Source organism: Capra hircus, chromosome 4, assembly GCF_001704415.2.
Source record: "Capra hircus breed San Clemente chromosome 4, ASM170441v1, whole genome shotgun sequence".
NCBI classification, from domain to species: Eukaryota; Metazoa; Chordata; class Mammalia; order Artiodactyla; family Bovidae; genus Capra; species Capra hircus.
In genome coordinates, this window is record NC_030811.1 from 70,557,211 (window position 1) to 71,082,359 (window position 525,149).

General features: G+C 40.3%; 5 protein-coding genes across 27 annotated transcripts; 3 read left to right on the top strand and 2 right to left on the bottom strand.

Annotated features, from left to right (window-relative positions):
* SFRP4 (secreted frizzled related protein 4) lies at positions 5,219-15,435 on the top strand. Its single transcript, XM_005679147.3, has 6 exons — positions 5,219-6,052; positions 7,349-7,429; positions 7,526-7,591; positions 9,602-9,800; positions 12,341-12,404; positions 14,893-15,435. The coding sequence occupies exons 1-6, from the start codon at positions 5,608-5,610 to the stop codon at positions 15,076-15,078; spliced, it is 1,041 nt and encodes a 346-aa protein (XP_005679204.2). The 5' UTR covers positions 5,219-5,607; the 3' UTR covers positions 15,079-15,435.
* On the bottom strand, positions 24,630-61,697 carry NME8 (NME/NM23 family member 8). Of its 2 annotated transcripts, XM_005679145.3 has the most exons (16): positions 60,518-60,550; positions 60,383-60,440; positions 60,076-60,182; positions 55,974-56,045; positions 52,889-53,005; positions 48,252-48,318; positions 47,187-47,260; positions 45,681-45,773; positions 44,381-44,565; positions 38,003-38,175; positions 32,180-32,324; positions 31,396-31,503; positions 27,242-27,393; positions 26,520-26,664; positions 25,539-25,777; positions 24,630-24,898 (listed from the first exon to the last, which is right to left on the bottom strand). In XM_005679145.3, the coding sequence occupies exons 1-15, from the start codon at positions 60,548-60,550 to the stop codon at positions 25,540-25,542; spliced, it is 1,767 nt and encodes a 588-aa protein (XP_005679202.1). In that variant the 3' UTR covers positions 24,630-24,898; position 25,539. The 2 variants fall into 2 exon arrangements, with proteins under 2 accessions (XP_005679202.1, XP_005679203.1); XM_005679146.1 differs by lacking the exons at positions 24,630-24,898; positions 25,539-25,777; positions 26,520-26,664; positions 27,242-27,393 and adding exons at positions 30,131-30,253; positions 61,603-61,697 and having other exon boundaries at positions 60,518-60,557.
* LOC106502023 (probable G-protein coupled receptor 141) lies at positions 73,333-76,843 on the bottom strand. Its single transcript, XM_013963227.2, has 2 exons — positions 76,666-76,843; positions 73,333-74,276 (listed from the first exon to the last, which is right to left on the bottom strand). Exon 2 carries the CDS (start codon positions 74,240-74,242, stop codon positions 73,361-73,363), a length of 882 nt encoding a protein of 293 aa, XP_013818681.1. The 5' UTR covers positions 74,243-74,276; positions 76,666-76,843; the 3' UTR covers positions 73,333-73,360.
* PNPLA8 (patatin like phospholipase domain containing 8) lies at positions 99,285-145,339 on the top strand. 3 transcript variants are annotated; one of them, XM_005679143.3, is made up of 10 exons: positions 99,285-99,438; positions 109,534-110,685; positions 110,837-110,986; positions 119,631-119,782; positions 123,374-123,468; positions 126,717-126,888; positions 130,543-130,600; positions 132,685-132,879; positions 139,657-139,852; positions 143,552-145,339. In XM_005679143.3, the coding sequence occupies exons 2-10, from the start codon at positions 109,624-109,626 to the stop codon at positions 143,824-143,826; spliced, it is 2,355 nt and encodes a 784-aa protein (XP_005679200.1). In that variant the 5' UTR covers positions 99,285-99,438; positions 109,534-109,623; the 3' UTR covers positions 143,827-145,339. The 3 variants fall into 3 exon arrangements, with proteins under 3 accessions (XP_005679200.1, XP_005679201.1, XP_013818754.1); XM_005679144.3 differs by having other exon boundaries at positions 99,287-99,438; positions 109,671-110,685; XM_013963300.2 differs by lacking the exon at positions 99,285-99,438 and adding an exon at positions 100,599-100,617 and having other exon boundaries at positions 109,671-110,685.
* NRCAM (neuronal cell adhesion molecule) lies at positions 176,039-485,808 on the top strand. Of its 20 annotated transcripts, none has more exons than XM_018047203.1 (34): positions 176,039-176,199; positions 242,137-242,274; positions 317,091-317,168; positions 393,963-394,163; positions 396,590-396,607; positions 399,469-399,574; positions 401,587-401,783; positions 403,730-403,852; positions 412,175-412,345; positions 412,925-412,981; positions 414,882-414,993; positions 417,840-418,024; positions 420,429-420,560; positions 430,291-430,434; positions 431,830-431,941; positions 434,300-434,466; positions 434,881-435,028; positions 437,655-437,779; positions 438,216-438,245; positions 439,779-439,880; positions 445,849-446,046; positions 446,148-446,218; positions 447,328-447,553; positions 447,934-448,049; positions 449,404-449,608; positions 452,835-452,957; positions 454,448-454,633; positions 455,578-455,613; positions 461,064-461,180; positions 462,236-462,388; positions 468,581-468,712; positions 469,636-469,714; positions 479,225-479,236; positions 479,784-485,808. In XM_018047203.1, the coding sequence occupies exons 4-34, from the start codon at positions 394,058-394,060 to the stop codon at positions 480,019-480,021; spliced, it is 3,927 nt and encodes a 1,308-aa protein (XP_017902692.1). In that variant the 5' UTR covers positions 176,039-176,199; positions 242,137-242,274; positions 317,091-317,168; positions 393,963-394,057; the 3' UTR covers positions 480,022-485,808. The 20 variants fall into 20 exon arrangements, with proteins under 20 accessions (XP_017902692.1, XP_017902694.1, XP_017902695.1 ...); XM_018047205.1 differs by having other exon boundaries at positions 454,448-454,624; XM_018047206.1 differs by lacking the exon at positions 479,225-479,236.

The window sequence follows — 525,149 nt, forward strand, 5'->3', positions numbered from 1 at the left end:
CTCTTTAGTTCCTCTTCACTTTCTGCCATAAGGGTGGTGTCATCTGCATATCTGAGGTGATTGATATTTCTCCCAGCAATCTTGATTCCAGCTTGTGTTTCTTCCAGCCCAGTGTTTCTCATGATGTACTCTGCATAGAAGTTAAATAAGCAGGGTGACAATATACAGCCTTGACGTACTCCTTTTCCTATTTGGAACCAGGCTGTTATTCCATGTCCAGTTCTAACTGTTGCTTCCTGACATGCATACAGATTTCTCAAGAGGCAGGTCAGGTGGTCTGGTATTCCCATCTCTCAGAATTTTCCACAGTTTATCGTGATCCACATAGTCAAAGGCTCTGGCATAGTCAATAAAGCAGAAATAGATGTTTTTCTGGAACTCTCTTGCTTTTTCGGTGATCCAGCAGATGTTGGCAATTTGATCTCTGGTTCCTCTGCCTTTTCTAAAACCAGCTTGAACATCAGGAAGTTCACGGTTCACGTATTGCTGAAGCCTGGCTTGGAGAATTTTGAGCATTACTTTACTAGTGTGTGAGATGAGTGCAACTGTACAGTAGTTTGAGCATTCTTTGGCATTGCCTTTCTTTGGGATTGATGTACTCTACATATAAGTTAAATAAGCAGGATGACAATATATAGCCTTGACATACTCCTTTCCCAATTTTGAACCAGTCCATTGTTCCATGTCCAGTTCTAACTGTTGCTTCTTGTTCTGCATACAGGCTTCTCAGGAGACAGGTACAGTGGTCTGATATTCCCATCTCTTTAAGAATTTTCCAGTTTGTTGTGATCCACACAGTCAAAGTTTTAGCATAGTCAATGAAGCAGACGGAGAAGGCAATGGCACCCCACTTCAGTACTCTTGCCTGGAAAATCCCATGGATGGAGGAGCCTGGAAGGCTGAGGGTCGGACATGACTGAGCAACTTCACTTTCACTTTTCACTTTCATGCATTGGAGAAGGCAATGGCAACCCATGCCAGTGTTCTTGCCTGGAGAATCCCAGGGACGGGGGAGCCTGGTGGGCTACCGTCTATGGGGTTGCACAGAGTTGGACACGACTGAAGCAACTTAGCAGCCTGAAGCAGATGTTTTTCTGGAGTTGTCTTGCTTTTTCTATGATGCAATTTGATCTCTGGTTCCTCTCTCTTTTCTAAATCCAGCATGTACATCTTGAAGTTCTGAGTTCACTTACTACTGAAGACTAGCTTGAAGGATTTTGAGTGTAATCTTGCTAACATGTGAAATGAGTGCAATTGTACAGTAAGTAGTTTGAACATTCTTTGACATTGCCTTTCTTTGGAACGGGAATGAAAACTGACCTTTTCCAGTCCTGTGGCCATGGCTGAGTTTATCAAAATTACCACCTACTAACTCCAAATTAAAAGTGTAAAAAGGGGTCTCTTCCTGAAGAAATTACATCAGTCATTTATGGCCATTTGGCAGCCAGTAGAGAGCCTGTGGGACTAGACACTATGGGGATTAGTCTAGACCCTAGACACTGTGGGACTAGACACTATGCCTTTGCTCTTGGGCTGAGGACTCAGGAACATGCCTGGTGGCCACATCTGCAGTGAGACCCATCACCTCACCCATCACCTGACAGTAGCACAGACCTACACGTTGGTGTCTGGAAGTTTAGGGTCGTTAAGAACAACGTTAACTGGGTTTATGTTTTATGTTTGTGTAAGGTTAGAATCTGTAGTATGGACTCAATATAAAAAGCAACTATTTAAAAAACAAAAGGTGACGGTGGGATGATTTGAGAGAATAGCACTGAAACATGTATATTATCATATGTGAAATAGATGACCAGTCCAGGTTCGATGCATGTGACAGGATACTCAGGGCTGGTGCACGAGGATGACCCTGAAGGATGGGATGGGGAAGGAGGTGGGAGGGGCGTTCAGGATGGGGAACACATGTACACCCATGGCTGATTCATGTCAATGTACGGCAAAAAACCACTACAATATTGTAAAGTAATTAGCCTCCAATTAAAATAATAAGTTAATTTAAAAAAAAAACAAAAACAAAAAAACACCTTGTTTTCAAAGTTTATATAGTCTTTTCACCTGATCTGCTTTTCAAGGATGAGGAAGAGTGAGGCAGGTGAACGTGGGAGAGAGCATTCCTGGATGAGAGACAGATGCGGGGCAAGTGGAAATGAGTATGATTTGGCGGTTCAAGTATGAGGCATCACTTGGGGCCTTGAAAATCCTTTTAAGGCTTTATTATTAATTCCAAAGTTTTGGAGCCAACCATAAATGTAAAGCTAGGGAGAGTGTCATCAGGTAGAAGTCTTAGGAAGCTCCCCCAGGTCACTGTGGAGAATGGCAGGGCAAGGCAGAGGGCAGGGGGATGAGGAAGATGCTGTCACAATCTAAACAAGAGCTACTGTCTGAGTAAACACCTTGGTAGTAGCAATGCAGAGGATGGAAGAGTTGGGAACTAGAGAAAAGGACAGACTTGGAGGAAGACCACTTCCTCTGAGTGGTTTGGATCACTGAAAGTTCAGTCCTGAGTGACAGAAGATGAATTCAGTTTAGGATTGGCTGATTTTGTGATGACTGTGGGATATACAGATAGAAATACCCAGGGGACAGTTGGATAAACATTTCCAGAGACCAGCAGACTTGCATGTGTGCCTGCTAAGTCACTTCAGGCATGTCCGACTCTATACGACCCTATGGACTATAGCCTGCCAGGCTCCTCTGTCCATGGGATTCTCCAGGCAAGAATACTGCAGTGGGTTGCGATTTCCCACTCCAGAAGATCTTCCTGATCCAGGGATCAAACCCACGTCTCTTATGTCTCCTGCAGGCAGGCAGGTTCTTTATTACTAGGGCCATCTGGGAAGCCCAGTAGGCCTAGGGGTCTGGATTTGGAAGCCATTGGCATTTAGTTGGTCACTTAACCCAGAAAGCACAGTAGAAGAGTGGTTTTCCACTCATGGTGATTTTGTCTCCCAGGGGACAGTTGGCAATATCTAGAGACATTTTTGACTATTACAATGGGATAGAGGGCAAGCCGCCCCTGGCATCTAGTGGGAGGAGACCAAAGACACTACTAAATTACCCACAATGTGCAGGACAACCCTCCCCACCCCAGCTCCCATGGCTCACTCAAAAAAGAATTATCCAGCGCTTTTGACACTAGTGCTCAGATTGAGACAACCTGGAGCAGTGGGGAGTGTAGAGAGTGAGAAGAGGGCTGAGGATGGAGCCCTAGAGAACTCCCAACATTGAAAGGATGGGCAGGGAAGCAGGCCCTGGAGGAGACTGAAGAGGAGCTACCAGAGAGAAGCCAATGACCAGGGGAACTTCCCCAGTTACTTGAGATTTTGGCAAATCAGTGTCAACTATGGGGTAACGGATTGAGTGCTAAACGCCAGGCAAGAAGAGGGAGGCTGGTTGTCACACTCTCCAGATGAATTCCTCAATGCTGCCACCCTCTCCTAGAAACACTAAAGCCAAAGTACCAACAGACCTAATCGGGTAAGCAAGGAGCTTTATGGAGAAGGGTTCTCAGCTTTTCCCCTCCCTTTCTTAAAGGACATTCCATCTGAGAACATCAAGGAAATACCTGAAGTGTCGTGACTTGGTACTTGCAGAGCTAAACTAATGCAGCAGGTCCAAACTAGCTATAGAAGTTTGAGTCCTCCCCAAGTTTGCCCTCCTCAGCTGATTCTTAGGAAAAGGGCAGGGAGCCTAGTTCATTCTCAAAACTGTATCTTCTTCCCTGGTAGGAACTTGGGCTGAAACTCATTTTCACTAAACCAGGGTTTAGACCTACTAGAATCTAATACTGAAAACAACTTGAGATCTCATCTGGGCTCTCCTGTTTGCTTGCTGTTTCACTAGCCTGCACTGGCATTTGAAGCTTGGTTTTCTACAGAAAAAAAGATACCTCTCTAGATGGGCCCTGCTGTATTTGGTTACTCTGGGCTTCCCATAAATAAAACTAGACTCCTTGAGTGAATCCTGAAATATGTTTGTCTCATTTACCTTTTCAACTAACCATGTTTGATTCATGTACCCAGAAAAAATAAATAAGGTTTATTTACACATCAAGTGCATTGTACATGCTCAGTAAACATCAGCTGTGCTTTTCCTTTATTGGGCTATTGTAATCCTCAGTCCCAATGAGAGTCAAAACTAAACTAATTCTGTTATCTAAGCTTTGGAGAGAAAATCAATGTCTGTCTTAAGTTCAGATTTCCAACTAAACACCATGAAGATTACCATTCAGATAACATGCTTTCATATTCTAATGCCCTAAGAAAATATACCAAAAATCTTACTGTTTGCAAATCAGTGTATACTTGGAACAATAAAGCCTCCCTTTTCTGGGGATAGCTGAGCCAGCAGTGGATTCTACTACCTGTTCCGAATAAAAATAAGATAAAAGAGAGAACAAAACATACATCATTGATCTCCATGGTACACAGTTTCTTCATTTAAATAACAGTTTCCAAGTAAATCAAGATGTTAGACAGCTGGATTGGAAATCACTTGGCATAAAGGAGGAAAAAATCTTTCAGATTGTGATATCAAAGTCGTCTTGGCTTTCTGCTTTTGTTCAAGTTGAAAAGGGAAACAAGGAGTAGGAGAAAAAGGGAGAAATGTTAGACGGAAGACATTTCTCAAACTGGAAGATGCTGTGACACCGTCGGTCAGTTCTTTTCCTGGAGCAAGTACAGCTCAAAGGCCATTCTGGAAAAAAAAAAAAAAAAAAAAAAACCTGAGCCCAAAGTAATGTCTACTAGCCACGACAGTAATCACAAAAACAAATTCTATACAACTCAGGGCCGGGAGGGGGCGGTTTTCTTATATAATGTGTCCAACCTGTTCCAACTGCACTCTCCGGGTCCCACACGTCTCACCGCTCGGCGCTTCTCATGCCCCCTACTGGAGAAAGCAAGTACGTTTAGGAGGTAAAGAGCAGCAGAAGTTCCCATTTCCCTCCAGCTTCACAATTGGGGAACCCAAAAGGCAGAGGGCGCAAAGTTCAGCTTTGATTCGAAAGACGGTCCTTCCCTCTCTTGAAATCGTATCTTGCACCTTCTTGGATCCGGTGTCCGAAACGACTGCCAGAGGCTCTTTTTCTTGGTTTGAAGAAAAAGGACTGGCCAGACTAAAAAGGAGGGACTTTGGGGGAATGCAGGATTCAAGCCCTGGGCTGCGACCCGGAGGAGATGATGTCACCGCTTCTGCAAGAGAGGGCTGGGGGGTGGGGCGGCCGATGGGGAGCCCGCGCCGAGCCTGCTGCTGCCAAGGGAGCGTTCCGAGCCCACGTCAGGGGAAGTGTCGGGATAAATAGGTCCGGCAATGGCCGGGGTTGGCTGCGCTCGGAGCTGCCGGGCCGGGGACTGGAATTGTCAGGGCGGGTTTGCGCCGGGGAGGCTGAGGGCTGGCGCTGCTCGTGCCGCGCGCGCCGGACTGCGGATACCCCCGGCCGGCCCCAGAGGCCGCGCACTGCTGCCCACGGGAGTTTGGGGAGAGCACATCCCCTGTGCCCTAAAGGACCTCTTCCTTCGGGAAGGGAGAGAGAAAGACTAGGGAGCGCCCATTCTGTCTACTGGGGTGGCGGCGCGGGAGGGCAGTACCATGCTCCTCTCCATCCTGACCGCGCTGTGCCTGTGGCTGCGCCTGGCGCTGGGCGTGCGCGGCGCGCCCTGCGAAGCGGTGCGCATCCCGATGTGCCGGCACATGCCCTGGAACATCACGCGGATGCCCAATCACCTGCACCACAGCACGCAGGAGAACGCCATCCTGGCCATCGAACAATACGAGGAGCTGGTGGAGGTGAACTGCAGCGCGGTGCTGCGCTTCTTCCTCTGTGCCATGTACGCGCCCATCTGCACCCTAGAGTTCCTGCACGACCCCATTAAGCCGTGCAAGTCGGTGTGCCAGCGCGCGCGTGACGACTGCGAGCCCCTCATGAAGATGTACAACCACAGCTGGCCTGAGAGTCTGGCCTGCGATGAGCTGCCTGTCTACGACCGGGGTGTGTGCATCTCGCCTGAGGCCATCGTCACTGACCTCCCTGACGGTGAGACGGGGAAGGACCGAGGTGGGGGGTGGGGTTGAAGAGGCACTCTGGACTGTCACTGCCACGTGAGAACCCGACAGACACATTGACAGCTGCCAGTGGGTGGTCAGGCAGCCCCCCATTCTTCTTAGGCGAATTGGAGGAGGTGGGAAGGGCTGGTGACTTGACTTCTGGAAAAGTCTGCCTTCTCCATAGGAATTTCAGGAGCTAAAGAACACCATGTCCCCATAAAGAGGGATGGGCGATTTTGCTTAGACAGGTGACACTAGATAAGTTTTTCTTTGTAGTAATAAAATAGTAATAGCAGTGACAGTTGGGTCTGAACCAGCTTTCAGCACTTTTTATATATCATTTAATAAATAAAACACTCCTACCAGGATTCTCCACTTAACTTTAGCTCTTGAAAGCTCTTTCTGAAAAAGCAGTACTAGTTGTCACTTCCCACCAGGAGTACAGTTTATAAATTTAGTTGCCCTGGAAAACTGTGATGTCTGTTTCATGGTCTTTGACCCAATGCCAGCGTCTGTGGCATCTTAGTTAACTTGAACTCAACCACCACTTCCTTCTTTTCTCTTTAGTCTTTTTGCTGCTTTTCTAGGAAGAAGAGGCAGGTTTAAATCCACTTCTTGAAATAAAATCTAAGAATATTTTTGCCTCCTTTTATCCCTGACTCAAGTTGCTACACATTTAAAGAAATTATGGTGTTGCTTTAGTGTAGTTTCTGAAGTTATACCTCAGAGCCTTGCCCAAAACGTGGAGGTGGAGAGGTGAAGTGAAGGGGGGAAATTTAAGCTCCTCTCTAATTCAGTTTTAGAAAAAAAAAACATTTATTGCTTTAATTATAGAAATGATACAGGGTTATGCTTCTTTGAAGGGTAGCTCTGGACTGTTTCTGCAAAATGTGAGATGGGAATTGGGGACTATTTTGGTTATTTTGATTAGTGTAAACTGTCAACTTGGAAAATTAACATTTTAAAATAGATTTAGAAGGGAATGATGTAATTTATCCAGGTTGGATAAATGTTGGATAAATCCAGGTTGGCTGTATGTATGAACCAGTTTAAATGGATGTGCCTTCACTTTAGTTTGTTCTGGATAAGCAGTCTCAACCATAAGTCGTCTTTCCTAAGCCCAAAGAGTCTATATGGAAGAAGTAGCTGACAATCACATATAATTTTTGCTGTTTAGAATTTGTGTGTGTTTGTGTGTGCTGCCATGTTAGTCAGTGTCTCCAGATGATTCCTTATTCCAGCTGGAGTCACTGACCACACCCATGTGTCCCTGTGTGTTTTTCAGACGTTAAGTGGATAGACATCACTCCAGACATGATGGTACAGGAAAGGCCTCTTGACATTGACTGTAAACGCCTAAGCCCAGGTAAGTTCGTTAGCCTCAAGGCTCCATCTCTTTCTTCTTTCCAGAGTGACTTCTGAAACTTTTTTCAACATTCTGTCTGTTTTTTGTCTTCTTTAGACCGGTGCAAGTGCAAAAAGGTGAAGCCAACCCTGGCAACGTATCTAAGCAAAAACTACAGTTACGGTAAATCATCTGCTGAATCCATTGGCTTGGGGACTTGGCACATGACACAGCCCGGTCTGCTAGTCATGAAGTGAAAAAACGGGTTGGTGATTTCTCTCAGTCATGTGGGTCCTAGATGGCACAATAACAACTGTGAATATATCTTGCTTTTCTGGGTAAATCAAGTAAAAACTAAGTAAATTACCTGGGTGAGGGCAGTGCTGTGAATCAGATTATAAGTGTGACATCCTGATCCTAATTGTCCTATTTGTCCAGAAGTTCTGTCAGCCAGGACATCACCTCACTTCTCTCATGGTTTCACCACAGGGCCTTAGGGCAGCGGTGGGAGGGGATGGAAAAAAAAGTTTCACTGCTGTGGAAAGGATGGGTAAGTGATCTGTGGATTTGACCTGAGGCCCAGAGACCAAAGAATTAAGATGTGCACACGTATCTTTTTACTTATAAAAACACTTTTTAAAAAACTGTGGGAATATGTTAATCACAAGGCCTATGGCTGGAAGTATTAGCACAGTTTAAATGCTCTCTTATTTGAAAGACCCTGTCGGCACTTTCTTCAGAGAATAAGTCAATCACGCTGTCCTGAATGTTTTCAGTGAATTTAATTCTACTATCATAATTTTAAAGTAAATTTAATTAAAAATGTGTTCCTTTAAAATATCTTTTTGGGCTATTTCATGGGTTTTTTGTGTGTTTCTTAAATTATTTCTGTTGAAATAGTGGAAACTATTTGGGTAAAAATGTTTGTTTTATTTGGTAACTTAGTTTTCCATATTTCAAACTGAAATTTTATATCATAAGAACCTTTGTATTATACAACCCACATAAAAGCAGGAAGATCATGGCACTATAAAAGTCTGAAAAAATAACCTCTTATTTAGGTTGTCATATTTGAGAACCACACATAGCCAAAATGGGTAATTCAACCAAAAAAAAAAAGCAAAACACTGTCTTTTCTAGTAGCTTCTTGTTACTGTTTTTTAAACCTGTTATATGTAGATATCATCTTAATCTGATCCACTTAGCCCCTTGTCTGGCACCGTCCAGCCTTAGTTACTTAGTTGTCCAGTCTGAGTTTCACTGTCATACTGTTCTCTGAGGCATCATTGCTTCATAACCACATTGATGATGAAACTATTTTCTGTTTAAATTATTTAACTCCTTCATAAACCAGCTTCCTAGGATGGAACCAAGACAGATCCATCCTAGGCTGATTACACCACCATGGCAGGTGGTAATAGCAAGGGACCAAAGAAGTCAGCACTGCAAGCATGATCAGACGTAGTGACATTACCAGTCATCCATAATAATAGTTCCACCTCTGCCCACCACAGACCCTGCTTTGGCAGTTTGGGAAATTAAAGAATTGAGAACAGTCATCTTCCTTCTCATGTAGACTCCTTCCTACATGAGAATGTTAGGACTGTAATAACTTTCTCTGTAACAGTTCAAGCAGCAGATGGGTGATTGAACCACACAAACTTTCAGGTGCCTTCTGAATCTGAGAATATATGATTCTCACTTCAAATCATACAAGACAGAGTAGAAAGACAAAATAGTATTATTTCTACAAAATTTAGTCAAACTTCTATGTAACTAAATTTCCTGATGTTCTCTCCTGGCCCCCACCCCCCCCAAAAAAAAAAACCCTCATCATAGAATTATAGAATTTTAGGGCTGAGAAGGATCCATGGGATTCTGTATTGAAACTCTACCTGTAGCCCCATGTGGAGCAGTCACTGATCCAAAGACAGATCCCAGAGTAAGCCTGCTTGTGAATTTCCTTTTCTATCTTGCAGCATGATTCAGAACTTTTAAGACACTGTTGACAATATGGGAGGCCTTACATTTAGCATATGATTGTGTGGGCTTTTTTGCCTGCATTCGGGCAGCTTGGACATGACCATAATTACAGGAGTGATTCTTTAAGAGAGGCTCAGAGTTGGCAGGAGTACACCATCCATATTTCTCTCCAAAGCTTCGGCAACACTTAAATCGATTTTTCAATTGCAGTCATTCATGCAAAAATAAAAGCCGTGCAGAGGAGTGGCTGTAATGAAGTAACGACAGTGGTGGATGTGAAAGAGATCTTCAAGTCCTCATCACCCATCCCTCGGACTCAAGTCCCTCTTATTACGAATTCTTCCTGCCAGTGTCCACACATCCTGCCTCATCAAGATGTTCTCATCATGTGTTACGAGTGGCGCTCACGGTAGGCACAGAGGGGCAGAAAAAAACTGCACACAGCTTAGGAAAACCATGAATCCCACTTGGAAGTCCTAGTTTGTTTGTTTGTTTGTTTAAAAAAAGCACTAGCTTTTTTTAAAAAAAATCAGTTTTAATAGATGGTTTGATTGAGATATCATATATCCTAAACATCAGTTAATTCTTCATAGAATTAAGGAAAAATGAAAATATGAGTATTTCAGTGCCTCTTTAAAAATCAATTTCATAATTTATTACCTGATTTCAGAAACTTATAAGCAAATAAACTGAGTAAAACCAGTTCTTTTCAAATCAATCTTATTGTAGCAAATATTTATTTTTAAGACCTTTTAAATAAATTATGAATCAAGAAACGATGGCCATTTGAAACCCAGTTCCACACTTAGTTTATGTTTGTTTGCTAGAGTATTATATAAACACATATACACACTCACACACATGTATTGTATGCATCTCTCCAGCTGGGAGTGTGTCTCCTCACTTATCTTTCCATAACATCTTTTTATATATATCCTTACAACATAAAAAGTCCTTAAAATATAAAAATCAAACCCTTCAGCACAGGTTCCAGAAAGAGCCCCATAACTTGCTTCACTTCGTTTCTCCAGCAAAACTACTCATTTTTATTTAAAAAGTCTTCCTTTTGATTCTCTGCCATTAATAATCTTCCTATTCCTCCTGGATATACAGCTCACGATTCTATTTCTCCAAAAAACCACTTTTTGATACTGACTTCACTTGAATACTTTCTTATTCTTCAGTCTATCAGTACTTAGTACCATCTTCACACTTCTTTGTGCTCTTGGCTTTAAAGCTGTTTTACTGCTTATATCTTGTCTTTCTAAAGACATTGAATGAATGAACTTTGAATGACTGTTTCTGGGCTCATCTCCTCTATGATGCTTATATATGCTCCAGTACTAGAAGCAGCTCTGAGGATGTGCCGGATTGCTGAACAGCTGAATAGGTAATACATGAGTTAAATAACAGCCTTTGTGTCATTTTCCCTGTTAGATTATAGATAGTGTAATTCTGATCAAAATCCTAGTAAACATCTTTTGGATGATTGAGATTTATGTCTTCACAAATAATGCCAATGATCGTTTGGAAGAATAAAGTGGTAAGGACATGTAAAGGAGATTTTGAAAATCGAAGGATGAGAGAAAATGTGCCTTATGTCATGAGCAAAGTTAGTATAAAGCTACATTTGTTCAAGTCATGTGGTGCAACAGTAGGCATGTAGGTAAATAAAGCAGAGAAGAAAATCTTGCAACAGATTATAATGCATGCAAGAACTGTTATGAAAGAGATGTGGAAAATCAATAGAAATTAAACTGTTTAGTAAATGTTGCAAATAGCTTTACTTGGGAAAATAGTATGTATTTTCACTTTGTACTCAATAAATTTCAAATGGGATAAAAAAGTAAATCTTTTAAAATCTTAATCAAAAAAGATAAAGTTCAGTAAATAAATGTGTACTACCTGAAAAATAAAGTAGTCTGTAAACATAAAAGTAATGTAAGAAATTTTGAGGAAAAATGTCAGTGCACATATCTGATGACAATATTGTGCATATTAAAATCAAAAATAAAAAGAGAAAGACATGGACTTCCCTAGAGGTCCAGTGGTTAAGACTCCAGACTTCCACTGCAGGGGCCATGGGTTCAATCCTTGGTCTGTAAATTAGGATCCTGTGTGCCAGGCAGGCAAAAACAATTTTCTTAGAAAGAGAAAGACAAAAAATAAATTACTGCAATGGGTATAACAAAAGATAGTGATGTTACTCTTTAAAAGTAAGTATAAATTTACATCTAAATAAATATTTAAAACATTGACTACAATATAGAAATGCATGTACGAAGTCTATACAAAGTTCTAAAAGAAGTACAAATAGTAAATAAACATTAAAATATTTACCTCCTTAGTTTTCCAACCCAAATAAAAGCAAGATTCCATTCTTACCTAGTCTTAATGTTGGTGAATTAAATGACAGTTCAACCATTTTGAAAATAATTTAGCACTATGCATTGAAAACCTTAAGAAAAAAATACATATTCTTCAACCCCAGATTTCCACTTTCATAAATCTATCTTAAGGAAATAATTAGCCAGTGCACACTAGTGATATTCAGTGCAATGCTGATGATAATAGCTAAGCAAAAGGGAGGTTCAACTGTACAGAAATAGTTAAATATATTATGGATATCCATAGTTATAATTTATATAGTTAGGAAAGTTATATTTTTTTAATTTTTCAGGTATATAAGAAAATGCATACAATGCTGAAAGGAAATATACAGTATGATCTAAATGTACAGTGTGATCTAATAAAATATGAAATATTAGTAAAATAAATACACTGAAAGAAAATATTAGTAAAATATAAATGGGGACTTGTGGGGCTAATGGTTACTGAAGAATTTTGGTTTTTACAATTTTTTGTATTTTATATTTTTGGACTTCTGTATTTTTGAAATTTTTACTTTCATAATTAGCATTGCTTATTAAGATAAATTACATTTTTCAGGATGATGCTTCTCGAAAATTGTTTAGTTGAAAAATGGAGAGACCAACTCAGTAAAAGATCCGTAGTAAGTATAATTAGGAACTCATAAATATGGATTTAAATGCATGTATTTGGGAATTCTTCACATTCTTTCATCTCTAGGTTATCATGTGCTGTGCTTAGTCACTCAGTCATGTCTGACTCTTCGTGACCCTGTGGACTGTAGCCCTCCAGGCTCCTCTGTTCATGGGGATTCTCCAGGCAAGAATACTGGAGTGGGTTGCCATACCTAGCTCCAGCTAGGCTATGATAGGAGCCAGCAACAGTAGCGGTATTTGTCTTTTGAATAGGTAATTAACAGAATAACTTTTCTCATGTGGAGTTTTTATCATAAATTTCTCTTCAGTCTCAAAGGTGATTTGGTTGCATTCAATACTGATCTACTGGTTTTTATCATTTCCAGATTAAATTTATTTATTGCTTTCTTTATTGTATTATATTTAATTTGTTTAGCAGACAGTCAGGTGCTTCAACAGAATTAATATCCAGTGGTATTAATACAGACATATATGGGTGTGAATATCTGCTTTTGAAATTCACACTGTCACTGTACAGAGAAGATTCTTTCCCTGTATTTAAGATAATTTCAAGACTTTTGTCAAAATAAATCATATACAAAAAGTAATACTTTTGTGGTCAAATCCATAATTTAACGGTAACATCATAGAAAAATTGGTCACTCAGTTAGAGGAGTTAGAATAATTTTCTGGCCAGAGATGTGAAATCATTCCAGAACTAAAGAAATCAGGTTATTGGTTTGGATTTTAAAAGCATCCCTTTTGCTTAAAATATGTTTAGATGTATGCAGGAGAGTTTGTGTTACCCAGTTCAGAAAAGATACTGCAACTGCCTATGTTCTCTTAGTTTGCAGGAATGAAAATTCTTGAGCAAGGGGAGAGTGTATATTAATACTGGTTTATGGAGAAGGTGGGCTTTCCAGGTAGCTCAGTGGTAGAGAATCTGCCTACCAGTGCAGGAGCCGCAGCAGACATGGGATCAATCCCTGGGTTGGGAAGATCCCCTGGAAGAGTAAATGGCAACCCACTCCAGTATTCTTGTCTGAAGAATCCCGTGGACAGAGGAACCTGGCGGGCTACAGTCCATGGGGTCACAAAAGAGTTGGACGTGACTGAGCAACTGAGCGTGTTTGCATGCATGGAGAAGGTAGTTTCAACACAACCTCTTCTACTGAGTCCTTTTCTAAATAACAGGCCCAAACACTGCTGCTGCATCTAAGCTAAACACTCATGAGCTTCTCAGGAGCACACTTTGTCTTATTGAACAGAAAATTCTAGCAGAGTTGGTTATCTGGTTTCCAAGACTGCAGTAGATTAGAAGAATCAATCTAGAAGGTAAGTCCACCTTGAAAACTGAGATTGTTGAGAGGAAAGAAAGTTTTCAAGAATCATAACTGGGTCATTCACCTTGGCAGCAAATACTCCAAAACAATATTAAGAATATGAAAATATCACCATGGTATAACAATACGCAATAATAAGTTTATTGTTTTAGGACTAGAGTTGTGCCCTAGGAGGGTGGGGACTGTGTTTTTCATTTCATTGTATTTTTACTGCCTGACCTATGGTTGTGGTCTAATTTTTATACTCTAACATAAAGTAGGGACATGTGTGTTATAATGAAAAGCAATGTCTATTCAAGTAGACTCTTTTTCATTTTTTTCTTAGACATTTTCATATTTAAAGAGTAAATTCTTTTTCTATCATGGAATCTTGACTGTCTAGAATGGCATTTCTCATCAGCTCTGGGTAGCTAACACATGAGTGGATTACTATATGTGGGTGGGGCTTCCATCTTCCTTCAGATGTAAGAGAGTTAGGTGAACCTTTAAGTGTGGTAAGAAATCCCAGCTTCCTAGTGAGGCTGGATCCACTTCTGCTTTTAGCCTTGGCAAAGCCTTTTAAGAGTGACTGACTGTATAGGAAAGTTGCATTACAGGGCCTATGGGAAAAATTGCATACATTAGGGCCTTTGCAGGAGGAGAAGGGGATGACAGAGGATGAGATGGTTGGATGGTAACACCAACTCAATGGGCATGAGTCTGAGCAAACTCCAGAAAACAGTGAAGGATAGAGAAACCTGGCATGCTGTAGTCCATGGAGTCACAGAGTTGGACATGACTGAGCAACTGAACAACAACAACAAAGGGCCTTAGGCTGTGGAGTCAGGCTGGTAAATTTCAATCCCAGCTCTGACTTTGTTGGCTCTGCAAATAACATCAGTATGCTTGTTTCCCAGTCATGACAATGGTGTCTACCTAAAAGGGCTGTTTCAATGAAATAAATGCATGTCAAGACATGACCATATATATCAAGTGCTTTCCAAAGCACCTGTTACAGGATACGTACTCAACATCACAGGGTAGAGTAGCTATGATAATCATGAATGTCATGATGAGTATACTACAGTGAAAACACATGTTATTTTGGATATTAGTTTAATAGCATGAAGAGGTGAGACATATTTGATGGTCACATGTACACATTGCCTCCCAGCAGTGGGAAGAGAGGCTGCAGGAACAGCAGAGGACAACCCAGGACAAGAAGCGAACAGCAGGGCGCACCAGTCGCAGTAACGCCCCGAAGCCCAAGGGGAAGCCACCTGCTCCCAAACCAGCCAGCCCCAAGAAGAACATCAAAGCTAGGAGTGCTCCAAAGAGCACAAACCCCAAACGAGCGTGAGCTAACTGCTTTCTGAAATGGGGACTTCCTCTCAGAGTGAGGCCAGGCATCGCCCAGACAGCCTGTAGAAGGCCACACACCCCTCGCCTTAACAACCACAGTCCTCTTCATAGACACATCTTGCAGCATTTTTCTTAATGATATGCTTCAATTTTTCTTTTTAAGTCACTACAAACCATAGTGGTAGGTATGCCCTTTGGTATGGAAGGTATAAGAAAGCTGGTCAAATAGGCTTATTGTATTGAGAGTAAACTGTGTGCAGACTCTGTGAGAGCTCCACTAGGGCAAAGATGCTTTTGTTCTTACAATTTGACCTGATATGTGCATTGAAAAATAAATGCCATATTACAAACAAAACACCCAATTTTTTTTTTTACAATATGTTTTATTTCATTTGGTGGTTAGGATGTGAGCAGTTTTTCAAAATGTGGTTGAAAATATAATGCTTCTAAAGAGGAAAGCGAGAGGAATGAATGTTTCAAAGGTCTTTACTGTTTGCAGAAGAATTTTTGTGATCAAAGGGGATTTTTGAACAATCTAGAAAAGTAGGATATGAAAATCAGAATCAGTCTGGTTTTATGGTTTTTGTTTTTACAAAGAAGACTTTCTGCTCTGTTTTCAGCTAGAAACCCTAAAAACTAAAACAATAGTATTGCTAAATGAATAAAAGGGAAAGGCAGACAGACAAAGTCTGGATCCTTGTTTTCTGGTTACCATGCCATAGTGGAGATGCTCTGGTTTCATATGCACGTTTCTTACTAGCCCCTTTAAGCAGCACTGGAAACACTTTGTTTCTTCTCTATGATTCAGGTACCAACTAGTCATCCTCAAGCATCTTATACCTGTGGGTGTGATGCTCATCTCACTTCCCAGGACATCCCAGGTATCTTGATGCCCAGCCTCTCTGCTGATTGCTGGTGCCCCCAAGGGTGCCTTGGGCCTGAGGTAGGAGGGTCGGGATCCAAAACCCCTGGTCTTCAGCCTGCTGTGGCACCCTTGCCACACACCAGCTCTGTACTTGGAAAAGACAGTTGCTGTCACTTGTCCATCCACCACTCAAGGATATAGAAGAACAAACTGCAAGCTTAAGAGTAAAATCTCCTTTAGATGTACCATTGTTGCTGCTTCTCAGAGTAGGGGTAAGTTACGTGTTGCATTCACACACGATGATTAAACAGATAATTTAATTTCATCTCTGTAGGCTTTGGGACACAGAGGTGAGGTGTGTGGGTAAGCCAGGGCAGAGTGAAGAAACAGTGTTAATGAGAGTGCTGGCACGGGCACCCATCTCCTCCTGAAAGTGTAACTTCATCTGCATCCTGTTACCCCATGGCAACAGAGCTGAAGGAATCCAATACAAACACCCACACAGAGGTATCAATAAAATACTCCATGTGTGTTTCTGTCTAAAAAACAAACCACTCTGGCCCTTAAGGAAAACCAGACAGGTATTTAGGATAGCATCTAAAGAAATCTAGGAAAGTCCATGAAAAGCCATTGATACCCTAGATTACCTCCTTAGCATAGTAGGAATTTGGAGGGTTGGGAGGGGAGTTAGAACTCTCAGTGGAAATGAAAAAAACTCCCTGCAAAACATTTTTTAAAGTGCAAAATGATGTAACAAGAGTTTGGAAATGACTTGACAATTTTAAACACAGGTTCCTTTGAAAGTTTAACTGAAATCATATACTGCATATCACAACTTAATAAGGTACATTAATTACTTTGATTAATTGATAATCACTGTTTATTTGTTATTAAAAAAAGTTGAAAATGAACATCAGCCCACACTGAGAGTAATATAACAAATGTGGAAGTGGGTTTTGTGTGAGAACCACAGATTTTTCTCCCTTAAAATATTTTTTCCACCTAAATACTTATGAGAGGCAAATCGCTCACCTGAGGGGTTGGGGTTTGATTGTATAATGGTGCACCCTTCCTGCCATCTTGTTGAGTTTTTCTCTTTGGATGTAGAATATCATTTTGGGTAGGCTCCAGTCTTTGTTATTGACGATTATCTGGTAGGTAGTTACAGTCTGGGTGTGCTTATGAGAAGAGGCAAGCCCAGGGTCCCTCGATTCCACCACCTTGTCCCCTTGATGCAGCTACTTCCTTCAGAAAACTCCCAATTCCGTCAGCATCCATCAGTTTGCTTACCAAATCCTCTTCCCTAGCTTCTGCAGGTTGCCAGCAGTGCTGAGCATTCCTTGGCTTGAGGCAGGATAACTCCTATCTGTGCCTTGGTAGTCACACAGTGTTCCTATGGGTAGGTCTGTGTCCAAATTTCCACTTCCTGACAGTCACTCCCCTTGCAGTTTGCAGTCTCCCTTTGTGCATTTATATGATAAAAATCAAAACCTATAATAGGTTTTGTTATACTGTTACACGGGTTATACTGTTTCATAATCTACCTTCTTCACTCAGCCCTTTATTTGAATTAGCTCTCACGTCACTAAAAAACCCAGGCCAGCTTATTTATAATGGCCATGGGTATTCCATGGTGAGCATCACTTAGACCTTCATGTTATTAGAGATTTAAGTTGGCTCTTAACTGTATGTACTGAATATCTCAAACAGCTTGATAGCTAATATCTGTGCTCATCCTTGCTTAGTCCTGGGGGTAAGTTCATTTAAGGGACATTGCTGGGCCGAGGAGTATGCCCAGCCAGGAAAGTTCTTGATCCTATTGTCAGTCATCCTGCAGAATGTTTGGCCCATAGGTGTATTAAAGTGATTTTCCAGCTCCTCACTAAGATTGTCTTTGCCTTCTTATAAATTTGAGCTGCGAACTCGATGTCTCTTTTCATCTATGAGCCCTCAACTGACAACATTCTCCACACTCCAGGCGTCTGGGCAATGAATGACTAGTTTATTTTGTCAATAACTTGTGAGAATGGACTTTTGAATGTGGTTCCCCAGGCATGAAGGGAGGGCAGATTTCCATGACACAAATAATTTTCTACTGCTACTGAGTTCTCAGAACCAGAAAAAAAAATGTGGCACAGAAGAGTACAAGCCATAAATGCTTCCTTGTACTCTGTCTAATGAGCATATGTTGCTTTTATAATTAGAAAATACTGTAAACATATTAGGCCTTCCCAGGTGGCACTAGTGATAAAGAACCTACCTGCCAGCGCAGGAGACATACAAGATGCAGGTTTCATCCCTGGGTTGGGAAGATCCCCTGGAGGAGAGCATAGCAACCCACTCGAGTAGTCTTGCCTGGAAAATCTCACGGACAGAGGAGACTGGCAGGCTACAGTCCATAGGGTCACACAGAGTTGGACATGACTCAAGTGACTTAGCAGGCATGCACAAACATATTACCAGAGAGAGAAAGAGAAAGAGGGTGATGAAACATAGTATGGATTTAAGCCAGGTAGCAGAGAAGGCAATGGCAACCCACTCCACTACTCTTGCCTGGAAAATCCCATGGATGGAGGAGCCTGGTAGGCTGCAGTCCATGGGATCACGAAGAGTCGGACACGACTGAGCGACTTCACTTTCACTTTTCACTTTCATGCATTGGAGAAGGAAATGGCAACCCACTCCAGCGTTCTTGCCTGGAGAATCCCAGGGACGGGGGAGCCTGGTGGGCTGCCATCTATGGAGTCGCACAGAGTCGGACACAACTGAAGCGACTTAGCAGCAGCAGCAGCAGCAAGCCAGGTAGACATGAAAACTTTTATTGATTACATGTGTGTTAGTCTGGGTACTCAGAGAAGCAGGCACCAAAATGGAATTCAGTCAAATATGGATCCTATTAGAGGAAACACCTGTGGAAAAGAGTGAGGCGGGAGTTGAATAGGGCTGGGAGAGCTGAGACAGAAGGAAGATGGACAGAAAGTGGGGGAAGAAACTCTCCAGGCTGCTTCACTGTCTAAGGAAGGCTTGTCAAGACTACTGGGAACCTTGACCCAAGCCAGCCATCAGGGACTCCCTTGTCTCCCAGGGACAGTTCTGCCTTCATATCCTACATATCTTACATTATTTACTCTTCTATCTAAGAGAGGTCTGTTTCTACTAGCACGTAAGGAAACCTTTTTTGAAAGGAAGTCAATGGCAGTAAGAATCTCTATGGTGTGTAATTTTGCCTTTACAACTTCAGGCAGTATAGGCATAAGTCTAATATATCTAGTTGCAATATTTGTATGAGAGTAGTTTCATAACTAGATAGTTCTAACATGCAGCTGTAATATCTAGATTAGAACCATTTGGTAATGGCAAATTTAAATCACATAAGTGATATATTTTAGACGAAAAAGGAGCATATTTGATCAGCAACTACATTTAGATAAGAGAGAAGACTCATAGCCAGAGGGCTGATCCCAAATCTCACAAAATTGTAATAACATGAATAACAGTATGAGGTTCAGAACACTGAGGTTAAGCAAAACATGGTATTATGAGTAAAGTTTCATAATGGTATCAAGGGATCTCTCAAATGCTGTTGTTGAATCAAACAGATGGATTTTTAAAATTCATCAACCATTTAGTCATCTAATAATTCCAAGTATTTATTCTGTCACTGAAATATTTTAGCAGCTGAAAATCACATAAACCATTGCTGAGTAAACTTTCTTCTCTCTTAAAAGCATTGAAAAAAGAACTGACTTTGGAGGTCTCCCGGCGTAACTTCCAGGGGGAGAGCAAGGCCGCACACTGTACAGGCAAGCGTCATGGCAGCAGATCAACTCCTGGGGTCTCAGAGCCGAGAGACTCCAGGGAGAGGGCCACAGAATAGAGCAGAGCACATTGGAGAGGACTGGCCCATTTTCTGCAAAGCGTCTGCTTACAAGAAACAGGGTCCAGGGAGAGGATCCTGGAAGCTATCAGCCTCTAATCAGCCATGCTTCAGGTTGGAAGTGGGCTACAAGGGCTAAGTAGGGCAATGAAGGAAACTCTGGGTTCAGGGTCAAGGTGCATGACTGATCCAGCGCCAGGCTGGAGTTTATTCGGTACTGTATAGTTCATGAAGACGAGACTCATCCCCAGCTCTGTCTGGCTGTTGGGTTAGAGGTGCTTCCTTCCCTCACAGACACACCATTGCCTGCCTTCTGAGCTAGTCCCTGTATTTGGACCCATGGCCCCACCATCATGCGCTTCTCATCTTGTTTACATATCTCAGCCAACTGCTTCAAGTTTATGCACGGATTACCTCCGCCACAATGGCCAATGACATGCATCTGCTGCCTAAAGTCCAGCTAAGATTCAAGATCCAGTGAGCTGGATCCCTGACAATTTTCTAGTCTTTTCTAACCTTTCTTTCTCTGGGGAAGAATATATTCCCAGATACCACCAACCCCAGCCCCTGGATGCCTGCCTCATGCTGCTGCATACCACTTTACTAAGTTCAAACCCCTCAAGACCAACACCAACATAAACTAAAGTTTAACTGAATATATCTCTCTGGACATTGATTATTAGACTTCTGACTACTTAATCCTAATTCTGCTGCTGCTGCTGCTGCTGCTGCTGCTGCTGCTAAGTTGCTTCAGTCGTGTCCGACTCTGTGCAACCCCGTAGACGGCAGCCCACCAGGCTCCCCCGTCCCTGAGATTCTCTAGGCAAGAACACTGCAGTGGGTTGCCATTTCCTTCTCCAATGCATGAAAGTGAAAAGTGAAAGTGAAGTCGCTCAGTCATGTCCGACTCTTAGCGACCCCATGGACTGCAGCCCACCAGGCTCCTCCTCCATGGGATTTTCCAGGCAGGAGTACTGGAGTGGGGTGCCATTACCTTCTCCTACAACCTGAAAAAAATAGCCTGTCCCTATGTCTTGCTTTTAAAATCTTTGAACAACTATGTACAACTGAGTGAAGCATGCCATCTGCTGGTTATTAAGAGTTTTGGCTTCAATGCTACTGAAGTCTTGGACCACTCCTGAGGCAATAACAGTGTGTCATTTAGGTCTAACTGGACTATAGTATTGCTGAAGTCCTCCATTTTCTTGCTGATTTTCTGTCTTGTTCTATCCATTATTATTATGAAAGCATTCCATTGAAGTCTGCAACTATTATTGTGGAACTTATTTCTCTCTTCAATTCTGTCAAAGTTTGCTTCATATATTTTGGAATTATTTTGTTATTGTGCATATGTTTATAATGGTAATTTATTGATAAATTGGATCTTTTTCAATATCTAATGTCCTTTACTGTATTCTGCATAAACTTCTTTGATGTCAAATGTAATTTTCTGATTATAATATAGGCACTGTAGCTTTATTTTAGTTACTATTAGCATGGAATACTCTATTCCATCTTTTTAATTTCAAGCTTTTTGTGTTTTTGGATTGAAAGTGAATCTCTTGAAGATAACATATTAATGGACATGCTTTAATCCATTCTGTTATGCTCCACCTTTAAATTGGAGAACTTACTCCATGTGCATTTAAATTGGGAGAACTTACTCCATGCTTCCCTAGTGGCTCAGCTGGTAAAGAATCTGCCTGCACACTGTTTATAATAGCCAGGACATGAAAACAACCTAGATGTCCATCAGCAGATGAATGGATAAGAAAGCTGTGGCACATATACACAATGGAGTATTACTCAGCCGTTAAAAAGAATACATTTGAATCAGTTCTGATGAGATGGATGAAACTGGAGCCAATTATACAGAGTGAAGTAAACCAGAAAGAAAAACACCAATACACTATACTAACACATATATATGGAATTTAGAAAGATGGTAATGATGACCCTGTATGCAAGACAGCAAAGGAGACACAGATGTGTACAGCGGACTTTTGGACTCTGAGGGAGAGGGAGAGGGTGGGATGATTTGGGAGAATGGCATTGAAACGTGTATACTATCATGCACGAAATGAATCGCCAGTCTATGTTCGATGCAGGATACAGGATGCTTGAGGCTGGTGCACGGGGATGACCCAGAGAGATGATGTGGGGTGGGAGGTGGGAGGGGGGGTTCATGTTTGGTAACTCATGTACACCCGTGGTGGATTCATGTCAATGTATAGCAAAACCAATACAGTATTGTAAAGTAAAATAAAGTAAAAATAAAAAATAATAAACAAGTTCATTAAAAAAAAAAAAATCTGCCTGCAATGCAGGAAACCTGGGTTTGATTCCTGCGTTGGGAAGATCCCCTGGAGAAGGGAAAGGCTACCCACTCCAGTATTCTGGACTGGGTAATTCCATGGACTGTATAGTCCATGGGGTCACAAAGAGTCAGACGTGACTGAGTGACTCGCTTTCATTTTACTTCCCTAGTGGCTCAAATGGTAAAGAATCTGCTTGCAGTGCAGGAGACCTATGTTCGATCCCCCTGAAGAAGGGGGATGGCAACCCAATCCAGTATGCTTACTTGGAGAATCCCATGGACAGAGGAGCCTGGCGGGCTACAGTCCATGGGGTCACAAAAAGTCGGACGTGATGAGCAAGTAATACTTTCACTTTCGCTCATGTGCATTTAAGGTAGTTAGTGATTAGGAAGGACTTATGTCTGCCATTTAATTATCTGTTTTCTATATGTCCTGTGTGCTTTTCTTCCTCAGTTCTTCCATTACTGTCTCTTTTTTAATTGGTTGACTTTTTATGTTTAGCACACCATTTTGCTTCCCTCTTTTTCCTAATAGTTTATAAAACCTCTCAGTGGTTCCTCAGAAATTACAATTAACATTCTAAGACTCATAACAAAAACAAAACAAAACAAAAAACAACTTATAACAACCTACTGTGAAGAATACCAATTTCAATAGTCTGTAATGGAATATACCACTAGTATTTATTTTAATAGTATACACTTTTCTCCTAAACTTTTCTGTCTCTTCCCTTTTATATTATTGTTGGCACATACTGCATATTTGTACACTGTGTGCCCATTAATATATATTTATAATCATTATTTTATCATCTTTTTTATATGTTGATACCATAGGGGGGCAAAAAGTGTTAGAAACCAAAAGTACAGTAATACTGGCTTTTACTTTTTATCAGTGTTCTTTATTTCTTCATGTGGCTTTGAGTTACTGTCTAGTGACCTTTCATTTCCATTTGAAGTACCCTCTCTAGCATTTCTTGTGGAGCAGATTTAGTAGTAATAAATTCCTTTAGTTTTTTTTTTTTTTTTAAACTAGGAATGCCTTAGAAGGATAGTTTTGCTAGGTATAGGCTTCTTGGTTGATTTTTTTTTCTTTCAGTACTTTAAATGTGTTATCCTATTGCCTTCTGGCCTCCATGATTTCTGATGAGAATCAGCTATTATTGTGGATTCTATGTACACAACAAGTGCTTTTCTCTTATTCCTCTTTCAGTCTTTATTTTTGGCTTTTGACAATTCAACTGTAATGTGGTAAAATTATAGCCAATTATCAAGTCTTGTGGGTGCAATGCAGCTTTCTAAAAATTCTCTGATTATTTCACTTATCACTAACTCACATTTCCACATTATTTTGTGTTGCTGTCAATTTTCACTTTGATCATTGCAGTGCCTTCTCTCTGGATAACTTCAATGTCTTTTTCCCTCTCTGTCACACATATGCATTTGCTCACTCTGTGCTTACCTCTAAGAATCCTAGAACACATATTCATTTTCTGTCTCCAGCCTTTAGAGTCTTAAGCTCCTTTAGGACAAGCACTGTGTATATACAGCCCTGCAACAGTGTCCAACAAAAGCCAAATAAATGATTCTTGAATGTCTGAAACATACCCACAATACTAGCCCCCTGAGAGTTATGATATAGTGACAGCATAAGAAAGAAACCAGCAAAATGTGAATATATGTGTGTAGTTGTGGTGGTGCTTTAGTCACTAAGCCACATCCAACTCTTGTGAGTCCATGGACTGCAGCCTACCAGGCTCCTCTGTCCATGGGATTTCCTAGGCAAGAATACCAGAGTGGGTTGCCATTTCCTTCTCCAGGGTATCTTCCCAACCCAGGGATTAAACCCAGGTCTCCTGCATTGCAGGTGGATTCTTTACCAATTGAGCCACCAAGGAAGCCCGTGTGTGTGTGTGTGTGTGTGTGTGTGTGTGTGTGTGTATAAAACACCTTTCTTGCTTCTTTACCTCTGATTTTGGAAATCCTACCCATTTTTCAAGATCTGTTTAATCCATTACCTTCTCCAGTTCCTACCCATCAAACGCACACCTATCAATTCAGCACTGAAATATACACTAATTAAAAATCCCCTATATTATTCATAATGTTTCCCTCATCACAAAAGGGGGGAAGGTATGTTGACATTAGATCTACACTATATTTCTAATAGACACTATAAACAGAATGTAATTCTACTCACCACCTGCTTCAGAGGCACTCATCACTGACATGCTTAATAATGTACAGATGGTAGTTACAATCAGACATTGTTTCTGTGATTTTGTCTCCTCATCATATTTGTATTTCCCTGAAGGTAACCTTAATTATTAGTTATTAACCAAGAACCCGTAGTTTTGTATTAACTAAGAACCCAGAGTTCAAGCAGATATACAATACATATTTTCCCAACATAAGTGGTCAAGGGTTGTACCATCATGCTTTGGTCTATAACTGAGCTGGACTAATGGAATGAGCTGCACTATGCCAGAATTTACCTTTATTTCTATGCATAATATATTAATACAGCATTCTTATATCTAGAGAAATCATAGCTTATCAATAATAGGAATCAATGTGCTTGCTCATCTCTCCCTGAGGAACCGGTCGGGTGTGAAGGGATTGCTCCATTTCACATTGCTTCTTCATTATGCTCTGGAGGCTGATTCTCAGTTTGGCTTGTCCAGGTGGGGACTGTACTCCACATTCAAGTCAGCAACCGGAGCCACATGGGTGTACATTAGTGAGCCTGCTCTTTGAAACTAAAGAAAGAAAGTAGATTTTATGGGGGGAAATTATCTGTCTTACACTCTTATCTCCCATATTGTCCAAGATGGAAAAGCTTTCAATCAACAACTAAGCAAGACTCAATTCACATACATTTTATGTGTCTTCCTCTTCCCAATAAGCACCTCTTCGCCAAAGAATAGAACTGGTTGCCTTTTATTCTATACTTTCTAACATTCTATTTTATTCCATGGTCACATAGTACCCACAGGTAGTTAATCGGCTCTAAGTTTCCAGACGCTTAAAGGATAGAGTTGAGGCTTCTGAATGAGACTTTGACCACTCAGAGTGAAGAAGTGGAGGGGAAGAAAGGAGAGAGACTGATGAGACTGAGTCATAGCAGATGGCACAGACACAGCTGGAGACCAGGGCTTGCAAACCCAGAGGTTTAAAACCAAGGCTGGCGAATCTGCAGAGGTCTCTCTTGCCCTACTGTCTCTCAGGTGCCTGGCATCTACACGGCTCCCAGGCTGCTACAGACCTGCAGAGTGTGTCTGGCAGGAAATAAAGTTGATTCAGGAATATGGGGAGAACTCTGGTCTTTATGGACCAGCCTTGTCCTAGGTCCAGCCACTGTAATAAGGAGATATAATAATAATTCAAGAGGTACTGTACTTTAGTTTTCCTCCAGGTTCTCAGGAACAAAGTCTTCAAACATGCTACTAATTGTCTCCATTGCCTCCTCCATATCAGATGGTCCATGGACAGCATTTTTCAAAATATTTTCTCCAAATTGGGCTCGAATAGAATCTGGGGACAATAGTCTTGCTTCCTCTGGGTCTGTGGGACCCATCAATCGTCTCCAGTCTGAAACAGCATTCCACTTGGTCAGAATCATGACCAGAGATGTACCCCTGCAAACAAGAATGCTTTCAGGAGACTTGGACTATTGGTAACTATAGAGGCCGAATACACAGCTAAAGACAGAATGCCACAGCTTCATCCAGAGAGCTCATCTTTATTCTTTGTCCTCATCAGTGTGATTTTTCTACTTTTTAAAAAAATTTTAATTTCTCCCGTACCCAATAGGTTTATTGGGATTTGTTTTTCTGGGTTTTTTGGCCATACTACATGGCTTGCTAGGTCTTTGTTACCTGACCAGGGATTGAACCCATGCCCTCTGCAGTGGAAGTACAGAGTCCTAATCATTGGACCACCAGGGAATTCCCTTTCAACAGGTTTTTTGTTCTAGAAGAATGTTGTTTTTTAATTCTAGGGATACATGCCAGATGCTATTCCAGTTACTTTCAATGTATCAATTATTTAGCCTTCACAACAGTACCAATGAGGTAGGTCCTATTAACATCCCCATTTTATGGATAAGTAAACTAAGGCAAAGATTAAATATGTTGGCAAAGCAGACATTTAAAAGCAGATAGCCTCTATATCTATGTGAAGACCTAAAGAAACAAAGAAAAACAGAGAAGGAAAAAAGGGAATTAGAATAAACATGAACTCCAAATATTACCAGGGTGCTTTTCTCATGAATTAGATTAGATAGAATGTTTTAATGAATTTTTCGTAGTTTTCAAAGTTTCTATAACAAACAGTTACTATGTGAAAAATGCAAAGAACTTTTTTGTATCTGAAACTTACTCAGCTAAAACACCCAAGACATCCTTATAAAACGCTTTTCTTTTTATTTTAAAATAAATTTTCTCTGCTTCCTCTTCAGTTAGGAGTATTTCTTTCATCTGTGTTATATCAAATCCAGTGTCCTTAATAACTTTCATGATATCCTCTAGGGAAAACAGATATTTGATAGTCTTGCAGATTGCCTCCATTTCTGTTCTGTTTTTAAGTAGATTGAAATAACTAAGGAAGGTCATAGTATCACTTGCATACAGTGGTTTTAAAAAACCAAAACTGTGCTAAACTAAACTGAAAAGGCACCAGAGGGACATTCAGAAGAACTTCAATATGTTAATGTAGATGTTCAGTTTCTGGGATCCATCTTTCCAGAAACAACCTGAAATGTCTAGTGGTCTATAAATGAGGAAACCTGTTTTTATGCCAAAAGTGAAGACATGTTTTCATCTCCACACTGCAAATGCCAAGGAACTTCTTGGATATAGAACTTCTAGATATAGATTGGAAGAGACAGCCAACCTGAACTCTTCTCACTAAACTAACAGGGCACCATTAAGGCGACTAAATAAAGGAAATCTGGTCAAAATCTCTCACAGCCTAAACTTGGAGCACTACCGCCTGATAATGAAGGTGCTCATTGCTTTATTCTTTCAACTTTTCTTTACTTTGCAAAATTTCACAGGACTTGAAGAAAAACATATACATTGGTTCTATATTTATATACTTACCTCTTTGTTCTTGTGTTACATGAGGTTTAATCAGTGCCACAGTGTGTTGAGGAGGAAAGAAATATTGTATTTCCCTTTCAGCAGCTTCTAGTGAATCACTTCCATACAACTGGTTGATAGGCAAACCTTCTATTGCAAATTGTGCGCATAAGCTTTGCAAAAGAAGTCCAGTCAAAAATTGATATAACGTATAAAATAACATAACACAATGTAAAACTTCATATTTGCATTCTACAAAAGGAAGTAATTTCAGAATGGCTTGGGGCATGCTATTACCTTTAAGCAGGTAGCAGTCATTAGGAAGAAAGGAGTTGAACATTTCAGTAATCATGATAATGGATACTGACAAATGTCAAAGATGCAATGAACACCCTTCAGTTCAGTTCAGTCGCTCAGTCGTGTCTGACTCTTTGCGACCCCATGAATCACAGCACGCCAGGCCTCCCTGTCCATCACCAACTCCCAGAGTTCACTCAGACTCACATCCATCGAGTCAGTGATGCCATCCGGCCATCTCATCCTCGGTCGACCCCTTCTCTTCCTGCCCCCAATCCCTCCCAGCATCAGAGTCTTTTCCAATGAGTCAACTCTTCGCATGAGGTGGCCAAAGTACTGGAGTTTCAGCTTTAGCATCATTCCTTCCAAAGAAATCCCAGGGCTGATCTCCTTCAGAATGGACTGGTTGGATCTACTAGCAGTCCAAGGGACTCTCAAGAGTCTTCTCCAACACCACAGTTCAAAAGCATCAATTCTTTGGCGCTCAGCCTTCTTCACAGTCCAACTCTCGCATCCATAGATGACCACTGGAAAAACCATAGCCTTGACTAGACGGACCTTAGTCAGCAAGGTAATGTCTCTGCTTTTGAATATGCTATCTTGGTTGGGCATAACTTTTCTTCCAAGGAGTAAGCGTCTTTTAATTTCATGGCTACAATCACCATCTGCAGTGATTTTGGAGCCCCCAAAAATAAAGTCTGACACTGTTTCCACTGTTTGTCCCTCTATTTCCCATGGAGTGATGGGACCAGATGCCATGATCTTCGTTTTCTGAATGTTGAGGTTTAAGCCAACTTTTTCGCTCTCCTTTTTTACTTTCATCAAGAGGCTTTTTATTTCCTCTTCACTTTCTGCCATAAGGGTGGTGTCATCTGCATATCTGAGGTTATTGATATTTCTGGCAATCTTGATTCCAGCTTGTGTTTCTCCCAGTCCAGCCTTTCTCATGATGTACTCTGCATAGAAGTTAAATGAACACGCTGGTGCAGTGGAAAAGAACAGAATATAGAGTTCTGGTGGTACCACTTGCTAGCCACATGATACTGATCAACTATTTTCCTTGTCTACGCTTCAGTTGTCTCAAATACGAATACGATAATAAACCCAGTTTCAGAAGGAGTCTTTGAAGATGTAATCTGATGATGTGTTTGAAATTTATGGTGCATAGTAAGCTGTCAATAAATTCCTTCTCCTTCTTTAATCACTAAATAATATCAAGCACTAGAGATGGCATTTGACCTATTCCAAAGATACCAAATTATAAACACTGAATCCAGGACACATGGCAGCGGAACCCTCCAGGTAAGGAAAGCAGCAGTAAGAGAGGAGCATACCAAATGGCTTCGTGGAACAAGGCAGGAGTGACATTGATGGTAATGGGCAAGCCCTGCTGGGGTAGTTTATTCCAGTTCTGTTTTTGTATGATAGATGAATACATATCTCCAAAGTCAACCATTATTCCTCAGTGTTTTCCAGTTGCACCTTTTTCTTTCTGTCCCTCTGCCTATCTATTTTGCCTATCTATCTATTTTGCCAATGAAGTGATATTCATTGCTCATTAATTTTCTGCCCTTTAAACATAGCCCTGAGCAAGCAACCCACAAAATCCAGCCACAGCAAATAATCTCCCTTCCTGTTAACAGACTGACATCACTGGAAACTTGGCTTTCTGTCCTAAGTTTTAAGACCCCTTTCTTTCTCCGAGTTTCCCTTGTGGCTCAGCTGGTAAAATCTCTCTAATTTTTTCAGTGACCATTTCAGATTTCCTTATCTAACATGACCTTCCCATTCAGCACTTGGCTGCTCTCACATCTCTGATTTGAAAATATTTGTAGACTAAGAGCCTGTGATTGTCAAGGAGATTTGTACAATGAATGATATATCACCACAACTGACTCCATTCAATGCAGAGAACTACAAGCAGGCCCTCTATTAGGCTGTTAGACATGGTATTTGGAAAAAGTGTCTCTGTGTGTGTGTGTGTGTGTGTGTGTGTGTGTGTGTGTGTGTGTGTGCGCATGTAAGGATAGGAGAGAAGGATTGCTGTGTTTCTCTTGTATGCAAGTGACCATATTTCAGATTAAGCAATGGAGAGTAAAGAGTCTGATGCCCAAGTGCAGGAGTTATTTCTAAGGCAACTTAAAAAAGGAGGCAATCAAAAATAATGGCTAAGAATCATTGTGAACTTGTGGCAACATTAGGGGTCATAAGGGCTTACGATTTAAATTCTCACTATAATAGTGGGGAGAAGAGGGGCAGTTACTGAGTGCCTTCACCTGGAGAAAATGTCTCTGTGCTGGTATGTAGCCTCCACACTTGGAGCCAGAATTTCTAGAAGAGTGTGCTTACATGTATAGGCCAGGTATTGATAAGGATTCTTCTCTCTGATGCCATGTATTGCATTCTCTGCTACATTTCATTAAGAGGTTCTATGGCACCCTGCTCTTACCACGTAAAGAGTGTCCAAGCCATATTATCCTTTACAGTAATTTCCTGGCACAGGAACAAAGGCATAAGAGAGGAGGGTCAAAAGAGTGCAAAATGCCTCCTTCAGGACAAGTCCAACTCAAGATTTTCTACCCCGAAGAAAACACTTCAACTTTATATACATGATGTTTCATAAGTCCTGTTATTTGTTGTGGTAGCATGGATGCAAACATTTCCTGTGTTTGATAAAGCGTCTTTATTCTCGCTCACTTGAAGGAGGGCTTTTCTTCCCCTGAATTCAATCCTGCTCTGAAATTAGCACAAAGAATTTAGGTGAATTGCAAGACAGTTTGTTTCCATCAGCTGCATGCCAAGAACAGAGATGAATGAGATGTTATCTCCTTCCCTCAGCTGAGACCAAGCCCAGCAGCTAAGATCAAAATATATTTTTTAAAGTGCCTAGGTAACAGGTATTAGATAGCATGTTAAAAAACAGAGACATTATTTTGCCAACAAAGGTCCATCTAGTCAAGGCTATGGTTTTTCCAGTAGTCATGTATGGATGTGAGAGTTGGACTATAAAGAAAGCTGAGCAAAGAAGAATGGATGCTTTTGAACTGTGGTGTTGGAGAAGACTCTTGAGAGTCCCTTGAACTGCAAGGAGATCCAACCAGTCCATCCTAAAGGAGATCAATCCTGGATGTTCATTGGAAGGACTGATGTTGAAGCTGGAACTCCAATACTTGGCCACCTGATGCGAAGAACTGACTCACTGGAAAAGACCCTGATACTGGGAAAGATTGAGGGCAGGAGTAGGGGACGACAGAGGATAAGATGGTTAGATGGCATCACCGACTCAATGGACATGAGTTTGGGTGAACTCTGGGAGTTGGTGATGGACAGGGAGGCCTGGCATGCTGCGGTTCATGGGGTCACAGAGTCAGACAAGACTGAGCGACTGAACTGAACTAGGTAACAGGTAACATGCCAGGTTTTGAGCTGATTACAAAATTCTAAGACTCATCAGTAAATTACTTTGTAAATGTTCCCACCAAATTGTAGACTACATACTAAGTTAGTCATCGTTGTCTTAAAACTCCTATATCAATTAAACAACCTACAGGACTATCATGCCCTTCTCAAAAGAATTTCTCCTAAACAGTGCATGGGGCAGGTATTTCTGCCAAGATACAGACTTCTGGCTGGGTAGCTACCACTTATTTTCAGCCCCAAACAAAGCAGCTTACAACATTCTCTTGCAAAGCCTTGGCCATATTCAGGTTGGCACTGGGCTGGGCTTTCAGTCATGAATAGCCCCCTCCTTACCCAGCAAAAGGAGCATTCCTGAGAACCTACTTTGGATGACAGCTGTAGTTCCTGTACCCTATATCCAAAAGGAAATCAAAATGGCTCCCATGAAAAAATCTGGGGACCCATGACATGAATCGTACCTCTCTGGAATATATTCTTTGGCTTCTTCAACACTGCTTGGTCCAATTAACTGTTTCCAGTATGCTAAACCATTTTCTCTTACTAAAACAAGGGCTAGAGATGGACCACTGTTAGAAAAGAAAAAGTTAATGAAACTATGGCTTGTAGCTAATTATAGATAAATAATGCAAGTGTATTTGTTAGATAAAAATAGTAAAATAGCCCTTTTTACTAAGAGTATGAAATTAATTTCTGCTGATGTACTCTCAAGAGTATATTCATCAAAGAAAGGAAGCAGAGAAAGGAAGGGAAAAGAAGGGCCTTGGTTCTGATCGAGTGGTCTAGGGACAATTACAGGTATTGTCCCCATGCCCCTGCTGATTTATATTATACACGCTTGCTGGCTTTCTGGTCTGGCTGCTGTTTCATTTATTCTGATAGAAACCTGACAGGTTTCTAGCATCCCATTCATCTCCCTGGACTAGTGATCTTCAGGGTTACCAAAACCCTTGAGAGTCAGTCATAGCTGTCTACTTGGACTTGATGATGCTGCACAAACTGGCTATGCAGTTCAACTCAGCTAGACTCCAGAGGCTTCACTGGGAACTTGCATTGCTCTAACAACATTCCAGGGGGATCACAGAAGACACGTGCTTGAGCAGGGAATCAAAATGGAAGTAACATTGGCAAAGAGCCGGCTCAGCGCCTCTTTACAGAACTGAGAGGTTTGGCAACTTGAATAGAAAGCAGGGTTAAAAGAAGGCTAAATGATTCAAACATAAATCAACCTGAATTCTATTTTACCTGGTCATGTTTTCTATAACGTTTCTAAAATAATCTTTATTTTCATATTCTTTGCACAGTGTTTTTGCTTCTTCTTCTGATAATACTATCTGTCTTTGCAGCAGTATTTTAAAGCCTTCATCTTGAATTTTATTCAAAACATCCTCTAAATAAAAAGTCACAGAAGTTTTAAAGGGCTAGGTTATTGATTATACACACAATACAGACTATATGATCATAAGGACATAGAATGTATTTCATTCTCATATGAAATTTAAGTTTACAAAAATAGATTATTCGATTTTTAATTTAAGGTGAACAGTATTCTTAACATGTCAAATTTATGATGCCATTTCCAGTTCTTCAGTGAACCAAACTCTATAGATCTGGGAATGGGGGATTTATTTTTAAAAATGTGTACGGGCAGATAAGTTTTATTTCATACATACAGGTGATACACTGACATTCTCAGATACGGTAGGGCTCTAGGGCTGGGCTTCCCTGATAGCTCAGTTGGTCAAGAATCCGCCTGCAGAGCAGGAGACCCCAGCTCGATTCCTGAGTTGGGAAGATCCGCTAGAGAAGGGATATGCTACCCACTCCAATATTCTTGGGCTTCCCTTGTGGCTCAGCTGGTAAAGAATCTGCCTGCAATGCAGGAGACCTGGGTTTGATCCCTGGGTTGGGAAGATCCCCTGGAGAAGAGAAAGGCTCCCCACTCCAGTATTCTGGCCTGGAGAATTCCAAGGACTGTAAAGTCCACGGGGTCACAGAGAGTCAGACATGACTGAGCGACTGTCACTTTCAGAAGACAAAATAACTAAGTACATATCTTTTTTTAATGTGCTTAAATATAGGCTCTAGATAACTGAAAGATGAAATATAGTTGAGTAAAAAGTGGGAAACTAATGGACCTAAGAACTGTGAAAAGCATGAAAACTGGTTTGTATAATAACAATTCTAAATACATCCACTGTACACCTGTTTATAAAAAAATTATAAATTTCAAAATATGCCATCAAAAGACATGTCATTGGATTACATTCAAAATCTTTTTGCACCATGTGGCAGATAGAAATATTTTAGAGTATAGAGATTTTTGCCTAAAATCTAAAGCAAACATCATAATTAAAATCACTGGAGGCATTAAAAGCAGTCAGGGGTAGAAGAAAGGCAAAATGTTATCATACCAGCCTTTAATTATTTAATAGTTATTCTGGAAGTACTAAGCCATACATAAAAATAACAAAATTGAACAAAATGGATAACAGTGTTTGCACATTTGCTGCTTGGAAAATTTAGGAGTATTTTTAAAAGGTTAATAGTATTAAATACATAATTCAGTAAGGGAGTCAGTAAGTAAAAAATTACAGAAGCCACTATCTTTCTTACATAGAAAATAAGTTTGGGGAGGAAGTGTCGTTCACTATGGGATTAAAAACTAGGAATAATGCTGGAAAGAAATAGCCGGCACTAAAACAACAACTGTGAACAGCTTACCTTTTGTTGAGTGAATACTTTAGAGCAAAGAACATTACATATATTCCCATATTTAGTTGAAAAATAAGGTAACAAGAACTATAATGAAGAAAACTATTATATCTGAATAAAAGATGTAATAGATGAGTTGAATAGAGGTACATTATATTTCTTGAAAATACATGAGAATATGGTGAAGATGTCTGTTTTCTTCAAGTTTAATAATCCACACAGACTTTGCTGTAGAATATCTTGGGGTGACCCAGAATAATTAAATATCAATAAAGGTCAACATTTATTTAAAGAGTGATGAATTACCATTTACTACCAAATGGCAAACATTGTAAACATGAAATAATCAAAAACTGAGGTGAGAGTTGAGCAAGAGGGAGAGGGATAGTGATGAGACTAACCAACTTCAAATTTTGTTTTTTCCCCCTTTTTAATTAATACCTTTGTGCCATCCTTAAATGTCAGTATGGTTTGCATATCACAATAGCAATATGTTATGACACTAACAGCTGTCACCAAAATTCTTTGTAGGAGAAAACTGTATTTGTTTGGGAAAAATTATTTCAACAAATTATTGAGTAGAAGGTGAGATCTTTGCAACTTGGTTGGAGGTAGATTTGCTTTGCTCAGAAAAACTGAAAAAACTGTATGTGTTTCCCAGGAACAAGAGTCAGGATTTCAGGGGCAATCCAAACCAGGTGACCAGTGTGGAAGCAGAAACTGCTAAATACTACTAAGAGCTATGAAGAGAACACAGGCCATTTGAAAATGAGAGCTGGCAATTTGGAGGTCGCTGGTGAACTTGACCAGGGTAGTTCTGACAGAAGCTCAATTGGAGGGGGTTCAGGAGTGGGTGAGGGTCAAGAAGGCGATTCACAGCACAGACAACTCCTTGAGAGTGTCCATTGCAGACAAGTAAAGAAATGGGGTGTCAGCTGAGGGGGCGGAGGATACAAGGCAGTTTTTCAGATTTTGTTTTTATTTCATTGAATTTTGTTTATTATTATGTTGGACCATGTTTTTGTGCTAACAGGGAAAACTCAGTAGCAAGAGAGAAAGTGATGTTGCCAGAAAATAAGGGACATTTTCGAGTGTGAAACACTCAAGAAAGCAGGTAGAAATGGCATACATAGACCAAGAAAAGAGCTGGCCTTTGATAGATCATGTCCACAGCAGGGTTGCCTCTTCTCCTCTCAGCCAATAACACTGCTTCTTATTTACAGAGAAACCAAGTAACAGAAGACAAACCCCTCAACTTCCTGCCACAAACCTATAAACTGGATCTGTGTCTATCCAGCCTCTTTCTCTCTTGTTACATAGAATAAAAATCTCTTCTCAGCCCAATCCTATACATCTGCTACAGAAATTATTTCCTCCTGACTCTCAGTGACCTTGCCCTGTCCTAATCTTTTCTGTCTTTCTTATAACTTCAACTGCTTGGTTCCTTCCCATGAGCATTAATCTACAGTCAGATTTTTCCAATCTCAAAATAACATTTACAAATCTGTCAAATATTACTTCTTTAATTCTGAATTGTTCTCACTTCTTTGTATATAATCTCTCACCCCAGTTTTGAGACTGACTTTGGTGGCCAGTACTACACTCAAACTATTCAAGATTCTCCTTTTCCTGGCTAATTCAAACTTGACTTTTTAGTCTCTGCATAAACAGTGCTTTTTCCATGAAGTATTATGCAACTGTCCCTGGTTAATTAAGCCATACTTATCTTTCCACTCAATAATGGGCTGAATATCCTGTTTGATATCCAGTGAGGCATCTCTTATCATAGCGCTTTCCACACTCAGCTGTTATTATTAATTAGATGTATTTTGCTTTAGCAGTACATGTACAGGCTTCAACAGTACATGAACTGTGAACTGCTAGATGTGCAAGATGGATTTAGAAAAGGCAGAGGAACCAGAGATCAAGTTGCCAACATCCGCTGGATCATAGAAAAAGCAAGAGAATTCCAGAAAAAAACTCTACTTCTGCTTTATTAATTATGCCAAAGCCTTTGACTGTGTAGATCACAGGAAACTGTGGAAAATTCTTCAACAGATGGGGATAACAGACCACCTTACCTGCCTCCTGAGAAACCTGTTTGCAGGTCAAGAAGCAACAATTAGAACCAGACATGGAACAATGGACTAGTTCCAAATTGGGAAAAGAGTGCATCAAGGCTATATATTGTCACCTCGCTTATTCAACTTATATGCAGAGTACATCATGCAAAATGCTGGGCTGGATGAAACAAAATCTGGAATCAAGATTCCCAGGAGAAACATTAATAACCTCAGATATGCAGATGATACCATGCTTATGGCAGAAAGTGAAGAGGAACTAAAGAGCCTCTTGATGAAAGTGAAAGAGGAGGGTGAAAAAGTTGGCTTAAAACTCAACATTCAGAAAACTAAGATCATGGCATCTGATCCCATCTCTTCATGGCAAATAGATGGGGACACAATGGAAACAGTGAGAGAGTTTATTTTCTTGGGCTCCAAAATCACTGCAAATGGTGACTGCAGCCATGAAATTAAAAGATGCTTGCTCCTTGGAAGAAAAGCTATGACCAACCTAGACAGCATATTAAAAAGCAGAGACATTACTTTGCCAAAAAAGTCCAAAAAAGCTATGGTTTTTCCAGTAGTCATGTATGGATGTGAGAGTTGGACTAATTTACTGGTAAATTCCAGTAAAGATTTTAAAAAGATGCAATATCAATTCTACACCATCTCTTCCAGAAAACAGTGACTGCATTTATCCATTACCCTAATACCAAAACCAGATAAAGACATTACAAGAAAGTCCCCAACAAAATATAAAAAATTCAAACCCAGCAATATGTTAAAAAGGACAGTAAAAGACAATAAACAACAACCAAGTATAGTTTATCTGGAGAATGCAAGGCTGGTTAAATATTTAAAAATCAAAATAATTGCCATATTATTAAACTCAAGGGAAAAATATCAGTAGATACAGGAAAATCTTTTTGAGAAACTATAACATCCATTCATGATTTTTTTAAAAAAATACCTCCCCAAACTAGGAGTAGGTGAGAATTTCCTTAATCTAAATAAAAGGCATATAAAGCTAACATGACACTTAATGGTAAAAGACTTAATGCTTTCACTGTAAGATCAGGAGCAAGGTAACTTGTGTACTCTCATCTCTCTTATTATTCAACATCATGCAGGAAGTTCCACCAGTACAATAAGGCAAGCAAAAGAAATAAAACGTGCACATATTAAAAAGAAAGAGGCAAAACTGTCTCAATTTTTAGATATTATTGTCTACATCAGTGGTTCTCAGTCCTTCAAAGTGCACTTAACAATGTTTGGAGATGTGTTTTGATTTTCACAACAAGGAGTTGAGGGGATGCTACTGACATGAAGTGAGGAGAGGCCAAAGATGTCGCTGAACATTTTCCAATGCTTGTGACGCAGCACCCTCAACAGCTACCTAGCCCAAAAGGTACGTAGGTCTGATGTGCAGAAATCCTGTGCTGTGCTGTGCTAAGTCACTTCAGTCATGTCCTACTCTTTGTGACCTTATGAACTGTAGCCTGCCAGGCTCCTCTGTCCATGGGATTCTGCAGGCAAAAAGACTGGAGTGGGTTGCCTTGCCCTACTCCATGGGATCTTCCCGGCCCTCCTCTCTTATGTGTCCTGCATTGGCAGGCAGGTTCCTAACCACTCATGCCACCTGAAAAGCCCTCAGAAACCCTAATAACAGAAATTCTCAAGGAAATGATGTCCTAGAACTAAGTAGTTTAGCAAGGCAGAGAATATGAGGTCAACATACAAGTATCAATTTATTTCCATACACTGGATATAAAAAAGAATTAATAGTGTTACTTTATAGTTTCTGTTCTTGCTCTGCCAATATTCACTCTATTCTGTGAGGTTCAAAATAGCCAGCACCTTTTAAGAGTTAGGTACTTTATGTTTTCTCATTTTAACCTTCTGAATTTAAACATGAAAAAAGATTTGGTAAAGTATATTTTTTTCAAATCACACTATTAATAAGAGGTTTACCTAAGTGTTGAACTTAGGCATTTCAGACATGAATACTTCTAATCTTTATTATAATAACTATAATAATAATTATATATAATAATAATTCTTGTGTGTTAAATCTACCCTAACAAATTCCTAGGTTAGAAAGCACTTTCTGAACTTTTTAACTATAAAATTGTTTTATTCTATTTATTGAGAAATTAGTAAATTAGTGTCAATTAAATTTCTTACTTCAAGTGCTTTTTCTTGAATGTTCAATTTTAAACTAATATATTTTAATATTATTATTCAAATCATGCGCACAATGTAGGTAAATAATTTATACTTTATTTCTTACCTGTTCTTTCATTAAAGAGGGCTGGTCGAAGTAATGCCAGTATCTTTTCAAATTTTATGCCTCTAATTTTTTTAAAATCAGGGATTAAGACATCGATAAACTTAGTATTAGTTATATTCTCTTCAACATCACAAAACTGAGATATTTGTTGTATTTCCAGATATTGTTGTAAACTGTTGAAATCCAAAACATAATTATAAACTGAAGCTTAATAATTATGCCAGAAAATTAAAACTGATAATATATCCTCACAAATAATTTAATTTTAATAAAACAAATGAATATTGAACTTCACATAAAGATGTTACATCTCTATTACATCAAAGAATGTATTTAATTCCATTTTTATTGAACCAACACAAAAATCAATTACATGAAATCACATATGTTTGATTTCATGAGAGGATATTAAAGGCACCAAAATAAAGTATGTTTAAAAATTTTTTTTTTCTTCTATGTAAAGCAATCCAGACAGTTTCTAATTTTCCTTATAGTCTTGTCTTTGAATCTAGGCTAATTTAGGAGCACATTTCATGTTTTCAAATAGGTAAGATGTTTTCTATTTGAAATTTATTATTTATTTATTTCCAACTTTATTGGATTATAATCAGGAAATGTATGTAGTAAGATTTTAATTTTTAAAAATTTGTTTAGGTTTTCTTTGTAAACAAAGCAAATTTACTTGTGGGATTTAAGGTTATACATATTCATATTTCATATATTTTAGATCATTTATTATACACAATTATGGAATACATATTTGCCATTCATATATATCCTTGCTTTTTTCTCTGCTTTGTATTGAGATCTATGAGCATAATGTTACTTTTACCAGTTCTCCTTATTATCTTTCTAATACTTATATTTTTATTATGTCATCTGTGTGGTTTCAGGAATAAAGTTTTTGACCACTATATCTTCTTCACAAATGTTTTCTTTTACATCATGTCCTTCTTTATCAAGTTTAGCACTTTTAATATTCAATTCTAATTCTTTATTTTTTCTGGCTATTTTGTTGCCATCTCTTAATTTTTTTATTTTATATAGATTTAGATTACTGTGATACTGAATGGTTTGCCTTGGAAATGAACAGAGATCATCCTGTCGTTTTTGAGACTGCACCCAACTACTGCATTTCAGGTTCTTTTGTTGACTATGAGGGCTACTTCATTTCTTCTAAGGGATTCTTGCCCACAGTTGTAGATATAACGGTCATCTGAATTAAATTCACCCATTCTGGTCTATTTTAGTTCACTGATCCCTAAACTGTCAATATTTACTCTTGCCATCTCCCATTTGACCACTTCCAATTTACCTTGATTCATGGAGCTAACATTTCAAGTTCCTATGCAGTATTGTTCTTTATAGCATCAGACTTTACTTTTATCACCAGACATATCCACAACTGGGTGTTGTTTCCACTTTGGCTCACCCTCTTCAGTCCTTCTGAAGCTATTTCTTCTCCCTTCTCCAGTAGAATATGGGATGCCTAACAACCTGGGGAGTTCATCTTTCAGTGTCATATCTTTCTGCCTTTTCATACTGTTCATACAGTTCTCAGGCAAGAATGCTGAAGTGGTTTGCCATTCTGTTCTCCAGTGGACCATGTTTTGTCAGAACTCTCCACCATGACCCATTGTCTTGGGTGGCTCTACACGGCATGGCTCATAGTTTCATCGAGTTAGACAAGGCTGTGACCCATGTGATCAGAAAAACCCTATACAGTCAGCAAAAACAAGACCAGGAGCTGACTGTGGCTCAGATCATGAACTCCTTATTGAAAAATTCAGACTTAAATTGAAGAAAGTAGGGAAAACCACTAGGCCATTCAAGTATGACCTAAATCAAATCCTTTATGATTATACAGTAGAAGTGACAAAGATTCAGGGGATTAGATCTGATAGACAGAGTGCCTGAGGAACTATGGGCAGAGGTTCATAACATTGTAATGAGGCAGTGATCAAAACCATCCCCAAGAACAAGAAATGTAAAAAGGCAAAATGGTTGTCTGAGGTGGCCTTACAAATAGCTGAGAAAAAGAGAAGTGAAAGGGAAAGGAGAAAAGGAAAGATATACCCATCTGACTGCAGAGTTCCAAAGAATAGCAAGGAGAGATAAGAAAGCCTTCTTCAGTGATCAATGCAAAGAAATAGAGGAAAACAATAGAATGGGAAAGACTAGAGATCTCATGAAGAAAATTAGATACCAAGGGAACATTTTCATGCAAAGATGGGCACAATAAAGGACAGAAACAGTGTGGACCTAACAGAAGCAGAAGATATTAATAAGAGATGGCAAGAATACACAGAAGAACTATAGAGAAAAGTTCTTAATGATGCGGATAACTGCAATGGTGTGATCACTCACCTAGAGCCAAACATCCTGGAGTATGAAGTCAAGTGGGCCTTTGGAAGCAACACTACAAACAAAGCTAGTGGAGGTGATAGAATTCCAGCTGAGCTATTTCAAATCCTAAAAGAGGATGCTGTGAAAGTGCTGCACTCAATATACCAGCAAATTTGGAAAACTCAGCAGTGGCCACAAGACTGGAAAAGGTGTTTTCATTTCAATCCCAAAGAAAGGCAATGCCAAAGAACGCTCAAACTACCACACAATTGCACTCATCTCACATGCCAGCAAAGCAATGCTCAAAATTCTCCAAGTCTTCAACAGTACGTGAACTGAGAACTTCCAGATGTTCAAGTGGATTTAGAAAAGGCAGAGGAACCAGAGATCAAATTCCCAGCATCTGTTGGATCATAGAAAAAGCAAGAGAATTCCAGAAGAACATCTACTTCTGCTTCATTGATTACATTAAAGCCTTTGGCTGTGTGGATACCACAAACTGGAAAATTCTTAAAGAGATGGGAATACCAGATCACTGTACCTGCCTCCCGAAAAACCTGTAGGCAGGTCAAGAAGCAACAATTAGAATTTGCTGTGGAACAACAGACTGGTTCAAAATTGGGAAAGGAGTGCATGTAGGCTATATATTGTCACCCTGCTTATTCAACTTATATACAAAGTACATCATGCATAATGCTAGGCTGGATGAAGCACAAGCTGGAATAGAGATTCCCAGGAGAAACTTCAATAACCTCAGATATGCACATACCACCACCCTTATGGCAGAAAGCGAAGAGGAACTAAAGAGCCTCTTGATGAAAGTGAAAGAGGAGAGTGAAAATGTTGGCTTAAAACTCAACATTTAAAAAACTAACATCATGACATCTGGTCCCATCACTTCATGGCAAATAGGTGGGGACACAATGGAAACAGTGAGAGAGTTTATTTTGGGCAGCTCCAAAATCACTGCAGATGGTAACTGCAGCCATGAAATTAAAAGATGCTTGCTCCTTGGAAGAAAAGCTGTGACCAAGCTAGACAGCATATTAAAAAGCAGAGACATTACTTTGCTGACAAAGGTCCACCCAGTCAAAGCTCTGGTTTTTCCAGTAGTCATATATGAATGTGAGAGTTGGACCATAAGGAAGGCTGAGTGCCAAAGATCTGATGCTTTTGAACTGTGGTGTTGGAGAAGACTCTTGAGAGTCCCTTGGACAGCAAGATCAAACCAGTCAATCCTAAGGGAAATCAATCCTGAACACATTGGAAGGACTGATGCTGAAGGTGAAGCTCCAATACTTTGGCCACCTGATGCAAAGAGCTGACTCATTAGAAAAGACCCTGATGCTGGGAAAGATTGAAGGAAGAAGGAGAAGGGAATGACATAGGACAAGATGGTTGGATGGCATCACCTACTCGATGGACATGAGTTTGAGCAAGCTCCTGGAGATGGTGAAGGACACACCCAAGTGACTGAACAACAACAAAGAAGCAGAATATAGATGAGTACCATTTTTTAAAACTTTTTATTTTGAAAAATGTAAATTGACAGATTCATCAACTGTCAGCATTTTGTCACATTTGTTCTCTCTCTCTTATCCCTACACCCCCATTCAAGAGTGGTGTGTGTGTGTGTGTGTGTGTGTGTGTGTGTATTTTGACTTAATCGTTTAAGAATTGGCTGCAGATATTTTCACCATTCACCCTCCTAAATATCCGAGGGAAGTTTACACTGTTGTAAGAGTATTATCTTATGAACAATCCATATTCAAATTTCAGCAGTTTTATTATACTGTCCTGTCTATAGTGCATACATGCATGCTAAGTTGCTTTAGTCATGTCTGACTCTTTGCAACGCCATGGACTATAGCCAGAGAGGCTCCTCTGTCCATGGCATCCTCCAAGCAAGAATGTTAGCTTGGGTTGCCTTGCCTTCCTCCAAGGGATCTTCCCAACCCAGGGATAGTACATACATCTCCTGCATTGCAGGCAGATTCTTTGAGCTCAGATTCGCTGAGCCAGTGGGGAAACCACCTATCTATAGTAATTTTTCCTAATTTTGGATCATATATTGCATGCAGTCGCCCTAAGCCCCAGTCTCCTTCAACCTCTAACAAATGCCTCAGCCCTTCTTGTCTTTCATGATACTGATATTTTGAAGACTCCAGGCCAGTCCTCATTTTGGAAGGTTTCAAACTATGGAATGGCCCCATAGTTTTCTATTACATTCTGGGTATGATACTCTATAGGAATATCACATCAGTGGTGCTGTATCCTTCTTGAAACATCACAACAGGAGGTACACAATGTCAGTTTTTCCCATAACTGGGAAATTATAATAACATAGTCAAAGTGGAACCCCCAGTTTTCACCACTGAAAAGCAACAATTTTCACTTTATAAATAATAGCCTTATTATTTATTTATCCTTATTATTTGAAAGGGCACTATTGGAAAATCTATATATTATTCATACAATGGATTTAGCACTCATTGATGATTCCTGTCTGCATTAATTATCATTAGGTAGTTTTTAATTTTTTTATCTTAATCTGGTAATCTCTGTATTTGATGGGATAGCTAATCTTTTCATATTTAGTATAGCAGTCATATATCTGGCTATAAAAATTTATATATACTTTTTATTCTACATAAGAATTTCTGTCCTTGATCCTTTAGGTTTTGAATCTATTTTAAAAATGGCAGGTGGAAGTTCACAGCACCTGTTAGGCCATGTCTGCAGAATAAGATCTGTGAAAACTGATTCCCAGGAAAATATGCTCCCTAACCCACAACTTCATGCTGCCTGTTTAGGTTGATGCTTAGTATAAACACAGGCCAATATTAAAAAGAAAATGCTGCAAACTTTGCAAAACAACATTGACACATCTCACTCCACCTCTATCATGCCAAGTGCTTAAATTATCTTATTATGTGTGTATTGAACAACTGCTTCTGAAAGCTGGATGCAATAGACCCCGACCTGTACAACAGCACCAACAAACACTGACTCCTCCTCTGCCAGCTATGTTAACAGTGTTTCACAGAACACTTTAAAAAATGGCTCAAAAATTCTGGTATGAAACCTGGTATCTTGAGCCCAACATTTCCCACCCAAGCCTGCTCCCCAACCCCTAAGTATCATTTTCTCTTAAAACTAAAACAGTAACTCCTACTGTATACAAAGTCCTTTGTCAGCTCTTGATTTATCGTACCAGCCCCTCTATCTCACTTAAAACGGGGAATTAATGGTATTAGGGTCTCCCTGCTACATAAAAATTATGATATGGCTAGGAACCGGTGGATGGACCAACTAAAAAAAAAAAACCGCTACAATTTATTAATAAGATAACAAGGAGAGTTCTGGAGATGCTCAACCAGAACACGCAGTGGAGATGGGCTGCCTGGCAGGAGAAGACACACATTAGGAAGCCTCAGGACTCAGCTACTCGGAAGCTGCTCCTGCTCACCCACCTTTCTTTCAGACATGACTCTGACAACTCATGGGCTAAATGCTGGATTTTCTGAGTCTTCAGAGGACTAAAAGGCATAGATGGCAAGTGCGTAAACCCAACGTTCTGTAAGTGACTTACGTTCACTTTTGAATATTTACAAATTGTCAACAAAAGCTGTACAACTATTTAATTCTTAGCAATTTACCACCACTAACTGCCTTGAGTAAAAGGACAGAGGACATTTGCTGTCTCTAGGACCAGAGGAGGCAGAAGTAGAATGCGGAGAGACAGGAAAGGGGTCTGGTTTGGAAGGGACCAGCCTTGGTCCCATTCTAACCCTGGAGTCCAGGGCCATGATGCTAGGTTGGTGCATCCAGTGTTAAGAGAGACAAACAGGAATTTCTTCCCTTTCAAAACTGCTTGACATAAACTTTCAGGGCAACTCCGGCTTTGTTGATCATATAAAATTTTGGACTGAAAAGAATACCTGTAGCTTCGACATAAAGATGTTTGTCTTTAGATTTGAGATATCTGTACGTTATACTCTGTTACCTGCTAAAACATTGGAAACAAGCTACCTTTTCCTTTCCTTCATCCTCGAAGACTTGGCCATCTCCTGTTGGTCATCCCATGGTTCTTTAGATTCCGTCTCAGAATTAACTTCACTTTCATCCCAGGAAGGCTGTTTTTCCTTTCCTTGTGAAACAACTAGAATATAGCTTAGGTTCCTTGTCATAAAAGAAACAAAATCCTCAAAGTCAGGCTACAAAATAAAATAAAAATAATATTACTGGGCTCATGAAATGGATAGACTACAATGGTGACCCCTACCCAAGTCAAGGACCTCTTCCCCTTCGTGATTATTGGTCAAGAGAAAGTTACTCACAAGCCTCCTATTAACTAACACATCTCTGAGGGACAGAAGTTCACAGTTGGCAGGGACTGATCGTCAAGGCAGTCTAATAACAATCGTTAAACTACAAGATACTTCCAAATCAACTGGAGGGCTTGTTGAACACAGTTTTCTGGAGTCCAGTTCCAGACTTTATGATTCAGTAAATTTAGGGTGGGGCCCTGGAACTGGATTTTCTCACAAGTTTTTAGGTGATGCTGATGTTGCTGGTCCAACCCTTTTCCAGGGCCAAGAAAGATGGTCTGAGGGGTGCAGCTGGTTTACAAAGTGCTTTTCAGTAGAACTTTCTCTGATGACCAACATGCTCTGTGCTCTTCAGCATATGTAACCACAGGCAGCTGCTGAGCACCTGAAATATGGCTAGTGCCTCTGAGACTCTGAATTTTTAACTTTGTTTAACTGTAATGAATTTAAGTTCAAATGGCCACGTGTATCTAATGGCTACCATATTAGACAGTGAATTTCTAGAAGCTACATCTCCTGACACCCAAGCCATTGCACTTGCTAACACAAAGTCTTTACTGTATTACCCCAGACAAAAGAAAATTTTAAAAAATAGCTTGATGAAAAGGATTTACATGTAGGTAAAGAAAGGATGAAAGCTTTCCTATGAAGTTTATGACAAGGAGCCTTCAAACTGGGATCAGAATCTATAGGAAAGGTCTGGATACTCACTTCTTGGGGGCTAATGCACAGAGTCTTAGAGGACACATATCATAAAGAGATCTTTGCTCCAATAAAACACAATCAGAGCATCCATTTTTGCTTGGCTGCCTCTATGTCTACTGGAGCTTTCTCCAGTGTCATTCTCTTTGGATCAACCATGATATGGACACTGCCAAGGAAATCTGGAGCTTAGTTGGTTGGTCAGACTTATTCATTTGTTTTTTCTATAATGAGAATACTAAACTTAGAGGAATCCACTGTATTTGACACACAATGGATTTTTAAAAAAACTTTCTTACCTGGTCTACTATTTGACTATAGAAGTGCTTTACTTGTTCTTCAGTAAGCGGTTTCTTATCCTCTGCTTCTATGACAAATCCTGCCTTGATAATCTTCAATTAGAGAGCAAGGTCAGATTCAAATGGGTAGTGGGACCACAGGTAAAAGAAGTCAAGGACATTTGTTTCCTAGGCTTAACAAATCATCCAGATTTGAATGCATTACATGATGATGCCTCAACACAATCCATAAGGCACTAAGTTGCAAGAGGCCCAAAAATATGTAAACAGAGAAGGTTCTTTTCATGCTCCCCCACCTCAGTGTTTAAATTTTCATGGCTTGAAGGAGAGACTCCACACTACTTCTATTATCTAAGTGAACTGTTTTCAGATTTAAAAAAAAAAAGAACTAACTGAATTCCAAGGAAAGATATCACAGCTTTCTAAATTATTCAAAAAGACACACATTTATAAGCACTTTTAACCATTTATTTTCAAAATTATTGTAACTTTCTTAACTTTTCTTCAAGGATTACCTTTGTTAAATCTGTAACTCATAATCTAGTATATCTTACTGTGACAGCAACAAAAATATCCAAATTACAGGGAAGAAGAGAATTTAAAATTCAGCCATGATTTGTCTTAAAGTTTTTTAATTTAATGACAAATTGTGTGTATGTCACTCAAGTATAACAATGTATAAAATGGACCGTCTACTTTATTGTAGTTTAATCGATGCTGCTTTGGCTGAAGAAAGAATGCATGATGGGAAATTCATAATGAGACATCCAATCCCTCCTGACATAGCTTCCCATATGACCTCCTCTATTGCACATGCAGCATTCTTACAAATTTTATTATAATTTTGTTGTTTCAACACAAAATCTCTATTCAGGGGTCAGTAAACCATAGACCCTTCCACCACACTTGTTTAGAAACAAAGTTTACTAGAACCACGCGCCTTTGTTTATTTACTGTCTTGTTGCCTTCTCCAGATGATGGCAGAGTTAAACTTCTGTGACAGAGATCATATGCCCCATAAGCCTGAAAATAGTTACTATCTGGCTCTTTATAAGAGAAGTATGCTGACCTTTGGATTAGAATGCAATTTTCCTCCAAAAATTTTTTCTTTGGGCTCTAAATGCAAAACTTTAAATGCTTCTTTAAGTTATCATGTATCTAAAAGGACCATATATTTGTGACAACATCAGGAAATAATGCAAGCTAATGTGAGCTTATAGCAGGTTTGCAATGATGACAACTAAATACAAAGAATTTGTTATCATCCAACATAAGGATGGCAATTTTTATCTTTTATATTGGATACTAGGAGAGCGGAGTTATTTAAATAAGGATGTTGAGTAGGTTGAGCCTTTGTAAGACAAAACATCCAAAGCCTTTAGAGGTACCTAGTACCAGATGTTTTTATGTTCTAGTTTACTCTAAATGATAAGCTTGCCTCTACATTGAAAATTAAGGGATTTTTTTTACAATTAATTTAAACTATTATTGGGAAATATTACTTACTTTTTCTTTAATTTCTTGAACTTTTCTAGCAGCCACAGCATCAGGCTTGATAATAACAATAGTGTATATTTGGTCTAGGAAAAAACAATGGATGGATTTCATTTTCTTGGCACAAAGTCTAGATAACGAAGGATTTGACAATTGCAAGTGTAAACTACTAATGTCCAGTGAATTTTGTCCATCAACAGCTTTGTCCTTATGGCGTTGAAACTACCAAAGAGTTTCTGCTTAGAATCAAAGTATATTTCTTGTATTTGCATGCAGGAGAAACATTCACAGGAGTTTACAGTCAGAGGGCCAAAAAAAAGTGTAGGTGGGCACTAGTTATTTTAATTTTTTGGCCACATCTCATGGCTTGTGCGATCTTAGCTCCCCAGCTAGGGGTTGAATCCAGGCTCTCGGCAGTGACGATGTGAAGTCCTAACCACCGGACCACCAGGGAATTCCCAGCACTAGTTATTTTAATACAATTCACGTGCATTAGAATCACACCAATGATCCATCCAGCTCAGTATCACTAGTGGCTAGAGTTTCAGTGCAAGCAAACATTATAAACCAATGGCTTAACGGTCTATGAATTTGTCCACATTTATCTACACATTCTTATAACCAGTTTTTAGTGCAGAATAGCTCACCTAGCATGTTGTTTGCCTCTGATCCCTCCAGGGTATGAACACACATTCACACACTCACTCAAGACAATCCAATGATCCATAAAGTAAACTAGAAGTGCAGGTCATCAGGGAAGAAATTATTACAAGTTTTGGAAAGATGATGAAAGATAAAGTAGGAGGAAACTACTGTCCAGATTACTCACAGGGGACAGAAGCCCCTGGTCAAATGTAATCTCTGAAAGACTCCAGGCATAGAGACTGAAGGCAAGGCAAGGGGAGCAAAAGAGATTGCTTTTTAAGAGCTGACTCTGGTATTGCACAAATCATCATTAATCCTACCAGTCTTTATCAATTAACATTGATGTCATTACAAGGTTTTTGCTGCAAGTGATGCTGTAATGAACATTATTCATGTACACAAATCCTATTACTTTAAAGTAAATTTACTTGCCAACGGTTTCATGGCTTAGTTCCCCAGCATCCTCTGAATCTGAGTCTGCAAACACAATTTCATGATACTGTGAAAAAGGAAAGCAAATAAAACAGTTATATTTTAATATGATAGTGAGAGAGTTTTTAGAAATTTTGTTTCTAGTAAATATGTATAATCAAAGGGATAGAAATTAAAGTGGAAATGTGGCTGCATTTATCTAACATTACTTTTCCCCAACCTTTCCACTAAAATAAAATAAAGAATATTTAAATAGTTGGGATGTGGAGACTATCAGGAATAATGCATATATGCTATATGGAAAATGCTTTAAAACAAAACCTTTAAAACATAAGAGCACAAGGAATAAAATAAGAAAGAAAAAAAGATTAACAAGTAAGAAAGCAATAAGCACACAATCATTATGTTAAAAACTGAAAGAACATCAAGCTTCAGGATCCATTCTTGACCATTGCTCCGAGTAAATTAGGAGCAGAAAGATACGTCCTTAACTTATAAAAATAAATGTCTTTCTCAAAACAATAGCCAATATCCTCCTATAGAGTAAAACCCTAGGAAGGATAAGGGATTCTTAGTTTCTGGAGAAGCCCTGAAAATGCTTCTGTGATTCTGTAAACTACCTGAAGAGTTTATATATTTACATATATACATTTTGAGGGCAAGAAGTTTGTATAATTATAGATTCTCAATGGACTACAGAATCAAAAACGTTTGGAAATAAATATACTGAAAGCATCCACTTCTGTTATAATCAGAAATAAGATCATTATGCCAGCTATAACTTCATAGTGACCTGTCTAGTATTTGTTGGGTCTACCCTGACAAACAGGGCAGCCACTAACCACAGAAGGCTATATCTGAGAGCTTGAAAGGAGGTTAGTCCAAATTAAGATGTGCTATGAGTAGAAAATACACAGCACATTCCAAAGACTTAGTTTGAAAAGATGAATGTGGAATACTTTATTTCTTATATTGACAACATCTTTTTTCTTATTTTATTGAAGTGTAGTTGATTTACAATGCTGCGTTTAATTGCTGCTATACAGAAAAGTGGCTTAGTTATATATATATCTACTTTTTCATAGTCCTTTCCATTACGGTTTATCAGAGGATATTGAATATAGTTCCCTGTGCTATACAGTTTATACATCTAATAAATAGTAGCTTGCATCTGCTAATCCCAAACTCCCAATCCTCCCCTCCTTGGCCCCCTCTCCCTTGGAAGCCGCAAGTCTGTTCTCTACATTTGTGAGCCTGTTTTCGGTTCACAGATATGTTCATTTGTGTCATATTTTAGATCCCAAATATAAGTGATATCATATGCTATTTATCTTTCTCTCTCTGACTGACCTCACTTAGTATGATACTCTCTAGATGCATCCATGCTGCTGCAATGATTTTGTTCTTTTTAATTGCTGAGTAATATTTCATTGTGCGTGTATATATATATATATATGTATATACCACATCTTCCTTATCCATTCATCTAGGGGTGCATGTCTTGTTTCGAATTATAGTGTTGTCTGGGTATATGCCCAGGAGTGGGATTGCTGGGTCATATGGCAACTCTATTTTTAGTTTGTTGAGGAACTATCATACTGTTCTCCATAGTGGCTGCACCAGTTTACATTCCTACCAACAGTGTAAGAAGGTTCCCTTTCCTCCACACCCTCTCCAGCATTTATTATTTGTAGACTTTTTAATGATGGCCATTCTGACAGGTGTAAAGTGGTACCCCATGTTAGTTTTGATTTTCATTTCTCTAATAATTACTAATAAAGATCTTTTCATGTTCCTATTAGATCTCTGTATGTCTTCTTTGGAGAAATGTCTATTTAGGTTTCTGTCCATTTTTCAATTAGGTTGTTTTTTGTTGTTGTTGTTGCCATTGAATTGTAAGAGCTCTTTGTATATTTTGGAAATTGAGCCCTTGTTGGTCACATCATTTGCAGATATTTTCTCCAAGTTCATAGATTGTCTTCTCATTTTGTCTATGGGTTACCTCATTGTGCAAAATCTTGTAAGTTATATTGAATACATCTTTAAATGAGCATGTTTTTAATATGTCAGATGTAAGAAAAGATGTTTGAAAATTAATTTCACCTTTTTTATTATTTTTAATTGACTAGTAGAATATTAAAATTATGCATGTGGCTCACATTATGGCTTGTATTTTATTACTATTATTGCACTAAACAAGGCAATTGATGAGAAACCTAAATAATAGAAGTGTCCAACAAAATGGAATAAGATAAAATAAATATCAGATATTAATAAATTTCTTACATATCCACTATTATTAATTAAAATAAGATGTCATTCTGCAAGAATAATGAGAATAACAACAATAAAACCATAGTACAGAGCACACATAGCGAAAGCCAGATGCAGTATAGTAATTAGGAGAAATGTTTAAAAGCCATGCTGCCTGACTTCAAATTCTGCTTTTACAGCCTACTAGCTACCTGTTTCTAAGGAAAGGACATAATGTTTCTAAGCCTGTCCTACTGAGCACAAATACTTCATAAGGCTCCCCTAGGTTCAGATTCAAGATGCAACATAGGAGGCTCCTGAACTCACCTCCTCCCTCAGACACACCAGACCTACAGTTATTTGTGGAACAGTTCCCTCTGAGCGAAATCCAGAAATTGGGCAATTTCTATGCATCAGACATATGAGGAAAAAAACACATGCAAACTGGGTAGGAGAGGCTGAGTCACAACCTCACCATAAACTCCCTCCCCGACACAGAGGCATAAAATCAAGAGGGGACTCACAACTCCCAGCATCTCCCGAAGGAGCGAAGGGCTTGACACCAACATCGAGTACCCCCAACTTTAAGACTTCCAACAGAAAGACGGGGCCCCAACTAATAAAATGTTAGTTGTCAATTATATCTAAATAAAAGTGAGGAGTAAAATGGTTTCTGTAAGGATTAAATGAGGATATCTTTTTAAAAATCTTAGCAAACAGTAAATCCTCAAAAATTCCTGGTTACTCTAACTTTAAAAAGAAGTAGAGGGGGTGGAAAGAGGGAGGGAGGGAGATACAGAGAGAAAGGAAGGGCAAAGTTTCCCTGAAAAACAAGAAACCTGAAAATGTAAAGGAAAATGCCCTTGAATGAGAAAAATCACTATTTTAAATGTAAATCCCCTATGTTTGTCATTTGTCAGTTTACCATCAAAATATTCACTTTTTTCCTTACTGCTTATCCTTGGTACACACTAAGGATATTGACACATTGAGACACAGTGCAAACATTTCTCCAAGTTTGCTGCTTTACTTTTATATTCCATTCAAACTTTTAAATTATCAAATCTATCAATTTTTTCTTCTTTGAAATCTGTTTTATATTATACTTTCAAGGCCTTTCTCAACCTATGACAAAATAAATGCTTTCCAATATTTTCTTCTAATACTTTAATGCTTTGTTTCTTCATAGCTCTTTCATTCATCTGAAATTTGTGTCCATGAGGAAATGATATAACTTTCTTATACAAACAGTTAACCCCGTATTACTGTTTTATGAATTTTTAATCCTTTCCAGATTTAAGCTGATAGTTTTTATAGCAGATACGTATACAGCCTTGAGCCTACACCATCTCATAGTTTTTATTTTTCGTTATTTCTCAGCTAGTCTTTACTTTTTGTTTCTTAAATTCACACTTCTTGTTTTTGTTGTTGTGTGTGTATATGCGTGTGTATATGTGTGTATATGTGTGTGTACATGCATGTGCATGTTTCAATATGCCACTCCTATTTATCTGCCTATATTTATAATCACTTTCCTCTGTGGCTTTCTTTCTTATGGTATTTTATGTTCATAGCTCTACATGCTTTATGATTCATTTCAAACTATTTTATTTCTTACCAGGTAGTACACTTTACTCCAGTACTCTTGCCTGGAAAATCTCATGGACAGAGGAGCCTGATGGGCTGCAGTCCATGGGGTCGCTAAGAGTCGGACATGACTGAGCGACTTCACTTTCACTTTTCGCTTTCATGCATTGGAAAAGGAAATGGCAACCCACTGCAGTGTTCTTGCCTGGAGAATCCCAGGGATGGGGGAACCTGGTGGGCTGACGTCTATGGGGTCGCGCAGAGTTGGACACGACTGAAGCGACTTAGCAGCAGCAGCAGTACACTTGACACACATAGGATCTTATTCTAAGCAACCTATTAAAGTATAATACTCTATTGTTCATTTGTCAGTTTATCTTGGCCCTCTTTTCATATCAATAAACAGAGCTAGAATGTACTAATATTCCACTGTATGAATTTGTATCATTTACGGCACATTACAACATTTATGGCATCTATTCACTATTGCTAGGTATTTAGATTGGTTCCAAAATTTTAGTAACATAGACAACACTGAAATAAATAGCCTTTTCTTTCTTTGTCTCGTGAGCTTAAGGAAACTTAATGGAGTGTAATTGTCAGTCAAGAGATACATGTTTTATTTTAAGCCTTTGATTCATATTATCAAAATACTTCCCAACAAGGTTGCACCATTTAGATACCTAGATAGTTATAAAACTAGAGGAAACACTTCAGGAAAACAACAAAAAAGATGAAATACATCATTTTGAAAACAAATTTTTAAAAATAAAATTGTTAGTAATTCGAAGTATTACCTGAGGGCGAACCATTTCACCTGCTGCAATTTTCCTCTCCTCATTGACCAAGGTAATAATTTTTTGATTCACAAGTGGTGCATTTGCACCCTGGATTTTTGCAACAATTGTGCCATTCTATAAGGGGAAATAAAAGCAGGAAGGAAATTCATTTTCAGGATAAGTCAAGAATACTTCAACTGGACTAAGTCACCCCACTCTGACCCATACCCTCACCAATCCTTTTTTAACTACTGTAATTAGCCATTTAAAAATAAATATTAGTGGTACGAAAGTATGTCCATTTGGTAAATCCATCTCTGTGAGTTCTACCTCTAATTCATCTATTAGATGATTAGTTCTACCACTAATTCTCCTACAACCAAACACAGGCCATCCATGCATTAAATTTTACTGGCTCTGTTCAGGTCTCTCAACATTACTCTCCCTCATTAATTTTGATACTATTTCCCTTTAGTCTGTCTTTCAACACATATTTACTGAACACTTGTGTACTATCATTTTTTGGCATTGCCTTTCTTTGGGATCACAATAAACTGTGGAAAATTCTGAAAGAGATGGGAATACCAGATCACCTGACGTGCCTCTTCAGAAACGTGTATGCAGGTCAGGAAGCAACAGTTAGAACTGTACATGGAACAACAGACTGGTTCCAAATAGGGAAAGAAGTACGTCAAGGCTGTATATTGTCACCCTGCTTATTTAACTTCTATGCAGAGTACATCATGAGAAACGCTGGGCTGGAAGAAGCACAAGCTGGAATCAAGATTGCCGGGAGAAATATCAATAACCTCAGGTATGCAGATGACACCACCCTTATGGCAGAAAGTGAAGAGGAACTAAAGAGCCTCTTGATGAAAGTGAAAATGAAAGAGGAGAGTGAAAAAGTTGGCTTAAAGCTCAACATGCAGAAAACTAAGATCATGGCATCTGGTCCCATTACTTCATGTCAAATATATGGGGAAACAGTGGAAATGGCTGACTTTATTTTTCTGGGCTCCAAAACCACTGCAGATGGTGATTGCAGCCATGAAATTAAAAGATGCTTACTTCTTGGAAGGAAAGTTATGACCAACCTAGACAGCATATTAAAAAGCAGAGACATTACCTTGCCAACAAAGGTCCATCTAGTCAAGGCTATGGCTTTTCCAGTGGTCATGTATGGATGTGAGAGTTGGACTATAAAGAAAGCTGGGTGCAGAAGAATTGGTGCTTTTGAACTGTGGTGTTGGAGAAGACTCTTGAGAGTCCCTTGGACTGCTAGTAGATCCAACCAGTCCATTCTGAAGGAGATCAGCCCTGGGATTTCTTTGGAAGGAATGATGCTGAAGCTGAAACTCCAGTACTTTGGCCACCTCATGCGAAGAGTTGACTCATGGAAAAGACTGATGCTGGGAGGGATTGGGGGCAGGAGGAGAAGGGGACGACCGAGGATGAGATGGCTAGATGGCATCACTGACTCGATGGACGTGAGTCTGAGTGAACTCCGGGAGTTGGTGATGGACAGGGAGGCCTGGAGTGCTGCGATTCATGGGGTCACAAAGAGTTGGACATGACTGAGCGACTGAACTGAACTGAAGAACACTGCCCAAAACAAAGGTGGTTTTGTAGTCATGGATTGAGATTCTTTTCTTTTTTTTTTTAAGTTTTAATTTTTATACAATTTTTAAAGGTTGCTTTCCATTTGCAGTTATTACAAAATATTGGCTATATTCCTCATGGAGATTCTTGAATTAGGATTTTGAATATGGGAGCAATGGGTGAATACAAAGTGAGGTGTGACTGCAGGAAGTGAGCTGGAAGAAAAGTTCATTGGTAGTTAGGAGAGGCCAAGATCCCTCAGTCCCAGGATGATGACAACATGTTAGCATGAAAGGAAGATTTTGAGCCCCGTCTTCAGGTAGACATGGGTCTGCTGCTCAGAGCTGACTCACTTGGCAGGTGATGGCTACCCCAAAGCTGCAGACTCTATGTGGGCCTCCTCCCCAGCCTCTCCTCCTGAGTCCCAGGCTCCGAACTACTGCTGCTACTAAACCCACCTCATGGGCACATTAACCTCAAGCCCATTCCTGCCTCTGGTTGCTATTCATTCTGGTTCCCTGAATTATATCTAGGCCAAGGGTCTGCAAACTATGACCTATACAGAGATGATACTTCTGCAAAACTGAAAATACTTACTGTCTGACCCCATATAAACAACAGCTTACTACCCTTCAGATAAATCATCAAATCTTTCCTATCCAGTCAACAGCAAGATCTATAGTGCAATTTTTAAAATTCAGTTAACCGTGTCGTTCACTTCCATAAAATAGCTGCAAGATTATTGTTGAACGAAAGCAAAAAGTTATATTTGAGATGTGTTTTTAAAATAATTATTTATAATATAAAAAACAGTCTCTTCAACAGCAAAGAAACAGTCCAAACCCTCTCAGGGAAGAATTTCCTTTTTGCTTTGTATCACACAAGCAAGCAGTTACTTCACTCTTCTCTTAGAAACCAGCACTTATAATATTTTTTGATTATTAAAGTTGCTTATCTTGGAATATTTGGAAAATATAGAAAAGTATAAGACAAAAATTTAAATTATATATACTTCCCCCATACACAGAAAGCTTCTATTAGCATTCTGGTGCTACCTACCTCCTTTCTCTGCATTTATAAATAGAGAGAGAAAAACAAACTATATTACAAAATAGTGACCATATAAATATTTCTTTGTATTGATATAAATGAATATTTACAACCAATTCTCTTCTACTGGGTACCTAAGAAATTTCCAATTTTTCACTCCTATAATAATTCATCCTATAATAAAAATCTCTGATTATTTTCCTTAGAAAAGGTAGATACCATTTTTTTTTTCCTTTCCCTGATCAACTCAGTGTATGGTAGTCTAATCTTCACAATGCATTATGAGCTCCTACAGGTCAAGTTATAAAATATGTTAATAGACAAGCAAATGTAAGGCAAAAAAAGTCTACAATTACTATCATCAGAGAAGAGTTCCAGTCATTGTGCAATGTTATTTGCTCTTTAGCTGTGAATTGGAGTCTGATGATACATTTGAGATGATAAATATACTTACAACACTGAAGAGAAAAACAGGTTCACATTTATCTCTAAATGGCTGGAGAGTCACAATACTGTCAGCTTCTGCCTAAAAAATATTATTTCATATAATGATAAAGGACACTATGTTCAAGTCATTTGATGTACTATATTCAAAAAATGCAGAGATACATAAAAGTTTTTATGTTTACTACATTTCTTGAGTATGTTATAGTTGTATTTAGAATCAAGTTACACATTCTGGCAATTCAGACCCTATTTCATTTGGCTCCAACCTTCCTTCCCACTCTTCATCCTTATAGTTCCCAGCCTGTAGCTAAACCCATCTCCTCATAGACTGCTGCATATGCGTGGGCTTTTCCCCTTGTTACCTGCTCCTTCCCTTCCTTTTCCAACCCAGTTCGAGTGTCCTTCCTCCAAGAACTCTGCTTTGCTCCCCCTTCTGCTGCAAATCATCTTCCCTCCACATAACACTTCATCGCCCTTCTCTCAGGGCACCAACAGTCCCTTTCAATACTGTACTACTGTTGTACGAACCGAGGTCATGTCCTCTGTTAGAAAGCGAACTACATGCACAGAGAATCATACACACCCTTGCATGTCACGCCCCACCTTATCAGTCAGAGCTGCCTAAATGCTTTTTGAATAAACTGGCTGTCAGATTTAAAAGCCTTTGATTTTAAAGTTTTCTCACAAATTTCAAGTTGTCTTAAATTGATTATCAACAACTATGTATTCAATAATAGTGTTCCTGCAAATTAATGTAACATCCCTTGGGCCAGCTATCAGGATGTGTGTTATAGGATCTTTTATATAAGAGTTGCGTTTTGGAACATAGAGTGATTGTTTCCAAACTGGGTTTCTAGAGGTTCCTCAACCATGGCCAAGGATAGTGAGGTGTGAGCCAAGGCAGGGTCCCTCGGCCCTATGTCAGCCAGAGGGGCTATGTTGTAATCATTTTTTTCTAACACATTGGATTCCACATCACTTTCTTTCTTTCCTTCCTTCTTTCTCTATTTTTCTCTTTTCAAAAAAGTAGGCTTCACTGCTTTCAATCAATGGACAAGAGTTTGGGTGAACTCCGGGAGTTGGTGATGGACAGGGAGGCCTGGCATGCTGCAATTCATGGAGTCGCAAAGAGTCGGACATGACTGAGCGACTGAACTGAACTGAACTGAATACATAATATTAAAGGACGGTAGTCAAAGATTACATTTAAAAGTAGTCTAGCCATCATTGTTGCAATTTAATATTATAGTTAAGTACTAGCAAATAAAGAATATAATTAAAAACTATAATACATAAAAACTAAAAACTATAATACATGACATTTACTGAATTTTTATATGTATAGGCACAATGTTAGTACAAGTCTTCAAGTCTTTTAAAAGACCACATAATAGAAAAAATTTTATACTGACCATGCAATTTAGGGTGGTTTCAATAGGTAATTAACCTCATAGGTTTTAGTTTCGGATTCAAGTTTACAAGTTCAAAAAGAGTCCAGCAGAGGTCGCACCTCCATTGCTCCCAGTGGAGGTTCGGAAGCTGTTATATATAATTTTTTTTTTTTTAATAAGCAGGTCATAGAAGAAAAATAGCATCAGTCTAAGTGAATGTACTATTGTTGTGCTCAAACAGAAGAGAAGCCATTTAGAGACAATGCACACATTCTTGTGGTTGTTAAATTAAACAAAAGAACAACATGAACATATTTGGGATATATTTTAGAAAGTTTACTAGCACTCCCTGGTGGAATAGATATAGTGGTGAAACTGATTCATGTGAGGCAGGTTGAGGAAGTCTGGCTGGCTGGGGGACTGCTGGGAGGACACAGTCAGAAGGCTCTGGGTGGGAGGAGGCGCTGTGAAGACCGGCGTCCTCACATAGCCCTGTGCTGTGCTGAAACGGTAGCCCAAAAAACCACATGAGCCAACCCTCCTGGACCCACCCCTCAGCCTCCACCACACTGCCCAACCCACACTCATACCCCAGGTCTGCTCCTACTCAGGCTCTGTGAACAAGGAGGGATTTAATGACTCCAGACCACCTGGGAACACAGCATCAAATTACACTTTCCTCTCGACTTGCTTTCTATGCACCAGTTTCCTTCCAGGTAGCCAGACAAGCGAGCAGGGGTTCTGCCTTGCTGTCTCTCCCCATTGGCCCCAGTTTCCTTTTCGACCTGGAGTTTCTTTATGATCTCTAGACCATGAACTTGCACTCCTACCACTTCCAGACAGAAAGGCATGAGTCACGAGAATTTTCTGACCCTTGATTCTCCAAGATCCATTTCCCAGCTATTAGCTCTTTCTGTTGTTGTCTTATAACTGCTTATACCAACCCACCGTCTATTGAATATGGCAGTTCCCTTCAGGCCTCATTCTCTGTCCTCTGAAATTAGTTTTCCTCCCTGTTGTTGTTTAGTTGCTAAGCCGTGTCTGACTCTTTGCAACATCACGATGTCCCCGTCCTTCACTGTCTCCTGGAGTTTGCTCAAACTCATGTCCATTGCGTCAGTGATGCCATCCAACCATCTCATCCTCTGCTGCCCCCTGCTCTTTTTGCCTTCCATCTTTCCCAGCATTAGGGTCTTTTCCAATGAGTCGGGTCTTCACATCAGATGGCCAAAGTAAAGTCAAATCTAGAATCACAATTCAGTTCTACTCAGGTGGCCTGACTCTTCAGAGTTAAGGCTGTAATATAATGCTGCCCTTTAAAAACTTAATATGGCCTTTATTTTAAGAGACAAAGTCAATCTCTTGACAAAAATGAGTTATTGATTGTATATAACCACCTACTCTCTCTTTTTTAAAAACTTTTCTTTCTGTTTTCTCTTTGTTGGGTCTTCAGGCTTTTTTTTTTTTTTTCCTTCTTTGCAGCCCACCTTCTTTGAGAGAAAAAATAATAAAAGATGAGTTTCTAAGCTTTAGACTGTTTATTTGTAACCTTGAACTAAGAAAAAGAAGCCCTATAAACAATGTGTCAGCAGAAGAGGATGGACAAATGTAAGTTAAGGTCAGTAAGCAAATTCATCATAAGCTTGGGGTTGGGAGGAGTCAGGAAGGCCTGTATACATGAGAACATGCAGTAGATTGAGGCTTCATATTTGTATCAGGGATTATGAGTTTTAGGGTTAAGAAGTAAAAATACATGAGTTATCAATGGCACCCCACTCCAGTACTCTTGCCTGGAAAATCCCATGGACAGAGGAGCCTGGTAGGCTGCAGTCCATGGGGTCACTAAGAGTCGGACACGACTGAGGGACTTCACTTTCACTTTTCACTTTCATGCATCGGAGAAGGAAATGGCAACCCACTCCAGTGTTCTTGCCTGGAGAATCCCAGGGACGGGGGAGCCTGGTGGGCTGCCGTCTATGGGGTCGCAAAGAGTCGGACACAACTGAAGCGACTTAGCAGCAGCAGCAGCATCTGCTTTTGCATTTTAGGACTAGCTGGTCTGGACATGTTTCTGTCCAATAGAAATAGAAAATGAGTCACATACATATTTTCAAATCCTCCAGTGGCCACATTTAAAAACTAAAAAGAAACAGGTGAAAATAATCTAATTATACATTTCACTTAGTCTAATATATCCCCAAATGATGATTCTAACATGTAATGGATATAAAAAATTATTAATGAAGTATTTCACATTCTTTTTTCATTCTTGTATTTTATACTTAGGATGCATCTCAATTTGTGGGCTAAATTTTAATCATAAATAATTGACTTCTAATTAGATTTAATACATTTAAAGAGGTAGAGTCACATATCTAACATTAACTGGGTAAATGGCCAGAGTCCTACCCTAAGCTTTCTTGTAAATGCCATTTGCAATCCTTATTCTGAACACACACCATATGCTCTGGTGAAAATAAATATGGCAATAAACAGATACCCATTTTAATGTTTTTCTAACATTCAAAACCATGGTAAATGACCTTAGCTTTATAGGAATGGGACAAAAATCACATTTGTTCTCAGATCTAGTGGAATTAAATATACAGTAAATTACCAAGTAAACACTGTTCATTTTGAAAAGTTGACAGATTGCTTAAATTAAGACAATCCTCAACATTTAAAGTAATAAAATAATAGTTTAGTGGAAATCCTTACTACAGCAAAATGCAGAAGTTCATCCTCGTTCAGCTCATTTTTCAGTTTTCTGAATAAGGTTTGCATTGCTTTGCAAGGTCCACACCAGGCTTGGTAAACATCAATCACTAGAAGACGATAATATTCGTGAATGAACAGAGGCAAAGAGTCTCAAATAGCAGCTTCTCCCAATTCTTAGGCCAGAGAAAAGAGCAGGTTTTTACTCTGGGAAGTGGGGAGTGGTACTCAGTGTTGGGGGCGGGGGGGGGGTGGGTACAAGATGCCCGGAGCCTAACTCCGGATGGTAAACACCTAGGAAGCCTAGTACCTGTTAGGCCTTTGTTCTGCATCATCTCATCCCACAGGCTTTGATTATTGATGACCGCCTGCAAAAAGGAAGGGGCTGTCAAAAGTCTTCAAGGGCCAATGCTCTAAGTAAAGAATTGTTGATTGTCATGCCTACCTGTAACTGGATTTCTCGCTTTTTGCTTGCCATTTATCCACTGTCACTCGAAAGAGGGAAGAAAAATAGAAAACATGTGAAAGGAAATTTAAATAATATTGTTTATTCATTCAAGCAGCATCTTCAGTACTGCAGAAATTTTCCCTCAGCAATATTGGATTGTGTACTTTCCCCTCTTCTGGAGAGAGAGGAGTCGTGGTCTCTGAAGAGCTCTTCAGGCTGGGCTATGTGCTAAATGCTTGTAGCAGCCATACTATCTTACCCTCCCAATAATTCTGAAGCAAAGTAAGTCATAAAAGCAGCAGACTCACAGATATAGAGATCAAACTACTGGTTACCAGTGGGGAGAGAGAGATGGAGGGACAACATATGGATAATGAGTAAGAGGTACAAACTATTGGGTGTAAGGTAGGTTCAAGGACTTATTGTACAACACAGGAAATACAGCCAATAGTTTGTAATCACTGTAAATAGCAACCTTTAAAAATTGTATAAAAATTTGAACATTTTTCTAAAGGTGCTCTATAAGGTGGGCAATCAGTTGTATGTTTTGCAAAACTATGGCCAGCTCAATAATGAACTCTCTGTCCTTCATTTTATATTTCCTGGCACTGAATTCCCATAAAGCAGTAGCTTCTAAGAAAAAGAAGAACTGTTAGGAGATACAGGTTCTTACACAGAGTTTTGTTTGTTTTCCCTGGAGGATTATAGAGTGTCTGTCTGTGTACCACGTGTTAATTGTCCATGAACATGAACATGAATCTTCCTTGGGTTCCTTTCCAAGGAGATTTAATTTTTAGAGCAAGGCCACCAGTATGTTCTGGGGCACAGCATAAACTTTGTGCAGATGTTAAATCAGTGAGGCCTAAACATCCTGCTCCCTGGTGTCAAGGCTGTTTACACATGGGTCCAACTGCGTGTGTCACTGGACACTAGTGTGAACAAAAGAGTGACCACAAACAAGACTGCATCCGGCAAAGGGAATTCTCTCACGAGCGTTGCGCAAAACAGACCTTTGTCCAGCTGCTAGATTCTGACGTTTCAAGAACAGGAACTCAAAATCCCCTAGGGCATCAATCCCTTACCGAGGCCTGCGTTTTCGCGGGGTAAGTTCAGCCAAGCGCAAGTCCCTGGGGTGCGCAGCAGGCCTGGGTGGTGGCCGGACTTCCGTGGAGCCGATGCTGATGCTGGTGCTGGTCCCGAGGATGAGGATGAATGCCAGGATGGGTCGGGCAGCGGAAGAACGCCAACGTTTCCCTCCACCCGTCCCCCTGCCCGCGAGCCCCGTCCCAGCCACCCACGAACCGAAATCCCAGCACGCAGACCTGGGCGGCAGTTACAGACCAGTTGGCTCCCAAGTTAGTCCACTTGCTGTTGCCTTCTTGCGTCTGGGTACTTTCAGCGTCTCCTTTCCTCCTCCAAAGTGCGTTGCTCAGTGCAGATTCCATCATCTCGTGCACTTGACGCCAGCCACGGCTGCTCACCAAGGGCAGTGTGAACCCTATGCGCCTCTGGTTGGAAAGACGGGCTCCCCAAAGTCCAGACCAGCCAATCCTCCAGATTTCCTTGTGCCTACCTCCCTTCTTCATCTTTAAGAAGTCAATTAGAAAGCACTTTAGACTTGCAAGAAAATTGCAAAATGAATACCCAGAGCTTCTATACCTTTTCCCCTTACCTTATCTTTCACAATCATAGAATAATTATTGAAGCCAGGAGGCTAAAGGTTGATACAATAGTAGCTACACTACAGACCTCATCAGGTCCTTTCCATTTTCCCAACAATGTCCTTTTCCTGGCCTGGGATTCAGTCCTGAGTCCCACATTTCATTTACCTCGCCTTGCTCTTCTCTCATCTAGAACCATTCTTCTAGACTCTTTATCTTGTAAAGCCTTGGTGTGGGTGTGAGTATGCGTGTGTTATTTCATTATATCATTTGCAGAATTTATATCAGGAAATTTTTAAAGTAACAAGAAAATAATACTCTCCTTTCATGCCATATGAATTTGATCACTAAAGTTACTTCAACTGCCTTTTCAGCTTGCTCTTTTTTCTCTTATTCTTAGGATTCAAATACACCAAATATATTGGGTCAGCTCACTATTTTTCATGATGATTTTTTGCTGTTGTTGTTTTTTTGGTGTCTATGACTTTTTCTGTGAGTTAGTTTTTAACAAGGATTGCCTTTTAAAAACTATTATTTTATTCAAGTATAGTTGATTTACAATGTTGTGTTAATTTCTGCTGCACAGCTAAGTGACTTGGTTCTACATATGCTTGTATTCTTTTTCATGATGGTTTATCCCAGGATATTGCATATAGTTCACTGTACTATACAGTAGTACCTTTCTGATTATCTATTCTGTATAAAATACTGTTCATCTCTCAGGGATTGCTTTTAGTCTGAGCGTCTGTGACATGGTTTCCCTGGTGGCTCAGATGGTAAAGAATCTCTTGTAATGCAGGAGATCTGGGTTCGATCCCTGGGTTGTGAAGATCCTTTGGAGAAGGGAGTGACTACCCACTCCAGTATTCTTGCCTGGAGAATTCCATGACCCTGGAGGGCTACACAGTCCATGGGGTTACAGAGGCAGATACCACTGAGCGACTGACTCTTTCACTTTTTTTCACTTTCTGTGACAGGACTGCAGAAGCATGGCTACACAATGTCCCATGCACCTTTGCATGGTCCATCATTATTTACAGCACCAGACAGGTTGTATGTTAATCTCTCAAATTAGATTTCCTACTTCCCGCAGCAGAAAACCCAAATCTGTATCTATGATTAGCATAATTCTGGGACCTGAACTTCTCATCAGTGAGTTTTTAATCCACATAGAATTCCAATGGATGGCGAGCACCTCCTGCCATTAATCCAATTGGAGGAGAAATGTTTATAGTCCCACTTCAGAAACGGGATAGCCCATCTTTATTTCTAGCAGTATACAAGTAGTTTCAGCCAACTGTGAATCATAGCCTCTCAGCCCCAGAGTGTGTGGACTGGCAGGGATGTAGAGGTCAGAATCCCAGCCCCATCTGTGAAAGTTGGTTCTCCATTCTAATACTCCTGTGAATCCTTTCTGGTCCAGTAATGCTCACCCCATGATTTCAATTTCCTGTGGTGCTTCTCTCTCCTAGATATTTCTTTCTCTTAGTTTTCAGCTGCATTTAAAATTGTTGTACTAAAAATTCGAGTTATTTTATTCAGTATTTCCACATATTTAGACCTAAACTGGGCATCTTTGTGCAGCAGTTCTGTCAACCACATTGACTGGATCTTAGCCTGCTGATTTTTCATCACGACTTCCTCTGTGATTATTGCTTCCCTTATCACTTTATGATTCTTCACTTGGCTTAAAAAATCCATACAATATTGTAAAGTAATTAGCCTCCAATTAAAATAAATAAATTTATATTTTTAAAAAATCCAACATTCCTCAAGTTTTGTTTAGTGTCCTACAGTAGGTAATTCTTAGAGCTGGTGCTTCTGAGGCTTCCTTAGCTCCTGCCTCTCCAGGGGTCTAACTTCCTTTTCCCATTGCCCCATGATGTGTTCTTTCTCACCACCCCTCCTCAGTGGGAGACTTGTTCTATTTTGATACGGTGAGTGGCTGCTTGGCTTGGGAAGTATTCTGTACCCACTTTTATGGGGAATGGGGGCTGAATTCTCTGGTAATATCTATACTTAGAGTACAAGTCATGTGTGTAACTTCCAGTTTATTCCCTGTTTTTAGCAAGTTTCACATGGGTCACTCCATTCCTTTGAGGTGGCATCTTTCTCACTAGCTTTTCAGTTGTCTGATTTTCTGGAGAAGGACAAATACAACTCTAACTGCCAATATTCCCTACACGGGTCCATCTTGATTCCGATGATGCAACCTGGGAACACGCCTTCCACCATGAATTGCTCCATTCACAGTGCGCTTGGGTTCGGGTTTGGGGTGTTTGTTTGGTTTTGTTTTGTGTGTGTGTTGGGGGCAGAGCGGGGTTGGCGGCGCCATGGCAGCATGCAGAATTTCTCAGACCAGGGATCAGACCCGTCCCCGCTTCAGGGAAGCACAGAGTCTTAACCACCGGACCACTAGGGAACTTCCTGTAGTTTGTTTTTATAACATATGTAACTATTTCTTGATTTTAGGCCAGCAGTCAACCTAATTTCTGGAGTCCATTTCACAAGCTTTAGTGTTTTTGTCCCAGTTCTTTTCATAAGTTACCCCCAGGAAGCCATCTGGTAAACCTCTGGGGAACCCAAGTTTTCCTTTGGACTCAGGTTGACAACAACATAGGTACCAGAACTTTCCTCTTTAGGAATCTCCTCCTCTGTTGACAGCTGTTGAGATGGATCCGAGTCAATTTACTGACAATCTAACCCTGGTGAAGCAGCAGTGATTGAAAATATATAATACTCCTTCTAAAACACCAGACGGTGAAGCGCAGGGACAATACATACTCTTGATATATATCCTTGATAGGGTAAGGTCATATCAGAAATTCTCTTGCAGGTAATTCTGCTCATCTCGGTCCACTGTGGGAATAAGGAGCCTGTCTACAAAGGTCCATTGCATCTCTTAACCCTATAGTTGCTTCCTGTACTCCAACCCATATGCAGAATCTGATGATCTTTTTTTTGTCTTAATAAAATTTGTGTTGTTAACCTGAAAAGATGTTAATGTGCAGCACCCACAGGAAGCATTTAGCAAGTGCCACAGATGTTCATGCACATGTTTCAATATCTTCACATAATGCTTTTACTATTTAAGGGAAAACATCACTACTACAAAAAAAGTTTCAATCTATTCTCAAATGATCACATTTACCAGAGTTCAAGACATGCAGGGCAATAGGTGAAATTGAGTTTTTAAATATCATTCCTACTAATTGCACAAAGCTTGAATGTTGAGGTTTGGAAACATAAACTTGAAAAGCTTTTGATTTGGGTCTTTCTAGTAGAGACTGCAAGGACAAAGTGCACTCTGAAACTGTTATTTAAAAGAAAATATATTTATATTTGATTAAAGGAGAGTGTAAGTTAGAAATGCCAAAAAGTCTCTGAGAGGTTTTACTCCTGAAGGATCTAGTACTTTGTTTTTCTTCTAGAGTGTATTTGACATTATCTTTCACGTTTCATTCAAGTTCCATTTCAATTCAATTGAACGACAAAATCTTTCAAGTTTCATTCGAAACGCTTTTTCCTACACTGACCTGCCACTTTGTCTGTTTGGTCCTCACACAGCACTATCTGTAGCATTCCATTCTTTTCTTGGCTCATAGGTTTACTAGTATCTTACTGATTCACTTCTAGTTTCTCTGTATCTCTGAATATATATGAAGGCCCACAGGAGAGGAACTGGGTTGTAAAACTGCCAAATTGTTTTCACTTTGCTCTCTTCTTATGGTTACCTCTGGCACCTGGCAACATCACTTGCACAAAAACACTCAAAAATTAGTGGGCAAATTAGTGCATTTGGAAATAGCAGACATTCTTGACACATTTGCAAACTGCTTGGTGAGGATTCCTATTTTTGAATTTTAAACAAAATTCCTATTTTTAAACTTAAGCACTCTGGTCCAGGTCATTAGATGACAAAATAAATAGTGTAGGGATTTACTTTAAGTTCATCACTTGAGCTAGAAATAGAAACAAACTAGTCTATCTAGGAGAAATTTATGTACATTTTTGTTAATTTTCCCTATCTCCTTCAGATCAAACATTTTAGATTCTGAATGCCAATTTAAATGTCATTCAAATAATAATACTCTCTTTTCACACTAAATAAAAAATTAAGGTTCTGAGAATAATTAAAACGTGTAGTATGATAAACCCTAAAGATAAAGAAATAAATATCGTTTAGCTTCTTCTCTGCTCTCACTATCTGACACTGAGGCTTATCATGCTAGAGGAAAGGTGTTGTGATAGAGATCTATGTAAGATAACAGGGGGGTTGCTTAAATAGGAGTTCATAACTCAGTCTGGAAATAGGGAAGGGTCACCACGAGATCTGGTCCATGCCTTTGGAAAAGACAAGTAAGAATACAGTAAGTCCCCTACAAGTTCTGTTCCAAGACCATGTTCTTAAGTCTAATTTGTTCAGAAATCCGACAAAATTAGCCAACTAATACCATCAGCTATATAGTACTGTACTGTAATGAGTTTACAAAGCTTTCACACAAATAATACACCAGAAACAAACACAAAAAATTGAAACAATTTTTTTCATCTTATATTCAGTACCTTGAAAAGTACAGTTGTGCAGGACAGCAGTTGGCATAAAGGGGCTGGCACCAAGTGAGCAGGCAAGAAGAGTTACTGACTGGAGCGGGGAGAGGAGGTGGAAGGTGTAGAACCGAAGGATCATCAGCAATAGGAGATGGAGGGTAAGTTGCAACATGTGAACACATGTTCGCATCTTTGAAAGTTCCCAACAGGAAGGTTCATATGCAGGGGACTTACCGTAGTTAATTACTCCCTCCACTCACCGTGAAGGACTGGAGGCAAGAGCAGAAGGTATGGCAAAGCTCAGCACGGACCACAGAGTGAGGCCATTGGGATGAAGGGGGTACGAGGACGGAAGGTGACTACAAGGTGGAGAAAACAGGAGGTGCCAAGTCACAGAGGATGAAAGAGTCAGACACGGAGAGAATTGTGATTGTGATGCTAGGCCTGAAATAAAGGATCTGGGTGAGGTCCCATTGAGTTCAGAAAGGCCATCTGTGGCTGGAGCACAGAGGTCCCTTCATATGAAAACAGCGTCAATGTTCTCAAGGCTTAAAGTGGGAGGATTTAAAATTGACAGTCGACACAGAAAGATTTCAATTCTAGGAAAACCGCCGTGACATCAGCCTGGTAATAGAAGCAAATATGATTGGTGGGGGGCGATGAAACAGGAGGTAATAGACAGAAGACTATTTTAGCCACCCAGGAGAGCTGGGCTAAAGACCTCAATGAAGGCAGAGACTAGAGGTACAGGATAAAAGAGACAGGTTTGTGGAATACTTGGGGACTGTTATCAGTGAGACTTGGAGACCGACTCTTTGTCAAGGTGAGCAAGTGGGAGAAAATAGAGAAATAAGTTTCAGGTTTGAGTGAGTGAATGATGTTTTTCACATGAATGAGAGATACAAAAGGAGGATCAGACCTGGAGGGAAAAATGTGAGTTCAGGTTTTAGGATGACAAGGTGGAAAGAGAAGACTCATTACCACTATTGACAGTCAAATCCCCAGAAAACAAGTAATTCTGCAAAAGCCCTTGTGCATGATCGCGTTAGGTTTGAGTAATCACACCTTCTGACTCAGCCTTGCTCTGTGTGACTGGTAGTTTGTGACTAAATAAGGTTATTACGCTAAGGCTTTTTCTAGAGCCTTTCCTGGTGGTCCAGTGGTTGAGACTTTGCCTTCCATTGCAGAGGGCACAGGGTTTGATCCCTGGTTGGAAAGTGAAGATCCCATATGCCTCAGGGCCAAAAAACAAAAACAGAAAACAGAAACAAATATTGTAACAAATTCAATAAAGACTTTTTAAAATGGTCCACATCAAAAAAAACTTGGAAAAAAAAAAGCCTTTTTCTAGCTAATTTGTGCTCTTCCTCCCACCCAACACACACGTTTTCTATGAAATCCCCATGAAGCAATATTAGATACGGTAGTCTGTGATCTCGGGCAAGTTTCTTAACCTCTCCGTAGTCTTTGTTGTTGTTTAGTTGCTAAGCCACATCCAACTCTCTGCAACCCAGTGGACTGTTGCCCACCAGGCTCCTCTGTCCATAGGATGTTCCAGGCAAGAATACTGGAGTGGGTTGCCATTTCCTTCTCCAGGGGACCTTCCTGACCCAGGGATCAAAACCGAGCCTCCTTCTTTGGCAGGTGGATACTTTACCGCTGAGCCACCCAGGGAAGCCACTCTGTAGTCTTTGCTGGAGCTAATAACAGAGCCTATTCAATGACTGCTGTGTGGAGTCAATGGTTTAAAGATATAAAATGCTTAAAACCATCTCCAGCTAATGGCGAGTATTCAATTATTGTTTTCTTTGGTCGTGCAAAGAGATAACTCTAAAATATTTTGATTAGCACACCTGTGTGGAAGTCCTGTCTACCTAAAACTTGCAAAACTAACTTTTCACAAAAATTCCTATCTAGTTAAGAATCGAATGGAGATGGTAGAGAAAGAATGCAGGGGAAATGGGAGTGGGCATGGAGAAGGGAGAATTACATGACTGAAATGTTTTCAGATGATCAGTGCTGATATCCTTTTACACAAATGAGTCAGTGATTAATCAACAAAAGAAAGAAGTAAAAATTTGATTACAACCTCTGTAAGTAGGTCATCTTCACGCATGTGTGCTAAGTCACTTCAGTCACGTCCAACTCTGTGTGACCCTATGGACTGTAGCCCACCAGGCTTATCTGTCCATGAGATTCTCCAGGCAAGAATACTGGAGTGGGATCTTCCTGACCCAGGGATTGAACCCACATCTCAGGCAGATGAGTTCTTTACCACTGGTGCTGCTGCTGCTGCTACTAAGTCGCTTCAGTCGTGTCCAACTCTGTGCGACCCCATAGATGGCAGCCCACCAGGCTCCCCCGTCCCTGGGATTCTCCAGGCAAGAACACTGGAGTGGGTTGCCATTTCCTTCTCCAATGCATCTTTACCACTGGCACCATGATATCATCTGAGACAGATTGCTGAGCCCATAGATAAGAAAAAAGATCATGAATAGTTGTGACGTGTTGTTATATATTAAATTCCTGTGGTTCTGGCCAAGATGGAGTGACGGAAACCAGATTAAACATACTACAATAACAACAATAACAAACTGGCAAGATACATGTAACAGTGGTTTTCAAGACATTGGATGAACATCAGGTAAAGAAGGGCAGTGATCAGTGAGAGACAGGAAATAAAGGAGATGAACCCTCTGATTGCTTTAAATCACTGCCTTGTAAGTTTCTAGTGTGCCACATAGGGAGGAGAACCCAGGTGGAACCAGACACAGTCCCTGGGTTAAGGAGGCTGAGCTGAGAATGCAGGCAATGAGAATTTTTAGGGAGAGGTAACAGAAAAGAGAGAGCAAAGCAGAGAGAGAACTCCAGACACTTATATAACCACCTTCTCCTTGAATGTTCAGCTGAGTACTGATCTGTCTAGGGAAGGAAGAATGAATATTAGAGGATCAGTGGGAATTGTGCCCATTGTTCACATAGAGTTGGGAATAGTACATGTTCCCACCAGGCATATTGAAGAATTTAATAATTTATGGGACACTAGGTATAGAACTCAGCAAGTTCTTGCTTGAATAATGTGGAATAAATAATCCTAGATGTCATATTGCTCTGGATCTGCCTCAGATCTTAAAAACAACACCTTAATGAGGAACAAACTGCCTCCCAGAAGAAAGTTCAAGAATACTTACAAAAATACAAAAACATCTAACATCCAACCAAGTGAAATTACAATGAATTCTAGTAGAGGGTAGGAAATAATAAGATTTACAGTGGATATAAATAAAAAACAGGGAAAATCAACATAACCGAAAGTTGATCCTTCAGAATGATAATAAAAATTAATGTTTAGCTAGACCAACAAAGAAAATAGGGGAGAAACACAAATATACAAAATCAGATATGAGTGAGAAAATTACTACCAAGTTTGAAGAAATAACTAAGGATTTTAAGAGAATACCATGAACAACAGTTCACTAACAAAATTGGATAACAAGTTAAATGTGTAAATTCCTACCAACATAATCTTACATAAAATGATTCAAGGTGAAAGGGAAAATCTCAACAGATCTATAAGTAGAGAAATGAAATCACTAATCAAAGACCCTGCAAAGAAAAAGAATCCAGGATCAGATGACTTCAAAACTGAGTTCCAGCAAACATATAGAGAAGATTTAACGCCAATCTTTCTCCAACTCTTCCAGAAAATAGAAGAGGTATACTTCCAAACTCATTTAATGAGGCTACAAATACCCTGAAACTAAAGCTCTAAGTAAGAAGACAGTGGAGGAAAAGAACTGTCAGCCTAGAATCCCATGCCCAACAAAAGTATATTTTAAAAGAGAGATGAAATAGAAACTTCTAAAAAAATACCAATATATATGTTAGAACTCCCTTTCTGTGGTCCACAACCAATCATTTTCCTGTTAATTCTTTTTAATTTTTGAAAAAATTTTCATGTAATTGTTTGCCTTTACTGATCCTGACTGCCAGATTCTTTACCATGTTCTAAACAAATTCTCTTTTATGAAGTTTTCAGTATGAGCTTCATCTCTGAAATTTTTATGATGCTTATTCTTTGAAATGTGTCAGCCTATATTTTATCATCTTCTGGACATTTTTTTAAAAATCACATCTTACCATCAAATTTGAGCTCTGCTTTTTTGCTTCTGTTTTAGGAGAAATGACTTCAATAAAGAATATTTTTGAAAGTAGGGGTCTGCCAACATTTTTCTCCATGATTCTCTATCCAGAAAAGCTTACTTGTATTAATCACCTCAACAATCTCCCTTGCCTTCTGGTGAATTCAGCAAATAGAGAACATCACCAAAACATTGGAGGGGTGGAGAAGGGTAGAGTGATGGTATGTATTTCACTGGTTTATTTTCTACAGCTTTGCCATGGGATGATTGATTTATTGGCCTAAGGTCATAGCTTCTTTCAAAGCAGCTCATTCCACAGTTGGGCTTCCCTTGTGGGAAAGATTAAAGGCAGGAGGAGAAGGGGATGACAGAGGATGAGATGGTTGGATGGCATCACCGACTTGGACTTGGGTTTGGGTGGACTCCAGGAGTTGGTGAGGACAGGGAGGCCTGGCGTGCTGCGGTTCATGGAGCTGCAGAGTGAGCGACTGAACTGATCTGTGGCTCAGCTGGTAAGGAAGCCTCCTGCAACGCAGGAGACCTGGGTTGGATCCCTGGATTGGGAAGATCCCCTGGAGAAGGAAAAGGCTACCCACTCGAGTATTCTGGCCTGGAGAACCCCAGGGACGGGGGAGCCTGGTGGGCTGCCGTCTATGGGGTCACACAGAGTCGGACACGACTGAAGTGACTTAGCAGCAGCAGCAGCAGCATACTTATAAGGCAATTTGACAAGGGCAAAAATAGATGGTCTGTACAAATACATTTGCTAGGTATCTGATGGTAATAACATATGCTTTTCTATATTATCTTGATAGTTACATTTCATTAAGATAATTTCACTAAAGAAAAAAATGTTCTTAACCCTAAGAGAAAAACATTTTTACAGGGAATATTGTCATTACTTGAATAGTCTTCAGGAACAGTGAATTTCAGATTATTTTGATCTTATATCTTTATCAGTAAAAAAAAAAATTGTATATATCCTCATTAAGTAATATTTATACATAGTTTATACCCATACATTGCTGATAAGTTCCTTTGTGAATATCAGTACAATAAACCATATTTTAATATAAAATAAATAGAAATAAATTTCTACTACTACTCTTTTTACATTCCACTAAATTATTATTGTACCCACTCCCGCTCTGAAGACTACTGTTCAAAAGTAAATGCATTTAAAAAAAAAAGATTGTTCCCATATAACAGGTTTATGATATTGACCTTACAGTCTGGTACACTTTAGGTACTGTACAATTTCTGTCTGGCACAGGGGGTACAATTTTCCCTGCTTTTCCAGTAATCTACTTGACTTTCTGTCTGACAGACCCAGTAGAAAATCACAAGGAAATGAAAACTCAGAAGCCAATTTCAAGATGCATGTACGTTTATAATTCTTGGTGAACTTTTTTCATTTCTCTCCAAAATCCAGAATGAGTGGGAAGGATTTTTGATAAGAGGGTAATGGAGCCAAGTCAGAACTTCCTGCCAGATTTTTCAGTGCCCTGGCATGAAGTTGTCTTGGCCAAGACTAAAGCCTCTGGCCAATTTACTAGAGAGGGAAGAAGTGGTAAGCCCTTTCTATGGAGTAAAATTATAAGCAAAGCAAAGCGTAAGGACCTATCGATGTCTGTGTTTGATAAGTAGAATCTGAGTTGGGTGTCTTGGTTGTCTTATTGAGTTTAACCGACACTGACTGATCTTGTATAACACTACCTGGTTATATATGGTGTCTTAAAGAAGCTTCGGAATAGTCCCACAGCCTCAGAGGCATGGCTCTAATACAGTCCGCCAGCATGCCTAGACTAAGTCCAGTTGTTTTCCACCTTTTCCTATTCTTTTCCTGCTTTATAGCTGCATGTCTGGAAAGGGAGATCTGGGGGATAATCTCAGCTTCCTGACTCTCTGTTATATCTTAATCAGAATCAAACCACAACAATGCCCCATCAATTCCAAAAGAATTTCCTCTGGGTCTCTTGACTTTCTGAGCTAATTCTTTCCTTCAAATATGGTAAAATATCAGTAATTTTCAAGATAGAGCCATCGCCAAGTTGACCATAAGTTGAATAAGTTAAGGCTTCCGTAGAGTCTTTATCTCTGGGTTCTCTGGACCTTGAAGAACATTCTAGGATCAAAGCTCAGTGAGACTAAATGCAAAGAGACTACATTGAAAAAGCCAATAGCTGTGTATAGTGGAAGTAAATATTACAAGAAAAAAAGAGATAGGGGTTGAGTCTGGATGGTTCGGATCAACTTGTGTAGAGTTAAGGCAATTGAACATATTCAATTAGTGAAGAACTAGTAACAGTTTGCTGAGAAGACGGAAAAAAAATCAATCCTCATTACCTTTTTGTGAAAAAATCATTTTGGTGATGATTAAGAACAAGAATCTGAAAAATTTCGAAATTGTGGAAGCAGCTACCCAATGGAAACTGTTTTATCATAACAGTGAGAAACTGATCACAAAGCAAGCAACATAGGCGTATTTAATGGATAACACCACCTACAAAACACAGCATATCCAGGCAACAGGCTGTAGTTAAAGCAACAAAAATTTCATTATAAAGAACTAACTCAGAATTTTCTGTCTCTGAGTAATGTTGAATGAAGTGTATCCGGAAGGCATGATGGGGTATAAAACAAACCACTATTATGAGGAGGAAGAAGAAGCTCTTGATTTGAGCTCTGTACTCTTGATGGGTCCACATGTCTGGCCAAAGAACTTTTACCAGTTGAACAATGACCCACATCTGTATCAGAAAGAGGATCACAACTGTTGTCATCATAATGACAATCATGGAGTAGTTCAAGATAATAAACTCCTCACGTTTGAGGTCTTTGTAGAACTCAAAACATTGTCGTTCTGAGTAACTTGGATTGGTGCCATATTGTAAAAAAAATATTGGCAAAAAAATGGCACTGCCCACCATCCAAATAATAATGCTTAAAACCACCACATGGTACTTTTGGAACTGAGTTTGGAGTTTCTTAAAATACATGAGCAATCGACTTATGATGATGGCCACATAGAAAACAAAGGTGAAATACATATGACCATATATTATGCTGCTAACCAATCGGCAGGTGAAGGATCCAAACTCCCAGACAACTAAGACATAATAGCTGAGGCGGAAGGGAAGGCTGAACAGGAGGATGGAGTGAAGCACGATGATGTTGAGAACAATCGTGGCGACGATTGATTGGCTGTTCCTTTTGAGCATCATATAAGACATCGCAATGGCCCCTGCAGCGCCTCCCAGCAAAACCACACTGTACAGTGATAGGAGAATTATCCTGCAGTGCCTGTCACAGTGACTCAGCTCTGTGTTTGAAGCGTTTGACAGGGTGGTCACGTTGATCAGCTCCATCTTTCACCACAAAATGCTTAGGAGGCCATATATCCTTAAATTAAAAGTTTTACAAAATTAGAGTGGATATATTAAAATGGCACAGCAACTGCCCATGAACTGAGTACCCAATAAATATTGTCAGAGACTCATCTTCATTACTCAAAAATACTGAAAAGACAGAGAGTGAAACAAAATGACAAAAATGAGATTGAATATAAAACTTGTCATTGGGCAGTCAGGCATTCTGTTCACAGATGTGTCTAAATTCACGTACCAGCACAGGGCTGAGCATAAGACATATTATTCTCTGGCATAAAATTTAAGGAAGGGCTAGAGACTCAGTCATCAAAACAAGTAACAGTCTAATGCAATATTTTTTAGAATCAAAACTAATGCAAAAAAATCATGATGAACAAAATAAAGTTTAAATGATGGTAAGGTCCATATGTACCCAGCAAACATCCATATCAGATCTATAATATAAAGGTCATCCTTCCTATTGTTGGGAAATCCAGTTTGAGATACTGTAGAGATCATGTAAGTCACATGAAATTGTTGTAAGAAGATCTATCAAACACTTGAAAATATTTTCTGTGAACAGCTTTGAGGAAGAAGTGGCCCATAAGATACATACTACCGTCACTCTTTTCTTCTTCCAAACTCTGAAACTTTCGTGGATTGGTGTGCTACATTTGGTAAAAAGTTGGGGTTTGAGGGTAAGTTCTGTTTGGCTTTCATTTCAGTTTTTCAGGTAATGGATGCATAAGGAGCAGTGATCGTATAGCAGAAAGACAGGAATGCTTGGCAACGTGCTTTGCCATACTTAAGTGCCACTCGATCATTTGTTCACTGTTAGAGCATGCACAAGTCATCTGGCCTCACGGAACTCTAGCTATGAAATACAGAAGATCATACTGCCTACAATAGCTCAGTTGGTAAAGAATCCACCTGCAGTGCAGGAGACCCCAGTTCCATTCCTGGGTTGGGAAGATCCGCTGGAGAAGGAATAGGCTACACATTCCAGTATTCTTGGGCTTCCCTTGTGGCTCAGCTGGTAAAGAATTCGCCTGCAGTGCAGGACACCTGGGTTCTATCTGTAGGTTGGAAAGATCCCTTGGAGAAGGGAAAGGCTACAGAGAATTCCATGGACTGTATAGTTCATGGGGTTGCAAAGAGTCAGACAGGACTAAGCAACTTTCACTTCACATACTGCCTACATCACTGTAAAATTAAATGAGTCAGTGTGTTTGAGACAACTTTATATTAAAAAAAAAAAGAGCTACACAAAGTAATGATCCTTAAGGCGAAACAGCAAAGACAAAAAAGACATTATTTACTTTTTTTCTCCTTACTCTACATAGGGGCAGATACACAGTTATGTTACATAAAATTGTTGTTGTGTTATTAAGTACATAATAAATATTTGACAATTAAAAAAAACTTTTTCAGATCTTTGATTAGATCATATGAGACCCAGGCTTCAACAAGTCAAACTTTCCCATCTGGAATGATCTGTGTCCATTTTCCTCATGTCTCTGCTCTCCATGTGGCCAGAAGAAGTTTGAGCATATGTTTCTGAGGGAGAAGTTATTCCACAGTGAATACCTTAATATCCTAGAATTTTTCTTCTGCTACCATGGAATCTCCTTAGAACAATTAAATCTTTGTTTATGAAAAAATTTACATTGGCCCTGTCAGGTTGACTACCCTCAAATAAGATTTTATTGTAACTTAGAAATATAATTATATTTTGCATAACAATCTAAATTTTATATGCTGAAATATGCATTCTAGATGAGTACATATACATAAAGTACATAATGCTTATATACTTTCTGTGTGAAACAAAATAGTTTTATGTGACTTATGACAAACAAATACAAAACTACTAAAATTTTAAAGTGTCGGTAGTCCTGCAGTCTAAGGAGACAAGATGAAAGTTTGAAACAACTTTAAAGCAAGGAAAACTTAAATAATCTATCAAGTCCAACCAATTTAAGTGTTTTTTTTACGCTTAACACAGAAGTTGCCTCTTCAATTGCAAATATGGGAGTGAGATCTAGTTTGTAAGAATGTTATGAGAAGTAAGAAAGATTCCATGTCTAAAGAGCCAACAAATTCCCTGACATGGACTTGGTCTTAAAAGTCTCAATGCTACTTTTGCTTCTACAGTGTATACAAAGATATATCATAAACATAAAGTTCCACCCTTTTGAAGTTATCTCTCAGAATCACCCTATAAATATTCAAATGCATTGGGATAAATTTTTAGCAAAGAGAGGAGTTGGATCATCCCCTTTCCTTTATATCAGGACCTTACCCTTAGGACCGCCAACCCCAGGAAATTTCTAAGTATTTCTTTGCTTGTAAAAACCAAGCACTGAGATTTCTAGCTCTGTTTCACATGCAGAAACCATTAAATAACCACCCAAACTACTTACTTGATCTTTTCCTCTTATGATTTTCTGCTGGTGGAAGACTCAAGACAACCTGGTCATTTGTTGGTGATCTGCATCAGAGCAGGTAATAAGAATTGTTTTCTAGAATCAAGTCTTCACTAACAATAGTCAAGAGAAGTCAGGGGATGAGTAATGAACTGGTGAAGAGCTCAAGCTTTAGACTGAGAACTTCCGAAGTTACACAGTCAGATGGAGGGTCCAGATAAAGCATCTGGGCCACCAACAGATGTTGATCTCTAAAGCTAGTGGTGAGACAGACTCAAATCATTCTTCTTAACTTAGGACTTTCATTTTCACTATCCATTATGTCTTTACAGTAATTTTTCTTATTAGCATGAAAATTTTAGAGCTTTTTTTCAAGCCCAGTGCTGTTCCTTATTGCACTTATTATATCCAACATGTTTCATATTCAGTACAAGAATGATGGAGAGGAGTCTTCCTATGAGACTTTCATATTCTCAGCAGTAAGCTCAAAATATTTATCTCTCTAGTGTTCAATTTCCAAAGACTCCCTTCCCTCAATAACTGCCATTTGGAGATATGACTCCTTTGGAGCTTGACCATCTGATGATGTAACTTCCACAAGAGGGCTCGTTTTGTTTTTCTCAAAAGTCTTAAATATTCTTCCATCAGTCTTCTTACTTCCTGTTCTAATTACATAGTCATCTTTAGCTGTCTTAAGGTCTCAAAGCGTAATTTTAAGGCAATTGGGTTTAGTACCCCTAAAGATGAAAGAACCAACATGCCTTCAATACTCACAGGCAAATGCAGCCCCAAATCATATTACTCATGTTCAGCTACAGGTGTTTAAAAGGCCCCAAACTCTATAACCTTTAACGCAAACTCATTATGACCTACATTTCAGTAACAACTGATAACGTTTTCATTTACTTTGGAAAGAATGAATATCATCACCACCTACGCAGTCTGCTAGATGATCACCCAACAGTGTTTGTAGCCACAGAGATATAAAACAATAGAATCTAAACATAATAGAGTCATGCACTTGATTAGTTCAAGAAAAACAGTAAAAGATGAGATTTCCAGCTCTTACAGTCAAAAGCAGATCTGTACCAATTCAACTCAGAAAGATTTCTCATGGAGTCAACTTTTGAATCCATTTTAAACATCTCTCCTTAAATCATATTATTTTGAAAATAGAAAATCTGGATTGTGAGCCTAGACTTTCACATTCTATCTGGCAGGTCTCATTTTTCAGATAAAATGTGTTTCTTGGAATCTTCAAGATAAAGTATGTTCCCATAGAAACTATGCTATATTTAGGATTTGCTTCTCTGACGAAGGACTAACTAGGAAATGTCAGTTGAGACCAACATTGGAGCCTAAAAATAAGTCAGCTATAATTCAAAATGATGGCCAGCACACAGATTAATTGTTCACACTGACAGCATAAGGAATTCAAAGTATTAAAAAGTGTATATATTGTAGTTAAAACACAGCTAGAAGAATGAGTGTGTTTAGTATATTTTTCTCACTATACTCAGAATTCAGCTCTTTTCATTCAGGTGTGCCAAGATTTTTAAGAAAAATAACAAAACCTTAGTATGAGAGCTTAGAAATTCCCCAGTTCAGAACAATACAATCCTCTTCTTTTTTTAGGTTTATAATTTAATCATAAGTATGATTTATTGCAGTAGAGTTGCTTACAGTTTTGTGTTAGATTCACGTGTATAGCCCAGTGATTCAGTTGTACATATACATATATCTATTCTTTTTCAGATTCTTTTCCCAAATAAAATAGGTTAATACAGAATACTGAGTAGAGTTCCTTGTGCTATACAGTAGGTCCTTGTTGATTATCTATTTTGTATATACCTGTAGTTGTGTGTATATGTTAATCCTAAACTCCTAATTTATCCCTCACCACCCACATTTCCCCTTTGGTAAACTTAAGGTTGCTTTCTGCTTTGGTTTTTTAAATAAGTTCATTTGTGTCATCTTTTTTTAGATTCCACATATACTGATATCATATGATGTTTATCTCTCTCTGTCTGACTTCCTTCACTTAGTATGATGGTCTCTAGGTCCATCCATGTTGCTGCGAATGGCATTACTTCACTCTTTTTTTTGTCTGGGTAAAGTTGATTTACAGTGTTGTGTTAGTTTCAGGTGCATCTGTGAGTCTCTGCCCAGAGTGCTTTTCTCACTTTCACACGTCAGGCTGCCTCTGGTCATTCAGTTCTCAGTGCTAATGTTAACCACCTCTGAGAAGTCCTCTCTGACTGCCACAGTGTTAGGCAACTGCTCAGGGAACACACCACACTGCCCCAGTTGAAGCTTTTGCATATGATTTTCCACAAGGTGTTTTAATTGCTCAATTGTTCATTGTGGGTCTATTGCCTGCCTTCTGGTCTACTGAGATAAGCTGCCTGGAACATACCTAAGGATATGCTGTGTCCTTAACTTTTGGACTCTAAATTAAACAGGGCACCCTGCCTGGCATTTCAAAGTCTCAGTCAGTGGCTTAGACATGTAAGCGAGGTTTGAGAATTATCAGCTTTCCTGAGCTGGACTGCACTGACCCTGACTGTACCATCATTGTTCCTTCCCAGTGCCCAGACCAGTGTGCAGCACACACTTGTTGAATGAGTTCAGTATTTGTTGAATAAATGCATAAATGTATATGATTTTCTAAAAGTGACTGTGAAATGATCCTTCTTTTGGAGATAATGACTTACTCATTTTAACTTCATTTTTACAGGTTTTCAAAGATGAGTGTAAGAGCTGCTGCTGCTGCTAAGTCGCTTCAGTCATGTCTGACTCTGTGCTACCCCACAGATGGCAGCCCACCAGGCTCCCCCATCCCTGGGATTCTCCAGGCAAGAACACTGGAGTGGGTTGCCATTTCCTTCTCCAGTGCATGAAAGTGAAAAGGGAAAGTGAAGTCCCTCAGTCGTGTCCAACGCTTAGCGACCCCATGGACTGCAGCCTACCAGGCTCCTCCGTCCATGGGATTTTCCAACTGACCTAAAAGAGGCTCTAACAAATCCAAATACTTCATTTTACAGAAGGAACTGAGGCAGCCCAAGTAGAGGCCACACAGGCACCCTGCCTCTGAGACTTCCAGCCCACCCTCGTTTATGACCGGCCCTGTCACCCAAAGTGACCATCTCCTGAGCCACTACATCTGGAAGCTTCACTATATTCCAAAGAGTCTTGTCCCTTTTTTAGGAAATTGAGTCTCTTTAACTCTTGGGATATCCCAGAGCATGGAGACATTCAACAGAAAATGAGAAAACATTTGTTCAATGTAAACTTTTTCTCCAATCTTTTTAGCTTCAGATCTTTAAACACTTTGCGTGAGTCTTCTCATAAGCACTGGGGAGTGACCTGATTTCACAGTCAAGCTGGTTACCTGTTTGGAGAATGTGGTTTAATTTTTTTTCTCTTCTATATTCTACTCCTTTATGAAAGGAAGATAATACTTCCTCAGAACAAAGGAAAGGAAGCAGTGGTTTTACTAACACATGATACCCCCTCAAGAGAAGGATCAGATGTAGCTCAGGTCAATAGATTAAACTCAGTTGCTTTCTGAAATGAAAGACTTATCTTAGTATTTTGACATCCAGTGGGAGTTCAATCAAGACATGATTAATGAAGTATTTAATTAATGTATTGAGAAGGATTTTGTAAAAGTTCACAGAAGGAAACTTCTTCAGGTATATTAATAGCCACAGATGTACTGGGATATAAACAGGTGTCCATCACCATAGTGCTTCGAAATTAAACTTTCTAAGCAATGTTTCTCAAATGTTACTGTGCTTATGAATGACCTGGTGATCTGTTAAGATGCAAATTCCACTTCAGTGGATCTGGGGTGGGGCCTGAGATTCTGCATTTCTAACTGGTACCTAGGTGAGGCACAACCTGCTGGTCCCACCGACCATGCACCACGCACCATCCTTTATGTTGTGAGACTCTACACTATCCTGTCCAATATGGTAGCCATTCTTCACATTGCGGCCATTTTAATTAAGTTAAAACAATTCACTTCCTCAGCCATAAGTCGAATGCTCAATTACAGAAAGTTCTGTTGAATAGACTTACTAAGGAAAACATAGTGCATTAAATAGTTCCTATTCCTTGCGATCTCACCTCCTTTCTTTTCTAATTGTAGGTTGCCCGCTTTTATGTGGAGAATAACAAGCGTTGGTTGGATAAGCAAGTGTGCTTGAAGCTGGGGGAGGTGGGGCAGAGGAGAACCAGGAAGAAGAGTTGTTGAGGAATCCAAAGAATAAAAGGATTTCAAGAAAGGTTAAGGTCAACAGGAACAAATATTGCCATGAGAACAAACAAGCTAAGGGTTGAAAATTGCCCATTGAGAGGTACCACTTCACACCAGTCAGAATGGCTGTGATCCGAAAGTCTGCAAGCAAGAAATGCTGGAGAGGGTGTGGAGAAAAGGGAACCCTCTTACACTGTTGGTGGGAATGCAAACTAGTACAGCCACTATGGAGAACAGTGTGGCAATTCCTTAAAAAATTGCAAATAGAACTGCCTTATGACCCAGCAATCCCACTGCTGGGCATACACACTGAGGAAACCAGAATTGAAAGAGACACATGTACCCCAATGTTCATCACAGCACTGTTTATAATAGCCAGGACATGGAAACAACCTAGATGTCCATCAGCAGATGAATGGATAAGAAATCTGTGGTACATATACACAATGGAGTATTACTCAGCCATTAAAAAGAATACATTTGAATCAGTTCTAATGAGATGGATGAAACTGGAGCCAATTATACAGAGTGAAGTAAGCCAGAAAGAAAAATACCAATGCAGTATACTAACACATATATATGGAATTTAGAAAGATGGTAATGATGACCCTGTATGTGAGACAGCAAAAGAGACACAGATGTGTAGAGCGGACTTTTGGACTCTGAGGGAGAGGGAGAAGGTGGGATGATTTGGGAGAATGGCATTGAAACATGTATACTATCATGTAAGAAATTAATCGCCAGTCTATGTTCTATGCAGGATACAGGATGCTTGGGGCTGGTGCATGGGGATGATCCAGAGAGATGATATGGGTGGGAGGTGGGAGGGGGGTTCATGTTTGGGAACTCATGTACACCTTTGGTGGATTCATGTCAATGTACGGCAAAACAAATACAGTATTATAAACTAAAATAAAGTAAAAATAAAAATTAAAAAAAAAACAGATAAATAAGAACCTACTGTATGGCACAGGGAATTCTGCTCAATGCTCTGTAATGACCTATGTGGGGAAAGAATCTAAATACGTGAATTCATGTATGCATATATCTGATTCACTTTGTTGCACAATGGAAACTAGTAACACATGGTAAATTAACTATAATCCAATAAATTCATTTAAAATTTTTTTAAAAAATTGCCCATTGAATGTAGAGGCATGGGAAGCCGAGCAGGTGTAGCTGATGGGATAGAAAACTAAACCAGGGCTGTTAATGAGGAAAGCTTCTGGCTTATTTACACTGGAGTTTGGACTCAGATGGGCACCATATCACTTTGGGCAAGGGACAGAGTCTCTGAACCTCTTTATTTCTAAAAGAGGCAGCATATTGACTGTACCCACTTGACTCATAGCTTCTGTGGGGGCAAAGTGGAGATTTAAACCCAGGGCCTCAGGCATCATCTCTAGAGCCCTTTCTACTACTGCCTCTAAGGGGCTGGCAGGAAGGCAGGACCCCTGGTCCTCAGTCTTGCTCTCCACTCACTCACTTTTCCCCACTTTCATCTCTTGGAGCAGGAGTCTCTTGGGCTCCTGGGAAGGGAGGGTTTCTTGGGCCCATGGGTTGGAGTGGGTCATATTGCACTGTCTTCATGACCATGTAGCTCATGTTGAAAATTAAAGGTTTTGGGTTTTCTTGGGACTTCTCTGACAGTCCAGTGGTTAGAACTCTGCGTTTTCACTGCTAAGTCCCTGGTCAGGAAACTTAGATCTCACAAGCCTTGCGGCATGGTCAAAAAATAGTTTGGGGCTTTTCTAAATAAATACATACATAGGTACATACATAAATACATAAATGAATAAAATAAGCAACATAGAAATTTTTCCCTGCCCTAAGAGTGTTTTTTTTTTAAGGAACAAAATGCAAAGCTGACAGATACTTCCAAAGCATTTTGATTTCATAGCGTAGCCATGCAGTGCTCACCTAGCTCTCATGCACCAATCATTCTCTAAGTTTATGGCTCAGGTTTTTCTTTTAAGGAATTTTTTTTTTAATCTGAGTTTCTAATAATTAGTGGATTTCAGACACTTGGACATTGGCTCACTGAGAACTTACAGATGTGATAATTACTAATTTTGGCTCAATAGTGGGCACTGGGGAGAAAGATTGAGCCAGAAAATATGGGACCAAGGAAATGGACTCTACTCAATGGACTGGCCCCTAGGGGCAGGTGGGCAGTCCAATGACATGTCCTATGGAAGTGACAGACTTTGGCAGGCTTAACCTGGTGTGAAGGGCAAGAAACAAGAGGAAATCCAGGGGGATGCAACCCAGATCTGGGTAGGTAGAGGCAATGAGACTGGAATTGTGCTTTCTCTTGCGTGGGCCCCATGAAAGGACAGTCAGAGGATAAGGCAGAGTTTTCAGCTTTCACCAACATCAGAGTTAACTAGACGCTTATTACCACAGCACTTCCTGAGAGCCTGTGGGTGGGGCCAGGCACCCATACTTTTAATAAGCTGCCAGGTCATCCTGATTTATCTTGATGCAGTCCTTCAGAGGAACACTTCTGAGAAGGGTAAGAGTGGGTTTCCTCCTTCAGGTGAAGGACTGGAGTTTATTTTGGGGCCAAAAGCCTAAAAGGACACTGAAATTGCAGAGGAGACACTGAGGCAGAGTCACAGCTTTATGGAGCATGGAACAGACTGCTAGGCAGAAAATGCCCACCTCAGTAGCCAGGCTCACTGTAAACACACTGGCAAAACATCCTGCCCTACCTCCTGCATTGATTATAGTCTGAGAGATATGACCCTAGAGGTGGGGCTTAAAGGCAGATCAGAGTGGGAATACACCACATCTAAATGTCAATAACCTCAGATATGCAGATGACACCACCCTTATGGCAGAAAGTGAAGAGGAACTAAAAAGCCTCTGGATGAAAGTGAAAGAGGAGAGTGAAAAGGTTGGCTTAAAGCTCAACATTCAGAAAACAAAGATCATGGCATCCAGTCCCATCACTTCATGGGAAATAGATAGGAAACAGTAGAAACAGTGTCAGACTTTGTCTTTTTGGGCTCCAAAATCACTGCAGATGGTGACTGCAGCCATGAAATTAAAAGACGCTTACTCCTTGGAAGAAAAGTTATGATCAACCTAGATAGCATATTCAAAAGCAGAGACGTTACTTTGTCCACGAAGGTCCGTCTAGTCAAGGCTATGGTTTTTCCAGTGGTCATGTATGGATGTCAGAGTTGGACTGCGAAGAAAGCTGAGCACTGAAGAATTGATGCTTTTAACTGTGGTGTTGGAGAAGACTCTTGAGAGTCCCTTGGACTACAAGGAGATCCAACCAGTCCATCCTAAAGGAGATCAGCCCTGGGTGTTCTTTGGAAGGAATGATGCTAAAGCTGAAACTCCAGTACTTTGGCCACCTCATGCAAAGAGTTGACTCATTGGAAAAGACTCTGATGCTGGGAGGGATTGGGGGCAGGAGGAGAAGGGGACGACAGAGGATGAGATGGCTGGATGGCATCACCGACTCAATGGATGTAAGTTTGAGTGAACTCCAGGAGTTGGTGATGGACAGGGAGGCCTGGCATGCTGCGATTCATGGGGTCGCAAAGAGTCGGGCACGACCGAGCAACTGAACTGAACTGAACTGAACTGAAATTAGCCTCAGTGTGATTTACAGCCTAGTGATTCTGCCTTCAAGTAACAATATCGATATGAATGTCTTGAATGAGATGAGAAAGCTCTTCTCTAGGGCTGCAAGAGTTCCAGGATGCGTGGCTCCAGGGCAGTTTCTCTTGCGCCATCAGGGCTGGCAGAACTCTGGGCTGGTTTCCTGTGTGTCCCATGACTTTCCCCTCACAGATACGAAATGGTGGCTGTTGCAGTCGTCCTCACACAACCGTGCAGACAAAAAACCATGGTGACTCTTTTTTTCAGGAAAGAAGACATTCTGGAAGCCCTCCAGCAGTCCTGTCTTTACACCTTGTTGGCTAGAGGGGTTATTTGTTGACTCCTCATCCTATCTTAAAACTTCCACGGTTTACATTCCGTGGCTGGGAAGAGGGCTCCCTTTCCTGTCTCGCGCTACTGAAAGCACTGTGGTACAGTGCACAGGGAGGGATCGGGTAGATATTTTCGGGAGGCAATTAGCAGCATCTTTATCTGTCATCTCAGGAACATGACGAAAGGATTCTGAATGCTGAGAACAGGTCCACAGTTTACTGCATGAACTCCTTATGGTCTGTCCACTATTAAATGAAGGCAGTAAAGCTCAGGTTAAGGAGCTAAGCTTTTGCACGTGACTGACAGCACTGCCAATCCTTCTTCCATTTATCCTACTCTAGGACACAGCATACATTCCCAGCATACATCCTCCTGTACAGTGTCCTCCAAGTCTTCTCTTAGGGCCATCTCAACCTCGGTGTTGCACTTCTTAATACGTTGTGTTGCACTTCCTAACACGGACATTTTCTCACATTCTATTTAAAAACCAAAGATCCCATCTTCCAACCTCCTTTTTATTCCATATTAATCAAACGTCTCAGATATTGAAACACTAATATACTTCCTTCTTCAAGGGAATGTGAAGAAACATTTCTTCACAAATGTTGTAAGAATGTAGTCTGGGTTCTGTTTTTGAAATAATATGAAGTCATGTTTTTCTGCATGCCCATGAAAACATGAATGCTTAATAATTTCTGAGAGTCATGCAACTTAGAAACCTGTAGACTTCTTGCTTGATTCCAGAATGATTCATTAATTTTATCATCTGCGTGTGTTCATGCTAAATTGCTTCAGTCGTGTCCAACGCTGTGTGATGCTATGGATTGTAGCCCAACAGGCTCCTCTGTCCGTGGGATTCTCTAGGCAAGAATACTGGAGCAGATTGCCATGCCCTCCTCCAGGGGATCTTCCCAACCCAGGGATAAAACCCACATTTCTTATATCTCCAGCATTGTCAGGCGGGTTCTTTACCACTAGCACCACCTGGGAAGCCCCAATTTTATCATCTAGTTTGTGCTTTAAAGCTATTCCAAGAGAGTAAATGCATGTGGTAAGAACGGCATCACCGACTCAATGGACATGAAACTGAGCAAACTCTGGGAGATGGTGAAAGACAGGGAACCCTGGTGTGTTGTAGTCCAAGAGGTCACAAAGAGTCAGAAATAACTGAGCAACTGAACAACAAAAGAATATTTTAGTTGATTTTTGTATTTCTTCTTTCCTTTTCTGTTCCCAATATTAAAATAAAGAAATGAAATATGATCTTGATATCAAGACAATATAAACTGCTGAAGGCAGTAACCAAGAGGATGTGACCACTGGCTGACTCTGAGCAGGACCCAGGCAATTGAAGGCTCCTCCCTCCTGCTCTGCCATCCTTGGACTGTGCAGTCCACTTGCCTTCCCTGAGCTGGACAAGTGGAGTAAGTAGATCTTCCAAATGCCCCGCCCCTATTCCTGCGGTGGCCCCTGCACCCTGTAGAGAGAGAAGAAAGAAAATCCCCACGGATGGCTGATATACAAATGGGTCTAAAGGAGACAATGCATCCACTTGGTCTGCAGTAGCCACTCAGTCCAGCAGTGACACCATCTGGATAAAAACAGGACAGCAGCAGCCAGTGCGTGAACCTCAGAGCACTGGCTGGTGGTCACTCATAAGCCCTGGTCATTAACCCTTTGAACTCACAATTGGGCCCTTCTAAAGGGATTAAACCTATGGCTTGGACAATGAAAATCCAAGGGGTAGGTGATATAAATAAGCCCTTGTGGGGTCAGGATATAAGGAAAGACATTTGGGTTCACCTGCAAGAGCCTCAGGCAGTCCTCATTGTCTTCCATGTCCCAGCTCATAAAGCACTGACACCCCCTGGTAATCAGGAAGCTGATGCCTAGCTCTCGTACGAACACAAAGAACTGATCTTTCAGTATACACAACAGATTGAGTGCAAAGAAAGAGTGACCACCACAGTGCCCTGGTAAGATACCATATTGCTAAGGACCCTGGGTTGCTCTTGAAAGACAGTGACTTGATTAAAGCAGCAATAGCATGTCCTGGATGCTCTAAACAATGCCCAAAGCAACTGCCAAAGGAATCTGGGGGCATACACTGGAGATCCCACCTGGTAAGAGGTTGTCAAATTCACCCAACAAGTTTTAAAAATATATAAAATTACATTAAAAAAAAAAAAAACTCAGAGGGACCTCTTGTGTTCTAGAAAAGCATACTACTATTATTTCCAAGTTTTCTGTAATCATTTCTTTCCATCATTTTGCTATGCCAACTGATATTTGCCAGGTACTTTGATTTTTTTTCTTTTTTTTGCCTCTGGTACCTCGATTTTTAATCTGATAGAGGATGTTTTAGATAGCATGTATCCAAAAAAGCCACATAGCCTCTAATGTAAAAATATATATTGGCATTCTTTTGAGTCAAAGAGTAAAATGGTGGTTACTGGGAAGCAGGTGGGGTAGGATGCAGAGATTTGTTAAAGGGTACAAACCTCCAGATGGAGTTCTGGGGATATAGTATTCCACGTGGGGATTATAGTTAATAACACTGCATCCTATACCTGAGCATTGCTAAGAGGTTGTATCTTAAATGTCCTCACCATTAAAAATAAATGATAATTCAGTGAGGTGACAGAGGTGTGAGCTAACATTGTGGTTTTCGTAATCATTTTACTATATCTAAGTGTCTCCAATCAACATGTTTCAAAACTTAAACTTACACAAGGTAGTATTCAATTATACCTCAAATCTGGGACAGGGAGAGAGAACACGTGTAATAAAGAATTCTGGCTTTCTGCGCTGTGAAGTGTTTCATCAATGAGTGGGTATGCTGCCCAGTCTATATACACAGATAGAGCTATTAAAGAACAAATGTAATTAAAATGTACTACTTGGGGGGTGGGAACTCTTATGAATCTGAATAAAGTTAATTCATTTTTTAAAAGTCTGACCATACCTGAAGCTATAAAACTGCTTTCTTAAATACACATGCTTGAAGACAGAATATTGCATGCACAGAAAGCCCACTCTGAAACAATTTGCCAGTCTTGTGCAGCACAATACTGTCAGTTGGAAGAGATGTGTAGAGGCAATGAGGCTTTACATCCAGTTGTACAGATCATTTGGGAATTAGTAGGAACTGGTTGAGTTTATGAAGAATCACAGCCTCCCCTAAACTTTGTTTTTTAATCAAACATTAGAACTATACCAAGGAGTTCTAATTTATTGGACCTCTGAGAAATGATTCCATCATCATTTATTTATCAATAATAAATATTATTTTAAATTATTATGCTTAAAAAGAAATTTTAAGACATCTATATAAGTATTATAAAGCTAGCTAAATCACACTAGTCAAAATATCTTGAGTTCTTTAGATTTAAGATCCATTATATGGAATATATATATATATATATATATATATCGATTTTATTCTGGGCATAAAGCAAAGGCAAGAAATTTGGGTGTAAGTTTAAAAAAACTATGAATATAATTACTTTATAATATAGAGTATATAATCACTCCTATATAGTGCTACTAGTCATTTATTGTTTAGAGAAGCTGTTTTTTTTTCCTTTGAGGTATAGTTGATTAACAATACTGTGTTAATTTCTGCTGTACACCAAAGTGATTCAGATCTATATATACACACACATATATATATACATTCTTTTTCATAGTCTTTTCCAATATGCTTTATCATAGGATATTAAATATAGTTCCCTGTGCTATACATTTGGATCTTCTTTATCCATTCTATATATACTAGCTTGCATCTGATAATCCCAAACTCCCAATCCATCCCTCCCCTACACTGGCAGCCACAAGTCTGTTCTCCACGTCTGTGAATTTGTTTCTGTTTCATAAATAGGCTCATTTGTGCCATATTTTAGATTTCACATATAAGTGATTAAAAATGATATTTGTCTTTCTCCTTCTGACTAACTTCACTTAGTATAATAATCTCTAGGTCTAACCATGTTGCTGCAAATGATATTCTTTTGTTCTTTTTTATGGCTGAGTAGTATTCCATTGTATATATATACTGCATTTTCTTTATTCATCTGTTGATGGACATTTAAGTTGTTTCCATATTTTGAGTATTGTAAATAGTGCCACTATGAACATAGGGTTGCATGTATATTTTTGAATTATAGTTTTGTCTAGATATACGCCCAGGATTGGTATTGCTGGATCACATGGCAACTCTACTCCCTCTCCAGCATTTGTTACTTGTAGAATTTTTAATGATGACTTTCTGACCAGTGTGAGGTCATTGTACTTTGATTTGCCTTTCTCTAATAAATTAGCGATGTTGAGCATCCTTTCACAGTGCCTATTGGCCATCTATATGTTGACAAGCTATATTTTTTAAACACAGAAAATAGTGTAAAATGTGCCTTTTGAAGCTTCCAAAATTGCTTAAAAAGTTTGAAAATATTTGAAATAATATTTTCCAAGGAGGTTGGAGTCAGGTTTTACCTCCTCTCTCTATTTGAATTACAAATACATTTTAAAGTTAAAATTACTTTGGTAATGTCAAAGAAAGAGGAGGAAGGAACGACAATATGCTCAGATGGTTTCCAGCAGGTTGTATTATGGATGTTATTGGGGTAGCATGTTCCCCATATCTTCCCATTGCCCACACCACGTTTGGTGGACTATTTTACTTCAGTTTAGGAAATTCTCCCCCGCACAGTCTAATTAACTCAAAACCATTCATTTGAGTTATAGTACCTGGCACATTAGCTAGCAGGGCACCTCTCCTTCCACCATGCTGCCAAATTTCTGACATTTGTATGTTTTTGGCTGAGGGAAATGGAAAACTTTTCCATTTGTGTTTTCTTGACGTGCTAAGATTCTCTCTTGACTCACACAGTGTGATTCCCTTGAATAGTTTCACTTCCTGCTGTTTGGGGATTTGTAAGTACATCATAGTTTCTGAATATTTCAACTGTACACAGGCTTGCTTTGCCTTTGTCTGTGACTCACATATCTAAGTATTAACTAATTTTCCTAGAGAGAACTAATTTCCCATTTCTTTTAAACAGATCTTTTCCTCTTCTCAAGGTGTTCAAGTATTTTTGGTTGTTTATTTAATTTAATTCATTTGTTTATTCATTTGTTTATTATTTATTTATTATTCATTTATTCATTTGTTTATTCATTTATTTAATTTAAATTAGCTCATTAATAGCTTCTGCCACTATTATAGCCACATTACATTTGTAATGAATTTAAAAATGGAACAAAAAGTTATAATATCTATTTCACCAAAATTACACCCCACTGTAAATCATCATCAAAAAGAGTGAATTTCTAAGTCAGCCATCCAAAGCTGTTTGTGATATAGCTCTTGTAAAATTTTCAGCTTTGTCTCCCCACCCAACATCTAAATTTTGACTTTTACCCCATTCTCAGGAAAAGCTGTGTACAGCCCTTATTTTCATTTATTTGTTCTGTTATTTTTCCTATACTAAATGTTTTTCTTTACCTATTCTACATTTTACACATCCTTCCATTTGGAAATAATTATCAATGGCTTCTCATCAATTCTTCCTAGTTAGGTTAGCCAAATAAAACACAAGATGCCCTGTTAAATGTAAGTTTCACATAAGCAACAACTAACTTCCATAAGCCTCTTATCCTTCTCCATCAGAGGGTAGACAGAATGAAAACCACAGTCACAGAACACTAACCAATCTGAGCACATGGACCACAGCCTTGTTTAACTTAATGAAACTGTGAGCCATGCTGTGCAGGGCCACCCTAGACAGATGGGTCATGGTGGAGAGTTCAGACAAAACGTGGTCCACTGGAGAAGGGAATGGCAAACCACTTCAGTATTCTTGCCTTGAGAACCCCATGAAAGTATGACAAAGCAAAAAGACATGACACTGAAAGATGAGCTCCCCAGGCTGTTGGGTGCCCGATACTCTACTGGAGAAGAAAGAAGAAATAGCTCCAGAAGGAGTGAAGAGGCTGAGCCAAAGTGGAAACAACGCCCAGTTGTGCATATGTCTGGTGATCAAAGTAAAGTCTGATGCTATAAAGAGCAATACTGCATAAGAACCTGGAATGTGAGATCCATGAATCAAGGCAAATTAGAAGTTGTCAAACAGGAGATGGCAAGAAGGAATACAGGCATTTTAGGAGTCAGTGAACTAAAATGTACTGGAATGGGTGAATTTAACTCAGATGACCATTATATCGACTACTGTGGGCAAGAATCCCTTAGAAGAAATGGAGTAGCCATCATGGTCAACAAAAGAGTCTGAAATGCAGTACTTGGATGCAATCTCAAAAATGATAGAAGATCTCTGCTCATTTCCAAGGCAAACCATTCTAATACTCCAAGTTTATGCCCCGACCAGTAATGCTGAAGAAGCTGAAGTTATATGAAGACATACAAGACCTTCTAGAACTAACACCCCAAAAAGATGTCCTTTTCATTATAGGGGACTGGAATGCAAAAGTAGGAAGTCAAGAAACACCTGGAGTAACAGGCAGATTTGGCCTTGGAGCACAGAGTGAAGCAGGGCAAAGGCTAATAGAGTTTTGCCAAGAGTATGCACTGGTCATAGCAAACACCCTCTTCCAACAATGCAAGAGAAGACTCTACACATGGACATCACCAGATGGTCAATACTGAAATCAGACTGATTATATTCTTTGCAGCCAAAGATGGAGAAGCTTTATACAGTTAGCAAAAACAAGACCAGGAGCTGACTATGGCTCAGATCATGAAATCCTTATTGCCAAATTCAGACTTAAATTGAAGAAAGTAGAGAAAACCACTAGACCATTCAGGTATGACATAACTCAGATCCCTTATGATTATACCATGGAAGTGATAATTAGATTCAAGGGATTCAATCTGATAGACAGAGTGCCTGAAGAACTATGGACAGAGGTTTGTGACACTGTATAGGAGGCAGTTATCAACACCATCCCCAAGAAAAAGAAATGCAAAAAGGCAAATGGCTGTCTGAGGAGGCCTTACATATAGCTGTGAAAAGAGCAGAAGCAAAAGGGAAAGGAGAAAAGGAAAGATATACCTATTTGAATGGAGAGTTCCAGAGAATAGCAAGGAGAGATAAAGCCTTCCTCAGTGATCAATGCAAAGAACAGAGGAAAACAATATAATGGGAAAGACTAGAGATCTCTTCAAGAAAATTAGAGATACCAAGGAAACATTTAATGCAAAGATGGGCACAATAAAGGACAGAAATGGTATGAACCTAACAGAAGCAGAAGATATTAAGAAGAGGTGGCAAGAATACACAGAAGAACTGTACAAAAAAGATCTTCACAACCAAGTTAATCACAATGATGTGATCACTCACCTAGGGCCAGACATCCTGGAATGTGAAGTGAAGTGGGCCTTAGGAAGGATCACTACGAACAAAGCTAGTGGAGGTGATGGAATTCCAGTTGAGCTATTTCAAATCCCAGAAGATGATGCTGTGAAAGTGCTGCACTCAATATGCCAGCAAATTTGGAAAACTCAGCAGTGGCCACAGGACTGAGAAAGGTCAGTTTTCATTCCAATCCCAAGGAAAGGAAATGCCAAAGAATGCTCAAACTACTGCACAATTGCCCTCATCTCACATGCTAGCAAAGTAATGCTCAAAATTCTCCTAGTCAGGTTTCAACAGTACATGAGAGATTGAAGGCAGGAGGAGAAGGGGATGACAGAGGATGAGATGGTTGGATGGCATCACTCCCAGAGTTTGAGCAAGTTCTGGGAATTGGTGATGGACAGGGAAGTCCATGGAATCACAAAAGAATTGGACATGATTGAGCGACTGAACTGAACTGAACTGAACTGATGGTTGGTGGGGAGAAGGCGTAACAATTTGACAAGGAACACAACTGGCATTAGGAGAGAAGAGCAGCTCCTGGCTGACAGCCAGCAAAGGAATCAAAACCTTAGCCCTATAGCTGTAAAAATGAATTTATGCCTACAACCTAAATAACTTTTAAAAGAATGTTCTCTGATAGAGCCATCAGAGGTCAGCCTAGGCCAGCTGACACCTTGATTTTGATCTCCGGAGACCTGGAGCAGAGGACCCAGTTGACCCTGCCTGGACTTCTGACCTACAGAATTGTGACATGATAAATTTGATTTAAGTCATTGACTGTGATATTTTATTTCAGCAGCAAAGGAAAATTAATACAATTACCTTTACACAGTTTATAGACATTTTGTGGGACTTACTTATACTAAAATGTTCAGTTCAGTTCAGTCGCTCAGTTGTGGCCAACTCTTTGCAGCCCCATAGGCTACAGCATGCCAGGCTTCCTTGTCCATCACCAACTCCCGGAGCTTACTGAAACTCATGTCCACTGAGTTGGTGATGCCATCCAGCTTCTGTCGTCCCCTCCTCCCCCTGCCTTCAATCTTTCCCAGCATCACGGTCTTTGCTAGTGAGTCAGTTCTTCCCATCAGGTGGTCAAAGTACTGGAGTTTCAGCTTCAGCATCAGTCCTTCCAATGAATATTCAGGCCTGATTTCCTTTAGGATGGACTGGATGGATCTCCTTGTTGTTCAAGGGACTCTCAAGAGTCTTCTCCAACACCACAGTTCAAAAGCATCAGTTCTTCAGTGCTCAGTTTTCTTTATAGTCCAACTCTCACATCCATACATGACCACTAGAAAAACCATAGCCTTGACTAGATGGACCTTGGTTGGCAAAGTAATGTCTCTGCTTCTTAATATCCTGTTTAGGTTGGTCATAGCTTTTCTTCCAAGGAGCAAGCATATTTTAATTTCATGGCTGCAGTCACCATGGGCAGTGATTTTGGAGCCCCCAAAAATAGTCTCTCACTGTTTCCATTGTTTGCCCATGTATTTGCCATGAAGTGATGGGACCAGATGCCATGATCCTGGTTTTCTGAATGTTGAGTTATAAGCCAACTTTTTCACTCTCCTCTTTCGCTTTCATCAAGAGGCTCTTCTGTTCTTTGCTTTCTGCCATAAGGGTGGTGTCATCTGCTTATCTGAGGTTATTGATATTTCTCCCAGCAATCTTAATTCCAGCTTGTGCTTCATCCAGCCAGGCAGTTTTCATGATGTACTCTGCATGTAAGTTAAATAAACAGGGTGACAATATACAGCCTTGACGTACTCCTTTCCCAATTTGGAACTAGTCTGTTGTTCCATGTCCAGTTCTAACTGTTGCTTCTTTACTTGCATACAGACTTCTCAAGAGGCAGGTAAGGTGGTCTGGTATTCCCATCTCTTGAAGAATTTCCCACACTTTGTTGTGATTCACAGTCAAAAGCCTTGGTGTAGTCAATAAAGAAGATGTTTTTCTGGAACTCTCTTGCTTTTTCTATGATCCAACGGATGTTGGCAATTTGGTCTCTGGTTTCTCTGCCTTTCCTAAATCCAGGCTGAACATCTGGAAGTTCTTGGTTCATGTACTATTGAAGCATAGCTTGGAGAACTTCGAGTATTACTTTGCTAGCGTGTGAGATGAGTGAAATTGTGCAGCAGTTTGAACAACCCCTACTACCTGGGATTCTCTCTGTCTTTTCTTCTACCACATCACTACTGCTGCCAGCATGAGAAAAAGCTCATGTAATTAGATTGAGACCTCCTGGATAATTTGGGATAATTTCCCTTTTAAAAAATCTATATCCTTAATTACATCTGCAAAGTCCCTGTTGCCATGTATTACAATGTAACATGGCTTCCCTGGTGGCTCAGAGGGTAAAAGCATCTGTCTGCAATGCAGGAGACCTGGGTTCAATCCCTGGGTTGGGAAGATCCCCTGAAGAAGGAAATGGCAACCCACTCCAGGATTCTTGCCTGGACAATCCCATGGACAGAGCAGCCTGGTAGGCTACAGTCCACAGCGTCACAAAGAGTCAGACCCGACTGAGTGACTTCCCTTCATAAAGTAACATATTCAGAAGTTCAAGGGATTAGGCCATTATTCTGCCTATCACAGTATAAATTCTTCTAGGATTATTTTCTGGCATATCCTTCACTTGGATGATTTGGAGAAATATCTTACAGCAATATTGCTTAATTTATTTTGGCTACAGCATTGAGTTTTGTTTCAACAAAAAGAGGCTAGAAGTTCTTTGAAGAGTTCTTATAAGCCAAACTTTAATAATCAATAGAAGGAGAAGTTGACTATTGATTTAGAGAAAGAAAGGTCTATAATAGATCACTGGTGAAACTTGTAAATCAAAGGAGAACAAATAAATGATACAGGAGAGATGTGGATATCTATTTTATCTAGGAGCCAAAGGATATAGGGTAGAACAATTACTGTATTTAACATTATTGCAAGTGTGATCTTTTCCTGAAGGATATTAAATATCATTAGCCTGCTCTTAAAAATAGAAGACAATTTCCTATTTTGCACACCACTGAATTTATAGCATTTAAAATGAACTGAACTTCTCTTTTCTCTTAAATTTTTTTCTAACATCAAAAGAATCATGATGGGTTTTAATTTCCATTTGTAACTTATTAACTGGTAATCTGAATGAAATTAAAAGTCAATAATACAGAATTTTAGAGACTCTACACTTTGCTGGGTAGTATGCTAGACCCAAAGGATACACATACAGTTATGTTATACTCCATGCCTACAGGAAACTCACAGGCATATAAACAAATAAATAAAAATACTGTGCAGGCAGGGGACCTGGAGAAGCTAGCACACATGGAAGGCATGTTTTACTCATTGTTGCTGTTTTTCTCTTTTCAATTGCACTTTTTTTAGAGCAGTTTTAGGCCCACAGCAAAACTGAGAGGAAGGTATAGCTATTTCTCATATGCCTCTGCCTTCACACATACATTACAGATTGTGATATCGCTCAGTCAAATCTGACTCTTTGTGACCCCATGGACTGTATAGCCCACCAGGCTTCTCTGTCCATGGGGTTCTCCAGGCAAGAATACTGCAGTGGGCAGCCATCGCCTTCTCCAAGGGGTCTTTCTGATCCAGGGACTGAAGCCGGCTCTCCCACATTGCAGGCAGATTCTTTACCATCTGAACCATCCCGAAAGCCATCCCCACGAGTGGTACATATATGTTTCAATCAATGAATGTATGCTGGCACATCATAATAACCCAAAGTCCATAGTTTATCTTAGGGTTTGCTTTTGGTAATGTATATTCTATGAGTTTGAGCAAATGTGTAATGACAGGTATCCATCATCAAATATCACAGAGTGTTTTCACTGCCTTGAACATCCTCTGCCTAATTCACACACTGCCCCCATCCCAATCCTTAATAACTGTTGATTTTTTGTTTGTTTTTACTATCTCTATATTTGCCTTTTCAGAATTTCATATGGTGGGAATCATATGATATATGGCCCGTGTAGATTGGTATAAACATTTAAGATTTCTCCACATCTTTTCATGGCTGAAAGTTTGTTTTTAGCTCTGAATAGGAGATCCAACCAGTCCATTCTGAAGGAGATCAACCCTGGGATTTCTTTGGAAGGAATGATGCTAAAGCTGAAGCTCCGGTACTGTGGCCACCTCAAGTGAAGAGTTGACTCACTGGAAAAGACTCTGATGCTGGGAGGGATTGGGGGCAGGAGGAGAAGGGGACCACAGAGGATGAGATGGCTGGATGGCATCACTGACTCGATGGACGCGAGTCTGAGTGAACTCTGGGAGTTGGTGATGGACGGGGAGGCCTGGCGTGCTGCGATTCATGGGGTCGCAAAGAGTCGGACACGACTGAGCGACTGAACTGAACTGAACTGAATAACCATTATCTGATGTATCACAGTTTACTTAAATATTCACTTACTGCAGGATATCTTGGTTACTTCCAAGTTTTGGCAATTGTGAATAAAGCTGCTATAAACATCTACATGCTGGTTTTTGTGTTCACACAGGTCGCCAACTCCTTAAGGTAAATACCAAGAATAACAATTGCTGGATTGTATAGTAAGAGTATGTTTAGTTTTGTAAGCTTTTCTAGTTTTGAAGGAGGTATGAGCAAAGGTACTGAAGCATGAAAAAGCACAGGGTATTCGAGGAACCATAATTATGGCCAGTCTTTGGGGTCACAAAGAGTTGGACACGATTGGGTGACTGAACAACAAAGCACGGCCAGAGGGTAAAGAGCAAAGGGAAAGTAGTGAAATTAAGGCTGGAAGCTCGGTAGGCTTGAAGCCTATCACGCCCTGCACTTGATTCCATGAAGAGGAAGCATAAACTTCTTAATCAGCGAAATCGCGTGATTGGACTTGCACTTTAGAAAGATTACCTTGGCTTCCCAGAAGAGAATAACTCTGGGTTGGAGGTCAGTTACAGGATTTCCCTGGTGGCTCAGATGGTAAAGCATCTGTCTACAACGCGGGAGACTCGGGTTTGATCGCTGGGTCAGGAAGAACCTCTGGTGAAGGAAATGGCAATCTACTCCAGTACTCTTGCCTGTAAAATATCATGGATGGAGGAGCCTCGTTTGCTACAGCCCATGGGGTCGCAAAGAGTCGGAGACGACTGAGCGACTTCCACTTCACTTCACTTCACAGGCTGGAAAACCAGTTTAACAAGATTGAGGACGAAAGCTTAAACTAAAGCAATGGAGGCCAAGATGTAGAGCAATGGAAAGACTTGAGAGATCCTCCACTAAGATCCTCAGACTTCAGGATGGTTAAAGTGATGGGGAAGAAAGAATAAAGAAGGATTCAAGAGTTTTTAAAAAATTCTGGCAAGGGAGGAAAATGTAGATATTTGACAAAGTCTGACTAAATTAGGAAGTGAAGGAAAACAAGCAGGGGAGGGGGGGATGGATGATTGGATGGTGACAAAAGAGTTTCTCATTCGTCAAACTTTGATTTCTCTGAGCCCGCTTCCATCAAGGCTTCCGCCCCAGGTCCTGTCTTTGGTCTTCCAAGTCCAATTTTATCAAGAATCCTGCTGAGTCTGTTTAGAGAAAATCTCCCACCCTTGATATCTAGTCACACTGGTCAGTCTTTAGCAAGAATCACCCCTACCCTTGGCGTCCCCTCTTAGTAATTTTTCATCCACTGGCCCTTCTGTTCCTTGGCTACACATCTCCAACTGTCTTTGTTGTATCTGTAATTCAGCCCAATCTCTTTCCCCAATGGCAAAAATCTTGACATCTACGGCAAAAGTCCTAAATAAAGTCTTTACCGTTTTAACAAGTATAATTTTTTTTAACAACAGGGAGGAACGTCTCTCTGAAACTAAGGTTACTTCCATATGCCTCTAAAGTGTAGCTTGTGCATGTACATTTTAACTATAGTATGGCTAAATAACCTGTCTAGATCACACACTGCAGGGGTTTATCAGGCATTATGATGTACATAATCCAGCCATTTGTGCCCCAAGAGCCTGGCAAGCTGGCTTCCTCCTCTTAATTAAAAAGAAAAAACAAGGTGTAAGTCTGACACCCACTATGTGACAGCTCACACAATTCCTCCCTTAAACACTTCACAATCATCTTATACGGACTAAAGCAGTAACACTCACCCGTGCGAGACATGACAAGGCTAGAGAAAAGAGAATCTGTCATGGCAACATTTTGAGGTTAGTAATGACTACTTTTCTGTTTTCTAACCTCAACTTATTTAAAGGAAGCTGCAGTAACCATCCAAATTTTCTGTTTTAGCAGTAAAGCTTCTTGACATATAATGGCTATGCTCGAAAAAATACTTTTTTTTAAAAGACATTGAATTTGAATTTCGTGTCAATGTCACGTGTCCCAACAAGTTTGGTTTTCTTTTTTAAACTATTGAAAATGAAAACCCCATTCTTACTTTGCAGACGTACAGAAACAGGCCATGGGATGTATTTGCCTTATGGGTTGTATAGGCTATTTGCAGACATGGTAGGCATAAAATGTTAGGATTGAAAAACCAACGTGTGAAGTGTGGGACCTTCTGGAAACAAGAGCATAGCGGGGCTTTACTGGCTGACTTCCAACAGGATAACGTATGTGAAAGAGCTTTCCAGCGATTTTTAGTCCAAGTGGCGAAGCTAAGGAATGATGACAGCAAGAGTGGTTAGGACCCCGGTCCATGCCGCTCACCATCCTCCAGGCGGCTGGTACGCAGCCCGGGTTCCGAGAACCTGAAGAAGAGGGGACAAAACCTCATTGGACGCGGAGATAGATGCTTAGCTCAGCTTATCGCTTACTGAGTCCTGCACACAAGCCCGCCGAGCCAAAGAAACTCCCACGGCTGGTCGCCAGGCGGCGCCTCTCCTGGTGCCCGCAGGCGCGTGCACGCACGCACGTCTCCCGCCCGCGCTCAGCCGTGCTCTATTGCGCATGTCTGGGAAGGGGGCGGAGCGGCGGCTGACGGACAGGCAGAGGCCTCAGCCAGGCGGAGGAGCTCCTCCCCCGTCGGCGAGTAGACCTGGGCCGCCCTGCGTCACTTCCGCTGGGGCGGGACGGAGCTGGGGGAGGGTGGTACCCCAGTTGCCGCCCGGGTGTTTGTGCTGGAAACTCAGCTGATGCTGGCGGGCAGAGGGGACGCGCGTCCGGGGAAAAGGCGCTTCGCCCCTGCCGCCCAAGTAGTTGCGGCCTGCATCCGGGTAGGTGGCCCGTGGGGGGCCGGCGGGACGGTAGGCTGGGGGAGAAGGCCGCGGGTCGCCCCCGGGACTCCTTTGGCCCTCCGGGACTTCTGATCTCTCCTCGGAGGGCGCTTCCAGGGCGAGAGGGCGGGGAGGCGGCCGGGCCCCGGAAGGGTCCGCAGGTCCCAGCCCTGAGGGGTGCGCGATGCTCTCCTCGTCTTCTGGCCTGGTGGGCTTTGCTGGTCCGCACGGCTCAGACTGTTTAGGTTTTTCTGGTTCAGCTCCGAGCTGCCTGTTCCACCCCCCGAGCCTCGCAGCCGAGGTTCCCTGAGTCTGTCTGACTTCCCCTGGGCAGTAGGTGCTCCGACAGTTCCCGGTTGCTTGTCAAAATCGCGTCCCTGTTGTACCTGCATGATTCACCACTGTCGGTGCACCTGATGAGTCGGCTGCTCCAGGTTTTTCATTATCAGCAGTTTCTTTGTAACCCCACCCACACTGAACTCTGTCCCCCGCTCCTGTTGCTTAATCGGTTTCAGATGTCTGCCGTTGAATAGGTGAAGGTTTGTTGCACTGCTTCCAGTCGCTGTCATGTAAATCATCATGCGGGGAGGAAACTGGTTTCTATACCTAATACTATGATAACTTTAAATAAAAAGTGGTGACACCTAGGAAAAACTTAGATGAGGAGCTATCACATAATCCTATTTAAAGTGGTGCTTTTTACTTATGCTAACATCCCAGTTGAACTCCATCCCCATCTACAGTCCCGATTATTGAGCTTTCAAAAATGACAAAAGTAGGTTTCAGTGTATCGAGGAAATGCTGTTAAGACAGTGAAATACTAAGCATTTTTAAATCCGGGAGTTTTAGAAACGTTTATTACACTGTGAACTGAGAGTTTAATGCCTCTTATGAGGCAAATATTTCATGCCCATTGTAGCTGTTTATGTCAAATCTCTTGTGCACATTAGTTGTACTTTGAGTATAAGAACATATTCTTACTTCATCATTTTTCTTAAACTTTTTTTCTCAGTGTTGATCTTGTTTTTCTCTGTTCCTGGGTCAGATCTCAATTAAAACCTTGAGAGCAATGTCCTTTTAACAAGTCATGTTGGATGAAAAGATATAAACATGTTGGATGAAAACATAAACTTTCACTAGTTTATATGTTTACTTGCTTCAAGTGCAAAGTTAATCAAGGTACATCTTTTGAGTTGTTTTTTTGCTTAGTAATAATGACGGAGGATTTGTGCCAAAGGGTTCTTACTGCTTGGTGTGTGGAACGTATATTTGTGAAAAGGTCATAGAACTCTTAGCGGGACATCTTCCTGTCATGTCTGACCTTTATTTCCCATGTCTTATATTTTATTTCATTCACTGTCCAGTACTTTTTCGGACGTCCTGCCATTGCCCTGAGCTTTTCTGGATGTCTTTTCTCCTGTGCTTTTTTTTTTTCCTGCTTGGCAAGCTACCTCTTCCTCACTCTGAATGGCTGTCAAGGCTCTACCCTTGTTCTCTCTACACCAGAATTTTAAAATTTGAAACCCAAGGAATACTTTAGTACTTCTGTAAATATCCTGAAATGTCTTGGGAAATATAGTGTATATATGCAGATAAACATTTTTTCAAGGAAGAGAAACTTTTATCAAATTTTGCAATCCCCAAATTCTGGAGAAGTGTTAACTGTATATCCTTCTTTGGTAAATCCAGTCTTAGGATTTCAGCTGTCACTGTGCTAGTAACTCCAAAGATAAATCCAACAGCCTATGTTCCTGTAGTATGTCTCCATGTGAATGCCCCACTGTTTCTGCATTATGTAAAACCAAGAGATTTTTTATTAAATTGGCTCCCTTCCAAGCTATCTCATATCCACAAATGGCATTCTCCCTGTTTCCCTGACTAAAAACCCTTAAGTTGTCTTGACACCTCCCTCTACTTACCCTATTCTTTCCTGTCACCAAGTCCTGTGTTTCGCTGATTGCTCTGTTTTCAAAGTGTGGCTCAGAGCAGTAGTCATCTCCATTATAGTTCAGTTCAGTTCAGTTCAGTCACTCAGTCGTGTCCAACTCTTTGCAACCCCATGAATCGCAGCACGCCAGCCTCCCTGTCCATCATCAACTCCCGGAGTTCACTCAGACTCATGTCCATCAAGTCCGTGATGCCATCCAGCCATCTCATCCTCTGTCGTCCCCTTCTCCTCCTGCCCCCAATCCCTCCCAGCATCAGAGTCTTTTCCAATGAGTCAACTCTTCGCATGAGGTGGCCAAACTACTGGAGCTTCAGCTTTAGCATCATTCCTTCCAAAGAAATCCCAGGGCTGATCTCTTTTAGAATGGACTGGTTGGATCTCCTTGCAGTCCAAGGGACTCTCAAGAGTCTTCTCCAACACCACAGTTCAAAAGCATCAATTCTTCGGCGCTCAGCCTTCTTCACAGTCCAACTCTCACATCCATACATGACCACAGGAAAAACCATAGCCTTGACTAGATGGACCTTAGTCGGCAAAGTAATGTCTCTGCTTTTGAATATGCTATCTAGGTTGATCATAACTTTTCTTCCAAGGAGTAAGCGTCTTTTAATTTCATGGCTGCAGTCACCATCTGCAGTGATTTTGGAGCCCCAAAAAATAAAGTCCTACACTGTTTCCACCGTTTCCCCATCTATTTCCCATGAAGTGATGGGACCGGATGCCATGATCTTTGTTTTCTGAATGTTGAGCTTTAAGCCAACTTTTTCACTCTCCTCTTTCACTCTCATCAAGAGGCTTTTTAGTTCTTCTTCACTTTCTGCCATAAGGGTGGTGTTATCTGCATATCTGAGGTTATTGATATTTCTCCCGGCAATCTTGATTCCAGCTTGTGTTTCTTCCAGTCCAGCGTTTCTCATGATGTACTCTGCATAGAAGTTAGATAAGCAAGGTGACAATATACAGCCTTGACGTACTCCTTTTCCTATTTGGAACCAGTCTGTTGTTCCATGTCCAGTTCCAACTGTTGCTTCCTGACCTGCATACAGATTTCTCAAGAGGCAGGTTAGGTGGTCTGGTATTCCCATCTCTTTCAGAATTTTCCACAGTTTATTGTGATCCACACAGTCAAAGGCTTTGGCATAGTCAATAAAGCCATTATAGTACTTTTATCTTAATCCAGTCCAAACCTCTGTCACTTCATGTCTGCATAATTGCAGTATAACCAAATGAAGTCCCCCATAAATTAATTCTTTCCTTCCTTAGCGGAGCCTCCACCTGGCAGTTCCTGAATTTCTTCTAGTTACAACTTCATTCCATTCCCAGTGGTTGGTCTAAGCCTCACTCTTCTGTTTATGCCTACATCTGTATTTGTGTACTATCCTACAAATAGAGAGTCTGGTCCTCCTGCTCTTTTCTGTTGATGATGGCACTTTACAGTTTACCTTCTTTATCTGTTTGTAATCTAACTTTTGCCTCAGCTCAATTTGCTTTCCAAACCCTTATCTGCATTTACTAGTGTTGTGATTTGGGATCAGTTAAATTCAGCTTGTTGATTTTGTTGACAACTCTTTTTGGCAGTTTTGGCCTGATAACTGTCGTTTCTAGAGGGGTGTTTTTAAATTGTATGATCATGAGATTGTCTAGACTTCCTTAATTGTTCCCCTTTTAAGATTTGCTTTATATGCTGTATTTCTTTGCCAGGTTGATAGGTGTATTGTAATTGGTCTTGAGGATTATCTCTTACTGGAAAGAAACAATGCAGCTCCCTTACTGTAATCCCGGCTTTTATAGCTCTGTTCTCTGCTTGACTCTTGGATCCATGTCTACCATTTTTCCTATTTCTTACTTTCCTTTGACTACCTTACTCTTACTATTCCTGAATAGACAAAGTTCATTCCTGTCTCCAAAGCTTTGATTGCTTTTCCCTCTGCCTTGAGTGCTTTTTTCCTGGATACTTTTAAATAATTTGCTTCCTCACTTCATTCAGGTCTCCAGTAACATGTCAACTCAATTCTCCTGACTACATCAGCTGAAATAGCCCTCCCTGGGCCCTTTTCTCCCCAGCCTCCAGCTTAATTTTTCTTCATGGTACTTCTCGATCTGTTGCTTTACATTGTATTAGTTACTTGTTTATTAATAAGTTGTCTTGTTCTCTAAGACCTAGGAAACTGAGGTTTAATAACTCTCAATAAATAGATTATTCCTTTTACTATGAAATAGTATGCCTTTTTTGGAGAAGGCAATGGCACCCCACTCCAGTACTCTTGCCTGGAAAATCCCATGGACGGAGGAGCCTGGTAGGCTGCAGTCCATGGGGTCGCTAAGAGTCAGACACGACTGAGCGACTTCCCTTTCACTTTTCACTTTCATGCATTGGAGAAGGAAATGGCAACCCACTCCAGTGTTCTTGCCTGGAGAATCCCAGGGACGGGGGAGCCTGGTGGGCTTCCGTCTGTGGGGTCGCACAGAGTCGGACACGACTGAAGCGACTTAGCAGCAGCAGCAGTATGCCTTTTTAATCTTATTTAATGCTTTTGCTTTAAAGTGCTTTTTGCTTTCTTTTGATTATATAGGCCTTGGTGTATATTTTCCCCTCTTCCTTTATTTTCATCCTTTCTTTGTCATCATGTTACAGTAACATCTAGTAACTAGCTTGTAGCTGGAATTTTCATTTCTAAAATTTTACTCTTCCTGTAAATTTTGTACAGGTTTGTGTTTTGTTTTTTTTTTTCCTTAATTTTGTTCTATCATTGCACGCTTAAACCTACTTACTTTTTTTTCTATTATTTCTAATCTCAGTTACACTTTTTCTTGTTGGCTGTACTTGCCAGTAGTCTTGCAGTGATGGTTCTTTAACTGTGAGTTCATCTTCAGTGGGGGTTGCTGAACGAGAGAGTCTCTTGCCTGAGCTTTGGAAGTGTCTTTCCATGGTGGTTTCAGTGGACTCTGCACGGCCACATGGAGTTCCCTAGCTCAGACTAGTTTCCATTGCTTAGTCTCTGCACCTTAAAGGAAATGTGACTGCACATCCAGGTATGTGATACCTCTTCAACTGTGGGTTTTCCACTGTTGGTTTTGCTTTATTAGGGGTTTCTTTTTTTAAAAAAACTTTATTGTGGTAAAAAAATCATAAAATTTAGTATGTTAATCATTTTTAAGTGTATAGTTCAGTGGGATCCTCTAGATTCAAAATTGTCGTGAAACAGATCTCCAGCACGTTTTCATCTCGCACAACTGAAACCCTGCCCCGTAAGCAATGCCCCTCTGCCCCATCCCTGCAGCCCCTGTAACCATCATTTTGCGGTCTGTCCCTGTGAACGTGACTGTTGCAGAGCTCTCCTGTAAGTGGAGTCATATAGTACTTGTTCCTATTGTAACTGGCTTATTTTACCTCATGTCCTCAAGGGTCATCCATGTCAGCGTTTGAGGGGATTTCCTGCCTTTTTCAGTCTGCATAATGTTCCATTGTGTGCATATACATGTTGTTTATTTAACTGTCCATGCACACTTGGATTGTTCCCACCTCTGCTATTATGAGTGCTGTTATAAGCATTGGTGTGCGAACTTTTTAAGTCCCTGTTTTCAGTTTCTTTGAATATATACCTAGGATTGCTGGATCTTATAGAGGTCTATATTGTGAGGAATTGGTATGCTGTGTTTTTGTTGTTTACCTTTTATTGAAGTGTAGTTGATTTATAATGTTGTGTTTCACTGTTTTCCATAGCGACTACACCATGTTCCAGTTCCACCACCAGTGCTCTGGTTCAGTGCTCAGCTTCTCCACATCTTTATCAACACTTGATATTTTCTGGCATTTTTGTTTTGTTCTGTTTTTTGGTTTAAACAACAGAATTTATTTCTCAGGTATTTTTTTCTTTTCTTTTCTTTTTTTGGTAATAGCCATCCTGATCAGTGTGGGATAATACCTCATTTGGTTTTGATTTGTATTTCTCTGGTATCAGTCTTGTTTTTCATCTTTTCTTGTGCTTATTTACTGAATGTCATCTTTGGAGAAAGATGACGTCTTTCATCTATTCAAGTCCTTTGCCCATTTTTTAATTGAGTTATTTGATTTTTGTTGTTAAGTTACAGGAGTCCATTATTAGTTTTGAGTATAGCTTTTTTATCCATGAGTCCTTTAGATGTATTTTATCATGTATTTCTGTGTTGGGGATTGTGGAACTTTTGTGTTAATTCAGCTTATTACATTGACTGCAGATCCTGAGGGGTTCAGAAGAGCCAGCAAGGCAGATAGGTTTGCTTCTTTTCTTTCCTCCCCTCTACAGATTTTAGAATAGTATGCTCACGTGCAATTTGGAAAGATGTTAGTTCAGACTATCTTCTGAACAATCACAATGGGTTCTTGATTCTTGTCGTTCTGTCTTGTCCTGTTACTCCATCTGTCAGAGATCTGCTGGAAGCATCTTCCTAATGTCATTCCTTTGCTTAACATAGTTCATTGACAGTTTGATCTTTAATCTCTTTGCTAAGATTGTCAGACCCTTCATAATCTGGCTCCTCCTGTCTTTGCAATATCACCTTCGGCCTGTCCCTCATTAATGGCTCCAGGCCTTAGAAAGAATTGACTGTTTGCAATTTTTGCTTATATTGTGTGTGCTTTCTTAAATGCTCTTTTGTTTGTTTGTTTGTGTTTGTTTTCCCCATTATTTAGAATTCTCTCCTTCCCCTCTCCTCTTTTACCATGTGATGAATTACTTTTTTGCCCAGTTTTCAGCGTCTTTTTTTTCAGACTTACCTGGATGTCTACTCTGACTTTGTGTCTTCCATTCATGTAGTTCAGTTCAGTCGCTCAGTCGTGTCCGACTCTCTGAGACCCCATGAATCGCAGCACGCCAGGCCTCCCTGTCCATCATCAACTCCTGGAGTTCACCCAAACCTACGTCCATCGACTCAGTGATGCCATCCAGTCATCTCATCCTCTGTCGTCCCCTTCTCCTCCTGCCCCCAATCCCTCCCAGCATCAGAGTCTTTTCCAATGAGTCAACTCTTCACATGAGGTGACCAAAGTACTGGAGTTTCAGCTTTAGCATCATTCCTTCCAAAGAACACCCAGGACTGATCTCCTTTAGAATGGACTGGTTGGATCTCCTTGCAGTTCAAGGGACTCTCAAGAGTTTTCTCCAACAACACAGTTCAAAAGCATCAATTCTTTGGCGCTCAGCTTTCTTCACAGTCCAACTCTCACATCCATACATGACCACAGGAAAAACCATAGCCTTGACTAGATGGACCTTTGTTGGCAAAGTAATGTCTCTGCTTTTGAATATGCTGTCTAGGTCGGTCATAACTTTCCTTCCAAGGAGTAAGCGTCGTATGGTACCATCTGTTAAAGTGCATTGCATTGTTTTCTTAAATTACAAATATGATGCTTTCTCTTTGTAAATAATAGAATCCATCCAAAAGTAAAAGCCCTTCTCAAAAGCCCTTCTCTCAAAAGCCCTTCTTTTTCAATTCTACTTCTCAGTTCATAGGAATAAACAAACAGGTGCTTACCCTTTCAGAATGTGTGTATGTGTGTGTAACCACAGATTCCAGCTGCATATATAGGTTTTTGTTTTCTTGTGTTACATAATATCTTTGTGTCTACATCTGTGTATCCTTGTATGTATGATATTCATACATATGTAATTGCAGTTTGCCTTCCTCTCTATACTGTATATAAAGGATATACATTGGATACATTGGATCATCTAGTTCCTAACTGCTATATAACATTACATTGTAACTCATTGTATTATATGTTATGTACCGTAATTTATTTAACCATCCCTTTCTAGAAGACACTTAAGAGTTGTTTATCAGTGTTCTGATATTTCAAGCAGTGTGGCAAAGAATGTGTGTATGTACCTGTACTCCTATGCAGTTATTTCTGTAGGATAGATTCTTTATGGTGGAATTACTAATCAAAGAACATGTGCCTTTAAAATTTCGATAGATAGCTATTAAAATTTCATTAGATTCTGTCAGGTAGCCCTCTGTGTCCCTTTTTCCCAGGTTATTATCAGTATTGGATATTATCAATTATTTGCATTTTACCAACTGAAAGAACAGAATGTCTGTTTTAAACAGCATTTATGCTGTGGTTATGGGCCCCTTGTCTGTTAGGTGTTGCACATAGTTTTGGAGAAGGTGTGGCAACCCACTCTAGTACTGTTGCCTAAAAAATCGCTTGGACAGTCCATAGGGTCTCAAGGAGTTAGACTCTACTGAGGTGACTTAGCATGTATGCACAGTTTATTCTAGTCTGACTTCTTTGATTAAATGAGCAGTTACTACTAGACCGTGAAATCTTCTTTACAAGGCTATCTCAAGCTCTAGACTGAAAGTTTCTTGGTATCCTCTTTGTGGTCTCAGCATTTAGGACTCTATCTGGCATCAAGTTGTTGAATGTGTGCCCGACACACAGTGAGGCCAGACAAACTGAAATGTCCACGTTTGGAGTGGAGAAGGGTTTATTGCAAGAGCCATAAAGCTGGCAGCTCCTGCTCGAAAGACCTGAACTCTGATGGGTTTGGGGGAAGAGATTTTATAAGCAAAATTTGTAGGGAGGTCTCTTCTGATAGGTTGAGGTGACAGAATGGTGTCCCAGGAATCTTAGTCATCAGCTTTCTGGTTCCAGCCAGTCTGGGGTCTTAGGGCTTGTGCTCAGCCTGCCATTGACCATCGTCTTCCTGGGAAGGGGGTTAGTTCCTGTAGAAGAACTCAGAGATTTCTTAAGATTGTTACATACATCCCCCCAGGATGAACCAGGACCCTGTCCCATCTCTGCGCTGATGTCTCTCTCTGCATTCCCTCACTCTCTTAATTAACTGTTTGAATCTGCCCTTTGGAACTCAGGGAGGGTCTCAGAGGCTGAAGGGCTTTTTCTTACAAACAAGAAATTGGGAACACAAGCTTTCATGCATGAGAGGGTCCCATAGAGTCCTGCTTGGTTTCAGTCCCCCCTTTTCTTTGATATGCCTCAATCCTGAGGGGAACAGGTATTGGACAGGAGAATAACATTTTGGATAGAGGTTAATAAATTCGACAGAGGAACTCGGTTTCATGGGGACTAAATTTCAGATTAAATATTCTATAAATGGTTTACAGTGAATAGGAGTATAAGACTTAACTATTGTCCTCAAAGAACTTAAAGTCTAATGTCACATAAACTAGTTAAGACTTAATAATAAAGAAGAAAAACAGTAGAATATTGTGTCAATGAAAAATTAATCAGTCGGTCTAAGAAAGAATTGGGAGATTTTATTTGAGCCAAATTTGAGGATTATAACCCAGGAAGAGTCTCTCAGAAAACTCTGAGATACGTTCCACCTATTAGAAGTCAAGACACAGTTTATATAAGATGTTTTGAAACAGAGGGCTGTACATAAAATAATAATCCAGACTTAAGTACCAGCACAGTGAGTCACGTGGCCCTTTACAAGGTCAAGAAAAGATGTTCTATCTTGCTGATGTTGGGAGAATGTGGAACAGGTATTCCTGCTGGTGGGGGAGGTGTGGTAGGTAGAGAGTGCAGGTAGAAAGGAGGCCAAGGGGCAGAGAAGAACCTTTATGTTTAAGTTTTCCTTGTCCTACCATGAATATAGATTGTGTTTCGCAGTTGCGTGTTCGGTTTTGTGTTGTAGGAGACCTTATCTACCTGGTAGTAGTAGTGGTGAAGTTACTCAGTCGTGTCCGACTCTTTGCAACCCCGTAGATTGTAGTCTGCCAGGCTCCTCTGTCCATGGGATTTTCCAGGCAATAGTCCTGGAGTGGGTTGCCATTTCCTTCTCCAGGGGATCTTCCCAACCCAGGGCTTGAACCCGGGTCTCCCGCATTGTAGACAGAAGCTTTACCATCTGAGCCACCAGGGAAGCCTTCTCTATCTGGTAGCTTCTCTAAATTAGTTTCCATGAAACATCCTACTACTCACTTTCTTTTCTCATTTATTTCTATGCTAAAAGATTAATTACCTTCTATTTGCTTAAAAATGAAATCTCTATTGCCATCCTGAAAATATATTGCCCTATCTTCTTTTGAGACAAGTTCCTGAGTTTAGTTCAAGTAATGTAATGTATTTTATCTCTTCCCCAACTTCAGTTTTACCTTGAATCCTAATGTTTTTTTTTTTTTTCTTGCCATTTTAGGTAAGACCATGAATTATGGCATTTCTTAAATGAAGCATTCAGGAATGAAGTGAAAGTCATAACGTATAGAAAATAAGTAATTTTTAAGTTATGTCTATTAATTTGACTATAGATCTATATTATATTTACCTCCTTAGTAATGCGAGAAGTCTTTGTGGGAAGCAGAGGAGCAAGCAGCTGCCTTTCTTGTGCTCACCTGAACATTACTGGAGGATAAGCCACATCAGTCTACAGAGAGGTGTTCATACGAGCAGAATAAGATGTAAATGGACCAAAAGTGAAGCTCATTCTTGCAGTAAGCACTGTTCCCCCCTAAGCCACCATGGTTTACATCTTGGAATCTTGAGACTTAGCACTTCTGCTCCCAAGGGACTTACAAAAGTGAGCCCTCGTATGTCCCGTATTAAAAATACTTTGAACTCTATTTCAAAGGCTGTTTTTGGCAAACAAAATGAAATGATCTCTCGTTTAGCTCAACTTAAGCCAAGTTCTCGAATATTAAGAAAAGTGACAGATAGCGGTTGGTTAAAACAGAAAAGTGTTAAACAAACCATCAAGTTTCTGAAAAAGTATAGTGACAAGTCAGCAGAAAAGAGTTCTGTTCCAGCAAAGGAAAGTCAAGTTATAGAGAAAGACAATATAGGTAAACCAAGCCTTTTTCATTACACAAATAATATAACCACAAAATTTGGAGAGTCATTCTACTTTTTGTCAAGTCATATTAATTCATACTTCAAGCGTGAGGAAAAAATGTCTGAACAGAAGGAAGATCAACATTTCCAGGAAAAATCAGAACTTGAACTTAAAAAGGTTGAAGATGAGAAACCCAGTTCTCCAGATCCTGGCATCCTGTCTGATAAGAAGTTAGATTCAGAAGCTTCTTTATATTCTGAGGACAAGCCTGGAAGTCCCAGTGGGACACCTGAAGTTCTTCCCATTTCTACTAAACAGAGTATTGCTAACTTTCTTTCTCGTCCCACGGAAGGTGTACAAGCCTTAGTAGGTGGTTATATTGGTGGACTTGTCCCCAAACTAAAGTATGATACAAAGAGTCAGTTAGAAGAGCAGGAAGAGACGACAAAAGCTGAGCAGGCTGTCAGCAAAGACAAAAACGCAGAGGAGAAAAGGCGGTTATCTCTTCAGCGAGAAAAGGCAAGTCGTTATTCATTGTGATTTTAAGTTTTAATTTTGTCAGATTTCTAAGTTTCATTTCCTAATGTGATTTAAGAACTTTGATCATCTGTTGGTATCACTGGAGCAGTTTTCATACTCAAATCATGCATATTTTAATATGTCTTTGCAGATCATTGCCAGAGTGAGTATTGATAATAGAACGCGGGCATTAGTTCAAGCATTAAGAAGAACAACTGACCCAAGACTCTGCATTAATAGGGTTGAAGAACTGACTTTCCATCTTCTAGAATTTCCTGAGGGAAAAGGAGTGGCTGTCAAGGTAATTTTGATTACCTTTAATCTGTTTTCTTCTTGGAATAAAAGTACTAGTAAACCTTCTGAAATGGGGAAGATGACACCTTTCATTTTTCTGTTTAAACATTTTGTGGTTTTATCATACGTGTGTTTTACATACTCAGTAATTACCCATTTATTCTGTGATATACATTGCACTAAATGCTCATTTTTCTTCTGTAATATGTTATCCTCTTGGTATTCATATCTGTACTTTTAAAATACTTCCACCATTTTAAAATAGAAGATATATCTAGTGTATTAGTTGAATTGCCCAATAGCTACCAGGGTTTTCTTAAATGCAACGTTAAGTGTTTATGCTATGCAGCAAGTAAAACCATTGCTTGTTTTTATTTCATGATCTTTTTGTATTTGAAAGTCTAAAATAAATTTTATGATCTTATTGGCAGTTGAACTTGTGATTCTATTAATAAAACAAATAGATTTTCTTTGCCTCAGTTTTTTCAAATATAAAACAGTGAAAATAATTTAGATCTATTTAAGTAGGCCGTTTTCGTGCTAGCATGCGTGCTATGTCGCTTCAGCTGTGTCTGACTCTTCGCGACCCCATGGACTGTAGCCTGCCAGGCTCCTCTGTCTACGGAATTCTCCAGACAGGAGTACTGGAGTGGGTTGTCATTCCCTTCTCCAGGGGATCTTCTTGACCCAGGGATCGAACCTGTCTCATGTCTCCTGCATTGGCAGGCAGGTTCTTTACCACTACTGCCACCTGGGAAGCCCTGAAATACCATAAAATGTGAATGATGTCTCTCTACCTCTGTACTAAGATTATTTGTGACCTTATCTATATAATTAACAATTTGGACATGTCATATAAAGAATAGACAGTGTTAATATTTTGTTAGAGATCCATCAATGCTTATTTTTTACTTGCCATCCAGAAGATTGTCAGTTAACTTAGTTCATATTTATTCAACAGTTTGATAACAATCTTGCTAAAAAGACATTTTACATTAATTTTCCCTCTGAAATTTCATACAATACATATATTGTAATAGCTAAACTTTAGACTATCATGTTCATAGAATTTGGAATTATCTTTCATATATATGTAATCTCTTACCTAAAAGATAAAATTTTCCAAATATGGAAATGCTTCTAAGTCATTTTAACATTTGGGTGATACACTGAAAGCAAACTTCTAAGATAAAGATGCATACTTTAATGAACTTAAGAAAAACATTTTATTGAAGTATGATACACATGCAGTTGTAAGTATAAAGCTCAGTGAGTCTCCATACACCTTCACGTAGCCAGCACCCAGATGAAGAGCAGAATTTGTCAGCACTGCAGAAGCCTCCCCTGGACCCCGTTTCAGTCACAGTCTCCCAAAACAAGGATCACAAATTAGTCCTGTCTGTTTCTGTACATTATGTAAACTGTTGTTTCTGTCACTCAGCACACTGGTAGGAATCTTTTACATTGTTGTGGGTAGTTGTAGGTCATTCATTCTTGTTTCTTTCTTATTCCATTGTGTGAATGTATTGCAGCTTATTTACTCCTGGTAGTGTTGATAGATTTCTGGATAGTTTTCAGTTTTAGTCTGTTGTGACCTGTTTTTGTTAATAGAAACTTTGAGAACTCATAACTGACCTTAAATCTAGGAACTCTTCAATACCTTGGAGAAATGTGATATATATTTTCTTGTAGAGTGGCTAACCTTCCGAATTTACCTGGCTTCCTTTTTGTTGGTATTGTTGATGTATTCCTTCTTCCTTTTTGTTTCTTGCACATTGGAATTTAAATATAAAGACTTGATTGCGTTGAGCGTTTTCTTGTTGGAGTACACTGTAGATGATATTATGCACCTCATATTGCATCATGTCAAAACATAATCGGCTGAACAACAATTAGTAATGCTAAGGTTGGTCACTGAATTTGGAAGATTACAGTCTTATCTTTTCACTGTGCAGTTAGGCTAGAAGTATTAGTCCACCAACTGTTAACCTAATTGTTTCCAAAACTTGTCATTTTATTAGGGTTGCAGAACGATGAATTTCTAATTCTGTCATTCCTTCTGCCTTATAATTGACGTTTTCCTGTAAAAGTGGAGATTTCTTCACCCAACTAAAGCTATTTGGTTACTCTCAGAAATCAGTGTTGCAGGAAAAGTGAAAGAATGCGTAATTTCTTTCTACTTAGTCACCAGTTTTCAAAGGAAAGAGTTTGCTCTAAAAGCTGCTTCAGTGGTGAGATGAATTCTTGGTGCTTTTTTCTTTTTATTATCATTATGAACTCATAATTTTTCATAAGTTGTATTTCCATAATCTTTCCCCAATCCTTTTTTTAATGTGTAATTTATTTTAACTTTGACTAGTAGGGTGCCCTTCAAGCTGTTTCTTGTGTCTTTTTTGAAATTTTTGTAAAACTATTATACAGAGAAAATATACATACTGTAAGTATACAGCTCCATAAATTTTCAAAAATTGAACACATCTATATAACGGCCACCCAGTTAAGAAACAGAATGTTTCCAAAAGCCTCTTTATGCTCCCCTCCAATCATTCTTTAAAAAGATTGACTAGTTTTCTAACAGTATAGATTAGTAGTACCTCTTTCTGCTTGTTATATGAATGGAATGATACAGAATGTGCTTTTTTAAGTCCCCCCACCCCCATCAGCATTATGTTTGTGAGAACCTTCCATACTGATGAGTGTAGCTAAGGAACATTTATTCTCATTGTTATGTATTCTCTTGTATGAATATAGTGCAATGTAGTGGACATTTGGATAGCTTCCTGTTTGGAAATATTTAGGAATAGTACTTCCGGGATGTATCTTTTGGAAAACATAAAAGTAGTAGTCCTGCTTGGGCTTCTCTGGTGGCTCAGCAGTAGAGAATCTGCCTGCAATGCAGCACACCAAGGTTTCATCCCTAGGTTATGAAGATACCCTGGAGGGGGACATGGCAACCCACTCCAGTTTTCTTGCATAGAGAATCCCATGTACCTGGCAGGCTGCAGTCAATAGGGTCGCACAGTTGGACACGACTGAAGCAACTAAGCAACAGCAGCAGCCGTAGTCCTGCTCATAGAGTATGCCTGTTCTCGTATTAGTGGGTACTGCCAGATGGTTTTGCAGAGTGCTCTCATCAGTTGATACTTTCACCAGGACTGTGTGAGCCTTCTGGTTATGCTTCCTCCTCTCCAATGCCTTATATTATCTTCTTATTTTAGCCATTTTGTTCTATGTTTAGTGATTTAAATTGGGGCTTTAATTTGTCCTTCTCTGGTACCTGTGAAGTTCAGCAGCTTCCCAGTGTTTACTGGTCGTTTGTTTACTGCTGAGGCTGAAGCTCCAGCACTTTGGCCACCTGATGCGAAGAGCTGACTCACTGGAAAAGACCCTGATGCTGGGAAAGATGGAAGGCAGGAGGAGAAGGGGACGAGAGGATGAGATGGTTGGATGGCATCGCCGACTTCATTGGACATGAGTTTGAGCAAGCTCTGGGAGTTGGTGATGGACAGGGAAGCCTAGCGTGCTTCAGTCCATGGGGTTGAAAAGAGCTGGACATGATTGAGTGACTGAGCTGAACTGTTTACTGCCCTCATGAAGTGCCTCGTCCAGGTCTTGCTCGTTTTTCCATTGGGTTGATCAGCTTTTTCTATTTGATCTGGAAATTTTCTTTATCAATTATGGATATGTCTTTATATATTATAACATATGTATATGTTATACATGTATGTGCCTTATAAATATATTCGCCTACTCTGTGGGTTACCTTTCATTCTTTCTAATGGTTTTTGATGAGTAGATGTTCTTAATTTTAATATATTACAGTTTATAAATATTTTCCTTATGATTAGCACTTTGTGTGCTGTTTTAAAATCAGGCAAAGATTTATCCTGTGTTTGCTTCTGAAACTTTATTGCTTTCACTTATACATATATATTCTTCATCTAGAATAGGTTTGATTGTATAGTGTGAGGTAGGAGCCTTGATTTTGTGAAATGCCTATATCGAGTTGACCTGGCACCATTTATTGAAGAGTTTCATTGTAAATCAGGTGATTATTTATGGATATGTTTTTGAACACTGTATTCTTTTCTGTTAATACATTGTTTATCCTTGTTTTAATATTGTACTGGCTAATTTATCGTGTGTGTTAGTCACTCAGTCTTGTCCAACTCTTTGCAACCCCATGGATTGTAGGCCACCAGGCTCCTCTGTCCATGGAATTCTCCAGTCAGGAATACTGGATTGGGTTGTTATTTCCTTCTCCAGGGGACCCTCCCAACCCAGGGATCAAACCTGGCTCTCCTGCATTGCAAATGGATGCTTTACCCTCTGAACTACAAAGGAAGCCCAGTTTATTATAGCTTTGTAATAAATTTGATGTCTGTAGTGTAAATCTTCCAACATTGTTCTTCCTCTTAATAATTGGCTTAGTTATTCTTGGCATTTGTGCTTCTGTATAAATTTTAGAATCAGCTTTGTTGTTGTTCAGTTGCTCAGTTGTGTCCAATGCTTTGTGACCCCATGGGTTGCAGCATACCAGAATTCCTTGTCCCTCACCATCTCATGGAGCTTGCTCAGACTTATGTCCATTGAGTTGGTGATGCCATCCAGTCATCTCGTCCTCTGCTGTCCCTTTCTCCTCCTGCCTTCTATGTTTACCAGCATCAGGGTCTTTTCCAATGAGTTGGCTATTCTCATCAGGTGGCCAAAGTATCAGAGCTTCAGCTTCAGCATCAGCCTTTCCAATGAGTATTTAGGATTGATTTCCTTTAGGATTGACTGGTTTGATCTCTTTGCAGTCCAAGGGACTCTAAAGAATCTTCTCCAACACCATAGTTCAAAAGCATCAGTTCTTCAGTACTCAGCCTTCTTTATGGTCCAACTCTCACATCCATACATGACTGTTGGAAAAATCATAGCTTTGACTGTATGGACCTTTGTTGGCAAAGTAATGTCTTTGCTTTTTAATACACTGTCTAGATTTGTCACAGCTGTTCTTTCAAGGAGCAAGCATCTTTTAATTTCATACCTGCAGTCACTGTCCACACCCAGGTAAATAAAGTCTTGCACTATTTCCATTGTTTGCCTGTCTGTTTGCCATGAAGTGATGGGGCTGGATGCATGATCTTTGTTTTTTGAATGTTGAGTTTTAAGTCAGCTTTTTTACTCTCCTCTTTAACCTTTATCAAGAGGCTCTTTAGTTCCTCTTTGCTTTCTGCTGTAAGGGTGTTGTTGTCTATGTATCTGAGGTTATTGATATTCCTCCCCCAAATCTTGATTGCAGCTTGTGCCTCATTCAGCCCAGCATTTCACATGATATACTCTGCATATAAGTTAAATAAACAGGATGACAATATACAGCCTTGACATACTCCTTTCCCAATTTGGAACCAGTGAATTGTCCCATGTTTGGTTCTCATTGTTGCTTCCTGACCTGCATACAGGTTTCTCAGGAGGCAGGTAAGGTGGTCTGGTACCCAGTCAAAGGCTTTAGTGTTGTCAATGAAGTAGAAGTAGATGTTATTCTGGAATTCTCTTGCTTTTTCTGTGATCCAGCATATGTTGGCAATTTCATCTCTGGTTCCTCTGCCTTTTCTAAATCCAGCTTGAACATCTGGAAGTTCTTGGTTCACATACTGTTGAAGCCTGGCTTAGAGGATTTTGAGCATAATCTTACTAGCATGTGAAATAAGTGCAATTATGCAGTAGTGTGAACATCGTTGGCATTGTCCTTTGGAATTGGAATGAAAACTGACCTTTTCCAGGTCTGTGGCCACTGCTGAGTTTTCCAAATTTGCTGGCATATTGAGTGCAGCACTTTCACAGCATCATCTGTTAGGATTTGAAATAGCTCAGCTGGAATTGCATCACCTCCACTAGCTTTGTTTGTAGTAATGTTTCCTAAGGCACATTTGACTTCACAGTCCAGGATGTCTGACTCTAAGTGAGTGATTACAACATCATTGTTATCCAGGTCATTAAGATCTCTTTTGTATAGTTCTTCTGTGTATTCTTGCCACCTCTTCTTAATATCTTCTGCTTCTGTTTGGTCCGTACCATTTCTGTCCTTTTTTGTGACCATCTTTGCATGGAATGTTCCCTTGATATCTCTAATTTTCTTGAAGAGATTTGTAGTCTTTCCTGTTTTATTGTTTTCCTCTATTTCTTTGTATTGTTCACTTAGGAAGACTTTCTTATCTCTTCTTGCTATTCTTTGGAATTCTGCATTCAGATGGGTATATCTTTCCTTTTCTCTTTTGTCTTTCATCTCCCTTCTTTCCTCAGGTATATGTAAGTCCTCCTCAGACAACCTTTTTTTTTTTTTTTTCGCATTTCTTTTTCTTGGGGAATTTGGTTTTATCAAAAAAATTTTTAAAAAATCATCCTGAGATTACATTAAATTTATGGAGTAATTGTGGTGAATTAAGTCTTTACGGTATTGTCTTCCAAGCCTTGAGAATCTTGTCTTTTTCCATTTATTTGGGCTGTTTTTATTTTCCCTCAACGTCTTAGTCTATTAGGGATGCTGTGTTGTAACAAAATGCTACCAACTTGGTAGCTTAGAAACAGCAGACAATTATTTCTCAGAGTTCTGAAAGCTGCAAGTTCAAAATCAGGGTTCCAGCATGATTGGTCTCTGATGATGGCCCTCTTCCTGGTTCACAGCAGGTGCTTTTCTCACTGTGTCTTCACCTGGTGGAGTCTCCAAGGGATCTCTCTGGAGCCTCTGTCATAAGGGCACTAATCCCGTTCATAAAGGCTCCACCCTCATGACCAAGCACATCCCAGAGGCTTCACTTCCTGTCATTTTGGGAGAGTTAAAATTTCAACATATGAAATTTTGAGAAGACACAAATATTCAGACCAGGGCACTCAATATTTAAAAACTTATCAGTGTAGGTGTCTTGTATATCTTTTGTTCGATTTTTTTGAAAATTTAATTCCTAGATATGTGAGAGATAGGGAAGATGCCCTGGAGTAGGAGATGGCAACCCACTCCAGTGTTCTTGTCTGGAGAATTCCACGGACAGAGGAGCCTGGTGGACTACAGTCCATAGGGTTGCAAAAAGTCGGACGGGACTGAGCACACACACACATACACATATGTTTGAGGATAGTCATTTTATTTTTGTTATTTTTATTATATTTAAATAATATCAAGATCACGTTTGGTACCAGATTCACATACCTTATAATTTTCCTGGATGCTGGATGTTGTAAATTTTAAAAAATTACATAGGATCTAGACTGTATCTGATGATTTCTTTTTCCAGAGATGGGCTGTTTGTTCCTTTACTTTACGTACAGAGTGCGGCACTGACAGCTTCAGTTAAGTTAGGGTCAGAGCTGGGTCATGGCTGGCTTACAATTGGCTGACACCTGTAGTTTGCCCTCTTCTTAGGGTATATCTTTCTAGGACTTTTAGTTGAGAACTTGATGTGTTCTCTACCACCACCACCCTCTTGACCACTAAATCTCAAAACTACGGAAAATTCCATTCTCGTATTCAGAGTTTTTCATGCTAGCTTTTGAACTTGTCATTCCACATAAAGACTCTAGCGAATGTCTTGAGGTGAAACCAGTCATGTGATTGAGGCCCCTCAAGGCTTCAGTATTGCGTGGCTCCAAACCCTTGAGATTCTAAATGGTCAGCTGATTTCTCTGGCCTCTATTCATGGCCCGCTGTCTGAACCAAGCCCAACTTTTCAATCCTTTTTTTTCTCCCCCAAGTCAGCAAGTGCCTCGAGGGAAGAAAAGTTATACTTCCCAGCAGTCATCCCCCTTCCAAATCTGATTTATCATAGTAGACAAAATGACTGCAGCATTGTGAAGCCACCTCATTTACTGAACGGCAGGGAAGTCTGGTATGCCGCAGTCCAGGGGGTCGTAAAGAACTGGACACGGCCGAGCGACTGAACGACGGCAAAGCACAAGTATAGCTGTGACTCAATCGTTCTCTTAAACTTGGGGTGCTGGCAAGATGAGATGCTTCTATATAGTAGCTAGTAGCTCAGGTAAACTCAATATAGAACCCCTAGGATTGATTTAATCTCCTGCCTTTGATCAACAATATGAAGTTGAATGCTTAGACTCTTGAGGTCCCAGTTTTGTTTAAACTGATTACTTGTTTGTAATGGTCACCCTTTGCCTTCTACCTTAGTTTTATTTATTAACATTTGTTCATATTTCACAATGAGCTACCCTTGTATTCCATATGCAGTATACACGAGTTGGTTTATTTTTTTCTGTTAATAACAAGTTTAATTTCCAATAATTACTATGAAGCAATTTCATCTTCTTTAGGATTCGGACAAAATATTGTACGAACTATATTACATTAACCTTTGGTTGTGATGGTACTTTGTGACTTTGTGTTAAGCAAATGGCATTTTCTCTAATTTTTAAGCACTGAACCTTTTAAAAGATATTTGGATTGAAGTTAATCTTTGGCCTGGATATTAGGACAAATACATTCTAGATATTAGTTGACAGTAATATGTGAAAAGCTAGTCTGTCATTTAAGATTACTGAGAAAGTAATAAACACTGGCATTCTGATTACATGAGATGATCTACATGTGCTGATTAAAAACAATCATGTATTTTCACTCTTGTGACAAAAGCAGCAAAATGTCTTTACTTTCAATATAGGAAAAAATTATTCCTTATTTACTACGACTGCGGCAAATTAAGGATGAAACTCTACAGGCTGCAGTTAGAGAAATTTTGGCCTTAATTGGCTATGTGGATCCAGTGAAAGGACGAGGAATCCGGATTCTCGCAATTGATGGTGGAGGAACCAGGTAAAGCTAGAAAAGTGATTTTTTAAAAATTCTTTCCAATGAAGTTAGTTGATTTGCAGTGTTAATTTTTGCTGTATAACAAAAGTGATGCAGTTATATGTACATGCATTCTTTTTTTAATGTATTCTTTTCCATTATGGTTTATTGTAGAATACAGAAAAGAGTTTTCTGTGCTGTTCAGTAGGACTTTGTTGTGTTTCCATTACTGTATGTAATAGCTTATATCTGCTAACCCCAAACTCCCACTCCATCCCTCCCCAACCCTCACCCCCTTGGTGACTATGAGACTGTTCTCTCTGTCCATTAGTGTATTAGCAAAATGATCTTTTTAGAATTATAGATCCTAAATAATACAAATAGAACTACCATATTATCCAACAATTTTACTTTCTGAGTATTTATCAGAAAAAAATGAAAACACGAATTTGAAAAGATATATGTACCTTTGTTTGTTACAATATTATTTACAATAGCCAAGATGTAGAAACAGTCTGTGTCCACTGATGGTGAGTGGGTAAAGAATATGTGAGGGATATGTGTATACACACTCACAGGAATACTGCTTAGCCATAAAAATGAATGAAATGCCATTTGTGACAGCATAGGCAGAACTTGAGGTTATTTTGCTAAGTGAAATAAGTCAGGGAAAGACAGATACTGTATGATCTTACTTATATATGAAATATAAGAAACAAAAACAAAGCAAGAGAAAACTCAGAGACTCAGAGAAGAGCTTGGTGGTTGCCATATGGAAGGCAGGTTGGAGGGTGGGTGAAATGAGTGAAGAGAAGTGAAAGGTACAAATTTCCAGTTATGAAATACATAAGTCATAGGGATGTAGTGTACAGCATAGGAACTGTAGTTAATAATATTGTGTTTGCAAATTTGAAAGTTGCTTTAAAAAGTAAATCTTAAATGTTCTCATCAGTAGGAAAAAATTTTTTACTTTATTGGTGACAGATGGGGCGGTCATTTTGCAGTGCATACAAATGTTGAATCATTGCATTGTACATGTGAAACTAGTACAATGTCATATGCAATTATACATCAGTTGAAAAAAAATATACCTATAGATCAGTGCAATTGTAAGAGTTTTTTAAACTGATTCAGTATAATTATGTCATTATAAAATCAAATGCTAAAGTAAAACATGAAATTGTTTTTCTTGATTTACTGATTTATCAATCTAAGAACTTTTAATTCTAAGAACTTCTTTTAACATATACCTGAATTTCCTTTTATTTTAATGTGACCAAGTCTTTATGTTTTAGTTTGATCTTCTCAGACATTTTTGGTAGTTTAGGACAGTTTATCAACCATGATTCTCATAAAATTTTGGCAGTGTTATGTAATGTTACCTTTCTTTTATTGTGTGTATCTTTCCTATATATGTCAGCTAGTAATAATGTGACTGTTAGAAAAGGAGCCTGTATCAGTAACTTCCTGACTCCCTACAGCTTGTAGATGCCGGTTCTGGCGTACACAAGAAATATTTAGTACATTCTTAGCTCAGAAGGAGATTTCACCATCTCCTTTCACCAATTGGGAAAATTCACCAGTTTCACCATCAGACTCCTTTCTTACTACTGGCAATCCATCCATGCTTGCTAATTGTGTAGTTCCTTATTATTTGTTGGCTAGACACTTGGGCTTGGTTTTATAAATCTTTTCCGCCTAAAATTTCTAGCTTGTGTTCTACTTCCCTGCCATCTCTACTCTTCCCTTAAGAGATAGCAACTAGAAAAACAGAAATGTATAATGTGTGCTATGAAGAAAAATAAGGCACAGGGAAGGGATAGAGCTTAAAAGCGCTGTTTTAAAGAGTGATCATGACTGTGAGTTTTTAAAGAAATAACATTTGAGTTGAGATCTGAAATAAGAACCTTAAAGAGCATTCAAATGTCTGTTTAGAGTGAGGAATCTATAGAGTGAAAAGAGGTTTGTGAATGAAGAGTATTCGTTTTATTAGTCAATACAGGGAGAAAATCAAAGTGAAGACATTTGGGAAAATCCAGAGATTGGTTAGGATGAAGGTGGATTGAGACCAGTGATTATCTCCACTGGAGATGATTTTGCCCCCTGGAGAATATTTGTCAGTGCCTGGAGACATTTTTTCCTTGTTACGACTGGGGAATCCCTGCTTTAATTTAGTGAGAAGAGAACAGTTGGTGCTAAATATCCTGCAGTGCCTGGAATAGTTCTTACCGCAAAGGAATATTGTGCCCAAAATGTCAGTGATGTTGCTGTTGGGAAACCCTGGTTTAGGGGACTATGAGAAAGCACCTAGGATGGGAAATTTGTATAGAACGAGTAAGATAAGAAGGCTCATGAGAAAAGGAACCTATGCCCTGTATTTCTTTTATAAAAGAGAGCCTGGTACAGCATTAAACATAGAATCGACCTAGAAATAATACTGATTTTAAAATTAGTCCAGAATTAATACTGCATTTTAAAAACAGTTTTCTTCTGGCTTATACAAGTAAAACTTGGGAGGAAAAAAAATATAAAGAGAAACAAGCCAGAGATAATAGTCATATCTCACATATCCAAGATTATTTTTACTATTTTGATTTATTTCTTCAAATATTTTTTCTGTATGAATATATATGCACGTGTATGTGTGTGCATGTTTTATTTTCCTTTTCATAAGATAATGGAGGGCACACTGTTAAATATATTTTATCCGGCATGATCTTTAATTTTTCATGTCTCACATTAAAGGCACATTACATCTGCAGTGTCTCTCTCATAAACCATCTTATCAGCTGTCTTCAAATTTACATTATTTCTACAATTAATAATAAACAATCTTCATTTTCTACTTTAATAATACAATATTTTCTAGTGACTTTGTGCAGTTTTATTTTATGGTACCTGATTAATACAGTGTTCTCTGCTCCACACCTTGTATTGAGATTAAAACTTCTCATTGTGTATGTATATCCTCCAATATTAAGGACTGTCCACCTGTTACACACATCCTGAATTAGCCTGCATCTCCTAGGCTCTTTAATCTTTCACATTTGAAGCTACTTGCTACCTTTGGTGAGGATTCAGAAATGAACAAAGTCGGCAGCGTAAATTAATACCTCCTTAGTGAAGAACCTTGTCTTGAGATAGTTGAGAGTTTTAAAAAAAAATGAAAAAGCTTAAAAATAGGACTGATGAAAAAAAATATATGGCTGATAAATTACAGAAAATGAAATGTGTAGAAGCATAGGTTTACCAACCATGTTGGTAAGTGGAGAAACCAATGCATGATATCCCAAAACCAGTGAATACAGTTTAAGCAATTTCCAGAGTTACAGTGTCTGCTAAAATACCTTATATTGCTGTATCTTCATTGTCTTATTTAAAGAGATACTAGTGTAAATTCAAAATGTGCTGCCGTAACTCAGGTTTTAATTCCATTATGTAGATACTGTATTTTCAAAAGCAATCTAGAAACCTTTGGCAATTTTAACTGATGCTAATTTGTATTTCTAGTTTTCATATTAGCATATAAACTAGAAAACCAGGGATTGTTTTAGTAAATAGATAAGCTTTCCTTAAAACAGGAATTCTCATTTTTGCCTTTTATTTTTCCTACAGGGGTGTGGTTGCTCTTCAGACACTACGAAAATTAGTTGAACTTACTCAGAAGCCAGTTCATCAACTCTTTGATTACATTTGTGGTGTAAGCACAGGTAATTGTTGCTGTTATATGGAAGTGGTGCATCCCAGCAGTGCGTTAAGAAAAAGAACATTAAACTCTCATGATTAAGATCATGGTCATTTCCTGAAATGATGGATGTTAATTTCATATTTTGATACTGAATAGTCTTTTAATTTGCTTAATGAGCTTTTAAAAATGCTTATTGGAAATAAGTTAACATTCAGAAATAGATTTTAGTGTGCTTTTCTAATATGTTTTAAATAAGCCACAGTGACAAGAACAATTTGTAAATTAATTGCCTTACGGAAAGTAACAAAATGGTGAAGAAGTGAGTGTTAGTTGCTCAGTCGTGTCCAATTCTTTGCAACCCCATGGACTGTAGCCCGCCAGGCTCCTCTGTCCATGGGATTCTCCAGGCAAGAATACTAGAGTGGGTTGCCATTCCATTCTCCAGGGGATCTTCCCGATCCAGGAATCAAACTTGGGTCTCCTGGATTGTAGGTGAATTCTTTATGTCTGAGTAACCAGGGAAGCCCACAAGATGGTGTGTATTCAAAATTGTACTTGAACCAGTAGAACATCAAGGATGGATAAGATTTTGCTCTCTTTTGGAAAGTGTCCCTCTGTGAGGAAATCTTTCAAACAGATTCTTACATTTATCTGTTTAAGTTTTGATTTCAGACAACTAGATAATAAAGGATATAAGAAGCAGTTTCCTCACAGAGGGATGCTTTTGCTACTCTAATATTCCTAACTGATGTACATTTAAAATTCTAGTTTCGTATTTATATAGAAGAAATTGGCAAGTTAGGGTATGATTGTTTCTGAATAATTTTCTAGTTTTTCACTGACTCACTATCAGATGAATGTTTGTTTTGCTTTCCGTTTGTTTTGTTTTCGTGTTCCCTGTATCAGCTCTAACCCGTGTATCACCGCCACCCGTCCCCACCCCCTACTCTCCTATGTGTACAGGAAGCTTCTCAGGGTACCCTGGCCATTGCTTACTGTCCAGGTAATGCTGAAGGACTATTAGTATTACAGATCCCTGCTGTGTATTTTACTGCTTTACCTGCTAATTCCTTTACATTAGTTTATCATCACAATTTTTTTCCTGTTTTTTTCTCATTCTTTAGAATTATGATAGTAGTCCTAAAGGCTACCAGCATCAAAGCCAGATGATTTCTCTGTATTATCTGGATCAAGTATGACATATTCCCAAAGGGCATGTTAATTTATGCTGTATTTTGAAAACTCAGTAACGGTTGTGGGGATAATTTCAGAAGCATAAGGAGTTGGTGATTCCTTGGATTTTCCGCTGAACAGTGATTCCTCAGATGATAGCAAATTTTGAAAAGCCTGGGTTAAAGAAAGTTAAGGGGCTTCCCTGGTGGCTCAAATGGTAAAGAATCTGCCTGTAATGCAGGAGACCCAGCTTCGATGCCTGGGTTAGGGAGGTTCCCTGGGGGAGGCCGTGACAACTCACTCCAGTATTCTTGCCTGGAAAATCCCACAGCAGGCTGCAGTCCATGGGGTCTCAAGAGTCAGACATGACTGAACAACTAACACATACAAAGAAAGTCAAACAGATTTCTTTACAGATGCACTTCTTAGATATTCTAGTATGTTAAAAATGCATCATGACTTACTCTCAGGATAGGAAAGTAATACTTATACACCCAATTGATTTAACTATGGAAACTTTTCTTAAAGAGACCTTTCCCAGGGCAAATGTTCTTGGAATTTTTTTCCTGAAGCTGTTATCGTGGCCATTTCTGTTAATATTTGGAATGGTCCTAGATTCATACCTTTAAATGTATCTACAGGCACCATGGTTAGTAGGTGGATGCTCAATAAGGGGGATTTAAATCAGAGATTCATCCATGAAGTAGAGTATCTTGTGTGATAGGCACATTTCTGTACTTACTACAGTGTATCTTTTCCACTGTGTCTTCTTGATTATGTTAACCTTAACTTAGTTCTGGAGAAGGAAATGGCAACCCACTCCAAGTATTCTTGCCTGGAAAATCCCATAAATGTAGGAGCATGGTAGACTACGTCCGTGGGGTCGCAAAGAGTTGGATACGACTGAGTGACTTCACTTTCACTCTAACTTATAGTGCTCATAATTTTCCTTTCTTTCCCATTTTGCATATTCTAATGTGAAACTTTTGTTTGCACATATAGTTTTTATTAAGTTAAAAATACATATTTAGTTTAAGGTTAACATCCCTGTTGTTCTTTCTTCTCCCTGTACAGTAAAATTCAGTTCTTTAAAATATCTGTTTATCTTTCCTTAGAAGCAACTTAATTTTTTTGGCAAGTTATTTTTAGTGTAAACATTTTCTGAAACTTGATAAATAACAATTTGTTACATAGTTATACCATACAGTGAATTTTAAAACAAGCTGCCGACTTCTTTTACTAGAATATGACTTTAAAAATACATAAAATATCTAAAATGCATTATGATAATGATTTACTATTTTTGTTTCTTTTTGTAAGCAGTGATGCCATACAGATCTTTGCCCCTCCCGCTCTCTCTGCATCCCCCAAAGCATTCTTCGCCCCTTTTCCTCCTTAGTTCAGGGTTATGCCAGTTAGGTACACTAGATGGCAGTGTGTGATATCAGTTGCAGCTAGGGTATTAAATCAGCTGTTTAAAAAGACATCCCAGAGACCTAATTTCTTTGTTATGTGACTTCCTGGGACCAACATGAAGGTGTAATTATTTTAAGGAGCTGCTGCTGCTGCTGCTGCTAAGTTGCTTCAGTCGTGTCCAACTCTGTGCGACCCCATCAACGGAAGCCCACCAGGCTCCCCCGTCCCTGGGATTCTCCAGGCAAGAACACTGGAGTGGGTTAAGGAGTTGATAAGTTGTTAAATATACTGTATTCTGTGACTAAAACTATGAAATTAAGATTAGAAACGACATTACCTACCACAGTATCTTAATTATATGTTATTTAATGTAAAATAACACCTTTTTATATATTTTAAAATTATCATCCGTGGTTAGTATTTTTTGACTCTTCATTGAGGCCTGGTAATGCCCTTTACATGTGTTATCCCAGTGTTACAATAATGTATAAATTTTAGTTATTGTAATTATCCTTATTTTATAGATGAACAAGATTAGAGCTCTGGGAGGTTAAGAGGTTTGCCTCAAGTGATAGAGTCAGAAAGTATGAAAGCTATAATTTTAACCAGGTCTGTGACTCAGAAGGTCTTGTAAGTACTATAATGGTCATGCTGATAAAAACTAAGGATTCTTTCTTTCAGGTGCTATATTAGCCTTCATGTTGGGATTGTTTCATATGCCCCTGGATGAATGTGAGGAACTTTATCGAAAATTAGGATCAGATGTGTTTTCACAAAATGTCATTGTTGGAACAGTCAAAATGAGTTGGAGCCATGCATTTTATGACAGTCAAACATGGGAGAACATTCTGAAGTAAGTTATATTTATTCTTTTAAAAAATGTCTTGTATTTAAACAAAGCAGAAAAATGTTAAATACTCAATTTTTTATCTCATTAGAAATAACCACTGCTAATATTTTGGTGAAGTGTATTCTATTCACTGCTTTGTTGGGCTCACATGTGTGAGACTGGTATGTAAAAATTGTAGTCACCTTTTTAAAAGTTGCGACCACATTGTGTGTAGGACATGTTTGCCTCCTGTTGATTTTCCTTCACATACAGTTTCCCCTAGGCATCTGCAGGCTACTAGTTCCAGGAACCATCAGGGTACCAGAATCCACAGGTGCTCACCGGCCTTATTTAAAAAGGCATAGTAGTATTAGCCTTTCTCAAGTCATTAACAGATACTCACTTTCTAAAAACATAAGCATAAAGTAGAAACTTAAAATCACCCACAGTGTTATTCAGAGCCAAAGGCCTTATATTTTCTAATATTTTTCCCTTGGTGATACATATTTTCACTATATTTTATATAGTGGAAGTTATATTATATTTATAATTTTCTATCTTTTTTCCTTTTTTCAACTTTATTAAAAACCCTTGACATATTTTTAAAAAGACTCTGGTACATTCTGCAGGGTGATGCCATATTTTCTTAACCTAATGTTAAGATTTATGATTTTATGTTTTATGTTTCTGATTTTTTTGTGATTATGAACAGTGCTGTTGTAGGAAGGTTTACATTTCTGCCCATACTTCAGAATATATCAGTAGGTCAGTTTATAAGAAGTGTAATTATTGGGTCAATGTTGATGTTTTTCTAAAGTAATTATTAAATATGAAATAGAAAATATATAAAGAAAATAGTGAAAATGTATAGTTCTGCAGAGACCAAAATCACTATTAACATGGTGATGTACATTTTCCTAGAATTTCTTAGAGATAATAAGTGTATGTGTGTGTGAGGTTGTGAGCATGCATTTATATTCATACCATTCATAAAATTGGGATGATAATGCATAGGCATTTTCACTTAGCGTTTTATTTTTATTGGTTTCCTATGTCATTAGATATTTTTTGAGACATGTTTTAATGATTGTTCACAGTCCATTTTATGGATGTACTATTTTTTAACAAATTTCCTAGTGAAAAAAGGATATTTCAGATGTCTTTGCACCTAAAACAAAGTTTTGGTGGATACCCTGCATCTCTACTTAAATCTCTGGGTGTGCTTTTAAGATAAACTTCTTCAGTGAAATTTTTTGGGTCAGAAAGTTTACATGTTTTAAGAATCTCGTAAAGATAGATATATTTGTATACCTGAATTGTTCTTTAAATCAGTTGTCCCAGCTTAGCCACCAGCATCAATTTGTGTTTCCATTTCATGAGATACTTAACACCAAGCATTTTAATTTTAAAAAATTTGTCAGTTTTAGAGATTTTTAAACTGTTATTTCCAGTTGGCATCACGTTGGTTATTGATGAATTTGAACATTTTTTTAAAATTTCTTTTTAGTGTACAGATTTCAAGAGCATAGTACTTGCTCATTTTCCTACTGGGGCTTTGTGCACTATATTATAAATATATTAATCATTTGTTGATATGTTGAAAATGTACTTTTTAATTAATAATATTTTTTAATGTGAGCTTAAAATCTTCATGTAGTCAGATCTTTTCCTTTAATTTTGAACTTTGATATTAGAAAATGTTTTCTACCTTGAGATCAGGCAAATCTTTATATTATTTTCTCGTCCTAAAGTTTAAATTTGTTTTTTTAGGTCATGATTAAGTCTCATGATTCTGTGGTTTGAACTCACTCATGGCTGCTGGCAGCCAGTAGGCAGCTCAGCTGAGATGACCGGGACAGCTGGTCTTTCTCATCCTGGGCTTTATCCCACTGTGGCAGTCTCAGAATTCCATCAGGGCAAGCCCAGAGCATGAGGACTCACCAAACCTTAGTTTAATGACATGTTTGCTGATGTCCTGTTGACCAAAAGCACTCAAACCCAGGATCTGTGTGGAAAGGGACTGTATACAAGGGTATGGAAATCAGAAAGGGAAAATTCAGTGAAGGCCTTGCTGTTAATGCTCCACCATGCCCATTCCCTGTCCTTTTGAGTCATTTTTTTCTCTCATTATTTATTGAGAACATATTTATGTTCTTTTTCCTTGGGATAATGATTTTGTGTTACTGAACGAACACTATTTTTAATTACAACATCAGTAGAATCTGAGAATGTTTTATTTTAACATCTCTCTAAAACAAGCAATTAATGTTTCGATTTTCTCTTCAAATTTATATTCATAACAATTCACTAAAACATTTTAGCTTTTTATAAAATTAAGGCTGAAACAAAAAAATAAATGTGACCTTTGCTTGAAGTGTGAAAGTAGCATACTCCCAGGATCTCTGTCCCAGTTTTACAGAAGATTTCTATGAAAAGATAAAGTGAAAGACCCTTAGGAGAACAAAATTGCCTTGATCTTCATGCAGAAGAAACATGCACATCTGGTTGGGGAAGACAAAGATCTTGTCCTTTATAGAAAGCATTTTACGTTGTATTTATAAAAGATAATAAAGGGTATGCTGCTAAGTCACTTCAGTCGTGTCCGACTCTGTGTGACCCCATAGATGGCAGCCCACCAGGCTCCCCTGTCCCTGGGATTCTCCAAGCAAGAACACTGGAGTGGGTTGCCATTTCCTTCTCCAGTGCATGAAAGTGAAAAGTGAAAGTGAAGTCACTCAGTCGTGTCCGACTCTTAGCGACCCCATGGACTGCAGGGGGTAGGCTCCTCCATCCATGGGATTTTCCAGGCAAGAGTACTGGAGTGGGGTGCCATTGCCTTCTCCAAATAAAGGGTATATTGCTACCTAATTTGTAAATATGTGGAATTCAGTAATATTCTAGTTGAGAAATGTAAGTACTGTTTGAAAAAAAGTGTTGTTAGAAAGGCATTTTTCCTTATTGAGCCAAGTTGGAGGGAAAAAAAAAAAAACCCAACATTCTTTATATTTAGTACAGGGGAAAAATACATAATTTTTAAGTCTGGGGAAAAAAATCAGCACTGAACAAAATTTCCTTTTAATGGAGTTGTGGAAATTGCTGCCCAAGGGTAATTTCTGTAATGTTGCAGTAATTCAAATGCCAGTTCAGATGGTTTATAAAGCATTTTTGAGGGGTGGCATATGCTCTGTATTGCTAAAACAGGTTTGAAGTCTGAATACCTTGATCTGGTTTTTAGACTGCTCTGTATATAGCCTGCCATAGTTCAGCACTCTTATTTCAGCGCAGTTCCTTTATCCTATCAGGAGGACCCTGAAAACAACTAATTTGTTCTGCCTCTGTGCCTTTACTCTGTATATGTTCTGGCTTTTAATGGTGTTTTCTTGCCATCAGTGGTATCCTTGTCAAGCTACACTTCCATCCATCTTTCCTAGATAAGAAAGCCTGTATTGACCCCTCCCCACACACACACAACCTCCTGCAGAACTGTAGATACTTGTAGTCTGAATTGGAGGTTAATAGGTAGCTATATATTGTTTTATGTGCATTAGTTGGATTGTAAGCTTCCTAGAGGAGAATTTTCTTTTTTGTCCCACATAACAGGAACTGCATAGTGTATGTTCCCTGATATTGGGAAATAAAAATATTTTGATATAATTTAATTCTTCTCCTTTAATAAAGGGACAGGATGGGATCTTCACTAATGATTGAAACAGCAAGAAACCCCACATGTCCTAAGGTAAGCTTAGAGTCTCTTAAATATAACACCTATATGAAATTGAAGGTCAGGTGAATGGAATATTACGAAGGCCCTTTATTAAGGGAAAAGTTTTCTTAGGAACTGCTGTTAATAGATTATATTGATTTCTTATATATTGGGTCATTTTATGAAGATACAGAATGTGAACAATGGAGCTTTTCTATATCAAGTAAAGGAAAAATTTAAGAACATGAAAGACTGGGACTAAAGAATTATTATAGGGTTAATCTAATCTAGGGATTTAAGGGAAACTGTGGCATTTCCCCCCCATAGATTTTTTTAAAGAAACTTCATGTGCCTTGTGAATATATATTAGATTAGTATACAAATGGAATCCCAACTTTTAAAATGTCAGTGTTACTAGAATATGTCTTGGTATGGCTCCTCTTTTTATTTATTTTGTGATCTGAGTATTGCTTGAGTTCTGTGTCCTGTATTAAGACTCGTTATTTGATTAAGGAATAAGGGTTTATGTACCTAGGAATCCCATGCAGCTTGTATTTAGTCTTGAATAACAAGCTGTAACCATGAAAAATCAAATACAACTCTCTCTATTGCTCTTTCACTCCTGCTTACACATATTTTCATTCATTCGTTAGATATTAATTATGTACCCCATGTGCCAGCACTGTGCTGGGGACTTTGGATACATTAGTGAGTAAATGCAGGCATGGAGTTTACAGTCCAGTAGGGAAAAGTAAGCATTAGTCAAATGATCACACAAATGAGATGCAGTTTTCCTGAAATAAGTGCTTTGGAACACAAAAACAATTCTGTGAAATCATGTATTTACAAGGACATGAGGGAAAGCTGCTGTAAGGAAATGTACTTTAAGGTCTCAGTGTAAAGGCTGATGAGCAGTCCTGGCAAAGGGAACAGTCTATACAAGAGGAGCCTTCGAGAAATGCAGGCGCTAGAGACTGGAGCTTAGAGATCCAAGGGCAGCGTGTGCAACGAGGTTAGAGGGATAGCGCCATCAGACCACGTGAGGCCGTGATGGTGAGATGCAGTAGGTTGTTGGAAAGGACCCAAGGATGAGTGCTACACCTCTTGTTTGTTCTCTGGAATCTTCAGGGCTTCTTATTTGTTTGTTCTTAAAATGTGAGCCTTGCCAGACTTTAAAAAAGAAAAAGAAGAGTGGGTGTGAGGGAACTGCAGCCACCTCAAAAAGTAATTCACTCCTGATAAATGAGGCAACCACCCACATATTTCTTAATTGAGCCTGCCTGTATACCAGTTAATGAAAAGACTCTAGATTTTAGTAAATGGCCAACTCTTATCCGTAGTGGCCTATAGACACACTTGGGTCACTCACAGGAACTTGGAATGTGACTTTTGGTTTATAAAATAGCAAAGCACACAGGCCTCTTGCAGGACTTGGCATAGAGCCCTAATAACTTAGGCCTCACCAGTACCATTCAGCTTCTTAAAGTTCATATAGCAGGTCATTAACAGATACATCACATTTTATATAAATTCAACTGATACTGATAAAATCTGAGACCCTAGGTGATAAAGATTAGTTTTTTTAATTAAAAAAAAAAAACAACCCAGCCGCCAATTATTAACTATGATCAAAAAGCCTTGAGAATTAGTTTGTTGTGTTAGAGTTTCAGTTACTAAAGTCATAATGCTTTCAAAGAGCACAGGAACAAAGATTGACTTATAAGTGATATGAAAATAGTGTATTATTCATCTTTAAGTAGTTTTTGTTCGTTGCTACTACTGCAGTATCATATAAAGGTCTGCAAATTTATGCCTTCTTGAATCTCTTTTTAAGTAGCTAATCAAATCAGGTAGTCAAAGCATATCTTTTATTACTGTTCTTTCATAATGCATTTCTCAAAATTGTCCCAGCCCTTGTTACTGTTTCCCCATTAAAAAAAAAAAACAAACCTGTTTAAAAGGATCTGCTTCTGTTTGCTTAACATTAGGGTTATGTTATACACTTTACCTTGATGGGTAGAGTTGTACAGTGTTCATTCATACCACTAAATATTTAATATTTGCAGTCCTAAATATTGCTGCTTACAATGCATATTGTCCACTTTTTAATCGACTAGGTCGCTGCAGTAAGTACCATAGTGAACAGAGGGATAACGCCAAAAGCCTTTGTGTTCAGAAACTATGGACATTTTCCTGGAATCAACTCTCACTATTTGGGAGGCTGTCAGTATAAAATGTGGCAGGCCATCAGAGCCTCATCCGCTGCTCCGGGCTACTTTGCAGAATATGCATTAGGAAATGATCTTCATCAAGTAAGTTGACTGTGTGGCTTGTCTTCTAAAACTTTACATGAGTGAAAAGAGTGGGCACTTACAACTGAACTCAGAGGGATGCACCAAGGAAACTTCCTCATGTCTCCACGTGGCAAAAGATGTGTGTGCAGTATAGGATATTTTTAGCTGTTTGTTTTTCTTAAGTTAACAAGCCTTCTGGTTTGAGAGTGTATTTTAGGAAAGATTGTATCTTCTGAAATGAGATTCATGACCATTTACGATCATTTTAATTTGATGGAAAAATGAAGTAGTATGTGTGCTTAGCTTTCCAGATGTGATAAAAATTAAAAGTGAAACAGTCCCTAAAAGTGCAGAATGCAGTCTGTTGACAGTTTTAGTGGACGTATTTGGAAGGAGATGTAATAAAACAGTAATACTGAACACTCAGTAGGTTAGCTAGGTGCCAGACAGACACCTGTACAGTCCTTTGTACACATTTCCTCATTTAATTATGACTGCTTATGAGACAAGATAGAGTGATGTCCATTTTGCAAATGAGAAATTGAAGTCTTAAGAAAAATCATGTGACCAGACTAGGCTTGCAGCTGTTAATTGATGGAGTTAGGATGCTGTCTATAATTATACTATTTTAAAATTTATGGCTAAATGATCTATTAAGCTGAACATTGTTTCTATAATGTTGAATAATATATTCTTTTTCTTTGACAGAGATTTTATTTATCATAAATTATTTTTTCTATCAAGTTTTCCCACTATTTATGAAAATCTTAACTCATAGTTTATACTCAGTGATGATAAGAGTCAACAAAGCTTTTGAGCTGATAACTTCCAAAATATATGTTTTAATGTATACTTACATTAAAGAGTCGGACATGACTAAGCGACTTCACTTCACTTCAATGTATGCTTAGTTTATTATATGCTACTACACTTAAAATTCTTTGATGGAGTCGATAACCTTAACTCTCCTGTCTGGCTCAGTATTCAGATATAGTCAAGAAGAAAACTTATTTTGAAAATAAATTTTAGATATTGTTCAAAAACTCATAGTTTTTTTATATAAATGCAAAGCATCTATATATGTGTTAATGTTACAATATCTAAAACATTGTTATCAATTTCATCTTCTATAATTTTATGTACCAGCTTAGATATATTGTATTTTTAAGTGTTACATTCAGCTATCTCATTTTCTTTCTGTCTTACCAGAAGTAATATTATAATCTTGGCAATTAAGAGATCAAAATCGGTTCCTTTGGCCTCTGGAGTCAGTGCAGACTGTTTCCTGCTTGGTCAGCTCAGTCATTGCAGAGTTATGTAAGGCACTTCCCATTCTCGCTTTCCTCTGCTGGATTCCTCCCCCTCAGGGCAGAAAGTGCTAGCTGTAGAGCTTGCTTCTAACATTTTATTTCAGGATTTACTGGTCATAATAAAAATTGTATTTTAATATATATGTTGCCATTTGTAACGATGACTTCATATTCCATGGTGTTTTCACCATGTCGTAAATGGAGAAATAACAATTTATTTGGAAATGTAATTGTTAACGTTTATAGCTTACAACTTGAAGACTTGTCATGCTGCAAAATTGCAATTATGCCAAATATTAGTGAAAGTTTCAGGACCATACATTCCCAGACTTCAAAAGAAGTTATCTCACTTGCTCTTTATGCTTTATCTAAGAGGAAGTAGTTCTAAGATTTAATTTAGTCCTGTAGAATGCAAATCATAAACCAAAGTAATTCAGTGATTCTTTTTCCATTTCAGATTAGCCTAGTGATATTTCTTTCCATGCAAAGCAATTTTTATTTCGATGACCATAATCTTTGAACTTAGGCTGGTCTACAGATTAAAATAATTTATATAAATTTTATTTAAAGCATGTAACTATGCAGGGAAATGTGCTCAATATTTTGTAATGACCTTTGAGGGAAAAGAATCTGAAGAAGAAAATATTTAGTTTCATAAATATATATATATATATATAAATGAATTGCTGTGCAGACACGACTTAACGATTACACCACCACCACCTCCATCACACCTGAAACTAACATGATATTGTAAATCGACTATTCAATTGTAAAAAATTAAAATATAATTCATCAAATCATATATGCAGAGAATATACTTTCATGTAAATCAATGACTTGATTCCAGAAAGATTAGCACATCTAACTTAAGAATATTCTGATAGAATCTAGAATCTAAGCAAACCATATTTGAGCAAATATTTTCCTTTTTCCGTATTCCTTTCTGGATACTTGAAGAAATGGGATATTTTTCTCTTCCAAAGACACCATGTAAGGCTGATTAGACTATTCTAAGATATGCTGCTGCTGCTAAGTTGCTTCAGTCGTGTCCGACTCTGCAACCCCATAGATGGCAGCCCACCAGGCTCCCCCATCCCTGGGATTCTCCAGGCAAGAATACTGGAGTGGGTTGCCATTTCCTTCTCCAGTGCATGAAAGTGAAAAGTGAAAGTGAAGTCGCTCAGTCGTGTCCTACTCTTCACAACCCCATGGACTGCAGCCCACCAGGCTCTTCCGCCCATGGGATTTTCCGGGCCAGAGTTCTGGAGCGGGTTGCCATTGCCTTCTCCTTCTAAGATATGAATGATCTTCATTGCTTAAACAAAGAAAACATTCAAGCAAAGTTCCCTTCCTACTCTTTAAAAATTGCCAAGAAGTTTTAAAACTATAACTCACTATTTATTACAATCTTCTTCTCCTTAGCTCTTAGAAAAATTATATTCAGTATTTATAGTCTCATTTCTAAAATGAGACTGGCATGTCTTTTCAACTGTCATGTCTGACATATGTTTTAATGTAAGTTCATATTCTTTATATAATCAGGTAAAGTATAAATTATAAATTATGGGACTTCCCTAGTGGCTCAGACTATAAAGAATCTGCCTGCAATGCAGAAGACCCGGGTTCGATCCCTGAGTTGGGAAGATCCCCAGGAAAAAGGCATGGCAACCCACTCCAGTATTCCTGCCTGGAAAATTCCATGGACAGAGAAGTCTGGCAGGCTTTTCCCATAGTCCATGGGGTTGCAAAGAGTCAGGCACAACTGAGTGACTAACACTGAAGTACAAGTTGGTGGATGGGTAGATTTCATTTGTCTTTGTAAAGAAATGAATGTTATTACAGTATTGCAAGGTTTATTAGACATCCTGGGAAACTATAAAGTAGGAAGAATTCTTCTTGAATAGCTTCTACTGTATTATTTGTCTCCCCCAAGCCAAGTAGCATCATATTTATCTTGAAATAACTACTTTTTACAAAATTATCCCTTCTCTCTTTTTAACAGCTTTATTGAAGCAGAATTGATAGACAAAAAACTACGCATATTTTATGTGTACAGTTTAATGAAGTTGATCATATGCCTATCCCTTCTCTCTTTCCACCTCCTCCTCCAAAATTAAATCATTTTTTCACTGTCTGTGGAGAAAGATCCTGATAAATTAGTTTGCACCAAAGGTTTTGCTGGCAGATTCTAATATATTATTTCTTTTAGTCCTTATTTACATTTTAAAATGTTGGGTTCAGAACTCAGAATACATTAACCTAAAACAAATCATGATATTTCATATAAACCTTCCAAGTAAAGCAGAAAAAGCCTGCCTAGCATTTTCTGTGCTAAATTATGCCTGTGCCAGGCCACAACTAACAGTATTCATTTTAACTGGATAAAATGTTGAGAGTGCTTACTCGGTTCCAGACATTATGTTAACCATAAAGAATATGAAAGTTTTTAATAATTGCTGACATATTGTTTGTGTTTCCTGGATCTTATCATCAAATAACTTAAAACTAGAAGAAGATAAACAGTTATAGAATGAGATGATAAATTCAATAATAAAAATATATACAGAGTTAAGAAGTAGTATAAAAGATATGATTTGTCAGGATGGGCTTTACAAAGAAGTCTTCTTCTGAGTTTGTATATAAAGAATGAATAGTTGATTAGGATAGGAATAGGATGGAGAAGACGGGGAATCATTGCTTAATGGTTGCAGATCCTATTTGGTATATAAAAACATTTTGGAAAACATTCTGAGTGTTACTGATGCCACTGAGTTGTAACCTTAAAAATGCTTAAAAGGACCAAATTTATGTTATATATATTTTTTCATAATAAAAGACAAATTTTTAAACACCCCGTTAGGGAGTTCCCTGGTAGTTAAGATTTGGCACTTTACTGCCATCACCCAGGTTCAGTCCCTTGTCAGGGAACTGAGATCCCCTAAGCTTTGCTGCATGGCCAAAATTTAAAAAAAAAAAACAACTAAACATGAGTTGATTAAGCCACATTCATTTGTATGATGCATTGGTTATTTTCCAGTATAAATTCTGATTTATGATGTGAAATGATTAAATATACATTAAAAGCAGTAAAAAGTATCCAGATATTAGGCTTTTAAAAAAGCACATGCATGATGTACTACAGTTAAAACACAGTGCTGTGTACCTCTAAAAGATAAGTATCAATTTATTTTGATGCTTATGCAATAAGTATCAATAAGTTTATTTTTCAAGTCTGTTTTACTTCAGCGCTTCGAATAAGCAGTGGCTGATAAACATGAAGTACGCAATAAATAAGTAAATGTGAGTATGAATACTGTGTGGGTGGAAAGGCTTCAGGAGATGCCATAAACATTACATTAGCCTAATGACTTGCCAATAGAAAAGGCATCTAACACGAGTAGGCTCTCATCTAACAGGAGTGGGCTAATAACTCTGTAAATGGCTTAAGGAGTGGTATGCCTTACCACTGGGCTGAAGTGAATACCAAAAATGTCAACTTCTGCACTGTTTTGGATGGAAACCAAGTAAAGTTTAAGGAACAGGAATTTTAATTTTGAAGCAAGCTATTAAAACCATTGAAAACTTGGCAACTTTTGATGGGGGGTTAATTTTATTATTATCTCTTCTTGCTAAACCTTGTTTGCCCCTCTTTTCTCCCCTTTTTCTCTTTTCTTAATCCTTCTTTATCAGTTCAGTTCATTCACTCAGTCATGTCCCATTCTTTGCGACCCCTTGGACTGCAACACTCCAGGCTTCCCTGTCCATCACCAACTCCCAGAGCTTGCTCAAACTCATGTCCATCGAGTTAGTGGTGCCATCCAACCATCTCATCCTCTGTCATCCCCTTCTCCTCCTACCTTCAATCTTTCCCAACATCAGGGTCTTTTCCAGTGGGTCAGTTAGTCTCATCAGGTGGCCAAAGTATTGGAGTTTCAGTTTCAGCCTCAGTCCTTCCAGTGAATATTCAGAACTGATTTCCTTTAGGATTGACTGGTTTGATCTCCCTGCAGTCCAAGGGACTCTCAAGAGTCTTCTCCAACACCACAGTTCTAAAGAAGCAGTTTTTTGGCACTCAGCTTTCTTTATAGTCCCTCTCTCACATCCATACATGACTACTGGAAAAACCATAGTTTTGACTAGACAGACCTTTGTTGGCGAAGTAATGTCTCTGCTTCTTAATATGCTGTCTAGGTTGGTCATGGCTTTTCTTCCAAGGAACAAGCATCTTTTAATTTCATGGCTGCAGTCACCATGTGTGGTGATTTTGGAGCCCCCAAAATTAAACTCCCTGTTTGCATTGTTTCCCCATCTATTCGCCATGAAATGATGGGATCATGATGCCATGATCTTAGTTTTCTGAATGCTGAGTTTTAAGGCAACTTTTTCATGCTCCTCTTTCATTTTCATCAGGAGGCTCTATAGTTCTTCTTTGTTTTCTTCCGTAAGGGTGGTGTCATCTGTGTATCTGAGGTGGTTGTTTTTTCTCCTGGCAATCTTGATTCTAGCTTGTGCTTCATCCAGCCCAGCATTTCACATGATGTGCTCTGCATATAAGTTAAATAAGCAGGGTGACAATATACAACCTTGACATACTCCTTTCCCAATGTGAAAGCAGTCTGTTGTTTCATGTCCAATGGAACTATCCTTCTTTATAGTTTTTATGATAATGAAATGTTTCATCTAAAACAGCCAAATGATTAGAAGTTGTAGAGTATAAATATAGAATTGAAGATAAAAATAATTTAATGAAAGAAATAGCTTTCTGCTGAATTAGGAGTGGAATATGGTATGGGTGTCGTTCATTTTATCCCATTCCTGGCATAAACCTCACGTGATATATCTACTCAATTTTGAACAGCTATAAACTTTTAGAAAATTATTTTCTTTCCTTGTGGATTCTTCAAAATAATCTAGATTATTGATAATGCTTAGAAATGTAAAGCTCACCTACTTTGTTTAGGTTATATCTGCAGTAAATGAAATTGATACTTTGAAATTGTATTGTTAATAAAATTTCAACTTAAACTGCTTTAATCAATTTGGTTTTATTGGATTTGTGAAAGAACTGGTCTTTATTTATTTGGTAAAACCACAATTATTTTGTTAGACTTTATATAGACTCTGTTAACCACTAAACAAGGATAAAAACCTTTAAAAGTAATTCTGTTCATTTGAGTAATTTTGAACAAAATATTCAGAGCAATCCAAAGCTGAAAAACAACCTCCATAATAGTAAAGGAAAGTTTAATAAAGCCAGTGGAGCCAGTGAATTTTCATATGTTTTTTGTAGCTGTAGTTTATAAAATAAATTCACTTTAAAGGACTCTCTTGTTTTTAAATAATTTGTTAAGTTTATTACGTAGTTCAGTTTTCCTAATTGAGTAAATTTCAAACTGTGGAAAATGTAATTTGTTTTCACATTTGTAAAAAAGAATTTGACTTCAAATTTACTTCCTATATTTGTTTGACTTACATTTTGCAGGATGGAGGTTTGCTCCTGAATAACCCTTCCGCATTAGCAATGCACGAGTGTAAATGTCTTTGGCCAGACGTCCCCTTAGAGTGTATAGTATCCCTGGGCACTGGGCGTTACGAGAGTGATGTGAGAAACAACGTGACGTACACGAGCCTAAAAACCAAACTGTCTAACGTTATCAACAGTGCTACAGACACAGAAGGTTAGTCTGTTTATTTGCTGTCTTAGTGTACTTTGCCTTTAGAATTCAGTTTTTGGTAGGCTATGCTGATGCTCACTGCAAAAAGAACATTGTTATGTCTGTATTGCAGGCGTAGGAAGCACATGGGAGCAGGTCTTTGTCATTTCTCTTTCTCCTCACTCATTTCTACAGTGGCAGCTTCTCTGTGTGGGAGCTAATGGTACCTTTGCCTCCTTACAGTTGGAGAAGTAGCTGAGGCAGGAGTAGCAAAAAGGCTTGGTTGGAGACTCTTAAGAAAAAGAAAAAGGAGGTTGGTTCAGATAAACACAGGATAACAGGGAGAGAATCAGAGTATTTCTGGATTATTTAATAACGTGGAGGCAAACCAGAATAAGCCCTTACTTCCACTCTGGCTGCCCCTGTAATCTAGCCTTCGTAATAAAGCCCAAGTGATCCTTTATTTATTTTTTTTAAGGTTTTAAAAATAACATTTATTTCTTAAAAGTTAACATGTGCATAATAGGAAACCAAAAAGCACAAGAAGCAAAGAACGAAGTCATTCATAATCACAAGCAGTTTACCGTTTGACATGTCCTTCTAGGTCTCATTTGTGTATTTTCACAACTATTAAAATGTAAATTACGTCATGTCTTTACCTGGTTCCAAACCCTCTAGGCTTCCCATCACACTTAGAACAAAATCCCAAAGCCTCATTCACTGAAATTCACCAGGCCTTGGAAGACCTAGCTTTTGAATTCATCTCTTCCCCTTCTCTCAAGCTGTGTCCCCTCTGTAAAGTATGTCCAGCTACACTTGAATTCTTGCTGTTCCTCAACTTCCTAAGAAGGCCCTGCCTCAGATATCTGTCTTCTGTTTGTAAAGCCTTGCCCAGATATCAGTACATGCTTGAGTCCCTCCCTTAACTTCATTCTGGTCTCTGCTCAGATGTCACTTTCCCTGAGAGCCCTTTTCTGTTCACTTTCTAATCTCTGTATCCCACCAGAATGTAAGCAGAAACTTACCCAGCTAACTATGTTGACTGCAGTGCCTGGCACATAGTAGGCAGTCAGTATTTGTTGACTTTCTAATTTTGGCCTTTGAGATCTAGAGCTCGAAGTCTGTTATTAAATTTGTAACAAGAATTGTTCCCACTTAACAGCCCCTTGCTTCTGAATCTCATTCTCTCTCTATTATCTTATTACTGACTGAGTCATCAGCCTATGTGAGCATCTTAAACTTCCCACTAAGGACGTTTATTTACTAAATGATAACCCAAGAAACTTCCCTCGTGGCTCAGATGGTAAAGCATCTGCCTACAATGCAGGAGACCTGGGCTCAGTCCCTGGGTCAGGAAGATATCCTGGAGAAGGAAATGGCAACCCACTCCAATATTCTTGCCTGGAAAATCCCATGGACGGAGGAATCTGGTAGGCTATAGCCCATGGGGTCGCAAACTGTTGGACACGACTAAGCAACTTCACTTTCACTTTCAACCCAATAAAAGGTGACATTCTGGGTTTTTCACTATCTACAGTTTTGTTGTGAAATCAATAAAATATTCTTACCATAAGCAGTCTTCTTAGAAAAAGATAGCATTGATCACCCAGTCTCATGATACTTATATGTATACCTTGTGCAAACCACATTATTGACTCACTTGAAATTTTTAAGAAATATGAAATACTGCCTTTGTGCACATATACTCTGGTTAATGAAGAATTAGAGTGAAACTTGTAATTGCTGATATTAGATGGTTATTGATGTATAAAAACAGCAGTTTCCTTTGAAAGTTATATGCAAAACCTGAACGGTAAAAAGTACAAAACATTACTGAGAGAAAATAAAGCAGCCAGTTATCAAATAATTGATAACTGTGCTCATGAATTCAAAATGTCAGTATTGTTATGCTGGCAAACCACAGATTGATTTATAGACTTCATGCAACTGCTAGAGAAATCAAAACAGACTTTCTGTGGGGTAGAGATTAACACGATGACTGTAAAATTCATATGGGTATGCAAAGGACCTAGAGTAATCAAAACAGTTTTGAAAAAGAACAAAATTAGAGGACTTAGATCCTCTGACTTCGAGGCTGTAAAACTACAGTAAGCAGGGGTGGTGTTTGCATTAGATCAGTGGTACCTAATAATACAGGAATTGATCCAGACATGTGTGCTCAAAAGATTTTTGACAAAGATAACTCAAAGAGGAAAGGATAATCTTTTCAACAAATAGTACCAGGACAATTAGATAACTGTATTTAAAAAACTGAACCTTGACCCTTCACACCATATACAAAAACTAACTTGAAATGGATCATAGATCTAAATATAGGAGTTAAAACTGCAAATCTTCTAAAATACCCTAGAGAAAATCTTAATGACTTTGGGTTAAGTAAAGAGTCTTTGATAGTACATAAGAGGAAAAATAGATAAATTAGACTTCATTAAGTTATAAATTTTGTTCTTCAAAAGACACTTTTAATAAAATGAAGAGACAAGCTATCTACTGAAGTCAAATATTAGTAAAATATGTCCATCATCAGAACCAAATGTACAATCAGATGCAAAACATATAGAAAATGTTTCCAGCATATCATATAAGGAATATATAGAGATGAAAACAAAAAATCAATGGAAAAAAATGGCCAGAATATTTGAACAGACACTTCACTGAAGAAGATATACAGGGGACTGATAAGTACATGAAAGATTTTTCAACATTATTAGTCATTAGGGAAATGAATATTAAAAGCACAAGATACCAGTATACACCCTCTAAAATGATTAAAAATAAGACCCAACAATAACAAGTCTTCGCAAAGATAAAGAACAGTGGGACTCAGATAATCCTAATGGTTGACATGCAGAATGGTGCAAACATTTGGAAAAGAGTGGTGGTGTTCTTGATAAGTAAACTTTTACCATATGAACAAGCAGTTTCATCCCTGAGTATGCAACAAAAATAGAACCATATATCCACAAAATGATTTAGGATTACTTCTAATAGCTGAAAACTGAAGAGAAGCGGACCCAGACCAGAGAGAACAAATTGTGTAATATCCCTACCGTGAATTACTACTTAGCAATAAAAAGGAAGAAACTGTTGATCCATACTGCAACATGCATTTCAAAAGCATTTTGCTGAGTAAAAACAATAACCAGACACAGAAGAGCTGTATATATATTTGTAAGTTTGTTTATATGAAATTCTAGAAAAGGCAAAAGATGAAGAATCAACCATAAAGAGGCATGAAGAAGCTTTCGGGGTGATGGACAATATTCTGTGTCATGGTAGTTGTGATCAAACGTGTATACAGTTGTCAAAACCTGGCAGTTTAGACATTTAAAATTTATTAACCTTACTGTATATAAATTATACCTCAATAAAGATGATCTCAGGAAATTAAAAAACAACAAAAGGAAGGTTGAAAAGGCATCTCAGCAGTGGCTAACAGTATGACCGAAAACCGAAGAGAGTCCTGGAGCTGGGATCCTAATTTAACAGAACGATATGGTATATATCAGGAATTGAATTTCATTTCATAGTTATATTCAATATTATGGATTCTTTACTCCTGCCGTTAATTAGCTAGAATGTGAAAAATAAGCAAGGCTTTCTGATTTGCCTAAAATAGTATAATTTAAATAAACATAAAATTAGATCATTGCAGAATAACTTGATTTTTTAATTTGCCCTGTCCTCTCTTTGTTTTAACAGAAGTCCATGTAATGCTTGATGGTCTGTTACCTCCTGACACCTATTTTAGATTTAATCCTGTTATGTGTGAAAACATACCTCTAGATGAAAGTCGAAATGAAAAGCTGAATCAGCTGCAGTTGGAAGGGTTGAAGTACATAGAAAGAAATGAAGAAAAAATGAAAAAACTTGCAAAAATATTAAGTCAAGAAAAAACAACTCTGCAGAAAATTAATGATTGGATAAAACTAAAAACTGACATGTATGAAGGCCTTCCATTCTTTTCAAAATTGTGATGAGTGTGTATGTGTAGTCTCCTAACTGAATGCCTGTTGAGAAGATCCACAGAATAAGGAATCATGGGGTTCAGCATGATTTTTCATTAAAATGCTCTTGAATTCTGGGGAATCCTGAAAAGACAGTGTTTGGACCAGCTTGCACAGTACAGAGAGAATGTACTTGATTACAGAATTCATATGGAAATTAGGTTTTTACGATGTTAATAATTAACTGTGCTTTAGGAATCTTACTGTACTAGTTGGTTTTAGTACATATCAATGTTGTATTGTTTGATGTTTGAAGATTTATTAATATATGTGCCAAACAAGAACTGAAAACTATCACATTATACTTGGCATTTTTACTTTAGTCACCATAATCATGTTAAATTTATTTAATCATTGATTTTCTTCCATGTGGAAAAACTAATTTCTTCTTCATTACTTTAAACATTACTTAGGTTTTTGGTAGCTACATTCTGTGATCCAAATATTGCCTCCCACGATTGTCATGTGATCTAAACAGATGCAGAAAAAAAATGAAATTCTCTCTGTCAAAGGACTTTTACATTTGAAATATGAAAGAGCCAGATACCGTTTTCTATTCCAAATATGTTTATTTCAACGTTGTTTGGTTCCGAAAGATAGGTGAAGTTCCAGTCAACCACTTTTCCCTCCCTAAAACTTCAAGATAATCCTGTGTGTCAATTTTATAGCTCTAGCTTATCATTCACTCATATGAAATTAATTATTTGAATTTACTGAGGAAATACCCCATCACTAGCAAAAAATAAACTGTTGAAATAATCTGTTAAAAGGCTGATGTCATTTTTAAATTAATTACTATTTATAACGTAGCCTGTCATCTCTTTGTAGCTCTGTCAACAGTATGCTTTAAAAAAATGTCAGGCTTGTTTTATCTTAACTCCTTTAACCATCTAGACTTCACAGAGATTAATAACATATACAGCAACTTGCATCATTGTTTATGCTAACCAAATTCATCTTTGTTGTGTTATCTATCTGCCATATAAATCCTTTACCATGTTTAGATTTGTCAAGAAAAATGAAAAGAGGTGAGTGTCCTTTGCTTTCTCTACATAAACTGGAGCTAAACCCATTACTGTGTCTTTGCATCAGTGCTGCATAGAGCCAGTGAGGCATGGTTCACAGATGCCGTGGGAGCTGAGAGTCTGGATGCTAATTTGGGCTCCAATGCACAGTCCTTCTGTTTTGACTTGGAGGAGGGTGGATAACCTCTCTGGGCTTCAGATATTTCATTCTGGGAAAGTGGGAAGAGCTAGCTGTAAAATTTTATTTACTCTTAGGGCAACTGGAAAGAAACTTCTACAAATGTAGAAGCAAACGGTTAGAAGAGATGTGAAACTGAATTTTCGGTCCTACAGAGGTAAAATTTCTGCTCTTTTCAAAGAAGCAAAGAATTCTCTGTTTCAGAAAAAAAAAAATGTAATAAATTATCCAACTCATCAATTATTTTAAAAATATAGAAAATAAAAGTTGTAGCTCAGTCTTCTTTGGATAAATCTGTTCTTATTTATGTGATCAGTGCTGTGTTGGTAGCCCTGTAACATCCAAATTACAGTTTTTAGGGCTCCAAAATCACTGCAGATGATGATTGCAGCCATGAAATTAAAAGATGCTTACTCCTTGGAAGGAAAGTTATAACCAACCTAGATGGCATATTCAAAAGCAGAAACATTACTTTGCCAACAAAGGTCCATCTAGTCAAGGCTGTGGTTTTTCCAGTGGTCATGTATGGATGTGAGAGTTGGACTGTGAAGAAGGCTGAGCGCCGAAGAATTGATGCTTTTGAACTGTGGTGTTGGAGAAGACTCTTAAAGAGTCCCTTGCACTGCAAGGAGATCCAACCAGTCCATTCTGAAGGAGATCAGTCCTGGGTGTTCATTGGAAGGACTGATGCTAAAGCTGAAACTCCAGTACTTTGGCCACCTCATGTGAAGAGTTGACTCCTTGGAAAAGACCCTGATGCTGGGAGGGATTAGAGGCAGGAGGAGAAGGGGACAACAGAGGATGAGATGGCTGGTTGGCATCACCGACTCGATGGACATGAATTTGGGTAAACTCTGACAGTTGGTGATGGACAGGAAGGCCTGGCATGCTGCAGTTCATGGGGTCGCAAAGAGTCGGACACGACTGAGCGACTGAAGTAACTATGAAGCTACTGTTGATTTCTAAAGATAGTGTAAAAAAAAAGTAAAAAAATAAAGATAGTGTAAAACAGTCCTTTCAGACCACAAATATTGCATATTCATATACATCTAGAAGAACTTGTACATATAAGAAAAATGCAGATAATTGGAAATAAAATATTCTGAATTTTCATTGCAAAGTTCAAGTACAATAAAAGTATTGCTTAATGCCATTTACATACTTGTAAATTGCATTCTTGTCCTAACATGATGCAGTTCATCTGTTTTATAGCTTAAGTTAACTCTCTATCCCTTGTTTTTGCTTGACTGATTATTTCCCTCTTAAACATCACAAGGTACTTTAGTCATAGCTTTTTTCTGGAACCACACATACGGCATCTAAGTATGTTCCCATGTCCCTGTCTCTGTCCTTGTTGCTTTTGCTTTTTCTCACTCTCCAGTAAAAGTACACCAGTTGGGTGGCACACCCATTTTCAGTTGTCCCCATTTGTACTTGAAACTGATTATCTGAAGAATTGTGTCATTCACCTGAGATAACCTTCACTTTACAATGAAGCCAGTGCTTTCCTTTGTCCAAAAGCAGAGCAGATTTCTTTTCAGAAAAGAACAGAAGAAAAGGATACTCTCCTGAGATATGAAGACACACTACCAGGTGGGTTATGGGTTCTTTATTGGACTGTTTTTGACATACGATCAGTTGTTCATGAGAAGAATGTTTTAAAGATAGATAATGGCCTAATTAGGTTCCTTCCAATGCAATAATTCTGTGATAATTTATAAAAGTAAACAGTGATCAAATGAGTTAAATGTCAGTCAGAGAAGAAATTAGGATATTCCTACTTATTCATTCATATCACTTACTCTTGTAAGATTTAACTGATGTCTTTGGCACACAGTTTATGCTTCTTGACAAATTCATTTAAATCAACTAGTTTTCATTCATGCTAATAAATATATCTCATTCTTTATTTTGATTTTTTAAAAATACAGCAATATGTGCCTTGCAGGTGGCTATATTTTGAAAAATGATTGAAAAACCAAAATGTATCTACTGTCAATAGGTTTACAGCTAAACCAGTAAAGTTCCATTTTCACCATAAGGGAAATTCCATAGCTCTGAAAGTAGAGAAACAAATGTGTTTAAGTGTTCTCACATCTATAGAGGAAATGTGAGTATTTTTATGATTATTACTAGCAGTACTCTTGCCTGGAAAATCCCATGGATGGAAGAGCCTGGTAGGCCACAGTCCATGGGGTCGTGAAGACTCGGACATGACTGAGCGACTTCACTTTCACTTTTCACTTTCATGCATTGGAGAAGGAAATGGCAACCCACTCCAGTGTTCTTGCCTGGAGAATCCGAGGGACGGCGGAGCCTGGTGGGCTGCTGTCTATGGGGTCACAGAGTCGGACACGACTGAAGCGACTTAGCAGCAGCAGCAGCAGCTAACATCCAGCACTTACTTGCCAAACACTATACTGAAAGCTTTATGTCCACTATCTCATGTTATTTATATCCCTGTAGAAGAGGTACTATTACTATTATTCCTAATAATAATAATTTTTTAAAAAGGAAGTTAAATAAGGGACTTCCCCGGCAGTCCAGTGGTTAAAACTCCGTATTTCCAGCACTTTACTACAGAGGATTTTAGGAAGTAAAGTCACACATGCCAGAAAAATAAAAGGTAAAGAAAAAAATAATAAATATTTTGAACTTTTTGTTTCTCTCAAGTAGCCAGGTTCAAAAGTTCATTATTGATTGTGCAAATATTTATTAACTGACATCTTTGTTTCAAGATTGACTCCACCGTTTACATCACCCATATTGGATCATTCCTGCTTTCACGTGAAGTATCTTTTTCTCCTTCATTTTTTATAGCTTGATTGAGGTGTAATTTCCATACCAAAAAAGCCTTCCACTGCAAGTGTCTAGCACTTTGTAGTAGATTTATAGAGTTGTGCAACCATCAGTCCAGTCTTAGAGCAATGCCATCACCCACAGATCTTGCCTCATGCTTGTTTATAGCCATTGCCTCCTGCTGTCCCCTGCTCCAGACAACCAGTGATGTGCCTTCTGTCTGTGTAGAGTTACTGTTTCTGGATATTTCTTATAAATGGGATCATATATAATCTTTTGCATCTGTTTTCTTTTCACTTAGCATGTTGCTGAGATTTATCCAGGCTATAGCATAACAGTAGTTGGCTCTTTCTCATTATGGTCCATGGGGTTGCAAAGATTTGGACACGACTGAGCGACTAACACTTCCAATAGCTATTGATATTGAGTATCTTTTGAGGTATTTATTAGTTATTTGTATGTCTTCTTTGATAAAATATCCATTCAACTCTTTTGCCCATTTTTAAATGGTTTATCGTTATTGAGTTGTGCAAAAGTTCTCTATATTCTGGATACAAGTCTCTTGCCAGATAATATGTATCTCCCAGTCAGTGGCTTGCCTTTTCATATTTTCAGTAGTGTGTTTTAAGTATGCATATGAGTTTTTAATTTTGATGGTCAGGTTATCAACTTATTCTTTTGAGTTAATTTTGTATATATGTGCATTTGTGTTCAGTCACTCAGTCGTGTCCAACTCTTTACAACCCTATGGAAACTGTAGCCTGCCAGACTCCTCTGTCCATGGAATTCCCCAGGTAAGAATACTAGAGTGGATTGACATTTCCTTCTCCAGGGGATCTTCCTCACCCAGGGATGGAACCCATATCTCCTGCATTGGCAGGCGGATTCTTTACCACTGAGCCACCCGGGAAACCTATATGGTGTGAATGAGGGTCAAATCTCTCTTTCTCTCTTTTGCATAAGGATAATAGTTGTGCCAGCATCATTTGTTAGTTGCTCAGTCATGTCCGATTCTTTGTGACCCCCTAGACTATAGCCCAGAGAAGGCAATGGCACCCCACTCCAGTACTCTTGCCTGGAAAATCCCATGGGTGGAGGAGCCTGGTGGGCTACAGTCCATGGGGTCGCTAAGAGTTGGACACGACTGAGCAACTTCCCTTTCACTTTTCACTTTCATGCATTGGAGAAGGAAATGGCAACCCACTCCAGTGTTCTTGCCTAGAGAATCCCAGTGATGGGGGAGCCTGGTGGGCTTCCGTCTATGGGGTCGCACAGAGTTGGACACGACTGAAGCGACTTAGCAGCAGCAGCAGACTATAGCCCGCCAGGCTCCTCTGTGGAATTTTCCAGGCAAGAATACTGGAGTAGGGTGCCATTCCTTTCTCCAAGGGGATCTTCCCTATCCAGGGATCGAACCCAGGTCTCCCACACTGCAGGTGGATTCTTTACCTCTGAGCCACCGGCTTGGGAAGATCCCCTGGAGAAGGAAATGGCAACCCACTCTAGTAGTCTTGCCTGGAGAATCCCATGGACAGAAGAGCCTGACAGGCTACAGTACGTGGGGTTTTAAGAGTCGGACACAACTTAGTAACTACACCACCACCACCACCAGAACCATTTGTTTAAAAAAAAAATCCTCTCACCACTGAATTGTCTTTGTTCTTTTGTCAGAAATCTGTTATCCTTATATTTGTGAGTTGATTTCTGGACTCTTTTCTGTCCCATTGACCTATATGTTAATTTTCTACTAGTACCATAGTGTCCTGTTACTATAGCTGTATGTAAGTTTTAAAATCAGACAGTAGAATTCTTTCAACTTAGGCTTTTTCAAACTTACTTTGTTTTTTCTAGTCCCTTTGCATTTCCACATAAATTTTAGAATCAGTTTGTTAGAGCTCATGTACACATACACACACGCATATACCCACACAGCTGAAATTCTGATAGGGATTGCATTGAATGTATTAAGTTGAGGGAACTGACATATTAACAGTATTGATCAATTATGTCTGTCCTTTGAAGTATACAATGAACATGGACTATCTCCATTTTATTTAGATTTAAAAAATTTTTTTTCTAAGTAGTGTTTTGTAATTTTCAGTGTATATAGCCTATACACCTTTTGTAGAATTTATTTCTAAGTATTTTTAAGTGTGCAATTCCAATTGTACTGCAGTATGTATATATACTAAATATTGCAGCTAAGTATTACGCAGAATTAACGTGTAAAGGATTTAAATCTCTGGAAATAATATTGATTGAGAAAGATCAGATCTAATTCTGAATTAGATGATATTTTATTGTTGCAGGTGCTCAGTAACTGGTAAGTTACTGAGTTAGATTTTAACATTTTGTCTTTCCTTATTCTTATGTAAAATATTTTGAATTATTTCTGATTAAATGAGTTGGGTTAGTGTTCAGTCTCAATCAGTAAAAACAGGAATTATAGACTGCTTTAGAGAAGATCAGTGCAGTAGATGCTTAAGACATTCATTAGATTTAGAGTTCAGGAGTTAGCTTGCTTACCTTTTCATATTTCTTCATTGTAGATTTCTTTGTTGATACTAACTAATGAAACAAAATCCTTTTACATAGGCTAAGCAATTACAAGCTCTCAAGTGTAGAAGTTCCTGAAATGTATTTAGTTAGAACAGGAGCCAGTGATGAATTTAAACAGTGACTCAAAACAATCAACATATGCAGGATATAAAATTAATACACAGAAATCTCTTGCATTCCTATACACTAACAATGAGAAAACAGAGAAATTTCTCTAAGGAAACAATCCCATTCACCATTGCAATGAAAAGAATAAAATACTTATGAATAAACCTGCCTAAAGAAACAAAAGACCTATATATAGAAAACTATAAAACACTGTTGAAAGAAATCAAAGATGACACAAATAGATGGAGATATATACCATGTTCGTGGATTGGAAGAGTCAATATAGTGAAAACGAGTATACTACCCAAAACAATCTATACATTCAGTGTAATCACTATCAAGCTACAAACAGTATTTTTCACAGAACTAGAACAAATAATTTCACAATTTGTATGGAAATACAAAAATCCTTGAATAGCCAAATCAATCTTGAGAAAGAAGAATGGAACTGGAGAAATCAACCTGCCTGACTTCAAAGTATACTATAAAGCTACAGTCATCAAGACTTACCGTACTGGTACAAAGACAGAATATAGCTCAAAGGAACAAAATAGAAAGCGCAGAGATAAATCCATGCACCTTTGGACACCTTATCTTTGACAAAGGAGGCAAAAATATACAATGGAGAAAAGACAATCTCTTGAACAAGTGGTGCTGGAAAAACTGGTCAACCACGTGTAAAAGAATGAAACTAGAACACTTTCTCACACCATACACAGAAGTAAACTCAAAATGGATTAAAGATCTAAATGTAAGACCAAAAACTATAAAACTCCTAGAGGAAAACAGGCAAAACACTCTCTGACGTAAATCACAGCAAGATCCTCTATGACCCAACTCCCAGAGTAATGGAAATAAAAGCAAAAATAAATGGGACCTAATTAAACTTAAAAACTTTTGCACAGTGAAGGAAACTATAAGCAAGAAGAAAAGACAGCCTTCAGAATGGGAGAAAATAAAAGCAAACAAAGCAACTGTCAGTTATTCTCCAAAATATACAAACAGCTCATGCAGCTCAATACCATAAAAATAAACTACCCAATCAAAAAATGGGCCAAAGAACTAAACAGACATATCTCCACAGAAGACATACAGATGGCTAACAAACACATGAAAAGATGCTCAACATCACTCATCAGAGAAATGCAAATCAAAACAACAGTGAGGTACCATCTCATGCCAGTCAGAATCAAAAAGTCTATCTATCAAAAAGTCTACAAACTATAAATTCTGGAGAGGGTGTGGAGAAAAGGGAACCCTGTTACACTGTTGGTGGGAATCCAAACTAGTACAGCCACTATGGAGAACAATGTGGAGATGCCTTAAAAAGAACAAAAGAACTGCCATATGACCCAGTAATCCCACTTCTGGGCATACACACCGAGGAAACCAGAATTGAAAGAGACACGTGTACCCCAATGTTCATCCCAGCCCTGTATATAATAGCCAGGATATGGAAGCAACCTAGATGTCTTATCAACAGACAAATGGATAAGGAAGTCGTGGTACATATACACAATGGAAAATTACTCAGCTATTAAAAAGAATGCATTTGAGTCAGTTCTAATGAGGTGGATGAAACGAGCCTATTATACAGAGTGAAGTAAGTCAGAAAGAAAAACACCAATACAGTGTATTAACGCATATATATGGAATTTAGAAAGATGGTGACAATCTTATATGCAAGACAGCAGAAGAGACGCAGATATAAAAACAGACTTTTGGACTCTGTTGGAGAAGGTGAGGGTGGGGTGATTTGAGAGAATAGCCTTGAAACGTGTATATGTGAAATAGATCATCAGTCCAAGTTCGATGCATGAAACAGAGCACTCAAAGCTGGTGCACTGGGACAACCCAGAGGGATGGGCTGGGGAGGGAGGTTGGAGGGGGGCTTCAGGATGCGGGACACATGTACTCCTGTGCCCGATGCATGACAATGTATGGACACCACAGTACTGTAAAGTAATTAGCCTCCAATTAAATTAATTAAAAACAATTAACATGAAAGCTCATCTCAGGCTTTGTGAGTTTATGAAAGTATACACTTTCTTATTTTTCTTTTACCAGTTAGCAGGACAACAGATAAAAGACATTTCTAGTAGCAGAAATTGGCCACTTGATTTATTTTTTAGTTGTTTTTAAAGCTGCCATAATTTACCTTTGTTCATCCAATGTATGTTATTCTGACAGATTTGTGCTCCTCATGAATGACAGCTATTAAATGCATAAGCTTCCTCTTTGTTCCCCTTATGCATTACAGCCATGACATTCGAGTGTTTGCTAAGTACCAGGAGCTGAGCTAAGCAGGCTGCATGTATTATTTAGCACATTTAATACTCACATGTAAGCCTATGAAGTGAATAGCATAATTACCCCTTATAAAGAAAATGTTTCCCAAGATATCCAAGCTAGGAAGTGGCAGATGAACCCATTTTCTAAACCATGATTCTTCTATACGTCTTCCCTAGAATGTCATTTTGTGAAATGTTGTGAAGAGATTTCAGATCCTGTTTACTAAACTGAATCTGTAAACTCTTAAGTTTAATCAGTGAAGTATAATTCTAACATCTAATTGTGTGAATACTTTCTGTGTCCTTGTATACCACAGTGGTTATCTACTAGGAGTGGTATTACTCTTCTCCCTGGAAGGATTTGAAAATCTGAGAGAGTGAGGGGAGATGGTCTGGGGGAACTACTGCCCTTTAGTACCCCCAGGAGTCAGAGACAGTAAATGTTATATATACAATGCACAGGGCAGCCTCTCATAATGAACTCTTCCACCCAAAATACCAATATTGCTCCCTTTCAGAACCATGAGCTGCTTATCTTCACAATAGAAATGATGTATTTCTTCCACAAGAAATTGAGGGTATATTTTGCCCAGAGTTAAGGTGCATATTTGTAAAATTCCATTATGATTCCATCTCAAGAAGAATTCTTTGTGCATTCATTTCCCCTTGTTCACTTGTTCTTTTTTTTTTTTTTTTTTTTGCCAAGTTTAAATACAACTAAACTGTTCACTTAGTCTTACTTTTTGGACCAAATCTGTGGCAGTTACTCTGTCATGACTAGGAAGGAGGGAGATCACATTAAAAAACAGTTTGTTCTGTTCCTGGCAGAGCTATCCACCCTCCGAAAAAGGACTCATAGAGTGCAGATGGCCCTGAACGAGTGTCTTCATGTGCTGGTCCAGGGGTTTGATAAATGTGTGTCCCTCAAGAGTCAGACCGATTGCCTTGTTCATTATAACCTTTATTCAACTGATGCAAGTCAATTGAATATTCATTACTCCACAGATACATATTATTAATTGAGTCTTTTGAAGTATTGACTGTAATGTTGACTCACATTCATGACAAAAAATTTTAATATGGATTCATTCCTTACCTCTAGACAATATATATGGTGAGTTGTATTTTAAAGATTTTAGTTTGATTAAATGTGAACAGATTACATGGTCCAAAATGGTTGAGACCCAGTAATAGTCATAGCTAACATTTATTTCCATGTAATCTTCAGACCAAGGTGCTGTCATTATCCTTATTTTATATTAGCACTGGGATGATGATGGTGGTGATGAGAAGTCTTACATTTCTTGCCTGCTATTAAGTTTGGGCTCTGTAGCCTTCCCCAAAGAGAAAACAAATAACCTTTTCATTATAAGTGGGAAGTAATTGATCATAATGTGGACATGGGTGGATAGCTGTCTTTCTTAAATTATTTATCTAAAATAACAAATACCTTGCTATCCCTTTATGTATTTTATTCTCATCTACATCACATTTAATACCTGATTTATATTTTTAGACAATTTTCAAGGATCAGACTAAGATAAATGTGCTCATCTTATAGAAGAATAAAATAGTTAACAATTATGACTTGGTAGCACTCTTTCTTGGCTACAGTCCATGGGCTCGCAAAGAGTCGACACAGCTAAATGATTAAGCACAGCACTCTTTCTTATACAGTGTACTTGCTACTGACAATATTTGTAAAAAACAAAATGATAACAGCAAGCCCAAAATCAATCCAATTATCTGCAAAGAAAGAAAGGCTGTGTAATTTTACATTAATTGTGTGACATTATATTCCCAACACACCATGCCCCAGAAAGTATTTAATGTACTGTTATAATTAAATAGCCTATCAAAATAATTTTAAAAGAACTCTGAGTACAATTAAAAATAACCCATACCTTGGCCAAACAGAATATGAGAAAGAAAAAAATGTCATCCAACGTTTTATGCCAAGATACACAGTCTTTGGAATTCACTGTTAGAGTTTTGCAAAGGTCTTACCTTTCATTATGTTTTGTACAATTGTACCACCTTTTCAAAAGCAGATGTTCTACGGTAGCAAACATGTAACTGTGCTTCTGTGTTTGTGATACTGTAGGAACAATCTAAGGAATTCTTAAAAGTCCTTCAAATTTAAAAAGTTAAATAAAACTAGGGTAACTTGCCCCTCTCCCTGCCTTTCAGATTTGGCCTTAAAAACATGTTTTTAAAAAATAATACTAGTAGAATTAAGAGCCATTTTAAATCACTATTTTTCTGTGTCTCAAATGTTAAAACTACAGCTTGTAAATTATGGGTGCTGTTATTTTGCTAATTTTGAATGAACTTGTTAGGTATCAGGATACAGTTAATCCACGCACATCTAAATATGTTGAATTCCATTTCCTGAATTGAATTATGTGAAAAGTACCCATACTGACACTCAGAAATTCTAGAAGTAATGAAACTCTAGACTATTTGCTTAGTATATAATGCAGATATACTAATATATGCATATAGTGTATAACAAAGATATATGCACTTCACAGGTTTTGATGAAGGTTAGTTCAGTTCAGTTCAGTCGCTCAGTCGTGTCCGACTCTTTGCGACCCCATGAATCACAGCACGCCAGGCATCCCTGTCCATCACCAACTCTCGGAGTTCACTCATCCATCGAGTCAGTGATGCCATCCAGCCATCTCATCCTCTGTCGTCTCCATTCCCTCCTGCCCCCAATCCCTCCCAGCATCAGAGTCTTTTCCAATGACTCAACGCTTCACATGAGGTGGCCAAAGTACTGGAGTTTCAGCTTTAGCATCAGTCCTTCCAAAGAAATCCCAGGGCTGATCTCCTTCAGAATGGACTGGTTGGATCTCCTTGCAGTCCAAGGGACTCTCAAGAGTCTTCTCCAACACCACAGTTCAAAAGCATCAATTCTTCGGCGCTCAGCCTTCTTCACAGTCCAACTCTCACATCCATACATGACTACTGGAAAAACCATAGCCTTGACCAGACGGACCTTAGTTGGCAAAGTAATGTCTCTGCTTTTGAATATACTATCTAGGTTGGTCATAACTTTTCTTCCAAGGAGTAAGCGTCTTTTAATTTCATGGCTGCAGTCGCTATGTGCAGTGATTTTGGAGCCCAGAAAAATAAAGTCTGACACTGTTTCTACTGTTTCCCATGAAATGATGGGGCTGGATGCCATGATCTTTGTTTCCTGAATGTTGAGCTTTAGGCCAACTTTTCATTCTCAACTTTCACTTTCATCAAGAGGATTGTTAGTTCCTCTTCACTTTCTGCCATAAGGGTGGTGTCATCTGCATATCTGAGGTGATTGATATTTCTCCCAGCAATCTTGATTCCAGCTTGTGCTTCTTCCAGCCCAGCGTTTCTCATGATGTACTCTGCATAGAAGTTAAATAAGCAGGGTGACAATATACAGCCTTGACGTACTCCTTTTCCTATTTGGAACCAGTCTGTTCCCTGTCCAATTCTAACTGTTGCTTCCTGACCTGCATACAGATTTCTCAAGAGGCAGGTCAGGTGGTCTGGTATTCCCATCTCTTTTAGAATTTTCCACAGTTTATTGTGATCCACACAGTCAAAGGCTTTGGCATAGTCAAGAAAGCAGAAATAGATGTTTTTCTGGAACTCTCTTGCTTTTTCCATGATCCAGCGGATGTTGGCAATTTGATCTCTGGTTCCTCTGCCTTTTCGAAAACCAGCTTGAACATCTGGAAGTTCATGGTTCATGTATTGCTGAAGCCTGGCTTGGAGAATTTTGAGCATTACTTTACTAGCATGTGAGATGAGTGCAATTGTGCGGTAGTTTGAGCATTCTTTGGCATTGCCTTTCTTTGGAATTGGAATGAAAACTGACCTTTTCCAGTCCTGTGGCCACTGCTGAGTTTTGCAAATTTGCTGACATATTGAGTGCAACAATTTCACAGCATCATCTTTCAGGATCTGAAATAGCTCAACTGGAATTCCATCACCTCCACTAGCTTTGTTCATAGCAATGCTTTCCAAGGCCCACTTGACTTCACATTCCAGGATGTCTGGCTCTAGATTAGTGATCACACCATCATGATTATCTGGGTCGTGAAGATCTTTTTTGTACAGTTCTTCTGTGTATTCTTGACACCTCTTCTTAATATCTTCTGCCTCTGTTAGGTCCAGACCATTTCTGTCCTTTATTGAGCCCATCTTTGCATGAATTGTTCCCTTGGTATCTCTAATTTTCTTGAAGAGATCTCTAGTCTTTCCCATTCTGTTGTTTTCCTCTATTTCTTTGCATTGATCACTGAAGAAGGCTTTCTTATCTCTTCTTACTATTCTCTGGAACTCTGCATTCAGATGCTTATATCTTTCCTTTTCTCCTTTGCTTTTCGCCTCTCTTCTTTTCACGGCTATTTGTAAGGCCTCTCTAGACAGCCATTTTGCTTTTTTGCATTTCTTTTCCATGGGGATGGTCTTGATCCTTGTCTCCTGTACAATGTCATGAACCTTATTCCATAGTTCATCAGGCACTCTATCTATCAGATCTAGGCCCTTAAATCTATTTCTCACTTCCACTGTATAATCATAAGGGATTTGATTTAGGTCATACCTGAATGGTTTAGCGGTTTTCCCTACATTCTTCAATTTGAGTCTGAATTTGGTAATAAGGAGTTCATGAGCTGAGCCACAGTCAGCTCCTGGTCTTGTTTTTGTTAACTGTATAGAGCTGCTCCATCTTTGGCTGCAAAGAATATAATCAATCTGATTTCGGTGTTGACCATCTGATGATGTCCATGTGTAGAGTCTTCTCTTGTGTTGTTGGAAGAGGGTGTTTGTTATAACCAGTGCATTTTCTTGGCAAAACTCTATTAGTCTTTGCCCTGCTTCATTCTGCATTCCAAGGCCAAATTTGCCTGTTACTCCAGGTGTTTCTTGACTTCCTACTTTTGCATTCCAGTCCCCTGTAATGAAAAGGACATCTTTTTTGGGTGTTAGTTCTAAAAGGTCTTGTAGGTCTTCATAGAACCATTCAACTTCAGCTTCTTCAGCATTACTGGTTGGGGCATGGACTTGGATTACCGTGATATTGAATGGTTTGCCTTGAAGACGAACAGAGATCATTCTGTCGTTTTTGAGATTGCATCCAAGTACTGCATTTCGGACTCTCTTGTTGACCATGATGGCTACTCCATTTCTTCTGAGGGATTCCTGCCCACAGTAGTAGATATAATGGTCATCTGAGTTAAATTCACCCATACCAGTCCATTTTAGTTCGCTGATTCCTAGAATGTCGATGTTCACTCTTGCCATCTCTTGTTTGACCACTTCCAATTTGCCTTGATTCATGGACCTGACATTCCAGGTTCCTATGCAATATTGCTCTTTACAGAATCAGACCTTACTTCTATCACCAGTCACATCCACAGCTAGGTATTGTTTTTGCTTTGGCTTCATCCCTTCATTCTTTCTGGAGTTATTTCTCCACTGATCTCCAGTAGAATATTGGGCACCTACTGACCTGGGGAGTTCCTCCTTCAGTATCCTATCATTTTGCCTTTTCATACTGTTCATGGGGTTCTCAAGGCAAGAATCCTGAAGTGGTTTGCCATTCCCTTCTCCAGTGGACCACATTCTGTCAGACCTCTCCACCATGACCTGCCCGTCTTAGGTTGCCCCACAGGCATGGCTTGGTTTCATTGAGTTAGACAAGGCTGTGGTCCTAGTGTGATTAAATTGACTAGTTTTCCGTGAGTATTGTTTCAGTGTGTCTGCCCTCTGATGCCCTCTTGCAACACCTACCATCTTACTTGGGTTTCTCTTACCTTGGAAGTGGGGTATCTTCATGGCTGCTCCAGCAAAGCACAGCTACTGCTCCTTACCTTGGATGAGGGGTATCTCCTTACTGCTGCGGTTCCTTACCTTCAACGTGGGATGGCTCCTCTAGGCCCTCCTGCGCCCGTGCAGCCACCGCTCCTCGGGATGCTCCTCCCCGCTGCCGCCCCTGGCCTCAGGAGCAAGGTGGCTTCTCCCGGCCACCCCTGACCTCAGACGCGGGGTAGCTCCTCTCGGTCGCCGCCCCTGGCCTCAGATGCGGGGTGTCTCTTCCTGGCCGCCACTGACCTCGGACTTGGGTAGCTCCTCTCGGCTGTTCCTGCGCCGTGGCAGCCTGGCACTCTCGGCCGCTGCCTCTGACCTCGGACATGGGGTAACTCCTCTCGGCCGCGGCGCTTAGTGCACCGGGTCACAGCTGCCGCACTATGAAGAATTGTGTGATACAGGCTTATACTACTCTCATTTTTTGAGTATGGATGAGTGGCTATGTCCTGATCTCCTGATGGAATATCCCAGGTGTCTATAATAGTGTGTGGAAAAATACTGCTACCATCCGTCCCATCACAAATAGAATCATCAGCTCACAGAGTAAGACTTCAATTTTCTTTAATTTTCACAATCTTATATGCACTGCAGTCATTTAGAAACCCCTGAAAAGTCATGACGACAAGTTTAAAAGCTGTAAACAGAACTATCATATATGCTTCTTTATGAAGCATGAAAGAAAAAGAAAATTCTCATTGGGCAACAAATAATTGCTATAATGTAGCTTTCTTTATTTTTATCTGTATTATGCATTCCCTACCCAGCTGGTCACGTGCTGCTTCCAACTCTCAGTTTCTAACACCCTGCTAGATACATTATAGGCCCTTAGTATTTGTAGAAAGTGCAAGTCACTCAGTCGTGTCTGACTGTTTGTGACCCCATGGACTATACAGTCCATGGAATTCTCCAGCCCAGAATACTGGAGTGGGAAGCCTTTCCCTTCTTCAGGGGCTCTTCCCAGCCCAGGGGTCGAATCCAGGTCTCCTGCACTGCAGGCTGATTCTTTACCAACTGAGCTATCAGGGAAGCCCAAGTATTTGTAAGTCGAACTTAATTGAATGATCTGTCTTACACAGTTATGAGGAAGTGGGGAAAATGAAGATGCTTTAAAGGTACTTTCTGAATCTGTTTACTTTAAAATCTGAAAATGAGGCTAGTTCCCTGTGCTGGTGCATAGAATCATGGCTGGGATCCTTTTCCTCAGTGTGCGCACAACCCTTTCCCGACTGAGAATCACACAGGTTACAAAGCCTATCATTCTCACTCACCTGGTGCCCGAGGTAAATACATCATTCATAGTGTTTGCATGTCTTACCTCCTGACAGGGACTCAAATACAACCCTCTGGGCACAGAAGAAAGGTTTCTTTTGTTTGAAATGTGAGCTTTTTTCCACCTTTTACTATAGTATATGTGCATTCTAAAACCCGTTCTTATTGGACTGCCTTGTTGCCAAGATCCTTAAACATACATCTTTTTCTAGTAAATTTGTGGGTGAAGCCCTCAATGGTCAAAATAACTGTAGTCTATATTTGTATACAAAATTTATTTATAGTTGCTTATGGCATTTGTGTACTTTCCAGAACACCTTCAAATAAATTTCTTCATTTTATTATAACAGCTGTCCTGTGGGCTTGGCAAGGCCAGCATTGTTATTCCACAAGGAATATATAAAATATAGCACTTAAAACCCAAAGGCTTGTCTGACTTCACCGTGTTTAGTATGATGGTTTGAGCCAGTAAATTCCCAGCCAAGAACTCTTTCCACCGCTTTCCAAATAATCACTGGGGATGGGGGTATTGGTTGCAATAAATAGGCTCTGATCATAGTGGGGATTTGTATTCTTACCCAGTGTCACACAAGATTTGCATTTCTGGGAGATTTGCTTATATTTTTCTAAAATAGGAATACTTAGTCATCTAAATGACATGTATTAAGTGCCATTTGTATCATGAACCTGACTCTGAGATTTAAGTATATGAAAGAAATGTGTCCTTGAATGATTCTGTGATGACCTGGATGTCAGAAAAATAAAACAGTACAGTGAGCAGAATCTCAGACACTGTGGGAGCACACAGATCAAGCAGTGTTGTCCAGTTCTGTATCTACTTTCTCTCAAGTCCCTGGTCATAGCCTAAGGGAGTCTGTGTTTTGCGTTAAGATGAAGGTCTTTGTCAAAACTCAGATGGGCTCAAAGTGAGGCCCTAGGCAAGTTCAACTCCCTGAGAGTTTTCATACCTGAAACACAGAGTTCTTTGAGCCTTAAGAATAATGTAGGTTAAAGGACCTGGAATATAGTATGTAGGTGCTCAATAATTACATGTTTGTAATGTGTATTACTAATATGTATTAAAAAGCCTCTTGATGAAAGTGAAAGAGGAGAGTGAAAAAGTTGGCTTAAAGCTCAACATTCAGAAAATGAAGATCATGGCATCTGGTCCCATCACTTCATGGGAAATAGATGGGGAAACAGTGGAAACAGTGTCAGACTTTATTTTTGGGGCTCCAAAATCACTGCTGATGGTGACTGCAGCCATGAAATTAAAAGACGCTTACTCCTTGGAAGAAAAGTTATGACCAACCTAGATAGTGTGTTGAAAAGCAGAGACATTACTTTGCCAACAAAGGTCCATCTAGCCAAGGCTATGGTTTTTCCTGTGGTCATGTATGGATGTGAGAGTTGGACTGTGAAGAAGGCCGAGCACCGAAGAATTGATGCTTTTGAACTGTGGTGTTGGAGGAGACTCTTGAGAGTCCCTTGGACTGCAAGGAGATCCAACCAGTCCATTCTGAAGGAGATCAGCCCTGGGATTTCTTTGGAAGGAATGATGCTAAAGCTGAAACTCCAGTACTTTGGCCACCTCATGTGAAGAGTTGACTCATTGGAAAAGACTCATGCTGGGAGGGATTGGGGGCAGGAGGAGAAGGGGACGATAGAGGATGAGATGGCTGGATGGCATCACTGACTCGATGGACGTGAGTCTGAGTGAACTCCGGGAGTTGGTGATGAACAGGGAGGCCTGGTGTGCTGTGATTCATGGGGTTGCAAACAGTCAGACACGACTGAGCGACTGAACTGAACTGAATATCTATTACATGAGTATATACTAACAGCAATTATTTTTGTGTTCTGGGAAATTAAGATCCCAAGGGAAAATAAATTAATAATTTTTACTGAGTTATATACTTCTGAAATCACAGTGTTCTTTTTCTCAATGTCACAGATTTATGTTGTGTAATACCCCTCCCCTTCAATCCTTTGATATGACCTCTTTATTTTTCTGCATTATCTTTTATTACTCTGTTCTGTTGTGCCATAGGATGCATTGCTAAAAACACTACTATAAGTATTATGCTTTGGGGTTATAAATTGAGGATATAATGTCCATTTTTGTTTATGTGAAAATAATGTTATCGACCTTGGAGGCAAATGATCTTGTTGCACATAAATTACTGTGTCCCGTGTTATTTGCTGCCAAATAATTTCCAGCAGTTGTCAATGCCCTTGTTTCTGAAATTGATTTGAAAATAAAATAAGCATGAATTTAGAAGCTGTAAACCTTACCTGTTTTATTTATGCCTAAAAAGATACTTTGAGATACTCCACAAATTGTATTTCCCTTAAGTTGCAGAAGCTACTAACTGTGCAAGTCACATGATTGAAAATGAAACAGGTTAGATGTGAAGAAATGTATCATGGGCCATCCCATCATTACTACTCACATCCTGACTATCGAGTCTACTCACACCTCCCAGAGACTACTCCATCAAGAAATGAGAGGGAAGTACTTCAAGTTTAATTCAGATTACATGGCAGGAATTTTGGCAGGCAGGGAAGGAACAGTGTCCAGAGAATACATTGATGTTTGTTGTCCTGGACCTAGGGGGTTAATCTTCCTCTGTAATGTGGAAAGATATTTGGGCTGTCCCACTATATGGTCCCCACCCCTGAATATACACACACCATGGTTCCTGAGACCTATGAGTTCCCTGTTGCTGGCATTTCATTCACTCATTGAGGGAATACTTTTTAAAGTATAAATAGAATATTTAATTTAAAAAATGAAGCATATTTTGAACACAACAAAATACCTATTAAAAGAAATCTGTATTTAAAAAGAAGTGCAATGTTTTCTGCAAAGAAACTTGTTCTATGCATAAAGCAGACTCCCTGGAAAAGACCCTGATGCTGGGAAAGACTGAGGGCAGGAGAAGGGGGAGCAGAGGATGAAATTAGCAAACATCACCAACTCAATGGACATGAATTTAACCAAACTCTGGGTGATAGTGAAGGACAGAAGAACCTGGTGAGCTATAGTCCCTATGGTCGTAAAGAGTCAGACAAGACTGAACGACTGAACAACAACTTGTTCTGTAAACTTGGATTTTATATATTGGATTTTCTGTTATCATTTTCTCCTCCACTTAAGTTATGGCATCAAATTTGCATTGGGATTTTCCCCAACCTTTGGGGTGATCAATCTATTGGTATAAATGCAAAGCTATTGGTTTGAAAGGAATAATAAAAGTCATTGAATTCAATGCCTTCTCCTTCCCCTGGCTCTAACTCAACCAACCCTAGCCAATGATTGAAATTATTTTTAACATCCCTACCAAGTCTTTGCTTCCTCTTTTAGTAATGAAGACCCCACATCTCCTCCATGAAGCTCCTTCCATGCTTGGCAGTGAACCTTGGCTTTAGGGAAGTGATTCTCAATACTTTTTCTAAACAACCATGAGGGAATCCCAGGACATCTCCATCAGTAACAGTAGTTTTACATATAACCAAACTTTTAATAGAGGCTATCTCTAGAGAGCAAGATGGTGATGGGATGAAAACTTTCTCTTTTCATTTGATATACTTCTATTCGTAATTTTTTTGCAGTGAATATATATTACTTTAATACATACATGCATACAGTTAGAAAAGTGGTCCAAGGGGGTAAATCTTAATCACACTAGGGATAGAGTGTTTGATGGGAACAAGTCCCCCTAGAGGAACAACAGAATGAGAGGGAATAGTTTGTGTTATGATTTGACACGTCCATTGGCTGTGATATTCTTGGGTGTAGAGTGAGCACTAAATTGACTGGAGATAGTTGGTAGGGAAGGTTGAATGCCCCCTGCCTCCTTGAAAATCTTGTCTAATCTCTATCTCAACTGAGCAAGCCAGCTCTTCAGGCATTTTGTGGGATTCCCTGGTAGCTCAGCTGGTAAAGAATCCACCTGCAATGCAGGAGACCCTGGTTTGATTACTGGGTCAGGAAGATCTGCTGGAGAAGAGAGAGGCTACCCACTATAGTATTCTTGGGCTTCCTTGGTGGCTCAGCTGGTAAAGAATCCACCTGCAATGAAGGAGACCTGGATTCGATCCCTGGGTTGGGAAGATCCCCCTGGAGAAGGGAAAGACTCCCCACTCCAGTATTCTGGCCTGGAGAATTCCATGGACTGTATAGTCCATGGGATCGAATTAAGTGAATATTGATAAAACACCTAATATGTGCCAAGCGAATTTAAGAAATTATGATAAAACAGTGAGGAACAGTGGTGAAAACACCCAAGTACCAGACCTTATGTGTCCCAAAGAGAGCTGCTGGCCTTTAAAGCAGTCACTGTGGGAAGCTTTACAGTTTATCAGTGATTTTCCGATCTCTCTTTTGGAACTTTATTCCTGAGTGCATACAATATGTTTGTATATGTACTATGTATATTAATAACTTCAGTTATATATACACATTATAAAATTTCTGTTATGTATGTAACCATGTAATTTCTGTTATATACAGAATATATAATATCTGTTGTACATAGGCATATGTTTAATTTTATATAAGTTATTTCTTTACTAGTAGAAGGAGATCAGCCCTGGGATTTCTTTGGAAGGAATGATGCTAAAGCTGAAGCTCCAGTACTTTGGACACCTCATGCGAAGAGTTGACTCATTGGAAAAGATTCTGATGCCCGGAGGGATTTGGGGCAGAAGGAGAAGGGGACGACCCAGGATGAGATGGCTGGATGGCATCATGGAGTCGATGGACGTGAGTCTGAGTGAACTCCGGGAGATGGTGATGGACAGGGAGGCCTGGCGTGCTGCGATTCATGGGGTCGCAAAGAGTTGGACACGACTGAGCGACTGAACTGAACTGAACTGAACTGAGTGTGGCAGAAATAACTGAAACTTTGGAACAAAATAACTGAGTGTGAATACATGATCTTTCAGGAAGTTAACCCTTCCAAGGCTTTTTTTTTTTTTTTAATCTGTAATACTGGATGAACAATGGAAAAATTATACAGTTGTGAAGATTTATTTATCATTATGAAATTAACCCAAAATGGTATCACTGACATTGACAAAAATCTCTCTGGACATTTAAAAAAAATTGAGTCAATCATACTGCTTTTTAACCAGAAATACCTTCTGTATTGCACAGACCTTTTATGCATTCATGTAGAAGCATGCAGTGATGAGCAAAAGTCTATCAAAGTGTTTTGGTTTTTACTTCTGCCTTTAGGTTTTTCTATTTCACAACATCATGCACTTCCAAAGAGACTCACCAACGGGCCAGAGTCCAGGAGTTCCTTAAGCAAGTATGTAGTCTCTGCCTTTTTGACGTGTGCCTCTCTTGCTGGAAGGATGCGTGACTGGTAGGCATGTTTTATTTCTGGACTGTCTACTGAAGATCAGAATTCAGAGGCCCGCCCCCCACGGCGTGCATTCATGGGACATAGTATCCCTGGGCTCTGGAGTGAAAACATTAGCTGTCTTAGCTCCAAGTTTCAGTGCCAAGTCCAGGCAATATCCTGCAGCCCACCAAGAACCACTGTCTGGCCTAGGGCACAACAGTAGAGAAGGGGCAGCAAAGAAAAATAATGAGAAAATAGCCCAAGATTAGATATAAATGCTTTATTGGAAAGATAAGTCTCAAGCTTTAGACAATTTTTAAATCCCCTGTAATTCCATCATTTTAAATAGATCTTTTTTTTTTTTTTAAGTTTGAACTATAACTGATTTACAATGTTACTTTCAGGTATACAGCAAAGTGATTCAGTTATACATTTATCTATTCCTTTTCAGATTCTTTTCCCTTATAGGCTATTACAGAATAGTATAGTTGCCTGTGCTATACAGTAATCCTTGTTGTTTATCTATATTCTATATAGTAGTGTGTGTATGTTAATCCCAACCTCCTAATTTATCCCTCTCTCCCCACTTTAGTAACTATAAGTTTTTCTTTTTTTCAAGTCTGTGGGTCTATTTCTGTTTTGTATGTAAGTTCCTTTGTATCGTTTCCTGTTTTTTTTTAGATTCCACATATAAGGGATACCATATGGTATTTGTCTTTCTCTTTCTGACTTAACTCACTCAGTATGATAATCTTTAGGTCTATCCATGTTGCTACAGATGGCATTATTTCATTCTTTTTTATGATTAAGTAATATTCCATTGTATATAGGTACAATATCTTCTTTATCCATTCATCTGTTGATATTTAGGTTGCTAAATTTAGTATATTTCGGTTACTTCCAGGTCTCTTACTGTAAACAGTGTTCCATTGAACACTAGGATGAATGAACATTCATTAGTAGTTATTATAAGAGTTTTCATCTGCATATGATCTTCCTCTTGTATGTGTTTCAGAGTTTCTGTAATAATGCACATACACTATTTTGCACAGCACTATTTTCACTTTAGCTTATATTTTCCTTATTTCTCAGTCATAATTATCATTTTAAACTCTTGCATGATATTTCATGTTGTGCTACACCATAAGTTGTTAAACTATTAAAACAGAGAGGTCCTCTAATTTTAGCAAGTTGAATCAAGGAGGAAGTGAAGTGATTTGATTTTTGAAAAACAGTAGTCCTAGACAATCAAACAACTGGATAATCAAAACATTAAAGGATAGAAACACATTTACCTTTAAATGTAGGCTTTGGATGAAAATCCAGAAGGTTTTTCCAGATAGGGAAGAATAGTCAGAAGGCACTTTTTCTGTACCTACAGCAACGTCAGTCAATTTCAAAAAATTTTATTATACCAATAATCCTTGCCTCAAAAAATATAAATTAAGATGAGATCCAAAATAAACTGTTGGTAAACCAAAATGATTTAAGTCTAGAAGTAGCATTATTATTCTAACAATGTTTTAATACATCAGTATATCTATTATATTAAGAAATAGGTTCATTTTAGGATCTCCCCTAACAAGTGATGGTGGTGGTGGGAGGCAAGGCGGGGAGGTTAGGGAAAGAATGCAATTGGAGATCAAAATACTAAATGTTTAAAAGTTATAAGCTATGTTCCATCTTTCTACCTTGATGAAGATGCCTTCAAAAAGATCTTGACATCCACATTCGAATTTAAAATTCCTGGAGTTCTGTTCCAGGACATGGTGGCATAGGGAGTGCGGCCCCAGGCCCCAGCCCATGGCCCTCTCCCCAGCCTAGCTGTGAACCTTCAAGGGCCCAGGCATGCTTAGGTGAACCTCCCAACCCACCTGTCCAAGTTCTGTCCACACCCCTGCACTGGCCACTTACCAGAACTCCAATTGTTTGTTTTGTTGTTGTTCTCCATCTTTATTAAGATATATTTGACATATAACTGTCTGTAAACTTAAGGTGTCCAATGAGATGATTTGATACATCATAAAATGGTTACCACATCATTAGTTAGCACAACCATTACCTCACTTTTTTTTTAATATTAAGATATAATTAACATCTAACATTAGGTTACTTTCAGGTGTACAACATAATAATGACTTGATGTTTGTGTATCCTGTGAAATAATTACCACAGTAAGTCTACTTAATATCCATCATCACACATAGTTATGGATTTTTTTGTTCTTGTGATGAGAACTTTTAAGATCTACTGTCTTCAGGCCTCTAGTTACACATACCAGCAGAGCAGTTTTCTGTTAGGAGCCTGAGAAGGAAGACTTTACAGGTCCTGAGGGGATCCTGGGCACACAGACAAGGTCAGGAAGGAGAACAGGATGGCATGGGCTCCTGGGGGGTAGGCAGAGCAAGGCTTCCTAAAGCACAAGGCCCAGGGCAGGATGGTACTGGACTTGCTCGTCTCCTATGGCTGGCTATCTGACATTTAAAAATATTGAATGACCTTACAGTAACATTTAAATTTTCTTTTAGAAAATGCAAACGGAAATACAAAGTCAGTTTTTATTAACCCAACACCTTTTTTCTTCTTTACAAAACCCCATGAAACACCAAATGAGAAAGCCAACCATTCATGGAGACCCCAGAGTATTGTATCTGAAGCCATTCCTTTTCTTTGCTCCACAGTGAATTCATCTTCATTGTACTTGTCATCTGCTCCGTCTTAGGCCAGATGAAGGGCATGGATCAAGAGTGCTTCTCAGCATCTCTGTTTCCAGACAGAGCGACAGTTCCCTGATGACCCCATCTGTAACGGATGATCGCACACAGACCTTGGCTGGTCTCACGTTCATCCGGCAGAACCTGTGTACGTTCTTGTAGACAGGAACCTGAGGAACAGATGGAGGGGTTGGCCATAAAACATGCTCGTTATCACGGAGAATGTTACTCCTCTTTCTGACTTAGTGCCCCAAGCACGGGGGTGGATTGAGCCGAGCAGAAGATCCTAGTGACTCAGAAGCTTCCAGGGAAGAAATCAACATATGGCAACCACTGAGGTCACACTTCCCTCCACTGCTTGTACATGGCATTCTTGACATAGGTATAGGGATGCTGCGTTGCCAAGCACCAGACAAGGAATGGGTTGTGTATTTCTGGATTCTGTCTGACACATACCCAAGCAGCACCACACAGGCACACAGAGTTCTGTGGTTACATGGCAGATGGTGAAGAGAGGCATGACAGAGTGATCAGTGTGTTTGCATCCGTGGAAACTTCCCACTGCTTACTGGTCAGGTGATCAATGAAACAGCACATCCTATTATTATTTATAGTATCTATAAATGTGCATCCTGTTATTATTCATGGTGAGTAATCACCCACTCTGTTGCTCAGGAGGTGTGGCCCAGCTGAGACTACGGCTGGTGTCTAACAGCAGAAAGGAGCAGGGCTGGGTGGGTACCTTGATGGCCAATCCCAGGCTTGGCTATAGGAGCAAAGTGTGACTCTGGGGCATGGAAGTCAGAGATTAGCCTCAGCCAAGTCACACTGATATCTCATCTGTTTTTCACAGTTGCTTCTTAACTCAGCACCACGTCGCATCTTATGACAACTGTCGTTTCGTTCATCTGCCTCTTTCCTATCCTGAAAATGTAAATGCTGTGGCTCAGACAGTAAAGAATCTGCCTGCAATGCAGGAAACCTGGGTTCTATCCCTGGGTGGGAAAGATCCCCTGGAGTAGGAAATAGCAACCTACTCCAGAGTTCTTGCCTGGAGAATCCCATGGACAGAGGAGCCTGGCAGGCTACAGTCCACAGGGTGGCAAAGCATCAAACACGACTGAGCGACTAACACTTTCATTATCCTGAAAATAAACGTGATGTCAGATGCAAAGTCAGTGTTCTGAAATGCACTTGGACAACTGTACCAGCATTGCATTTAGCAGTTTAAAGCCAGAAACATTGACTATCTCTTAAGTTGCTGCAGGTTGAGAAGCCATGGGGCTTCCCAGGTGGCAGTTGGTAGTGGTAAAGATCCCGCCTGCCAATGCCAGAGACATAAGAGACACTGGTTCAATCCCTGGGTTGGGAAGATCCCCTGGAGAAGGAAATAGCAACCCACTCCAGTATTCCTGCGTGGAGAATCCCATGGATGGAGGAGCCTGGCAAGCTACAGTCCATGGGGTTGCAAAGAGTCAGACACGAGCGAAATGAGGAGGAGGAGAAGCCACGGGCTGGTGAACTAACTGGGCCCCTTGAGCTCCGGGTCTCTCTCACTAGGCTGCAGTCACAGGTCAGCCTGAGCTGAGGTCATCTCCAGGCTCTCCTGGGGGGGGGGGGGGGGGGGGGGAGGGGCGGTGATCTGCTCCCAAGGCCACTCTGATGGTTAAGGCAGGATTCTGCTCTTCATGAGGCATTGGACTGATGCCCTCAGTTACAGGGGCCTCCCTCAGTTCCCTGGATGTGGACCTCTCATAGGACAGCTCCCAACATGGCAGCTGGCTTCCCTCTGAGCAATAAGGGAAAGAGAAGGCAACAAGACAGAAGCAGCCAGAGTCTTTTTTGTAACCTAAGAACAGAAGTGGGCTTCTCAAGTGGCACGAGCGGTAAAGAACCCATCTGCCAGTGCAGGAGACATGAGGTGCAAGTTCAATCCCTGGGTCAGGAAAGATCCCATGGAGGAGGGTATGGCACCGCACTCCAGTATTCTTGCCTGGAGAATCCCATGGACAGAGGAGCCTAGCAGGCTACAATCAATAGCATCACAAAGAGTTGGACACAACTGAAATTATGCAGCATGCAGCAGAAATGCCATCCCACCACTTCTGCAGAATCATTTGTTCAGTGAGTCACTCGGTGCCTTCTACACTCAAGGAGAGGGCTTTACACCAAGACAAACACACCAGGAGGAGGGGTTAACTGGGAGCCATCTTAGAAGCTTCCCACCGTAACAATTGATGCTTTTTGAAAATAATGGACTTTAATCCTCTTTCAAATAGAAGGGCTTTTGTTGTTGAGTCTCTGTAAGTCATGTCTGACTCTTTGTGACCCCATGGACTACAGGACGCCAGGCTTCCCTGTCCTTCACTGTCTCCCAGAGTTTGCTCAAACTCATGTTCATTGAGTCGGTGATGGCATCCAACTGTCTCATCCTCTTTCACCCCCTTTTCCTCCTGTTCTCAATCTTTCCCAGCATCAAGGTCTTTTCTGATGAGTCAGCGCTTAGAATCAGGTGGCCAAAGGATTGGAGCTTTATTGGAGAAGGGCTTTAAAAGTTACTAAGTTCACCACATCCCTGTCAGAAACCTAATGCATGCTGCTCAGCCAGAGAAGATGAAAACAACGATGTCACCGGTATAAGCCACTCTTAGGAAACAACCTTGTGACCTACTGGCAACTAAGGATTTGGCAAAAGCAGTGGGATGTTACTTCTGCTGCGTGCTAAGTCGCTTCAGTGGTGTCCAACTCTTTATGACCCTATGGACTGTAGCCTGCCAGTCTGCTCTGTCCGTGGGATTCTCCAGGCAAGAATACTGGAGTGGGTTGTCATGCCCTCCTCCAGGGGATCTTCCTGATCCAGGGATTTAACCCACGTTTCTTATTGCTATGATAAACCTAGACAGTGTATTAAAAAGCAGAGACATTACTTTGCTGACAAAGGTCCATACAGTCAAAGCTATGGTTTTTCCATTAGTCATGTACAGATATGAGAGTTGGACCATAAAGAAGGCTGAGCACTGAAGAATTGATGCTTTTGAACTGTGGTGCTGGAGAAGACTCTTGAGAGTCCCTTGGACAGCAGAAGTCAAACCAGTCAATCCTAAAGGAAATTAACCCCGAATATTCATTGGAAGGACTGATGCTGAAGCTCCAATACTTTGGTCACCTGATGTGAACAGCTGACTCATTGGGAAAGACCCTGATACTGGGAAAGATTGAGGGCAAGAAGAGATGGGGGCAACAGAGGGATGAGATGGTTGGATGGCATCACTAAGTCAATGGACATGAGTTTCAGCAAAATCTGGGAGGTAGTGAAGGACAGGAAAGCCTGGTGTGCTACAGTTCATGGGGTCGTAAAGAGTCGGAGATAACTTACGGACTGAACAACAACAACAGTACTACTATGGAACACTTTTTGTTAGAGTTCCACCCTCTTTTAACATAGAGTTTAGCCTACGGGCTGAAGAAATGCTCTTGGTTACCCCCAGAATTATCAAGTGACATCGTTAAAGTATTTTTTTCTTTCTTACATAGCCTAGCCCAACATCTTCATTTCAGGCATGGAAACTGACTGAGAGGAAATAACCTGTTGGCGGCCACATAGCTCAGGATGGTGTTGGGTCCCAGGTAGGTTTTGGTGAGCTTAATGTTGGGTTTAGGGCAGGGCCACTTGCACTCTGAGAGACCTGAAGCATGGCTTGGGATTAAGAAAGCAAGGATGAGAAATAAGGTCAGGGAAGAAAAAAAGTGGAAGAGGAAAAAAGGAGAAGGAGAATTCCAAGAAAGAGAAACAGGATACCAAGAGTGGGGAAGGAGAAAGACTAAAAGCTTATTCACAGCAGGTACCACTGGGGGGCTCCATGACCTGCCCATGCAGCTGCTCCAATCCTCTAAGGTTCTGGTGTATCCATGGAAACAAACTGAACTTTTAGTGCCTCTCTCATTGAAGGGCAGCAGGGTGCAGTGGTTTAGGCTGTGGCCTCTGAAGCCAGAATGCCCAGGCTGGAATCCCAGCTCTGCCACTAGCTTTGTGACCTATGCAAGCTCTAATACTTAACCTCTCTTTCCTCATTTTCTAAAACGGAAATGATAACAGGACACACTGTTTGGGATGGCTGTGGGATTGGTGAAATTAATAAATGTAAAGTGCTTACTATTCATACTGTAGTGCAGGGCCCAAGCAAAATTCTCTTATCAGCAAGTGATGGGACAGCCAGGCTTGTGTTATTCTCAGCCCTCACTTGGGTTTAAGGATGGAGTAAAGCTTGGGATACAGGACGGGGTGAGGCTTAGGGATGGAATAAGGGGTGGCAGTTAAGGTAAGGAGGTGTATTGTATGTATCACTGCACAAACGGAAGTGATAGTCACTCAGTCGTGCTGGACAGTCACCCCATGGACTGTAGCCCCCTAGGCTGCTCTGTCCATGGATCACTGCGAATACGCAGCCAAATCAGAGTGCCTTATGCATCGCCAAACAAAGCAAATGGAGAGTCTTTTTGCCCACTTAGGCATCCTTCTAATCCTTTTCCATTCCTCTTTTCCTTCATCCTCCTTTCATTCCAGCTCTTTATGTAACAGCTGTTTGGTTCTCCCTGCAGAACTGCAAAGCAGTTGAATAAGTTGGGAAATTAAAACTATTCAGTATATAATCATTTTATATTATTACAAGTATTGTGTGTGTGCTCAGTTGTGTCCAACTCTTTGCAACCCGATGGACTGTAGCCCGCCAGGCTCCTTTGTCCATGGGATTCTCCAGGCAAGAATATTGGAGTGGGTTGCCATTTCCTGCTCCAGGGGATCTTCCCTGACCCAGGGATCGAACCCACATCTCTTGTGTCTCCTGCATTGGCAGGCAAATTCTTTACCACTGTGCCACCTGGGAAGCCCATTACAAGTATTATGCAGTATCAGAATTACTTACTTTGTGTTGCCGTCACCATGGTTCCCATTTTCTCCAGAACTTTTCACCTCTTCTGTCTTTGTTCTTTTTATTCAAGTATGTATTTAGCTGACAGACATCTGGTCACACAATTGCTTTTCAAATAGAAAAGTATGTATTATGTCATAGACACTGTGCAGTGCTTTAAACTGACCCTAACAATAACCCCGAGTATTAAGTGTTGCTATTCTGTTGTAAACTATACTTGGAGAAACTGTCACTTGCCCGAGATTCCTTCCTGTCTTCATTCCTTCAGCATCCTCCAAGTACCAAACAGAAGGATGTGCAGGACAACCCGGGACTCTAGGCACTTACTGAGGTAAAGAGGGAAGTGAAGGGGCTGAAGCCCTTTACATAGGTGGGAATGATGAGACAGTGAGATGAGTTACATGATTGTCTGTGGCTCCATTTGTTTGGGTGGGAAATAAGGTCACACAAAAATAAGACAGATGATCCACATTAAGAAGTTCAATTTTGTGGAGTCAGACATGCAAACATGTCACTCAAATGTGACAAGTACTATTACAATACAACACAGGGATTTGGGAAAGACCTCACAGAGGAGCTAGCAACTGAGCAAGGCTCTGAGGGATGAACATGAGTTTTCTAGATGAAAAAAGATGGAAGAATATTCTAGATGGAAGAAATCTCACATCCAGAGACTCAGAGTTACAAAAATTCTTTTCACTGGAGATGGAGAGTGAAGTTAGGGACAGACTGTGAGGGAGTGTGCCAGAAAGACTGGAGTTCACTTTACAAGCAATAGAGAGCCAGACCAGACTTTTAAGTGAGGGTATCATAGAATCACATTCTTTTTGTTTTTTTAAAAAAAGAATAATTCAGAGGGGGATTTGGACAATTCACGGAGAGGTGGGAGGTACCCAGGAGGTGGGGTAAGGACCAGGGCCGGAAGAGTGATGGGACTGAGGGACCAACTGTGAAAAGATCCATCAGCCAGAGATCACGATGTTTCAGGAACAGGAGGTGGGTACGTGGCGGGAGCACCCTTTGGTGGTGGGGAGAGAGGATGAGTGATGGAGCAGCAGGAGAGAGAAAAGGCTGCTCACTGGCATGCCTGGTGCTGTGGGTTGAAGTGGCAAGTTCACACTGAAGGTGGAGTAGAGCAGAGGAGTCATCAGGACCTTGAAGCACGGCCCCATGCCTTTTTTATTCCTGAATCCTGCCCCTGCACAGGGCCTGGGGATGAGGAAAGGGGATGCGGGGTTCCACTAAAGTCTTCTTGAATTAAATGAGAGAGGGATTGCATTGAATCTATAGATTGCTTTGGGTAGTATACTCGTTTTCACTATATTGATTCTTCTAATCCATGAACACAGTATATTTCTCCATCTATTAGTGTCCACTTTGATTTCGTTCACCAGTGTTTTATAATTTCTATATATAGGTCTTTTGTTTCTTTAGGTAGATATATTCCTAAGTATTTTATTCTTTTCGTTGCAATGGTGAATGCAATCCCACTGCTGGGCATACACACCGAGGAAACCAGAATTGAAAGAGACACGTGTACCCCAATGTTCATCACAGCATTGTTTATAATGACCAGGACATGGAAGCAACCTAGATGTCCATCAGCAGATGAATGGATAAGAAAGCTGTGGTACATATACACAATGGAGTATTATTCAGCCATTAAAAAGAATACATTTGAATCAGTTCTAATGAGGTGGATGAAATTGGAGCCTATTATACAGAGTGAAGTAAGCCAGAAATAAAAACACCAATACAGTACACTAATGCATATATATGGAATTTAGAAAGATGGTAACGATAACTCTGTATGTGAGACAGCAAAAGAGACACAGATGTATAGAACACTCTTATGGACTCTGTGGGAGAGGGCGAGGGTGGGATGATTTGGGAGAATGGCATTGAAACATGTATAATATCATATGTGAAACGAATTGCCAGTCCAGGTTCCAGGCATGATACAGGGTGTTCCGGGCTGGTGCACTGGGATGATCCAGAGGGATGGTATAGGGAGGGAGGTGGGAGGGGGATTCAGGATGGGGAACACGTGTACACCCATGGTGGATTCATGTTGATGTATGGCAAAACCAACACAATATTGTAAAGTAATTAGCCTCCAAGTTAAAATAAATGTATATTAAAAAAATTTTAAAAAATAAACGAGAGGAAGGCAATAAGGCTCCAGTAGAGGGGAGGGAGGGTTGGCGCCTGCAGTAAATGGTCAAATGGTCAAGTGAGGTGATGCCTGGTGGTTGGGAAGCCCAGGGAGGCCAGGCCGCAAATCTGTGTAGATTGCTGAGGAGCTTGAGAGTAAGGCTAGGGATCTTGGACATCAGCTAGCATGCAGCTCAGAGTGGGCTCCGGAGCCTGAACCTTGCAGCCCGCAGTGTGTTGGCTAAAATACTACTCATTTAGCAAATCGTAACTCTCTTTACCTTGCAAATAATTCTCCATAAATGCTCTCAAATCTGAAAAATAGGCGAATGTGAACTAACCCTGTTCTCTGGGACCAGAAGATCCAACTCCCGCCCGGGAACAGACAGCTAAAGCTTCCTTCTTTGGAAAGAAGAGGTGCAAAACAAAAAGACGTCAGTTTCAACCATCCCAACTGGTGAGTTTCGAAGAAATTAAATGCTTTAAAAGAAGGTGTAGCCGGGGCAGACCACAGACCTCGCACAGAAACCTCAGCCCGGGAGAGTGGTGTTTCAAAACCACCCATTATTTTCTGGAACATCTTTTGTAGCCAAATTCCAGATCCCAGCTACCTTCGTTCCCGGACGCTCCCCCCGCCCCCGCCCTCCCCGGGTCTCCACCCCAACCCCGACAGCCACCACCTCACGCGCTGGCAGGATGACGTGGGTTGGTGACGGCGCGGCCGCTCAGGTGAAGGGCCACCCAGTCCCCGGAGGCGCTGGCGGCCAGAGCCCATTCGCCGCAGCACCAGCTGAGGAGGGAGGGGAAGGGGCGGGGGAGACCGGAGGGGAGGGGGAGCGCGAGGAGAGGGCGGATCGCGCAGCGGGCCCCGCGGGCGGAGGGAGAGCGGCGCACGGGGAGGGGCCGGGAGGGCGCATCGGCGGGGGCGCGCGGGCGCCGGGCCAGCCCTGCTTCGCCTGGGTCGCCGGCTGACGCGCGCTGCAGTCGGAGGCTGAGCCGCGCCGGGACAAGGGACGGCGCACGGCTGCCGGAGGTACAGCTTCGTCGGAGACTGAAGGCACCGGCGCTCGGGGTCGCGCGGTGGGCGCGGCGTAAGAAAGTGAGTAGCTCGGTGCGTGGCTGGCAGTGACACTCGGTCCTGCTCGCGGGCGACGGCTGGAACGGAGGAGGGCGCGGGGGGCGGCCGTGTTGTCACCGGGACACCGGAATACCCGGGCTTCCTAGAGCCGCGCCAGCTCTGCCTGCGGCAGGGCCAACCTGGTCCTCAACTCCCCCCTTCTCCTCCGGAGCCGGGTGCGGGCCAGGCTGAGATACAGCGGCGTCGTCGGGCCCCCCATCACTCCCCAGACTGTGTCCAACTTGTGCATCCGTGCCCCCCACTTTCCGGGAAGCCCTGTCTGGAGGTGGCTCTGGGGGCCGTTGGGCCTGGAGAAACTGCTGGAGTCGGCACTGCGGCTTTCTGGGCAGGAAAGCGGAGGGCACGGGCTGTCACGCCGCAGGGCCGGCAGGGATGGGAGCGCAGGTGCAGAGCCGGCGCGCTCGGGCGTCTGCGCGTTCCGGCTCCGGTGGACACAGCTGGGCGTGGGCTTTGTTCCGATGCGCTCACACCTGCGCGGATCGCCGGAGTTCAGGGGCGAGCCGACCTCCACTCTCCCCAGCCTGGAGAGAACTTGGGGAACCAAGGATGGGAGACAGGAGAGTCACCCGAAAGCAATAGGATGGGAGGCTTTCCGAAGGCTTTGTCAGCCCTACAGGTGCAGGTCCCCGGGGCCCCGGCGCCTCGCCTGGCCTCTCGGGGCTAGGACTTGTTGGGGCTGGCTCGCCGGAGCTTGAGGCTGACTCAGAAGAGCTCCTTTCCTGCCCAGGCTCCCTCCGGTGGGATCTGGCAACAGCTTCGCTCCGGGATGTTGTGTTGAGCTGGCCGTCACCGCAGGCTCGGAGCATCCATCTCCCGGCGAGCGCCATCTGTGCAGCGCACCGCCCCCGGCACTGGGCACGCCGTGCGGGTGGGCGCCGCAGCGCGCTAGTCCCCGGCCATACAGCAGCCCAGCCATTCCCTGCCCACATCTGCCCGTGAGCAGAGGGGAAACCCGGGTGCCGCTGTGCAAGGAGTCATTTCTCCCAGAGCTGTGTACTCTGGGCAGCAAGCACCACCAGAGGGTTCTCTCTGGACCGGGAGCGAGGGGGTTGGGAGGGGTGGAGAGGGGTCAGGTTGGTGAGCAAGCCGCTCCCCTCCCCTCCGGGTCACCTCCCCTCCCGCCCGCCACCCGGCCCGCAGCAGCATCTTCTGTCCCCCGCGCGCTCCGAGGGGCCGTCCCTGCGCAGTTGCGAGCGAAGGGGGAGGGCGCCGAGCGCTGGCGTGCCATTCCCACCCAACCTCTCCCCTGTCGTTTTCACTCTAGCAGTTCCAGCCAGAGACTGCATCCAGCACAGAGCAGTCAGTCCTAAGAGCAAAGTGTTCTTTTCCTTCCCGATCCCGCGTGATTAAGGCGCAGAGGTGCAGCTATGAGGGACGGGACCTCTCCTCGCCCCAGGCGCTAGCGAGAAGAGATGGAGGAGACAGTCCTGCGGCCGGAGACAGCTCTGCACCAGCAGCTCCCCCTGGGGCTCTCCAGGAAGGAACACTGAATACAGTGAATAGCCACTGAATACAAACGTATGGAAGGAGGCTGGGCTACTTTGGTTCACACTGTTTTATGCCAACCATGCCCTGTTATTAAAATATTGTAATAATAGCTTACTAGTAAATGAGACCTGCCAGGAAGTACTGAAGTGGATTTAGGCAATTGGATACTTTCATCTTTACTGGTAATGAGAGTCTGAGCGCGCGCCGGAGGTGCGGGACGCTGTGCATGTTACATGTATCTATCATCTCAATATTCACAGCAGCCACATTTAAAAATTAGGAGACTGGAGACAGGTCAAGTAACTTTCCCAAGGCCACATAGGAAGTGAGGAAGCAAGGATTAGCTTCTTGCCCATCCAGGACTGAAAGTGTGGCCTTTTGGAAGCTTGTCATCAGTTCAGGGGAAGCCTAAAATCACCCAGTGTTCAAAATCAGGGACATATTGTAAGCCCATTGAAGTCTGGCCCCTGCAGACCTCACAGTAGCAGTCAATATTGTAATTCAGTGAACTGTACTGTGGAATAGCCTTTTTACTGCGCTGTATTGCCCTTCAATTCCTTTACATGTGCCTTTATTTCTGTTAGCTTTTAAGTACTTGGCTGTTAACCCACAATCCAACCAGTTACAGTCACTGGACTGTCCTTAGTGACTATGACCCCTTGCTATTCCAGAGAAGCTGAGAGGTTCCTGGCACATCAGAATTTTTGAGAAAACTTCTTTTTCTTTTTTGAAGAAAAGGCAAACATTTCCATTTGGCATACATACATTTCGATTTCAGGTCCCCAGCCTTAAATCTTTTTACTGTGGCAGTTTTCCTCCTCAAATTGGATGTTGATTTTGAATAAGACCCTAGTAAAGCATCTTAGGAAAGCGTTAGCTGTCCTAAGTGTTTGAGTGGGGCACATTTATAAAGATGCTCCTTGTTGACTGAAAGAAACAAGAATTTGAAGGAAAGTGAAATCAGCTCTTCCTGGAATAGCTTTTAGGATGATTATAATTGACTGACCAATTGGAAAAATGAGTTCATTTTGCTTTCTTAATCCTACTGACTCATGGTCTTTTTTCAATTTGCCTTTTACTTTGTTACAGGAAAGTTGCTAAACATTTCAGGCAATGCAGGGATTTCAGAGCTGTAAAGAAAACACTGTTCCTTAACCTTTGGGTTTCCAAATGAATACAGCGGGGCTCAGAGAGGTCACCCAGCCGACTAACACAGGGTAGTGGTGAGGTCTTTGGGCTGTAGGCCAGTCTGCTTACAACGCAGCAGGGACAGTAAATGAAAAGCAAAGTCGTCTTTGGAAATGGTACTTCTGGTGAGGCTGATGTGAGGATGCGTTGGGTGTGAGTGCTTCAGGAGGGTGAGACGGTGCTAAGAATGTGTACACTTGGGCTGTAGAAAATTTCCTTAAGAATCATTTCAAATAATTCTTTCATGTAGGATAGTTTTCCTTGTATGATCAGTTAAATAGAAATAGAACCTGTGGATATGATGTAATGTATGTACAAGGGAGCTATTTAATGCCCCCCCCCCATGAAGCTTTTCTGGTAAAGAGATATTTTCATTCATTCATTCATTTATTCACATTTACTGAGTGTGTGGCCTGCTGTCCTAAGCCCTGGCGATGCAGTGTTGAGTAAAGCGGAGCTCCTGCCCTCAGGGAGACTAATACTGGTTTTTATCATTTATGGCTACAGACTTACACAGATTCTTTTCCCACGTATCATAATATACAGTTGATAAACTTGCATAGACGAATACGTGGTGTAACTGTTCAAGTCAAGAAACAGAACTTTATGAAGGTCCAAGAAAGCCCTCTTGTGGCTCCTACCGGTTATTACGTTCCCCTGAGGGTAACCACCAATACACCAGGCTTTTAATTCCTGATTTTCTCACCATGAAATCAGAAGGTCTTTGTCTTAGTTGGCTTGGGCTGCTGTACGGAGCACGTAGATTGGGCAGCTTATAAACAGACATTCATGCTCTTGTGACTGTTCTAGAGTCTAGACGTCCGAGACCAGAGTGTCAGCCTCGGTTCTGGTGAGAGCTGTTTCCCTGGCTGGCAGATGGCTCCCTGTGTGCGAATATACCCTTTCCTCAGACTGTACCTGTGAAGAGTTCCCTCTCTTCCTCTCCTATAAGGCCGTGGAACCTATCGGATTAGGACCCCACCCATATAATCTCATTTCACCTTGTGGCTTAGTCTCTAAATCGTGTCCAACTCTTTGCAACCCCATGGACTGTAGCCTACCAGGCTCCTCTGTCCATGGGATTTTCCAGGCAAGAGTACTGGAGTGGGGTGCCATTTCCTTCTCCAGGGGAACTTCCAGACGCAGGGATTGAACCTGGGTCTCCTGTGCTGTAAGCAATCTCCTGCATTGCAGGAGGATTCTTTACCAACTGAGCCGCCAAAGAAGCCCCATTTCACCTTAATGACCTCCTAAAAGTGCTCTGTCTCCAAATACAGTCACGTTGAGCCTCAGGGCTTCAACAGATGGCTTTGGGGGCCACAGTTCAGTCCATAACTGCCGATTTGCTGCCTCTGCCAGCAGCCTTGGGAGTCTCATCCTCGTTTCCAAAGAACATTTCCCATGTGAGAAGCATGGTAACCCATAGCAGATTCACCTAGAATATGGAGCTCCTTGGGTATTCTTTTATAGGACATTTTGTCTATTTGTATCCAAAGACTGCTTGAGGTCAGCCTTCAAATACTAGTGTGTGTGTGTTAGTTGCTCAGTCATGTCGGACTCAATGCGACTCCATGGACTGTAGCCCGCCAGGCTTCTCTGTCCATGGGGATTCTCCAGGCAAGAACACTGGAGTGGGTTGCCATGCCCTTCCCCAGGGGATCTTCCCAATCCAGGGACTGAACATGGGTCTCCTGCATTGCAGATTCTTTACTGTCTAAATCACCAGGGCTGAGATGGTTGGGAATGATTGGAATTTACAAAATACATTTAGAAGTACCTTTGCTTTTATGTTTCATGCTTTCCCCACCTCAGGGAAGCCAGAACTTTCCTTCCCTGTGGCCCCTGCCAGCTCTTGAATATCATGCTACTATCTGTCTTTACATTGGACACCCCAATTACCTCATGAGTGGAATCATACAGTATCTGTACTTTTTCTACTGGCTTAAGTCACTTAGCATAATGTCTTCAAGGCTCATCCATGTGTCAGAATTTCCTACCTTTTTAAAAACTGAATAATATTCCATTGTATGTACACACGGTGTTTTTTTAAATACATCTGTCAATGAACCATTGGGCTGCTTGCATGTTTTGGCTATTGTAAATAATACCGCCGTGAACATGGGTGTATAGATCTATCTTTTCGAATCACTGCCTTCATTTCTTTTAGGTATATACCCAGAAGTAAGATTGCTCAGTCGTGTGGTGGTTCTACTTTAATTTTTTGAAGAACCACTGTTTTCCATGGCAGCTGTTTTCCATTTTACATTTCCAGGAGCAGTGCACAAGAGTTCAGTATTTCTGCATCTTCACCAACACACACATGCTCTTTTCTTGATATTAGCCAGCCTCATGGATGTAAAGAACTATAACTGTTACTTTTGAAAGGCATAAGTTAATATAACATGTATTATGAATAAGCAACTCACAGTGTTTTACAACTTAATGGTTTATTTTTTTATCAATAAGGAAATGTGTGGTTCCTTCCAAGTGTTAATTGAGCCTATACTTTGTGCAGAGCATGAAATGGATGCTGTGGGATATGTGTCTTAGTCTGGGAGAAACCCAGCCTTGGAGACACACATTCATGTGATTTTTTAAAAAAAATGTTGAATTAGAGTATTATATGTCTATAGTTCTCTTGTCCTAAGTGATTTTTGCTCTGAGGTTAGATTCCATGTTGGGCTTCCCCTGTGGCTCAGCTGGTAAAGAATCCACCTGCAATGCAGGAGACCTGGGTTTGATCCCTGGGTTGGGAAGACCCCCTGGAGAAGGGAAAGACAGTGTTCCAGCCTGGAAAATTCCATGGAGTTTCAAAGAGTCGGACACGATTGAGCAACTTTCCCTTAGATTCCATATGAGTATGCTTTTATATTACTAAAACATTTGACACATTATTTTAACCCAGATGAAGAGTACATTTGCCTCATATCTGAAAACAGAAAGACAGCACACTGACTATTTAGGGATGTGCTTGAGTTGTCAATTACAAGTCTGTGTTAGGCATTTCTCCCCACCACAGAATCTTCAAAGATGACAGAGTAAACTGTCACCATCCAACTATAATTGCATAGCTGAGCTAATAAGGAAGATGTGGTGTCAATGTCATTGACCTATTTTATCGGCCTACAAGCTTGAAACTTCAAATGAGAAAAGGTTAATTTTTAAACGTCTGATACAGGGTTTCCCTCAAGTGACTGAAAATCTAGTGAATATAAGAAATGCCAGGCAAAGACAGAAATATAGATCAGTGGAACAAAATAGAAAGCCCAGAGATAAATCCATGCACCTGTGGGCACCTTATCTTTGACAAAGGAGGCAAAAATATACAATGGAGAAAAGACAATCTCTTGAACAAGCGTTACTGGGTAAACTGGTCAACCACCTGTAAAAGAATGAAACTAGAACACTTTATAACACCATACACAAAAATAAACTCAAAATGGACTAAAGATCTAAATATAAGACCAGAAACTATAAAATTCCTAGAGGAAAAACATAGGCAGAACACTCTCTGACATAAATCACAGCAAAGTCCTCTATGACCCGACTCCCAGAGTAATGGAAATAAAAGCAAAAATAAACAAATGAGACCTAATTAAACTTAAAAGCTTTTGCACAATGAAAGAAACTATAAGCAAAGTGAAAAGACAGCCTTCAGAATGGGAGAAAATTATAGCAAACGAAGCAACTGACAATCTCAGAAATATACAGACAGCTCATGCAGCTCAATACCAGAAAAATAAACGACCCAATCAAAAAATGGGCCAAAGAACTAAATAGACATTTATACAAAAAAGACATACACATGGCTAACAAACACGTGAAAACATGCTCAACATTACTCGTTATCAGAAAAATGCAAATCAAAACCACAATAAGGTACCATCTCACGCCGGTCAGGATGGCTGCTATCAAAAAGTCTACAAACAATAAGTGCTGGAGAGGGTATGGAGAAAAGGCAACCCTCTCACACTGTTGGTGGGAATGCAAACTAGTACAGCCACTATGGAGAACAGTGTGGAGATTCCTTAAAAACCTGGAGATAGAATTGCCATATGACCAGCAATCCCACTGCTGGGCATGCACACTGAAGAAACCAGAATTGAAAGAGACACATGTACCCTAATGTTCATTGCAGCACTGTTTACAATAGCCAGGACGTGGAAGCAACCTAGGTGTCCATCAGCAGACGAATGGATAAAGAAGTTGTGGTGCATATACACAATGGAGTATTACTCAGCTATTAAAAAGAATGCATTTGAGTTGGTTCTAATGAAGTGGATGAAACTGGAGCCTATTATACAGAGTGAAGTAAGTCAGAAAGAAAAACAGCAGTACAGTATATTGGCACATATATATGGAATTTAGAAAGATGGTAACGACAACCCTGTACGCAAGACAGCAAAGGAGACAGATATAAAAAACAGACTTTTGGACTTTGTGGGAGAAGGTGAGGGCGGGATGATTTGAGAGAGTAGCATTGAAACATGTGTATTAACATCTGTGAAATAGATGAGCAGTCCGTTTGTTGCATGAAGCAGGGCACTCAAAGCTGGTGCACTGGGACAACCCAGAGGGATGGGCTGGGGAGGGAGGTGGGAGCGGGGTTTGGGATGGGGGAACACAGGTATACCCATGACTGATTCATGTCAATGTATGGCAGAAACCACCACAAAACTGTAAAAAATTACCCTCCAATTAAAATTTTAAAATTAATAAAAAAGAAGTGCCAGTGATAAAGGCAATAAACCTACAAATGCTCGTCTACTCCACATACTGTTCAAATGGCTTATTCAGGTTAAAAACAGAAATGACAAACAAATCTTACCCTGTCTTAATTGTTTCCTGGTTATCTTCCATATTGTTCCCTGCTAAAGCGTTATTTAATTCACAGGAAAGTGAAAATGACACATTACTCTCCAGTGAAAATGATACTTTAAAACTTTCTTCCTGGGACTTCCCAGGTGGTCCAGTGGTTAAGAATCCACCTTTTAATGCAGAGGATGCAGGTTTGATCCCTAGTCTGGAAACTAAGATCCCACATACTGTGGGACAGCTAAGCCTATGTGCTTCAACTAAGACCCAGTGCCGCCAAATAAATAAATAAAAATAAATAAATAAAATAAGAATTAGAAAGATTCTTCTTATTAAATGATGATAGGAAGGGCTGGAAAGAATATTTTGAGTATACATCCATATTTATATGTGTATTTGAATTTTCTGATGTGCATGGCATATTGTTTCAAAGTCCTCTGGAATCAAGAAAATAGATTCCCAAGGCCATCTGAGGGAATCCTGTAGGAGGTCTTCAACTGTGTAATATGCAGTGAATTTGATTTATCTTTCTCAAGTGGGCTGAGAGCATTCAAAAAATTCAGTAGATGTATTCAACGCGGACTGATCATTTCTCCAAATTTCAACTTTAAAGCTAATTTCATGCCACTTTTCAGTGCCCTTGGCATTTGAATGGCGTGATTTACAGCATACATTTTGGACGAACATTCCAAACTCCTGTTAAACACCCTTAACAGATTCTCTCTCAAGGGAAAGGGAAGGGGAAATGTAGTAATCTTCCATTCGTTATGCCTTTAAGGTAAAAATGGACTGTCGAAAGTGTTTCGTCCTGGAGCTTTTGGGTCTTTGAGGAGGGATGGCTGGAGCTGGTGCGCCGCTGCCTTCCAGAGCCTTGTGCGGCTTTTCAGTCCCTCACCTCAATAGGGAGCTGAAAGGACAAAAGTGAACAAAGGAGGTCTGTTTTGCCTGCCCCACTTGCTGGGCTGTTGTCTTGGCCCTTTTCAGTGAAGGAGGGGCGGGGGGAGCTGGGTCAAAGTTGAAGAACACTGAAAAGGAATTCAAGCTGCATGTTGAAGTTTGAATTATAGCTTCAGTTAGAGTGCCGAGTAGATTAGTTTGAATTGAAATTTTTGAATCTGGGGAAGCTTAAGTGACAGATGGTGCTGGAACCACATCCAGAGAGCTAGATATTGAGTGCCGAAGCTAGGCACTCTGTAAACATCTAGTTAACTGACAAAAGTTTTCAAACTGTAGGAAGTTCAGTTCGATGTTGTGTGCCCCATTAACACGCTGGGCTGCGTGAATTAGGGGAGGCCCCTGCATCTGGCATACACTCAGATACACTGGTCCTCCACTAATTGCATTGCAAATACTCTTCTGGCTGGCCTGCCCCTTCCCCACTAGGCTCCAGTGAAATAAACACAGAAATGCCCAATCAGCATCCCTTGTAAAATCTCATTACAGTGTTTTGGTATTGATTGTTGTGATGTATGACAAGATAAATCTGGCCTAAATATTGACTATTCAGTGCTGTTTCCTATATGAGTGTATTTATGCAGAGTAATTTCAGCTTTCTGCTTCTTGTAGGAGTCCATCACCATTATAGGTTCTATTGACATTTTTAACACAGTACATGATTTCTTCATTCAGTTTGGTCAGGAGCATCTGATTTAGAATATTTCTGAAGGAGAAGTCAGCTGTGTATATAACTGGAATAATATAGCTACTGGGAAGTCAGGGTTATTGAAATAATTTGGGGGTAATTTGTGGTTTTTAAAATGTTTTATTTTATATTATAGTTGATTCATAATGTGTTAGTTTCAGGTATACAGCAAAATGATTCAGTTATACATATACGTGTATCTATTCTTTTCCAAATTCTTTTCCCATTTAGGCTGTTACAGAGTACTGAGCACAGAGTTCCCTGTGACCATTTAAATGACTTGATGATATAGTCTTGTTCTGATGGTTAGTAGCATGATAGTGAAAAGCCTTTTTATACACATTTAATACATTCAAATGAATAGTTCTGCTGTTAGCAAAATAATGATGAAATGATGGTAATATGAACAAAACAGTAAAATAAAAATTTAGAGATAATTAATATTGTAATATAAACAAAAGTGAATGGACTTCAGATTTGATTATATAACTTAAACCACATGTTGTATTTTACATAAATCATGATATATACTTTGTATGTCTCATATTAATAGATTTTAAGGTAGCTTGCATTTTCATAGTTGGGATAGGGTTTAAAAACTCCATGGCTCTGTATGTGTTTCTAGTAAGAGTTACCGTGGTACAAAATCATAGTGGAAGGTATAATACATTAAGGGCTTATTGCTGTCCCCGGGCTCTGAGGGGACTCATTAAACAGCAGGGAGGGTGGGAATTTGCAGTCAGATTTATTTGCTTGGACTGGGATTGGAAGAGTCGAGATTAGTGAGTGTGAAGGATTCAAATGGAAGGAAGGCTCAGGTGAGAATTGTGACGTCCCAGAGAAGTGTCCTCTGGCAGAAGGAGTGAGAGACATTTTAGGTAATAAGGAGAGAGTGAAAGAGTGATGGAAAGATAATAACTTATGCATAAAATCTGAAAAGAAGAGAAAGAATAAAAATGTTTGTGTCAATTGCTTGGCTAATGGAGACTAATCTCCATAGCATCCAATACCAAATACATTTTTAATTTTTAAAATTTAAATATAGTTGATTTACAGTGTTGTGTTAGTTTCAGGTTTGAATTGAAACCTGTAGCAAAGTGATTCATATATATTTTTAAATATTCTTTAACCTTATAGATTGTTATAAGATATCGAGTATGATTCCCTATGCTATACATTAGGTCCTTGCTGTTTGCCTGTTTTATACATAGTGGTGTTATATGTTGATCCCAAACTCTTGATTTATCCATCCCCTCCTTCCTAAATATTTTAAAAAGATTTTATTTTTCCACTTTAGGTCACTGAAGTAACTTGACATTAGAAAATAGAAATAACTCATAGGTCACTCTGCAAAACAAAAACCGATAGTACATTATTTATTTTGGGAAGAAAAAGACATTGAACAGAATTCACCAGGAGTCGAAAGGTTAGTTCTTTCAGCATAACACAGTTAAATTCTTGGTGAGATCATCTCTTCTCTCCAGCTATTTGTTCCTCTATATACAGATGGCTCCAGCTAGAGAAAATTAGATATATGAAAATGGGAACTTGCCAGGCAGATTTGGGGTGATTATTCAGGTTAAACAAGATTCTTCACTTTGCACAAAGATGATATAATGAGTGTGTGTGTATATGTGTGAGTGTGCGTGTGTGTGTGCGCGTACTAGTCACTCAGTCCTGTCCAACTCCGTGTGACCCCATGGACTGTAGCCTGCTAGGCCCCTCTATCCAGGCAATTCTCCAGGCAAGAATACTGGAGTGGATTTGCTTCTATTAAAGTTGAATTCAGAAATAGTTTTTCAAGACTATCTAAAAAGTAGATGAATAAAGAACATGATAGATACTAATACCAAGTGAAACTCAAGCAAATAAGGCTAAATAAAAATCAGTGAAGAGGTGGACAGGTGGTAGGTGAGGGGAACTGCCTTGATTGTATGAGAATATTTGCACTAGATAACATTGAGAGGCCAATTCTTTCATGAAAAAGGAAAGCTGATAACAAAGTCGTCATCCAGATAACCCAGGCATTTTTGGCTTTGCTCATAATAAAATTCTGTCGCTTTCCCCAGTCTTCTAAGCATGGAAACCCAGTGGTCTGTTCCACGAGGAACCTCAGCTGCATTTCTCATGCGTGGTAATGTATGTGCACGAGTCCCCATGTTTGATGAATGAATGAATGTACGAATGAATAACTGAATCCATGAATGTTGCAAAATGTCAAGTGGATATTTGGTTGGAGAAAATTAGGGGCATTTTGTCCCCCGCCCTGTTTCAGGACATAAACAACGAAGTCTAGACTGTGGAAAATCCCACATTCATAATTTCATGCCTGGATTCTGTATGATTATAATTTGTTTCCTGGATCTCAATTAAACAGTTGAGCAGGCAGGTGAAATCACTCCATCCAGAAGGGTACCATTTTTGAAATTGCCACTGTGGAGCCCTAAATGACATCCTTGTGACCCAAAGAGTTCTCCTGTAATTTTCTACCTTTTCTGGCAGCTGGCGATTCCAGATTTGCACAGGGCTTTCCTTCCCTTCACTGTCTGAAGCTGGTGCTCGCCATTTCTCTCTGGAGGTCTCTGGGTGGCTGCACATTGATTGAGCTGAAGCACTTTTTGAGATTGATTTTCACCCTCTGAACTGGAAGAAATCAGAAGTGAGGCATACAGTACTGAAATGCAAAGTGGAAAAAGGCTAGTGTGGGAAACACATCAGGAGAGCTCAGGCTGCAGCTTTAAAAATAGAACTTTCTGCTTTGGGGTTGGCTATTGAGTACTCCTATCTGTACTTTCCTTTATATTCCAACTCAATAAGATGTGAGTTGAGTTACAGCATGGTCTTTCCCAACTAGTTAGTGGGTTTTAGAGAGTGATTGTGTTCAAAGCCGTGGGTCCACTTTTGAGAGATCGCTGGAATGAATTTTTTCCTTGAATTTTGGGAAGTACTGGGTTACTCTGCATAGTCTAAGAAATGTTGCTACACCATGTGATTTTGGATAAGTTGCTTAATTACTTCATTCCCTTTAGCTGGAAAAGGAAGATAAACAACATCAATTTTCTCATCATGAACCCTACCTCATGAGAGCATGTCAGTAGGAATGATGATGATGAAACTGAAAGAGATAAAAGACAAGTCAATCTGTGTTCTTATTAACTAGAATGTGCCAGCTGTTTTATTCACTATAATATTTGACCAGATTTGCTTCAGAGATATCTGTGTATCAAACAACTATGTCTGCTTGATTTTGAATAAATGAAGTGATCTCATGCCACAGTCTGTGGGCTTGGCACCCTTTCTAGTGCTTCATGGTGGACTGTTTTCAAAACATAAGCTATATTCTTAACTTCAACAAATGATAATATACCTGTGAAAGTCAAATTGAGTCAATATGATAAAAAGGGTGTAAATTCAGCAAATACATTTTTTTCCAATTGTGTTTAATGTCATCATACTCTTTTGAAAGCTGTTTTATTCCAAGCCTTATTCTATTTATATTTTTCAAGAGGACAATCAGTAATTTTTTGTGTCGGCCATGACTAACTAGCAATACCGCAAATCAATAAAGCATGAAACCATTTTAATAAATTCATCCCACTCACAAACTGCATGTGCTTAGAGGTTTGATATAGAGATATATACAATGAGGTTTGTGAGCAGGTTTCTCTGTATATCATTGTTTGTATTTACTTTGTGCCTTTGCACCTCAGACAAGACATAGATGCTTAAAAATAATAGCCATATAAGCACTATGGAAGACAATATGGAGGTTCCTCAGAAAATTAAAACTAGAAGACCATATGATCCAGCAATTCCAATTCTGGGTATTTATCCAAAGGAAATGAAAACAGAATCTCGAAGGGCTATCTGCACCCTCATGTTTATTGCAAAATTGTTAATAATAGCCAAGAAATGGAAACTGCCTGTCCATCAACAGTTGAATGGATAAAGAAGTTGTGGTATCAATATATATATACATGGAATATTGTTTAGCCATGAAGGAAATCCTGCCATTTGTGATAGCATGGATGAATCTGAAGGACATTATGCTAAGTGAAATAAGCCAGACAGAGAAAGACAGATACTGCATGATATGACTTATATGTAGAATCTTTAAAAAAAAGAGTCAGACTCAGACAGAGTAGAAAAGTGGTTGCCAGGGGCTGGGGGTGGGGATATAGGAAGAGATTAATGCAAGGGAACAGCCTTTCAGCTGAAAGACAAATAGAATCTGAGGATCTAATGTATAACATGCTGACTATAGTTGATAATACTGCTTTGTTTCTAAGAGAGTAGAAGTTATATGCTCTCACATCAAAAAAAGGAAATATGTGAGGTGATAGGTATGTTAATTACCTAGATGGGAGAGATCGTCTCACAATGTATACATGTATCAAATGACCACAATGCACACTTAAATATCTCACAATTTTATTTGTCAATTACACCTCAGTAAAGCCAAAACACAGTAGTCCTCATTGAGCTGAAATGGGAGCTTTAGAAATGGGAACATGTTCTGGGTCAAGGATGCACCCCAGATTCATGTGTTGAAGGCCTGACTCTTAATATCTCAGAATGTGACCTTATTTGAAGATGGGGTCATTACAGTTAAAATGAGGTCAGTAGAGTGAGTCCTAATTCATTGAGTAGTGTCTTTATAAGAAGAGGAAGTTTGGAGGCAGGCACAGTGGGAGAAAGCTTTGTAGAGATGAAGTCAGAGACCTTACAAGCAGAGGAATACCAGATATTGCAGCAAAGCACTAGCCGCCAGGTGGGCACATGGAACATACTCTTCTCCACAGCCGTCAGAAAGAGCCAACCCTGCTGCCACCTTCATCTTGAATTTCTAGCCTTCAGAACTGTGAGACCATAAATGTCTGTCATTTAAGCCACCCAGCCTGTGACTCTGTGACAGAGCCCTAGGAAACCAATACAGAATGTGATAATACAGTCACCTGTTTCTAAGTCTATCCCTTGCAAATAAGAAGGGGTGAAAATATAGCCTCTTCCCATGTCTATGTCCATATCTATATCTATCAGCGTCTACTTTGTATACCAAAGAGCTGTTGTTCAGTCACTCAGTTGCTTCCTTCCACTCTTTGGGACCCCGTGGACTGCAGCACACCAGGCTTCCCTGTCCATCAACTCCTGGAGCTTGCTCAAACTCATGTCCATTGAGTTGGTGATGCCATCCAACCATCTCATCCTCTGTCATCCCTTTCTCCTCCTGCCTTCAATCTTTCCCAGCATCAGGGTCTTTTCCAGTGAGTTAGCTCTTTGCATCAGGTGGCCAGAGTATTGGATCTTCAGCTTCAGCATCAGTCCTTCCAATGAATATTCAGGGTTGTTTTCCTTTAGGATCGACTGATTTGACCTCCTTGTGCTGTCCAAGGGACTCTCAAGAATCTTCTCCAACACCACAGTTGGAAAGCATCAATACCAAGGAGTATGCGTATAGAAAGCACAGGAATACTGGGAGTGGTGAGAGAGTATTCATTTGGTTCGCTGGACAAATGTGAAGTTGGTGGGTTAATCAGTGGATTACTCTTTTTGAGTGTAATCAGGTTGACTCCAACTTGGCTGCCTTTCTTGTGTAAATTGTCATCTCTTGAAAACTTCAGGGGGCATATTTTGTGGAAATCTCTGCAGGTTACCCTGGCTGCTCCGTGCCAATTGGGACGAATCTCTTGACTTGAAAACCAGTGTGGTGGCTGACATTTCCTGCTGCTGAGGAAAACAAAGGTGTGACTGAGCTGCCAGTCTGCCTCAGTGGGCGTGCTGCTTCAGCAGGACAGGGTGACGAGCAGCCCTATGGAGAACGCTCCAGCTAACTCTCATTAGGCAGCACGTCTGTCTGGTTCAGAAAGCAGGATGGCCAGGCACTTTTAATCAACTTGAATATTAGTTGGAATGAATTGGCAACTCGGAAGCCATTTTAGCTGGTCCTTAATGTCTGTCCACTGCTGTACATGCTTCACTTCCACCAGCGCCAGGCTTGTCTGTCTTGGATGGTGAGTGCCTTCACGGCATCCATGCATGCTCTGTCACGTCTGCCTCTTTGCAACCCCGTGGACTGTAGCTGGCCAGGCTCCTCTGTCCATGAGATTTCCCAGGCGAAAATACTGCAGTGGGTTGCCATTTCCTTCTCCAGGGGATCTTCCTGACCCAGGGATTGAACCCACTTGTCTTGCATCTCCTGCATTGGCTGGCGGATTCTTTACCGCTGCACCATCTGGGAAACCCTCCTTCTTGGCGGTGACCCTAATTATTAGTGCCATGTGTACGGCATTTAATGAACTGCCTCATCTATAGAGGGGCCCACTTGTTTCAAATCATATCAGTGAGATGATTTTGGAGGAGGGTTCTTGCGATGAGCACCAAGGACTTTAAAACCTCTGAGTTTCTGTGATTCAGGAATTTCATTTTAATATGTAAATCATTTGCCAATTTGCAGTCTGGTGGCTCAGACAGTAAAATATCTGCCTACAATGCGGGAGACCCGGGTTCAGTCCCTGGGTCGGGAAGATCCTCTGGAGAAGGAAATGGCACCCCACTCCAGTACTCTTGCCTGGAAAATCCCATGGACGGAGGAGCCTGGTAGGCTACGGTCTATGGGGTTGCAAAGAGTCAGACATGACTGAGCAACTTCATTCACTCACTCTGGAGTCAGGAAAGGCTAATGAAAACTTGTGAGTATCCAGCAGGAAATAATTTGGAATCAGGCTGTTACACTTTTGCAGGTTCTTACAGCTTCTCTTTTCCATTCAGGGCAATGAGGTGTCAATGGAGTGAAATGTCCAGGGCTCTAGAGGGAGCAGAGGGCTGGTAGTGGTTTGTTTCTGAAAATCACCCTTTCAGTATAAACTCATTAGGTCTTTTAAATATTTTCCTTAAAAGATAATTTTGTGATGGTGGTTTGAAAGATTTATGGGAACCATTGTAACATTTGGTGTCAACCAAAATGTACTTGCAAATGTGTTAATATGGGGCTAGCAGTGCCAGTTCTAGCATAAATGAACTACCTTTTAAATCCACGTTATTATTCTGACTTGTTTTGTCACACTAAACTCACATCTTAAAATTTTATGCTCAGATCTACACTCTCTGATGCAAAGAACTGACTCATTTGAAAAGACCTTGATGCTGGGAAAGATTGAAGCAGGAGGAGAAAGGGATGACAGAGGATGAGATGGTTGGAAGGCATCACCAACTCAATGGCCATGAGTCTGAGTGAACTCCGGGAGTTGGTGATGGACAGGGAGGCCTGGAGTGCTGCAGTCCATGGGGTCGCAAAGAGTCGGACACGACTGAGTGACTGAACTGAACTGAACTGAACACTCTCATTTCCAACAACTCTGGATGCACAGAATGCATCCCAGGAAAGCAGTTACTGCCTGGAAAAATGGGAAGAGCCCTGCTCATCATCTGAGCATAATTTCAGCCCTCGCCATTCCTTCTCCAGTCCCCTCTCCAGTTAGGAGTGGGGCCAGTGATGAATATGCATGTGTCACACACCTGTGACCAAGAGAGCCGCCATCAAGGAGGGGGCAGGGTATCAGTTACTTGACATGGATGACTCGCGGCAGCTGCTGTCTGTGGCCCACGGGCTCCCTGCCCTGCCCGACAGCTGCAGCTCACATCCTGCTATCAAACCACCTCGGCCACCTCCATCAGAAAAGGGGCCGAGCCTGTAACCCTTCATGGGCAGCCTGCTTCCGTGGTGAGATCTAGATATAGATATATAAAGATGCCTCTCTGAATTTGAGGAAATGAAAGCACAATGATTTTACAACATTTTACCATTGATAAATGACAGTCAGCCCTGTCATTTATCAACTTACCAGTTGCTTATGTATATAAAGCATCTTACATGAATGATCTCATTTAGTCTTTATGATTTTGATCTTATGACAGCCCTTTATGTCAGAGGCCAACAGAATCTTTCTGTAAAGGAACAGAGAGTAAATATTTTGGACTTTGTAGGTCATGCAGCCTTTCCCAGTCCTAGACAATATGGAAGTGAGTGGCATTCCTATACCCCGATAAATCATTCTTTATGTGATGGGCCAGATTTGCCCCGTGGGCCATAGTTTGCCTTCCCTACTTTATGCTATTTTGCCCATTTTACAGATGAAGAACAGAGGCTTAGGGTGTTTAAGTGATGGATAAGAATGGCACAACTCTTCAGATGTAGAACTGGAATTCTAACCCAAGGAGTCTGACCCCATCCCCTAGTTTTATCTCCTAAGAACCGCTGTGTTATCCTGCTTTGAGAAATGACAAAGAATGGAATTTTAGTTTCCGCATATTGCAGCTTATAGATTATGACCCAAACTTCTGGGAGAAACCTTCATTTCCCTTAAAAAACTTGTGTAGGGAAAAGTATCATTTCATATCCTGAAGATGTTGTTTAGGTAAAGTAGAAAGTCTGACCAAGTTAGCCATTCAGTCGTGTCCGACTCTTTGCAACCCCATGGACTGTAGCCTGTCAGGCTCTTCTGTCCGTGGGATTTTCCAGCCAAGAATATTGATGTGGGTAGCCATTCCCTTCTCCAGGAGATCTTTCTGACCAAGGGATCGAACCTGGGTCTCCTGCATTGCAGGCAGACTACCGTCTGAGCCACCAGATAGTCTAATCCATAGCATATTCAAATCATGGGACTGTGCCCTCAGGTAATTGAATAAAGCTTTTCAGATTCTCCGTATAACTTAATGTTGTGATCATTTTCATCAATAGGTTTGTGGATGGCAAATTACCCTAATTTTAAAGAATATGTAAATTGTTACTTTTTAAAATGTGCTTAGACATTGGTGGTCCATATGTTACACAGTCAGATGACTCTGGCACATTCCCCAGAAAGCTTTTTATTTTTACAGAAAGCAAATTATGTAGAAGAGTTCCTTCCGTATTCAATAGAAAGCCCTTGAATTAGTTTTTGTTTTCCACGATGGACAGCTCCTTTTGTATTTTATTTCTATAGTAACAGTTAAGTTTCAAACTTGAGAACTACACACCTATAAGATAACCATCCTGTTGACTGTTGTTGATCATCCCCTTGGGGAATTTGTAATGCTCCATGGTGTCCAGACAGCACCTGAAGTCGAATTTCACAGGCCTGCAGTGTGTGTATAACACATACAGCAAGCTCTTATTTCGGAACAGACTGAAGTTAGGAAACACTTAGTTTTAGGCAGTAGTTCAGTGCACAAAAAATACCATGAGCAGCCCAACTTCAAAGCCATTCCTGGGACACCAGGAAGAGTTCCAGAACTCACAGTTTCTGACCTCTGGGTGAATGAAACTTCAGGCAGTATGCAGCTGGCAAAGTGGAGGCTTCATGTGACCCAACATTGTTGCCCATACTTTGAGGGAAGCTCAAAATGGGACTACTCCCTGGTGGAGAAATCAGAGAGTGGAAACTCTTGGGGGGGGGGTAACCCTATTCTCTTTGGAAATGTGAAGTCTTTGAATTGACTGAGCCTGCATTCATTACTAAGAAGGCTGACAGGGGAATCAAACCCAACTAGTGGAAAAGTTGACTGCTGTGTCCCTGTGAAGTGGTTACTATGAATTAACTGATTAGAAAAAGCATGATTGATCAATGCAAATTTTTTCCTGTTGAGTTATTTCCTACAGAAGATAGTCCTAAGATTTAGTTTATTTAATTAAAAAAAAAAGTAGCCCAAATAAAAAATGGAATTATGGTACTATTGACAACTTTCACAGGATTTTTTTTTACAGCTGTATCGAAGTGTAATTTACATATCATAAAATCTATCCATAGTACATATACAATTCAGTGATTTTTAAAATAAAATTGTGACTTGTACAGCTATGGTAACCAGATTCTAACTGGCTTTGGAGACTCTTTCCCCTGTAAAATACCCTCCCTGAAATTGAGGCCTGAGAATAAGATGGCATGGCACTCCCATAATTAGGTTACAGTATATGGCAAAGGTGAAGGGATTTTGCAGATGTAGTTCAGGGTCCCAAGTCAGTCAGTTATGAACTGATGGAGAGGGAGATGATCCTGACTGGCCCTTCAAAGGGGAACCTCTCCCACTGTTTTTGAAGGCTCTTCTATCCATGCTGTGAATTACTTATGGAGAAGAGTGGCTGCAGTCCTTCAACCACAAGGAGCTGAGTTCTGTAACAACCTGAGTGAGCTTGAAAGGGGACCTGGAACTCCAGGTGAGAAGGTAGCCTGACCCGCACCTTGATGGACTCAGTTTAGCTATACCTGGACTTCTGACCTGTGAACAACTGTGATATAATAAATATGTTGTTCTAATAAGTCTCTAAGTTAGTGGTAACTTGTTGTATGGCATAGGAAACTAGTATAGTAACTGTCACCATAATCCAGCTTTGAATATTTTTATCACTTCCAGATTTCCTTGAAGCTATTTGCAAAGTCCTCTCTCACTCCAAGGCAATCACTGATCTGCTTTATCTCTCTACAGATTAGTGTTTTCTGGACTTTTCCTATTAATGGGATCATGCAGCATGAAATCTTCTGCATCTGTCTCCTGTCATTTAGCATAATGTTTTGAGGTTCCTCTATGCGGTAGCATGTATCAGTGGAATTCCAGTTTATATGTTCAGCAGTGGATGGACATTTGGATTGTTTCAATTTGGGGCAATTATGAATAATGCTGCTGTGAACATTAGCATGTAAGTCTTTGTGCTGATGTTTTCATTTCTTTGTGGTACTTAGGCATGGAATTGCTGTGTTGTATGGTATATTTATGTTTCAGTTCAGTTCAGTCACTCAGTCGTGTCTGACTCTCTGCGACCCCATGAATCGCAGCACGCCAGGCCTCCCTGTCCATCACCAACTCCCGGAGTTCACTCAGACTCATGTCCATCAAGTCGGTGATGCCATCCAGCCATCTCTGTCGTCCCCTTCCCCTCCTGCCCCCAATCCCTCCCAGCATCAGAGTCTTTTCCAATGAGTCAACTCTTCACATGAGGTGGCCAAAGTACTGGAGTTTCAGCTTTAGCATCATTCCTTCCAAAGAAAGCCCAGGGCTGATCTCCTTTAGAATAGACTGGATCTCCTTGCAGTCCAAGGGACTCTCAAGAGTCTTCTCCAACACCACAGTTCAAAAGCATCAATTCTTCGGCGCTCAGCTTTCTTCACAGTCCAACTCTCACATCCATACATGACCACTGGAAAAACCATAGCCTTAACTAGACGGACCTTTGTTGGCAAAGTAATGTCTTTGTTTTTGAATATGCTATCTAGGTTGGTCATAACTTTCCTTCCAAGGAGTAAGCGTCTTTTAATTTCATGGCTGCAGTCACCATCTGCAGTGATTTTGGAGCCCCAAAACATAAAGTCTGACACTGTTTCCACTATTTCCCCATCTATTTCCCATGAAGTGATAGGACCAGATGCCATGATCTTCGTTTTCTGAATGTTGAGCTGTAAGCCAACTTTTTCACTCTTCTCTTTCACTTTCATCAAGAGGCTTTTTAGTTCCTCTTCACTTTCTGCCATAAGGGTGGTATCTGCATGTTTATGTTTAACTATTTAATAACTGCCAAACACTTTTCTGTAATGGCTGTATCATTTTATTTTCCCATCAGCAATGTATGAGGGTTCCAATTTCTTGACATCCTTGCCTGTCTTTTTTATTATGGCCATTCTAGTAGATGTGTAGAGATATTTCATTGTATATAGTTTTACTTGCATTTCCCCAATGACTAATAATATTAAGCATCTTCTCATGTGCTTGTTCGCCATTGATATGCCTTCTTCAGTGAAATGTCTAAGTGATTTTCCAGTTTTTTTCAGCGGAGTCGTATCTTGTTTTTCTTGATTTGTAAGAGTTTTAAAAAAATATATATGTACATACTGGATATAAGTCTGTGATCAGTGATTGAAAGTGTTTTCTCCCACTTTGTGGGTTGATTATTTTTGTTGATGGTGTCCTTTGAAGCACAAATTAGTCCGGTGTATTTTTTTCTTCTGTTTCTTGTTCTCTTGATGTCATATCTAGTTCATTTCTTAATCTAGAAGTCACAAAGTTTTCTTCCTTTATTTTCTCCTAAGAGTTTTATTATTTTAACTTTTACATTTAGCTTTTATGGTCTATTTTCAGTTAATTTTTATATATAGTGTAAGTTAAGTCTGAATTCTTTATTTTGCATATGGGAATGCTGTTGTCCTAGTATCATTCGTTGGAAAGATTATTCTTTGCACATTGCAGTGTCTTGGCAACTTTGTTAAAGATCAATTGATAATAAATGTAAGGAATTATTCCTGGATTTTCAATTATGCACCTTTGATCTGTCTATTCTTATGCCATGTCATTCTGTTTTAATGTTTTTCACTTTAGTAGCTTTTGAAATTAGATGGTATAAATCCTCCAGCCTTTTTTCTGTGTTAGTTGCAGTCTATACATTTTTCACTTCAGTTGCATTCCTTAAATTATGATATTATTGATTTGGTTGGGCTTATGTATGCTGTTTCTTTTTATTTTCTGTTTGTTTTATTTCCTGTTTGTCTCACTGATTTTTCTTTACTGATTTTTTTTTGTGTTAAGTAATTTTTAAAGCACCATTTTTATCCTCTGTTGAAGTTTTTACTTTTTTCTTGAATTATTTCATAAGGCATATGATACATGGATCTTATCATGCCCTACTTCAGAATAGAGCTAACTTGCTTCTAATAAAATATATAACTTTGCTTCAGTATATCTTCTTTTCCTCCTCCCTCCTTTGTACTGTTTAGATTACCTTTATATATGTTATAAACCTTCATTCAGTGCTATAATTATTGCTTCATAACATCTTTGTTTACCTTGAAATATCTTTTTTTGCTTTGGTTTTGAAAAACATTTTTGTGGGATATATTCTTGGTTGACAATTTTTTTTTTCAGCACTTTATGTCATTCTGCTGCCTTCAGGCCTCTGTTGTTTCTGATAAGAAGCCATAAATTATTTAAATTGCTGTGTCACTGTAGGTGATGAGTCCTTTTTCCCTCTGCTGCTTTCAAGATCTTTCTTTACTTTTGGTTTTCAAAAATTTGACCATGATGTTCTGAGATACAGATCTCTTTGTGTTTATCCTGCTTATAGTTCATCAACTTCTTAGCTGTGTACATTATTATATTTCGTCAAAGTTGGGAAGTTTTTTGCTATTATTTCTTCTATTTTTTTTTCCTTTTTTCCCCCTCTCCTGTCCTTTAGGGAGTACCACTGTACTCATGTTGGTGTCCCACAGGTCTTTGGGACTCTACTTTTTTTTTTGTCCTTCTTTCCACTCTTGACTTTTTTTTTTTTTTTCTGTTGACCAGTTTTAATATTCATTGATTTTTTCTTCTGCCTTCTCAAATTTGCTGAGTGCCTTTAGTGAAATTTTGGGTTACCAGATATTGATCTTTTTGGCTCCAAAATTCCCCTTTGATTCTCTTTTATAATTTCTTTATTTTATCAAGGTTCTGTATTTGTTGATTGTCATCACGTCTTCCTTTATGTTTTAAACATGGCTTTCTTTACTTTTTGAGCATATTTACAATACCTGCTTTGAAGTGTTTGTCTGCCAAGTCTAACTTTTAGAACCATGCAGGGACATTCTCTATTGATGGTTCCTCCCCTCCCCATGCATATGGGTTATACTTTCTTTTTCTTTGCATGTTTATTTATAAATTTTTTGTTGAATACTTGCATTTTAGATATATAATAGCCATGGTGGAGTCTCCATTTTCCCCCTGAGAAATTTGTAGTTGTTGTTTAGTAACTTATTTGTATTAAATCTGTGGGATGCCTCCCCTACAATGTACAACTGCTGATATCTCCACTCAGTTTCTTTTTATTTTAAAACATTGTGTTTTAAATTAAAACATTTATTTTAAAACTAGAAGCCCAGCTTCCTAGTGTTTGCTATTGTGCCTGTATAGCTTAGTCGTCAGCCAGTGATTGCTCAGAACATTTGATTGCTCACATCAGAAGTTATGTTCAAACATCTCCAGCCAATAAGGCTCCCACTCTCTGCTGATGAATTCGTCTGTGCCTGGGGAATGCATTTGAACTTGGTGTCACTCTCAAGTCTTCCCCTAGCTTTCACATTCTGCCGAATCCCATTGTGTCTACCATGTGCAGGGTCCAATGGCCCTGGGTATGTGGGTGGTTTGAACCTCTCTAGTCTTTGCCATCATTTGCACATCCTTCACCAACAGTATATGTGAAAGGCTTTTTCTAGCCCCACATGTGGGGTTTACCTACTGAAGTCCCTGTTAAATTCCTGATTGGTCCCTCAGTTCTTTATTTGCTGTAAACAAAATTTCAACCTCAGGCTATCCAATCTTCACTTTCTAGTAAGAGCATGTACTTTGACCACGAGTGCTCCGATCAGATGAGTGCACTCTGGGAGGTGCAGTGAAGCTGCTGGTTTTCACAATCTTTTCTGCCCAGACTGAATGAATTACCGCAATGTAGAGCTGGTTTGGGGATCGGGAGGCCTGGGATGAAAGCAGATCCAGGCAGCCACACTGCCACAGACTCACTTTCCTGACCCTGAGTTCAGTGAGTTGTCACAAGTAAGTGCTCTGGTTATTGGCTGCCTGGGTCAGTTTCCAGAGCACTGAAATAAATGGTTGTGGTTTATAGTTGCTTTGGGGGGAGAGAATTTGTCAGCCTCCTCACTGTCCTCGTCATAACTACTTGTCTGTTCTTTGAAGGTTCATTATCAGAATGAATGGACCCAGCAGTAAATTTGAGACACTAATATGTTTACGTTGTTTAAAGGATAGATTTGCTTCTAAAATGCACTTTTATAAGCATGGTAAATTGTAGAACAGAGATAAAAGAACTTTAATATGGTTAGACATGGGCTCAAGCCCGTCTGAGCTGCTTGCTATTCCTTATATAACTTGTTTAACATCTAGGAACCTGTTTCTCTGTTAGTGAAATAGGGACTACAGTACCTGCTCTATAGTGTGGTTGTGAGGATTAATTGAGATAATTAAAAATACTGAGGATAGGGCTTAGTATCTAGGTAAAGGCCAGTTCCCCCTGTACAGGGTCAGCAAGTGATTAATGTTGAATTATATATATATTTTATATATATTTCATAATATATTATATATATATATATATATTTCTTTTAAAGAATGAGGTCTGGCACTTGTTTTTTAACAATTGGAAAATTAGACTCTGAGAAGAAAGGTTAAAGGTGTTGGAACTGAGTCACCAGAAGAACAGAAAGCAGGGAGAGACGTCAATGAAAGGATACTGAATAATTAATGTAGAAATGGATAGAAATGCTGATGAGATTAATTGGGCGGGGTGGGGGGAGCAGAGAAAACCTGCACAAAGAAAAGAGGCCAGTAAGAGCTCTCTGCCATTAAGTCTTTAGCTCACCTAGAATGGAGGGAAGCTGGGAACAAGGATTACATTCTGTCTTGTCTCCTTAGAACTGCCTTGCCCAGTGCTCACAGCCGGTGCTCCGACTTGACCACCCTAGGAAGTGGCTCTCGTCCTTCACCTTCCTTCTCATTTCTTAGGCATTTTCTCCCAGTCCAGAAAGAGTCTCTGAGTGTACACTGTCAAAAAATTATCATTCATATTGACCCTGCATGAGCCCCAAAGATGAAGAGTGATGAAAGAAGGATTCATTGATCAACTCTCAGGTTGCCAAGGAAGTACTAATACTTAGATACAGGAAAGATATCTGGAGAACCGCCTCGCTTTAGTAATGAGAACTGAGGCCCCGAGAGGGTCTGTTTCTTGCCCGAGCTCACAGAGCGGTTACATGGCAAAACCAGCGTGGAGGTAGATCATTTGCCTTAGGATCAGCCTAATTGCTTGTGCTTTCACAGAATTTATCAGTAGGTCTAAACACTGGTGCTAGGCCTGCAAGATAATGGCTTCAAGGCTCAGTAAGATTTTTCTTCTTCAACAAAAAGCACATTCATAGCAGGATGCCTGTTTGTTCAGGAAAGTGGGCTAATGAATTTTAGAAGGATTTTTAACAAAGATTGGAACAAAAAGTATTCAGATAATTAAAACTAAATAGACTGTCTGGGTCCCTGGATATTCTAATTTAGAAGAGAATTATAGCGTCTGTGACACACTGACTAGACAGTCAATAAATGTGACTGACCGAGGTTGCTTGCATGCCAGCGCAATAAAGGGATTCAAATGTGGATTGAATTGAATGTGGATTAGAACGGCAGGTCAGAGATCAAGTGCTAACATATAACTACCCATCTACCCTCCCCCAGATAATAAATAACATTGAACTTAGCCGTCCTCCCACTTCCTAAGCAGTCTATTCTATTTCTTCAGCTTAAGAAATGGCACGTATCAACCATGAGGTCATATCCCAAGGAAGCCTGTGTGCTTTACCGCCACAGGTCAGTGGGCTCTGCTCTGCTCTTCCTTGAGTCTGGCTGTTCCACAAGGGGTGAGGGATCCAAAGGCCAAGTGGATGTCTGTTTTGCCTCCCAGACTTAAATGTGTACTTGAATTACTTGGAGATCTTATTTAGATCCTCCGATTCAGAAGGTCTAGGGTGGCACCTGAGATTCTGCTTTTCTAATAAGCTCCCAGATAATGAGAATACTGATGGTTCCCTCACCCACACTTTGGGTACCACAGTTCTAGACCTCACTACAGTACCAAGGACCCATGGATTTCCTGTCCAAAGAGCTGGAGCCATATCCAAGACCAACCCATAGGAATCTTTGAGGACAGACTGCCTAGGTGTGCATACCCATGGGCCTGAGGGGTAGCTGGGGGGTGTTGTGTCACAGTGTGATGGGGAGGATGGGGTTGGAAGACGTGATTATGGTGGGGCAGGGAGGATGGGGTTGGAAGACAAAGCTTGGCATTTCAAGCTGGGGTGCTATACAAAGGAGTATAATACTCCACATGCTGCAGGACTGAGATGGGGTGGGAGGAAAAAGGAGCCTCCGCATTCATACTCTTGTTCCAAGTTAGGAATACCTTGTGAGTTAGGAGTGCTTGTGGGTACCCCAGGAAAGATTTGAGTTAAAATTATTTTATTGTGATTCTGTTTGACTAGTATAATTTTTATTATTTGATCTCTGCACCTAAACAGATTCTGTTTTCCTTTTTTTCCCATGTCACTGTTGCAGTCTGAGAGAACACTTTATTTCCCTTTCATGGTGCACACTGGATGCTTAAAAAGTATGTCAACTAATTTTCAGAGGGTTCATTCATTATGTGTTTAACAACTCTGAGAATTCTCCATTTTTCTACCTGACTATTCTGTGCTGGTACAAGAAGTGCTGTATTGTGTGCTTACTGTTTGGTGGAAATTGATGGTCTTGTTATATCAGTTCTTTGAACATAACTTCATGGATTCATATGTTGTCTGAAAATTCAGTGGAAATAGCCGGCAAGTGCCGTTAGTTGCATTGACAATAGTCCACACTAGAGCATCAGTGTCACTGACTTTTTCCTCATTCCTCCTTTTTTAAGACTATTTTGTAGAGTGGTTTCAGGTTTACAACAAAATTGAGAAGGAGGTACAGAGATTTCCAGTCTAATCTCCTGACCCCATATGTACATGGCCTTCCCTTTTATCAGTATCACTCATTAGCGTGGTGTGTGTGTGCAAGAGTGTGTGTGCGTGTGTATTTTTTGTTTTTTAACCAAGGATGGACCTACTTTGACACATCATAAACATCCAGATCCGTTATTTACTTTAGGTTTCACACTGGTATTGTACTTTCTATGGATTTGGACGTGTGTCTAATGACATGTATTCATCATCATGGTATCATACAGAATATTTTCACTGCCCTGAAAGTCCACTGGGCTCTGCCTATATATCCCACCCCTTCCACCGCCAGCAGCCACCGATCTTTTTATTATCTCCATAGTTTGGCCCTTTCCAGAATGTTATGTAGGTGGAACCATACAATATGTAGCCTTTTCAGACTGACTTCTTTCAGTTAGTAATAGGCATTTAAGGTGCCTCCATGTATTTTCATGGGTTGATGGCTCCTTTCTTTTTAGCCCTGAATTGTCTGGATTTGCCACAGTTTATTTATCCATTCACCTACTGAAGGACATCTTGGTTACTTTCCAAATTTCGGCAATTAAGTGTAAAACAGCTATCTCTCTGTAGGTATTTCTGTGAACTTTTTTCAACTCCTTTGGGCAAATACAAGGAGTGTGATTGCCCGATTGTATGATAATAGCATGTTACTTATTCTTTTCTGAAATTTGTAGAAAAGCTAATTAGACATGAGACAAAGAATAATGTTTGAGACTGTAAGCATTCTGTAAAGACTACACATACCAAACAGTGTTCCAAACAGATCTAGCAACCAAGACCAGGGGCATCCACTGAAATTCTAAATATTTTTCTTAGCAGCTCCTCCTCTTGAATGTCTAGTTTCCCTCCCTTTCTAACCATCTACCAAAACTTGTAGCCAGCAGATAACTTTCAGATTGCCAGCTTATAAAAATAGAGTTGCCATATGATCTAGCAATCCAACTCCTGGGCTTATATCCAGACAAAACTATCATTAAAAAAGATACATGCACCCGTATATTCACAGCAGCACTATTTACAATAGCCAAGACGTGGAAGCAACCCAAGTATCCATCAAAAAACGAATGGATAAAGATGTGGTACGTATATACTGTGGAATATTACTCAGCCATGAAGAGAATGAAATACACCATTTGCAGTAACATGGATGGGCTAGAGATTATCATATGAAGTAAATCAGACAGGGAAAGACAAATGCCATATTATACTACTTTATGTGGAATCTAAAATATGATGCAAATGAACTTACCTACAAAAGACAAACAGACTCACAGACATAGAGGATCAACTTGTGGGAGAGGAGGTGAGGGAGGGAACAATTGGGAGTTTGGGATCAGCAGATGCAAACTACTGTTCAAAGAATGGATAAATAACAAGGTCCTACTACATAGCGCAAGCAACTGTATTCAACATCCTGTGACAAACTGTAATGGAAAAGAATATGAAGGTGATTCAGGTGTATAACTGAATCACTTTGCTGTACAGCAGAAATTAACACAACATTGTAAATCAACTGTACTTCAATTAAAAAAACCTTTGGTGAAGCCTTAAAAAAAAAATCCTGTGAATTTCATGCTACTCTGTACACTGTTCTTTTGACAGGAACTGTGAGTCAGGATGAAAACTCGAGACAGTAGCCAATTGTTGAGGAGTAGCTGCAGCCTTTGGCCATCGTGCCACGCAAGGTCTGAGCTTCCCCAACACAATATGGACGTCACAAGGGGGTGCTTATGTTGGCAGCCCAGTCAGACCCCACGGCAGCGGAAGCAGCACAAGCTGACGGAAAAGAGCGCTGGGCGCAGAGTCAGGAGGCTTGGCTCGAGTTCAGTCTGCTGTGAATGACATGACTCTGGGCAAGCTGAGCATTTTCTCCATTGACAGAAACAGTACTGCCCTCTCTTCTCAGAATTCTTATTGAGATAAAATAAGATAATAAGTCTGAGTGGTTTGGGAAAGTAAAAAGCGATGGTAAACAATTATACCGTTTCTTTATTCATTCAGCAAACATGTACATGCCAGGCGTGGGTTATCCCTGTTAGGACACCTGGGTGGCTCCTGAGCTGGACCTTGGGGTTCTCAGGGCAGTGGAGATGAACCAGCAGCACATCCATGCAATGCTGTGTGGTTGGGTCTTCGAGCTTCAGCAGCTATGAAACGCAATAAAGACTCAGAGGTGGTCACGGACACCTCTGCCAGGGCAACTGGTGAATTTTCCCCAGAGCTGGTGGGTTTTGACATAGCTCTTGGAAAATGGGAAATTTACCCAGCTGAAAGGGAGTGAAAGGTTATTCTAGGCAGAAGGACTGGCATTTTCAAGGCATAGCAGTGTGAGTGTACATAGAGAATCATCAAGTTAAAATTAACCCACGGATATTCACTGAGCACCTACCTTCCTCTAGGACTGCTAAGAGCTGGGGAAAGAATATGAATAAAATGGTCTTAGTTCCTACCTACTGTTGGGTGTATTTGTTCATTGTGTTAATTTCCTTTGGCTGCTATAACGAATTGCCACAAACTTGAAGCAACACAGATGTATTATCTTGCAGTTCTTAAAGTCAGAAGTCCTAAGACCAGAGGTTGGCAGGGCTGTGTTCCTTCTGGAGATTCTAGGGGAGAATCATTTTTCTTGCCTTTTCCTGTGTCTAGTGGCTGCCTACATTCCTTGGCCCATGGCCCTTCCTGCATCTTCAAAGCTAGCAGTGTGGCATCTTCAGTCACTCTCTCTCTGACTCTGACCCTTCTACCTTCTTATGGGACCCTGATGATTACATTGGGACCACCTGGATAATCCAAGATAATCTCTGTATTACAAGATCCTTGATTTAATCCCATCTGGAAAATTCCTTTTGCCATGTAGCCATAGGTTCAGGATTAGGCTGGGGCCATTATTCAGCCTACTGCATTCATTCCACAAATTTTTTTTTTTTAGTTTCCCACTATTTGGCTCTAGAATAAGGTAGGTGAGCTTCATGCTGTCACAGATTTACAAACGAATGTTTCAGATGATAGAGTTTTTGTATTCACTTGTGTCCTAGGCACTAGATAGATTTTTTTAAAAGAAGTGATTGATACCCACTACATCCCAAGCTGATACCCTGCCCTTTTCCCTACTCCATACTTGCTTCATCTCCATCAGTCCTTCTAGTTGCTTAAACACAATCCTTCAAGTCTTCAACCAAAACCTTGAGTCCTTTCTTTCTTCCACGTGCCTCATCTCATCTGTCAGGAATCCTGTTTGTTCTACCTATATATATAGAATATATCCAGAATCCAACCACTTCTTACCACCAGCACCGCCAGTTCTACCTGGAATCAAGCCACTGTCTGGGTTATTCTAAGAGTCTCCTCCTGTTCTGCTCCCATCCTCCTCTGCTACATTTTATTCTAAACATAGCAAACATAGGATCCTCTTAAAATAGAAGTCATAAAATAAAAGATTGTATTATCTCTAATAGCAGCCCAGTCATCTCAGAGTAGAAGCAAGATTCTCCAGGCATTTCTCCTGCCTTAGGCTTTTGACCGGGCTGTGTCCCAGATCAGGAACCTTCTTTTTCCTGGGTTTACTGTCCATCATCTCATCTCCTGAATGACTTTATTCAAGTGTCCTCTTTGAATGAGTCTAACCCGGTTACCCTATTGAAACTGCAGCTCCCCACCCCTATTTCTTTCTCTTTTAAAAAAATATTTATTTATTTGGTTGTGCCAGGTCTTAATTACGGCATGCAGGATCTTTGATCTTTGATGCGATATGCAAACTCACAGTTGGAGCATGTAGGATCTAGTTCCCAACCAGGGATCAAACCTGGACCCCCTGCATTAAGGGCATGGAGTCTTAGCCCCTGGACCACCAGGGAGGTCCCCCCACTCCTTACTTCTGATTCTTCTTAACTTGCTGTAGTTTTTTAATTTTCCTTACCACTTTTTAAATACGATATAATTTGCTGATTTAACCTAATAGGAATGTAAGCTTCAGAAGACCAGAGATTTTACCTCCCAAGCACATAGTACCCAGTACACATTAGGTTCCTAGTAAATGCTGAATGAATGAATGAAAAAGTTATACCATGGAGGAACCATATCATGTATCGAGCCGTATCATGAAAAGTTATACCATGTCATGTATCTATATGAGGAAACATGATGAGCACCATCTGGGCTTATGTGCACCGTTGGAAGAATTAAAAAAGGTCTGCAGTGAGGGGAAGTAGGAATGAGCTCAGGTCTTTCTTCTGGGTGGGGAACGTGGGTTTGAAAAATAAACACTGGGTGAAAGAGGTGCCTCCTTCACATTGACTCCCTGGTTTTGTTTGAAATTCAAAATCGAAAAAATTAAATGTTGTTAAGTGAGCCTGGGTAACATAATGACTATTTCTTGAGGCCTTCTGAACAAAACAAGTCTGACATGGAGCCATCAAGTTTCCTCTTTACAGTCTGGAGAAATTGTTTGATAATCCTTAGAACTACTTTTCCAAAAAATGAAATAGAAGATTTTAGGTCAAAACGGCATGTCGGAATTATAATTTTACTTCTTACATTTGGTCTTTGCCAAGAATAATTGGAAAAGGAAAAAATGAATAGCATGTATTCTGTATCCTGTCAAGAAATGCCTACCCCTCAGTTCTGCCAACCAAAAAGGAACTGAACAACAGGCATAAATGGAGTGAGATGGATGAAAAAGGAGACGAAAAATCTCAAAGTCTGAAAGGATAGGCATTCTGTTCTATTTTAAACATGCTTATGGAAGACTACACAAAATCATTTACATTAATATCAAGAACAATTTCTGTAAAAGCCATTATTTCTGGTATGTGGCAGATTTGCCCACGGCGGGGACTCCATCTGGTAAGCCTATTGCAGTGAGTAAGGATCTTGTTACTTGGTTCTATTTTCTTTTCCATTTCTCTTACCCTCTCTCCTCTGTCTTCCTTTGGTCCAAGGATCTCAGCGTCTTTTGATCCTCAGTCTTTGTCAGATTTGTTGGCAAGAATATAGCCTTCTCCCAAAAGCCAAGGTCCCAGGTACAAAGCCCTGGTTCTCTACCCTGTTAGGACAGCAGGTTGGGCCAGATGCTCTTCCTCTTTATTAGGATATGTTGGGACGGGTGACATAGAGAAAAGAAACAGGTCAAGTATTTAGGTAGAACTAATGCAGGCTGTTTAATCAGTTGATTTTGCAGTTCTAGTGATACTAGCCAAGACACACTTAAAGCCACTTTCCCTTTTCTCAGGGCTTGCCTGGTGGCTCAGCTGGTGAAAAATCCGCCTGCAGTGCAGGAGACCCTGGTTCCATTCCTGGCTTGGAAGGATCCCCTGGGGAAGGGATAGGCTACCCACTCCAGTATTCTTGAGCTTCCCTGGTGGCTCATCTGGTGAAGAATCCGCCTGCAATGTGGGAGACCTGGGTTCAATCCCTGGGTTGGGAAGATCCCCTGGAGAAAGGAAAGGCTCCCCACTCCAGTATTCTGGCCTGGAGAATTCACAAAGAGTCGCACATGACTGAGCAACTTTCACTTCACTTTTCTCAACTTCCTTTTCTCAACTGTGTCTAGAAAAAGTGGAATGGTTTTAGATATGTAGAACATGGAGTTATTACTGTTAGCAAAATACCTATAGCTTGTATATACTTTCTGTTTCTATTTTAGAATGTTTTTCTTTCTGCCTTACCTTGTCCTTTCTCTGGTTATAGCTATCCATCACAAAGCCCATTTGTCATTAATGACCCATGACCCCTTTTTATTACACATACTTAAGAGAGCCATGAATTTTAACTCAAAGGATAAAGGAGATATGTCATTTTCCTAATTTGCAGCTTGGGAAACCACAGGGGACTCTTAAAATTTGATAGATGGTTAATCATTCAAATAAAATGAGATATGGCAGTAAAATGGTTAAAAGCAATCAATCCAGAGCAAGAACAGATTAAGTATATGCTTCATAGGAGTTTTCAAGCTTCTTGTTTATTTCGTTGCCAGCTAATGATTTCTTTCTGGGCAGAGAATAGGCTAACTTTCTGTACTAGTGGCCATTTGTTGCTGTTTGAGTAAAGGATCCCATGGTTCTGACCTCTTTTTTGGAAATATATAGAGACTGCAGCCATGAAATTAAAAGACGCTTACTCCCTGGAAGAAAAGCTATGACCAACCTAGATAGTATATTCAAAAGCAGAGACATTGCTTTGCCGACTAAGGTCCGTCTAGTCAAGGCTATGGCTTTTCCTGTGGTCATGTATGGATGTGAGAGTTGGACTGTGAAGAAGGCTGAGCGCCAAAGAATTGATGCTTTTGAACTGTGGTGTTGGAGAAGACTCTTGAGGGTCCCCTTGGACTGCAAGGAGATCCAACCAGTCCATTCTGAAGGAGATCAGCCCTGGGATTTCTTTGGAAGGAATAATGCTGAAGCTGAAGCTCCAGTACTTTGGCCACCTCATGTGAAGAGTTGACTCATTGGAAAAGACTCTGATACTGGGAGAGATTAGGGGCAGGAGGAGAAGGGGACGACCCAGGATGAGATGGCTGGATGGCATCCCTGACTCGATAGATGTGAGTCTGAGTGAACTCCGGGAGTTGGTGATGGACAGGGAGGCCTGGCGTGCTGCGATTCATGGGGTCGCACAGAGTCGGACAGGACTGAGCGACTGAACTGAACTGAACACACATATACAGAAAATATGGAGGTGCTTAGGTATTTTGAGTGAAGAGCACATAAAACTCTTAAATTTCTCTCTCTCAGAGGTAAAACCCATGGTACTTGATGATGAGTAATTCTCATAAGAATTTCTCTCCAGTCAGTGAAATTGTACTGAAGAATAAAGTCAATATATACTTCAGAAACTTCTAATTTAAATCTTGGGCCAAAGAGTAAATAAAGGCATCACATATCTGAAATACCTGTTATATGGTATGGGCATTTGTAAAATAGCTTACTTTACAATTTACTTTCACATATATTTGCTCATTATTCTCATTTGATCACGTGTGATCCTCATAGCAACTGTAATATCCCCACTTTACAGATGAGAGAGTAAAAACCATGAACTTGCCAAGGCCAGACAGTGGCTAGTAAGAGAACAAGCCAAGAAACTAGCTCTTCTGGCTTCCAGTCCTGTCCCCTTCCGAAGATTTTTTGCTGCATTTCTTTTCCTGCCACTTAGAACCTGCTGCTCCACTGAGTGAACCATAACAGTGGTTCTCGACGTGTGGTTTGAAGGCGGGAGGAGAAGGGGACGACAGAGGATGAGATGGTTGGATGGCATCACTGACTCAGTGGACATGGGTTTGAGTAAACTTCAGGAGTTGGTGATGGACAGGGAGGCCTGGTGTGCTGCAGCCCATGGGGTCGCAAAGAGCCTGACACGACCGAGCCACTGAACTGAACGGAACTGAACAAGGTGTGGTTTACAGAACCAGCACCATCAGTGTCATCTAGGGACTTGTTAGACATGCAAATTCTCAGGTCCCACAGCAGACTTAAAACTACGGGGGGTGGGGCTCAGCCATCCATATTCCATAAACTCTCCAGGTGATTCTGATATACACTCACAGTTTGACAGTCATTGACCTCAGTAGTATATTTGTCAGTAAAAATAGGGCTGAGGCAGCTTATCTATCATTTATCCATTAGAGCTGCCCTGTGGGAGGCACAGGGAGTGTTTGCCTTCTAGGAATTCATCTAGTTGTGAGAGGACCAGCTCACTTGAGACAGTTAAAGGTGCCTGTAGTCACCAATTATGTGCTGAGTCATGGGGGCAGAGCTAGAGATGCTGGAGGTCTTCAGGGAAGGGAGTAACTCCTGGAGGTGGCAAAGGTTGGATAAGGCTTTCTGGAAGGAAAAGAAATGTAGATAGGCCTCCAGGTGCCCTTGGATTTGAAGTCTGGAAGCTAGAGAGTGGAAATTCCAGGAGAAAGGTAAGTTTGGGAAGTAGGAAGGAAGGTTGGCTTGAGTAGAGAAGAGCTTTTGGGTTGGGACTATAGAGTAGATTTGGAGGGGGAAGGCCGTATTTTGATGAACTTGGTTAGCCCAAAGTTGGTTTAGTATCGGACAGTGGGGAGCCCTAAGAGATTGTGATTAAATAACTGAGATGATAATAGTTTAAGGAATATTAAACTGTCATGTGTAAGCAGGACTTGTTTATAATTTGAACATTTCACGATGTTTTACAATGTCTTTGCCCCCTACCAGATCAATATTTTGGGGTTTTTAAGTCAAGTCTGATCTTAAACAGATGTTTTTAAGGCAACAACTGATACAAAAGGATTTATTTTGGGTTATGGCAGTAATGACCTGCTTTGATTGCGAAATGAGATAAGCTTGTGTACCTCTTGCTTAGACGAAATGACAGGTGGTCTAATCTGCTGATGGGGGAAAGGTCAGGTCCTCCTTTCATCAATACATAGCTGGTATTGTGCCCCTTTGATAGACTTTCTGGTTGTTTAGGTAGAGGGTTTCAGCTTTACCCTGAGTTAGGCTTCTGCTCAGAGAAATGAACTTCAAACTTCAATGAACTGCAGACTTCATCTGAGCAGAGTAAAATGGCCTTCCTTTATGGGCACCATGTACTTGGAAGCTTTATCAACTGTAAGGGCATTTGGCAAAATATTTCATTCAATTAAAATGAAACAGATAAAGTATCAAGTGCTCACTTTGTGTCTAGGGTATAGCCGTGACTAAAGTGGTGTCTAGAATTTCAGAGACAAGTGCCCAGATATAAGAGAACATAAAATGGGAAGTAGTCATGGAGCTTCAGCTCATAAGGGAACATTCAGTTAGAAATGTACAGGGAATTTCCTGGCAGTCTAGTGGTTAGGATTCTACACTTCCCCTGTAGGGTGCATGGGTTCCATCACGGGTCAGGGAACTAAGATCACACCAGCCATTGCTATTGCTACTGCTAAGTCACTTCAGTCGTGTCCGACTCTGTGCAACCCCATAGACGGCAGCCCACCAGGCTCCCCCGTCCCTGGGATTCTCCAGGCAAGAACACTGGAGTGGGTTGCCATTTCCTTCTCCAACGCATGAAAGTGAAAGGTGAAAGTGAAGTCTCTCAGTCATGTCCGACTTAGCGACCCCATGGACTGCAGCCCACCAGGCTCCTCCGTCCATGGGAGTTTCCAGGCAAGAGTACTGGAGTGGGTGTCATTGCCTTCACACAAGCCATAGTGCAGCCAAAAAAACCACGTACACATTTTGGTTAATGTGTAGTCCTGATGACAGAGATGTGCATATCTTTTTAGCTAGATAGACACAGTCAGCTTCAGAGATACTTGGAATCATCTACCATACCTCTGTGAAGATTTCAGTTCACTCTGGAAAATAATTAATGCAGTCATGCCATCTTTGTGCAGTAGTCAACTTAAATTTTTCATCATAAATAAAAAGGATGACAGTTTAAACCACTTGATCTAGATTCTAAAGAATAAGTAGGGGCAAAAATGACACAGGGTGAGCTCAGAGCTTTGCTTCCTCAGTGTTACAGGGAAGTTGAGGCAGTCCTTGGTAACTGCATTTCTTCCCTAAGCCTGCTCAGCTGTCCGCTCATTCGTGCCCATGATGGGCCTGGACAAGTACAGTGTCAACTGTTTCTGTAACTTGTGATAATGAGAATTACACATGCTTTGCCCGTAGGGTCCATGGAGCCAGGCAGGCTGATGTGACAGTTCCGTGTCTTTGGATAGCCACTGTTTTCTATTTTATAACCTTGAATTTTGATTTTATTTTTAGGGGAAGGGGGTATGCTCTAAATGTATCTGGAAACTGTAAAATCTGGGACAATACTTGAGGCGGCAAAGTTACTGTGATACATTTAAAAATCTTGACAGACTCACTTGATAAGATTGTGAAGATAATAAACACCTTCTAAGTTTGAACCTGAAAGCCTCCTAAGCCACCAAGAATAAACCGCCCTGGTTTTCAAAACACACAGGTACCTCTTCCAGGGTTACAGCCCCACTTTGTCAAGTTGTAGGAGAGAATTTTAGAGTTGAGCAGGGATCTTAATCCCCGTATGTATAGGAAGAAACTAAGCAGAAATGAATCTGGAAAGACAAATGAAATAATCATTTGGAAAATAAAACTTTATCTTTTAATATTTCATATTGCTAAGTTATTTTCTACCATAAACATCACCTTTTATTATATTATTGCTAATATTCCAGCATAGTGGTTCTTGAGCTTGTGGGTCATGATCATTTTTGTTGTTCTTGTTGTTAAGTCACTAAGTCATGTCTGACTCTGTGACCCTGTGGACTGCAGCTTGCCAGGCTCCTCTGTCCTTCACTATCTCCCAGATTTTGCTCAGATTTATGTCCATTGAGTCAGTGATGCTGACTCATTCTCTGCTTCCCCCTTCTCCTTTTGGCTTCAGTCTTTCCCAGAATCAAGGTCTTTTCTAGTGAGTTGGCTCTTCGCATCAGGTGGCCAAAGTATTAGCGCTTCAGCATCAGTCCTTCCAATGATCATTTTTAGAATCTAGTGATAGCTATGACCTCTATGACCTCTCACTCTGGAAAACTGCTGTGATTGTCAGTTTGGGATGCCAACTGTGTATCTGGTTGACTCCATTCTCTCCGGAACTTCCGGGAAGCCACAGAACATACCTCATCTTCCTCAGTGGACAGGATGGCTACCATCTTGGTTACTTTGCAGAAAAGCCCCTTGGGTCTAAAGCAGCAATTTCTAGCTCATTCCCTTCTCCCACACTCTCTTTGATGCTCCCTTCCTGCTGGGAAGTATGAAGTGTCCTTAACTGCCATTAGTCAACACTGGGCTAAATCAGGGTCCTCAGATCTGTGACTGTGAAGGGTCAACCTTCTTGTCTTTTACGTGAGTGCACAGATCCAGGGTTGCTGGGCTTACCGAGGCACATGGTTGGTAATCAGAACCACTGTCTCAGGGCACATTTAGGGTATGTGAGGCGACTGCTGTTCTCTTGAAAAGGAGGACAAAGCATATGGAGAAGAGGTGATGAGAGCAGTGAATTAGATGTGAGACTCGTCACTCAGTTTAGTGGAGAAAACTTGAAGATCAATTTCCAGAATGAGGATTTCTACATTCTGATGTCGACGTGTCAGTTATTTGGCTTCCCTGGAGCTAAGTGTATTTATTTTCTGGTATTTCCCACCTTGCCTGATTAGAAATGGGCCCAGGTATTGACAGTCGTAAACCCTGAGTGTATTGGAGAAGGAAACGGCAACCCACTCCAGTGTTGTTGCCTGGAGAATCCTGTGGACAGAGGAGCCTGGTGGGCTGCTGTCCATGGGGTCACACAGAGTCAGACACAACTGAAGCGACTTAGCAGCAGCAGCAGACCCTGAGTGTATTACTGACTTACATTCTTGGTGATGACCCTGAAGGCCATGAAGTGTGACACATTTTAGCAAGATCACCACCAAAAATAAACTTCAGAGCTTAAAGTGCTAAATGTGTTCATCTGGGATATTGACTCATGCAATGGCCAAGGTACCCTTAGATTTCATTTTGGAACCTTATCAGTCAAAATATTTCATGTTTGCATTTCTGAAGTTCCCTGGTAAAGCAAGCTCAGAGCATATAGTTACATTTGAAAGTCCTTTTAATTTTAATCCCATCACTTGCTCATCATTGTCTCATTTATATGTCCTTACGTCCTCCTTTCCCATCTGACTCTGATGATGTTCTCCTGTTTGCTGGGAGAACCCTGCTGAGGGCTGTGTTCTTGCTTGGTCTCCCTCACTTCCCACTCTACCTTGATTTTTTTAACTCATTTCCTCTCCCTTTTTACCTTTCATCTTTCTTATGCTATCACTTATTCCTCTTTCTGGCTCACTCTAAACTTTTTTCTATCTGCTACCTCTGCCCTGTGTATTACGTATGTATGAAATTATTTCATACGTATAAAATGATAAAGGTTGATAAAGGGAGCTTCACCATTTTCTTTACCTGGCTTAAGAAGCAGAGCATCATCAGTTTAGTTAATTCCTTTTCCCACCTCCATCCTCTGCACTCCTGCCCAGAGCTAATTAATTGCTGTCTTACATAGTGTTTCACATCCCGTTCTGATTGCCCGGGCAGGAGGACGGATGCTGTCCCCAGCACTCAGCCTCTGCAACCTTCTCTTGGCTGCTGGAGGCGAAGCCTGGGGGTGGGGCACAAGGGAGCGGAACAGAGGACCATCCTGGGGTTGGGGTGGGGCTGAATGGTAGCATTTTCACTACAGAGCGTGTTCTGCCCCTTCTCAGATCCTGTTTTAATCACTTGGTCTTTTGTGACCTCTTAGTCTTTTTTTTTGGAGTATAATTGCTTTACAGTGTTGTGTTTCTGCTGTACAACAAAGTGCATCAGCTCTGGAAAGTGTTAGTCGCTCGGTCATGTCTGACTCTTTGCGAACCCATGGACTGTGGCCTGCCAGGTTCCTCTGTCCATGGAATTCTCCAGGCAAGAATACTGGAGTGGATTGTCATTCCCCTCTCCAGGGGATCTTCCCAACCCAGGGATCGAACACAGATCTCCCACATTGCAGGCAGATTCTTTACCGTCTGAGTCATCAGGGAATGAGCTATCCATAGACATACATCCCCTTTCCCTTGAGCCTCCCACCCCCCACCCTCCCGTCTCACCCTCTAGGTCATCACACGCCGAGCTCCCTGTGCTACGCAGCATACACTGTAGTGTTTAACGTCAATCCCAGTCTCCCAGTTCAGCCCACGTTCCCCCTTGTCATTTTTTAATAAGAAAAGGTTATGTGTCCAGTGAACTTTTAGGAAGTGCCTTCTTAGTGATAGCACTGTGCTTATGGGACTTAGTTTATGGAGATGTAAATTCCCTTTCATCCTCATCTCCCCGTGGTCCCTTTCTTTGACTAGAGAAACGCCATTATAGTTTTTTTTTTTTTAATTTTAAAGTCTTTAATTCTTACATGCGTTCCCAAACATGAACCCCCCCCATTATAGTTTAAGATTTATTTTTATGGCAAGGATTATCCATATATTTCAAGAATATTTATGTCAAGCTGGGTAATGTGCATTACTGGATTGGCCCAAAAGTTTGTTCAGCTTTTCCATATGGTACAGAAAAACACAGACAAACTTGTTGGCCAACCCATTATATACTCTGCTTCACAGTATGTTTGAAATATTTCACATATACAAAAGAGCTTGGGCCAGAGATATAAACATCTGGGTTAGACCCCAGCTCAAATTAAATTCCCTCAGTTCAGTTCAGTTCAGTCACTCAGTCGTGTCCGACTCTTTGCGACCCCATGAATTTTAAGTGTTACTTTACTAACGTGTAAGATGAGTGCAATTGTGCGGTAGTTTGAGCATTCTTTTGCATTGCCTTTCTTTGGGATTGGAATGCAAACTGACCTTTTCCAGTCCTGTGGCCACTGCTGAGTTTTCCAAATTTGCTGGCATATTGAGTGCAGCACGTTCACAGCATTATCTTTCAGGATTTGAAACAGCTCAATTGGCTTTGAAACACCTCCAATAGCTTTGTTTGTAGTGATGCTTTCTAAGGCCCACTTGACTTCACATTCCAAGATGTCTGGCTCTAGGTGAGTGATCACACCATCATGATTATCTGGGTCGTGAAGATCTTTTTTGTGCAGTTCTTCTGTGTATTCTTGCCACCTCTTCTTAATCTTCTTCTTCTGTTAGGTCCCTACCATTTCTGTCCTTTATCGAGCCCATCTTTGCATGAAATGTTCCCTTGGTATCTCTAATTTTCTTGAAGAGATCTCTAGTCTTTCCCATTCTGTTGTTTTCCTCTATTTCTTTGCATTGATCACTGAAGAAGGCTTTCTTATCTCTTCTTGCTATTCTTTGGAACTCTGCATTCAGATGCTTATATCTTTCCTTTTCTCCTTCGCTTTTCACCTCTCTTCTTTTCACAGCTATTTGTAAGGCCTCCCCAGACAGCCATTTTGCTTTTTTGCAAAATGGGGATGGTCTTGATCCCTGCCTCCTGTACAATGTCATGGACCTCAGTCCATAGTTCATCAGGCATTCTATCTATCAGATCTAGGCCCTTAAATCTATTTCTCACTTCCACTGTATAATCATAAAGGATTTGATTTAGGTCATACCTGAATGGTCTAGTGGTTTTCCCTACTTTCTTCCATTTAAGTCTGAATTTGGCAATAAGGATTTCATGATCTGAGCCATAGTCAGCTCCCGGTCTTGTTTTTGCTGACTGTATAGAGCTTCTCCATCTTTGGCTGCAAAGAATATAATCAATCTGATTTTGGTGTTGACCATCTGGTGATGTCCATGTGTAGAGTCTTCTCTTGTGTTGTTGGAAGAGGGTATTTGCTATGACCAGTGCATTTTCTCGGCAAAACTCTATTAGCCTTTGCCCTGCTTCATTCTGCATTCCAAGGCCAAATTTTCCTGTTACTCCAGGTGTTTCTTGACTTCCTACTTTTGCATTCCAGTCCCCTATAATGAAAAGGACATCTTTTTTGGGTGTTAATTCTAAAAGGTCTTGTAGGTCTTCATAGAACCGTTCAACTTCAGCTTCTTCAGCATTACTGATTGGAGCATAGACTTGGATTACCGTGATATTGAATGGTTTGCCTTGGAAACGAACAGAGATCATTCTGTCGTTTTTGAGATTGCATCCAAGTACTACATTTTGGATTCTTTTGTTGACCATGATGGTCACTCCATTTCTTCTAAGGGATTCCTGCCTGCTGTATATCATATATATCACTTCATATCATACCTTAGTATGACACATCAAAAATGAGTTTTAGTAAATAAAACCAAAGCATACTAATACACAGTTCACACTAGCTTCTCATTGTATTTTCAGCCTGTTTCACTCCATCTCAGATAAGATTATTTTCTTTTATTTCTCTTACGTTGTTTCTTTATGCATACATACAGTCTTTTTTCCTAGCACCTACCGTAATGTTAAAACTCATATTAGAGACATAGTGAGTCGTTTGTAGCTGTCTATGTTGGGCTGCTTTCTGTACCTGCTATTTTAGGCTGTGTGAGGGGGAACAGAGTTAGGTGTTTGTTTTCAAAGAGTTGTGTTTTTTTTTTTTTCATTAACCCTTAGTTACAGGCACTTTTCCTTTACCAACATGTTCTTACATAATAAGGAGATATTTACTGTGAACAGTTTCTTCCTGTTCTATTCTCCTATCCCCTACTCCTTTCTCTTTCGCTCTCTCTCTCTCTCTCACACACACAGTTCTGAAAAATGCTTTTTTGGAGAGTTTTGAGACAGTGTCATGTAATAGAAAGGATATAATACTGAGGGTCTGGAGTCATCTAGGTTATACAGGGGTTTATTGGGTTTCTGCTTTGGGCTATGGGAGACTTAGGGAAACCATAGAATGGAAGCTAGTGGAAGAATTGGAGAGAAACCCTGAACACCTCAAAAAGTCAAGTTGCAATATTAAAATTCTCCCAGAGTAAGTATAACATGAGTAGACAGGCTGTAGGTACTAGCAGAGGCTTCCCTGGTGGCTCAGATGTAAAGAATCACCTGCAGTTCAGGAGACCCAGGTTCAGTTCCTGGGTTGGGAAGATCCTCTGGAGAAAGGGTAGGCTACCCACTTCAGTGTTCTTGGACTTCCCTGGTAGAATCTGCCTGAAATGCAGGAGACCTGGGTTGGAAAGGGAGCTACTTTTAATCCATTAGCACAAAATAAAATCATTTTTTATCCATCCCTGTTTTAAACTATATCTGTAGTTTGGGCATAAACATTTTGTCTTATCCAGAGGAATTTTCAGTGTTGTCATGACAGAGGAGACATATAACTTTCTTGGGAAGAAATGGGTGGCTTTGAAATAAGAGCTCTCACTTTGGATTGAGCTCTCACTTCTTTCTGTCTTAGGCATGTCTTATTCATCAGGATTAAATTTAATATAGACCTTCCAAACTTATAAAAAGACAGATTGAGATAAACAACAAGGTCCTACTGTATGGCACAGGGAACTATATTCAGTATCCTGTGATAAACCATAATGGAAAGAATATGAAAAAGAATATATACACACACATATATGTAAAATTGAATCATTGTGCTATACATCAGAAATTAACGCAACAGCTTAGATAGGACAACATTTGATAGACATGCAGTTTTACTTTATTTGGATTTTGAAAATTAAAACCTCAGATCTCATGCAAGATGGTGAACAAGCAAATGGTAAGGTTGAATTATAAACAATCAAAATCCTGTGTCTTCCTTGAAATATATTAGGAGGAAAAGACACATGTTAAGAGGAGGAAGACGTATAAGGAGAAAATTGTGAATGTGAGCTGGGAAGAGTTATGAAACAAGGAAGCTAACTGGAGAGTATCTGGAGATAAAGCATCCATAGTACTCCCCAGGGAGATTAACTGCTGGATAAGAAGCCAGTTGTGAGAACACAATGACTAACATTATCTTTTAAGAACAGTTATGGCACTTGTTTTACTTAAAGAAAATAAAAATGAACCAAAGAATAATAGAAGTGTGAAAGAAAAAGTATACATATCCTATTAGTGCCTCTCATGATCAAAAGAGCTGGGAGATATTTTTAGAGCTTATGTTAATAGGTAGAGGAGAATCACTCCTGAAAAACTCTCAGAATAATTTTTAAAATTCAGAGCAGAATTTTTAAAGTGAGTTCTGCTTGCCCTTAAGTTGCTGGAAAGGATCTGTGTATCACCATCAAAAGCTGATGAACAAATAAAATTTCAGACAGAAAATTAAGCCCAGAAGAATCTTTGTGGTTATATAAAAATGGTACAATTTTATTAAATGTTTTAATCCATCAAATTAAGTACTGACCTTGATCATAACTTAAAAATGAGAATGATGGTGTACTTTCTAAGTACTTGGGTGTTTTTGCAAGGGTAAATGTATGTACCAGATATGTACTAGATAAAATCTCACCCCTCAGTTAGTGTAGTGAATCAGTGTAGCTTTTATCACTCAGGGTGCAGTGTGGACCATTTCAAGATGGACTGCGATCTCTTGTTCCATCTATTACCATACTCTCTAGTAGATGTCGAGTCCTAAGATCATACCAGCCGTTAGTGTTCCCAGAGAGGTCCTTCTGCTAGTATTCTGTGAATGGGGCTTGTCTTTCTTCTCAAAATATGCTTTGGAAGTGGATGCTTCATAGAAGCACAGAAATCTTTTGTTTGGTGAGAGAAGCTCTAGTTCAGAAATATGTCAGCCGGTCCTATAGCACTGGCCTTGAACTTCGGGGAAGACCAAGGAAGTACAAGAGTGTGCTCCATTCCTTTCAAGGCAGTGGGTGACCACACCTCTCCTGCCACCTGGGTTTTGTTTCATGTTCTTTGTGTCCACAGGTGTAGCTTCTGTGGATGTAGCTTCCAGAGGGTCGTGCTTTTATTTCTCTCCTGAAACCAACATGAACCCACTTGCCCAGCATTAGTGAGAGCAGCTTTCAGTGTTAAAAAAGCTGTGGATGCAGTTTAGTGTAAGACATTGACGGCTGCTTCCCTCTTTCTGTGCACATCATTTATTGACTCCAAGGGCTGCCATAATATCAGAAAGATGAGCAGTGAGTGACTGTCCGCTGGCGGTGTTTAACCAGGAGCATGTTACCTCTGCAACTTACAAAAGAAGAAGGAAAGAAAAGAAGTCGCCTGCCCAGTGCCCATAGATTTGGGATGAGGTCTGAATGTCTGAGTAAAAAGAAAACAAATTCTATAGGTGATTATGCCCTGCGCTCTCAATTGAATTGCTGAAATATTTACCCCATTACCAGGAAATTGTTTTTCTCCTTAGCACTTACAGTAGGTTATAGATGGCTGTTATCTTAAAGTATCCTTAGAAATACCGGTGTTATTTGATCAAATTATGGAAAGCATATTGTGAGGCCAAAGCAGAGAATCATGAGGCATTCAGTCATTAGTTAAAAAAAAGCTTTTTATTGAAGTATAGTTGATTTACCATGTGTAAATTTCTGCTGACAGCAATGCGATTCAGTTATGCATGTATATATACTCTTTTTCATATTCTTGTCCATGATGGTTTATCACAGGATATTGAATATAGTTTCCTGTGCTATATACAGTAAGACCTTTTTGTTTATCCATTCTGTATTCTTTGCATCTGCTAAACCCATCTCCCAATCTATCGCCCCTTACCCCCTTGGCAGCTACAACTCTGTTCTCTATGAGTCTTTTTTGTAGATTAGTTCATTTGTGTCATATTTTAACAGCTTAACCATAATTCTATTTATTTTTGGCCATGTTGGGTCTTCACTGCTGCACGGGCTTTTCTCTAGTTGTGGCAAGTGGCTGCTGCTGCTGCTAAGTCGCTTCAGTCGTGTCCGACTCTGTGCGACCCCACAGACGGAAGCCCACCAGGCTCCCCTGTCCCTGGGATTCTCCAGGCAAGAACACTGGAGTGGGTTGCCATTTCCTTCTCCAATGCGTGAAAGTGAAAAGTGAAAGGGAAGTCATTCAGTCGTGGCAGGTGGGGCCTACCTCTGGTTGCAGTGCACAAGCTTCTCACTGTGGTGGTTCCTCCTGTTGGGAGCACGGGCTCTGGGGCTCTCGGACTTCAATAGCGGCAGCACGTGGGCTGAGTAGTTGTGGCTCCAGGCTCTAGAGCTTAGGCTCAGTAGTTGTGGCACAGGGGCTTAGTTGCTGTGCAGCATGTGGGATCTTCCCAGATCAGGGATTGAACCCATAGCTTCTGCATTGGCAGGCAGATTCATTACCCCTGAACTACCAGGGAAGCCTCATGTCATGTTTTAGATTCCACGTAAAAGTGATATCGTATGGTATTTGTCTTTGTCTGTCTGACTTACTTCACTTAGTGTGATCATCTCTAGGTTTATCCATGTTGCTGCATATGTCATTATTTCATTCTTTTTATGGCTGAGCAGTCAGTTACTCTTTATGGGAAGATGAGAACCTGAAATAAATGGTCAATTCCAGTGGTAATGACACCTGAAAAGGGATGGCCCCAAAATGAGGAACCATCTTTAGAGGATGTATATTTGTGATGTCAGCTAATTGAGCAGAGAAATTAACAGCATGGTGCTGAAATGTGAGGAGACTGTCACAATGTACAGCCCCTTTCGAGAGTTCATAAAGGTAGGTGCTGTTTGATAGCAGAACTAGTAAGGTCCACAAGGAAACTCACTTAATTATGAACGGCAAGAGTAATTAACAGGATGTGTGAACCACTCTGTGGTGACTGAAATTTCATTCGTTTTCTTTCCTTTTGACTGGTTTCCCTCTGCTTTGTGTGAGGAGGTCTCAGCCCTTCAACTGCACAGATATGAATTTCAAATCTTGAAAAGCACATTATATCAACCCAAGATTTTCCCTGGGGTATTGATCTGTCTAGTAAATAAATACTTTTTTTTTGTTATTCCTTCTTTGCCAAAGAGGTAGACAATTAGCTAGAAAATGAAAGAAAAAAAATCCCTACATAACTGCCTCTGGCCAGAAGTGTGACCTGCTGCCATAGAAACATCTCTGTGATCAGAGACAAGATGACAAAGCATAGTTCTGAGAAAGCAGGCTGCTTTTCGGCATGCCTTAGGTTTAATCCTTTCTTTTTTTCCTCCCGGAGGCAATTTTATGTAGTCTTGTCAACCTTGTCAGTTTTATAGGAATGTCTCCAAACATCCCTAAAAAACTGATTAAAATAGACACAGTGGTGCTCTCAAAGAAAGGTGATGTCTTTTCTTTGTCTCTGTAGTACTCCTGGAATCACATCTGCAGTTTTGCTTAAAGCAGATGTATTGTTTAAATCTCCGGCAATGATCCTTGTGAGATGATGAAGATCTGGGTCATGCTGATCTACAGGATATGCTCTCGTGTGCTGCTGGCCCCGTTCTGTCCTGGAAGAGTCGTTCTTGTGGGGTGGAGAAAACAGTGAAATGTTTCTGAAATGTTTGTAGTATCTCTCAGAGGAAAAAGAAACTCTATGGCAGATATATAGCCAGAGGAGTCCCCTGCAGAGAACCCTCAAGGGTAAGAAGCACCGTGTGGGAAAAACCACACGGAAGCCACAGAGCTCTCTTGTCCCCTTTCTGTGGGCAAAAATTAGGATGTAGGACAACCACTTAATTAAAGAAGCATTTATTATCTCTTTTGTCAGGCTTCTGAGTGCATTATGCTTCTCAGACCTAAGTCTCCTTTGAAGTTATAGGAAGTTGTAATATTACTGACTTCTGCTCCCAGCCTACGTTTGCACCCATTGAAAAATAGAGCACAGAAACCAGATAGATGGAGACAAAGCTGGCTTTATTATGGTGAAAGCTGATTGGAGACATGGTTAGATGTGCGGCCACAGAGGGCTTCCTGGTACTTGTCCCCCCTTTAGACGTTCTGACCCTCCGGGTCCCCCTGCAGGCAGAGCCTGTCCAGAAAAGGCACCCTTGTTGTCAGTGGTAGACCCAGAAAGGCCAGAAGACTCAGGGCCGAGACGATGCAGCTTCTTCTCCCAAACCCGCCATGCTGATGACCAGGTGTGACGGGAGAGTGGGCAGAAACTGGAGGGGTTCTACATGTGCTCTACCTTCCAGTCAGAGGGAGTGAATAGTGCATTGCTTCTGTGAGGAAAGGCAGAGCAGAAATGCCGTTCGCCCTCAAAACGCCTCCTCGGGCCCCGTGCTCCACAGCGCTCCACCCTGAACCTGGGGCTGGTCCTGCCTCTCCCCACCCCGCTCTTGGCTCCTGGGAGACACTTCTGTTCTCTGTCCTTTCTCCCCAGCACACCCCCTGCTGCAGCTGCCCTGTCCTAGCTCCCTGGGATGCCTCTTCCCCAGGGGTCACTCTCCTTCCTGCCTCTCTCCGCTCTTCCTAGTAGCCGGCTGTAGGTGAGGGCCGAGGCTTTTGCTTTTTGTACCTTTTATACTTACGTATGCTCTCTCCAATACTGTGTGCTTCCTGGTGACTCATGGCAAAGAATCAGCTGCTAATGCAGGAGATACAGACTTTCTTTTTTTTTTTTTTTTTTCTTTTGGGTTTTCTTTTTTTAAAATTAATTTATTATAATTGGAGGCTAATTACATTATTGTGGTGGTTTTTGCCATACATTGACATGAATCAGCCATGGTTATACATGTGTCCCCTGTCCCGAACCCCCCTCCCACCTCCCTCCCCAGCCCATCCCTCTGAGTTGTCCCAGTGCACCAGCTGTGAGTGCTCTGTTTTCGTGCATTGAATTTGGACTGGTCATCTATTTTATGTATGGTAATAATATACATGTTTCAATGCTATTCTCTCAAATCATCCCACCCTCACCTTTTCCCACAGAGTCCAAAAGTCTGTTCTTTACATCTGTGTCTCTTTTGCTGTCTCGCATATAGGGTCATCGTTACCATCTTTCTAAATTCCATATATATGCGTTAATGTGTTGGTGTTTTTCTTTCTGGCTTACTTCACTCTGTATAATAGGCTCCAATTTCATCCACCTCATTAGAACTGACTCAAACACATTCCTTTTAATAGCTGAGTAATATTCCATTGTGAATATGTACCACAATTTCTTATCCATTAGTCCGCCGATGGACATCTAGGTTGCTTTCATGTCCTGGGTATTGTAAACAGTGCTGCGATGAACGTTGGGGTACATGTGTCTCTTTCAGCTCTGGTTTCCTCATTGTGTATGCCCAGCAGTGGGATTGCTGGGTTGTATGGCAGTTTATTTCCAGTTTTTTAAGGAATCTCCACACTGTTCTCCATAGTGGCTACACTAGATTGCATTCCCACCAACAGTGTAAGAGGGTTCCCTTTTAGGAGATATGGATTATATCCCTGGGTTGGGAATATCCCCTGGAGAAGCAAATGGCAACCCACTCTAGTATTCTTACTTGAAAAATCCCATGGACAGAGGAGCCTGGTGGGCTACAGTCCATGGGATCAAAAAAGAGCTGTACACGATTTAGTAACTAAGCGACAACAACGAGAGAGACCATACTGCACTGTCAAGCAATTCCCATTTCCTAATCCTCTGCATAACTTATCCCTTTATCTCATTCATTCTAGTTATTCCCATCCTGCACTTTGTCTTGTGGGGATCCCTTGCTCCCTCAGTTACTGGATTGGCCAAAAAGTTTGTTTGAGCTTTCCTGAACGAGCTTTTTGGTTAAGCCAATAGATGGCAAGGTTCTACGGCAGGATTGATTTCATCTTTCTATCTTTCATACCTCTTCCCAGCCTAGTCTAGTGTGTAATGCAGTGTTTGTAGAGATAGTAGGTGTGTCTTAGCTTGAGTTCTCTAGAGAACTCAAGTTTTTCTCTTGAGTGTGAGAAAAAACTCAGATGGGAGGTCTTTGTGAGGAGGTGCAGTTTCAGAAAGCAATAGTAAGGACATAAGGCAAGCAAGACACACACACACGATAACCTGTTATGAGGCTGCCCTTTGCCTCTCAGGAACGCACATTGATTTCTCTGTGACTTATGTTGTCTTGCAGACAGGTCTTTGGGACCACTGTACCTCACAACAGTCCATCATGGGAAGGAAAGGCAGGGATTGTCTTCCAGCTGCTTCTGGTGTCCTGTCTCTCATTGACCAAGGTCACCCCATTGGGCTTAAATGGGGTGTTTCCAGTTGTGTGGCGCAGCCCCTCTGGTCAGCTTGTGGGGAGGCCAGGTCCCATACCCCACAGGGTGGTGCTTCATGGTCGTCCTGAAGTGCTGGGAGCTGGAGTCTCCACATCAGTTAGGGGGACTGGGGTGCCAGAGCTGCTGGAGCACATGTTCACGACAGAGGCCGTGCCAGAGCCCTTTCTCCCCCAGGGAGATGGAGACAGCCAGTGGTTTGGGGAGACAAGATGGCCCCAGGGCAGGGACTGTGTATGGAGCAAGCAGCCAGAGCTGCAGTGTGGGGAGGGCCAGGCAGTTCTGGAAAAGCACATAAATTGGATATCCAGTACTGTACCCCATAAATAGATGTTGGCTGAATAACTAAATATTTAATAAATCTTTATTCACTTCTATCATCTAATCACCTCCTGTGTTTCCATTTTGCTGGCATTATTGGGAGATACAAAGGGAGATTAAGAGTCAACACAAACCAAATACATAAGTATGAGGGATCAGAGTAGAGAATTAAAAATGTGTAAGATCCAGGGAAGTGGTCAAGGGAGGCTTCCTGGAAGAGGCAAGTTTTGAATTATCTTTTGAAGGTTTTAATGGTAAGGAATGGATCAAGAGGAAGGCATTCTCTGCAAAAATCTCTTGGCATCTTAGAATTTTTGAGCACAATTCCAGGTTTTGGGTAGATTTTAGACTTCTGCTGTGATAGTTTAACTTCATCATTAAAAAAAAGGAATGTAACAACAATCTAGAAAATTGCTATTATACTTTGGCTTATAAACTCCAGACTTTGGAGTTCTGCCTCTGAGACTGGAAAAATTAAAGAAAGTGGTATCTAATGTTGGCAAAAAAGAGGAGAAACAGTTTTATTATACATTCATATACAAATTCCAGTTTGGGGATTTATATAGACACAAATATATTTACAAGATTATTTATTGCAGTTTTGTAATAGTTAAAATGGGTTCGAAGAAATACTAACTGTGAAATGACTGATGAACTAAGGCACATGTTGTGTAGCTGTTAAAAGACTTGGACCTTTGTGTAATGGTATGGAAGGATCTCAAGACATTGAAAATATAAGTTGTAAGAGTATATAGAATTATCAGCCCAGTGATTTAAGAAGCAAACAGCAAAAGTGAAAAAAAAAAAATCCAACTAAGAATTGGGACATGAAGGGACTTTCTTTTTTATTCTGTTGTTTGCTTCTGTATATATTCCCCTGTCTAAATTTAAGGGGGGACTATATACTTGAAATTAATGCAGCATTGTAAATCAACTATACTCCAATATAAAATAAAAATTAAAAATTATAAAATAAGAAATTACTCAGCCCATAAAAACTAACCACCCCATATTTCAGGGCCTCTTGTCTTCTGAGGTGGCACATAGTCAGTCTGTGCAGTGTGAATCTCCCTGAATAAATCTGCTTTCACTATGTAAAAAAAAAAAGGTAAATAAATTTAAGGTGGGAGGACACCAGAAGTATCACCTTTTAAAATAAGAACCAAAGTTCATCTCTCAGAAAGGGTCAGAAGAAGTTTCCATGTTAATGCTTAGGAATAAAAAAGATATTTATAAAGAGGTTGTAAGTATTTCTCTACCAATGATGTTTCCCAGAGTATTTTGAGTGAGGAATCCTTTTTATAAATTGAAGAAAAACAAATTCCAACCATAAAAGAAATGTCTTTTATAGATAAAGTAATAAGAAGTTGGATAAAAGGGTCAAAAATTAGAATAATTCACTGTGGAGGGAAATTTCCTCAAAATAATCCTGAAACAATACAATGTTAATGTTATTGTACAGATTAACAAGTCTTATGTGGAACCACTATGTGGAACATATTATGTGGTTCATATATGGAACCAATATGAAACACTTTAAGACAAACTTGTTGTTCCAAGGATGACATTGCAAATGAGGCATTTTTCTTTTCTTGAGAAAATGTGAAAAAGTGAAAGCGTTAGTGTCTCTGTCATGTCCGACTCTTTGGGACCCCATGGATTGAAGCCTACCAGACTCCTTTGTCCATGGGATTTCCTGGATAAGAATACTGGAGTAGGTTGCCATTTCCTTCTCCAGGGAATCTTCCCAACCCAGGGACTGAACTCAGGTCTCCTATACTGCAGGTGGATTCTACACCATCTGAGCCTCTAGGGAAGCCCCCTTTCTTTTGTTGCTCTTACCTAAATAATGACCCTAGGTCAAACTAGTGTAGAAGAAAAAAAAATCAGTCTCAAAGATCTTAGGCCCACTTTCTCTACTGTCCCTTACAGGAGCTCAGACACATCACCCCGCCCCTCCATGTCACTTGCTATGACAGGGTCTTGCCCCTGATGAGGTGACCTGTTGTTTCCTTGGACAGCTCTTCTTGTTACAAAGTTCTCAGTTCTCTACTGAAGTAAAATCTACCTCCAGAGGTGTGATTCTAATATACAATGGAATGAGCTTTAAAAATTGATCTAGGGCCAGATCCCACCCTAGACTAATTAAGTCCCTGGAAATGGGACATAAGCATGTTTCTGCAGATGACCTTGAGAGTGTCCTGGGCAGTGAGGACTGACAACCACTTTCCTCCTGGAAGTGCATCAAATGTTTAAAGCGTGCTCTCATGTTTCACCTTCATCTCTTCTTCAAAATTATCCTCCAGTCTTCATGTGAAACCTCTTGGAATGATACTCTGTATAATGAGTATCATTTTATACCAAAATCACTATTAAAGGGTTGCTCTTTTGAAGAAATTTGATGAAATACAGGTGTGATGATAAAAAATTCATATTATAAGGAATCAGACCAAAATTTTATCCTGGGCTATTTAGTTTATACACATGGGCTTAGGTTTTTGTGTCCATACTTTAATGATGTTTGCAAACTTGAAATTCAAAGTCTACTCAGTTGCAGCAGTGGGACTGAAATGCCATGTAAGAATCTGAATTTGAGAATCTCCTGAGTCAGAAATCTGTGTGCCGAGCGGGAGCTTACGAGTCTACCTCTGTTTTTTCATGTCTCAATGTTCTGCTTTTTGTAATGATTTATTTTTTTTTAATTTTTATTGGAGTATAGTTGATTTACAATGTTGTGTTAGTTTTTTCTGTATATGAGGGACTCAGTCATGCATATACATATACCCCCTCTTTTGTACACTCTTTTTCCCGTGTAGATCATTGCAGAGCATTGAGCAGAGTCCCCCGTGCAGTGCAGGAGGTCCTTGGTAGTTACCTGTTTTATGTATAGCAGTGTGTATGTATCAGCCCCACTCTCCTATTTATCCCTCCCTCGCCTTTCCCTTCTGGTAACATAAGTTCATTTTCTACGTCTGTGACTTGATTTTGTAATGATTTAAAAACCACCCTAGGGTAGTGGCAGAAATAATCCAAAAGTGAGACACATACCTGTCTTGATGAGGGGAAAACCAGTCAATCAAATACAGCTTCTTAAACGAGAGATATAATAGGCAGAATATAAATTGAGTGGTTTCAGGTTTGGTAGTGAGAACTAGAAATTTTGATATGTGTCATGTTAGAACCTAGGTTTCTTCTTATCTAGGAAGTTGAAATAAACATGGCCTTGTATTCACAGTGTCTGTGGAGTGTGAGGCTTGTTTTTGCCTGGGGAAATTTTGTTAAAGCTGAATTTCTCATTGAAAGGAGGCTATATCACAGATCTCTCAGAATGTGATGTTCAAGCACCCAGAGCATTGCATTGTGTGGGGTATGTGTATGACTAAGGCATTGTGTCAACACCAAAAAACCTCCAAAACAAAACAATTCCTGGACCCCTGAGGTGGGCACTGGGATGAAGGTGGGGTGGTTTGATCCTCAGGCTAGTGCCTAGAGCCTGGGATGACCTGAGAAATGTTGGAGATGAAAAGAGAACTGAAGAGCGATAGGACATGAATCTAAAAAGACTCTGCAGAGAGGCTAACAGGGGGTGTCAGACAGACGGGACATTGGGGGAGGATGTGTCAAGAGGAGCCCCAGTTTTTGGTATATCTGTAGCAGGGTGTTAGCAGAGAAGGAGCCATGAAAAGCATTTGGCTGGTTATTGATGGTAATTTACAAGTTGCTGTTATTTTTTTTTTCTTTTTCCTGTAAGGGACAGAAAATTTTTCATTCATTTCTACTAAGTAAAAAAGAAGTCAGTATTATTTCATTTTAGCTGAAGTGGTGATTGTAGTCAGTATCTGGAAATTGTTCCTTTTCCCAGATTACTTTTCTCTTAATCTCTGCTCAGCTCTAACATTGCTCTTGAATTCCTGCATGGCATTCATTCATTCATTCATTCTCCGATTAAAGGGGCCATGTTCCTTTGAGATTGTCTGCTGCTCCTCATCCACCTTCTTCACCTGCTCAGGTGTTTTTGCCTCATCACCAGCAGCTCCCCAGGCACACCACACCTCTCATCCCTTTTCCAGCCCACAGCACTTCATTTATCTGATTTTATTTTGCTGTGTCTTATGGGGGATGGGGGTGACGGGACTGAGAAGAGCCATGCCTGTGACAGCCACAGTCGGTTAACTCAAGGAGATTGTTTCTTTCTGAATGAGGGTTGGTTCCATTCCTTTCTCTTCTAATCCCTTTCCGAGAGCGCTCAGCCTTGGTGAGGAATGAAACTCTATGCTCTGTGGCCTCTTTCCAGCTGGGTGCAGTTCCAAACTGCGCTCAAAGCCAACACTAATTATCTTCAAAGTTTCTAATTAATAACAGAGTAAAGACATATATGAGTGAATACTGAATATTAATTTTCTCTAATAAGAAGGTTTGGCTATTTTATTATGAACATAAAGCTGTCTTGGGATCTATAGATGGAATGTTGACATATAGCCTCCTATGCCCGGAGAGGATGATGGTGCCCTCTGGCAGGAAGCTTCCAAGTTTCTGGGACAGCTTTTCCCACATTCTTGCTAAGAGGCCTGTGCCCAGCTTCGTGGCTTGGCAAACAGAGCAAACCTCCTGGATTTGAACTGCTCCCATAGAGAATCTGTGATCACCCTGTGGGGCCATACCAAGTTCATTGTGACATTTTCTGTGTTTCATTTTTCCTAGATAAATCAGTATCTCAACTAGTTTGTGGATTTAATCTAGTTTTAATCTACCTCAGAGAATGTTGGGCTTTTAACAGTATCAGTTCTACATAATCTAACAACTGCCTGGAATAGTCCCTAGGAGGCAATAGGCTCTTTAAAGTTAGATTTAATTAATTATTACAGATTATTGAAGCGAGACTCAATTTCTTTGCTGGGTAGCACTTTTAAAAGGCAGATATGTGTTCTTTGTACTTGAAAAATGATAGAATCACTTCTTTAAAAATGTTCTCTTGTACTTTCATATCAGTTACATCAATTCATCTTCTCATTTAGCTTTGGAATGCTTTATTTTGTGTTAATCAACGATTCTTGGCTTCACATTAGGAGAACCGCTTCAGTTCAGTTCAGTTCAGTTCAGTCGCTCAGTCATGTCCGACTCTGCGACCCCATGAACCGCAACACACCAGGTCTCCCGATCCATCACCAACTGCCGGAGTCTACCCAAACCCATGTCCATTGAGTCAGTGATGCCATCCAACCATCTTATCCTCTGTTGTCCCCTTCTCTTGCCCTCAATCTTTCCCAGCATCAGGGTATTCTCCAATGACTCAGCTCTTCACATCAGGTGGCCAGAGTATTGGAGTTTCAGCTTCAACATCAGTCCTTCCAGTGAACACCCAGTGGACTGATTGGATCTCCTTGCAGTCCAAGGGACTCTCAAGAGTCTGTACTCAGCTTTCTCTATAGTCCAACTCTCACATTCATACATGCCTACTGGAAAAACCATAGCGTTGACTAGACGGACCTTTGTTGACAAAGCAATGTCTCTACTTTTTAATATGCTGTCTAGGTTGGTCATAATTTTCCTTCCAAGCAGTAAGCGTCTTTTAATTTCATGGCTGCAATCACCATCTGCAGTGATTTTGGAGCCCCCAAAAATAAAGTCAGCCACTGTTTCCACTGTTTCCCCCATCTATTTGCCACGAAGTGATGAGACTGGATGCCATGATCTGTTTTCTGAATGTTGAGCTTTAAGCCAACTTTTTCACTCTCTTTCACTTTCATTAAGAGGCCTTTTAGTTCCTCTTCACTTTCTGCCATAAGGGTGGCGTCATCTGCATATCTGCTTAAGACCAGTTAAATCAGCATCTCAGGTGTGGATTTGGGGCACCTGTGGTCTTAATTTTTTAACAGCCTTATTGAAGTCCAATTCACATAACAACAAACTGCGCATATTCACAATGAACAGTCTGATCAGCTTTGCCGTATGTGGGCATGTGTGAAACTATAGCCACGGTCACGGTAGTGAACACATTATCTATGGATTCCTCAGTGCCAGTGGACGGGGAGAGGGCAGCAAATGAGCCTTGGAATCCTGAGCTGTTATAGCTGGTCTCATCTAATATTTAATAATAGTAACATCAATGAGAAGAGTTATTTATCATTTCACAACCCAGCCTTTTTTTTTTTTTTGAGACATAATATGTCTCTTTTTGAGGCCTAATCTGACCGCATTAAGAAGAAACATTATTTTTTCTGTCAGGCTATCAGTATGTTTCTCTTAAACTTTCTTTCTGGCCCACAAAGGACTGTTTCTACACAGTCTGGTTTGGGGACTCATGTGTTCATCTTTTCTGCTCTGATATGTTCACTAGAAAAGTCAAGATTTAACAGTAATCTGAGTCAGCCAGTGCATCTGACTACATGGAAGTGAGCAGACCTCTCATTGCCAAACTGCAGATGTAAGAAAATCTGGCAAAGGCAGGGCCATGATGGGGATGGTGGGAGTCGGGTGGGACCTGATTGGGGACCCAAGTGGAAATGTGGGCTGCCACCACTCCAAGAGGGCATCCAGGCTGAAACTGTTTCAGTTCTGATCAAAATCCTGATGAGGGAAATGGAATTTTTAACTTAATAATGCTCCGTGTGTCAACTGTGTTAAGAATGTCGCTGATTGTTTTTCAGCCAGTACTAGTAAAATAGTATCTCTTTAGAATATGATTTTTAAAAGTCAGCCAAATAGAATAGCTTTACGGCCAATATTTGGAATTTGGTTAAATGAAAATTATTTCTTTTCATGCTAGAATATTATGCAGATGTTAATTGACTGTAGACTGTGGTCACCTGTATTATTAGGTGAGAACAGTGAGTTACTAAATCAGTGCATCCTATATGATTCAATTTCTATTTTGAAGAATGTATATACACACACACATTTAGGAAAAATAGAACACTTGGAAGACATACACCAAAATATTGACAGTTTTTAAATTTCTGGGGATAGAAGATAACATTTGGTTTTAAATTTTTAACCTTTGCTCTTTCATATTTTGAAAAATAAAAATACTTTTTTATCAGAAAAAAAGCAGTGGTATTAAAAATCACCTGCAAAAGTTCTCCCCAGTAAAATAAAACAGTCCAGTCAAAATGAGGACTGAAAATAAAAATCATTAGCATTCCAGCTTGGAAATAGTGTGAACTGCTGGTAGGCGGGCCCTCACTCCCTGTTTGTTATGCAATTTGCATAAATGACAGGACTTCAGCAAAATAAACAAACCCCTGGTCAAGTTGGAACTAGTTCAGTTGGTTCTCAGACATCCAAGCGGATTTGTTTGATTTATTCTATTAAACTCAAGTTCAAGGTTGCAAAGCATGTGTATTCCTGTTGGAGTGTCTTGGCATTTCATTTCATTTTGACTGACTCCAACTGTTGTTTAGCAAGAAGGCAGGGTGGTATGCATATTAGCAGGTTTCTGCATATGGGCTGATCACATTGGTTTTGGAAAATTTGTTTCCAAGGCCCATCAATCTGAGGAGTGTTCTCTTCAACAAGTGAGGAGATATGAAATCAGTGTATGTGCCTCTTGTTCAATCACTAAGTCATGTCCAACTCTTTGTGACCCCATAGGCTGCAGCACGCCAGGCTTCCCTGTCCTTCACTATTTCCTGGAGTCTGCTCACACTCATGTCCATTGGGTGGATGGCCACCCATCTTATCCTGTCACCTCCTTCTCCTCCTGCCCTCCATCTTTCCCAGCATCAGGGTCTTTTCCAGTGAATCTGCTCTTTGCATCAGGCAGTCAAAGTGTTGCAGTTTCAGCTTCAGCATATTCAGTTCTTCCAGTGAATATTCAGGGTTGACTTCCTTTAGGATTGACTGGTTTGATCTCCTTGCTGTCCAAGGGACTCTCAAGAGTCTTCTCCAACACCACAGTTTGAAAGTATCGATTCTTTGGAGCTCAGCCTTCTTTATGGTTCAACTCTCACATCTATATGTGACTACTGGAAAAACCATAGCTTTGACTGTATGGGCCTTTGTCAGCAAAGTGATGCCTCTGCTTTTTAATACACTGTCTAGGTTTGTCATAGCTTTTCTTCCAAGGAGCAATTGTTCCTGACCACCAGCCCACTACTCTTGGCCTTGACTCTGTCCACTGTTTTTGCCACTAGCAGCTTCATTCTCTCTCTGTTTCTGTTTATTACATGTCTCCTCGGCCTGTAAGTGGGCTCAAATCTCCTCTGGCTGAAATCCACTTCTTATCTCTGCTTCTCCCTAGAGGTGCCATTCTCTTTCTCTCTTCTCTTTTACTGCCAGGTCTCCATAATATTGTCAGTCTTTACGGCCTGATTCCAGCCAGAAATACCTTCTCCCTCCTCTGGAAGCCCCAGACACTTGATATGCCATTCAAGGTATTCATGTCAGCCACAAACATCCCCAGCACTGCACCAGGTATATTCTGGCCTTTGACACATTCCTCCCTCTACCTCTGAATTCCTAGGGACATAGCAGATCATGTTGAAACTGATTCTGAAACTTCTGGGCACAAATTCAAGGGTATAGGAGCTCACACAACTCAATAACAGAAACATAAGCAACCCAGTCAAAAAAATGGCCAGAAGACCTCAATAGACATTTTTCCAAGTAGAAGACATACAGATGCCCAACAGGCATGTGACAAGATGCTCAAGATCGTTAATTATTAGAGAAATGAAAATCAGAACTGCAGTGGGGTTCCATCTCACACTAGTCAGAATGGTCATCATTTAAAAGTCCACAGTTTGCCCATGTAGACAGCTGCTCTGCCAACGGCCGTCTTACGAAATTACTTATAGGGTTAAGAGAAGTATTGTCAGGGAGGCCCTTAGCCCACATCTGGCTCGTGACAATCACTCATTGAAGGCTGAAGCACTTCTTTTCTGATTGGCTCATTCCTTTCCTACCTGAACACAGGTTCAGAATAAAGAAACAATGCTGAGGTGTGAGTGTGGAGATGCCAGCAAATTTGTGTGATGCAAACTGGTATCCCAGCAAACTGCTAGCACACAATCCTCCCAGGCAGTCTCTGTAAAATCACCAGGCACAAACAGAAGGCCACAAATGCCAAGGTCTCTTCTCTCTGCTTTGCTCAAGTAGTGTGATCTATCCAAAGCATCTGAAGTCACAGAAAATATCCATAGCAAGTATTGAAACAGCAGATGGCATTCCTATGCCAGAAGCTCTCCGTGCTGGCAGCTCCCCGACATCCACAGCCACGGCGGGGGAGGGGGAGCATCACACTTTCTTCTTTCCTGGGATTTGCCATCTTTTTCTTGTCTCCAATGCCAGTGTCTTCTCACAGGATTTACAAGAGAAGAAAAGTCTCACTGTTCTGGAAATGCTCGAAAACGTTCCAAAACTTTCTTAGCATTCTTCCTAGCAACAGATGCAGTGACTTCTCTCCACATTTCTCCTGGGTGGCACCATTCTCACTGTGTTTATCTCTTTCTGCCACCAACTGGCCATACAGCCTTGGGCCATTAGACTGCTTTCTGTGTCTCAGTTTTGTCCTCTGGGGAGAATAAGACCTCCCTCCTCTTAAAGTTCCCCTGAAGATCAAATATCTGCCAGCCAGTGACAAAAGTACCCCGTATGGAGTAAGCACACAATGTGTGTTGCTAGGTAGTCATGTTATCCACATAAACCATGACCACTTCCAGGTTGGTGGAACTAACATGACTAAGAATCGCATGATTCGCTTTTGGTGTCCTGGCTTTGCCACTTACTGACTGGGATGGATCATTGAGAAGTAACCTGCTCTTAGTTAATTTTTATCTGTGAAATGTCAAGTACAATACTTATTTTTCTGAATTAAGTGAGATTACGTCTATGAAAAATATCATAAAAATGCCACACAGCCCAAGATGGTGTTATGATCTCTCATCTCTGTCGTGGAGTAGAAGCTTCCATGTCTTAGTCACCTTTGTGTTTCTTGTGGCTCCCAGGGCTAGGGCCTGGCCACTGGTGGACCTGAACAATGATTGCTGAATGAACAGTTTAACAGTTCAGCACAACTAAGAAAAAAACACACCAAGAGGACCTCTGTGTGGCCAAGAGATATGGCATGAGATCTATACATGCATTTCAGTTCAGTTCAGTTGCTCAGTTGTGTCCGACTCTTTGTGACCCCATGGACTGCAGCACACCAGGCTTCCCTGTCCATCACCAACTCCTGGAGCTTGCTCAAACTCATGTCCATCGAGTTGGTGTTGCCATCCAACTATCTCATCCTCTGTGGTTCCCTTTTCCTCCTGTCTTTCCAAGCATCAGGGTCTTTTCCAATGAGTCAGTTCTTCGCATCAGATGGCCAGAGTATTGGAGTTTCAGCTTCAGCATCAGTCCTTCCAGTGAACACCCAGGACTGATCTCCTTTAGGATGGACTGGTTGGATCTCCTTGCCGTCCAAGGGACTCTCAAGAGTCTTCTCCAACACCACAGTTCAAAAGCATCAATTCTTTGGTGCTCAGCTTTTTTTTTCTACTGGAAAAATCATAGCTTTTACTAGACAGACCTTTGTTGGCAAAGTGATGTCTCTGCTTCATAGCTTTTCTTCCAAGGAGCAAGCGTCTTTTAGTTTCATGGCTGCAGTCACCACCTGCAGTGATTTTGGAGCCCAAGAAAATAAAATCTGTTACTGTTTCCATTGTTTCCCCATCTATTCGCCATGAAATGATGGGACCAGATGCCATGATCTTGGTTTTTTGAATGTTGAGTTTTAAGCCAGCTTTTTCACTCTCCTCTTTCACTTTCATCAAGAGAGTCTTTAGTTCCTCTTCCCTTTCTGCCATAAGAATGGTGTCATCTGCATATCTGAGGTTATTGATATTTCTCCTGGCAATCTTGATTCCAGCTTGTGCTTCATCTAACCCAGCATTTCACATGATGTACTCTGCATATAAGTTAAATAAGCAGGGTGACAATGTACAGCCTTTACATTCTTCTGTCCCAATTTGGAACCAGTCCATTGTTCCATGTCCAGTTCTAACTGTTGCTTCCTGACCTGCATATACAGATTTCTCAGGAGGCAGGTCAGGGGTTCTGCTATCCCATCTCTTGAAGAGATGCACTTACATATGTTCTTTAAGACCCACCCATCAGCCCCTCTCCCTAGTCTTCTTTTATACGAGTTCAACCCTAGGAAGGCCAGACGTATCCAGTTAGAGCCCAGAGGATGGGCTCAGTTGCTCTGGGCAGGCACATCCACCACCATGAGAAATTACAGCTTGACAGCCTGACAGTCAAGGTGGAGACAGAAAAACTAAGGAAAGCAGACACAGGAACTTTAAAAAGCCCTTTTATGTGTTTTTTTGGTTTGTTGTTTGTCTTACTGTAAGGAGAAATCCCATGTGACTTACTGAAAGCAAAGTTTGACAAAGTAGCTGAGATCTTTGGAGAACAATTTCACTGTCAGGGGTATACCAGATGACCTACAATGATAGATTCTACTAATTTTCATGATTGCTTCAGGGAAGGATGAGGCGAGCTTGACTGTGTTTGCAATATGTTTCTCAAATATAACTTCTTGGTCTGCTGCACAGGTAATTACTCTAACCATAAAGTTCATGTTGCCAATTATCTCAACTACGGCCTAATTTTCCCTAATGATGCTGAAGCCTAATTCTTCTGGGTTTTGCAGTCTCTACCAAATAAATGTTAAAACCTTTATCTAGCAAAATCAACTGCTTGGTCATGTCAGTTTATGTAGCTATTTATATCTTCTGGATGATTTGCAGTCAATTTGGAGAACTGCTAATGATTAAAATTAAAGAATGACCTAGAGGCTAAAATTAATTCATTTTAATTTATTGACAGTTTGGTTTTCACTCTATCTTATACCACTATTGGCTCTGTGAAATAGTGTCCCATTCTGTGTGGTATCATTCCATGAACAGCATTCTACACGGCATGCTTGTCTAATCTGTAGATGACATGGAGATGAAAGGCATAATACATATTTTGAAAGGGCAGAATTGAGATGTCAAATGTTTTTGGCAAGTTGTAATGATAAACTCCATTCTCAAAAAGTGAAATATTAAAGGGGTGAAAATAAAACTTCCTCTTGGTTCTAGCAAAAATACCTACAAAAAATAATGGAGCCGCTGTCAACCTGATTTGTAGCTATAAGAACAGCTGGTAATTGAGGTGGCATAACTTAGTTGATATGCATTGGGCATCTGGAGCTGAAGAGAACAGACGCTCACCCAGAATACCCTTAGGAGGACGGACTGATGCCCATCTGGATCTGAAAAGTGGGAGTTATTAGGGTTGGGTGCTACTTCAGGGAATGAGTCTTCTCTCTCGTCATCTCTCTGCTCTCGCTGTTTACCTCTGCATATTCAGTAGGTTCTCATCTGACTCCTAGTGTTTCATCCAGGTCCCAGAGAGAGCTGATTTGGTTGACTTGGCTGATTATCATTTTTTTTCTCCCAGGTGGCGCTAGTGATAAAGAACCTGCCTGCCAATGCAGGAAACCTAAGAGATGCAGGTTCAATCTCTGGGTGGGGAAGATCCCCTAGAGGAAGTCTTGGCAACCCACCCGAGTATTCTTGCCTGGAGAATTCCATAGACAGAGGAGCCTGGTAGGCTACAGTCCATTGGGTTGCAAAGAGTCGGACACGACTGCAGTGACTTAGCACACACTAGGGCAGAGGCTTTGGCACAAAGCAACCTCATGGGTCATCTTCCAGCCTCTGGAGTCAGGTGCTTCCCCCTAGTCCTATCAGTGGCCACCTCTACTAAAACAGCAATTGATCTCTGCTTTTCTTAACAGTGGGCTGTGGTTGGGGAGGTTTACACTAGGATGTGAATCTGGATCTATATCCAAGAGCCAGATCTGGGATCAAGGAGTGAAAGCTACAAGAAGAGAGATTCAGCTCTGTACAGAGTACCCTGAAAATGGAATAGGTGGTAGGCAGATGGATGGTCAGATACACCTTCCAGGCCCCTTCCAATTCTCAAAATTATGTTTTCATTTTTACTGCCACTCTTTCATTTCTTCCCAGAAGTGTCTTAATGAAAACCATCTTTTCACATTATTTTTAAAATGAGCTGTGAAGATGATTTCTGCCACAGTATAATTATTAGCTGCCTAAGGTGTCAGAAGCAGTAATGCTTTGCATTAGCCTCTTAAATAAAATATATTTCATATGTGGAATATTTATAACTTAGATTTTATTATAGTCAGTAGCTATTTAAAGAAAGGAAATCATTTACATAACGTAAATGTACCGGACCAACAAACTGCAACAAAGATACTTCTCTAAGATTTTGAAGATGAGTGTAAGAGTATTTCAGACATTTTTTTCCTAAGGAATTGTAAATGGCCTTCCAGAGATTTCAGTTAAGCTTTAAAATTCATGTGTCATGATGGACTGAATCATTTAGGACAGATTTCAGTGGTGACTCTTCTGACACTTGTCTGAGCTGAAGTCTCCAAAGTAGCGGCTTTAAATCTCACTATTCAAATTCTGCTAATTTGGAAGTGTGTGTGTATGTGTTATGAAAGGAGAAGAAAAAGTATTCCATACAATGTTCATCTTTTCCCAAACAACAGCAGTTAGTTATTTAATGGGAGAAAATCTGAAAGCACTGAGAAGACTCCTGGGTGCTTCTGTTTCCTTTTTCCACTGTGAGAGTGCTTTGTGCCAAAAAAACAAAGGGGCGGGGAGCTGGGCAGATACAGGGCAGAGTAGCCTTGCCTCCAACTGCCTGTTTATTGCATTCCCTCCAGGCAATACATGGTTGGGAAAAAAACAGCTTTGTTAAAATTCCACTTCCACCATTTTGGATCAAGACAAAGTACTCTCAACTTCAGTTTCCTCATTTATAAATCAGGGATAATAATAGTCCTTAGGACAGAGTGTTCTTGTGAGGATTAAAGCACTTAGCACAATGTCGGGCTCTTACAGAGTACTCAGAAATTTAGCTCTTAGGATTATTTTTATCTTCATTACTCCTTAAGGGGTGGGAATTCTGAGGTTATGTTTGTCTCTGCCCAGAAAGTCAGTAGCATCAGGCCCTGTTAATGGTGTGAATCCATGTGGTTCTGTCCCACCCAGCCCAGCCCGAAACAGGATTATGTCCGGCCCCAGCTCATGATCTGCTTTTATCCTCCTTCGAAGACTTGAGTCTATCCTGGCCTCACTGCTTTGCTTGGACCTCATATAAGTCTGTTTACCTCTCAGAGCCCTAGTTTCCTCTTCTTGAAAATTAGGGAACTATTTATTTATTTTTAATAGACATAAAGTCTATTCTTTTTCAGATTCTTTTTCCTTATAGATTATTACAAAATATTGAGTACTGTTCCCTGTGTTACACAGTAGGTCTTTGTTGGTTATCTATTTTATATATAGTAACATGTATATCGGAGAAGGCGATGGCACCCCACTCCAGTACTCTCGCCTGGGGAATCCCATGGACAGAGGAGCCTGGTAGGCTGCAGTCCATGGGATCGCTAAGAGTCAGACATGACTGAGCGACTTCACTTTCACTTTTCACTTTCATGCATTGGAGAAGGAAATGGCAACCCACTCCGGTGTGCTTGCCTGGAGAATCCCAGGGACAGGGGAGCCTGGTGGGCTGCCGTCTGTGGGGTCGCACAGAGTCCAACACGACTGAAGCGACTTAGCAGCAGCAGCAGCATGTATATATTAGTCTCAACCTCCTAATTTATCCCCCTACTTTTCCATTTGGTAACCATAAGTTTGTTTTCTGTATCTGTGAATCAGTTTCTGTTTTGTGGCCAAGTTCACTTGTATCATTTTTTAGACTCCACATATAAGCAATATCATATGATGTTTGTCTTTGGTGTTCTTCACTTAGTACGATCTCTAGGTCCATCCATGTTGCTGCAGATGACGTTATTTCATTCCTTTTTATGGCCGAGTCTATTCCATAATATAAAGGTGCCACATCTTCTTTATCTATTCATTTGCTGATGGACTTTCAGGTTGCTTGTTTTGGCTCTTAATAGGCACATGAAAACATTCTCGACATCGCTAATTATTAGAGAAATGTGAATCAAAAGTACAGTGAGGTATCCTCTCAACTGGTCAGTTTGGCCATCATTTAAAAGTCTACAAATAATAAATGCCAGAGAGGGTCTGCAGCAAAGGAAACCTTCCTACACTGTTGGTGGGAATGCAGATTGGTGCAGCCTCTGTAGAGAACAGTATGGAGGTTCCTCAAAAAATGAAAAATAGAGCCATCATATGATCCAGCAATCCCACTCCTGGGCATATATACAGAGAAAACTATGATTTAAAAGGGAGAACTATTTAATTTTATAGAGTTTGGAAGTTTTGGATATTATTAAACTGTATTTGTTTTAGAGATCAGATGCAAATTGTGTAGAGAAGATGGGACTCAGCACTGGATGAATCATTGATGAATGTCTCCTCTGACTTTCTCTCCTTCAAAAAAAATGCCTGTGCTTGGGTTCTATCCCACTTGATCTGGTATATTGGTAATTGGTCACGCATTTATTTGGCCACATGGGCCCTAGCCACTGATATTTTGTAAAACCTTTCCCACTGGTTCAAATGTGCCTGCAAGGTTGATAGGCACTTAGCAAGCCCAAGGTCAGACTATTAACAGCAAAGGCAGGTCTAGACTCCCAGCTTCTCTTTTCTCCCTGTACACTGTCCCCAAATTCTGATTTAAAAGAGGTTTTCTAAACATTTTTTGCAGTGTTTTTTTTCCACACTTTCTCATAAGAATGAGTTATTAAATAAACACATTATTCGAACACTTCTGTTAGTTGGCTTCTTTTAATTAAAGTTTCATTCTATGGTGTTCTACCTTAACCTTATGCTTGTTTTCTTGCAGTGGTGTGTTCTGAAACCTTCCTTCCCAGATACCTGCTTTTCTCACCACCTTCAAAGCCACCTCCAAAATGTAATTGCATGTCTGGGTTCCTCACTGAGATCATCAACCTTGATCAAATGCTTCGTTCTTCATTGTTTGTTCTTTGCAGTTTGTATTAGATTTCCCCCAGCTTCTACCTGTGTGTTGATGAGATTGTACAGCAGTCTGTATTCCCATGAAGTATTAGAGTAAAATTAGATCAAGTGCCTTTTTTCTCTCTTTGATTTGTGTGAGCAGCTGTTTCCTGCTATTGAGGGCTCATTCAGACTTCTATCATATACCAAAATGTAATTGGAATTGTGTTACTTTTTTCATTACTTGTTGCCATGAAATTGCTTAAAGTTTCTTAGACATTGATGTCCTTAACTACTGTAATGCTTGGTTAAAATTCATCATGGGATTTAAGACGTATCAAGTTCCCTTTGTCAATTTTAGTAGGATAGTTGAATGAAAGCTTAATAGAATTAGCTAACCCAAAACAATTTACACTGCTCTGTGTTTGTTTTGTTTTCAGGAATCTTTGTGATACTCCACACTTGTGTGCCGAAGACTGTAACCAAATCTGTTCTCAGGAGTTGGCATCCTGGGAAAAGAACAGCTTCCGGGGTCAAGGAAATTTTGGGGAGGTTCCTGGCCTGGTGGATCTTTGAAGGTGAGAATGAAACCGTTTTCTCTTTGTCTTTAGAAATCTCATTGAGCTGTTCTGTCTTCAAGATCTGCTTTTTGGGAGAACGAATAGGGGACTACATTATGGAAAATTCTCTGTAAAGAACTGAGAGTATTTCTTTTTCAGGAGATTTTGTAGTAGTCATGAAGGATATCAGTTGGCTATTTTGACCAAATAGGAATTTATCTGAAGTGTAGATCTGTGAAATGACGATCTATGAAGACTTGTTTAAACACACACACACACATGCACACACACACACCTCTTAAAAAAATCAGTAACATTTCTCTTCTCAGAAATTTCTTATGCATTTAAGATCTCTCTCAGCCTTCATTTCTGCTTTACCCTGCCTTCTAGGATTATTTTAAGAATCAAACAATATAACTTATGTGAAAGCACTTTGTAAACCATGAAGTATTATTTTCATAAGTAAGAAAAGCAATCACTATTTCCAAATATTTATAATCCTCCAGACTACTGTCATACCCTCCAATCTGTTCTCTTCCATAGTGTGATTCATTTTTATTTCAATTCAGTATACTTTGCTAGGATCTTAAGAAGTCAAGTCCTTCCCTTCAAGGAATATCTGTCAAATGCAGGACAGTCACATAAATAAATATGACCCACTCCAATATGATGTTACGTATATTGAGAATGCACTAAGGAGTAAAAAAGGCATCATATGCAGCCTAGAGCCAGAATATTGTGTGTGTAAAAGCGGGCTTCCTGGAGGAGGTAACCCCTGAGATGGCCCTTAAAAGATGAATAGGAGTTAGACTGGTGAAGAGCAGGGTGAGGTGGAGGAGGCCATTGCAGGCAGTGGTGGTGAGATAGTTGTGTAAAACTCACATATGGAAGTAATAAGTCATTCAGGATTATTGACCCATAGGTATAGGGTGTGTGTGTGTGTGTGTGTGTGTGTGTGTGTGTGTAAGCATGGAAAGTTTTTTTTTAATTGAAGTATGGTTGATTTACAGTGTTGTCTTAGTTTCTGGTGTACAGAAACGTGATACATTCTTTTTAAGATTCTTTTCCATTATAGTTTATTATAAGGGATTGAATATAGCTCCCTGTGCTATACAGTAGGACTTTATTATCCCAACCTCCTCATTCTTCACTCCCCTAGCCCCATTCTCCTTTGATAACCATTAGGTTGTTGTCTACATGTGTGATTCTATTTCTGTTTTGTAAATAAACTCATTTGTATCATTTTCTTCAGATTCCATAAATAAGTGATATCATGTAATATTTGTCTTCTGTCTGACTTCATTTAGTACGATAACTTCTATGTTGCTGCAGATGGCATTATTTCATTCTTTTTTATGGCTGAGTAATATTGTATTGTGTGTGTGTACACACACCACATCTTTATCCATTCTGTTGATGTACATTTAAGTTGTTTCCATGTCTTGGCTGTTGTGAATAGTGCTGCTATGAATGCTGTGGTTCACGTATCATGTATCTTTTTGAACTACAGTTTTCTCAGGATATATGCCAGGAGTGGAATTGTAAGATCATATGGTAACTGTATTGTAGTTTTTAAGGAACCTCCATACTGTTCTCCATTGTGGCTGCACCAGTTTACATTCCAAGCAAAAGTGTAAGAGGGATCCCTTTTCTGCTGAGGAATTTTAAAGTGGCAGTCATTGGGTTTTTAGATGTGTTAACCTGAAGACAGTTAGAGGAAGAGTTACAGTGAGCAAGACTGAAGGAGGAAGATTTGTAATGATCTGCAGAAGAGATGGGAGGACTATAATTAGGGTAGAAGCAGAGAGTGCCAAAGAATTGATACTTTTGAACTGTGGTGTTGGAGAAGACTCTTGAGAGTCCCTTGCACTGCAAGATCAAACCAGTCCATCCTAAAGGAAATCAACCTTGAATATTCATTGGAAGGACTGATGCTGAAACTGAAGCTCCAAAACTTTTGCCATCTGATTCTCAGAACTGACTCATTAGAAAAGACCATGAAGTCTGAAAAGATTGAAGGCAAGAGGAGAAGGGGGTGACAGAGGCTGAGATGGTTGGATGGCATCACCGACTCAATGGACATGATTTTGAGCAAGCTCCAGGAGTTGGTGATGGACAAGGAGGCCTGGTGTGCTGCAGTCCATTGGGTCACATGGAGTCAAACAGGACTGAGCAACTGAACTGAACTGAGTGAGGAACAGAGAAGGAAATTTTGAACAACTAGAATATTCTGAATTTTGTGATAGTTTGAACATTGGAAGTGAGAAAACATTAGGACTTGGGATTGTCAGGTTTCTGACTTGAGTGACGGAAAGCATGATGATGTCATCAAGAGAATTAGAAGGGAAGTGGACTTGGTGGTGGGGAGGAGAGGACTTTGAGGTATATTTGGGACAGTAGGTCAAACTGTCTACCAGCTAGTTGGACCTGTAAGTGTGGTGGTTAGGGGAGGGCTGAGGACTAGCAACATTGATTTGGGAGTTACAGGCAATAGTTAAAAATCTTTTTTTAAAATATAAATTTGATATTGTACTTAAGCCGCTACTATCATTTATTTGTACACTTAAAGCACAATTCACCACATTCTCAATTTCCATTTTATTTTGCCATTACCTGTCATTTCATTTGTATCTATTCTTGTTGGTCCTGTTTCCTTGGCATAATAAATTGAGATTTTACCTCACGACCATTGTTGTGACCTTTTGAGTTTGATGAAAGAAAATTCCATCTAGTATTTTAAAATTCCATGAAACCCTAAAATGTAGAATTGTAAGTGCCAGTCTCCATTTTAATTCACAGTGGCTATAGAAGTTATTTTTAAAAAGTACTTTGCTTTCCAAAGTATAGTAGTTTTTTTTTTTCCTGTATAAATCGAGTTTTCCTGTCAATTCCTCCCTTTCATTGCTCTGTCCAGGATCTGAGCCTCGCATATGGGAGACTAAGCAGCATCTTTTTTGCATTCTTCTGTGGGGTGGTGCCAGGGTCCCTCCCTTGGGTCTTCCCAGAATCAACCCCGAATGTCATTAAGGAAGACTGTTACAACAGAGGCCGCACTGTTTGAGGTCAAGCCTACCCTAGTCAGACTTCTGAAAATCATTACGCAGAGCCTTCTTTGAGGGAATGTCATGGATAAAAATTTTAAATTCAAATAACACTTACAATAGTACTATTTTGAGTGAATTTTATTTGATTACCATGGTCGTAATGAACTTAGTGATTTTTTTTCTTAAGATCTGTTGGAAAATTACAAAACGCTCCTTTTTTACTCTTTCTAGTTCACTTCTCTAGCATCCTTCCAGAAACTTTCAAGATCAGTTAATCTGTCACTTTCAGTTTTATGCAAAAGAGAATTAATTTGAAGCAGAATTAAGTACATAATGCTAACAGCTGGAGCCAGAGCCCCGGCCAGTTGAAACGCATTCTGTCCTTTCCACTTGAGCTTTTTCCTTCTTATTCCAAATCTTTATTGAACCGTGATGTTATCTATGTGTCTTAAAATAGGAAATTGAATTAAGTAAATCAGTTCACACTGATGGCATATGCTTTGGTTAATCACTCTCTGCTCAGCAAACAGATTTTGCCTTACTGCTTTGGGCTCTGATTAAGGTTTTATTGTTTTTTTTATCTTTGCACTTAAAAATTTTTTTAGCGTGTAATTTGTTTTCAGCATTCTCTATTGTGGTTCCTAGAGAAGGAAATGGCAGCCCACTCCAGTGTTCTTGCCTGGAGAATCCCAGGGACGGGGGAGCCTGGTGGGCTGCCCGTCTATGGGGTTGCACAGAGTCAGACACGACTGAAGCGACAGCAGCAGCAGCAGCAGCATTGTGGTTCCACTGCTAAAAGGAAGGACTGGAAGAGAATCGAAACCACCTGTGTTTAAATTCCAGTTTAAAAAGACCTGTCATTTCAATCCATTATCAAGCTAGTTTTTTCCAATGGATGCTTTCAATACCAACATACTAGGCACATTCACTAATAAGGCAAGCACCGGCCATACAACCCAGTTTCCTGAAACATTTGACTTTTTCCAGCTTTATTTCCCTTTTTAAAATAAAAGGCAAATTCCATACATTAAAAAAAAAAAGACACTCTTCATTTATTTTAAAATCAACATTTTAAGCAGAGGCTATTTCTGATTGGGTCAAATACATTGTAAGACTTGGTGAATTTCATGTATAGAAAATGAATTCATGGAAATGCTGAGTTGGTGTAACTTAGAATGACATCACATGCATGCAAGTTGTAGGTGGTCTCAAGGACAATGAATTGTTCTCTGAAATTCACAGAACAGGCAGTCACTGCTGTGAAACCAGTGGGCTGTTTCAGGGTCCGGATACACAACATGATTCAGTCATCCCGAGAGCTGCCAGTTGCGAAAGGAGTTTCCACTTGCTTGTGTGCAGGACACAGGAAATATGTCTCCCCGTTTTGGTCTCTTTCTGCCTTCTGTCTCACTCATAGTCTTTGTGATACAGACAAATATGGTATCTCCAAAACAGGAGACCTTGACAGTTTGTGTTTATGGATCTAGAAGTGGAGACAATTGGTTGTGGATTGAAAAGCAGGCAAATCACCCTTCACTGAGCTTCCCTGATAGCTCAGATGATAAAGAATCTGCCTGCAATGCAGGAGACCTGGGTTCAGTCCCTGGGTCACAAAGATCTCCTGGAGGAGGACATGGCTACTCAGTCCACTACTCTTCCCTGGAGAATCCCACAGATGAGGAGTCTGGCAGGCTACAGTCCATAAGGTCGCAAAGAGCTGGAGACGACTGAAGCAACTTAGCACGCACGCACACACGCACGCACCCTTCATTTGGTAACAAGCGAGAGCCCTGGGAAGACAGTGTCTTGGCGTGTTGCTCTCTGCATAGCGTGGCCACATTGGACCAACTGATGATGTGAACAGAGATGGAGAGATGGAGAGACTTCTGCAGACAGTAAACACAGGATGGTGTGATGTCTGGGAAGGGACAGGTTGGCTTTCACTGCTGTTGTTTGGCTTGGTGGTAGGGTCTTCTGAACAGTCTGACTGTGGACAGCAGTATTGAGTGGCTGCTTCCTGCTCTGATTCCAGAAGGAGTGTTCCAGGTACCATTATGCCAACAAAGCACAATGGATAGCACTGATAATTAGCTTTGGAGGTGCCACTTAAAAACATTTAGAGTTTAAAATAATATTCAAGACTTCCCTTCTTCTGCCCTGTGGGTAGAGCACAGAATTTTGCTGGAGGAAGGTTGTTTAGAGAAAACTCTTAGAAAGTGAAAGCTATCAGTGAGTTGCCACGGTGACACTTCTGAATGGGCAGTCTTCCAAAAGGCTCAAATCATATTTAGCAGTAAAGTGTGTTACCCTATGCCCTTTTGTAGTGTGGGATTTTGAAAAGAGAGGGGACAGGAAATGCTGAGCCACCAGCTTTTGGATCCAAATTCAGTCCCACTGTAGAGGTCACAGACATCAGCAGTTTGTGGGCCATTTTGGTGGAGGACAATAACAGTGGATTTCTAATCAGATAATGTCCTGCTACATTTGAATTTTCACTCTCCACTGCCTTTTGTCATCTGAATCCTTTCAGAATCATTCTTGACTCAGGTTTATTATTAACTTTTTGAACTCTGGCTTCTATACTAATATCTTGCTGCTCATGTTAAAATGAGAACGTTGCCGCAAGAATTTCTTTTTGCATTCGTTAATAGAATAGCAAGGCAGCATAATATGAATTAATACTCTTCACATTTCCCCACAATATAAGCTGGATTAGTTATCCCCTGGGGATCTATTTCAAATTCATGTCCTAGTAAGCCATTCCAGCTAGTTGTTGGCTTTCTAGGTTTTTTAAAGCTTCTCCATAATGGGTAAATAGAGAACAATACATAATACATAATTTTGATTTTAAACTTTAGAAACATGTTTCATTGTTCTCATTATAAAGTGAGAAATGAGACTGAACTTCCACTTCAATCCCTGATAGTATAAGTATTTGTAATTTTCTTTTGGCAAGAACCGTCCTGAGGCAATTATGTCTTTTTAATATAGTTTAGACAATAAATTCTATGAGGAAAGATTAAGAATAGAAACATTACTGAGGATGCAGAACCACTAATAGAGTTTATTCATCCTTTGTAACATCTTTCCTTCAGAGGGACACACGTATTATCATTGACCGAACTATTTAAAACGGCAGTATCTGCTTGGGTAATAATTATCTGTTACCAGTATTTCAGATTATTCTCTCTCCTCTTCTGTTTCCCTTCTTTGCTTTCAAAATTTCCAGTTTTGGTTCCAGTCATCATATTAGTGTATGTGTGTGACACAGAGAATGTGACACAGCAAAGGGACAGAGGCAGAAAAAGAGAGAAAGAGCTGAAGAAAGTGACAGGAAAACAAGGGAATTTTGCATTTCCTACAAAGAAACCAAAGCAGTATTTGGAGTTCCTTTCCTGCCTTCATCGTATTTTTTTTTTAATCTCTTTGACTTGAACGCTACGTGATTTTTTATAACTTAACAATCAATAAGCAATGACGCAGAACCATATTCTGAGTTAGAGATCCGAAAATAGTCACTCTAGTGGAGCCGTGCTGTCAGCCAGACACCTCGCCCCTTTCAGGCTTAAGGTCCTCTTTCCCCAGCGTCTGGGAGTCTTAACAGCTGGAAGCTCACAGGGGGTCCCTCCATGGTGACTGCCCTGAGCTGTCAGCTAAGGAGAGCTGCCTCGCTCGGGATCCTGCCCATCGCCCCTGGCGCAGCAGCATACGTTCAGTGGCTGGTCAACCTGGGGACACAGAGGCCCTTGCCCCACTTCAGGACAACTCTGTGGGGCCTGCAGGGTCAGCTGGGGCTTCTGTTGTGACTGCGCTGCAGCCCAGCTTCTCCCACTGCCTCACCTGCTTTGTTCACGCTCCCGTTTTTGTGGAGTCCAGCAGCACTCACCAGTGAAATCTGCACGTGTAAATTCTCATCTCAGAGTCTGGTTGGAGGCAGGGCAGCCTGCAGCCGCCGCCATCCCTGGACTGTGCCTTGCATCCATATGTGACTGCACTGTGGAGAGGCACTGGCTCGAGGAGGATCATCAAGGCTTCTGACAGTCTAGTCCCTGTCGTTACAGTGAAAAGGGGGGATGATAATACCAGCCTCCTAGAGTCGTCGCCAGGATTCAGTAGCAAAGTATCCAGTGCCTGACACATAAGAAGCACCCCTTAAAGTACAGCTTTTGTTGAAATTATCTACAAATGACCCACAAATGGTGCGCTGCTGCTGCTGCTGCTGCTGCTGCGTCGCTTCAGTCGTGTCCGACTCTGTGCGACCCCACAGACGGCAGCCCACCAGGCTCCTCCGTCCCTGGGATTCTCCAGGCAAGAACACTGGAGTGGGGTGCCATTGCCTTCTCCGAAATGGTGTACTAGTTCCAACCAATTGATTACAATACAGAATGTATTGTAATGTCATTTTATGACATTTATTTCAGTAGAGGGTCAGGTTAATGAAAGAGGCATCATCTGCTTATTTAAATAGTTCTTCCTCATTGTCAGTTTCCATTTATTTAGTGTATAGAGAAATTGGGAAGGTCTCTAAAGGGAACCGTAACTTATTAAAGAGGGAGAAAGAAAATGTTATGGGAAAGAATGAAAGGATCTGGAAGTAAGATTGGAAGATTGAGGAGTAACTTGCTTTCTATCTTCAAGTAAGTGGAAACGTTTTATGAGGGGAATATTGGACTTGTTTTTTCCCATGTTCGCAGAAGACAGAACAAGAGAAAATGGACATAAATTGAAGGAGGAATCTAGGTGGGTTTGTATTAAGGGAATTCCTCTGTTCTTGGACAGTAAACATGGGAAGGAGCTTGTAATTAATATATATATATAAATCTTCAAAAAAAAAAAAAACAACATTTAGTCAATCACTGAGATGCTTCCTAGGGAATTTATGGAGGACTCTGAACTCTGTGATTCTGAGATTTCAGAAATGATGTTTCCTAGAAACTCAGACACATATGTTCTGTTTTATAAATGGAAACTAACTACTATTTGACCACTTTCATTTTCTTTTTAACTAAATTTCTTATGATATCTTTGGAAATGTCCATATGCACCTTGTATGTGGTTTTTTGATAATGTTAATTTTTTCACTGAATAGGTGTCTATTAAAAATATGACAAGTATCATTATCATAATTTCCAATATGTCATCTCTTTATATTATGTATAAAAATAAATTAAAACCTAGCATCCTATGCCATTTGTCTATATGTGCTAAAAGTTATTTGGGAACTCAGATCTTGGGATGACATTGTTTAAATGAGCACTTGTGAGTAATAAATCACTGAAGGGCTTTAGAACACCAGCAAGAGGTCTGGAACTTTGGAGAACACTTTTTCAATCAATTAATGGCTTAGAGATAAGATTAAAGAGTGGATATGGGACTAGGTTTTTAACGTTCCTCAGTGTCAAAAGATAAGAGGAAGCCACTAAGATGTTTCTCAATTACTGGTAAATGTATTGGATTTTGCATTTTCTCCTTGGCATGGCTTATCAGATGAGTCATAGACAAGAAACAGAATGAAGTGGGTGAAGGAGCCCTGGACCACAAGCCAAAATGCCTGGCTCTGCTTCCATCACAGCTAAAAATGGTCTGTGCTTCTCTTATAGAACTATGTCTGCATGGATTTTCTTTGAATCTCTTAATTTCAGAACCCTGTATTAGATGCTCATCACAGCACAGTACCTTCTTTGAGAAGACACCCAGCAGACCTAACCTGAGGGCCCCATCACCCCTTGACCTAAAGCAAGCAGCTCTGCTTCTGCTAATTATTTTTCTTTTTCTTTTTTTTTAACAAGCACAGGTAGATAGAGGTTTCATTTAGGATTTCACTTGACTAAATAGGTCCATTGCTAGAAACAAGAGTTCTACAGGCTCATCTCTTTGTCTTCAGTTTTCTCCCCAGTATATCTCATTAAAATACTGAATTTCACTGCTTCTCTTAACGGCAAACTCTTTGAGTAGCTGTCTATCTCATGCGGGAAAACGTGCACACTGTTTACCCCAGGATTCCTGGCCGCCCTCCCCGCAGACTTAGAATTCTAACATGAGGTCATCTTGGTCTGGTTATCGCATGCAGAGTCAGAGACTGGGTGGCCTCTCACAAGCAGCTCATGCAGTCGGCTTCCTGTCTGATTTTGCTCAGCAGCATCCTTGCTGTCCTTCTAAGCCAGGCAGGCCATTCTGTTCCTATTCTGAGCATACCTCCTCCATAAGGCCTTCTTGATTGCTCCAGCCCCTATTAATCTGGCCCATCTCTGAAATTCTCTTACACACATGGGCCTTCATGCTAGTCTACATTCCATTTCACCCAGTTTGACGATAGTATTATGTAGCCTGCCTGTGCACAGCGTTATTTTCGCCCCCTCAGGTGTCAGCAGTCACTGTGACCACCACTTACCTAGAGAAATACACATTCCAGAATCATCCCCCAATGTAAATTTTCAGTGTTCAGCTCACTTTAGTCGCTCAGTCGTGTCCAGCTCTTTGCAATCCCATGGACTGCAGCACGCCAGGCCTCCCTGTCCATCACCAACTCCTGGAGTTTACTCAAACTCATGTCCATTGGAGTTGGTGATGCCATCCAACCATCTCATCCTCTGTTGCCCCCTTTTCCTCACACCTTCAGTCTTTCCGAGCATCAGGGTCTTTTCCAATGATTCAGGTCTTTGCATCAGGTGGCCAAAGTATTGGAATTTCGGCTTCAGCATCAGTCCTTCCAATGAAGATTCAGGACTGATTTCCTTTAGGATGAACTGGTTGGATCTCCTTGCAGTCCAAGGGACTCTCAAGAGTCTTCTTCAACGCCACAGTTCAAAAGCATCAATTCTTCGGCCCTCAGCTTTCTTTAGGCGTTAAGATATTCTGGAAGATATTTTAGCAACATGGATGGAAATAAAACTCACCCTAAGTTATAACACATTAAAGCTCAAAGCACTTGCCTTGATCTGATGATACCGATTTTAAGCCTAATTCTGCCTCTCACTTTGGGTTCATCAGGAAATCACTTGTTCTTTAAGATCTTTTTAATAACTGTCATAATACTGCTATTCTTTGTTCTTTGCACCTCACAGAGTGCTTTTGCATGTTCTTTAATTTGAACTTAACAATGACCCACAAGGTACTGAGGTAAGCTAGTGTCTATCAAACAGGAAAACTGAGCTTGGGGCCGTGACCTCAAATCTTTTTTAAAAAAACCTTGTATTTTGTATTTGGGGTATAGCCAATTAACAAACAATGTTACAATAGTTTCAGGTGAACAACAAAGGGATTCAGCTGTATATATACATGTATCCATTCTTCCCCAAACTCCCCTCCCATCCAGGCTGCCACATAACATTGAGCAGAGCCCCATGTGCTATGTGCTAGGACCTGGTTGATCATCCATTTTAAGTATAGCTGTGTATACATGTCCATCCCAAACTCCCTAAGTATCCCTTCCCCCGCTCCAGCCGCTCCACAACCATAAGTTTGTTCTCTAAGTCTTGACTCTGTTTTGTAAGTAAGTTCATTTGTATCATTTCTTTTTAAATTCCACACATTGGGAATTCCGTACGCTATTTCTCCTTCTCTGTCTGACTTACTTTACTACAGATAACAATCTCTAGGTCCATCCATGTTGCCCCAAATGCATGCCCTCAAATTTTTATGTGTTAAGCTGACAGTAGGCACTGAAACTCAAATCTTCTGGCTTCTATTTTATTGTTCTACTAAACTGTTACTAAAAGCGTTATTTGCATGACTTCCCTGATGACCCAGTGGCTAAGACTCTGCACTCTCAAAGCAGGTGTCCCAGATTCAATCCTTGGTCAGGGAACTGGATCCCTTATACTGAAACTAAGAGTCTGTATGCCACAGTGTAAGATCTTGTGTGCTACAACTAAGATCCAGCACAGCCAAATAAATAAGATTACTTCTAAACAAAAGTGTTGTCTATGGACCAGCTGCCAGCTGTGTGGGTGTCATCTGGGAGCTTGTTAAAAATGCAGAAGTTCAGGCCTCACCCCAGACCTGCTTTCTCAGGATCTGCATGTTAACAAGATGCCTAGGGATTCATCCATCATTTAAAGGGGAAGAAGTACTGTAATATCAGAATAGTATAATCCTCTGTGGTGCAAACATGAAAAGGTTTTTAAAATTTTTATCCCTTTCCCTTCCATCAAATCTCCTCTGTCCTCTCTCCCTTTTCTTTGAAGAGATTTTGAGCAGATTTGATAGACTGTTAGTTACTTTCTGTTCTTTTTTTAAATAAGTTTCATATACTCTAATCATATACTTCAAACTCATATGGAAGGAAAAGCTTTCCTTTACCCCTGCCCAGCTTGTACCCTTCAAAAGGTTGTTTCTTCTTTTTTCTTTTTTGCCTGTTCTTAAACCAAATGTACTTACTTCCAAGTTCTGACCCTTGATAATGTATCATGATGATGTTCAGTGTTCAGAATAAGAAATTCAGTTGCCCCACTCAGTCTTCAGTGAAACTCAGAAGTAACCAAGATATTTCAGTTGCTAGTCACTGCATTTCACCAGCTTATTGGACCAAGGATGTCTTATGGTTGATTGTCTCTGGCAAAAACGGAAGTTGTTAAAGTATTAGACTGTACTTCATGACAAAAGAACATTTTCAACCTCTTGTTCTTAATTTTTGTTTTCGTTTTTCCGTTTTCTTTGACTCGGAAGCCAAGAGTTAGGTTTATTCACCAGTAGCCAAATGCCTGTCCTTAGATGCTAGATGGAATTCCATGAGACTTCCCTGTGGGTCCAGTGATTAAGACTTTACACTTTCACTGCAGGGAGTTTGGGTTCAAACCATGGTTAGGAACCAAGATTCTGCATATTTTTGTGGCACAGCAAAAAAAAAAAAAAAAAAAGAAAGAAAAGCGAGAGAGATGGATTACCCCAGTCCCAGCTGTATACTTGGTTGAATTTCTAACTCTGCCTTCCACCCTGAAATGAAAGTTTCATTTTGACTTTCCTGCTACCTTCTCTGTGTCTAGTTTGTCTTCACTTTGATGTGACAAAAAAAGGCAGCTTTTATCTTTGTTTCTGGTTTGCAGATTTCATACATATTCACTAGCAGTTTCCTTTTCCAGCTACTATTTTGTAGTTTGTTATTTGTAAATGAAATCTGAAATGAAGGACAGCTCCCAGTTCTCACTTTAATACACTTGAGTTGTTCATCTTGATTTTGGAAGTCATGAACCAGATAGGAGTGACTTTTGAAGGCTGTTTTCTTAGGCTGCATCATTCAGGGAAGGGGTGTATAGTGTCTCTGTGTGTCGTGTGGCTTGGGTAGGTAGACAGGACAAGTGCAGAAGGAGTTTTTCCAGGGTATCTTCAGGGTCATCATGCCAGGCAGTGTGCCTAATATCTCACTTTATCTTCACAAGGGCACTCTGAGAGAGGTGTTACTGTATCCATCTTAAAAGCCTGGAACCAAAGCTAAGGAAAAGTAAGCAATTTGCTCCAATTCTCAAAGCTAGAAACTGAAGGGGCGGTGATGACAGATAATTAAATGTGGATGTTTCACGTGCTTTTCTACTTGATCTGTAGAAATTGATCGTGGGACGTTTTGGAGTATTACCTTCAGAGTAATTCTTAGGCTTCCCTGATGGCTCAGAGGGTACAGAATCCACCTGCAAGCCAGGAGACATAGGAAATGTGAGTTCGAACCCTAGGTTGGGAAAATCCCATGGAGGAGGAAAATGGTAATCCACTCTAGTATTCTTGCCTGAAAAATCCTGTGGACAGAGGAGCCTGGCAGGCTTTGGTCCAAAGGGTCAGAAAGAGTCAGACATGACTGAGTGATTAAGCACGCACACCTTTAGAGAGTCAATTGGTTTTTATTTCAGTGTATTAAGTTGTTAAGAACAGTGTTACTAGGCCTGGGCTAATGGGAATGGAGCCTGCTGGTCCTGTCCTTACTTAAACCTGAGGCGTGGTGCTGGTCCCTAGATGCCAGGGAAACTGACTCAGTATTTCCATCGATTGCTCTTTTAGATAGTGCTTTGTTTACTGGATAATGCTACAAAACCCTACCATTATGTGTCTGTAGAGAGTTTTTCTTCCCACCGTCAAGAAAGCTCTGGTTTGCAGAAAGCTCTTATTCTTCCCCTCCCTTTCCTCTGGAAAACAAAACAGATGCAACTCTTAGGGTGGACTGAGCACCACACGCTTAGCAATTTCAGGCACCCTCTTTGCAGCCTCCCATAATTTCTGGAGTGTTAGCAGGCAGCACACCTGTCCTTTTAAGGGCTGTTTTTCTAAATTTGCTAGTCAGGCAGGTAATCTCTTTGTACTGTGAGTCTGTTTCTTGATTGTTGCTTCAGATTCCCTGTGTGTCTCTCCTTGTTCAGCTTGGTGGCTGTGGACAGAGGACCCCTCCTGGGTACCCTTCTGCCTTGGAGAGGATTGATATTGCCCTATAAATAAAGGCCACAGAAATCTGCACATGTTAAGACCACCCTGAAGCAACTCTATACCAGCCTCTTAAAATTTCTGCTGAAATTTAAAACACTATTTGCCTTCAGATGTAAAACAGAGGCCCTTTTTTTGGAACTCAGTAGCACTCAGAGTTGTCTATTGTCTGCCAAGCAAGTTGTAATTAAGTTTCCTATGCAATTTACCGTGTGATTTAGGGTATGTGATTTTTTTTTTTAAAAAAGCCAAAGGCAGAAGTATTTTTAAATAATGTTGACTTTTCCCCAAATATAAAAGTAATACATATTCATTGCAAATAATTTAGAAAGCGGTGGAAAACATGAAGAAAATAAAATAATGCAGGTAAATTGATTATTAACTTTTTGATGTGTGTTTCGTGTTATACTCACATATATATAGATGCACACACAGCATGTTTAGCTTCTTGAAAAACAATTTTGATGGAATTGGCCCTTGGGGCATTAATGCCCAGCATTTTTCTCCTTTTCAACTTGTTCTTTTTATTTTTAGAATGGAATATTGCACATATACAAAAGAGAGGGAGAATGGCTCAGTATTCAAAAATGTTTACTATGGAAACAGGTTGCCTAGATTCTGGTCTTGGTTTTGCTGTGTGCTAGCTTGGAACTTTGGGAAAGCCACTTAATCTTTCTTTGCTCAGTTTTCCCATATATAAAGTGGGGACAAAATAGAACATGTATCATTCATAATGTAAACTGTTACCTATTATTACTTTCTAAAATGAAGATAACATATATGTAATGTGAAAAGAAAAACTATACATAATCTAACATTTTTGTTTGTGTTCTATTCCTTGATCATACCCCTTCCCTCCCTCCAGAGGTAAACATTACCCTAATTCATTGTTTAGCTTTATATAATTTGAACTTCGTATAATCAACCTCATACACATTTTTACTTAACATTATGTTTGTGAGATTTCTTCAGGTGATCTTTTTTTCATTGCAAAGAGTGTATGTCACTTTTTTTAATCCCTTTGGATTGTCTTTAAATTTCATATTATTACAAGTCATGCAGCTGTGAACATTCTACCTGTTGCTCAATGCTCACGTGCAAAATTTGTTGCTCTTGTCCTTCTGGTTTTTATTTTTTCAAGAAGTCTACCTGCGGCGTAGTATTGTATGAGCATCTTCGATTTCACTGGGTATTGGAGAATTGCTTTCCAAAATGATTGCTTTGGTATGTATATACATTTAAGGGCTTCTCTGGTGGCTCAGTGGAAAAGAATTCACCTGTTAAAGCCAGAAACCTGGATTCGATCCCTGGGTCAGGAAGATCCCCTGGAGGAGGAAATGGCAGCCCACTCCAGTGTTCTTGCCCGGGAAATCCCGTGGACAGAGGAGCCTGGTGCGCTACAGTTTATGGGACTGCAAAAGAGTTGGACATGACTTAGTGACTAAATAGCAGCGATATATACTTAGACCAGAATGTGCACAAGATGAAAAGTCTAGGCAATGTAACTTTTGCTCTGTAGAGATAATGTCTTTTCTCTTTGACTGTTTTAAAGATATTTTCCTGTCCTTGGAGAGATGTTGTTTTGTTATAATATGTCTAGGTGATATTTCTTATTATTCATCCTTTTTAGTATTAATATATATTGTGGTTTCTATGTCAGTGAATTTCATGTCTCCCATCATATCTGGAAAAATTGCTGCTACTACTATAAACATTCCTCACTTTCATTCCTCCCTTTTGAAACTAACTAGACTTACTTAAACCTTCTCGTTTATTTTCTATGACTTAAACTCTTTCTTTGTATTTTTTCTTCTGCTCAGGCTATAATATGAATCACTTATTGAACTCCATTTTCTTTTTAATAATACTGTCTTTAGCTATATCTACTGTTTATCATATATTGAGTTAAAATTTTAAATTAAATTATTTTATTGCCAATTTTCAGAATTTTCATGTTACTTTGTAAATCTGCCTGGTCAGTTGTATAACATTTTACCCTTTGTGTTTGAAACAAAATTTTAATTGTGCTAAAATACATGAATATTTTTATGCCATCGTCACTGTTTCCAAGTGTATGGTTCAGTTAAGTACATTCACAAGCAGGTTCTTTACCACTGAGCCATCGAGGAAGCCCCATGTATATGCATAGCTGTTTCACTTTGCTGTACAGCAGAAACTAACACAACATTACAAAGCAATTACATGCCAATAAAAAAAATTAAGAACTGTCAAAACAAAAAAAATTATTATTGGAAACAGGATTGCTCTGATGTTGGTAAGTTAGGAAAGTGCATGGCCCTTTTGCTGTGGGGAGGACTGAAGGGCAGCAGTATTGTCATCCATCTGAGTGCCTTTCTGACTTACTGAGTCTCTGGGATTTGTGGTGAGGCCATAATAATATTGTGTGAAACTCCTGGAATTGCTTTGGTTTCTGAAATATTATCTCCATTTTTGTAATTTTGATCTCTCCCATTGTTAACTGATACTATCCACTCTCAATTTAATGTTTAATATTTTCCCAAAGGAAATTCAGTACTCTCATGGAGGATATTTATAGCTACATTTGTTGACACTCATCTCTGACGTCTTTTAATTATTCTTTTCATATGTCTTACTGTTAACAAGACTGTAAACCAGGTTTCCAAGCGTGAAAGTGCTGCAGCTGCTCTGGGATTGGTCTTGGTTGAAAAGTCTTTTTTTTTTTTTTTTTTTTGCTTGGTCCTGCTAGGAGCCTCCTGATGCTCAGATTTTCTGTTTGGAGACTTTTTTATGCAGATAAGTTCACAGTCTGTATGTTCCATTCAATTCCTATTAATGTTCTCTTCATTGTTTTCAGTGCACTGCTAGCACTAGTGAGCTAGCCCCAGAGACTTGCTGTGAGATTCCCTAGTCACATTACTTAGAAAAGAACTGTTCGACAGTAGCTTAGATGTAACTGTTACTTTTGCTAGGATTTAAGACAGGTTATAGAAAGAATGGATGGTCTTCTCACCAGATTTCCAATATGAATCTTGCCTAACATTCATCTTTAACTGGAACAGAGGTAGAAAGTGAAAATCAGAAAGGAGAATGAGTCAGGAGTTCCCCAGTAAGATTTGCATATATTCATTGGTTGATTCAAGCTGTCCGATGATTTTAAAGTAACACAAATACAGGTACCCTGCCTCTCCAGCAGCCTTATACTCAACCTCTCCCAGGAGGGTAGCAAGTACCAGCCCACATTTGTCTTACTCATAACAAAATGAAAGTGAAAGTCACTCAGTCATGTCCGACTCTTTGCTACCCCCACGGACTATGCAGTCCATGGAATTCTCCAGGCTAGAATACTGGAGTGGGTAGCCTTTCCCTTCTCCAGGGGATCTTCCCAACCCAGGGATTGAACTCAGGTCCCCCACATTGCAGGCAGATTCTTTACCAGCTGAGCCATAAGGGAAGCCCCATAACAAAACCAAGCGTAAATTGGGAGCTGGGGATTAACAGATACACACTGCTGTATATAAAACAGATAAACAACAAGGATCTACTGTGTAGCACAGGGAACCATATTCAATACCTTGTGATAATCTGTAATGGAGAAGAATCTTAAAAAGATTAGATATATGCCTATATATCTCACTGAATTCCTTTGCTGTACTCCACAACTAACACAACATTGTAAATTGCTATATGTCAATACAAAAGTTAAAAGAAAAACTGAAATAAGGCTGTCAATAATGTAATGTGAAAATATTAAAAATTTAGAGTAGCAAAAACCCGAAAAACCCAGCTTTGACTGACTTAAAGAAAAAAAAAATTATATGATGGCCACTAGGAGAGCACAGAATTTACAGGATGACTCAGCCACCAGACTTCAGCATGGCAGGAACCAGGTCCCCTCCAGAAAGCAGGAAGCCAGACGTTATCATATAGCCGAGGAATCCAGTCGGAGTACTGTGCTGTGTCGCTCAGTTATGTCGACTCTTGATGACCCCATGGACTGTAGTCCTCCAGGCTCCTCTGTCCATGGGACTCTCCAGGCAAAAACACTGCAGTGGGTTGCTATGCCCTCCTCCAGGGGATCTTCCCAATCCGGGGATCAAACCCAGGTCTCCTGCCTTGCAGATGGATTCTTTACCATCTGAGCCACCAGGGAGGCCTAGGGGACAATGATTAAATGGATGAATGTCAGTTATTTTAGCCTCCTTGGCACTCTGCCCAAGACTTGAATCCCAGGCAGGTATTTGATTGATCTGAGGGTTCCATAGCTGCCCCATGGGTGGGGAAGGTGAGGGAACTGGATTCAGAGCCCTTCCAGATTATATCCAAAGTTGAAATGACCTCTGAAAGAAATTTGTGGGGCACTTATAAATAAAGCATCCATGTGAGGCAACCAAACACCAGTAGATGTCCATCTCAGGTTCACTGTGAATCCCAGGAATGTTTGAGGCAATGACAATTTAAGATCTAAATCAGACTAACCATCTACAATTTGTTTTGTTGTTTAGTCGCTCAGTTGTGTCCAATTCTTTGTGACCCCATGGACTGTAATCTGCCAGGCTGCTCTGTCCATGGGATTTCCCAGGCAAGAATACTGGTGTGGGTTGCCATTTACCTCTTCAGGGGATTCTCCTGATCCATGGATTGAACTCACGTCTCCGGTATTGTTGTCAGTTGCTAAGTCGTGTCCAACTCTCTACGACCCCGGGACTGCAGCACACCAGGCTTCCCTGTCCTTCACTATCTTCCAGAGTTTCCTCAAACTCATGTCCGCTGAGTCAGTAATGCCATCAAACCCTCTCATCCTCTTTCACCCTTTTCTGCTCCTGTCCTCAATCCTTCCCAGCATCAAGATCTTTTCCAATGAATTAGCTCTTTATATCAGGTGGCCAAAGTTTTGGAGCTTTAGCTTCAGTATTAGTCCTTCCAATGAATATTCAGGGTTGATTTCCCTTAGGATTGACTGGTTTGATCTCCTTCATGTCCAAGGGACTCTCAAAAATCTCGAGCACCACAGTTTGAGGTGGATTCTTTACCACTGAGCCACCTGGGAAGCCCCTAACTGTCCACAATACATTATAAATACAGTCAATTATAAATGGTTTGGGGGGTTATTAATAATTTCTCAGATATTTTCAGATGTATTTTCTCTTATTTGTTTTGCCCTGTAGGCATTTCAGTTCTCATTATTTCTTCTCTAAAAGATGGGATAGATGACATTTTTTGAAACTTTATATGCTTGTAGGCACCAAATGACATAGAAACATTTGTTTGCACGACAGTGGCATGAAGAATCTGTTAAGCATAATGATATTTATGGGGTTAACTAATTTTATTGTGTCTTAATTGCATATCGGATCAGCATAGGACTCAAGATAGATTGATTTGCTAAGTTTGAAAGGTCTCCAGGGAGACAGATGTCCTTCTATTCCTTATGTCTTGTTTTCCATGGGAATTGGTTATCTTAAGATAGGGAAAAGTGGTAACTTAATGAGTGTCTTCAAGACTATGATTTTTTTTTTTAATTGCTAGGCTTATTCCAAGTAGTTTTAAGCCTTCAGAGTCATACAACAAAGAAATATTCTAACATTATTCATCATGTTGAAGAATTTCTGAATTCTTAGAAGTGGTGACAGATTCTCCCCTGCAGGACTTTAAAGATTGGGATTAGTTATTTAGGGGGAGAGAATGATGCTCTAGGTATAAATTTATTTTTACTTATCTTTTGGATGCACTCTGCGGCATGTGAGGTCTTAGTTCCCTGACCACGCATCAAACCCTTGACCCTACAGTGAAAGCGTGGATTCTTAACCCGTGGACCACGAGGGAAGTCCTGGTGCTTTAGACATAGAGTCATTCAGGTACTGAGCAACTTCTGTGGGTCACGTCCTGTGTCACTGCCCTCATGTATAGCTTGTCATCTCCCAGGAGAAGACAGGCACATAAATAGCTCTGTGTGCCGCCAGCATGGGACTCCACAGTCAAAACAAAGGTGTCGTTTTATCAGTACTGAAAATAAACTAAACCTCCTGAGACAGGCAGTCTGGGCTGTGTGGCCAGGTTCCCTGCTTCTAAACTTTCTGGGAAAAAAAAAAAAATAAACTTTCTGATAGCTGGTAGCTGGTGTTAGGAAATGTTTACTTGTTTATTTATTTATTTATTTATTTTTACTAATGTATAGTTGTTTTACACTGTTTCGGGTGTACAGCAAAGTGATTCAGCTACATATATACACACACACATATTTTTTGCATGACCTCTTAAGGGTTTAAGACTACTCAAAATAAGCCTAGAAATTAAAAAAAAAACATTGTCTTGAAGACATTCATTAAGTCATGACTTTTCTCTACTCCAAGATAATCAATTCTAGCTGTCTCTCTGATGATAAGCTGGCCTTGTGTCCAAGTCAGAGATACATATGTGTTGCCATTATTCAGTAGCTAAGCGTGTTTGACTCTTTGCCGTCCCATAGATGGTAGCATGGGAGGCTCTTCTGTCCTCTACTATCTCCTGTAGTTTGCAGATTCATGTCCATTGAGTCGATGATGTTATCTAACCATCTCATCCTCTGCCACCCCCTTCTCCTTTTCCCTTCAATCTTTCCTGGATCAGGGTCTTTTTCAGTGAGTTGGTTCTTTGCATCACATGGCCAGAGTATTGGAGCTTCAGCATCAGGCCTTCCAATGAATGTTCAGGGTTGATTTCCTTTAGGACTGACTGGTTTGATCTCCTTGCTGTCCTAGAGACTCTCAAGAGTCTTCTCCACACCACAGTTTGAAAGCATCAGTTCTTTGGAGCTCAGCCTTTTTATGGTCCAACTCTCACATCCATACATGGCTACTCGAAAAACCATAGCTATGACCTTCTTTGGCAAAGTGATGTCTCTGCTTTTTAGTATGCTATCTGGGTTTGTCATAGCTTTCTTTACAAGGGTCAAGTGTCTTAATTTCATGACTGCAGTCACCGTCCGCAGTGATTTTGGAGCCCAAGAGAATAAAATCTGCCACTGCATCTGGAAATATATATATCTACTTCCGGAGATGTATGTATGTATATGTATATATACATACATGTATATTCTTTTTCAGATTCTTTTCCATTATAGGTTATTATAAGATATTGAATATAGTTCCCTGTGCTATACAGTAGGCTCTTATTTATTTTATATATAGTAGTGTATATCTGTTAGTCCCAAATTCCCAATTTATTCCTCTCTCCTTTCCCTTTTGGTAATTATAAATTTGTTTCCTATGCCTGTGCCTCTGTTTCTGTTTTGTAATTAAGTTCATTTGTATCATTTTTTTAGATTCTACATGTAAGTGATATTATGTAAAATCTGTCTTTCTCTGACTTATTTCACTTAGTATATTTATTTCTTCACATCAACACTAGCCCATGTGCTGACTCAATAAATATTTGATGTCCAGACTGCATAGTTGGCATTCTTGGTTGTCACTAAGGAACAAAATGACAGGAAGATATCACCTGCCTACGCCTTCTGCTGGGAAGAAAACTCATTATGTGTCTCTCTTTGGAGCTCACAGACACATTCTTTAACCCCTCCTTGGTCACTGACCATGACCTTACCGACGCCCACTATGTTCTGAGTTTTGCTTTTATTAGGGCACCTATTTCATCTCATGGCATCTTTTTCCTGATGGGATAATCCTGCCTTTGGAACAAGGCGTTTGTTTGACCTGTGTAAGCACGTTGTTTTTCAGAGCATCCTACACATAGCACACTCATGGTCTGTTGAACTGAAGTGTCATTTGATAGTTTGGAGACATCATTTTTCTGTCTGCTTAATATCTGCTCTGATGATTAGTATGTGCTGTAATATGGGCAGACTCAGAAACTTACCTCATTAGGAGAGGACTCCATCATAGATTCCAATCCTGAGTATTCATTGGAAGGACTGATGCTGAAGCTGAAGCTCCAATACTTTGGCCACCTGATGTGAAGAGCTGACTCACTGGAAGAGACCCTGATGCTGGGAAAGACTGAAGGCAGGAGGAGAAGGAAGTGACAGAGGACGAGATGGTTGGATGGCATCTCCGACTCAATGCACATGAGTTTGAGCAATCTCCAGGAGATGGTGAAGGACAGGGAAGCCTGGTGTGCTGCAGTCCATGGGGCGGCAAAGAGTTGGACGTGCCTGGGTGACTGAACATGAGCCGTCACAGGTTCAGATGTCCTGCTGCTGCCCACTTTGGGAACAGTGTTGACTTCAGGATTCAGGTAGTGTCATCCTCTTGTTCCAGGTATCAAGACATTTAATATACACCGAAGTATTTCCTTGGGATGTGATGACTTGAGACGCCACGTTGGCGATACATACTGTATCCTCTGAGTATGCACGCTAGATTTTGACCAGTGATCATTCTCTCCTCACCAGGGTTTAATGATGACCTTCAGTGACTAGTAACTGAACTCTGATTAGACTAGATTTTTTTCCAGGTCCTATGTGTTCCACTTTGGCTTGTTCTACTGGGAGGCTTGTCTCTTGTTTCAGAGCCCTAATTACTCATGAGTCATGAGTTACTATTACTCCTGAGTTACTATTAACCTATGCACTTTCAAGAGAAAAATACTAAGTACCAGATTACATCAGTGGGAGGCTTTCCTTTTCCCTAAGGTGACTGGCAAAATCCTGGCTCTCTGCTTTTGAAAATGCCTCTGTGAAGCAATTCTTTTTCTTTCTGGTCTGGATGTGCTGTTTTTAAATCCTCTTTGGTGGCTGTGTTCCTTCCTCTGGCATTAGTGTCCTTTTTTGCACTCTTTATCCACGGGAAGGGCATTTTAAAACATGCTTTACCGAAAGGTGACTGTCTTAAAATCTGAGTTTAAATGTGTTCCTCATTTAAAATAAATGCAGTTGCTATGACACTTCCCATGGAGCCATGAACATCCTCCCACATCATCCCACCCTCGCCCTCTCCCACTGAGTCCAAAAGACTGTTCAATACAGTCTCTTTTGTGTCTACTGTGTCTCTTTTGCTGTCTCGCATACAGGGTTATTGTTACCATCTTTCTAAATTCCCTATATATGCATTAGTATACTGTATTGGTGTTTTTATTTCTGGCTTACTTCACTCTGTATAATAGGCTCCAGTTTCATCCACCTCATTAGAACTGATTCACATGTATTCTTTTTAATGGCTGAGTAATATTCCATTGTGTATATGTACCACAGCTTTCTTATCCATTCGTCTGCTGATGGACACCTAGGCTGCTTCCATGTCCTGGCTATTATAAACAGTGCTGCGATGAATATTGGGGTACACGTGTTTGTTAACATCTACTTATTTATTAATGTCATCATCAACTCAACACAATTTTTTTGCTATTTTTACTCTGTAAGATACACAGAAATACAAGTTTACATGAAAATTTGTGTATTCATTAGTTTCATCAAAACAGAGTTGTTCTGTGTACATTAATTTGGAAGTTGCATTTTTCACTTTACAACATCTATAATGGCCATCCACCATTATAAACAAATAGTTCTAAGACATTCTTAAAAATAATGGTGTGATATTCCATGGCATATCATAATTTATTCAACAATTGTCTTATTTACGGAAAATAAGGGATTTCTTCTCCAGTTTCTGCCACCAGAGATGTGTTGAATTAAATATAACTACAATACATGGTATCCTTATATATTGGTGTTTCCATCTCTCTTTTCAGCAGAGCAACCCCAAACCACATTGCTGAATCAAAAGATATGTATGTTTTTGATGTTAATAAATACTAATTATTTTTTTCAAATGAAGTAATTCATTCTCCTATCAGCAACATATAAGAATATCTGTTTCAAGGAAAAATATTTTAGCCCAATTTCTCCCTTTCTTTGGGCTTCCCTGATGCTCAGATGATAAAGAATCCACTTACAATGAAGGAAATCTGGGTTCAATCTCTGGGTTGGGAAGATCCCTTGGAGGAGGGCATGGCCACGCATTCCAGTATTCTTGCCTGGAGAAATCCATGGACAGAGGAGCCTGGCAGGCTACAGTCTCCTTGGTCGCAAAGAGTTAGAGAGGACTGAAGTGACTTAGCACACACTCCCTTTCTTCGTGGCCACCTTGACATGACTATTCCACTAAGGTGTTTTTATGACCAATAGGTTTGTATTTGACATCTACTAGGTAAGTAAGATTCATTCTCATCTTGTAACTTGTTTGCTTAAGGTCTCAGAATCTCTTTTCTCTGGTTTTGCTTTTGTTTTCCATCTGAAAAAAAAACAAATTTTATCATTTTAGGAGGCAGTAGGCGTTTCTAGAATTCTCTTTCATGTAAGTCTATCGTCTGTGACAGATTACTCAGTGTTTTAAGGAGGAAATTGGTTCCAGTGGATAACATCAGTACAAAGGAAGCAAGCAAATCTTTGGAAGCTACAGAAACTGGTTGGAGAAATATCATTAGTGTGATGACAAGCTTATATGTATTCTGCAAGGAGTGAAGAAACAGTTACGAAAGATTTTATATTTTAAGCATGGAAATGTGGGTGGGCTGCCATCTTGACTACGTTTAAAATTAACCACAGTTTTGAAGCTTCAACTTGTGTACATAATGTGGAAGAGGTGCTGCAGAAATACATGCAGCAAATGTTGGACTTTTATGCCGTCTATGTTTACTGTTACTTTGGAGCACTTAGGAAGAGTTATTTATTATAATACCAAGGGAAGAGAAAGGCTAATGGATGAAATATTTGACTATCTAAAAAAGTTAATAAGAATCTCTTAATGTCTGTAGAAATGGCATGCTGATTGCTAATTTATTCTATAAAATTTAGATAAAATATCCCTCTTATACTTAATCGCTCTTATCAGAATTTTTTTCTTCACCATTCATGCCTATTATATTTTGAAATGTTACTGTTACAGTGAAACCAGAAAACAATGGAAGTCTTTAAGCCACACATGACAATGTTTTCTGCTGCCTTACTCTTTGATTTTATTTCTAAGAGATCTGAGATATTTGACATAGCCAGTGAGATGAATAAAAAGGAATTCCAACTAAACAATCATATCCCCCCAGGCCCAGACTGTCTAGCACAGCTTTAGCTTGAAACTTTGGAAAACTTTGGCTCTAGGCTGGATCTTGCCCGAGATTATAATACTACACTGAATTCCCTTCCAGTAATTATTTGTATTAATGATGGATCTTATCTTTGATGTACCTTCAGATAATTTTGTCAGAAAAATAATGGTAAGATGTAGAGAAATACGATTGAATTCCTTACCAAGTCTAGAAAACAAGGTCACAGTCCCATCAGAATGAATGATTCTATTTCCAAATATTTTCAGACAGCTGGAATGAATTTTTAAATCTTAGCAGTCTGTTAAGAAATCTTAAAAAAAAAACAACTTACTTTTCATTGCAATTAAAGTATCAAGTAAGATTGCTTATTTATCAGATAGCATGTTCTCCAAAAGATGCCATAGGTCAAGTTCAAGACTTTGAAAAGTTATATACCCTCTTTAAAAATTTTTTTCCCTGAACATCTGAAACATTATGGTTTCACAGGGAAAATTCAGTACAAGTCTATATGTTAAAGTGAACCAGCAAACATTTATTTTAAGAAAATAAGTTCATTGGTGTGAGAGAAATCAAAGATGGATAATACATCTTAACAGACATTTTAGGTAAGGCACAGTAATGCTTTGCTTTTTAGGACTTCTTAGGCTACTAAGAGAAAGAATACTTGTCCATAAGTAAAATTACCTTCAGGAAAGAAAACAAATCCTACAAGTATAGTATGAAAAAATAACTAAGAAACTATTTAGGGACAAAAAAATGTTTGAAGAGGAGAAAAATAATACCTATTGGTTTTTCTTTAGGAACAGAATTTAAATAAATCAGTTTAAAATTTTGTTAAAAATTTTTTTAAAGAAAAGTGCTTTCAGAGACTTAAGTGAACTCTGCTTCATAAAATACTTTAAAACTGCTTCAGAATATATTATCAGTAATTCTTTCTATATAATATCTTGATAAATTTATAAATTTGCTAATGGAAATAATCAAGAATTATAAATTGGTGTGATAAAATTTGTGTATTTTTGGGTAGATAAGTTTACAGGGTAGTAGTTATAATCCTATGGACATAAAATTATTCAGATAACTAGAATTAATTGGAATAGACTTATAGCCTTTGAAAATTCTGGGGCTTTTAACATGATTTACATTATAAACGTGTGATAAGTTAAATAATTAAAATAAAGCTAAAATTATATTGTCTCTTATCACAGTGTTCTATTTTATGGAAGTATCTTTAATTTGGCTTTTCAAAGTGGGAAAATATATGGAATCAATTTAGTATTTTAATATGGTTTATTATCTTTTTGATATTTTAAAAATACAACCCCAAATTAGGACCAAATTGTCTATTAAATAATGCCCCCTCCACTTTTTTTAGTTGATCACAGGACAGTTCACCATTTGGATTTATAGCAGATCATATTCATTATATTGTTGAGAAATATATATCATAGGTTGCCTGCATGAAAGTATATCCCTAAGTAAAGTTCCACCAGTTTTATAAGCATTATGGTGCCTTTTGGAGACTGGGTCTTTCAGAATTACATGGTGTCTCATGTATTTGCTCTACTGTGTGCTTGTTATTTTTTTCTGGTTTGAGGAATCTGTTCAGTGGGATGTTTGTTAGATCAGCTGGCCCTCCGCACTGCAGTGAATAGTCATGCAAACAGATGGAGAGATTTAATTTTCGGTTGGGAAAGGGTTCCATAGCAACTTCTAAGTAAAATATATGTCTGGCCACATTTACTGGGCTGCTGTTGTTGCAAACCAAACATATACTTAAGTGTGATCTGGAGAGAGACATTTAAAATACATGCTGCTCATCTAGTCCCTGAAAATCTTCTCTCTTTTTCAGTGGAGAATATTTATTTATTTCAGAAACACTGAGCATGTGTATGCGTCTGTCTGTGTACCTGTGTGTGTAAGTGTAGCAAGTCAGATGGCTTTTAACAAGCTTTGATTAATTTCATGTAGTAAGTCAAGTCACATGAAAAAGTGTTTTCCCAATGTTTTTGTGAGTAGAAGTTAATCCTTTGGAAACCATGTTTCAGGGTTTAGGTTCCCGGCTGCTGTAAGAAAGGCCGGTGCTAAATATACCACAGTGGAATCCAGGCAGACCATCCAAAACCTGGTGAATATCATGATAAAGATAAGAATCCCATGAAGCCTTCTGTCTGGAGGCGAGTCAGCCTCAAAGCTCAAATAATGGGTGTGTTTCCTTTCAAGCTGTATATAGTGATGATTAAAAGGCCTCATAGTGGGCACACATTGAGCACAGTAAGATCCTGAACGGAAAAATGTTAATCTATATAACATGTTCATAGTTGGGTCTTTTTAATATAATTGCTTGACACTAATAGATAATCAATGTGTGGTTTATATGGTAACATTTAAAGATTAAAATATTTGATCTAACTGGATTTCCTCATCTCCTAACCATTTTTGATGAATGGATGTTTTTATGACACCTTGCATTTGTATAAGGGCCTTTTTTTTAATCCCTCAAAATATTATCAGCTATAGAATATGGTCCTTCATGTGGTTCTTTGTTGAGAACCCCTTTTTAACGTATAAGAAAAGAAAATTGAATTTAGAGTTAAGGTCATGCTTTGTAAAAACATTAAATATGAAAAATTTCAGCAAATTCTCCAAATCTAGCTTAACTCTGCTTATGAAATATCTGCCTCAAACTCCTATAAGGTTCCATATAAATAATTCTGTTACTGAACAAACAATGGAGATATATTTTTTAAATCTTTGTGATGATGGAAGAGCCTCATAGATTGAGCTTCAGTTATTAATTTTGGAATCAGTCCATCTTAAAAACTCAGATGTTTTGTAAGATGCCACATAGTAGAGTAAAACCTTCTTCACGATTAAGTCAGGTATAAAATTTAAATGAAAATGCTATGTAAACAATTTCATCTAATATGATTACTCAATGTTATGTGTTAAAAATATGAACCTAGAGTTTTTGCAGGATAGTATTTCAAGACAATTGCCTTTTGGGTATAGTAATCAAAATATTTTACTGGAATCAAGCAGACAACTCTTATTATGGGCAACTCCAATGTTATAATCTATGTGACTTCCCTGACCTTTGAAAGCGGAGAAAGCCACTGCCACTTTCCTATTTCCCATTCTAGTTAAGGTAACTTACTACAGTAGAATTAAGTAAATGATATTTTAACATTTGGGATTAAGTTCATGATATCTCTTCCCCAAATTGCTTCATTAGTTTCTTTTCATTTATCCTTGGATATGATTGTTTCAGGTTACAGAAATAATATGGAAGAGAATGCCTTTTGATCAAGCATGGTAAATCTTTAGCATTTTGATCCTGGGTTTACTTAATGATCTCCTAGGCTTCATTCTAAGACAATAAAGGATCACTATGGTAAAGCAGGTTTGAGTTGAAGTCAGACAGATCTAGGTTTGAATTCCAGCTGTATAAATGTTTAGTCAAATCCAGCTGTTTATTTCTAAGAAATGAAAACTTGGAGAGACTAAATAACTTGACCAAAGAGTCAGAGCAGATATTTTACATTCAGGTTATCTGACTGTGGAATTGGTCTTTCATCTCTGCATTACATTGACCCGCTTCTGTTTAGTAAGCACATATATTCATATATAACTTTTAAAAATAAGCAGATATTCAGAATGTGTAATTTCACAAGCTTTTTGCATTATGGGTCAATGATAGGATTATACATTTTGTATGTAATTCTCTTTAAATACACCTTTTTTTTTAAGTAACCAGAGTGACACAAAGTAATGAATCTGATGGGTACAGTTGTCTCAGTACTCAAGGGAGATGGCTTCCAGGATTCCCATGAATCTAAACCTGTGGGTGGCCAAGTCCTTTACTATATAAAATGGCTTATAACCTGTGCACATTCTCCTGTATACCTTAACTATCTCTAGGTTACTAAAAGTGTAATTGCTAAAACTTTGTACCATGACAATGCTTTGTAAATACTTGTTAATGTGTGGAAAATTCAAGTTTTGCCTTCTGAAACTTTCTGGAATATTTTTCTCAAATATCTTCAATCCATGATTGGTTGAATCCATAGATGCCCCACCTGCTGGTACAAAGGGCCAATGTAAATATTATGCCTAAAACTTATATGCCTAGATTCATCCATTTTTCCAAGGAGCCCTGGTTTCTTTTATTAGAAAATGGTGTTGGAAGCCAAGACTGGTCACTAGGTGTGGTCATGATCACTAGGATGTCACAGCTTCTAGGTCTTCTCAGCTGACAGAGCAAGGAAATGTATAGGCCCATAATAACTTGTGCCATAAACTATCTGTAAATATTCTTATGTAACTGTGTATATCTAAATTAAGTTAAACATAAGTTTTTACAATGTCTCCCACTCTAATCCGTTACCACAAGGATCAGTCTAGTCTCTCCCCCTAGCTGATCTGTAAACTCAGTCCAGTGGTGAGAAACCAGGGTCTTGCCGTCCACCACCCGTTTACTTAATTGTCCAGGCCCTGTATGCATGTGTTGAAGTGTCAGAATTGTTAACCCATATTCCCATGGATACAACTTTGTTTGTGGTACAGTACTTGGAAGTTTCCCACGTAGCTCAGTTGGTAAGGAATCCATCTGCCACTGCAGGAGCCATAGGAAATGTGTGTTCAATGCCTGAGTGGGGAAGATCCCCGGGAGGAGGAAATGACAACCCACTCTAGTATTCTTGCCTGGAGAATCCCATGGACAGAGGAGCCTGGCGGGCTGCAGTTGCAAAAGACTAAGGGGCAACTGAGCATGCACGTACAGTCCTTACCTACAGCTTCTTTTGCCTTTAGTTTTATAGACTCATTTCCAAAGTTGCTTTAGTTCAGCATGTTTTTTCTCCTCCCAGTTCACTAAGATTGTTTTACACATTTGTAGTGCAGTTAGATTGTTTTGTCATATTCAACATTTCATCCTAGGATTCCCCCAACCTCCTAAATGATTTTTTGAGATTTGCATACATTAAGATTTACTTTTTGTAGATTCTGTTGGGTTTTGACAAATGCATGATATCATGCGTGCTATCCACAATTACAGTACCATATAGAATTTGTTTCACTACTCTAAAAATGGCCTCTGCTTTACTTATTCAGCCCTTTCTCTGTTCTAACCAACCCCTGACATCCTGTCTCTCTAGTTTTGCCGTTAGAGACGGTCATTTAATTGGAATGTGTGTAGCCTTTTCAGACTTGTTTCTTCCACTTAGCACTATGCATTTGCATTTCAATCATAATTTTTTGTGACTTGATAGTTCATTTCTTTTTATCACTGAATAACATTCCACTGGGTACTGCTTTTGGCTACTGGGAGCTCTTTCAGTTGGTTCAGTAGAACAGATACTGTTCATATTGAAGGACATTGTGTTTGTTTCTGGTTTCTGCTATAATCCTTTGTTTGCATGTAGGTTTTTATGTTGACATAGTTTTCAACTCATTAAGTACCTGGGAACCTGAACCACATGGTATAAGACTATGTTTAGCTCTATAAAAACCTGTTAAACTGTCTTCTGAAGTGGCTGTACCATTTTTCATTCCCATTAGCAATGAATGACTCTTCACTGCTCTGCATTCTCACAAGCACTTGATATCATCAACTTTGTGGGTTTTAGTCATTCTAACAGGTATATATGGCATCTCTTTATACTTCTAATTTGCAATTCTCTAACAGCAAATGATGTTGAGCATCTTTTTTATTTTTGGCTCCTGGTTAAAGAGATTTTTAGACCACAGCTGCATACTGTTTTGCGGTCGGACCCATTTCAAAAAGGGTGTGTATACACATTTCTAGTACACTGCTGGTTTTTTTTTTTTTTTCACACTGGTCTTAGGGTTCTCAAGGCAAGAATACTGAAGTGGTTTCCCATGTCCTTCTCCAGTGGACCACGTTTTGTCAGAACTCTCCACCATGACCCGTCCATCTTGGGTGGCCCTACATGGCATGGCTCATAGTTTCATTGAGTTAGACAAGACTGTATGTGATCAGTTTGATTAGTTTTCTGTGATTGTGGTTTTCATTGTATCTGCCCTCTGCCAGGTAAGGATAAGAGGTTTATAGACGCTGTTTTTAAAATTTTTATTTATTTCTTTATTTTTGTCTGTGCTGGGTCTTCATTGCCATGAGGGCTTTCTCTTGTTGGGTGAAGGGGACCACTCTCTAGTTGCAGTGCATGAGCTTCTCATTGCTGAACACAGCAAGCAGGCTTCAGTAGTTGTAATCCCAGACTCTAGAGCATAAGCTCAGTCATCGTGGCAGTTGCTCTGAGGCATGTGGGATCTTCTGGCATCAGGGATCGAACCTGTGTCTCCTGCATTTGCAGGCAGATTCTTTACCACTGAGTCACCAGGGAAGGCCTTGAGCATCTTTTCATATGCCTACATGTGTTTCCTTTGGTGTGATTTTTAGTCTAATCTTTTGCCCATTTAAAATTTGATTTATTTGTCTTTTTATTGTTGATTTGTGTTATTTGCATATTCTAGATATAAGATATTTACCAGATATAAGATTTACAAATATTTTCTATTTTGAGTTGTCTTTTTACCTTCTCATGTCCTTTGAAGCACAAACATTTTTATTTTTGATCAACTTTAATTTTTTCTATTTTTTTCTTTTGTACTTGTGCTTTTGGTGTTATATCTAAGAAACAGTTTCCTAATCTTTATTTTCTCCTAATAGTTTTATAGTTTTGGGTCTTTCATTTAGCTCTACTATTTGTTTTGAGTTAATTTTTGTATATGGTTTGAGGTAGAAGTTCAGCTCCATTCTTTTGCAATGCGTGTATCCCCCTACTCCAGCACTGTTTGTTTAAAAAAGCTGTTCTTCCCCCATTGAATTAATCTGGTACTCTTGTCGAACGTCATTTGCCCTTGAATGTAAGAGTCTATTTCTGGACTCTCAATTCTGAGTTGTATTGATCTGTGTCTCTCTTCATGACAGTATCTCATTGTCTTGATTATTGCAGCTTTGATGGTAAGTTTTGAAATCAGGAGGTTTGAGTTCTTCAACTTGATTTAACTTTTTCAGGATTGCTTTGGCCCTTCTAGGTCCCTTGCATTTCTGTATGACCTTTAGCTTGAGAAATATTTCAATCTTCGAAACTTCTCTTTTATTTCTTTTCCTTCCTCTCTGTTCTTTCATGTAGTATTAGTTTGTATATGCTCCTCCCTTTTCTCCAATCACTTACCTGGACCCCTTTCTCAGGACAAATCAGGTAGTTGTTAGTTAATCCTATTGGAAATGTCAGCTGATTAAGCTTGGACCTTGCAGATGTTTGACTGGGGAGGATGTTTATAGTGATCTTCGGCTTCTTCCTTCCCCACCTCTCCTTTTCCAATTAACCGATGCGTCTGCAGCCCTCCGTCTACTCCAGTATCATTTGGGAATTCAGTTCCTTGGTACATGTCTACAGACCCCACTCCCCTGAAATATGCTATTGGAATTATTTTACCACTGTTAGCAACTTCCATACATTAGAGACAGATTAATTATACAAGGTATGGTTATAATCGTATTATGTTTCCTGCTTGAAAACATTTTGGAACATGGATGATTCTCAAAACATACTGAGAGAAGCCAGACACAAAAGACTATGTATTTATGGAATTTATTTTTATGAAGTCCAAGAGCAGACAAAAGTAATCAATAGGAATAAAATTCAGACCATTGGTTTCCACTGGAGGAGGGGGAGGGGAATAGGCTTGAATGAGACAAGAGGAAATTATCTAGGGTGATGGAAACCTTCTATGTCTACATCAGGTCACTTATTACATGAGTGTAGACTTGTGTCACAACTCACTGAACTGAACACTGAAGATCTGTGCATTTTCTGTATAGAATTACACTTCAAATTTTTTTAAGTGAAAAATAGAATGAAAACTTTTGGTGATTTTTTATTGCCTTCAGCTCAAACTCTTCAAGTTGTCATTTAGAACCTTTGAAAAATCTAAGGTCTCTATAAGTTTCTCTTGTTATTTCCCTCTCACACCCTGCAATCCAGCAAAATGGAATTTTCATTGTTCTTCACATGCACCATGATTTCCCACTTCTGTGTCTTCACTCTTACTTTTCCCTCAATCAGGAATGTCTTTAAATCCTGCTGTATCAAAATGATATTTTCTCAAATTTCATGTCAAAAACTAGACCTCTTCTCTAAACACCTTGCTGCTGCTGCTGCTGCTGCTAAGTCGCTTTAGTCGTGTCCGACTCTGTGCGACCCCATAGACGGCAGCCCACCAGGCTCCCCCATCCTGGGATTCTCTAGGCAAGAACACTGGAGTGGGTTGCCATTTCCTTCTCCAATGCATGAAAGTGAAAAGTCAAAGTGAAGTCGCTCAGTCATGTCTGACTCTTAGCAATCCCATGGACTGCAGCCTACCAGGCTCCTCCGTCCATGGTGTTTTCCAGGCAAGAGTACTGGAGTGGGGTGCCATTGCCTTCTCCTCTAAACACCTTACTTGGTAGCATTTTGTATTTCTCTTATGACAGTCTTGACTTTTCCCTGATTTTATTGTAATTGTTTAAATCGCTATGTCTGTAGTGTTTGCAATGTGCCTGGCACTGTTTGTCAACATCCTATTACCACTTCAGCCTGTAAGTTCCATTAAAGGCAAGATTACAGTTGCCTTTCATCCACAGAATTAGGTAAGCATTTATTAAATGGATGTATGTATAGATAGAGATAGATGGATGAATTAATTAATTAATTGGCGTGTATAGGACAGTTGGGAATATTGGGGAGGGGAAGCTATCTTGGCATTAAAAGAAAAAAAACCCCAAAAACCTCTAACATACCTTGTGTCTTACGTGTAAGGTATAATGAATGAGACTAAATATGACAGGTGATAAATAAAATTTGATGGCCATCAGCCAAGTTCTGAGGTTATAAACATACCTATGCAAATCTGAAAAACATGACAGCTTCTGTAATGACTGTTAAACAGTTTCGTACAGTCTGTGAAGTCGTCTCCCCTATTATATTCGTCCAGCTTCTGGGGGTTTTAGACTGTCCTCATTCTGGCTGTGCCTTCAGACTTTGTCTTCGGGCAGTAATTCCCAGCCAAGGCATCTGACACATTGATGTTGCCCAGAGGTGGTATTCAGTTGGTTTTGCTGCTAGGGTAAATAAACCAATTCCCCTTGACAGGAGGGAGTGGCTTACAGTGTTCAGGGAGTGGGCTGAAGCTCAGGCAAGAGAGGTCTGGAAGTTATTGGACATTGTATCAAAAGACACAAGCTTTAGGAGGAGCCAGTGCTTTGTGGGTCATGAAAACCTATCTATGAATGCAAATTCAACATCACCGGGCACTGGCAAAACTTCCCTATAAAACCAACCAAAATAAAGCTACCATCTCCCCCTTTACAAAGTTATTTCATGGGGGAATACTAGGAGGGTGGCAGGAAAAAAAAAAAAAAAGAGAGCATGACCAAAGGACATTTGGTGCGGTAAAAGGAGTATTTGTGATTTTCATGACTGACTTATTAAGATTTCATTTGTAAGATTCTTACACACAGACAAGCCAGCTTTTTGGGATGATAGGCCTCTCCACCATTCCTGCCATACTTGTCATTTTCAAGGGATGGGAGACCTTGATAGCCAAGGGAAGAGAGATGTATCTCTCTATATTTTTCATTGTTGCCACACACATCTTACAGGATGTGAATGCCCTCACCAGGGATGGAACCCAGACCCTTGGCAGTGAAAGCACCAAGTCCTAACCACTGGACAGCCAGGAAATTCCTGCCCAGGGAATAATATTTTAGCTTCATTCTTTCCTTTCTCAAATAGGCCACCTTAGCAGGGGGAGGGAAAAACATAACTAGAGAAATCTGAATATTTGTTCAGAATCTCCAATTCATTGTGTTGTATGTGTGACTTATAGATGAATCTAAGTCAGGTTCCTTTGGCTCCTCTTTTGGCCTGTATATTTATGTTTTGCAGGCTGTAATAATAATTTTTGAACAATCTTTTTTCAATTCCTGGTTAAACAGATTTTCAGACCATAGCCATATACTGTTTTCCTGTTGGACCACTTGTGAAAAGGGGGTATATATATATATATATATATATATATATATGCACATACATATATACATTTCTAGTGTACACCGTTGTTGTTTTTTTTAACGTACTTATTTCTGTTTGGCTGTGCTGGGTCTCTCTTACTACGTGGGTTTTCTTTTAGTTGCGACGAGCGGAGGCTACTCTCTAGTTGCGGTGTGCATCTTCTCATTGTAGTGGCTGCTCTTGTTGTGGAGCATGGGCTCTAGGGCACGCAGACTCCAGCAGCTGGGGCACGTGGACTCAGTAGTTGCAGCTCCCAGGCTCTCAAGCACAGACTCGTGTAGCATGGGCCTAGTTGCTCCGCCACATGTGGGGTCTTCCAGGATCAGGGGTTGAGTCCATGTCTCCCACATTAGCAGGCGGATTCTTTACCAAGAGCTGCCAGGGAAGCTCCACATTTCCAGTACACTGTTAATTAGCAGTGGTGATAAGGGTCATCTTCATTTTGTTCCTGATTTTTAAAGATAGTGCTTTTAACATGTCACTATAAACTGTGATATTTGCAGTGAGTTTGGGGTAAATTTCTCTTGTCAGGCTAAAGAAGTTTCCTTTGCATCCTAGTTTTCTCAAAGCTTTCTCTTGAATGAGCAAAGAGTTTTATTGAATATTTTTCTGCAGTTGATGACATGAGCATAAAATATTTCTCCTTTAATATTGTGATAGAGTGAATTGTTTAATATATTTTCTAATAATGAAACATTTATACATTACTTGGAAAATCTATTTTATATTCATACATTTTTAAGCACCACTGTATGTTTCATTCAGCTGTGGAATTGGGAGCTAGGTTTTGAAGGCTGTCTAAAGTAACTTGTGGCTCCATGATTCTGTGATTTGTTTTCAAGGACTCCCTGATTTATATAAAACTTAGGGAAGGACGGGTCCATGATATTTTTCCCTCATGGGAGGAAACTGAAACTGGAAAATATTAAATGACCAATCTAACATCACACATTGGAGACAGAGTTATGTGAAGTGCTGGTACTTCCTGGGTTTGTACAGTTCAGTGACTTCCTAGTTTATGAACCCAGTGTTTCCTCTGGACAGAGGAGATCATAACAGCCCTACCTCATGAAGCAACAGCTCATGCAGAGTACTTTGTCCGGTGCCTGGCACATGGTGAAAAACTCGCTCATTCATTCATTCTTTTGACAGATAATCGTTGCACACCTGCTATGTGTTCTGAAGCTGAGGATGCAGTAGAAAATAAGACAGAAGAGGTGCTTGTTTCCAGGAAGTTTATATTCTAGCAGTGAGAGACAGATCCTAAATTCACATAAAAGAAAATGGAAAGCAGTTACAAAATGTCCAGAATGGAGGGAGCATGATGCAGTTTAAGGAGATGACTGGTACTTGGTTGGGGGAACAGATCTTAGGAGGCGAATGTTGGAACTATTAATGTTCTTTGAGGCAGGTAATGATAGTGGCTTGACTGAAATAGTAATAGCAAAGTCGGTAAGAAATGGATCTGGAGTGTACTTCTGAAGCATAATCAATGGAATTTGCTGATAGGTTAGCCGTGTAAGTGAACATTAGAATTTTTTTTTAAGCTAACAATTTATAGTTGTGACTACTGTAGAGATATGGGTATGGGAAAAAAGGACAAGTCAGGCTGACTGCTAGTTTTCTTTATTTGAACAGCTAAGCCATGCTCTTTACTGATATCAGAATGTTTAGGGGAACAGAAGATTTTTCCCACAAAGGGAAATAAGAGTTGATTGTCATTAAAAAATTAGCCATCATTTTCTCAGCCTTCTGATTATATTCTGACCCACATTGCTTTTTGTCTTTTCTTCTCCAAATGTTTATGAATTTATGTTAAGGGAATAAAAAGAACATTTATTTCAGTTGAAAATAAATATAAAATGTAAGGAGAGCTTTATTTTTGACCAATCAACTTTCTATTTTTATTTTCAATTACTTTTTCCTTGTAGAAATGTGGAATATTTTTATAATATGGGGGCTGCTATAAAGTGTGTAAAATATATTTTTTCACTAAAAGAAAATATATGGGGACTTCTCCGGCACTCTAGTGGTTAGGACTTGGCGCTTCCATTGAGGACTGCCAGCTTTGTTTCCTGGTCAAGGATCTAAGATCTTGTAAACTATGTGGCATAGCCAAAAGAGAAAAGGAAACATATGTATGTAAACATGTTCATTTTCTTGATCACCCTCTAGCATTGCTCTCTCTAAGCATTGCTTCCTAGTGTGATTTATGTTTATTGTTAGTACCTGCTAAGTAAAACACTGTCAGAAAAAAACTTGCAACATATAAAAAAAGTTATTCCTAAATGTAGTTATTTTTTATAGCAGCTCCCAGAAATGCTACATGAAAAATCTATTTCTTCCAAACTGTAAGGATGAAAACCTGTATCACAGGCAGGACAGCCTTTCTGACATCCAAGCAGATCTGATACTTTATGATATTTGCTTTCTTAAGTTGTTCTTCCGATGATGACCTACCAAGGAAAATTCTCTTTCACTTTAAAACAGACCACTGTTCAGTACTTCTTTGATTAGATTATGTGTAAAATGTTTATGTCTGCCACTCACTGGCAATTAAGTAATTAAGATGCTCTTAATATTGCAAGAGAGACATTACAAGTCTCATTATTTTAATGGACTGGTGGGCTCCAGGGGGTTGATAATAGGCTACAACATTTTGCATTCCAAGTTAGCAAAATTTAGTTTTGCCTGTTTGGCACCCTGAACTTGCAAGCTTTTGATGACTCAAGCTTTCAGAAGGAGGTAGTCTTTGATTAGTTGTTAGGGGTTTAGGCCATTCTTACAAATCATTGTCATCATCAGCATCATCCACACAATGGCGGCCTTATTACTAGTACCACTCAAGAGCTAGCAGTTCCACAGGCAGACGGTCAGTGGCCTTCTCGTCTCTGCTTTGAGAGGGGTCCCTGAGGCCCTGAGGCACTCTCAGAGTGATGGCACAGCTGTCTCTGCTTTTTAAATGAGATTATCTCTTAGAGCCTTTACGATGGATGACTGGTAGGTCTGTACCATCTACATAACTGCAAGGCAGTGTTTGCACTGGAAATGCAAAAGGACAACTAATTTTCTTTTGTTAAGTTTATACTATCTGGTTCCAAAAGTACCCGTAATTCACTTCTTAAAAAGCCAGAAAATGATGACCAAAGTCTTGAGGTACACCTTCTGTTGCATCTTTGCAAATCTCGAATGAATTGAATTGCTTCAACCTGTCATAGCGGTAAGTCCAGTGTCTCCCTCTCCAGGTTCACCCCTCCTTCTGAGTTGTCAAAAACTAAGTGAAGCAGATATGAAGCCTCAGCAACTCCAGTCCTAAAATCTTTCCATAATTCTGTGCGCAGTGGAGAGAGCCCTGATCTAGGCAGCCCAAGAGCACTGCTGTTTCATGCAACTACCAGTGTTGCCTCTTGATCCTCTGTGATCCCATGATGAAGCTAGTCTACTCTGCAAGGTACCTCAATGTCCCATCTTCCTGGGGAATGCATTATGGCTTTTATTTCTTAAAAAAATCTTTTTGGCTGTGTCGTGCTGTATGTGAGGTCTTAGTTCCCTGACCGGGGGTTGAAGCTGCGCTCCCTGCATTGGAAGGCATAGTCTTAACCACTGGACTGCCAGGGAAGTCCCACATTGTGGCTTTTAAAGGGAAGTGATGTTATCCCCTCCATGCCACACTTGATCAAGTGTTGTAATAAATCATCTGTTCTGCGTCAAGCACTGTTCAGTATGCCAAGATTACCAATGTACCAGTGGGGAATAAAAACCAAAACAGACAGGCTTCTGCAGGTAGCGTGTATTCTACCGGGGGGTCCCAATCAATGAGTAATTGATGAGTAATCTATTTTATATAACAGCATGAGAAGAAAGATGTTACTAATTTGCATATGGGTGGGGACCCACTAAACAGAGCCTGCCCCAGTGGCCCTTTGTCACAAGTCTAAACCTAAGTCAGCTTATACTTACAGTAAGTAAACCCTGCAGGGAATCCAAATGTATGCTGATCACAATCTTCCAACTCAGTTTAGCTAGCTTACCTTACTCCGGAGAACAAGACCTTCTCCCCCTATAAGTAAATGCCCCACCTCCTGGCCAGTCATGCCTTATTTCCAGGTTGCCTCTTAACTCCCTATAAAACTCATTCTTGCCCCCAAATCTATTGGGAACAGTGCTTCACTGCTTGTGAGGCACTGTACTTCCCCAGTTCATGGGTTGTTTCCCCTTGAATAAAGGACATCTGACCTGTTACTAAATTATTTTAGTGTTCTCACTTGATAGTACCAAGTGAACTGACAAACCATCTCCTGGAAGACTATTGTAATTTCAAAATGTTGAGCCATGAAAGAGAGCAAGAGAAGAGAGAATAAAAAGGAAATAAGCTAGGTTATCCCCAAAGAAGGCTCTGAGATGAGGATTTGAGTGCACGTAATTTATTTGGGAGCTGGCCCCAGGAAGTACCCACAGCAGGGTGGGCCCATGAAATTAGGAAAGAGAGAAAGCCAATTGGGCCATGATGCTGAGCAGGTAACCTTATTACCTGTGGGCATGTGAATCTCAGTTCCACCAGGAGCTTTGGGAGTTGGTTTAGAATATGCCTCAGTGTCGTCATAAGCACAGGGTAAGGAGGCAGGGATGTTTATCTACCAACTCCTGTTGGTTGCTGAATGAGTGCCCACTCAGGCCACGTGTCAGCTCCTAGTTCTTAGGCCTGCCCTGTACAGAGGCTGAGCACCCCTGGGAAACCCTCCTGGTGGAGAATGGCAGATGCTGACATAGGAAGCCGTCCGTGTACCTGGAAGGATGAGTGCCGAGGGGATGTTGGAGGACCCCCACCAGTGTCTGTTATAGTGAGTATCTCAAGATTGTTGTCCTTCAGTCACTAAATCATGGCCGACTCTTTGCAACCCTATGGACTGCAGCATGCCAGGCTCCTCTGTCCTCTAATGTCTCCTTGAATTTGCTCAAACTCGTATCCATTGAGTTGATGATGCCAAGCAACCATCTCATCCTCTGCTTCTCCCTTCTTCTCCTGCCCTCAATCTTTCCCAGCATCAGGGTCTTTTCCAATGAGTCAGCTCTTCACAGTACCAAAGTATTAGAGCTTCAGCTTCAGCATCATTCCTTCCAGGATATATTCAGGATTGATTTCAAGATGGTTGAATGGTAATTTGAGATTATAGTAAATATCATGTCAGAGAATAGATTCATGTGTATGTATAACTGAATCGTGTTGCTGTACTCCTGAAACTAACACAACATTGTTAATCAGTTATACTCTGATATAAAATAAAAATTTTTTAAATACCTGACAGAAGTAAACTGGAAGAAAATTGTGGGGGGTGGGAGGAGGGCTGACATTTTAGAGCGTATGGTGAGAAGTGAGAGAGGTGGGCATTTGAGAAAGTGACATTTGAATGGAAAACTAAATGTTGAGGATTGAAGTATGGGTAGACCTCAGGGAAACAGCTCCAGTGGAGGGACCTGCTAGTGTAAAAGCTCTGAAGTGCGAGAAGGCTTATTAAGTCCAGGGAATTAAAGGAGACATTACGGGTGAAGCACAGTCAGCAGTGGGGCAAGTGGTTAAGGATTCATTGGGTCAGGTAGACAAGGGCCTGCCTGCACAGAACCTTATAGCTGTGGCAAGGCACGGGAGTCTTATTCTGAATATGAGGAGAAGCTTTTAGAGGGTTTGGGGCAGTATGTATGATCTAGTTTTATTTTAAACCATCTTTGTGACCCTATGTGGGAATAAGAGTAGAAACCAGAGATGGACTGGGAGACTATTATAACCATTCATGTGACAGGCTACTGTGACTTAAAGCATAGAAACAGAAATATTGCAGTAAGAGATACTCTTATGGTGAAGGGGTGTGCTTCCTGGTCATGTAGAAGTGAAATTCAACCAATAAGACTCAAAGGATGAACTCGGTAGCAAATAAGATCTACAAAATATAATCATTGACTGAGAACAAGATTTAAGAGTCAGTAACTAAGTACAGACTTAAAGAGCAATAACAAATATGTGCTGGGCTTCATCACTTAGTTGTGTCTGACTCTTTGTGACCCCATGGACTGTAGCCTGCCAGGCACCTCTGTCCATGGGGATTCTCCAGGATACCGGAGTGGGTTGCCATGCCCTCCCCCAGGGGATCTTTTTAACCCAGGGATCAAACCCAAGTTTCCTGCATTGCAGGCAGATTCCTTACTGTTGAGCCACCAGGGAAGCCCAATAACAAGTATAGTGACATAAGTATGCAGAAAGTCAAAGAGCCAAGAGGCACAAAGCAATAACAAAAATAAAATGTAACCGAGCTAAACCTGGGCTGGTATTCTTGGCCACTCTCTGGGACATAGAGTAACATTCAATTACATAATCTCAAAATTTCTGAAAAGTCATGTTGAATGTAAATGAGCTTTTGTGTATGGGGATTTTTGCCCATCACGCAGCAAAGCTTTCCCTAACATCCATCTCCTTACATGGCTCACCTACTCCTTAACCCTCTCCTAAAAACTTGCCTTCCCAGGTCTAAATTTCTAAAAACTCTACCCACAAAACTTAAGCCCGAGGTGCCCTTCCCTCGTTCATTATCCTAATAGCTATTTAATTGCTATTCTTTGCTTTTCATCCCCTCCCCCAGAGCCCGCTGTTCCCTAAAACCTCCTTTGATGCTGTCAGTCCCTTAAGTGAAATATTTGTGAGTCTGAGATTCCTTTCCTGAGGTTAATAGTCTCTTTAACTCACTCTTCCCTCACAACGCTCAAGCTCAGCTTAACAAAGCTTGTCATGCTCTGAACTTACCTTGTCGCTACCCTCTGAGCCTTTGCTTTTTCTCTTTCCCTCTTCTCGAATTTTCTGTAATGTCTTCTACATATACACACACCATCTCTGCCTACACACACACACGAATATATTAGGTATCAAGTCTCTTTCTTAAACCTATTCCTATACTCGGTGCATTCCAGCAGAGATTTAGCAACTCATAAAGTAGCGCAGGTAAAAACATTAGCTAAAGAATTGTTTATTTACTGAGTGCCTACTTCATACCAATTTTTGTGCTTGGTGTACAAAGATGAATATAACATGTAATTGCTAGCCTTAAGAAGCTCAGTCCAGTAGAAGGTTTGAATCTGAAAATATACCCTCACTGAACATGACGAGTATGGTGATTGAAATATGTAGAGAGTATGGAGTCTGGGCTGTTCACACAGAGCAAATTAGATGGAGGTATTCAGCTTGCAGGCCCAGAGCCAAGACTAAGCTGAACCAAAGGCAGAGGTCTCAGTACCAAGGAGAGCGCCTCATGCACCCAGCCTTGAGGCATTCTTCACATTTTTGGAAGCAGCTCAAAATTTTCTGTTAGGCTCTATCCTGACAAGCAAGCATTTCTGGCTTAAAGGACCCTGGCTGTGCATATACTGGATACCTTTGAGTTAGGAAAATACTCCTTCAACTTATGAAGTTGGAGGGTTTTAAGACTGCAGATAGTTGAGGAATTTATATCCTTAGATGGTTCTCTTGGATCATATTCTCAGGGATAATTCTTATTCTAAAAACTGAGATGGAACCCAGGACTTTATTTTGTTTGGATTTTCCCTCTCAGTCTTTGGGAGATTGGAGTCTAATGCCTGCCTAATTTAGACAGAATTGATCTCTTCAGGCATTTTGTTTGTTTGTTTTAACACCTGTCTGGCAACATTATTTTCTTCCTTGAGATGTTATATATTTCTAGAGTAGCATAGTTCCAAAGAAATATAATAGGAGCCACATGTGGAATTTTAGTTTTTTTTAGTAACCACATTAAAAGAGTAAAATGAGAAAGTTTCCTGGTGGCCTGGAGGTGAGGATTCTGGATCTTCACTGCTGTGGCCTAGGTCAATCACCACTTGGAGAACTGAGATCCTGAAAGCTGCTGCTGCTGCTGCTGCTGCTGCTGCTGCTGCTGCTGCTGCTGCTGCTGCTGCTGCTGCTGCTGCTAAGTCGCTTCAGTCGTGTCCGACTCTGTGCGATCCCGTAGATGGCAGCTCACCAGGCTCCGCCATCCCTGGGATTCTCCAGGCAAGAACACTGGAGTGGGTTGCCATTTCCTTCTCCAGTGCATCAAAGTGGAAAGTGGAAAGTGAAAGTGAAGTCGCTCAGTCGCGACCCATGGACTGCAGCCCACCAGGCTCCTCCGTCCAAAGCTGCATGGCATAGCAAAAAAAAATAAAAGTAAAAAGAAACAAGTGAAATTAATTTATCTTTAAACCCAGTGTATCTAAAATGTTATTTCAACATGTCAGTTCAGTTCAGTTCAGTTCAGTCACTCAGTCACGTCCGACTGTGCAACCCCATGAATCGCAGCACTCCAAGCCTCCCTGTCCGTCACCAACTCCCGGAGTTCACTCAGACTCATGTCCATCGAGTCGGTGATGCCATCCAGCCATCTCATCCTCTGTCATCCCCTTCTCCTCCTGCCCCCAATTCCTCCCAGCATCAGAGTCTTTTCCAATGAGTCAACTCTTTGCATGAGGTGGCCAAAGTACTGCAGTTTCAGCTTTAGCATCATTCCTTCCAAAGAACACCCAGGACTGATTTCCTTTAGAATGGACTGGTTGGATCTCCTTGCAGTCCAAGGGACTCTCAAGAGTCTTCTCCAACACCACAGTTCAAAAGCATCAATTCTTCAGTGTTCAGCTTTCTTCACAGTCCAACTCTCACATCCATACATGACCACTGGAAAAACCATAGCCTTGACTAGACGGACCTTTGTTGGCAAAGTAATGTCTCTGCTTTTGAATATGGTATCTAGGTTGGTCATAACTTTTCTTTCAAGGAGTAAGCGTCTTTTAATTTCATGGCTGCAGTCACCATCTGCAGTAATTTTGGAGCCCCCCAAAATAAAGTCTGACACTGTTTCCACTGTTACCCCATCTATTTCCTAGGATTATTTATAATTAATTAAGATATTTGAAAGCTGTCATTTTATAGGTTAAAATGATTCTACATTTAGCTCAGAGCTAAATGTGTGTCTGGAAAAACTTTTAAGATATATCAGGATGATGAAAGAGCTTGAGTTTAGTGGGCCTGCATACCATTCAGGTGGGTATTTTCCTTATAGAAAATCTTTTAGAACGTTGTTAAGCTTTGAGTGAACCCTAGAAGGATCTGGAAAGCTGTGTGATTGGCTGGCACAATATTGAGGGTAGAGAGAGCAAATCAAGAGAGCCTTGTAACTTCTAATATATTTGTAGTCAACACCTAAGATTTAAAAAAAAAAAACAATGTATTGTTAAAAAAACAAATACCTTCATCTGTTAGTTCCTACAGATAATTTTAAATCAGCTAATCTCTCTAGTTTGTACCCTTTCCAAAGCCTTCTTATGCTTTTCATTATTATATTTTGTAAACACTGCATCCATTCTTCTGGGTGCATACAAATGGATACAAACACACCAAATGACAGACGCTCCACCACAGAGAGCTTCAAATTGGATTAGACAGCGGGAAGGGGGCACTTGGAGGATGGAAGAGGCTTAAAGTCTCCTCACGGACTGCCTGCCTCAGTTATGTAAATGAGTTGGGTGGTATCAGAACACCTTTTAAATATGAGTAATTAGCTACAGAAATTACGTTCAGCAAAACTGAGCTAGAGAGAGATCATCTGAATGAAGCTGAGGTCATGGACTCCAAGCAGTTCACGTAGAGAGCAGAACAGAATGGGTCTATGGGGTTCCACTTGGGTGTAGGTCATTTCAAATCAAATAGATACAAGAGAGGCATTTTCAGAATTAGTGTTTTGCTTGAAAGATAGGTCATTGAAAGTATGCTTGATATTAATCCCCATTTATGGTATCTCTTTTGCTGCTTGGGGAAAACAGAGGAAAAATTTAGCAACAAAGGGAAACAGTGGAGCATTAATTAACAGAGGGAAGTGGAGTCCTGCATCATCCTCTGTGTGAGCTGGGATCTTTCCGAGGCATGTAGTCTGAGGCCTGGGAGGACACTGTGCAGGCAGTTTGTAGCTATACTAAGATTTCTGTGCTTCAGAGGAGGAGAAAGCAAATCTGAAAAGCACAAAAGAGCATTTTTTCACTCCACCACTCCAGAATTAACTCTAAGGGGACAAAACCTTGCCTATATTTTTGGAGACATCTGGGTGAGGTTAGCAACTAAACACTTTCCACATCCTTTAGGGATGGAAGAGGGATCAAAATAGTTAAATCCGAGATCTCTTGAGCATTCTCAAAATTACTTTCCCTCATTTGGCAGGCAGCCAGCCAGCCCCTTGTCTTTGCCGGGAGGGGGAAAAAAAAGGCTGGTGGGACATGAACCAGCCAAATGTGGAATTGAAAAGAGACGTTTCAACTCTCTTGTCTTTATGTTTGGAGGGGAATAAAAAAGAATCTACTATCTGTCCTGTGAAGGAAAGTACCGTAGTTGCATATATTTCTTTATAAAACCAGTTGTGAGTTATGATTTGGATAATGTGGTCAGTTTGAAGTTGAATGCAAATTCTGCTGTGATGGTACCTGTGGTCTCAAGGAGTGCACACTAGGCTCTACCACTCAGGTGTGTACGCTAACCTATCCTAGCTCCACAGTTTTCTTGCTGTGTAACATTAGGCAAGTTACTTAACCTCTCTGACTCTCCATGTCCCCTTCTATAAAATGATGGTAATAATTAGAAATACATCATCGTATTATTGTGAGGATTAAATTCATTAATAAATGTACATGTGCCTAACACAGTGATAGAAGGAGTCAAGAAATGACACTTTTTATTATAATCATATCCTAAGATATAAATAGCAAAAATGGGCCCATTTCCCAATTTTCTAATTTGTCTCTTCGTTTCTCATTGCTCGTCTTATCTAAAATATTAAATACATTGAGGATCTCATTTTATGTTTTCTCGATTACTGGTTATTATTTTGTATTTATTTTGAAATGATTAGAAGAAATCTAGTGGAGAGGGTGATGTTGCTCGAGCAGAGCCAGTGCCTCGCTCAGGTGTGTGAATCACTGACAGGCACAGGCCTGTTACTGCAGTGGACTTTTGAAATGCCAGCTAGAACATACATAGTATTTGGAGATATGGTTATGAATAAAAAAAAGTCAAGAAACTGTGTAAGCTTTACAGGCAGGGATATACTTGTACACACATACATACATATGAAAGAGAAGATACATAATGAGCTTGAAAAGAAGAAAACGAATGAGCAGTCCTGGATAAAAGAAATAAAGGCAAATGAAATTGCTTCCAAAATGAAACTGAACTTGGTATCGATGGAAGGGAGAGATTTAAAGAAAGGGAGAGTGGTGTCTTTGCACAAAGGTGGGAAGCTGGAGTGGGCCTGGCATGTTTGGTGCCAGGACCATAGACTGTTTAGGTGGAAGGGTTTGTGTGTGTTTAAGACTGGTGGATTCTCAGCTTGGAGTCATAGGTAGAGGCTAGATTGTAAATAATTTTGAATAACAGACTATGGATTTTACTCCAAAGGCAATATGAATTTCTGAGCACTGGGGTAATATATGTTAATTGGTGTTTGGGGAGATTAGTGTGTCTTACAGCTATTGAACTAGCCAAAATATTTTAAGGTAACTTCCAGAACTGCAAGATACAAAGGTGACCGCATACATTTCTGGCTGCCCTAGTTATAACTATTGTTGTTCAGTTGCTCAGTCATATCCAACTCTTTGCCTCCCCAAGGACTACAGCATGCCAGGCTTCCCTGTCCTTCACTATCTCCCTGAGTTTGCTCAAAGTCATGTCCATTAAATTGGTGCTGCCATCCAACCATCTCATCCTCTGTCATCCCCTTCTCCCCCTGCCTTCAATCTTTCTTTTGCAATGAGTCACCTCTTCACATCAGGTGGCCAAAGTATTGGAGCTTCACCTCCAGCATCAGTCCTTCCAATTAATATTCAGGACTGATTTCCTCTAGAATTGACTGGTTTGATCTCCTTGCAGTCCAAGGGATTCTCAAGAAGTCTTCTCCAACCACAGTTCAAAAGCATCAATTCTTCGTTGCTCAGCTTTCTTCATAGTCCAACTCTCACATCCATACATGACTACTGGAAAAACAATAGCTTAGACTAGACGGACCTTTGTCAGCAAAGTGACGTATCTGCTTTTTAATAGGCTGTCTAGGTTGCTCATAGCTTTTCTCCCAAGGAGCAAGCATCTTTTAATTTCATGGCTGCAGTCACCATCCACCATCCAGTGATTTTGGAGCCCAAGAAAATAAAGTCTGTTACTGTTTCCATTTTTTTCCCCATCTATTTGCCATGAAGTTATGGGACCAGATGCCATGATCTTAGTTTTTTGAATCGAGTTTTAAGCCAGCTTTTTCACTCTCTTCTTTCACCTTCATCAAGAGGCTCTTTAGTTCCTCTTTGCTTTCTGCCGTTAGGGTGGTGTTATCTGCATATCTGAGGTTATTGATATTTCCCCTGGCAATCTTGATGCAACCACTTAAAATGTAATGTTGAATGGCATATCCATAAAGATGTTTTCACTTTGATTTATTTTAAGAAAAAAATTTTTTAAAAACTTTCATGACTGGAGATAGAAATTATGGCACAGCAGTTCAACATTTCATATTCTGCATTCACTTGAAATTCCAAGTCTGAATTCTATTAGCAATATGACAGTGTTTGTGAGATAATGTTAACTTAAAAATATCAAGATTGCAGTTCTGTTGAAATTACATACACACAAGCATTCAGATAAGAACTGCAAAGAAATCCTGATACATTGGAGATGGAATTGTGAAGATTTTGTTTGTTTCTTCTAGTTTTGTTTAAGAAAAAGAAAGATGAGTAATGAGTAGGGTGAATTGTGGCAGAAAAGGTAAAAATCAGTTAAAACAGTTACACTGATCTTTTAGGGATGCTTAACTAGTGTTCTTGAACTTCTTATTATATGAGCAATAGATTTTTGGGGACTTCTGAATTTTCTTGGGTTAGAGATTCATAACTTTCAACAGTCTTAAAGTTGTTCATGACTCATCTAATACTTGGACTGAGAAAACAGATCTAAGGGAACCTAATTTTTAATGTGTCCAACAAGTATTATTGTAATAACAATAGTGAGAAAATTTCTTTTTTTCTTAGAAGAGGTGGTAGATTTTACAGTTCAGAAAAGATTTGAATATGTGTAATTACAAAGATCTCTTCCATCTAGGATGATTTGGGATGGATTTTGTTAGAGCAGAATTCTCAAATCTCTTTCTATTTTATTCTTATGAATGGATTGCTTCCACATTATTCAAACAAGCTTTTAGATATCAGAAATAAAGTCATTTTGAAAAATGAACTTACATATATTAGGAGACACTGAGTCTAGAAAAGGGGAGTATGAGTGTGTGTTTGAATATATAATTAAGAACAGTTATGAAAAATTACTTTGACACTTAAACACACATCAATAATGTGTGGCTCTTTAGGAGGTCATCGCTTTGGCAGCTGAAACTATCAGAAAATATAATGTCTTGTTTTACAAATCGTGGAAACAGAAATCATTTGCTCTAGAACCTAGGCTATATTTCTATTAAATAATTTGAACATTACTGGAGCTGGAAAATTCCAGGGAAGTAATGATTGAATCGTGTGATATACTTTTTTTTTTTTTACCTTTATTGACCTACAGAAAGACAATTTCATATGGTTTGATCCCTAACGTACTTCTTATTCCTTACAACCTCTTTTTTCTCTATTCATTTCTATCCCTTCTTATTTTATCTTTCCCAATTTATTTTTTATTCAATATAATTGATTTACAATATTGTGTTAATTTCTGCTATATACCACAGTGATTGTTATACATATATATTCTTTTTCATATTATTTTCCATTATGGTTTATCACAGGATGTTGAGTATAATTCCCATTGCATGCAGGCTAAGTCACTTCAGTCATGTCTGACTCTTTGTGGCCCCAGGGACTATAGCCCATCAGGCTCCTCTGTCCATGGGATTCTCCAGGCAAGAATATTGGAGTGGGTGGCCAGGCCCTCCTCCAGGGGACCTTCCCAACCCAGGGGTTGAACCCATGTCTCCTGTGGCTCCTGCACTGCAGGCAGTTTCTTTACCACTGGTAGGACCTTGCTGTTTATTCATCCTATATAACAGTTTGCACTTGCCAGTCCCAAATTTCCAATCCATCCCTCCCCACTCCGTTAATTTCAATTATGATTGCACCTAGTTCCCTGACCTGAGATTCATCTTGGGCTGTCTGCTCGGGAGCATGGAGTCTTAACCACTGGACCACCAGAGGAGTCCCCAGACTCATTCTTCATTGTAACAATGCCAGAGTCAGTGGTTCGGAAAGTCTGTATATCTTCTGAACAGGTGAGGCAGGAGGAGAGAGATGGAGACTGAGAGAAAGAGAAAGAGCTGAGAATTAATAAACGTGTTGCTAAGGTGGTGCACAGATTCAGAAAGAATCTGTTTTCTTGAAATATTTAAAAGTGTACCAATTTACCTCAAAAACATTTTCTCTTGATCTCTCTCCTTAACTTGGCATTACCATGCCTTCCTAGAATCTTGACATTTTGACTTTCTGTAAATTATGGAAAAGCAGTAGGCTGCCAGTCTACTGTGCCATCGAGTTATCTGTGGGGTTCCTGGGTCTCTGTACTGTATTTACAGAAACAGATGGCTCCTGTGGCACTTCCACCAAATGACATGGCACTTAGCTTGTCTCCGTCATGTAGATTCACAGCTCTGAGAAACTTGCCAGCTGATGCCTGTGAACTTGTGGGTCTAGCATAGCATTTCAGGGTGGGAGGATAAAACACTCAGTTAATTCATTTTCCCATTTAGTTTCTAGGCCCGCTTTAGCAAAACTCTTCGTCTCACATTCAGCCAGCTAATTGGCATCCTTTTTATCTCCTGTAAAGATATTCAAAAATAAAGCATCCATCATTTCTGCACTAGGAGAACTTATAAAATGTTGCAGGAAACTGGCAATGAGTTGAACTTTGGCAGAGATAAGAGCCTGTGCAGTAATAGTTTAGGGTAGGACTCTTCCATTCTGAATCTTTTGCTCCTTCATAGGTGGTTTTTATCATTTTATCATTTATTTAGTGCAAGCACTCATGTAGCATTTACTGTGTGCCAGGCATTGTTCTAAGTGATTTACAAATATCAACTCTCTTAATACTCAGAGAAACTTTAAGAGAAAGGTTCTATATTATCCTCATTTTACAAATAGAGATACTAAGGCACAGAGGTTGACTATTCTACTTGCACATTATAATATTTCAAACTATAAAATTTGGATAGAAAGTAAAATTTTTAAAAACTGATATTTTCTTGGGAAGAAGGCTTAAATGGGCATTTCTCCAGAGAAGACATACAGATGGCCAAAAGGCACGTGAAAAAGTGCTCAATATTGATAATTATTAGAGAAATGGAAATCAAAATTACAGTGAGGTACCACCTCACACTAGTCAGAACAGCTGTCATTAAAAATTCTACAAATAGCAAATGCTGGAGAGGATGTAGAGAAAAGAAAACCCTTTTACACTGTGGGTGAGAATATAAGTTCATGCAGCCACTATGGAAAACAGTAGAGAGGTTCCTTAGAGAACTAGAATTACCATATGATCCAGCAATCCAACTCCTGGGCATATATCCAGATCAAACTCTAATTCAAAGAGATGCATGCACTCTGATATTTATAGCAGCACTATTTACAATAGCCAGGACATGCAAACAAGCTAAGTGTCCATTAACAGATGCATGGATAAAGAATATTTGTTGCATATATACAATGGAATATTACCCAGCCATTAAAAAAGAATGAAATAATGCCACTTGCCTCAACATGTATGGATCCTAGAGATTATCATATTTAATGAAGTAAGTCAAAGACAAATACCATATGATATCACTTATATGTAGAATCTAAAATATGATACCAATGAACTTATGAAACAGAAATGACTCACATACATAGAGAACAAACATATGGTTCCCAGAGAGGAAAGAGGGTAGAATATGTTAGGAGTTTGGGATTAGCAGGTACAAACTGCTATATATAGAACAGATAAGCAACAAGGTGCTACTGTGTAGCACAAGGAGCTATATTCAATATCCTGTAGTATACCATAATGGAAAATAGTGGAAAAAGGAATGTATATTATATACATAGATAAGTGAATCACTTTGCTGTCAGCAGTAACTAACACAATGTAGTGAATCAGCCATATTACAATTTTTAAAAATTGAAATTTCTCATTGTATAGATACGTAATTTGAGGTTTAAATGAAGTATATCTGTGAAAAAGCACATCTAATATTTTTATGTTCTACAATTAAAATGGTTACCACGTCATACACGTAGAAAATCAGTTGTACACCAGAAATGGCCGAGTCTGGACCACCTGCAGGATGTTGTTATTGTTCAGTCGTCCAGTTGTGTCCGACTCTTTGCGACCCCTTGGACTGCAGCACGCCGGGATTCCCTGTCCCTCACCGTCTCCCGGAGTTTGCCCAAGTTCATGTCCATTGCATCAGTGATGCCGTCCAGCCATCTCATCCTCTGATGCCCTCTTCTCCTTCTGCCCTCAATCTTTCCCAGCATCAGGGACTTTTCCAATAAGTCGGCTTCTCACGTCAGGTGACCAAAATACTGGAGCTTCATCTTCAGCACCAATTCTTCCAATGAGTATGGGTATTCAGGTTTGATTCAGGGTTGATTTCCTTTAAGACTGACTGGTTTGATCTCCTCTCTGTCCATGGAGGATAGGATAGGGAAACAGAAAGCAGAGTGTAGATTTTGATGCCCAAAGTTACCATCGCCTGGTTCCCAAATTGGAGCCACCATTTTGAGAATGATGTGTTCCACAGGGTGATGAGTTCATCGCCTCATGAGTTTAAAATAAGATATTCCAAAATGACGTTTTCAAAGCCAGAGCAGCTTTTATGGAAAGAGTTGTAGTTGTCAACTTCCACTTTGCTTAATAAAAATATATTGGAAGGAAACAGAATTACTTCCAAGGGCCCCCTTCTGTGTGACAGTCCACATGGTGCTGTTTTAAAGTGGGGACAATACCCACTCTTGTCATAAAAATGACAGATTTGATGATGACTTTGGAGGAGCTTATTAAACCTGGTACCTCCGTTTACCAAAAAATGTTTTGAGAAGCCCACTGAGTAACCAGTGTGGAAAAGTAGCGGGTCACAGTGGGAGACAGAGTGGGAAGTGGGCCCGCAGAAGCGTTTAGCGTTTAATGGGTCCACGGCTGTAGGGAAGCAGTGTGCCGAAATAATCCTGATTAGGCTCGGGCAGTCAAGCCGCATAATCACACTTGTCTCTCCTCCTTTCAGCCCTGACTGTTCAGAACACAATTGCCTTTTAAAGCACCGTTTTATAAGTAGTCCTTACGCTGTCCTTTAAAATAACAGCCTTCTTTCACATCAGTGTGTGAGCCTTTTTTCTACCTGTGGGAATAGCCCACTCGGAAAAGAAAAGGTTATGTTAACATATTCATAGAAAGACATAGGCACATTCTCTTTCCAATGGGAAGGTTTAAATTTTGAGAGGTTTTTTGTTTTTTTTAGGTTAATTTGTGCTTTTATTTGCTGGTATAATTTAACTACAGTGCCCTGCAAACTTTTTTGATCTAAAAACTTCATTTTTATATCACAATCTAATAAACACACATATGTTATATATATATATACATATATAAAAGTGAAACAAAAATTTTACCCAAAACATCTACCTTGGGTGTTATTTTTTTTGAGACCTTTTAAAAGCAGTTTTAGATTTATAACAAAACTGATAGGAAGGTATAGAAATTTCCTGTATACTGCTTTCCCTCACATGCATAGCCATTATCAATACAGTGATACTTTTTTTTTTAAGCCAAGGATGAACTGCATTGATGCATCGTAGTCACCAAGGTCCCCAGTTCATCTTAGAGTTCACTTTAATGAGATGAGTAGTGTTGCACATTCTGTCAGTTTGGACAAAAGTATAATGACATATATCCATCATTGTAATGTCATTCAAAGTATTGTCATTGCTCATAGAAACTTCTATACTCTGTGTATTCATCTCCCCATTCAGTCCAAAGAAATGATGGGAAAATACCCAAAGGGAAAGCAAGTAGAAATGCTGCTGTCTAGAGTGGTTTCTGTCCCCACCCGTGTGTGCCATATCTGTCCCCACCCGTGTGTGCCATATGTTGACACGTGTAGCTGATTTTTTACTGTTTCCTGGTCGGCTGGTACCATTAATAGCATGTATACAGAGCAGCAGATATGTCACTAGGAAGAAGTAACTTTAAAGGCTTTCCCCTTCTATTTGTTTTATCTTTTAAAAGAGTAAGAAAAGGAATCTGAAAGTTAGTCTCCATTTTCCAAGTTTTTTGAAAGCATAAGTTTCCAAGTTTTTTCAAAGCACATTAGGACGTGTTCAGCAGAGAAACAGCTGTGCAGAAGTAGACCCCGTCAGGATGCTCTGATGTCTCTACTTGCTTGGGTTTCTGAGGTCACGTGGCTCTGGTTGTTGTTAATCTCCCTGACACTATGCTTTGAAGAAGACGGTGTTACATGTTGGTTGTGCTTTTGTGAAGAAAAGCATGATTCTAAGCAAGTCTTAAATGTTGAAAAGAGCTTCAAAGAAATATATCCACCCATTGTTCATGACCGTCACTGTAATAAATGGGGAACAGATTTTTAGGTTTTTTTCCTACAGGGAGTGAATCACTGTCATTGAAAATCTAGTAACTGGACACTTTCTAATCTTGAACCATAGCGGGTGAATGACTTTTCTTGACTTTTTCTTCTTTTCTTGAAGCTTTTCAAGAGAACCTTGAAGCTTGAAAATAGTCTTTAGAAATTCTACCAGAAACAGGTGGCTTAAGGATTTGTGGCAATGCCAACAATGAGGTCGTAGCTATAAAAATACATACGACATTTCAGAACACCCTCCGTTACTTTCTTCAGGTCTTCTTAACATAAAATCTAACCCTGATGGATTTAGCACTCTAATGAAAATTCCTTCTATTTATTATTTTTATTTGTGTACTTATGTATCAATAATACCTGGCTTACAAGAGTGATAATAGTCAATTTTTTAAAAGTTTTTACAAGTCAGATAGGTGAGTACTGATGACCATGGGAGGACTGAAATTGAGAAATAAGTCAGTAGGGGAAAGGAAACAAAGAAAAAGAGTTATAGTGTTTGTTTTTACTAAGGTCTCACATTGGATTATTTGAAGCACATAGGCTGCCGTGGAAAGAGAAAAAGGCAGAAATGATTGGTGGGAGTCATCTGGATGACAGGTTACACATGTTTGTGAAGTAGGTCCTGATGCTGGAAAAAAAACAAGCCCATCTTAAGCAGTTATTGTGTCCTGTAAAGAAAGAATATTTAAGCAGTGACCAGAAAGGATTTCTAAGAGTTTTCTTAAGTTAACAGTAGATTTTGTTATTATATGATCCAGCAATCCCACTGCTGGGAATATACCCAGACAAAACTATAATTTAAACAGGTACATGCATCCCTGTGCTCATAGCAACACTATTCACAGTAGCCAAAACATGGGAGCAACCTAAAGGTCCATCGACAGAGGAACCGATAAAGATGTGGTTCATATATACAATGAAACACGGCTCAGCCATAGAAAGGAATTAAATAGTGCCATTTGCAACAGCATGGATGCAACTAGAGATTATCATACCAAGTAAAGTAAGTCAGGAAGAGAGACAAAATACCATGTGCTATCCCTTACGTGTGCAATCTAAAATATGGCACAAATGAACCTATCTATGACTTAGCAATAGCAAATGAAACAGAAACGGACTCATAGAACAGACTTGTGGTTGCCAAGTGGCAGGTAGGAAGAGGGGCGTACTGGAAGCTTGGGGTTGGTAAATGCAAACTACTATATATAGAATGAATAAACGACAAGGTCCTACTGCATAGCACAGGGAGCTATATTCAGTTCAGTAGCCTGTGATAAACCATAATGGAAAAGAATGTTTTTTAAATGTATGTATGTATGTACAACTGAGTCACTTTGCTGTACAGCAGAGATTGGCACAACATTGTAAATCAACTATACTTCAATACAAAATTGAAAAAGTAAAGAAAAAATAGTAAATTTTTAAAAATAACACCTTACATTCTCCCATCGGAGGTGAAAATATGGCAGGTACCTTCTTTTTAAATTTTTAAAAATTGAAGTATAGTTGATTTACAATGTTGTGTTAGTTTCAGGTGCACAGCAGTGATTCAGTCATACCTGTATATTTGTATCTGTTCTTTTTCAGATTCTTTTCCCTTATAGGTTATCACAAAATATTGACTAGAGTTCCCTGTGCCATACAGTAAGTCTTTGCTGGTAATCTATGTTATGTATAGTAGTGTGTATCTGCTAATCCCAAGGCAGTTACTTCTTAAAACAATAATATTACCAGACCATCACCTATTGTGCATTTTGCTAAACAACTTGGAGCCACTAAACAGATTTCTCTTGCTTCTCAATGGATATGGGGAAATGTTTAACCCCCATTGTATTGCCACAAAGCCAGGCTGCCTGATCACCCTGGGAGGCCCTAGAGGTCTGAGCAGCTTTGGATCGCTGCAGAGAGGACTTTACCATTTTACTGCGCAGGGTCCAGCCACAGCAGGGATCAGAAGCCAGTGTTTTATCTGCAGAAATGTGCTGGTAAGGGCTCTCTGTTTGAGATTTTCCTTTTGCTGCTGAAAAGAAATAGGAAGCAGTAAGATAACTTCATCTGTAAGGTAATATCTGGGCTTGTTTCTGTACAGAGGGCAGCGAGGTGTGACTGTTTCCTGGAAGGGATGGATCTTGGTCCCCTCTCTCAGGTAGCATTTTAATGATCTGTTTAAAACCCAAGCCAAAATTAGAATTGTATTCCAACTGTAAAGGCTGGTCTCAAGCTTTCTAATCTCTGTTCATTGATTTGATTTCATTTAGTGTGTGGAGTTTGTATCAAAAATCAGTGTCTTTCACACAGCTTGTTAAACACTTACAAGTAAGACTTGGATGGGAGCATGACAAATTTAGTTCAAGTATTTTTTTACTGCTCAACTGTAAGCATAGTTCAGAGAAAAGTAAGTACTCGTGGTTTATGATTGCTTTCAGGGTATATCAACAAAATGTCAATGTATTTTGTCATCCTGCATATAGCTATTTATTCTTAGCGGTCTCATGAACCTTTTTTATATTACCTGGAAACAGCTTTCCAGCCAGGCTTTATCTGCTCTATTCCTGTTGTTCTTTACATTGTAATTATAGTGCTTTCCATGCACGAAGTGTGGTATAAACTTTAGCCATTTCCCTTTTTTATTTGAAAGAGAATTCTATTGTCATTCTTTCTGCACCAGCTTGAGAATTTCCCCCAAGTTCTCTGTATTAATTCTCCTGTATTCCACAGAGGTCAACAGAACAAGAAAAGCTGGATTAGAAGCACATTTTTTTTTAAATGCTATAATTGGATTTGTTAGCTTTAGCTCATGAAGTATCTTCAAAGACCACCTGTGAGATTATTATTCGACATCTCTCAGTTTTTTGACCCTCATGAGATGAAACATGGTTTAATTATACTAATGCAACAAAGTTTGGCATCCTTTAAAACATCCCTAGAAATACTTGCTATCTGACTTTTATTACAGCAGGACATAGAATAGTGTATTGAAAGACATTCTGCTATTTTCCTGGGGCGTTTTTTTGTTATCATTGATACTTTCTATTGGCAATAGTAAAATAATGTAAAAATAACCGTAAAAGTAACATTCCTCTAGAGTGCTTTTCAGTTGGCATTGTCTAGTTTGATCCTCTTGGGCGTACTCTCTGGAGAGGGTGGGTCTTATGATCCCTGTTTTAAGGGTGAGAAAAGTGAGATTCAGTGGCAGGCTCCAAGCTCTGCAAGGAGGAACGTGCAGGGGTGGATTCTGACTTGGACATTCGGACCAGTGTTCTCTCCAAAACACTGTAGCCTCCATGTGCTCAGTGTTTGCTGTAATGATCAGGCTCTTTGAAGTAAGTCATTTAATAGGAAGGCTCTGGCAACAGCTGGTGTTAGGTAGATTAAAAATATTAAAATCAAAGCCCTTGGTTGGAAAGTAGAATAATTAAGAGAGTGAGAGAAAAGGGAGGAAAGATGCCAGAATCACTGACTGATGTTAAAAGAATTGAAGAATAAGGGCAACATGATTCATGAGGTTCATGCCTCCTGCCTTTTCTCTGTCAAAACAAATCTCCACTGCTTTCGTGCTTTTCTCCCTCATCCCTGGATTCTTTTGAGAAATTTGCATTGCTTTGTTACTTTCATATAGGACTCAAAGGCACCTTTCTGAAACTTGATATTTATATTTCATTTCCAGAAAAGAAAGTATTCAATCAATAAGTTTTCCCTTTATATCACGCATGACCTAAGACTCATGCTTCTGTGAATTGTATTGAGAGTAGTGTTTATTTCTGGTGCTAACAAGTTGCATTCATTTGCCATGGCTGCCTTCTTTTCATTCTGAAATTTTCCTACTCTTTAAATAACTGTGCTCTTAGATGTTAATTCTGCTACTTTGTCAACATTTCTCTTTGTCATTCCTGACTGTACTCTGCTTTTCATAGTTCCTTTCATTTTTCTCAGGAAATCTCATTATGGATACTCTATTGCATAATAGCCTGGCCCTGAAATTCAAATGAAAACTGAAATGCTTTCAAGCTTTGGCCCCTATTGAGACACTCGCTACCGTGTCATTAGTGTAAATAAAATTGTGAGAATGCACTCTTATTTGCCTCCTTCAGTGTTCAGAGTGCCCTAATTATTGGGAAGTCCTTGTTAGCTCCACTTGTCTTTGGTACCAACATACCTCTCAAGCCAGATTTGTTAATCTTGTCATGTTTGAGACCTTGGAGCACTCAAAAAGTAGAAGAGTTATTTGATATATCTTTGTGTATTAATTTTGCATGTCTCATCAAACACATTAGGTTTGTTTATGTGTAGTTCTGTACATATATTTGTGATTAATGTTAAAGAAACATGTATTAGTTTTCTTACTACTGAATGTTACAAAAAGAGCTTTATTTGCTTGTTTGTAGTTGATTTACAGTGTTAATTTCTGCCATGCAGCAAAAGTAACTCAATTATACACATATATACATTCTTTTTCATGTTATTTCCATTCTGGTTTGTCACATAATAAATATTGATATATGTTTATCAATATATATTGAGCATATCAATATATTCAATAAATAGGATATTAAATATAGTTCTCTGTGATATACAGTAGGACCTTGTTGTTTATCCATCCTCTATGTAGTAGTTTGCATCTGCGAATCCCAAACTCCCAGTCCACCCCTCCCTCACTCCCTTTGTCAGCCTCAGGTTTGTTCTCTGAGTCTGTTTCATTGATAAAGTCACTTGTGTCAGCTTCCCTGGTGGCTCAGACGGTAAAGCGTCTGCCTACAATGCAGGAGACCCTGGTTCAATCCCTGGGTCGGGAAGATCTCCTGGAGAAGGAAGTGGCATCCCACTCCAGGGTCCTGACAGGCTGCAGGCCATGGGGTCACAGAGAGTCGGACACAACTGAGTGACTTCCGCTTCACTTCAGTGTTTCATTGTATGCATACACCACATCTTCTTCATCCACTCAGCTGCTGATGAACACTGCGGTTGTTTCCATGTCTTGGCTGTTGTCAATAGTGCTGCTATGAATGTCAGGGTGTGTGTATCTTTTTGAAATTACAGTTTTCTTTGGATATGTGCCCAGGAATGGGGTTTCTGGATCACATGATAATTCTGATTTTTAAGGTTTTTAAGGAGGCTCCTTACTGCTCTCTGTAGTAGGCACACCAACTTATATTCCCGCCAACAGTGTAGAAGGGTTCCATTTTCTCCACACCTTCTCCAACATTTGTTATTTGTAGACTTTCTCATAATGACCATTCTGACCTGTATGAGGTGATACTTTATTGTGTTTTTATTTGCATGTAAATGGAATCTTAAACCAGCGAATCAGGAGTCACCTGATCAGCACTAGGGAGGTCATCTGCCTAATAGACCTGTGCTGCTCCCTAAAGGAGAGTCGCTTTGCAATAACCAACTTGCTTTTGCCTAACTCCTTCCTGCTCCCTTCTGCCTATAAAAGTCTTTCATGTCGTAAAGCTTCTCAGAGCCCCTTTCTATCTGCTGGATTGGAGGCTACCTGATTTGAATAGATTTTCCCTTGAATAATAAACTCTTAAAATGTTTAATACACCTTAGTTTATCTCTTAACTGTCATCTACTTGTCAATTTGACTACATCCAAATGTGGGATGTTTTGACCCTGTCTAAGATGGTCTAACGAGAGGGAAAGCATTATTGTCAATAGGGAGGGTATAGAAGAAAATGTTTTAAAGAAAAAATATTCCCTTAGAGAGTGAAGTAATTCAAGCAACGACAGCACTGTGAATAAGAAGGATATGATTACTAATTGAAAACCATGAAGCTCTACTTATGTGCCACCCCCGCCCCCACCCCAACTGGAACAAGTCACTAATATCCGCTCAGAGCTGTTGGAATAGCCTTTTGCATGGTCTTCCTTTCTCTGCTCTGCTCCCCTGAAGCCTGTTTTTCAATACAGCCTGTTTTAGACTTTAAAATGGACCTCAGATCGTATCATTGTTCTGCTCAGAACCCCTCTCAAGGGCTTTCCATTTCAGGCAGAGGGAAAGCCAGAGGCCTTGCAATGATAAACCAGCCCAAGCTCATCTGGTGCCCCACTCCACGTCTGCCTTCATCTTCTGCTTTTCTCTCCCTTACTCACTCCCTTCAGCCACTCTGATCTTCTTGCTGTTCTCAAATATGCAGACTCCTGGGACTTACCTTAGCAGTCCAGTGGTTAAGACTCCCTGCTTCCAGGGCAGGAGCTGTGGGTTTGATACCTGGTCAGAGAACTAAGATCTCACATGTTGCACTGGATGGCCAAAAAGAACCCCCAAAAACGAACAAACAAAAACTTGTAAACGCCTACCTCAGAGTCTCCGAATTTTCCTAGAACTCTTGCCTTACCTGCAAAACCCTTTCTCAATGGCTCTCACACTCACCTTCCTCAAATCTTTACTGAGATCACACATTCTCAAGGAGTTTTCCCCTGACCATCTTATGTAAAATGTCAACAGCTCCCCATCTCTGCCCTCCCATCCTCTCACCATACTTTGTTGTTTTCATTCTAACATGTCTATTGAATTATTTGCTTTCTGCTGTCTTCACCCACTAGAATATAAGTTATATGAGAGCCAGGATTTCTGCCCTGTTTAGTCTTTGTTCTCTCCAGCACCTGGGACATGTATGATACATACTAGGTACTCAGTAACTATTTGCCAAATAAACAAATGAATCATGGAAAGTTAACTGGGGAAAGGAAACTGAAAGTCTAGGAATCATACAATATGGGAAAAAAAAAAAACAACCCTTAAAGAAGACTGGTATCTACTCACCCCATGTGTACTGACAGGCATGTTTCCTGGGTGTGCCAGATAGTTGATTCAGAAAGAAGGGCCTTGGATGCCTTCAGTGTCATGCTTTAATGCAAATGATGCTGAGAATAGCAATGAGAATAATGCAGAAAAGGGGGGAAACCGTGGGGAGGTGGAAATTGAAAATGGAATTGCTTGTTTTGCTTTCAAAGTAACGATTTCAAAGCAGAGAACTTGAATAGGAAATAAAATAACAAAAACTATGTCTCTGAAAATGCAAACTTCATTTACATTCTGATCTGTGTGATTTTTCAAGTTCAGTGATCCAAGGTCAGAGGGTACTTGTATTAGCATAGACTTTGCTTTGTTTATTCACCTCTGACCAAACCTCTAAATTCCTTTTCATGATGGTAGTGTTCTGATGACAATAAAACCAAGCTTTCATAACACCAGTAACATTTATACAGCACTTGGACAACTCTTAAATGAATTGTCCCTAGAGACCTTAGGAGCTAGGTCAGGATTATTAACCCCATTTTGTACACAGTGAGGTAAGCTATTTTGTCACCTGGTAAGCTATTGAATTCATAATTTGATTGCTTTATTTAGAAATACTGGCTCATTTAATACAGATCATGTTGCATTAAAGATGACCTCTTTTTAAATGGACAGCTTCGTATTTGATCTTGACTTTGGTCAGTGATCTGGAACTAATAGTATTGTGATTTCTATAAGACCAAGAATTTCAGATTCTCAAGTTGAGAGGCTGATTTAGAGACTTGAGGCTCCCAGAGCCATTTTGCTATTGATCAGGATTAGGCCACTCTGCCCAGAGACTGCTAGGGAGAAATCTGTATTGGTGGGTTTAGGTATGATTGGGGGTTCTCCCAGGCCATAATTGAAATCCTGTTAGATTCCTCTGCTTTTTTGTTTTGTTTTGTTTTTTCTTTTCTTGCTCAGAAAGTTCCCTCTGACTTAAAAAAAAAAAATCAATGTAAAAACTAAAGTGGAAAATGAGTGCTTGCAGGGACTTCCTTGGTGGCCCAGGGGTTAAGACTCCCTGCTTCTAGTGCAGGAGGTGCGGGTTCGGTCCTTGGTCAGCCAACTAAGATCCCACCTGCCACAAGGGCAGTAGATAGATAGGCAGATAGTACCTAATGCCAGTTCTGAAGCTCTTTGGGAAATAAATTTTTAAAAAGAAAGAAAAGAAAAGTAGTGCTTGTATAGACAACTAAGAAATGGAGGCAAAAATCCTCATTAGGCGGTCTTGGGTGCCAATCAAAATTATGGGAAACAGAGTCAAAGTCTCTAGAGTGACATCAAAGTTGTATTTGGAACCCATTTAGTTTTGTTTCTGTTGTGGTTCTTTCCTTTCCAGAGCAGTATTATGAAAAGACAGCAAATTCAGTTCAGTGAGCATGGCAACTACTCAGGAAGTTGTGGGGAAAAGTAAAAGTGAGGAGACTACTTGTGAATTCATGTCTGTATTGAGAAGAGACTAGAAAACTAGAGCAAAAAGAAAATTTTGAAACCAAAAGGGCTTGCCAGCTTTGAAAACTGATATCTAAGATAAAGAAAGAAGAAAGAAATGTCTAGTCTTTATCTGAATGTTTGGAAGTTTTTCAGACCTCTTCTCATTTTATCTGTATAGTGAGATAGGTTTAGTGCCAACAACAACAAAAGATGCACAAATTATACTGTTAATTGTTTAATGCATTCATTATTCTTTACTGGCCCTAAATCTGATGTATTTTCATCCCTTTCTTTACAGTCTGACTTATTATTTGTAACATCTGCTAAGACTGTGAACTAGAGTTTTGATAACAATGGACAGCTTAATTGAGCATTTAAAACTTTGCCTTAAAAATTAGAATAATTTTGAACATGCAATTTAAAAGTTATTTTTAAATGTGTAGGGCCAACTCCAGTGTTCTTGCCTGGAGAATCCCAGGGACGGGGGAGCCTGGTGGGCTGCCGTCTATGGGGTCGCACAGAGTCGGACACGACTGAAGCGACTTAGCAGCAGCAGCAGCAGCAGGGCCAAAGTGTAAATTGTTTGAATATAATTTTTTTTTTTAAGTGTTAGTCACTCAGTCATGTCTGACTCTTTGCAACCCCATGGACTGTAGCTTTCCAGGCTCCTCTGTCGAGTGGGTAGCCATTCCCTTCTCCAAGGGATCTTCCCAACCCGGGGATCAAACCTGGGTAATTACTAAGCTTTAAATCAAGTCAGATTAAAGTTTAAAATTAAGATATTTGTAAGGCTATGTCCCTAAAGGTGATAGATGTAGAGGCCTCTGCCAATAGTCTGTCATTAGTCACTGGGACCTATAAAATCAAGGAGACTTTGGTAGTTTATAATAAAATGCAGATAAAGCGTCTTTGGGAGCATTCTTCTGGCTGTTTACATTGCATTCTTATGGTAACTTAGGCAGAACAATGAATTGACAGATCTGAATTGTATCATGCGTTTGGTGAAAAGGTGAATTGTGCACATCATATGGATCAAGTCTATACGCCTTTTCTGAACTTTGAGAGATAGTCTGGGATGAACTGTGTTGTTCTGGGGGCAGAGCAGCTCAGTGACACAATCACGAGTTTGATGTTTCCTTATTCCTATTTTTTTCCAGAATTTGAAATGCAGAAATTTCTGTCACCTACTTACTGAATGTTTAAATCTGTACAAATTAAAAGAGGGAGCATATGGCAAACCTGATTATATACCAAAGGTAGAGTTTTTCCTTTTCCCTTGTATATGTGCTCTTAGCACACAGCATTATGCCAATCTGAATATTTTTCCCATTCAGCAGCATATATTAGCATTGACGACCATACTTTAAAGGAAGAAACACTGTGCATTTGATTCTTTGTTCACATCCATAAATATTAATCAAGCTAGGACAATATTTAGTTAACTGTCCCGTTTTCACTTTACATGTTAATGAAAGAGGCCAAGTAATCATACTTTGTGAAGTTTAATACACTTCATTTATTTTCGTCAAATAGTTTCACTTGTCCCCCCACCCCCACCCCACCCCGCAAAGTACCCACTTGAAACAGTATTAATCAAGTGTGTGCAACTTACTTTGTCAGGCTTGCAAATTCAGGTGACTTACTTTTAATCAAATTCTACTTCATTAGTAGAGTATACAGTAGAAATTTAAGAGACTCTATGTTTTGATCAAAACAAAAGAATTAAAAAACAGAGGGCTGTTTCTAATTTCTCATCTGACCATGATGATCTTTGATATGTTAACTACTGCCTTTCATCTGAAGGCTTCAGAGCTTCACCTATTTTTGTAACTGTACAGGAATTCACTTGCTTTTGCCCTCATTTTCAATTTGCGGTTTTAAAATCGTTAGAGCAGCAAAATAAGTATTATTTCTAATGAAATCATTCCTTTCCTACCCTCAGCCTCATTAAAGTGCATCTGGGGCTCCCCATGATGCTTGAGGTAAAGACTGAAGGATCTCCAGGGCTCCGCAGGGCTGGGCCTCTGCCTGCTTCTCCAGGCTCACTGGGGCTGGGCCTCTGCCTGCTTCTCCAGGCTCACTGGGACTGGGCCTCTGCCTGCTTCTCCAGGCTCACTGGGGCTGGGCCTCTGCCTGCTTCTCCAGGCTCACTGGGGCTGGGCCTCTGCCTGCCTCTGCTCTAGGCTCACTCCGCAGGGCTGGGCCTCTGCCTGCTTCTCCAGGCTCACTGGGGCTGGGCCTCTGCCTGCTTCTCCAAGCTCACTGGGACTGGGCCTCTGCCTGCTTCTCCAGGCTCACTGGGGCTGGGCCTCTGCCTGCCTCTGCTCTAGGCTCACTCCGCAGGGCTGGGCCTCTGCCTGCTTCTCCAGGCTCACCTTTGCCTCTGCTGTGCTCAGGCCACCCTTCTTCCCAGCTCCATTTCTTACATCCCAGCCCAGTCATTGTTTCCTTCAGGAAGACCAGCCTCCTTGACAAGGCCAGTTCCATCACCACACACTAGGAGCCCCATGCAGCTCTGCACTGAAGACTTTAAAGAATTGTTATAAAATGGTTAATGTGTTGTTCAGTAGAGTTCTGGGTGAAAAGGAAAAAAGAAAGGATTATTATTTTAGATTCATTTCTGTGATTATTTGATCAATATCTGTCTCCTGCAGTTGCCTAGAAGCTTCATGAGGGCAAGAAGGGGTTTGGTTTGTGGATGTTTTCATTGTGTTTTCACCATGGTATCTCTGGTGCCCAGCATAGGACTTGGCAAGTCATAGCCATTTAACTAATTTTTATTGAGGGGATGAATAAATAAATGCTCTATGATGGTAGAATTTTATTGTGTGCACTACTCTATCTTCAGTACTTAGAATAATGTCTAGGGCATAGTAGTTGCTTATTAAATATTTGTTGAATAGATTAATGTTTGCCTGACTTTTCAAGGACACAGAATATATTGATGAGAGAGTATAAGGTGTACTCTGAATTTTTTTTCTGGCAACTATGCTGTATTCATTAATTTAATGGAATTAGAAGGAAGTCTGTTTATTGTTGTCTAGTTACTTGGTCGTGTCCAGTTCTTTGCGACCCTAAGAACTATGGCCTGTCAGGCTCTTCTGTCCATGGGATTCTCCAGGCAAGAATACTAGAATACAAGAATACTTGGCATTTCCTTCTGCAGGGGATCTTCCCTACCCAGGGATTGAACCCATGTCTCCTGCAAGTCTCCGGCATTGCAGGGATTCTTTACCACTTAGCAACCAGGGAATATATAATGTAAAAGTTACCATTTTTAAATGTGTAGTTCAGGGGTAATAAGCCCATTCCCATTGTATGACCATCACGATCATCTGTCTCCAGAAGTTTTTCATCATCCCAGACTGAAGCTACCTGTTAAACAAGTGGCTCCCCACACAGCCATGTGGTCTGATAAAACTTTTTAAAATTTCCCTTGGAGTCTTTTCTTCTCATCACTTCACATGGAAGCTTGCTATGTAAAATATAGAAAAGTGAACTGCTTTTGCTTCTAGAATAGAGTTGGGTGCCTCTGTTTCACTGTGTCTTGGTGGGTGGTGACATTATCTGGAGACTGTTCCAGGACAAGGATACCTTGGAGAGACTGGGGAACCAGGGACCATGCTGGGAGACACCTGCCCACCCATGGATAAGCTCTCGTCTCCCCTAGTATAACATGGAATCATCTTGGTTTCCTCTTTTCTCTACAAACACACACACACACACATACACAGATATACACTCACTGCCACTCTCCTAAAACTGAGCTTCTTAAAGATTGGGATCATGTCTTAACTTGTCTGGATTCCTGGAGCGCTGTGATGTTTGTTGAAAGAGTTTGTATTCCGCTCTGTGGATGAGAAACCTTCTCAGTTCTACTTTCTTCTAGGAAGGAAGTATGACAACCTCACAAAGTGGCCTCTCTCCCAGTTAAACCGTCTTTCCCATGTTGCCCGTGGTGTGGCCCAGGGCCGCGTCCCTCACGACTCCCTGGGGTGCCTGTCACAAGAATGGGTTTCCATCCTTGCCTACCAAGAGTCAGATTCTCTCAAAAGCTCTGTTTTCTTTTTGCAAGAAAGCTTAATTTGCTTTCAGTGGATCAGAGAGATGATAAATTTTAAAAGCCGAGGTTTTAACTCAGTACTTACTATACTGCTGTAGCCATTAAAAAAAATCACTGGACTATAGTTGATTTGCAGTGTTGTGTTGGTTTCTGCTGTACAACAGTGTATCAGTTACACATATACATATATCCACTCTTTCACATTCTTTTCCCATATAGGTCATTACAGAGTTTTGAGAACTAGAAGAGCCCCTGTGCTATGCAGTAGGTCCTTATTAGTTATCTATTTTATATATAGTAGTGTGGGTATGTCCATCTCAACCTCCCAGTTTATCCCTCCCACCATTCCTCCCTGGTAACCATAAATTAGAAAAACTCTATTTTCAATCTTACCTATGTTCTAGGTACAGTGTTATTTTTTATACCATCACCTTAAATCTTCTGTATTTATTTGGTTTATATTCAGTGAAATTGAGAAATAGTTTGTTGTGCCCGAAGTCCGAGTCCCCAAAGCTGAGAGAATAAGACATCCACAGCAATGCAAAAGCATAAAGGGGTTTATTGCTAGCTCGAGATAGGGCCCAGGTCTCATCCAACACAGTGGAATCCGACAAGAGCCCCGAGCTCTGAATCACATCTACTTTTATACAGACGGTTCTTTGTTCCCGTAACAGCATAGCTGATTGGCTAAACCATGTGCGCACGCGAGACTATTAAACCTCGCATCCCTATCCGGATTGGCTCGGGTCTCACATGGGTGGGGGGCTACAGGGATTTTTCTGATTGGTCGAGCTACACTGCCTGCGGGAGTTTCCAGTGCCTCAGCTTTTCTAGAGACTAAACCTCAGGCCTAGCCTGCCCCTTAGAGCCTGTCCTGGCTCCAGTTTGGTCCTAACAAGTTTCTCACTATCTATGATATAAAATTTTTAAGATTTTATGTTCATTGACATATATTGACAGTTCAACCAGCCTCCTTTAAGCTTTTTCTTCCCTCAGTGAAGTAAACAGTTATTTTGATTGCCTTTGCTGCTGCTGCTGCTAAGTCGCTTCAGTCGTGTCCGACTCTGTGCGACCCCAGAGACGGCAGCCCACCAGGCTCCCCCGTCCCTGGGATTCTCCAGGCAAGAACACTGGAGTGGGTTGCCATTTCCTTCTCCAATGCATGAAAGTGAAAAGTGAAAGTGATGTTTCTCAGTCGTATCCAACTCTTAGTGACCCTGTGGACGGCAGCCTACCAGGCTCCTCCGTCCATGAGATTTTCCAGGCAAGAGCACTGGAGTGGGTGCCATCGCCTTCTCCTAATTGCCTTTAAGAGGACTTATTTAATATCCTTTAATCACTCTTGCCCTACTGCTCTGAATACACTAATATTATAAAATTAAATCCGTTCCTCTTATAGACACAGAAAAGGGACCAATGAGGGAATAGATTTAATTTAAAGTTTCTGTTGTGTTCATGGCTTGCTGACTCTATTAGATAGGGCAGAGCTAGCAGTTGTAACAAACCCTTGAAAGTAGAAACATGTTCCTGTCTAAAAAAAAGTAGAGTTCCTTTCCAACTCCTGTCATAGTCCAGGGCTAGTAATACAGACTACCTGCTGGGTGGGAAGGATCTCTGCTTGTCACCCTTCAGGGACCTCCAGTGACAGAGGCCAGGCCATGTGGCTTGCAGAGTCACATTGGGATTGACATCTAGCCAACAGGGGGGAGGTATGATGTGTGGTAAAGACACACTTGCTTCCTAAACATCTGGGCAAAGAAGTGATACATATTAGCTCTCTTACATCTCAAGGTCTTGCCAGGATTCAAGGGAGTCTGGAAATACAGACCCTGGACAGGAGCCTCTTCCGCACAGCCCCTCTACATGACACAGGGAACAGTGGCTCTTTGATGAACAGCTAGCATTACTGCCTGCTGGATTTCTAGGTTTCCACTTTTAGTTATTCCTCCTGGAAAACCATGAACTGTGGCATGTCCTAGGTACCGTGAAATGTTCCAGTCATGCATGTGTATGACAGCATGATGGCCAGGGAAACTGACAGGCAGTAAGATGGCATTTATCCGCCGTCAGTGTAACTTGCTTACTGTTGGTTGTTTGCACCAGTCTACAAGGTAGCAGGTGACAGTGGCACTTAAAACAGGCAAAAGCTTCTGGGGATGGTCTGTCTTCAGTCTGTTTAATTTGATTTATCAGGTTTCATATCTCTGAAAAGCACATTGGTTCACCTGAGAGTTTCCCATCAGAATGGATCTCTGCCTCACTCTACCCTGACATTTAAGAGGTCATGGAGGTGGTCCCAAGTCCAGGTGGCACAAGTGGTAATGAACCCATCTGCCAGTGCAGAAGGCATAAGAGATCCAGGTTCAATCCCTGGGTCAAGAAGATCCCCTGGAGAGGAAATGTCAACCCACTCCAGTATTCTTACCTGGAGAATCTCATGGACAGCAGAGCCTGTTGGGCTCTAGTCCATGGGGTCACGAAGAACTGGACAGGACTGAGTGAGTAACACACACACACATATCCAACAAGTTTATTGGTCTTGTAAGAGTAGGCTGAAGTTGACACTAAACTTGGAATTAGAAGTCCAGGCTCTGTGTCCCCATAACCCTTGCCAGCCAGGTTGTAGTGGAGGTAGGCCCTTCTGGGTGCCATCTTGTTGAGGTACTAGTTGGAGAACTTGCTTTATTTCAGACCATACTTTCTGCTTTTGGAATGTATTTTGTTTCATAGGCTGCTGAAATGGGGAGAACTGGGTTTCAAGATGATTTTGGCTTTCTGCCATGTTGAACTGAATTCGGCTGCTGGATGGCAGGCACACCCCAGAGAAACCAAAGATAAATGCCAATTTTAATAGGGTTGTTTATTTATCCTTTTCTCTCTGGTTAATAAGTATGACTGAGCCCCAGATTCAGTCCAAGGATCGTGTCAAAGGGAGGAAGTTAAGAAAAGAAAGAAGAGTTTGGGTTTTAGTCCCTGACTGATACAACTGAAGTTTCATTAAGACCAAAGATTAAAAATAACTTTGGAAATTACTATCATTTCCTAGTGATAAAAGCACAAAACGATTCTGCATGCGACTTAAATATGTAATAGTGCAGGCATATAAATATATTGTTATGTATAAAGTTTCCAGAATTGGTGTTCAGAAAAGTGTTTAACTGTATATTTTTAAGAGGGTAAACAGGAAATAATTGTCACAGTTTAAAATATAATTGGATTGAGAAGTCAAATGTTTGATATTTTGATGTAATCTACCCCAAAGGGTAGATTATCATCCCTAAGACCAGCTTTTAGAAATCAACCTCACAGAAACCAAAGAGTAGGCATTTTTAATGACCTCGCAGTTGTTCTGAAGAGTATAAACTAAATGAGATTTCAACTATTTTTCCTTGCTGCTACTATTTCCTAACAGTGTTTGCAAAATAGATTTTTGGTTGTATTGAATGTTGTGAATTCTAATTTTAAAACAAATTATGCCCAAAATACCAATCAATAGTTCAGTTTATTTTGGAGCTATTAGGAAGTTTATTTTATTATTTTTCTGTGAATGGCCAAGGCAAGTATCCACTTTCTTGAAATACTGAAAATTTTAATATTATGCACCATTGAATTCATCTTTTTTTCTTTGGTAATTGTTTTACTTTGTGTACCTTGACCTTTGGATTTGTTACATTTTTCACCTAGATGTTATTCATCTTTCCTGAAGGCAACTTTTAAATTACATTAGATCTCATCTTGACCCTTTGACTTAGAACTGGGTTTCTTTAATAGGATAAGTTGATTGTATTTTGGTTAAAAAAAAATTAAATTGTTACTTTGTTATTGGAAAAATAATCCTTCACAATGATGTATTACCCTATGTCATTGACCTAAATATGTGTCAGAGTGATGAAAGCCCATTGATGCAGTTGTCAAAGCAAGAATAATGAATGTAACAAGCATTCATTCTCTAGAAATGTTTGGCATAATTGCTGATATGGTAATACTGTTAATACATAGTCTTTTGGTGATGTTTGCAAAGGTTTGAGGGTTTATATCATCAGAGGGAGGTTAAAAATGAGGCAGTGCCCCTTTCAGTGGTATAGGTAAGCAAGGATAAAATCATTTCCTCACATGATGCTCATGGGAAACCAAACCTGTGGGAAATTACACAGGTGTGCTTTTTTAGGGCATTTTTACCTTGAATTGAATCATACTGAAAATAACGCACTTATCAAAAGAACCATATTTCTTTGCCTCCTTTTTAAAATCCATGTTCAGAACGTCTTCTATACTCTACCCAGCAGTATTGTCATACCTGCCCCTTTTGTGAGACACCAGAGAACCCCAGGGACGGGGGAGCCTGGTGGGCAGCCGCCTGTGGGATCGCACAGAGTCAGACACGCCTGAGGGGACTTCAGCTCAGCTCAGTTCAGTCGCTCAGTCGTGTCCGACTCTGTGCGACCCCATGAATCGCAGCACGCCAGGCCTCCCTGTCCATCACCAACTCCCGGAGTTCACTCAAACTCCTGTCCATTGAGTTGGTGATGCCATCCAGCCATCTCACCCTCAGTCGTCCCCTTCTCCTCCTGCCCCCAATCCCTCCCAGCATCAGAGTCTTTTCCGGTGAGTCAAGTCTTCACATGAGGTGGCCAAAGTACTGGAGTTTCAGCTCTAGCATCATTCCTTCCAAAGAAATCCCAGGGCTGATCTCCTTCAGAATGGACTGGTTGGATCTCCTTGCAGTCCAAGGGACTCTCAAGAGTCTTCTCCAACACCGCAATTCAAAAGCATCAATTCTTCGGTGCTCAGCTTTCTTCACAGTCCAACTCTCACACCAACATGACCACAGGAAAAACCATAGCCTTAACTAGACGGACCTTTGACGGCAAAGTAATGTCTTTGCTTTTGAATATGCTAACTAAGTTGGTCATAACTTTCCTTCCAAGCAGTAAGCGTCTTTTAATTTCATGGCTGCAATCCCCATCTGCAGTGATTTTGGAGCCCCCCCAAAAATAAAGTCTAACACTGTTTCCACTGTTTCCCCATCTATTTCCCATGAAGTGATGGGACCCAATGCCATGATCTTCGTTTTCTGAATGTTGAGCTTTAAGCCAACTTTTTCACTCTCTTTCACTTTCATCAAGAGGCTCTTTAGTTCCTCTTCACTTGAAGTGACTTAGCAGCAGTAATTAAAAGCATTCCTGGAAGAGAGGCATAGAAATGCTAGTGCAATAGGTGTTGCTGACAGCTGGAAAGCTTAGTCCAGCTGTGTTGAGCAGGGGGCAGAGTGGAGGGTAGTACCCAGCTCAGGACTCGGAGACTTCTGTCTGACGGCAGCTGAGTTCTTGCATTTTGTCCTTCCAGTAGGTTTTGACCCTGGGGACCATCCTTTTCCCTTCCTGACCTGCTTCATTCTCAGCTCTTTTGATGCCATCCTCTCAGTCTGACCACTCTTTCTGAGAATTTCCTGCTCTCTCAGTTCCATCTTATAGCATCCCCACTGCAAGTTTATCCTGCCCTCTCCCAAAAGCTGTAGGAAGAAGTAGAAAAAGCAGGAGTTTGAGATTCAGATGGAAGTGGTCTTGTGCTCTGAGTGAATGATTTGCCAGTTGTGTGACAGGGGTCATTAACTTCACTTCTTTGTGCTTGAGTTTTCTGCTCCTGTGTCCAAGCAGTAATGATGCTTCTAGAATTGCTGTATCACCTGTGCCTCTGGGACATAGTATAGCCTGTTCTATGTTAGTTCTCTTAGCTCTTCCAGGTAAAAATTATAGTAAAATCAATTTTATTGACCTGTGTCTTTAATGGACTCACTCCCCAATATTTAACTGTAGCCTCTAGTCATCTGTAATGTAGATTTTTCAATAGCAGCTCTCCAGCAATGTGATGTTAGTGTTTCAGACACAATGAGGGTGCCAAATAGGTGGGGCACAGAGACTTTTAAAGGGCTTAGATCAGCAAACTCAAGCACTCTCTAAGTTTCTGTTGATTTCACCATATAGAGAAATTTGTTTTAGAAGAAACTTTAAGAACAGTCTACCTTAAGAAGAACAGTCTACCTTAAGAAGAACAGTCTACATTTTGAGTTGCATACCCACCTTACCATGATTATTTGGAGATAAAGGATTGTGGGTTATTTTGGTCAGTGGACCCAAGAATGCTTACCTTCTGCTCTGCCTATGAGATTCCCTAATGCTTGCCTTCTGCTTGTAGAGGACATTGCCAAAGCAAGAGGAAATACCCTTGCATGAGTAGCTGAAGCCTTGGTCTTGAATCCCAGGACAGAGCTCTGTTACTCTAGGCTGGAAGAGGTGACAGGCTCCTTTCCCCTAGATGAGTAATGACTTGGAAGCAGTGCCCTCCATTAGGCAGGGTCTGATTCCCTTAAGCCCAAACCAGTGTCAGATACTAGCACTGCAATGTGAGGATACCAGTAAATCAAGGCTCACATATCGTAACAGAAAGAAAGGTCACAGGAGGGGTTTCCCTAGTGTCACACCTGGCACTGGGCTACCCCACCTGCCCCCAGGCAGGACCAGAAGCAGAGCTGAGTTGTCCTAGGGGAGAGCAATGCGGAAAGATGCAGAGAAGGCTGGGTGGAGGGGAGAGAAGTGAGACCCCACATGCATGCTGACCTGATGGAGCTCCCCTTCTAAAGATGCACTCACGTATTAGGACAATGAAGTCACAAAATCTGTCCATTAATTAAAGATCATTATTTCTTGCAATAATATCAAATGTCATGGCCAAATCAGTGTTCTTACCTCTAAATTAGCGTTCCATCAGTGTTTCCTGATTCATCTTAGGGTTGGGCTTTGGGAGGATGCCCCCAGAAGCCAAAAACCTTCGTTGGTGACTGAAACATTCCCCAGAGTAGCCTCCCTTTCCAGTCTCTACCCTACTAAGCTCCCACATTGCTGACAGCTGTTCTTTCCTCTTGCCTAAAACCTTCAGCAGGACTGCATTGTGCTCAGGTTCAAGCTTAGACTTGTCAGTTGGTCGGTGCTAAAGGTCCCTTTCTCTCTAGTACCATGTGACCTCTGTAGCCTCCCCTCTTGGCCATATCCCCTGCCTCCCACCATCACTGGGCCTGTTGCTCCATTGCTCTGCTAGTGGGGACATACCACCCTCTTGGTCATTGCCATTCCTTCCTTCTGCTGAGAATGCCCTCTCTACCCATCTTTAAGTATTATGTCCTGTGGAAACCTTTCTACCCATCTTTAAGTGTTATGTCCTGTGGGAGTCTTTCCTTGATGCCCCCTTGTAGAATCAGTTGTTCTTTTGTGGTTTCATTGTTGAGGTTCAGTCACTTAGTTGTGTCTGACTCTTTGTGACCCTATGGACTGCAGCACACCAGATTTCCCTGTCCTTCACCATTTCCTGCAGCTTGCTCAGACTCCTATCCATTGAGTTGGTGATGCCATCGAACCATCTCATCCTCTATTGTCCCCTTCTCTTCTTGCCTTCAGTCTTTCCTAGCATCAAAGTCTTTTCTAATGAGTCAGCTCTTCACATCAGGTGGCCAAAGCATTGGAGCTTCAGCTTCAACATCAGTCCTTCCAATGAATATTCAGGGTTGATTTCCATTAGGATTGACTGATTTGATTTCCTCGCAGTCCAAGGGATTCTCCAAAGTCTATGGTTTCATAGTATGTTCTATAAATATTCCATTTTATGGTGGCTGATGGTAGTTCTGGTTTTCCCATCAGTACATGGACTAAGATCCCTCATGTATGAAACATGTCATATTTAATTCTTCTCTTATTTATATTTATCCAGTCTTTTGACAGATGCATATCAAATATTCAATATGTTTGGTTGAATTATTGTTATAGACATAGCTTCAAATACTTGTAGACCCTTTCCTACACACTTGTAGAGATTTTATAAGTGGAAACTAAATGACAAAGAAAGAAAACCTCTTCTATCCTAATATTGATTTTAATTTCAAGAAAGAATTACTAACCTCTGCACCATTAACATTTTGTCCTGATAAAATACCATTGCATCAGAGCCAGTGAAAATCAAATGAGTGGTTTTACATGTAATTAAGATAAAGCTTTTTGCAGTTGAACACAGAAGATATTCTATAACACGTGCCTGAACTACAACATCTGAGATGATGACACATCTTTTTATTTTGGTAATAGAATCATTTTGTGATTCATAGTTGTCTTCAAATTTGAGTTAAGCCAGGAATTCCTGAATTGACACTTGTTTCTCTTCTCTGAAAGGTTTTTCAGAGGTTGATAGTATGACTTCTGTTTTCAAAAGTCCAAAGTCCAAAAAGCCACAGATTCTCTTTTAGAAAACCATGGATGTCCCTGAATTGGTTGTCTTAAAAAAAGAGAGAGAGACCTAATGTACTCAGCTGTGATAGTTTTCCTCCCGTCTGCACTGTCCTTTGCTGGCTACTTCTCAGCTGGAATATTTGCAAAGGGAACATTGGGAACATTCAGGATGAGGAGAGGAGACTTGAGGCTGGTCAGGCTCTGGATTGTCCATAGCTGGCCCTTTGTCAAAGCCCAGGTGGGTCTTCTCTGCTCTGGACTGCTATCATCTCTTTATGACCCTCTTTGATTCTGGCAGCTTAAGAATTTAAAGTGTAGCCAGCTACCCAGATGATTCTGATGCTCATAAAGTTTGAAGCTTGCTGATTAGTAGGTGCTCTTATATTCTCTAAAATCCTACTAAAGACAAAAGCGGAGGCCCAGAAAGTGGTACCATATTCAGTCACACAGCTCATATTGTGGCTCAGATCGTAAAGAATCCGCCTGCACTGTGGGAGACCCAGGGTCGGGAAGATCCCCTGGAGAAGGGAATGGCAACCCATTCCAGTATTCTTGCCTGGAGAATTCCATGGACAGAGAAGCCTGGAGGGCTACTGTCCATGGGGTTGCAAAGAGTCGAACATGACTGAGTGACTAACATGACTAACACTTGAGATCTTGAGGCCTTTCAAACATAGAGGATTTCCTACTCTACTAAATAAAACATTTCAGTCATCATCATCCCACAACCAGGAAGTACTGTAGCCACACTGTATGCATGCATTTTCCATATCCCCTCCATTCCCCAAACTGAAAAGGCACAGACATGATGCTTTCGATTGGCATCCATTGAGCGTATGGTCACCAGAGTTTTGGTCACTTCTCTGATTTCACTTTTGATTGAAACCAGCAAAGATGTGTTTTGGCAAATATATACGTAATTTGTCTTTCCATGCAGGGCTTCCCCTGTAATTGTGTTTCCCATCAGGGAGTCAGTTGGAGTTAATGTATTGACAGTCTGTGGTGATGGATGACAAGTGTCTTGTTAACATTCCCCCCACTCTTCAACCCACAGAGGAATGCTAAGAAGACTTTTGGTTTAAAGAAGTCAAAGGAAGAGCAATTTCTTCAGATAGGAAGATCTTCTTCAAAGGTAGGAGTTTATCTTCTGAAAGGTTTAAATTGGTTACTGGTTCAAAAAGGGAATTATACCATAAAATGATGTGATTGTGTAATGTTATTGCCATAGTGAATACTGTCCATCCAGAGAGTGTGATGAAGAACAGAGAGTAGGGATATGGCTGCAAAAAATGAATCATACTGCATGTCAAAAAAAATGGATCAAACACACAGGGAAGAAAACCAGCCCTTCACATCCTTTCACAGTAATAAGATTTTTGTGTTACTAAATCATGAATCATATCAAGCTGAGAAAGTAGGCAGCAGAATAAAAGCACTGCTGGTAAACTATATGTTTCTGATGGAATTAAAGATTTAAAAGGAATTATTTATAAGAAAAGTTTTCTTTTTAATGCAGTCATCTATCAAAAATCTCCTGAGAACATATTATTTATAATGATTTTTGTGTGTCTCACCATGAAGTCCAGATAATGCCAAAGTCTGCTTATAAAGCTGTAATGTGGGGCTTCCCTGGTGGTGCAGTGGTTAAGACCACCCTCTAGTGCAGGCGGTGTGGGTTCAGTCCCTGGTCAGGGAACTAAGATCCCACATGCCTCATGGCCAAAATACCAAAGCATAAAACAGAAACAACATTGTTACAAATTCAACAAAGACTTTAAAAAGAGTCCACATCAAAAAAATCTTAAAAAAGAAAGTTTTACTGTTGCTTTGATGCTCTTTCTGCTTGGTAAATCCCTTTCCCACCCACACTGCTCACTTCAGTCTGACTTATATCATTTAGAATGATCAGTTCTAGAACTGACTGTGCCAGGCCAATGATGCCATCTTCTCAAAGGCCATTGAATTTGATGAAAAATGTCTTATTTAATGATCTGGAACACAGTTCAGAGCACTGTACCTCACCCAATAATAGCTTTCTTAAGGGATTTCTGAGAGTGTGATTGTTCAGCGGTTAGTTCTCTACCTCATAGGTTTTATTTAACAAATAAACTCCCATGGAATTTATGAATATTGTATGCGAGATTTTGAGGTTGTAAAATTTTACAAGATACTGTCCCTTGTCCTTGAGAACTCTGAAATTGATTCATCCATGTATCATTTTGTGTTTCAGAGGAAATGATTCGTGCCTCCGTTGAATTTGCTTCCATTGTGTTTTCAGACTAAATACATGTGACTAATTAGTTTTTGTGATGTTTCAGAAGCCCACCAGAAATCCCCAGATCAGTAACCTGAAAATTAAGAAGGTTACTTTGTGAATCAAATAGCACAGGTTTTGTTCTGCTTGGAGAGTTCTCAAAAAGTGAAAATTAGTAAGGACTAGCAACATTGCTGAGTTAGGTAATTATGAACAATATCAAAAAGGCTTAATTTTGTATAAATCACCCGTTTAATGGGAAGCTCCCTCATTAATGTAAACTGACTCATTTTATAAAGTTTTGATATACCCAGATGCACCCCCTCCAATGACTGTCTATATCATAAAATAAAGACACCTGCCAGGTGAGGCTGTGTAAGAGACCTCTCCATTCTGGCAGGGACATGGAAGGAAGTCTGCTTACACTGAATCGCAGTTGTTAGAAACTAGGAATTTGCAGTAATGGTGGTGCTAGTGTGCCCTTTCCACATCCTTAGACAGCAATATCATGGAAATGAGTATCACTTCCACAGGACTCTTAGGCCAGCAAAGCTTTTTACTAAAAAGATGGCTTGTGCACAAAGGAGAAGGTGGGGAAAAGTACCAGCTCCCTGAGTAGAAGGGGCAAGTTGCTTTTATAACAAAACAGGGGGAAAGCTTGTCTCATTATCACTGATAATTTCCAGAAATGGTCAGACTTCTTGATCAGTAGCAGGTGGCTCCATGGTGGCTATTAGGTGTAGGGTGTACTTCTGTGAGGAGAAAGGAGTGTGTGAGAGTATCCTGCAAGAAAGCACTGGAACAGTAAGGTTTAAGTTTACAGTTGAGTCTTATGGCAATTAGCTATACTTGTGAGTGTAACAGAGGTAACATTTACTCCAGCGAGCCTGGTTTATGTCTCTGGGCCTAAGGCCCCATGAGCCTTTCTTCTTTAGCTTCCAAGGCCTATTTTGCCCAAAGCTGTTATTGATTCTTTTCCAAAATGGCTGCACTCTTGTCTTCATGTCTCAGTAGTAAGTGGCACCAGCAGTAAGCTCTGGGCAAGTTCTTTTGTAAATAACATACTGTGTGACACTTAGGAGAGGTAGGAAGACCACAAAGCTAGGAGTTTGTTGGTAAATGGTGATTTCTAGTAAAAGGGGGAAATATGCAGAGATGAGGCGAGCAGAGGGGCTGCCAGGAAGGACTGCCTTGTGCCCTTGTAAGGTGTTAGTGGGCTCAATACGATGGTTCCCAGGGAAGTTTTCCTGGCTGGTTACATTATTTTCTCGTTCATTTAATGCAGGAGAGTAACTTGACTTCAAAACTGTCTTTTAGACAGAGGTTAAAGTTCACATTCTACCTTTTGCAGTACATTCTTCTCAGAGATCTTCTTGGCTGCTCATTTGTCAGCTGACAACAGTGAACTTTTTAGTCATCAGGCACTATTAGAGCCACAAAAAATATCTCGCTTTATCTTTGTGGAGGATTTAATCTGGTGGAAACTAAATGCTGTGTGTCTTCCCATGTCTTTCCCTTGCCTCACAAAGACTCCCTGGAACTTCCCAAAACTCTAAAGCACACTTGTATTCGAATGTCCCCAGGCTATTCAAGAATTCGGCCTCTGACATTAGAATAGAAAGTGTTTTTGTAGCTACTTCGAGTTTTCAGTAGCCTTTCCCACGTCCACCAGTGGGCTGTGGTATCCAAAAGACGTGGGCAGTCAGAGCCATGGTTCTGAAGCCCCACCCCTCCCTCACCTCACATCCCTCTCCCCACTCCCCTCTCTGCCCAAGTCTGGCTGCATATAAAAAGTGCATTTGCATTCATCATAACGTGAATGAATAAGTTCCCTGCAAGGAAGATCTGCCTTCCACCTGGCTTGAAAATTTTGAGCTAAAATGCAGGACAGTTAGTGGTGGAATTTCAATAAGCAACCACAAAGGGAATACCCCCAAATCACTCCGAATATCGGTTTTCTGCTCTGGCTACATTTGTAGAAGTTTGGTCCTGGTCATAACCATAATGAATCTGAAGAAGGATTACTCTCACGCTCTGCCTTATGGCGTGTTCCCTCTGGTTAAGCAGCAGACGAGGAAAAGTCTGACAAGTTGTTGGAGTTATTAAATGATTGTTTTGGTTGATGGTTTGGAACTTGTTCTTTCCCTTGGACTCGTGGTACTAACTTTTTAAAATGATGTAGATGTCTTGGGAGAATGGTAGTTGTATTCTGAGTAGATAATAATAAAACTGATAACAATAAAAAGACTTTATCTTATAATTAAGTTGACCTGTAAATGTGAATCAGAATTTACTTGCAGAGTCCAGCTGGTAGTATTGTTTTTGATACTATTCAACAGTAAAGAGATCCATCAGGATTTTGGCCTCCAGAGTCATTTTAAGGCTGATAAGTTTCATTTCATATTTACTTGATGCCAGAACAAACCTAGGAGACAAACATCATCCACAAAAGGGATACTTGCCTATGAAACTAGAGATGAAAAGCTCATTAATAAAAGCAGTTACCCTAGGAAGCCCAGAACTTACCAAAGCCGAGTGCCTGTATGCTAAGGCACTTCAGTCGTGTCCGATTCTTTGTGACCCCATGGACTGTAGCCCTCCAGGTTCCTCTGTCCATGGGATTCTCTAGACAAGAATACTAGAGTGGGTTCCCATTTCCTCCTCCAGGGGATCTTCCTGACCCAGGGATCAAACCTAAGTCTCTTGCACTGGCAGACTGATTCTTTATCACTGAGCCACCTGGGAAGATCACCAAAGCCAAGTTCAGTTCCATTCAGTCGCTCAGTCGTGTCCAGCTCTTTGCGACCCCATGAACCGCAGCACACCAGGCCTCCCTGTCCATCACCAACTCCCGGAGTTTACCCAGACTCATGTCCATTGAGTCAGTGATGCCATCTAACCATCTCATCCTCTGTTGACCACTTCTTCTTCTGCCCTCAATCTTTCCCAGCATCAGGGTCTGTTCAAATGAGTCAGCTTTTGCATCAGGTGGCCAAAGTAGTGGAGTTTCAGCTTCAACATCAGTCCTTCCAATGAACACCCAGGACTGATCTCCTTTAGGGTGGACTGGTTGGATCTCCTTGCAGTCCAAGGGACTCTCAAGAGTCTTCTCCAACACCACAGTTCAAAAGCATCAATTCTTCGGCGCTCAGCATTCTTCACAGTCCAACTCTCACATGCATACATGCCTACTGGAAAAACCAAAGCCTTGACTAGATGGACCTTTGTTGGCAAAAGTAATGTCTCTGCTTTTTAATATGCTGTCTAGGCTGGTCATAACTTTACTTCCAAGGAGTAAGTTTCTTTTAATTTCATGGCTGCAATCACCATTTACAGTGATTTTGGATCCCCCAAAAATAAAGTCGATCACTGTTTCCACTGTTTCCATCTATTTGCCATGAAATGATGGGACTGGAGGCCATGATCTTAGTTTTCTGAATGTTGAGCTTTAAGCCAACTTTTTCACTCTCCTCTTTCACTTTCACTTTCATCAAGAGGTTCTTTAGCTCTTCTTCACTTTCTGCCATAAGGGTGATGTTCTCTGCATTTCTGAGGTTATTGATATTTCTCCCGGCAATCGTGATTCCAGCTTGTATCTAAGCAAAGGGTATTCACCTCTTTAGGGTTTTATACCAGTTAAAATTGATTAGGTATTTAGTCAGCTAGAAAACTGGAATGATCTTTTCTAGTACTTATTAACTTCCTCCTTCTTCCCTTGACTTATGATGAGGGCAAACTCCAGCTTTCCACTCAGTGACAACATCTCCTAAAACATTATTGAACATAGACTGTCCCTGCCTGGTTGTACTAGCAAACTTCTTTGTGGAATTACTGCTCACTAACAAACAGCAATGGCACCCCACTCCAGTACTCTTGCCTGGAAAATCCCATGGACGGAGGAGCCTGGTAGGCTGCAGTCCATGGGGTCGCTGAGAGTTGGATATGACTCAGTGACTTCACTTTCACTTTTCACTTTCATACATTGCAGAAGGTGATGGCAACCCACTCCAGTGTTCTTGCCTGGAGAATCCCAGGGACGGGGGAGCCTGGTGGGCTGCTGTCTATGGGGTCGCACAGAGTCGAACACGACTGAAGCGACTTAGCAGCAGCAGCAGCAGCAACAAACAGCAGCATTCCCAGAAACCAACTGAGACGAGTGGAGGTTCTGTCCTTCCATCCCAGAGTAGTGCTCAGCTGTTCATTTCTATGTGGAGTCTGAGTACCATTCTGTGACCTGGGGTCAGATGAAAACATACTAAATCTCACAGACAGCGTTTCTTTAGGGAGGTTGAGTTGTAATACACGTCCTCATATTTTTCTCTGAGTCATTGCGACATTCATGGTTGAGATGCCTTTGTTGATTAAGTCCATTCTGTCCCTTGCAACCCGTCCTCATGATTCTTACGAGACACAACCATTTTTCTTTGGAAACCCACCTTATCTGCTGCCCACTGCTCAAGCTGCTCAGTTTGGTAGTTATCTCAGGAAAAACTGTGGAAAGGCATCTGACAAACGACATCAGCATCCTCTTTTGGAAGATAGTGGGAGGTGGGTGAGAGAGTAATGAGAAAGGGGGAATCGTCTTCTGGCAGCAGCAGTTAGTGCTAGTAGTCTGTAGGAGGAATTCTGCAACTTGTACATGTTCCTCCCCTCTCCTCCTACTGTGGTCCAGAGGGAGAGAGATCTGCTTTGAAATTAGAGGTAGAAAATCATCCGTCACTTCAGTACAGGAGGCATGTAGTGACTTAGCATTATACACCAAAGGGCTGTGTGGTGACCTTTCCAGATTCTTACTGGCTCAAATTTGTTTTACCTGCTGCACTTTGGGCTTGTAGCTTTTACATGATTTCTAGAGTCACCTGAATTAAAGTTGGTGATGAGAAAAGGCTCCGTTAGAGGGACACAGACTTTCATTCGGGAGGCTCATTGAATGACTGGAGTTGTGTCACCAGGGAGGGGAGCCACTGCCCTGTGACCCTTGCTCCCAACAGTACAACCTCTGCTGAAATAACTCTGCCCCTGGAGGTAAGTTAATTTTAAAAGACCATTGTAAATGGCCTCCTTTACTTATTCCAAATCATGATCTTTATGTTCAGGGTTCTCCTGATCAAAACCAATGTTCATTGAACTTAGTGCACCCTAACCTACTGAGCAAGGCCCTCTGAGTGTTGATAGTAGTGGAAAGCCATCAATGCTCAGGTGCACAGAACTCTGAACAAAAGTAGGCTTGTGTGCCCAGATTCTGAGGGTGTTTTTATCATATCCCTTCTTCCCAGCATCTGGACATTTCATCCCTGGCTGCTTCTGGAGGGAGTCAGATCCTGACAGAGGGTTATCTAGGGAACCACCCAGGAGGAAAATGAAGCCCAGTGTGGAGCAGGAGGCCAGGCTTACGCCCCTGCTGTGGATGCAGTATGCTGCCGTCACATCTGAGTGCAGACACAAATAGATGCTAGGACTTTTTTTTTTTTTTTCGCTTTGCTTTGTTGTGGTTTATTTTGCCTTTCACAACAGCAATTCATTTTTTAAGGCAAAGGAAAAAAAGAAAAGCTCTTGGAAGGATTCAAGTTTTCATATCTGCAGAAGGCATTTCTATAGCTTTTGTGAAACTTAGCTGGTCTGTAAAGCGCCTTTGTTTATGGTTGACTGTTGCAGAAAGCGAGTCCATAAACTAGAATGCATCCAGGAGAGAACGATTTCTATTGAACGAATCAAGTAGGATATGGTGCATGGGGCCAGTCCTGAAAAGGGTTTTGTTTCTTGCAGCATGGTGGAAATTCACATTGATATAGCTGCTGTGCGTTCGTTAGCAAGCACAGTTAAACAATGGGGCATGCCAGCTGACGTGGCTCTGTTGATTAATGCATTCCTTGAATGTGTTGATTAATGTGTTCGTGCAGTGCCTCCTGAAGCTGAGAATGCACCTGAGGCACACGGGATGTGCCTGGTCCCTGGTTCTTCGTTGCCCACATGGGCTCATTTGCACATGGGTCTTCCGGGTATGTGGTTCACACCCGCACCTTTGTAAATAAAACCACGGATCTAGCAGATTTTTTTTTTTTTTGCAGGAATATTCTCTGGCAGATGTGTTGTATGTTAAATCTAGCAGGGATTCTATAAGCCATGAAATTTATAGAAAGACTAGCTGTCCAGCTAAGTGTAAACCCTGGATACCATCCATCTTGTGGGTGATCCTGTCCTGATTTTGAGTTTTGTTCTTCTCAACGTTTTTGTAAAGAAAAAAAAAGGCAGAAAATACTTAGGGAGTGCAGCTTTCACTTGAATAATACAGGAAGAGCTATGCAGATAGACTGCCCATTAGACATTTGGTGAACTTGGCATCTCGGTTGGAAATCTACTCTTCCCAGAGGCAGGGATTCCCATCAACCCAGCCAGGGTAATTCCGTTTCCACTTGGCTTCATTCAGGGTTGTGACATTTCTCTCAGTATTATGAATTCCCATTAAACCACATAACTTTTGTCATAGCTAGTTTCCAAAAAGGCTCATCTTGATGGGGTTTTGCTTGGCTGATGGTTTGATAGAGATACATTTTTGAGAGTTTTTATTTGTTTACTATCTTGTACTTGTTACGTGAGTCATAAAAATTCTGTTGCCACTTCTAAAACTTCCCTGACTCCAGAATCTTCAGGAAGATGGCAAAAATGATGAGAAAGCCATGTTCAAAACTAGTGAGGAAAGGTCTGAACCTAAGAGAAGTGATTCAGTGGTGGTGGTTTGATGGTGTTGCCCCTCTGTCTTGAGGCTCCAACTATAACCTTTTAACAGTATACCAACAAGGCTATTCAGAAAAAAGAATTCTTTTCTTAAAAAAGTGAAAAGTTCACTCTGAAGAAGAAGGAACTTTAATATATTAGAGAATTCATGTATGTAACTATTATATAAAGAGATAGTGGAATCACGGGTGAAGAATGACATTCTTATATTTTCAAGAACAGGACTTGAGTGAAGATTCCTTAATTCCGTGTAGAAGATTTAGCAGTGACAAGACCATTGAAAGATCTACTTTGGAATGTTCATAGAATACATGACTTCTGTTATTTGATGAATGATATCTAAACCCCCAATTTACAATTACTTAAAAATGCTTAGTGTTATGTGTGCCTCACAAGGAATACTTATAGGGAAAAAAAGTAAAATATTGAATTATTTTCTTGGCAGGCACACATAAGCTACTCCCTTGGAACTTGAGGTACACAGAAATATGCATTTAAATCATTGTAATGCTTATTTGATATGGAAGACGTATTTGGGGAAACTCATTTGATTTTCAGAGAATCTCTAATGATATAATATGTTTAAAAGAGAAATGCACCAAAATAACTGCCCAAGAGAGAGTTCACATTTGTGATTAGACATGCATTTTCCTGGTTAGCTTAAATTCTGCAAGAATTGAAGGGGTAAACAAAGAGAAGCGGCGAACATGATTAATCCGTTTTTCTGCAAAGCTTTTGATACTGTACTGAATAAAAGCCTTGCTGACAGAAGCTGTTAGCCCAGTGAAGAAAATGCCATAGGAACAGGTTATGAAAGGAGAGGGTGGAAGGCAGAGAACAATCCACATGGGGAGGGGGCACAGAGAAAACGGATCCTGCAAATTCTTCTTTATTTTTTTGTCAGTAAGCATAGAGAACATGGCATTAATGTAGTTTCTTAACTGGTTTTGTTCCCTGGGGCAAAGAAATCTGAGAGATAGAAAGAATTTGACAAATTTGACAGAACTACCATATTCAGATTCTTCAAATGACCTGGAAAACGTATTGGTCTAAGTTCTAAGTGTCCTGTATTTCTTCATTATGTAATATTTCCCTCTTGGAGAGAATTCAACTATAGATATGCTTTCTTTATTATAAAAAAGGGTCTTCAAATTGATTTATAGTGCAAAATAATAGGAAGCTTTCTTACCTAGAAGAGTAGGAAAAAATAAACACATCTTAGCCTCTGGCACCATCCTTGGTACTGAGTTCATGCTCTGTAAATATTTGTAGAGTTGAATGAATTCTTGTTATATACCAAAACCAGAGGTCATCCCTAGAGAGAACTTCACCCCAAATTTTCTCTCTGGGTCTCTCCGTGTGTTGCTGATAGTTGTTGGCTACCCAGAGCAGCTTTATGGCAAATACATGAAATAAAATTTTCACTTTTCTGAAAAACAAACAAAGAAAAAGCCTTTGGACACTGGGGTTTTTCACCTATAGAACAACCCCGAAGTTCAATGAGGAAGTAGATTTCAACTGTCTGTCTTCCAGTGGACTTGCTGATTCTGTCCAAATTATTTTTATTATTGAAATGTAAGTGAGTTGATTCAATACACACAGAAGAAACATGGAAAGATATAAAGGGGAAGCAATGGGAAAATTTTTTTATACAACAGATTTCCCTCAACTGATAGTCAAACACAACTTTGCACAAGTAGTGTGGAATCAGCACTGAATGACTCATGAGACTGCTGCCCATACTTGAACCTAGAATTTCACCAATATTTCACCAATAAATTAAAGTTTATTCTGAAGTTATTTGGGTTTCATTACTACAAATGAAATACTAACATATGAGACCTATGTTTAGTGCCTGTAGGATAACCATCTTTATTATTAAAGATTATTGATCGTTTCTTATGTATAGGGAGCTGTGAGTCCTGAAAATATAGTCTATATTGTCGCAAAGAGTCAGACATGACTGAGCAACTGAACTGACTGATTGTAAGATATGACTCTGACCCTTCCCCGGCTCATACTCTTTAGTGACATACGTATAAATCAACCACTCACGTACACATGTATGTACTAGGTATGCGTGTGTAAAGAAAGCATGGAGTAGCATTAAATGTGTTTGAAATGTGTGAAATAGGCTGTTAAATGTGTGAAATAGGCTGAAAGTGTCCTGGGAGTTCAAAGGAGTGGTGACCTTTACATACTGAGAGGCTGACTAAGGTTTATGGCTGCTTTGAACTTGAACTGATCATTGAAGGAAGAATGATTCTGAAACTAGTTCAGAAACACTAAATTGAAAATGGCAGACATTATAGTGGGGGAAATGGCAGTCTTGAGGGGGAAGGGAGATAAGCATGGCATTTGTACAGCCAAAGGACAAAATAAGTTAACCAATTTAACGCAGAAAGTAGACCTAAGATGTGGTTGAAAGTGGCTTTGGAGAGCTATTTGTCCCTTTTTTTTTTTTTTAATGAGTGGATAAACATTTATTCATTTATCCATGAGCTGCTGTGTTTCAGACATACTCAGAGTAGCAGGCAAGCTATACTATACATGACAGGTATATAGCGCAATTATTGTAATATAGTATAATTACAAAAAGGTAAAAATAAGATATACATATACACTTATATATCTTTACATGAGTGTTTATGTGCATATAAATGTGTATGGTGATGTAAAGGCAAATGTGACAACTCTGCATGATGGCATCAGGAAACTCCTTGAAAGGAACATCGAAGTTGAGTAGATGTCTTCTAGGCAGATGTGGGGAAGGACATTCCAAGGAGAGTAGATACCACTAGAAGCCTGGTGGTGAGTACATTTGGAATGCTTGGTTTGGTTGAAGGTGAAGAAGTTGGAGGTGCCTTGAAGGCCGGTGGGAGCCAGGAGTTTGGGGTAGGTTGTGGGATTCCACTAAAGGATTTGGAGTAAGGGAGTCACATGTTTAGATCTTAGTTTACAATAAGTGGCTCAGATGGTAAAGCGTCTGCCTGCAATGCGGGAGACCCAGGTTCAATCACTGGGTCTGGAAGATCCCCTGGAGAAGGAAATGGCAGCCCACTCCAGTACTCATGCCTGGAAAATCCCATGGACAGAGGAGCCTGGTAGATTACCGTCCATGGGGTCTCAAAGAGTCAGACACAACTGAGCAACTTCACTTTACAATAAGTACCGGTCAACTGTGTGTAGAATAGACAGGTGATGTTGAAAGCTGGAAACTAGTAAGAGTTAAGAAATGAGAAGAAGCTAGAGAGCCTGACCCAAGGTCCTAGCAGAGGAGACAGATTATGGTATATTTGAGTGGACCTGCCCAACAAAGGAATAAAGAAATGAGGAAAAGCAAGTCCTGACCTCTGGCTTTAGTGACTGGGTGATGGCGGTGCTACTGACCGGAATAGAAAATACAGATGAGATGCTTTTGAAAGGAAGATAGATGATTCCGTTGTGATTATATTGCATCTGAACTATGTCTGATGGTAAATATACTGTACTGAGTTTGAATTATGTTCAGTTATGAATCCATTAAGTTCATGAGTGAGAAGTGGTGTGACCACCATTGTTTCAAGAAGGTTAATTTGGCATCGGAACTTTAAGAAAGTTTAATGAAAGCAAATTGAAGGTGAGGAAAGCCATTAGGAAAGTCTCTGTGGTAGATGCATGAGAACTGCGATCCCCAAATGAAGAGAGAGGCTCTGGGCTGGTGAGTAGAGGACAGTAGATGCTGCAGAATGGCAGCCCCTTGCCTTTCATGGTTTGGATTAAATGTAGTGGAGTTTTTATCCCAAGATTCCATGAAGACAGTCTTAACTGAGCTGTCTCTGCCCTAGGTGAGGCACAGCCCTGGGCCTCAAAGGGCTGGCAGCAGCGATACCTGATCTTCCCAGGCTGTCCTCAGAATGAGTACACTGTTTTTTTTGAAGAAAGAACATGGGTAGTTGCCCATGGGCCACATGTGAGGAGAATTAACACCATTAATCACTACCAAGAGATGAACTGGCCATGGAAACCAAAAGGTCAAAAACTCTTATTAACCCACAGACCTAGAATGTACACAACTCAGACTGAAATGACTTTCTCAAAGACTGATCTGGACAAAGAAAATTTTGCCAAGGGCAAAAATGAAGGAAAACTGTGCATAGCATTCCCCAGGGTCACTGGAAACAGCTCTGAAGCAGTAACATGGGATAGTGTGTCATTATTACTGAGCGTACAGATTTGAGTCCAGTGTCAGGGGAAAGAGTTCCTTGGTTTTGTTCCCATTGTTATGTTCATGATGCTTCTTTGTTTTGTTCTGTTTTGTCTTGTCCTGTGGTCACTGTTTGTAAAGGGTGACCACTTAGACGCATGCCAAATGATTGAGGTGGTATTTACATGAAATATTTCCATTTTAATAATTCTTTCTGATTTCTAGATGAAAGGCAACTTAACCCTGGGGCATGTGTTAAGATGAATCACAAGTCTCAGAAATACTGTCCTAATGTGATACATTGGCTACAGAGGGAATTCACGTGTACTTATGGACACATTCTGGCATAATTAATGCCCTAAAACATAATTTTAAATGCCCAAATCATAATATATATTCATACATTTTTCTTTTGAGCTCCTAGGTGTTTCTCAATCAAAATTCATCCCACTCTCCATCCATCTTCTATTCAATCAATCAAAAAGAATTGTAGTTTTTAAAAAACGGAAAAATTATCTAATTTCCTTTCTACTTCTTATGTATAGTTTAAGCAGAAAAAAAAATCCCAAACCTGACTTAGTACTCTTTTCATTTATCCCCAAACATGGGATGGGCTGTTAAGTGGTCACATGTTCATGCCCTGGAGTCACCCTTCTTGCTTCCTTCTGTAGCTCAGCCAGTCCAGTCTTCCATTGCTAACGACCCCTCAGGTGCCTGTTACCAGATTTTCTCTTGTTCCTTGTCTTGGAAGTCATATTGGTCATACATGTGGGCCATGGAATCAATTTTCTGGATAACTATCCAACACTTAATTTCTCTAAATGTTGTCTGTGGAAAGAAACCCCCCCCTTTTTTTCCCCTTATCTTGCATTGTTTTGAATCTAGCTGGCATATAATATCCTTTGGCATCTGCAATGAAATTACCTTTATCATCTGTCAGTAATTTTCTTCCTGATAAAAGGAATGGGAAATGTTTGTTAGGATATACAATAGCACTCTTTTTGAATTGTTCAAATTATATAGAATTCTGTGCCAATGATGTTAGATAGTTCATTTACAATTTAAATTAATTTTCTTATCAAAATTATCCTTTCTTTTCTTGGCATTACATAGCTATGCCTTGTATACTTCTTCGTTGTAATTATGTGTTTACCTTTATAGAATATAGGGAGCATTATGCAATTTTCTTCTTATAAAGATTATGTTTTAAAAATTTATTTTATTGAAGTATAGTTGATTTACAGTGATGTGTTAATATCTGCTATACAGCAAAGTGATTCAGTTGTACATATATATAATACATTATTTTTCATATTCTTTTCCATATGGTTTATCACAGTATACCAAATATAGTTCCCTGTGCTGTATTTATAAACTCTATATATGCTATGCATATAAACATATTCATATAAGTTTATATGGGTAAACAACAGTAGGACCTTGTTGCTTATCCATTCTATGTTTAATAGTCTGAATCTGCTAACCCCAAACTCCAAATCTGTTCCCCGCTCTCTCTACTCCCCCTTGGCAGCCACAAGGGTGTTTTCTGTGCCCATGAGTCTCTTTCTGTTTCATAGACAAGTTCCTTTGTGTCATATTTTAGATTCCACATATAAGGGGTATCATATAGTATTTGTCTTTCTCTGTATGACAGACTTCACTTAGTATGATAATCTCTAGGTCCATTCACATTGCTTGCAAATGGCATTATTTCATCTCGGTAATTATTTTTAATGAGAATTTATGACTCTTTGAAACCTCATTCTATAGAAATAGGCATTCAATATAGGTAAAATTTTGTTTCCTGATTACAGTGTAAAGTAAAACAAAATTTACTTTTTAAGAAGATTTTCTGTTACTGAGTTAATAGTATTACATTTTGCTCAAAAGTATGTGAATTTAAGAACATTCCTTTTTCATAACTGAGCTACTGTTGGTTCATAAAACCATTCAGTGCCACAAAATCAGCACCATAATATCAAACTTGCAATAAATTAGAAAATGAAGAAATTCTAGGTTGTAAAACTAGATCTGATGCAAAATCTCGCCTGGTCCCTTTATTATCAACTTGGCCTGGCCTGCATGCCTCAAGCAGGAAGACGCTTGTGGTTCTCTGAACTGCTGCTCTCACCATGTCCTGTTCCAGCACTGCTCTGCTCCTTGTTTAGCGCAGCATGGAGCCAAGCCATTCTCTCCAAGGGTCTCATCTTACCCAAGGCTGTACTTGTTCTTTATTTCTGGGTTTTATTGGCATATATGTATGACATGAGGGCCTTTATGTAGAATAGATGTTTATTTTAAAAATAGCATCTGGGATCCTCTATGCTTGTATTCCATAGAGACAAATTAGTTTAATTTCATATAATATATTTTAATGTCTTCCCAATGGTGATGGCCCTTCTTCAATATTTGATCAGGTAAAATTAACATAGTGTTATAAAAACAACTGAGAATAATCAAAATATGCCCTCAGCAGAATTTTTTATATCGTTTCTTCCTTCCTCCCCTCCTTCATTTCTTTTCTTCCTGTTCATGCTTATAAAAAATGTTTTGGAAAGGGTTAAATTTGTATGTAGACAGTAATATCTTAGCAGTGGAAGTGAATATTCCCAGTGAGACCTAAGGGCTTCCCTAGTAGCTCAGCTGCCTGCAGTGCAGGAGACACTGGTTTGATTCCTGGGTCGGGAGGTTCCCCTGGAGAAGGGGTAGGCTACCCAGTCTGGTGTTTTTGGGCTTCCCTGGCCACTCAGATGGTAAAAAGTCCACCTGCATTGCAGGAGAGCTGGGTTGGGAAGATTCCCTGGAGGAGGGCATGGCAACCCAGTACAGTATTCTTGCCTGGAGAATCCCATGGACAGAGAAGCCTGGTGGGGTGTAGTCCATGGGGTTGCAAAGAGTTGGATTCGATTGAGTGACTAGGCACAGCACAGCACATTGATACCTATTCTAAAAACCATTATGTCCTACTATTAATAATAGTCACCTTTATGAAGCTTACTCAGTGCTAGACATGTTCTAAGCACTTTACATGTTTTATCTGTTATCATCCTCTCAGTGACCTGGTATTATCTTCATCACCCATGAAGATCACCCAGCTAGTTAAATGGTAGAATAGGGATTCAAAAACCAGTTGAGTTTAATTCCAGAGTCTGTGTGCTTCACCACCACCCCTCTGCTTAGACAAAAGAAGTACCCACCAGCACGCTTGATCAGTTAAGAAGGGACACCCTTGGCCTTGGGCATTCTGGTCACTGTGCTTTGTGTACAAGACAAGGCCTCATAGGGAGGTCAAAGCTATTACCCTGCTGCCCCTTCTGTCAAATAATAAATCTAAAGGCTATCAAGGTTGTTACACTGCACCTGCTGTGCTAAATATCCGTCCCATGTTCATGCGTGTTGGGTAGAATATGTGGGGGCTACATTCTAGGCTAAACAGTCTAATATGTTAAGGGTGCTCACCTGCTTCAAGGTGGTGTTACTGTCTTCTGTGAGGCTGATTATGTTTAAAAAGAAGTTCTTGTAACTTTAGTGTCAGTGTGGTTTCCTCGCAGGTATGACATTTGTCAACATTAACAGAAATAGTCATATGAAGGCTTGTTGTCTGTGCCTTGTCATTGCCACCCCGATCCAGCCTCTTCCCTCCCAGAGCTCTTCCACAGGAACCCAAAAAGCCATATTTTACTCACAGAGGATTATGAAGGCACCCAGCTCTACTGCTTCTCAGAGATGACCTGCCACTGCTTTAGATGTGACTTCCTCTCTTTTCCCTGCTCCCTTCCCATCCTAACCCTGTGTTTGCATTTCAATAGAAGGATTTGGAAAATAGCTTGAAAATTTGAAAGAAGGAACAGTAAAACCTTATCATTAGATTATTGTAGTAGAATTCCTTGTATAAGGAAGTTATCGTTTTTTGGCCAGAGGGATCCTGTCTCACTAATCCTGCAATCAACATCCAGTAAAACTACCCACTCGTAAACCTCACCCGCTTAGATTGTAGTTATCTCAGTGATAACTTTTACAGAATGATCATGATAAACACACAAACTTTTGTTTATATAAGACCATTAGTAATAAAGTGTGGCGAGATTAGGAATGATATATACACACGGAGAAGACGATGGCATCCCACTCCAGTACTCTTGCCTGGAAAATCCCAAGGATGGAGGAGCCTGGTAGGCTGCAGTCCATGGGGTCACGAAGAGTTGGACACGACTGAGCGACCTCACTTTCACTTTTCATTTTCATGCATTGGAGAAGGAAATGGCAACCCACTCCAGTGTTCTTGCCTGGAGGATCCCAGGGATGGCAGAGCCTGGTGGGCTGTCGTCTATGGGGTCGCACAGAGTCGGACACGACTAAAGCGACTTAGCAGTAGCAGCAGCAGCATATACACACTCAGTTCAGTTCAGTTCAGTCGTGTCCAGCTCTTTAAGACCCCATGGACTGCAGCATGCCAGGCTTCCCTGTCCATCACCAGCTCCCAGAGCTTACTCAAACTCATGTCCATAGAGTCAGTGATGCCATCCATCTGATCTATTGTCCCCTTCTCTTCCTGCCTTCAATCTTTTCCAGCATCAGGGTCTTTTCCAATGAGTCAGTTCTTCCCATCAGGTGGCCAAAGTACTGGAGTTTCAGTTTCAGCATCAGTCCTTCCAGTGAATGTTCAGGACTGATTTCCTTTAGGATTGACTGGTTGGATCTCCTTGGAGTCCAAGGGACTCTCAAGAGTCTTCTCCAACACCGCAGTTCAAAAGCATCAATTCTTCAGTGCTCAGTTTTGTTTATAGTCCAACTCTCACATCCATGCATGACTATTGGAAAGACTGTAGTTTTGACTAGATGGACCTTTTTTGGCAAAGTAATGTCTCTGCTTTTTAATATGCTATCTAGGTTGGTCATAGCTTTTCTTCCAAGGAGCAAGTGTCTTTTAATTTCATGACTGCAGTCCATCTGCAGTGATTTTGAAGCCCAGAAAAATAAAGTCTATCACTGTTTCCATTGTTTCCCCAGCTATTTGCCATGAAGTGATGGGACCAAAGGCCATGATCTTAGTTTTCTGAATGTTGAGTTTTAAGCCAGCTTTTTGACTCTCCTCTTTCACTTTCATCAAGAGGCTCTTTAGTTCTTCTTCACTTTCTGCCATAAGGGTGGTGTCATCTGCATATCTGAGGTGATTGCTATTTCTCTTGGCAATCTTGATTCCAGCTCGTGCTTCATCCAGTCCAGCATTTCTCATGATGTACTCTGCATATAACTTAAATAAGCTGGGTAACAATATACAGCCTTGACATACTCCTTTCCGGATTTGGAACCCAGTCTTTTGTGCCATGTCCAGTTCTAACTGTTGCTTCTTTACCCGTATGCAGCTTCTCAGGAGGCAGGTCAGATGGTCTGGTATTCCCATCTTTTTAAGAATTTTTCACAGTTTGTTGTGATCCACACAGTCAAAGACTTTGGCATAGTCAATAAATCAGAAGTGTTTTTCTAGAACTCTCTTCCTTTTTTGATGATCCAGCAGATGTTGGCAATTTGATCTTTGGTTCCTCTGCCGTTTCTAAATCCAGCTTGAACATCTGGAAGTTCTTGGTGCACATACTATTGAAACCTGGCTTGGAGAATTTTGAGCATTACTTTGCTAGCATGCAAGATGAGTTCAATTGTGCAGTAGTCTGGGATTGCCTTTCTTTGGGATTGGAATGAAAACAGACTTTTTCCAGTCCTGTGGATAGTGTGGATATACACACACTGCTGCTGCTGCTAAGTCGCTTCAGTTTTGTCCGACTCTGTGCGACCCCATAGATGGCAGCCCACCAGGCTCCCACGTCCCTGGGATTCTGCAGGCAAGAACACTGGAGTGGGTTGCCATTTCCTTCTCCAATTCATGAAAGTGAAAAGTGAAAGTGAAGTCACTCAGTCGTGTCCAATTCTTAGTGAAGCCATGGACTGGCAGCCCACCAGGCTCCTCCGTCCATGGGATTTTCCAGGCAAGAGTGCTGGAGTGGGGTGCCATTGCTTATCAAGGACCTAGAATATAGCACAGGAAATTATACTTAATATTTTATAGTAAAAGACAGAGGCTTCCCTGGTGGCTCAGACAGTAAAGAATGTGTCTGCAATGTGGGAAACCCAGGTTCAAGCCTGAGTCAGGAAGATCCCCTGAAGAAAGGAATGGCAACCTACTCTGGAGTATTTTTGCCTGGAGAATTCCATGGACAGAGAAGCCTGGTAGGCTAAATAAAGGAAAAGAATCTGAAAAATAATATCTATATATTATATGTATAATATATGTGTATATATATATGTATTTATATATCACTCCCTATTGCCCTACTCTTTACAACACCCTGGACTGTAGCCTGCCAGGTTCCTCCATCCATGAGATTCTCTAGACGAGAGTGCTGGCGTGGGTGTCTGTGCCCGCCTCAGGCTCGAACCTGCATCTCCTCTGCCCCCTACATTGCCAGGCAGGTTCTTTACCACTAGTGCCACTGCACCGAAATACTGCCAGGCATGTAGTAGGTGCTTAATTTGCTCAGTGAATGAATTCATGAATGTAGACTTATAAACATTTGAAGATCAGCCCTTTGTCCAGTTATGTCTTCAGCTGAATAAATCTCACTTCCCTTTTCCAATCTCCCAGAATTCCTCTATGTCATGGTTTAGAACTTGACTCACATTCTCTGCTCACGCGACCTGAGGGTATTGTGGCTTTCCATTGTTAAATGCGGAGGAGGAGTTGGAAAACAATCAAAAGAAATGTTCCTCTCATTTTTTGGAACACATGAACAAATCTAGCATTTGTTTTTGAGAGGACAAATGTTCTTTGCAAAGAATAGAAGCTGTTCCCCAAATCTTTGAAGTATGTCACTGATCTTTAACCAGCAGCCGGAGAAGCAGGAATCCTAGTGACAAACATGGGCTTTGTTGGGATGAAAGCGAATCATAAGTTTACAAAAACTGATTGGGCATTTATTTGGCTTGTGACTAATGCCTGGCAGGGACACAGAGGAGGCTCTTCACTAGCCCAGCCACATATATTTTAAGTAAAGACCCTTGTGCTCAAAGAAATTCAGTTCTTTTGCCTAGTCTTCTCTTTTAGATTAAAATGAAGCATTGCTTGAGATATAAATAATAATAAGAGTCATGCCAAAGTCACAGCAGTTCCTCTAATGGTAGAGGGAAACAGATTACTTGGGGAGAGGGATTATCATTGTTTATTTTTACAGGTTTTTTTTTTTCCAATAATTCATTTAATTTGCTAGTTGTAAAACCACTGTAAGAATCAGATCAGTGTTCCTAACTGTCTCCCAATTGCTGGTTCTGGGTTTTGTGGTACAGATGTTAAAGCCAGTGTGTTTCCTGTCAATGTAATAAAAGATCTTCATCACCCTGAGGGCCTACCCTAGATGCAGTATTGATGGAGTGGTTTCAGGATGCAACGAGTCTCCCGTAATCCCCTTCTCTCTTAAAAACATTTCCCAGCCAACCGGCTAATACCTAAATTTCTCCTGCTAGAGTTTGGTTTCCTTAACTCACTGCTGTATTTACTGAGCTGCTACTGCTTCAGTCAAGTATCAGACACCTGATGAGTGGGAAAGATACCAGGATACCAAATGCCTGAGGGGAGACAGAAAAGTTAGCGCCTTTGTCAGAAAAGGGACACAACTGAAGGTATAAGAGAGAAACTTTCCCAGCCTTAAGGTTTCACAGAGGGCCAAGCTCATCCATTGGTTATAGGGATAAAGGATTTTGAGGACCAAGGGTCTTTACTTAAAATGTTTGTGGCTGGCCCAGCCTAATCCATTGGTTACAGGGATAGAAGGAGGCCCATTGTTTGAAAACCCATGGTTCCCTGAGTCGTTGTCTTGTTTTTCAGCTCAGTTCAGTCACTCAGTCGTGTCTGACTCTTTGCAACCCCATGAATCACAGCACGCCAGGCCTCCCTGTCCATCACCAACTCTCAGAGTTCACTCAAACTCGTGTCCATCAAGTCAGTGATGCCATCCAGCCATCTCATCCTCTGTCATCCCCTCCTCCTCCTGCCCCAAATCCCTCCCAGAATCAGAGTCTTTTCCAGTGAGTCAACTCTTCCCATGAGGTGGCCGAAGTACTGGAGTTTCAGCTTTAGCATCATTCCTTCCAAAGAACACCCAGGGCTGATCTCCTTTAGAATGAACTGGTTGGATCTCCTTGCAGTCCAAGGGACTCTCTAGAGTCTTCTCCAATACCACAGTTCAAAAGCATCAATTCTTCGGCACTCAGCTTTCTTCACAGTGCAACTTTTTTACCCTCCTTCTAAAGGCCTTGAAGTGTGCCAGAGAGCATCAGGCAGAAGTGCTCATTTCTACCAGTAACCCTGTGAAGTGGAAGTAATGTTACTTCTTGCAAACTACCTCCATGAAGACTGAGCTAGTTCCTTGCACTCCTTCAGCAAGCAGGCTTAGAGGAGGCCCGTTCAAGCAAAGTCGTGTGCAGAATTTCAGGGCACAAGGCAGAGAAGAGCTGAGCTGCTCTGGGCCCCACCTGCGAGCCTCTCCTCTGATCCCTGAAGAGGTTCTGTCCTGTGATGCTGGCCCCTGGTGCATGAGGCCGACTACAGAGCACTAGGGTGGTTGTCACAGTGTTGTTCTCCATCCATGGAAACAGACAATTTAAGGTTATCTTCAAGTGCACAGACTCAGGAGTCAGAAAACCTAGTCAGACACTGAGTCCTGACTTCATCAGTAACGAGTAAGGAAAATGCAGAAGCAGCTTAACTGCAGTAGGCCTCACTTTCCTCATTTGCAAAATTGGAAAACATTCAGTTTAGGAGGGCTTCACAGGGCTTCCCTTGTGGCTCAGCTGGTAAAGAATCCGCCTGCAATGTGGGAGACCTGGGTTCGATCCCTGGGTTGGGAAGATCCCCTGGAGACGGGAAAGGCTACCCCGTCCAGTATTCCGGGCTGGAGAATTCCATGGACTATATAGTCCATGGGGTCACAAAGAGTTGGATATGACTGAGCAACTTTCACTTTCACTTTCACCAGGTACAGAGTAAGCCCTCAGTAGAGAGTAGTTGTTGTTTTAAAGATAAACTAAACTCAGTCTCAAATTGGGAATTTGGGATCAATCTATACACACTACTATATAGAAAACAGGTAAACAACAAGGACCTAATGTATACAACAGGGACTCTGCTCAATATTTTATAATAATCTATAATGGAAAAGAATCTGAAAAAATATTTAGGTATATATTTTTGTTGTTGTTCAGTCACTAAGTCGTGTCTGACTCTTTGCGACCCCATGGACTGCAGCACTCCAGGCTTCCCGGTCCTTCACTATCTCCCAGAGCTTGCTCGAGTTCATGTCCATTGAGTTCATGATCCCATCCAACCATCTCATCCTCTGCTGCCCTCTTCTCCTTTCGGTTTCAATCTTTTCCAGCATCATGGTCTCCTCGATGAATCAGCTCTTTGCATCAGGTGGCCAAACTATTAGAGCTTCAGCTTCATCATCAGTCCTTCCAATGAATATTCAGGGTTGATTTTCTTTAGAATTGACTGGTTTGTTCTCCTTGCAGTCCAAGGGACTCTCAAAAGTCTTCTCACAATTCAAAAGCATCAATTCTTTGGTGCTAAGAATGGTCCAACACTTCGGCTTTTTTATGTTCCAACACTCACATCTGTACATGACTACTGAAAAAACATATGTATATCTCTCTATATATGTATGACTATATATATATATATATATATATATAAAACTGAATCACTTTACTATATACTTGAAACTAATACAATGTTATAAATTAACTATACTTCAATTGAAAAAAAGAACACCTCGGTCCCAATTGATATAGAATTCTTCAATTTTAGGGGCAAGAAAAATTAAATTAGTAGATTTTAAAAAGAGTGAAAACTGTGAAGGTCTAGCCATCACTGAATTACTTTTCTTCCACTCTCAACCTCTGTCGTAAAGACTAGTTCTGTCCCAAACTGTGTATGGGTAGTGATTGTGGCTCTTGTTTGCTGTAGACAAAACGTTGCTTCTGTATGAATGATGCAAATGTGGATTTCAGGGATGCTAATGTTCTAATGAGCCAGGAGTTAATGAACAGGAAACTGAACAAGAATGGGGCAAACCACTTGGCACCAGGGATGGTTTCAGGGCAGGAAGTACAGAAAGGAGGAAGTGATTCAGAAGAACAGAAAGGTGGGCTGGATGCGAGGCTGCTCCTGGACTAGCTGAGAGTGGACTTGACTATGAGCTGAAGGAAAAGCACCAGTACACCTTCTACTTCTTGCCCCAAGAAATCAAGCTCAAGATGAAATACCCAAGAGCTTTCCAATTGCACAAAGGGTCTTAATGGCATTTGTGTGAACCCTTGACTGTATCTCTTTTGTCCTGTTTACTCTTGGTTTAAACATATTAGTTCTGTTACCCAGAGAGATGGCATATTTCTTCATGGTGGGGGCCATGTCTTCTGTATTTTATCCCTCTCCCAAAGTGTCACCACCTAGCAGATTTATTTTTATAAGAGGAGCAAAGTACAGGAAGCCACTTTAGATACTGTTAACAAGGGAGTGTATTAGAAGGGCTGGAGCTCCAAAAAGAGGGAGCGGGGAGAGAGAGAGACAGGGGTGGTGGGGTGGTGGTGGAGGAGCAAAAAGCAAGAAGAGGTGACTCCTAAGGTCAGAAGTAGCTAACCTGCCTGGGCTGGAGCCCATGAACTTGCTTTTGCTGCTGCAGGTGGGTTGAGACACTTGACACTGGTTCTACTCAAGAAGTGTTCTCTCTACCAGAGTTGGAACCCATAAGAAAGCCCTGGGCCTTCCGAGGCTGCTGGAGTCCAGAATTGTACCGGTCCTATTGCTATTTCAGCAGCTGCCATCAGCTGCCTCATTCTGAATCAGAAGAAATCATCATCTGTCTCTGTTATGTTTCAGTATTGCCCACAAGTACCACCAGTAAGGAAAACCCAATGGAAAGACATGGTCAAGGAGCATGGAAATACAGTTTGCAGAGACCAAGCAGGACAAAAGTGTAACGGGACAGTGTGGGGCTGAAAGACAGCCAGTGGATCATTAGCACGCTTGTCATGATGGAAATACCACTCGATTTAATAGCAGAAGACCTGAAATCAGGCCCATCTCTAACACTCAGTGGTCGTGTGATCTTGTGTAAGATACAGGTTCAGTATCTTGCACCTCTCTGTGCCTCAGATTTTTTACTTGTAAAATGAGAATAATAATAGTACTACCTCACCGTGTTGCTGGGAGTGCTAAATGAGATAATGCATATGGAAACCATTTAGAAATGATCAAGATCTTTGTGAATATTAGGTACCTCACATAGACCTGTTAGTTATCAAATTCACTGTTTATGAGGTAATCATTAAGGACATTTTTATAAACTAGAAAAGATTTCTACCAGTCTGGCAATTTGCTGCCTGCATGTAGATTTCCTTTATGATGCTGAACAATTACTAAATTGGGGGAGATGTGAGATCAGTGGTACTTGTCAATTTAGCAGATTAAAAAAATTCAGCAATTCTCTTTTGATGGGTCACATCCAAAGATAAGCAGCTGAGCCCTCTTAGCAGCAGGAAGGAAGGGCAGCAAGCCTTGGGTTACACAAATGAACTTATTAAGGGGATTTATAAAGCCATCTAGTTAATCAGAAAGGAGGGGAGTGAAAAGAGCCTTTCTTAGCCAAGCCAGGATCACCCGCTGGACAATTAGAAGCACAGTTTTCATTAGACTGTTGTAGTCCTCGGTTGGGGTCAGCCCTGTGAGCTAGGATACAGCTGGCGGGTGGAGACAGTCCGGCTGTAATTAATCACAAGGGGGTGGAAACCAAGGATGAGGCGTTCACACCCTTTGATTTTGAATGGCCCCTGTTCCACTGCATTGACCTGTGGTGCCTATATTGACCTCTGTTAGATTTCTGTGAATTGTGGCATGTTAGGGCCTCACTTACAAGTTGCCAGTGGAGTTGTTTAGGTAGTCCATTGATTTTAGCCTTGACGGGATGAAGATTGGGTTAAATTTCTTTAAGATGTTAGAGTAAAATTCTAAGTCAACCAGTGTGGGAGGTTAATGGATTTAGCTATTAATGTGTTTTACAGCAGTAATATCAACAACAGCTAATTCTTTTGTGTCAGATGCTTTCTCTGTGTCAGATACTGTTCTAAGCACTACACTAACTCACTTAAACTTCATAATAACCCTACGAGGTAGGAACTGTGGTGCCCATTTTTACAGATGAGTAAAAATGGCATATAGACCTAAAGGACCTTGTGTAGGTCACACTAATGGCAGACTCAGCTTTGAACCCAGATGAGGCTGGTTCCAGTGCATTAATATTTTCTTAACCATTAGAAGGTACTATCTCTTGAAAAATGGAAACTTCTTTCATGTCCCTAATTGTTTGGTGATTGTTCATTGAAGTGAATGTGTCATATTTAACAACACACATTTCTGTAAATAAATCACTCTCGTGAATTAGTGATCAGTTTTCCAGGACTCAAATTGCATCAGCATTTTAAGATTGTTCTTTCTGATGTTATTATTTTAATATTCTAACTTACTGAAAACTAAAGTTCCTAAACTGTTTCTTCACAAATAAAAAAATGTGTTACATAAAAGGACCAGAATAGGCATCTGGTGCCTAGAAAAACTTGGACATGTGTTTTTCAGGTAAGGAACCAGTGCCAAGGAGACCCATACTTGGTAGCAGCTCACGGTCTAGACAGCATGTGGCCTTGGATACCATCTTTAGCCCCAGATTCTTGGGGCTATGCAGAACTTTTAAATGAGTAAAACAGTTGACTTTTATATAAAAGTTTTTATTTCTGCCTTAAAAAATCAGGTGGTCTGGCAACACTGGGTATGTATTTCCCTGACAACAGTCTGCTGGAGTTGGTAACAGTAGGCTCTCAACTGCCTAGAAAGCAGGGCTTGAGTCTGTTCCTTTGCTGGGCAGATTCACTCTTTAGCTACTTGGCCTCATTAAGCATTTTAGTTTGAGACCATTAGTTTGGAACAAAGATGTCCTGATTCCACTCATCTTCTTTTTACAGGACTACATGGATCTTTCAGAAAATCATAGCCATTTACAATTCAGATACTTTAAAAATATATTTTTAGTTTAAGATTATAATCAGGTTTCAGTTCCTCTTATGGGGTGAAAGGTTGTGTCTCTTCATTTCCTCCCACCCCCTCCTTTCCTCTTTAAAAATGTGTAATGATGCATTAGTTTCTTGCAAGGTCAAAAGGAACTTAGATTATTGTCCTCATTTATACCAAATAAATAGATACATATATAACAAATACATTTAAAAACTGGTGGTACACTGAAGAAGAGATGCTGATGACAAACATATGAAAAGATGCTTCACATCTTGTCATCAGGAAAATGCAAATTAAAGCAAAATAATTGCATGGGCCATATACCCCAAATAGACAAAGCAATCTCAAGAAAGAAGAACAAAGCTGGAGGCATCACACTTCCTACTCTCAAACTGTATTGTGAAGATCTAGGAATCGATCAGTATGTTATGGATCAATGGAACAGAATAGAGAGCCCAGAAATAAATCCATGCATGTATGGTCAATTAATTTACAACAAAGGAGCCAAAAATATACATAGGGAAATGACAGTCTCTTCAACAAATGATATTGGGAAAACTGGACCACTATGTTACACACACACACATGCACACACACACACAGAGGAATATTATTCAGCCATAAAAAAGAATGAAAATTTGCAACAACATAGACAAACCTTGAGTGTGTTATGCTAAATACCATAATGAGACAGAGAAAGACAAATGCTGTATGATCACCCATGTATAATCTTAAAAAGTATATAAAATTTTAAAAGCTCATAAATACAGAGAACAGATTGGTTGCTAGAAGTGGGGATAGAGGGTGAGTGAAATAGGTGAAGGGAATCAAAGGTACGAAATTCCAGTTAAAGATAAGTCATGGGAATGTTAGGTAAAACATGGCAACTGTAGTTAATAATACTGTATTGCATATCTGAAAAAATGGTAAGAGATTGTAACAGTTCTTGAAAAGAAAAAAAAGAACCTGTGACTATTGATGATCACAGATGTTAACTAGACTTATTGTGACACTGATTTGCAATATATATATATATATATACTTACACTGAATCATTATGTTGTACACCTGAAACTAATATAATGTATTTCACTTATACCTCAGTTGAAAAGAAGAAACCAAAAAAACCCATCAAGAGAAATAACATACCACTACACAACTATCAGAATGCCCAAACTCTGGAAAACTGAGAGCATTAAATGCTCATGAGGCTGTGGAACAAGAGGAACTCATACATTGCTGGTGGGTGTGCAAAATGGTACAGCCGCTTTGGAGGACGGTTTGGTGGCTTCTTACAAAACTAAAGCATACTCTTAACTCTATGATCCAGCATTTGTGTTCCTTGGTATTTACCCAAAGAAGCTGTTAACTTCAATCCACACAAAAACCTGCACACAGGTGTTTATAGAATCTTTATTCATAATTGCTAAAACTTGGAAACAACTAAGATATTCTTCAGTAGGTGAATGGATAAATAAACTGTGGTACCTCCAGTCAATAGCATGATTCAGGGCAAAAAAGAAATGAGTTATAAAATCATGAAGAGATATGAAGAAAACTTAAATGCATATTACTAAGTGAAAGAAGCCAATCAGAAAAGGCTACATGTTATGATTTCAAGGATTCTGGAAAAAGCAGAACTACGGAGACAGTGAAAGATCTGTGGTTGCTCAGGGTTGGGATTGTAGAGAAGAGATGAATAGACAGAGCACAGAGCTTTTTTCTTAGGGCAGTGAAAATACTTACTCTTTATATTATAGTGGATACATGGCATTATACAATTATCCAAACTTATAGAAGGTACAACACCAGGAATGAGCCCTAAGATAAACTATGGAAGTTGAGCAATTATGATGTATCAATGCAGGTACATCACAGGTAACAAATGTACCATCTTTGTGGGGGAGGAGTGTTGATAACAGGGGAGGCTATACATGTGTGGGGGCAGAGAATACATGGGAAATCTCTGTACCTTCCTGTCAATTTTGTTTTTAACCTAAAACTGCTCTAAAAAATAAAATCTTAAAAGAAATTTTTTAACCAAAACACTATTGATACTGTCACTAACCAGTCTTTGTGACCCATCTTTAACTATCAAGAAAGACACATTTGAGAAATAAACTATCTGAAATCAGCTTATCTTTCTCTACATTGTTATGCCAATCATTAAATTGTATTAATTTCTGATTTTCTAATTATGTATCATGAGGCTTATGACTTCTGAGCATTTGCATGCTATCTGGCTATTTTTAATTCAAAAATAATTTGTATAATGAAACTAATTCTATTTTCCCTTGAGATAATGCATTTTTAATTACTGAGAAGGGAGTCAAATTAAATAATATTTATCCAAAGTAAATGTAGGAGATAATAAAATATTTCCATGGCAAGTTTAACTCAAAACACTCGTGTATACCAATTAATTTGGTGTTAGATTAGAGGTATATGGAAGAGGGGGTTGCCCAGAAACACAGCTCTTTTCTTTTGATCTTGTGTGTTTCATCTGCCAACAGCTGAGCAACTTGATCCTGAATCTGCCAGTTTTCTCTGTGGATCCATTGGAAATGTGGCTAATCCCAGCCGGTTTTGTTCATGCTCATGTACAGATTGCTTTCAGAAAGTGCCCAGATGTGCACAATAAGTCCGGCTTTGCAATGCCATTCATCTGGCAACAGAAGTGCTATTTGCAGTAGTTAACTATCTCTTTTACATTTGCCATGGTCCAGTAGTATTGCAGAGCTTTGTGGCATCCGGTAGCTAGTGACTGACACTCAGCAGATTCTAAAGCCTTTTCAGAGCCCTGAAAGAATAGATAATGACAGTGTACAGTGCTGAAAAGATGAAAGGAATAATGGATACTCAAATGTTGTGCAATTCAGCTTCCTCGAAACGATTACAGTTCATTTTCTTTGATTAGTGTTGTTCAAGTTTTGACTTTAATTCTTTATTGTTTAACTTCTGGAAGATGCCATTCAGGAAAACATTACCACACAAAATGCATCAGAAATGTTTAGACAGTTGTCATCACAAAGAGTCGAAATGCCTGCTTTGTTCTCTTTTGTTGACCCTACTCTGTCCTGCACTGATGGTTGCTGATTCGACTTTTTAAGGACAGAATTTATTTCTTTTTAAATGTTTGAGAGAGATGGTTTTTGGCTTTGGGATCAGATAGGAAAGGTGCTGTGCTGACAGAAAGCTGCAGAAGAGTGAGTTAGACAAAGTGGTAGTATTTTCACTTAGGACAGAGAGGTTAGGTGGTTTGTGGCTCAAGTGACCTTTGAATGTTGACCTTTGAGACTTTGGGATGAAATGGAGTCTTCAAAATTTGACAGGGTTAATGTACAAGCCTACCTGTTACCTGGAACCTTCTGAGTTTATGTTTGTTGTACTGGGTGTTCAGTCTTGTCTGACTCTTTGTGACCCCATGAATTGTACCCACCGAGCTTCTTGGTCCATGGGATTTCTCAGACAGAAATACTGGAGTGGGTTGCCTTTTCCTTCTCCGGGGGATCTTCCTGAGCCAGGAATTCAACCCACGTCTCTTGTGTCTCCTGCACTGCAACTGGATTCTTTACCTGCCGAGCCATCAGGGAAGTCCTTGTGTTTATTAACACCATAGATTTGCCCCCTATATGGGAAATGCATCTCTTCCTCGTCCCGGGCTTCCAAAATACCGTTTTTAGTTTAGTTTAGTTTAGTTTAAATTACACTGGTTCTCAAACTTCAGTGTGTATCAGCATCACCAAGGGTTTATTGTTATACCGATTTTTCCCACCTTTAGAGTTTCTGGCCCAGTGAGGCTGTGGGCTAGTCACAAGAACTTGCTTTTCTAACCAGATCCCAGCTCATGCTGGTGGTCTGGAGACCACACTTAAAGAACCACTGAGTTAGAAGAATTTTACTACAACAGGTCAAAATCCCTGCTAGTGAGGAATTCCCAGGTAAGACTCTGAAGCCTTAATTTCTGTGACTTAGCTGTTGATGCAGTTTAATTCAGCAGTCATTTCTTGAGTGCCTGCTATGTGCTTGGCTCTGACTGACACTGCTAGTCCTAAGAAGAGAAACAAAGATAAGTCAGACAAAGACTTTACAAACATCTGCCAGGTACCTAAATAAGTGCACTGAGAGGCTGAGAATCTGTACTTTTTCTGTTTATTTTTGGCAGTATATGTATAATTCTAAATGGAAAGCCAAATTTCTTTAATTGTGAAGTGAAGTGAAGTCGCTCAGTTGTGTCCGACTCTGCGACCCCATGGACTATAGCCCACCAGGCTCCTCTGTCCATGGGATTCTCCAGACCAGAATACTGGAGTGGGTTGTCGTTTTCTTCTCCAGGGGATCTTCCCGACCCAGGGATCGAACCCAGGTCTCCCTCATTGCAGGCAAATGCTTTAACCTCTGAGCCACCAGGGAAGGTTTAATTGTACTATTCCAATATTTCCAGTGGTAATTCTGCATTTTTATTTCAAAAAGAAGGTTATGTCCTGTAACCACCCTAAGTCCTAGATAACTTTTGTCTCAGGGAAGTCCTGGCCCAATTCACTACAGGTGCTATTCCTGTTACCAAACTGAATTTGCCAGACACGCAGCAAAGCCAATCTCCTGACACCGCATTATGGTGAAGGAAATACAGCAGTTATTGTAAGGCATCCAACGTGGGGCCAAGCAAGGATAACAGGCAGATTATGCCCCCAAACCCCAAACTCCTCAGTGGGTTTCAGAGAAGGGGATTAAAAAGGGAGGTTAGGAGCGGGCATTGCATGGTGCCTGATCAGCTCAAGTACAGTTCTGCAGTGTCACAATTGCAGATATGGTGGGCATGCTGGACACATGCTTAGTTGATTCAGAGATCACGCCAAGTGACTGGACATTTACACATGGGAAATGTATGTGTCTGCATGCATGTGTAAATGTGTGCAGTTAGAACCTGGTGCCTGGTATCTGCAGAGACTGTCCAGCCATAAAAATGTTATCACCTAACATAGGCAGGTAACAGAGCGATTCACAGGGGTCAGCATGATCAATCCACAGGCTCCAGCTGTTTATGACCTTCATGTAGTCAGCTTCTCCCACTTGATAGGGGTTTAAGTGTCTGCAAAACAACCCAAAGATGCAACTCCTCTGAGTGTTCTCTATGGCCCTTGAAGAGGAAATAAAGGTCCTTGACTTTATTCATGGCTAAACTGTTATAAATTTGTTCTGCTTTACTATTGTCCTCTGTTTCTCTATTTTCTCACTTCTCTGATTAAATTTACTCTTTGCAACTCAGGGAAGGGCCAAGAAGGCCAAAGCTTTTCTGCAAACAAGAGACAGGGGACACGGAGGTGGGTGTGTCTTCTTCAGGAAGGCCCCTCAGTGTCCTGGGATTTCACTCCAAGCAGGCTGACCTTCACCACCTCTCATATTGTCTCCCTCCACAATAGAAATGGAGAAAAACCATTACAAGCAATAACAGAGACCCAAGGTCTAAATATAAGCCTTCTCCTCCCAAAGAAGGCAAGTTGCATTTTTATCAAAATCAGTAGTGATGGCCCATATGGTGAGTTATATGGTATCTTTATGGTAAAAGGAAACACTTTCCCAACTGTTTTTGGAAAGAACTTTCCCTGGCTCCTGCTGATGGCTAGTTGATCCTGAGAATCATTTAGAGAGTGGACAGGTTCTAATGTAGTTTAAATTGCCTACTAAACTGAGAAAGGATTCATGTCTCCAATAAATCATGCTATTAATGATAAATAGGGGAATACAATAAATGTGTGTGTTGGTAAAGTGAGCTAAAAATAAATTTTTCTTATTGAATCTCTGCAAACTGGCATTAGAGACACATTTCTATTAGCTCACTTGTGGTTCTCATAATACTATACTGATGTACATTTTTCCATGTGCTATTAAGTAACCATTGCTAATTGTTGTTCAATCCCTAAGTCCTGTCTGACTCTTTGTGATCCTGTGGATTGTAGCAGGTCAGGCCCCCCTGTCCTCCACTGTCTCCCAGAGTTTGCTCAAATTCTTACCCATTGAGTTGGTGATGCTGTCTACTCATCCTGCACTGCCCTCTTCTTTTGCCTTCAGTCTTTCCCAGGATCAGAGTCTTTTCAATTAGTTGGCTCTTCACATCAGGTGGACAAAGTATTGGAGCTTCAGCATCAGTCCTTCCAATGAGTATTCAGGGTTGATTTCCTTTAAGGATGACTGGTTTGATCTCCTTTCAGTCCAAGGGACTCAAGAGTCTTCTCCAGCACCACAATTCTAAAGCATAAATACTTGGGCACTCAGCCTTCATTATGATCCAACTCTCACATCCATACATAACTACTGGAAAAACCATAGCTTTGACTATATGGACCTTTGCGGGCAAAGTGATGTCTCTGCTTTTTAATATGCTGTCTAGGTTTATCTAATACACTGTCTAGGTTTGCTAATACATGCATTTAAAATTGAGAAAATGTACTTAGTAAAGAGTTTGAATGAAAAAAAAACTTATGTAGCTACAAAAACTTCTTACTTGGGATTTCTGAAGATTTAAAAATGAAAAAGAAAAAACACCTCAATGTACTAGAACCTCACTAAATAAGATGTGCCTAAAAGTGATAAAAATGATGTATTTGATTCTATAGATACCACAGTGGAGTGGAATGAGTGTGGGCCATGGAGGGACATAGATCTGATTTTGAATCATGGTCTTGCCACTGAATGGCTGTTTGTAAAATGGGAGTAATGCCTACGTCACAGGACTTGGAAGTATTAAATAAGGCACATAAAGTCTTTAGAAGAATGTTTGATATGTTATGCCTTCCTTAGTGGCTCACATGGTAAAGAATCTGCCTGCAGTGCGGGAGACTCTTCATTCCCTGGGTTGGAAAGATCCCCTGAAGAAGGGACTGAGAATCTCATGGACAGAGGAGACTGATGGGCTTGGAAGTCGATAGAATCAGAAAGAGTTGGACACGACTAAGGGACTAACACTTTCACTTGATATATACTAATCACTCAAGAAATATTTTCTCTTCCACCTCCCATCTTTCCTTTTTTTCTCTGTTTTCTTCTCCTCATCTTTTTTCTTTCCTTCTTCCTCCACTTCTTCCTCTTCCTCCTTCCCCTCCTCCCCCTTTTACTTCACTCTTCCTGTTTTATCCCCATTACTTTGTCTCAGTGAGTACTGTCCTGCTCAGAGGAACCACTTCATTGAATCTCCAGCATCATTTTCACCCACTGAGGTTGAATTTGACTCCTGAAATGGTCTAATGTCATTAAGAACCAACATTCTACCTGTGGGGGTAAGCATGGTGAGCATTACTCTAAAGCAGTGATCTGTAACTAATGAAACAGCCCTTTGCGTTTTTGTATATCGTTCAAGTTTAAAGGTGTTTTTACATTTTAAAATGTTTGGAAAAAATAAAAGGATCCAATTTTCATGACATATGAGAATTTTATGAAATTCCAATTTCGGGATCCATAAGAAATAACATTTTGTTGGAGCTCAGCCTCCCCCGTTTGTTGAGGATCATCTAATAGCTGCTTTTGCACAGTTTTACCAGAGTTAAGTTGTTGGACTGGAAAAGGTCAGTTTTCATTCCAATCCCAAAGAAGGGTAATGCCAAAGAATGCTCAAACTACCGAACAATTGCACTCATCTCACACGCTAGTAAAGTAATGCTCAAAATTCTCCAAGCCAGGCTTCAACAATATGTGAACCATGAACTTCCTGATGTTCAAGCTGGTTTTAAAAAAGGCAGAGGAACCAGAGATCAAATTGTCAACATCCACTGGATCATCACAAAAGCAAGAGAGTTCCAGAAAAACATCTATTTCTGCTTTATTGACTATGCCAAAGCCTTTGACTGTGTGGATCACAATAAACTGTGGAAAATTCTGAGAGAGATGGGAATACCAGACCACCTGACCTGCCTCTTGAGAAATCTGTATGCAGGTCAGGAAGCAACAGTTAGAACTGGACATGGAACAACAGACTGGTTCCAAATAGGAAAAGGAGTGTGTCAAGGCTGTATATTGTCACCCTGCTTATTTAACTTATATGCAGAGTACATCATGAGAAACACTGGACTGGAAGAAACACAAGCTGGAATCAAGATTGCCCGGAGAAATATCAATCACCTCAGATATGCAGATGACACCACCCTTATGGCAGAAAGTGAAGGGGAACTAAAAAGCCTCTTGATGAAAGTGAAAGAGGAGAGTGAAAAAGTTGGCTTAAACCTCAACATTCAGAAAACGAAGATCATGGCATCTGGTCCCATCACTTCATGGGAAATAGATGGGGAAACAGTAGAAATAGTGTCAGACTTTATTTTGGGGGGCTCCAAAATCACTGCAGATGGTGACTGCAGCCATGAAATTAAAAGATGCTTACTCCTTGGAAGAAAAGTTATGACCAACCTAGATAGCATATTCAAAAGCAGAGACATTACTTTGCCAACAAAGGTCCGTCTAGTCAAGGCTATGGTTTTTCCAGTGGTCATGTATGGATGTGAGAGTTGGACTGTGAAGAAGGCTGAGCACCGAAGAATTGATGCTTTTGAACTGTGGTGTTGGAGAAGACTCTTGAGAGTCCCTTGGACTGCAAGGAGATCCAACCAGTCCATTCTGAAGCAGATCAGCCCTGGGATTTCTTTGGAAGGAGTGATGCTAAAGCTGAAACTCCAGTACTTTGGCCACCTCATGCGAAGAGTTGACTCATTGGAAAAGACTCTGTTGCTAGGAGGAACTGGGGGCAGGAGGAGAAGGGGACGACAGAGGATGAGATGGCTGGATGGCATCACTGACTCGATGGACGCGAGTCTGAGTGAACTCCGGGAGATGGTGATGGACAGGGAGGCCTGGCGTGCTGCGATTCATGGAGTCGCAGAGAGTCAGACACGACTGAGCGACTGAACTGAACTGAACTGAAGTTGTTGGAATGGAGTGGGGCACTGGGGACTGCAAAATCGAAAGTATTTATTCATAGAATCTGGCCTTTTATAGAAAAAGTTGCTGACCTGTGTTTTAAAGGAAGAGAACTTGTGTGGATTTTAATTTGGTTCTGAAGCCAGTTCTGTAAGGGGAGCTTCATGGGAGAGCCACTGCAGCAGGATTTGAATGAGTGTTGAGCTTCCCAGGGTGGCTGTGTGGAGAGAGCTATAGGAGCTGGATGGAGTTTTTGGTAGAACTGCTTGCACACAGAGACAAAAATCCGTCTCTGCTCTTCTCATGATATCACTAACTCCTCACGGAATTTAGTGAGTGATAATTATATACGAGGGAGTTTTGTTACCAGCCCCCTAATCTTTCAGACAGTTTTATCTATGAAGCATCCAGGGCACTAGTCTCACTGAAGCCATCCCTGTGACCACTTTCGACCTGCATTTCAGAAGATATCTAATGACAGTGTAAATCCCTCCCTTTCTCTCAATTACTCTGTTATCCCTGGGAAATCCATTGTCTTTTCTGAGCAAGCTGGGAATCTGTTGTATCTCTCTAGATGAAGAACTGATCAGCTCAAATGTCCACCTTGAAACCCACGGTAAAGCCTTTTTTAGAAACAGATTGAAAGCAATCGCATATTCCATGATAGTCCCCCCTGACGGAGCCAGTGCTGGCATTTGTGAATAAATGCATATTAGTTTTCAATTCAATGCAAACAGCTATTCCTGGGAGGATTAGTGATAGAGTGTGTTGCTCTAAAGGAACGTAATGGGGTGACTACAAAGGGTGGGAGGCGGGTTATTTTTTTGCAGCCATGTGGAAGGCACCATGTGACCTGGTCTCCAATGACTGAACTGAGGCAGGAGACAGAGGAACAGAGCCATTAGGTGGACTTAAAGCTCAGATGGTCGAGCCAGACAAGCCGATAAATTTAATAGGTTAATGAACACCATCTGTCAGTTGCATTGACACTCCTGACTCTTCCTAAGAGCATATCTCTCTCTTCCCTCAAAGTCTCACCCCAGCCTCATGTTCACGTTGCTGCTTCAGCCATTCAGTGAACAGATGAATGAGCCCTTTTACTGCAGGACCTTGATCAGTCACTCACTTATTCAGTGGAGTGCTAATTATGTGCCAGGCGCCATGCTAAGTGCGTGAGACACAAAGCAGAACAAGGAGGGTTTCCTGCCTTCCCCTGGGAGGCGCTGACAGGCTCCCAGCAGAAACAGACTTGGAAATGAATGTTGTAAAGGATGGTGGGCTTCTAATAGATGCCCGTTTGTATATGTGAAAAGCTCCTGCTGGGGACAGACCACGAAACGAACAGTTGCAGTTCAGTATAAGCTGCGAGTCGAGTGAGCTAGTGTAGGATCCTAAGGGCTGTCTGTGCTAAGTGGAACATCTGTACATGACCGTGAGATCCCCAGGCAGCTAAGCAGCGGAGTCTCATGACCAGGATTTTGGAATGATGTTCTGGAAGCTGTGTGGAGAATGGATTGGAGGGTCATGATGCTGGAAGCAGGACGTGTATTTATAACTCTTAGTGTACCCAGGAGGGTGGTACCACCTACAGAAGGTGAAAATTAGAGAGATTCAACTGAACCTGATGTTTTCTTAAGGTGGGGCAAGGAGATCGAATAACAGATGGCACACAACATCCAGCTTAGAGTCCAAGCACCCAAAGGTCATTCAGACACTGCACTCTTGCAGGATGAGAACGGAAAACATGGGAGCAGAATTCTGGGAAAAGAGATTTTTTAGAAACGTGATAGAGTTTGGGAAATGAGAGACATATAGGATGAATGGAGGAGGAGAGGTCTAAAGGGGACTGGGAAAGGTCGTCAGAGAGCTAGAAAGTGAAGGACGTAGTGACTCCCAAAGGAGGGAAGCGCAGAAAGGGAGGCGGCGAGTGAACAACAGTGCCACACTTCTGCAGAAAGGTCAAGTGAGACCACGGTGGAAACCACCAGTCCATGTCCCAAGAACCTCAAACTTAGACATGCACGATCCTCCCAGAAGTAGCCCCAACCTCCTTTTCCAAATGCATTGCCTTTTGTCTTTTTACTTTTTCCAAGTTGAGCTATTCTGTTCCTTATATGTATCCCTCCGTTTCCATCTCCTGCTCCTTTTCCTTCCTGGAAAGGAAACAACAAATGCCACGTTCCATTTTGGCTGAACTGGCATGGATCGCTCCATTCTTTCTGCCATGCCAGTCCTTGATGTGTACATCATTGGGCCACCAGTGACTTTCTTCCTAATATAGTGAATTGTGTCATTGTCCTCTCTCTGCTCAGTTGCAAAGCAGACAAATCATTCATGCAGAATACCTAGGGATTCAACTACTATGTCCTTTAAAAGGCATATGATTGTCTTTTGCTGATGATTTGGAATGTTAAAACCAACCCCTCTAGCATTAAAACTTAGCTCTTATCGGAGACTTAATTGTGATATGAAATCAGTAAAGCCAAATTCCTTATAATATTGTCATGTTCTTTGTTCATTTGTTATAGACAACTTTAAACCTGATTACAAAAAGCCAGTCTTTACTTAGAGAGTCGGGAAGAGATGAGCATTTAAAAACACTGGTTCTTAAACTTGGCTGCATCAAGCACTTGCATGGTGAAAGAACAAAGCTGCCTACTTTATCAAAGCAGTAGCTAGTATGGGCAGGGCAGCCCGCAAGCTGGGCAGCCATTCTAGAATGCTCTTTCCTGAATTCTCTAGAGATACCCTCCCTCCTGCCTCACATTTGTCATTGGGGTCTTTTCCATGCATTTTCTGGTGGCAGATAATAACCCCTCCCTCAGCTCCTGGGTAGCCATCCGGACACCCCAGCATCCTTCCAAATGGATGGAAGCACGTGGGGACCCTGGTACCAGGTTCTCCCCCGAGCTTCTGCCATAGTTGATTAGGAGTATAGTCTGGGTGTTGAGAGACTTCAGATCATCTCAGGTGGCTCTGAGGAGCAGTGGAGTTCCAGAAGCACTGGTTTTCACACTGGTTTGCATTTGAAGATTGCATCTGTTACTACTGCTGATGACATTTTGTTCCTACATTGGAATCTGTATAGTTATAAAAGCAGAAATGTATCCTTACCTGTTAAAATATTTTCTTCTCTTTCTCCTCCACTCTGCTGCCAACCCATGGGAGAATGCTCAAGGGTTTTGGCTGACAGAGCTCCTATCTCTACCAGAAGAAAAAAACACCCATTACTTGCATAAATATGCTGCTTTGGCCAGTTGCCAACAAACCACCAAAACTTGATTATAGAAAAATTCCCATAGAAATTTTTAGAAACTTTGACCTCCTTTTCTATCATAGTAACTTGATAGAAAATACGTTTGATTTTATACTGAAATTTGGAGGTGCGTTCTTGTTATTCATGGTATGAAGTTGCCAGAGTAGCTTCGTTCTTCATAAGTTCCAGCTAAACAGAAATTCCTAGTAAAAATAGGCTGGTTACTATCTCAGTGTTATTTTTTTCTAGTAATCATGTGTCCAGAAGTAAATGTATAAAAAAGATTTATTTCTTTAAAGAGAAAAGAAAAGAAGAGAGAAGCACACAGGTATCAACCCATTAGCTCAGACATTAGTAAAGTCCTTCATTTTATGTTCCGTGGAACAAATGATTTCCTAGTTACCTTCTCTATTAAAAATCTTAATTTTGGTCATTTCCTTAGAAACAGGGTAGTAATAGCTTTTCTTCTTGTTATACTACTAAGTTTGTGTATATATCCACTCTTCAGGAAAAGTTCTGTTTGTATGTGTGTGGGGGCAGTCGCTCAGTTGTGTCCAACTCTTGGTGACCTCATAGAAGTACTTAAAAGCACTAAATAAATCATCACACAGGGCTACTTGTTGAAGATATTTGTGTAACAGTTCTGTTGAAGAAGCGCAGCTGCAGTGACATCAGAACTTTAGTTTTTCCCACAGGGGCCTAGCATTCCTGCTCTGTGGGGCCAGTTCTCCAGCTCCTATAAGAAATCTCTAGGATACAATCTAGAAATAGGTTTATTCATTCATGTGCTCCATCGATAGTCTTCCAGACACTGAATCCTGAAACAGTCAGATCTGTCATCATCATGGTTAGTTTATTCATCGAAACTGCCACCTTTGGGAGTTTGGGGGAGGGTGGATACATGTATGTGTAGCTTATTCACTTTACTGTACACCTGAAGCTATCACAGCATTGTCAGTTGGCTGATTGCCAACATATAAATAATTTTTATAATGTAAAAAAAAGGAGTTCAGAAATACTGACTGACTTTCCCAAAGATACATAGCTAGTTGAATGAGCATGTACTCTTTATCAGGTCCAGTTGATTTATATTGAATTATGTTTAATGAGACCAACCTATAAGCATGTTTATCCTAATAAAGAATGGAATCTCTTGCATGTTGGAAAAAAAAGCTATCAACTTTATCCAAGCAACAGCTAGTGTGGGCAGAGCAGCTCCCAAGCTGGGCAGCCATTCTAGAATTATCTTTCCTGAGTTCTTTAGAGAAACCCTTCCTCCCACCTCACATTTGCCACTGAGGCTCTTTTACATGCATTTTCTGGTGGCGGATAATAACCCCTCCCTCAGCCCCTGGATAGCCAGCTGGATACGTCAGCATCTTTCCAAATCCCTGCCAAGATCCAATTCAAATATATTCTACCCCAGAATCTTTTGTAGTCACCATCCCAAGATAACTGGCCTCTCTCTGAACCTTCACAGATGTAGTGCCATTCCTGGACCGTTGCTCTCTTTAGTCCTTACATTACAGTTATTTATGGTACAAGCTCCTGTAGCATCTCCCCTGCTCTTCTCAGAGCTCCTGGAGAACTCTCATCATTCTTTGTGTTATTACCCACAATGTAAAGGATAGAAGAAATGGTGAAAACCTTAAAGATCAAGGCATTTATCAAATGTATCGTTATGTTATTGTCACATGTAATATATATGTAAACAAGTGTTATCATTGAAGACAGGAGGAAGTGTCTCAAGTGTTTGCTTTTGTGGATTTCATTAGGTTAAGGGGAAAAAAGTAGATTTCCATTTTTATAGTTTTTTACATAGTTTTAGATGGAAACATGCAATCACTTAAAGCAATTTATCAAGAATAATTTAAGTGGCTCCATGAAGTTATTATCATATTTATTGTGTTATGCCAAGGAGCAGGCAGGGAATTACTTGTTTCCTTCAGTAAGGAACCCATTTCAAAGACTTCGGGATTTTAGAAGGACAGGTTTTTCATCATTTAATTTTTAAGTATATTTAATTCTTCCATTTTAAGAGCTTTTAGCTTGATAGGCCCATTGCTTCCTTGTCTACCTTCTGTGTGTTCTTGAGGAAGATAATTCATTATTTTATTATCTTTTTGTGACCTAGTGTTAGCAGACACACCAGACTAAAAGACAGCTTATTAAATATTTATGAAATCATATTAAGGTGGCATTTGTGTCCTTTCTATAACAGCTGCTAGCTGTATCGCCAGATTCTTTATTTTATTACATTAAACACAATGACAGTGTTATTGCCATCAATCTAGTTAAAAGTGGACAAGGGTCAAACTATTTCCAGGAGCACCAAAGGGACTATATGTAGGAGTTCTGAATTAGCCTCTTAGTAAGTTTTGAGACAGTTCAATAAAAAATATTGAGTTGAAAGACAGAGTTGTGTGTGTTCCTTATTGTTCTGAGAGTGCTCCTTTCCAACTCTGACCATTCTGAGATTTCAGTAGTTGTTTTTATTTTTTATTTTCCATTATGGTTTATCCCACAATATTGAATATATTAGTAGTTCCCTGTGCTGTACAGTAGGACCTTGTTGTTTATCCATTCTCTATAGAATAGTTTCTACATAGAAAAGGGCTTCCCAGATGGCCCTCATAATAAGGAACCCGCCTGCCAATGCAAGAGACAAAAGAGACACAGGTTCGATCCCTGGGTCGGGAAGATCCCCTGGAGGAGGGCATGGCAACTCCCTCCAGTATCCTGGGCTGGAGAATCCCATGGACAGAGGAGCCTGGCAGGCTACAGTCCATAGGGTCGCAAAGAGTTGGACAGGACTGACGCAAGTTAGCATGCGCACATAGAACAGTTGGAGAAGGCAATGGCACCGCACTCCAGTACTCTTGCCTGGAAAATCCCGTGGATGGAGGAGCCTGGTAGGCTACAGTCTATGGGGTCGCAAAGAGTCAGACACGACTGAACGACTTCACTTCACTTCACTTCATAGAATAGTTTGTGTCTGCTAATCCCAGACTTCCAGTCCATCGCTCTCCCACCTGCTCGCCCCCTTGTCAACCACAAGCCTATTCTCTGTAGTCTATTCTCGGTGAGTCTGTTTCTGTTTCCTAGATAGGTTCATTTGTGTCCTATTTTAGATTCCACATATAAGTGATATCGTATAGCACTTGTCATTCTCTCTGATTTACTTCACTTCGTATGATAATCTCTAAATCCATCCATGTTGCTGCAAATGAAATTATTTCATTCTTTTTTATGACTGAGTAGTATTACATTGTGTGTATGTATGTGTGTGTATGTGTGTATATGTGTGTATGTGTGTGTATATGTGTGTATATGTGTGTATGTGTGTATATGTGTGTGTATGTGTGTGTATATGTGTGTGTATGTGTGTATATGTGTGTGTGTGTGTGTGTGTGTGTGTGTGTGTGTACCACATCATCTTTATCCTTTCATGTGTTGATGGACATATATGTCCAGGTCTTGGCTATTGTAAATAGTGCTGCTGTCAATACAGGAGTGCTTGTATCTTTTTGAATTAGAGTTTTATCTGAATATACACCCCAGAGTGGGTTTGCTGGATCATATGGTAACTCTTCAACATTTCTTTTTATAAGGGAATCTAGGCAAAACTGAATAGGATCGACTGGCAGGGTATGTTCAGGTTGTAGCTCATGGACATCCCATTGATTCTTAGCAGAAAAGAGAGGCTTTTATACCACACTCTAAATGTCTCGTTTCTCCCTCACATCTGAAGTGCTGGGCTCTTCCTGCCTTCTGCAGACTGCCCTTCATCCTGGTGAAAGGAGCCAGACTTTGGATATAAAAATTTCCTGAAAACACCTAGACTTACGTCTGTGTTAGTCAGTGTCGGTGCCCTCATTACACAAGCTGGTGGAGTGTGCAGCTGATCGTGTGAGCTGCCTCTGTGCCCTTCTGCCTTGGGGCTCAAATAACCCCACTTTGTTTATTTGTTTGTGCATACGAGTGTGATTTATTACAGCCAAAGGAGACAAGAACTTAACAAAGAGAAAAGGCACATGGAATAAAGTCCAGAGGAAACCAGACACAAGTTTCCAAGAGTCTAGTCCCGTTGGAGTCACACAAGATGCACTTAATTACTGCAGGAAAGATTATAACAACACATGTGAAATATTACCTCCCATGGAAGCTCAGCAGAGACTCAACAGATGACCCCACTTAAAACCACGCTCTGCCCATACTTATCCTGCTACCGTATTACAAATAAAACTCATCTCCTTTAGGAAGCATAAAAATGGTGGTGTATCAGTCTCCTTATGGGGGAGGTCACAAATCTCTCACTTGCCCAAATTTCCAGAACAATTTTGTATATTTATATATATATATGTGTGTGTGTGTATATATATATATATATATATCCAAATATATTTTACATTTTAAGAATATAAGTATTTAGAAGCATATGAAATAAACAGCAATTGTGAAATGTAAGTCACGTTTCTATTTGATTTGTGAATGTGGAAAATTTTCACGTGTTTTGAGAACAGAAAACAAAATTGATAAAAACTATGATCATGAGGTAGATCCTATCATTATCACACTCAAGAAATCAGGATCAAGCATTTTTAGCCATGCTACGCTTATGCCAAGAAGCCCACCCAGATGAACACCAAATATCTATTCTCTTACCTTACATTCTTTGTTCAAATGTTTTTCTTTACTGTTGGTATAATGTAAAGTACATAGGCATTATAAGCCGGCAGCCCTCTCTCTCTCTCTTTTCCTTTTTTTTTTTCTTTCCAAGTCAAGCAGCTTATAGGATCTTAGTTCCCTGACCAGGTATCAAACTCAGGCCCTCAACAGTGAGGGCACAGAGTCCTAACCACTGGACCACCAGGGGATTCCCAAGACAGCCCTCTTTCATGGCCTCTACCTCTTACTCGCTGAATGACTTTGGCAAGATGCTGCCGCATTTCTGGCCTCAGTTTCTTCATCTGTGAAATGGAAATGTCAGTTCATAAGTCCTTTTCTAGAATCTTATGATCAGATGAGTTTTAGAGTTCAGGATTTTTAAAGAATATTTATTTATTTTACAAAGATAACACAGTGTATATACAAGGATTAGATTATATTAGTATAACAGTCCCAGCAGGGTCTGGAGCAGCATTCTGTAATCAACTTAGTAATTCTGCAGTAAACATGCATAGTCACACTTAGTAGGATAAAGTATATAAATGTGTCAGATTTGTCACCAAAACTTTTGTTTTTCAGAACTTTTGGGTAAATGAGCCTGTGCCAACCCCTGCTTTGAGGATTTTTGTTCAGCAAATTATAGTTGCTTCAACAATGGTAGCTGTTGTTTTTATTTGAATTAATAGTAGGTAATGTAGACTTCATCTCTTACACAAATTGATATGTGAATAAAGGAATTCTATTCAACATACCCCTCTGAATCCCACTGGATTTTATAAAAGGTGATCCCCATATTTCAGAAAATGATGGTGAGATTCACTCTTCAGGAAAATATTCACAAGAGGGCATCAGTGCCTTCTCAAGTAATTTTAGATCCTCGTATGTTCCTCTGCTCTGAGATGATGGATAAGCTCAGAATTATAGATTCAGAGCAGTAAATGAGATTTCCATTACCTATGCTTAAAATTAGTACCAAGAAATTTTTAGCTTTCTCTTTTTTTGCCATAATTCTTACTCAAGGGGGTAAAATCAATCACTTTACTAGTTCAGCTACTGTCTGAATGCTCTAAGGTGATTGATGGGGATGTGTGCTAAATTTTGCCTGCTAGCTTATGCCTGATGGGTCCTCAGTCCGGGAGTTTTCAGCTCACTGGTGTGCGAGGGTCCGTGTGAGGTATCTCACTAGTGGCTTACTATAATAAAGTATCAGAGTTTGTAAATTACTTAAAAAATAAATAGGTGAGTATTTCAGGTTACCCTGGATAATGTCCCTCTCACTTTCTTAGGTTCTAATATTATTTTCTTAAATGGAAGAGAAAAGGAGAGGGTTGTATAAGAGTGTGTCTTGAAATAATGTTATTCATCATGTTCTGGAGGAGAATTTTCTTTTGACCTTTCTTCTAGTATGCTACTGCTACTAAGTCACTTCACTCGTGTCCGACTCTGTGCGACCCCATAGACGGCAGCCCACCAGGCTCCCCCGTCCCTGGGATTCTCCAGGCAAGAACACTGGAGTGGGTTGCCATTTCCTTCTCCAATGCATGAAAAGTCTGCCTGTTAATCAAAGTATGTAGATTCTGTTTTTTTAATATGTGTGTTTTATGTTTTCAAAGAGTAATTTAAAAATTTTTTTCTTTTGGTATGATTGATTTACAACTTGTGTTATTTTCTGCTGTACAGGAAGTGACTCAGTTATACATATAAATTCTTTTTCATATTCTTTTCCACTGTGATTTGTCACAAGATGTTGAATATAGTTCCCTGTGCTACACAATAGGATCTTGTTGTTTATCCATTCTGTAGATAACAGTCTGCACCTGCTAATCCCAGACTCCCAGTCCATCCCTCCCCCTGTAACCCCTGGCAACCACAGGTCTGTTTGCTATGCCTGTGAATCTGTTACTGTCTTGTAGATAAGTTCATTTGTCTCATCCATATATATTTTGGATTCCATATGTAAACAACATCATATGGTATTTGTCTTTCTCCTTCTGGCTTCACACAGTATAATAATCCCTCGGTCCATCCGTGTTGCTGCACCTGGCATTGCTTCATTCTCTTTTATGACTGAATAGTATTCCATCCTTTATATGTATCACGTCTTCTTTATCCATACATCTGTCAATGGCCTACTTATAATAATGTCATGTCTCGGGTATTATAGATAGTGCTGCTGTGAACACTGAGGTGCATATGTCTTTTTGAATTAAGAGTTTTACCTGGATACCTGCCCAGGAATGGGATTGCTGAATCATATGGTAACTCTATGTTTAGTTTTCTGAGGAGCCTCTATACTGTTTTCCATAGTGGCTGTGCCAATTTACAGTCCCCCCAATAGTGTAGGAGAGTTCTCTTTGAAAGTGTAATTTTTAAAAACACTTACTGGCAGCTTCTTCATCTTTTGTGGTAAAATGGACATAATGTTAAATTTACCATTTTAACCACTTTTAAGTGTATAGTTTTGTGGTATACGTACATTCACATTGTGGTATATCCACCCTCACCATCCATCGCCAGAACTTTTGTATCTTCCCCAGCTGAAACTCTGTCCCTATTAAACACTTACCTCCCTATCCCCCACTCCCTCCAGCTCTTAGCAACCACCGCTCAACTTTGTCTCTACAAATCTGACTGCTCTCGGCATCTGGCATAAGTGGAGTCATACAGCATTTGTCATTTTGTGACTGGCTTATATCACTTAGCAGGATGTCTTCAAGATGCATGCACGCTGCAGCATCTGTCATAACTTCTTTCCTCTTCAGGACTGAATAATTTTCCATGCTATGTAAATATACTCAGGTGGTTTACCCATTCATCCATTGATGGGCACTTGCCTTGCTCCCCTTTCTGGCCATTGTGAGTGGTGCTGCTTCGAGCATGGATGGAGAGACAATGATTTTGAATTAGTATGGTTACTACCTGTGTATTTAGAGATGGTCATATCATCTTTTTTTAGTAGGCTATTTTATTTGTTTCTTTTTCTTTTGGCGGGGGCCCAACCCCACAGCATGTGGGATCTTAGTTCCCCAACCAGGAATCAGACCCGTACCCTCTGCACTGGAAGCTCAGAGTCTTAACCACTGGACTGCTAGGAAAGTTCCCCACTCATATCATCTTAAAAATATGTCTGTTAAAATGCTAACTTGGCTATTTAAAATCTCAATAGCAGAAAGTCAGCATAAAGTACAATTTTAAATTTAAGATTTGATTGTGCAAGCTGTTGCCTACCTGTGAATTATTAGGATGTCAACCTCTGTATGAAGAGGGCTGCAGAAAGGGGATGCTTGGTCTTTTCTGACTAAGGGGCTATGCAAGAGCTTCACCAGCTAGTTTTCTTTGTGTGTCCTGGTGTCGGGTTCTAACCTCAGAATCTAGGATGTACCAGAAAGGAAAGCGATTGGTTTTCCTATTGAATTATTTTTGAGATTCAAACTGTTGCTTTTCTTATCTTGCTGCATTTTTCCATGTGACAGTCCCTCAAGTAACCACAATATGAGAATAAGGAAAGATTTTCAAAATAAGAAAGACTGTTATTTGCAAAGCTCATGATAGGTTGTGAAAATAAAAAAGGCTGTGTCTGCTAAAACATTTTGAATCCTGACCAGCACAAAGTAAAGAACCAATGTCTCTTTTCAGTTGTAAAATCAGAAAACACATTAAGTAGATTATGGTTGATTGCTGTGTCGGGAAAGCTTACTAAGATTTCCAGCACATTCCAACCCTTTTATACAGCTACAAAACTGTATTTATTCCTTCTTATTCCTTAAGTGCTGTGATGTAATAAAGGCTGGATATTGTAGCCATGGGATGAAATAGTATCTGGGTCATATTTTCAATTTTAATACAAATTCAAATTTGCTTTCAGCTCAGTTTCTTTGATTTTCAGCTCAATTTCTCTTGTGATTGGGACAGATAGGCCTTCAATTACTTACTTAATGAAGTGTGTTATTACTCATTACAGTTTGGTCCACTTTTGCATTCGTTATCCCTTCAGGTACATAACTGTGTCATGTTTGAGTGTATAACCTGTAAGAGGCATGTCCTTCCCTTCTTATGACAACATCCAGACCACATCTGCCATCTCACACTCCTACCCTCCCCATCAGATTCTTCCTTCAGCCTATCTGGAATAAAACAGTGATTCAAGACAGACAGGCCCCTACTCTCAGAGAGTTTACCATCTTCTGAAGGGCCGAGGGACATTAGCAAAAATAAGCATATTTGTACAATTACAAACTGAAATCAGAGCTGTGAAGAGAAGAGAGATGTTTACAAAGGTGGTTATAGACCATAGTAGTTACACAGACCTGGCCAAGCCGTATTGGAGACTGAAGCAAAAAGGAGAAAATTAGTAATACTGATCTTGTCTTTACTTCAGTTTTTGGTATTTGTTTAAGTGGGTGTTTTGCATTAATTTGTTTTTTCAAATGCTGCTCTAAGATATGATTCATCTTGATTACTGAGTTTTTTGGCACCCCCTGAAATTTTGCATTGAAAACCATTGCCTCAACTCCCCTCACCCTCATCCCAGCCCTGCTCTGAAGCCAAACTACCTGAGTTCAAGTCCTGGTTTTGCCACTTATTGGCTGTGTGACATCAGGCAAGTTGCTTATACTGTGTCCCTCAGTCTCCTTATCTGTAAAAGGGGACTAATAGTAGTACTTCATAAAGTCAATATGAGGATCAAAGCAAGCTAACATTTGTAAAGCAGTAGAGCAGAGCCTGGCGTAAAGTGTGATTGATCAGTGTAGTAGGGAACGCCACGGGTGGACAGTGGTTAGGACTCTGTTTTCACTACCGAGGCCCAGGTTCAGTCCTTGGTCAGGAAATTAAGATTCCACGAGTCGAGTGGCATGGTCAGAAAAATTAAAAGGTAGTACAGGAAGATGCCTCCAGACTGTTTCAAGTACTGAATGACTGATTATAAGCCGATTCGTGTCTGCATTCACCAGGCTGCCACCAGCAGGCTCTACCCTACCACCGCTTTTTGCTGAACTTACTCCCAGGCTCAGGCCAGTCTTATAGCTAGTGTGGTTATGTTTTTAAAATGAAAAACTTACTCATTGTGTTTCCTCTTTCCCCTTTTTATTTTTTACTCTGAAATGAGCAGGGAGATGGTGGGGCATCATGGTCCACCATCACCCGCAGGCAGCTGCCTGTTTGAGTCCATTTCATGGACATGGCATACTTCCTGGACTTGTTAAGTGTTTTTTTTCTCCCACTGAGGCAATGGTAGCCATCTCTGCATGATTGCAGTGTTGCTTTATGTGCTGTTGACAAGTCCAGCTTTAGGTTCTTACCCTCACTTACTAACAGATTTCTTGGATAGTCTTTGCAGAGCGCCGCGCTCAAGTAACCAGGCTACACACAATAAAAGGGGGAGGGGTTGTGGGGAGGGAAGGATTGGGAGTTGGGGATTGGCAAATGCAAAAAAGTATATATAGGATGGATAAACAACAAGGTCCTTCTGTATAGCACAGGAAACTATATTTAATATCCTATAATAAATCATAATGGAAAATATGATAAAATATATATATTTACATATATATGTATAACTGATTCACTGTGTTGTACAGCAGAAATTAACACAATATTGCAAACCAACTGTACTTCAATAAAACTTAAATCAATAAATAAGTAGACCAGTCCCTTGTCAGGATTCCCTCTTGCAAAATCCACTGCTTCTTTTCTTGTCTTTGGGGAAATTCCTCGTTTTCTGCTAGCATTTATTTTTAGCTCCATTTTACAATCCACTCATGGTGATTCTAAAGACTAATATGTCACTTTTTTTATTCGTGTAAAAGAACTTTTTTGAAAAAATATCATCCCCTTATCTTTTATGGCAAGGCTGCTGTGTTTATACTTCAGAAGTACGAAGGGTAAACAGAAAAAATTCCTAATTTAAAAAGTGAAGAAATGTAGTGTAAATTAATGTTACTTTTTTAAGATCGTAATGCAAAAGTGGCTAAATGCAATTTCAATTTTCTAAAAATTCTGATGTGCACTAATTTGTTCCATAAGTCTGGGGGTAACTATGAGATTAGCAGGAATTTAATGATCTGTACATATTTCTGGTGAACCAGGTTAATATTTTTGCTAAAGTAGACTCTATGTATGAATATAATAAGCACCCTAGGGAAAAAACTGTTATACCATGGAAGAAGCTTTATCTCAGAGTGAATAAATGGGTTCTTTCCTATTTTACCCTCAAGCTTTGTATTAACAATTTCTAGCTAGAGGGCTGCCAGGTTGGAATTAGTATTCCACTTTGATGAGCTCTATTCATAGTCTGAGATTATATGTAAATGTTAGGATCTTTCTGTCTCTTACAAAAATAAACCCAAATAACCTACACTTTAAATGCAGTGTTCCAGTTGAAATAATAAAGCATTAGGGAATGAAAATGTTTCCCTTTAAGGATATATGTTTAGTGGTCACACATATTAAAATGTGGTTAAACTTAGAGTATTTGTAATGAAAACCTCAATAATTAAAAGAAGTTTTTTGCTTGAATTGTAGTTGTTTTGTTGTGTTAATTTCTGGTGTACACAGCAAAGTGATTCTGTTTATATATACATGTGTGTGTATATATATATATAATTTTTCTTTATGGTTTATTGCAAAATACTGAGGGTAGTTTGCTGTGCTATATACTAGGTCCTTATCATTTATTTGTTTTATATATAGTAGTATGTATCGGAGAAGGCAACGGCACCCCACTCCAGTACTCTTGCCTGGAAAATCCCATGGACAGAGGAGCCTGGAAGCCTGCAGTCCATGGGGTCCCTGAGGGTCGGGCCCGACTGAGCGACTTCACTTTCACTTTTCACTTTCCTGCATTGGAGAAGGAAATGAAAACCCACTCCAGTGTTCTTGCCTGGAGAATCCCAGGGACAGGGGAGCCTGGTGGGCTGCCGTCTATGGGGTTGCACAGAGTCGGACATGACTGAAGTGACTTAGCGGTAGCAGCAGTATGTATATGTTAATACCGGCCTCCTAATTTATCCTTACCTTCCCCACCTTTTCCCCTTTGGTAACCATAAGCTTGTTTTCTATGTCCATAGAAATATGTCTGTTTCTATGTGGGTCTATTTCTGTTTTTTGTTTTAAAAAAAAAAAGCTCATTTGTATCGTTCTTTTAGATTCCACAAATAAGCAAATAATAATATTTGTCTTTCTCTGTCTGGCTTGCACTTCACTTGGTATGATCATCTCTAGGTCCATCCATGTTGATGCAAATGGTATTAAGTAAATGTTGATTATTATTATGGACTTCCCTGGTGGCTCAGGTGGTAAAGAATCTGCCTGCGAAGCAAGAGACCCAGGTTTGATCCTGACCTATACAAAAGTAACAGTTTGAAACCTGAGCATTTGAACATGAGGAATTTCCAGACGGAAGCTAGGTTCTGCTGTGTAATTTGGAGAATGTAAAACTGAGTTCAGTTGTGAACCTGTTTCCTCGGAGGTGATGAGGGGAGATTAGGGGAACTCTACCTAGCTGCTAAACTGGGTCAAACTAGGATAGATCTCCACCATGCTGTGCTATGGAATCATCCATGTCTTCAGAGGGACACTTAGATCCGTCTTCAAGTGATGGATCACCATCACCACTGCATCAAGAGCAAGGGCACTGGTGAGGCCTTCTGACAGGGTCAGCGCTCTTCCATTAGTCTGCATCTCAAAGCTCCAGGGTTCCCTGCAGGATCCAAGGGAACTGGGCAAAGGAACAGGATTCTACAGGTGGTGAGGGAAGGGATGATTGTGAGTGTGCCCTGGGTACTGTCACACAGGCTTACTTTCTAAACTCAGCTGAGTCTTCTGGAACCCTGGGCAAGCCTTGGCTGCTGCCTATTCAGCTCTGAGCATCTTTCAGGAGGTGAGGCTGAGATGGAACCAGTGGGAGTTGGAGGTTACACAGGTGCTGCCGTGGCCCCTGGGAGCAGCTGATGGAGCTTCTGGGCTGGATACTTCAGTGCCTCTTGGGCAGATGTAAGGTCAACATGCATTCCCTGTCTGGTACTGTTCCTAATACCATCTGCTGTTGGAAGGAAGAGAAGTATTGAAATTGCTTCTTTTTCATTATGCCTTGCCTGAAGACAGAAAAAATGTTTCCTTCCCCTAAAACCCCATAGAATTAGAAACCTATAGACTGAGTGAGGATTTGGTCCAACAAATTAGACTGGAAACAGACTGATTTCTGATTAAAGAGTTCAACCCATGAAAAGTGAATTATGCATGTTTGTTACAGGAACAGAGAAATGGTCATTGTTTTTAGCCTTAACTCTGGAGATGGTAAGAAGCAGTGAGTTGCCAAGGAGACTGGTAAAGCTCCTGTCTAAAATAACTGGTGCCAACTACAGTAAGTCGCCTACATACGAACCTTCAACTTGCAGGCTTTCAAAGATGTGAACATGCCTTCATATGTACAGTCACCTAAGTTAGTTCATGTGCCTGGCCTGTGTTGCCATGTGCGTGCATCCTCTACAAGTGGTTGTGCTTTTGTGAGCTTTACCGTATGCAGTGTAGAGTGCAGTATCTTTATTTCAAGCCCAGGGTGTCCGAAGCAAGTGTAAAAGCTGCAGTGACATAGCTGGTACTGCTAAGAAGTGCCAGGAGCTGGAGAACCCGAGAAAGGATGAAGAGGGACAAGAGGAAGAAGAAGTAACTGAAGAGCCGAAGAGATCCATGACTCGAGAAATGGCAAGGGGGGTTTCTTTATTTGAGGAGGCGCTGTTAGTTTTTAAGGTATAGGACTCAAACGTAGAATAGTACACAAAGATTGTAGCAGCCATTCAGGATGCAGTCCAGTGCTACCGTGTCGTCTATGATGAGAGAACAAGACACTACCCAGACATTCCTGGGTTGTCTTGTTATTGTTGTTGTTCAAGAGTGTAGTTAGAATTGAATCTAGCAAGGAGCCAGAAGCTGCACCATCAGTATCAGGCATGAGTGAAACTGCGCAAAAGATCCTTCAGCTCCATCATCTCCCTCCTCCAGTCAATAAATTTTCTTGCCTTTTCACTCAGTTCCAGCCCCTTGATGCCAGCTATTATACTGTACTACTATACTTTTCACGGTACTATACTGTAAGATTAGAAATGTTTTCTTTATTTTTGTTTGTTTTCCATGAGTTATTTGTGTGCAAAGTATTATAAACCTTTTACAATACAGTACTATATAGCCAGTTGTGTTAGTTGGGTACCTAGGGTAACTTTGTTGTACTTGCGAACAAATTGAACTTATGAATGCACTCTCAGAGCAGAGCTTGTTCATATGTAGGGCATTTACTATACAGTGAAGCTCTGTATCATTCAGTAAGAAGCATGAATATGTCTCTGAAACATCAATTTGTTACAGGTGGTGGACCATTTCAAGTTAGGTAGGATAAACCTGGTTTGGATGAGACCTAATGACCTTAGGTCATTGTGATTTCCTCAGGAGTCTTAGTTGTTTTGATGACCTTTTTAATGAAACCAAACAACAACAACAAAAAAATCAAAACCACAAAATGTCATTTGTAGAGAATTTCAGCATAATTAGAAATGAAATAATACAGCATCAAATATCATCCCAGATAAATGAAAAGAGAGCTTTACACGGGGAGTAGAAAAGAAAATGCCAGGCTACTTTGGATTTTCACGTATGTAACATTCAATGTGGGCTTCTCAGGTGGCTCAGTGGTAAAGAATCTGCCTGTAGGAGATGCAGGTTAGATCCCTGGGTCAGGAAGATTCCCTAGAGAAAGAAATGGCAACCCACTCCAGTACTCTTGCTTGGGAAATTTCATGGACATAGGAGCCTGGCAGGCTACAGTCCATGGGGCCACAAAGAGTCGGATACAACTTAGTGGCTAAACAACAAAAACAAGCATTCACTGTAGTAATATTAAGGTGTGTTTTACAAACAGCAGGTGACACAATGGGGAAAGATCGCCCAGGGGAAGGCCAGAGTGTATTTTCAGGCCTGTGATGTTCAGGAGCTCTTCAGGCTGCTACGAGGCCTGGCTCAGGTCACTTTCAGTTGCTGCACATGTGTTCCTGGTGGATGGCACCTCCCCAGCACGAGGATGCTCACTTCTGATTAAGTCATCCTGTAGTCCCGCAAGCCCAGCTCTGTGGAATGGGTCATTTGCAGAGATGAATGACTTATTTCCTAAGTGGTTTCTGTCTGACAGTTGTGCTCATGGCGGGGGTAAGGGCTTCAGGGAAACACCCCATGATTTGAGGCAATTACCCACCCCAGTGCAAGGCTGGGAAGTGCCAGCACCTGCCAGATGGTGCTGGCAGGAAGCAGGCACCACTGGGGCCTGATGGGGATGCTAAGAGTGAGGGCAACGAGCTGCTGTTGGCCCTTGGCCACTTTGCACCTGTTAGCAGGGGGTCTAGACCACTGTGTCATTCACGGGCAGAGGACTGCTTTCTTTGTCACCTTTGAGGTTAATGATATTCTTATCCTCACACCTGGGGAGGAAGGACAGCCATTCGCATTCCCATCAAAATAATAATAATTAGAAAAGCAAGGAAATGCAGGAAGTTCCCTTCTGTGGCAATGTTGAATGAACAGAGTAAAAGGAAGCAAACAGATAATATGATTCAGTTATTCCTCCTGGAATCTGAGAGGAAATTTGGGGGTTGCTGCTCCAGGGCATCAAGGTGCTCCCTGAGGGGACCATAGAGAAGAAAGAGGTAGCTGCTCTGAGCGCCTCTGAAGAGGAGATGTTTCGGGGGCCCCATGGGCTGGGTTACGTTCACCTTCCTTCCAGTGTGTGCTCCCACATCAAGCTGGGAGCCCAGCTTGCAAAACTGAAGATGTCTGAGAAAGGGGTCCCCAGCTGTGGTTTAGAGAAGGAGCTCTCACCAAGGGAGTTTGTAGTTGCATTTCCAATGAGGCAAACGAGAATCAAAAACCAAGCCAAGGGGCTTCATGGTAAAAGAATGTGACCCAGGAAAAGAAGAAAAGAGAAAACAGTTCTAGGCAATGAAGCAGAAAGACTTTCTCCCATGGGAGTCAGGATGAGCCTTTGTGAATCGCATGCCCCCTAAGGTGATGGAGAAGTACCAAATGCAGAGTCTCCAGGAGAAATGACCCAGGGAATGAGTGAAGCTGCACATCCAGAGATGCGTGTTGTGTATAACACTTGTCCTGTAGATCTTCAGGGAATAAATAGTGGAATAAAAAGGATGCCCAACACTTGTCATAAGGACTTGTCAACTTTGAGCCGCCATAGGCAGGTTATGAGCTTGGAACCCACTGGGGTGGATTCAGGTCCTCGGTTTGAATTCTCACTGTGAGATCACGGATGAGTCATCTGGCCTTTCTGAACCTGTGTCCTCAGTGTAGAAGGAGGATAGTGTGAACACTGAAACAAGGCAGGGCACATCAGTGCCCAGGGCAGAACTGGTCCTGTTTCCCCCGTTGGCCTTGGGAAGAAGAGACACAGAAATCCTATTGTAGGGGTGGTGGGGACCCCAGGGAGCCAGTTGTCCTCCTGGATCAAGAATCCAGAGACTTTGCAAATCCGGTCTAAGACCACCACCCGCTAGCCTAGGGTTCTCTAGAAGCTGAGCTAGAGATGAAAACTTGTTTGTTTGGAAATGTCATCTTAGGGAAGCAGAAATGCAGAACAAAAAGTATGAAGCAGAGAAAATGGAAAAGCCACCCCTAGGATGCATAATTATATTGACTGTTAGATGCCCCCGGACCTGTGAGGGGGTTTATAAGATGCGCCTCAGAACTGTCTGCCAGGAGATGAAAGGAGGCTGCGCTTCCTCACTAGCTGTAGATCCCTATTGACCAAGAGTTCAAAAGTCTCTGGCCCCTCTGGGTTGTGCATCTTGAATGCAGGCAGACTCCTGGGACCGTGGAGCCACAGATGCTGAAGGCAGGAAGTGAGGGATCCCTTAAGAGAGACAGGATGAGGCTGCTGTCCAGGTGCCCCTGTGCAGAGCTCTCCAGGCCTGAAGAGAAAGAAGACTCAAACAGCTAGGGCTGAAATCCAAGGAGGCATTGAGAGGGTTTCAGAGCCACGCAGAAGAGGAGTGAATACACCAGCTCTCACAAGAATGTCTTTTTTGTCCTTCTGTCTAGAAAGAAGGGGATGAAATAAATCAACAAACAAGCCAGCCTGCCTACCCTTTGACCTTTCAAGTCTATGATTCCCAAAGATAAAAATTACTGAAAATGCCTTGATTAATAAAATGTGAATGGACACAGCAAGTCAGAACAATGGCATTTATTCTCCTGAAGGCAGCTGCTCTATGTAGACAGAATATGAAGCAGAAGAGAGCTATAGTCAGACCCAGCTATAGCTTAGAGAACAGAAGACCCACCGCAGGCCATTGTGATCAACACAGAAAACAGCTCTGAGGAAAAGCTGGTGAGAAACCAGGTTTATTGATCCTTGGTGCCATGACCATTACTTGGGTCTTAAGTGGTTTGTATAATGATTTAGGAAATCTTATTCAAGGTGAAATGTGAAAAGGGATGCCAGGATGGTTTTATTAGTCCAGGATTTAGAAGCAAAGAAACAACACAGAGAGTCTTTCAAAGGAGACTTGGCACCAGGCAAAATTATAAAAAGGGTCAGGTTAGTTTTCAGCCCTTCTCTGCCCACCAGTCCCCTGAACACTCCCACACCCACTTTCCCCACATGGCATTCACCCTTTGGGAACCTAATATCCCCATTGGACTCTCAGATGCTCTCAACGGGTCAGTTTGTAATTGATGCTTGCCATGGACCAAGAACCTTGCCAAGAGTCGAGTTTGAGATTCAGTATTGTAAACCTTCCCTTGCTGTCATCCTCTGCTGCCCAATTCCCACCCTCGATGGCTAGATCATTTGGAAGATTAACTTATACACACCAGGCCAGACGTCTTTCATGCTGCCTTTCACAGTCTCTCCGCCTCTCCATCTCCAATTCCAGTTCTGCATGAATTTTGGGCAACTTGGCACCGGCCCACCTCTCATTTCCTACCAAAGGCTCCTGTGTTGACTCCACTACAGGACTAACGAGGTGTCCATGCCTAGGAATGGGTTACATTACAGAAATGGGTTACAGTACAGAAACAAATGTAATCCCACAGAAGAACAAGAGAGAGAGAAAGGAAGCCAGGGACAGAGCCTAAAAGCCAGGGATAGCAGCTGATCTGGGAAGACACACGTAAGAAGAAGCGAGAGGTCAGGAGTCAAGCAAGTCAGGAACTGAATTAAGAAGGATTAAGAGAAGATTTCATATTCCTGGAAAAGGAAATGGCAACCCACTCCAGTACTGTTGCCTGGAGAATCCCATGGAAGGAGGAGCCTGGTAGGCTACAGTCCATGGGGTCACAAAGAGTTGGACACAACTGAGCGACTTTACTTTTCATATTGAAAAGCAGAGACATTGCTTTGCCAACAAAGGTCTGTCTAGTCAAAGCTATGATTTTTCCAGTAGCCATGTATGGATATGAGAGTTGGACTAAAAAGAAAGCTGAGTACCAAAGAATTGATGCTTTTGAACTGTGGTGCTGGAGAAGACTCTTGAGAGTTCTTAGACTGCAAGGAGATCAAGCCAGTCAATCCTAAAGGAAATCAGTATTGAACATTCATTGGAAGGACTGATGCTGAAGCTGAAGCTCCAGTACTTTGGCCACCTGATGCAAAGAACTGACTTATTGGAAAAGACCCTAATGCTGGGAAAGATTGAAGGCAAGAGGAGAAGGGGACAACAGAGGATGAGATGGTGGGATGGCGTCACCGACTCGATGGACATGAGTTTGAGCAAGCTCCCAGAGTTGGTGGTGGACAGGGAATCCTGGCATGCTGCGGTCCATAGGGTCGTAAAGTGTTGGACACAACTGAGCCACTGAACTGAACTGACCGAGGAGAGGATTGAGAAATGGAGAAACCAAAACAAGGATATCAGGAGCTCCTTCCTTGTGGGTCTGGGGCCTCCAGAAAGTAAATCTATTTAGCAAACTTACTTAACGAGGTGGTACTTCAGAAAGGTCACACCTCATAGAGGAAAACAATCGACAATCAAAACATAAAGCCATGATCTGAAAGAGAGTCTAACTAGAGCCTGTCTTCTTTACACGTTATCATTTTTACCTAGTCACTTGGTTCTCCCCCTTTTCGTTTATATATATATATTTTTCTTTTTGTTTATATATTTTATATATAGTAGTTTTTATCTGCTAATGCCTAATTCCTAATTTGTCCCTCCACCACCCCCTCCACCCTTTGGTGACCATAATTTTGTTTTCTATGTCTGTGAGTCTTATTTCTGTTTTGTTAATAAATTCATTTATACTTTTTTTTTAGATTCCATATATATAAACAATATCATATACATATATCTCCCCCTGTGTAGCTTACTTCATTTAGCATGATAAGTAGCAGTCCATTGTATATATGTGCAGCATCTTCTTTATCCAGTCCTCTGCTGATAGACATTTGGGTTGTTTCCATGTCTTGGTTATTGTAAGTGGTGCTGTTGCAAATACTGGGGTGCAAATATCTTTTCAAATTAGAGTTTTCTCCAGGTATATGCCCAGGAGTTACCACTCATTTGTGTGTGCCCCTTGGGGAGTTTGGGCTTTATTCATTTTAGACAAGATTGTTCTGAATTGATGTTTAAACACAGGGAGAAAAGGTATTGAAAGGACTGGGCAGAAAAATAAAGAGTGCTCCATGGGATCTAGATTGGAAAGAAAGGAAACACAGATAAAAGAATTAGAGTGGGAGAAACAGGAGGCCAAAAACAAGGCTGCTGCTGCTGCTGCTAAGTCGCTTCAGTCATGTCCCACTTTGTGCGACCCCATAGACGGCAGCCCACCAGGCTCCCCCGTCCCTGGGCTTCTCCAGGCAAGAATACTGGAGGGGGTTGCCATTTCCTTCTCCAGTGCATAAAAGTGAAAAGTGAAAGTGAAGTCGCTCAGTTGTGTCCAACTCCTAGCGACCCTATAGACTGTAGCCTACCAGGCCCCTCCATCTATGAGATTTTCCAGGCAAGAGTACTGGAGTGGGTGGCCATTGCCTTCTCCAAAAACAAGGCTTGTGTGAACAATTAAGAGAAAGAATTGCAAGTGAGGACATTTTGGTCAGAGGGGATTGGTGCCGTTTTGGTTGGCTTCCAGCCAAAGAACAACCAGGAGTATTTTCGGCCCTGGGTGGAAGTTTAGCCCAGGGTGTAAACTGGTGGAGAAAGCCTCTGACAGCATTTCCATCCAGCAGCCACACCACCTCCATCTCTAACAGGCAGAGGCCTAGGCTCCTTCTCTGTATGAGAATACAGATTTCTCAGAAACTGAGTCAGGAAAGTTTTATTTTCTTACATCATAGGGAGATATGGTATGCTTATGAGGGTTATTGATTTGTAATTTCATTTATGGTAATATCTTTCCCTGATGGGTATTAGAATAATGCTCTCTGAAATTCAGCTGGGAAGTATTTTTTCCTCTTCTGTTTTCTGGAAAAAAGAGGGTATAGTATAGGTGCTATATTTTGACTATTTATATAAATACAGGATGAAGATTGTTTCATTAAAGTATTCATTTATAGTTTTGTTTAAAAACAAAAGTTTTATTTTCTTAATCTCTATTCTGGGTGCCTTATTTCTGCTTTGTTGTTGTTTAGTCATTAAGTTGTGCCCAAATCTTTTGGGGCTGCACAGACCGTAGCTCACCAGGCTCCTCTGTCCATGGTATTCTTCAGGCAAGAATATTTGAGGGGGTTGCCATTTCCTCCTCCAGGGGATTTTCCTGACTGATGGATTGAATCTATATCTCCTGTACTGGCAGGCAGATTCTTTACCACTGAGCCATCCAGGAAGCCCTATTTTTGCTTCAAGAAAGAGAAATAAATAGCGTTGATGTTTAAAAAGCTCTCGTGAACCACAGCATGCTAAGTGACCTGGGGACAAGGAAGCATTGTGGCATGTACAAAAGAGGACATGTCTCAGCCCTCATCTGAGACTCTGGACCAAACAGACCCTTTCTGTCTGACTTAGGTTTTAAGATCTCATGTACCTTAAGTGACATGGAAGTTAATGTAAAACCAAAAGTAAATTTGATCTGAAATCGAAGTTATGTAGCAGTGAATCTTCAGTTCAGTTCAGTTCAGTTCAGTCGCTCAGTCATGTCCGACTCTGCGACCCCATGAATCGCAGCACGCCAGGCCTCCCTGTCCATCACCAACTCCTGGAGTTCACTCAAAGTCATGTCCATCGAGTCGGTAATGCCATCCAGCCATCTCATCCTCGGTCGTGCCCTTCTCCTCCTGCCCCCAACCCCTCCCAGCATCAGAGTCTTTTCCAGTGAGTCAACTCTTCACATGAGGTGGCCAAAGTACTGGAGTTTCAGCTACAGCATCAGTCCTTCCAAAGAACACCCAGGGCTGATCTGCTTCAGAATGGACTGGTTGGATCTCCTTGCAGTCCAAGGGACTCTCAAGAGTCTTCTCCAACACCACAGTTCAAAAGCATTAATTCTTCGGTGCTCAGCTTTCTTCACAGTCCAACTCTCACATCCATACATGACTACGGGAAAAACCATAGCCTTGACTAGATGGACCTTTGTTGGCAAAGTAATGTCTCTGCTTTTGAATATGCTATCTAGGTTGGTCATAACTTTTCTTCCAAGGATTAAGCGTCTTTTAATTTCATGGCTGCAGTCACCATCTGCAGTTATTTTGGAGCCCCAAAAAATAAAGTCTGACACTGTTTCCACAGTGAATCTTAATATATCATAAAAAAATTATTTTGGTAAGTACTGAAAATTTTCCTGAACTCATGTTAAGGAAAATGATTTGCAGATGGTGATAAAAATATTTTTTCATGAAAATGACAAGTGTATTTTATTTTCATTGGCATTATCTATTTTAGTTAAAATAGGCTCTTATCTCCACATTTCCCCTCTTAAAATTATTTCTTCAGTAACTCATTAGGCTTTCATAGACAAACATGTTGTTTTCCATTTCTTTCAGTATTGCTTTTTATTCAGAAATAAATATATTTGTATTCCACATGTAAGTGAGGTCATATAACCTTTGCCTTTGTCTGACTTAACTTCACTCAGTGTGATAGTCTCTAGGTCCATCCGTATTGCTGCAGATGGCGTCATTTCATTCTTTTATGGCTGAATAATACTCGACTGCATAGAGGTACTATACCTTCTTTATCCATTCTTCCGTCAGTGGACACTTCAGTTGTTCCACGTCTTGGCTATTGTGGATTGTGCTGCTGTGAACATTGGGGTGCATGTATCTTTCCAGATTGGAGTTTTCTCTGGATACATGCCCAGGATTGGGATTGCTGGATCCTATGGTAACTCTATTTTCAGTCTGTGCTCTTTTCCATAGTAGCTGCGCCAGTTTATATTCCTACCAGCGGTGTAGGAGAATTTTCTTTTCTCCTTCTCCTCTTACCCTCTTCATTATTCATTATTTGTAGACTTTTTGATGATGACCAGTGTGACAAAAACAACAAGGATTTACTGTATAGCACAGGGAACTACATTCAGCATCTTGTAATAACCTATAATGGAAAGGAATCTGAAAAAGAATGTGTGTGTGTATATATATATCTCTCTGAATCACTGATGTATTCCTGAAGCTAACACGATATTGTAAATCAACTATAATACAATTAAAATAATAGGATTATATGCTTTCTGGTAGTTGTCAAAATAAAACTCTAAGGTGATAATTTTAAAAAAATATAGATATATTTAACTCTTACTGGGGCAAGAATGAGTATAATGTGAGAGCACCTAGCAGGGAAAACAAAGCTGTGAGTGTACCTTCTGAAGTGTGTCTAGATTTACAAAACACAGGATAGTCGTTTATTTTTCTTTTCTATGACTTTATTGCAGTGTAGTTTACATGCCACAGAATTTACCCATTCTAAGTGTAGTTTGATGAGTTTTAATAACTGTATACCATTATGCAAGTTTCATCCAAATCTAGTTTTAGATTATCCACCATCCCCTAAAAATCCCTTCCTGCCTCCAGCCCCAGGCAGTCATTAATCTGGTTCTGATTTTATAGTTTTATCACATAAATGAAATCACATATAATCTTTTGCATCTGGTTTCTTTCACTTAGTGTAGTCTTGAGGTTTTGTTGCTCATATCAGTGGCTTATCCTTTGTTACTGCCAGGTAGTTTTCCATTAATGAATATACCTTATTTTGTTTATCTTTTCACAATTGATGGGACATTTGGATTATTTCTGAGTTTTGATTATTATAGAAAATGCTGGTATGTCCCTTTCCATTCAAGTTTTTTTGTGGATTTATGTGAAAACAGATCATGAAAATTACTCTTAAGTAATGAAAGTTTTTAAGCAACAGGTAGAACTGGACGTGGACCAACAGACTGGTTCCAAATCAGGAAAGGAGTATGTCAAAGTTGTATATTGTCACCCTGCTTATTTAACTTATATGCAGAGTACATCATGTGAAATGCTGGGCTGGATGAAGCAACAAGCTGTAATCAAGGTTGCTGGGAGAAATATTGATAACCTCAGATATGCAGATGACACCACCCTTATGGTAGAAAGTGAAGAAGAACTAAAGAGCCTCTTGAAGAAAGTGAAAGAGGAGAGTGAAAAAGTTGACTTAAAACTCAGCATTCAGAAAACTAAGATCATGGCCTCCACTCCCATCACTTCATGGCAAATAGACGGGGAAACAGTGAAAACAATGAGAAACTTTATTTTCTTGGGCTGCAGAATCACTGCAGATGGTGACTACAGCCATGAAATTAAAAGACACTTGCTCCTTTTAAAGAAAAGCTATGACCAACCTAGACAGCATATTAAAAAGCAGAGACATTTCTTTGCCAACAAAGGTCTGTCTAGTCAAAGCTATGGCTTTTCCAGTAGTCATGTATGGATGTGAGAGTTGGACTATAAAGAAACCTGAGCACCAAAGAATTGATGCTTTTGAACTGTGGTGTTGGAGAAGACTTTTGAGAGTCCCTTGGATAGCAAGGAGATCCAACCAGTCAATCCTAAAGGAAATCAGTCCTGAATATTCATTGGAAGGACTGATGCTGATGCTGAAACCCCAGTACTTTGGCCACCTGATGGGATGAACTGACTCACTAGAAAAGACCCTGATCCTGGGAAAGATTGAAGGTGGGAGGAGAAGGGGACAACAGAAGATGAAATGGTTGGATGGCATCACCAACTTGATGGACATGAGTTTGAGTAAACTCCAGAAGTTGGTGATGGACAGGGAAGCCTGGTGTGCTGCAGTCCATGGGGTCGCAAAGAGTCAGACACAGCTGAACTGACTCTTAAGTAAATACCTAAGAGTAGAATTGCTGAGTTTATAATAAATGTATTTTAACTTTTAAGAGCTTGCCAGATTACGGTAAAGCCCGAGGCTGTGAACCACATGACGAAGCCATGTGGGCACCCTTACCCTCCGCCTGGGTGCCCCTTCCCAATTTAGTCTCTTGCTTTATCTGCAAAAAAAAAAAGAGAGAGAGAGAGAGAGATTGGCAAATTATCTTCCAAAGTGGCTACTTTTTCACAATCTCACAGCAATGAAGGAGAATTCCAGTTTCTCCCCATGCTCACCAACACTTGATATGATCAGTCTTTTTGAAAATAGCTATTCAAATGGGTGTGGCGGTATCTCATGTTGGTTTTAAGTTGTATTTCCCTAAGGATAAATTATATGAGCATCTTTTCATGTGTTTGTTGGCCGTTTGTATATTTTCTTTGGAAAAGTATCTATCCAAACCTTTGCCCAATTTTTTTTCTTTTTTTTTAATGTTTGTCTTACTTTTGAGTTGAAGAGTTTTCTTTTTATATGTTGTGGATACAAGTTCTCTACTAACTTTATGATATATAAATATTTTTCTCATAATCTGTGGCTTAGTTTTGTATTTCCTTATTGATGTGTTTTGGAGCACAAATGTTTTTAATTTTGATAATGTTCAAGTTATCATTTGTTTCCTTTTATGGTTGTGCTTTTAGTATCAGATCTAAAAAATCGAATCCAAGGTCACAAAGCTGTTCTCTTACTTGATTAAAATTATTGAATTTCATTACTTTTAAAATGATCGAGAACGATCTGGATGCCACAACAATGCCTTAGCCATCTGTTTTTTAGTTTCATGCTTTAGTGGTTGTGCTAATGATAGGAATCCAGAGGCCAGGTATACTCTTGTCATTTTAAGTAATTATAACTTGGCCCCAAAAGCCTTATATTTTCCATTCTGCTGAGCACTGTTCTCAAAAAGTTCCTTCCTGCCTGTTTGCCATCCATTTCCTTTGACCACCCCAGCCCCAGGCAGCCATTGATCCGGACATAATTGAGTCTCAGATTATTGAGTTAAATTTAATTGAATGGTTCAAAATTTCCTGCACATTTTATTCTTTGCGTGGGAAGATGGCACTCTTTTTTATGAAATTTATTAGCTGGAATTTATTTCCTTTGCAGTGTTGTGTTAGTTTCTGGTGTACAGCAGAGTGATTCAGTTATAAATCATTGTGCCACCAGTGTCAAGTTTATTCTTGATTTTGTAGCCTTGCAAATTAAAATTAGCATCTCATTAAAATATTAAAATAAAGCATCCCATGTAGAGATTACTACATTTGCTTCCTTCTCTTGAGAAAAATATACTCATAAACCTTGGTTTTGTACTCCAGCAAAGGCGTAGAACACTGTTTTTTTAAAAAAAAATTCTTGAAGGAGACAAAAACCTAACATTTCTCCAAAGAAGACATACAGATGGCTAACAAACACATGAAAAGATGCTCAACATCACTCATTATTAGAGAAATGCAAATCAAAACCACAATGAGGTACCACTTCACACCAGTCAGAATGGCTGCGATCCAAAAATCTGCAAGCAATAAATGCTGGAGAGGGTGTGGAGAAAAGGGAACCCTCCTACACTGTTGGTGGGAATGCGAACTAGTACAGCCACTATGGAGAACAGTGTGGAGATTCCTTAAAAAATTGCAAATAGAACTACCTTATGACCCAGCAATCCCATTGCTGGGCATACACACTGAGGAAACCAGAATTGAAAGAGACACATGTACCCCAATGTTCATCGCAGCACTGTTTATAATAGCCAGGACATGGAAACAACCTAGATGTCCATCAGCAGATGAATGGATAAGAAAGCTGTGGTACATATACACAATGGAGTATTACTCAGCCGTTAAAAAGAATTCATTTGAATCAGTTCTGATGAGATGGATGAAACTGGAGCCAATTATACAAAGTGAAGTAAGCCAGAAAGAAAAACACCAATACAGTATACTAACACATATATATGGAATTTAGGAAGATGGCAATGACGACCCTGTAGGCAAGACAGGAAAAAAAGACACAGATGTATATAACGGACTTTTGGACTCAGAGGGAGAGGGAGAGGGTGGGATGATTTGGGCGAATGGGAATTCTAACATGTATACTGTCATGTAAGAATTGAATCACCAGTCCATGTCTGACGTAGGGTGCAGCATGCTTGGGGCTGGTACATGGGGATGACCCAGAGAGATGTTGTGGGGAGGGAGGTGGGAGGGGGGGTTCATGTTTGGGAACGCATGTAAGAATTAAAGATTTTAAAATTTAAAAAATTTAAAAAAAAAATAAATAAAATTTCCAAGAAAAAAAATAAATAAATAAAGTCTATATTGCAACTACAAAAAAAAAAAAAAAACCTAAGCTTTGAAAGCCTTCCCAAGATAGGCTAATTGGATATACATAAGGTGCTGACCCTGGCCCAGTGAGTTTTGGCAAAGGGGTACCCCCAGAGCTTATCAACTGAAACGTGAGCCCGCTGACCTGGCAGGCAGAGAGAGGACCTGTAACAGTTTCTTCTGCCCATGACTGGGCTCCCCAACACTCACACCCAGAACCCAGTGAAAGCCGTACCCAGTTGTTCTTTTCCACTCTGGAATGTCTCGGGGGTCCCTTGGTCTCCAACCTTATTCTTGGTGGACTCCCTCGGCCTCCTATCTGCTCTCTCTTACCTGATTTACCCAGGTTTCTCATCCTAGACTGTGACAGCTGCTCTGCCAGCCTTTTGAATTGTTCTCCAAAAGATGTTCCCTCTTGTAAGTCTCAGCTTGGCTCCACTGGATGCAGAGATCCAGAAACCACTGTCCAGCGTCAACCGAGAGCCCCGGGCCTTCTCCTCTCTGAGAAAGCGCTGGACACTCACGTGCCTTAGCTGCTTCCATCCTTCTGCCCTTTGTGTGAGAGTACTCATTTCTCCACTCCTACCTGGCCTACTTTTATCAGATCCAGTAACCAGCAGCCTTGTGGAATCTGATGCTTTGCTCTCTTTTTCCATTGTCTGATCTTATTGGTTTTTCCCTTCTGCTGTAGCATCTCGGTGGTTTTACTGTGTGGCTGTGTGCTCAGGCATTTCAGTTGTGTCTGACTCGTGGCGACCCTGTGACCTGTAGCCTGCCAGTCACCTCTGTCCATGGGATTCTCCAGGCAAGAATCCTGGAGTGGGTTGCCATGCCCTCCTCCAGGAGATCCTTCTGATCCAGGGATCAAACCCACATCTTCTGCATTGCAGGCATGTTTTTTACCCACTGAGCCACTAGGGAAACCCAATTTTGTGGGCTTTTTATTAGATTCTGCTTTATATAGTAGCAGGTGCAGTTCTCAGAATTCAGAGTAGGGCTAGAAGAGACCTTAGAGGTATTCAAAGCATGAGCCTTTATAGAGGGGCTTCTATGTAAATGTTTTCCTTGAAATAGTTATGATTCCTTTCATGTGCTTAAGAAATTATTTTTCATAGGTTTTTTTTTTTTTGGCCAACTTCTTTGTGAGTTACCACAATTTCCAAATTTTAAAAAGTGATAATAATCACAGTGTAACTTGGAAATTTCTGACATTTGCATCATTTCTTCTTTGATTTTTTTGTCTTCATCCTCCTGTTTTGCTTTTCCACTTACTTCCCAACTCTCTCTCCAGAAAGATGACAAATATTTATTTCTAGGAACTCAGTTTACTCATAAATTTTTTTTTCATGATTTACTCTCCTGAAGAGATGCAAAGTGAAGTCGCTCAGTCATGTCCGACTCTTTGCGACCCTGTGGACTGAAGCCTTCCAGGCTCCTCCATCCATGGGATTTTCCAGGCAAGTGGGGTGCCATTTCCTTCTCCAGGGGATCTTCCTGACCCAGGGATCGAACCTGGGTCCCCTGCATTATAGGCAGACGCTTTTACCGTCTGAGCCACCAGGGAAGTCCAAAAAGATGCAAAGAGGTTGTAATTCTAGGTTTAATGTTCCTATTAACCAACTTTGATGCAAACCAGAGACTTTTCTCTCCTGATTCTTCCAGGGAGCTGGAAACTTGAGCCAAGAATGCTTTCCTCTTAATGGTGCTTCTAACTTGCTCTTTGAGTTGGTATTTCTTCCATACCATAGCAGTGAAATTCCATATTCCTTCTGTGGAGTCCATTTAAGTAGTGATAGTAATAGGACATGATCTTTTAATAGAAATGGTGGTTTCTGAGAAGGCATACACAACAAATTATTCTAGAGCTTTGACTCTTGGCTTGATTGAATCTCACATTGCAGAGAACAATGTTTCTAACATTCGTATTTCTGTGTGCTTTGCTTCTATGGACTCCTGAGAAGCCCATAATTTAACTTCCTAGAGACTGAATTCTATTCTAAATGCTCAGAAGGAAGATACTCTTTGAAGTAAATCTGACAAATTCTCTTGGAAGCTGATATCATTTGCTGATCATTTTTATAAATGCAGATTTTTCACATAGGCTGTTTAAAGAAAATTAAATGCATCAGGAATTAAATATGAATTACTCCCCTGTTTTGTGGGTAAATTCTTTGCAGTAGAAAATGTACATTAGCAAGTGACTAAAATGTGTTCTTTGTATGAAATAGCCTCTAGCTGGAATGAAGGATTTCCAGCTACTTAGTGTATGATAATACACCTTCCCCAGCACTGATAACAAGCGGAAAACACAATTCTTCATGTCATGTCAGACTCCATTTCTCATTTTCACAGTCCCATTGTGATTACACAGAGCCTGGATACCTTGGCAAAATGCATTTGGAAATGTTACTGTGAAGATTATAGTCATCTGTGATGAGGCAGGAGGGACAGCCTTGGATGTGGTTACTTTGGGTGTTCTGCCTGCTCACCCCCATGCCCAGGCCCATGTTTGGGAAAACCCAATATATAGCAAAGAGTGATTCAGAAATGCAGCTGAACGGAAGGCAGAGGAGGTGACTGCAGCCAACAAGCACCCACACAGCCCTTGCTCACCACCAAAATCCTGCCCCGTGGCTGATCACTGAGAGCAATATTACAGTGTACCATGTCACTTCTGAAACTCTTTCCAGAAAGGGACCTTCAGAATTTACTGTGAACTGAGCATGCTGTCTGTGGCAATGATATCAGTGCCCTATATATATTCGTAGGCACTAGACATTTCCCAGAATCCCTTGTGGTTAGTGTCATTGATTCTTTCTGGTCCATGGGTTGGGAACAAAAAAATGTCAGCATCCCCTCTGGGTAGGGGCAGTTCAGAGCAAGGAGAGCATGGGGATTCTGAAAGTCACATATGGAGATGGCAGCCTCAGGGAATGGTGGAGCCTCTGTCAGCCTAGATCCTCTGTGCCACAGGCAGGACTCAGATATAAAGGGTACTGTGCTAAGCACTGAGACCTCTGAGTTTATTTCTCACAGTGGTTTAGGTTAACTCTCTCTCCAGCTCTTTCTTCTCCCCAGACCCTGACTCCCGGCTGTTAGGAGAAGAATGCGCTGAGATTTTGACCCCTGCTTTGCGTCTCCACCCTCAGTGGCTCATACCATTTAGCAACAAGAGCAGGTTGTAAATCCTTCCTTCTTATCGTTGAAATATGACATAAGTTTTTAAAAAGTGGCAAGTCTGCCAGGCCTTCCAAAATGCTATTATCTACTATTAAATGGCTGCCATGTTGCCATATGTTGTTTACTTGACAAATAGATAAGAATACTAATATCCTGCATGGCCTTTTCTGCTGAAAGTTTTAATAAACTGTTTCTGATCCTTACGTCTTTTCAGTGATATTTATAGAAATCTGTTTACAAGAAGATAAATAGAGCCAGAACTTGTTTCAGTGACTCGACAAATGTTTCAGAATATATTACTATCAAGGCCCATATTTCAGATTTAATTTTTCAGCTTTCAGACTTCACCCTTAGAGCTATTCCCTATTTTCCATGTTTAAAAATTGGAACTTTGTTTCTGTTTTATAATCTGAAAGAAATCACTTAGGAAGTGGACCTTGCTTTGAAGGAATAGACCTGTCTCTAAGGCCTGCCTTTTTCTTTTCTTCTCCCTTTTCTTTGATTGCCTGTTTAGTAGGAGAATAAGTAGATCCAAGTAGAAGCCAAGATAGAACACTAGCAGATTCCGGTCTGATTCATGAAGGTCAGAAGGCAAGAGAGGCAGGCCTTCATGGAGCGCCCTCTCATCCTATTCTCTAGCTTAATTTTTGCTTTTCTGCATTAGAAATAGATTGATAGAATACCTAAAATAACTAAATCAGGCCTTGCTTTTGTTCAGTTGCTCAGTCAGGTCCAACTCTTTGTGACCCCATGAACTGCAGCACACCAGACTCCTCTGTCTTTCACCCTCAGTTTGCCCAATTTCATGTCCATTGAGTCAGTGATACTATCCAACCGCTTCATCCTCTGTCACTTCCTTCTCCTCTTGCCCTCAATTATTTTAGGGTGAAAAGTTTTCTTTGGTGTCAGTGGTAATTATTTTCTATTTAATGAGTACGAGTTTTGTATGAGAACTATAACAAGTCTGTACTCTTTGGCTGTACATACAGGAAGTATATAGAGGAAAAAATAAAATGATGGATTATTTTAGAGTCATCACCAGACTATTCATTTAGGATTCCTATAGCCCCAGCCATGATATTGTAAGGAGATATGTGCATTAGAATCATCAACCCTCTGAAATGGGTATTTTAGCATCTTTCTGGTTGCAAGAAACAGTCAGTCTGAGTTTTATTATTTTGGGTATCTGTGGCTATGTAACAAATTACCCCCGAATTTTGTGACTTGAAACAGTTGATGTTTGTTTGTTTGTTTGTTTGTTTTTTGTAATTCTGAGGCTCTGTTAACCTTCAGGTGATTGACATCTGATTGTTCTGTCTCAGATGGTTTTTCTGTGGCATATGGTTTATTCAGCTGCTTTCAGCTGGGAGCTCAGTGGGGCCCAGCAAATCCAAGATGATCTTTCGTCTATGTAAGGTCTCTTTCCACTCTCTCCTCTCATCATCCATGGTTGAGCTAAGCTTCCCAGAAGGAGCATTACAAGAGGAAAGCCCCAGCGTGCAAGTGCTAATCATACCTCTCAATTTGCATGGTCCTTGCTAAAATCCCATTGGCCAAAACACTTCCTGTGACCAAGCCCAGAGTCATTGTGGAAGGGGGCTACACAGAGGGATGGATGCTGGAGGGGTGCTTCCTGGGGGCTGGTGATGTAACAGTCTACCTACCACACTAATGAAGGCTTATTTTAGAATTCACAGGATGGAAGAAAGGGGAAGATCTTTCAGCCACAACCACTCTGTGAGGCAAACCTCACAGAGAATTGGAACATTGTTTGGGATGCCAGGAGTTTTAGAGACCCGGTGATCATACAAATGGAGCAGGTCCTTGTCATCACCTGAGGAGTTCACCAATGCTACAGGCACTCAGTTGACCTTTTCCACTGATTCTGTTACTGCCTACTGGCTTCATTCTGCTCAGGACACCTCATATCCCCTGCTGACTCACGGTTTCTCATGCTGCCTTGGCTCTGTGTCATCTTTGACCTTTGTTCCTGCTCCAAACTGTGACTTATTCTCTCTTTCTGCCTCGCATTCACTCTCCCCATGGAAAAGGAATTTGTTGCCAATTGGTTGATCACTCTCTAGCCCTCTGAAATCGCCAGCTCATCTCACAGGCACTACGTGGCCTTTGGTCAGACACCCACGCCTGATTCTTCTAGCCTCAGTTGGGGTGGTGGGGTCAGTGCATAGAGACAGACTGTGAGTAGGGCAAGCATTCAGAGGGAAGAGTTTGCTCTCTGATCTGTTTAGTTGACTGTGATTGGATTTGGAGGTAGGGTGAGGAAGCCTTCCTTTGAGAAACTCCCAGGTGGCGCTGGTGGTAAAGAACCCACTTGCCAATGCAGGAGATGTAAGAGACGTGGGTTCGATCCCTCCGTTGGGAAGATCCCCTGGAGGAGGGCTTGGCAACCCGCTCCAGTATTCTTGCCTGGAGAATCCCCACGGACAGAGGAGCCTAGCTAGCTACAGTCCATGGGGTCGCAAAGAGGTGGACATAACTGGAGCAACTTAGCACACACGTGTATCCGTTCTTCTCACTCTACCCCTCCTTCCTTTCTCATCAGCTCTCTCACCCCTGAAGCTAGCCCTGACAGCTGTCAGCAGATAATTGGTGGACACATGTGGGACAGGCGCCACCATTGGTCAGGGTTACCATCAGTCTCACCCTTGCGGACTTTTGTGCCCTTGTGCGTTTTTGATTTTTCAAACTGAAGCGTTAGTTGATTTACAGTGTTGTGTTAATTTCTTCTGTACATCAAAGTTATTCTGTCGTACATAAATATATACGTGGACTTTTCACTAGGTGCGCTTCATCCTTCATCTTAGCTCTCTCAGTTAGATCATTCGCTACTATTTCCTTTCTTGTAATTTCTGTGCTAGATTAAGGAGGATTGAAAAAGCCTATATCCAGATAATTTTATGTGATGCAAATAACTAGATTTTATTAAAAGACTTGCCTATTTTTGATCTAACTTCAATGGCAAAAAGGATTTCAAGCTGTTTTCTGTATCTAAGAGGCCCTTAAAATATTGTTTTATACATTTTTAGACCTCTTTATACATAAAATAGCTCCAGAAGTATTCACAAAACTTGGTAATAATAACCTTCCCCGGGGAGAAACTGGGATTGTGTTGCTTGCTTGGCATTATATGATCTTTTGTGTGTTATGAATGTTGTACCATCTGCTTATATGTTGCATACTCTTTTTGAGCCATTTAGCATCTTTTTATTTTTATTTTTTAATTTTTTAAAAAATTTTGTGGCCCCTTTTTGTTATAAATTGAAGTATAGTTGAGTTACTATGTTTCAGGTGTACACATAGTGATTCAGATAGATATAGATATTACTATACTTTTTTAGATTTTTTTCCCACTATAGATTATAAGATATTGAATATTTGGAGAAGGCAATGGCACCCCACTCCAGTACTCTTGCCTGGAAAATCCCATGGACAGAGGAACCTGGTAGGCTGCAGTCCATGGGGTCACTGAGAGTTGGACACGACTCAGTGACTTCACTTTCACTTTTCACTTTCATGCATTGGAGAAGGAAATGGCACCCCACTCCAGTGTTCTTGCCGGGAGAATCCCAGGGCCTTCAGAGCCTGGTGGGCTGCCGTCTATGGGGTCGCGCAGAGTCGGACACGACTGAAGCGACTTAGCAGTAGTAGCAGCAGCAGTTCCCTATGCTACACAGTGGGCTTCCCAGGTGACACAGTAAAGAATACGCCTGCCGATGCAGGAAACATAAGAGATGCAGGTTCAGTCCCTGGGTTGGGAAGATCCCCTGGAGGAGGGCATGGCAACCCACTCCAGTATTCTTGCCTGGAGAGTCCCCATGGACAGAGGAGCCTGGCGGGCTGCAGTCCATGGTGTCGTGAAGAGTTGGGCATGACTGAGCACAGCACAGTACACACATACATATCACATCTTCTTTATCCATTCATATGTCAGTTGACATTTAGGTTGCTTCCATGTCTTGACTGTTTTGAATAATGCTGCTATGAGCATTGAGGTGCATCTGTTTTTTCGAGTTGGAACTTTTGTCTTTTCTGGATATTTACCCAGGAATAGGATTACTGGCTCATATGACAACTCTATTTTTAGCCTTTTAAAGAACCTCCATGCTGCTCTCCTTCGTCACATTACCTACTTTTAAAATTAACTTTCTAAAAGTCTGTCTTATCTCCATCGTACTAACTTGCGGTTCCTTCGAAAGGTCAGGGCGAGTGTGCAATGCACTTCTGGCGGTCACTGTTCACACGCAGTCTGTCGCGAAGAGGCCCCTGGAGGTGTGCTCTAGGAAACCTTCTGTAGACATTCAGAAACCATCAACACTTGCTGTTTTTCACATCAGAGACTAAATTTGGTAATTCTGTTTGCTTATTGTCTGAATGCAAAATAAGAGGATATGAGAGGAAGGGAAATGCTAGAGGCTTCTCAGGGTATGACAAGCTGGAAGCTCCAGAACTTTTCAGAACTGGAGCTTTGGGCCTATCACTCTACATATCGTGTGTGTCCTTAAGCAAATGCCTTTACCATCCTGCATCTCAGATTCCTCATCAGTAAACTGGGAAATGAAATAGAGTTTCTTGTTTGGGTTATGGGCAAGATGAAATAAGTTAACACATGGAACAAACTCAGTGTGATTCCTGACACAGAGAAGGTCCCAGTGAATAATGGCCCTGTGATTTTTTTCTCTCATCTGTTAAATGGGTAAAATACCTGCTTTCCTATTTTCTATGGTTTTATGAATACCTAGTAAAATAATCAGTTATAGTGATCTGAGGAATGGAGATTTGAGCGATTATCAAGATGTATTCTATCATCTATTATTTGGTTAGAAAACATCTGTTACTTGCCCTCCATTCCTTCAGTACTCTTTCAGGTTCTAGGTATCAGATTCCTTGTAGAATCTCTATTAAGGGACATCCTTTGGGGCTCAGAAGGAATTATAAACATGTTCCTTTGCTTCACAAGATTTGCCTTGTTATTTAAAGAGATCATTACAGTCTCTAGAGTCACATAATCCAAAACTCCTTTTTTCTAAGGCACATTCATGGTAGTGGAGTTATGCAGGTTTGTATGAGTTTGTTGATGTGTTAACTATACAAACTCTTTGTCAATTTTTCTCTAATCTTCCTTCCATTGTCTCAGACTCAAAACATGACTGACAAGCACAGGCATGGGCTAGGATTGGGCATTAATATGCTTATTCCTTTTGGTAAGCGTTTAACAAAATATACAAAGTAACCGTCCCAATACTACTCAGCTGTAAAAAAAAAAAAAAAAACCAAAATAATGCCATTTGCAGCAACATAGATGGACCTAGAGATTATCATGCTAGGTGAAGTAATCCAAAGACACACAATGTGACATCACTGTCACTGATATGTGGAATCTTGAATATCACATAAATGAACTTATGCTTAAAACGGAAACAGGCTCACAGACATAGAGAACAGACTTGTGGCTACCAAAGTGGGAAGGAGATGGAGGAGGGATAAATTAGAAGTTTGGAATTATCAGACACAAACTACTATATATAAAATAGAAAAACAACAGGGTCCTACTATATGGCATAGGAACTATGTCCAGTATCCTGTAATAAACCATAATGGAAAATAATATGAAAAAGAATATATATATACACACAGATACATATATCATTACTTTGCTGTATATCAGAAACTGATACAACATTGTTAATGAACTGTACTTCAATTAAGAAACAGTAACTATCCTGAATTGGCTGCTAAAAAATACCTTTCACAGTCAAAATGATGCCACTTCCAGTTAGCTATCCACTCAGAGAGGCCAGCTGCTGATGGCTCACCAGGGCAATAATTAGTGTGCCAAAGGGCGTGCAGTCACATAAGCATCTTTGTTTATTGGCTTAGAGAGTAGATCATGTTACATTGTGCAATCAGCACTGAACCACCCATGTTGGGATGCTAAAAAGTACAAATAGGCTAGAATGAAATGGTAAGTAATGCATGGCCTCCTGGTTCTGGTAGAGAATTGCTTTTTTTTTTTTCAATCAAATTAATTTCATTTCTCATTTGAGAAAAGCAAAGATTTTCTTTTCTTTCTCACGACAAGACTTCTTAGGTAAGCAACAGGAGTATGAGACCTTTGTTAAAATGTGTGCTTGTATGATTTAATGTGAATTTTATACAAAAGAAATAAGGGAACCTTAGGTTGTATTTATTTCCCAATGGTGAAAAGTTTACTAAAGAAGGGAGATTTTTTTTTTTTCTCTTCTGTTTCAGAGATTCTAAAGGTAATATGTGAAAAGTCTCTTTGAATGGAGTTAAATGAAGCGAAATAGTAAAAGGCTTTCCTGTTTATGATTACTCTGGGTCATTTTAACAATATATGTAGTTTTAAATATTGGAGTGATTTGTATTCTGAAGATTAACCTATCATCTTTCTCATTCAAGTATGCTTTAAAATGTCTGTGGCAAATATTTTTTTTTAATTACAAACTGTGTTGTGCTAGCATGCCCTATAACTCGACTAAACAAAATGCTATTTCAGATGGGGGTTTCATTCATCTTAATGTAATTGCATAAACCATTTAGTTTTGGTTCATGATTCTCACATAAAAGAGAATGACCATTTTTCCAAGGTAAACTGCAAGGCAGGTGGGCTCCTGGCAGGGCAGGTCTCTGACGTCAATACTCAGAGTGCAGAAGCAGTGGTTTTCCTTTGTGAGACATGCAAAGTCCATCCCTCTTACAGAGAGAAAGTTCAGTTTTCTGTAGTTGTATTTTATTTTCACTGTGACTTTCAGGGACCTAGTGCTGTCCTTAGAGATTGGGTTATTCACCTGTGATAGTATTCATAGGAGAAGTCAGTGATTTTCCATGGGCAGGATTCAGAGAATGGGCTGGGCCATTGCTTTGTCCTCCCCAAACAGAACCTACACTGGAGATGATTTTGTGGCTATTGGTTTAAATGAGCTTACAGCTTCTGATGAGAGACTGCATCTTCATTTATTATAGTTCATGGCCTCTTCTCATTGTGAAGATTTACTCATGTCTCTTTCAGTAAGTGCTGTCTCAATTTTTCTTAAGATTTTTATTTTTTTCTTTATACAATACTGTGATTTAACGTGCAGTATTTTATTCCATATATATTCTGAAAAGGTAAGCAGGTTGAATGATACTTTCTTTTATAGGATGTTGTCTAATAGTTTCTCTGTTTTGAAGGATGAATAGTTAAGGTACTCAGGGAAAACAAATAATGAATGAAGAACTTAGAAATTGTAAGTAGTTGCTTAAGATCTTACATGCATTACAGTTTGTTTGTACATCTTCTAGAAAGTGTTTTAGTTCTCTGGCATCTATTCCAGGCACTTAAATTGAATAAACTCAATTAGTTTGACACACAATTCAGGCAGGTGTTCCCTTTGTTTTCTCAATGTTTGGTTCTATACTTTCTCTCAGTATGTGTAGCATGTATCATTGACTTGTTTTAGGGTCATCTTGCCATTTATGTTCATTTTCCTTGAAGACTAGCTATAAATTAACAACTAGCATTTCAACAGAAAAAATCATGAAAGACCTAAGTAAATCTGATTAAATAATATAGATCTGCTTTGCATGCACAGAAAGTTTGGTTTATATTTTGGTTAGTAATGTTTAAATCATGATGTTTATTTATTGTAATATAGAAAGACAAATTTCCTAGATCTTAAATGAAAGCACACAGTACGGATGTTTCATTCCTAAAATAATATTTATATATGTATAATGTCTATGTTTAGAATTTTTTGTATTTGTTTAGCATATTTTTATATTTGTTTTGCAAGAAATACCCAACTACAGTTATAATCATGTTCAAATCAGAACTCAGTTGCTAGCAAAACACATGTTATCAGCATCATTTCATTTCTCTTTTATACATTTAAGCTCTCTTCCACACACAGACATAATATGCCAACTAATTTGACCAGATTGATAAGAGTTTGGTTTTCAAACCAAGTAGTATAAATATAGACAGTTATGGTTTCACTCTGTTACCTTTGCAAAAATGCCTCCTCTTCAAGAGGAGATTTAGATAAAGGACTTTTGGAGAAATACAGTTCTCTGACTTTTAGACCATAATGCTTAACTGAGTAAGAAACTGAAGAATTCTGGTGGGAAACCAGGGATTCCCAGGTGCTATGATGGTAAAGAATCTGCCTGCCAATGTAGGAGACTCCAGAGACGTGGGTTCAATCCCTGGGTGGGGAGGATCACCTGGAAGAGGAAATGGCAACCCACTCCAGTATTCTTGCTTGGAAGATCCCATGGACAGAGAAGCCTGGCAGGCTACAATCCATGGGGTCGCAGAGAGTCAGGCGTGACTGAGCATGCATACATGCGCATAAGTATAGATATAAATATAGCCTTAGGTAGACTGTGGTCAGAGTGCCTCTCTGAATACAACCTCATTTTTCCCCTTTTCCCTGCCTTTTTTTCCTGCCAATATTATTTACTTCCTACCATATGCCAGACACTGTGATGAGCTCTGGGGACATGATAGGAAACAGGGAAGATGTGGTCCCTACCCTTTGAAGGTTTTCAGTTGAGTGGGAAAGACAGACATTTAAAAAATACACAATTACACAAATAATTCAGTAATGAAACTGCATGAATGACCCTGGTTTATAGTAATGGCATCTCTCCTACCTTCTTGTGAGAGAGCCATTGGTCACTCGCATCTCTTAGGGAGAAGATTATACCCATCATTTCACGCAGGAGTCTGCTGTCGGACAGAAGCCTGTCCAACATTCTATGTTTGTGCTCATGTTTTCTTGTGTACAGTAGACACTTTCATGTGCCAGGTATACTATTTTAGGTTACAAAGATGGGAGAGGCACAATCTTTGCCTGAAGTAGTAGGGGAGAGAGCATGCATATCCCCCAAAAGTATATACCTGTATAATAACATGATGAATAAAACAAGGAATTTCAGGGGTTCTCAGAGGGTGAAATAAATGACTTTATTTGAGTGGTCAGCTTGTGTTTCCATTTTCAATGATCTACAAAGAAACCCTTTGGACACTGATGAGGAAATTTGGTGGAGAGAACATTCCAGATAAAAGGAGTGGGATAAACCAAGGCAAGAAGTTGGGAAAGCTCAAAGCATGTTGAAGGACTGGCCCAAGAAAGAAAAGCAGAACCAGGCAATCAAACTGACAAACAAACAAACAAAAAATAATTTATGTGGCAATAGGAGGAAATAAGGTTGGTAGGATAAACTCAGACCAGATCACTGAAGTTTTTTCATTACCTGTTTAAGGGTATTTTGAACTTTATTGGGTAGGTCCCATGAGACTACGAAGATTTAACCAAAGATCTTTTGAGAAAATTAGTCAGCATTGGTTCAGAGGGTTGCTGTAGTGAGGAAGACCTGGAACTCAGAGCCCAGGCATGTCTGATGCCGCAGTCCAGGTAACAGATGGGAAAGGCCAGTATTCTTGGTGGCTCTGCCAGTAAATCGGTTTCGAGGTTTGAAACAAATTGACAGCCACACCCTGAACTTTCCCAGAGAGAATCTCTGGAAAAGAGAAGCCATTAGGCCTCCCCTACAAAGTCATACCTTTTAACCGATTTAAAGCTATTTTTTCTTGCACTATTAGAGACATAGTAGCCTCTGATATCAGAGAAGGCAATGGCAACCCACTCCAGTACTCTTGCCTGGAAAATCCCAAGGGCGGAGGAGTCTGGTAGGCTGCAGTCCATTTAAACTGGGAAAACCAGAAGGATGGCACTAACAGGTTTTGCTTGACATCATTGCAAATATTTCTGACCTAATTTTAGCTGATTTATGAATAAATGATTCTTTCAGTCCTCAGAGTTAAATATTTAAAAGTTAGTTCCCATTTGGAGTTCATATATAATACAGAACTGATGTTCTGAACTGCAGACTTCCTCTCTTCATTTCCTTCTTTCAAAAAAAAAAGATACACTCATTCTTCTTCTATCCTTTTTCAGTTTCCTGCATGAGAATTACTGAAACACTACACACAGATCTTTTGTGAAAGAAGAAAAGGAAATTCAGCTTGTGTGGCTCAGCAGGAGCTCAGCTAATGCAGCTTAAAATAATGCCGAAAAAGAAGCGCTTATCTGCAGGCAGAGCGCCGCTGATGCTCTTCCTATGCCAGATGATTAGTGCACTGGAAGTCCCTCTTGATCGTAAGTATTAACATTGCAAAGCTCTGAGCCCCTGGAGCCAGAACCTCCCCAGCATTTACCGTCACTCTGAACAGTGTGGATGGAGGACACGTCTGTGTGATCCGGAAAAGCAAATTAAACAACACCTGGTGTTTATAAAGAATCAGTCCCTGGGAAAAAAAAGAATCAGACTCTAGAAAAGGCCATCAAATGGGTCAGACACATGGTCCCCTCCCTGTCAGTCTTTCCCTCCCTTCTGATTCTTTTGGTGTACCACTGAGGGGGCTGGCCCAAGAAGAAGTGAATTGTGAGCTGATCTTCCCAACAGGCAACTTTTTATGGAAGCCATCCTGCAGCAAAGCCATAGGAATTGCTTTTGGACACAGGCAGAGAAGAAGAGGGAGGGACGAACTGAGAGAGTAGCGTTGACACATGTCCACTACCAGGTGTGAAATAGATAGCTAGAGAGAAGCTGCTGTGTGGCTCAGGGAGCTCAGGGCTCTGTGATGACCTAGAGGGGTGGGATGGGGAAGGCGGCTCAAGAAGAGGGGAATATATGTATACATTTAGCTGACTCATGATGTTGTATAGCAGAAACTAACACAGAATTATAAAGCAACTGTACTCCAACAAAAAGAATGATCACGGATTACCGCCCCCCCCCGCCCCATTTATCCCCTTCCCACCTCTCTATCTTCTCCCTTCATACGCTGAGAGTAAAATGATCATCTCTCAGCCAACCCCACGCCCCTCTGTATCCCCAGACTACCCACGACTCACTTCTCTTGACTCAGACAAGGCAAAGTTCACTTTTGGGTTTTGAATCTTAACTATGAGTTTAGAGCTAGAAAATGTGTCTTATCAAAGCCTAGTGAAAGGTCTTTGTTTTAAAAATGGTGATTAAAGACCAAGATGTCAATGTTGAGAATAAAACAAGTCTTCAGCAAAATTGCTATTTAGAACGGAGCAAGTAACAGCTACTATAGAAGCCCACCCTTTCCTGAATAAAGTACCATAAATGCTGCACTCTCCCTGAGCTGGGTGGCATCTGAAAAATTACAGATAATGCTAAGTGCCAACGGGTTACTTTTCCTGCAATGGAAAGCAGAATTTCAAATCTGGACAATTACTGTACTTCAGAATTGATTTATTCTTTATCCCTAATCTACATGACCTCTTTAAATCCATTAGCTTCTTGAATAGAACATCTGTTTGGAAAGCTTTCCAAGGTGCAAGGAAGATAACACTTTCCTGGGGCAATTCAATTGTTGTGATGTCATTTTTTTTTTTTTTTTAACCAAAGAGATTGCAACTGCCAGTGGGAAGAAGAGATGTGATGGGCCCCATACTTTGTTGACTCCCTTTGCTGTGCATCTTTAAAGTATAAGAAAATGCCACATTCAACTTCTTTTCAAAAGATATTCATTCAGTGACTTTAATTTCAATTCAAAAAAAAAAAAGATATGATTGGCTAAGCCCATTGTAGTTTGAATGCCTAAGTAAGCATTTGTCGTAGCAGATATGTAGAAGAGAGGGAAAAGCATGGAGAGAAATGCTTTTGTTCTCTCTTGTGTTAAATATATTCCCCCTTAATCTGACTGCTCAATCTAACAATCAGAGGGAAACAGTCACCTACGGCTAACTCAATTATCGCTGCTAATGGAGAAGAGGCAGAACCATGATGAAAAGAAAGTCACGGACAACCCAGGCGCTCCTGCATTAACCTTTGCAAGTAGTAATGACAGGCAGCACAACAGAATCATGTGAATTGCATGCTAATGCAATTTCTTCCTGCCCTAGTTCCTTACACCTCTTCTGCACCTTGGGGTAGGTACTAGCAGCCCTGGGTGACTGAGGCATTCTGAAGCAGAAATATGTCAACCGTCTGAAACGTGCAATTACCAACATGGGGATTAACCATGGAAATATAAAAACCTCAGATCAGTGCTGGATTTGACTTGGATGAAGCACTCTCCTTGTAGCAGCGTCCCATTGTTAGGTGTCATTACCATGTGCATGGTGATGTCTGGAATAATAGGATCAGACACAACACAGTATGTGACAACTCAGATTAATTGTAGATTTAAGCTATTTTTCAAATTGAACATAATTACTTGTCCAGCACAACATATATGGCATGGAATTATCCATTCCTATTCCTGGCAGAATCTTTTTTTTTTCTTTTTTTTTTTGGCCTATAGCATCTCTTTTGTTCTTCCCATGTGTTTCTGTAGAAATCATTGCTTCAGGAATAAACAAAACCTTTAATGGGAGTTTCTTTCTCTTGCTACTTCACCAGCTCCATCTTTGCTCTACTGGTTTTTTAGGTTTAATAAAACAGACAAGACACCCCTATTATCTTTAGGGTGTTAACGTTCCTATTACTAACATCTGGTTTTCTTTAATCCTGTTCGCCCACTCACCTGCTGATATTGATGGGGAAAAAGCAAAACTTCTTGAAGACTGTAAGTGTCTTTTGGTCATTACCAGGCAGTGTGAAAATTTGACTGTGTCTTTGTTTTTGAATGAATACTGTGAATTAAATGCACGATTTTATTTTCATGGCTAACGTCTTTTTAAGCATGTGTGTTTACTGTGGCTAAGCATTGCAATGAAATTCCAAGAAGCAGGTTGAATATATTCCCTGCATGAATTCTGGACTCAGGTATTACTGGTTTTCTTTTACCAATATTCTGCACTACTAACTTCTGCGCTTCATTCACATCTGATGTAACTCAATGAGAACCACAAAATTGGAAGAGAACATCTGGTTCTAAATGCTATTCAAAGCTGGCTAGAATAAAAGCACATCTTTGGATATATATAGGAGTTGGGCACTTGCAGGTGCTTCAGCAGAGTTCTCTCATATGCTTGCTCAATCTGCAGGACTGGGTAGACCAGTATTTCTTAATGTCCTCAGTAAAATGGCCCAGAGAGTTTGAATCTTGTTTGAAAGTGTACAAAAGACAAGCAACCCCCACTCACATCCTTTCTGAGTGGCATGCTCTAATCTAAAACTGCTGTCTCTGACAGCTGAGTACCACCTATCACCTACCTAAAAAATAATAATAATTTTCAAGCATTTGAAAAATCCTTTGGTATTGGATTAACCAGGACAATTATATAAAATCACCTTTTCCCCTTGTTACTCCATAGCCCTTGTTGGTTGCCCAGTGACCTCAGCACTGTTCAAAGAGTTCCATCTAGATGGTCAGCTCCTGGCTGTGGTTTGTGGCAGCTAAACCAGCTCCATTAAGTTCTGGGTCTAAGACCATCACCCTTGCATCTCTGTCACTTGCAGAAAAGCACAAGAAATCAGATTGAATCACTCCTAAAAGTCCCCCTTACCCACAGCCTATGCCTGCTGATCCCTTAGTGGGGAATTCTAAGCTGCTTTCCATCATCCCAGACTCTATACTGCCAGAGCCTTAAGGATCTCTGCAAAGTGAAGCTGGTCTAAATAAAAATGACTGTGATAATAATCTAAGTACAGGTAATATCACTGAACCATTATAGTTTGGCATGGACTAAGAATTTTGCACAAGTAATCTTCTTTGATTTTCCCAGCAACCCTACGAGGTAGACACCACTTTCAAACCCTGTTTTCCCTTTACGGAAATGAGGGCTCACAGAAGTTAAGAAACTTGTTTGAATTCTCACAGCTGGTAAAAAATAGACAGACTAGTTCTTAATTGTTAGACCAAACTGCTACCCAGCATCGGTAACTGACTGGGCTGGAAAGGATGAGGCTCCCCTGGACAGTGCTAGAGGCTGAAAGGAGCAGCTGGCTTAGGATAAGGAAGGGGATGGATCTTGCTAAAGGGAGTTGAAATTGACACTGTGCCGTATCCTGCAGTTAACAGGTGCACAGTAAATGATGGCAATTATGAGTTCCATTTCTGATCTGTATTTTAGGTGTTCTTTGGATATTTAGTAAGAGCTGTCTGGTCAATAGACACAAGATTGGAGACAAAGAAAAAGGAATCATGCCTTCAGATTTATAAGACATTTTTAAGCCATGGAAGTGGTCAGTTTAGCCATGTACGCAGTCCCCCACAAGAAAGAAAGACAAAGGCAGAGAACAGTTATGAAGCTTTGGGAAATAACTTGATTGGCAGCTAGAAGAAGTTTCACAAAGGAAGCTCAGAGCATAGTTGGAGAGGAAAGGGACAGTCTGCAATATGAAAAACTTAAATGAACCAAATACCAAGTCTTTACATTATAAAGATGTCCTGTACCCTGTAAGATGTTTAGCAGCATCCCTGGCCTCTACCCACCAGATGCCAGGACCACTCCCACCACAGTGGTGACAACCAGAATCATCCCTAGATGTGTCCAGCTGTCCCCCGAGGAGTGGGGGCAAACGGCCCTTGATTGAGAACCATTGGTCTGTGTAAACAGCTCTCTTTGGAGGTGTGCAAGGTAGTTACCTTGTACCCAGGAAGCTTTGCTTCTCTCTGTTTGCCTAGGAAGTCAAGCTATTTTGCTGCATTAGGCAACAGAAGAAGTCAAAAGAGATTATTTCTCCCTTCCCTTCCTGTTCTACACTCTGTGATTCTGATTTCACAAGAAGCAGGGTATGGTAATCTTAGAGTGACCTGAACATCAAATGTCCAGATACCAGCTTTTTTCAAGATTCAGTTGTTCTGGGTCAGACTAGTTTCTTCCTACAATGTGATAATAAATGATCACATAGCGCTTTGAAGACTGAAATGAGAATGTTGTTTCCTATAACAGAGAGCTTCCCAGTTCATCTTCTAAATAAGCCTGTTTTATCTTTGTTCCTAGTAGCCACCTTCCTCTTGGCTCTAATAAGACATGTCAAGTCTCTAATTTAATCATCTTTTTAACATTGCTTCTCAAATATGTTTGTTACCAGTGTATTCATTTACATGAACCCAGGAATGAACTATAAATCAGTTACTCTTTTTTAATAAAGTTGCAAATTCACCTCGTAACTTAAATTTTATCAAAAAGCATCATTTGAACCAAAGTTCTCAGAGAAATTTCTCATTGTTACATCAGAAATGAAAATCTTAATTTTAAGCTTATATTGGTAATGAATTTCCCAAACTTTCAGTGTGGGAAAATGGGCCTTATGAACATATATAAAGTTACCAAAAGGGAGTTAGGTCTTGACTCCAAAATTTTAGGAGTCTTTTAGCCAAAAATCTGCTGAGTTGTGTGTTACCACAGGAGAAATTACTAAAAACATTTGGAGCATATTTAGTCTAGGGTAAGTGGTTTTGATACAGAAAAAAAAGAGATTACTATTACGATATTAAATAATTTGTTTCTATCCACTGTTCTTCTTTCTACAATTAAGTGGTACAACCACCAACCATCACTCAACAGTCTCCAAAAGATTACATTATTGACCCTCGGGAGAATATTGTAATCCAGTGTGAGGCAAAGGGGAAACCTCCTCCAAGGTAGGTGTGCTTTCTGTTGTTATAATACTGAAAAGAAGCACTGATAGATCCCTGGGTAAGGACAATCCCTTGGAGAAGGGAATGGCAACCCACTCCAGTATTGTTGCCTGGAGAATCCCATGAACAGAGAAGCCTGGCAGGCTACAGTCCGTGGAATCAAAGAGAGACACGACGGAGCAACAAACACTTTCACGCTTTCACCTTTTATTAAGGTGTCATTTGTAGGTTCATTATTTTGTCTCTCTGCTTTTAATTAAATTCAGTTGGTTCTTCCTAAAAACCCAGGTGGTTGCATTTCCATACTGATACCTTTCTGTGTGACATGCTAAAAAATTGTGGGGCGATGTCAAAAGTCTCTATGGGCCTCAGTGTCTTTATCTATAAAATAAAGAAGCTGAATTGCACCACTTCTAAGATCTCTCCTAGCTCTCTCGAAATCTATAAAATAGCCCCAAGTGGTTTTCCAAACATGGCAGAGTTCAACACTCAGGACGCTTCATATGCCTCTTGGCATGAGCACTGCCGAGCATTTTAGACTTGGGAGAAACATTAAACATTATCTTGTCCAGCCAATATATTTTATAGAGGGAAAACTGATGCCCAATAATGCTAGGTAACCTTATCCAGGTTCCACACCTCCTTAGTAGGTGATCTGTAACTTGTCCAGTAATATATGGAAGTTTTCAAGAATTGGATGATTATTATGGACATATAATATGGAATTTTTTAAGTTATATAACAGAAAGGAGATTTCCTCAATATTGTATTTCTGAGTTTGTCTATGACCAGCTTTACTAATCTATCACAGACTGGCACCAGAGGAAAAAATTAACTGGCAGTAAATACCTAAGGATATCAAAAATTTCCATTAAAGGCAGGCTTAAAGCAGTCTGTTCTGCTATATTATTAGAAACTTTTGAGCGCTTAAGCACTAATGCAATGTCCTTTGATGGACAGTGTCCCCTTCAGTTTAACACTCACTTAATACTTCCTATAACTCCCTGTTAGGCAGGATTTTTCCACCTTAGCTCTGTTGATATTTTGGGCTGAATAATTTTTGGTTATGGAGGCAGAGCTCTCCTGTGCATTGTAGGATATTTTACAGCATCCCTAATCTCTATTTACCCTAAGCCAGTAGCATCCGCTATCACTGCCTCCTGCCCTAGGAGGTGTGACAACTCCCACTAAATGGATAAACAGTGGGAAGGGAAATCCAAAAGGGCTTGGGAATCATGGAAAAGTTCAGAAATTAATGCTTGTGTAACAGCATGGCCGTTGTTCATTTGTAACCAGTTACCAAGTCTTTAATTACATGACCTCTGTGACTTTTATATAAGGCAGTCATTTATTTTATAAACAAAGCTGGAAAAGAAGATTTTAGTTGCCAATTTGAAATACTTTCCCAGAAATTTTCAAAATCATCTCTAGAGTAAAAATTCTCAAATATATTTTATATAGAATGGTCACTTTTTTAATGAAACCTGACATTTAAAATACCATTGAATTCAAGTGTCTTCCTCTCCTCCCAACTCACATTTTGCCTTGTGGTAACTTGACACTAGTCTGATCACTTAATATACACATATACTAGTACTTGTAAAGGCCTTTCATGTTACACTTCACCCTGGAGCAAATTTTCATAGACAGGTTATCAATTCTATAAACAATGGAGTTTACAATAAAAATGCTAATAAAGCTCTAAGAAGGTGTGCCTTGGTGACCTACTTACAATATTTTCTTTGAAAAGTGACAGGCAATTTGTATGCATGGTTTCTTTATTGAGTCAGATTTTGGTACTTCTGATGAAGACATGTCCCTTAGTATGTATGGTCAGCACTTTTTTCTAAGTCACGATTCAGCGAAACATTTTCGGTATGGAGCTTATTGCTCTTTTATTGAATATTAAAGTCTAATTATTCAGAAACTCATAAAACTACAAGGAATTTGTTAAAGAATAAGTAATCCTGTTTTTCTGGACTGTTAACAAGCTTAATCCTCTATGTGCCTGGCAGCTTTTCCTGGACCCGAAATGGGACTCATTTTGACATAGATAAAGACCCTCTCGTCACCATGAAGCCTGGCTCAGGAACCCTCACAATCAACATCATGAGCGAGGGGAAAGCAGAGACCTATGAGGGAGTCTATCAGTGTACAGCCAGGAACGAACGTGGGGCTGCGATTTCTAATAACATTGTCATCCGTCCATCCAGTAAGTCAGACCTGTTCGCTGAACAGGACCCTTTTTAAAGTCTGGCTCCAACACCAGCATCTGTTACATCATCCAAATAACCATTACAAGAAGGCAGTGGCATTGATGCCAATACTCTGACTTTATTTTGCATGAAAATCGTCACCCTTTTCCACTTTTTCCCAATTCCTCAGCCTAATGTTTTGTCAAACCAGTATATCTTTTGTAGAAGTCCGGAATAAATCACCAGGGGTAAGAAAAATGCTTCTTCCTCAGATTGATCTAATCATTCATTTCTCCTGAATCTTATGTACAAGCATAGTCCATATAGTCAGATGGAGATAAATTCAATATAAAATGGGTAATTGAGGTATAAGTGTTACTTCTTTAAACATTTTTTAATTGAAATATGGTTGATGTACTTTATTATAAAGGTTATATGTATATAATATAATGATTCACAATTTTAAAGGTTATACTCCATTTAAAAATATTATAAAAATTGGTTATATTTCTTGTGTTATGTGATATATCCTTGTAACTTATTTTATACACGGTAGTTTGTGGTTCTTACCTCCTTCCCCCTATATTGCCCCTCTCTTCTTCCCTCTTCCCGCTGGGAGCCACTAGTTTGTGAGTGAATATATATCTGTGAGTCTGCTGCTGTTTTGTTATATTCAGTAATTTGTTATAGTTTTTAAATTCCACATATAAATGATATCATCTGTTGGTCTTTCTCTGTACAAAGAGACCTATTTTACTTATCACAGTGCCCTACAAGTCCATCTGTGCTGCTGCGGGTGGCAAATTTTCATTCTGTTTTATGGCTGAGTAATATTCCATTGTGTGAAAGTGAAAGTGTTAGTTGCTCAGTCATGTCTGACTCTTTGCCACCCCATGGACTATAGCCTGCCAGGCTCCTTTGTCCAAGGAATTCTCCAGGCAAGATTACTGGAGTGGGTAGCCATTCCCTTCTGCAGGAAATCTTTCTGACCCAGGATTGAACCCAGGTCTCCTGCATTGCAGGCAGGTTCTTTACCATCTGAGCCCCAGGGAAGCCCAATATTTTGTTATGTGTCACACACACACGCACACACACACGTCTTCTTTATCTAGTCCTCTGTTGATGGACACTTAGGTTGCTTCCGTATCTTAGCTATTGTAAATAATGTTGCTATGAACATTAGGGTGCATATATTTCTTTAAACATTTTCATATCAAAATTTCACTGGAAACAGAGTGGCCTCATCATCTTGATATTATTGTTACTCTTTTTTCAATAGTCAGTACATCCTCTCAACAACCCAAGAGCATGTATTTAAAGAACAGTGGCCATGATCTGATCATGGCCATGATCATGAAGGTCTGATCATTTTTAAAGCTTTTTTCAATTATGTGTATAATATGTGTGCTTTATAGAACAAATCAACTACAAATGAACAAAAAAGAAATGTAAAAATTGTTCACGAATCCTTTCATTCAAGGAAATTAGTGTTTTTTATATTTTTACCTAGGCAGATATGTATGTACATACTGAAAACAAACTCATTCTGAATTTGTAAACTTTTTGGCTTATCTACATGTCATGAAAATTATATTAATCTTATACTTATTGTCTAACTGTCTTTATACAACATCTGACACTATTTTATTCAAAAGTATAGGTTTACCATTATTTCTTTCACAATTTTTTTACATATATAAATGTTTTTCATTATTTTGTGAAAAGCATGCTTTTAACAAAATCATTATGTATCTTCAAGAATTTATTTAATGTAAATTCTTAGACATGGACTTGCTGACTCAGAACTTATACTATGAATGTCATTTTTTTGAAAAATTTGTTATCTTAATTTCCATAAATTCCAAGTTGCTATTTCTCTATAAGTTGGTTTATCTTTCTTTCTAGTGCTTTTTTTGTTTTCCAGTGCAGAAATAACTTAGAAGTTATTATTTTATTTTGTTAGGGTCACCGTTGTGGACCAAAGAAAAGCTTGAACCAATAACACTTCGAAATGGCCAGTCTTTGGTCCTTCCCTGCAGACCACCAATTGGGTTACCACCACCCATAATATTCTGGATGGATAATTGTAAGTTTTAAAAATATGAACTTTCTTCAAAATTCTTATGATTATTGGCTATCCCAGTCAATAATTACCTTCTGTGATTCATAAAATGTTTATAATTTTTTTAAGAGATGCTCAGGAAAACAAATCACATATCATTTCATTCATTTGCTCTGTTTTATTAAACAGCTACTATGTACCTATTTACCTTGATTCGTAGACCTAACATTCCAGGTTCCTATGCGAAATTGTTCTTTACAGCATCAGACTTTACTTCCATCACCAGTCACATCCACAGCTGGGCATTGTTTTCACTTTAGCTCAGCCTCTTCACTCTTTCTAGAGCTATTTCTCCACTCTTCTCCAGTAGCATATTGGGCACCTACCGACCTGAGGAATTCATCTTTCAATGTCATATCTTTTTGCCTTTTCATACTGTTCATGGGGTTCTCAAGGCAAGAATACTAAAGCAGTTTGCCATTCCCTTCTCCAGTGGACCACATTTTGTCAGAACTCTCCGCCATGACATGTTGGTCTTGGGTGGCCTTACATGACATGACTCATAGTTTCATTGAGTTAGACAAGGCTGTGATCCAAGTGATCAGTTTGGTTAGTTTTCTGTAATTGTGGTTTCCATTCTGTCTGCCCTCTGATGGATAAGGATAAGAGGCTTGTGGAAGCTTCCTGATGGGAGGGACTGGCTGTAGGGGAATCTGGGTCTTGTTCTAATGGGTGGGGCCAAACAAGAATCCCTTAGAAGAAATTGAGTAGCCCTCATAGTCAACAGAAGCATCCAAAATGCAACACTTGGATGCCATCTCAAAAGCAACAGAATGATCTCTGTTCATTTCCAAGGCAAACCATTCAATATCACAGCAATCCAAGTCTATGCCCCTACCAGTAATGGTAAAGAAGCTGAACAGTTCTATGAAGACCTACAAGACCTTCTAGAACTAACACTCAAAAAAGATGTCCTTTTCATCATAGGAGACTGGAATGCAAAAGTAGGAAATTGAGAGATACCTGGAGTAACAGGCAAGTCTGGCCTTGGAGTACAGAATGAAGCAGGGCAAAGGCTAACAGGCTTTTGCCAACAGAACACACTGATCATCACAAACACCCTCCTCCAATAACGCAAGAGACCATTCTACACATGGATATCACCAGGTGATCAATACCAAAATCAGATTGATTATATTCTTTGCAGCCAAAGATGGAGAAGCTCTATACAGTCAGCAAAAACAAGACCAGGAGCTGACTATGGCTCAGATTATGAACTCCTTATTGCAAAATTCAGCCTTAAATTGAAGAAAATAGGGGAAAACACTAGAGCATGCAGGTAAGACCTAAATCAAATCCCTTATGATTATACATTGGAAGTGACAAATAGATTGAAGGGATTAGATCTGGTAGATAGAGAGCCTGAAGAACTATGGAAGGAGGTTCGTAACATTGTATGAGAAGCAGTGATCAGAAGCATCCCCAAGAAAAAGAAATACAAAAAGGCAAATAATTGTCTGAGAAAGCCTTACCAAGAGCTGAGAAAAGAAGAGAAGCTAAAGACAAAGGAGAAAAGGAAAGATGTATCCATCTGAATGCAGAGTTCCAGAGAATAGCAAGGAGAGATAATAAAGCCTTCCTCAGTGATCAATACAAAGAAATAGAGGAAAATAATAGAATGGGAAAGACTAGAGAGCTCTTCAAGAAAATTAGAGATACCAAGGGAACATGTCATGCAAAGATGGGCACAATAAAGGACGGAAACAGTATGGACCTAACAGAAGCAGAAGATATTAAGAAGAGGTGGCAAGAATACACAGAACTATACAACAAAGATCTTAATGACCCAGATAATCATGATGGTGTGATCACTCACCTAGAACCAGACATCCTGGAGTGTGAAGTCAAGTGAGCCTTAGGAAGCATCACTACGAATAAAGCTAGTGGAAGTGATGGAATTCCAGTTGAGCTATTTCAAGTCCTAAAAGATGATACTGTGAAAGTGCTGCACTCAATATGCCAGCAAAATTGGAAAACTCAGCAGTAGCCACAGGACTAGAAAAGGTCAGTTTTCATTCCAATCCCAAAGAAAGGCAGTACCAACAAAAGTGTAAACTACTGCACTCATCTTACACACTAGCAAAGTAATGCTCAAAATTCTCCAAGCTGGGCTTCAACAGCACACGAACTGAGAATGTCCAGATGTTCAAGCAGATTTAGAAAAGGCAGAGGAATCAGAGATCAAATTGCCAACATCCTTTGGATCATAGAAAAAGCTAGAGAATTCCAGAAAAACATATACTTCTGCTTCATTGACTACCCTAAATCCTTTGACTGTGTGGCTCGCAACAAACTGGAAAATTTTTAAAGAGATGGGAATACCAGACCACCTCTCCTGCCTCCTGAAAAAATCTGTTTGTAGATCAAGAAGGAACAGTTAGAGTTGTCCAGTTCCCAATTTGGACTGGATCCAAATTAGGAAAGGAGTATGTCAAGGCTATATATTGTCACCCTGCTTATTTAACTTATATGCAGAGTACATCATGAGAAATGCTGGACTGGATGAAGCATAAGCTGGAATCAAGATTGCTGGGAGAAATGTCAATAACCTCAGATATACAGATGACACCACCTTAATGGCAGAAAGCAAAGAGGAAAGAGCCTCTTGATGAAAGTGAAAGAGGAGAGTGAAAAGCTGGCTTAAAACTCAACATTCAAAAAATGAAGATCATGGTATTCGGTCCCATCACTTCATCACAAATGTATGGGGAAACAATGGAAACAGTGACAGACATGATTTTCTTGGGCTCCAAAATCACTGCAGATGACGACTGCAACTATGAAATTAAAAGATGCTTGCTGCTTGAAGAAAAAGCTATGACCAACCTAGACAGCATATTAAAATGTAGAGACATTACTTTACTGATTAAGGTCCACATAGTCAAAGCTGTGGTTTTTCCAATAGTCGTGTATGGATGTGAGAGTTGTACCATAAAGAAAGCCGAGTGCCAAAAAATTGATGCTTTTGAGCTATGGTGTTGGAGAAGACTCTTGAGAGTCCCTTGAACTGCAAGGAAATCAAACCAGTCGATCCTAAAGGAAATCAGTCCCGAATATTCAGTGGAAGAACTGATGCTGAAGCTGAAACTCCAATACTTTGGCCACCTGATGCAAAGAACAAATTCATTGGAAAAGACCCTGATGCTGGGAAAGATTGAAGGCAGGAGGAAAAGGGGATGACAGAGGATGAGAGGGTTAGATGGCATTATGGACTCAATGGACATGAGTTTGAGCAAACTCTGGAAGTTGGTGATGGACAGGGAAGCCTGGCATGCTGCAGTCCATGGGGTCACAAAGAGTTGGACACAACTGAGTCACTGGACTGAACTACCGTGTAGCAGGTGCCTCTCTAAATAAACCAAAGGTCCTGCTCTCGCTGAATTTATATTCATTGCGATGGGAAGAAAAGGAAAGCGAGAAAGAAGCAGACTGTAAGTGTATTTAGAAAATATGCATCAGTTGACAGTAAGTGCTATGGACAAAAATAGGCAGAGTTTTGAGCAGGAACTTATAGGAATGAAAGAGCAGGCAGACCTTCACTATCTGGGTGGAAAGAGAAAACCAGTGTAAGCCCCAAGGACAGGTGCATCCCTGGGGTGTGTGAAAGCAGCGGGCGGTCAGTGTGGCCAGGCTGACTAATCCAAGGTGACAGCAGACAAGAGGTCAGGAAAGTCCAGGGGCTCAATGCACAAGACTTTGGCTTTTACTTTCAATGAAGTAGGGAGCCACTGAAGAAGTAGCTTCACCTGACACAGAACAGATAGTAAGAACATCACTTCGGTTCATGCCTGGAGAATAGAGAGGACAGAAAGAAGAGAAGAGCAGCCTGTTAGGAGGCCAGTGCTGTGATCTCGACAACAGTTGACGGGAACTCTGACTTGGGTAGTAGTAGTCGAGTAGGTAAGAAATAGTCAAATTCCAAATATAATTTCAAAGTCCCTTGCCGGATTTATTGGGGTCAGGATGGAGGCATGAGAGAGCAGAATCAAAGGTAACCCCAAAGACTAAGACTGGTGAAATCCAGTTGCCCTTTCCTGAAGCAGCAGAAGCCCATGGAGGAAAGGAAATAAAACTGTTCAGAATGTTTTGTGCCTTTTTATTGTTTTTGCTCTTTTATCCCCAGTAACAGCTAACATTTTTTAGTTAATTTTTTATCTTATATTGGAATATAGTTGATTTGCAATGTTGTGTTAGTTTCAGGCATACAGCCCAGTGACTCAGTTAGACATATACAAATTCTTTTCCCATTTAGGTTATTACAGAGTATTGAGCACAGGTCCCTGTGCTATATACAGTAGATGCTTGTTTATTATCTATTTTATATATAGTAGTAACAATAGCTACTTAGGCATTTAGTGCCCAAGTACCTGTCACTTGGCTAAAGACTTTACATGCGTTATCTCATCCATTTTTTACAGCAGCCCCAGGGGGCAACTCAGATGACTTCACTTTTTAGGTGAAGGAACTGAGGCACAGGGAAATAAGGTCATTCATTAGTCATTGTGACATCTGTCCACCCCTTCTCTAACCTTAGGGGGTTGTTTGTTGCTCTGCTCTCCTACCCATCCAAGCCTCCTGTTAGCATGTTACTTTGGAGGTAGCACATGTTTCTGCTTGGAGACTAGGAACCAGGATTTTGAATGCAAGAAGCCTGGGAGGCATCCTTGTGAAGGTGTCCAGCAAGAGTTAGAGCTTATATGAGTCAGAAGAAAGATTCAGGGCTCTTTCCAGCCATTCGTGAATGTTAATGCAGAGGTGCTTCTTAGAGTCAGTCTGGAGGAGAGAATTGAGGGGAGAAATGCAGGTGCTGAAGAGCACAGCCTGGGGGCTGAGCACAGCCTGGGGGCTGAGCCCAGGAACCTCCTGGGGCCAAACATTCAGGGAGGAGAGAAAAGCAGGTGAGAAAGAGCAGTGGCTTCAGTAAGAAGAAAACAAAGAGAGGAGGTATCCCTAGAACAAGGGGAGGAAAAAGGGCCAAGAAGACAGAATATCAGTCGTTTCAAACACTGCTGAGAGATGAGACAGCTTCCAGTCTGATCGAGAAATAGCTATTGAATTTGGCAACATGGGGGTCGCCGTTGTCCTTGACAGAAATCTTTTGGGTGGAATGGTGGGAAGGGTTGAAAATACTTGTGAGGAATACATTCTACTCTCAGTGACTTGATTTCCTCTGAAATCACAAGCTGTTCACATTAAAGATAAAATTTAGCTTTCACTTTTCATTTCCAATTGTGACTCTTATATGAAATCACTCAGAGAAAGTATCACAGAGAAGTGGAAAATATATAAGTGGACAAAAATATTTTTCATATGATTATGTAATAATTTTTATAGATTTTTAAAGCATAAATAACAAATCAAGTAGAACTGAGTGATATCTATGGTTTAGAATAACAGTATCCAAATCTCACTGCCAAACTGAAGCCCAGTAACTGGTTTTTGCTTCTTATTCAGAAATGCTGACTTTTCTGCTTAATAAAGAGATGTTTACATGTGAAGTCTCATAATCATCTGAATACGAAACTAATTTTTTTAATATTGCACTGCTGGTTATGTCATTTCCATACATTTTAGGCCGTTGACAATGCATCTGGATTTTTCAAGTGAAATTGCATCTGGATATGAGAAAAAAATTCAGATATGTGTAGCTTTCTCCTGGCAGGATGACTTTACCAAATTATTCCTATCTGTAAACATTTTTTTTCCAATGCAGTGCAAAGGAATTCAATGGGCAAAGTGTTCCCACCCTCATAAAATCGCATTCTCTTTCATTTGATCTCCCAACACTAATCCACAGTAAAATACAGCAGGAGAAATGAAAGAAGATAAATATATCCCTATCTTTAACTCTTTGTATTCATAAAATAAACATACATTATTTTTCTGAGTTATTTTTTAAAACAACTCTTTCCCTGGTTAGTGACTTCAAACCATGAATTTACAACGGCCAACCAAACCCCCATCTTGACCACGAACTTGGCTCACATGGTTAACCAGCATCCTTTCAAAGTCTGTCTCCAGATTTCCCTGCCTTCTCCCACCCAAGGGAGCTGCAGGCTTTTACCCATCACTTTGCATTTCATGATGATTGGGTAGGGTACCTGCTGCTGGAGGAACCTAGCTGCTTGACTCAAACTGAGAAATCCTCCTCCCAGGAGATGTTAACACTTGTCCGGAGGCAACTGAGAGGTGCGATTTTTTTCCTAGTTCTCTCACTTCAGAGCTGAAGCACTCTCCCAGTGAACTGAGTCAGAAGCCTCAGAAGGCATGCTAGCCAGCCAAGTATAAGTTCACACATAGATCGGTGGTCCCACTTCCCCGAGTCCTTCATCTCCTTAGAAAATCTCCCCTCCTTTCTTAAGGCTAGACATTTCCTTGGACCCGAGGGGAAGTCTGTTGTTAAATGTGAAACTGGGAAGTCACAGTGCTGCTTGTTACTCATTTAATTACAGAGATTCTATGGAGGACCAGGTGGATTTTCAGGGCTACAATAGGAGCCCAAGCAGATGACGGTCTCTGCCCTTCTGGAACTTAAATTCTAGTTCAGGGAGATGGGCTATGAGCCATACACACGACAGGTAAAACACACTGTATGTTAGAAGGTAATTGGTAACACAGAACAGAAAAAGTAGAGGAGGTGAGGGAGACTGGGTATGGGGGGGTCCTCTGATGGACACATCTGCATCATTAAATCAGTATTGCACCCTGTTAATGACCTGTTTGCCACCTGATTCTCCAGTTAGATCCCTATCCTGGACTCAGACTAGGCAGGGACCTTGGTCCGTCTGACACTTTGTCCAGGGCCTAGGTCATCACCATCAGATGCTCTCACAATACTAAGTGTCTGACTGTGTATGTGGACACAACTCAAGTTATCCTTATAAACTTCCATAATGCAGTTTCCAAAATATGTGTGTATCTGTGATTAATACTCGTTCAGTTCAGTTCAGTCACTCAGTTGTGTCCGACTCTTTGCGACCCCATGGACTGCAGCACGCCAGGTCTCCCTGTCCATCACCAACTCCCGGACTTTACCCAAATTCATGTCCATTGAGTCAGTGATGCCATCCAACCATCTCATCCTCTGTCATCCCCTTCTCCTCCCACCTTCAGTCTTTCCCAGCATCAGGGTCTTTTCCAGTGAGTCAGTTCTTCACATCAGGTGGCCAAAGTATTGGAGTTTCAGCTTTAGCATCAGTCCTTCCAAAGAACACCCAGGACTGATCTCCTTTAGAATGGACTGGTTGGATCTCCTTGCAGTCCAAGGAACTCTCAAGAGTCTTCTCCAACACCACGGTTCAAAAGCATCAATTCTTCAGTGTTCAGCTTTCTTCACAGTCCAACTCTCACATCCATACATGACCACTGGAAAAACCATAGCCTTGAGTAGACGGACCTTTGTTGGCAAAGTAATGTCTCTACTTTTTAACATGCTGTCTAGGTTGGTCATAACTTCCCTTCCAAGGAGTAACCATCTTTTAATTTCATGGCTTCAGTCACCATCTGCAGTGACTTTGGAGCCCAGAAAAATAAAGTCTGACACTGTTTCCACTCTTTCCCCATCTATTTCCCATGAAGTGATGGGACCAGATGCCATGATCTTTGTTTTCTGAATGTTGAGCTTTAAGCCAACTTTTTCACTCTCCTCTTTCACTTTCATCAAGAAGGTCTTTAGTTCCTCTTCACTTTCTGCCATAAGGGTGGTGTCATCTGCATATCTGAGGTTATTGATATTTCTCCGAGCAATCTTGATTCCAGCTTGTGCTTCCTCCAGTGTTTCTCATGATATACTCTGCATATAAGTTAAATAAGCAGGGTGACAAGATACAGCCTTGACATACTCCTTTTCCTATTTGGAACCAGTCGGTTGTTCCATGTCCAGTTCTAACTGCTGCTTCCTGAGCTGCATAGAGATTTCTCAAGAGGCAGGTCAGGTGGTCTGGTACTTAGGAATTAACTTAAATGTTAGGAAAAGTCACACAAACTCGTTCCATAAAACATTTTTTGGTTTACACTTGTTTTCTAAAACCCTTCACTGGGCAACTTGTCTCACCTCTGCCCCCACTCTAGAGAAGTTAGGGTCTGGCAGGTATAGTTGGAATTTTAATTCATATGTCTTTTCCTTTTGGAATCATTTGCTTTTTCTCAAAAGAGCTTTATAGAGGAAGGAAATACATGCAAGTGAAGTTCACAGGACTGTTTATTAGTAGATACAGTTATCTTGCTAATTTGGAAAGTGGCCACTTTGTGATGGAATGATCTAGATACCTCCCTGCCATTCTCCAGCCTTTCAAAGACTTCCACAGAGTGAGAGAGTTTCCCAAGGTCTGAATGGAGACCTTTACTTTTCCAATGTGCTCCCAGAGGACACCCGGGAAGACTACATCTGTTACGCCAGATTTAATCATACTCAAACCATCCAGCAGAAGCAACCAATTTCTGTTAAGGTGATTTCAGGTAAGAGTTCAGTTTCCAAAAACTCTCTTGCAATGATGTTTACAAATGTGTGCAAGTGTGTTAACTATTAAATACCACTAACTTTGAAGTAAACAGTTTCATTGATCAGGGAAGTACCTGTGAATAGTCATGAAAGTGTTGGCATGTATTATAGGAAGCTTGCCTACTTTACTGTATTTTATAGTTTTTACTGTTATTACCATTATTGTTTCTATGATAACTTCCTGAATCTATTGGTTTGGCCAAAACATTGGTAAGATGTTACAGAAAAACCTGAATGAACTTTCTGGCCAACCCAGTTCTTAGTGTTCTGAGCATTTGCTTGTGGTTTACGCTCCACAGTGCCGTCAACTGGGAGTCCTGCAGCTCCGGTTATATGTCTGCATCTTACTGGCTGGGGGTGGCTCAGTGAGTTAATGAGACAGTCATGTACAATGTAAAGCACTGGTTTTACTAGGTTGGGATGGCACTTGGTCAGCAGAGTGGTTTATGTTTTGTTGCCCAGTACTTTTATTTTCTTTTTTTACGATTCTCTCTCCCCTTCTTTTTGCATTCTTCATAATATTCTGTTTATTTCAGTGGATGAATTGAATGACACTATAGCTGCTAATTTGAGTGACACTGAGTTTTATGGTGGTGAGTTTTGGTGATTGATTGTAACTGGTATTTCTTCTTCATTGTAGAATTTAGTTCACTAACTTCACCTCCATGGCTGTTTACCCTTATTTCTTTACAAAATTCCTAGTTACATGTTTAATACCACTAGAATCAATGTATGTTTCATATAAATTTAGCTTTGAGCTCTCAAACATGTCATTAAAACATGTTCCATGTTGTATGTATAATAACAAAAGTTACTAAAACTGTTTTCATGTAAAGAATCATCCCACAAAATTTGAAAAAAAATCTTTCATATATGTTTAGAATTACATTTTTCATTTTTTGTCTGGCTCATAAACTTTTCTCATAGATTAATAAGAATTGGCAAGGTACATTAACCTGCTAAAATACTAACATCAAAGTCTTAATAACCTTTAGCAACTAACATTAACTGGATTTTGACAGGAAAGCATTGTATTTTCCATCTGTTTTCACAAGACCTTACCAATGTCATATAATTAGAAATAGTATTTCCCTTAGTTTAGTTTAAAATCAAGACACTATCTTCAGTGGAAATAATCTTTTAAAAATAGATTTAACATCATTCTTTTAAAAGGGAAAGAATTTTATTTCCTTAAGGGAAACATGGATCTCAAATATAGAGTCTATGAATGAAAATTATGGGTTCTGAATATGGGGTCCTCTTAAATTATCCATAAGCTCAAATTTCTGCTGTACTAATTTTTTACCCTTGAGATATGAAGTAAAAAGCACTAAGGTACTATCAATGGCCAGAGTAACATACCATAACTCCTGCCTTACTTTTATTTTTACCTTATTTCATATTATTTTATTTTATATTAAAATACTCCTGAAAAATATGGACCTCGAAATCACTTTCAAAGTGATTTTTCAAAGGTGTGTGATTTCCTCCACCATCTCTAAAATCTAAGGAAAACCCTAATTTGTGTTCAGTAATACCTTTTCTGGTGTTCAGCTTTTTCTTCTGAGAAGTGAGGATAATTTATATATTATCTTTTCAGTTTTTATGAGCATCAAGTAGATAACACATTAAAGTGTTGCACACTCTTAAAGGGGCTCTTAGAACCTCAAGATGGTAGGATTTCTACTTTAAGTTCTTTTGAGATGCAACCAGAGGATAAGGACACATTTAGGCCAGTTCTCTATATGATTTTTCTTCATGAAACATGAAGGTAGTCTCTCTCTCTCTCCATATATATATATATATATGTACCTCCCTGAGATCTCTGAATTGAGCCCTCTTTATTTTTTCATTGAGGAAACCAATTTTAATTTCTTTAACTTCACCCATAATCTGTGGCACACATTTGCCAGACCTCTGCCAGTCACTTTCTAGTTTTGTATTTGTATTTTACAAATACCCTCGCAATTTGAGTATCTTGATATATTAGGTGTTCACCATGATTTATCTTCATGATTAGTCAATGGAATTGACTATAATTTTGTCCCTAGGGTAAACCAAAAGATCTTGTCCATTGTCATATCTTTCAGAAAAACCTGACATCTTCCAGAAAATAGATAGCTCATTTTCCCTTTGACCTGAGTACTCATCTTGAGAGGTGGATAATTTGATAACATAATTTTCTCTCTATGTCTACATTTTGAAACTTTACCAACCCACCAAAAATACATAGAACTCTAACCCAAATTAGGAAACTATACAATGGAAAATAGTCCTCATTATTAGTTCTTATGCAACCAAAGTAGTTTCTATTTCTGGCCAACTGAGAGAGTGATGGCTATTTATAAGGCAAGGAGTATGTATGTATTTGTTTAACAAATTTCACAATCAATGGTAAATCAATTTAAAAAGGGATTAGATTTTTAGACAGTGAACTGTTCTTCTAGAAATCCATATCTTACTTTGAATGCATATTGATCTTCTTGTTTGCAGCTAAATCACATAGACAGAGGCCACCAACATTTTTAACTCCAGATGGCAATACAAGTCGCAAAGAGGAATTAAGAGGAAATGTCCTTTCCCTTGAGTGCATTGCAGAAGGGCTGTGAGTTAACACTGTCTGTCTTGATGTCCATTTCTTATATAAACATAGTAGATTGGCAGAAAGACATTAATATTGTATCATAGCAGGAATCATTGATAGAGACTCCATTAAGCAATCAAGAAAAATGTGATGATTACTTCCCAAATGGGCCATGTGTTATTTCGTATTATGAAAATATTTTGTTAATGTAAATGTTCCTTTAGAAATAAGTGTCAGTAATCACCTTATGATCGTTGTAATTGTCATGAAGCTTATTATTTTGCTACTGTTGTCTAACATCATCTCAAAACGTAGAGGCTTAAGACCAATAGCTGTTTGTCATTGATGATTTGTCTACAAGTATACAGAGCAATTGTGCCGTGACAGGGCTGGATCTGGCTGATTCCATTTGAGCCTGCTGACGCATCTTCTGAGCAGCTCGGCCTTGGGTTCACAGCTCTGGGTCTCCTGCTGTTAGTAGGGCAGTAGAGCTCTTGGTCATGAATTTTTCACATCCTTCTAGGCGATTGAGCTCTGGCTTATTCTCCTAACAGCGGAAGCTCATTCAGCCTCCCAGTGCCTAGCCTTGACACTGGCATGCTGTCCCATCCTCTACCTCCTAGCGCTCGTCACCAGACCAGCTTCTTTGCAGCTGTCTCATCTATGTGTATGCTTAGTTACTCTGTCCTGCCCAACTCTTTGTGACCCCATGGACTGTAGCCAGCCAGGCTCTGTCCATGGGAATTCTGTAGGCAAGAATACTGGAGTGGGTTGCCATGCTCTTCTCTAGGAGATCTTCCCAACCCAGGGCTTGAACCCAGGTCTCCCACATTGTAGGCAGATTCTTTACCATCTGAGCCACCAGGGAAGCCCTGTCTCATCTATGCACACCTCAAACCTGATACCACCCCCAGAACCCATGTGCCCTTGAGAGGAGTCCCAGGGAAGCCTCAGCTCAGGTGCAGGAACAGCTGTTATGTTAGGGAAATGCTGGAGGCAAGCTTCTGAATACTTTCCTCTCATGCCTGGCATAGAGTAAGTACCATTGATAAGGCACATTTGCTGGAACATTGACTGGACTCTCAGAAACGTGTTGTGTTGTGTTGTGATCTGTGCTGTCCTTGACCTGGTGACTCAGAGTATCACATTCCTTCCTAGAAGCCAAATCGGCCTCCAGGAAAAATTTTATTAATACCTCTGGAGACACATGGAGGCCCCTGCTGGCCATGTCAAAAAATAACACTACTCATGACCCAGTTCATCAAGTATATCTGTTCAGTTATTTTTACTCAAGTAAACAAACAAAAACAATTCTACGACCCATTAACCCCACTAGTATTTCTAATGATAAATATTGTGTTCTTCCTGAGGGGCCTGGACCATTCTTTTTTTTTTTTTTTTTAACTTCCCAACACACAACTTAATGCTTGACCTATAGTCTGTGTTTGTGTATGCGTGCGCAGTTGCGTCCAACTCTGTGACCCCACAAACTGCAGCCCACCAGGCTCTTCTGTCCATGGGATATTCTAGGCAACAATACTGGAGTGAGTTGCCATTTCCTTCTCCAGGGGATCTTCCCAACCCAGAGACTGAACCCCTCTCTCTTGGGTTTCCTGCTTTGGCAGGCAGATTCTTTACTGGAGCGCCACCTGGAGATCCCTGGTCTATAAAGTTTGTGCCGAGCTGTGCTTAGTCACTCAGTCGTGTCTGACTCTGGGAACTCATGGACTGTGGCCCACCAGGCTCCTTTATCCATGGTGCTTCTCCAGGCGGGTTGCCATGCCTGCCTCCAGGGGATCTATAGTTTAGTGCTTAGTAAATATACTGAATGGATTTTTATTTTACCCTCATGAAAGCCTTCTCAGGTCACCAGATCAAAACAAGCATTATTGTCTCCATTAAGGCAATGGAGGAAACTGAGGCCCCCAAAGGCCAGAGATCCAAAATCAAAGAGCACTTTAGAGTAGGGCTGGGATTTTGAAGCAGATCTTTTTAACTCTAAGCCTAAGTCTGGCTTTCCATCTGTCTCTATAGTTCATGATTTAATAAGAAACACAGGTGAGAAATGGTATAAGTAACGTGTGAGTTGGGCCTACCTCTATCAATGGATATAATGTTTTAAAATATCACTAATAATGAAATTAAAATAACAGCACGATTCCTCTAATCACCTCATTCACATCATCAGGTAGCCTGTTATAAGACAGGGAGATTCTTCCATTTGGTATGGAAATATGTATGGAAGTTTATGGGCACAAAAACTAACCTTAGGTTAGTTTTTCTCTAACCTTTCTTTCTGTAACCTTTTTAAGTCTGGCTGATTAAAAAATTGTAACTTAAAGGACTTCCCTGGCAGTCTAGTGGCTAAGAGTGTAGGGGGTATGGGTTCAGTCCCTGGTCAGGGAGCTAAGATCCCATGTGGCTCATGGCCAAAAGACCAAAACATAAAAAGAGAAGAAATATTAGAACACAAATTCAATGAAGACTTTTAAAATGGCCCACATTAGAAAAAAAAGTTTTTTAAAAAATTGTAACTCTGTATTGTTAATTTCATGGTCATTCTTTTGATTGATATAGTCCAGTCACGCAAAATTTTCCAAGAGTGTCTCTTTCATCAGAACTTTGAATATAATAATTAGGTCCCTTCAGTCAAGTAAGTCTCGCTGCCATTCTCAACAGATCCCTGAAGTCAGAGTTCATGGTGTGCCATCAGTTAGCTTGTGTGAAAATGGTAACTTACAGACTGAAATGTAAGGTTTTAAGCATTACTTAATAAAAGAGTGTGGTTACTTAAAATATTTATCTGTTCCTCATGATCTTTATCATGAATGTTTTTTCGTGATATTATTTTCTGTTTACCTTATCAGGCCTACCCCAATTATTTACTGGATAAAAGAAGATGGAACACTCCCCATCAATCGGACATTTTATAGGAACTTTAAGAAAACTCTGCAAATTGTTCAGGTTACAGAAGCAGACTCTGGAAATTACCAGTGTATAGCCAAAAATTCATTAGGAACCATCCATCATACCATTTCCGTCACAGTTAAAGGTATATCATTGTCTAAAACACATGGTTCTTGCCTCCATGAGAATCTTTCATTAAATGCCTTTAATTATATTCTTCAGTAATAATAATGTAAATTTATATCAGTACTCATGGTACCTTGAATCTCTCCTCATTGCCATTTATAGAGCTTCTAAATCAGGTTAAAAATTTGCTCCCTCAGATCTTCCTTGCAGAGGATTCCAATTAGTAAGTGTTGAAAGAATGAAGGAAATCGAAAATCACCATTAGAATTCCACAGTTGTAACCGCTGTAGGCAAGAGCCAGGGATGAGTGCTAAAATTACTGGACGCCCCCTTGCCTCTTCAGAGCAGTCCCTCAAAGTGATCTGAGAGTCCTGTCTCCTGGGCTTACATTGCAATAAAATATGACTCTCAAAAATAAATAAATAAAATGATGAAATTACTTGGTCAGACTTTCAAGCGAAACAGGTTGTTTGCATAGCCTCAGTGTTTTTCTGCCCTTAGCCACCCACATCCAGATTAATTACTGAGGTAGGTTTAATATATGTCCACAGATTCTTCACTCCTCATCCTTAAAGGATATAGAGCTTAATCACCCTCCCCTTGAGTAAGGGCTGAAGTTGCCTGCTTCTAATGAATAGAATGTGGAAAGCAGGAAAATAGTAACTGTACAGTGGAGAGAGCTGGCAGGCATCACTCTAACCAGGTGATCGAGGTTCATAAACCAGTAATAAGCCATGTCAATATCATGTGCTCCCAGATGTAATGCAGGTAGAAGGTTCAATCACTCAAAACCTCAGCTGAATCGTGAAAAATCATCAGGAAAAACTCTAGTAAAAACAGATGTACCATAGTGGTTACCAGTGGGGAGAGGGAAGGAGGGAGGGGCAATAAAGTAGGAGGTTAAGAGGTACACACTATGATTTTTAAAATAAGCTACAAGGATGTTGTGGGGAGGGAGGTGGGAGGGGGGTTCATGTTTGGGAACGCATGTAAGAATTTAAGATTTTAAAATTAAAAAAAAAAAAAAAAAAAAAAAAAAAAAATAAGCTACAAGGATCTATTGTACAACACAGGCAATGTAACCAGTATTTGATAATAACTAGGTGGAATATAATCTTTTTTTAAAAAGTAATGATGATGATACTAATGATGGTGGTTGGATGGTGATTATAATCTAGCAATTCAGGAATTCTTCACTCAGAAATCACTAAATTTGACCTTAGGTGGAAAAGCTTTTGTTTCACTTAAAACCTTCCTGTTGATCTGTATGAGAATTCAATTGTCGCTGGTATAAACATTCTCTAGGAGTGAGGGCGTGTTGGAACGTTTCACAAAATATTTTGGTTATAGATAAGAAATGGAGAACATGCCTTAGGAAAAATATGAAGATTAATCAATTTAGTAAGTTTGATTTATCCCTGAAAGAATTCAATTGACTAGTTCTCCTTTCTAAGTCTGGGAAGAAGTTCAAAGAAAAAATGCTTTATGAAAAAAAAAGAGATGATGAAGAACTTATTTATAGAGTTGGGGAAGTAATTAACATTGATATATGTTTACACAGCTAACACACATATAATTACTTTTCTCCACTTCTGTCCTGATAATGATAAAATGAGGATATTGTTCCTTGTTATAAAAAATGAAAAGCTCTTGATTTAAAAAAAAAAAGATGTTCTACAAAATAACTTACTAAAAGTCTTTAAAAGTCTAAGGTTCATGAAAAACAAAGAAAGACCAAGAAACTTTCAGATTAGAAGAAACTAAGTAAGAAGATGTGATGATTAAATGCAATGTGATGTCCAGGAGAGGGTGCTGGAACAGAAATAAGACAGTGGAAAAACTGGGGAAAGCCTAGTACAGTGTGTAGTTGAGTTGATGGTATTGTAGCAATGTTAATTTCCTGTTCTGGTATCTGTACCATGGTTTTGTAAGATGTTAACATTAGAGAAAGCTGGTGAGGGACTTACAGGAACACTCTATACTCACTTGGCAGCACTTCAGAAACTGCAAAGCTTTAAAAATTGCTTACTAATTTTATAACTGTATGTATTCTACAGGGCTTAGAATTTAAATTCCTCTTTAGTATCCCTATCTGTACCTCTAAATTGCTGTACAACTTTAGAGAAATCTGTTACCTCTTTGATATCTGATCCATACAGTGTAGAACAAGATGATGATATTTGAATCAAAAGGCTCTTGAAATGATACATAGATGTCAGTGAGTCTCTTTAAACATTCTTTTGAAAATCTGAAGTGTTCTTTGAAGTAGCACTTAGAAGTCTGTTCATTCTAAAAAAAAAAAGAAATTAACAAACAGTTTGCAACATACTTATTTTTATCATTAAGATGGTTCAGTGTACTAAATTTCCTGGAATAATTTACTTGATTAAATTTTGTGGTGTTTTTCTGCTTTCCTCATAAAGCGGCTCCATACTGGATCATAGCACCTCAGAATCTTGTGCTGTCCCCTGAAGAGGATGGAACCCTCATCTGCAGAGCAAATGGCAACCCAAAACCCAGAATTAGCTGGTTATCAAATGGAGTCCCGATAGAAAGTAAGTTTCCTTGATCGGCTCCAGTCGCAGTGTGTTTTTGGAGCATAGTGACTTCTCCACAGGAGACAAATGATAAAATAGCTTGACTTTAGGAAGGAAGTCATATGTAAGTTACACAGAAGCACCAGATCACCTGCAGGCTTTAATTTTGTTATCTTTGGGTATAATTTATTCTGGCCGAATTGTTTATGCTATTAACAGAACAGTATGCACTGACTGGAACTTTGCAGTTGTTCTTGTGTTTTGTGTGAGTCATAGGAACAGTGACAGGGTGAGAAATAAACACCCACTGGAAAGTTCACCTTATCTTCTTTGTTCAAAATGTCAAGTGATGTGTGGAAACATCACAGGAGTTGGAGGAGGTGTTAGGGAGGCTAGGAATAGAGACAGTGGATATGGCAATAAGAAATGCGGCTGTCTTAATTTAAAGAGGTTTAAATTACTAGGCCCATTCCTAATAGAGTTCAGATGTTCCCAAATTCTTCAGTCTTCAGAGGTCACTGTTCCATTTAATGCCCAAAGAAGAACATATCTTCTGACCTCAGTCATATGCTGGATGTTCTGTCTTTGATCCGTCTTCCCTCCCCAAGCATTACTGAGATCATTCTTGACCAATGTTTGCATGATCTTAACTGCCAAGTATCACCTCTTCCGCCACCTTCCCTGGACCACTCCAGCTCTCAACCAGCTTCTCCAGGCTGCCTAGAACAGTCCCCCAGAGTGTAGCCACAAGCTGTCCCTCAATCTTCTAAATCATAGCAAAGACCAGTTTTACAAAACTTGATTAGACGCTTGAGTCTCTTAGAAGGGCATTATAGCAAAGGAAAAAAAAAAAGTAAAATGGATATTGCATCCCCCTCCTCTTGGTTTCCTAAGCATGGCCATCCCCAGAGAGCCCACTGCCTCTCCATTTTCTTGAGTCCACCTTCCACCAGCTGCTATTGACAGGAGAATCTTTGGACATTTTCCCCTTCTTAGAGAGAGAGAGAGAGAGAGAGAGAGAAAAATTGGTTTCTGTTCAAAACCCCACATTGTGTTCACCCTCCCCATCAGTAGCATTATAATCTATAAAGACATTCAGTAAAGACAACCTTCAGAATTAAGATACAATATAGAGCAACTTGACTCCTCATTCCTTCCAAAGTGAAAATCGCTCAGTCGTATCCAACTCTTTGTGACCCCATGGACTATACAGTCCACACATACATTATGCAGTCCATGGAATTCTCTAGGCCAGAATACCGGAGTGGGTAGCCTTTCCCTTCTCCAGGGGATCTTCCCAACCCATGAATCAAACCCAGGTCTCCTGCTTTGCAGGTGAATTTTTTACCAGCTGAGCCACAAGGGAAGCCCAAGAATACCAGAGTGGGTAGCCTATCCCTTCTCCAGCAGATCTTCCTGGGTCCAACTAGGGTCTCATACATTGCAGGCAGATTCTTTACCAACTAAGCTATCAGGAAAGCTCTTCATTGCCTCCAAGCCAGAATCAAAAATTGGTTCTACTCTCCCATACCCAAAAGATCCGTTAAACTGACTTTCATTAAATAGTCTTCACCCTAAGATGAATCTGAAAAATACTGGCAGATTTTAAACAGCCCAAGTTCCTGATAATTCTCACCATCAAGGTCTTACTGCTCCAGGCCTAGGTAGAGTGAGAGACCCGCTTCTGTGAGTGTTTATTAGTAGTTTGTCACACAACACAATCTTTATCAGATGCTCAGAATCAGACAGCCTCTGTTTATTGTAAAAGGAAATATGTTCCTGGGAGAGCACAGATACTAAAGAGTCCAGCAAAATGGGTTTGGATATTTCTACTCCGAATTTTCACTAGGATCAGAATCAGGAAAAACTGCAGAATATTTTGTGGTTGTGCATTGGGAAGCTGTTGCCACTCTCGGGAACATATGAGTGGGAACTGAGAAGTGGAAGGAAGCCCTGCACTAAAAAGTAAGTTTTCTGGTAGGAATGTATTCAGAATGGCAATGAGGGATAGAGCATGCTCAGCACTTTCGGTACCAAGTTTCTAGCTCAGAGATTCTGTGCCAATTTACGGAAGGTTAAACATACCCCTGATATCTGGCCTCAGTGAAACTGACAAGTGGGAGGGGGACATCCATCATTTCTCAGTGGGGAAACTCAGTGGGGAGCCAAGGAATGTTGAAAAGATAAATCCTCAAGCTCAGCAGTCAGAATGCAATCAGAAGCAGGGGGAAATTGAGATGTAGGTGGGTCAGTGACACAGGGATGAGGGGAGATAAAATAAGGAAGCTGATCTTTCCTTTTGGTTCTCTCAGCTTGTGATCCTTCCAAACGAGGCACAGGTGGTGCCTCTCAGGGAACCTGTAACTCCAGCTGTATTGAGAGTTTTACACTATTTGGGTATAACATAAGTAAGACTGAAGGGTGTAATGTCCAGCACAGGGAATATAGCCAGTATTTTGTAACTTTATTTGGAGTATAATCTATTATAAAATATTGAATCACTGTGTTGTGCACCTGAAATTAATATCATACCGTAAGTCAACTAGACTTCAATTTTTAAAATGAGCTTTGAAGTTGCACTCATAGACATTCCCCTTTAAATGAAATATTTGGGGGAAGGATCAACTATGAAAGGCTGGCATTTGGGGGATTGAGTGTAGGTCCCTGGAGACAAGTGGAACCTGTCTTCTGATTGGGTCCAGAGCAGAAAGAGTTAGAACAAAACCTCTCAAATCAGGTTCAAAACCAGTTGATTTCTTCCATCCCCGAAGTATGTCTTAAGAGACTTAGCAGAGCTGGGATCAGAGTTGATGATGCCTGCAGATCAAGGGCCCCTCTGCCTCTGGTGTGCCTCAGAGTGGGCACTCTGGTGGACAAGTAGGAAGAGAGCTGGGATCAGAGTTGATGATGCCTGCAGATCAAGGGCCCCTCTGCCTCTGGTGTGCCTCAGAGTGGGCACTCTGGTGGACAAGTAGGAAGAGAGCTGGGATCAGAGTTGATGATGCCTGCAGATCAAGGGCCCCTCTGCCTCTGGTGTGCCTCAGAGTGGGCACTCCAGTGGACAAGTAGGAAGAGAAAATGCCATGCAGCCTGGCAGCAAAGCCCGGGACCCAGTGCCGGGAGCAGATGCCGCCTGTTTATATTGAGGTGATGAGAAGTGTATAAAGAAAGCTGAGCACCAAAGAATTGATACTCTTGAACTGTGGTTTTGGAGAAGACTCTTGAGGGTCCCTTGGACTGCAAGGAGATCCAACCAGTCCATCCTAAAGGAAATCAGTCCTGAATATTCATTGGAAGGACTGACGCTGAAGCTGAAACTCCAATACTTTGGTCACCTGAAGCGAAGAGCTGACTCATTGGAAAAGACCCTGATGCTGGGAAAGATTGAGGGTGGGAGGAGAAGGGGATGACAGAGGATGAGATGGTTGGATGGCATCACTGACTTGATGGACATGAGTTTGAGTAAGTTCCAGGAGTTGGTGATGGATAGGGAGGCCTGGCATGCTGCAGTCCATGGGGCTGCAAAGAGTCGGACATGACTAAGTGACTGAATTGAACTGAACTGATGAGAAGTGTCCCTGGGAGGTGTCTTCCTTCACATCTGGAGGCCAAGCTAAAAATGCATGGATTACTGTTTGTAATCTCAGAATTGAAAGCTGATGGGTTCAAGGCACCTGGTGGGGACTCAGCTCTCTGCAGGAGGGCACGGCAGGGCCAGTACAGTTCCCCACCCCCACTCTCAGCCACTGGTCCATACAGCTTCTGGTGAATGACTTCTTGGCTAGACCCTAAGTCTGTTTTTTAAATTTTTAAATAATTTTTAAAATTTTTCAATGTTCAATTTTTTAAAAAATTTTAATTGTATTCATGTATAGTTGATTTGTAATGTGTGAATTTCTGCTGTACAACAGAGTGATTCAGTTATACAGGTATATACATTCTTTTTCATTTTCTCTTCTGTTAACGATTTATCCCAGAATATTAAATGCAGTTTCCTGTGCTCAACAGTTGGACCTTATTGTTTATCTAATCTAAATGTAATAGTTTACATCTGCTAATCCCAAATTACCAATCCATTCCCCCAGCGCTCCCCACCTATAAGTCTGTTCCCTATGTCTGTGAGTCTTTCTGTAAATAAGTTCATTTGAGACACTGAGTCTTAAACAGCTAGTTAAAGTAAACTCTATATGCCCCCTCCTTGCACTGACCTCCCTGATCCAAGATAGGGAGTAAATGAAGAAGAAACTGTCCAAAAATCTGTAGAAGTTTGAGGAGCCTCCTGCCTCTCCCCTGTCCGCCCTGCTTGATAGTTTACCTGTTAATTCAGAGGCCTCTAAATAGAACTGAGGTTTGGGGACCATTCTGGAAACAAGAGACTGCGGCTTGTCATCTGTAGTTTGCTGAGTTTGCAACCCACTGATACATTCGGCAGTGATAGGGCAAGAAAGCAGGATGGCAGAGAGACAGGAAGGCAGGAGAGAGCAAGATCTGCTACAATATACAACACAGAATCGGCATGGTAAGGGTTAAAGGGGGAGCCAGAGTAGACCTCAAAGGTTAGCTGGGAGCACAGGCTGGCTTGCTGACACCTTCTCCCTAGGAGGTTGCAGAAACCTTGGCTGGACCAGTTGCTGAACGACAGGGGCAGGAACAACTGTGCTTCTGCAGCATCCCAGTGCAGCATCCCGCCAGGTGCCTGACCTCCCCACCAGGCGCCATGCAACAGAACATTATCAGAGGACACAGTACCAGATACCTCCCCACTCCTGATGTGTAGACAGTCACCTAAGGACATTGTCACTCTCTCCCCGCCCCCACCCCGCCCCCACCTCTGTAGGTTCTGGCTGCCAGTAAAAGGAGAAGGTGGGTCAGAACAGGAAAGGGTCAGACTTGGGATTTGTTAGCAAAATATAGTGCTGCTGGTTTGTGACTGTGCATTGAAGACCTGGCACCTACTGTTTTACAAAACTGGAAGAATTCATTCAGAAAGAGTCAGGGCCCTAATCTCAATGTCTTTCAAAGCTCTATCCCCCTAGGACTGGCCAAGTTACTTTAAACTTTCCTTGAAGCAAAAAAAAAGAAAAAAAAAGTATTAAATGTGGAATTTGCATAAAATATGTTTGAAACCACCTGCAGAAGTCAAGAACACAGCTGCAGAGGTGCTGATGCCAAAAAAGAACTACTAATTTTTTATTGTGTGACCCACAGTGTCTGGGAAAGTGTGAAAATAGAACCCAGGACCAGAAAGAAAATGTCCAAGGTCAAGGCTGTGGGCACCAAGATTCCTGACCTTGTCCTGGGAGACAGTGGGAGAGCCCAGCACTTGTAGATCTTTAATCATCCCCCGTGTGAACTGAGGTAGATCTCTCGGATTCTTCCAAGTGGAGCGTCTGTAAGATCATACTATTATTATGTTAAAAGTCCCCTTTTCTCTAAAAGATGAGAAGGGGATGGAATGAAGAGATGAGAGTAGGCAGAAGGCCTCCTCCTGCCACGGTTACATATTTTGCTGATAGGAAGGGAGGGATTGAAAGACAGTGATACGTAATAAGCAGGCAGAGGAAAGGAGATGTGGTCTAGGACTCCCCAAGATTCCACCAAGTCATCTTTTTTCAAAAGAGCACAGTGGCCATCCCTTCACAGGGGATATAATACCTAGATGAAGAAGAAAATTCATCTCTTCATTCAGAGATTTGCTCTACATTATGCACAGATGTTCAGGTTTCAGGAGATGTTTATAGAGGAGACTAACTCAGGAAACCTGAGCAGTAATTTTACATTAAACAAGCCACTAAGTCTCTAGTTTCTCACCTTCGAGATACATATACTTCTTTCTCCTTAGTCTGTGTCATGAAGCTCTTTTTAAAATAAAACTATGCATTAGATACAAAAATATTTTAAAATTTGATAGTAGTTTTTACTTGTATACTGGCACTTATTGTTTTTCTTATTTTCTAAATGTTGGAAACATTCATGGTTTTGGCCAGCCATGTCAGAAAGAGTAGAATAAAAGAATTATTGGAAGACTGTCACCCCAGTTCTGAACCTCACCTCTGGGGCTTTGTACGGTGGGGATGTCTGTGCTCTTAGTTTCTTTACCCAGTGTGCATTTATAGCAATCAAAGTTGGTATTCCTGGAATTAATTATTATTTGTTTGGGCAATTTGGGTTTAGATACTGGAGAGTTACTCCCACTCAGTAGCCAGGACACAGAATTCAAAGGCTTCAAATCACTCTGCACCAGTGGTTTTGTTCTTTGTCCAGTACCTGCTGAGCTCCCGTATGTCACTGTGACTGTCCCGGGTTTGTTGGTGTTTCTTTAGTTAAGTACTCAAGGAAAACCAAACCAGCATTTGGCTGGTAGACCAAACCCCCATGGAGAAATATGTGCTTATTTACTCTTATTACTCTTACCTAGAGGGCTTATTTGATTCCTAAATACATCTCCAAAAATAGATATTTGGAGGCTGCTCCATTTAGCAGAAATAAGGCAGATATACTCAGAGGCCTCTCAGGTTAAAGAGAAAAAAAAAAAAAACAAATTGGAAAGGGTTGATAGCAGGAAAAAAAAAAACAAGCTGTGGGCTACATAAAAGCTGTTCTAAATGGTGTGTATTGTGCCTGATGAACCCCCACCAGGGGAAGATGGTCCTAGTGGCTTTGTGAGTTGAGCTGTCTTCCATGTTCATAGTGAGGTAACTTTTTACTCTGGTTGAAAAAACACATAAGAGGTCCTACTGTCTAACACAGGGAACTCTATCCAATTTCCTGGGATAAAGCAGTATAGAAAAAATTATTTCAAAAAGAATGTGTATATGTGTGAAACTGAGTCACTTGCTGTATATCAAGACTGGCGCAACATTGTAAATCAACTATACTTCAGTTAAAACACACACACACATAATAGAAAATTTACCGTCTTAATCATTTTTAAGAGTACAGTTCAGTAGTGTTACAGTACTTTCACACTATTGTGAAGTAGATCTCCAGAACTTTCTCACCATGAAAAACTGGAACTCTGTCCCCATTAAACACACAGTGGTGTAGCTTTTAAGAGCTCGGTATATTCAAGGACCTGGGAGGGACTCCCAGCCCTCCACTGCCTGGCAGGTCCACAGAAGTGCAGTCAGAATGCACACAGAAAAACACTGAGAAGAACTGACAGAGGAGACTCCGGAGATGCTGCTCTGTCCCAACACGCTGTGCCGAGGCAGTGGAAGGACATTGCTGAGCATGTGTGAGTCGGCAAGGCCGAGATGACCCTAGACTTGGGATGCAGGACAGGGAACACAGGCCTCCCTGAGGGATGCCGCATTCTCAGGGTACCTGACAGCCGGCCACAGGTCTCATCCACTTCCTAGGCCATGTCATTCCTCTGCCGAGGAAATCTATACTCTGTCCAAGGAATTTAAACTTGTATTTTTCTTCTGGTTGGAAGAACATGCTCCTTAAGGCCATTTTGAAATCATTACAATCATAAACAGTGGATGTGAGCTAAGGTGCCAACTCGAATTGTTTCTCTTTTTTTTTTTTTTTTTTTTTCGGCCACAACACAGCATTCAGAAGCTTAGTTCCCCAACCAGGGATCGAACCCATGCCCCAGGCAATGGAAGCAGGGAGTCTTAACCACTGGACCCAGGGAAGTCCGCCAACTCAAAGTACCGTGGCTCACTCCATCACTAGTTGAAGTAACTGGACTGTCTAAGAGAGTAGTCTCTGTTCCTTTTTGTTTGTTTGTTTGTTTTTCTTTTGCTTTTATTTTTTTAATTTTTATTTTGTATTGGGGTATAGGGCTTCCCTTGTAGCTCAGTCAATAAAGAATCTGCCTGCAGTGCAGGAGACCCAAGTTCAACCCCTGGGTTGGGAAGATCCCCTGGAGAAGGAAACGGCAACCCACTCCAGTATCCTTGCCTGGAGAATCTCATGGGCAGAGGAGCCTGGTGGGCTGCCGTCCATGGGGTCACAAAGAGTCGGGCACGACTAAGCGACTAACACTTACTTACTTTATTGGGGTATAGCCAGTTAGCAAACAATGTTGTGACAGTTTCAGGTGAACTGCAGAGGGAACCAGTCATACATACACATGTGTTCGTTCTCCCTCAAACACACCTTGCATCTAGGCTGCCACATAACGTCGAGCAGTGTTCCATGTGCTATGCTGAGATGATTTTCTAAGTTAGCTATCAATTGAGATTGGAATGTCAGACATGCAACTACATACAGAATGATGTGATAGTAAATGTATGTAGTTTTAAGCCACTAAGTTTAGAACTTGCTCAGCCTCAGTAGAAACTAATGCAGAATGAGAATGAGTGGGCATGATACTTTGAATATGTGTGGTTAAACAAGGATGAATAACACTAGTGTGATGTCTTTTGTTATTTATTTTCATTAATAACCCACAGATGAAACTTTTTAAAGTGATAAAGGAATCTAAAGGCAGTAATAAATATGTCTTAGGTGCCCATCCTTTTCCTGTCATCAAAGAGGAGAAATGGTGTTTAGAATGTAAGTACAGGCCAGTAAGTGGTTCAGGTTCCAAGAGCAGTTTAAGAGGAAGGGTGCTATTATTTATTGTTTTAATTTATTTTATTGAAGTATAGTTGATTTACCATGCCACGTTAATTTCTGCTTTACAGCAAAGTGATTCAGTTATACATACATAGACTTTTTTTTCTTATTCTTTTCCATTATGGTTTATCTGGGATAGTGCATATATGGGTGCTGTTATTTAGAGTTGGTTTTGATCAGCATGCTGAGACAGATACCTAATACCCTTTTAGTGCACTTTTAAAGCCATGTAAGATTACACCCTAAGATTTAGTGTTCACAAAAATAAATGTATGTACAATAGCATGGCATTTCCAAATTGTAGGTCATGCGTTGGACTGAATTCTCATATATTACCAACTTGTTCCATTCTGCTTTAGATAGGATCAACTGTGGTCTTAACATTTTTTTAGATACTTGAGAGATTTAGCTGAAACTGCTACCTTTAAGAGAAATTTCACAGAGTTTATTTCTACTTTAGCTTCCCGAATTGCCAAAGCAGGAAAATACATATTTTCACATTTGATAATTAACCCTATACTTATTTACATATCTGTTTCAATAAGAGGCTTTTAAAATATACACGTTCAAATGATGTAGAGGGTTTTATATTTTTGGACTGCTTTTTGCTATCTCCTCCTGGTGGCTCAGACAGTCAAGAATCTGCCTGCACTGCAGGAGACCCAAGTTTGATTCCTGGGTTGGGAAGATCTTCTGGAGGAAGAAATGGCAACCCAGTCCAGTATTCTTGCCTGGAGAATTCCATGGACAGAAGAGCCTAGTGGGCTATAGTCCATGGGGTCATAAAGAGTTGGATACAACTGAGTGATTAACACTTGATAATTAACTTTCCTTCTCATAAATTACAGTAATTTTTTGTGGACAAGGTAATGTTTTCCTGAATTTGTATTGCAATTTACACCTTACTTGTGGTTTTTTCCCCCTACCTCTGTCAAAATAATATTGAAAAGAATCAATCCATTTAAAACTGAATGGATATCAAGAGGATACCCATGCTGATAAGTGATAACTAAATTCTGAGGAAGGAAATTAATGGTTGCTGCCTGGTTGTTGGTTTTCCTTCTCACTGCATATATACCTAGATCAGTCTTCTGCTTACTCTAAATTAGACCTCAAGTTGTACATCTTTTAAGTAAATAGGAATGAATGTATACTTTTTGTTTTTATATCCAAACAGTTGCCCCTGATGACCCCAGCAGAAAAATAGATGGCGACACCATTATTTTTTCCAAAGTTCAAGAAAGATCAAGTGCAGTGTATCAGTGCAATGCCTCTAACGAATATGGATATTTACTGGCAAATGCATTTGTGAATGTGCTGGGTAAGCGCTCCCTTTATTGAAGACATGGCAAATTCAATTAATGACCATTGTTGTTTTTCATTCATTCAGCAGAAATACATTAAGCATCTGCTATGCAGTGGCACGGAGAAGGCAATGGTAACCCACTCCAGTACTGTTGCCTGGAAAATCCCGTGGATGAAGGAGCCTGGCAGGCTATAGTTCATGGGGTCGCTACCAGTCGGATACCACTGAGCAACTTCACTTTCACTTTTCACTTTCATGCATTGGAGAAGGAAATGGCAGCCCACTCCAGTGTTCTTGCCTGGAGAATCCCAGGGACAGGGGAGCCTGGTGGGCTGCCGTCTATGGGGTCACACAGAGTTGGACACGACTGAAGCGACCTAGCAGCAGCAGCAGTAGCATGCAGTGGCATAGAACTTGGAACTGGAAAGAATATAGGAAGATAGATAAGATACAATCTGATGGTTACATTGTGTTAAACCTCTCAAAAGGAAAAGAGCATTGGTTTGCTCTTAATAACTGAATGTGACTATTGTACCATTCTTAGAAACTGATAAGGCAAATGAAAATTTCATGATTCTGATTTTTGAAAATCAGTTGTTAATCATAATGTTTAGCATTGATCTAAGTCACAGATGTACATTTATTTATCAATTCATAATAATATGTTTAGAAAACTATGACATAAATGTTCTGAAGTGATTGGTTTTTGTGAACATTATATTTCCCTTATGAAACAAAAATGACCAAAATACCAGATTTGTTAGAAGTAAAATTTAGATGAGAATGTTTTTCATGATACCAAGGAATTATATTTCAACTCTTTAAGTGGAGTAGGCTCCCTTTCAAATAGAATTAAGGTCAGGAAGCCAACCAATATGTGGTATTTTTTCCTTCATGCTTGAAACGAAGGTCAGTAAAATCACATGAAGAGCTGAGCCATCACGATGTTGATGGACATACAGGAAGCGGTTCCGATTCTGGTTGTGTTTTGACAACCAGAAAAAAGCATTCTGCTTTTTCTGCCAACTTGTGTGTTCTGATGGGCCATTCAACAAAAAATGTATTTAGCCATTATTCTGTGCCAGATACTGTGCTGATTTATGGAGAGAAGACAGTAAAAAGTCCCATTCTTTGCCTGCAAGGAACTCACAGTGTAGTAGGAGATATAAAGAAATCAGTTATCACAAGCTATGCTTGAGTAAGATGCAAACGTGAGGCAGAGGGAGAAAACGTGTTTTTCCACCTTGAGTGACCAGTAGGGTCATACCTGCCTGAGAACCTAAGGGGAGAGATACATTGGCTGTGCCTTACTATGAACTCTAATGACCTTAAAAAGATGCAGAAATACACAGTGGGCCTAAATGTTTATTTTATCTTAATATTTACTTTACCTTTTCACAACATTTTTAGCTGAGCCACCACGAATCCTTACATCTGCAAACACACTCTATCAGGTCATCGCAAACAGACCTGCCTTACTGGACTGTGCCTTCTTTGGGTCTCCTCTGCCTGCCATCGAGTGGTAAGTAGTGGTCCTGTCTGTGTGTCATATTTACATTTGCTAGAGCTTTCAAATTTCTCAGTATGTAGGGTTTTAGTCAGAGCACAGATAGGAGAAAAAGCAGGGAAGAATCCATCATCTTATTAATTATTAAATGTATTCACAAATATTTATTAACGACTTGCTCTCTGCTAAATACTGTCACTTGGATAATCTTCTTGGCAGTATGCTTTGTCCACCCTAGAAGGATATATAAATGTTTTTGAAAAAAAAATTAAAATTACAGTGCCACGGTATCACCTGGGATGTCATGAATGATGGCTGGAGAGATAGGTTGAGGGACATTCCTTGATCATAAAATATCATCTGAAGTGAGAGCAGGGTCCATAAGCTTAAAAACAGAATTTGCTATTACCGGTGTTCCCCTCCCACTGAGCATGCTGGCTTGGATCCAGCCAAGCTCCTTCCGTGTCTTTCACTCCCTCTTTAGACCATTCCATTTCACTTATCCCTCCTGGTACTAGTCCTGTTCATCCTCCCAGCTTGCTTTAGCCTGAGCTGAAAGAGACAATGCCAAGAGAAGCAACCGGTCAGAAAGAATGAGTGAAAGAAAGTTGGAACATTCATTTATGGATCCTCTGTCAGCTGGCAGACACTGTGTGGGGCTTTACATCTTGCTGTGGGATTAAAGCCAGGTATTGGATTAAAACACAAACACGATGCTTATGCAGAAAATTTCCTAGCAAAGGAGAAGAGTTAATGCTTAGTCTTACACCTCTTTTCATCCATCCTCACTTCTTCTTCTGAACTTTTTATTTTGTGCTGGGGGTATGGTCAATTAACAATATTGTAATAGTTTCCGGTGGACAGCAAAGGAACTCAGCCATACATATACGTGTATCCATTCTCCCCCAAGCCCCTCTCCCATCCAGGCTGCCATATAACATTGAGCAGAGTTCCATGTGCTATACAGTAGGTTCTTGTTGGTTATCTATTTTAAATATAGCAGTGTGTGCATGTCCATCCCAAGTGAAAGTCACTCAGTCTTGTCCGACTCTTTGCAACCCCTGGACCTGTCAGGCTCCTCTGTTCGTGGGATTCTCCAGGCAAAAATCCTGGAGTGGGTAGCCATTCCCTCCTCCAGGGGATCTTCCAGATCTAGGGTTGAACCCAGGTCTCCCACATTGCAGGCAGATCCTCCATGGTCTGAGCCCCTAGGGAAGCCCATCCCAAACTCCCTAACTGTCCCTTCCGCCTGGAACCAAAGTTCATTCTCTAAGTCTGTGAGTCTATCCTCACTTCTCTTGATGCTAGCCCAGAAGCTGAATGTAGATGTACTTTACATGTATGCTTGTTTCTTTTTCCTCTCTGAGTATTTTTCTATTTATACTCTCAAAAGTACAACCCTTTTAACCTTGATGTTGAAATCGCAGATGCAGATGGAGTTACAGACACATCACTGTAGGAGGAAAAGGTCAAAAGGAACAGTCTTCATTTTGTCTGTTTTTTCATTTATTAGAGATAAAATAGATAATAATGTGATTATTAAATTATGAACCTCTCATAATGAAAATTACCACTTCAGTTCAGTTCAGTTCAGTCGCTCAGTCATGTCCAACTCTCTGCGACCCCATGAATCGCAGCACGCCAGGCCTCCCTGTCCATCACCATCTCCCGGAGTTCACTCAAACACACGTCCAGCGAGTCCGTGATGCCATCCAGCCATCTCATCCTCTGTCGTCCCCTTCTCCTCCTGCCCCCAATCCCTCCCAGCATCAGAGTCTTTTCCAATGAGTCAACTCTTCGCATGAGGTGGCCAAAGTACTGGAGCTTCAGCTTCAGCATCATTCCTTCCAAAGAAATCCCAGGGTTGATCTCCTTCAGAATGGACTGGTTGGATCTCCTTGCAGTCCAAGGGATTCTCAAGAGTCTTCTCCAACACCACAGTTCAAACGCATCAATTTTTCGGCGCTCAGCCTTCTTCACAGTCCAACCCTCACATCCATACATGACCACAGGAAAAACCATAGCCTTGACTAGATGGACCTTAGTCAGCAAAGTAATGTCTCTGCTTTTGAATATACTATCTAGGTTGGTCATAACTTTTCTTCGAAGGAGTAAGCGTCTTTTATCACCCTCATTTTTTAAGCACCATTTATCACTGAGTCCTCCAGTTTGTCATCCCCTCTTTGCATTGACCCCTACCCCGCCCCAACCCTGCTTACTGGCACGCATGCAGTGTGCTTACACAGATTTGAAGTCTGTGAGCATCATCTGGTAATGCAGATCATGATGTGTTGACCTTAAACAGGGCATTTTATGTCTGACTTCAAACTATGATGTGTTTTTCTTCTCATTGTGATGGTTTTCATAATGAAGGTTTAAGGACGCTAAAGGGAGTGCTCTTCGTGAAGATATTTATGTTTTACATGAAAATGGAACTTTGGAAATTCCTGTGGCCCAGAAGGACAGTACGGGAACTTATACATGTGTTGCACGGAATAAGTTAGGAATGGCAAAGAATGATGTTCACCTGGAAATCAAAGGTGAGGCAAGGTGGCAAACACTTTTTATATATTGTGTGTCTTTGAGCAAATTCCCCAGGTTTTTAAAAAAATTTATTTAAGTATAATTGATTTAAATGTGCTAATTTCTGCTGTACAGCAAAGTGATTCAGCTATATATATATGTATATATGTGTATATATACATATATTCTTTTTCATATTCTTTTCCATTGTGGTTTATCACAGCATATTGGATATAATTCCCTGTGCTACACAGTAGAACCTTGTTGTTTATCCATCCGATATGTTATATTTTGCATCTGCTAATCCCAGACTTCCAATCCATTCCTCCCCCACCGTCCCCTGCCTTGACAACCACAAGTCTGTTCTCTGTATTTTGAGTTTGTTAAATTCTCCAACTTTGGCAATGAATAACAGTAACTTTCCATTTCAGATCCAACAAGGATCATTAAACAGCCTGAATATGCAGTTGTGCAAAGAGGGAGCACTGTGTCCTTTGAATGCAAAGTGAAACATGATCACACCTTAATCCCCACTGTCATGTGGCTGAAAGACCATGGGGAACTGCCCAATGATGGAAGGTATTTGAAGACAATGCCTTTCCTTTTTCATCCTTCTCTCTTTAAGCTGCTCTTGAACTAGAGGTTTATTTTATAGTGACTTTTTTTGAAGATTTGTTGACGTGGACCATTTTTAAAGCCTTTATTGAATTTGTTACAATATCATTTCTATTCCATGTTTTTTGCTTGAGGCATGTGGGATCTTAGCTCTCCGACCAGGGGTTGAACCCTCACCCCCCTGCCATGAAAGGCAAAGTCTTAACCAGTGGACTGCCAGGGAAGTCCCTGTATAGTGACTTAATGATTATGCTTTTAAAATTTCTGCTCTGTCCTCAAAGTAGATATACATTTCCTTTCCTTGCTGTAAATTGTTCAGACCTAGAAAGGTATCAAGTTATGGAAATAAGACCCTGAGAATGTTTGTCTATTTTTGTGTGTTGGTGTACTATGTAATTCAGGATGCAAAGATTCCTTTCAGATCTTGGATAACGTCCGTTGTTTTCTGCCATGTACAGTGCAGTCTCAACAGATGTTTTCATTCCCTTTTACAAATAAGCAGAAATGTGATCTCTTTAATCATCAGCATGCCTGAATCCTCATCAGTATTTTACAGGACTCTAGTTTTTATTTGGATGGGGAGTTTTCTTTTCATTTTACCTAAAGCCAATAGAAGGAGGAGGAGAAAAATAAAACAAGTAAAGAATTTGAAAGAGCCTGAGCATGCTGCATTCCTCTAGCTTGGAATGGAGGAAAGGTCATGCCCATTTTCAGGTGGGTTTGATGAAGTACGCAGTTGAATGGGAGAATTTTAGCAGATACAGGGGGGCTACAGTCATCACCCCAGTGGGAAGGAATGCTATCTGCTGGTAGAAATGGTTTCTGTGTCTTTTTTTCAACTGTGCCTTAATGGTGCCCTCTTGCCTGTAAATGTTCCTTGAAAGAACTATGTGGCCTTTTCTGTGCCCAGGGTTTCCATCTAGTTCTGTGCTTCAACTGATCAGTTTTATCTCTGGGATCTGAACTGATAAAGATGAGAAGGAAGTATGAAGAAATGACCATTGGACTAAATTAGCTAAAGGTTTAGCTTGGAAATCCCCTCTGAAGACAGTTAATGATTTATGTGGCTTCATTAAAACCATGCATGAATCTTATTTGCATAGACTTTTGACCTGCTAGGTAAACTGTCATGCTTACAAGAAACTTCTAGAAAACTCTTCTTAATGGCTGGTGATCTAAATCTTCCTGTTTCTAGTGATAAACCTGATTGGTATTGTTTGCATTTATTTTCTTCTATTCCAAATCATTTCTCCTATTGTAAATTATGCATATGGAAAAATGATACAAAGTTTCTGCAGTAAATGATGAATTCTTTAGCCATAAAAAAATGAAATAATGCCATTTGCAGCAACATGGATGGATCTAGAATTATCATACTAAGTGAAGTCAGTCAAAGAAAAATACCATATGATATCACTTATATACGGAATCTAGAAAAGTGATACAAATGAACTTATTTATAAACAGAAATAGAATCACAGACTTAGAAAACAAACTTACAGTTACCAAAGGTGAAAGGGATGGGGGTGGAGTAAATTGGGAATTTGGGATTACCAGATGCACACTACTATATGTAAAATAGATGAGCAACAAGAACCTACTGTATAGTACAGGGAATTGTATTTAGCATCTTGTAATAACCTATAACAGAAAAGAATCTGAAAAAGAGAATGTGTATATATGTACATATATACTCATTATTTATATTCTTATTCATTTATATATATTTGAGTAAGTGAATGAAGTAGCTCAGTCATGTCCAGCTGTTTGCGACCCCATGGACTCCTCTGTCCATGGAATTTTCCAGGAAAGAGTACTAGAGTGGGTTGCCGTTTCCTTCTCCAGGGGATCTTCCTGACCCAGGGATCGAACCCAGGTCTCCCGCATTGCAGGCAGATGCTTTACCATCTGAACCACCAGGGAAGTCCCAAAAATATTTCTTTGAACCCCTTTTGGGAGGGGAGGGCAAGAATATTGGAGTGGGTTGCCATTCCCTTCTCCAGGAGATCTTCCCGACCCAGGGATTGAACCCTGGTCTCCCGCATTGTAAGCAGATGCTTTCCCATCTGAGCCACCAGGGAAGTCTATATATATTTAAATATATATATATAACTGAATCACTTTTCTGTATACATGAAACATTGTAAATCAACTATATATACTTCAATGAAAAATAACAATAATTATAACTTTAACTTATTTAAAAATATACACTTTGTTAAAAATTGAGCTAGATGAGTGGTAGTCGCAGAAGCCATAGGAAAGCCCTTTAGTCAGGATAACTGGAACTGCCCCCACCTCAGCCCCTGGTCTTGAGGAAGTGCCTAAAACTCCAGAGGCATGGTTAAAAACCACTGGACCAGAGGACTTGTCATCATTTCAAAACAAGCTTCTCATTCATTCAAAATATTTTCCAACTATAATCATTATCAAAGTGACATGTATTGTACAGGATTTTAGCTCTGATGTGCTGCTAATCTTCATCATCTTTCCCTTCTATCAAATTCACCGTTGCTTTCATGCCAGTAAAATGGTTATGGGGTGTGGTTGGGTGTCCATTTCAGCCGCTCTGAACGTGTGATAATTGCAGGTTCACTGTTGACAAGGACTATTTGGTGGTCGCTGATGTCAACGATGATGATGGTGGGACCTACACATGTGTGGCCAACACAACTCTGGACAACGTTTCGGCCAGTGCTGTGCTTAGCGTTGTCGGTAAGAACTAAAACACGTATAGTACAACTGGCTGCCCTGTTTTCGATTGAAAGGAAAAATTGTCAATTGTAACTATTTTCTTGTTACAGTTTTACCATTTCATAGGTGAGTTAAATACCCACATCTTTTTTGAAAGATTCCTTTGAGGAAATAATTCCAGCATAAATGTACCCTGTAGCAGCACTGGAATTAAAATGGTGGTTATGCATATTAATGATATTTTTATAAGACAGAGCAGTTAATCTACTTTTATTTAAAATTGAAGAGGTTTTACCCCCAAATTGTTACTGTATGTTTATCAATGCCATGCCTTGCAGCTAAACATAAGGCTCAGTTTTATAATCTTAATCATGCTCTGTCTTTGTCTTTTTGTGCTATCTTATATCTTTCCATTACTAATTTTGATTAAAATCGTTTATATTACTGTCCTTTCTAGCTCCTACTCCAACTCCAGCTCCCATTTACGGTAAACTAATATGAGTCCTTTTTCTCTGTTTTCTTTTGAACAATTTCACACATGCAGAAAAATTTCTTTACTTTCATAACTCTATCACGTCATTGTGTTTCTTTAAGGAAAGCGGCTCTGTCAGATGTTCAGCTGTGTTGTCCATTTACTGCTGTGAATCATTTTTCATTATAACCCTGGAACTTCTCACTGCATATATTACCACTCAATTCCAAGCATTTCATGTGTTATTACAAAGTCGTTGAGTTTAATGAAAGTCCCTCTTTGATATCATTTCTTTGTAAAGTAGCATGGTGCTTTTCAGAAGCTATTGTCCACATTTTACAGACAGGAAAAGCAATCTCATATATCATTCCACAAATTAGATCTTCAATCTATTAAAAGTTGTTTTGGAAAGCTAAATGTTGTTTGGGGGTTCCCTTTTCAAGAAATTTACATAGGAAAACAATGGATGTCTAGAACAGCATTTGACCTTTGTGTCAGAGAAAACCACAGAGTCACTGTGTTCACAGAAGATAAATCACTAAAGGTAGACAAAAAAGAGGACACTTTCATATCATGTTGATTTTTCTGAGTTGGAAAAATAAATCAGAATTTTTTTCCTGAAATCATTTTGACTAAAGAACCCTCATCTTTTTTCAGTGTTAAATATAGAAATTAATTTTGTGGCAAAAACTCAGCTGGATTTTACAGATGCCACGAATTATACTATAGAATAGCTGTCCTTTATAGACATTTACTGCTTCTTTACTAGTATCAAAGAAGTGCTTACATTTTTATATGGCTTTTGGTTTGTCAAAGAGCCAGAGGTACTGCCAAGAGCAAGGTCAGGAAAAGACCCAAGGGGAACATTAACTCTCTGGATTTCAAATGCACCATTAGAAGAGGCAGACATGCTTCTGGGACACCTTCATCCCAACAGGTGTCTATACCCTGGTGTCCTCTGAGAATAAACACACCTCCCCACATGCCTGACGAGTACTGAGCATCCACATAAGGTGTGCATGCTGAGGGCTAGCTGCATAGCATCAATTTTATAATTCCCTTAAAGATATGAATATTCTTCAAGTGCCCCCAGATCTGTAGTTTAGCATGTTTCAGAAAGAATATTTGCAGCTTCTTTCAACAGTACATGCATTTACCTGTATTTTGTTTTTCAGTGTTTGCCATTCTCTGTTTCCCATTTGTCAGAAATTCAGCTTCCATATTATCATTTCTGTTTGTGCTTGTCTGTGTTTATGAAAAGACACACACTGAGAGTGCTGGAGAACCATACTTGTCCATCCCACTGGCTTTGGTGACAAGGGAATTAGTTTCATTTGAAAAAGATACAAGCAGAGCTCATTGAGGGGTTCTCCTGGGTGTGTGTGTGTGTTCCCAGCAGCCTCAGCTGTTTTTATTTCCTTTCGGTTGCATGCTCATTGGCCATTGCGTGCTCTGTGTCTTTAAGAGTCCCCTCTGTGAACAGTAGCACAAGTAATGGAGAACCTCAAGGTCGGATGGCTAACTATGATGTATGTGTTTGATCTACAGATGTCCCAAATCCTCCCTTTGATTTAGAATTGACAGATCAACTCGACAGGAGTGTTCAGCTGTCATGGACCCCAGGCGATGACAACAATAGTCCTATTACAAGTATGTGATGTCATTTGCTTTTTCACTGATAAACTTTATGATTATTTTCAAAGCATTCTGTCACATGCAATTGAAATTTCCCACAGAGATCTTTCCTGGCATCCTCTGCTTCATTTCTCATGGAACCAAAACATTTATTTATGGCTCACCTCTCCTCAGAGCTGGAGTCATTCTTGGTTGCAGTTTCTGGTTTGGGACACTGATGGATAAAGATGTTAATTAAGTGAATAGACTGTCCTTTTGTGTTAAAGATCCATAAGAATCACCCTCAATTTCTACCAAAGTAGGAAGATATTTTGCCCATTCATATGGGAGAAGATAACAGAAAGACCAGTCTAAATCTTAGAACATTGAGACTTGGTAAGTAAAGTGACTTTTCAAACCCTCAACTGGTAACAGAACTCAGTGTAGACATCTGAGGTGTCTTTCTTTCCCTTAGCCCTTGCTATAAAGTGACACATTCACCAGTGTTAACTCCTCAAACTCCTCACTTTGATGACATCAGCCTAGAGAGGTTATTTGGGAAAGAGCCCCTGGAAGATAAAAGGGAGAGAGAGCAGCAGTAGGCAGGAAAGAGCTTCAGATTGTAACGCAGGTCTGATGTCTGTGAAAGGAGAGAGGAAGGAGGAGTGTGTGGGAGAACTCTCAGACTCCAGTACAGATCGTCTCAGCCAGGTCAGCAAGGACCACAGGGGGAAGTTCCGCAGAGGGTGGGGTTGAGACTAGGGCCCTTGCTGTGCTCAGTCACTGGACTAGCTCAGGTAGGGAGTGGCCTCACGGGAACACCACAGCTGATCCTTGGGAAAGGGGCACAGACAGAGCCTGCTGTTGACATTCCTGGTACTGGGTTCTCTCTCGAAAAGAGATCTGAGTACTGCATGTATATGTATGTGTACATATGCATGTATACATATATACATATATATATAGACACTATACAGTAATAATTTTTTTTTATCTTATTTGTGTCCTCAACTAAAATATACAGTCCATGTGGGCAGAGATTTTTGACTAACTTGTTTCAGAAGAATTCCTGGTATATAACAGGTACTCAATAGGTATTTGTTGAATGAATGAAGAGTAGAAATGCCTTGAAATCTGATGGGGTCATTTTAACCTGGGTAAAAAAAAGTCTCTAAGCATCCTCACCAGCCAAGTCTGGCTAATATACTGGATGAACAAGAAGACTTGGCATGAATGAAATGAGTGTTCTGATCAAGGACTGAAAATCCACTGAGAAAGGACCTACACTAAAGAACAGAAGACAGAGGAGAGGTTTTTGCTTAATTTCATTGGAACTATTCTGCTTTACGGCAGGTATAATAAATCAACATGCACATCATTTCAGAATCATCTTAGTCACTAGAAAGCAATTTAGTCTTCATGCAGCATAAACACATTACAGACTTGTGTCTACTCTCTTAAGTATCCGTTTGATTTTAAAACTTCTAAGCTTGTCCATGGTCTAATTTTACTAAGCTCTTCCAGTATCCTCACAGCATGGTCCCTCACCTGATTTCATTCTCTAGACTGATGTCATCAAGGTGAGGAGTTAACACTGGTCAAGGTGTCACTTTAGAGCAAGGGCTAATGGAAAGAAAGACACCTCAGATGTCTGCACTGAGCTCTGTTACCGGTTGCGGGTTTGAAAAGTCACTTTACTTACCTAACCCTGTGAAAGCAGAGAGAAAGGATTGTGTGGGAGAACTCTCAGACTCCAGTACAGATTGTCTCAGCCAGCTCAGCAAGGACCTCAGGGGGAAGTTCCACAGAGGGCGGGGCGCTACCCACGCTAACCCTAACCCTCCATATACATGTATATATTGACACTGCACACATTTAGTTCTGTCTCTGCATCTGCTTTCTAGAGGAGTCAAATATAAGCATACATATACACACGGCTGTGTGTGTGTCCATGTTTAGGCCACACAAAGAGCAAAGTAGGAGAAGGAGATTAAAGAATACAAGGGTAAAGGATATAATTACAAGCAAAGTGGTTAGGAAAAGCTACATTAATAAGGTAGCATTTCTCTGGAAAACAGTATGGAGTTTCCTTAAAAAAAAAAAAAACTGAAAATAGAGTTGCCATGTGATCCAGCAATCCCATCCCTGTGCACATATCCAGAAAAGATGAAAGCCCTAATTCAAAAAGACACATGTACCCCAGTATTCATTGCAGCACTGTTTACAATAATCTGCCAAGACGTAGAAGTAACTTAAGTGTCCATCAACACGTGAATGCATGAAGAAAATGGAATACTACTCAGCCGTCAAAAATGAAGTAATGCCATTCACAGCAACATGGATGGGCCTAGAAATTATCATACTAAGTGAAGTAAGACAGAGAAGACAAATCTTACATGATGTCACTTATATGTGGATCTAAAAAACAATGCAAATGAACATATCTACAAAACAGAAGCAGACTCATAGACATAGAAAACAAATGTATGATTACCAAAGGGAAAGGCAGAAGGAAGAAATTAGGAATTTGGGATTAACAGGTTTACACTACTATATATGAAATAGATAAACAAGGATTTACTGTTTAGCACAGGGAACTATATTCAATATATTGTAATAAACTGTAATGGAAAAGAATGAGAAATGATTATAGTTACATTCATCTATATATGTATTACCAAATCACTTTTCTATATATCTGAAACTAGTACAATATTGTAAATCAACTATGCTTCAATTACAAAATAATCAATTTTTAAAAACGAAGGTAATGTTTGTGTATGCTAATTAACATGTGAAGAGGGAGGTACTGAACACGCTATGTAGTTATCTGAAGGAAGAGTTTCCCGGGGAGAGCGAGAGAAAGAACAAAGACCCTGAGATAGGAGCGTGTCTGCTCAGAAGCCTCTGTAGCTGGAGTGAAATGAACAAGAGGAAGTGAAGTAGGAGAGAAGGTCAAAGAGGCAGGGAGTTGGTGGGTGGAGTGGGATGTGCATGTGTAGGGCTGTGTAGTCCACTGTAGGGGTTGGGAAGGAATTGGAGGGACTTAAATAGAGGAATGGATCATGCTGGGATTCCCCAGTGGTTCAGCAGCAAAGAATCCCCTGCAATGCAGGAGAAACAGGATCAAGCTCTGGGTTGGGAAGATCCCCTGGAGAAGGAAATGGCAATCCACTCCACTTGCCTGGGAAATCCCATGGACAGAGGAGACTGGCAGACTACAGACCATGGGGTTGCAAAAGAGTCAGACATGACTTTGTGAGTAATCAACAGTGGATCACACTGGCTATTCTACTGAAAATAGTCTATAGAGAAACAAGAGGATAGCAGGGTGGTGAGACCAGGCAGGACCATGGTTCTCAAATCATACACTCAAATACCATGCAGAACCTCAGCAAACTCACAGGCGTGCCTCCAGATGTTAAATTTGTGATTTTTAAATTTTGTTTTTTTTTTAATACAGTGGCATCTGTCAGACACCCCATGAAATACTAGCTGGAGGTAGTTCACAGCTTCGATATTAAAGTGCTATGTCACATTGTGGCAATGTCATATCTCTGCAAAGCCTTTGCTGTGATAAAAAGCAAGTACTGTGTGAAAATCAGTGTGAAACAGGAAAGGAGGAAGGTGGTATCTAATTTGTTGACAAGGTTAGAGAAGTTATGTGGTTTCCTGTTCATTTTAAGTTAAGACATAAACGCTTATTAGTTTATATGGACCTAACTCCTTACTACTTGGAAATGTTAGGTATTTCTTTTGACCTAAAGGAGCCATGAAAAAAAGTACTGGGACACTAAGCCTACTATAACCTAGAAGTTTGGGAACTTGTGAGTTAGGAGGTTATGCAGTAATTCACACAAGAAATCTTCAAGTCTTATATTAGCTCATGGAGATGGAGAAGCTGAGAAATGGTAGGCTGAAATTTTGCATATATTTTAAAAATACAGCCAACAGGACTGTTGAACATTTGAGAGAAAGAGAGGAGTCAAAAAGGACTTCAAAAGATTCTGACCTGAGTTGTCACTATCAGTTGGGCTGAAGATTGGGATCAGTCTTGGTTACATCTAATTTGAGATGCCGTACTGAGCAAACAAGTGGAATTCTTGAGTAGGTGATTAAGTATCCAAGACTGCAGTTCAGGGGAGAGATAGAGACTAAAGATATAAATGTGAAGGTCGTCAGTTTATGAAACTGGTGATCACTAGCAAATTAATGTAGATTAGAAGGAGAATTCTAAGTGATGAGCTTATGAGCAGTGCAACACATATTTCTAGTTCATTTTTGTGTCTATGATTCGTATCATGGTACATGGCAAGTAGTAGATAATTAATGAATATCTAAATACCCTTTTTTCTATTTATTTTTTAATTGAAGTATACTTGATTTGCAATGTTGTTAGTTTCATGTGTACAGAAGAATGATTCACTTATACCTATTTTTTCACATTCTAGGTTATTACAAAATATTGAGTATAGTTTCCTGTGCTGTACCATATGTCTTTGTTGGTTATCTCTTTTATATATAGAGTACTGTGTTTATGTCAGTCCCAAACTCCTCATTTATCCCTCCCCCTACATTTCCCCTTTGATAACCATAAGTTTGTTTTCCATGTCTATAGGTCTATTTCTGTTTTGTATATAAGTTCATTTGCATCATTTCTTTTGGATTAAGCAATATTGTATATTTGTATATAAGCAATATTGTAGATTAAGCAATATTGTATATTTGTCTTTCTCTGCCTAGGTTATTTCACTTAATATCATAATGTCTAGGTCCATCCATGTTGCCACATGTGGCATTATGTCATTCTTTTAATGGCTGAGTAATATTCCATTGTATTTTTGTACTGTATCTTCTTTATGCATTCATCTGTCAATGGACATCTAGACTGCTTCTGTATTTTGGCTGTTGTAAATAGTACTGCATGAACTATTGTAAATAGTGCTGCATTGTAGTGCATTCATCTTTTCGAATAAATACCTGTTTTTACAAGGATAAAATACACATACCACAAAATTTTAATAGAGACAAGAGAGAAGGTATCCACTAAAAAGTAAGTCTTCCTCCCACCCCTGATTCTCAGTTCCTCCAGTGACACCAGTATTACAGTCTGTGTCCTCTGAGAAGTAACACATGTACATTTAAGCACATGTGTATGTGTGTATGTCATAGTAAATCGTTTTACGTTTACACAACTGTAGTATCCAGCACACACTGGATCATGTTCTAAACCCTTCTTGATTTCACTTAATACATTTTAGAAATCATTCTGTTTCAGTACATGTGGAGCAGCCCTATTCATTTCTTACAGCTGCAGAATATTCCATTGTGTGGATGCATCATAATTTATTTAATCAGTGTTCTACTAATGAACATTTAGTTTGTTTGCAATTAGGTTGTTTCACTTGCAAACAATGCTGCCATGTGGATTCCTTTTCATGTATTTTTGAACATATGCATAAGCACATTTATTCAAAATAAATTGCTGGAAGCACAGTTTCTCAATCAAAGGATATCTGAGTTAAATATTGTTAGATCTTCTAAATTGTGCTCCATTGAAGTTGTACCAATTCATGCTTCCTGCAAAGTATAAGAATGCCCATTTCCCTATGTCCAACTCCACAAAATATGTTAAATGCTTGATTGTTGCCAATCTATGTAGTGGGAAATGGTATCTTCTTGTATTTAATTTAACTTCTTTTGTGGAAAACAAAAATCAGTCATTTTTTCATTGTTTAAACTTTCCTAGAAATATGTGGGTCACTTCTAAATAATTTTAACTCAACGTGCTAAAGAAAGAATACCAAACATTATTGGATCTGCTTAAATGTTGACGACAATAATAGGACTCTGAAGTCAAAATATCCCAGTGATTTTTTCTTGAAAGTGAGATAACTCATGTTTGGCTGCCCTTGTTAGATTATCTTGTTCATTATCCTAGTAACCTACCGTTGGGTGAATGAGTTCATGTCTTGGGTTTGTTGCATGTATGTGGTATGGCCAGAATTCATCATTGAGTATGAAGATGCAATGCATGAGCCAGGGCTGTGGCACCACCAAGCTGAAGTTCCTGGAACACAGACCACAGCCCAGCTGAAGCTGTCGCCCTATGTCAACTACTCCTTCCGAGTGATGGCGGAAAACAACCTGGGGAGGAGTCTGCCCAGCGAGGCATCTGAGCAGTATTTGACTAAAGCTGCAGGTAAAGCAGGACCTCTGTGATATGAAATAAAATAGAAAAGTTTTCCACTGTTTGCAAAAGATCAAAGCTTACTTACGAGTGTATGGCTGCTTGACTTCTAGAACCTGATAAAAATCCCACAGCGGTGGAAGGGCTGGGATCAGAGCCAGATAATTTGGTGATTACATGGAAGGTGAGCTATGTCTGAAATCTTCAATTTTCCTCAGTATATTTAGAGTGGAAAGAAAAGTTGTTTTTTTATTTATTTTTTAATTGGAAATTTTCTTTACAATGTTGTATTGGTTTCTGTCATATAACAACTCGAATCAGCCATAGTTATACATATATCCCCTGTCTCATGATCCTCCTTCCCCTCCCCATCCCAGAAAGTTTTTTAAAAATAATATCCGTATTAAAAATCCCCTTTCATCCATTTTGGGGACTCTTTATTTATTTATAGTGTAGTAGTTAAAAGCTTGATCCTTGGAGCCAAAATGAATGGATGCTAATCCCAGCTTTGCCACTTACTGTGTAACACTTAACATCTCCATCATGTGTCTATGTGATGGGAATAGCAAAGAACCAACCTCCTAAGTTTAAAGGAGTTAATGCATAGCAAGCATGTAGGATGGTGCCTAACACATATACATGCTCAATAAATGCTGGCTAGAATTACCGTCATCATAAAGAACCATCTAGAAGACACGTACCAGTAGTCAACTTCTACTATTTCCTTTTTGGCCTATGTGTATTTTCTGGACTTGAAAAATTAATATATATTTACTTGTGGTTTTTTAAAACTTACTTTAGATAGGCCCATACAGGGCCATACTTAGATGCATACACTTCTGTATATACTTATACACATGCATGGAGAAACAAGACCAAATAAGCCAGTATCATTTTTTTTAAATAAAAAAGTAGTTCACAAGTTTCAGTCTCCAAGTAAAATAGAGACTGATGTACTGTCACACAAGCAGAAATACAAAAAGGAAATTACATAACTGAAAAGTTATGTCACCCACCCATAACTGTGAAGCCAGAATTTGAGAGGCTTGGGTGGTTTTTACTACTTCAAGATAGAAATTAACTTACCTTTGAAGGGTTGATCCCAAACAAGCTATGAATCTCATCACATGTGAAAAAAAGACAAAAAGTTTCCTGGAGAAAATTGTTCACAGCTTATATTTTTCTGTCTCAGTGCTCACTGTCCTTAAGTCTGGGAATTGAACTTGCCATTCCAGTATAAGATGGTGCAGTCAATCTGTTTTATAAGCTCTGATTATCTGGCTTTTCTTGTAGCCCTTGAATGGTTTTGAATCTAATGGGCCAGGCCTTCAGTACAAAGTTAGCTGGCGCCAGAAGGATGGCGATGATGAATGGACGTCTGTGGTTGTGGCGAATGTATCCAAATACATTGTCTCGGGCACCCCAACCTTTGTTCCATACCTGATCAAAGTTCAGGCCCTGAACGATGCAGGGTTTGCCCCAGAGCCAGCTGCGGTCATGGGACATTCTGGAGAAGACCGTAAGTGTCTGATGCTATTTTGTGTATATTTTCCCCCAGCAAAACAGATTACCAAGGTGCAAGTCAAGGCCATGTCCAGAGGTACTTAGATTGGGAAGGAGAGAGGCAGCAGCTATTTTGCTCAACATTTCTGCATTTAAACAGCCTACTTATATAGAAAATCAGTTCAGAATGTTGAACGTTATTACTTTTTAAAAAGATATGTTATTCTCACAAAGTCAAATGAACAGATATCAAAAATGAAAAATTACTCTCCTGCTTGATAATTCGTAGAATAGGGTTGGGGCATGTGTCAAGTCAAAATTATGAGACAGTGACATTTTTGCATGAAATTCAAAATGACATTGATACTTCTTACCCCCCTTTCTCATCTTGCCCAGTTCCAATGGTGGCTCCTGGGAATGTGCATGTCAACGTGGTAAACAGCACCTTAGCTGAGGTGCACTGGGACCCTGTACCTCTGAAAAGTATCCGAGGACACCTGCAGGGCTATCGGGCAAGTGAAAGACACTTTTCTTGTTCTTTTCTTAGAACCTGCCCATCTAAGTGAAAGGCATGCCAGATTCACTTTTCTTGGCTGGAGGAAGCCTTGAGAGTTCATCTGGCAAGCCACCTCTACAGCATCCCAGCTAGAGTCAGATCAAAATCTCACTGTTCACAAAGTGAGAGAAAAGTACTTTCTCCACTTATCCCACATGTAATCTAACAGTCTGCCAACTCAACAGTTAACGAATGCATTAAATGGGAAAAACTATTGTTCAGAAAGCTACAGTGTAATGAAATGCACCTAGCTTTAAAGCAATAGTGACGTGTTGAACAAACAAAATTATCCTGAGAACAGTGTAGACTTTTGTTGTTAATAATTTAGATTGTAGGTCAAGATCATGTAGTCCCAACTAGGTCATTCTTATAAACATCAATTTTCTTTATTCTTGGGAAGGGTAGAAAGACCAATTCATGTTTTTGATTGACAGATGGTCAAAGAACTTTCCTAGCAACCAAGAAGTCACTGCTTTGATTTGCTAAACCCTGACATCTAGAGGCCAGTTTTTGCACTGCATCACGTTCAATTTGGCCAGATTCTGTAGATATGTTGATTTCTTTCGAAAGTGCTTTTAAACTCCTAAGAGAATTTAAGAGGACTTAATAAATAGCAATTCTGTCTTTTTATCCAAAGTTAATCGATACTTTATCTCCTCAAAATCTGTGTCTGCAGCTTAATGCCAAAAAATAAGTACTTTTAATTAGGCAGTGCAGTTTGGTTTCGTTAAGATAGCCATAGACTTCATAGAGCGTCTTCTTGCCTCTTGATAGCCCAGGGGCTCATCTGTACTATAGGAATAGTCATAATAAAAGTTGTAACACCTTTGCTGTGGGTTTTAGGATTAAACTAAATGATATATTGTACTTGAAGTTGTATTAAGTCTGGAAAAGTTTGTAAATATTGGGCAGTAATCTTTAATTTTTTTCACGGGGTTGTAAAAGAGTCAGACACAACTTACCAACTAAACAACAACAATGATTTTTACTTTTAGAATATTTTATATAAGTAAAGGACACTTAAATCCTTCTCTATGGGTCTCATGCTATTTCATTTCTTTAATTTATTTCACTTAGACTCCTCTAACAAAATAGTATAGTCCGGCTTCATCAAATATTCTTAATTTAATTTCTCTCACTACCTGTGGGGTCCTACTCGCTTGCCTCAAAATCAACATCTGTCCATTGTTCCACTAGTCTAAAATGTACCCGGGAACTTTCTGGGGGAAAACACAAAGCTTTAATTTTGTGATCATGAAGATTCCGTTGATTCCCTTGTCCATCCCTGACTTTTCTTCTTCCTGTTTCAGATTTACTACTGGAAGACGCAGAGTTCATTGACAAGAAACAGACGCCATATTGAAAAGAAGATCCTTACTTTCCAGGGCAGCAAGACTCATGGCATGTTGCCTGGGCTGGAGCCCTTTAGCCACTACACACTGAATGTCCGTGTGGTCAATGGGAAAGGGGAGGGCCCAGCCAGCCCTGACAAGGTCTTCAATACTCCGGAAGGAGGTAGGGTGGATGTATTTCTGAGATCCTAGGAGAATATGGCACATCTTGAGAGGCTTTGGGTAAAAGAAGGGCCCCAAAGTAAGGTATATTCTGGAAGCCAAATGTGATTTGTCTCATAGATGAACACAGCACACACAGAGCTGGCAAAGTTGGCAAAGTGTCAGCTCATCTATGGCCTGAGGCTGTGGATAAGGCTTCATAGTCTTCCCCCAAACCATCTTTCTCTCAACTTAACATTTTTCTCCACACTTAGTCATACCGTCTTAGCATAATACCCTGCAAGTCCATCCATTTTGCTGCAAATGGCAGAAGTCCATTCTTTTTATGGCTGAGTAGTATTCCACTGTATATATGTACCACAGCTTCTTTATCCACTTGTCTGTTGATGGACACTTATGCAAGGTTCTACAAGGCATCGTAATGAGATGGGAGTTGGGATACTCAGGTGAGTCTGAGAGGCTGCTGGGCAGCTGCCAACACCATGAGCCCTACAGCCAGAAGTCAGGACAGGGTTTGTCTGTAAACTGCTTTTATCCATGTCTGGGTATATGTTTGAAAAAAAATACTAATTAAAAAAGATACATGCACCCCAGTATTCACAGCAGCATTATTTACGATTGCTAAGATATGAAAGCATCTCATTACAGTGAGATGTACAATGCTCCCATCTTATTACAATGCCTTGTAGAACCTTATTAATTTGATGCTGACCTGGATCATTAACTTTCTGACCTAAAGCAAGTTATGTAACTTCTTTAAGCCTCAATTACCTTAGCCAAAAAGCATGAGAGCTAAATGTGATTGCCTGAGAAAAGCATCTAGAAAGGAAAAGAATCCTCTAGGTTGTAGTTTACTTTTTTCTCAGTGTAGCTTCAGAGTTCATGCTAACACAGCATGTGGGATCTTAATTCCCCAACCAGAGGTGAACCTGTGCTCCCTGCATTGGAAGCATGGAGTCTTAACCACTGGACCACCAGGAAAGTCCCCGAAGGTTGGAGGTCTTGACAGAATGTGTTGGGAAGAGGCACTCCAAGTGCAGGCCATGGCAGGGGGAGGGGGAGGGGAGAACCAAACACACTGATGTAGGAGGTGGGGCTGGAGGAGTCTGGGCACAGTCACCTGGGAGCCTGGTGAAGTATAGTTGCAATACAAATATTATGTAAGTTATAGGTATACAGTATAGCAATTCACAATTTTAAAGGTAATACTCCATTTATAGTTATAAAATATTGGCTATATTCCCCATATTGTAAATATATTCATGCATCTTATTTTTATACCTAATAATTTCTGCCTCTTACTCCCCTACCTCAGTATTCCTCCTCCCCCTGCCACTCCAACCTGATAACCACTAGTCTGCTCTCTATATATGTGAGTCTGCTTCTTTTTTATTAAATTCACTAGTTTGTTGTATTTTTTAGATTCCATATATAAGTGGTATCATACAGTATTTGTCTTTCTCTGTCTGACTTGCTTCATTTAGCATAATAACCTCCAAGTTCCTCCCTGTTGCTGCAAATGGCATTATTTCATTCTTTTTATAGCTGAGTAGTATTACCTTGTATATATGCACCATATCTTCTTTATCCATTGATCTCTTGATAGACACTTAGGTTGCTTCTATATCTTAGCAATTGTAAATAATGCTGCTGTGGACATTGTGATGCATGTATCTTTTTTCATTAGTATTTTTTTTCAAGCATATACCCATGCACGAATAAAAGCAGTTTACAGACAAACCCTGTCCTGACTTCCAGTTGAAGGGCTCCTGGTGTTGGCAGCTGCCCAGCAGCCTCTGACAGTCACCTGTGTCCTAACCCCCATCTCATTACAATGCCTTGTCCTCAACCTCATTGCTCCTTGGAGGTCAGGGCTCCTTCCACTAGAGGCTTTCACTGGTGAGACCTTACACTGGTTCTTTAGATAGCTCAGGGGATGGTGCCATAGAAAAGAGGGCCAGGAGATTAAAGGACAGACAAGAGAGGAAGTAGTATGTCCAAGACACAAAGGTAGGAAGCAGCATGGCTCCTTCAGGGAACTGTAAGTTAGGCTGCCAAGAATGGCAAGAAAAGAGAGGAATTGAGTTTGGGAGGACCAATATGATGGCTGATCTTAAATGCTATGGATATTAACCCTCAAACCAGGAGCTCTTAACCTGGAACTGTAGTCTCTTAAGGGGTTGATGGATGGGTTTAAGGAGCTCCATGAACCCCCTAGTGTTATATACAAGGGATATATATTTTTCAGGGAAGAGTTTATGGGTGTCAGATTCTCAAAGGGGTGATGTGAGGAAACCTGGAGTTATATGCCAGGACTCTGCTAGGCTCAGTCAAAGGCCACTGAGGGCCTGAAAGGGACAGCAGCTGAGAGGCGAGGAGGGAAGGGATATACTTGAGGTTACCACGGTGGATGTGGCAGAATTTCATGTTCCAGAGATGGTAAAAATGAGGCAGAGGGAGAAATTCCAGTTGGCTGCCTGGTTTCTGGCCGTAATGACAGGAGGGTCTAGGGTGCGTGGTAGGTTGCGTAGAGAAGGTAACGATCATGGAGGAGGACTGCCATCATCCCTCATCCTCATGAGGAAGGGGATAAAGGCAGACCAGGCATGTTTCCTCTGGTAATCTGCCAGCCTCTGCCACAGAGATCCTGACTCCCTGCAGGCCTTCCCCAGAGCCAGGGGTTTGCCAGCAACCGGGCTGTTGTCCATCACCAAGAGATGCTGGGCATCTGTCAGCTCTTGGGATAAGAGCTCCTCTGCACCTGGACAGCCTGGCTCAGGCCCAGAGCCTAGCATGCAGCGTGTTCTGTTTGCAGACTCCTGGTTTGTTGGGGAAAACAGTCCTTCATGGCCCAGAATGTAACTGCTTCTACTTGCAGGTCTGGTTAGATTACTAGTTCTGCTCAGTTACTAGTTTGCTTTTATTAAGATCCCATTCAAGAAACAAACATGTACTGTCTCTTTAAAAGAACAACAATATTAGTTTGAATGTTAGTTTGGGTCTGTATCAAGGCAAAGTCCTTATGTATTTGGAGAGAATGGTTTTAATGACTTTAGATGGAAATGGTGAGGCAGAACAGGTTTCTATTAACATATTTTCAGCTGAATCATGAATAAGAATGAATTATAAAAATTTTGATGTGTGGTATAGATCTGATGAAATATGTCACTTTAATGCAGTTTGAAACATTCAAAAACCTTTGTGTTGACTATACTTCTCATTTAAAGTCCCCAGTGCTCCGTCCTCTTTGAAGATTGTTAATCCAACACTAGATTCTCTCACTTTGGAATGGGAGCCACCAAGCCACCCGAATGGCATTTTGACAGAGTATACCTTAAAATATCAGCCAAGTAAGTTATGGGGAGAAAGAAACTGGGGAATATGGCTTAAGAAGGAAAAGATCTTAATGGTTATCTTTAAATACAAACAAGTTGTTTCCTTACAACTGTAGTATATATACTTTCAACTGTTAATCTAGAAGGAACTTCAAATCATACTTTTTAAAGAAAAATGACATATATGCTTTTGAATATAAATGATCTGTAGAATAATACAGACCTTGAGCATGGGGTTTAGGTGGGTACTGTTGTTACATATGTGGGCATTATGTAGAAACACAAAATGGGAAGAAAAGGGGTACATTTGGCACAAGGCCCCTGAAGACAAATTTAGGGGTTATTTAAGAACACATGACTGCATCTGAAAAAAACAGAGATAAGAAATGCTATTGAGATTCAGCTATAAAATTCTCCCAGCTTAGAAGCCAGTGGAGACTTTATTTCCCCTTGTTGCACCATGTTATAGGAATTTTTTAAATGGTTAATCCCATAGTTTATTTTTTATATTTAAAAGGCTTGCAAAAGCAAAATTAAACATCTGTGTATATATATTAAATATCTGTCTATGTATATCTGTCTATGTCTATGTATGTAAAATTCTCCCAGCTTAGAGGCCAATGGAGACTATATTTCCCCTTGTTGCGCCATATTATAGAAATTTTTAAATGGTTAATCCCTTAGTTTATTTTTTGTATTTAAAAGGCTTGCAAAAGCAAAATTAAATACCTGTCTATGTATGTACATATATACTTACATAGATGCATTTGTATTATAATCATAGGGTGAATCTTGAGATCATTCTCTTTTTTGTAATCTTTATTGGAGTATGTTGATTTATAGTGTTGTGTTAATTTTAGGTGTACAGCTAAGAATGATTCAGTTATTTATATTTTTATATATATATATATATACACACACACACACATATATCCACTCATTTTTTAGATTCTTTTCCCACATAGGCCAGTATAAGGGTATTGAGAAGAGTTCCCTGTGCTATACAGTAGGTCCTTATTAGTTTTCTATTTTATATATAGTAGTTTGTGTATGTCAATCCCAATCTCCCATTTATAGGACTAGATAAGGTTATCAATTATGTTGGACAAAGAGTGAGTAAGGTTACACAAATCAGTGTAATCCACGTTTAACATTTTGGGTTGATGCGTTTATTTATGATAATGTTCCTACAGCAGTGAATGGGGAATGACTTTGTTTTTCCTAACGGGGGAAACCCTGGTTTCCAACATTCTGTAAGTTTCATGTGTACAATGCTGTTTTGATTTCTGTGTACACTACAGCTTCTGTATATACTCTTCTGTATACACCACTAGAAGTTCGGCTTCTATCCGTCACCACACAGTGGACTCTCTTACCCATTTCCCCTTCTCCTGACACACCTTCCCTTCTGGTAACCATTGCTTTGTTCTCTGTCAATGTGTTTGTTTTTGTTTGGTTTGTTCATTTACTTTATTACTTTATTTTGTTTATGTTCTTGTTGACAGTTAATAGCACACATGAATTAGGCCCTCTGGTAGATCTGAAAATTCCTGCCAACAAGACCCGCTGGATTTTAAAAAATTTAAATATCAGCACTCGGTATAAGTTTTATTTCTATGCGCAGACAGCAGCAGGATCAGGAAGTCAAATAACTGAAGAAGCAATAACAACTGTGGATGAAGGTAAGCTGGGTATGTATAAAATCCATGTAATTAGAAGTATCATGAGACAAAAATCACGTTTTTCTTTCCTTCTTACCGTGGAAGTATCCATGTTACCCAACTAATAGTAACTTCTCTTTCTGAAATATATATTAAAAATTACTTAATTCATACTGGAATAATGATTTGCTGTTTGTTTTTTAAGTCCCTTTTAAACGTGTATTAAAATATTGAGGTGAGAGTAGGAAATTACAACATTTTGCCACACTTGAATTCACAGTTCAAGATGATGTTTTTTTCCAGTCTACAACCTTGCATACAGATATACGCACACATATACATATATATGTTATGCACACACAGACATGCAGACCTATATACAAATAAATACACGTGATTCTGGTTGTGGTCTAGATTCATCAGAAAAAATTTGCTAGTCTACATACTGATTTAGGTTTTCTGGCAAGGAAATCAAAACAGTTATTAAATAATGCATTTACTTTTATGTTTGAGCATGGGACTTCATAGTTTGCTATGCCATCTGGTACAGAGAAAGCAAAAGAGCCCATTAAGGTATTTAGGAAAGGAAGGAACTCTTTCTTTCATACTTTTAAAAATGATTTTGAAAAATTTTAGATTTAGTGAAAATGATAAAAAAAAAAGTAAAAGATTTTGCATGCCTCTAAATTATAGAACTGCTTAAGGGTTATTTATTTGATTATCTTCCATCATTAGAAATTGAAATTTGGTTTGAAATCTCCTAAGCATCTTACATAATAGGCAAGAATGAATAAAGCTCTTTAAGTAATGTGGGGATTTGATTCCTGGTAAGTTTGGGAACACCAGCATGCCTTGTGGTGGTGCACTGATGTGGTACACTCTGCTCTTGCATGCTTTAGCGTTTTAAGAGGTGCTTTTATGGAGCTTTACATGCTAACTATAGAGTGTCCTGTTTCTGTTTCCCTTCATGAAAGCTGGTATTCTCCCACCTGATGTAGGTGCAGGCAAAGGTAAAATAATTCATCTGCATGACTTTCTACATGTGTGAAATTTGCCATGTTAACCATGGGGAAGTGCAGCATGGGTTAAAAGTGAAAATAAGCTCTGAAACACCAACAGAAAGATAAGATCCTGCAAGATCTTGACTCTTAAAATTCATATCTACCCATTTTTTTACAAAGAGAAAGCCACACATTGAATTCACCTTTTCTCAAGACTTATCCCAGGTCCAAATCATATTCTTGGCTTTCAATGCTAAGGACTGTGGCTGGATCAGACATGACCCAAACTGTGGCTTTGTCACAGCCCCTCATGACGACCATGCTGTCTGTGAAGGGATCAGAAATACTAGCCCTGCGATGAAAACAGCCAGTAAGAAATCAGACCAACTGAGCTTCCCGTTCTAATCCGATTTAGCCATCCTCCTAACCTCAGTGTACATGTTGCTGGCATCGCACTGCACTATCCACTTGGAATTTTGACTCCAACTGGCCCAGGACTGAAAGTCTCCCCAGCAGGGTCCCCTCTGAGCAAGTTTAGGCAGCCCACATGCTCTTCTCAGCTGTTACTGCATTTCTGTCTTCACCAAACTACTCAAGTCTCTCTTCTCGGGGAAGCATCCGCGATCACAGGGAACTGCTTTTGTTCTCCTTCATTGCTCACACATCTCTGGGCGAGGAAGATTGGCTGGGAGAATGGTGCTTGAGTGAGTTGCAGTATTTCTTCCACCCAGAGATTCCCTCAGTCTTTGACTCTTGGCAGATCTGTCAGCTTCTTAGCAAGCGGTAGAGACCTCCCTGCCTCACTGGGCGCTGGGATTTTCTTGGGCTTTGACAGACCGAATAAGTACAAACAGAAATGAAGAACAAGTCGACCAAAATAAATAAGCACTTTGTCCTAAATTGTTCAAATATTCGGAGCTTAGACCTGATCTTATCTTCTCTTTTCTTACAAATCTTATACTCTGAGTCTTGGTAAATTATAAAATGTAGATCAGCTAGATTTCAGAATGATAGAATAAGAACTGTAGCTATTTTCAATCAACTTAATAATGTTTTATAGGTGTTTTTAGACTCCAAAGAACAAAGTTGTAAAAATTCAAAATTTTCACAAGATCATATAAGGATGCGAGCCTCTCTTTTTAATGTGTGTTTTTTTCCAGGGATGGTTACATAACCATTAAAATCCTTGGTTGTTTTACAATAATTTGCTACTGGGCTCCCCTTAGACCCTTTCATGGGACCATTCCAGAGAAAGCCTGGCCTCTTTCCCTCTGCAGCAGCCTGTCACTGGGCTCTGCCTAGAGGCAGTAGCTGAGTAATTGAGCTGTGGCAGGGTTGTCTGCGTTTTCCACTGACTTGTCATATTGGAAAAGGACATGCATGCCAGTGGAAAAAATATCACCCGCTGATTTAAATGAATTAAGATTAACTAAAAGAAATCTTAATTAAAATAGTTGCGGCTTTACCATTTGATGTTACTAAATTGAATTCTGAATTACTTCTTATTATAGAGATGAGCAAAAATAGAGTCTCAGAAAGTTCCTGAAGCCCCCAGTGTTGAAATCTGGTGGAATTCAGATAAGATTATGGTGTTTAAAATTTTTTTAAAAAAGCTAAATTTAACCTTCTTTTCTATATTGTTTCATTTAATAGTATACCAGTAATTAAACATTGGTTACATAAAGTGATGATATTTAACCATGATGAGGCTTTAAAGTGCTGAAGAATAATTTGTCTCCCTGGGTTTTCCTTCCTTAAAATATTTCTTTTTTCATTCTGGGAATGAATTCTATTCTCTTCTCTGTTTTCCTTCTTCATTAAGATAGATTTGAAATTTACATTTTTAAATTTTCTTACAGATTTTAAGAGATGTTCATGAAACCCAAGCTTTCAAATATAGAATTACAAAATGATTATCAAAATCATGAATTAGAAACTGAGAATTCAGTTAGGTGTATTTCTCTAGGCTGACCCTGTTTCTTACCACTCTTCTGAGTTTGAGCATGGAAATAGGCACTCTTGTACTCTTGACGTCTTCAGGAGTCACTTCTTTTGGTCTTTGGTCAAAACTCTCAATCCTGGTATAAGAAATTATAGCCATTTGGCTGCCTTTGTTCAATTTCTATGTCCCTTTCAAAAGTTTCAGGGTCTCTGGGTAAATAGACCTGGGAGGGCATCTGTAGAAATGAACTGAAAACACATGGATAATGGATTTGACTTATGGTCCCAGTACTGCTGATGGATAGACACTGCTTTATCTATGGATTATTACCTACTTTCTCACCTTGGGAGCAGGCATCAGAGCATTTGTGTGAGGTGACCAGTTCGGGCAAAGGAATAGGGAAAAACTAACTGGTAAGTCAAGAACTGAACCTAGTTCTTGACTGAATTAGCAGCTGACTGTGGTCAAACAGGACAGAGCAGAGGAGAGCTCTGACTAAGGGACTGGTGACGAATCCTCTCTGTGATCAGACTCTCACTTTATCAGTATACCAGAGTCAGTCCCACAGCTACTGATCAGTTCAAGAAACAAGGCCAGTGAGTCAAAAGCAAGTTTAAAGTGCACAACTTTATTTGGCCTGGACCAAACCAAACCAAAAACAAAGAAACAACCCCTCTCCCCGTTCCAAATCCCCAACTATAGAGAAGGTTCAGTCAGTTCAACAGCTCATCTATCTGGCCCATAAAAAGCACCAGCCCTTTTTAAGGCACTGTGTGTTGGACAGTAAGGCAGATTCTGCCTTTGGTATGCTTATAATCAAGCAGGTAAGACAGACAACACGTAAAAAAAAAAAAAAAAAGTGAAAATAGATGGAACTGGAACAAAATATTATCTGATCTTAGGGGAGTGAACCATTTATTTTGCCAAACAGGATCAAGAAAAACTTTCCAAGGAAAGTAATGTTGAACTGGGCTTTGAAGGACAGATGGAATTTTGGCAGGTGAATCAGGAAGGTGGGTTGTATAAATTCTTGGGAGGTGGCATCAACAGTCACGGGGTTTAAAAACCCATAGGATATTTGGGTTAAACACAGCAGTCTACCTGTGGGCAGAAGTAAGCCATCCGCATCTGAAACAGGGAAGTGACAGAATCAGAGATGTAGTTTTGGAAGTTAAAGCTTAGTTAACTCTGCTGGTGGTCTCTGCAGGGAATGACTTACAGTAGGAAGAGGGATTAGATACAGACTAGGTAAAGCCCAGTGGAGAAGGCAATGGCACCCCACTCCAGTACTCTTACCTGGAAAATCCCATGGGTGGAGGAGCCTGGTGGGCTGCAGTCCATGGGGTCGCGAAGAGTCGGACACAACTGAGCGGCTTCACTTTCACTTTTCACTTTCATGCATTGGAGAAGGAAATGGCAACCCACTCCAGTGTGCTTGCCTGGAGAATCCCAGGGATGGCGGAGCCTGGTGGGCTGCCATCTATGGGGTCGCACAGAGTTGGACACGACTGAAGCGATTTAGCAGCAGCTGCAGCAGATAAAGCCCAGAGGAGAAATGACACCAGCACATCGTAGGTCCTCAGGAGTGTTGGTTCAGTAAGTGCACGAATGGGGATTAAAAGCAAAGAGGGTTAGAATTCTCTGTGATAAGAAGGGCCTAACAGGATAACCTTAGCAAGTTGTACTGTCTTCTCTGGGTACCTTCAAGAATCAGCAAAAACAGAAGAAGCAGCAAATTGCTCTTCTGTTGGAAGGTATGGTTCTGCCTTGAACATCTTCCATAATTACACCAAGACTACATTCCTCAGTTCCGTGATTCCAAAATTTTTTGAGGAAAATTAGTGTTTTGCCTGAATTCTTTGCCGCTGATGCTTTAGATACAGGGAATATTTTAACTGTGTCTCTGTTGATTGATCGTATTTTTATTACAATTCCTTTAAAAAGAAAACCTCAGACAACTAAAATCAGCTAGGTCCACAGAAGGACCCTGTGTAATTCCAGAATCAGTTTTGCTTTCTGCTGTCCCCCATCCTTAGCACAGAGGGGCATGCAATATATATGTGATGGTGAATTAGATGTCAGAGGTCAAATGCATTATTGAATTTGTTTAATATACTTCTCTTTTTGATTCTAAGAAATGCTGTTTCATTGAATTTATTTCAGTAGAGGGCTTTGGCTTCCAAATTATATAACATAATTTGAAATTTAATTTCAGAGCCTGAATAAACCCATTGCTGCTTTTTGGTTCACTATCTTAGGATATTTCCCCTGGGATAATAATCTGATTTATCACTGTTTAACTACTCAAGTTAATATAGCTATAACTATGTCATTTTTACTGTAGGCCATTGTGGTAAGGCTGATAGAATTGTCATGCTCAGGTAGCCAAATAACATCTTTTAATGACTGTAGATGTCATCTTAACTAGGTGGCAAGCATGTAGCATCATGTAGGATCCATAATCTGATGTTTCAGGAGGCTGTTTAGATTCAGTTCAGTTTAGTTCAGTCACTCAGTTGTGTTGACTCTTTGGTACCCCATGGACTGCAGCACACCAGGCTTCCCTGTCCGTCACCAACTCCCGGAGCTTACTCAAACTCATGTCCATTGATTCAGTGATGCCATCCAACCATCTCATCCTTTGTCGTCCTCCCACCTTCAGTCTTTCCTAGCAACAGGGTCTTTTCCAAGAAGTCAGTTCTTCGCATCACGTGGCCTTAGTTTAGATTACACTATGATTTTCTCAGAACGTGGTATGTAACGAACAGTTGTCAAGTAAGATTGTCTTGCTCTCTGGACTGTGTCAAGTGAAATAGTTCTTATTCATTTTATTTCTTGTTTCTTCACTTCTGCTAACTAGTACTGAGCATTTTCTTTGCAGCTTCTTTTTCAGTGTACCCTAACTATCCAACCTTCTCCAGGGCAGATGCTTCTCACCTGGGGTCCCTGAATTTCCCAGAGGCAGATTCTTAAAGAAATTTGTGACTCAAAACACATCAGAAGCCACTGCTCTTTTTCTTATCTAAACACCAATTCATTAAAGACCTACACTGAAAAAAAAAAAAAAAAAGACCTACACTGAGATGATAAGTAGCAAGGAAAAGCAGCCACTAGTATTGGGTTTGACCTTGCAGTCTCATACACTGTGACCTCTGCCCCTAGCATTGTTCAGCATCCCATCTCCACTGTACCTCAGTACATGGAGACTGTGATGTCTCAGACTGTCCCTCGTGGACAACAGTTTATAGTGTTTAGGACCCACATCATAGAACTCATACATTTTAATATGTGTGTGTCATTATTTCTGATTTCTCATTTATTTCCTAATGCTGTAACTTAAGAAATGAAAACCTTTCTAAAGTGAAGTAGAAATGAACCCTGTTAACAATCAATTTCATTTGACTTGAACAATTTCAGAGTACTTAAACTTATTTTACATTGTGTGTGTGTTTGATTTTGTAATTTGACTTGTCTGTCTATCTGTTTTATTTTTCTATTGTATATTTATTTTAAGCAGTATACCCCAGGATCAGCAAACTTACTACTGCCGCTGCTGAGACCTCAGCCAATATCAGTTGGGAATATGAGGGACCAGAGCTTGTGAACTTTTATGTTGAATATGGTGTAGCTGGCAGTAAGAAATGATTTCATTACCTGGGTTTTAATTGGGGGGCTATATTTGAAGAGATTGAGAACATCTTCAGGATGTACTATGGATCATCTGGAAAAATAACTTGATCTAAATAAATGAATCCAATATATGTGAAAAAATTAGAGTGAACCATCAACCTATATATTTTATACCTAACTAGGAGTCTCGTTGGTTCATGTTATGAAATACAAGGGACATAATAAGTTCCATTGCATTTGTTATTTTTAGATTGTGGTACTTAAAACTCTTTATCCATGGCTTATAAATGAGAGTAATAAAAAATAATTTTATTTCTATGTTTAATGTATTCCTAAGTCAGGTACTCTACTTATATCCTGGCCACATCTACTAGGAGATGGGGCAACTTTAATTTTCAGAGTGTATGAGAATCCAGTCCTCCTCCTTAATACAGTGCTCTGCACTTAATGAGCTGGGTGGCCAGTGAATGTTTGTGACAAAATGTTGAATATAGTCCAGCTTTCTGTTTAGACCCTGATTGTGCAAAAAATATTAAAAAATAAAACAAACAAACAAACAAAAACTATGAGTTTAGAAATACCAGTACTTGAGAAAGGTTGAATCTGTAACTTGGGTAAATTTGAAGGCATTTAAGTTTACTGAAAGATATGTCTTGTGAATCAAAAAAAAACCAAAACAGTTCTTTCCATAGTTGGATCAAGCTGTTTAACATATTACAGTTCTTTTCATAAATATCGTTAGAGAAAGTCAGGAATTTCACAAGGCAAGGTACAGATCAAGAAGTTTCCTTTGTGTTAAAAAGATTTAATCCAGTGGGTATATATGCAGTTAAAATGTCATCTGATATCCAGTTGATTTTTCTTTGAGGACGTTGTCATGTAGCTGTTCATTTCCATTGATTTATTTGACACAACTCAACTTATATCATCTAAAATGATAAACTGAAGCACCTTAGATTTTGTCTTTTGCCTATAACGTGTATTTTCCTTTCTTGAAGCATTAATGACTTCCGTGCCCTTAAAACATTCAAATGTGTTGTTTTTGCAAAATTTCCATAGGTAAAGAAGAATGGAGGAGAGAAATTGTAAATGGTTCTCGGAGCGTCTTTGGGTTAAAGGGTCTAATGCCAGGAACAGCATACAAAGTTCGAGTTGGTGCTGAGGGGGACTCTGGTTTTGTGAGTTCAGAGGATGTGTTTGAGACAGGCCCAGGTGAGGTGCACACCACACCAGTTCTGGCTCCCAGTCAGAAGTGAAGCCACCCAGTGCTCCAGCTGGAGATGGGAGGCTGATGGAGCCGTATTGTGGGTAGGGCTGAGACTGTCCTTCTGTGGGGCCCAGTTGGGTGGTGAGTTGGGTTTTTAATTGTCTTTGTCATTATATCAAATGAATTACAGAATTGAGCAAATCACCTTCTAATCACGTTTGCCAAAACCATTACAAAACCAGAGGTAAATATGATTCTTAACCTACATGATTTAGGTGACTCAATTTTTCACACCATTTATATGTCTCAACTTTCCCTCAGAGTTAGAACAGAATTTTTGAAATGCTTAAGAGCTGGAACAGCTCATTGATACAGTCACAATTTTTAATGTCAAAATGGACTGTAATCCAACCGAACCCTGCAGTTTGTGTGACACTGATGTGAAGAATATTAAACTGCTGTAGAACAAAAAATTATTAACTTCATGTACTTCATTATCATACTCTATTTGACTGCTTGTATATATTTTAGTTAGGTGAATATTATCAAAATACACAAGGACATTAAAGTCTCTAAAATAAAGAAAAATGTTCTTGTAAGGTATAAAAATATCCATATTTCCTCATAAGATAGAAAATAATCCTTATTTGCTTCAATTTAAAGGGTTGTGTGGTATGTGTTCATTTTATGATTCATAAAATCATGTTATATTCACTCACTTCATGCATTCTTGGGGAAATGTTGCATTTCCTGTAGATCTCATAGGAAAATATGTATTTTTTTGTGTGTCTTTCCTTACCCAAGCCTTATGATTTTTAAACTCATTTCTTCTAATTTAGAAAAGAACATGAGTGGTTTGAAAAAAAGAAAAACCATAAGTAATATTTAAAAAGATATTAAATAAATGTAGTATTAAAATACCTTATGAAAATATTCATATGCTAAAATCATAATGCTTAAGGGAAAATATTTTTCTGTTATTCTGTTCTTTGTACTTTCATATCCATAAGTGTACAGAGTTCTAGGAAAATTCTGTATTAAAAGAATTCATTTTTTGTTACTAAGAACTTTTAATTTCAAAATACTAAAAGCTGAATTATCTATTCTATCCATATAGAGTTAGGATGCTAATAATAGTAACAGCCCTAGTATTAGCATTTATTCAGTGCTAATCTCTACTAGGTGAATGGTTTTCTTGGCTTTTCTCGTTCAGTCCTTACAACAATCTCGTGAAGGAGACTGTTATTACCCACTTCCACCCCATGTCAACAACCAGTAATGAGAGGTGAAGGGCCTGCCCTGTCACCCAGCTAGAACACAAGAGAGCTCATATTTTCAACACTGAGAATAAGCTCTCTCTACACCCACCATTCAAGGCCACAGAGGCCCACATCCAAGGGGAACAGGTCGTCTGCAAAGTGACCACTTCAGGGACTTCCCTGGCAGTCCAGTGGTTAGTAATTTCGCCTTCCAGTGCAGAGGGCACTGGTTTGATCCCTGGTCAAGGAACTAAGATCCCACATGGCCAACAAACAAGCAAAACCAACAGCAGCAAAAATGACCGTTCAGTTCGGCTCTTGGAATGTCTTTCCATCTATTCTGGACCCTGCATGGTCCCAGTGTACTCCTACTTTGCAGATCTAGCTAGAATTAGTTTCCATCCACAAAATCAAGTTGCAGCATTTTTTTTCTTTTGGTCGTTTTCTAGGACAGAGAGCAAACGAAACCCGTTAGAAAACAATTTTGTCTTTGATGTGGTTATACCTACAATAATAGCAGCAGCTGGCAAGTAAGTTTCAAGATGAGCGCTCAGGGGTGGGCCATTCTTGTGCGTCAGCAGTGGAGAACAGGATAAGGCCACAACCAGCTATTGTCACCTTTGACATGTAAATGTAACTGTTAAGAGAATCGGTTCAGTTCAGTCGCTCAGTCCTGTTGGACTCTGCGTTGCAGCCCCATGGACTGCAGCACACCAGGCCTCCCTGTTAAGGGGATAAACATCCATTAAACCGTAGTGACCTTACTTAACATATTAGCTCTAGGAGGTCAGATGCTGTTAATCCAGCTTGCTGGTCCTCCTAGTTTCTCTTTCTGTGCTGTAGGGCTGTGGGATGAACTGTAGGGTTCATGATCTTCTGCCACTCTTGATTCTCACTCCTCCAGCTAGATTTCAAGGTGCGAACGCTAGTGCCTGGCATGGAAACATAGCATCCTGGCTGAATTTTTAACTCTCCGTATGAATGAGTTGCTTCTCTCTCTGAGTTCTGTTCATGTTAGAAACCGAGACTCAACTTTCACCTGTGCTTGTTTGGTGACTCTTCTTAGCATGACACCGTCTCTTTCTTTGATACTGTTTTTTTAAGATCTATTTCTTTGATGATTTTTCTGATATGAACCATTTTTATTAAGTTTTTATTGAGTTTATTACCATATTACTTCTGTTTCATATTTTGGTTTTTTGGCCATAAGGCATGTGGGATCTTAGCTCCCCCACCAGGGATCAAACCTGAACCCTCCTGCATTGGAAAGCGGAGTATTAATCACTGGACCACTAGGAAAGTCCCTAAGGTCTATTTCATAATTTTCTCCTATGGCACACACTGAAAACCAGGACTAAAGATGATATCCTGCTGTTGTGCTTCTTACCTGCACTTTTGTTAAGACTCCTACCTCTTTTTCCTGCTTTCTCACCTCTTTCCTCCAATCACTGAGTCTCGCCTCTCCTTTGAAACAAGGAGATTTAAAACAAATTGAATTTTACTGGGCCCAACAGTTTGGTTTTTTTTTCCCCCAGTGGGTTCTGGGTTGTTTCTTTTTCTTTTTTTTTTTTTTTTTTGTCAACTGCCTCCAAACTTTGACCAAAATAATTTTTTTCCCTTTTTAAACATTTTGACTATTTTAACTCTTCAACAGGTCACTTTTATACATAATTGATTCTTCAAAAATAGCCATTTATCTCACTCTTTTTCTTCCATGTTTTAAAAAAAGTTTTAATTTTATTTTATATTGGAGTATATATAGTTGATTAACAATATTGTTTTAGTTTCAGGTGTACAACAAAGTGATTCCATTGTTCATATACATGTATCTATTCTTTTTCCAGTTAGGTTATTACAGAAAGTTGAGCAGAGTTCCCTGGGCTATGCAGTAGGTTCTTACCAGTTATTTGTTTAAAATATAGTAGTGTATATATGTGAATTCCAAACTCCCAATCTATCCCGCCTCCCATCTTTCCCCTTTGGTATCCATAAGTTGGTTTCCTAAGTCTGTGAGCCTGTTGTCTTCCATGTTTATTTTATGATCCTAAGTACTCAAGGGCATTTTCCTCGAAGACCTACTCCCACAGAACACAGGTTAAGCATGAGACAATAGGCGTGATAGAGAAGACTGTTGTTAAGACTAACTTCTAGGAAACAAAATCAATTTCCTGTCTCTGGTTTCCTTTCTGTTTTCATATTCTTTACGTCTGTCTATTTAATGTATTGCTATATGGCTTATTCAGCTAATACATGAATAGATTTTTACTGTAAACTTTTTAAATAAAGGGACAATCCTTTGTTGCTCTCCTACCCAATCCTACTAACTCTTTTCAAGAAGAAAAAACCTCACAGCCTTCATCGTGTGTGTGTGTGTGTGTGAGAGAGAGAGAGAGAGAGAGAGAGAGAGAGAGAGAGATGCATAGCTGTGGCCACGACTTGGATTTCTAGTAATATGTGCCTTTGTAGTTAAGATGATTTTTGGAATGTCCTAGAACATTTAAAGTCTCTTATAGTCATTCTGGACTTCATATTCCTTTTTATGTGGAAGGGAAATCAGTAGAAACTCTTTTCACTTACATAATTTTTGTTTTATATCAACTTCTGGTACACTTGAATGTGTGTGTGTGAACATACATACACATGCACCTCTGAACATCCTGTGTCTGCCCAGTCTTAAATAAATGGGGTAGTGAGACATACTTTTTTTCTTTAGACACAGGGGCAAAACTCAAAGTCAATTTGGAGGTTCCTTTATCAGCTGTCAAGAAACATTTCCACTTTGTGCATAGCTGAGTAGCCACAAACCACCAATTGGCAGTTCAGTTTTGACAGTATCTTCCTAAGACAATGTCTGTGCTGATACTTCAGTATCTTCTTGCATTTTGCCCTCATCAGTTGCATATAATTAGATGAAAAATGTAAATGCAGATAGTATTTATTACAGGACTGTAAAGCTTTAAGCATATTAAAAACAAGGACTCTGTAACTTCAAGCAAAGGCTCCATAGACTTACATCAGTTAATTTTTGGTTCAGCTTTGAAGAAAATGTACTCAGTCAGAGACCGTGTGTAAACTGACAGAACTATGTTGCCAGAATATGTGTAATGATGGACTTCTAAAATATTTAAAAGATGCAGGTCCCTACAACAGTTTATTCTTTGTAAAGACTTCTGCAGAGTTGATGCCTGGACACCAGTGCCTTATAGCAGTAGTGTGTAATGGCTGGTACCATGTTCTTTGGAATCCACAGTCTTGGGTGAAGCTCTGACTCTCAGACAAGGTCTTTACCCTTCTGAGTCTGAGTATATTCCTCATGCTTACCTCAAAGGATTTTTGTGAAGACTGAATGAGATTTTGCCCTCAGTACAGTGCCTAGTAGAATAAGTTTCAAAATGTTAGTTCTCATTATCATCATCCTCATCTTCATCCTCCCAGTGATGGTTATGGTATGTGTATGGAAGGGGAGCCCTGCCCATACTCCTGCTTCAGTTGTATCTAGTCATGATACAACTCAAAAGCCCTCCACCCAGTGAGGCCCAAGAGGCTACTGGGACCGGCTACCAGCAATTTGATTCATAGTCCAAAGAATGTATTTCACTTCTCATTTTATTTCTTCAGCGCACATCCACATAACTTTTCACATTCCTCTTCACACTTGATTTTAAGCATTTCATTTTTTTCCCTATCCTTTGAGTGGAGAAAAAAGGCAATAAGTTGCTGTTTTTGCAACATACAGTAGCCTGGGATACTTGTCAACATGCTTCTTTCTGCATCCAGCAATCACATTCACCTAACCCAACCATGTTAATGGATTCAGAAGAAATTCAGTCAAATTAAAAGAATGATATACAGGCATTCTTACCAATAAAAAGCAAAAAAAGACCCTTTACCTTGATTAAGGTAAAAAGAGGGAAAAAATCAAGGTTTTTAAAAAATTTTATACCAGTGTCTTGAAACAAATTCCCAAGGGCTTTTCTGAATAGCCATTGATGCTGCACTTTGTCCCATTTGATTGACACTTTTGAACAATACTGGAAATGCTAATTATTCTGTGTTTTTCTTAGGAGATTTGCGTACTGTGATTGGTTGAATAAAGGGCTTCACATTATTTGACTCAAATAGATGAAGACTTAATATGTATACATGTGATTGGGTATTATTCTCTTTAAACTGGCCACTTATTCCAGTAATACCACTGATAAAGATAGACCTAATAGTTTTTGGATTGGATCCTGAGCGATATTGAATATTACATGTTGATCCTTTTATGGTAAATAAGATTTTTCAGAAATTTCCCCAGAGTCTTCAGAACTCTGGCAAATGAGATGAAAAATAAATCTAAGGAATATTTTGTGTACAAATCAAGATGTTATATAAAGTAATAAGGTTGGTTATCTTATGTGGAAAGGTTTCATGTGTGGAAAGTTTTCTTTTTAACAGTTTCTAAAACATTTGGGGAAAATGGCAACATTATTGCAATGATATTTTAGCCTCTGAAAGTGGTTCCTTTGAAAGAAAAATACTCCATTAGATGTATACATTCTGTTCTGTTTAAAATGATCTTCTGTTCTTATCATTGTACATAAACATATCCTGTAAACAATAAATGTTTTCATTGGTTTGGGACTATGTTTCTGTTGAAAATATATAGTGAAAATAACTGAAGGCAGTGCTCAGCAGGGTTTGTTAGCATTGTTAGCATTGAATGTGGTAGCAGTCAGATTTCTCCATTTGAATTTTCTCAATTGTTGAAGATTTCTCACCATTGAATACTGATGTAACTCCTGATTAGTAACTGGCAGATTCCAATGTGGGGCCACATGTAAAATAAAGAAAAGCTCATGTACATGGCAGTTTTTTTTTTTACTGAAAGAAGCTACAACACTTCTCACCTCCTCCTTAACCCACTGGCACTGACACCATTGACTTGTTTTCCAGCGATGGCAAGCCGGCAAGTGGATATAGCAACTCAGGGCTGGTTCATTGGTCTAATGTGTGCTGTTGCCCTCCTGATCCTAATTTTGCTGATTGTTTGTTTCATCAGAAGAAACAAAGGTGGTAAATATCCAGGTAAGAAACAAAGATTGAAATTGCCCTCTAATGCTGCATGATAATCTGTGAAACTAAAAAGAGATCATGAGAGTCATCACGGAGACGACAGTAAGTGCATCTTCCCAGAGCCATGCATTCGGACTTTCTGTTCAGACACTTGCTGATCCCTTTGTATGGGGGAGCAAATGAATCTGTCCTCTGAAGATATTGTTGACTCTGCTTCCTTAGGCTTCACGTGAGCCAATAGGTGCTGAAATAGCATCTAAAATCAACAGGCAGGGGCAGAAGGAAAACATGAAGTTCCCTAGAGGAAGTAATGCCTGAACTGGATCCTGATATGATGTGTAATAGTGCTTTCCCTATACGGTTAATGTTTTGTTCAATTTAATAGATCCAGTGAATTTCTATTTTCTTTTTACCTGGCCATTTCCCTTTCAGTGACAGGGGAAAAAAATCTACAAAAGAATAGATTTCCAAAGCAACTTGTACCCATGAATATAGATAACAGGTAGATCGGTAAAATAGGGGGAAATCTTAGAAACTTAAGACTTATTCTCCTATCAAGTAAGAAACTTGTGCCAAAATGCTTTCAAAAGGTTAACTTTATCTGTTAACAAAATATTCTAGGTTATTCTAACCTGTTCTGTTTTTCTAGGTTACCTCCAAGAGACTAATACATCAAAATATATGCATAGGGAGTTCCCTAGTGGCCTAGTGGTTAAGATTCTGGGCTTGCACCACCATGGCTTACATTCGATCCCTGACTAGGGAGGTGGGGCCAGTAAATAAATGCATGGCCGCATGATACATCTGGTTGCATAACATCTATGGCGTATAGAATAATTTCCCCACTGCTATATATCCCATAGAGTGTACTCCTAAAGAGTTTGAGTAAGGAAACGCAGAATCAAAAGATAATAATTTTTGTGGTAATTTTTTAGTTAAAGAAAAGGAAGATGCCCACGCAGATCCTGAAATCCAGCCTATGAAAGAAGATGATGGCACTTTTGGAGAATACAGGTGAGCCCCCTGCTTCTTAGTCACCCTTCATTCTCCCTGCCCTTCACAGATACCATACTCAGTCTTGCCTACAATTGGATTCAGCCAGGAACATGCTTTGCCTGGAATTGCCTATTTATCTCAAAAATTAGTTAAGAAACACTTCCATGTATAAATGTTTACACACCCCTCACAGTTAAAGTAATCTCACTTTTGGTTAGGACTTGGCACTTTCACTGCCAGGACCTGGGTTTGATCCCTGGTCAGGGAACTATGATCCCACCAGCCGCGTGGCATAGACCCCCCCCCCAAAAAAAATCTCACTTTTCATTATAAATTTCCTTTGTAGTAATAGGTTTGGAGATGGAGCGTTTCCCACTCTGGCCTGTTTTCCAGAGACCCTTGCTATAATTGATCAACATAGAAAAGCTCAAGTGTTACAATAAGAGTTAAAACAATAGTACTCTACAAAGCTGTATTATAAAGCAGACTATCCCTGTCATTCTCTAAGCAGTGGTTTTCTGATGTTACTTTTTTCGTCCTTATTAGAAGGGTTTTTTTTAACCAAAACAGGTTCCTATACACCCTCCTATTAATCATAAAATGATGGCTAAGAGGGCTTCCCTGGTAACTCAGCTGGTAAAGAATCCTCCTGGAATGCAGGAGACCCCGGGTTGATTCCTGGGTTGAGAAGATCCCCTGGAGAAGGGATAGGCTACCCGCTCCAGTATTCTTGGGCTTCCCTGGTGACTCAGATGGTACAGAATCCACCTGCAATGTGGGAGACCTGGGTTTGATCCCTGGGTTGGGACGATCCCCTGGAGAAGGGAACGGCTGCCCACTCCAGTATTCTTGCCTGGAGATTTCCGTGGACAGAGAAGCTTGGCAGGCTACAGTCCATGGAGTCACGAGTCGGACACAACTGAGCAACTTTCACTTCACTTCACTTCAATGCCCACTTCAGTGGTGGTTTTAGAAGCTCTTAATTATTAAGAAATATCACAGCCCTGGAGGCAGTGTGTTAATGCACAGGGTTTTGGTAAATAAAATGTTCTTGGCTTGGCTCCATCATTAAGGACAAATGTAATGTACAAATGTAATGTAACCTATGTGCTAAATAGTTTTTTTAAAAAACGAAAGAAGCTCTTTAAACAAAGATTTTCTTGCCTGGGGGTGTAGGTATTTAAGAGAGATAAATGATTGTTTTAGGTATGTTTAAAAGCAGAAACAAAAGATATATTTATCCAATTAAAAGATTGGGATTTTGGTATTCCAAAAAAATGCATCTATTAATCAAAAACGCTTTTACACCTTGTTCTTTCTTTCTGTAAGCCTCTTGATTATATAAAGTATAATCTTTTAAATATACACTGGGCCAGTATTGAGACTCTCTCTTGCCAGAAGAAAAGGCTTTTAGGTAAAACAAAATGTGTCACTATTTGTGATTGCCAGATGATATTTATAAATAAGATATGTGTATTCATTTTTACTTATCTCTAGAGCTTATTTTTGGTATGACCATGTCAACATCACGAGGGGCAAAATAAAGCCAAGGGTAAGAAATATGAGAACTGATTGAGAAAAACTATGTTTTTTTTTTTTTACAAAGTTGGATTCACACCCGTTTCCACACAGATATAAGTGCTTTGCCTGTGTGTCTCAGCACCTCAGCTTTCATTGTAATTTCCTTTCCAGAAGAGGTGACTATGATTTTTAAAACTCTTCAGAATTCTGGATCTTAGGATACAGAAAAACATCTAGTGAGGGTTGTCTTGTTGTCAGATGTTGACTACAAGGCTGAAAGGGTATGAAAACCTCATTCAGCATCCCCACTGGTCCATCCACAAAGTAATATTAATGCATTAAAGCAGCCTGCAGAGGGTCGCAGCCAAGGGTAACCAGGCCTTAATACTGGATGAGTTGAAATCTTTGCTGATTTCATTCACTCTCCTACATATTTCTCCTGTAAAGTAAGAGAGTCCAGAATTACTAAACAACTTGTTATTTTTAGTGTTCCTATGACTAGAATTCTACCCAAGATATGTGCACCACTGTTTATTGTGATAAAGCCAAATTTTTTATATAGCCTGAAAAAGTTATGTATTTGCACAAACCAGAAACAAACTATTGCTCTCCATATATTCTTCACATGGTGATGGATTTCTGTTCTACATTAACATGCCCAAATGAATCTGACAACATACTGCTCACTCTGTGCATCTCAAATGTCAACTTGCTCTCACAGTTATGTGAAACCATGATCTAATGTAGGAAGGCTTTCTCAGGGTCCCTCTTCTGCCTACTCCATTAAAACATGATTAAAATCGAGGTTGAATGTGAACTCATCTGGAATCAAGAGACTTCGTTTTGCTGTCAACTTAGCCCTTACCTTTGATTTCTTTAGATATGACATTTAATCCAAGTGTCAGCTTTTTCCATCTATAAAATAACAGAGTTGTTCAAGTATGGGATAATCTCTGAAGGTTGCTAGTTCTATGATTTCTGTGCTCCTTATAAACCATCTACCAATGAGTTTTAATGTTATCTGGGGTTTCAGAGCAGTCCATAGTGAGTATTTAGTTACTGGCCTCATTATCACTGTGTTTATATTTCTTTGGTCATGATTCTTTGTCTTGGTGTTAATTCATACATGGTATGTTTGTGAAGCATTTTCAAATAGCTGTTTTTAGCTAATGTCTTGAGTTTCTCAGAAGAGAAAGACTTTTCCTTGGGTTTATTAAGAACAAACTCATTGGTTCATGTGTGAAGAAAAAAAAACTTGAAATTCTATAGATCTGGGAATTGCCGAAGGAGATAAGGTTCTGACAGGTGTCTTAAACCTGAAACACAACTCAGTGATTTTTTTTCACTGAAGCTGAAAGTTCGTAAGGACAATCCCACAAGTGAAATCACTTCCCAAAACACCCAGCCACCCTTTGCTACAGATGTGGCTTTGTCTTATGACTTCTGGCATGACCAGAGAATTTTTTTCCTTTGGTTTCTTTTCTGCTGGAAGAAACTAAAAAACCTTTCATTCCGCAGATGTCACATGAATGAAATTGGATTCAACTGTTCATTATAGAATTTTAAATAATACACTTAAATGTTACAAGAGTGACAGTCACAAGAGTCCCTTCTCTACTTGCACCTTCTAGAAGTTTTTGAGCTCTGTATTATTTATTGATTCTTATTCTTTTTCATTCTGAAAATAAATTAATATTCTGTCACACACAGACACACACAAAATCAAGACTATTGGCTAAATGTTAATGAATTCTGTTGATGATTTGCTTATTCTCATGCTTGAGGATGAAGCCATTTCTATGTGATTGGCTCTGAGCCGGGGAGTATTTCATAGTGCAAAAGGGATGGAACTTCAATGGCCAGACTTGATGGTGTTTTTGTTTGTTTTTTTTTGCATATGCTGTAACCTTGTACTCTCACTCCAACACCCACCCCCAAACAGTCACCCTCTGGTGGAAGCCTGCAGCTTTCTTTCTTTGTTTCTTTAATTATACAGACAGTAGGATCTGCATCCTTACTAACATATAGAAAAATCAGAGAAACAATGCAACCAACTGTGTAAGCATTTTTTTATTCTTTAGATCCATCCCTTTAAAAACCAGAATGAACATAGGTCATAAGCCACGTGACCATGGTATCTCATGGAGGCGCTTGGCATGGGAGTCTTGTCATGTGAACATGACCTGTTGCATGCATGCTAACCCATGTTCAGGAGGCATGGATGATGTGCACATATATTGCATTTGATATATACTTTAGGTTTATTCTGCTCAGACACATAAACTGATCATGAGCAGTATAAAGTGACGGGCTTTTGAGGGAGTGTTTGGTTTGTGGATGTCAAAAATTATTGCAGCATGATTTGACCACGGTAGGGTGGTGACCACAGGAGAATCAGACCTAGTGATCACAGATGTATCCATCATTGCTGCGTTTTTACTTTGCAGACATTCAATGGATACTTTCTGTGTGCACAGCTGTTTTTAAAAAGTGGACTCTCTAAAATTGATTCTTTAGGTAAGAGAAGGAAAGAATTGGTTCCAGTGCTTTGTCTGACATCATAAAATTGATGAAGAAAAAAAATGAAAAAAAAAAGTTAAAGTTAGAATTTTAAAGCATTTCTAAAATGCACACTCTTTTATTGTTACAATGAATTCATTCAGCCAATATTTATTAAGTGCCTACTGTATTCTAGGCTGTGGAGATTTTAAAACCTGTAGACTCTTATCTCACTAGTTAATGGTCAAGGGAGGGATGCAGGGAAGTAAAAGGACAATCTGGGCATAGTGTAAAGAGTGCGCTGAAAGGGAAGGGATACAGCCCAGGTGCCAAGGGAGCAGGGACAGGAAGCCAAAGCCAAGTGCATGGCCTTGAAGGAGGTGGCACAAGAAGTTGTCCCGGGGGAGTAATGCAGGAGCTGAGTTTTGAAGGTTCCATTCCATTGCACAACTATAGCCTTGAGTAAAGATAATCATTAACTATGACTGATATTATTATATGTATCAAAAACATATTTTGTGGCTATCTGTACTATTTTATGATGATTTTACTACTTTTTTGGAAACTTGTTCATCTTTGCCATTCCAGGCTAAGAATTAACATCTGATACCTCCTGTCCTTTAAAAATTCTCATAAAAACCTGGATGGATATTTTTAAGCTTTAAATACCACATAGCTAAATAAGGATATGATTTTTCAATGATCTTCTGTAACTTCTAAATTCCTCTTGTTTGGGAAACTACCCTTTCATACTGAAACTTGACCAAGCAGCTTCCCTTGGCACAATGTCAAAAACAGGTGACTTACTCTGTCACTAGAGAATTCATCTTTGAGTTGGAAAGAGGCAGGCATTCATTCAGAGCTTCATCACAGACTTGTCACCACCCATCTCATCTGGAAAGTTCTAAGTATATGTGTTATACAAGGTATTTCATAGGAAAAAGTCTCTCTGAGGCAGGGGGTCTGGAGTGGAGCCAAGAGGTGTGATGGCAGGTGGATGGGCGCTTTCACTTGTTAGGTACTGTTCACATGCCAGGCGCTGTGCTGGTGCCTCATAGATATTTTTCTCATTTAACCAGATTCTAATTCCTGAAGTAGGACATTATATCACACGTCTTTAAAAGATCTTGAGCTGCCTCTGAACAGCTTTTCCTGGAAAGACTCTGTGAGTAGAATATCTTGTTTCCTTACTTCATGTCTTTCGAGCACAGCCCATGTTGCTATAGATTCTTGCCCACTCCAGTATTCTTGCCTGGAGATGCCCATGGATGGAGGAGCTAGGTAGGCAGTCCATGGGGTCGCAAAGAGTCAGTCACGACTGAGCAACTAGGCACACACGCGTGGCCATTAAACTGGAAAGGATGTTTCTGGGGAGCCCCTTACTGGCTGGCCATTATTCATAACTGATGCGATTATGTGTGTAAAAATCCAAATAAACCTTTAGGAAGATATTAGAGTTCATAAGAGAGTTTAGTAATGCTGCCTAAAAAAAAATAATATAAAAGTCAATTATATTTCTTGCTACCAGGAAATAATTGGAAAATAGGATTTTAAAAGTTTTCATAGTTATGATAGCATGATTCATCTTGATATATGGCAGAAAAAAACATGACATTGTAAAGCAATTATCTTCCAATTAAAAATAAATAAATTTTTTTTAATGAAAAAAAAAAATGTTGCTACAAAAAAACTTGTCCAATGTGTGTGTGTGTTAGCAACTCAGTCCTGTCTGACTCTTTGTGACCCCATGGACTGTAGCCTGCCAGGCTCCTCTGTCCGTAGAATTCTCCAGGTAAGAGTACTGCAGTGAGTAGCCATTCCCTTCTCCAGGGAATCTTCCCAACCTAGAGATCAAACCAGAGTCTTCTGCATTGCAGGCGGATTCTTTACCATCTGAGCCAGCAGCGAAGCCCAGATTTTCCAATAGGATAATGTTAAAATTTTTTTGATGTAGGAATAAAACCAACAAAAAGATCTTCCTGTGTTTCCACTTCAGGGTCTGATATTCTATTCCACTCTTAATTTGTCTATCTCTGCACCAAAACTAAACTGTCTTAATATAGTAGCTTGGGGTGAGTCTTGATAGCTAGTAGGTCAAGTCCTCCAACTTTGTGATTCTTCCTCAAGAAATTTTAAATATTCTTGACTCTTCTCATGTTCTTATATATCTTAGAATCAGCTTGCCAAGATCCATATAAAAGCCTGCTGTGTTTTTACTGGAAATAAACTGAATCTAAAAAACAATGTAAAGAAAGTTAACGCATTTACCAGAGGTCTTCCTATTCATGGTTATGGTATATCTCTCCATTTATTTACCTCTTATTTAATAGCTTTGGATGCAAGTTTCATTTTCTTCGTGGGAATCTTACACATATTTTTGTTGGATTTGTTCTTATCTACGTTATATTTTTGTGGTATCCTAAATGGAATTATTTTTAAAATTTCATTTCCAATTGTTTGTAAGTACTTAGATCAAACTTACTTTTATGCTAATATGATATTAAGCGATGTTACTAAACTGTCTTTTTATTCTAATGTTTGCCTATAGGTTCTTTCCAATTTTTATGTATGTAATCATACTGTTTATGAATAATGATCGTTCTCTTCTTCTTAACATACGCCTTCTATTTTTTTTTCTCATCATGTCACTTAGTATTTCCAATTCAGTTTTGATTAGAATTGTTATTTCTGATGTTAAACAAGAAACTTTCAACATTCACCATCAAGGATGACATTAATTCAGGGTTTCTTATAGACACATTTAAGAAAGACACTTCTGTCCCTAGTATATTTAAGTTTTATTGTGAATGAAACTTTTTTCCTAAATCTTTTTTTCAGATTTTACCTTTATGGTAAAAGTTTTACCATAAAACTTTTTTTCTAAATCTAATGGGATAATCATAAAAAATTTTTTTCTTTTGCAAAAATGGTGAATTACATGAATTGGTGTTTTAATGCTACAATAAGCTTGCATTCTTGGGATAAACCCAACCTGGTCATGCTATATTCTCTTTATAGCTGATTGCTAAATTCTATTTGCTCATGATTTCTTGGAGATTTTCTCATCTATGTTCCTAAGTGAAATTAGCCTGTAATGTTACTTTTACTTTCTCAAAGTGTTCTTGTTGGTTTTAGATATCAGTGTTATATAGTGTTATACTATCTCACAAAATGAATGGTTCCTCTGACGTGTCAAATTTGAACATGTCCAAAACTGGACCACCAGTCTTCTAGCCCAAACATGCTATATTCCAGAGTAAGGGTAATTCCATCCTTCATGCTACTCAAATCAGAAATGTTGGTGTTGTCTTTTTCTGTTTCTTCCATATCCAACCCATCAGGAAGCCCTATTGGTGCAGTCTCCAGAATATGTCTGTAATACCACTTTGTTCCAGCCCAGTGTTCCACACTTTCACGAGTCACAGCCATCTCACTCTTGAATTATCACAGTAATCTCCCTGGCCCCCTGGAGCAGGAGTTGGCTAACTTTCTGTAAAAGGTCCAATGATAAGTATTTTAGACCTCACAAGTTGCAAGGTTTCGGTTGCAACTCTACAATTCTGTTGTAGTACTGAAGCAGCTATAAACAATACATAATAAATGGGCACAGCCCAATTTTGGTGTAGTTCACCAACCCCTCCCTCTAGGGTAGGCTATTTGCAATACTGATGACAAGTAATCCTTTAAAGATGTAAATTATATCAGGTCACTCATCCATTGAACTCCCTCCATTGACTTCCCATCTCACCAAGAGTGAGACAGATCCTTACATGACCTGGTCTATGACCTCTCTACTTTAATCTCAATCTCTGTCTCCCCTTCTCCCCCTCTCCCACCCCAAGCTCTTTTTCCCTTCCTAGAACAGGCTTGCCCTACTACAGGGCAGCTGAACTGCTTACCCCGGTCAGAATGGCTCTCCCTCCAGCTGTCTACCTGACTAACTCAACTCTGTCTAAGTCTTTGGTCAGATGTCACTTCTTAACAAGGCCTTCTCTGGAAATCCTACTTGAGTGTCAACTATCCATCCCCTCCCCTGACACCCTCCACTCTCTTTACTCAGCTCTGTATTTCCCATAGACCTAGTCACCTTCTGACACACTCTGTAACTAATTTTTGAAATATGTTGATTGTCTGTATTTTCCCCTTCAAAAAGTAAACTTAGTGAAGGTTTTCGTCTATTTTGTTTATTGCTATATCTCCAGTGACTCAAACCTGTCTTAGAGTAGGCACTAAATAAACATTTATTAGATGTATGGTGGGTGGGTGGATAGATAGATGGGTGGATGGATGAATCAAAGAAATGCCATAGACTAGAATTTCCGGAAGTGCACACCTTGGAACATTAGTTCTCTAAAGCAGAATAATACTATTAGTTGGAATCAAGGTAACAAAATTCTGCTCATCATTAAATTCTTCAGTGGAATTTTCTCACCAAGTTACGGGCAATAATTCACAGGAACTATTCAAGCACAGCTTAGAAGCTAATGATTAATTCCAAAAATGTACAAGTTATTCTTGCACCAGGTTGGAGACTGGCTGCTATCTCCCCTGACATTTCCCAGACACAGGCCATTCCAAAATTCTGTGATTCCTCCCCGGTTATTTATTAACAACAGTGATAATATCATTTATTCAGTTTGTGACGAGCACTTGCGTATTGCTAACACAGGTAATTTTCAGTAGCTTTTGTCAATGTCATATAAAGCCAGTATTATTTTCCAGTCTTGAAATTTTCTTCTCGGTGAAAAATTGGAGACCCTAGTAGGAATTATTGGCCAGAATATCCATATACCATAAAATATTTGTATCTTGACTAGAAAGAAGTTATTTTTCAAAGGAAAGGGAACAGTAAAGTCCTAGCACAAGTTGCTAGATGAAATATTACAGCTCAGGGGCCTCTCTTTTACATGAAATCTTTCAAATTTTTTTAAACTAATGTTGTTTTATGTTTCCCATTTTTGTTCTTTGAAAGAATACAAAATATGTCATTGCTTTTTTTTTTTTCCTTTTTATTTTTTAAACCAAATATTACCTGCTAAGGATTAGGTCAGCATGCATACCTAGTTATACGACCATTTGAGTGAATGCTCTGAAATATAGTAATTACTCTTCTACTTCCAGATGTTATACTTAGGTGTTTAACAGAGCCATGAGCAGATATATAGAGAGTCCTACACATGTTTATTAAGTTGCACTCCTCAGATTACCATCTGATATGGGTCAGCTGCATAACACACTGGGGCGAAGGGATTGGTGGGATAAAGACGAGGGCAGGAAATACTGGCTTTTACATTTGGGCATCACTCACACTTGTCAGAATATATTGACATACTACTAATAGTACAGATGTAATTCCCTGAAGTTAAATTATGTTTCTTTCCAAATTAATAAATCTTTACCCATTAACTAATCAAAAATAATACTATATGCAATCAGTATAAGGATTTTGCTTTTTTTCTTAGGCTATTTTCATTTGTTTCTTCTGCATCCCTTTAATGGAATGTGTAGGTCTCTTGAAAGGTAAGGTTCAAGTTTACAAGTCTGGCCTGCACTCAATAACACAGTGATTTGAGATACAGGATTTTGCTTCTTGCTCAGAAAAACAAAAATCCATATTTCACACTTAACCAAAATCATTCTCCATTCATATCCAAAAATCAGAGATATTATGCAGTTTAACATACTAACTTCTCTACCATAAGCTTTTACACCCTCTTGAATTCTAGTAAAATAGTGATGATTTTCAACTTTTTTCAATTATTCCTTTAGTAATGCTTGTGACAATTTCTGAGTTGCTTCCAAATCAGGGGCCAGAATCTGTCATTGATATTGACATCACCCTGCGAAGCCATCCACCTGTCGAAGACTTCATGATTAAACCATTTCTGCACTCTACTTTCATTCCAACCACATTCCGGTCATTGAAGGCCACCTGGCGATTAGACTGGGCTAGAGAAGCTCAGGGCGCCAAATGCTTCCTCATAATTTGCATGCCTGATCTTTGAGAACCAAGCATTTTACCTAAGGGCCCATCTTGACGAACATGTTTTATCTTTTTTTTTTCCAGTGATGCGGAAGACCACAAGCCTTTAAAAAAAGGCAGTCGAACACCTTCAGACAGGACTGTGAAAAAGGAAGACAGCGATGATAGCCTAGTTGACTATGGAGAAGGAGTGAATGGCCAGTTCAATGAGGACGGCTCCTTTATCGGACAGTACAGTGGTAAGAAAGAGAAAGAACCAGCTGAAGGAAACGAAAGCTCGGAGGCACCATCTCCTGTCAACGCCATGAATTCATTTGTCTAATTTGTGAGCTCTTTGCCAGTATCCAACTTTTCTCAAATGTTTATCTTAATAAGGACTTGTCTGTCCGCCTTCTCATACTATGAACATAGAGGCAGAAAGTCTGTGTGCTGCTGGGTGTTCATATGATGAGAACTGTCAAAGCAAGAACGTAACTCAGTCAAATGATATCTTAATGTGAACTGCGGTGCAAAGTGTATACTTTTTCATTCAACATAGGTCATCTTGATTTCCTAAGAACTGATAAAAAAAATAATAATAATACAACATCATCAACAGATCACCTTCTACCCGCTTTGGGATACAGTTCAATAGGTTGCATGAAAAATGCTACACCTTTAAAGGATATACCTGTGTATGTTATTCAAACATGGGTTGGTACTTTGATACTGTCCTCCGCTGAACCCCTAAGTAGGACTTCCGTTTTCATTGTCAAGAGTGTTACTGTAGTATTCTCTAGAACTTCAATGTCTTTGTGGACATTGTCGTGAAATTGGTGACTCTTATGTCTAGCTGTCGTTAGTCTTTTTGGGAGACTGTTAGGAACCATATGTACAATATATACTTGCAAAATGAGTTAATTATGACAGGTAAATTTGCTGATGCTTACTGAGACCCTCTTACCTGCTCTTTGCTCCTCTTACTCCATTGACCTCTTAATCATCAAAGTATTATATTGCTACAGTGTTCTACTTTTTACATCCTCTCTCCATTCTGTTATGTGATTTTTAGGCATAAACGATGTATATCGCAATGCATTTTGGCACTTGTGCCAGACTGAGAGAATCTCAAACAGATCACTCCAATTAAATTTCAAAAATTATTCCAGAAAGCACAGGGCAAGACATATGCAGTGCCTTCAGATGATAAGCATTCCACAATATACTGCCTTCTATATCATTTGGTACAGTCAACTCGGAGTCCAAGATTACTGTCATTGTCTAAAAGTCACTTGGAAAAGGCAGAGCTCATGAAGATGGCAATGTTGGGGTATAAAAAGGAACTGTGGCAGTAAAATGAAGACAATTTATTTTAAGGAGCATTTTCCCCCATATGTATAAAAAGAAAAGTTTTATCACCAGCTGGAGCATATGATGATTTTATGGTTTCTTATGGTTTCTATTAAAACAAGTCACATTCAGTAAGAAAGATGGGAACTTGGTAGAAAATTTTTTAAAAAGTTATTTCCAAAAAAAAGCACATAAAGCAAAGCAACAGGAATATATTTTTCTCTAAGTCATGTGGCAGCTTTTGAAACTCTGCAGCATTAAACAGTGTGTATGCAAATTACATGGATGCCTTGCAGAATGTAAGAAATCTGACAAGTGCTAACAAGGCCAACAGTCAAAGGGATTACATCTGTGGTTTGGGAAATAGGCATATATATTCTACCAGCTTCATAAATAATATCTATCAAATGGTTTCCTTCCACATTTGAAATTCTATAACAACCTATGGTTGAAGGAATGCTCAGTTTCATTTGCCAATAAATTGGTTTCTCATAACTTGCATCAAGTTTAATTTTAAGTAAAGCTTTTTATATGTAGATATTTTGTTGAATTTGTAAATACGCTTAGAGTGTAGATGCTATATGCTTAGGGGTGTTACATACAAATAAACATGCCAACAATGTTTATGTTGTACTGTATAAAATGTTAGCTAATTAATACAGTGTGTGGGATTGGAAAGCATTTACTTAAATGCCTTCTGGGGTTTTATTTTCTCTTTTTGCTGTGAAACTGAAAGAGTGAACTATTTTCCATACACACAGCAGGTTTCTAGAAGATATTTTCAGAGCTTTGCCGAAGCACAGTTTGAAGTAATCCCAGGCAAAGATGGCCCTACATAGTTTAATGTCTCCAGTATTCACTTTTCACAGATCAGCCTTTCTTGTGGAAATCCAGAAAGACCAGACAGGCTTGCCTTGGCATCAGAGAGCACAAAGATAAGTTACTTCAAATTTACCAATGTATGGAGGTGGGGTGGAGGGGACAAGAACAGTGTAGTTTTTCCTCTTCCACAATGGCAGATGCTAAATTTATCTGTGCATGAAGGGGTCATTTCTGTACTAGTGCAACAGAGTTTGTATTAAAAATGAAATGTGGTTTTAAAAGTCCTTCTCTCTTTTGTAATATATCATGTTCCTAGTGGAATATGAATGTCCAAGTCATGGTCTAGGTAACAGTCCAGGCGGATGTGACTGGATTTCCGTCAAAAAAGCAACTGTGAAAAAGTCATGATCTCTTTGTGATTCTTCTTCAAACCTAGAGTTCCTAATTTTTTATTCTATTTTATTTATTGGCTGCATCACATTGCTTGAAGGATCTTAGTTGGCTGACCAGGGATCAAACCTTGGCCCCCGGCAGTGGAAGCTCAGAGTCCTATCCCCTGGACCAACAGGGAATTCCCCCTAATGTTTTAAAATATAATGCAGAGTTTGATTTTTGCTTTTAAAAGGCAGAGAAAAAGAGCTAATAAAAGAGGGGCATATCAAACATTGTAATGCAAAGCAGGAATAGATATTAACCAGCCTCTGGAGAAACAGTCTGAGACGTTAGATGCTGCTTCCTTTCCTGAAGCCCGATCACCACGAGCCTGTTCCCTGTTGTCATCCTTTCTTCTACCTGCCTGGACCGCCGCCATCTCCAGCCATGGCAACTGGGTTCCTTAACTTCTCCTGCTTGATGAAACAGCTTGAGTGTGGACAGGTAGCACTGATGGATGTGTCATCCACCCCCTTCTCAGCAGCCCAGTTCTCCTTGAGTCTCATACCTGTCCAGCTCTGCAAATAGCCAAGACCTGGCTTGTTCCTCCGCCTGCCCTTGGTCCCAGGTTTCTACCTGTAAGACCTTGTGTTGTCACAGAGCTCCCCCTCCCTACACAGTTACTTGGATACCAATGTGATACATGCATCAACTGAACAATGCTAATAGACCCTATGTAGACCTTAGTCCTTCTACCATGGAGAGCATTCACTTTCGAGCAGCAAGTCAGGGTCTCCAGTCTATACACCATGGGCCAGATTCAGTCGACGTCCTCGGACCACATCATCAGTCACAGCTCAGTTTAGCAACACGGCCTGGCCAGTTGTAAGCCTGACCACAAAAAGCATTGGTTTGCTGATGCATTCTTGTTCAGATGGTTTATAATGGCCCTGCTTTACTTTTCTCTCTCTCTCTCTTTTTTTTTTTGTGTGTAAATTTAATTTTATTGAAGACCTAAGATGTGAAAATTCTAAAAAAAATGTAATTGGTATTTCTGTAATTTAAAGTATAGTGATTAATTTTACTTTTGTAATTTAAGTAATTTCAGCAAGCCTTTTTTTATCGTTCAGTTCTTTAAGATCTATGTTTATAAATTGACTTCACAAGTTGGAGAAGACAGTAGATAACTGATATAACCCAGTGTAACCTGGCTTACTTTTAATGTCTGATAAAATAATTGGAAATAGCTTGTGGAGGCGAAGGAAAGAAATGTGAAGAACTGAGACTTCTCACCCCAACTAAGCATCTCTCTCCTGCTCATGAGATTTTTCTACAAATTGCCACCAGAGGGCTCCCGTACCTTATGCAATGTAAAACAAAACAAAAAACTGGGAAAACAGAGCCTTTGGAAAAATAGTGCCAAGGACCTTTGATAATCAGACTGGATCTGGTCATGCAGAAAATGATTGCCTGATGTAACTGGGAGAAACGGAGTTGGCAGCTTTCTCTGAGGAATTCACAACCTCCATGGAGAGCACCTGTGTCACCATCAGCTTCATGAGTATCTGCTTCCGCGTACGGTGGCCGGGTGGCTGGTGGCCCAGCAGCAGAGCGAAAGGAGGAGGAGTCGGCCCCCTGGCTCCCTCCAGACAACCTCACCTGCAAGCTGGTGGTTGTGAAGGAGGGGCAGGATCCTAAAATGGTCCCTCCCTTTTCTCCCCATCATGCCATCTTGTCTGCCACAAGTGGTTTGCTATTTTGTGGCTGGTTAACACAGTAAGCGCAGTTTAAGCACAGACAGCTTTTCTTGTTCACTTTAGAAAAAGCAGGAGAGGGAAAAGAATACTCCCAGAGTACTTAAATCAAAGAAGCAAACTGAGGTATAAATGCCGCAAGGGGAAGGCACGGGGTCCATGAGAGCAAGTGATGGAGGAGACTGAGCTGTACAGGGTGGTCAGGAGGCTTCCCTGAGAAGCTGGCAGCTGGGGGACACTAGGACCCAGGAGGAGAAGGCAGGATAAAGCCACTGCCCAGGAGAGGCCCTTGCGTCAGGAGCAGATGCCCGGGCCAGAGCATACTGGCCCCTGAGCACCAAAGGGTAGGTTTTTGTATTTAGTCAACGTGCAGTGGAAAGTGAGGAATAATTAAAAAGGTTAAATAAAAGGGTTATATGACCAGATCTGTTTGTGAATGAGGTGGAATTCTTCGGATTTAGTGTCGAGAATGGGCTGGAAAGGAGCCAGGAAGGTTGATAAGAAGCCACTTGGAAGCTTTGCAATTGTTTAGATAAGAGATGATAGAGGTTGGATCCAGATCATATCACTGGAGATGGAGAGAAGTGGGTGGATTCTAGAGATATTTAGGAAGGAAGTTAATGGGAGTGATAGATCAGATATGGGAGGATGATGGAAAAGGAGAGATCCAAGATGATGCTTAGACTCCTGACTTGCCTAACCAGACAGTATATTCCTTTTTTATTTCTATAGCCTTCAAACCTCTCCAGTCTCACTCAATGTGTTCCAGAGACACTGTCTTGCTTCAGCTGTAGCTATTTAGCTATTATCTCAGCGAGTGACTCAACAAACTTTTTTTTAATCAACAAACTTGTGCCTGTGTTTGTGCGCTTGAGTAGGAGCAAACTCAGCCTGCACACTGGACTCACCTGGGGAGCATTGAAAGTCCTCATGCCTGCCCACTCACTCCATTGTGTCTCTGTTCTGATTGTCCGAGACATAGCCTGGCATCAGAATTTTTCAAAGCTCCCCGCATGATTCTAATGTACAGACAAGACTGAAACCGGCCTCAAGAAACATGTTTCTACACTCTTGTATGTGCATTTAAAGTATTTAATGAACAGTGTTTTGAATACATTTCTTGGTACAGGTTGATCTCAAACTATCTTGTATTTGTCCCAGTAAAATACAACGATAACATATCTAGGGAAAATGGACTCTACATCGTTGGTGGAATTATAAAATGGTACTTTGAAAAACAGTTTGGCCATGTCTTAAAATTTAAATATAAATTTACCTTCTGACCCAGACATTCCACTCCTGGTATGTACTGAAAAAGAAATGAAAAAATACGTCTATGCAAAGACTTGTATGCAAATGTTCAAAGGAGCATTCATCATAATAGCCAAACAACCCAGATGTCCAGAAACTAGTGAATGCATAAAGACAATGTGGTCTCTCCAGGCAATGAAACAATGAATCCATATAATTAAATAAGATACTAGTTAGTAGTTTTTTAAAAGTACTGACACCTGCTGCAACATAGAGGACCAAGGGTAGCATTATGTTAAATTAAAAAGCCAGACACAAAAGACCACATACTGCATGATTCCATTTATTTGAAATGTCCAAAAAAGCAACTCTATAAAGACAAAGTAGGTTGTCTGGGAATGGGAACAGGGATTACTGTAAATTGGTTGGAGGGATTTTTCTAGATTGATGTAAATGTTCTAAATCTGGACCAGTGCTGACAATGGCACAACTTGATAAATTTACTAAAAATCACTGAATTGTATACCTAAGTGAATCTGTGGAATGTAAGTTATACCTCAATAAAGCTGTAAGACAAACCATCCCTAAGCTTATGTGTGTCTGAGAGTGATCAGGGCCGTGTATAAATGAGCCTTGTGATGAGTACAGCACCACAGGATAGGTCATTCCCCCTCCCCGTCCTCCTGTTTTCTTCAGGAGACCTCACAAGATCAGTAGTTCTCCAAGTATGGTCCCTGGAACAACAGCATCAGCACTCCTGGAGAGCTATGCAAATTCTGGACCCACCCCAGATCTACTGAATGAGTTCTTGGGGTGGAGACCAGCATCTGCGTTTTCGCAGCACTCTAGGTGATTCTGATGCATCCTAACGTGTGGGCAATGCTGGAGTCAACCTCCACTCCAGTCTCTCCTCTCTCCAACCTGTAGGCATAGAAGGGATTTACCTTCTGAGATGAAAAGAAGAAACTAGGCTCTTTTCATAACAGCAAAAAAAGTTGAAATAACTGAAGTGTTCATCATCAGGTAATAGAGAAAAAAATTCTGTTGTATCAAACCAATATTTATAGTAATGAAATACTAACCACAATAAAGAGGAATAAACTACTGATACAGGTCATTCATTCTGCTGAAAGAATCCAAACAAGTTTCATTTATGTGAAACACTGGAACAAGCAAAACCAATCTACAATGATGGAAAGCATATCTGTGGTTGCTTGGGGCTTAGCTGTGGGGAGGGATTTACTACAAAAGGGCTGAGGAAACTTTTAGGGACAATGGAAATGGTCTATATTTTGATTATTGTGTTGTTTACAGGGGTGTGTTTATTTGTCAGGACTATATACTTAAAATGGGCATACTGTAAAAAAAAAAATCAACAAATCTGAGAAATCTCAAATTGAGTTGGAAGAGCAGAAGGGGATGCTCTCACATCCTATGCTGATGGCAGAGCCCAACAGGAAAAAGACTCCTTTCCTGGCAAGGACTCAGCCCATGAGAAGCCAAGGGCTCTTTGTTTGCTCCCACCCTCCCAACTCCTCCTGTAGAAGCCTACTTCTTCCCATGCTGTGGGCGGGATTTGCTGGTGGCTCACCATGGTTGTAAGTCAGGGATTGCAGTTCTGGTCTGATCCGGAAGAAACCCACCTTTGCTGGGATAAGTAACTGACAGTCCGTTCGTTTTAAGTCTGCCATTGTATCAATAATGCTGTTTTTTTCTTCTTTTTAAATTATTTTATTTTTCAAAAGCTTTATTGAGCTTTGATACTGCTGTTTTTTAAAGGGAAAAAGAAAAAAGAGTTGGGCCTAAGTGACTTGTCTCTTGGTCTTCTCTGGTCAGCTGGCCCAAGGAGATTAGGGCGCAGGGGTGGGGAGGTGGGGAACCTTTGGCCCTGCTCTCGTCTCCATGTGGTAAATGTAAGGGGTTAGGAGTCAACCTGACTTCTAGAGGAAGGTCGGCTGGAAGCCATCTCTCCCTCACTCCAGCAGGCCGTGAGGTCAACGCCTGTCTTGTCAGGCATCTGAGGATGCATGTCAGCTCTGGTATCCACCCAGACCTCCCAAGCGTTGGGAGGCGGTCCCCCCAAACTTGCGTCTCTGTGTGGCAAGACCACCGGTGTGGCTTTTTTGAAACCCCAGCTTGTTGGCGTCTCCAGCTCAGTGCTTCAAGGTATCCTTCTCTTTATTTTTCTCCCCCAAACTTTTCATGACCTCCCTTTTCCCTTTCTGCTGCCCCTCATGTTTGCTCTCCTGGGCTAAACAGCATCTGTTTCCTGGCTCTCAATTCTCCATCCTGATGAGGTCACATTGACATTTCAGAATTAACTTGTTCGAAATTTAAATCTGCAGTTGTTTTATATGCTAACTCTTCTCTGCCCAGTGCACCCAATCTCAGTAAATGGCCCCACGTTGTCTCAGTCAAGGCAGAGTTGGCATTTTCTCCTCTCCTACCCAACAGCTGGTTCCCTATATTTTTTCCAAACTTTGTGTTGAATACATGCAGCATCTCTTTATTTCTAGCCTCCCAACTGTACTGCCTGCTCCTCTTGCCCTCCTGCAACCAAAACGCCACACAGTAGAGCAGGGTTGTCAAACCTTTTCTGTAAAGGCCTGGACAGCAAATAACTGAGGCTTCTCAGGCCAGGTGTTGTGCATTACAGCTACTCAGCTCTGCAAGCAAATCAACCACAGGTGTGTCAGACACTTAACAAAATGGGGGTGGCCAAGTCCCAATAAAATTGTGTTTATAAAAATAGATGTGTTTTGTGCTGGCCTCAGCCTATCAATAGTGATGCTATTGGTTAGAAATACCGGGACAAGAGTTTGATCCCTTTAGGGGACCACGTGCCTGAAAGTAATTTGAGTGTCTCTTTTTTTTAAGGTGTCTTTTTGTTGTGTTGTTGCTTAGTCACTCAGTCACATCCAACTCTTTGCAAATCCATGTACTGTAGCTCACCAGGCTCCTCTGGCCATGGGACTTTCCAGGCAAGAATACTGGAGTGGGTTGCAGCTTCCTTCTCCAGGAGATCTTCCCCACCCAGGGATCAAACCCTTGTCTCTTGCATCTCCTGCATTGGCAGGCAGATTCTTGGTATATATCTATCTATATAATTGCATTTATTTAATTTATTTTATATTTGGCTGTGCTGGGTCTTCATGGCTGCGCACAGGCTGTGTCTAGTTGTGGCGCGTCGGAGCTGCTGCTTGTTGCAGTACGGGGCCTCTCCTTGCGGAGCACAGGCTCTCAGGTGTTCAGGCTTAAGTAGTTGTGGTTCTGTCTCTGGAGCGCGGGGTCAGTAGTTGTGGCACACGGGCTTAGTTTCTCCATGGTATGTGGGATCCTCCTGGTCCAAGGATCAAACCTGTGTCCCCTGCATGGGCAGGCAGATTCTTATCCACTGTACCACCAGGGAAGACCCTGGGTGTTTATTTAAGAAGGTCATTAAGATGCTCCATGAAGCCAGCTGCCTGCAAGCCTAACATGGATGGAAGATCCAAAGAGTGTTACATTGCAGAGGCCACTGTGGAATCTCCTGAGAGATCTCCTGGTCAGAGTCTGTGATATCTGTCCATTCAAAGCGAACAGGCATGAAGAAGAAAGACATAACCTATTTAGAAGAGGAGTTCTGGTTGGGGGTTGCCAAAAGGAGGCTCTGGTAAGCATTGGTGATTGGAACACCCTTTCTGGAAGCCCCAGCAGAAACGGGCAGTGGGCCAAGGAAGCCATTCTGGCCGCAGGCGTGTGGTGGTTTCTCTAGGAATGTGTCCCGGATCTGGATGATCTCTGGTGTTTGGTTTGGGAGCAGAGAAGGCACTTTGTTGCAACCTTGGCTGCTGCTGGAGGGGGGAGTCCTGCCCCCTTGTGGTCAAGTCGTTAAGGCGCAACTCCCTGGTGACCTGAGGTTGAGCAGCCTATTTGTCGGGTTGATGGAATGGTAGGTACCCTAAGCCCTGTACCGGGCTGAGTATAGAGGGCTTCTGAGAGGGTCTCCTGGATTGTTGACAATGGCTTCTGATGAGGTGAAGTTAGTGTAAGCAGAAATGTGGGTAGAAATGATAGAAACTGGGGACTCAACTAATTTCTTTTATATCTGGGTATCCTGGGTGGGCTTGCCTCCTGTGAGAAAATTGCCCCTCAGCCCATGGTCAGACCAAACCACAAGGTCATTAGTGACCACCCAAGAGTCTGACCATGTGGCTCTGCAAAAGGTCCCGAGGTATGGCCTCCTTGAGGGCCGGGTGCACAGTCACGCGTTCCATCACCTGGGCTGAGCGGGAGAGCCCCTCCCCTCCTCCAGGGAGGTGCCCGAGGAGAGGTGGGTGGAGCCGCGTCTTCCAGCTGCACTGGAATGGTGCCATCTGTGAAGAGCACAGACTCCCCATCCATCCCAGATATTTGTTCCCAAGGGGCTCCCCAAGTAGCCATAGTAGGGGAGAGGGGGCACCGTTACCTCCTCAAGTCTCCCAGGCAAGGGGCTGAGCACGGGGGAAGCCACATCCTCCTGTAATCTGGAAAGGCCTTTGGCATCAGGTATGGCCCTATCCTAAAGGTACATTTCCATTATGCCAAAGAGGCACTGGGAGACGTGCTGCACTTCCACTGGGAGGCATCTCTAACCCAGGCCTTTATCGGGATATGGATCTGGAGTAGTGGGGTGGAGGCTGCTTAGGGACTCGGTTTCTATAAGAGCCCAAGAGGATGCCCACAACTGCACTTGAGGTGGGTATTCTGGGGCTGTTACTGTGGGTAGGTGCCTCTCCAGGGAATCTTCCCAACCCAGGGATCAAACCCATGACTCCCACATTTCAGACAGATTCTTTACTGTCTAAGCCACCAGGGAAGCACACTGTGGGTAAGTGCTTAGTCTAAAAGTCTGTAGGAAGCCAGGTTAACTCCTGTTTGGTCCAGACACTAACAGGAGGCATAGTTAGATGTGGCCAGGCTCCTGACTTGGAAAGTAGGGTCAGAGGGCATTAAAGGTAAGGTTTGTTGGACTGTCTGCTGAACTGCTTATGAAGCCCACTGTTGGGCTTCATCCCAACAGAAGGTAGCAGAATCATGCATGTGATTGCCCATATGGGCAAAGACTTAGAGATGAGGGGTGTGTTGCCTCCAGAACATGGAAAGACTTAATATGTGTTTTGCCTAAGTATGGGGGTGGTGTAATGTGAGTAAGTGATGTTTGACTGTTGGGGAGGTTTCTCGGCCCTTAAAGGGCCAGGTGATGCCCTGAAACTTGTCAGGTGAGGAGGGCCTTAGGTCTTAGGAAGGGTAATTGCCCAGCCACATTGCTGCAACTGGTGTGGGAGGACATACAAGGCTGCCTGCTGCTTCAGTCTAAGGTCATCAATGTGATGCCAAGAACAGCACTTTGAAATTGTATGGTATTTAAGTCCTGGCAGCAGAGGTTATGTGTCCTTGCAGGATTGTTCACCTATCCCATTGGGAGCCTCAGAGTGTATGTGGAACGCCTTCCAAAGTAAAAGCAAGTTAGCTCTGGGATTCCTGTGTAATAAGAACAGAACAGAACATATGAGCCAGGTCAGCGCCTTCAAAGGACTCTCCTTGGGCCCATTTATGACCTCACTCAATCCTGTATTAGGAACTGCCTGGGCATTGTGGTTCCAATAGTCAATGGTGAGGTGCCATGTGTCAGTAGGGGCTCAAGTACCAGCCACACGGGTATTAAATAAAAGGGCCTGCTGACTCCCATCTCAAGCATGTCAGTAATGCAAGGCATAAGCCTTCAGTGCTCTGTTAACGGTGGTGCTGGGGGCTGTTTACCATCCTGACTGGAGGAAGAGGAGTCCCTGGCGTCCATTTGGCATGTTCCACCAGTAAGTCAAGAACCTGGGCTTGTTGCAGGTGGCGTGGTGTCATGTCAGGAGGGAAACAGGAGCAGGAGGGGCACCCCAGAGGAAGCCCTTGGAGGTGAATGGCCAAATCCTGGCACTTGAATACATTTATGCCCCTATGATGGTTTACCAGCAGAGCCCCGTAAGAGAAGGGCTCCTGTTTTGGGAATTTAGAGGGATTTCCTGGAGTGACTTGAGCTCTGGTGTCTAATAGGACCAAAAAGGATGCATATTTACTGTCCCAGTGGACTCTCAGAGTGGTACAGGGGCAATTGTCCCAGGAGGGGAGACAAAGCCTGGATAGGTGCCTAGGTGGCCGCCAGCCCTAGAGGTTAGGGAAGGGGTCAGGGGGGTGGAGGGGAACTGGACATTATAGGATGGCTGGCAGGAGGGGGCTGTAGCAGGGAGAAGGCCAGTTTCAGGGCCTGGAGTCAGAGGCTGGCTATCCAGAGAGCAAGTGCCCAAGAATCTGAGGTGTCATGATTCCCAGGACAGGTTTGTCCATGCAAATGATCACCTTCCCACTCAGCTCGGGAAACCCGGGAAGCCTCATGAGCAAGTGGAATTCCAACCACCTAGGGATTGGAAAGTCTCTGGATGTGTGAGGCTGGTCCTCAGCTAACTAACCTTGACCTTTCAAATGAAAAGTCATATTCTCCTTTCTCCTTTTCCCAGACAATAGGGCTCCCAGAAAATAGGTGACAGCAGCAGCAGCAGCCCTATTTCTCTGTAATGAGCCATAGGAACGCTCTCCAAAACTGTTTCTTTAAACTTTTTATTTTGTATTGCTGGATAGACGATGAACAATGTTGTGATGGTTTCAGGTGAACAGTGAAGGGACTCAGCCATACATATACATATACATGTATCCATTCTCCCCCAAACTCCCCTGCCATCCAGGCTGCCACATAACATTTAGCAGAGTTCCCTGTGCGAAACAGTCAGTCCTTGTTCATTATCCATTTTAAATACAGTTGTCTACGTGTCCATCCCAAACTCCCTAACTATCCCTTCCCCCATCCTTCCCTCTGGCAACCATAAATTCATTCTCTGCATCTGTGAGTCTGTTTCTGTTTTGTAAGTTCATTTGTATCATTTCCTTTTAGATTCCACATGACAGGGCTGTCATGGGAAATTTCTCCTCTGTGTGACTCGCTTCATTCAGTATGACAATCTCTAGATCCATCCATGTTGCTGCAAATAGTATTATTTCATTCTTTCGATGGCTGAGTAATATTTCATAGTATATATGTACCACATTATCTTTATCCATTCCTCTGTCAATGGACATTTAGGCTGCTTCCATGTCTTGGCTATTGTAAACAGTGTTGCGATGAACATTGGGTAGCATGTGTTCTTTGGGATCATGTTTTTCTCCAGATATATGCCCAAGAGTGGAATTGCAGGGTCATATGGTAACTCTATTTTTAGTTTTTTAAAGAACCTCCATACTGTTCTCCATAGTGGCTGTACCAATTTACATTTTTACCAACAGTTGAGGAGGGTGCCCTTCTCTCCATACCCTCTCTAGCATTTATTGTTTGTGGATTTTTTGATGCTAGCTGTTTTGACTGATATGAGGTGATATCTCATTGTATTTTTGATTTGCATTTAACAATTAGCAATGTTGGACATCTTTTCATATGCCTCTTGGCCATCTGTATATCTTCTTTGGAGAAATATTTATTTAGGTCTTCTGTTGTTTTTTCGATTAGGTTGTTTTGATGCTGTTAAGCATCATGAGCTGTTTGTAAATTTTGGAGTTTAATCCCTCATCAGTCATATAATTTACAAATATTTTCTCCTAATCTGTGAGTTGTCTTTTTTGTTTATTATTCCCTTTGCTGTGCAAAAACTTTCAAATTTAGGCCCCATTTACTTATTTTTCTTTTCATTTCCATATTCTGGAAAACAGATCAAAAAAGATATTGCTGTGATTTATGTCAGAGAGTGGTCTGCCTGTGTTTTCCTCTAGGGCTTTTATAGTATGTGGTCTTACATTTAGGTCTTTAATCCATTTTGAGCTTATTTTTGTGAATGGTGTTACAGAATGATCTAATTTCACTTTTTTATGTGTACTGTACAGTTTTCCCGGCACCATTTGTTGAAGAGACTCTTTGCAACATTGTGTGGTCTTGCTTCCTTTGTCACAGATTAACTGACAATGGGTGCATGGGTTTATTTCTGGTTTTAATGTATTGATTTGCTTGTCTTTAGTTTTTCATTTTTTTGGCCATGCTGGGTCTTCGCTGTTGCATAGGCTATTTCTCTAGTTGTGACAAGTGGGGACTACGCTCTATTTGCAGTGCCCGGGCTTCTCATTGTGGCGTCTTCTCCTGTAGAGCATGGGCTTCAGTAGTGGCCACACACGGGCTCCATAGCTGTGGCCCAGAGGCTTAGCTGCTCCACGGCATGTGGGATCTTCCCAGATCAGGGACTGAACCCGCGTCTCCAGCATTGGTAGGCAGATTCCTTAACAGTGTCTTATAATTATCATAGCACAGGTCTTTCATCTCCTTTGGTAGGTTTATTCTGAGGTATTATATTCTTTTTGGTGTGATGGTAAATGGAATTGTTTCTTGAATTTCTCTTTCTGATCTTTTGCTGTTCAGTTCAGTTCAGTCACTCAGTCGTGTCCGACTCTTTGCGACCCCATGAATCACAGCACGCCAGGCCTCCCTGTCCATCACCAACTCCCAGAGTTTACCCAGACTCATGTCCATCGAGTCAGTGATGCCATCCAGCCATCTCGTCCTCTGTCGTCCCCTTCTCCTGCCCCCAATCCCTCCCAGCATCAGGGTCTTTTCCAATGAGTCAACTCTTCGCATGAGGTGGCCAAAGTACTGGAGTTTCAGCTTTAGCATCATTCCTTCCAAAGAAATCCCAGGGCTGATCTCCTTGCAGTCCAAGGGACTCTCAAGAGTCTTCTCCAACACCACAGTTCAAAAGCATCAGTTCTTCAGTGCTCAGCCTTCTCCACAGCCCAACTCTCACATCCATACATGACCACTGGAAAATCTTTTGCTGTTTGTATATAGAAATGCAACAGATTTCTGTGTATTGATTTTGTAACCTGCAGCTTTACCAAATTCATTGATGAGTTCTAATAGTTTTCTTGTATCATCTTTAGGATCTTCTCTATATAGTACCATGTCATCTGCAAACAGTGACAGTTTAACTTCTTTTCCAATTTTTATTCCCTTCTTTTATTTTCTCTGATTGTCATAGATAGACTTCCAAAACTATGTTGAATAAAAGTGATGAGAGTGGACATCCTTGTCTTGTCCCTGACCTTAGAGGAAATGCTTTCAGTTTTCACCACTGAGTGTGATGTTAGCTGTAGATTTGTCATATACATTAGTCTTTATTGTGTTGAGTTATGTTCCCTCTGTGCCACTGTCTGGAGAGTTTTTAATCGTAAACAGGAGCTGAATTTTGTCAAAAGCTTTTTCTTCATCTATTGAGATGATCATATGGTTTTTATTCTTCAGTTTGTTGATGTGGTGTATCACGTTGATAGATTTGCAGATATTGGAAAGTCCTTGCATCTCTGGGACGAATCCCACTTGGTCATGGTGTATGATCTTTTGAAGGTATTGTTGGATTCAGATTGCTAGTATTTTGTTGAAGATTTTTTGTCTATGTTTATCAGGGATGTAGGCCTGTAATGTGTGTGTGTGGTATCTTTGTCTGGTTTTGATATCAGAGTGATGATGGCCTCACAGAATGAGTTTGGAAGTTTTCCTTCCTCTGCAAATTTTTGGAACAGTTTCAGAAGGGTAGGTGTTAACTCTTCTCTAAATGTTTGATAGAATTCACCTGTGAAGCCATCAGGTCCTGGACTTTTGTTTGTTGGGCCTTTTTTTTTTTTAAGGTTTATTTATTGATGGCTGCACTGGGTCTTCATTGCTGCACTTGGGTGTTTCAATGCGTGGGCTTCTCTTGCAGCGGTTTGTCTAGTTTTGGAGAACGAGCTCTAGGGCACTCAGGCTTAGTAGCTGAGGTTTCCAGGCTCTAGAGCTCAGGCTCAGAAGCTGTGGCGCACTGGCTTTAACGTCCCTCGGCATGTGGGATCTTCCCAGACCAGGGACTCAACCCGTGTCCCCTGCATTGGCAAGCAGATTCTTTACCACTGAGCTACCAGAGAAGTCCTGTTGGGAGTTTTTTAATCACAGTTTCCATTTCAGTGCTGTTTCCCCAACACTATTATGTTAAAGCCCCAACCCCCATGTGAGAATATGGAGAGAAGGCAGCCATCTGCATAGAAGGCAGGAAGCAGCATCTCACCAGGAACTGTGCTGTCTGGCACCTTGACCTGGAACTTCCAGCCTCCAGAAACTGAGAAAATCAGTTTCTGTCACTTAAGCCACACATTCTAGGGTATTTTGTTATGGCAGCCCAAATGGACTGAGACATAATCCTTTGCAAATTATTTTTTGACATTCCATCCCCCAGAGGCAAACAATCTTTGTGGCGTTTTTCTACTTTATAGGTGTTTTCAGCAGTTAATCCTCTTTAGTTAGCTAGAATTTGTTGTGTTAAAATAAGGAAAGAGAATAAAAGGACTAACCTGCCTTTAGTGCCTAGGAAATGCCAGTTACTCTAGGAAGCAGTGTCCATCCCCACTTAATGCTCTCATCTGTCCTGTGAGGTGGCACGGCTTTTCTTGCCAGAGATCACACAGCTGTGGAAGAGATCTAACACGCAAACTCAAGTGTATCAGATGCCAAAACACTAGCCCCATCCCCCTTTAAGTTATTTCTCCTTAAACCTAAGCTACATTCAATAAAACCCTGATATTCAAAATGGAGAGAGGGAGAGTTGGCCAAGGACAAAGGTCTCTTCAGTTATGGAAAACTATTGAAAAATACAAGCAAATCTTGCTGTTTGTAAAGGTCAGTAGGCGCTCATTCCAAAGGCTAGGAAAGGGAAAGACATGGTATCTTTCCTAAATACCTAGGGTTCAGTTCAGTTGCTCAGTCATGTTCAGCTCTTTGAGATCCCATGGACTGCAGCATGCCACGCTTCCCTGTCCATCACCAACTCCCGGAACTTGCTCAAACTCATGTCCATCGAGTTGGTGATGCCATCCAACCATCTCATCTTCTATCATCCTCTTCTCCTGCCTTCAATCTTTCCCAGCATCAGGGTCTTTTCCAGTGAGTCAGCTTTTTGTATCAGGTGGTCAAACTATCGGAGTTTCAGCTTCAACATCAGTCCTTCCAATGGACACTCAGGACTGATCTCCTTTAGGATGGACTGGTTGGATCTCCTTGCTGTTCAAGGGACTCTCAATAGTCTTCTCCAACACCACAGTTCAAAAGCATCAATTCTTTGGTGCTCAGCTTTCTTTATAGTCCAACTCTCACATCCACACATGACTACTGGAAAAACCATAGCTTTGACTAGACAGACCTTTGTTGGCAAAGTAATGTCTCTGCTTTTTAATACTCTGTCTAGATTGGTCATAACTTTTCTCCCAAGGAGCAAGCGTCTTTTAATTTTATGGCTGGAGTCACCATCTACAGTCGTTTTTAAGCCCCCCAAAATAAAGTCTGTCACTGTTTCCACTGTTTCCCATCTATTTGCCATGAAGTGATGGGACCGGATGCCACGATCTTAGTTTTCTGAATGTTGAGCTTTAAGCCAACCTCTTCACTCTCCTCTTTCACTTTCATCAAGAGTCTCTTTAGTTCTTCTTCGCTTTCTGCCATAAGGATGGTGTCATCTGCGTATCTGAGGTTATTGATATTTCTCCCAGCAATCTTGATTCCAGTTTGTGCTTCATGCAGCCTGGCTTTTCGCATGATATACTCTGTATATAAGTTAAATAAGCCAGGTGGCAATATACATCCTTGACGTACTCATTTCCCAATTTGGAACCAATCTGTTGTTCATGTCTGGTTCTAACTGTTGCTTCTTAACCTGCATACAGATTTCTCAGGAGGCAGGTAAGGTGGTCTGGTATTCCCATCATCTTTAAGAATTTTCCGCAGTTTGTTGAAATCTACACAGTCAATGGCTTTGGCATAGACAATAAAACAGAAGTACATGTTTTTCTGGAACTCTCTTGCTTTTTCAATGATCCAAAGCATGTTAGCAATTTGATCTCTGGTTCCTCTGCCTTTGCAGCTTAAACATCTAAATCCAGCTTAAACATCTGGACGTTCACAGTTCATGTACTATTGGAGCCTGGCTTGGAGAATTCTGAGCATTACTTTGCTAGCATGTGAGATGAGTGCAGTTGTGTGGTAGTTTGAACATTCTTTGGCATTTTGCAGGTCTAACCAGGCTTGGAATCACATTTATATAAGAATAGAGATCCATGTGTTACTCTTCCCTGATATTAGAACATAGGACAGCCAGTTGTTAAGAACGGTCAAGCTCTGCTTGTTGTGAGGCTGCCAGATGCTCCAAGGCAGAACCAAAGCCTCGTCAACTTTCCCCACATTTATAAGAGCTTCATAAAGTTCTTTCAACATTGTTGGTGCTTACTGGAGGTTGTTAGCTGTGTCATGATTATTATTTTCTACAGAGAAGGAAAGGACACAAAATATGAAGGTCATGCTAATTGCTTACCAGATCTACTCTGGAGTAAAGTTCATAGGTAGATGATGATTTGGGGGTCTCATCTCTGCTCAGCCAAGCTCAGTCCTACCTCTGTCTTAAGTGAGCAAAATGAGGAAAAAGAGGGGAAGCTTGGAAACCTGGATTTGCTGCTCTCCCTCTTGTTGCTCCAAAGAACAGTGGATCTAGGACTTCCCCCGCAGTCCAGTGGGGCACAGACTCACCAGGGGAACCAAGATCCCACATGTGGCACAGCATGGCTTTAAAAAAAAATCAATCCTTCCACCAAGCAGTTTTTACGTCTTTAGGTCCATGGCTAGTATCCAGTGTTGGAGGAGAGCCAGAGGAGTGTATACAACAGTCTGTACAGAAGGCATCTTCAGAGCAATTTAGAGAAACCAAGTGACTTCATGCCCAACAGTCAGGGGTCTAGGACCAGGCCCTGTGGTGGTATATGAACTATCATTACAAAGACCAATGTCACTGTGGACTGAGGAAGAGAAGTCCCAGGAGAGGACCTTGGAAGATGAGTGGAATTTGGAAAAGATGAGGATGGACAGAGGCATGGTGATCAAAATAATGGCTCCCTGAGGAGATCCACGTCCTAATCTCTGAAACTGGTGAATATGTTACATTACATGATAAAAATTACTCTGCAAATGTGATTCATTCAAGAATCTTGAGATGGGGAGATAAGTCTGGATTATCTGAGTGGGCCCAGTATAATCACAAGGTTCTTGTAGAGGGAGGCAGAAGTGTCAGAGTGAGAGTAGGAGATGTAACATTGGAAACAAGAGATTCGAGTAACAGGGGCTGCAGGAAGCAGGCAGCTTCTAGGAGCTGAGCAAATCAAGGAATGGATTCTTGCCACAGAACCTCAGGAAGGAACTAGACTGGCTGACACCTTGACTTGAGCCCAATGAGACTAATTCTGAATTTCTAGCCTCCAGAACTATAAGATAAGAAAGTGTTTTCTTTTTTTCTTTTAAGCCACTAAGTTTATGGTGATTTTGTTACTGCAGCTGCTGCTGCTAAGTCGCTTCAGTCCTGTCCGACTCTGTGCGACCCCATAGACGGCAGCCCACCAGGCTCCCCCGTCCCTGGGATTCTCCAGGCAAGAACACTGGAGTGGGCTGCCATGTCCTTCTCCAATGCATGAAAGTGAAAAGTGAAAGTGAAGTCTCTCAGTTGTGTCCGACTCAGCAGCCCCATGGACTACAGCCTGCCAGGCTCCTCTGTCCATGGGATTTTCCAGGCAAGAGTACTGCAGCAACTGGAAACTAATACAGGGGGTGGGGTAGAAGGCATTCAATTTTGAAAAGTAGCAAGGTCAACAAACCCCAAAGGCAGTGATTTCTAGGTGATAATAAATCCCCAGCCCCAATACTGGGGTCGGGAAAAGAAGGATGCAAAATGTGATGCCAGGATGTATTCATTTTCTAGGGTTGCCATAAAATGGACCACACACAGGGCAGCTTCAACATCAGAGTGTATTGACTCACAGTTCTGTGAGGTCAAGATCTAAGACTAAGGTGTTGGCAGGGCCATGCTCCCTCCCAAGTCTCTAGAGAAGGATCTGCTCCAGGCCCCTCTCCCAGCTTCCTTGACTTGGCAACATAACTCCAGTTTTCATGTGGTGTCTTCCTTTGTGCCTGCTTCTGCATGTCCAAATTTTTTCCTTTTTTATAGGGACACCAATCATGTTGGATTAGGGGCTCACCCTACTCCAGGATGACCTCATCTTAACTAACTATGCAGTTCCCAGATAAGGCCACATTCTGAAGTAAAGGGAGCTAGAACTTTTAAAAATGGATTTGGGAAAAGAGGGAGGGCAAATTCAACTCATAGCACAATAAATAGGAGTTGTGTCCTGCGAATGCCTCCTGTAGCTTCCACAATACACTATATAGATGAGAGCTGCAAAGGGAACAGAAAGTCAGAGCCTTCAAGGAATTGACATTTGTGCCTTGGCTTGTAGTAGACTGAGATGGCATCGAATTCCTCATGGTCTCAGAATTTTTAGGTCATCTGAGATGATAAATCCTGTAACAAGACAGGTCAGAAATCCATGCCAGAAGCTGAGAAAGCAAATCAGCAGATTCAGGAAAGAATTTATGCCAGTGTGGGGATGGCACTTGAAACACTTCAGTGCTTAGCTCCTTGAAAGTGCTTAGAATTTCCTGCAACTCTTGCTCCTAACCATATTTTCATGGACCCCTTGGCTCTTATCACTAACAGTGGCTTCTGAAAGTGAAAATTCTGAGAAGTAGAAAGAGCTGCCAAAAAACAGGATTGGGCTCTGTAGAGTATTTAAGCAAACTGAGTGATACAGGATGCCTCAGGTGTTCCAAAAAAGCTCCTTCACAGGCGAGGACAAGGTAGAAAAACCAAAGAATGAATGGAGGTGAAAAAAGAGCAGCAGAGGCTTTGAAACTCAAGGATAAGGAGGAAAGTGGAAAACAGTGAGAAGGGCACTCCCAGAAGTTGTACAGTCGGCCCAAACTGGAATGTCAGTTAAAGCTGGTCAGTCATCCAAAGACTTGTTAAACCTGTATTCTCACCCCCACCTTCCTGAAGCTCAGTCACCATGTTCCGCAGTGACAGGCTGGTCTTCACTTCCTTGCTATGTCATTTCATTTCAGAGGGATTAAAAGAAATGGTTTCTGTCACTTTATATTATTATGTTTAACATTTTTATTGAAATACAGTTGATTTACAATGTTGTGTTGGTTTCAGGAGTATAGCAGACTGGTTCAGTATATATTCTTTTTGTCGAGTTCCTATTTATTCAAATTAGTTGCACACTATTACAGATACCACAAACACTTTACTGGGCTTCCCTGGTGGCTCAGATGGTGAAAGAATCTGCCTGCAATGCGGGAGACCTGGGTTTGATCCTGGGTTGGGAAGATCCCCTGGAGAAGGGAATGACTACCTACTCCAATATGCTTGCTGGAGACTTCCATGGACAGACAGAGCCTGTCAGGCTATAGACCATGGGGTTGCAAAAGTGTCAGACATGGCTGAGCAACTAACATTACTGATATAACCAATGCTTTACAGACTTTGCCCAACCAGGTTACATGTGAAGGTAACATATTTGAAACAAGATAGTCAAAGACTTAACTCTCTAATCACAGTATCAAAGTATAGTGTAAGAAATATTATTGAGGTATTCTTGCGTATTGTTACTACTACAGTTGCTACCATTGGTCACTACAAACACAACTAGCTAGCTCTGATTTATTGGGCCACTAATGTGCACTGGAACTGTAATTAGCATTTATGCAATGTATCATTTAATACTCAGAACATTGATGAGAGAAGGTGACATGGTTAATTTAGTTTTGCGTATAGAGTACTCAGGCATGTGTATGTGCATTCTCAGTCACTCAGTTGTGACTGATTCTCTGCAGCACCATGGACTGTAGCCTGTCGGGCTCCGCTGTCCATGGGCTTTCCCAGGCAAATACTGGAGTGGGTTGCCACTTCTTACTCCAGGAGATCTTCCTGACCCAGGGATTGAACTTGTGTCTCTTTCATCTCCTGCGTTGGCAGGGGGGTTCTTTACCACTAGCGCCACATAAAGCCACTGATGTGTACTGGAACTGTAACTAGCATTTATACATCATTTCATTTAATAATCAGAACATTAATGAAAGATGGTGACATAGTTGATTCAGCTTTACATATAAAGTACTCAGGCATAGAAGCATGAAATAATTTATACAATGTCACACAATGACTAGTACATTTTAGATTTAAAACTGAGACTAAGACCTTTTAGATGGCATTCTCATAGCTAGCAAACTGGATTAAACGGGATTTTTTTTTCAGTGAGAAATGGTGTACTCACTAATGAATTTGGTTAATATATGTGTATATATGTTTTTTATTTTCTTTTTCATTATAGGTTATTACAAGTATTGACTAGAGTTTCCTATGCTATATAGTAGATCCTTGTTGGTTATCTATTTTAATACAATAGTGTGTATATTTTAATCCCAAACTCCTAACGTATCCCTTCCCACCCCTATCATTTTATCTTTAAAAAGTAGATTGGTCCTTATTGTTAATTCAGCCCCCTCAAAATAAAAATAGGTTGATAAATAATTATTAAGTGATGCTTAATAATGATGGGATATTCAAATACATTTGTTATCCAATCTGTGTCCTCAAGGGGTTAGCAGATGAGGCATGTCAGCGTAAAGAGAGTCAGTTATCATAACACAGATGACAGTAGCTACAGGAGATACACCCACACAGGGGTTGCATGTGCCCAGTGGGGGAACCAGAGAGCTCAGACTGAAGAGTTAGGAAGTGGGTTGGCTGTAATGGAGGTTGGATATAGTTCCCTGCGCTTTACTGTAGGACCTTGTTATTTATCCGTTCTGAATGTAATAGTTAGCATATACCTAGCCCACCTCCTAGTTCATCCCTCTTCCCCTTGGCACCCACAAGTCTTTTCTCTTTGTGAGTCTGTTTTGTAGGTAGGTTCATTTGGCCACATTTTAGATTTCACGTATAAATGATACCGCATGGTATTTGTCTTTCTCTTTCTGACTTACTTCACTTATATGATAATCTCTAGGTCCATCCATGTTGCTACAAATGGCATTATTTCATTCTTTTTTATGGCAGAGTAGTAGTCCATTATGTATATATACCATATCTTCTTTATCCATTCATCTGTTGATGGACGTTTAGGTTGTCTCTGTGTCTTGGGTACCGTGAATGGTGCTGCCATGAACATAGGGATGCATGTATCTTTTTGAATTATGGTTTTGTCTGAATATGGACCCAGAAGTGGGATTGCAGGGTCATATGGTAGCTCTAGTTTTAGATTTTTTTTAAGGAGCTTCCATACTGTTTTCCAGAGAGGATGCACCAACTTACATTTCCACCCATAGTGTAGGAGAGTTCCCTTTTCTCCACACATTCTCTAGCATTTGTTATTTGTAGACTTTTTAATGATGGCCAGTCTAACTGGTGTGAGATGGTACCTCACTGTAGTGTTGATTTGCATTTCTCTGATAATTAGTGATGTTGAGCATCTTTTCACATGCCTGTTGGCCATCTAGTCCTCCTTTGAGAAATGTCTATTTGGAGTTTCTACCCACTTTTTGATTGAGTTGCTTGCTTTTTGCTGTTGTTGAGTTTTATAAGCTATTTGTATGTTTGGGAGATTAAGCCCTGGTGGGTCACACTGTTTGCAAATATTTTCTCCCCATTTTGTAGGTTGTCTTTTCTTTTTTATTTGGTTTCTTTGCTGTGCAAAAACTTGTAAGTTTGATTAGGTCCCATCTGTCTTTTATTTTATTTCTGCTAACTTGGGAGACTGACCTAAGAAAACATTGGTACAGTTTGTCAGAGAATGCTTTGCATATGCTCTCTTCTAAAAGCTTTATGGTGTCATGTCATATGTTTAAGTCTTGAAGCCATTATGAGTGTTTTTGTGCACAGTGTCGGGGTGTGTTCTAGCTTCACTGACTTACATGCAGCTGTCCAAGTTCCCCAGCACCTTGCTGAGGAGACTGTCTTTTTCCTGTCGCATATTCTTGCTTCCCCTGTGGAAGATTAATTGACCATAGGGCTGTGGGTTGATCTCTGGGCTCTCCATTCTGTTCCATCGATCTGTGTCTGTTTTTGTACCAGGACCACATTGTCTTGATTACTGTGGCTTTGTGGGATTGTCTGAAGTCTGAGAAAGTTTTGCCTCCTGCATTTTTTGCCTCAGGATTGCTTTGGTAATTCTGGGTCTTGTATGGTTCTATATAAATTTTTGGATTATTCTAGTTCTGAAATATCATGGGTAATTTGATAGATACCACACGAAATCTATAAATTCCTTGAATCCTCTTTAGTCTCTTTTATTAATGTTTTATAGTTTTCAGCTTAGAAGTTTTTCACCTCCTTGGTCAGAATAATTCCTAGGATTGTTGGTTTTTGTTGTTGTTGTTGTTGTTGTTTTGGTGTGATTTTAAAAGGCACTATTTCTAAACATTCTCTTTCTGATATTTCATTTTTAGTGTAAAGAAATGCAACTGTTTTCTGGAATCTTACATCCTGCTACTTTGCTGAATTTATTTATCTACTAGCTTTTGTTTATAGTCCATACAGTTTTCTGTATATAGTATCATGTCAGCACATACATCTTCCATTCCATTTTGTTTCTTGTCTGATTGCTGTGGCTAGGACTTCCAATATTGTGTTGACTAGATGAGGTAAGAGTGGGCATCCTTGTTCCAGATTTCACTGGGAAGGCTTTCAGCTTTTCACCTTTGAGTATTATATTGGCTGTGAGTTTATCATAAATAGCTTTTATTATGTTGAGATATGTTCCATCTAAACCCACTTTGGTAAGAGCTCTCATCATGAATGGATATTGAATTGTGTTAAACTTTTAATTTTGTACTGGAGTAGAGCCAGATAGCAATGTTGTAATAGTTTCAGGAGGATAGCAAAGGGGCTCAGTCACAATGCACATGTATCCACTTTCTCCCCAGCCCCCTCCTATCCAGGCTGCCAGCTCACACTGAACAGAGCCAAATGCTTTTCCTGCATCGCTGAGATGATCGCGTGGTTTCTGCCTCTCCTTTTGTTACCGAGGTGTTTCCCTTTAATTTGGGTTGCTGCTGCTGCACGCAGGGGCTACCCTCCAGTTCCAGCACTCGGGCTCTCGTTGTGGGGCTTCTCTTGTTGCAACAGGCTCTAGAGCATTCAGGCTTCAGCAGTTGCAGCGCCCGCGGCATGTGAAATCATCCGGGACCAAGGACTGAACCTGCATCCCCTGTTGCGGCAGGCGAATTCTTAACCGCTGGACCACCAGGGAAGTCCACGTAATATTCTTCTTCAGTGGTTTCTTTGTCTGGTTTATGCATCAGACTTCATAAAATGTCTTTGGGAGTATTCCCTCCCCTTCAATCTTTTGGAAGAGTTTGAGAAGGGTTGGTGTAAATTCTTTGTAAGTTTGGTAGAATTCATCTGTGAAGTCATCTAGTCCTGGGCTTTTGTTTGTGGGTTTTCTTCTTTATTACAGATTGTATTTCACTTCTAGTGATCAGTCTGTTCAAATTATCTGTTTCTTCTTGATTCCCTTTTGGAGGGCTGTATGTTTCTAGAATGGAGAAAGCAATGGCAACCCACTCCAGTATTCTTGCCTGGAGAATCCCATGGACAGAAGAGCCTGGCAGGCTACAGTCCGTGGGGCTGCGAGAGTCAGACACGACTGAGCGACTAAACCACCACCATCGCCGTGTTTCTAGAACGTTGTCCATTTTTTCTAGGTCATCAAATTTGTTGGCGTATAACTGTTCATAATACTCTTTTGTAATTTTTTTCCCCCTGCGGTATCAGTTGAGATTTCTCCTTTTTCATTTCTCATTTTGTGTCTCTCCTCTTTTCTTGGTGAGCCTGACTAGAGGTTTGTCAACTTTGTTTACACTTTCAAAAACCAGCTGTTGGCTTTATTGCTTTTTAACCTGTATTTATTTCCTCTCTGATCTTTATTATTTACTTCCTTCTGCTGACTAGGTTTTGTTTGTTCTTCTTTTTCTAGTTCTTTTAAGTGATAGGTTGTTATTTGATGTTTTTCTTGTTTTTGAAGAAAGGCCTGTATCACTTTGAACTTCCCCCTATGAACTGGGAGTATCTCAGTTTTGCTTTTGCTGTGTCTCATAGATTTCATATGGTTGTGTTTTCAGTGTTCCTCTCAAGGTATTTTTTCATTTCTTTTTTTGATTTCCTCATTTATCCATTGACTTTTTAGTAGCATGTTGTTTAGTCTCCATGTAATCTTTTTTCCCCTCTCTTTCCCTGTGGTTCATTTCTAGTTTCATGCCATTGTGGTCAGAGAAGATGATCAAAATAATTTCTTTACTCTTAAATTTGTTGAGGTTTGTTTTGTGCCCTAGTATGTGGACAGTCCTAGAGAATGTTCCAGGTGCACTTGAAAAGAATGTATATTCTGGGTTTTTTGGATGTAATGTCCTAAAAATATCAATCAAATCTAACTGTTGTGTAGTTAGGATCTCTGTTGCCTTATTTATTTTCTCTCTAGAATATCTGTCCATTGATACGAATGTGGCGTTAAAATGTCCTATTATTGTATTCCCATCAGTTTCTCCCTTTATGCCTGCTAGTATTTGTCTTATGTGTTTGAGTGCTCCTACTATATTAGGTGCGTGTACATTGATGAATGTAAAATCCTCTTCTGTACTGATCCTTTTCTCATTATATAATGTCTTTCTTTATCTTTCTGTGTGGCTTGTCATTTTAAAGTCTATTTTGTCTGATAGGAGTATTGCAGCTTCCACTTACTTCTATTTGTATGTGACATCTTGTTCCTTCTCCTCATTTTCAATCTATATGGGTCCTTTGCAGTAAGGCACATCTCTTGTAGACAACATATTGTAGGCTCTTGTTCTTTATCCAGTCTGCCACTTTGTCTTTTGATTGGAGCATTCTGTTCATTGACATTTAAGGTAATTACTGATACATATGTATTTGTTGCCACTTTAAACCTTGTTTCCAATTGATTCTATGTTTCCTCCTTTTTCCTTTCTTTTCCTTTTGTGGTTTGATGATTTCCAGTTCTGTTTCTGGGTTTTGTGAATCTAGTGTATATTTTTGATTTGTGGTTGCCCTGTTTTTCAGATGTTAACCTCTTCCTATATCTGTTTCCTTTAGACTGGTAATTATATAGGCTCAAACACATTCTAAAAATAATCTACATTTTTACTCTCCTTGAAGCATCACTTCTTACTCTTGTTGAAACATTAAACATATGCTAAAGATTTTATCTAACTTGTTAATTAATGAGGGAACCAGCAAAATGTTACTACCAGTTACAACCAGTCCAAAGGGGAAATTTCAAAAGCACATGTATATCAGCCATCAGAAATGCTGAATTCAATTAGTCAATATTTATAAGGCATCTTACAGCTGCATCTCCTCAAGACACATTTTTAAAGGAGTTATTTATTATTTGGCTGTGCTGGGTCTTCATTCCTGCGTGCAGGCTTTCTCTTGTTGCAGAGAGTAGGAGCTCTCTTCATTGCAGTGCGCAGGTTACTCTCTGTGGCGCCTTCTCTTACTGTGAAGCACGGGCTCTAGTGCAGGCGCAGTAGTTGTGGTGCGTGGGCTTGGCTCTTCTGCAACATGTGGGATCCTCCTGGACCAAGGATTGTGCCCATGTCCCCCTGCATTGGCAGGTGGATTCTTAACTGCTAGACCATCAAGGAAGGCCTCTCAGAATACATTTTGCACCTCTATGGACAAGCGTTATCTGCATTGCTCTCGGTAGTACTCTAAGACTTAGCAGAGTTATAAAGTAACTCAAAGACTGTGGACGACAGTAATAATTAGGAAGAACGCAGTACACGTGAACACGAGTAATTATACTCTCATTTCTACGATTGCCACAATTTCTCCTGGCACAGTGAAGTGTGATTGGGTGGAAGGGGGCCCTCAAGAGGATTGGTTCTGTCTCTTGTTACCCAACATCCTGGTCTTTATTACTTCTTCCTCTGCCTCCTTGTTATGTCACTTTATTTCAGGAGAATCAGAGGAAATGTTGCTATCTGGGTAACCATGGGCAAGTTGCTTCTTTGTGCTTCAGTTTCCCCGTCTGTAAAATGACTTAGTACCTAGTGCACAAGGTGAATATGTGAATTCAATAACTGTGAGTATGCCTCATCCTCCTTCAAAACACTCCACGTCTTTGGACACACTGAAACCCTAAGCTATGCTAGTGTGACACCGTGCCACAAAGGCACCCACCAAGGAGTGAAATAAAAGAAGAGTGAGCATCGACCGGAGCTGATAGAGTAAAGAGGATGGAGGACGGCTGTGGACCACTATATGCTTTAGCCGAGGCATTATATGCTCTGGATTTTAGTTTCCTCATCTTGAGGGCAAAGACTTAGGACTGTAATTATCCATGACTCTGTGTTAACCACTTGTGCATAGGACTGACGCAGCTGTACACATTTATCAACAACTTAACACTTGGTCTGTTTTAACACTTTCCCATAAGTACTGAAATACATTTTAGAAATTCTGATAAGACTTATAAAGGTACATGGATGAACTTGAGTCCCTTGGCCTGCTCTAAAATGCCCTGTGAGCTCCATCTGCCATAGTCTGAGAACTAGAACATTCCAAGGCAGGTTCTGAGGTGGGAGGTGCCAGGATTACCTCAGGCCCAGGTCACTGTAGACTGTATGAATTTTCTCTTCTTCCTCTATGAAGACAAGAACGGGAAAGTTGGTTTTAAAAGAGACCAAAGAGTAAATCTACTCTTTGTAAAGAGTGAATGTTCTCTCCAGGTGCCAATGGGCTTTGCCTTTGGTGACTCTGAGGTAACACAGGGCAATTGACATCAGTTCTCTCAGGGAGATTTGGCAGCTTCCCTTCTGCCCGAACACTTTGTAAGCAGGCCCACACCCATCTGTCTTTTCACAGTTTTGGCAGCATGTGTCAGCTCTAGGGAGCATTGTGATCTTAGCCTCCTTTAGGTTCACAGAATCTTCTGAAAGGCCATTTAGCTGTTTCAGTGTCTCCTGAGACTTTGTAGCCCTCCACACATCCCATCAGGACTTGCAAGCTGCCTTGTACCCAAGGAAGACTCCTGAGCCCTCACAAAATCCCCTTGAGTCTGGGAAGGATATTGAGGTGGGTCACCAAAGAGCAAAAGGCCGGCCAGGCCACCAGCAGGACAACGATCGCCTGGCTGAGATAAGGCTGCACCAGGAAATTTCTTTCCAGGCTGCCTTCAAAGGAAATATCTTATCCCAGAGGTATGAAACATTACCTTCTCCCACAATTGAATTCAACCAAATGTATTTAACTATACGTTAGGTGGGTTTTATGGTATGTAAATTATACCTAATGGAATTTACCTATTTCAAAGGTCTTATGAATAGAGAAATAGAGCTAGGGCCTCACACTGCTAAGTCTGGGAGCTGCTCCCGCCCTGTGGCCCGCCCACCCCTGTTTCTGGGAGATGACAGAGCAGGAACGAGAGGGGGAGACATCTGGAAAGATCCCCAGCTTTTAAAAGACTGAGAGCTTTGAGGTGATTTCTATTTTCAGCTTCTTTATGTCATCTGATGTTCGGTCAATGAGCATATATTGTATTTCAGGAAAAGCACTAAAGCTATTTTCTTTTTGGAAAAGAAAATGAGAGAAGCCAAGCCCTTTGATTAGGAAGAGCTCTACTGGGGGACTTCCCTGGAGGTACAGGGGTTAGGACTCCACACCTTCAGTGTAAGTGGCACAGGATCAGCCCCTGGTCAGGGAACTGAGATTCCACATGCTGTGCGACATGGGCAAATATATATATATGTATGTGTATATATGAGCTGTACTGAGAGGCTGGGCTTTCTAAGTGGCATAGTAACCCATGCATGGTTATTTGAAAGCAAATTTACAAAATGTAAATGGTGCTATCTCTTCAATTTTCATTATAAAACTCTAGATACATATATCAGGCAAAAAACCCTCAAGATATGATAAAATCACCCAAGAATGCAACAAGCCTTTTAAGTTTACTTATTTCAAAAGAGAAACACTTTTTTTATGAAATCCCTGATGTTTGAAACAACTTTTAAACATACACCAATATTTAGTATTTAGAGTTTCAGATTTTGCACAATAATTTAAAAGACTAAAAGGGGAAATAGCATTTAATTAATAAAACAGATCACAAACCAATAAAATGAACAAACAGAAAAATCCTTTTATTTCAGTTAACCCCTGTGGATGTTTCTACCTAAAAATCAAATGTTGCTCTCTGGTCTCTTATTCCGTGGTGCTCTGTGGGAGCTGTTGGATTTTAAAAAGAAATAAAACAAGTTAGTTCCGCAGATGCTGTCTACAATCTTCCTCTCAGTCCCAAAAGGAAAAAGATGTGATTTCAGTCTTCGGAGTTTGCCTTTCGGTATGTCAGAAGTGAACAGATTCATCTGGCCTATAGGGAACAAAATTGAAAATTACCATGGTGCCAACTTAAAATATAGCAATAAATAAAAACACAAGTAACAAGGACCACTGAAAAACTATTCTGAAAGAGCCTAAAGGCCTACAGAAAGTAGTGTCAGAGGAACAATTATGAAATCTATAATCTGTCAATGTTGTATAAAAAATGAACAGTTTTGGCTTAATTCATGACTATCATTCTCCATGAGCTTGTAGGGATCCCAAATAGTCCTTTCAAGCAGCTAACAAACTTATCCATGGAAACTGCATAGGAGATTTAAAATGGGGAGTTTAATATACTGACAGGTGAGTGAAATTTAAGATCTGCCTTAGTTTTCTTCCTATTATATAAGCCATCTTTGGAGGAGAATGCAGTTCCAAACCACATGGAGTCCTGAACCACTTAAACCTGCAGTTTCTGCACTGGTTCTACTTGGTGAGTCACAAGGCAAGAGAAGCCATCATTTAGGATGAACCCGAGTCAACTGGGACTTGACCAAGTGTTGAGAACCAAAAAGGAAGTGTTATGCTTGGTCCCCCTGGAAGGAGATTGGAGTGGGGTTAGGGTCTTTCTGTCTAATTCAGCATGTTTTATAGCTGATAAGTGCCGAGCTGCCTGAAAATGATTACTAAAGCTTGAACTAGAAAAAATGAATCAATAAAGAAAGGAAACAAAATATCCCTGCATTTTCCTGGCAATTAAAATTGGCTTTAGAGAAAACAAGAGAAAATGATAAGAAAACAAAGAAGGTCTAAGAGATGGGGGGAGAAGAAGTTACATTTTGTGAAGAAAGGCAGACGGTGATTGATTAGAGAAATAACAGTTGACAAATTACCACAGGGCCTTATTAGGGCATGCAGGAGAATGTTCTAGCTGTTCTAAATTGTTAGACACTAGAGAAAATTGCCCCTCTCTTGTCTTGAATGCTCTACTCCCTGAAAATTCCATGTGATTACTTTCTGGGTCCATCCACTCTGACAACTTAGGCTGAATAAAAGCTAACACAGTTCAAATCACATGCCCCAGAATTGAGAATCTAATTCTATATTAAGAGATTGAGCCTTTTCTCATCTATAGATTCCTCCGTATGATTTCTTAGATAACTTTATGCATTAATTTTTATTTTTGGCTGTGCTGAGTCTTCGTTGCTGTGCTGGCTTTTTCTGCAGTTGCTGTGAGCAGGGGCTACTCTCTAGGTGCGGTGTGCGGGCTTCTCATCGAAGTAGCTTCTCTCATTGCAGAGACAAACTCTAGGACGCACATGGGTTCAGTAGTTGTGCTACGTGGGCTCAGTAGTTGCAACTCCTGGGCTCTAGAGCAGAGGCTCAATAGTGGTGGCACACAGGCTTAGCTGCCATGCGGCATGTGGGATCTTCCGGATCAGGGATCAAACCGGGGTCTCCTGCATTGGCAGGCAGATTCTTTCACACTGAGCTACAAAGAAAGCCTCTCATTTTGATTTTGTTGGTAGTTTCAGCAATTTAATATTAGTCCTTTCAAAAAGAAAGCATCCACTGTGTGCTCTGACCTAAACTTGACATGTGGGAAAACAGCATGTGATATATTTTATATCCTTGGCCAAAAACTTTGTGGGATAGAAGATTATGCCCAGGTGACTTCATCACAGAAAGACAGATGACAAACTGCCATAGTTCCAAAAACTGTCCAGGATAGCACCTTCTTAAGGAGAATCAGTCATTCCAGGACTGGAGTAGGAAGCAGAGGACAGGCCAGATGTGTCTGAATTCTGCTAATGGTCTCCTCGGTGGAGATTAAACAAAAGCCAGCAGTGGAAAATCTGCAAGACTTAAAATATTGACAATCTGTCCCCTGAGGCAGAGCCATGGAAAGAAGCTACCGTAAAGAGGGACCCACCTCAAAGGAGGAAACAAAGTGCTCGGATCCCAGTAGAAGGAGAGGCTCAAGGTAGATATGGAAGAGGCAGATATTGGGCCTAATATTGGGCCAAGCTACCTGCAAGAAAGAGACCCTAGACCAACCCTCCAGAACGGGAAGGGAAGAGAAAGCCCGCCTGGTGGGTGAGGAGTGCTGCCCCCTTGTGGGCACTAGAATATCCAGCCCTGGGCCCTTGGGTACTGGATGGTGAGTGTGAGAAGGATGAAGATCAGAGGATACAGAGGACTTTACCTGCCAGAACTGAACCTTTGGCTTCTTGGCACAGGAAACATGAGCAGCCCAGTTCATGGAGTCAGAGGAAAAGCAACAAGGATGGGTCTTCCCTGTGGTCCATGCCATCACATTGTAAAGAGTAATTAGGGGGAGACTAAGAGCGATACTTCACCACCAGAGAAAGGCTATCATTTCATTGTGAAGAAGATGGAGTAGCCAACTCTTCCTGGAGGAGAGAAGAAAAGCTCTAGACAGGGTGAAAGCTAAAGGACAAACAAGGATGGCAGAATGGTGTCCTGTGCCAAGGCATAAGGCATAACAGGACATGAATACTGGGGACAGAATGGGTGGCACATAGCCACTCTCCTGCAGGGAACGTGGAGAGTTTGGGGCCAGCTTGGGAACATGTGTTGTTCTCCCAACTAAGAAACTCCTGCCAGCAAAAAGGACCCAGTGCAGGTTTGTAAGCCAGGAAGTGACAGGTGTAAGTCTGTGTGCTCTGGTAAAAATGAGGATGAGGCTCAGAAGGAATAAGGATGAGGGTTAGAAGGCACCTGGAGTCTGGGTCAGAAATGAGGATAGCCCTGCTTAACATATTGATGTAAGGCTATAGAAGAAAGGATAAATGCAGTTGTTGTTTTAAAAAAAAGAAAGAAAAAAGCTGGCTTGACAGCATTTGGAAATCAGAGGATTTCCTTCATAAAAATTACTTGATGATCTCATCTTGAGAAAGGCTAAGAACCATACTAAAAATGCAATGTTTTAAAATTTCTGCCTTCAGTCAGTGAGGCACACATAACTTTGTTTGGTCATCAGGACCTTGCCCACAAAATGCTAAATTTGGTCTTTGTAAGCAAAATAAAACAGTCAGTAATAGCCTTCTCTCCCCACTTCCCAACACCAACTCCCCTTTCCTGCACCACAGTGTTCTTGAAAGGATCTTTGGAGTAAAGAGCCAGTGAAAGGTAAGACTTCCTAACAACCTTTGGGGAGTAGAAATGGCGAGGATCAGGTGCTATTTCAAACTGCGCCTTTGAGTCTTCCAGTTGGGTATTGTCTGGGACCCAGTCTGAGCCCCACAAGTTCCCTCTGAAAGGACAAGAGCAGTGTCCTGGTGCAAGCCAGGGCCCAAGGACAGTCACTGATGCTGAGCTGAGGGGGAAACAGCAGAAGGAATAGCTACGGCCACTTCCATCTTTGTCACTGGACCCCATCCATTGTTCAGAGTTCATGCTCAGATTTTGCCTCTGTATCTCAGGAGAATGGAAGGGAAAGGAAGAACTTAAGCATAGCTGTTACCAGCCAGCGTTCTTGGCCTTCCTCAGTCAATAGAAATTGACTAGAGGCCAGACAAGAACTTCAGGCAAGGCTTTATTGGGATCCCTGCTGCTGCAGTGGGGAGTGAAAACAAGTTCCTTTGCTCGCTTGGTCCCTGCATGGGGGCAAGCCTGCTCCTTATATGGGATGAGGGTAGGGGTGTGTCCTGGGGTCAGGCTGGAGGGTGGCTTAGGTGTTTTGCCCATCCCTTAGGTGGTGGTGTGTGCAGGGGGCATACACAGTACCTTGTTTTTGTTCCAGGCTCTTCAAAAGTGGCAGCTGGGTTTTTTTGGTCTCTTTGTATCTAGTGGGTCCAGAATTTCCCCAGCTGCTCATGCACACAGGTATTTTTAGTCCCATATAGTTTTTTGTACTTTGTTGCTCGATGCAACATTTGTCCAGGTGTGAGCATTGCAGTCAAGGGTCCCAGGTGCCAGGCATGTCTCATAGCTGAGGTTCCTGGCTTGAACAAATGGGTAGATAAAGATTCCATTAACTGAGATGGAAATGAAGAAGATGGACAGGTTTGAACAAAACAAGAGTTCACCTGTAAACATCGTATGATTGAGGTACTGGTGAGTCATCCAGATAGAGATGTCCATAAGTGGTTAGAAACAAGGAGCTGAAGCTCAGGGAAGTAGGTGGGTTAGAGAAGAGAAAGAAGTGGATTAAGTCACTAACCTGTCTGAATGAGTTTTTCTGAGAAATGCACATGGGAAGAGACAGGGGGCTCTCAGACGATAAAGCCAGAAGAAACACCAGCATTAAAGAAAGTGAAAGTCGTTAGTTGTGTCCGACTCTTTGCGACCCCGTGGACTATACCGACCATGGAATTCTCTGGGCCAGGATACTAGAGTGGGTAGCTGTTCCCTTCTCCAGGGGATCTTCCCAACCCAGGGATCGAACCCAGGTCTACCACATTGCGGGTCAATTCCTTACCAGCTGAGCCACAAGGGAAGCCCAAGAAGACGATAAAAGAAGAGAATATTTTCTGTTTTACCTATTTGGTATCTGAAAATATAAACATTGCTTGGTGACACTGATTTACTCACGTTCAATTAAATAATGGAGCCCATAAACCCATCACTCGCAATCTAGAAGATACTGAATAGCATCATTTCCAGAACTTCTATATTAGAGCATGTACTGCCAAAGTCTCTGGGTAAGGGTAAAAATGGGGGGAAGTCTTTCAAGGCTGAGTGGATCCTGAAAAACTGACCTTTTGTGCCCTGAGGGTGAACACACGTTGTGTCATGGGCAGCAGTTATAGGCAAGAACAGCTGAGGCTGTGGCCCAGCTGTGAGCTAGCCTTCTGGATTTTTAATTTAATCTTTTTGTTCAGAGTGAGCCAATCAGTGGATGGGTCAGATAATTTTGTCTTAAAGTCGTATTTGTAAAGGATACGTTTACTACTTATATTCTAGGAGCCAGAATATGCCATGGACTGTCTCGCTCCTCTTTTGTAAGTTTCATCAGACACAGCTTCTTTTCTCCAGGCCACCAGAATCTTGGTTTTTGAAGGCAAAGTTGGATGTGCAAGCAGAACACACTACTACTTAGTGTGAAAACATCTGCACGCGTCAACCACTCTCTTCCAGGTTCAGAGTTTACTTTGTAAAGCATTATTGTTGCAAGTAGTAATTAAACTCTGTTTGAATAGGCTCATACCTTTCACCCATACCCCACCTCACAACAAACAATTCATTTTCTCAAGAGGACATGGGAACTCACTTGCCTTAGTGAGCGCGTGTAAGCCTCTGATTCTTTGTGAATCCATCTCCTTAGTATTACAGCAGCTACACACAACCTAAGAACTTACAGATTTGGTAGGAATGTTGCAGTTTGTTCCTGTAGCCCTGCTATCAACTCCTAGTCACTGCTTTCTGAAGTTTAGCACCTAAATCAGGGTGAAGAACATTTGCCATGGAGTCAAGCTCTTTGCCTCTGTATTCGGGGTGTGTGTGAGAGAGAACCTAAGGCAAGCAACTCCACAGTCACCTTTTTTGGCGGGTTTCGGTATACCTCTCATCTGCTTTTCCTCCCTCTGGTGCCTCAGGGAAAGCATTTCCTACTTAAATTGACTCTCACTTTCAGGTATGCCTTTACATGCCCTGTTTTCTGCCTGCGCCTCTCAGTGTGAGCTCTGAAATCCAGGTAAGTCTCCCTTTGGGTCTCGCTGGCAAGTTGGCATTTTTTGGATTAAGTGAAGGCAGCTGCAAATTTAAAAGTTGTTGGGAAGGTGGGGGACCAGCATAGAGAATAATCATTCCTTTTTCAGAACAATAACATTTATATATAAGGCTTCCCTGGTGGCTCAGCTTCCCAGGTGAATCTGCCTGCAGTGCACGAGACGTGGATTCTATCCTTGGGTCGGGAAAATCCGTTAGAGGAGGAAATGGCAACCCACTCCAGGATTCTTGCCTGCAGAATCCCATGGACAGAGGAGCCTGGCAGGCTACAGTCCATGGGGTTGCAAAGAGTCGGACAGGGCTCAGCCGCTAAGTAACGATAACAACAACAAATTTATACATAAGACCTGTATACATGATACAGTATCCAGTGGGAGGGTCGATACAAAGTTTAGAGAAGGGTGCAGCCAATGACTTGAGCTTTTCTGTTCCTTAAAGAAAGCTTCCAATGATACAGTGTTGAGCTACACAATTAAACTCCAGTACTTTGGCCACCTCATGCGAAGAGTTGACTCACTGGAAAAGACTCTGATGCTGGGAGGGATTGGGGGCAGGAGGAGAAGGGGACGACAGAGGATGAGATGGCTGGATGGCATCACTGACTCGATGGCCGTGAGTCTGAGTGAACTCCAGGAGTTGGTGATGGACAGGGAGGCCTGGCGTGCTGCAATTCATGGGATCACAAAGAGTCAGACACGACTGAGTGACTGAACTGAACTGATTAGGGGAATACTTATTTTATCATGGTGATCTATGTTGTGACCGTTTAGAGAAAGTTCAAATTCTATAGAGGTGTCCATATCTTCAAAATATAAAATATGTTAGTTAATATCCTAGGTATATGTAAATGATAAGTTTCAAGGAAAACATGGTGTCTGCCGTCATTGAAAGAAAAGTTAGCTTTAGAGCATTGCATTCCTCATGCTTATTCCATTTAGGTGACACAGGTGAAATAGTTCATGATTCCTGATGTAATGTGAAAAATAAAATGTGTTAAATAAGTTAAGCATAAGATTTCTATGAGAATTGTGATTTTAAATGTATACAATAACTCAGGTGAGTCAAAAAAGAAGTGTCAGTCGCTCGGCCATGTCCGACTCTGAGACCCCATGGACTGTAGCCTGTCAGGCCCCTCTGTCCATGGGATTCTCCAGGCAAGAATACTGGAGTGGGTTGCCATTCCCTTCTTCAGGGCGTCTACCCGACCCAGGGATTGAATCCAGGTCTCCTGCATTGCACGTAGATTCTTTACTGTCTGAGCCACAAAGGAAGTATATAATGTTATAAATTTATTAAAATTATCCCTTGTGTTAGATATTACTGTACCATTTTCAAAAGAAAGGAACAGTAGTAGAAACAAGAGTGGAATGCAGGACTATCTATGGAGAAGCTATTTACCGAATACGATTTGCGCCCGCACTGTGGTTGAGGGGCTGGGCACTTTGACACGATATGCCCCTCGTGTTTTCATTTATTTTCATCCAAACTGTTTGGACAAAAAAAAAAGAGGAAACGCTTGGACAAGATGTAGGCCTGAGCACAGTCTTCAAGTTGAAGGCAAATGAGGTAAAGCTAGTGCACAATCAGTAATGAACCCAGTTAGCAAGGCCAGAAAATTAGTAATTGTCAGTTTCATATATTTTACTGTTTATCATAGCACTTCCTCATTTTAAGACCAGCTGCTAAGTCACTTCAGTCGTGCCCGACTCTGTGCGACCCCATAGACGGCAGCCCACCAGGCTCCCTTGTCCCTGGGATTCTCCAGGCAAGAACACTGGAGTAGGTTGCCATTTCCTTCTCCAATGCAGGAAAGTGAAAAGTGAAAGTGAAGTCGTTTGGTCATGTCTGACTCTTCGCAACCCCATGGACTGTAGCCCACCAGGCTCCTCCATTCATGGGATTTTCCAGGCAAGAGTACTGGAGTGGGTTGCCATTGCCTTTTCCTTTAAGACCAGCATAATCTAGCAACTTTCATGAAACAATTACCAAAATGCATCCAGTTCCTTTGTAACTATATTGACATGCTTTTCATCCCAAAATGCAATAATATTATGTTCAGTTCAGTTCAGGCGCTCAGTCGTGTCCGACTCTTTGCGACCCCATGAATCGCAGTACGCCAGGCCTCCCTGTCCATCACCAACTCCCGGAGTTCACTCAGACTCAATGTTTATCAAGTCCGTGATGCCATCCAGCCATCTCATCCTCTGTCGTCCCCTTCTCCTCCTGCCCCAATCCCTCCCAGCATCAGGGTCTTTTCCAATGAGTCAACTCTTCGCATGAGGTGGCCAAAGTACTGGAGTTTCAGCTTCAGCATCATTCGTTCCAAAGAAATCCCCAATTCCTGCTGATTTAGTTCAGTCTCTCAATCATGTGTGACTCATTGTGGCCCCATGGACTGCAGCATGCCAGGCTTCCCTATCCATCACCAACTCCTCCTGGAGCTTGCTCAGTCTCATGTCCATCGAGTCAGTGATGCCATCCAACCGTCTCTGTTGTCCCCTTCTGTGTGATTAATACATAGATCTCTAAGCTTACCAATGAGTTTATTGAGAGAAAAAATTTCATGTAGCCCCACTGAGGCTTTGCAAATGTCGATGTGGTAAACCCACTAGAAAAGCAGGACCAGTTAAATGTGTAGCTTGATAAAGGAAGGTATGGATGAGATGACCACAATACCTGGAATTGGGCTTTATGTACACCGAGGGGTTTTATCATGACTGGGTAAGTGATAGCAAATAACAGAACTCCTGAAAAGCTAGGGACTTACTCTACATGATCAGCCTCTCAGTTTTATCTGACTCTTTGGACTGTAGCCCATCAGGCTTCTCTGTCCTAGCTCTTCTGTTCACAGGATTTCCCAGGCAAGAATACTAGAGCAGGTTGCCATTTCCTACTACAGGGGATCTTCCAGACCCAGGGGTCGAACCTGCGTTTCCTGTGTCTCCTGCATTACAGGCATATTCTTCACCCGCTGAACCATCAGGGAAGCACAGCTCACCACAACACTCTTCGAGTTTGAAGCCAGTCACCTAAAATGGGAAACAGAAAACTGGGAGTAAGACTAGGGCTGAATCACTTAGGGAAGGAAAGGTGGGGTGGCGGGCCCTCAGCTAGGGGTGCTGAAGCCACCTGCAGGGGTTCAGAGCTCAGTATTGTTGATAGTTGAGGCTGATAGTTTTTTGTTCGGGGGGCTGGGGCTGCCCTGTGCATTGTCCGACATTCATTTAGCAGCATCTCTGGCCTCTGCCCACTAGATGTCAGTAGCATCCCCCTCCCCTGCTGTGGCCAGGGGAAGCGTCTGCAGACACTTGCCGAATGTGCTCTGCGGGCAGTTTGGGGGGAGGAGGGGGAGATGGCAGGGCGCGGAAACCAATCCTATGAGAGCCCCTGCGCACGTGAGGAGAGGCAAGCTGCTGTAGGCTTAAACATTTCAGTGCAATTGCAGAAATCAGCCATCATCCATGTTCACTGAGAAGGAAGGAGACTCAATTCCAGGAGGTAGAATTGAGTGAGGGGGAAATACGAGGAATCAAATTGGTAACAGGAAGTCCAGGGTCCACTTCCTGTATAACACAGAGAAGTTAGAAAATCGGGGATAATTTCTGTCCCTTCATCATATTTTATTGGTTCATTTCAGGGAGAATATTTTAGTCACCTGAATTAACCAGAACTAACTCACTTCTGCCTCACGGATTTCAGAGAGCTGAAGGATTTTAAACCCCCATGTTGGCAGTCCTTTGGGGCCACTCCCATTAACTCAGTAGAGGAAAGGGAGCCGGGAACCCCAGCCCATTTTCCACCCATCATTCTACTGGGCCCTGGAGAACCCCACAGGATGAATGCTTCGGGCCCCAGGCCAGTTCTTCTGACCTGAAAGCTGTAAATCCTTCACAGGATGTGGTTCAGGGTTGTTTCACAAAGCACAGTTCTAAGATCAGTTCTAAATGGAGACAAGGACTGTCTTCCAGCTGTGATATAAAAATACGTAGCACTGTGTAATCATCTCTAGCCCTCTATACCATCCAAGTGCTTCCTATTACATCATTTAAATCTTCAGATTAAAAGACAGCCCCAGTTTCATAGCGGGGCTCTGGAAAACAATATTTACATATATAATCAAGAAAATCAGGAACTTGAAGCCGCAGAAAGAGACTGTGGAGGAAAAGGCAGGAAGAAGTTTAGCACCAGGGAACACCCAGGATTGACAATTTACACCAGCATTTTGAAACCAAGACTAAGGGGTGCCTCTAGGGTACAGCTGGGGCCTTCCGGTGAAGGCAGAGAAGCTGAAGTTAGTGGAATAGCCAGTAAATAAAAATCAAGCTAGAAATACCATATGTCACTTAGTGCTGAGGTCTCAGACTGACATATTTTAAACCCCAAAATGCAAGCTGCAATGAATTCAAGTCAGCAAATATTTTTTATATTTTTCTAGGTACTTCCAGGGGCTAAAAGATGAATATTTGCCTTTAAGGGTTTACAATCTAATAGGAAGGTTTAGACAAAATCATATTTGGAAAAAAACAAACAAACAATGTTTCCGCTCCTAGGTATCTATTTACCCAAGAGAATTGGAAGCATGCATCCATACAAAATTGTAGATAAATGTTAATTGCAGCATTATTCATGATAGCCAAAGAATAGGAAAAACCCAAATGTCTACCCAATGATGAATAAATAGAATATGGCATATCCATATAATGAAATATTACTTAGCATAATAAACATTGTGCATTATTGATTCATGCTACAACATGGATGAATCTTAGAAATATCATGCTAATTGAAAGAAGTCAGTCACAAAGGACCACAAATTGTCCACAAATGGTTTTATTTATTTGAAGTATGCAGACTAGGGCAAGGTACAGAAAGAGTAGATTAGTAGTTCCCAGGGGCTGCAGAAAGAGGCAGATTGTTGGGGGGAAGGGGGCAGGGGTGGTGACTGCCCAAGGGTGTTGAACTTCTTTTTTGGGTCCTGCAATGTTATTTTTTTAATTAATTCTTATCAGAGTATACTTGATTTACAATGTGTTAGTTTCAGCTGTATAACAAAGTCAATCAGTTATACACATATCCACTCTTCTTGTTTTAGATGCTTTTCCCACCTAGGTCATTACAGAGTATTGAGCAGAGTTCCCTGTGCTATACAGTACTCTTACTAGTGATATATTTTATGTATAGTAGTGAGCATATGTCAACCCCGCCACCCACCTTTTCCCCCTCAGTAATGCTGTTTGTTTTCTACACATGTGACACTTTCTGTTTTGTAAAGAAGTTCATTTGTACCGTTTTTTTTAGATTCTGCCTACAAGCAATATCATGATATTTGTCTTTGTCCGACTTAGTTCAATCACTATGACAGTCTCTAGGTCTGTCCTTGTCACTGCAAGCGGCATTATTATGTTCATTTTTATGACTAACATTTTCTCATATATATATATACAAAACACATCTGTATCAATTCATCTGTCAATGGGCATTTAGATTGCTTCCATGTCTGGCCTATTGTAAATAGTGCTGCATTGAACATTGGAGTGCATGTGTCTTTTCTAATTATGGTTTTCTCCAGATATATGCCCAGGCATAAGATTGCTGGATCCTATTGTAATTCAATTTTTAGTTTTAAAAAAAACCTCTATACCGTTCTCCATAACAGCTGCACCAATTGGCATTTCCACAGTGTAGAAGGGTTTCCTTTTCTCCATACTCTCTCCAACATTTATCTTTTGTAGACTTTTTGATTATGGCCATTCTGATGGGTATGAGGTGACACCTCACTGTAGTTTTGATTTGCATTTCTCTAATATTAGATTAGTGATGTTGAACATACTTTCATGTGATTTTTGGCCATCTGTATGTCATCTATGGAGAAATATCTATTTAGATTTTCTGCCCATCTTTCTATTGGGTCATTTTGGTTTTTTGGATATACAGCTGCATGAGCTGTTTGTATATTGTGGAGGTTAATCCCTTGTTGGTGGCTTCATTTGAAAATATTTTCTCCCATTCCATGGGTTGTATTTTTGTTTTGTTTATGGTTTCCTTCACTGTGCAGAAGTTTTTAAATTTGAGTAGGTCACATTTGTTTATGTGGATCAAAAAAGATCTTGCTGTAATTTCTGTCAAAGAATGTTCTGCCTGTTTTCTTTTAAGAGTTTTACAGGTTCTGGCCTTACATTTAGGTCTTTAATCCATTTTGAATTTATTTTTGTGTATAGTATTAGAGAATGTCCTAATTTCATTCTTTTACATGTAAGGGTCCAATTTGCCCAGCACCACTTAATGAAGATATTGTCTTTTCTCCATTGTATATTCTTGTTTCCTATGTCACAGATTAATTGACTGTAGGGGTCTGGGCTTATTTCTGGGCTTCATATCCTATTCCATTGATCTATATTTCTGTTTTTGTACCAGTGCAATGCAATTTTGATGTCTGTAGTTTTGCAGTATAGTCTGAAGTCAGTCAGTCTGATTTCTCTAGCTCTGTTTTTGTTTCTCAGGAATGCTTTGGCTATTTGGGGTGTGTTTCCATACAAATTTAAAACGTTTTGTGAAAAATGCCATTGGTAATTTGATAGGGAGTGTATTGAATCTGTAGATTTCCTTTGGCAATATAGTCATTTTGACAATATTAATTCTTCCAAATCAAGAACATAATATATCTTTATCCATCTATTTGTGTCATCTATGTTCTGATTTAATTTGTGGGGAATGCTATGGGCAGCAGGATTTTTAAAGCTCCCCAGGCTTAACAGTTCTCTGAGAATGGAATTCAAGAGGCAAGCATGTATATGGGACAAACTAATAAGTTTTAGATGTTTTGGTTTTAGAAGTTTAGATAGAGCTTATTTTCAAATAAGTATGCCACAGTGGGTGCACTTCTAGGTGAGTGATTTCCATATGGCATTCAAGGTGGCATTCACCACTGGCTACATATATAGAATCCTCTGGGGAGTATCGTAAACACATTGATGCCTGGATCCCACCCCCAGCAATTCTGATTGAATTGGTCTGAGGTGAACCTGAGCCTTTACTGTTTAAAAAAAAAAATCTCCCCAGGTACAAACAGTGAAATATCATTCAACTTTAAGGAGGAAGGAGATTCTGGCACATGCTACAACATGGATGCACCTCGAAGGCATTATGCTAAGTGAAATAAGAGTCACAAAGACAGCTACCACATGATAGTACTTACGTGAAATGCCTAGAGTAGTCAACTTCATAGAGTCAGAAAGCAGAATGGGGCTGGGGGACAGGAGAATGACAGGTTGATAATGGGTACAGAGTTTCAGTTTTATAAGCTGAGAAGAGTTTTAGAAATGGGGTGTGTAACAATGTGAGTGTACTTAGGACTACTGAACTGTATACTTTAAAATAGTTAAGATGGTAAAATTTTATGTGTGTTTTATCATGAAATAAATTTTTTTAGAGAACTCATTAAAAAAGAATCTCCCCAGGTGTTTCTAAGGTACAGCCAGGGCTATGACCTGCTGCTCTAAGTGGAGGCACTCAACAGGCAGGAGATGATCGGGGGTGTGTGTGTGTGTGTGTGTGTGTGTCCGTGTCCGCATTCAGTGGTATCCCTTTGTGACCCCGTGGACTGTGGCCCACCAGGCTCCTCTGTCCATGAGATTTTCTAGGCAAGAGTACTGGAGTGGGGTGCCATTTCCTTCTCCAGGGGAATCTTCCCAACCCAAGGACCAAACCCACATCTGTTGCATCTCCTGCATTGGCAGACAGATTCTTTACCACGACCTCCAGTGATCAGATAAGCTCTGTGATTCTGTCATTCATTCCCTCCCTGAGAAACTGATGAAAACCCATAAGCAATTATTGATAAGAGAAGGGTATCTATTCTGATCCAGTCTGGATCTGCTTCCACTCCTCCTGTTCTCTGGGGCAAGCCACTCTTGAACCAGTTGATTTATGCTGGGAAGCTCACTTCTTCCTGTCGTGGCTTTGTTAACACTTGATGATAACTCGTGGATGGAGAGAGTTCCCAGAGGCTCGTTTTCATCACAGCGGAAACTCTGTTCCCTCCAGATGCTCTGCAAAGGGTATTCCCTGTGTTCTTTTCCTCCTGCCATCAGCAACGCAGTTCTGCCTCCTTTCTCTCTAAATCCGAGTCCTTAGAATTCTGAAACCTGCATCCCTCCCGTCTTTGCAAAGGAGGGAAATTTTAGTCCATGGCCTGTAGTTGGAAGCAGTCTTTCAGTGTGGAATCTGCTCTGTGAATGGATTGCCACCGGGGAGAAACAGGTATGCCATTATATTTCCTATGCAGCACTTTAATCACCTGTATCCACTCAGCCTAGAATATTTCAAGCCCTGAATAGTAGACAGGTAAATTTTTGTCTCAATGAATTTTATTTATTCGATTATAGAGAATGATATTTTCAAACTTTGTTTATATTGCCCATTCCTATTAAAAGGATAATCATTCTTAATGTTTGTGCATATCTAGAATGAAAGAAGCATGTAGGCTGGAGTCCTGAATCCAGGAGGACATCAGATTTGGGAATTTCATGTTATCAAAAGTGTAGTTGGGTAACTGACCAGCCCTAAAGGGGAAAAATAAATAAATAAACAATAAGAAAGTACCACCTAAAAAAAAAAAAAATGCCCAAATTCAGGTGGCCCGCAGCAATAAATCTTCCTAAGGCTCCATTCTGGATTCTCCTATAGGACTTTGCAAGGTTTTGTGTAAGATCAGTAGTCCAAAGTTGCAAACTTTTAAAGCAGATAGAGCTAATTTTCAAATAAGGATACAGCAGGGAGTTTGCTTCTCAGTGAGTGATTTCCATATAGCATTCAAGATGCAGAATGAACCCCAAGCCATGTGAAGAGCTTGGATGACAGAATGGGAAATTTGCCTACAGTCAGTCATTTCAAAACACCCTAAAAAAACTTCATAAAGAGGCTGGCATTGAAGTTCAGATGAGTGGCATTCAAGGCAAAGAAATCTGCATGAGAAAAGGGTTCAGGAAGTAGGAAATGCTGCATTGATACTGCAGGGTAGGGAGTGAAAGATTAGAGGGATTGAAATGTGGGACTAGCAGGAGAAACCAAAAACTCACTAGGAAAAGCCTTGAAGAAGAGAATGTCAAAAGAAAAAAAAAAAAATCTCATAGCATGGGGAGCAATATTCGATATCGTGTAATAAGCCATAATGGAAAAAAAAATTCTCTCCTGTAAGTACATGAAAAATATTTTATATTCACTGCTCTTCTAGCAAAAACATTAATAATGATGAGGGATAACTTTTTACTTTTTAAATTGACAAGGTTTAAAAATTTGTATTCAGGCCAATGGTTGTTCCCATAGTCTGTTGGTGAGAGTATAAGCTGGGACAAACTTTCCATGTGGCTATTGATAATAGCATCAACATTTCATTTACACACAAGCATAGGTACACTCTTTCATCCAGTGCTTCCACTTCATATCCTGAGGAACAGTTAAGGATGTGAACAAAGACTTGGCAAAAATATATGTAACAGGAAAGTATAAGGAAGGAAGTACATGTCAACCTGTAGAGCATTTGTTAAACTCTGGTTCCTGCGTTCAGGAGTATGCCATCCAGTCATTTAAAATACTGGTACAGGAAAGCATTTCACTTCCTCTCTTCCCAGCTCACAGAGGCCCATGGGTACTTCCATCTGTGTCAAGGTCCCTAACAACAGTGACGTGTGGGGGCCCTCTGTCTAGAGGGGCATAGCTGAATCTACAAAGGGGGACACAGCTTGGGTTTGTGGAAGCCCCTCAGTGGTCCTGATATCCTTCTGTAAGTGGAAATTCCCTGATGTAAAAATGTTTTTCTTGGTACAAAAAGATACCTGGGATGTATAGACTGAAGCAAGCATGCAGCATTGTACCACTTTTGGGAAATA

What these genes read in the sequence shown, in the direction of transcription:
- PNPLA8 (XM_005679143.3), top strand. Translation starts at nt 109,624, where the DNA reads ATGTCTATTAATTTGACTATAGATCTATATTATATTTACCTCCTTAGT. An exon ending in ACATGGGAGAACATTCTGAA is followed by an intron (nt 126,889 to 130,542) that starts GTAAGTTATATT and finishes CCTTTAATAAAG; the next exon opens with GGACAGGATGGGATCTTCAC. An exon ending in GAAACCCCACATGTCCTAAG is followed by an intron (nt 130,601 to 132,684) that starts GTAAGCTTAGAG and finishes TTAATCGACTAG; the next exon opens with GTCGCTGCAGTAAGTACCAT.
- LOC106502023 (XM_013963227.2), bottom strand. Translation starts at nt 74,242, where the DNA reads ATGGAGCTGATCAACGTGACCACCCTGTCAAACGCTTCAAACACAGAG.
- SFRP4 (XM_005679147.3), top strand. Translation starts at nt 5,608, where the DNA reads ATGCTCCTCTCCATCCTGACCGCGCTGTGCCTGTGGCTGCGCCTGGCG. An exon ending in CTGTAAACGCCTAAGCCCAG is followed by an intron (nt 7,430 to 7,525) that starts GTAAGTTCGTTA and finishes TGTCTTCTTTAG; the next exon opens with ACCGGTGCAAGTGCAAAAAG. An exon ending in AACTCAGTAAAAGATCCGTA is followed by an intron (nt 12,405 to 14,892) that starts GTAAGTATAATT and finishes ATTGCCTCCCAG; the next exon opens with CAGTGGGAAGAGAGGCTGCA.
- NME8 (XM_005679145.3), bottom strand. Translation starts at nt 60,550, where the DNA reads ATGGCAAGCAAAAAGCGAGAAATCCAGTTACAG. An exon ending in TTCAAGAAATTAAAGAAAAA is followed by an intron (nt 45,774 to 47,186) that starts GTAAGTAATATT and finishes CTCTAATTGAAG; the next exon opens with ATTATCAAGGCAGGATTTGT. An exon ending in CCTCTTTAATGAAAGAACAG is followed by an intron (nt 32,325 to 38,002) that starts GTAAGAAATAAA and finishes CTTTTTATTTAG; the next exon opens with AGGATGTTTTGAATAAAATT.
- NRCAM (XM_018047203.1), top strand. Translation starts at nt 394,058, where the DNA reads ATGCAGCTTAAAATAATGCCGAAAAAGAAGCGCTTATCTGCAGGCAGA. An exon ending in GAGTGCATTGCAGAAGGGCT is followed by an intron (nt 414,994 to 417,839) that starts GTGAGTTAACAC and finishes TTACCTTATCAG; the next exon opens with GCCTACCCCAATTATTTACT. An exon ending in TGCTGTGCTTAGCGTTGTCG is followed by an intron (nt 437,780 to 438,215) that starts GTAAGAACTAAA and finishes TGTCCTTTCTAG; the next exon opens with CTCCTACTCCAACTCCAGCT.